General features: G+C 43.9%; 32 protein-coding genes and 1 long non-coding RNA gene across 63 annotated transcripts in view; 16 read left to right on the top strand and 17 right to left on the bottom strand.

Moving 5' to 3' along the window:
* Nucleotides 1-15,415: 15,415 nt before the first annotated feature.
* LOC124485312 lies at nt 15,416-21,888 on the top strand. 3 transcript variants are annotated; one of them, XM_047046847.1, is made up of 6 exons: nt 15,416-15,909; nt 17,311-17,628; nt 17,945-19,269; nt 20,428-20,994; nt 21,165-21,490; nt 21,627-21,888. In XM_047046847.1, the coding sequence occupies exons 1-3, from the start codon at nt 15,546-15,548 to the stop codon at nt 18,220-18,222; spliced, it is 960 nt and encodes a 319-aa protein (XP_046902803.1). In that variant the 5' UTR covers nt 15,416-15,545; the 3' UTR covers nt 18,223-19,269; nt 20,428-20,994; nt 21,165-21,490; nt 21,627-21,888. The 3 variants fall into 3 exon arrangements, with proteins under 3 accessions (XP_046902803.1, XP_046902795.1, XP_046902812.1); XM_047046839.1 differs by having other exon boundaries at nt 17,308-17,628; XM_047046856.1 differs by lacking the exons at nt 15,416-15,909; nt 17,311-17,628; nt 17,945-19,269 and having other exon boundaries at nt 19,679-20,994.
* Nucleotides 21,889-33,204: 11,316 nt separating this feature from the next.
* LOC124485464 lies at nt 33,205-35,182 on the top strand. Its single transcript, XR_006958065.1, has 3 exons — nt 33,205-33,298; nt 34,327-34,425; nt 34,820-35,182. It is a non-coding gene; the product is annotated as an uncharacterized LOC124485464 (long non-coding RNA).
* Nucleotides 35,183-44,798: 9,616 nt separating this feature from the next.
* On the top strand, nt 44,799-49,354 carry tmx1 (thioredoxin-related transmembrane protein 1). 2 transcript variants are annotated; one of them, XM_047046827.1, is made up of 8 exons: nt 44,799-45,044; nt 45,403-45,518; nt 45,734-45,779; nt 46,046-46,174; nt 46,347-46,392; nt 46,517-46,618; nt 46,762-46,798; nt 47,182-49,354. In XM_047046827.1, the coding sequence occupies exons 1-8, from the start codon at nt 44,845-44,847 to the stop codon at nt 47,424-47,426; spliced, it is 921 nt and encodes a 306-aa protein (XP_046902783.1). In that variant the 5' UTR covers nt 44,799-44,844; the 3' UTR covers nt 47,427-49,354. The 2 variants fall into 2 exon arrangements, with proteins under 2 accessions (XP_046902783.1, XP_046902775.1); XM_047046819.1 differs by having other exon boundaries at nt 44,801-45,044; nt 46,762-46,828.
* Nucleotides 49,355-72,071: 22,717 nt separating this feature from the next.
* Nucleotides 72,072-96,678, top strand: frmd6 (FERM domain containing 6). Of its 2 annotated transcripts, XM_047046397.1 has the most exons (14): nt 72,072-72,392; nt 80,554-80,882; nt 81,277-81,367; nt 82,390-82,469; nt 82,857-82,933; nt 83,301-83,487; nt 84,159-84,314; nt 84,976-85,041; nt 85,151-85,219; nt 89,388-89,562; nt 89,747-90,058; nt 90,258-90,395; nt 93,079-93,170; nt 93,454-96,678. In XM_047046397.1, exons 2-14 carry the CDS (start codon nt 80,784-80,786, stop codon nt 93,742-93,744), a joined length of 1,833 nt encoding a protein of 610 aa, XP_046902353.1. In that variant the 5' UTR covers nt 72,072-72,392; nt 80,554-80,783; the 3' UTR covers nt 93,745-96,678. The 2 variants fall into 2 exon arrangements, with proteins under 2 accessions (XP_046902353.1, XP_046902360.1); XM_047046404.1 differs by lacking the exons at nt 72,072-72,392; nt 80,554-80,882; nt 81,277-81,367 and adding an exon at nt 81,375-82,214.
* A 2,701-nt stretch (nt 96,679-99,379) lies between these two features.
* On the top strand, nt 99,380-111,068 carry gng2 (guanine nucleotide binding protein (G protein), gamma 2). Of its 2 annotated transcripts, XM_047047073.1 has the most exons (5): nt 99,380-99,449; nt 99,866-99,946; nt 106,063-106,137; nt 109,815-109,929; nt 110,057-111,068. In XM_047047073.1, exons 4-5 carry the CDS (start codon nt 109,843-109,845, stop codon nt 110,183-110,185), a joined length of 216 nt encoding a protein of 71 aa, XP_046903029.1. In that variant the 5' UTR covers nt 99,380-99,449; nt 99,866-99,946; nt 106,063-106,137; nt 109,815-109,842; the 3' UTR covers nt 110,186-111,068. The 2 variants fall into 2 exon arrangements, with proteins under 2 accessions (XP_046903029.1, XP_046903019.1); XM_047047063.1 differs by lacking the exon at nt 99,380-99,449 and having other exon boundaries at nt 99,816-99,946.
* Nucleotides 111,069-112,099: 1,031 nt separating this feature from the next.
* On the top strand, nt 112,100-114,545 carry dusp23b (dual specificity phosphatase 23b). Its single transcript, XM_047046989.1, has 3 exons — nt 112,100-112,276; nt 113,091-113,374; nt 113,543-114,545. The coding sequence occupies exons 2-3, from the start codon at nt 113,105-113,107 to the stop codon at nt 113,726-113,728; spliced, it is 456 nt and encodes a 151-aa protein (XP_046902945.1). The 5' UTR covers nt 112,100-112,276; nt 113,091-113,104; the 3' UTR covers nt 113,729-114,545.
* On the bottom strand, nt 114,185-123,690 carry LOC124488949 (afadin). The gene is made up of 20 exons (XM_047051515.1): nt 123,595-123,690; nt 122,450-122,642; nt 122,120-122,229; nt 121,762-121,952; nt 121,073-121,451; nt 119,535-119,680; nt 119,165-119,256; nt 118,716-118,987; nt 118,364-118,507; nt 117,840-118,038; nt 117,557-117,651; nt 117,321-117,407; nt 117,139-117,204; nt 116,895-116,968; nt 116,618-116,736; nt 116,334-116,507; nt 116,165-116,253; nt 115,916-116,059; nt 114,866-115,831; nt 114,185-114,675 (listed from the first exon to the last, which is right to left on the bottom strand). Exons 1-20 carry the CDS (start codon nt 123,688-123,690, stop codon nt 114,400-114,402), a joined length of 3,912 nt encoding a protein of 1,303 aa, XP_046907471.1. The 3' UTR covers nt 114,185-114,399.
* A 2,094-nt stretch (nt 123,691-125,784) lies between these two features.
* oct2 (organic cation transporter 2) lies at nt 125,785-131,088 on the bottom strand. 2 transcript variants are annotated; one of them, XM_047046453.1, is made up of 11 exons: nt 130,609-131,088; nt 130,320-130,423; nt 130,046-130,200; nt 129,767-129,935; nt 129,492-129,609; nt 129,280-129,383; nt 128,446-128,660; nt 128,205-128,313; nt 126,935-127,047; nt 126,536-126,635; nt 125,785-126,388 (listed from the first exon to the last, which is right to left on the bottom strand). In XM_047046453.1, exons 1-11 carry the CDS (start codon nt 130,996-130,998, stop codon nt 126,319-126,321), a joined length of 1,647 nt encoding a protein of 548 aa, XP_046902409.1. In that variant the 5' UTR covers nt 130,999-131,088; the 3' UTR covers nt 125,785-126,318. The 2 variants fall into 2 exon arrangements, 1 of the variants encoding a protein (XP_046902409.1); XR_006958038.1 differs by lacking the exon at nt 128,205-128,313.
* Nucleotides 131,089-132,558: 1,470 nt separating this feature from the next.
* Nucleotides 132,559-137,040, bottom strand: txlnbb (taxilin beta b). Of its 2 annotated transcripts, XM_047046439.1 has the most exons (11): nt 136,933-137,040; nt 135,589-135,841; nt 135,395-135,486; nt 134,967-135,137; nt 134,500-134,694; nt 134,076-134,195; nt 133,898-133,972; nt 133,524-133,616; nt 133,325-133,420; nt 132,759-133,214; nt 132,559-132,703 (listed from the first exon to the last, which is right to left on the bottom strand). In XM_047046439.1, exons 2-11 carry the CDS (start codon nt 135,818-135,820, stop codon nt 132,653-132,655), a joined length of 1,581 nt encoding a protein of 526 aa, XP_046902395.1. In that variant the 5' UTR covers nt 135,821-135,841; nt 136,933-137,040; the 3' UTR covers nt 132,559-132,652. The 2 variants fall into 2 exon arrangements, with proteins under 2 accessions (XP_046902395.1, XP_046902385.1); XM_047046429.1 differs by having other exon boundaries at nt 132,559-133,214.
* A 1,051-nt stretch (nt 137,041-138,091) lies between these two features.
* Nucleotides 138,092-149,579, bottom strand: hivep2b (HIVEP zinc finger 2b). 2 transcript variants are annotated; one of them, XM_047046070.1, is made up of 7 exons: nt 149,130-149,578; nt 143,033-146,974; nt 142,672-142,829; nt 141,945-142,120; nt 141,758-141,856; nt 140,827-141,617; nt 138,092-140,613 (listed from the first exon to the last, which is right to left on the bottom strand). In XM_047046070.1, the coding sequence occupies exons 2-7, from the start codon at nt 146,669-146,671 to the stop codon at nt 140,188-140,190; spliced, it is 5,289 nt and encodes a 1,762-aa protein (XP_046902026.1). In that variant the 5' UTR covers nt 146,672-146,974; nt 149,130-149,578; the 3' UTR covers nt 138,092-140,187. The 2 variants fall into 2 exon arrangements, with proteins under 2 accessions (XP_046902026.1, XP_046902016.1); XM_047046060.1 differs by having other exon boundaries at nt 143,033-149,579.
* Nucleotides 149,580-152,069: 2,490 nt separating this feature from the next.
* fuca2 (alpha-L-fucosidase 2) lies at nt 152,070-155,246 on the bottom strand. Its single transcript, XM_047047717.1, has 7 exons — nt 154,922-155,246; nt 154,643-154,830; nt 154,162-154,501; nt 153,683-153,893; nt 153,134-153,324; nt 152,906-153,011; nt 152,070-152,657 (listed from the first exon to the last, which is right to left on the bottom strand). The coding sequence occupies exons 1-7, from the start codon at nt 155,107-155,109 to the stop codon at nt 152,520-152,522; spliced, it is 1,362 nt and encodes a 453-aa protein (XP_046903673.1). The 5' UTR covers nt 155,110-155,246; the 3' UTR covers nt 152,070-152,519.
* A 74-nt stretch (nt 155,247-155,320) lies between these two features.
* LOC124485882 (putative deoxyribonuclease TATDN3) lies at nt 155,321-158,808 on the top strand. Of its 3 annotated transcripts, XM_047047777.1 has the most exons (12): nt 155,321-155,406; nt 155,496-155,528; nt 155,640-155,713; nt 155,815-155,899; nt 156,074-156,136; nt 156,237-156,346; nt 156,631-156,686; nt 156,824-156,936; nt 157,108-157,188; nt 157,297-157,380; nt 158,467-158,582; nt 158,717-158,808. In XM_047047777.1, exons 1-11 carry the CDS (start codon nt 155,353-155,355, stop codon nt 158,500-158,502), a joined length of 789 nt encoding a protein of 262 aa, XP_046903733.1. In that variant the 5' UTR covers nt 155,321-155,352; the 3' UTR covers nt 158,503-158,582; nt 158,717-158,808. The 3 variants fall into 3 exon arrangements, with proteins under 3 accessions (XP_046903733.1, XP_046903723.1, XP_046903715.1); XM_047047767.1 differs by lacking the exon at nt 158,717-158,808 and having other exon boundaries at nt 157,111-157,188; nt 157,297-158,559; XM_047047759.1 differs by lacking the exon at nt 158,717-158,808 and having other exon boundaries at nt 157,297-158,559.
* coq8ab (coenzyme Q8A, genome duplicate b) lies at nt 158,505-162,858 on the top strand. The gene is given in 10 exon segments (XM_047051477.1): nt 158,505-158,619; nt 158,717-159,003; nt 159,129-159,195; nt 159,592-159,666; nt 159,772-159,866; nt 159,869-159,920; nt 160,887-161,284; nt 161,379-161,460; nt 161,860-162,303; nt 162,394-162,858. Coding segments are annotated over 7 exon segments (867 nt in total). The 3' UTR covers nt 161,063-161,284; nt 161,379-161,460; nt 161,860-162,303; nt 162,394-162,858.
* A 256-nt stretch (nt 162,859-163,114) lies between these two features.
* LOC124485930 (zinc transporter 2-like) lies at nt 163,115-166,695 on the bottom strand. Its single transcript, XM_047047832.1, has 7 exons — nt 165,496-166,695; nt 165,194-165,340; nt 164,914-165,067; nt 164,522-164,705; nt 164,258-164,363; nt 163,993-164,127; nt 163,115-163,354 (listed from the first exon to the last, which is right to left on the bottom strand). The coding sequence occupies exons 1-7, from the start codon at nt 165,698-165,700 to the stop codon at nt 163,209-163,211; spliced, it is 1,077 nt and encodes a 358-aa protein (XP_046903788.1). The 5' UTR covers nt 165,701-166,695; the 3' UTR covers nt 163,115-163,208.
* A 322-nt stretch (nt 166,696-167,017) lies between these two features.
* dnajc5gb (DnaJ (Hsp40) homolog, subfamily C, member 5 gamma b) lies at nt 167,018-169,694 on the bottom strand. Its single transcript, XM_047047809.1, has 6 exons — nt 169,303-169,694; nt 168,945-169,071; nt 168,627-168,840; nt 168,247-168,406; nt 167,905-168,009; nt 167,018-167,529 (listed from the first exon to the last, which is right to left on the bottom strand). Exons 2-6 carry the CDS (start codon nt 169,055-169,057, stop codon nt 167,480-167,482), a joined length of 642 nt encoding a protein of 213 aa, XP_046903765.1. The 5' UTR covers nt 169,058-169,071; nt 169,303-169,694; the 3' UTR covers nt 167,018-167,479.
* tp53i3 (tumor protein p53 inducible protein 3) lies at nt 169,303-173,811 on the bottom strand. 3 transcript variants are annotated; one of them, XM_047047729.1, is made up of 7 exons: nt 173,140-173,518; nt 172,804-172,855; nt 172,587-172,727; nt 172,125-172,392; nt 171,794-172,006; nt 171,437-171,633; nt 169,303-170,975 (listed from the first exon to the last, which is right to left on the bottom strand). In XM_047047729.1, exons 2-7 carry the CDS (start codon nt 172,837-172,839, stop codon nt 170,733-170,735), a joined length of 1,098 nt encoding a protein of 365 aa, XP_046903685.1. In that variant the 5' UTR covers nt 172,840-172,855; nt 173,140-173,518; the 3' UTR covers nt 169,303-170,732. The 3 variants fall into 3 exon arrangements, with proteins under 3 accessions (XP_046903685.1, XP_046903703.1, XP_046903692.1); XM_047047747.1 differs by lacking the exons at nt 172,804-172,855; nt 173,140-173,518 and adding an exon at nt 173,714-173,811; XM_047047736.1 differs by lacking the exon at nt 172,804-172,855 and having other exon boundaries at nt 173,140-173,517.
* Nucleotides 173,812-174,602: 791 nt separating this feature from the next.
* On the bottom strand, nt 174,603-176,570 carry cenpo (centromere protein O). 2 transcript variants are annotated; one of them, XM_047047788.1, is made up of 6 exons: nt 176,391-176,570; nt 176,148-176,240; nt 175,928-176,060; nt 175,481-175,752; nt 175,032-175,194; nt 174,603-174,886 (listed from the first exon to the last, which is right to left on the bottom strand). In XM_047047788.1, the coding sequence occupies exons 2-6, from the start codon at nt 176,235-176,237 to the stop codon at nt 174,777-174,779; spliced, it is 768 nt and encodes a 255-aa protein (XP_046903744.1). In that variant the 5' UTR covers nt 176,238-176,240; nt 176,391-176,570; the 3' UTR covers nt 174,603-174,776. The 2 variants fall into 2 exon arrangements, with proteins under 2 accessions (XP_046903744.1, XP_046903752.1); XM_047047796.1 differs by lacking the exon at nt 176,148-176,240.
* A 33-nt stretch (nt 176,571-176,603) lies between these two features.
* Nucleotides 176,604-187,255, top strand: slc5a6b (solute carrier family 5 member 6). Of its 4 annotated transcripts, XM_047047698.1 has the most exons (17): nt 176,604-176,699; nt 176,868-176,985; nt 180,356-180,812; nt 181,607-181,672; nt 181,834-181,885; nt 181,995-182,062; nt 182,182-182,336; nt 182,625-182,765; nt 183,018-183,147; nt 183,712-183,800; nt 184,551-184,663; nt 184,754-184,824; nt 184,925-185,011; nt 185,496-185,674; nt 185,885-185,991; nt 186,109-186,230; nt 186,420-187,255. In XM_047047698.1, the coding sequence occupies exons 3-17, from the start codon at nt 180,465-180,467 to the stop codon at nt 186,561-186,563; spliced, it is 1,872 nt and encodes a 623-aa protein (XP_046903654.1). In that variant the 5' UTR covers nt 176,604-176,699; nt 176,868-176,985; nt 180,356-180,464; the 3' UTR covers nt 186,564-187,255. The 4 variants fall into 4 exon arrangements, with proteins under 4 accessions (XP_046903654.1, XP_046903639.1, XP_046903648.1 ...); XM_047047683.1 differs by lacking the exon at nt 176,868-176,985; XM_047047692.1 differs by lacking the exons at nt 176,604-176,699; nt 176,868-176,985 and adding an exon at nt 179,733-179,828.
* Nucleotides 187,256-187,376: 121 nt separating this feature from the next.
* LOC124485822 (dynein axonemal heavy chain 6-like) lies at nt 187,377-230,248 on the bottom strand. The gene is made up of 83 exons (XM_047047659.1): nt 230,033-230,248; nt 229,595-229,738; nt 229,323-229,441; nt 229,032-229,202; nt 228,819-228,928; nt 228,659-228,721; nt 228,360-228,495; nt 228,141-228,272; nt 226,701-226,951; nt 226,544-226,601; nt 226,177-226,336; nt 225,953-226,004; nt 225,674-225,771; nt 224,730-224,902; nt 224,276-224,623; nt 223,774-224,115; nt 222,455-222,836; nt 221,985-222,175; nt 221,548-221,793; nt 221,184-221,305; nt 220,590-220,761; nt 220,382-220,486; nt 220,019-220,137; nt 219,739-219,813; nt 219,541-219,628; nt 219,174-219,430; nt 218,691-218,922; nt 218,498-218,551; nt 218,148-218,293; nt 217,901-217,969; nt 217,614-217,800; nt 217,320-217,399; nt 217,027-217,189; nt 216,824-216,913; nt 216,604-216,735; nt 215,031-215,192; nt 214,766-214,832; nt 214,459-214,679; nt 211,691-211,937; nt 211,434-211,542; nt 210,918-211,141; nt 210,404-210,520; nt 210,067-210,237; nt 209,850-209,982; nt 209,647-209,723; nt 209,257-209,543; nt 208,780-208,920; nt 208,419-208,586; nt 206,647-206,817; nt 206,362-206,529; nt 206,103-206,189; nt 205,529-205,726; nt 204,311-204,469; nt 203,766-203,960; nt 203,441-203,622; nt 203,222-203,330; nt 202,826-202,951; nt 202,608-202,702; nt 202,304-202,463; nt 202,058-202,189; nt 200,193-200,288; nt 199,836-199,976; nt 199,426-199,641; nt 198,799-199,029; nt 197,863-197,984; nt 197,410-197,654; nt 196,730-197,151; nt 196,341-196,536; nt 195,816-196,025; nt 194,992-195,077; nt 194,578-194,734; nt 193,971-194,181; nt 193,716-193,818; nt 193,271-193,492; nt 191,692-191,895; nt 191,034-191,233; nt 190,480-190,625; nt 189,734-189,999; nt 189,195-189,307; nt 188,640-188,767; nt 188,381-188,526; nt 188,018-188,164; nt 187,377-187,601 (listed from the first exon to the last, which is right to left on the bottom strand). The coding sequence occupies exons 1-83, from the start codon at nt 230,169-230,171 to the stop codon at nt 187,389-187,391; spliced, it is 13,533 nt and encodes a 4,510-aa protein (XP_046903615.1). The 5' UTR covers nt 230,172-230,248; the 3' UTR covers nt 187,377-187,388.
* An 836-nt stretch (nt 230,249-231,084) lies between these two features.
* Nucleotides 231,085-242,496, top strand: adgrf3a (adhesion G protein-coupled receptor F3a). The gene is made up of 17 exons (XM_047047672.1): nt 231,085-231,246; nt 231,584-231,635; nt 231,758-231,773; nt 231,941-232,069; nt 232,228-232,383; nt 232,473-232,579; nt 232,706-232,764; nt 232,870-232,994; nt 238,693-238,914; nt 239,044-239,292; nt 239,390-239,536; nt 239,656-239,837; nt 239,955-240,131; nt 240,331-241,656; nt 241,766-241,807; nt 241,914-241,949; nt 242,043-242,496. Exons 2-17 carry the CDS (start codon nt 231,591-231,593, stop codon nt 242,100-242,102), a joined length of 3,078 nt encoding a protein of 1,025 aa, XP_046903628.1. The 5' UTR covers nt 231,085-231,246; nt 231,584-231,590; the 3' UTR covers nt 242,103-242,496.
* LOC124485920 (ankyrin repeat domain-containing protein 66) lies at nt 242,216-243,977 on the bottom strand. Its single transcript, XM_047047820.1, has 3 exons — nt 243,839-243,977; nt 243,106-243,334; nt 242,216-242,940 (listed from the first exon to the last, which is right to left on the bottom strand). Exons 1-3 carry the CDS (start codon nt 243,975-243,977, stop codon nt 242,814-242,816), a joined length of 495 nt encoding a protein of 164 aa, XP_046903776.1. The 3' UTR covers nt 242,216-242,813.
* A 1,044-nt stretch (nt 243,978-245,021) lies between these two features.
* Nucleotides 245,022-255,137, top strand: smc6 (structural maintenance of chromosomes 6). Of its 3 annotated transcripts, none has more exons than XM_047013768.1 (27): nt 245,022-245,181; nt 245,759-245,916; nt 246,024-246,141; nt 247,439-247,544; nt 247,648-247,784; nt 248,036-248,097; nt 248,191-248,271; nt 248,353-248,454; nt 248,607-248,726; nt 248,915-249,010; nt 249,487-249,633; nt 249,766-249,854; nt 249,955-250,125; nt 250,527-250,705; nt 250,785-250,986; nt 251,172-251,286; nt 251,369-251,529; nt 251,641-251,776; nt 251,957-252,037; nt 252,147-252,317; nt 252,561-252,698; nt 252,815-252,960; nt 253,194-253,319; nt 253,431-253,536; nt 253,883-254,035; nt 254,232-254,329; nt 254,531-255,137. In XM_047013768.1, the coding sequence occupies exons 1-27, from the start codon at nt 245,037-245,039 to the stop codon at nt 254,619-254,621; spliced, it is 3,435 nt and encodes a 1,144-aa protein (XP_046869724.1). In that variant the 5' UTR covers nt 245,022-245,036; the 3' UTR covers nt 254,622-255,137. The 3 variants fall into 3 exon arrangements, with proteins under 3 accessions (XP_046869724.1, XP_046869715.1, XP_046869732.1); XM_047013759.1 differs by having other exon boundaries at nt 248,036-248,109; XM_047013776.1 differs by having other exon boundaries at nt 245,174-245,362; nt 248,036-248,109.
* Nucleotides 255,138-256,124: 987 nt separating this feature from the next.
* Nucleotides 256,125-260,517, bottom strand: vsnl1b (visinin-like 1b). The gene is made up of 4 exons (XM_047013788.1): nt 260,275-260,517; nt 258,247-258,413; nt 257,477-257,692; nt 256,125-256,991 (listed from the first exon to the last, which is right to left on the bottom strand). The coding sequence occupies exons 2-4, from the start codon at nt 258,406-258,408 to the stop codon at nt 256,794-256,796; spliced, it is 576 nt and encodes a 191-aa protein (XP_046869744.1). The 5' UTR covers nt 258,409-258,413; nt 260,275-260,517; the 3' UTR covers nt 256,125-256,793.
* Nucleotides 260,518-261,196: 679 nt separating this feature from the next.
* LOC124464837 (sex comb on midleg-like protein 4) lies at nt 261,197-266,368 on the bottom strand. The gene is made up of 8 exons (XM_047016715.1): nt 266,206-266,368; nt 265,518-265,750; nt 264,635-264,764; nt 264,102-264,302; nt 263,702-263,863; nt 263,075-263,287; nt 262,684-262,829; nt 261,197-262,588 (listed from the first exon to the last, which is right to left on the bottom strand). The coding sequence occupies exons 2-8, from the start codon at nt 265,743-265,745 to the stop codon at nt 262,463-262,465; spliced, it is 1,206 nt and encodes a 401-aa protein (XP_046872671.1). The 5' UTR covers nt 265,746-265,750; nt 266,206-266,368; the 3' UTR covers nt 261,197-262,462.
* A 1,255-nt stretch (nt 266,369-267,623) lies between these two features.
* Nucleotides 267,624-273,446, top strand: afg1la (AFG1 like ATPase a). Of its 2 annotated transcripts, none has more exons than XM_047015835.1 (13): nt 267,624-267,748; nt 268,135-268,334; nt 270,239-270,290; nt 270,384-270,485; nt 270,675-270,805; nt 270,919-271,018; nt 271,140-271,198; nt 271,394-271,476; nt 271,604-271,674; nt 271,895-271,995; nt 272,249-272,389; nt 272,540-272,650; nt 272,837-273,446. In XM_047015835.1, the coding sequence occupies exons 1-13, from the start codon at nt 267,628-267,630 to the stop codon at nt 272,963-272,965; spliced, it is 1,401 nt and encodes a 466-aa protein (XP_046871791.1). In that variant the 5' UTR covers nt 267,624-267,627; the 3' UTR covers nt 272,966-273,446. The 2 variants fall into 2 exon arrangements, with proteins under 2 accessions (XP_046871791.1, XP_046871800.1); XM_047015844.1 differs by lacking the exon at nt 267,624-267,748 and adding an exon at nt 268,012-268,085 and having other exon boundaries at nt 268,223-268,334.
* Nucleotides 273,447-273,578: 132 nt separating this feature from the next.
* foxo3a (forkhead box O3A) lies at nt 273,579-282,796 on the top strand. The gene is made up of 2 exons (XM_047015822.1): nt 273,579-275,008; nt 279,441-282,796. Exons 1-2 carry the CDS (start codon nt 274,463-274,465, stop codon nt 280,755-280,757), a joined length of 1,863 nt encoding a protein of 620 aa, XP_046871778.1. The 5' UTR covers nt 273,579-274,462; the 3' UTR covers nt 280,758-282,796.
* Nucleotides 282,797-283,025: 229 nt separating this feature from the next.
* si:ch73-242m19.1 lies at nt 283,026-299,917 on the top strand. Its single transcript, XM_047047566.1, has 45 exons — nt 283,026-283,177; nt 283,312-283,384; nt 283,636-283,746; nt 284,079-284,192; nt 284,588-284,782; nt 285,130-285,190; nt 285,440-285,591; nt 285,692-285,844; nt 285,968-286,069; nt 286,333-286,479; nt 286,995-287,101; nt 287,334-287,469; nt 287,790-287,993; nt 288,104-288,436; nt 288,645-288,845; nt 288,949-289,070; nt 289,221-289,449; nt 289,534-289,736; nt 289,876-290,028; nt 290,233-290,326; nt 290,489-290,623; nt 290,708-290,856; nt 290,941-291,052; nt 291,135-291,184; nt 291,387-291,563; nt 291,867-291,984; nt 292,253-292,427; nt 292,662-292,800; nt 293,082-293,235; nt 293,314-293,409; nt 293,543-293,904; nt 294,718-294,856; nt 295,097-295,217; nt 295,341-295,453; nt 295,844-295,993; nt 296,103-296,156; nt 296,243-296,404; nt 296,703-296,855; nt 297,215-297,349; nt 297,720-297,872; nt 298,216-298,425; nt 298,557-298,677; nt 298,773-298,838; nt 299,380-299,519; nt 299,801-299,917. Exons 1-45 carry the CDS (start codon nt 283,032-283,034, stop codon nt 299,915-299,917), a joined length of 6,537 nt encoding a protein of 2,178 aa, XP_046903522.1. The 5' UTR covers nt 283,026-283,031.
* A 254-nt stretch (nt 299,918-300,171) lies between these two features.
* Nucleotides 300,172-303,863, bottom strand: zbtb24 (zinc finger and BTB domain containing 24; the record flags this gene model as incomplete). Its single annotated transcript, XM_047051466.1, has 7 exons — nt 300,172-301,295; nt 301,419-301,500; nt 301,665-301,748; nt 301,867-301,950; nt 302,226-302,393; nt 302,495-303,423; nt 303,829-303,863. Coding segments are annotated over 7 exons (2,250 nt in total), but the record flags the coding sequence as incomplete, so codon positions are not given.
* Nucleotides 303,864-303,865: 2 nt separating this feature from the next.
* On the top strand, nt 303,866-313,368 carry ddo (D-aspartate oxidase). Of its 3 annotated transcripts, none has more exons than XM_047047628.1 (5): nt 303,866-304,303; nt 309,975-310,157; nt 311,694-311,802; nt 311,905-312,081; nt 312,194-313,368. In XM_047047628.1, the coding sequence occupies exons 2-5, from the start codon at nt 309,986-309,988 to the stop codon at nt 312,750-312,752; spliced, it is 1,017 nt and encodes a 338-aa protein (XP_046903584.1). In that variant the 5' UTR covers nt 303,866-304,303; nt 309,975-309,985; the 3' UTR covers nt 312,753-313,368. The 3 variants fall into 3 exon arrangements, with proteins under 3 accessions (XP_046903584.1, XP_046903574.1, XP_046903564.1); XM_047047618.1 differs by having other exon boundaries at nt 303,867-304,288; XM_047047608.1 differs by lacking the exon at nt 303,866-304,303 and having other exon boundaries at nt 309,545-310,157.
* Nucleotides 313,286-354,281, bottom strand: sash1b (SAM and SH3 domain containing 1b). Of its 3 annotated transcripts, none has more exons than XM_047047577.1 (20): nt 353,012-354,281; nt 325,781-325,909; nt 325,366-325,416; nt 324,978-325,027; nt 323,509-323,549; nt 323,110-323,196; nt 322,713-322,825; nt 322,480-322,581; nt 320,740-320,872; nt 320,068-320,474; nt 319,533-319,607; nt 319,298-319,441; nt 319,058-319,190; nt 318,510-318,679; nt 317,807-318,013; nt 317,073-317,223; nt 316,632-316,766; nt 314,356-315,218; nt 313,939-314,070; nt 313,286-313,815 (listed from the first exon to the last, which is right to left on the bottom strand). In XM_047047577.1, exons 1-20 carry the CDS (start codon nt 353,498-353,500, stop codon nt 313,741-313,743), a joined length of 3,687 nt encoding a protein of 1,228 aa, XP_046903533.1. In that variant the 5' UTR covers nt 353,501-354,281; the 3' UTR covers nt 313,286-313,740. The 3 variants fall into 3 exon arrangements, with proteins under 3 accessions (XP_046903533.1, XP_046903541.1, XP_046903550.1); XM_047047585.1 differs by lacking the exon at nt 353,012-354,281 and adding an exon at nt 330,462-330,611 and having other exon boundaries at nt 319,058-319,211; XM_047047594.1 differs by lacking the exons at nt 324,978-325,027; nt 325,366-325,416; nt 325,781-325,909; nt 353,012-354,281 and adding an exon at nt 323,639-323,977 and having other exon boundaries at nt 319,058-319,211.
* Nucleotides 354,282-356,111: 1,830 nt separating this feature from the next.
* stxbp5b (syntaxin binding protein 5b (tomosyn)) lies at nt 356,112-381,014 on the bottom strand. Of its 6 annotated transcripts, none has more exons than XM_047050632.1 (29): nt 380,547-381,014; nt 379,628-379,725; nt 375,196-375,277; nt 374,601-374,701; nt 372,895-373,029; nt 372,453-372,516; nt 372,255-372,338; nt 371,529-371,652; nt 371,180-371,258; nt 370,877-371,031; nt 370,650-370,722; nt 370,368-370,515; nt 370,159-370,226; nt 370,033-370,073; nt 369,324-369,544; nt 368,873-369,060; nt 368,408-368,533; nt 368,066-368,214; nt 365,294-365,377; nt 364,746-364,808; nt 364,488-364,547; nt 364,345-364,392; nt 363,271-363,324; nt 361,859-362,101; nt 359,395-359,743; nt 359,012-359,177; nt 358,383-358,494; nt 357,811-358,031; nt 356,112-357,000 (listed from the first exon to the last, which is right to left on the bottom strand). In XM_047050632.1, exons 1-29 carry the CDS (start codon nt 380,682-380,684, stop codon nt 356,959-356,961), a joined length of 3,516 nt encoding a protein of 1,171 aa, XP_046906588.1. In that variant the 5' UTR covers nt 380,685-381,014; the 3' UTR covers nt 356,112-356,958. The 6 variants fall into 6 exon arrangements, with proteins under 6 accessions (XP_046906588.1, XP_046906544.1, XP_046906571.1 ...); XM_047050588.1 differs by lacking the exon at nt 365,294-365,377 and adding an exon at nt 362,921-363,037; XM_047050615.1 differs by lacking the exon at nt 365,294-365,377.
* Nucleotides 381,015-384,486: 3,472 nt separating this feature from the next.
* On the bottom strand, nt 384,487-398,629 carry grm1b (glutamate receptor, metabotropic 1b). Its single transcript, XM_047016619.1, has 9 exons — nt 397,915-398,629; nt 395,076-395,325; nt 392,996-393,231; nt 390,080-390,326; nt 389,739-389,907; nt 389,299-389,425; nt 387,582-387,948; nt 386,780-387,340; nt 384,487-386,355 (listed from the first exon to the last, which is right to left on the bottom strand). The coding sequence occupies exons 1-9, from the start codon at nt 398,627-398,629 to the stop codon at nt 385,506-385,508; spliced, it is 3,522 nt and encodes a 1,173-aa protein (XP_046872575.1). The 3' UTR covers nt 384,487-385,505.
* A 15,370-nt stretch (nt 398,630-413,999) lies between these two features.
* The window catches only part of gna11b (guanine nucleotide binding protein (G protein), alpha 11b (Gq class)), a 20,891-nt gene continuing 13,863 nt past the window's right edge, over nt 414,000-421,027 (top strand). For 2 of the 3 annotated variants that reach the window (XR_006957950.1, XM_047045101.1), the window contains exon 1: nt 414,003-415,088. Coding sequence is in view for 2 of the 3 variants with exons in the window: in XM_047045101.1 (XP_046901057.1) it covers nt 414,953-415,088 (136 nt within the window). In the remaining variant the exon portion in view is untranslated. Of the gene's footprint in view, nt 415,089-421,027 lie in introns of all 3 variants that reach the window. The other variant, XM_047045110.1, reaches the window with a different exon arrangement.

Genomic DNA, 421,027 nt, shown 5'->3' with positions numbered 1-421,027 from the left:
GCTACCACAGAAAATACCACAGAAAATGTTTGCATTTCCATTAAACTCTAAACCATGAAATGCAACACCTTGCTGTAGAAAACAAAGGAAAGAGCCCCCTTGCATACACCCACCATTAAGAAATGGAAAGGCTGGATGACAGTCTCAGGAAACTAAGCATATCTTTGGTCCAGTGCTACAGCCATTTCTAAAGTTTCCATGACAACACACTCTGAATATAGCCTTGGGCTTTAGGGGAGGGAGGCTCTTGAAAAAAGCGACATTTTGTAAGTGTTTACCCTTTTTGTGATGATGTCTGTTCAAAAGGACTAGGACAAAAGACCCCCATTCCGATTGCTTTATTATATAAGTGACAATTCAATAGTCCATCAAAACTGTTGTTTTTGTCATACAAATTGAACAGGATGAGATAACATTTAAGCAATATTACCCAAAATGTTTAGCTCTCGATAAGAAAGTTTGAGTTCCATGTACTGTGGAGCTAACAGTACAGATTGAGAACCCAGTGAAAATGCTGTCATATTTTCATGTGATAGCAATTAACCTTTTTTTTACTGGGCACACATGAAATATGCAACAACAAATATTATTTTGGGATGTATGGTTGTCATGGTCCCCAAGAAGGATTCTGATGTGGTGTATGAGCTCCCCAGCAGGGCCCCGCTTCTCTCAGCTTCTCCTGCGACTTCCTGCTGGCTTGGTAACCAAGTAGCCAATCCCCTTCCATCTCCCACATTCATTCTCTCTCTCTCTCTCTCTCTCTCTCTCTCTCTCTCTCTCTCTCTCTCTCTCTCTCTCTCTCTCTCTTTTTTAGTTGTTTCTACTGTAATCCTGCCAAAATAGACTGTACACGCTGAGCTCAGAAGGAAAATACTCCCGACAGATTTTGGCCCCTGAACATATCAGTTCCTTCCAACGCTCTTCACACGTTCTTGAGAGAAGGCATCGACAGAGAGTCATATCTGAAAGACACTCTCACATTGCATTCCGACACCACTGAGAGCACAGACCGGCTTGTTGCCGAAAGGTGACGCTGCTTTGTGTTGCTGCAAAACTCTATGAATGACCAGTAACAAAGCCTCCCTCTCAAACTCCTCCGGCTGGGTCAGATATGTCTGACTGTAGCCACCGGGGAAGGAATATATATTCTCGTCACGGTTCTCTTTGTAGAGCGCTGTGTTTTATTGGGTTTGCCCTCCTCAGATAAGTGAGATTGATTCATTTGTTTTCAGCTCTAAGTCTCATTCCTCATTCCTCTTCATGGTAGGGCTGGCTGCTCTCTCCTGCAGGGAGACACTCACTCCAGCCAGCGTCAGATGGGGGTCTGTGTGAGATGCGTAGGTGTCTCCCCCTGTCAAGCCTTAAACAGGAATGCTTTCCGAAAGTGACGTCTTCCCTGAGAAAATACCTTTTCCTAAAAAGGTAGCTACTGTCGCTGTTAATTCTGTGCAGTGGATGTGATATAGGATGTGTTTACAGTGATGGAGTGGAGCAGGAGATCCACTACTAAATCATCAACAAGAACAATTTGTGGCTGTCTGTAGGCTTTGGCAAACCTGCCTTCTGGAAGAAATCTGTTGAAAAGAGGGCGTGGTGGTCTTTAGCGACACACAACTCTAAGTTACTGTGGATGGCATTGATCTGACATCATCATCCTGCCGATTCCTACATCAGCATGGAGCATGGAGTGCTTTCCAGAAAGTGGACATACAAAACAAATGAAAAAGTGGTCTGCGCTTTGCTCATGAGACACGCCTCACACACACAGATTGAGGGGTGACTGAAGGAACCATGGCAACCTCGTCATTTATTGTGTTGGCTCTGCAACGTTGACCATCTGGTTTTGAGGCCTTTCGTGGCTTGTCACCAACGGGCACCTTCCATGTCACACAGAAACACATAACCCAGCTTCTAATGCTGCGAGATGCCTCCTTACCCGGGCCCCCTGCTGTCCCTCCAGTTTTAGATTCTTTCACCATCTGTGTCTGTCACTTGTAAGATAACAGTGCCCCTTCGCCACCACCTAAAATATGCAGTTTCATGCTTGTGTGGTTGACAGGCTTTTTTTTTAGAAATGCTTGTCAGGTCTTATGGGACTCACTGTGCATGATGTGTTGCATTCGTTATCGGTTATATATCTTGCCTTTCCAAACTTTTTGGGATGAATGTGAGGTTATGGTGTGTTAGAACAGCACCTGTTCATGACACTTTTAAATACTTGATTCTGGTAGCGTTAACGGCTGTATTTATGGGTCATGTTCCTCAGTATATCATTCACTCTCACAATCATGTGGTAGACTACAGGAGTCTGAGAATACTTTTTATTTTGGAACTTTTCCTCCCACATACAGAACCAGTCAAAAGTTTGGACACATGGGAAAATGTGTCCAAACTTTTGACTGATACTGTACATTAAGTACTTAGAAGAAAATAATGTCATAATCTTCTTATGTCTACATTGATAAGACTTTCATGATTACTGCACAGAGTGATATTGATTTGCTGCTTGTGACAGTAGCTGTGTGTAGCGAGGGAGTCATCATTCAGTCAGCCAAGAAGCCAGACTGTGTAGCAAACTAAATGAAATCATCATCATCATATTGATCCAGAGAAATGATTGCGCTAATGAGAAAATGTGTTAGGGCCTGGTGTTGGCTTGTAAAGACCTCCACACGTCATGTTCTGGTGTGATAAAGTGACATACTACTGTCAAGAATATTGAGGTGATGGAGGGGTTTATGTGTTACAGTAAAAGGAACGTCGTATTGGTGTACAGTTGGGAATCTGGTCTCTGTAAATGTATAATTAAATGGGGAAAATTAACAACAAGCTTGTGTTCTTTGTGTACCTCTAATGGTGTGACACAAGGGAACGTACATACACACACACAATACTAATACATCTTGTATACCAATGTGACTGTGTGTGTGTGTGTTTGGTTGAACCAGTGTGACTGTGTGGTGTGTGCGTGTGTGTGTTTGGTTGAACCATTGTGACTGTGTTGAACCAGTGTGATTGTGTTTGTGTTGAACCGGTGTGACTGTGTGTGCGTGTTGAACCAGTGTGACTGTGTGTGCGTGTTGAACCAGTGTGACTGTGTGGTGTATGTGTCTGTGTCTGTGTGTGTGTTGGCTGGAACCACACAGGTTCTGTAAGGAAATTGAGCAGCAATTAATAGCCTAATGATTTTGTGTTCTACTACAGCTAAGTGGGTCGGGCAGTGGTTTATATGCCCCGCTCTCCTGTTGAGTGAGAGAGATAGAGAGAGAGAGAGAGAGAGAGAGAGAGAGAGAGAGAGAGACATGGGGATTTCACAAAGATCGGTTCACCCCAGACAACCCCAGACAACCGAAGGTATTGAGCCCGACAATATCCTTACATCATGTTTACCACTGAATCCTTTCAACTATTCAAATGATTTGTTTTTCTATACCAAAGCAAAACCTTTTTTCTAGAAGCAGAATCACTTGGATACAGTGTTGTATCATAATGTAACCGAGGCACAAAAGCTCAGGATATCAACCTGCCTTCCCCAATCCTCTCGTGGGAACAGGCACTAACTAAGACATGTCAGAAAAATAGAAAGGAACAGTGTTGGGCAGAGAAGGTATAGCCTCCCCAGAGCCTTTTCAATGTGCATTCAAAAGAGTAACAACAGCAGCCTATTCTATTCTATTCAACTCCATCCTATATTATGTTATATTCTTACACTCTATCATATATTCCATTCTATCCTTGCACTCCATCCTATATTATATTCCGTTACACACTATCATAAATTCTGTTCTAGTAGACAACACAATACATTCTATTCTACTGTACTCCATTATTTTCAATAATGCTATGTTCAATTCTATAGTATTCTGTTCCTTTCTATTCCCACTACACAATAACACAATAACCTTTAGGAAACAGTTCCTTCACTGAATGTGATATTGTGTGCAGTGGTCCCAGTATAATTATCTGTGACATGTTACACGTGCCAGTGCTAAATCACTCCCCCACTCGCCATTACCAAGCCTCCACTTAGGTCATAAAATAGCTGCTTTTTTTTAAAGGTTCAGGAGATTCAGTTCATATTACAGAGAAGAAGAAATTGAAGAAGGGAATCCTTGGGCTTAACGAGTGGACGTGTGGTAGAAGCCACACTGCATTTGACGGATGAAGTGACTGGGGAAATATGGAGAGTAATGTTTGTAAGGAATATTGTCAGATCGCCAGGGAAAATGTTCAATGTTCTGGCCGTCCTGAAGTACATTTTGAGAGAGTACAGTTTCCCACAGGTAAAAAGCCACATTGAACATTTCTCAGGCAGACCGATCAGGGTACATACAACATTAGAAAATCCTTCAGGGGAAAGGAAAACAAATAGGTTTCTCTCCTCACACACTCACACGATACAGCCCTGGGGCCTAAACACATACGAACCCTGTCATCAAATATGACAGATGTTGCTGAAATGTAGCCCCTTCTCCCATGAACCGATTCAACCATATAAAAGAAGCTACTGTATGCCAAACCCTTAGCTGCATTGCCCTCTTGTTCTTGTAGGTAAGGGAGAGTGTGGTATAATCATCTGTAATCCAATACGGAGGACCAGCAGGCTGGATTGCGTTTCATTTGTCCGCTTGATGCACCCCCATGCCGCCCCCCCAGACCCCCCCCATGCCGCCCCCCCCCATGCCGCCCCCCCATGCCGCCCCCCCCCCATGCCCCCCCCCCTCGCCCACCTGCCCTCCAGTTCATCTCCTCTCATCCCGCTTTATCTTCAGTATCTTATGGATTCAAGCAAGCTCTCGAAGTCTACTGTCACACCAAATCGCCCAGTAATCTTTGGCATCTGGAGTGTGTGTGAAAGTGTGTGTGTGCGTTTCGATGTATGTCTGTATGTATGTGTGTGTGAATTTGTGTGTATGTGAGCGTGTCTGTGAGTTGGTACCTCCAATATGTATTGCAGGAGTCACACAGAGAACAGAGAGAGAGACAGAGGGAGAGGGAAAGGTAGAGGCTGAGAAAGGGGATAGTGGAGACAGAGAGACAGAGAGAGGGAAAATGATACAAAGAGATTAAAATGGAGTGTGAGAGAGAACAACACACAGAGAGAGAGAGAAATAGATATAGACAGAGAGGGAGGGAGAGAGATGGAAAGATAGAGACAAAGAGGGAGAGAGAGAATAAGAGATTGAGACAAAGAGAGACACAGAGAGAAAAAGAGAGAGAGAGAGAGAGAGAGAGAGAGAGAGAGAGAGAGAGAGAGAGAGAGAGAGAGAGAGAGAGAGAGAGAGAGAGAGAGAGAGAGAGAGAGAGAGGGAGAGACATGTTCTCCGGGGAGCGCCAGCCTCTCTGGAGACCCCAGCCCATTAAGATCCAGCTGCACAGCGGAGGGAGAGTACAGAGCTGGATCTACCATTGGAACCAGGGTCATGGCAGTTTTCATGGAGGAAAGGTAGGCTAGCAGGCTTCTAACCTTTCCACAGGCATTTTTTTCGAAACCAGGTTTTACATGTACAGTATTTTCAGAATAAGTGGGAAAAAACACAGTATCTTGGCAGCATCTTTTGCTTTACATCCTCAGGTAACCTCCTCAGCCCTCTTTCCCCTCCTTCCCCTCCTCCCCTCCTCTCATCCCTCCATCCTGCTTGTCACTGTATCCCTTCTTGTGCACCTCTGCCAGCCTGCATGCAGGAGTAAAAGTGTCAGTGCTGCAGAGCTTGGCTCCACTACCAAACACTGCACACCACACTACCAAACACTGCACACCACACTACCAAACACTGCACACCACACTACCAAACACTGCACACCACACTACCAAACACTGCACACAACATTACCAAAACACTACACACATTACCAACCAAAATACAGTTTACTCCCTTGGTAAGTGTACAGTACATTGCGCGTTTAAAGATTTTTTAAATTCCATCTAAATAAAACTATTGTGAGGTAACATATTGTTTGTTAACTCTACTCTGGTCTGCTTCTATTCCACCGTATTCTACTTTACTGTACTACACTCTTTTCACAATCCTTTAGTAATGTGAAATGGTCTGGCCTAGTGTCACTGTAATTCAACTTTTAGGTTGGACCTTTTTAACTTTAAAAGACTTTAGACCAGACCTGGGCTTCAAAACACTGCTGGGGTTGATGCCTCTGCACCTTTAAGGCAAGAGAAGGGTTCTTCAAAGCCATTTAGAGAAGCAAAGTATACAAGAATAGAAGTGTTAACTGGGCCAAAGCATCCAAGTCTGTTCCAAAATTCCCATTTTATGGGTTTCTGTGACATGGAAAGCCTAGAGATTAACACATTTTAAAGTTTAATGTTCACTCCATGGTCATAACATTCTGGTGAATTGAGGGAAACTCTAAAACATGGATACGCAAATACACTTCCTATAACACACACTATCTCCATTGATGTAAAAGCTACATTTGAATTGAATTATTTTCAAGACAAAGAAATGTGTTTGTCTGGGGTGTAACTGTGGGAGCCTCACCTGGTCATACTTCATACTCAGGCTGTTTTTTGGGGCATTTGTGTTTGTGAATACAGTATTACACAGTACTAAAGAAAAGATAAACATTGTGTAGTAGGATAGAAGACAAAAAACAAAAGAAACCAACTTTTTTTTTAAGCTGATTACTGTTTTTTTCAACTGCTTACACAATTTATTTTTACTTTTCCTATAAATAAATAAAACTTCATACACAAATCGAAGAATTGCACACACAAAAAGCTAAATGCTTCGCATCTCTTGCAAAATGAAGCACTGCATTCAAAATATCACAAACACATTTCAAAAGCAAAACATTTTTTGCTTCTGTCTTACGAGTGTTACATTGCAAACACCTTTGCCATAATATTACATTTTGGATATGTCATATACACACTGTTATTCAAAACCTAAAACTCCTCTTTCATGAGCTCCTATGTACATTTCTGTAATGGCAGACATGTTGAAAAATTCATGGTAAACACGAAAACAAGATTGAAACCAAACTTTATTTTTTACTGTAAGCATCTGTGGTTGTGAATACAGTATTACATAATACGAAAGAAACCTAATTTTGAAAAAGGTGATATGGAATGGTGTGTGTGTGTGCCATGAACTGTAGCATACAGTAACATATACTATTTCCTACAATATTGTCAGAATGTCTTCTTACAGTCACTGTACTGTTGCACAGTATGATACAGTAATCCACCAGACTGTGACCAATCATGCAGTGCATGGCAGTCAATGGATGCATGGGTGCTAAAATATATGTATGTGTATAGTATACCGTGTGTTGTGCTGAAACAGCTATTACTGTATGTGTACATTAGAACATGTAGTAGAACAGTAGATTGTTACATACCCATTATCATTTCTACAGTAAACTTTCAAATTATACCCACCACTCTAAATTGACTCAAATTAGGCTATTTATAGGCCTATTCTAAAGCCATTATGGGTTGGTGTTGAGGAAAGCAATGAGTGTTTGCACATGTGAGGAGTTAGTGTAAGGCACTAATGAAATAGTGTGGCATTTTGATTGGTTGTGTTTGAAAAAGGAAATCAAGATGCTTCCTGTTAGAATTGTGTGTGTTACGTGGAGAATCGTGTGTTGTGGTTTGCAAAAAGTATTTTATGAAATTGAAAACTGAGTCAAAGGCCAAAAATGGGAGTATGGTTTTGCAGATTTGATGTGTGGTTCTGGTGTCAGGTTTCAGAAATTGTGTGACAAGTAAGGACTCTGTGTGTAAGCAATTGAAAAAAAACTAAATGATACTGCATTGTAGGAATGACAGCCTCTGTTACACATAACACGCGAGAGGGAAAAGGCAAAAATGTCTATAATTGTGTCATGTCCTTTACCCTGTAGACATTTTGAAGATTGTGTCCTTACAGCTAGATGTGTTTGACAATGGTTACATAAAACATGATGAGCTAAGAAGATCCAAAACCTACGTAGAAATGTAAAAAAAAAACAACAGGGTTTATTTTTGTATTGGGATGGGGGATTTGCCAACAATTTTGTTTTTGAAAGCACATGGCCCTTAGGCCTACATGTTACATCATCAAACATACATTCTTCGGAGCGACTTTGTGTGTCTAAGAGTGATTGTGTGCTACCCACCTTCTCCCATTCAAGCTGTTCTTACACTTCCTCTCCTCCCACTGGCTGCTTCCGACATTCCCTCTTTTTCAGACATCTGAAAGACAGACCGTATGAAAGCGTCATAAATCCCTGAATCACTGGCTGCACATACATGGGCATACTCAGAGAACCTGGGGGTAGGGTGACTATCTTACGTAAACTCCTTCAGCCGACATGTCGTCTGTGTGCACTGTAGAGAGCAGGAAACGGACAGCGCTCTCATTATAGAAGATTATGTTTGAAGTACAGTTGTTTTTGGTTGTTCACAATATGTACTTCTTGTCTTTGACTACCCGCAATGCTGTGGGGCTATCTTGTTGTTATTATCAGTGACCTATGCACTTTGTGAAGCTCTCTCTTGGAAGTCGCTTTGGACAAAAGCGTCTGCTAAATGAATAAATGTAAATGTAAATGTAAGTACAGTAGACTGATATATCTTTGTTTGCAGTGTTATAGTAAGAGGACCTGGGTTAAAAAGCCTCATGGATACCGTCTCACAAACAAGGAGAGCTGATCTCGTCTTGAACGAGGGGTGTCGACTTGCCTTAAACAAAATCAATGGCTATCCAATTCCGTCAATTTGCCTGACAGAATGTTGGGGCATCTGGCATCTAAATCTATGCTGGAGACCATTGGAAAGCTGACAGTGAGCTATGCAATAATGTGTGCGATCAACACGTCCCTAAAAATAAACTAGCTGTCTGTGTTTTGTTTCTTTTGGAGTGGTCTTCATTTAAATAAATACAAGATAACAGATGTGCATGAAAACACAGATTTGTATAAATATATTTTCTTTAAAGAGAATGTTCTTTTAGTTTGTTAGTGACACAGCAGATGATCAGTCATCCGTATGTTTCACAAGTCAGCTCATCAGCTATGTCATTAACGGCAAATGAGATAACGGAAACAGCAATTATAAACGTGGTGTTTTCTTCAATGTTCCTCGTCACACATGGTTAGCACCTACAGCCTTCACCTTCGAAACTGGCAACAGCCTTTGCCATTCCGCCAGGAAGCATCACGAGAAACATGGAAGTGAGTGACCGTTAATGACGTCCTTAGAGGTTCTAACTGTTACTTTGATGACTGTCACCCACTGTCTCCACTTTGTGCTCTACGTAACGAGCTTGCTTCCTGCTAACTGTAAGGAACAGAGGATGGTTTTGAGTGTTGCAGATTTCTGGACGTCCATCTGCCTGCTAGCTGTCACTAGTCAAGGAAATTCTGAAGACACTGTGTACTTGAATAGTCAGGATGCCGGATTAATACAAATTATTTATTCTGTACAGTACATTACCTAACAGAGCGCTCTGTGATCGATCTACCGGAGGACGGTCAAGTGATAAGGACTTGAATACACACCCAGTCTCATACAGACTCACACATCTGGTCATTCTAAACAACTGATAATTAAATACAAACAATGAACTCACTCTTATCCACAATGGATTACAAAGTTGGATTAGTGTAGTTTGGATTGCAAACTACAAAGCTACTCTCAACACCAAAAGGTCTCAACAGCTGCTTCATTAGCACCTTACTGTACGTCTCCAACTGACCCGTTTCAAGAACTTCTCCTTAGGTCCTCAATATAGATTGTATCAAGAATCTTAGGTAGAGGGCCGTATAAGATGCTCAACCCATCCGCCAGGGTGTACTGTCCCACAGGGTGGTTCAGGAGCCTTAGGTCAAACACACATTCCTCTAAATCCTTCACCCCCTCTTGATCTAACTAAACTAGACTCAGGACGTTCCTTAACGATGAACAAAGGAGCTTACAGTTCACCTACAGTACACCTCCATTACTGTAACACAGTTGCTGAAATTAAGGCTGTAGTCAGTGTTTAGGCAGTGAGTGAACTGTGTGTCAATGAAGAGATATGATATGGGTATGATCCGTATTCTGTACATCTCCAGCTACTCTCTATGTTGGCCGTTGGTTTCTATTAGTTTTGCTTAGTACAACAGAACGGTCAAATGTTAATGACAAAGAATCCTGTCTCCATCCAGTCGGGTCTCTTTTTTCTCACGATGGATTAACCCGCTGTCCATTTCACATCCCCTAATTAACATAATGAGCACAAGAGCTTTGAGCAGGTCTCCACTGTGGCGTGGAAGTAAGGACCAAGAAATTGAAAGTAAGACAAAAGCATGGGTTGCATGGGTCGTTCGGAAGCCTGCCTATTGTGGAGAGAATCCAGACCTTCTTACACACGTGCAAATCCAATGAGAGGGCCAGAGGATTGTTCTTTCCCCTGCTGTGGTCTGACACATTTATCGTTTGTGTTTTCAGAAGGAGTGAGGGAGGAAGGCAGAGAGAGAGAGAGAGAGAGAGAGAGACAGAGAATGTAGAGGGAGTGGGAAGGAGGAAGGGAGTGATCCCTCCATGGTCTCATACTATTAGTGAAGAATACTCCCCATCAGACAGAATCCCCATGGTTCTCGCTGCTCCACTTCAACAACAAGACACACAGGCCGGCATGTTTACAAAACACACTTCAATGATCGTTTGATCACTCCAAACACATATGCACGGTACTGTATCTGTGAAGCCACTCCACACACCAAACTATACTGTGTGTCTAAGTAGTATCCTTGCTTTAGACACTAAGGTACAAGACCATACTCTAAATCTGTAGTATTCTCACTCTGCACTCTGTAAGATACTAGCCCGTACTCTGAACATGTAGTATTCTCACTCTCCACACAGTAAGATACTAGCCCATATGCTGAATCTGTAGTATTCTTACTCTCTACACTGTAAGATATTAGCCCATACGCTGAATCTGTAGTATTCTCACTCTCCACAGATGAAAGCACAAATCCACACATGAATCAGAAGCTCCTGTTGAACTCATTTGAATATCAGTGACCTGATTTTTGAAGATATCTGCTCAACATTCATATTCAAATCAAAAGAGGGAACACACAGACCCAAATAATCCAGCCTGCTTTAGAAAACCTTTGGAGATGCTATGTCTATATTTCTAAGAGAGACATTCAGTGGATTCAGTACTGGACACTAACCTTTTGATCAGTGCAGGGATTAAGTCTGTGTTAATGAAGACTAAAACACCATATGGTTTGAAATCTACCCATAGAGAACACAGAGAAAAATCTACCCGTAGAGAACACTAACAGAGAGCCAACAGACAAACCACGGTACCATTCATACCCTTCTCCTACTCTTAACAAGAGTTAGGAATACCCTTACCGCTCGATGGTCCACCATTGTTTCCAACGAGGCCTATCTCTCTCTCCCTTCCCCCTACCCACGCGCTTTTCACAAATCCATTGTGTATCATTGTACTATTCAAACCCAAGACAACCCATAACTTCTCTGGTATTGTTCATTATATAATTACATTTTCTTAAATAAATCATTGTGTATAATACTCGCATTCTCCCTCATGTTATCTGATCTGCTCTACTATCATAGAATTCATTACTTAAGATTAAACTGATTATTACGAAGGCTATTAAACAAGGTTTTGTTAGCCCCTTTAAACAACTTCTAAGATGGTGCCCCCAAGATACTTTATATACATTTTTATTTCTATATAAGATATTTATTTCTATCTTAAACGAGCAAACCCCGCTACAACACAGAAAGTAATCTACTCATAGAGAACACAGAGAGTGAGCTCAGCACAATTAAAAACAACTCCCCAAACGACTCTCCAACTAAAATCCCGACTCCACAAGTTATTCAGCTGGATGCTTCCCCCCCCTCCCCCTTTGTTAAGACGTAACGTCTTAACACTTCTTCTTGACTTCTGCCACGGGAGTCTATGCAGCACAGTATAGTGCATTACATATATTTGTACCTTCATTCACTGCCACCAATGATGATTATATTGAAACATCACAGAAAGGACCTAAAAAAACAGGATGTAAATATATATATGTATAAATTTTTTTTAAATATAATTGTTATATCATATGACATTCAAGAAGTTGGAGCTTCAGGTCTCAGAAGACTAGCCCTGAATTCTGAGACCTTCTTGAGAGACAAATCACAAAACACATTTCAGGATAACCCTGTTCAGAGACTCATCGACCTTTGACCCAGGGATATGTCTATAGAGGACATATGCACTTAATTCCATATCTTGATCTATCTTTGCTACACCTCAGCATATTGGAAAATCAAAAACGCGCCCAACAACATTCCTCACCAGGAACACGGAGGAATGGGCAGCAGATCAGTTGACACGGTCCGCTAAACCCAAATCTCCAGTCATACATCACATTCAACACTGCTTTCCACTGTTTTATGACCACCGTGCATTCCAGTGGTCAACGATCGTTCACTGTCACACACTAATCTGCAGTTATTACATCACACACCAGATAAGGGGGAGGAGACCAGGCCAAAGGTCAAAAGGGCACATGTAATGCTAAGCATTCAGTTATTTAATTATTCCTCAGTGTAATCACCATTACAGATGATCTAATTAACTTTATGGTATTGGTTGATTCAGCAAAGGACACTATTAAGATACAACGGCAGCTGTACGCATAATTACTCCTAATTGCATGTGTGGTGTGATGGAGGGGCTCCACCTGAAAGCCTCTTCATTGAAATGCACATTGAAACACAGGGACCACCTCACTGTAGCAGAGGCTGAGCAGCAGCTCTGCAGCTGTGTCCTTCTCGGCGACAGGCAGGGAACACAAATGAAAGGTCCTGCAGTGTATTCAGACAACTGGCTCTGTGGAAGGAAGAAAGAGGGAGGGAGAGATAGAGAGAGAGAGAGAGAGAGAGAGAGAGAGAGAGAGAGAGAGAGAGAGAGAGGGGGAGGGAGGGAGGGAAAAAGAGAGAGACATTAATCAATGAGCCAGAGGCTTCGAAATGCTTGACACCACTCTTGGAGACGAAAGAAAGCTACACACACGTTTCTCTGCTGACTCCACCAATGAGATGAGGATAGGCATTTCTGCAGGAGTTTCATATCCTGGTGGTGAGTGGGGGTGGGGTATGGGGCTTATGATGTGGGAAGGGGGAGGTGGTAGTGGTGGGAGGGGGGGGGGCAGCTAGGGTGGGAGGTTTTATAATGGGGGTGTGGGGTGGGGCCTGTGGTGTGTGCATTTGTGTGAGTGTGTGTAAAGGGTGGATTTTTAAGACGTATAACACAAAGCCCATCGCCTCTCCTTTCAAAGGTCATTAAGCACAGCAAATCATTTTGAAATCTGCCAAAAAAAAATCACAAATGAGATTAAAATGTAAAATGAGACAGGATCCGAGAGAAAGCAATAAGGCATTGTTGGTTGTCTGCAGAGACCTCATTTCATTTTGCTCTACATCCCACAAGACTTCCATAATGACACAGAAAAAGGGAGTGTGTGTGTGTGTGTGTGTACATGTGTTTATGTGTGTGTAGCAGGCATGTGCGTACTGTATATGGGTGGATGTGTGAGGGGAAGCAGGGGTATAAAAGACTGATCACCTATCATAGTTTCCCCCTGAAGCTACTTTTAAAATCAGTTTCTGGTTCAAGGAGACTTTGTGATTAGCTGACTCACCCAGGAGTGAACATGTTGTCACCATGGCATCGAAAACTCCGGGCCTGAAACTATTGGAGAAAGATTGGTGAAATGGAAGTGAAATTTACCGTAATGTTCTGAATATTTTGCTTCAAGTTCAATCACAACAGAAAAAAGGATTAAAACAGAAAAATCTAAAAAGTTATTTTCCGATGTGTCTGGGGATATGACAATGATTGTCATGTTATGAATGCAATGGAAACAATGCAAAAAAAGATGATATCATTGGGTTACCTCGCTGGCTCAATGTCTACAGGGGTTCAATTCCAGCCATGTATGTCCTTCCCTCACTCTCTCCTCTACATTTCCTGTCATTCAGGGGTCATAATAATCAAACTGAACACCTACCCACTGTTTAGCTGCCTTCCTGAGAGGAAAATAAAAGTCTGCCTTTCACAATAGCACCCAGCAGAATGGTGCAGCGTGAATCGAAAAAAGCCATCTTCACAAATGATACTGGATGAGGGGGTAGAAAAGGAGAGAGGATGAAGTGGGAGGGAGAGAGAGAAAGAGAGGGGACGGATAGGAAAAGAATGAGAGAGGGAAAGAGAGACAGAGAAAGAGAGATAGAATGATTTTAAAAAGGCAGAACAAGAGGGGTCGCTAAGACTACCTCTTAGCCTCTACACTCCCACGCTGTGCCGCTTTCCACCCAACAACCTCTTACTCACTCACCTGGCTCTGATATTGTTCTCTGCCTCAGTGTGAGGCAGTGAGAAAATGATTATGGACATGTGGGAGACAACAACATCAATCATCCCCACCTGAGCAACAAGATGTACACAATTATCATAATCAATGTGACAAAGGACAGGTACACAAATGTGTTTTGTTTTTGTCAATCATCTTTTGAAGATATTTCTGTTATGCTGGTTTTTCCAGATGGTGCAAATACAGTGAGGTTGCGAGGTGAAACAATTACCTAAACCAAAGCATGCTACCCTCTTCTGGTTCCTGATAGAATAACATGATCGCAAAATTGAGAAGAGCATGAGGACATGGTGTATGCTGGCAATAATCACAAAATAATTTCTGTAAAGAAGTAAATAATGTATGCAATTTTAATTAAGTCAACTGGTCTTATGGCAACAGAGGGGGTATTAATAAGCATACACACTTAGGCCCTATCAGACCATTATGAATTCATGAATGCATGAAGACCAGTCTCCCTTCCGGTCTACACTCAGACTTCACTAAGGAATGTGTCTGCACTGTATCAAGTAGTCTGTCAAACCATTTAAAATTACAATAATAACAATTTTCTCCATCGATTCTCTCTCTTTCTATGATTCCATTAAGAACACCCCCCAAAACAAGGTAGTAGCCTGCAATATAGATACACATTAGCTGCAATTAATTCGGCACGTAATAACAAATTTAGAATAAAAAACTCATTCTTTTTTGCAATGTTAATGCTATTAAAACCTAACAACAAATCCGTAAACAACAATGAGAAACCCAAAAGTGAGTTCGGGTTAATAAACTTACAAAAAAAGAATTGAGTATAAGGACAATCCCAAAAGATATGAAGTAGTTTAATTTTGGGGCACCTCAAAAATAGCTATTTATATCGACGTCCAATTACAATGTACGTTCGACTTCATGCAGCACTGGCTGCGCCGAAGAGCCTTGAAGCTGAGAATGCCATTGGCTGCTTCAAGTCAGCCGGGCTGCAGGCGACGCCGGCGCTGCATGAAGTCGAACGCACCTATTCTTTACTACTGATTGGTTGGATAGAATTGTCGTTTGCGTAATCATTAAGCGACGCAAAAAACTATGCTCAAACCCGACATTTTTAAATAGCCACGCTGCTTTTGTGGCCGCAATTTTGTTTATGCGCAGGACTAATCGATTAAATGGCAACCTTCAAAACCATGCCGTGGTCAATTGGGGAGGTGCGGACGTTCCTCTGTTTGATAGCCGACGAAAGAATCCAGCGAGAGCTGGAGGGTGCAACGCGTAACCAGAAGGTGTACCAGGAAGTCTCTGAACTGTTGATCGTACACGGCTACCAAAGGACATTTCAACAGTGTAGGGTAAAGTTAAAAAAACTTAAAAGCGACTATAGGTCTATCAGGTACCACAATGTACGCCGGAGTAGTTCGAGAAGGAAGAGTTGGAAATGGTTCGAAAAGATGGACGCCATTTACGGCCATAGACCGGCAAGCAAAGGGAAGGGCGACCTCGAATCCCTGAATCAGGATCAGCTTTATTGGCCAAGTATGTGTAGCCTGCAAGGAATTTGACTTTGGTTTTTACATGGCTCTCAATGTACTTTCACAAAACATGACAAAGTATAAATAACTAACAAGAGCAAGTTGGCTCAGCAAATAAGGTAAACACAAAATATACAATACAATCAAGAATCACATCTCTATATACAAGTTGACTTGTAGCCTATATAGAGATGTGACTATTTGTCTACCACTTTATCAAGTGGTAGCAGGGGCGGAGCAAGCGTTGTGTCTCAGGGGGGGGGGCGGAAACTGATTGGGGGCCCCCCTTTTATTAACAGTTTGCAGTGCAATAAAATATAACAATAAAAAGTAACCAATGGCAACCTCTATTGTGAACAGCACATATAAGACTATATAATAAATGTGTTCAGTCATCATAGCCCCTAATGTGCGAACAAAATGTAGGCCTAGGCCACTAGCCTCGCATTTAGCATTCATTAGAATCTTTCACACACAGTAGGCCTACTCAAATCCATGCATAACATGGGTTTAATGATCTGTCCATTTACCAAATACATTATATTCAAATTTAACGATAACAGGTCATAAGCCCCCCCAAATTAAGTTAAAGACAGTAGCCTATAGTCAACCTAACAGTGACAACTAATATTAAACAAACATAGGCCTATATAACAATTCTTTCAGCAACAATTTGGGCAAGCTACACGCCAAACCAAGCCCCCATGAAAAAAAAAACTACGAGTGTGCAACACACACACGCGTGACGCGCACTGCAGTTGACCACCTACAGGCATGCTACGATTGAACTAAAATTCCACAAGACTATCATCATTTTCTTTTCCGAACTGACATGTATTGTGCATCTCTCAAAACCAGCAAACTCATAGCCTACACGGCTGAAAGTCCTCCCTGCCTTAGCACTGCTTATCAGAATTGTCAAGTACCTAAATGTGATAAAGAATGGCAATGGCAGGTTTGCACCAATGATTTCCTCAGCAATCATAACTGTCTGTTTAGGCCTAATCTGTTCCTGTCCAGAGACAACGTTAGAAGTGTCTTACCTGGGCGAAGAAGAAAAAGAACTGTTGCTCAGTGGTCCAAAGTCCTCTTTTCAGATGAAAGTAAATAGTTGCATTTCATTTGGAAATCAAGGTCCCAGAGTCAGGAGGAAAAGTGTAGGCACAGAAATAAGTTGTTTGAAGTCCAGTGTGAAGTTTCCACAGTCAGGGATGATTTGGTGATTGATTGTGGAGCCTTTGAAGCAGGAGGGGACTTGACACACCTTCAGTGATCTGAAGTGGGCTGAATGCTAAATGTGTTGGCTTTGACATGATGAGAACCGTGTATAGTAAATGCAATGTAAGAATAAGTAATTTGTGTAATCAAAAAGCCACTTCTTTCTGGCATCTTTCTTTCCAAGAAGACGTTTCGATAAGCAAGGAGGACCCTGATGATGCCCCATTGGTACCAGCAGCAATGACAACCTCCGACGCCAACACTACACCTCAGCAGGAGAGGAGCTTACAGTTGGCCTTCGAGAATGCAGTGCGAGCGAGGGAGCTGGAAACGGCTTTGAGGAGGGAGCAGAATGCTGAAACTGCAGCCTTCCATCAGGCCTGCCTTGGTACACTGAGACAGCTCATGCAGGTGTTTAGTGGCCCGCATGACCCGGTTTCTCCGGAACCAGTATCAGCACCGACACAGGCAACCTCCAGCACAACACCGCAGGATGTGTTCACAGGTAGGCATGACAAAACAACTGGAAAAGTACCATTTTACGTCTTCCAATAAGTTAACCCCTCGTTAACCACAAACCATTGTGGTGTTGCGACAACTTTACCCAATACAAAAACAAAAAGCTTTTTCTTTTAACCTTTGCGATGTGGGGGGTCTGAGACAGCCCGACGGTTAAAAGAAAATGCTTCACTTTGTTTTTGTATGCGGTAAAGTTATCGCAATACGACGGTGGGTCACAATGACTGATGTGTCAGAATGACCCGAAGATAACACAAAGGTTAAGATCAATTAAAAAGCTATGAACTCAAATGGTTATCCAGGCAGGAGGGAACAGCCTCTGGGGGAGGAGCGTCTGGCTGTCCTGAGGGAGATGCTGGAGGTAGACGAGGAGCAGCAGGAGCTGAGCAGGCCGCAGCAGGAGAGGAGCTTACAGTTGGCCTTCGATGATGCGGTGCGAGCGAGGGAGCTGGAAGCAGCCTTGAGGAGGGAGCAGAATGCTGAAACTGCAGCCTTCCATCAGGCCTGCCTTGGTACACTGAGACAGCTCATGCAGGTGTTGAGTGGCCGGCGTGACCCGGTTCCTCCACCCCTGGACTAGAGACTCCTTATGTATATAGTTATATACAGTATATATATATATAGTTTGCACTCTTTTTTTACTTGCATTACTCTACATTTAACTTGTATTTAACATGTAACTTATGGACATGGTTTTTGGTGCTGCATTTGAACATTTATTTTGTTCTATTTATGTATCTAGATTGCACATGTTTCTTAAATCGTTTTGTAACTTGTTACACTTGCATTTACATTGCACTTTTTTAATGTAGTTTATTTTTTACTTTCTCAATTCTGACGTGCCGACACCGGGATGTGCGGGCTGCAGTGGCTATTATAGCACTTAAAAGCGCGCAGACATGGAATTCTGCGGACATGCCCCAGTTTGTGTTTTCCGTTAATGAACTATTGAACTGATCACGTAACTGTCTGGAACTACTGTTTAAAAGAGTGCTCAGATAATGTCAAGCTCTGAGCCCTTCTCAGCCAGACATTGTTTTGGTACTGTTTTAAAACTGCTCCTTCTTGCTGCAAGAATAAACAGATAGGCCTAGACAAGTTTTTCTGACCTCCGCCAAATTCTTTTAACCATATAATTATTGGGGCCCACCACCCATGGGATAAAACCTGGGAGTCAGGGGTGCTGCTACATGAGTGGCAGTGAAGGCCAGGGGTCTCGACGGACCAGAGGCTGCAGAGGGCGGCAGAGGCTGGCTCTGGGGACGTGGAACGCTACGGGGGACGGAGCCGTCTGCTTTTGAATCAATTTAACTGTTGAAATGTAGATTAGGCTACGGCTGACGTTCGTTCTTTGTGTGATAGACAGACGAAAATGTGCAATGATACTGGACACAGAAATTGCTATATTTGATTGGCTTAGATGGTTTTGGGAGCGGTGTTCCCGCCTCCCTCTACAGAGGCTGTACAAAATGCCGTCTATCGGCAGGGATTGTAAGAGTGCATGTTGGAAGATGATTAAGAACGGACACGTGCTTGACACCGCGAGCGGTTCTCAAGGGAGAGAAAGAAGAGAGACTGCCGCTGTCCGAATGATAACCAGACAGTTGAGATCGCGTCTTTGAGAACTGTAAGTCGTATAACTTATGTTGTCAGTTCATTTAAGCCGTTTATTGTATTAGTCTATAGTTCTTGCAAATTTAAATTCAGTTAACTGGTGATTTTGTATTCTTCACCTGCTTGCACGTGGCTATTGATTTGATAGCGATTGAAAACCCTGGCTGACGTTTGTATTTTAGGTGCATTATTATGCTTAAGTAGCCTTAAGATAGTGTAATTTATAGTGGGGTTATTGTTATTATTTGCTACAGAATGCTCTGCCTAAACATCAAGATAAAATTAACCAGACAGTGTACACTTGCTTTAGAGTGGCTTACCTTAATCGATAGGCTAGGCTCCTGACCATTTACAATTGTTTTTACGTCAATTATTAATTGGAAGCATTTATGCCATTTAGAACATACTTTGAGTGGAAGGGGTGTCTTTAAGTAGCCTAACCTTATTGCTTTATGGTAAATAGGACGAAAATATGTGCAATAGCTATTACATGTAGCGCCCCACCGTCTATCATATACAAGTATTGTGATATAAGGGAGGTAAATGGATGGGACGTTTGAGTTTTTACTATTTCAGACCAAATCTGTAAATGCCTATAAATAAGTAGGACCTGACACTGTATACCAAACAGCTGATTTAATTAAAAGGTTATAGGTTTTGTTTAGAGATATATTTCCAATTACACTGACCCAAATAATTAAATTAAACAAAATATTTAGTACATTGTTAATCCGAATGAATGTCCCTTTTTATCACTTTACAATACTATGCTAATTTACTCTTTCACCTTATTTGACTAAATCCCCTTATTAATACGATATATTTTTGTACACAAAGTTTCACATAGAATGCTCACACCTTAATGATAATATATGTACTCAAACTATAGATGATCATTGTGGGCCCACACACACACTGCACGCACGCAAAATAATAAATGTTGCAGGCCTGTCCGTTGCTGGGGTGCGTTGAGGCTCAAATCAAGCGGAGCTGGTTCATCCAGGGGACTCCGAGACCTAGCACGTCATTAGCAACTTAACAAATTAGCAAACATTTGCAACTTAGTAAAATCACGCGTCAGGCCACACCTTCCTAATAGGGCGGGGTAAATCAGGCAGGGATCCCAGCAATTGCGTTGCTAGTGCGACACATGCTTTCTGTCTTCCTGCAGGTTTGTCTGGATATTCGCAATGTCTGCAAGTTCTGATTCGAGGGATGGATTCTTTAGCTCTCTGCGAGGGGAACGATGGCGCGGACGTCCCTACGGCTGGAGGGTCCAAACGTCAGAGGAGTCCTCGCCTGGCTGTGAGCCAGCCCGTTTCGCTCGAGGACTGGATCTCAATTTTTCTGGACGTGTGCGAGGAGGAGCCGGCTGCTCCCGTTCCTCGCAAGGCTCCTGGGAAGAGCAAGCGGGGTTCAGCCGCAGATGCTGGTTTGGCCAAGAAACCCCGGCAGGGGTCCTCGGCTGGCCCGGTCGTGTCGCAGCCGGATCCCGTGCTGGCGGCTCTGGTCGGCCTTCAGGGCACGCTGGCTTTGGTGGATGCCCGCCTGCAGCACCTCGAGGGAACCAGGGCCCTGGTCGGTGCTCCTGCATCCCCGCCAGTGGTTCGGCTTACTCCGCAGGAGATACGACCCTGCTACACACTGGCCAGCGCGGTGCCCGTCGTAGCCTCCGGGCCCTCCCTCCTACCTCCGATGGCAGCTCTCCTGGATGACCTCCCTGATCACATCTTGGCAGGTAAAGATGTGAATTTGGTAAAAATTCAGTTGTGTGGGCCCGAATCTCTTGGGGGTCGTGGAGTGTGGTGACGTAGCCGTGGTTCTGAGGGACACCGATCCCTCAGAAGCCCTCTGTGACATGCTTGCGTGTAAAAAGGGTTATACAAATACATTTTGATTTGATTCTAGGCTAACCAAAACCCTGACATTGGCTGAATTCGTGGTCGCATTCTGGGTATTCCGACTTCATGTGTGAGGGGTTCCCTGAGAGGCGTGTGGAACTGGATACGTATCTGGCCATCATCGCTGACCTCGCACTGTCATACGGGGGAGGCCTGTTCTACAGATACCACCAGGGCTTTTCCGCAAAGGCCGCCCTGCGCATTCAGCGTTTCATCCAACGCTTGGACAGGTCCGTGCTGGAGCTGGTCGGCCGCACGTTCACTGGGCTCCGTCCTTTGTGTTGTTCTGTGTGCGGATCTTTCACCCCTTCTACCGGGCTTTGCCCTCACACGGTGGGTGCAAAGTGGGCCTGGTGTTGCGGGGCGGCGCCCTTTCAAATGCCAGGTGTCTGGGTCCGCTCCTGTGTGTACGTATTTCAATGAGGGGGTCATGCCCAAATCCTAATTGTAAATTTCTCCATGCTTGCAGGGAGTGCTCGGACAGCCATCCTGCCCTCGCCGGTTCCGGCAGGTGGGGAAGGCCCCGAAATGATTAAACACCCTTTAACCCCTGTTGACATTGGTCGTCTTTCCAGAGCCCTGAGTGGACACCCTAATCGATGTTTTGTTAAATATCTCCTCACTGGGTTGCGGTAAGGTTTTATGGCTGGGGTTGGATGTTTGGATGTATATGTGTATGGCAGTGGGCAAACATGAGATAATAATGAGATAACATATTGTCCTACTGCAGTTTTGTCTGATGTGTAGAATTGTAAATGTATTAAATACAAAGGTAATTTTCCCTCCAATTTCTGCCATTCGTCATTTCTTTAAGTTAGTGCGGTATGGGGAATTTTTACACCCATAGAGTTATTCCTATTTACACCCAGAGGTGTTAGCATTAGGTATTTTCAACACTGTGTAGTTGTCTTCACACTACACTGGTGTTGGTGTTAAGAAAACAGTGTTTTTTGGTTGGTTTTTTAAGAAAACAGTGTTTTTTGGTTGGTTGTTTTTTTGGTTTTTTGGTTGGTTTTAACACTTAACTGGTGTTAAGTGTTAAAACCATTTTAACACTTAACACCAGTGTAGTGTGAATACAGCACCGTAAAGTGTTATATAGTGTTGGTGCTGTGTTGATTTTTAACAATTGAGTAAGATAGACACATAGACAGATACTTTATTAATCTTGTGGGGAAATTCAGGTATCTCTCACAGCTCTCATAACAACCACAGACAATATGTAGAGACAACACGATACAATACAAACAGACAACACAACACAACAAGGCCATGTACAGATAAGATAAAAACGTAGGGTGCTGAGCTGCCCGCTAAGGAGGCTGCTTGAATGTCCTGCCAGGACACGGTGGAGGGGATGACCGACACTGCCCACGATGGCCAAGACCTTGCCCCGCATCTGTATCTTCACAAGTCACCGCCTTCCTGACCAGTCTGTCCAGCCTTTGTGTATCCCTTCTGCTTTGCTCCACCTCTGCACCCACGGATCGGCTCTCGAAGCCCCGCAGTTTAGCAGTGCCACGCCATGGCAACCAACTCAGTCATCCAAACAATCAAATCAAAATAGGTTTAGCAGACGTTGATCTTATCCAGAGCGACTAACAGGAAGTACAGGGACATTCCCCAGAGGCAACTACAGTGAAGTGCCTTGCCCAAGGACACAACGTCATTTGGCACGGCACAAATCGAACTGGCAACCTTCAGATTATTAGCCCATAACCGTTCATCACCTGACTCCCCCCAGAGAACCATGTTTTTGTACTGAAACACAGACATGAAGACTGCTTACCTGAGGCCATTGTTGTTTCCTCCCCTTCACTGTTTCCTTCTATTTCTACTAAAAAACTGCATAGATCATGAAGCCATTAATATTCCTCAACTTACTTTTCTTCTCCTCTCAATACTCCTGGAGAGAACGGAGTAAGGTCTGAGGTGAAAGAAAAAGTAGGCCCAAATGTATGCGAGAACAGTAAAAAAGAATTGCGATATCTGCAGAAGTACAGAGTTCTCTCTCAACGTACTGATGTTGGGACAAGTAGGCTATGAACAATTGCAGCCTGTTTTTGATGAATTGTAACTCTACTCATCTACGTTTTATTCCACTGAATGCTGTCTCTGTGGGGAAAAACAAAGCCATATTTTTTGCTGACTAAAACCCATGTAGGCTATGTATCTTCAGAGTGGGAGCCTCACTCTTTGTCCTCCTTCACAAATCAAATATGCACCAGAATCATTAGAGCATTTATCCTAATTGCTTTAGGGAATTGAGTAGGATTGTAAATGAAGGTTTTGCGGGGCAGCATCTTGATTCCGTTTCCTCGGCAGGTTGTAGCCGTAACACACTAGGCTACATAGCATGGATATACTCTCAGATTACAGTTAGCCTACAGTGAAAACCTCTTCCTTGCAAAGATTGGCTGCAGTACAAGTGGTGAGTTTGTACTTATTTCTTGATTATTCTGTGATTTCAGAATGATTCTCTCTCTCACACACACACAATAATCTTCGCCTTTCATCAAGCAGGTAGACCATGAAGTGAGGGAGTGATGGGATGTGAAATGACAAGTTCAGAAATTGAGTCCAGTGTATCTCCACAATGACCCTGCTAATGTTTTTTAACACTAGCATTTCCGGCTCCAACTGTGTGCAATGTTCAACAAACACTTGGCACACAAGGCTGGAAAAACTACCGGTACCTGTTTATTTGTTGCGGATGAAGCATTATATTACAAAACAATGCACTTGGTTTGTATACATATTAGAAAAAGACCAAGTAGTATGTATAACCACTGATATTGAAGTATTGTAGGATCAATACAATACAGGATATTTTGAGCTAGCTAGAGGCAAGAACTATGACATCCCTGAACATGAGTGTAGTAATGACATCATAATGCCGGTTGCCATAGTAATGCTTGATGATGAGAAGAACAACATTCTAACATTTACATCTGGCAAAGTGTTTTGCATTGCTAAGACTCAATCCGTTTAAGATTTAACCAAAAGCAAACAAAAGACTGAAGTACGATTACAGATGAATTCCAGGTGAGGAACTTTTCTGTAAATCTTTTGACAATTTTGGAAAAGGTATTTTCGTTTTTACTACAAAAGTATTCTTTATAAATAAAATGTTTAGGGGCACTGTCTTTCCACTTGGCACTTCAGTCACAAAAGTGTTGTCAGGTTTTAAGGTTGCTGATGAATAGATAGAGATCAGGTAGCAAAATTATATTTATAAGGTAAATTGATCCTTTGTGCACCTACTTACAATAGTAAAGTACCCATGTCTGTGCAGAAATGAGATGGTGTAATCATGAAACCTTTAGCCTGGGGCCTTTGTGAGTAAGGCCTCCATACCTTTGACCTGCTTGTGAGGGGTGCTGCCATGTCAGCCTGACAAGGGCCTCAGACCTTGTTGGTGAGGGTGGAGGCCTACATGAAGACGTGGAGCATGGAACATGTTGTAGCCTCAAGGTTGACATTGTGTGTTTTTTTTGTTTACAGACTGGGTGTTTTGATACATCTACAGTATGCCTCAACCCTTGTTGTACTGAAAAATGTGTATCATTCGCTTTTTTTTGTATTTTATTTCTTACTATCCCCCTGTAGTTCAGTTGCACTTACGTCTTTGATCTTTGATATATCATTGCATTTTTATCAGTTATACTTATTCATACTATAGTGTTTTGTATACATTCAGGGCTTGTGCATCATGATCAGATTTAGCCTTTTGTTTTGTAAGTGCAAAAGAGACATTGTTGTCTGACTTGTCTAAATTTGTTGAAGAGAGACATATTTTCTGTTAGTAAGTGGTAAAAATCTAGCTTTTTGGTTGAACTAAATGCAATCTGTTTTAAATAATGATATGTTAGGCTTAATGTCTTTAACGTGTCTTAAACATATGCCATTCCTACAAATTTCAACTGTGGAAGTTGGCAACTTTTAGGGACATACAAGAATGTTTACTTGTTTTCATGGAGAAGAACACTGATGACAGTGTCTCTGTGATGTCACAATAAGGCCTAAGCGAATGCTGGCTGTATCACTGTGGTTGAGTGGTTGCAACTATGTTTAGAGGTGATAGTTTGACTAATGTTGAGCTGTTTAATACACTGTATATCATGGCGCTTACCACAACATAGGTGAGAGAGAGTAATCCTAATCTAACGGTTGATACTTTCAGAGATTTTTGAGAGATTTAAGAGATTGATAATAGAATGTTATCCGACGAAGCAAAAGTGCTGTGTGTATGAGTATCATAGCTCAAGAACAGAAAGAGAACATTTGGAGATTAAGGTATACAAAAGGATCACAGGAATGAGATAATTAGTTACAAAGAAGGGAAAGAGAGTCAAACAAAATGTGACTTGTTTTTGTTGCCTCCCACAATCTCTAACTTCTCTCCCATTCCCTCCACAGTAAAGGAGAATGAGTGTCACAACTCAAATGGAGGCATGGAGGCAGTGCAATGATGATTGCCTTCGTGAGAAGGCCCTGGAAGACAGGAAATGGATGGCAAAAAAGATGTCCAGCTTGAAACGTGACCTCTTGACCGAGCTGGAGAGCCAGATGACCGATCTCCAAACAGAGTGGAGAATGAACAACAAAGTTCTGAGAAACAAGGTCTTTACTTATAAACACTGGCTTTCACCTTCATTTCTTTTAGTTTCACTTTCTTTTAAGTGTCTATTACCATTTTAACCAACTTATTGTTTATCTACTGTATCAAAGGTCAATGAGATGCTTCAAACGGACATTCCGGACAAAAAGGGGATCCTTGACACTCTGAGAGACTTTGACCGATGCTGGGATGAGAAGATCCTAAAAAGAAAAGGGACAGCTGAAGGGATCGAGGCCTTGAAACAGAATGGCGACAGTAGAGATGAGAAATCCGAAAGAAGCAAAGAAGGCAGGAGAGTAGAAGGTGATGAGACGATGAAAGTGTCCTGTGGCTGCGGTCGTCAAGGCAACGGGGGTGGGAAGAAACGAAACAGATGCCAAAAGATAAGGATGGAGGAGGAGATGTTTTGGCGGAGGGCGGTGGAGATGCAGAACATCCAAGCACAAGAGGAGAGACGCGAGAGAGTGAACCTTCAAAGACAACGGCAGAAGGAGGACAAGAAAAGAGAAGAAGAAATGAAAAAGAGAGAGAGAGAACAGTTGGGGAACGAGCAAAGGCTGATGGAGGAAGAAAAAAGGATCACAGGAATGAGAGAGAAAGTGTTACAAGCCCAGGAGAGAGTGATAGACAACAAACGAGAAGAATGTGACCGCAAGATAAATAAGGTCAACAAAATAGTGATGGAGACAAGGGCACAGGTGGAGGAGGCAAAACAGAGAGAAAAGGATTTGCAAAGAAAGGAAAAAGAGATTGCTGACAAGCGAAAGGAACGTGACCGCACAGTGGATGAAGTCAATAGAAAAGTGTTGGATCTGAGAGCACAAGCTAAGAGAGTAAAAAAGCTAAAAACTTTACTGGAAGGACAAAGTGTGAAGGTAATTGATAACATTACAACTAGTTCATGAGATAGTCTGTAATAGCATTCAGAGTGAGTGGTTTAACACAACACATAGCCTTGTGCAGTATTTTATTTGAGGAATAGTACATTATATTATTTGTGTAACAGTATATTTGGAATCAGCCACTGAGCCTGATTCAGTGTAGTAGTTTGGCTGTAACTCTCTCATTCTCTCTAGACACAGAAAGCAGATGAAGGGAAAAACCAAAGTGAAGAAAACATGCATCCCCGGGAAGGAAGGAGGCAGAAAGAGGAGTATGGAACAGAGAGGCTTGGAGAGACCAAACGGGTAGATAGAGAAGGAAGGAAGGACAGCAATATGAGCACAAACAAGGAACCAGGGAGCTTTGGTGATGACGCACCTCAGAAAGAAACACAAGGGAAAGGAGAGAAAACCGAGACGAAGGCGACAAAAAGGACGGAGGAGAATGCAAGAAAATCAAAAAATGAACTGAGGAGGCAGTGGGAAGAAAAGAGATCTCGCATAGAGTTGGACATCAAGAAGAGGCAGGAGGAAGAGAGACTTCGAAAAAAGTCAGAGGCCAAGAACAGGGAGGAAGAGAGACTGCTAAAAGAGTCAGAGGCCAAGATGAAACAGAGAGCGCACAAGTTGAAATTACTGAAAGAATCAGAGGGCAAGCAGAGAAAGGAAGAGAGACTTCTAAAAGAGGCAGAGGCCAAGAAGAGGGAGGAAGAGAGACTTCTAAAAGAGTCAGAGGCCAAGAAGCGGGAGGAAGAGAGACTGCTAAAAGAGTCAGAAGCCAAGAAGAGGGAGGAAGAGAGACTTCTAAAAGAGTCAGAGGCCAAGGTGAAGCAAAGAGCGCACAAGGAGAAATTGCTGAAAGAATCTTGGGCCAAGAAGAGAGAGGCAGAGAGACTGCTAAAAGAATCAGAGGCCAAGAAGAAGGAGGAAGAGAGACTTCTAAAAGAGTCAGAGGCCAAGAAGAGGGAGGAAGAGAGACTGCTAAAAGAGTCAGAGGCCAAGAAGAGGGAGGAAGAGAGACTTCTAAAAGAGTCAGAGGCCAAGATGAAGCAAAGAGCGCACAAGGAGAAATTGCTGAAAGAATCTTGGGCCAAGAAGAGAGAGGCAGAGAAACTGCTAAAAGAATCAGAGGCCAAGAAGAGGGAGGAAGAGGAGGAACAAAGGCTTCATGTGGAGGCCAAGAGAAAGGACGAGGAAAACAGGAAGAAAGAGTTTGAAACCAAACTGCAGAAGGCAAATGAGGAAGGGGAAAGGCTATTACAGCAATGGGAACAAGAAAAAGCCAAGCGGCTGGCTTTTGAGGAAGAAATTAAGAAAAGAAAGGAAAATGAGCAAAAGAAAGACTTGGAGACCAAAAAAGCAAGGGAGGGAGAGGAGAAGAAAAGGTCCAAATACCAACAGAATGAAGATATGAGAAAGAAAGCTGATGAGGTGAGAAGGAAGAAGAAAGAGGAAGAAGACTTAAGGAAAACTTGTAAGGCTGAAAGACCGAGGGAAGAGGAGAGGAAACTGCCAGCACAGCAACAGAATACATTGGTTCCCCTTAGGAAGAAAACGAAGGAAGAGGAGGAGACGGCAAACAGGGAAAGAAGAGAGGTTGAGGAAGCCTTAAAACATCCAAACAGGGCTCAGCTCGAACGGTTACTGAAAAGGGAACAAGCAAAAATTGACCTCATTATTGAGAAGAGAAGGTTGGCGGGATTAGGGGGGGGGGAGAGCAGTACAGTCATGAAGAAACCAAATCCCCCTCGATGTACAATTTTTGATAAAGATCCAGAGCTACTGCTGAGCTCTGAGGAAGAAACAGATGGTGAATTTGATAGACAAGGGGAGGAAGAACCAAGCCAAATAGAGATGAGAGGAAAAAAGATGGAGGAAAAACACGAAAGTGAAGAGGACAGGCCGTTGAAAGAAGACATAGTAAAGCCACGAAAGCCAAAAGTAAACAAATTCAAGACTTTTTTTCAAAAGTTCATACCTGTATTTTAGCCCAATGGTGTTTTCAAAGAGTATTGTTGAACTATCGTGCCTGAACTTTTAATAATAAATAACTAACAAAGATGATAAGAAGGAAAACCCAAAAGTGAAGAGGACCAGGATCTCTCTGTCCATCTCATAGTGACCTCCTCTGTTTCCTGCCACCATCTCCTCCACCTTGTCCAACAGCTCTGTGACCTGAGTGTCATCAGCCCTGTTCTCATTGTTGAGGACATGATACCTGTTCCCACATTTGTCAACAAGCCACTGGAGGACCTTCCCTTCTGTCTCAATGTGCTGCTCACTGCCCAGGATGGTGTTCTCTGATGAACTCTTCCCTGCATTTCTCCCCCCCAGCAGCACAATCCTCAGCTCTGAGAGATGGAGGGAGTCACCTGACAGAGAGAGGGGGGTGGGAGGTTAGGATAATTTATTTATCAAGTAATGCACAGAGTCGTCAGATTCAAAGAAAGTACAATAGTTGAATGCTTGCCGGCAAGGAGACAAAATCGGATCGCAATACAAAGTTTGTCTGCTAGCATGTTGTGCTAGTTTATTTAAGCAACAACCACACTTAACAGTCATTGGTTCATACACAGGCATGTAACTGTCACATGGCTCTTATTTCATTGTCTCTGTAGCGGCTTACTTGCATTCGTATGGAGTTAGATTAGTTTCATAATTCAAACAAACAAACGCAACACGATTCAAACAAATTTAACACGATCCAAACAAACGTAACACGAATCATACAAACCTTACACGATTCAAACAAACAAACATAACACGATTCAAACAAACGTAACACGATTTTCAAATGTATTTCGTGATTCACAATTGTAACGCGATTCACAAATAAATGACCCTATTACATTCGTTTGCAACCTGACAAACACAAGTTACAAATCCCTGCATTCGTTGGTGTGAATCCTTGCATTCGTTCGTGTGGATTTTTGGAACTTTCCTGACGCGCTTTGATCCACAAATGCATTTTTTCTAAAAGATATCCTCAGCAGCCTATCAGATCGTCTCTTCCAATTTTAGCCAATCACCGGGCTCTGCGTTAGCCTAGGAAACACGGAAAATGACTAAACATGAATCCTGCCATTCTCAACAATATTTAATCAGGTATGATCATCGGTTTAATAAGATTAACAAGCAATATTTCACCTACATGCTACCAGACGACATTGCTCATGATCTGAAGGAGACGATGTCCGTCATTATGGTAGTGATGTGTCGTTCGTGAACGATTCGTTCATTTTGAACGAATCCTTATAAGGACTCGGGAGTAACGAGTCCTCTCAACGAGTGATTCGTTCATTTCCCGACTCGGTCTTTCTACGAGTCTTTGGATCATTTTTCACGTGACCTGCATAGGCTCTGTAGCTAGAGGAAACGAACGATTCGTTCCTTTCCCGACTCGGTCTTTCTACGAGTCTTTGGATCATTTTTCACGTGACCTGTATAGGCTGTAGCAAAAGGAAACGAACGATTCGTTCCTTTCCCGACTCGGTCTTTCTACGAGTCTTTGGATCATTTTTCACGTGACCTGCATAGGCTCTGTAGCTAGAGGAAACGAACGATTCGTTCCTTTCCCGACTCGGTCTTTCTACGAGTCTTTGGATCATTTTTCACGTGACCTGTATAGGCTGTAGCAAGAGGAAACGAACGATTCGTTCCTTTCCCGACTCGGTCTTTCTACGAGTCTTTGGATCATTTTTCACGTGACCTGCATAGGCTCTGTAGCTAGAGGAAACGAACGATTCGTTCCTTTCCCGACTCGGTCTTTCTACGAGTCTTTGGATAATTTTTCACGTGACCTGTATAGGCTGTAGCAAAAGGAAACGAACGATTCGTTCCTTTCCCGACTCGGTCTTTCTACGAGTCTTTGGATCATTTTTCACGTGACCTGCATAGGCTCTGTAGCTAGAGGAAACTAACGATTCGTTCCTTTCCCGACTCGGTCTTTCTACGAGTCTTTGGATCATTTTTCACGTGACCTGTATAGGCTGTAGCAAGAGGAAACGAACGATTCGTTCCTTTCCCGACTCGGTCTTTCTACGAGTCTTTGGATCATTTTTCACGTGACCTGCATAGGCTCTGTAGCTAGAGGAAACGAATGATTAGTTCCTTCCCCGACTCGGCCTTTCTACGAGTCTTTGGATCCTTTTTTCACGTGACCCGCATTGTATTTTTTAGTAGAGGAAACAGTTTCCTTATTCCCTTTCGCGTGGCCGCTGTTTTAGTAAGACGTGAATGAATGATATTCGCTCAAGTCATCATACTGACTGGTTTTGTTATTTTCACTTTACATTTACACTTACAGTTTAGTGCAGTGTAATTGTTTGACGTGATAATTAAATGCTAGTGTGATAATACATGACCAAATCATACAAACTCATGATACATTATTTTAATGCAGGAATTTATTTTGAAATAGTATTTGCTGGTGCACATGTCATGCACTAACCTACAGTGGACGTATAGGGGCTATACGTCCTTTGCAGTGGACGTATAGCCCCCAACCCCCCCCCCCCCCCCCCCCCCCCCCCCTGAAATGAACAAATGACTCGAAAAAAGATTCGTTCATTTTACTGAACGAGATTCAAAGAACCGAATCAGTAAAAAGAACCGAACTTCCCATCACTACATTATGGCAGGTTGTTGAAGTCCACATAGACACGTTAATGTGATTGGCTAAAATTGGAAGAGACGATCTGATAGGCTGCTGAGGATATCTTTTAGAAAAAATGCATTTGTGGATCAAAGCGCGTCAGGAAAGTTCCAAAAATCCACACGAACGAATGCAAGGATTCACACCAACGAATGCAGGGATTTGTAACTTGTGTTTGTCAGGTTGCAAACGAATGTAATAGGGTCATTTATTTGTGAATCGCGTTACAATTGTGAATCACGAAATACATTTGAAAATCGTGTTACGTTTGTTTGAATCGTGTTATGTTTGTTTGTTTGAATCGTGTTATGTTTGTATGAATCGTGTTACGTTTGTTTGGATCGTGTTAAATTTGTTTGAATCGTGTTGCGTTTGTTTGTTTGAATTATGAAACTAATCTAACTCCATACATTCGTTGCATCCTCCATAAGCCGCTGAGAGGCTGTCAGGGCACAAACATTGGTATGACGCGCTTGAATAAGGCAGTTCCACCCGCTATGCGTTCGGGTGTAAAAGCGAGCCACTGTTAACGCTAGATCGGTAGAGTCGGAAGTGGAAAGATGGCGCGGTCTGGTTTCGCGCTCTCGCTTGCCTCACTGCCCCACTGAGAACTTTTCATAGAAATGAATGGGGACGCCATCTTGGAAGACAAAAGTTGCTTCCTCTAGTAATATTAACTCTATGGGACTAACGTATAGCAAACCGCAACTTCCGCTACTCACCGGAAGTTGCACCCATAATCATTTCTACCGTAAACCCCCTGAGAATAAGGTGGTATCCAGGTGTAATGTGGTCCAGGTATAAGGTGGTCGCGTGAGACACGCTTTACTTCCGCATTCCTCAATAACAATGGGAGTCTATGGAAGTGTCGCAACTCTCTTTTTCTGTGGCTCTGGTTTGTTGAAAACAAATTCAACCCAAGCGCTCTTTGGTGACGTGGTTGATTACGTTACTGTTGATCATCTGTCCATCATAGTATAAAGCCTGCCCTGACAATTTCATTAGTCCGAACAGCTCTTGTTTGGACATAGTTTTTCCCCAACCGAACGACCCCAGACCCAACTTAGGGCTAAGTTCGGCTGGCACCCAGGCTAGCAGTTCTCCCCATTAGACATTCTCTGTAGTTACTAATAATAACTCAATGACTTGTCGATCATATTCCCCAGTCAAATATAATTCAATTACTTTATACCATCGTTGTTACCTGGTCAACTAAAAAATCAATGCTTAATGAATTATAATCAGGAGAACGATAAATATATGTTATTTGAATGTACCCTATATGTTTCATCGGTATTGCAATAGTGATTCAAAGTTTATTTAGCATTGACATTTCAATCTCAACCATTCTGATGATTTAGATCAGTGGTTCCCAACCCTGGTCCTCGGGACCCCCTGTCCTGCATGTTTTAGATGTTTCCCTGCTCCAACACACCTGATTCAAACGAATGGTCGTTAACAGGCTTCTGCAGACCTGGATAACGACCTATTCATTTCCCGAGGACCAGGGTTGGGAACCACTGATTTAGATGGAAAATCAATATTAATTCAATGTCGTCTTGCTATCTGGGGCACATTTATGCACGTCAGATCTATGCGTCGTTGGTAACGTGTGCTGACGTAGTGGGAAAATAAATAACGAAAATAAATAATAATAAATATACATGAGAGACAACAATGATTGTGCCCAAGCTGGTTGTGCCCAAGCTGGTTGTGCCCAAGCTGGTTGTGCCCAAGCTGGTTGTGCCCAAGCTGGTTGTGCTCAAGCTGGTTGTGCTTGCCGAAGGCTTGAGCACACGGGGGAGCCATATAACATTTTTATTTGGCTCTGAGCTCTGTCTGTAAGCACACCCAATGTGCAATCTATTATGAGGAGGAGCCAACTGTGGGAGGTTTACAGGAAGTAGCATTCCTGTCCCATACCGTTCATGAGAACTACAGAGAAGGAAGAGTATCCTTATCGTTAAATAACATAACGCCAACAAGTAAGTTATTTTCAACTTTACTTTTTACCTTATGTGAATTCTGTAAAGTACGATTTTATTACATTTGTTGAGAGCTTAGCAAAACCAAAACGTCAAAAGGAATAACCAAACAGGCTATGCGTAACTTTTGCCTCATCTCTTAAAATGGATAGATAGACTAGATAGATGTAGGCATATATGGATACATACACTGAATAGTTAAATACAAAAATTGTTATAGGTTGAGAACCAGGAGTTTTGAAGGAATTATGAAGGTGGCATGTTTCATACATATTTGATTCCCGCGGGCTTTTCGAAAAAATCCAACATGGCGGAGTGAGGGGAAACTTTTATGTAGGCTCTGTTAAATTAGTTTTATAACGTCCTTGAATAGATATCTCTGAGAGAGAGAAAACATACAACATAACTGTTGATCCCGAAAGGCAAAAGTCAGAGACTCCCGCTAAAGCATTAGTTTTATTAATAAATACAAATCTGATGAAGCTGTCAAAGGAAAGGTAGCTCAGTCACAGTTTATTTTCTGCGACTTAAAACATTTGCACATCTATATATTTCACTTGTAAAAAACATATACTTAATGTATCCTACTTAATACTATTTGCAATTCTGGTTAGATGGTAATTGCATTTTGTTGTACTGTACCTGTTTCATGACAAAGTTTAATCTAATATAATAATGTGAAAGAAATTCAAGTGGATGTTGAAACTATAAGCATTATCAGTTCGCTAATCATTTACAGCAACACCACCACACTAACAGGGCAACACAAATTATAATTGCTGTGATCTTATTTCTGCAATTATAATTGCAGAGATAAAATAAGATAATTTATTATCAAATTGTGATTAGGGTTACTAATACAAATATAAGGAAAATCGTTACTACAGCTTTTTTGCATTAGTTTATTTATAGATATCAGTAGGCCCTACATCATTTAGGAAATAGTATACGGAATAAGGAATTATACTCACATACATGGACCTGGCTGGATCTGTACTCAATATAACCAAGATAATTGTGTATTTCAGGTTATGACCTCAAAGAGCAAACTCCTTGATATCCTGGAACACTTAACATCTGAACATCTAAAAAAATTTACTTGGTATCTTCGGGAGAAAAAATGCAGAGTAAGAACAATACTGAAGGGCCAGCTCGAGAACAAATCATGCCCAGAAATATTGGACAAGATGTTTGAATTCTACAACAATGAAGAAAAAGTTGTGAAAGAATTCAAGTTTATATTGAAAAAGATACCTCGAATGGATCTAATAGAACGGTTTCCTATAGGAACAGGAAGAAGTAAAACAACTTTCACAGAAAGTATTTAATCATAGAACTTTTCAAACTTGATGTTAAATATTCCCAAGATAAAAATCTGGACAGTGCTTTGTTCATACCTTCAAAAATGGCATATCTATCTTCACCGCTATTTGTAGGACATATTTCACATGTTTTTTAAATGGTAATATTGAACCACCATTACCGACAGACTCGATTTCCACCCTTGTTTATTTCCCAAAGTTAAGAAGACTCCAGCCCAGAAGAGACCAGCCCAGCCCAAAGTTAAGAAGACTCCAGCCCAGAAGAGACCAGCCCAGCCCAAAGTTAAGAAGACTCCAGCCCAGAAGAGACCAGCCCAGCCCAAAGTTAAGAAGACTCCAGCCCAGAAGAGACCAGCCCAGCCCAAAGTTAAGAAGACTCCAGCCCAGAAGAGACCAGCCCAGCCCAAAGTTAAGAAGTGTCCATCCGATATTTTTCGAATCCAAAATATGTGTGTGCCAACCAGCCTTTTTGAAATAACGGATTTATTTTACATTTTTAAGTGTCACAATTCTGTCTGAGTTGATATTATGATACTTTATAATAAATACAATAATAAATTGTTATATAATGCTTTATTACAATACCTTTTTTATTTGCCTGCTTGGTTTAAAACTGAGGTGAAGTTTGCAATCATGCGCAATGGTGTGATGTGTGATCTGATAGTTAACTAGACACCAGTAGCTAGTTAACACTAGCTATAACACGCTTGTTATATGAGTAAATTGTGAAGGACTTTAATTTCTGTGTCTATTCCAACATGTAATGATGGTATTCAATGACAAAAATATGTGTTCTAGAAAGAGTGGTCCGGAGTTGCAGAGGTCCGATAATATCAGCTTTAATGCAGCAGTTGGAAATCAACAAGTACAGAGCTCTGGGGTTGTCTACGTTTCCCTACCCGCAACAGAGTTTGGGCTGGTTCACGAAGTCCAACTGGCTATCTGTCCCTGCCCCAGCATATATTATACAGTGCAATTGAAACAGAAATATCAAAAAAGGGTTGAGCTTGTTCTCTCGTGTATCAGGGAGTTTGTTCTTCCCCACGCATCCCACCTGCTCGGGTGCTGTTTCAGCCCGGATTCAAGGTTGCTTCTGAAATATACAAAAATAACAACACAAAATATAGCCTGTTTCCCACACCCTGTGTGAGACACAATGTTTTAAGTCTGAGCACACTTCTAAGTTCATAAGACATACATTTAATAATCACAATACATAACTTTAATACATGCATCTTTTATAAAGTCTTACGAGCATTGTTCCCGTTGCTATATAGTGCACAGTGCCCGTGATGCATTTGGTGATTAAGTTGCCACAAATATTAATAACTGGAATTTTAGATAGTGCCATGCCCGTGATAAAGCTAATAATTATAGTTCTAGAATTGTACTGTAATGTATTATAAATTCTTTAATCCCTCTTTTGATCTCTGAAAACACCAGAGATCAATCAACATAGCCCGGACCAACCACCACCTCCTCGTCCTGATCAGCCACCCCCAGCAACGGCATTTGGAACCCCTTTGTTGGGTTCTCCACTGCCGAGACAATGATCTGGTTGCACAGGGACCTGATACACGGGATAGAGCAACAATCATGTTGATATTGATATAGCCCACACAAAGCAATTAGCGGAAACCTTCTTAGTCCAGTACAATTCTAGTATGGTCAAGCAGTAACACTCTTGACCTAGTCGTAACCTTTTTTTCCGGACTCTCACATTCGTGGCAACAGCAAAAGGTTCACTGGCCCTCCTGGCACTTCTCCACCAACTCATGCACAGCACAACACATGCTCCAGTGGTTCCACACACTCCCTTTCCCCAGCACCCTTAGGGCTTGCAAGGTTCTCTCGATGACCTGGAATGGTCCTGTCCATAAATGTACAACAGGCTTTCCCGAACATCTGATGATGTATGGGGGCAGGTGGGGCAGGGTCTTCAAGGGGAAGGGGGGGGGGGGGGGCAGACCATTCCTAGGTCTGATGAGGCATAGGGGCAAATAGGGCAGGGTCTGCAAGGGGAAGAGGTAGATCATCCAGTGAGAAAGGGGGGGACAGGGTCTCTAGGGAATGGGGCCTTAGAACAGGGTTGTATATCCAAATATAGAACAAATAAAAGAAATTATCAAAAAGACATTGAATTCAAAATGTAACCGTCAAACTAATCTCCTGGTGTAACTCCTCCACTCTTTGGTTTACTGCTTCACCTGGAACAGAATTTAGCAGAACATATCTCTTTTCTAGGTAGCATTTTTATTAAATCAGTTAACCATTTTGATCCGCCTCTTCATCATGCTATGTGAAAGGTTTAAGTTGTGGTATTACATATGATCTCCAATAAATCAACTCAAATGGTGTTATGCATCTGGTATAGGACTGGGAAAGACTTCAATTCACATAGTAAACATACTGTATCTATAATTACCAGGCAGTATTTTCCCGTTCACATTTCTTTAGTTCAATAAAGTTCATGCATATCTTGTTTGCACAAATAGGGTATGCTAAAAAAAATCTTAAAGTTTCCTTGAATAATTTTTAAATCCATATGCTATAAACACTCTTTCATTATCTCCATCCCTCCTGTTTGAGATATGATTCATTCCATGGCTCAAATCAGCACATAACGAAACAGATTCCTTAGTAACATAAGTTCCTCCTGTCCGAGCCCCCTTTACAATCTGTTTCTTTGTTTCCTTATTTAAACAAAATCAACTGTTAGTCTTGTTTCTTTCACTTCAAAAAACGTTTTCTTTCTTTTAAAAGTGAAGTTCTACAAAGGTCAGATAGGTAGAACTTCATAACTCGTTTTGCTGCAGTTCAAAACGAGCCAATCAGCTCAAACCATCATAACCACAATTTATCAAACTTGATGAGTCTTCCCAAATGATTTCAGAACTCTGCTACCAATAATAACCCTCTTCATGCACTAATACCATTTATTAATACAACATTATCACAGCCTAACTATTTATCCCAAACAGTATGCCAGGCTCTGATAAAACTCTGAAATAAAACTTAAAACCAAATTAAAATTAAACTCCAAATTAAAATACATTGTAAATATTTTATCTTTCTCCTTTTTAACCAAACTGCATCTAATACCTTTATCAAAACTCTTAAAAACTCTAGATGTTACTATTTTGACTTAAAATGTTTGCCCATATACTTTCAAAGTATATGCATAGTCTCTTTTAAAAATATCAATGTTTAAACCAATCATCTCTTCACATCCGAAAAACATTCTATCGTTTCATTTCATAACCTTCCATGATCCACTCTAAACCAATCTTTTATGTAACCATCTAATCACTTCCTCAATCTTTCACATTTCCTCAAACCAAAATAAAATAACGTTTACTTTAAAAGTACTTTACACTATCTATATCATAATTTTGTGTCATGAAATCCATGTTCAGATTAAAACTGTTAAAACTGCTCCTAGACCTACGTCCCTCATGTCAGTATTACGCTCTGTAATCATGTCAGCCAAACAATGCCCTTAAAACAAAAATAAAATATAACTCAAAATGCTCCCTTTGTCTTTTTCAAACCCGCAATTTAACAATGTAACCCGTAAGACACAAAACCTTACTCCTTAACTTCTCAACAGTCTTATCAAAGCATGTAATATAGAATACTCCTTTGCCCTCAGCATGCGTAATGCACGGATTTCGAATTGACATTTGCGGACCCATAGATACCTAATGAAAATATTTTGTTTTAATATTTTGAAGTTACTATATGGTTGAATGTAATACACTTCTCACTTTCTCAATTACTCTAAGTTTTTACTCCTCCCTGTTTGGCTAGGAATAATAACAAATGTTGATCACGCATTTGTTAACCACCAAACTTGGAATTCATCTAAACAAACACATCTCTCAGCATTAATACTCACATAATTATGCAGAACTATACCCTCTGGGATCACCTTTGTAAGATCTCAAGTAACGGGACTTTAGCCCCCACCTTTCTCCATCTCTCCTCGGATTTCTTTAACTTCTTGGTCAAAGAAAAACCCCACACCACACTCTCTATTTTTTTTTCAACACAATCTGACTCCACACAAATATTACTTGTTCAGGGACTCTAACCCTGGGAGAGGACTCTAACCTCCCCTGACAAAGACAGTGTTCAGGGACTCTAACCCTTAGTAACATACAATGGTTTATTTCCCACCACTGTTGGTTTGACTAGGTACGATGAAACATAGTAATCGTCTAAATTTGGTTCTCAGTTCCGAATAGCAGTACTTTGTATTAACAGGTGTCTGCTTACCTGTTCTCATGTTGGCGCCTGACGATTACGTCTGCCTCCTCGTACCGGTGTATGGGTCTCTCTCCCGATCCGTCGGTCGAGCCAGAACCCTCTGGACTCCTTCTTTTCAGCGTCGGGGTCACCATTTGAAGGACTTAAATTTCTGTGTCTATTCCAATTTTTAATGATGGTATTCAATGACACAAATATGTGTTCTAGAAAGAGTGGTCTGGAGTCGCAGAGGTCCGATAATATCAGCTTTAATGCAGCAGTTGGAAATCAACAAGTACAGAGCTCTGGGGTTGTCTACGTTTCCCTACCCGCAACAGAGTTTGGGCTGGTTCACGAAGTCCAACTGGCTATCTGTCCCTGCCCCAGCATATATTATACAGTGCAATTGAAACAGAAATATCAAAAAAGGGTTGAGCTTGTTCTCTCGTGTATCAGGGAGTTTGTTCTTCCCCACGCATCCCACCTGCTCGGGTGCTGTCTCAGCCCGGATTCAAGGTTGCTTCTGAAATGGAGAGATAACAACACAAAATATAGCCTGTTTCCCACACCCTGTGTGAGACACAATGTTTTAAGTCTGAGCACACTTCTAAGTTCATAAGACATACATTTAATAATCACGATACATAACTTTAATACATGCATCTTTTATAAAGTCTTACGACCATTGCTCCCGTTGCTATATAGTGCACAGAGCCCGTGATGCATTTGGTGATTAAGTTGTCACAAATATTAATAACTGGAATTATAGATAGTGCCATGCCCGTGATACAGCTAATGATTATAGTTCTAGAATTGTACTGTAATGTATTATAAATTATTTAATTGATAAACAATATGTTACGGGGGTGGTGGTAGTGGACCCAAATGCACAACACAGACTAACAAAAACTATGAGGGATGATACAGAAAGGGTTTAATGCCGGGGTTAATGCAGAGTGGAATGACAGAGGCAGAACAGACGGGACAGACAGGGAGGGCTGTGCAGGGGTTTGGCAGGGTGGCAAGGTTGGCTGGTGATCCTAGATGCACAGGTAAAAAACAAAGTTAGCAACGAATCTCACAAATATCTCACAGATCTCAGAAAAGAGATCTCACAAAAATACTCGTACTTGACTTGTAAGTAACCGGGAGTATGACTACCGAGATAGACAAAACTATAATCCGGCGATGACTGATGTGAAAACCAGAGTTGATATACTGCAGGGCTCAGTATCAACTCTGGTTTTCACATCAGGCACTTTTAACTGTTAATTTCTAGGCCAGGAAGTTAGGTATATTTTCGTTTTGTGTATTCAGTTTTGGCAACGGTGACAGACCATTTGTTGTTGTTGCTTTGACCAACCCACGAGTGTGCCAAAAGAGAAAAGTTGTCCAGACTCAATTATTCCCATCTCCTCTACAATATATTCCTTTAATACTGGAATTGGCTCTACATTAAATATCAATATGGCTACACTTTCCTGTAGAATATGTAAGTCTGCTCTTATTTTGACTCTCATACATGCTTTGTAAATGCGTTCCCCCCTTGTGAAAAGAATGCCCCCCAAAAATGCCCTCAGATCGTGGGGGCAGCAGCTCCAGCAGGGGGCACAAAACTTCCCTATCCTGAGCCACATTGACCAGCTCTCACTGGGGAACCCAGAGGCGTTCCCAGGCCAGTGTGGAGATGTAATCTCTCCACCTAGTCCTGACACTTCCTCCCAGCTGGATGTGCCTGGAACACCTCCCTAGGGAGGTGCCCAAGGGGCATCCTTACCAGGTTCACAAACCAATTCAACTGGCTTCTTTCGACGCAAAGGATCAGCTGCTCTACTCCGAGATCGTCACAGATGACTCCTCACCCTATCTCTAAGGGAGACGCCCGCCACGCCACCCTCCTGAGGAAACCTATTTTGGATGCTTTTACTCGCGACCTCGTTTTTTGGGTCATGATGACCCAACTTTCATGACCATAGGTGAGGGTACAAGCGAAAATTGACCGGTAAATCGAGAGCTTTGCCTTCCAGCTCAGCTCGCTTTTTGTGACAACGGTGTGATACAGTGAATGAAATACCCCCCACTGCCCCTGTTCATTCACAGGGATGCCTGAGAAACTCCCCCAGAGGTGTGAGTTGAAGATCTCGCAGACAGGGGCCTCCTCCAAACAATCCCAGTTCACCCACAGCCTGGCCAACTCCAGAGAAGAGTCCATCCCCAGTGTTTCCTTTAGGATTTTCTTTAGCAGTGGGGGCAGGTCTGTCCGAACATGCAAATTAGCTAGGTAATGTGAACTTAGGCTACCTGGTTATCTTCATCATCAGGCGTCTTCCTTTTCTTAAGATAAATGTCTTAACAAACTCATCTGAAAAATAAGTAATGAATAATAGCGTTATGATTCGGAAACGTTAACTATATTTCGGAGCAGGTTAATGTAATAGTCTACTGTCTGTAGCCCAAGTGGTAGACCTTAAAATATACAGGTTCTGTTTACTTACTGAAAAATAAGCGGTCTAATTAAACTGTATTATATTACATAAATATAAAAGCATTTCATATAAAAAAAAAATCTAAGTTAGTATTTGAAAATGTTTTGTTCATATTGTTAAAATATAAATAAATGGTCATCAGTAATAAATAAGATATAGTTCTAAAACATATTATTCATTGGATATGTTTATTTGGTCACACTAGCTGTCAATCAGGGTTTACCTGTGTAATTGGTTAAGGGAAGGGACTACAAACAGAGGGAAGGAGATCAGTGCACGTGGAGTGAAGGAGAGACAAAAAAAGTTGAGAGACAGAGAGACACGAAAAATTGTTGGAAGATTGTGACTTTACTTAGTAGTAGTGTAGCCAGGGCCGCCCATAGAAATTGTTGGGCCCCTGAAAAGGTCCAGTGACTGGGCCCCCCCTAGGTCTTTACTTATTAACGCATGTGTGCTCTCTCTCCTACATAAAACATATGTAAACTTAGAGAGAGTTGCTCAGTATTGGGAGCTACATTATAGCAAAACAAATACATATTTATACATAAAACTTAAACATAAAGTTTTATAAATATAATTGAGGCCTTAACAACTTGTGTGGCGCCGGGCCAGACACACACACACACAAACATTTTGATACACTGAGATCTGCTACACTCACCATATTTTCGAGTATAAAATGCAATTAACCTGCCTTCATCTTTGCCTATTATACAGCCATCTTCCTTGTCTTTCTGGATGCAAAGTCATTTATAATGTATTTGAAGTCAATTTGTTTAGCCATTTCACATTCAATGGAAAGTATTGGGATTGAGCCTCTCCTGGCTCATTGTGGAGCACAAGTCATTTTTATGACCTTTCTCCTCCTGCCAAGTTACAGGTAAAGTGCAGAATGTCCTCAGAGCAATGCAGAAGATGCGCTTTCTCAGGGTCAGCTTTGCTCTAACTAGCTTCCTCTTGGTAGCATCTTGGCTAGCATCGTGGCTACTGCTGCTCGTCTCTGCAGCCTGGCTGGGAGCTTCTTTCAGAATCAGAATCAGAATTGGTGTTTATTTATGGAGTTAGATTAGTTTCATAATTCAAACAAACAAACGCAACACGATTCAAACAAATTTAACACGATCCAAACAAACGTAACACGATTCATACAAACATAACACGATTCAAACAAACAAACATAACACGATTCAAACAAACGTAACACGATTTTCAAATGTATTTCGTGATTCACAATTGTAACGCGATTCACAAATAAATGACCCTATTACATTCGTTTGCAACCTGACAAACAATCACATTAACGTGTCTATGTGGACTTCAACAACCTGCCATAATGACGGACATCGTCTCCTTCAGATCATGAGCAATGTCGTCTGGTAGCATGTAGGTGAAATATTGCTTGTTAATCTTATTAAACCGATGATCATACCTGATTAAATATTGTTGAGAATGGCAGGATTCATGTTTAGTCATTTTCCGTGTTTCCTAGGCTAACGCAGAGCCCGGTGATTGGCTAAAATTGGAAGAGACGATCTGATAGGCTGCTGAGGATATCTTTTAGAAAAAATGCATTTGTGGATCAAAGCGCGTCAGGAAAGTTCCAAAAATCCACACGAACGAATGCAAGGATTCACACCAACGAATGCAGGGATTTGTAACTTGTGTTTGTCAGGTTGCAAACGAATGTAATAGGGTCATTTATTTGTGAATCGCGTTACAATTGTGAATCACGAAATACATTTGAAAATCGTGTTACGTTTGTTTGAATCGTGTTATGTTTGTTTGTTTGAATCGTGTAAGGTTTGTATGATTCGTGTTACGTTTGTTTGGATCGTGTTAAATTTGTTTGAATCGTGTTGCGTTTGTTTGTTTGAATTATGAAACTAATCTAACTCCATATTTATTCGCCATGAAAGTTTGCACAGACAAGGAATTTACTTTGGCAGGAGAGCCTACCTAGGCAGCCATTTTCGGCGCCATTTTCGGAGTTGACTGGAAACAAATATTTATTACTTTTATTTGGGGGTCGAATGCCCTTGCTAGCTCTCTCCTTTTCTCTCTTTTCTTTTCTGATATCCCGATTTCTGAACAGGTTTTGGCATAGCAACGAAACAACTGGCTTTGGATTGAACCAATCGTCAGTCCTAATGCCTAAACCTCACAGAAAATCAGAGTGGGGAAAGGTTTACAGACCCATCCTCATCTAGTCATCTAGCAGTAGAAACAATTTTTAATACAATATTCAAATTGATGTACTTTGGATGTGTGTTAGCTTCACAGTAAATGATGCTTTTGACTTAAAGAAAATAAAGTAGTTCAACAGGTAATCCCGTTTATTTTGTTTATTTTTTTATGATGTAGGCCTATGTGACAAAAATGTATAAAAAATTTAATGACAGCTTGACACAGACTAAACTAAAATTAAAACAGGCCGCCAAAAACATCACTAGTCAGAACATTGTAGTCAACTGTGTAATCAACGTAGATTTCACATTGTAAATTCTTGTTAAATCATTAATAAAATCTAATTTCACAGTTGGATCGGTTTGTTTGTCTTTCAATTAGGCTACATATTAATGTAAAATGTTAGTTAACAGCAGTACAGTCCTCGGGTCTCTGAATGAAATTGCTAATGCTATTTTGCTAATTAAACAAATGTTTAGCTAAAGGGAGGTAGTATGGAAGGAAATCAGTGACAATGTTTTGAATTTTAAAAGACATTGAATATTTAATATTGAAATTCTTGAATTATCATATGAATATGTTTCAAAGTAAAATAAAATTCAGGTTGCTCAAATTCGGGCCTAAAAAAATGTATCTTAAAAAAATTGAGTTTAAAAGTTTCAAGGCAAAACAATTTGCGCCTATCAAATTCGAGCCGAAATATGTTGATCTTAAAAAATTCAGATTGTAACATCCGTGATACCAAAGGTAGGTAAAGCAATCAAGCCCTAATGCAAGATTTGATCACATTGGACTCATCGAAGCATGGTTGTTTTCCCTGGTATTTGAGCAACCTGAATTTTATTTTACATTGAAATATATTCATATGAGAATTACTACAGGAGCTTTTATGACATCCTTTGCTCAATCAATAGGCATTATTATGCAGTTGGTCCCCACTTAAAAGCTATAACAGATTCCACTCTTCTGGGAAAGCTGTCTACAAGAGTGTGTCAGTGGGGATTTGTGCCCCTTTCGCCACAAGAGTGTTAGGGAGTTTGCCAAAGACACACTTCGAGCCAAAAACATGACTCAACCTTATGATGCCTTTTAATGGCCTGGATCCATCATTTGCTTCTGTTTTTACTAAAGGGATTTGATGGGCTTTGGAGCTTGGCTCTTCTAACATGCTGACTCTCACTGCTGAGTACAATTAGGAAGAGAGTGCTGAATGTTGCCCTCTAGTTGCGCACGTGTCTCTGTGCAGACGTTGCACCGGTCGGTAAACGGAAGTGAGGGAAGAAGGAAGGAGACAAGTGACCTAAACATGGCGTACCCGCTGGGTAGCAGAAGTGGCGATGCAATGTTATCTTTATCGTGGCGATCTAATCATAAAATCTTGATGTGCTATTTAGTTTTGGCATTACATCTTACGTTGCAACCAGTTTCTGCCAAAAGCAGCAGCCTAAAAGAAGTCACTGATGGAAATTGGCAGGACATCTTGGAAGGAGAGTGGATGATAGAATTGTAAGTGTGAGGAAGCTAATAGCTTGCTAGTTTACTAGTCATGGATTAGTTCAGCGGGCGTGCTATTTTATTTAGCTCGGTATTTTGCGTTGCTGGCAAAAGTGTAGTAAAGCGAATTAGCAAGGTGGTTTGTTCTTGATGGTTCTTGACATTCCAAATAGAATATCATGTTCGAAAGCTAGCTAGCTACAGTATGCTTGTCAAAAAATGCGTGATTAATATGGGAAGCTAGCTAGCTAGCACTAGCTATCTGTAAACAAACATTTGTGTACTAGCCGTAGCAAACGTTGCAGTTATTAGATGTTTCACTGCAGTGTCTGCTGACACTTATGCTTGGACCCACCCGCCTCTTCGACAGCTTTGCACCATGGTGTCCGGCATGCCAACAGCTTCAGCCGGTATGGACTGAGTTTGCTGACTGGGGGGAGGACATGGGGGTCAACATAGCCAAGGTGGACGTCACAGAACAACCTGGTATGTGACTGCTGAAGGACTTGTCATTTGAACTACAGTAGAGGACATGTTAGCCCACTAGCCCAGCAAGTCAGACTAATATGTTACAGTACATATAATAAACATAACAAACATTTCAATGATCAAGTTTGCGTTTGAAAGTAGTTTGTTAGTTATAATGAAGTCATTTCTTGACATGCTAGCTTATTCTAAGAAACCATATCCTGTCTCCTTAGGTTTGAGCGGGCGATTCATCATAACTTCACTTCCGACCATTTACCAGTGAGTAAAAAAAACAAAAAACTAACACCACATGACTTCCTGTTCATCAGTGTGACACGGCTGAATGAAGATACAACCGCAGCTGAAAATGTTACAGAAATACTCCATACTTGTGCTGAATACTGAATGTGTTTGATTAAATATAATATATTGCTTACCTTTTTAAAATATTGTGTTCTATAGTTAAATTGGGGTCAGACTATTAAGTGGATCTTGTTATGTCTGCTTCAATTCTAAATGTTTCTGATTCAACTCTGTGTGTTCAGCTGCAAGGATGGGGTTTTCAGGAGGTACCAGGGAGCACGTACTAAAGATGACTTTCTGAGCTTCATAGATGAGAAGAGGTGGCAGGCGATTGAGCCCGTCTCTTCCTGGTTTGGTCCATCTTCCTTTTTGTGAGTTTCTTGTCTTGACTGTTATTTGGGCTGATTGCACAAGATATCACAGTTTTTGTTAATTTCTGTTTAGAGATGATGTTTACATGTGTTTATGGGAACAGGATAGAGCAGACACTTCTTTGGAAGTTCAAATTAGATTTCATCTCTTGATTCTCTTGTCCTTTTACAGAATGAACACAATGTCTGCTCTCTTCAAGCTGTCCATGTTTATCCGGGTGAGAAAGGATGTCGTTATTATAAAATCCAGCAACAGCAAACAGGCTGAATATTTTGAAGCCTACCAGTTTCTGCATAACCACCTGAAAGTAAAACTTGCTGCTGTTTTTCTCTGTATTGCAGCGTTGTCATAACTACCTGACAGAGCAGTTGGGGATTCCCGTTTGGGGCTCGTATGTCATCTTCGGCCTGGCCACTCTTTTCTCTGGTCTGGTGTTGGGACTGGTGAGTGAAGTCTGGCTCATTTGATGACACAAGGAGAATGCACATTGATGTGATTATTATTTCTCCTCACAGTTCTTCTAGTGCAGATAGACAATCCATATCAATAAAGAGTTTCAGCAGATGCTCATTGTTCTCTTCCTCAGATACTGGTGTTCCTTGCTGACTTCGTCTTCCCATCGCGTAGGTTTTCCTCCTCGGACTATTACCAGAGTGAGTGTGCGATGGCAGGAAATGTAACCCAACTCATGAAATTACATGCAGCTATATCCTAACCCATGCAATCGCATGTAGCTAAAGCCTAACCCATGCAATCGCATGTAGCTATATCCTAACCCATGCAATCGCATGTAGCTATATTCTAACCCATGCAATCGCATGTAGCTAAATCCTAACCCATGCAATCGCATGTAGCTATATCCTAACCCATGCAATCGCATGTAGCTATATCCCAACCCATGCAATCGCATGGGGCTATATCCAAAACCCATACACATAAGGCATGGTGTGTGTAGATAAGTGTACCGTTGAACATTGATTTGTTCTTTGATGATGCTTTGCTGCAGAGAAACAGTCAATTGAACAAGCCCGGCTGATCCAGCAACTAGAGGATGAACAAGAGGCCGACGGGGAGGAAGACGACGAAGAAGAGGACGAGGAGGAGGACGGTGAACAGGAGGAGGTCTGGAGGAGGAGGAGGAGAGGATCGCCCGAGGGCCGCCCAGAGCCACGTGGACAGGCCCTCCCTGACCAAGCCCTGAGGAAGAGGGTGGTGGCCAACCGGGAGGAGCAGGAGGACGAGGACATCTAGAGGCTGAGGCAGGAGCTGCAGACGCCTCCCCCACCCTACTCCCAAGGGAACAGCAGCGAGGGGTTAGTGGGGGAGCGCGGCCCCGAGTTGCAGTAGTGTTTACAGAAGGGAGCCCGCTAAGCCTCAAGGAGGCGGGGTCTGGCAACCACTTCCTGCTTCCTCCCCCGTCCCTCGGCTGCCCTGGGTGACGTCTAGACTCTCTCACGACTGCTCTCACCAGCAGCAGCCTCCCCGCGGGGGGGCAACTCTCCCAACACCTGCTCTACATGTCTGAAACCAGTCCAAGGAGTGAGGTTTAAGTATGAAGTGCAGTAGATCTGATCTTTTTTCTGGGGCAGTTTTGTTCATGCTATGCATCTTTTTATTGTTATTTTTACGTTTGTCCCTCTTAACAAATTATATATTGCTTGTGTTTTGCCCTTTGTAAGATGTTTTATATCTAATATAATATGTTGTTTTCCACTGCCTGTACCTCAGAAATCCCAGTTCATCTTTTCATCCACTTCAAGTCTTCCCAGGCATTTCATGTTATAATTGCAGTTAGTTCACCGCAACACGGATCATCTGTGTGTCTTTACGCGTGAGAAATAACAATAGTAGCTACTTTTTGCTTTATCTCCGACTCCAGGAAAGAGGTAAACATTATGAGGAAACGCTGAAAAAAACGAATCTGGAAACTCCATCTCTTAAATGCTGTGTAAGGGTTTGATACATAGCTTGCACTCTACACAAGTATCCATTTATGAGCAAAGACACCAAAATGTTGACTTGATTTGAGTGTGCAGTGGCCCTCGTTCCTCTGTAAGACTGACCCACAACAACAACGGAGAGGTTGTGTGCTGCCTGAGCTTACTCCAGTGTCAGGATCGTGGTGCTACCTGTGTGACTATTATAAAATATGGATGATTAAACATCAGTTTTGTGCTGTAAATATGACCTATTGTTGTCTTCACTGCGAAAAGACCTACAAAATACTGAAAACCTGAAGCCTGGTTCAGACTGCCAGGTCTAAAACTGTGTCCTGGTTGACGTTCCGTGGAACTAAACAGTCAGCCACGTAGTGTGAACCAGTGGGCTGTTCTAGATGCCAGTCTGAAGGGAATCTCAGGGTGGGTCGTTTGTTTGACATTGTTTCTAATATCGTAATTCTAATATTATTTTACTTATTCTTGCCGAGATTCCATTTTTGATTGGGAACGTGCCATTGCTCTGGCACAGTGCATGCTGGTGTGGAGAGTTTTTCAGGGATACAAACTCTGGCTTCTTATGTTGGACAAACTGTACAGTTCAGTGTGTGGATGTTGGATGGCTTGTCCTGTAAACAAAGTCCAAAAGTGGAGTGGGTGAGAGTGAAGTCGCTGGAGCTTTTCTTCTTTTTGTTCTCTTTCCCTCAAATGTTTCACTTGCTGTTCAGTGCTGATGTGTGATTGTGTGAGGGTTTTCTGATTTGGTCCAGTAGACAATGGTGACAAACATGATTGATTCTTTTGAAGGTAATATGGAATTCAATCTCATCTCATGTCCTCATTGAAAATGATCTACAGCACAAGGATCTAGAATCAACCAAATCTAGAATCAACAGACATGCTCGTAACACGTCCAACCCTCCAGATCTTTCAGCTTCATAGAAACAGACTGGGATGCTAGAACCTGTAATGCTTTTGTGCATAAATCTCACTTTTAAGTTTAATGATGCAGCTATATATAATAGCTCATGGTTTTTACAGTTAAGTTGTGCTTTTCAGCAAGCTTACCATAGTTAATGGTGGTTTTGCGACTGTTTATCAACCTGATGTAACCGTTTCCTGGCTGACCCACGCTTCCTCACCTCTGCTGGGGCCAACAACTTCACAGACATGAAACTTAGCCTGCAGTGCTTAGTGTGAACCAGACCTTTCTAAATAAAGAATTGATATGTTTGGAAAAAATACATGTCTCGAAACGTTAATTGAATCTTGTCGTGGTGGATGATGGCATCTGAAAGTCTTACCACTACCAACCAGTAGGTGGCAGTGTTATACCTCTTGTTACTCAATCATGAGAAGATTTACAGTCATGAGTCTAATTTGTGTTTTCTTTTAATGCTTGCAGATAATATGGAGTCGAATCGTTTGCATCTTGTCCTGGCTGTGTATTGCAGTAATGGCACCAGGTTCTTGGTTCAAGTGTAATATAAAATTGTAGATAAACGCAGTTTGACCAAGACTGCTGCACAGTGTTACGCTGTGATATATAAACACTCCTACTTCCTGTTTTTATACAAGATCACCATTTCCTGTGAATCAGCCTCATACTGAATAGAGATCTCCCTCCCCCACCCTCCTCACCACCATCATCCACCCTCATACCCCCCTCAACATCATCATACTTCCCCTCACCATCATCATTCACCATCCTAGCCACCATCCCTCACCCTGGGTCAGTAGGGGAGCAGGCCAGGGAAGTGGATCTCTAATCAGCGCTGTCATTGCAGCTTGAGTGACCTTCTGCACACGCTCTGTTTAGCTGAAGCTTAGTCCTCCAGGGTGTGTGTGTGGGGGGGGGGGGGGAGGGGGGGGGGGGGGGGGGGGGGGAGGGGGGCTCTCCTCTGCAGTGGCGGATCTAAGGGGTGGCAAGGGGTGGCAGCCAATAAAAAATACTGCCACCCCAAGTTTTTTTAATTTTTTCTCTTTTTAAGAGAGAGCTTTACAAAAGTGCATAGGTCACTGATCATAACAACGAGATAGCCCCAAACATTGCGGGTAGCCAAAACATGAAGCATACATTGTGAAAAAACAGTCCCAAAGGGAAGAACCATAAGAGCATGTAGTGAAACAAGTTACAATTAAATAACATGAACCTCAATCTTCCCATGGAAAAATATTATTTGTACATTACAGAACATTTCAATAAATAATATTAATGTTACTGTTTAATTTAAACTACAACATTCTAGCCTAATCATTTACCGTAGGGAGTACTGTACCCCCCCACTCTGGGTTTGATTGGCCTCCAGGAGGCCACCCAACAACGTCTTTCTGCCACCCCATTGCCACCCGAATGAAAATCTCTAGATCCGCCCCTGCTCCTCTGGCGTGGGTGCTGTTGTAGATGAACCCAGACGACAATGCTGCTGTTAGACAGGTTTTCTGTATGTGGCTCTCAGGAATATATACTGGATCCATTTCCTTCATGGTTGTCCTGGGTCCATGTGCCTGTTCATGGTTGTAGTTCGATCTCATTCAATTCACTTCATTAATCCTGAGGGAAATCCAAGGTTCCATAAAATCTTACAAACAACATTGCTCAAGAACATTACGACAGTAGTTGGGGTTACTATTGGTATTGTGAGTTATTTACAAAAAACTCATACTGTACACAAGGGAATGTCTAAATTCCCCTATATTTACTTTATGGCTCTGTGCTGGGAGATGCAATGTATACAATGACATCCCTTTGGGCATAGTGCTGCACTGGCACTTATATGTTCACTTCAATCACTCCTTTTCCGTGAGTGAGTGTGTTAGAATGAGTGAATGGGTGAGTGAGTGAGTGAGTGTGTTAAAATGGCTGAGTGTATGTGTTAGAGTTAGTGAGTGCACGACTGACTGAGTGTGTGTGCGTGTGCAAATGAGTGTGATCGACTGAATGACTGCGTGTTAGAGTATGCGAGTGACTGAATGAGGGTGTTAGTGAATGTGCCAACCTGGGTGCTTGGTGCTGAACTGCAGAACAGATTTGACTCACATGTTCACATGTCCAGGCTCATTAATCACATTGGATGTGCATTAGGACACAGGCGTCAGACGCCCTTGCATGACATGACAAGTACTCCCAACAGCCCCTTCTGTGGTGACAGACGCCTGGTCAGCCCTAATCTCCCTGCCAGTTTACTGTCTCTGAGTTGTATGGCGCCATAGAACTCTGTCAGGGTTGATGACAACTCACAGTACCTAGCTAGCCGTGTAGTTGGGGGTGCTGTATATGGAGGTTTTCCATGGATGTACAGTAGAGCGGAAGTACAGTAGAACCATATCTTAATCACAACTAATGTAAAAATCAATATGTATTTTTTCAAATTTGAATAGATTCTCTCAGAATATACACGTTTTCAGTCAGCAGTAGACGAGTGGTGTACAAGGTATCCTTGTTGTGAGTGACATCGCAGAGATGTTGGCCGATTCTAGGGCGGATTGGGAATAGTTTCCCAGTTTTCAGGGAGAGCTTAGTTACAGGGGGTGAAAATCTTGTTTGTGGATTAGCTGTCACTCTCGTGGAAGAACTTCAGTGGCATCATGGAGTAATGCAGACTTCCCTGAAATCCTGCCTGGCCAGGAAAGGCCCAAACCTGAGTCTGATTTTCCAGTGGTGGTCACCACACCGCTAAAGGAAACAGATTGTTGAACTCCTGAATTTCACATACACTGTTGGGCAATGGAGGTGCTCTCTTTCATTTGACATGTTTGGGTTTTTATCCGTTTAGCAGACCCTTTATTTCAAAGCGAAGTTGCGAAGTAAAAAATAGTGATTAATAATAAAAAAATATATATGACATTGTATTCTCTGTAATCTACAGCATTTAAAACTGCAGTAACTCACAGTTACAATGGTTCTATCCATGTCCAGTCAAGTAAAGGGAAGAAATCGTTTTTGTAAGGATTTTTCTTTACATTGTTGTCACTATTGTCACAGTACATGTCTCTGAAACATGAGACACATTTTGGGATCAAGGGAGTTTTTAAATGTTGTCCCAGTTGAATGTCTGGCCTCTGGCCTTGTGGCCAGAAGGGGGTTTTCTCAAACCTCAAAAATGCATGTGAAAACCAAGCTGGAGTTACATGATCCTGACGTTTGCGAAGGGTTTCTGGACGACACTGAGGTGTGAGGGGTGGACGAACAACAAGGCAGCACTTGTTCGGAGAGCTGGTGTGCGCTTTCAGTAGCCTCCAAGCGGTTAGTCGGACCATTAACTCATGAAGAGGGGAGAGGCGGAGAGCTGTTGTGTGACATGGACAAGCTGTGCATGATTTATGGCCCTTCACGTGTCATTCAATCGAAAAGCCTAGTTCAGATCTAGAAGATACGATTTAAACGATGGAATGACTAAACAGATGACGCGAAGCTGGTAATTGTGATCTTCCCGTCTCGTTGACTTGTGAGAGGCCGTGCCCAGGCCTCAGTTGTGTAAGCATGCCCAGGTCTCTCTGTACACACCGGACAGAAATAGCACCTTACGTTCTCACAAGGATAAACACAGGAAAAGGCTTCAGGCTGGGTTAGTGTAATACTTCATACAGAGCTGTATCCCTAGAGGGGGCTGTGTATCATTACTCACATCTCTTTGACTCATTAAGGGACTGGAATTCAACAGAAGACTCTGTCATCATGACTGGGTACAATTCATATTGATTGTGGATGGACAAAAAGATAACTTTACTACATTTTTCTTTGGTCCAGGCTTTTTTTGACTGTAATTGGATAATGGTCAGACAACCTTGAGACCCAGCCATTTATTTATTTCCATATTATTAAATGGACATTGATTTTGTGCGAGGAACTTTGCAACCAATTTCATGTATTAGTTTTTTCCAATTGAGAGGACATGCTTGGTGTTCTAATGATGACAAACATGTGAACGATGTTAGGTATAGCAATGTAATTCCTTAAAATATGTTTATTTTACCCAAATGCTTAAGTAAAATGTATACTTTTTTTGAGTCTTGAATACTTGACCTAAATCTTGCTTTCATTAGGGGCTTTCATCAGTTCCAGATGGACAAGGAGCTCCGGAGACTGAGCCACAAAAGAAGCCTGAGTAAAGTAGTATGATTATGGTTGAATTGTTCTTGTGTCCAGTAATAAATGGAGAATTAAAACAATTCTGTCCCCTGCACAGGAAGGTTTCATCAGACAGAAATAAGAGAGAGAGGCCAAGGCCCTGGTCTAGAGGACCAGAGAGAGGCCACGCATATCTAAATTGGGACCATTGTCAATGACATTGCCAATGTTGTAAAAACAAATTATATTATGTCATGGTGAAAACATTTGTAATTACACTTAATCCCATAGCAGAACCAGTCTAGGTCTGGATTCCAACAAATCTTTGCGAAAGTGTTATTTTTGATTATTTGGTGGTAAATTTCCGAAATGTTTTGCTTCTAGTGATTAAAAACTTGGATGGGGGAGGGAGTTCTTTTGATATTATTGAGGTATCACTGGGAGGAGTTTTGTATGATAATTTACCTTATTCATTTTAGCTCCTAGAATGTTTAAGGAAGCATTAATATTCATAAGAAATCAAGATTTTTGGGAAAATGTGAAGGGACAGGCTAAGGATGAAACTGGGTCTTGTAGTTCATCTTTAAGAGTAGTGTACCTTTCAACAGTGGCGTGTACAGCTGCTGCTGTTACATAACCAGGCCATGCCAGTGGTGACACTATCTGCCCCTCAGCCTTGTGAGTCATTATCATTGGTGTTATTGTAGTTACGCAGTCAGATGCAGCATCAAAAGGTTCCCTCTAAGCAGCAGTGACAGGTTGTTTTGCCCTTTGGCCTGTCCTGTTCAGCAGCATTCACTAAGGCTATGTAAGATGGCAGTCAGTTACTGAACAGCACATGAAAGCATAGATCACGTTAGATGACAAGCAGCACCGATCTGATACCCCCTTCAAATTATAGTCTGTGTGTGGAAGTCTAGGTGTGGGCTTGTGTTTGCGTGTCGGGACTTGATTTCGAGAAAGCCAGGTTTTAATGTGTTTTTTAATTGTTTGTTTTGCTAATTTTTGTTGTTGTCTGTTATTAACTGTAAAACTGCAGCATGCACAACCACACTTCTCAAGAGCTTAGGATTGCAACTAACGTACACATATCATTCCTCTGTCCTTCTCCTGCTGACTTCCTATCACTGTCTTGACATTTCCTGCCTCGTAGTCAACACTTCCTGTTTATCTCCCATGCACACAATCAAGAAAGAAGATATGTTGGTGTAGAGGCAGTACAGAGCTTCAGTCAGTGCTGCTGGGAGGGAGGGAAGGAGGAAGATGGCCTATTTCTGTACCGACCTGACGCCCTCTCCAAGAGAAGATGCCATGATTACCAGGCGGTAATTACAAGGTTTATATGACAGGAGGGACAATTACTGCACTTTTGTCAGCAGTCTCCTCGTCCCATGGATTGTCCCTTTTAATTGCAAGGCTCAGGCGTTTGTCAACATATATTTTGGGGTCAGCGTCAAATATAATAACATGGGGGTGTGGAGGGATATGGGGACACTTTGTGTCTATTCGAGACAGTGTGAGTCTGTAATAGGTTATGTACAGGGACACAGTGTGTGTCCTCTGTTTCATGTTGTCTTTCTGGTGGCTCTCTGGTGGCAAACACAGTTTAGTTTAGTTTCAGAACTCTGTGTTCAGCGCTACCTCGTCTCAGCTCAATAATGCTCACTGTACCGACACTGATGGAGAGGAGTGAATAGCTTTTCTGCATGTGACATCACACAGGGTGATTAAAACCAGTGAGGCTTGACGCGTGGCAGCTGTCTAGTAGGTCTGGTAGATATCCACTCACTCCTGTTATGGCTTGTCTCCTTTTGACTTTGCTGTGTAGGGGTGTGGGCACGAATGAGGGAAGGATCACTCCATCTATCGCCGGCTCCGGGGGCGGCAGGGGAGGGGAGAGAGAGGGAGGGAGACTTTTACGAGCTGGTTGATTAGGATATGAGGGAGGGACATGTGTCCTAATTCACCTCAGTCACCGACACACCAGATGCTTAGACCATGAATCATGTTGTCCAAGGGCGTACCTCTCCCAGCATCCTCTCACTTCCTCACCACCTCAACACCAAATCTGGGGAGATGAACATGTAAATGACCCCTCAGTGAAGCTTCCTCCTGAGGATAAAGTCATAACATTGCGTCATGAAAATCTGAACCTAATATTGTGTGAACGTAAGTCCCACTGTCCATTTTCTTTCTGAACTTTTCGAGTTGTGTCTTGTGTTTCTTTCTTTGTCTTCTTCTTACCTCGAGTGATTTTATCTCCTCTTCTCAAGATTGATTGTGTGTTTAAGGTCATGTCGTTTTGAGGTGTTCCCAGTCGATAGGGGGTGGGAAGTACATCATTAATTAGGCCAACATCATCCTCAGCTGGAGGAATGGAATCCAAATCTCTCTACTAGAAAGCTGGTTTACTTCACTCTCCTGCTTGGTCATCTGTATGATCCGTGACTGGGTGATCCAGACTTTGAGTCCAGAACACTATCTTCAAAGCCTTTGTCTCCATACAGCTGAGGCAGTGTCAGTGTCCCAGTTCTCACAGGGACCTTCTCCCCCCCCTTGGTTTCATTATCAACACTCCTTCCCCTTCAAAGCTTCAACCTTCAGACAGAATATGAAATGTTGAAACATTGATTTATCTATGCTGCACCCCCCTAAACCCCCCCCTTCCCTCTCTGAAGTTTTGGACCCCCTCCCACCCTGTGGGTCTAGACTCCTGCTATTGTTAAAGTCTGTGTGTTCAGAGGGTGAGAGCCCTCTGTTATTGCTCCCTGGCGTGAAAGATATCTGGGCAGATTGAAGCGAGCACTGACAAGTCTATCATGAGCACACTTCTCATGCAGACCCACTGGACTCCTTCAGTCTTTGATCTCATACAGCAGTCATATGAGAGGTGCCCTTTCAGGAACCCTCGTTCTGGAACGCACCCGTTTCCATCATCAAATCAGTTCACCGCCAGTTTTTTTGCTTCAGTCTAGATATGACAATTAGACTAATTTTAGGGTACAATTTCCAAAATGTGTTGTAAATACTTCACATACTGTATAGACATGAGGTAATATAAAAGAGTTGTGGTACATGGACACACAGAGAGGAGAAACTAGAAGCAGCCGGCCGTCTGAACAACATCCCTTTTAAAGTCAACATGTTTCAGACTACTCACAGCAGGTGGAACACAGGAGATTTTAACACCAGGGTTGAATCAGAATATTCAAGTTTCTCCCTCCTTACTCTTTGCTGGTTTGTGAGGGGGTGGGGGGGGCTTCCTCTGAAGGGAAGGGGAACATCACAGGTGCCGGAATTCTACAACCTCCCAGGGGAAAACTCCGGAGTGTCTGGAGCAGAGATTCCTGAACTACATGTGGAAGATTCATGTCCCCTGACTAACAGGTCTCACCTCCCCGCCCTGTGATGTCCAACAGGAGACTGGGGCACCCCAAGGGTCAGAGGTCATGACCCCATTCACTATGGGGTCAACAGGGGCCACTCACAAGGCTCCAAATTCTTCACTTCATCCAGAGTATTGAGTTGGCCCTGGTAGCACCATAACACTCTAGCATCTGGAAGGATTTATACCTTCACTGTCTTTATGTTTGTCTGTTTTTCCATGTGTGATATATGCAGTCAGTGTTGCTAAGAAGCTAAACTCACAGTCTACTTACAGTGTAGCTTACTCATGAGCAGTTACCAATCTGCATATTAATGGAGTTTGGTGTTAGTTAGTAGCTGCACAAGGTTGATGCTTAGCTTTAGCTTTACCAGACATGAAGAAAGCAGAAAGACTGCCTGAAATCAGATGTCAACTCTTATATGACTGCATGAAACTGAAGTACACAACAGGCATAGATTACATGACACAGATTTCATGCTCCACAAATGAACACATTCCTACATATCAGATCAAACGCAGGACAGGTCTTAACCTGTACACTTACCAGCTCCCCAACCCCCTTCCATCGTTCTCCTCAGTTCCACCCAGTCCTTCCCCCAAACAGTGTAATTCAATAAGGTTCTCATTCTTGTGTGTGGGCAAACTGAAACAGGCTTTGTGCTACACAGACAGCTACTATTAAATGCAGATTGTGTATACTGGCAAATCCTGTTTTCAAATGTGACCTACAGTATGGTATTTCTCTCCCAGCAGCTCATTCTCTTCCAAACGCTTCGACATTTCCTTCTCTCGCTGTTTCTTTCTCCCTCCCTCTTTCTCTCCCTTCTTTAAGAACACTCCTAGGTGTATTTGTGTGTGGAGAGGGTGTTGTTGAATCTTCTGGAGAGGCACCTGGACAGGTACCGACATGCATGCTTGACACACAGGTTCAGCAGGGCCTGGCCAATAACAAGCATACCTCCACAGCCCGAGCTGAGCATTTGAAAGATGCCGTCTGACACCGAGAGGAAGATGTGAAGATGATTGTCACAGTTTGCGAGCTCGACGGCTGAACAGTTCTAATGTTCCTTCGTTCCTCTCATTACTTGCCAAGAGGAAAATTCCCCCTTTTTCAATCCACAGGGGAAAGACAGACAGAAAGAGACAGACAGACCGAGAGAGGGAGACAGAGAATTAACCAGGAGTTTTAAACAGATCATAGAGTTTTACAGCCAGCTATTTAGAGAAATGGATTCTGGGTTTCTCTGCAAGAGCTCCAGATGCTATTAAAGTCCCAGCGTGTGTGACAGACGCATGAGAGAATTCAGCTCCTCGCTTGCTGTTTTGTTTGTTGTTCTTGTTGCTTTGTGATACATACCAGCCCTGTGGAAGGACTATGGCACACTCAACAGTAACAGCCTTGGTTTAACAAACACAGTCATGGTTTCTTTGGAATGTGTAGAATTCCTGAGGCAACCTTTAGGGTCTGGTCATTTGATGCTAGCTTCTGAGTTGGTTTCATGGGTTATCCATGACTGTGAAGAACCAGCAGCAGTGATAAGCAGCAGAGAAGAAACGACTGGGCACCCCTCACAGGAGAGCATCTTTCGGTCTGGCATGAGTGTAGGAACGTTTTGTTTTGCCTCCAAAAGCAACCGCTTCTACTTCCTGTTTACACGTTCATAGTTTCTCTCTGAGGTCCTGTTCTATGTAGTAATTCCATTTAGGTTTTCCCATGAGTTTTTCCTTATTTTTGTATTTTCTGGGTACTCATAAATGCCTGGCAGTTGCCGAATGTTTTTTGTTCACTGCATTTTGTTACCATTATAACTCCCACAATATCACCCACAATGTGATTTTCAGTGGTGCAGCTTTATTGTATGGTGAGACTTCATTATGGGAAGAAACCAACGTAGGTGCTGTGGCCACAATGATGATGAGGTGGAGTGGGTTGAGCCTGATGAGCCAGCTCCAGAGATGTAAATTCTAGCGGGCCTGGACTGAGATGTGCTTCAACATCATCGGGGTTGAGGGAGGAGGGGAGGAGGGGAACATTTGCCAAGCCACGAGTTGCGTAACGCACACAGCCCAAGAGTTGTGGCAAGTCCCTAGCTGGGTGGAATGGATGTGGCTTTCCACTGGGAGAAGAAGGCTGGCTCAGTCAAGCCCTCCCTGAACTTGGCGTTCAATTCGTTTCGATAAATCATAGAGGGACACAACACCCCATCCCCTGGAGGGACGGTCTGTTTGCATCATCGACAAACGCGAGCGCTCACCATAATACCTGTCAGATGACTTGATGACTTTGAGGAATGTGCAAATCTGTTGTTTTCACAGAAAACATGGACACCGTGGAGATTAGTCCTTCAGTGCTGTTCTACTTCAGACACCCCCTCTCTCCAGCACCCTTGCCCCCCTTCTGTCTGGTTTCCAGTTCCAAGATAAGCATGTCCCCCCCCCCAAAAAAAAAAACAGGCAACATCGTCTTGAATCTGAAATGTAATGACAGACATGCGGTCAGTGACCTCCTGGAATGGTTGAACTGTAAAAACACCCTCGTGCCTCATCACCTATTACCATATCTCACTTATGAAGGGGATTAAAGAATCATTTCCATTAGGGATGATGTTGTAATTACACACTAGGATCTGCACAATGTGTTTCTAAGGAACTTCTACTTTCCATTTATGTTTTGGACTTTCCACTGACTGCTTTTCCCACTAATGTACAGTATCCATCCATCCCTTCCAGACCCTCGTGTTATGTTTTTGCTGCGTTTCCACAGTTACCCTTCCCCGTCCCTCACTCTGGACCTAGGTTGGAATGTGTGCTTGTGTCCCAGCCAGCAGACCCTCAGCAGAGCCCAAATCCCCTCGTGGAGAAGTTCGACCCCAGACCAGGAAGTTTCCGAAGGAGCCAAACATGCTGAATCACTGCCAGTGTGAACCCTCCCATAGGGAGAACAGGCCTCCTAGTCTCCTCACAACTTCAAAGGAACACTGCACAGTGTGAAATGCCTTGTTGGCTCTTGTCAGAAGTGGAGGTTCCCTTTGAATGAAATGCATACACTTTAATATATGCCCCCGGCACAAGGCACAGGAACAGAGATATTTTGCCAAGACCAAACAGGACTCTTTGGGTTATTAAGCCCAAGTCTGCAGTATCAACAGCACTGAACTCCTTACCTCCGTCTACAAAGTCCCAAAATATGCTGTCAAACACGATGTGCAAAACAACTGTAATGAAAGGATCAAACAATAAACAGAATGAGGATAAAACAATATTGGTGTGTGCGTGTGTTTTGGGTGAACTAACCCTTTAAGTCTGCCTCAGTGACAGTGGTGCTGAGCTCCACCCACAGCAGGATCACAGCAGGCCGCAGGTCATGGCTGCAAAGCCATCTGGTTCTGCTTAGGAGCAGTGTTTATTCCACGCTTAGTTCCAGGGACTGTTTGTAATACGTTCCTGTCTCTGTCGAAACAGGAGAGAAGCGGTTTCTGAGACAGGGGGTTCAGCCATGAGATAGTGAAGTTAATACCCTGCCTTTCCTCAGTGCAGTCCTCCATCCACATGAACCCAATCTCTCTTATCCTTGGCTGTTAAACTGCATTATTTTCCTCAGCCCTTCCTCTCTGGACGCTCCAGCGAGGCCTGTGGGCCTACTTCACGTCGTCCCCTGCTCGGAGCTGTGTTCAGACTGCGTTCATGCCGCAGGTCTGCTCCAGGGAGCCGGCGGGCCTCACACTCCACATCTGAAGACAGCCTTTTTGTTTTACGTGGCAAAAATGACACAGGCTGGCTTCAGAAATAAAGTGGGAGGGAAGGAACAGTATAGCGCCAGTTCTCTCTGTTGCTTGAGAGTTGTTGTGAAATGTTTTGTATTCCATGAAAAGAAGGAAAAAAGTAAAGTCATCAATCAAGTGATTCGTGGGTGGATAGTATCGATTTTACACGGATGAAACATGGTTCATCCGGGTGTAATCTGGCTGGTCAGTTGCTTTAGTGTATTATTGCAACTAACTGCAATTAATATGAGTTTAGGCGTGAAAATCTGATTTTCAGCTGTTGCACTCATCCCACAGAGAACCAGACAGGACCGGTGGTACTGTATGAGAACTAGGTTGTTGTGAAGAGAACCAGGCAAGGCCCCAGCCCTAGCTCCAGCTCCATCTTAATCCCCAGACTCTGCCCCAGCACCAGCCTCTGCCCCAGCCCCAGCTCCGACATAATCCGAAGCCCCAGTGTGGCACTTCCTGAATCTTCTTATCAGGTTCCCAAAACATTTCTCAGACAATCAGTGGGAAGTGACCTCAGACAGCCTCTTAGTTGAGGTCAGACCCCATATTGTTTACTAAGCACCGCCACCTGACAGAAGCAGCAGCGGCTGCAGGAACACAATAACATATAACATATCTACAGCTGGGCAGACGACAAGGACTGTTTATGGAAGCCTGTTGTCCTCCAGACTCTGTGTTGATCCTGCTGTAGCAGAGACAGACTTGTATGGAGGTCCAAGCTGAGAAAAACGAGCACACCATTCCACGCTTCCCACCTACAACGGGATTGTGAGATATCCTCACACTAAGAATGCAATCGGTCACATCGAAAAAACTGACGTGTAGTCTGGATTATGTCAAACAATTCATATTACATCACGTATTAATTTCTATGTACAACCCCTTCACCCTGAAAGTTAACTTGCGTGAAAAATGCTAAGGTGAAATGAAGACATGCACATCTGCTTATTCTCAAGGATTAGGAGTATCTGCACATATACTACAAACCATATACTGTACCAACAGTACATTATGTAATCTACTCGAACGAAACCTCATTCTGACAAAATCCAAACTGAAGGGCTAAAAGGGTTTCGTAAAACAGAGAACCTTTGAAACATGTCATCAAACTAACACTAAAAGGAAGGAGCTAGACATTTTTCAAACACCGTCATAATCAGCCCTGTTAAGCTTCTACTTGACTATCAATGAGAGGAGAACAGAGAGGATGGGAGTCATTCTTGGAGGAAGACAGGAGTGTTTGTGTAGGTTGTTCGAGCCCACTAAAATCAAAGCCCCAGGCAGCACGAGGCATCGTTTTTTCCACCGAACATCAAAGGGGAACATTAACACATGAACTCAATTGAATACAAAAGAGAAAATAATACACTGGCACAATCACATGTGGTTTTTACCTACAGAGAAGAGGGAAGAGCACTCAGGTAGAGAGAAGGAGGAGGGGAGGGAGTGTTGGGCCGAACCACAGGTGCTTTGAAGCAGGCTCCTTGATTAGGCAGGAGTGGGGGCTGTCTGGGGGGCTGGGAGGGGGGTCGGGCTTAGCTCAGTGGCAGACCAGACAGTGAGAGCTGAAATTTGTTTCCCAGGGAGAGATCTTTGTCAGGCCTTTCAGACCAGTCAATCATGACTCCCCGTGTTCCAGAAAGAGACACTAAAGGGTTTTGGTTTGGCTTGAGCTTTGGAGTAATCATTACTCGCGAAACAAACTGAGACTGATGTGTCCTGCCAATATTGCACTACGCTCAACAAATGAGAGCCATCTTCCCCAAAAAATTAACAGATCTCTAAGGGTTAATGGTTGTTAATCAATGCTGATGATTTGGCATCTGTGAAGCCCCCTGTAACATTGCTTTTAAAAAATAAGTAAAAGGGCAGTACAAATAAAGTTTTATTCGAGTTCCTCAGCCCTGTACCATTGAATGGAGTGGTTATCTGTCAAAGTGGGAGCTCTTCTCATGTCTCCACGTAGTTTTTCCCCAGTGAATTCTAGAGGATTACTGCAGAGTAAAAAAAGTCCTTGGCTTCCTGTGTGATATGATTGGACGCCCTTGTCATAGTCCTGTGGGTTTGGGAGCGGCAGTTTGTCATAATTTAAGACAGGCAGTATTTCTACATGCACTATTCAGGACTACTAATTTTTTGATGGAAATGTACACTATGATGAAGGGACAAACAATGTCAGAAAACACACACTAACTATATCAGATTTTGTTTATATTTTTCAAATAAAGAAACATTATTGAAATACCAAACTGCTGGATTATCCTAACCTAACACTAAACAGTCTCTCTCACATTTGAATGAGCCCAGGTGAAATGATGAACCAGTGATACTTTGGCGTTGCAACACATTCTTACTCATTGTTTTCTGAACCAGAAGCCGAGACTGAACTTCCACTCACATGGTGTAGTTTACAGCGTGGGTAACAAGGTGGGTGGCATTGCTGCGGGCTACTGTTCTCCCTAATTGCCTATTATGGGATGGCAGAGTAGCAGTCCAAACTTTTAATAGCTCGCAAAATTCCCCTTTGTAGATCTCTATGTTCCTCCAATGGCAATTCCTTCAGGTGTCGTTAAACCTTTTTATGGCAGAGGTCATTGCAGGGAAAATACGCCTCTAAAAATAACAAATAAACAGTAACCAGGGTCCCGATCAGAGTCTTTCACACACTGAAATGGGGTTTTATTGAACATTAACGATAGCCGATTCATCTGACGACCTCGTAGAATGTCACGAATGAACGCCGTCACAGACACCTAGAGATCACTGTTCTGATCTGGGTTGAGGAAAAAAAGTCCTGTTGGAAGGAATGAGGTGATCAGGCGTTACATCAAAGAGACTAAGAATGGAACTGAATTCCACAGTTGTTGTGAAACAACATGTGCAAAGAGGCCACAGTAAATCATATTCATTATTGTGGAAAAGGGGTGTGGAAGGGGGGGGGGTGCAATCAGAATTCGTTCCTTCATGCCCTGTCCTATTCAGAAAGGTCAGACAGAGGGACATGCAGGTGAGGCTTGTCACTGGCATGTACATCCCCAACAACCAATGGGAGCCCTGAGATCCACCTGACAAATGCATGACTGACAGGAACACCCCGGACGTGTCATCCAGAACTTTCTGGAGCATCACGTTAGCTACCGGACACAGTCTGATTATGCACCTCTCTGGCATCCTGTGTTTGCGAAATGGGATTTTCCCCAAGATGTTGCCCCACCCCCAGTTTGTGGAATCATTTATGGAGACACGCAATGGAAGTATATCATCCTGACACACTGTTGTAACAAAGACGCTTTGCTCTAAAAGTAATAGAAGGCAATCCATACTTCCATACTAGGAGAGCACTAAGCTTTTTAAAAACAAAGAAAACGAAACCAGAATTTTTTGACTGTTAAACCCCACTGCTAAAGGCAGTACAAGAAACTCTGGCATGTCTCGTCTGCAGTATTCCAAGAGGGAGATTACATTACAATCCGATAGTGATGTAACAGTTCACCAGCAGGGTGCCACAGTGTGTATAGATTAACCCATAGATATATATATATAAACACTAGATGTCTTACGGCGGAGTCGAATGTCCGCACATGGCGGCCATCTTGCTACAGTAACTCGCTCACCCATAACATTGGGTTGGTGCTACATGTACTATTTAAATAACCATAACTTGCTCAATTTTCAACCGATTTTTAAACGGTTTGGTTTGTTATCAACGTCAGAGATGTAGCTATGCCACTAAATACTTATGAATTGTTATGGGTGAGCGAGTTCACTGTAGCAAGATGGCTGCCATGTGACAGTGGAGTGACGAGGTCAGCTCAGCCTCTGTTCAGCTTCTCACTGATCTACAGGTCACAATGAAATAGAACTCATAACAGAGAAAATCACTATAAAGTAGAACTCACAACAGGGCTGGTAACAGTTAAAGTACCGTATTTTTTTAAAATAAAGCCGCTGTTTATACCCCGATTTTAATTTTTTTCTTGTGGTGGTGCGGCTTATATTTCGAAGCGGCTTATAGAACGTTTTTATAACAAAACAGGCTTCAAAATGTACTAATGAGAAGGCAAGTAACACTAGTATGGTAGTAGCATTGTTACGAGTGCTATGCTAGCTAACTTAGCCCAGAAGCTAACTAAAGCTAGCTAGCTGCCGTTTCGGAAAAATAACTTACGATTTGGGGACCGTCGGAAATATTTTGAACTCACGCGCCTAAAGGTAAATATTGATTCCCGGGCATTATAAAACATACATTAAGCACTTACTTTCGTTTTCGAATTGTGTTGCAACGGAATGCTGTAAGATCGCCTATACTCGTGCATTGCTTGGTATCATTGTTCCCGTATGAAGTGCGGCATATATTCCAGTATGGTTTATATTCAGATTTACAAACACAAAGCTTCCATTCTGGTGGGGTGCGGTTTATAGAAAAATATGTTCAAACTCACCAGTGTTGGTCACAAAAAGTAGAACTCACTACAGTGTAATCCCAATAAAGTAGAACCCACTAAAGAGCAGGTCACAATTAAGTTGATTATCACTACCAGTGGAGTTTGAAAACGTGATCTGTTCCTTGACTACCTTGTGGTCCTCATGAACCTTAGCGTAGTGTGGCACGCTGCATTGAACAAGGTCCTCAGCAGGGGCCACACAGAGCCAGCATGCCTCTCTCAGGAGATACGTCCTTAAATGTAGTCATTTAGCAGACGCTCTAATCCAGAGCGATTTACAGTAAGTACAGGGACATTCCCCGGAGGAAAGTAGGGTGAAGTGCCTTGCCCAAGGACACAAAGTCATTTGCATTGTCGGGAATCGAACCGGCAACCTTCAGATGACCAGCCCGATTCCCTAAGTGCTCAGCCACCTGACTTCACCCGTGCTTCTTGTGGTGCTATTTCAGGCCTGTCTGTGTGGGATGCATTAGAGGAACACATGAGATGGGAGGCAGGACGCGCTCCAGAGAGCAGACTCAACGGCGTGGTGCACCACCTTTACCCACAGTTCCCTGTGGTGCAAGGAGGGGGGCTGTCTGGCCTCCCTGACTTCAGCCTTCCCAACCCCCCAGACCTGAGGAGTTCCAGACACTGAAGGACAGTCCCAATGTTTATCTTGAAATCCTTATCATCGCAAACCTTCCTATTAGCACCATGTGGTGGTCTCTTGATTCTCGCCCCGCTTTCTCCCAGTCTACAGCGGCTCTTTCTAGGCGAGTGGGGAGATCACTCTCTGGGGCTGTGGAGGGGAGGGGGAGAGAGGAGGGGCACACCTCCTTGTCTCGGATGGCACTGAGAGACAGCAGAGCTTTCCCAGCCTCTGTCACTTGTGCCAACAGGACTTAATCCTCAGAGAACAGGATAGGAGAGAGAGATAGAGAGAGTTCACGAGTGGCAGAGAGGTTGAGAGAGAGAGCGAGGGAGAGTGAGAAAGAGGAAAAGAAAGACTGAGAGGGGGGACAGAGAAAAAAGGAGAGAAGGAGAGAGACTGTGAGCGAAAGAGAGAGAGAAAAAGAGAGGAGGGAAAGTGAAAGGCTGATAGAGGGAGGGAGAGAGAGAAACCAAGCTCCTCGGACAGACGTCTTCTTGTCAGCTAGAATGACACACACATGCAGGAATCCAGGTCAAACAACACCTGGATGTAGGCTGCTGTCATGGAATAACTGTCCTGCATACTGAGACTATAATCCAGTTTCTCTGTTAGTGTTTCTCCAGTCTTAAAGAGCTTAGAACGGAGCAGAGGGACAACTCACAAACGCACTCTTCCCTTCAGATTTTGGGGCTTCAGACTTTGGACTAAACACCGAAACCCAAACACTTGCACAGCCAAGACAAATATTTACTTTACCTTTTTTTACCCTTTTCCTTTCCCACAAAAAACGATAGTTTACATGGCACACATTCGTTTTTAAGAAATCCTTTCCTGCTCTCTCTGCCTGTTTTAGTCATCAGGTGAACGTTGTGTTTGTCATGGCTTGGATTTAGTTTTACAGTATAAACCCAAGGACTTTAAGCCTCTTAAAACAAAGCACTGCACAGATAAACTCAAGGTTGTGGAGAGATGTTGTGACCTCACATTTACTGTGCCCCTGGGATAGTTGTCACCCTGCCACAACCTTGCTACATATATATTCGACACAGTGAATTAAAACTCTTGAAATGTCACTTGTGCGACTGACATATTGAGGGGGATGCTGAACAAAGCAAAGTGTGTTTGGTGCCGCACACTGATGTTGAGGTAGTCGACGGTTCCAGCTGGTGTTCTGCAGATCCAAATGGAGACTGTGGGATCCTTCCAGCCTTACTTTTCACGTCCGAGAAAAATAACATTTTACTAGCTACTATATAAACGAGAATTTGTCTGAAATCTGCTTCTGTCCATCAGGATTTCCTCTCCTTCCTCCTCAGCACCCCTCCCCCCCCCCCCTTACTGCCTGAGAATGTTTTAACTGCTGTGAAGGGTGGGGGGTGGGAGTGGTGGAACAGGGAGGGGTAGGGAGTCAGAGACAGGGTCTACCTCACTGCTCCACAGGGCAGCCTAGTTAGCTTTCCTCACCAAATAATCAAGCCGTCACTTTCCTGTTCTCCTGAAGCGTGTATTCAAGGATTTACTGCCTCCGCACACATTAACTGCTCTAGAAGGAAACCTTCATGCCTGAGGTAAAGGGGCAGGGCCAGATTTGGGCACTACAGCGCCTGTGGCTTCGGGTGGCTTTGGAGCAAGGAAGAGCAAACAAACACCCACATTCCACGGGGGCAGGGAGGAACTGTGTGTTTTTGTATACGTTTTTGTGTGTATTTGTGTGTGTGTTTGTGTGTGTGACTTGGTGACCTGTGTGTCAGGGAAGGATTAGAATTACAACCAGCACTGACCTAGTCTCCAATACACACGCTCCAACACGCTTGCACACACGCACACACACTCACACAAACACAGAAAAACACTACAATACACTCAAACACAAACAGGATATAACCTTCTTGAAACACGCACACAAACACAAAAACACATTTCCGCTGTGTTGTGTTTAAGACAGAATACACCTAGCAGTGATCGGGCTGAGAAGTGTCCATTCAGACAATGCTGATTTCTGACCCAGGAACTATCAGTGACCTGTGGCTGGTCACACAAAGGCCTGTTGACGGAAGCCTGCTCTAGGAGCCTCAGAAAGAGTACACCCACTAACCTGGCCCTTTGAGCCTGCTAATGGACTGTGGAGGGCCTGTTCAATATTCAACTCAAAACCATCAACATCGCCCCTCAGTTACCTCAGTCAACTTGCCCCTAATCACCCATAACCTGCCGATTCTCAAAAGATGGTAAAACCGGACCACGTTCCTCAAGTTACCTAGCAATGTAACTTAGTTACTATGCTTGGTAACTAGGCTAACAGGCTAAGTAACTAAGTTACCACAACTTCAATGGTTAAATACACATACGTAAGTTCATGTAACAGATAGTATGACCCCAAGGTAAATCTTTTTCCTTTTTTATCTTTTTCATCCATCTTTTTTGACACTTAAGTAAATAACCAACCAACCTCGTAAAGCAAATTGAATGTAGAGCAGGGGGCACGGAACTGGACAGAGACAGACATCCAACAGAGTAACCTTGCACCAGGACACCCCAGCTGCTGAAGCCCGTCTTACCTCAACGTGACCCTCCGACCCTTGGCTGTGCCCTATGCTGGCACAGAGAATGGTCGTGGATGGTGTGTGTACGCGTGTGTGTGCATTTCTGTGTGGGCTTTACTAGACAAAACAGTTACTAATCGTTTACCCCTAGTTTGAAGAACGGTCCATTAACTACATGACTGTGATCAATACCCCCCATGCCCCCCACACTCTGGCCCTCCATCCCTCCACCCACGCCTCCTCCTTGAGCTAAAACAGTCAGAAAGTGAGGCCATGTGCCCAGCTCACATGGGCTGTCAGTTACCATACCGTTCCACAGAGTGGAACATGGTTGGAAAGCTATGTTCAAAACCGGGCTAAGTCTGGTGGGTGTGTGGTTGTGAGTGTATACTGAGGAGAGACTAAAGAGACAAGCTCTACAGACTGTGGGGAAACAAAAGAGAGACCAGCCTCACAGACTGAGGAGAGACTAGAGAGACCAGCCTCCTTCTTTCCACTGAGCAGCACGTGGGAGTGCTGATGAGGTGCCAGGCAGGAATGGGACCAGGGAAATGGGGACAAAGCCAGGTATGACAGCTGGTGCTTAGGTCAGGCTGCTCGTCCAACATGCAGTCACCACAACGACCTCGCGTCGGTACGCCAGCCACCCCTGACACCTTATCGCAACAAATCTTCTTTCTCTCTCTGTTAAACAAACAGACGTTAAACTGATTTCTCTCCTTTTCCAGGAAACGTTTAAGCATAAAACGTATAATTGAAATCTAGGGCATCATCATCTTGTGGTTCAGTTGTGTGTAACAGAACTGTGAGAAAGGGTTTGTGTGTGTGTGTGCTTGTGTGTGTGTGTGTGTGTAGGAGGAGGGGGGGAGGTCATGATGACCTAAGTTTACTGTACTGAAGCCTGAGACTGTTCTGGTACTGTCTTGCATGTGCACTGGTGTGGTCTGGGAAGGGGACTGGTTTGGAGTTGCCATTGTGTTTTCTCCTCCGTGTGTCATCTGGTGCTGGGCTCAGGGCTGTGCCAGCCTCCAGCGCAAGGCCCTTGAGGAATGAGCGGATGACCGGGCTGAGGCACGCGTGCCTTGGGTAAGCCTTGCTGTCAGCGCCTGACCCTTTGTGTTGGGTTACACAGATGGAATTGTCTTCACCTCACAGTGTTGGACGTGTCGAGGTGTTTGTCGTCTCGCCTCTCCTCAGTGTCTCTTTATATGAGCTGAGAAGAAACACGCCTCGGTTAAACTTCCTTAACTGAGGAAGAAGCACATAAAAACATGCATATAAACTGATTCATAATGATAATATGCAAGGAAATTAAATGTGTTATTGCCCTTTTCAAACAGCATGTTTCATTTCTGCATTTGTTTCATCATTTGGGCTTAATTACTTTTTTGCATTAAAATGCCATCCCTGCTGGAACAGAGCTAATGGCAGCAGTATGGATTGTTGCGACAGCAGCAGAAAGAGACTTTGGCAGAATGACTAAAATCAATTCAGTCTCTCTCTCTCTATCTATCTTTCTCTCTCTCCGCTCTGCAGGGAAACTTCTGCCTTTTGGAAATAAACTTTTACGATGCCCTTGAGAACAAACATGTTCATCATCTATTCCTGTTGGTCTCATTGTAACAGGACCCTCTCCTAACCCATACCCATAACCCCACCACCCAAACCAAAGAAATCTACAGCACAATCTGAGAGACCTGCACAGTACTGTTTCATGAGACGTCTCTGTTTTCTATGAGTATCATCCTCTCGTCTCACTCCTGGCTTCCCCCTGAAACTAGTCCCTGAGGGGTAGGGATATGGGGTAACCTATATGGGGTAGGGTAACCCAGCCAGATGACTAGCCATCTGCCTCATATGCTGTACATGGTTTCTACTGAGCATAGACACTATTTGTACTGTCTTAGGTTTGACCTAGGTACAAAGTTTTTGGAGAGGTAACAATTTGGTGTAATATTGCTTTTTGAGTACACAGGAACCTTATGATAACTTGTTTGAAGTGAGAAAGCATGGGAAACATATACAGCAAATCCACCCAAATCATAAGGTGATCTGCTTGCCTTTGTGCAGATGTGAAACTAAGCCTGCTAGCAGGCCAGTCCCATCCAGCACTAGATCTGACCTTGACGTTTAACCTGCCATCCAGATACGCGTGGCCATTAAATAGTTTCTTGATCCAGAGTCGATGTAGAGGAACTGCATGTTTCCTTCCATGAGAGATCTTCCATAGACCGGTGATTACAGAACATCTGCCGGCCCTCACTCATACACTTTTCTTCTCGGGTTTCAAAGTCAGCTCTGAGGGTTTGGGGAACTAGGTGCCCGTTGTCCAAGTTGGAGAAAACATTCTATGAGGATTGCCACTTCAGGGCAATGACCAAACGCGTCCAACAGTACGGTGGAGTCAATAGTCATTCTTCAAATGGCCACTCTGAAGCTTTGTTGTCAAAAACAAAAGTAGGAGAAAGAAAAACTATCCTCATGAGTGTAAAACATGTGGTACAGATGCATTTGACTCTTGGAGAGGTCCTCCGCTAAGTTTCAGGAAAACAGTTATGGGTATAAACATAATGTTGCTTTGGATTAAAGCGTAATGAATCCAAAGTAAAATCTCAAATGAAAACATGAAAGTGACAATAGACAGTGACGTGGTAGATGACATGGACAGGTTTAAGGGGTGCTCGGAGGAAGCAGGCTGCGTGGGGCGTCATTAGGCAAAAGACCAGGCTCTCTGCGAGGGCTCTTCATAATGACTGAACCCTCATCCACTTTCCCTTCTTCCCCCTCTCCCTCGGGAGCAAAGCTAGCGAGGAGTCATTTCAATTAGGTTGATTTCACCACCACAACAAAAAAGCTTGCTGCCACTCTCCCTCTGCCCTGAGACAGCTAATCTAATCCAAACTGAGGCTTCAGACAGACAAAGGCATGGGGAAGGCTCGCTGGATGCCTGGTTGGATGGCTAGATGGATGGCTGGATGACTAGATGCTCCGATATCAAGTGCATCAGGAGGTCTCATCACTGACATAAAAGGACTACCCCCTGAACCTGAAGAAGGGGGATTCACGAAAGTAATTTTAAACTCTTTGTAAGTGATATATCCAGTTGTATTAGCCTTTCATCCTCTTTTGTTACAGCTCACAGACATTTCCTTCACAGGTTTGATGTCTGCATGTCACACTGAATATAGTTAGCAGAAGCAGGGAACAGAAATGAGAGATCTGTGCAGTTCCTGTAGTTAATGGTTTCTCATTCTTTTGTTCTAATGCCACACATCAAAGCTGCAGACGCAGGGCTTGGAGGTTGGGGGGGGGGGGGGGGCTGCTGGAGGGTTAACACAGTCTGACCGGGCACACTTCCTGATCTCTGTTGGCTACTCCTGTTTCTCCCTCCCCGACGGGCAGTCCACTCTGGGTCTGTACGTGCCCCTCAAGCCCTAATCGCAGGTCACCATGTCAACAGGGAGAGGGACACCAGACCCTCTGTGACCATGGCAACGATCTTTCATCCTGTGACATCACAAAAGAACAGAGGAATCTCCCAGAGCAGATCATCTAAGCCTTGTGTTGGGGTCACACTAAACCAATCCCATTAGTGAACTAGTAATAAAACATACTCTGTCACACTCAGTGGCCTTTTCCTTTCAGGTTTAATTAAATGCTGTGTACCTATTTAAATAATAATTACTTAATAAATATGGGGAACGTGTTTCTGTATTAAACTCAAACAACAATAAACAATAACCTGCTATCCTGGGCATGCAGGACAACATAATATATAGGACTGCACAGATGTCTCACTGGAACACTTTCCCCACTTTCTTTCTTATATCCAAACTCTAATTACGGTTCTGTAACATGCACTTGCACAAAGTGAGCCATAACTTTACTTCTTTACGAGCGTGCTACGGGTCTACGTGAGACTCCGTTACTATTCCAACAGACCAGTCTTCCAAAATTATACTGCACTGCTACAGACGGGAAGAATGGAATGAGAGGCAGCCGTGGGCGCTACCAAATGTCCGCCTTGGGGGAAGGCTGCACTTCAGTGACGCCATTATTATATTGATATATACAAAGAGAATAACACCCTTTATGGATAGGTACATATCAGAAATAGTAAGTGTACCAAGAAAGTGTAATTAATCGTTTATAAAACCCCTTTTAAGGCATCATTTTAACGGCATGGATTCAGTTCAACCCCCACCCGTAGTTTGGAACTTCCAGCATTTGCACATGTAGGCTATTCCTACTTGTTACAGTTGTGTTCCGACGGGATAGAATGTGGATCGCGACGCACGCAACTCTTTCTCTGTTCAAATTAAAAACTTATTTTTGCTTCTGATAATTTGGATTTACGTAAACGTTAGGACACTTGAATACGTTTTTATGGAAAGGATTATACACGCTTGTTTTTTCATTAACGGTGAGTTTTGCTTTAGCCTACTGATTTTTAAGATTTTCTTAGTAATTTGCCTCTCACTAATTCCTTCACTGTGGACTATTCCATCCACTATGCGTAGATTAGGCTATTTCGCCCGCTTCAAAGCAGAATTTTGTTCTCAAACGCCTTTCACTAAATAGCCTACAACATTATAGTTCAACATTCTTATAAACAGACACAAGTTTGATACAACTCTGTTCTCATAATCACCGTATTCGTATGCTTCAGATGGATGCTGTCTGTCAACATCTTTTAATACCTTCGGTAGGTTTAGTCACCACTGCTAGCCACCAAAACGGAGTGTTTGCTCGTGCGCATATGAGTTTTTCTGCGATTTTTCCACAAAATTGTCCCATAACATCACTGAGGCTTTTAAGGTGTATTGCTGTTTCTAATGCTTAAATTTTATTTTACCTGGTTTCAGTAACGTTCACAAGTAAGACGGGTAAATAGGATTTCAGAGAAATTCAAGGATGTAAATGTCTTGGTAGGTGTTTGAAGCCAGTCTTCCAGTGGTCAGAATGCGAGTAGATTTGATCGTTGATTTTATTGTAGGGGACTACAAGACGAGTAGGTATATTAGAAGATTGACTGCAAATAGCTTCTTTTGTGGTAAAACAGCTAAGCCTGCACATCGGTTTCTTATGTTTGCATCCCGGGGACTTCCCCACCTCCTTGTCATCAGTTCGGACAAACTTACATTGTTTCAGTACTCAGGAATGATAACGATTGCCTCTCTTCTTTTCGTTGTAATATTAGACCAGTGATCGTTCTGACAAATACAGTGAAAGTCCAGTAACCGTGATTCGGAGCGTTTGATGGTTAGAATATATCCCAACCTACATCAACAATGTCACGGTTTTCAGTGACAATTCAATTGGATTACACCGGACCCTGTCTCTCTCGCTGTCTCTCTCTCTGTAAGTTTTTCCAGTCTTTGGGTAATGTTACATTAGATTAATACTACATAGTTTCCTTCATATGGATTCATTAGTTACCTTCATAAACCACACGCACATGCCAGATTTTGTTTTGCTGTTGTGGAGGAAAATGGAGGGAAAACAAGTCATGCTTTTGTGATTATTTCTGTTGCTGATCGAGGGAGCAGCAGGCTACTAAAATACAGGGATGTGAGGCCCAGATACTTGAGTTAAACGCTGCAAGTGCTGTCTGGACAGGAAGTCCCTTCTCCTTCAACAGGAAACAAATGAGAGACAAGTATAAAGACAAAGTCCACTTAAAAAACAAAAACAAAAAAAATCTCTCAGTCAATGCACAATTCAATTGGTGCATATTGTTGCTCAGTGAATACTGTATCTAAGGTCCCAACACGCAAGACTTGGCCTCGGAATCTCCTCCTATTGTTCTTCAATGTCCTGGTCAGTACCAGACATTCCTCTCTGTAGACTTCCTCTTCACCTCACCCACATCTGTGATGGCTGACTGTGCACCCTCCATCCTACCATGTATTCAACGCCGCTGGTGCACCAGTACACCCTCCATCCCACTCTACCTCAACCAGTGCATCATACTCTGTGGCCCAAGGCAACTCCTCAACAAACTGCTCCACACAAAACAACTCCTCATTGGACAGCTCCTCTTTAGACAACAACTCATTGGACCCCTCTCACGACATCACTGGACAGCTCCCTACTGTACGACATTATGGATGCTGGTACAGGGCCTTGTCTGCATGGGCCTTTCTGGACTGGTGAGATTTACAGAGAGAGGGAAAGAAGGGGGGGGATAGAGCAAGAGGGACCGAGAGAGAGAGAGAGGGAGACAGAGAGAGATAGAGAGAGACACTAGAAAGCTCTCCCAGGATTTGCATTCGAGCCTAAGCCTTTTATCCTATCTCGTACTGGACTACTAGGCTCTTCAGGAATATCCAGCTCCTCTTAAACAAACAACTCCTCAAGAAAAATGCTTACTCTGACAGAGTCACTGGCCTTTGCTTGGTAGCCATGCCCAACTCTGCCGCCGAACATTCAGCCTATTTCTCGCAGGGGTCTGCGGATCTCCATCGTCATGTGAAGCATTGTCGTCCTCGCGACTTTGCCCGAGAAGCGTTCCTGACGGATGAAATGTCAGAAGACTCGTCTCCTCGTCAAAGGACAATATGACACAGCGGTGCGAGACTGCAGCCACGCCGTGAGAAAGGATGAGATTACCGTTAATCCCATTGACGAGGAGAAACCCAATCTCTCCTCCGTTGCTGGCCTTATCGCCACGTTTGCAACGCGGATGGGAGTTTATGCAAAAGATCCCTCAGGTGTGTAAGTCATCCAGATGCCCGGGGCTCCCAGATCAGAAACGTTCCCTTCTTCACTCCTCACAGCACCTTTCTCATATCCCTGTGTGAGATATACCAGAGAGCTAACTAAGAAGGAAAACAGATCTCTCTCTTTCTCTCTCCCTAGTCCCCGTTCTTTCTCTCTTTGCCGCTCCCCTCTACCCCCTCAATCTCTCTATTGCTATCCCTGTTTCTCTTTCCTCCCTTTCTCTTGCTCTCTCTCCCTCCCTCTCCCTCCCTCCATCCTTATCCCTACCTCCATCTTTCTTGGTGTGTTTTGCTTCTGTCTACGTGGCTTCCTGTTCCGTGCTAGCTGACTTCCAGAGAGCTCCTCTGCTCATTTCCAGGATGTTGACTGTTGCCAGTGACCCCTGAAGATCGTACCACTATAGCTGTGGGTCCAAATTTCCAAAAGTATCGCTTCTAGCCTATACAAAGAGTGTGTATAACATCCTTCACGACATGTATAGGTTGTTATGACTTTTTCGTCCCTGACAGAAGGATTTGTCACAAACAAAACCACCGGGTGCGGGTTGGGGTTGGGTTGGGCTGATTGCAGTCTATTTTTCAAAGCCTCCTCTTTTGGGCCACTTGTTCTATTTTGAGTGGATATAATGGCTGGGGTGGTTGCTGTTCTGTGTATGGGACTCGTAATGGTAGTTTGGTAACTTGTGTATCCTGAGCTTAAACACTGCTGAACTGTGTGTGTGTGTGAGAGTGTAAGGGGGGTGGGGGGGTTATGAGCAGCAAGAATGACTGCTGACTCTGTTTCAACATGTCGCGTCGCACTGGCGGTTTGAGGTGTGTGCGTGCATGTCTGTGTGTGTTGTACTGTATATTTCACACTCCCTTCCTCAGAATGCATGGGAACCAGTTGGTAATAATGCTGGATTCGCCACTTAAAGCTTCCCCTAAAGGTCAGTGCAAAACTTTCTAGAAGGTCATACTGGCTCTGCCTTTGATCTGGGAACCTCCACCTATGAAAGCGCTCGCAGGGTTTTTCAAACTGAGTCCCACACTTCTTCTACCAACAGTGACAACTCTTACCATGGCTCCAAATTGCATTATGAGATTTCATGGATTTTATAGTAGTTTATAGTCAGGAGTTAGCTACAGAGCTGTACTATAAAGAGAGGTTCTCATAGTGGTGCTGTGTGTGTGTGTGGCTCTGGCCTTGACTGCTAATGACCATGAAATCTGATCAAATAATACTCCAATGGATTTACTCTCTCAGTCCAACATCTGTAGGTTGGAAATGGATATTCTTGAAATAGTCCCAACAGTGGATCCACTGTCCAACATTACCGAATACAAATAGTTTAAGTGATATTAGGGCATAAGCATCAGCAAAATTACAATAACAACAGTATGAATGTAGTAAAACAAATGTGTTCCTTTCTTGATAGTTGATGCTTGATAAATCCACACAAATTAAGAAATAAAGCTCCCACCCTATTCTTTTTTCTCAATGATCAGACAGTATGCAAAAATGATCAGTTGTCTCTCCAGCAACCCGCACACCATTTGATAATTCCAATTCCATTCAAATTCACCCAAATATACTCCAAGCTGTGAAAACAGATGACTGCATTGAAACCAAGACCAGCTGGAAGCTTTATTTACATAATCACTTTTCTCGTTCTAAGAAGAAACCCCGTTACACATTGCAGTGCAGGTTACACGTGTCTGACTCTCTACCTCCTTGCTCGGAAGACATCCACGTATCGCTGTATTCCTACGTCTCTTCCCCCATGCGTGTGTGCAGGCCCCAGAAAGCCCCTGGTGGCTCATGGTTCTCTGTGTTTCATGGGGCTGTCGGGTATAAGCACGTAAAGCAGTGAAACTCGTTGAGTCAGGGGAGTCTACTGTGGCGGTGGATGTGGACCAGGGCAGCAGGAGATGGTGGTGGTTGAGTCAGGGGACCAGGGGACCAGGAGACGACCAACAGCAGAAATTGTGCGAGTCGGGAATCAAAGCATCCATTGTTGGAATGGGAAGCAGATGTTAGTTTGGAATTTTCCTGACTGCAGACGTTTTTTATTTTTTTCATCGCTGAGCTTCGAGCGCTCCATCTCTCACTCGTTCTCTCTCTCTCTCTCTTTGACTCTGCCTTCTCCTCTTGCTTCCTCCTTCTCCTCTTGCTTCCTCCTATCTCTTCCTCCTATCTCTATCTCTCTGCCACTCCCTTATCCTCTTTCTCTCTCTCTCTCTCTCTCTCTCTCTCTCTCTCTCTCTCTCTCTCTCTCTCTCTCTCTCTCTCTCTCTCTCTCTCTCTCGCTTTCTGTCTCTCTCGCTTTCTGTCTCTCTCGCTTTCTCTCTCTCTCTCTCTCTCTCTCTCTCTCTCTCTCTCTCTCTCTCTCTCTCTCGCTTTCTGCACATACTTTATCTGAAACAGTAACAGAAACTTCTGTCGTTACTGCCAAGCCTGTGTATGTCCCTCCCTGCTTGTAGCCAGTCCGGTTGTTCTGGCTCCACCACAGCCTCGGCCTCGTTCCCTCTCCAGTCCAGCACGGGGGAGCAGGGCTGGCTGGCTGTGTCAGAGGCGCTCTCTCTCTCCGTGTCCCAGCGCCGGGTGTGGTGTCATGATCCCCCTGTGGCCTGCCACGTTGACAGGACGTGGGACGGTCCCTCTCCCTGGATGAAGAGCAGGAAGTGGTCCCTGGCTGCCCGGCCTGGGACAACAGGGTTGCATCACCGCTCGCTGGCCTTGAATAGGTTCTAAAAGGCAGCAGTAATGTCGTGATCCAGGCCTCTCCCCTCTGGGCTGTCTCATAGCTTCGCGGGCAAAGGACGAGTCATTCAGTTCCCTGCCCAGGACAAGCATGTGGACAGTGGATAGCAATGACCTAGGTTTGGTTTGGTGGGGACAGACATTGATTATTAGCACCCTATAGGCTTAACACTACCCTAGCTCTGCTGCTAAGTGTTGGTGGGGATGTTTCAATGGTCTTTTGGCATTGGTCGGGACATGTCCCTACTTTCTGCCTCTACCCCACCCCTATAGTGGATACACCCCATCTGGGGGAAGCCCTGTGGGTCAGCGTTAGATCTGACACTATGACGCAAATGCTTTTATCCAAAGCGATGCAGAAGGGATTTGAACCCAAGACCTCTTGATCTTCAGGGAAATGATCTTTTACTGAGCTACATCCATCCCAGTCAACCCATGATGGTGGGGACAATGACGGTGGTGGTGATGGTGACGACCGTGGCTGCGTTTCCCCCTCCTGAACGAGGAATCCCCTTCCACATCACATGACATGGCCAAGCTGTAGTAACAGCACACAGGCCGTCAAGTATCACATTTCCACCTGAACACGGAACACGATACGACTCCTGTGGAGGTCCTTTCAGGCACCATCAGAAGCTTGTGTGACTTTTTCACCTGCACACCACACGTTTGTAAACACCAACGATCAAACCCCATGGTTATCTTCCCAGCCCAGTCAGCTACTTAAGGCTGGTTTTAGATTACATAACAAAAGTGCTGTTGACTGCTGCTGGATAGTACACAGCAGAGTAGTGGAGGGAATGGCTCGGTGGTTAGAGCATTTGACCGGTGATTCAGAGGTAGCAGGGTCAAACTCCTCATATCCTGCATGTCAAAATGGATTATAGTTTCAGTTAAGTAAACCCATTAATGATAGTGAGAGCCGGTCAGATTCATCTTTCTTACTGTATGTTGAGTTCAATTCTCTTTTGTGTACTTTGTTACTTCTCTTCATAACTTTATTAGCACTTTATCAAGTGAATTCAAAATATGACTTTATTATACAGTCGGGGAGAGAGATGAAGGGATAGGCCTGATTAATCTGCCGTATTGATTTTGATTCACTTTAACTACTTCATTAACACTTAAGTACATAAAAAAAGGAGATATGGAGGGAAAGGTCTGGTGGAGCCGTAGAGCTGGAGGGATCGATCTGATGTGTCTAATACAGTAGAGGAGAGAAGTGGAGCAAGTGATCCAGTTAGGTGTTTTCTGTAATTCCCCCCCGCAGCGATCACACACCCCAGCTGGGCTGCTGGAGCTGGTGACATATGGTGGTGCACTCCAGCTACCAGCATACAAAGACACTAACACACGCAGATATGCCCCCCCCCACACACACACACACACACTAACACACAGTCCCACGTACATGCATACATTCACTCCCCTCCCCCCCCCCCCCCCCCCCACACACACACACACGCATACACCCACTCTCCATCCCACACACTCACTATCTCACACACACATACATGCACAGACACAAGTACACGCTCACACATATACACATATACACTCTCTGTCTCTTACACACACACATTCCTTGCATGAAGCAATGAGAAATGTGGTGTGGACCGCTCCGGGTTCCCACAACAACAATAGAGAATAGAGGAGGAGAGGACAATAGAGACCTCACTGCAGTAGAAGTTTAGAGGACCTAGCTAGAATGGCCACTATGACAACTGAACGACAAGCCGTCAACAGCAGTTACTCTGTTACCCTGGCTATGACCTTTCACCCCAGTCCCCATGTTCAGGGACCTGAACCCAGATAGAGGCTCCTGTTCTGCATCAACATGTCTGCTGGGAGTACTTAATGATTAGTTATTCACCGCAGACAAATTGTTGGCTGTTATGTTTATGAGGTGCATTAGTTTTTTATGACGATTCTCAATTTGGACAGTCGGGTACATCTAACCTGAAATGGGAACTGCTTCTCTACTGTGATTCAACAACTGCTTATGGTATGGGTTACTTTAACATTTGTTCATAAAGCATCTAAGGCCATGCTCTCATAGTGAGCATATACAGACCATCTACAGATGCCATTTGCACAGTGTCAACACCTCGGATAAACAAGTATTTAAGTGGACTTACTGTGGAACCTGGAATATCTCTATGATAGAGATGTTTCTCATTGTTGGCTCACTTTGCTGATTCCAACAGGAAGAGATCGTTAAGCATTGATTGTTTTCTAGCGTCCTTGTGTTTTACCCTTGAGCATTAGTACGTCAGGAAGGTGTGTGTGTGTGTGTATCCGGTAAGAAACTGAGAGGGCCAGGCGAGGGCCTTCATCCCCAGAGATAGTCCTTTACACATGCATGTGTGTCTGTGTGTGAATATAGATCGATTCTATCGTAGATCTTCTCCAGTGAATATTTTTTGCTGGATTCATAGCTCCTAACGTCACGACCCATACTGTGGTGTACCTAGTATTTATGTCGCTGTGTCTAATCAATCATTTTTGGGTATGTGAGTAACACCCTCCCTCCCCCTCCCCCCCTCCCCCCCCCCCCCCCCCTCTTTCACACCATCAGAGCATTCTTTCGAAATTCTCCAGACAGATGTTCAAACGTTCTCCAGGAGTCAGCGACAAGTCCTTAGATCAGACACACGAGGATGAACAGGAATGCTCCCCTCCCTTTTGTCCTCACTCCTTAGGCCCCCATCCTCCTCCTCCCACGATTGTCACCGCCGCCAAAACTTCTCTCTCGTTTATGTGTGTGTGTGTGTGTGAGGCTGAGATTAGAATGCTGTCTGGACAGCAAGACATCTTGAGAAGTTGAAGGCTCCTTGGCTGAATCATTTCGAGTTTTAACCAAACCTCCATTTTAGCTCTTTCCCCCTTTCCACATGTCTACAGAACCTTGTATTCCTCTCAGACAGCTGTAAGCAATTGATATTCATTTAGTAACGTTCCAGTGTCTACGTATGTATTAACACTAATGTATTGATACTTATGTCCCCCAGTCTTTCCAGTTTCTGAGAGTTCCTCTCAGACAGTTGTTGAAACGGGATATTATTCCAAAGACGTGCCCACATGCTAACGTGACACCTCCCTCCGTCTTGCCTCCACAGTGTCTGAGGGTGGCGTGCGCCCTGCTGACCTCCATGCCCGGTCCGGTGTGTGCTGCCTGCCCCTCTGAGCCGCAGGGAGCCCGTGTGTCTGGCTGTGCGTGGGGCTGGAGGAGCAGCTGAAGTAGGGGTCACCCAGGAGCTAACCAGGGGGCCACCAAGGGACCAGTCAGGGGCCAGCCAGGGGCCCAGAGCCCAGACGCGTGGGCCAGTCCTGTCCCAGCCACAGGAAGATGAACAAACTGAGCTTCCACAACAACAGAGCCATGCAGGACCGCCGCTGTGTCTGCGTGTTTCTCCCCAACGACGACACGCTTAACGTCATTGTCAACGTGAGCCCTGGCTGTCAAACTGCACCTCTCTCCTTAGACTAACCTCCATCATTTTATGGACCACTAACCACTTATATTTTATTTTATTTGATGGCAACTTATATTTTATTTTATTGTATATTTTATTTTAATTGTATTCCACTTAGTATTGCTAGTTTATGTATCCTTAGTATAGCTAGACCATATATTTACATTTAAAATTCCTATATGTTTATTGTATGCACCTTCCTGCCAAAGCAAATTCCTTGTCTGTGCAAACTTTCATGGCGAATAAATCCCATTCTGATTCTGATTCTGATTACCTGCCATTTGATGGCAGCGTGACCTCTGACCCCTCCTCCTACTCTCTGACCCTTCCCCTTCATCTCTTACCTCTGACCCCTCCTCTGTCCAGGTGAAGACCCAGTGCCAGGAGCTGTTGGTCCAGGTGTGTGACCTGCTCAGACTGAAGGACTGTCACCTGTTCGGCCTCAGCGTTATTCAGAGTAAGAAGCATGGCTCTCGTTACCATGGAGTCTCTCTCACCTCTCTGTGACGGCTGACTTGCCAGCGTCCCGGCCTCTATAGCTTCTATTGTTCTGGCACGTCACTGTTGTTTTATGAGAACAGAGAGGTTGGTGTGTGTGTGTGTGAGTTGGGGGGGGGGGGGGGCTGGGTGTATGTGTAGGATGAGTCCCCCCCCCATCACGTAGAAGCAGGCTGGCGGTGACAATGTCGAGCAACTGCAGAGGACAGCAATTCGCCTGGGCAGTGTTGTCAGACAGCTGCCTCCCAGACGAGCCAATCAGACACGGGCAGGCCAGTAGAACCGGAGCCAATGGTCCTGGCTGACGGGACATTCCTTGACTGCTTGTCTAAACAGAATGAAATCCCCAGCCAAACAGCGGCCACCCACCTCCAGCTCGAGGCCACATGACCCTTTCCTCTGCCCCAGCCTCCTGCCCCCTCTGCCCCAGGATTCTGCCCCCAAGCCTCCCCCTGCTCTCCCTCCAATCACAGCCCTAGTTGGATCCCGAGTGCCAGGCGCTCTGTGTGGTTATAAACAGTTTCCTCTCGCAAGGAAACTCAGTCTGAAAGTCTGTTTCTTTTCTGTTTCGCACGGCTGCAAGGCTCACATACTTGCGTGTCAGGCCTCTTGCCCTCATCTCATTGGTTAATTTGTTATTTCGAGTCTCCGAGGGCTTGTGTAGATTCACGGCAGGCCTGGTGGATCATCAAAGCAGCTCAGGACATGCTAGGAGAGAAGATTGAAACATGACAAAGAGACCGGCAGAAAACGCACACACCTGAGGGAACCAGAGGCTCAGTACAATAAAGAATGCCGCCAGTGTGGTGAAGGGATTTTTTTTTTCTCTCTGAAGCACTCTCTTTGAAGTTGTCTCTTACTTCAGGGACCAGTCCGGCACACGCACACACACGCACACACACGCTTCTGAGGTGACAACAGAGCAGAGGTGCTGTTCTTACCGTTGTTAACCCTTTTCTGGCCTGTTTTTGTTCCCTCCAGATAATGAGCACATATACATGGAGCTGGGACAGAAGCTCTCCAAGTACTGCCCCAAAGAGTGGAAGAGGGAGGCTAGCAAGGTATGTATAGGTAATATAGAACACAGAACAGGAGACATATCAAATATCAGGAGAAATTCATGTAACACTGTATGATAACTGCATATGACACTTTAATGTCACATTAATAACAAGCATTTTTTAAGACATCGTGTTAACATTTCAGAACGAAGTGCTTGTAATAAGCGTTAGTTAGGTCCTCAAGTTAGTAAGTAAGTCTTATTAACACATATTAATGTTAATAAGCATCTTATTAGGGCCTTATTATCTATTTAACTTTAGCGTATTGCAAGCACCTGGAAAATAAAGTGTTACCGAAGTAGTTTAATAGTTCATTCATAATATATAAACATGATACTACCAAGGATTTCGCTAAGGAATCCATATTCATGTGTGTTTGTGTTCCAGGGCATAGACCAGTTTGGGCCACCCATGATCATTCACTTCAGGGCCCAGTACTACGTAGAGAATGGGAGACTAATAAGGCAAGTCAAATCACTGAACCTTCCACACTCGTTAAACAACCATTTGCCTTTGACACTGTGCTTTCTATTATCAGTTATGTAATGGATTGACTCAGTGGAAACCTCATTAGAACTTGGTGATGATGATGAGACTCTTTTGGAGTGCATTCTTATTTCCCGCAGGGAGAAGATGAGAGACCATTAAACCCCAGTGCCCCTTTCTGGCACAAGTTAAAGCACAAAAAGGAACTCAGACTCAGCATTTAATTATTTTTACTCTCTGTCTCTCTTCTTCTCTTTTTTTTGTCTCTCTCTTTCTCTCTCTCTCTCTCTCACACACACTCACACTCACACACACACACACACACACACACACACACACACACAGTGACAGGTCAGCCAGATACTACTACTACTGGCACCTGAGGAAGCAGGTGCTTCTGTCCCAGTGCATTCAGAGAGAGGAGGCCTACTTCCTGCTTGCTGCCTTCGCCCTCCAGGCCGACCTGGGCAACTTCAAGCGAAACAAGCACTTTGGGAAGTACTTTGAACCCGAGGCCTACTTCCCTCCGTGGGTGAGTAGATCTGGACTGGACGGTGCTTGGTTGGGCTGTACGTGGTCTCTATGTAAGACTGTGTGTATGTAGGTCTGAGCTTTAGTCTGTCGTTAATCATTGAAGCCTCTGAGACTCTCCATCATCCATCCGTGTGCAGACCAGGAACTGGGACACTGGGTTTTATTTCTGTCCTTGAAAGTGGCACACTTAGATAATTTGCTTCCTGGACGAGAGGGTTGAGCGCTCCTCCTCCTCCCTTCATGGTCATGGCAACCCCACCCCGTCGATTGCCTGTGCTTCCTGTGATTAGCCCAAGTGCTTCACTATCACTGCTTTGGAGCCCCGGAGACGGGAAGCGACTGTCCGATCACGAGTGTGTCGACGCCCCAAGCGACTCCTGGTCCCTCTGAGCCACTAGTGGGCACCATGACAGCGTTACCATGCCTCCCTCGTGGAGGTCACTGTGGCCAGCTGCTGTGTTTAGAGGGCGCCTCCCGGCTCCTGCTCCACAAATGAGCTCAGTGTGGTTCAGAGGAGACATCTGGAGCGGGGGCTCTTCGTTAACCTCACTGGTAGTCTCTCCCTGGCCTTGCTGCCAACCTCCACGGACTAGAGGCAGACCGGGGAGTCTCCACCACTCCCTGGCCTAGATAATGACCCCTCTCCCCCCCTGCCCCTGTGTCGTCCAGGTGGTCTCCAAGCGCGGCCGGGACTACATCCTGAGGCACATCCCCAACATGCACAAGGACCAGTTTGCCCTCACCGCCTCCGAGGCTCACCTCAAGTACATCAAGGAGTGCGCCCAGCTGGACGACGTCACGGTGCACTACTACCGCCTGTACAAGGTGAGACGGGAGGGGCTCCCGAAAAACATCCGCATGGTAGTCGGATGGTGATGTCACAGAGGGCTTTGCACGTGTCCACAGACCAGCAGCGGTAACCAATCTAAACCCCCGAGGAAGACGAGAAAAACGAATCCAGCTTATGGAGATAAGGCGTGTGCAGTTGAACATACCCTCCTACTATATATCTGGATGGGTCTTTATCTGACTAGCATAAGTATGCCTAGTATGTTCCAGTAACGATAGCCCTTCGATTCCTGGTATTGTTTAGGGAGCCTAAATAATATTTAATGAAGAAGGCATTCGCACAGTTATAGGTAACTCGTAATTTGCACTGTCCCGTCAATCGTGTGAAACAAAGTGTAAACTGCTTGTCTGTGGATTTCCAATATAGGTTTATGGTGTGTTGATAGTCATAACAAATGTGTTCAGAGTAGGATGAACAGCTATTGACCCATGTACAGTCAACAGGTAATACTTTATTTGAATAGTCTATCTAGAATTACAGTCCAAGGAGTATGTTATCTTAAGTGGTTGGTACTTGTGATTATCTTAATGGGCTCTGTGTCGACTCAAGAGGATAACAAGGTCCCCGTCCAACTCAGTAGACTTGGATGTGATGGTCAGTTTGTTAAAGCTTTCCATTGATTAACACGTTTCACAGGACAAGAAGGAAGTGGAGGCATCCATGACGTTGGGACTGACCTTGCGTGGGATCCAGATATTTCAGGTACTGCTTTAGAAGGCTCCTTGTGTTTGACATAAAGTGGCCATTGATGTCCACATTTACAGTAGGCGTCGTATTTTGATTTCCTCTACTGTGTGTGTCTGTGTTTTAGAATGTGGGCACTGTCAGACAGCTTCTGTATGACTTCCCATGGACCAACGTGGGTAAACTGGTGTTTGTGGTGAGTAGAGAATCTCATCATTTCCCCAAATATATATATATACATATATACACACATATACATATACAGTACCAGTCAAAAGTTTGGACACATTTTACCATTGACTGGTACTGTATATATATATTTTGTTTGTTTGTTTGATTTTAAAGCAGATGTTTTTAGACACTTAGTTGGCCTAGAACAGTGTTTCCCAATTTTTTTTTCTGGGGACCCGTATTTCAAAAGTCACAAGCCTTTGCGACCCAAGCCAATAGACATTATTCGTAAATCACAAAATAAAGGTGGATTTGATCATTATTGGACATTAATGAGGATGTATATATATATATATATTTTATTTTTATTTGTATTTATTATTATATATTTCTTTATTTCAGAACTTGTAGGCCTACTGCCATTGTTAATAAGCTATCTCAGACTGAGTGATCACTTCTCTCTGAACAATTAGTACTACTCAAGTTTTAAACAATGAAAAACAATGCAATTGAACCAGCAATATTAAAATAAGGTATCGAATAAGTACCTATTTGGACAGTAAATGTAGGCTATAAAAAAAAAAAATTGGCCCTTTTCTTCTTCTTTTCAACATTCAATTGAACCAGCATTATTGGAACAAATATATGAAATGATTACAAATTATACAAAACCTGTTAAAAACATTATACTTAACATTTCAACATTGCTAATGGGATAGGTTGGCCTGTCTGCGTTTTTGTAGCGTGTTCCAGTCCGGGGTGCAGGAGGAGAGCGCAACACTCATATCAGACGCAGCATTCAGTCTGTTACTGTGCTTTGTCTTCATTTTTGTGAGCACAGAAAATCCCAATTCGCACATATGTAGCAGTGAAAGGAATAAGCATAGAATTGCTGGCTCTACTGAGGACAGGATATTCTGATGAAATGCTTATCCAGAATGATGTTAAGGTCACAGATCCATAGTGCCTTTGCAGAGTGCGATCGCAGCTGAGCTGCAATAACTCGGTTTCTTCAGCAGGACCAAGCGTCAACTCGAGCAAAAACTCTCAAATTCAAATGGATTTTGGATCCACCTTTTATCATTCCGAATGGCATACCTCTCTGCTGGGAAATAGCGATCAAAGTTCTCAATGAGCGCAGCGAGATGAGTTTGAATAAGCGCAGAGGTGTTTCACTTGTGTGGCCGCAACATCGTGTTCATCCTACGTGCTGCAACACGGTGGCATGTAGTGACTTAGTCCTCGCCTCCTGAGTTGTGCAAGCCACAGCTTCAAGGATTTTTGGAAAGCCTGAACATATTTCCAATTAAGGAAAACGTTGTGCCGTCCCTGTAATTTCAAGTTCAGTTCGTTGAGGGACGAAAAGATATCGGCCAGATAAGACAAATTGAGAAGCCAATCATCAGTGAATAATTCGGCAAGAGCGGATCGTGACAAGGCGACCCCAAAAAAATCTCTTGCGACCCAACCGAGGGTCGCGACCCAGTCTTTGGGAAACAATGGCCTAGAAGAATCCTGTTGGAGAATGTCCATACTTGCTGTTAGAGAATGTTAAGGCCCTGGCGTACCGCGGTGTTTGAGAAATCCCCGCTCTCCCAGTGCAGGGAGGGGGAACAGTGACGCACGGCTACTTTCCTCCACGTCTGATTCATCATGGCTCCGCGACAGCCCTCTGGAACTAATCAGAGATTTAGAAAGACTTCCCTGGGCCAGAAAATACACACACACACACACGCATCTTATCAATGAAGTAAGTCTGGAAAGAGAGTTATGCAATCAGTAGCATTATCTTAATTGTGTTCTCGTATTTTCCAAGGTCTCACCCCCCAGTCTTCCTCCCCTCCCTGCAGTTTGGCTTGAAACACAGAAGCTTTATAAAGCCCCGGAGGATAGACTGTCATTACAGTCAATCCACAGGTTATCTCCTGACTGAACGGCTCTGTCTTTAAGCTGAGCACAGTCGAATGTTGGAAACCAAGAGCAGCAGGCTGTCTCTATCTCTCTCGTCAGGCTGGCATCTTCATTCTGCTAGACTGTAGATGCTGAGCCTCAGCCGGCTGGAGCAGTGTAGGGCCGTGTAAGAGCTCGTATTTAGTCATTTAGCAGACGCTCTTATCCAGAGCGACTTACAGTGAGGACAGGGACATTCCCCCCCGAGGCAAGAAGTTGAAGTGCCTTGCCCAAGGACACAACATCACTTGGCACAGCCGGGATTCTAACTGGCAACCCTCTGATTACTAGCCTGATTCCCTAACCACTCAGCCATTTGACTCCACTACTTGGGGTGGTGCTCTAGTCGCAGCGATGGACAGGCCTGCTGTGCGATCAGACGTTCTGTGAGGCTTTTTTCTGGGTCTATTTTCATGTTTGGGTGGGTACACAGTGAGCGGTTGTGGTTGGGGCGCGAGGGACATGAGGCGAGGGGCCTCTCACAGGGCCTGTCCCTGCGCACCCCAAACACAGGCTCTCACTGATGCCCCACCCTGGCTACGCCTGTGGACAGAGAGGTCGGGGGGGGGGGGGGGGGGGGGGGGGAGATGGATGGGATAGAGAGAGAGAGAGAGAGAGGGAGTGGAGAGAGGGAAAGGAGGGGAGAAAAAGTGAGGGAGTGGAGAGAAGACGAGGCGAGGGAGGACGGCAGCAAGGAGAGAGAGGAAGAGAAGAGGGAGGGAGTGGAGAGGGTGAGAAGGGGAGAGACAGAGAGAGAGAGGAGAGGCGAGGCGAGGGAGGGAGGAAAGTTGGGGAGAGGGAGGCAGTGCAGGGTGGAGGGACCGAGTTAATAAACACCAGATGTTGCGCAGATTTTGGGGGAGTTAGAGCTGGTCCTATTGGATGGCCTAGTTATGGCTCCTCCTCCTCCCTGGCATCCAACAGTGCAGCATCTGTAGCCAAGCTGGGAAGGAGGAGGGCTTTTAGACCTGGGGGTTTGCTCAGCTGGGTGCTCCTGGGGTGTGGGGGTGGACAGACACCTCCCCTGGGCAGACCGACTGGGGTGTGTGTGTTTGTGTATGTGCCTGGGCTGGGCTCCGTCATGGAGGTCCAGTTGAAGGGGGAGCAGGCCGTGTGTGACAGCTGTCACCCTGTGCGAGGTCAGCTGGACCCTGCAGATGAAACCAGACCCTACTCTGAGGAGTGGCCGGCCTTTTAATAACCAGCTATCTGACACCTCTCTGCCCACCGCCCTGGCAGGGTGTGTCTGGGCACGCGCTGGGGCTTGCCCAGTGGGCAAGCTTCGGACTCGATAAGTCCACGTTGTGTTGTGATTGGAGGTTCAGCTGTAAGGAGTGCAGTGGGAGGGTCACATGACTCGTGTTAGTGACAGTGTTGTTAAACTGCCCCCGAGGATCTAAGGATGCAGTTAATTGTGTTAATAGCTTTGTGCTCTGCTGTTCTGAAACTGCGACAGATCCTAAGCTTTCGGACACTGTTTGGGTCTGGAAGGATAAACTGAAAATGTGATTCTATGCCCCGAAAAAAATCTGCAACCCATGGCATTCTTTCTTGGTCTTTAAACCTCCCCTTAAATTTCAAAGTGGAAACACCAGCAGAAACATTTTCAGGAATTCATGGAGAAAAGCCTGCTGACATCAAGCAGTTTGCCGCTGTTGTTGCCAGGGGACATAATACCTCTCTTTTTCATTGGATTCCGACATTTTGACCTCGGCTAGATGATAAACAAACCAGAAGTGCTTCCGTAGGGCCTTTTCTTTGCAGACATCCAGCACAGGTCTGTTCAGGTCTGTGTCTGCAGCTGGATCTGTTTTGAAGATCATATTGTTGAAGCTGAGATGTCTTCACTGTTTTTAAGAATAGCCTCAGGGCCTCATTGCTGCTCTATTACAAGCAGCAATTTTCTCCTGGCTCTTTCCTAACCTCAGATGTGTGTACAGTAGCTGGTTCTTCTGGTTTTGCTCTCTTTCTTAAATGCTGTAGTTCAGAAAACCTTTCCTGAATGTTTGTCCTCCAACCTGGCTGTCTTAACTTGGATATCTCAACCTGGTTCCCCTAACCTGGTTCCCCAAACCTGGTTCTCCAAACCTGGTTCTCCAAACTTGGTTCTCCTAACCATCTGCTCTCTCACTCACTCACTCACTCACTCACTCACTCACTCTCTCTCTCTTTCTGTCTCTCTCTCTTTCTCTCTCTCTCTCTCTCTCTCTCTCTCTCTCTCTCTCTCTCTCTCTCTCTCTCAGGGGAAGAGGTTTGAGATCCTCCCAGACGGGCTGCCGTCGGCCCGGAAGCTCATGTACTACACGGGCTGCCCCCTCCGCTCCCGTCACCTCCTCCAGCTGCTCAGCAGTAGCCACCGGCTCTACATGAACCTGCAGCCGCTCCTCAAGCAGGTCCGCAGGCTGGAGGAGAGCGAAGGTAACCCCCCGCCAGGCTGCCACGGAGATCAGTCTCTGGGTTAGACCCTCACGGTGTCAACATGTGTTGGTTATCAGGGGATGGATGTGTGACCTTGTGTGTTGTCGTTGTCTTGCTCTGTCTCTCTCTGTCTATCACTATCTCTCTGTCTTCTTTTCTCCCTCCCTCTCCGTCTCTCTCTCAGATAAGAAACAGTACCGCGAGTCGTACATCAGCGACGCCCTGGACCTGGACATGGACCAGCTGGACAAGCGCTCCCGAGCCAGCGGCAGCAGCGCGGGCAGCGCGTCGCACCACAAGCGCCTGTCCTCCCGCCGCTCCACGACCAGCCACGGCAGCTCGCACACGTCTGGTGTGGAGACGGACAGCTTCCAGGCACCCAGCCAGGCCCCCCACCGGGCGCTGCGCACCTGCAGCTCCTCCACCACCAGCCACGGCTCCTCCCACACGTCGGGCATCGAGAGCAGCGGCAAGGAGCGCATGCTGGACGATGACGGTATGTCCGCCCCAGTGGCGCCGTGCCTCACTGCTGGGGGGGGGGGGGGGGGGGGGGGGGGGGGGGAGTCATGGGGGACAATGTGTGTGTTATAGTACCTTTTGTGTGGTAGAACCATGTAAGGTGTGAGTGACAGAACCGTGTACCACGTGTGTGAGGCCTATAGGGAGCGTTGCTAAGCTCCTCTCCCTAACCGCAGAGATCGAGATGCTGGTGGACGACCCCAAGGACTACGAGGAGCTGCACGAGCTGGCCCTGGAGCTGAGCCAGGACCTCTGCATACACATCACTGAGGACATGCTGACCATGTCTCCTGACCAGACCAACGGATACTCTGGTACACACACACACACACACCACTCAGTACACACACACACACACACCACTCAGTACACACACACACACACCACTCAGTACACACACACACACACACCACTCAGTACACACACACACACACCACTCAGTACACACACACACACACACACCACTCAGTACACACACACACACACCACTCAGTACACACACACACACACCACTCAGTACACACACACACACACACTCAGTACACACACACACACACTCAGTACACACACACACACCACTCAGTACACACACACACACCACTCAGTACACACACACACACACCACTCAGTACACACACACACACACCACTCAGTACACACACACACACACACACACCACTCAGTACACACACACACACACACCACTCAGTACACACACACACACACACACACCACTCAGTACACACACACACACACCACTCAGTACACACACACACACACCACTCAGTACACACACACACACACACACCACTCAGTACACACACACACACACACACCACTCAGTACACACACACACACACCACTCAGTACACACACACACACACCACTCAGTACACACACACACACACACACCACTCAGTACACACACACACACACACCACTCAGTACACACACACACACACACCACTCAGTACACACACACACACACACACACACACACACTCAGTACACACACACACACACCACTCAGTACACACACACACACACACCACTCAGTACACACACACACACACCACTCAGTACACACACACACACACACACCACTCAGTACACACACACACACACACCACTCAGTACACACACACACACACACACACCACTCAGTACACACACACACACCACTCAGTACACACACACACACACCACTCAGTACACACACACACACACACCACTCAGTACACACACACACACACACACCACTCAGTACACACACACACCACTCAGTACACACACACACACACACACCACTCAGTACACACACACACACACCACTCAGTACACACACACACACACCACTCAGTACACACTCTGGATTACTTCAGTACAATACAGAACAACATCTATTTTATAGTTCAGTCATTTTAAGCCAAAATGGGGATCAATCTAGGACAAATTGCAGCAGAAGCAAACTCAACTGATTTTGTATCCTCGATATGTTCTGAGTAAGGAAATAAAAAGCATACATTATTATGCACTGATTGCCCATGTTAACAAACAATAAAAAAAAAACATATAATACATTTTTTCTTTGTCTTGATGCAAGTAATCAACTCAGTAATTTTCATGGTGATATCTAAAGGTTAAAATGTTTACTCTATTCACGTGAGAAAAAGAATGAATAGGCGTATGAATAGGCTATATTTGGTTCTTTTTCGAAACTTTCCCCTAATGGGATTCTTTGGGGCTTTTTTTCCTTACTCAGGACATATTGAGGATACAAAATCAGTTGAGTTTGTTTCTGTTGCAATTTGTCCTACCTTTTTTAATAAGATGACTGGACTATTAGTAGATGTTGCCACATTGGTGTAACTTCTTCCTTAGGCGCACACACACACACACACACACAACACAGTTTAAGCCACCATGTCAGGTACAATGCACACATATACTGCCTAAACGACCAGTACACACACAGACACACACAGTCTAGATAATTATACTACCTCTGTACTCATACGCCTATTCATTCTTTTTCTCACATGAATAGGGTAAACATTTTAACCTTGAGATATCACCATGAAAATTACTGAGTTGATTACTTGCATCAAGACAAAGAAAACATGTATTACAAGTGTTTTGAAATTGTTTGTTAAAATGGGGAAACGGTGCATAATCTAATTTGGTATGTGCTGATTTGCATAAATACCACAACAGATCTTAACGTTTGGTTTAACAAGGTGAAAATGTCTTGTTGAAACTTGTTGACATATGACAGTAAAATAATTACTGTTAAGGTCTGAATGGAACCCATTTAGGCTACCCATGAGCATTAATACAGAGGCAAGAAGAAGTACTTTAAACCAGCCTTTATTAATTATTATTGTAGAGATGGGATTTGGGGCTGGGTTGTTTCACATACAGATGTTCCCAATAAATTGTAGTTGATCACCAGGTATGTTTTATTAATGTAGGTTGAATAATCCATGTAGGAGAAACAAAAGGTAATCTTTCTTATCTGAGTGACAGATTAGTGATGGTTGAGTGGACCTTGAAGGAATGACTGAATCTCTGCCCCTTAAGGTGACATTTGTTTGCCTCTATAGTCTTTTACTGTAAGATGTCAACAAGATTCTACGAGACATTTTCACCTGGCTACATCCAATGTTCAGATATGTTGTGGTATTTATGTAAATGAAATGACCGAATACATTATTATGCACTGTTTGCCCATGTTAACAAACAATTTCAAAAAACTTGCAATACTTTTTTTGTTTTTCTTGATGTAAGTAATCAACTCAGTAATTTTCATGGTGAAATCTAGATAATGACGCTACCTCTGTACACGACACATTCATGATCGTAACTGGACACATACAACCTCTATTTTGCATCAACCGGAACAATCCTTTCACACTCTTCCTACCTTGCTTCATGACCATTGTGCCCTGGAGGAGGCAGCGTGCTGTCGTGTGACGTGTTCCTCTCGGTGCTCCTCAGGTCTCGTGGTGAAGGACGTGAGCTCGTCCACCTCCAGCTCCTCTGAGACCGTGGTGAAGATGAGGGGCCAGAGCATCGAGTCTCTCCCTCAGGTGACACCTGGTAGTTGTAGTCAATTGTAGTCCTTTGGCAGACGCTTTGATCCAAAGCGCCTGCCAAGAGATTTGAACCTGTAATCTGTTGATTTGATTTGCAGTCCAACGCCAACGTTGTTGTTGCACTGTCTGGTTCTTTGATGCTTTCTGTTTCTCACTGCAAATTTACTCATTCGAATCCCTGCATTCGAATAAAAGAAGAAGAGTACCATTTATAAAGCTGCTCTCAACATGACTTTGTTAAGATGTTAATTGTTTTTTTGTTTTTTTCGCTCCACAGACATCTGTGTGCAGGAAGCCCCAGACGTCAACCGACCGGCACAGCCAATCCCTGGATGACGTGCGCCTGTACCAGAAGGACTGCCTGCAGTGGGCGGAGCTCTGCCAGGACACGGCGCACAGCTACACCTTCGGCTGCGCCCAGGAGCATAGCGACGGCGGCGGTTACCAGGGCCTCGCCGATCAGTGCAGCGGCATCCGTGGCGACCAGCACCCCTTCCCCATCAAGAGAACCAGCAAGTACTTCTCGCTGGACCTCACCAGTGACGAGGTGCCCGAGTTTGTGGTGTGAAGGAGGGAGCAGACCCCTCCCCACGCTCCGGGTAGACCCAGAGACACTTCAGGCGAAGCTGGGAGAGGGAAATGGGGGCATGTCTGACTCCATACCTGATAACATAGACTCCTTATGAGGAAACTGCTGGCTCTCCGCTAACCAGAGTTAGCGTACCCCTGGAGGCGACAGACTAAGACAAATAAAAGCCACAAGTCCACAAAGGAAGCTGCCAAAGTCGGATTTTCTCGAATGGAAAACCATACCATTCAGGCTGCGTTGAATTTAACCCATGCTTCTCCACTGTGACACACGTTGGGAATTGGATTACAGGAAAACTAAGGGAATACTGAGGAAATTCATAATCCTTATCTACAGAAACCTAACTGTTTCCAAACGTTTCTCAGGTTGTTCCTTGATGTTTATGTAGGGACGTTTCACTTTTGCAAAGAACTTATTTCTCAATCGGTTTGAGTGAAATTTTGATCTGCTCTATCTGGTATTGATCAACAAAGGCAGTACACACCCACCAACAAACAGTCTGTCATAGAGATTAGACCCCCTTATCTGAACACCACATGGAGAAGAATGGGAGTTTTGGAGCTTTGAACCAAAGACAAGCTAACGCTAACATGTAGAGACCATGAGGCTCCTGGAGGTCCTTGTCATGGTTGCAGTTTTTAAAGCAATACAAGGAAGCGCCACCATGACATCAGGACAGAGCCGAACCACATCAACAGGAGGTACCTTTTGCTCTTTAGAGGAAGGAACGATTGTGTAATCTCCCTGTTTGTTAGCAGTGTGCCACTTCACCTCTGCCCCCACTTTGACAGGAAGCGCGATGTGCCAACACCTCCCTCCTCCTCCTCCTCCATTGTCTCCTATGAGCAGACGAATATGAACCTGCCCACTGTGCCTTCAATACACTATGCAGGTCTTGGAACCACAACCTTGCCTTGACAATCTCTCTCTCTTACACACACACACACACAGTAGTAAACCTCACAGACGTGGACCTGAGTCAGAGAGCTGGCTTTGAAGGTCGGTGCGCTTTAAGCCACTGTTGGCCAGAGGTCATAACTTCATGAAACACACCTTGAACAGACCAACCAGTAATGGGTGGATTATGTCTCGCTCTGATGATGTCATCCTCTCAAACTCAACCTTCAGAGAACCCAGGCGTGACCTGAGTCAGTGTGGTGGTGTTCCTCGACGTCAACGTCTCTTAGAATTGCCAGCCTGTCTGAGGCATGACGGGCCTCCCCATGCCCTGGGCCCCACACCTGTCTTCTGGTCCTCACACTCCCTGGTCCCCACACTCTTGGTCCTCCAGCATGCTGAGGAAACAGCAGGTCCTGACACAAAATGGAGCCGCATTCATGACCAGGAAATGAGGCCGACTTTCAGACTCTTTGTTTTTTCGTGAAGGGGGGGCGGGAGGGGGAAGTAATCCAGTGGTTTTTGTCTTTTGTCCTGAACGCCTACAGTATGCTATTTTTTTTTTAAACTGGAAGTTCTAACATTTTGTCATTTTAATAGATTGTAAGTGTAGTATTTTTGTATGCTGCATTTTAGAAATGTGCTCTATGTTGAAAAGGTATAATGTGCGTGTGGTTAATGTCTTTCAGTATTATAAGCAATGTATGTGACAGTGTTACAAACGTGTGACATCAGATTCACATGTCTATATTGTCTGATATTGTGGGCCGTTTTCACCTAAAGATCAAGTAAATTCCTTTTTTTGGAAACGTTTTTTTGCCGTTGACATCAAGAGCTAGTTGAGTTGTTGAGTTAGATTGTTTCACAAGGTGCGACTGCTTACTGTCACGTTCAAACAACCATTCTGAATAATATACATTTCTCTGTTCTGAATGTTCATGTTTTGGATTACCAGTCATTTCCAAAGAGTTACCCCAGTCAAAGATGCTTAAACTGAGGGTTTAGTTGGACAGTCAAACGTTAGGAGGGCATTCAAAGCAGCTATTTCAATTTAATTTCCCACATGTATCTAATCTTTCCTGGAGAACGTTAAATAGCAAATTAGGCTTCCTGGATTATTTGGAATGAGCTAGAACACTTTGTACCTTAAAATGTGTGTTTGTGTGAGTATGTGTCTGTATGCCAGTGTGCTTGCGTGTCTGTCTGTGTGCGTGTGTGCCTGTGTGTCTGTGCGTGCGTGCGTGAGTGCTCGCACATCTAGAAATCCACTCCAGCTGAGCTTGACTGCTCCAAAGAAGGACAGTTCTAGAACCAGTGTTGCTATGGCGTCATGTCTTGAGTGACAAGACCTGGCAAGTCCCACTTTTCTGCTCAGTCGGACCCCCCAGCGAGACACGTCAGGGCCATGTTGGCTCACAGACACGGTCTGGCAGCAATAATGCCTGGATGGGAAAAACAAAAAAGGTGAAATGTGGAATGATTAATACACTTATGAATTGATCTTTTGTGTGATTTTAAAAAGCAAACAATAATGATTTATATTCCAAAGGAGAGGGTCTTGCTTCCCTGCTTTCATGTATTTATGAGTTATGTTGTGAGGGAAAATTGCAACTAACTGAAATAGCTTTGTAAACATATGGATATGTTTCCATTTCTGGTAACTGATGTGTCTCCTCTCTATGATAACAGTGTAATGTTTCAAGGTACATAGCCATAAAACCAGAACCGCAACTTGAGTCTTTTGCATTGTCTCTAATTCTTTACTGTGTTGACATAATATTACATAGCGATACTTAGCCTATGTAGCGTCTGTTTGTCTGCGCTAAGTGTCCATAACTCTAACCCTTTCTGTGAAAGGATTTCCCTTCAGGAGATAAACGATTGAATGAATGATATAATCTTTTTTTTCCAAACCCTCTAGTGAAAATTGTTATCATGAAGTAGCCTGGTTGTGCCTTCTTGGTACTAATGCCCTCAATACTCAATAAAACGGTACATTTGTTTGCCAAAGTGAAACCGTACTTTGTTTTCTTTTTAAAGGAGTGAAGTTGTGTGATGATGAAGCCACAGTAGGTTATAAGTAGAGTAGCCTACAGGAGGTTGCAAAGTGTGCGTGTGTTCCTTCGCGTCCGTCCAATGCATTGCGATCCAACATTGCCCTCTAACGTACATCCAACACATTTATTGTCATTTTCTTTTCAAATCCGCTGACCGAGTTGTCCACCAGATGGCGCTTCTCTCTTTTGTCAAAACGCTCACATTGTTCTTTAGTTGAGGCTGGAGAGGACTGGAGAGTTTTGGATTATTGATTAGTGGGTGTGCCTCAAAGCTAGATGTGGCCTACTGGATGGGTTAACTGGTGCCAGTTATATTACCGTATCAACATGTGAGTTTGTTGATACCGCAGAATGTGATTGATGCTAAGTGCAAGCGCACATTCGGATGTGTTGACAATTAGCTTTGTTACTGCACCTGGACTTGAAATGTCGCAGATGCAAAAACATGCCACTGAAGTGTGAAAGAAAATCTAGACTACAGAACTAGAGCGTCTTTTTATTACATTTTCTAAGGAGCTCCTCCCCACTGAGCTCCTCCCCACTATCCTCTGACATAAATGCGGTTCCTCGCTCGCCTCCCTCGTACGCCCCTCTCTCCCTCCGAGCTACACAGCTGTACAGGAAATCACTCATCCACCATCCACTACCGTCACCATGGCAACACAGAGGGGAAATCCATTCTTTCTCTCCTTCTCTCTCTCACCTACACACACGCCCATAGCCGCACAAACCACGTACATACGCAGGCTACATTGTAGTGTATCCCTTTGCCTATTGTCAAGGATATTTGAAAATAAAAATACAATTGTAATTCATGTTATTTCTCTCTAATCAAAATTCAGCCAATATCACAAATGTGGTGATGAGATGTTGAATGGATGCTTGCATGTATCACAGACTATGTCAAATTATGTTTGGGTGAAGTATTTTTTATCAAATAGTTTACTCCATCATCACAGAGGGAGCGTCATGACGCAGGAAGAGCAGCAGTGCCAACTGAGACCCACGTCCAAGCACAACTCCTGGACTGCCTTCCCATAACAGAGGAGGAGAGGGCAGAGCAAGTAAGGTGTGTGTGTGGTGAGTGGAAGTGGGGGGGGGCAGGGTGCTGGTGTGAGTGTGTGTGTGCGTGTCTTGTCGTTTATCTCCAGTGAGGTGACTTGGTGACATGTCTCCAGCAGTGTGACCTCTCTCTAATCCCAGGGGGCATTGGGGCAGGATGGGCAGCTGCTGGAGGAGCCAGATGGTTGCAAATCAGAATTGAAATCCTCTCCCTGCTTCCCCCTTCCTCTCACCCTGCCTCTCCCAGCCTCCCCTTCCCTTCCTCTCCCTGCCCTCCCCTTCTACCTCCCGCACCTTCTCCTGAATTTCCCTGCTCCCCCCTACCTCACGCCTCCCCCTCTTCTCTCGCTGCCTCCCCATGCCTCTCTCTGCCCCCCCCCCCCCTCCTCCCACTGTCCCTCATGCTAACCCCACCCTAAACACATCCCAGACAGCAGGTCATTCAGTCATTTTACAGACCTCTTCTCACCCCTCTGAATGTAGAACACCCCCCCCCCCCCAACCCCCATCTTCCTCTGTGTTCCTCTCTGTAAAACATAGACTAGCTACTGTAGCGACATGACAGCATAGCATCTGACCAGGCAATGTGCTGGAGATGTTGCTCCCATCCTCGAGAGGGATAAGCCATAGTGCTCATTAAACAAGCTCATTAACTAAAACATCCTTAGTGACACCAAAACAAGGTTCAGAGATGATCCGGCGATCCCTTGATAAATCTGATAATCTGATTACACATAAACAAATAATCCTGATGTATCTCTGGCCCAGCAGCAGCAGGACGGATGCACTTTCCTACTCTCCTTGTCTTTGTCTGTCTGTCTGTGGTCTCTTTCGCTCAATCTTTCTTTCTTTCTGTTCCTCTCTCTCCTCTCTGAAACTCTCTCCCTCTTGATCCTTTCACCTTCTCTGTCCCACTCTCTCCCTCTCTGTATCTTTCTCTTGCCCTGAGTTCTCTGTCTCCCTGGGTCCTTTCTCTCTGTCCCTTTCTCCCCCTCTCGCTCCACGTCATCTCTCCATTCTCTGTCAGCCTCTCTTCATCTCTGTCTCCGCCATGCACACATTTCTGTGTTTTCTGCTGGCGGAATTATGACTCACTTACTCCCCCTTTCTCTCTCTATTGCTCTTTCATCGTTTCTGTCAGCTCCTCTCTTTCCCTCTATATCTCTCTCTCTCTTTCCCTCCCTCTCTCCTTCTTTCCCTGCATGTGCACTGGCACATCATGCAGTGTAACATCTGCATGAATGGAGCAGAGCAGGGGAAAGGTGATTCACAGAAACGTAGAATACAGAGAGAGAATGAGAAATGTTTGGTATGGATGAACTACATTGAGAAAGAAAGAGAAAGAAGAAGAAAGAGACGGACACGTGTGTGGCGTAGCTGTGTATGATTCAGCTTTGGGATGCCCCGTTTCTTGTTCTTTAATCTTCGGCTTTAATACGTGAGTGGTCGGAAGATTAGAGCCTTTGATTACAGGAGCTCAGCTCACACAGGGGGCACGAGTGACATTGCGCATGTCTCTGTTGGGGGGGGGGGGGGGGGGGGGGGGGGGGGGGGGGGGTCAGGGCGACAGGAAGTCTGTGCTCATGGCTCTTTGAGCAAGCGTACCGGGCTCTGATGCACACCCAGAAGTCCGGTCCAAAGCCCAGAGAGGGGAGTAGGAAACTCTAGGTGAGTGAAAGGTCCACAAGCTTCAGTGAGATTCAATCCCATGCTCAGAACATAAGGACCGGGGTTGGGTTCGGGTCCAAGCTCAGAGGTTCGAGTGTTAACAATGGGTGTTCAGAGACACAGTCATGCCTCTTATAAAGAGAGGGGAGAGAGAGGAGCGGGCAGGGAGGGAGGCATGGAGGGAGGCAGGGAGGCAGGGAGGCAGGGAGGGAGGGAGGGGGGTGCCTGGTAGCTTCTTGTAGCCTGAACGTTTGTGCTGGCTGAAGGGAGGAGACTGAGAGCAGCAGGGAGGGAGTCTGTCAGCTGGAGCAGCGAGCAGAGAGAGCCGGAGGAAGGCACTAAGAGAGAGAGAGAGAGAGGGTGTATATGCGCGCGCCTGACTGACTGTGTGTGTGTGTGTGTACATGAGGGTGTAGGAGAGAGAGAGAGAACGTGCGGACACTACTCCACCAGACTGGATGTCTTTGGCGTCGCCAGAGGAGCACACACAGACAGAGGTAAGCCTTAACCACAGCTTCCATTTTCCTCTGTTGCATATTATGGTCTGTCTTGTGTGTGTGGAGAGCCGAGCAGGGTGTGATTCAGTCAGAGGACGCCCCTGAGCTGTCATTTTGTCAACGGTGCAGGATGGAAGCTGATCCACATCCTAGAACCTTCTAGAACATGGTTCTCAACCTTCTGGTTCTGAGGTCTGGACCGTCAGATCTCTGTCTCTCTCTTTTTTCTCCCCAGTCCTTCTGTGTGTGTATATATGAGGGAATGAGCGAATGGAATCTTCTCCCCCTCCTCCTCTCCTCTCCTCCTCTCTTTCAGAGCAGGGTCTGTAATGTGGAGCCAGAGGAATTAAGAGCATCTGTTTAGGGGGAACATTTGCATGAGTGGGGGATGAGAGATGGAGAGAAACTGGGGGAAGGGAGGCAAAAGAAAAGGGAAGGGAATTTAACGGAAGAGACAGGACTGATCCTGAAGAAGGGAGAGAACAGAGCAGGGAGAATGAGAGAGGAATCCCTCCAGATTCTCTAAGGTTTTTATCTTTCGTGGCCACCCTGTCGTCCATCAGTTCAGGTCAATCTCACAAGCTCTTCAAGCAGGGTTTGCTGGCTATGTTGGTCATGTTGGTTTGTGGAGCTGTGTTTCAGAAGTGCATACCGAGTGAAAAAGATTCAGATATAGATGGAGACACACCTTCACATGGAGATGCGAGTACACTCACACACACACTTACACACACTCACCAGTCAACCATGTTAAAATACATTCTGTGGTTGTTCTAATGGTTAACATCGTGTTCACTCGCTCACTGACACGATCATGTGGGTCTTTCGGTGAACATCAATGGACGAGTGTATCACATAAAAAATGTACATTATACAAGAGCTGAGCGCCAGTTTGTTTAGCTCTCGTGACACAGTGCAGCGATGTGGCCCTGTTGCTGATTGGAGACAGATGGGCAGACAGACAGGCAGGCAGGCAGGGAGACAGGAATACAGGGAGACAAGAAGACATGCAAGGTGGGAGACAGGCAGACAGACGGGCAGCCACACAGATAAGCAGAATAGCAGACAGAAAGGGGTTGGCATGTTCTGCTGTGTTGGCTGCAACGCCACATCTAGTTGAACACACGTAGCTGTTGAAACTGGAACAATGGCACTCTAAATGTCAACACAGACCATAGACACCCAACATATATATCACACTTACCATCACACAATAGAGTGTGTGTGAGAGAGTTAAGGGGTGGGCATGCATGAGTGTGTGAGTGTGTTTGTGCAAAATAAAATTGAGCAAGAACAGGCAAACAAATCTGCTCAGAGTTCTGGTGTGTGTCCTCGGACTCTGGAATCAGTAGTAGATCTGGAACAATTGAGAAGCTTCATAAAACTTGAACAAACAATTGAAAAAATGTAATTGTAAATAGCATCTCAAACAACAGCGCTAGCTGGTCTTCAAATTACATCAGTGACAAGTCCAGTTTTTTTCTGAGGGAAACTGATGAAACTGAGTATACTTGGTGCATCCGTTTGAGGATTCCTTTGGCGAATATCTTGAACAGAGTGAGGACACCAGAGTCAGAGCCTGCTACAGAAGAATCTAAACAAGCCCTGGTGTTTGTGATATTTGTACCAGTCTGCTGTTATACTTGGCTGAGTGATGGACTCCAGAGGAAGCTAGGTTTATTCATACTCAGTCAAGGCTATGCTAACGCACAAGCTTCCGCTCAGAGCAGAGGCTATATGCTAAACCATACTAGCTTCCCTCAGTCAAGTCTATGCTAACTCATATTAGCTTCTCCTCAGTCAAGTCTATGCTAACTCACTCTAGCTTTCCTCAGAACAGAGGCTATGCTAACACACTAGCTTCTCTCAGAGCAGAGACTATGCTAACTTGCACTAAGTTAAGAACACAGAGCAGAGGCTGGGGCAGAAACCTGGCAGAAAGATTAATGCTATCACAACCATCACAACCTCCATGCCTCAACCCAGACTTCACAAACGCACATCAACGTACACTGGTCATGCAATAGCTAAGATCAAATCAATCATTTCGACAGCAGTTGACAATCTCTTAATCTTTTTGGTATGTTCACTTCACTGGTAACTAAGAGTAATGTCAAAGCTAAAACAGGTAGTGAGGTTTGAAGTCTACTTCCTGTGACCCGTGCCTGGTCAACCTAGCCATTGCAAGGCCAATTCCACTCTCCAGTGCATGCTTTAAACAGAAGGACACTCCACTCTCCCAACATACTAACTGCACTTTATTAGTAATTTGATCTTGTCCCATTCATAGACTGTACATGGTCTGGAGTAACTCTTAGTTCAATACATACGGTTCCGACAAGGTAATTGATTACCCATGAGCCTTTGCTTCTAACCTAGGAGGCCCTCCACATACTGAGTTTGTCTTTTGGAGGATATTCTTTTATATTCTTCTCCGAGGGTTAAGGTTTTGAAGTAACGCCTTTTGTGACATTATTTGTCAAAATTGGATACCGAAGACAAAGGAGATCCCTGCTAGCCGTTCAGCCTAACATCTAAACTGTTTGTGGTAGGTCTATATCAGATCAGGATGGGATCGGTGTGGGATTATTTTGGGATTAATAAAGTGTATTGAATTGACATACTCTCCATTGGACCCCAGACCACCAGCATAGATATCTGAATAGATCTGAACCCATGTTCTGGGCTATTACCCTCTGCCTCCAACTCTCTGCCTCCTGCACCCTGCCCTTTGGGTCCTGGGTGCACGGGCTCCAGCAGGGAGGCCAGGAGGAACAGGCTGTGTGGGCCGGGGATGGCACAGATGTCTGGGCTAATCTAATGATGACGGGGGTGGTGGCCTGGCTGTGAGGGAGCCGCCGGGCGAGGATCTCATCCTTCAGCCATCAGCTGGACATGAAAACAGGGAGACGAGGAGGCAGAGAGTGAGAGAGAGAGAGAGAGAGAGAGAGAGAGAGAGAGAGAGAGAGAGAGAGAGAGAGAGAGAGAGAGAGAGAAGAGACTGCCTGTTACATGTTCTATTTTAATATTTAGTTTTTGAAGGATGATGGGGGATGAGTAAATGAGTGAAGGTGTGTGTGGGGGGGTTGTTGTGGCTTAGGGTTTCAGTGCTTGAGAGTGACAGAAATCTGTAGTCTGAATAATATCATACAAACAATAAAACACAACATAAGTATAATTGTGTGCTTCCTGTTTCCTGTTGTGTTGCTGGTTTAGCTTCCTGTGTCACCTCTGTCACAGTCCCTCAGTCAGGAACAGTATTCTGTATGTGTGTGTAGGCAAATGTGTGGGTGTGTGAGATGTTTTTGTGGGGGGGAGAGGGGTTGGTTTGAAGTGGTGTGTGTGCAATTGCATAGTGTGTGATTGTGTGTATGTGTATTTAAGTGTATCTATAGGCTTGGCCTCTATTAGCTCTGAGTGGGGGTCCCAGCCCCCCTTCCCAGTAGACCCTGCTGGCATAATCATTCCTTCTCCCAGGGCCAGATGGTTCAGCCAGGGACAGGGTTTTAATTACCACGCTCTGATTTGACACCCTGGGCATGGCGGAGGGCAGCAGCCGCCTCCTGTCCCCGTTCCCTCCTCTCCATGGATGCCTGCCCTGGATAGCACACGCCATCGAAACCGGGAACCACGCTGGTGTTAATGTAGTAACACTGTTATTGTAAGTGTGGGTGTGTGTGTGCGTGTGCGTGGCTCTGTATATCAGACTATCAGACGGAGGGAGGGAAAGAGAAAGAACAAAAGAGAGACAAATAAAGAGATAAAGAGAGATTACTTTTCTAGTTTGTGTGGGAGTGTGAGAGCGTTATTCTCGACAGGCTAGGAATTATGTTTTCTCCACAGGATCTCTCCTTTGGTGCTTTCTGTAATCACCCTCAGTCAGAGACACTCATATCAACGTAAAAATTAAGCAATTAATTATTAAGACCCAGAGTCAACCCAGAGTCAGAGTCACTCAGTCAAATTCACCTGGAGCCAGCCATCCAGAGTCGGTTACCAGATTACTTGTGTAGAGAGGCATTCAAACCTGAGGGGAACAAACTGCACTCAGAGCTCGGTAACAGGGGATGGGATGGGGTGGGGGTGTGTGGGAGAGGGGGAGGGGGGCCAGACACACAGGGCTAAGCCAAATGAGTGAATCATTGATTTATTAGGCCTGTGACAGGATGAATCATGCTGGGAGCCTTTTTATCGTCACTAAACACCTGTGTTTGTTGGAGGAGGAGGACGAGAGGAGGGGATGAGAGAAGAGGAGATGGGGAGGAGAGGAGACGAGGAATTGAGAATAAGAGGAGAAGGGGGAGAGAACAGGAGGGGAGGAGAAGAAGAGGGCAGGGGGAGGGCAGCGAGCAGAAGGTAGGAGCGCGGGGGAGATCTGGATCACTGGTCATGTTCCTCATAGATCATGTCCTCGACCCAGACCTGCTGCTCCACTCAGACGCGTGACTCGGCAGTGATGACGCCTGCAACAGAGTCATCAACAACAACAACAGTGCCCATAACAACGTGATCACACCACTATAGACAAATCCAAGTTCTCCCTGTCTGTCTTTCTTTCTTTTTCTCTCACTATCTCTCTCTTTCGGTCTATATCTATCTTTATCTCTCCCTGTCTCTATCGCTCGGTATATATTTTCTGAAACTTTTCTTCAGATACACCTATTCTCTCTCTCTCTCTCTCTCTCTCTCTCTCTCTCTCTCTCTCTCTCTCTCTCTCTCTCTCTGTCACACTTCACATATTCCACAAGAGATTGTTCATGAGGTTAGTCTGCTATCCTCAGGAGTCCCTCAGTCACCTTCCAGCATCACACCAGACCTGACCATGTTCAACTGCTTCATTAACTCTAATGGATCTGATTAAAAATCTTAGTAGCCATTCAGTTTGCTTCATTAGTCCCAAAGGAAGTGCAGATGTTCTTCCTGTCTCTGGGGTCTGGAGTTGATGGAAACATGGTTCCTCTTGACCTCAGACTACACAGAATGCGCAAGTCAACAGAGATCACATTTCTCACTATTCTGTTGTGCAGTGTGACACTCCAAGCACAACACATTCTAGGGTTACTGAGAAGAATAAACAGCTTACACACAGTAATAGGCTCATAGCCTCAGAAACATCAAAGGGCTCTGTAATGATGATGTAACACTGCACACTCTGGTATCCATTGTTGTTTCCAGGGGGATAAGCGCTTCTAGAATGTTCTCGTGGCCGAGGCTTGGGAGGTTGCCCCTGCATTTCCACGCCGAGTTGATTTACGGATACAGAATTCCCTTCCACTGCAGATCTGCTCTTGCAGAGTAATTGGCCCATTTATCAGAAGCAGCAGAAAACGCAGTCACAGACGCATGAAGAATGAATCTGCTGGAGAAAGAGGAATAGAGACAGAGAAAGAGAGAAAGAGGGAGCGAGAGAGAGAGAGAGAGAGACAATGGGGAGGGGGGAGAGAGAGAGTGAGAGAGAGAGTGAGTGAGAGTATCCCAAACAAAGAGAGAGAAGAGAGAGAGGGAAGGGAATGGAGAGGAGAGGTCCGAGGGGTTGAATTTTGGGGCCCAATGTGTTTAAACAGGAAAGCTGCTGAACAGAATCTACAACAGAGCTGATTTGTTCTATTCAGCGTGTGTGTCGTTACAGTACCTTGAGACAGTACCCAATCCTTTCAAAAGCCTCAGAGCACGTGTGGAAGGAGAGTTGTGACATTCTGACGTCTAGTGATCAGATGAGAGGAGAGAGAGAACGAGAGAGAGAGAGAGAGAGAGAGAGAGAGAGAGAGAGAGAGAGAGAGAGAGAGAGAGAGAGAGAGAGAGAGAGAGAGAGAGAGAATGAGAATGAGAGAGAGAATGAGAGAGAGAATGAGAGAGAGAATGAGAGAGAGAGAGAGCCTCAGTGTCATTTAACTGGAATGCAAAAGAACTAGAATCACACTGCACTACTTGTGCCTGTCTTCTGAATGGTCTGCCCTCTCTTTTTCTCCCTCTCTCTCTTTTTACTTTGTTCTTTCTGTTCACTTTCCTTCTCTTCCGTTCTCTCTTTTATTTATCTCTTGCTCCCTCTCTCTTGCTCCCTCTCTTGATCCCTCTCTCTTTCCCTCTTCCCTCTTTCTCCCTCTCTGTCTCCACAGACCTGGTCAGACCCACGCTGCAGAGGGAACAGAAGGCAGACAGCCGGGCAGTGAGCGGGAGAGAAAGCAAAGAAGGTAAGACAACACAGAGTAGAGTGGGCTGGATGAACCAGAGGGGGTCAAGCTCTGCTTTCACCATTCAGAAATGTATAGTGGCTCGTCAGAGAGGTGACACTTGTACACTGAGTATAAACCATGATGATTTCATACTTTGTTTATTTTTCAAGAGATATAAGGCTGGCAGCATAACAGGACAAGGTCCAGTCAGTGTGTAACAGTTGCCCACAAAGTGATTTCCTGTTGCAGATAAGGAACGCCTCAGTTAGAATGTCACAGCTATCAGTGTCCATGGCGATGCCATGGTTATCGGCCGGGCTAACACCCATGCGCTAGCTTTGAAGAAGATATTTAGAGTGCAGACAGTTCAGGAGGCTTCCGAAGGAACCAACCACACGCCTCACCTCGTCTAATCACTCTCACTGTTACTTTCGTCATCAATTCATGCAACCGTTTCACCACATCCCTCACAGTTGGATGTTACACAGTCTGACACTAAGTAGGCTACTCCTTGTGTATCTAGATGAATATCATCTGCAAGGAATGTGGAACTACATTTTCTCAGTGACACCCCAGAAACCTTGAACAGGGGCATGCTTATCAATAGGTCTCTGATACACTGGCCTGTTTTGACATTCCCTGGAGAGTGGGAGACACTAATATATATTATATTGTGGCCTCGTTCTGAAGGCAGACATTTCAGGGAGGAGGGGGAAGTTGTGGCAGAGTTGTCAATTATGCCCTTGTACTTGCTCTGTGCCCTATTTCAACAAGGGCACATTTCTACAACCACCCACTCGACAGGTTCAGTTCCGACAGCAGATTCTGAACAGGTTTGCATAGCCTAGAATAGTTCCTGTGAGTGTTTATTAAGACTGATGCTGTCCCTATAAGGTGAAGTTGTTCTACGTATGAGAAATGCCAGGGCTCTAGGCCTAAGTGTGGGCCTGTAAAATTCACAGTTTATGCTGTGCTGTTGATACAACTTAGTCTGCTTACAGTACGCCAGTTATAAATCCGACTTGTCATGTCTTCTTCATTGCATTCACTTTGAGGGAGGCTTTTAACCAGCTCGTGTTTGGTTTGGACCCAGTCACAGTGGAAGGGCTGGTGGAGGACAGGGAGAGAACCTGACTGGTTCAACTGGATGTCAGTGCAACCGCCTTGTCAGAGAAGCATGCGTTTTGGATTTCTCTGGATAGAAGCATCATTCAGTATACAAAAAGTGCATATATTAATCATTTTGAGGGCTGGTTTGTAAATGTGTCATGTCATGTTAGCAGGGAGCAGCACTAAGCAGCAGGTTATGTAGTGGAAGTGCACTGTGCGTGATTGATAAATAAACCATGATAGGTGACCGGCTCAGCCTGTTGTCAGTTACACAGTTGAAGTCTGGAGCTAGCTACTGTAAGGCTGGGTGTCACCCTGCTCCCACCCATCATATGAGTTGCTGGACGGAGTCTCTACTTGATGGCTCTCACACCTCATTGCGTAACTTACTGTCGCATTGCTAGTCATATGTTGATAGGTAAGGGTCAAGATGTGGTGTGATTAGATGTTCTTTGGTATAAAAGGAATTGTGAATCATTGTTCTGTGGATTCTTGATCTCCTGAGACCTTCTCCTCAGCTCTGGCTTGTCCTACTCCTTCTCCTTCCTCAACTCTTGCTTTCTATCTCTGGTTTACAATATTTATGGTAGAGTAGGTAAGACTTAACCTTCATTTTGTAACATGTTTGCCTTGTAATTGATTTCATTCATTTGTAATGTTATTGTTTAAATGTTAAATGTTTATTTCATTTAACCTTACTTTGACCATTCTTGCTCTGATTTGACCCGTAGTCAAATAACTGCAATTTCCATTCATATTGGCATTATTTTGTTAATGTTAATACACTGTTCAGTTTCCCCTCTTCCTTCGAACATAGGGTAATTCGTTTTGGTCGTTTGGCCAATATTAAACCGCCTACACTACCTTAAACTTAAGACGACTTCACAGCTGAAGTCTGGAGCTAGCTACCCTACCACAAGAAGACGCTCCCAGCTCATGATCTGTTTTACATTGAACATTTACTTCAGAGTTTAGAGGACAGTGAGGGGATAACGATTGTGGTGTCCTCACTTCTGTCTCCGTGCTTGTTAACCCAGTTCAAAGTGACAGACAGGTGGTAGCTGATGTTCACGCTGTCCATGCTGGGGTGTAAATATGGCTCTGCAGGCACTAGGGACCAGCAACGCCATCAGACCTCATGATGCCGGGAGCGGTTATTGGTTAGGGAGTGAGGACGGATCTCGCCGCTGAGGTGGACCAGGGTGGGCAGGATGTGACTGTGTAAACGCCAGCAGCAGTAGCTCCAGGCTTCCTGTGGAGGTGTCCTCTTTGAGGGCTCTGGGTGGACAGGTGTGCCACGGCGGGACATCAATATTCAAGCTCGGGCGCCACACTGAGATCAGTCTCCGACACACTGGCTCACTCCACAGTGCATGGGTACTTGGGGGGAAGGGGAGGTTATAGGGGGGGAGGGGTCATCAGTGGGGTGGAGAGGCAGGGAGGCGGATAGGATTAACCACAGTTCAAGCAGTCATACCGAGGCTGGCAAAAACTTGAGACACAGACCTTCTGAGTATGATCTTATATAGTGCTGGCTACGTAACACATGTTATGTGTGACTTGGAAACTGTCTGTTCGAGGGGTGAGGCGTAGCTTTCGTATTTTAGCGTGTGTAACCTTCTGCGTCAGGGTAGGAGATGGATTGCTCTCTAAGATGAGGAGGATGCAGTGTCGATGTGGTGATGAGCCAGCCGGGTCTGCTGAATGTGATACACACTGTATTGATGTTGTTGGTGGCTGGTGGTTGTATACCAGGCCTGTTCACGTTACATACATTCAGCATCTGTGTAGACCTCAACGTCTGCATACACACACACACACACGTCAACACTGTGTGGATGCCATAACACCAACAACCATGACCTTAAACACCAACCAGACACATGAGTCTTGCTGAAAAACAAAGGACAGCTGTTGCATTTACTCACTAAGTTTTGAGCTTCTATAGTTTATGGCCTGCATAAAATAACAGATTTCCTCAGGGATCATAATCGAACATAATCTTATCCGGCATAGTGAGCAGATATTGACATCAGGCTCCTGTATTCTATGTACCTTACAGAGAACACATCCATGTGAAATATGACCCCTTGACCTTGGCGTGCTTCCTATGTGGTCAGCAAACAGTGGCAGCTCTTATCAGAACACACACGGAACACTGTTTGGATCAGCTGCAAACACTAACAATGGCCAGAGCCAGATCCTCTGAGTCGCTCTTCACACTTCTCCCCCTCCCCCTCACTGTCACAGGCTGCCTAGCAACTGCCACCATAAATAATATGCCTGCGTGTGTCTGTGTGTGCGTGCATGCGTGTGTGGGTGTGTGGACGGTGCATGTGCGTGGACGGGCGTGCATCCGTGTATGCATGCATGTCTGTGTGTGTGTGTGTGTCTGTGTGTGTGTGTGTGCGTGCCTGCGTGTGTGGACAGTGCATGTGCGTGGACGGGCGTGCATCCGTGTGTGCATGCATGTCAGTGTCTGTGTGTATGTGTGTGTGTATGTATGTGTGTGTGTGTGTGTGTGTGTGAATGAATGCATGTGTGTTTGTTGGAAATTCAACTTTGTATTTGTCTATACTTCACAGGCTACACAAGGCTCTACTAACCAGCCTGATGGCAAGCAACAACACAGCCAGCATTGCACAAGCCAGGAAACTGGTGGAGCAGCTGAAGATGGAGGCCAACATCGACAGGATAAAGGTGAGCAGAATTCACATTCAATCACATCGCAACAAGAGGCCACAGATACACCTTAAGTGTTGGCTAACTGTCTTTATTTGTGGGTTTGTTTTTGTATGCGTCTCCTTGCGTGTTCCGTTGTCCACAGGTGTCGAAAGCAGCAGCAGATCTAATGTCTTACTGCGAAGCTCACGCCAAAGAAGACCCACTGCTGTCCCCCGTACCAGCCTCTGAGAACCCGTTCAGAGAGAAGAAGTTCTTCTGCGCCATCCTGTAAAAGAGGGCCGGCCCTTCAACAGGCTGCCTGCTCTGCGGCCACGGACGCTCAACACGTTCTTCTAGCAGGAGGCCATGAGGAAATCCCTCTTTTGTCAAAAGGCACCTTAAGAGTGTACTTAAAGCCACAGAGTAACATGTTACCATTTCCAGGGGGTTGATTGGTGTTGAAAGGTGTGCAGTATGTTGTACGGATTTGTATAGTCAGGTGAGCCGAGGTTGCGATCCGGACACTTGATGGACAACCAATCAACTGAGTCTTCAGGTTGGGTTCAAAAGTATATATATATATAAGTATATGGAAAATGAAAAACTAAAAAAAAAGTTTTGTGGTTCTTTTGGAACTTCCAAATGTTCAGTTTGATGGTTGCCTGGGCTCACTGCCTCACCATACCTGTTTGTTTGAATGTTTTTACTTTGGGAGGGTTGTTATTTGTTTTATGTTCCTCTTAGCGTTAAGCTGTAGAACTTAGATAGCTTTCTATTACTGTGTGTGACAATTGAAAAGGCTGTATTCACTTTTTTTTACTTTAATAGAATGGTGAAAGCTTTTTTAACAGCAAATTTGAACGTTTTATTCCGTGATACTCTTTACAGATACCTTTCTGAGAGAAAAAAAAACTGTTTCAGTACATGAATATCTATCAGGCCATGTGGCAGTATTTGTTTCGTTCAAATCCAAGCTCTCTTTTTACTATTTGTATAAAACTACTAGCAAGTAAACTGTGCTGTGTTGTGTGTTCTAGATGTTTGTGTTGGTATCATAACTAATTGCATGAAAATTGACAAACTTTTATTTCTTTCTTTTTAATGTGGATATTGTATGAATAAGGCAGACTATCTGGAAGTGCCAAAAATATTAAAATAATCATGACTAAGCTGGACTCAACAAGGATGTCTCTCAGATACTCCAAAACTATGGTTTGGAGCTCTTCTAAAAACTGAAGCAACCAACACTCTAATGACCAGGAGCCCAGAGGGTAGCCATTCATAAAATTATGTTACATCTCAGAACCTCTGCAGGGACAAAATAGAGGGAGAAAATGCACGTCAACATGAGTAAATCATTGATCCATGACAATTTCTACTCACCTTCACAAAATGTATGGCAGAATTATTTTTACTGAGCCTAAGGGCGCAACAACAGCAAAAATATAAATAATAAAAAGTCTATTTATATAGATTTTAAGTTTTGAACCGTAGCCTAACGAGGAATGAACCAAACGAAATTTTGGGGGGGTCAGAAGTGGGTATCAAATCCACACTTACAGAGATTCCGCATGGCCATCCTGACAGAAAGACACGACGTATATTTAATAGGCTATTTTACAACATCCGTTGGACACACATGACACACTGACGTACATTTTTCGTGTGTTACCAGGAAAACAAAAAGAAGAAAAAAGTCAGCTAATAACTAGCTCATATTCATACACAGTGCATGTAGAGTTTAAATATTAATTTAATGACAATTAATATCTTGGTATGACAAATACATGTTTAGATGTAGTCTAATGGGTTTTAAAAAGGTAGCTTGCTTTGTTATACTTACAATTGGTATCACAGATATCGTTGCAACCATAGTCTATAATATCTTACCATATAACTACCATATAGACTATATAGTTGCAACATTATTAAGTGTGAAACGATTGTCAGGGGTCTAGTGCCTGGATTTTATTTTTTGATGTTTAATATATGGATTTCCATGAAGACTGAATATGTCTTCTATAATAAATCTTTGAATTTTAATATGTATTCGAATTTACGAAGATTTTTAGTCTAAATGCATTAAATAAATACATTTTTGTTGTCTCCTCATTAATGGGGGCGTTTATTTGGGAGTTCCACCTGAACCGGAAACAGTAAATATTACACCTAGTCGAAGTCTCCACCTGCTGGTCAGATTTGAATTCCTTCTTACTGTCCAAGGAACAGACAAGCCCACTTTAAGTTCCGAAGACAATTTCCGCATTTTGCACAATAATATAGTAACTGTAGCAGTGTAGGTATAATACTGCAACTGGTCCTGCAAGTTTGTCTCAGACCCGTACAACACTATTGCCGAATCATCTATCCTCAGAAGACAAGCGTAAGTGTTTCGTTTGTGTTTATTGGTGCTAGCAGCTTTAACTACTATTTTTAACAGACGATGTCTATGCAGTAGCACTGTATATTATAGGCGAACTATAGCAAACTGTCTAGACTAAATAAACAGCGTTGATTAACAGACAGTTGATATACAGTCGTTAAACCAAGACCCCATTGGCAATAAGATGCAATATACGTCCACGTATGTGTAGTTTAGTAAAGTTATGATATTAGGATTGAAGTAAATGCCATTTTTTGAGATTTGACCACAAACTATATTTAACTTGTCTAAAGGCTAGTACGAAATCCCAGACTGCACTGACCTATGCCTTGTTAGGTAGCAGTTCCCATAAAGAAGTGTCCAGTTTCACCCAGCTGTATGTCAAGTGAAAATGGAGGTGCCTATGGATCCCACAAGTGCATGACGAGAGCCCTATGCTTTAAGATTTTATTGTGTTTTGGAGGAAGTGACATTAACCTACATTACCATCATCAGTCCCCTTGAACCCTACACACACACACCTTTATGTTCTCTTACCTACTAACACTCACACCCTGACTCTCCTCCCTGTGAGTGTCTACTCTTGTCTTTCTTTCACACTACTACCATATGTTTATATTTCTAATGTAAATGAGTGTTCTATATATTTATATGTACTATATTTTGTCTTGCTATGCTGTGTTTATTTAAGGTTATGCAGATATCCCCCCCACACACACACGCGTAAACTGTTTTTTGTGAAGCCACAGCTTTCATATGTGCCTGCACATTGTGCTATGACAATGAATTGAATTGAATTACTTTAACATTTTAGGAGTATATTCTGCCATGTTGTCTTCACCTCCGTCAAACTTTTCCTGGGTGGAACCTCAGAAGTTGGCGGGAATGGCTTTCCCCAGAATGCCGTCAGACTATCGCTATCTATTCGACAATGGCATAAAACATCTGGTCTGTTTATGTGAACGAAAACCACCTCACTACGACACCTGTCCAGGGGTGACACTGCACCACATAAATATAACAGACTTCTGTCCGCCTACTCCAGACCAAATTCAGAGGTTTCTTTCAATCGTGGAGGAGTCCAACACTAAAGGCGAGGTAAGGCCCAACCAAAAGCCTGCTAGCGTCTTTATGGCTCGTCAATGTTTACCTGAGTTACGAAACAGTCTTAACTCTGTCCACATCTGTGATTTACTGTAGGAGGGACAGGTATCTGGGGATCCACAGATCAAGTTGAGACTGAACAAGTTATTTTCTCTTCTGCAGGGCGTAGCTGTGCACTGCATGCATGGGCATGGGAGGACCGGGACCATGCTAGCCTGCTATCTGGTGAAGACCAGGAAAATGACTGGGATCGATGCCATCAATGAGATCCGCAGGCTGCGTCAAGGGTCCATAGAAACGCACGAGCAGGAGAAGGCTATAGTACAGTTTTATCAACGCATCAAATAGCTAAATAGACCCATCATAAACTAGAATCTGTTGTTACAAAATCAAGTGGCTAATGGGGCCTTACAGGATACTTGTCTCTGATTGAAACGCTACAATGTGACATAATTCATGCTGTATCTTTCGGTTTTATAAAAACTGCACAAACATGTCGATTTGAGTATGACATAGGAAGTGAGAATACTCACTAAAGCTAAACTAACACGGCAACAACTTTACAGCTAGATACAAACTCCTGCTATGCTAAACACTATTGTTCTACAGAACATAGATCTGGCTAGTTTGTGTCTTTGTAGACATATTTCTTTTTCTTCCTGGGCTGCATATGTTGATTAATATGCTGTCTGGGGGAGGTCTCAGGAAGCTTCCAGAGCTTTGACGTTGGCTGTGGCTCTGGAGCCCAACATGAAGAGACCCTGACGCTCCTTAAAACTGAGCTTTTCTGGGGCCTTTTCTCTCCTCAAGGTCTCTCTCTGGTCTCTGTGATTTAATGACAGAAGGATAAATGTTAATCGCTGGTCTGGATGATGGATGTTATTATATATATCGGATGTAATTTATGTTGTTGGGAATACTTGATACAATGTAGAGTAAAGCCACATGTTGATTGTTTTGTTAAGATAACTTTTCCTTGGGAATACTTGATACTGAGTCGTGTGTAAATGTGTGAAGACTTACTCCTCTGGTTTCATGGTATGCAAGTCAAGTTTGTCAGATCCATTATAACCTTTATCCATCCCTAAAAATGTCAAACAAAACATTGTAAACGATACTGTCGAATTAACACAAATGCTACAAGCCATGTTTTCACAGTAGGAAACAACAAATATGTAAGTTAAAATGAAACAAAAGTTCTTCATACCTGATGAAGTGATTTTCTTGTCCTCTCTTGAAGGGTTGGTGTTTTCATCAATGTGCTGCTGGAGTTTGCAGGGATCCTTCCCTTGTAGCTGAAAATTCAAACACGCCGTCAATTGCATATTATAGTTACCTCCCACATAATCCAGTATTTATGAATGAACGTTTATTCAGCTTTATATGCTCTACTACGCCTAAATCTTTTCCATTCCTACCCAGAGTATCCTACTGCCTGTATATTCTTTTGACCTTAGAGCGAGTGACGTTGGTGAGTTAAGTCACCTGTGTCTTGTCCTCGACCTCCAGTTGCTGCATGATCATCCTCACGTCCCTGTCCTCCTCCTCCTCCTCCTCGTCGTGTCCGTTCTGCTGGAACTCCTGCAGCCTCTTCTGGAACTGCCACTCCAGGTCCACCCTGCGGAGCCTGTCCTTCTCCTCGGGGGTGTGCTGGGCCTTGGCCTGCAGCTCCCGTAGCTCGCGCTCCAGCAGGGCCACCACCTGGAGCCGTTGCTGCTTCTCCAGTGCCTCCCGGGCCGCCCTCTTCCAGGGGTCTGGGGACAAGCCGCTGCAGCCGGACAGCTCCCGGTGGAGATCTGAGAACAGGTTTTGTTGGTTGGGGGAGATAACACCTGGCTGCTGCTGAGGAGACGGCTTCAGAGGGGAGGTCTGTTTTGGCGGAAAGAGGACTGTCGGAGCTCTGTTCTGCTGTTCTTGATAGATGCTCGGCTGTTGTTGCAGCGGCTGGGATTTCACAGACGCTTGTGGAAGCTTCTGGTTTGGGGAAGAAGGACCTGCATGATTCTGGAAGCTCATCCCCTGATTGATAAGCTGTGTTTTTTCATCACCATTTGAGCTTTGGCTCAACGTCATCGTCAGCAAAGTTGGGTTTTGCCTGAAGGTGGTGAGGGGAGGGTGGGTGTCAATTGGCCTTGTTGCAGGGATGTCTATGCGTATTGGCTGTATTGAGGTTACTGGGTTCTGTATGGCTGGCGTTCTCCAGTAACCTGACCCACTTTGACGGTTGCTCTGATGGTGCCTGGCAGCCGGAGGGAGCTTGAGGCGGAGGTCATGGGTTGAGATGCAGGAGCGGACAGGGACAGAGGCCTGGTGACTCATCCTCCCTCTGGTCTGCCCCTGTGGCTTTTCCACTAGGGGCGCCACAGTCTCAACACACAGGTTGTCCTGAGAGTGTGCATGTCTCTTTGGGGGGAAATAACCAAATGTAAACTTGAGTGCATTCCCAATACGCAGACACCATTAATTATAAGAATATATTGTTTTGTTTGATGAACATTTTGATGGTGAAGATTCGATTAAAGAGTAGTCTCAAACCATGTAAGCCCTCCTGTCAGGGATGTATTCTTCAAGAGGACTGAAAGTAACTCTGGGGCTCTGAAGTTGTCTTTCATGTTTAGCTGGGGCTTTCCTGTCCTGAGATCTTGGTGCTGGCAGCGTCTGGTACTCCCTTAGACTCTCCTGAGGAACACACACAACATTCTTTCGGTGTCTGAGTCACTCTCCCCTAAGTCATTGTGTCTGTGTGTGTACTGAGCCACACCAATGCCTACATCAGTCACTTACATCAAAGCAAATATCGTGGGTGGAGACAGCCAAGATTTGTCCTTGTATCTCAACAGGATCAGCAGGTTCTCTCTCGTGTGAGACCACAGCTGTTGAGGAAGAGAAACGATTGAGCATCACCCTGAAGCCACTCCATCCAGTTTACGATGAGAGGTGGATTAACCCTCACCAATCATGTTGGGGTTGGAGCGATAAAGCTGTCTGTTCTTGAGTAGCAGCTGCTCCTGCCTTCTCCTGCCGGCTCCGTGCTGGGCCCCCCAAAGTCCCGAGGTACTCAGATCGACACCAATGTTCAGAACGGGGGACTTCTCATTTGGCGTTGAGATGCTCTGATGACTTCCATCTAGGAAACAGAAAGGTTTGATTCGAAGTTCAGGGCTAGACGACACATCCTATATTATGCGTATTGTTTATAACTTTATTGATTTTGACTATTGTAATAGCTCATAATACCCATTGTTTTCTTTGAGGGTGGTTGATAGAGCAAAGCATCCAGGCCATGGAAACATGCTCCCAGTTTTGCGACCTGGAGGGTCACAACTGGTCCGGTCTTCATCATGATACCTGCTGCCCTGTGACGTCACAGAAACCCTCACATCACATCAGTTGAACAAAAATGATTTTCAAACATAAGGTTTAAAATACCTCAAACCTTGAAACCAAAACATTCAGATGGATATTTTATAAAAGCTTAAGTGACTATGAGTAAATGCCAGCTGTATTAGGCTACCTTTCTTGAGAAATTCCCACCAGGGTTTGTCCATCCACACTTAACAGCTGATCTCCAGCAGCCAACCTCCCGTCCTACGTGTGTACACAAGAATGACATCACTAAAACAGGACAAACCATCTGAAGTGGTGTTTGAACAAACTCTCCTGTCATGTCAAGTTTGAATACAATGATTCTGTTTCTGCACCCATGTGTAGTTGCTTGGGGGCTAATGCTATGTATCTAAAGTGGAATTGTAGTTCACCATTTCAGCTGATCCTCCCTTGACAATAGATTTGACATAAATTCCAAGGTTGCCATGCCCTGCTCCCTGTGGCGACACAAAATTGAAGACATAAATTAACTAGTTAGGGGAGGTTTAACAGTTTCAAAATGGAACATTATGGATTTTTTGTTCCGGCCCCAATAACAGCCTGTCACTGTTACCTTGGCAGCCACAATGCTGACCCCCATTCCACAGTTCAAGGGTTTCTTCAGCGTGATGATCACAACCTCTGGATCTCTACCCACTGGCTGGTGAAACACGTGGAGGTTAGCGTTGTTGGCTTTCAAGAGGCATTAAGTGAGAAATAATTCACCTTCTCAGCTTTCAAAGGGCATACGCTTCACATTATCTTGAAGCCATATTATGTTGATTTATTGCATTGTGGAAGAGATCTCACCAGGTTTACACTCCCTGAGGACGGGGTGCTGGCTCCAGCAAAGAACACAGTCCACAGGCCGTTGGAGTGGGGGAGAGAAATCAGGGTGCAGAGGCCTGGGGGAGAGCAGAACATATGGAATACTTTCTCTTTCCCACTCTTTTCCTCTCTCTCTCCCCTCCCTTTCTCTCTTTTTCTCTTTCTCTCTTTCTCTCTTTCTCTCTCTCTCTCTTTCTCTCTTTCTCTCTTTCTCTCCTTGAATGATAGAAATAAAATGAGGTAAAAGACCAAAGTACCAAAGTACCTTTGCGGCAAATGGGTTCCAGGAACTCCCTGAAGCCATGCGGGATGCCCTGTACGGTGTCGCAGGAGTACCCCCCGTCAGGGAGCAGAAAGGGCAGCTGCAGGTCCAAGCTCTCCTCCAGCTCCAGGTCCCGCCCCTCGGAGTGCAGAAGCTCATCTGCAGACACCTTTGCTTGGGCCACCACACTGTCAATCAAGCCCTAGAGGAGACAAGGTCATCATAGGAGCAGCTGTGGGCATTTTACAGTGAGTAAAAAGTGAAGACAGATGGGTACACGTATCATATTCAGGCAGCCTGTTGTGTCAGGCACTGACTCTTAGCCAGCAATTATGTTTTATGTAGTGAGCTGGGGTTTGCCCAAAAATTCAAAAGAACTTCAAACTACCACCATAATCCTAAATCTACCAATGCACAAACAAGGTTGATTCCTGTCACGTTCTTAATAAATACCATTTACTGTAGAAGATTCCAGAACGCACAACTACTAAACTGCCCAAATTCATTTGAGTGTGATGTGTACTTACAGGGGGGATAAGTGGCTCCTTGGTAGCGTAAAGGTAGCTGTTCATCAGCTTTTTAAGCTGCAGGGAATTCAGTTTAAAGGTGGCCTTCTGGATGTCTTTCGCATCTTGCATGGAATACTTGTTCATGGTCAGAAGCATTGTTGCCTGGAAAACATTATACATCACAGTGTATTTATTTGCATTTACTTCACCTAACTGATGCGTCTGCATGGTCAAAGTTCAGTTGGTATAGATGTCTACAAGGGTTTGTGACAAGTACATTTCCTCTTGGGGGATCAATAAAGTTCTTATCTTATCTCAACAAGCCCCAAGGTGGAAGAGGACTCCAGTAAACCTAAGGCAAGACACACACCTGAAGGATGCGTCCCAGGTGGCAGTCCGCAGCCAGCTCCAGCCCCTGTCGTTCAGCCCAGTCCTCGATGGCGGTCAGCCTCTGGCGGAGGGCCGCCCCCCAGTAGTGGGACCGCAGGCCCAGGGTGCTGGCCTCCACACTCAGCAGCCTGTTGAAGAGCCAGGCGCTGATGAAGTGGAACAGCTGCGAGAAGAGCTGAATGGTGAGGGCGGGGTTGACCCGGCTGCGACGCAGCAGAGACATGGTGGCCGTCAAAGTGTTCACCACTCCTTCTGGAAAGATGGAGGTGGAGGTTAGGAGACTGAGAGACAGGTTAGGAGATATGGAGAAAGGTTAGGAAATTGGGAGACCGGTTAAGAGATGAGGAGACAGTTTAGGAGATAGGGAGACAGGTTGGTCAGCATGGAGAGACTGTTTGGACGTCTTCTACAGACACAACCCAACCCTACCTATTCCAGGGAGTTGATCCTCTCTCTCAGGGTCAATCAGGAACCCTGTCATGTGTTTTTTCAAGTCCATCTGTAGACAGTAAACCAGACTCCTACACAGAGAACATAGACTCAATAAAGTATGATGAGGTCAGTGCAAATTAATGGCAAATTATCTTATAATTAGATGTCCCACTTTGATCTGATTGTAGGGTTAGAGTGGCATACAGTAAAGTTAGGAAAGAAAGAAAGAAAGACAGCCAGACACAGAAAGAAAGAAAGAAAGACAGCCAGACACAGAAAGAAAGACAGACACAGAAACAACGAAAGAAAGAAAGATAGAAAGATAGATAGAAAGAAAGCTAGCTAGCTAGCTAGCTCAGTGTCTTACTTGAAAGCTTTGTGCACCAGATGGGCCAGGGCATCTTGGGCTTGCTGTGTCACCAGGCTCAGGTCCTTGTCCAGCTTGATAAAGTTCAGGAACTCTGAGATGTTGGCCATCCAGAATACCAGAGCTCCAGCCATAACTTGCTGCTTCTGGTGAGCACAGCAACAACATCACACTCACAACGCTAAATCTATATTCAGTAGACAGACAGACCGACCTAACGATCAGTAGATCGACAGATCGATAGATCTCTAGATATTTTTTAGATAGATGGTGTAATAGAATAGAATTAAAGGCAGGGTAGGCAATGTTGTTGAGAAGCACTTTTTGTCATATTTGCCAAAAGTAACTTCATGTCTTGATTGCGACCAATATATCTAAAGGTTTGACGGCAATATAAAATCATTCCGACATCTGTGGGCGTCGCAATACTGTAATAACATGACCAATCTTTAAGGGCTGTCTCTTACTCCTTACTATAGTTTTGTGGGAGTGGCTTTGAAGGGAGGACGTGGGATATTTTGATTTGAATTGTGCCAAAAAGAAGCTAAAATAGCTAGCTTCGCACAACTTGCCTACCATGCCTTTAATGTGTATTAAATGTAGTTCATTGACAAGAAACATACTGGAACAACAACTTATGTTGTTTGCAGGAAGGGGAGATAATTAAGCAGAGTTTGTAGAAGGTTGAGAGGTTGTAAAGTGTTAGGAATTGTTGGGAGATTGTTTATGGTAGGTCAGACGGCTATCTGTATTAACTATTTCTAAGGGTGATGATCCCACAAAGGTCAGTTTCATTTCCATTTCGGACGGTCAACTTCTGGAGTTTTATGACTTCCTGACTTGAAGGGAATTGCAGCATGAGAGTTCTTAATCAACTGGGGGGAAGGAGCTGTGGGACATCAGGTTCTGAGGCTGTTGTTTTAACTAAGATTGTGTTGTTTAAGGATTGAGCTAATGATAGGAAGCGACTGAAAACAGATGCATGTCTGTTTTCTAGTCCAGGACATCATTGTGTAGGATAATGTGACTGACATTTATATTGATTAACTGTTGTTTAGAATGACCAGATGCTGTTAGTCTATATAAGGAGTGGTATGCGGCCTTTCCTATATGTTTAATGTATGCACCTCCCTGCCAAAGTAAGTTCCATGTTTGTGCAAACATTCATGGCGAATAAAATCCTTCTGATTCTGATTCTGATGTGTTAGGATCCTTATCACTCTGTGCTGAATGACATTTGTGTTACGTGTCCTCCAGTAGATTGGTCACAGAGTGCTCTGTTATGTACTTTCATATTGAACAAAGAATTTGTATTAATCCGGCAATCCTGACTATTTAAGTATACAATGTCTTCAGAATTCGGAAATAGACAGATAGATTGATAGATATTTGAAGTTGTACACATGTTTTGGTGTTTCCAATGACACAGATACTGTACAGTCATGCAACAGTATTGACATATTCCTTCATTCTGTGTTTGTTATGTTCTTAGTCTAAGAAAGCAATCCTTGGAGTAGCGGTTGCAGGATCCTGCTCACCTGAATCACACTTTCTGTCAGGTTCACCATCTTGTTGACGAGCGAGCTGACTTTGTGTGCCTGCTCTGGGGGGAAGGGCGAGTCTGACCTGCCGTGACGCTTGAGTTCATAGCGTCCTGCCATGTAGAGGATGTAGGCTGGGGATAGCTTGAAGTGAATGGTGGAGCTGTTGGTATAGTTGATGACTGCTGACAGGAAGGAATCTTCAGCTGTGACACAGAGACACCAGATGGGGGCAGAAGAGTGGAGGAAGTGGGCTGTGAGGTTGCAAAGAGACAGTTTGTCATGACAATGGACATAGATATAGCTAATAATTTTACTCACAGTTGTCTCTGAATTTGACCCCCAAAGGGAGTTGTAGTTTTTCAGTGTTTTCAATCTGGTCTCCATTTTTTGTTGACTTGTTAGGCCTCAGGCTTTGTAAATAAGTTTCCCCTTAAAAATGTATAATATTTTTAGGGTTATGAAAGCTAACCACAGTAATGTTTGTGATATGCAATGGATTCAAGAACAGATTAACCCACCTGCACTATGCTCCCTGTGACCTAACTTCCTGTCTTCAGAGTGCCTAAGGGTGGGTTCATGGTTAATGACAGTTATCTTTTTGCTGAACACCTGTGATAACAGCCTAGAAGTAGATATGCCTTCTTTACAGTCTCCCTGAGGGCCGCACTGACCTTATGGTCTACAGAGAGAAAACTTGTTTGTGTGTGACAGGAAATAGAAGATTGCCATACTCTTTTCCTGAAGACAGGCCCTCAGTCTTGGTGTTGAGGTCTGCATCTGTGCTCCTCTCCTTCTTCTTCTTCTCCTTCCGTGACAGTGTCCTCTTGAAGTTCTGTATCATTCCCCCCTTGTCCTTCCTCTCATGGCAGTTAGCCTATATATGTTTATTTTTTTACACAATCGCACAGATCAACTTTTATTCCTTCACTCTCTGACCACTTTATTCACTGAAGAATTTCTATGAGCTAAAGTGACAAGGAGAACACGTCCACAGGACCTATCAAAGATACGTCGGACATCGGGGTTTGAAAGACCTGTTACCTCTAGGAGAATGTCCTGATCGTTCCTCAGGACAAAGCGTCCTTCTCTGTTGTCAGTGTTCCAGTGTAACTGCACAACTAAAGGCTTCTCCTTCAGGTCAAGTTTACGCTCTTGCTCCATGAAAGAAAGGAAAGAAAATGAGTGTTTTGAGCATACTACGTACTAATCTTATTAACTTTAGCACACTTCGAATGGACATGTAAGGTGAAAAATAAACTATAATTGTACTGTAACATATTCATTTTGAGGATGCTTTTGTATTTCAGAGACATGTTTACAGATCTTTCCAGTCTGCAGTTCATGTTCTTTCTCCAGGGCTGGGAGACTCACCCTTCCCAGAGTGAACCTCATACAGACAGTACGGTGTGGACAGCATCTTCATGTCTGGTCGGAACTTCTCCAGAAGGGTCTCTATGACCTCACGGGTGGTGGAGCTGCTGCAGACTCGCAGACACTTGGTGGCAAAGTTCCCCGTGGTGCGGTCCTCCAAGGAGAAGCGCATTACGCCTTGGAACTCCAAACTCTGGGGAGAAGTTGTAAAATAGAAAGGATACTTTGGTAATTCATTGAGATTAGGATTTCAAAACTGCTGATAATGTCATAATGAGCCTTTTCTAATTAATTATTCTTGGACGACTTTGTGATGGTAAACAATGTTTGCGCAACAAATGGAATAAGGCAGACCCAGTTTCCCTGAATCAATTTCTACACAAACTACTCCTGCTATGTAATAACTGTAATACTATTGGTATGTTGATATCAAGACCTTAAAGCAGGGGTGTCCAATCCTGGTCCTCGAGCGCCACTGTCCTGCATGTTTTAGATGTTTCCCTGCTCCAGCACACCTGTTTCAAATGAATGGGTGGTTATCAAGCTCTGTGGAAGCCGGGTAATTACCATTCATTTGAATCAGGTGTGCTGGAGCAGGCAAACATCTAAAACATGCAGGACAGTGGCCCTCGTGGACCAGGATTGGACACCCCTGCCTTAAAGGGACAGTTCTCTAAAATATCTAAAAAGCACATTTGGTTCCTCAAAATAATACAGCAGCACAAGCCGAGTGCCATCGAGCTCCATTCAGTTATAGAGAGAAGGCAGACATCTCTATGGTTCATAGCTCCCAAACTACAAAAGTCAAACCTAAACAATCCAGATGGATAAATAGCACGAGGAAAATGTGTATTTTACATTTTTGGTTGAACTGTCCCTTTTATGTAGTTTTTAACACATACTTACATTCCAATACAAGCTTGTTTAAACATAACAGAATAATGTGTTTTTCTGGAAAAATGTAATTCTCATTTCCTTACAGATTAGACACACATGCCCAGACATCTCTGTTCCTGGTTTCATGAATGAGACTGGTCAAAGTATCAAAAATATGCAGCATAAAACATTTATTAAAACAAAATAAGAAAACAATAGTGAATCATACAGAGACGTCAATGAGAGGAAATTCCAAGAAGTGTACGTACTTTACTTGGCTGACTTATTTCAAACAAGTCAAGCCTGTTGCTGTTCCAGTGCAGGATAACATTTGCCAATTTCTGCCAGTCCTCCTCTTCAGGCATGGTGCACAGCTATCCTGAGGGGTTTTCAAAAGTTTTCTGCCTTGACTGATGTCTTCCACACACACAAGAACAGTCGCTGCGTTCAGCTCCAAAGCATTATTTAAATTAAGGACATTGACATCTGAATGTTTAAACTGAGCCTTAAACTTTTGGAAAAAAATTGAACCTCGTTAGTTGTTTTCTTCGACTTAGTGTTGAATTCCTCTGCATATATCATCTACCCAGCTGCCTCCACCCCCTCTTTAACCACGGGTCACTGTGTCCCTGTTATGTGCGTCAGGCTGACAGTCTTTGTCAAATACCAATTACAGCAGACCCACCAAAGGAAAGGACAAACACAATAACACACTTCTCACATCTTTATTGAACTTTGTTTGAAATGTGTTCTTTGTTTAAATATGTAATGCAAAGACAGGTTGGAGCATTTTGGACAGAACAGGACAGAATAAAGTAATAGTGATTATTTTGGTACATTTTGCCAACCTATACTTCTGCATGCTTTGGGTTGAAGACCTTACTGCGGTCTAGCCCACTGCTCTGTGCAGTCCTTCCTCCTGCTGCAGAATCAGGGCGAGTCATGCTTGAGAGAACACTGCTTCTCATTCATATCAGGGATTTTCACTAGAATGCATGTTACATGTCTTCCTATTCAATCAAGGCCATTTATTCAGGCCATCTTTTGTCAATGGCAGGGATGCTTGTGTGGGTTATTCACAATGGAACAAAGACCTCAACATACACCAACCACCAATTATGTTATGATTATTTTCTTCAAGCGAAAACAAAGGGTATTGTCCTCTGGATGGATGTAGAAAATGGCTATTGGGATGTTAAAATGCAAATGTATCCAATTATTGTTTTATTTCTCCTAACGTCCTGGTTCAATATCTGCATCATTACTGGGGCAGAAGTAGGGCCATGGCTGGAATACATGTTACTTTGATGGAAAACAGGCTCTCTGTTCTACCCTCCTATTGGACAAGCTGACAAAGGCCCCTAGCCAGTGTTTGCAGAATAGGTCATATAAACATAAACAGATAAACATAGCTCAGCAACTACTCCATGTACATATTAAAACAGGGGGAAAGACATCTTGACAGGAGTGTCTGAACTATTTTTTACTTTCCAAATATTGCCAAAAAATTGTACACAAGTAAAACACAGAAAATGGTGTACTTAATGATTTCAACAATCAAGTTTCATAAAGTCAGGCGAGGTATTGTTCGTTCAGTTTCTATACTTACACTTACATTTACATTTAGCAGACGCTCTTATCCAGAGCAACTTACAGTAAGTACAGGGACATTGCCCCCGAGGCAAGTAGGGTGAAGTGCCTTGCCCAAGGACACAACGTCATTTGGCTTGGCGGGGAATCAATCCAGCAACCTTCTGATTACTAGTCCGACTCCCTCACCGCTCAGCCATCTGACTCCCTTGTTCTGTACTGCTGTCCCTTGTTACTTGTTCTGAGACGTGCAAAACCAAGATACCTCCTGTACCTGTACTCTCCAGACCCACTGAATAACACATAGCAGCAGCCTGGGACTATTCTAGCATGAACTCAATTCACCCAACCGCTGTCATCTACTGGTCTATTATCCCCTCCAACCCTTCTAGATCAACCCAATAATAGTTTGAAACCTTGGTTGGACCATTGGCTGTCAGGTGGACAGGGACTTTGTCTGCTTGGATGAATATAGGAAGGATGAGACACATCAACTGCTTGACCATGAGCCTTTGAGTGTTTCTCGGTCGTAAATTGCTCATGGACACGAGCATAGGGCCAGCTATGGCCAAGATTATTTCAATAGCTGAAATACATTTTACATTAACACTTTATATTTTTATAATGATTTGTATGATGACTTAGTTTTACAATCTTTTGCATTTTTACTTTGTTATGAGAAGTGACAGTTAGCCACCGTTAGCTTTGAGCTAATTTAGGGTTCTCTTGCTGGAATAATAAATAATAATAAAGAGTTAAGGCTGGTCTCTTGAAATCTAAATTCAACCTTAATATAGTCAATGGCTCTGTCCATATATGAAGAAAGTGTTTTGTCTGTCTCTTCACAAACAGAGAGACTAAGTTCAGTTGAGTTCTGGATTTTAATAAGCATGATCAATCTGCAGATTGGGAGAGAAAACCAGACCTCTGACAATAAATGACAACACAACACCAGGCTTAGGTCTCAATCATGTCTCTCTCTGCTCTGAAGGCCAGAGGACCATCTTTTATAGGGCACAAGAATGTAAACATAGTGACAGTCAAGCAGTAATAACGTTACAACAGTATCAGAGAAAGAGATTCACAGCTCCCAACACATGACAACTCTAGAGAGATCATAGTTGGAGTTCTCCTTGAAGTCATGACAAGGGACGCTTACACAGCACTTTCTCCTGACTCCGAACATCTATTAACCCTGACACACAGACACAATCTACTCTTATTAATAGCAAGCTCACATGAGAACATACTAACTAGTATCCAATGACTAGTTTTATTGATTAGTGAATAATATAAGCACACAGGAAATCAATTTTTTTTCCACAGTATCCGCAGCAGCTCAGTCTTATAACATTGACGGAGTTTAAGAGTTGTCAGTGGATTCCGAGAAAGCATCTTCACAGCTAGCAAGTTGAAGTCAGAGGTCCAACAACTGACTCATTTCCGTTTGACTGCTTTTCTTTATGCTTGCCCCTAGTACACAAACAAATAAAAGAGATAAACATGTCGGAATGAATACAATGCATGGAATATTGTGTCTGACTGATCTCGTGTTTTTCTGTCTTGATTTGAGAGACCAGAGTGTGTCGTCCACAGATTTACTGCTGTCATGTACTGTACCATTTCAACATCTCCACCTCCTCCAAGGTCTCAGGCAGATCCACTCCTCTCATCTCTGGCAGCAGCATCACCAGTCCACTGTACAGCACAGACATGGCACCTGCAACCAAAATGGGAACACAGTTGGACTGCCCTGAGTTCTGTTTGGTATTTGTTTTGGTATTCCAGACCAGGTTTGGTTTGAACATTGGTGGGGACAAACATCTATTGCACCCTATCTGCTAACACTATCCCCAGCTCTGTTGCTAGTGATTGGTGGGAATGTTTCACTGGTCTCTTGATTGGGGAAGAAACATGCCCCTACTGTCTGTCCTTAAATCTACTATGTTCCAGAAAGATGTTTTCTGAAGCAATGCTGTGTGAATGAACATCCTAGGCAGAAAGCAAGAGCTTATTTACCGTAGAGAAACAAAGGCAACTCTTGCCATATGCTGGCCAGCCTGTAGAGTAGGAATGGGGCAGCGATCGCCCCAATGTCACTGGCTGAGGAACACACAGACACTCCCAGGTTCCTGTCAGACAGTTTTTCATGACAAAGGTTAACAATCTAAAATGTAGTATACAACCCCAATCCCCAAAATGAGACGTTGTGTAAAATACTTTGTATACACAAAACAGAATACAATGATTTACAAATCTCATAAATCCATTATCTTATTCACAATAGAACATATAAATGTTGACCATTTTAAAGATGTCTAAAGTAAATTCCATGATTTGCTTCTCAGCACATTAAATACGTGTGAAATGAGTTGCTGAAAGCATGTGCAAAGCGCAAAAACATTGTCGAACTGAAATGTGGAGTTGGACCGTTGAACAGTTTCTCATCGGTTTTCAGCTCAGGTTTTGTTTAGGCGGGGCAAAACCCAACCTATCTACGTCACAGCAACCTATCTATGTCAGATCACAGACGGCTGGATTCTGTTACTCAGCTGGTACGATGCAAAGACAAAGTAATTAACACATAAAACACTCAGAGACTGCAGGTAGGTCTGTTCTGATATCTGCAATTGATTTAGCTAGTTGTTACTGTTGTTGGTCAATTCAATAAATTTGAGGGGGCGGAGCTTCAGGTCCTTCAGGTGACACGCCCCCCCAGTATCAGGCAGAGAAGACTGCTGATTTTCTCACAATTTCAAAGCCGAATTTAACATACTTGTCTGTGTTTTTTTCATTCGAATTTGGATGTGTAGTTAACAACACATTCTTCTGTGATGTGATGAACTTAAATTTCATTTTCAGTTCTGCTTTACAGCATCTTTAAGGACAAAATAAGGTAATTTTGAATTTGATGGCAGCAACACGTCTCAAAAAAGTTGGAATGGGGGCGATAAAAGGTTGAAAAAGAAAGAAAGAAAAGTCTCTCAAAAGTAAAGATGAGCAGGGGTTCACCAATCTGCGAAAACCTGTAAGGTAATGTTCCTAACATAAAATTGCAAAGACTTAGAATATATCATCTACAGTACATAATATTATACAATTATTCTGAGAATCTGGAGAAATCTATGTGTATGAATATCATGAAAATCATTATCAAATATACACTGTACAGTCAATATAAACTATGACATTCATTCATTATCAAGTAGCATGACTTTCAATATTTACTGGCATGGGTACCATACAGGCATGCTAGTTGTCTGTGTCCTGTTAGTATGCCCTGTCTTACCTGAGGGGTGTAGGGTAGAGCTCTGTGTTGGCAAAGTTAACTGTCTCAAACCCAATAGCTACAGACAGCCTCCCAATTATGGCTATGCTTTTCTTCAACCACAGGAGGTCTTTTGATGAAGGAAAATATCAAGGACATGACATGAGTTACTGCAAAGCTCTAAATGAACAAAACACGACACCTGAACAAAAAAATAGACACATGCTCATTCTTAACCGTTCCTGAGCAGAGATCCACCTACCCATGGGCACGAAGGGGACTATGAGACAAGAGACACCTCCAATGAAGTTGGAGACCGCCATTAGGGGGCGCCGTCCCATCCGGTCTACCAACACGTAGAATATCAGACCAGTGGGTAGCTCCACTACGGCAGAAATGAAGAAGTCTAGGAAGATGTTGTCTCCTGTGATCCCAAGACGTAAGACCAGGCCTTGGAAAACAACAGTGCTTGTGAACCTAGAAGAGGGAGAAAGAGAGGGAGAGGCAGGGAGAGAGGGGTAGAGAGGAGAAGATGGAGAGGAGGGAAGGAGAGAGAGGGGTAAAGAAAGTGGGGAGGGGTGTGAAAGGGAGAGGAGAGAGTTGGGGAGAGGAAGAGAAGGAGCGGGAGAGGGAGAGGGAGAGGAAGAGGGGTGAGAGAAAGGGGAGAAGGGTGGGGAATAGGTTTTTAAAATGTTCGCTAATTAACAATTTCTCTCCCCTAATCCCCTAATGCTTCTCTACTCAACTTTACAGTACTTTACTCAACCTAAACGTATGACAGATTGGACATTGCCGTACATTTCTGTAACACGAAAACCTAAAAAGAACCAACACGTGAACTGGACAGGATCAATATGAAACACGGCCGTAGCCATGGAGTCAACATTGGGGGGGACACATTTTTTTTATTTATTATAATTTCGGACAGCGTGCGTGGTTGCATGTCTTAGCGTAGCACATTTATATTTTTATATCAACATATTGGGGGGGACATTTTGACCAGATTTGAATATTGGGGGGGGATGTGTCCCCCCCAATATGTATTATGATTACAGTCTTGATATGAAATATTAAACATAGGTGGGCGAGTTCTGACCAGGCATAGATGAGGATCAGGGTGTTTTTCCTCATCCTTTTTGTCCTGAATAAGTCCATAAAGGACGGACGACTGACCACCTGTTTCTCCTGCACAACATCCAACTGAAAGAGAGGTCACAGTGGCCGTTCGTTCAATGCACTTGTCACTTGTTTAGTAAAAAAACGTATTTTATCCTACCACGATGCCCGCTTCTCCAGAGGTTGTCCTACCTCTTTGAGATTAAGTGGGAGAGTTCTCTTGTTGCACTTGGCAATGCGCTCAGCAACAGCCATGGCCTCCTTGTTTCTTCTCTGGGATAACAACCAGCGAGGAGATTCCGGAATGAACCTTTAAATGAAAGCCCATCTATGTCTCAGATGTCCACAGTCTCAAAGTTTTGTGATATTCTTACAAATGTAATTTAGGAGTTATCAAAACAGTCTGGATGGAACTCCCTTGTTCCAGTGTGTGTCTGTGTGTGTTGTGTGTGTGTTTTGTTGACTACCAGTAGTATGAGATGAAAAGGAAGGAGGGTAGGGTCATGGCCAGCTGCAGCATTTTCCATGAAGGCATGATGTAGGCCAGGCAAGGTAAAATGACCATACCAGCGGAATAGAAGGTACGGAATACCACAGACACAAATTTCCGGTTGTTCGATCCAAAGAACTCTATCACTAGATCAAAAACAAAGACAGATTTTGATTAGCTTTAACCTGCAGCTTTACTTGTCTATCCATAGATTGTCGGTTATTTTTTATGGTAATTGGAAAACCGAAAAATCTACCAAGAACGTAGGTGGCTGTCCATGCTCCCTTTCCACAAAATCCTTGCAAACACCGGAAGAACAACAGTAGGGGGTAATTAGGCGAAAGCATGACACCTATTCCTGATAATCCAAGGCCAAACATTGACACAATAAAACATGGCTTCCTGCCAAACCTGAGGGATGAGAGTTAAGAAATGTGTTATTTTGAAAAGGTGCTGTAGAAGACTTAATGTTAGGCTGTAAAAGACAACTGACAGACATACATACTAACACATAGCAAGCCTGTGTATACCTGTCAGCCAAGTATCCCATGACAAAAGAGCCAATGAAGAAACCTGCTGCGAGGAATACTTGGGCCAGACCAACGAGCCATGAATCCTCACAAACTAAAGAAAACTTGAACCAAAATTGACAAACATTTCAGTTTTTGAGCAATTAACACATGTGCATTCACAATGCTGTCAAGGCAAAAACATAAATAATACTGTCTGTGTGTGCATGTTTTGGCCTATTTCTGGGTAACTTAATTTGTCTTTGAATTCAATTCAACTGCAAGGGACATGTAGGTCGTAGTCGTATACCTCGGAAACAATCGTATTGCGGGTCTTATTAAAAACCCACCCACTGTCGCATGAAACAGTCTGGTTGAAATGTGTCGTTAAGTGCCATTGGCTAAGGTCACTGCAGTTGGTCCAGTCCACCGCAAACCTCTGGCAGCGTCTGAGATCGCCTGACCCCTCGTTGCGCGGCACGGTCAGTTTCTTCAGCTGGCTCTCTGTCAATCCACATTCTTCTTGGATGTCATCTATTCCCGGAGACTGACACCAGTGATCTGGAGTGTATCCGAGGAACACGACGCCGACCAGCACGAAAGCAAAAAGTAACGCAGGAAGGGATCCGAGTACTGTGATCCGCTTTTGATAGGGTCCGAAGTCTCCGATGCAGCCGAGCAGTTCATCTACATTTAGCATTGCTACAACTCCTTTAACAGTGTCCCCACCAACTCATCGCGTTACATCGATGTCTGGTATAGTCTATATGCTACATCATCTGTCACAATAAAGAGGTGTGGCGAGTGGGTTGGTCAAAGTCCAAGCCTCAAATAAGAAGTCATTGGTCCAAGAGAGAGCTAACCTTGTTATAGGCTACACTGTTTATCTTGTAGTTTTCATGTCTCTGTACCATTTCAATCATTTGAAAGCAACTTACAAAAACAACGAGTCTATTTATGCAATCTATGACAACCTCAGTCGACAGCTTGGGATTCTTTATGGTAAGCATGTGAAGCAATGTTATTGCCCACCATCTGGACTCAATCACCAGACCTCAGACACTGGTCAAACAAACGAGGGGTCACTACGTCACTGTACACCTGTTCTCCATTCTCAGAACTGTTCTATCCTCATACTGTTTATGTATTACGCTTAAATAACTTAACTTATTTAAACCAAAGCACTTTGGAATCATTAACATTACTCACAAAATTAATCAATTATGTTTATTTTTCAGGGCTTAAGACCTCCCTTCCCCCAAAAAATCGAATCAAATCTGCAACCTGCATAGACCCATGTCCCTATGAATGGAAACAGGATACGATTATTTGAGAATACTTTTCAGTTTTCACCTTTTAGTATGCACATTTGTATGGGCCAAGTGCCCCACTTCTTCAGACAGAATGACAATACAGGTGATGATACAAGATTCTATGTGTTAGATTGTAAAATCATGAGAGCCTCTTACACATTGCCCATTGGCGTAACTCTATTTACGTAATAACTTAACGTATACTCAAAACTCAAGTCCAGTTTTCAGAAATTGTTTACATAAATATGTTACACATGGTGGACTGTGCGAACTGATGACAAATAATTGACTGAGGGCATTATGGGTAACCATGAATCTGAAATACAGTTCAACTCTGTTCCTGATTTATTTAGTCACAAATTTGTAACTCAGCTTACAATGACAGACCTTTGGAGCTTAAACGTCATCTATTTAACCTTTTTTTCTCAAGAGCCTGATACTGTGGAATTGAAATATCCTAGACGAAAATAGACACTGTATTTTACAAGGACAACTGCCATATAATACCATAAATTGGTCTACACTGTAGTTGCAGCTGAGAACATGAACTCATTTTAATCTATCTATTCCTGACAAGGGATGTCTGTCTTATCGCTGGCCATAAATATGTCTCAAATGTACGTCGGCCTGTAAGTCCCATACCAGTGGTAGAACTGCGCCCTCTTGTGTTTGTCTTGGAGAATCCTAGACAAACACACTTTTTATTCTGGCCACTTTTTATTATGTAGATTAATTGCATGAACAGATTTTTTTGCAATTTAATTCGAGTGACCAATGACTACCATGTGACTTGTTTAATACATAAATTAACAGTTTATCATAAACTACATAAAACATCTTTGAAATGTGTTAATTGTGTATTTTTACATATCCATCCTTGCAGCATGTGTGATCATAATACCACAAACTGTTCTCTCTCTAAACAGAAAGACAACGCAATGCACACATGTACAGTTATTCTTTATTCATACGAATTTATTTGAAATATAAGTCAGCAGGTTTTTCTGCTGCTTTAGTCAACATTCTCCATTTCCATATCTCTCAACTCCTGAGCTTCTCCTCCCAGCGTTTCTTCCTGGTTGGTGAGGTCATGTGACACGGTTGTCTCCTCGGTGTGATCACCATGGCATCCATGACATTCTTCTATGTGGTTTTCCTCAGGGCCCTGGCTGGCCTCAGTGTGTCCATGTGACTCCACACTCTCACTGGACTCAGTGTCTTCAGAGAGCTGCTCCAAGACATGGGATATGGTGAAGGAGGAGGCGATCTCTTGCAGGTGGCTCTGCTCTGCCTTCAGGCTTGCCAGCTCCCTCGTCAGCGGCGTCTCAACTGGGGTGGAGACGACAGGCGCCTCAGACGCAGCTTCTGAGGCAGCCTCGGAGGCGTTCGTTGTCGTGGCAACAGAAGGGCTCTGGTTAGCCTTCTCCTCGGTTGCTTCCGGAACCTCGGTGGTCATCGTCTCGCCGCCATTGGTGGCCCCTTGTTGCGCTTCCTGTAGCTTCTGATGCAGGCTCTTCCTCTCCTCCTGCAAGGCCCTGCACAGTTTCTCCAGCTTCTGGTTCTTCACAGTAAACAGCTCAAACTCCTTCTCCTTCAGGGCTTTCTGTATGGGGTTGAATCAAAGAGCAAACCAGTTATGATGACGTCCTGTTTGAATCCTTTTTTGTTATTTCAACGAGAAAATGAGGCAATATACAGACTGTTGTTTCTTACATCTGTAGCCATATCCACAAGAGCTTTGTTGCAGCCGTCAAAGCGGGATTTCCAGGAAAGAGACTCCTTCTCCAGCTTCTTCATCTTCTTAGACATCTAGGAGACAGGATTCCAACATGAACCGTGTACAGATAATGTGGTCTCCATGCTTGGAAATGACATGATAGTATGCCACATGTACCAGAGGTGTGATGCTAACCTTGTCCATGTCCTGTTTGAAGCTTGCGTACACACCATTGCTCTTGGATACGGTGCCTTGGAATTCATCAAACTTCTCAGAGTACATGGCGAGCTTGAGGGAGAAGATGCCATCCCAGAAGTCAGAAAGGACAGGAGATGACGCACTCAGAACATTCCACACTCACATAAAGCAGTCAATAGGTGGACGTATTTGGATGACATCAAATTTCCACTAAATAACACTTGAACTAATTGTGACTTTAAAAGTTTTACATTTAAATTCGATTTAAAGGTTTTCATGGTATTTTAAGCTTTTGGAACCATTTGGCACAAGTCACAATTATTTACATTACTTCTAGTTAATGTGTGATAACAGAATGACATATGACTTACTTGGGCTTTCATGCTGTTTTCATTCTCTCTCATATGCCTGACTTGTAGCTTCCACTCTGCAGCCTGCTTCAGTAACTGTGGAGAACGGCGGTCTGTGAATACGTGTTCCTGTTTGCTGCATGAATGTTATCTCACGTTTGAGTTCAGTCATTCCCCTGTCAGTGCAGTTGACCCTTACAAGCTCTTTCTCTATCTTGTGCTTCTCGTCTGCTTCTTTCAGGATCAGGTTTGCTTGTGAAAGTTGGGTTTCCAACAACTTCTGCTTCAAGTCTCTGTGTTTGAACACCTTCTCAAGGTTCTGCAAGGAAGAAGACAAAGATTTCAAAATGAGTTGTTTTTACTGAAAATATCTCACATCTATGTGCTTGATGTAAGCACAGCTATGAGCTACTTTGAACGGGACAAAGAACACCATTGTAGGATAGGCCTTAATATTCAGATGACGGTGATAATTGAACAAAGTAAAATGTGTTATATAACACAGGAGGACTATCACTAAAGCAGAACAAGAGGGGAGAGCAGACACTGGGTTAATTATAAACTCTCTCTCTACCCCTCCCCACCCTCCCGCTCTCCCACCATGCTCAAACGTGGGCCTGTACCGCCTCTCTCTGGTCGTACTGCGAGATGAGCCCTTTGAGTTTCTCCGCCAGGTCGCTGTTCTCCTGACACAGCCGGGTGTTTCGACTGCTGTGCTCCTCGATCTGGGCCTGGATGTCGCTGAGCGTGCTCTGGAAGTGAGTGGTGATGTCCTTCCTCTTCAGGTCATCCTCCCGGCACCTCTGGAGTGTCTCCTCCTGTGATTGGACCAGCCCCACGGTTAATAACCACATGCAAGCAGCATCCAAACTACATTCGTCTCACCCGTTCACTTTGTTTTGACAGTGTCTGCATCAGCACACCAACTGGGTTTGATTCGTTTTACACCTCGCCAAATCTGACACTCAAGCAGCATTCAAACTAAAGCACAGAATCCGAAAAGTCTCAATCCTCAACTTCTTTTCCACAGTATCTGCATCAGCACACCCACTGTACCAGGAAGCGTACAGTTGGACAGTTGTAGACTTACCTTCAGGGTCTTGTTGTGTCGCTGCAGTTCTCGACAGAGCCCCTCCAGCTTGCTGCGCGCCAGCACCGCCCGGCTGTGTTCACTCTGGAGCTGGTCCTTCTCCTTCATCACCTGGAGTAGCTTCTTCTGCAGCATCTTCAGCTGCTTCTGGTCGCTCCGGTGCTCCTCCAGCTGCCACACACACGCACACGCACACACACACACATACACATAGAAGCACATACATATACAAACACATAGAAGTACGCACACACACACACACACAAAGAAGCACACACACACACAGACACATGGAAGAACATGTACAAGCACGTACACGCACGTATACACACACACGCAGGCACATACACATATATCCATGTTACTGTAACAGTTTTCTCCCAAGCCGCGTACTAGAGCAAATGTGCCACAGGTCTAGACTCACACACCAGCTCAGCATGCTTCTTGATGATAGCCTCCAGTTTTGCCTCCGGGGTCCCAAGCTTGTTCAGACTTTGCATTAAAAGCATGGCCTCCTTCCCTGAATGGAAATATGAAAACTATAATAATGCGCAAAACTTCCATGCAACAATCAGTGCACTTAATCATGATGGTCTGTGTGTATTCAGAACAGAAAACCCACCCAGGCTCTTGAGCATCTTCTTTTCCAATCTCTGGTCTTTGGGTCCGCCTGAGTCTTTCCCGGAGGAGAGCTCATCTGTGTCCTCTGGCTCGCCGTTGTCCTCAGCCGCCTGGTACGTGCTGATGATGTCCTCCAGCTGCTGGCGGAAGTCCTCAGTCAGGTCCAACTGGGGCTCAGAAGGGCCCCCAGGTGCCGGCACCTCCACAGGGCTGCTCTCCTGAACGGTCTCCATTTTACTGTGACAGGGCTTTCACTGAGAGGAAAATCGTATTGGTTGTTAGTGACAATAGGTAAATGTTTTTGTGTTGTTTTTTTGTCAGAGATTTGAGGTGAAATCTGTGAATAATTTGAAACATATGAAAGTCAATGACAAAGTATCTGCCGGTTATCTAATGTCTTACCGTAGTGGTTATTTGTATCTAACAGGCTTCGGACTTTAACAATATTTAAATAAGATTTGCAATCTAATCTGTCAACATTCAGTATTGTGTGTTTCCTGGTGGGTTCTTGTATCCCGTGGCTTGAACCTGTTTATCTCTGTAAAACGAGCTTGCTCGCACAGCTTTCCCACTCCCCCTGTCCCCCTGCTCTAACAAGTTGAGCACATGGCACCTGTTCTGGGCCCACAAGCTATTTTAGGAACTTCTTAATATGGTCACGTTATTTATTTATTTCTAATCCCCCCTGTTGATGTTAATTGTAGACTTCATGTGTGGTGCAATATTTGTTTAATTACCCCCAAAACTGAACTTTACTTCAAAGTACTTTACTAAGTAAACATGGAAAACTAAATTTTAAAAGATAAATCCAGCAGAGACAACCAGTTACACATATACAAACACAGTTACATGTATACAAAAATACATATTATTACTTTCAAATATATTCACCAAATCCACTGAAAGTTAAAAATATATATTGTCTAGTTAAATTGGATGTCTTGCATAGCAACTGCAACAGAAATGTAAACATTTTCCAAGTAGCTGTCTTTCCAAGTAGTCGATTCCAAGAACAAACACAAGGTTGGAGTCCATGTTTCACTGGACACGTAAAACATGGAACACTTTCAGTTTGTTTCCAAACAAACAAAGGACAAACAGTCCATCGTCATCGTCATTGTCTCCAAATCAGTAAACATTTATCATCAACAATTACAATGCAAAGCTCATCTAAAGAACAGTAATCCCAAAACTCTGGTCAACAGTATGGACGTCGGGAAACCTTGTAGAAGTTTCAGTTATTGAAGAGTTACTGAAGAGTTATTGAAGAGTAATATACATTCTACACCATTAACTTGTATAAAATGTCCTAATCAGACATAGGAAGGAGTGAAGTTCCTCTTACCAGGACGGGACAGGAACGAGGAGGGGAAAGAAGTGGAGCGAGGGGCCCAGAGATTCAGCCACCACAGATACAACAGCTGTGATAAGACAACCCCAAAATAAGCATCAGAGACACAACTCTGAGAGAGAGAGAGAGAGAGAGAGAGAGAGAGAGAGAGAGAGAGAGAGAGAGAGAGAGAGAGAGAGAGAGAGAGAGAGAGAGAGAGAGAGAGAGAAAGAGAGAAAGAGAGAAAGGGAGGGAGGGGAGAGAGAGAGCATAGCCATGGCTCAAAATAACACTGCCCACATACAACGGACGAGCCTGCTCAGGAGAAATGACCTAGAAACCTTCCTTAAGTGAGAGGAGGATGTGAGGGACTTCCTGTTAAAGAGAACTGAGGACAGAACCGGGCTTCTGTGGGGATTCTTCAGCACCATGTTGGGGTAGTTCATTTGTGGTCTTTGAAGCTATTTGTCCTGTATCTTAGAAGGAATTTGATTTACTGAGAATAATAGTTGCTGTTAGCAGTTGCTGTGACTGAATATACACTAGTACCTACAGTAGGACTGGGAAAATTAGCATTAGTCTTTAACACTGGGAGAATGAAATCCTTGTTCCTAAAGTAGCACTGCCCTGCAGACCGAATATATTCAGAGCTCATAACTTTTGTGGAAACTGATAACATCAAACTATTTAAGTAATACAAGCAATGCCGTTTAAATAGCAGTTAACACAATCTCGTATTTACTATTTACTTTAGAGATTAGAAGACTAACATAGTTTGACTAGCCCCTAGACCTTACTGGGAGAATCAGACCCTAATCCCCACAGTGATACTGTACACATTGTATTTGCTGCAAGTTTATCTCACTGTCAGCAGTGTTAAATGCAGAAAAAGTAGCCTATTCTATATAATTACTGGAGCTGTTTTATTTCTATTGCAGTGATTGTTTCACACCAGAGGATGTCAGTGTGTTGTTTGAGCTTCCTTTTGAAAGAATGCCTTCGGGACTTATGTGCATGTTGGAACATAAAACCTCACTGGACGGTAAGGGGTGCCCCGATGTTTTAGGCATAGGTGCTGATCTGTGCAGCGCTGTATGACATTTCTTGTAAAAAGGAGTAAACGGATAAAGTTTGATTTCATTTCATTCTAAACTATAAATGTGTTGCGAATTTGACTGACATGCAGTATAAATCTTGGGTAGGAGACTGTGCAACAATAAGACTCAACACATGCATAGATTAGGAGTATCTTCTTTTAAAACAATTTTAAATGTAATCTTAAAAAGTAGAGCACCAAACAATAAATTCCCTATTAGAGTAAAAGAGGCACTCCTTCCGTACTATCCATAATGATGCTTAACAACTAAACAAGCGACTATGCCCCAAAATGTACCTTTAAAATGCCATTGCAGAGATAAATAACATGTTCTCTGTATGTGCACAGGGAGTGTTGAAAACATGAGGCACAATCCAGTTCCGTAAATACGATACAAAATAAAACAATTTTAACAGTCACAAACATTGAATTCAAATGGAACGGAAAATGAACACCACCCATTTCCGTTAATCAAGAACGAGCATTGAACACTGTTGGCAATATACATTGGTAACATTTGGATCATTACACTCAAGACTCGATGTGTTCAAACTAAAATGAGAAGTACACCAGTAATTCATAATGTAAACATGAGGGAATAAAATGTGTTTACAAAATATTGAACAAACTAGTGTTTGTTACTTTTGAAGATGTAAATTTGATTTTCTTTCCCTGTGGTAGTAGACGGTTGTTATTCTGAATAGAAGTTTCCCTTTGTCCTTACATTAAACTGAAGTCAAAATACCTTCAAACAGATACCAACAAATCACATAGAAGATCTCGGATGCAACGCCACAGCTGAAGTCATCAAATGACAGAAAGTTAATATGCATTTAAGTGAAAAACGAAGCATCCTAGCCAAACCTTCGACACCTAAACATAATCATACTACAGTACATAAAACAGTAATGATAGTCGTTTTGCAACGCTTAAAATAAATACAAAGCAAGCCCCTGATGCTTACCGTACCTGCATGTGAGCTTGCTCGCCGAACACGCACAGAAAATGAGAAATCAATCAAATAACTGGAATGTTTAAAATCATATTTGAATAAATTCTGATTGTAGCTTCTTCTTAACCAACCAAATCAGTTTTTCATCCAAGTTTAGATGAAAGTGCATATTCACATTCATTAGTTCCATGGTCTTTACAAACAAACTAAAATCGGTTAAGCCAATAAAGCAATGACTGTTAAAAAGCTATACCAGCCTGCTCACCGATGCAGACATATAGGTATCTATATATTTATATAGTGTATAAATAGTACTCAAATATTTACCAGGATCAATAAGTGCTTACCTTCTAATGTTATAAAGACATCTTATACATAATTACATTTCTCTAATTGTGCAATAACAAAACTCATGCATTTTGCAAAGATAAACCACAACACTGAGAAAACGCGACAAAGTAAAACATTTTACGTTGATTGTTGAACAGAAGTCAATCTGCGCTTATCAGCAGTTTAGTTTACACAAATCGAAGGCTATGGATAAGAGCAATCTCACTGACAATAACACCTCACTTCCGACACTTTGGAAATTACTTCCGAAACACTTCTTCTTGCTCAGTTATGACAAAACAGGGCAATGAAGCAAAATAAAAAGGCACAGAATTGTGAGGCTTATTCAAAAGCACCAAATTGCACAATAAGCAGGTCTACAAAAAATTTGGTCTGACTGTTTTTTCTAAATACAGACGCTACCCTTTTCTTAATTGTCCTTAGGATTAAATCCTTACTTTAACAATGAAACCCCTACACCATTCGATATGAATACATTAAACAACAGTCTATTTTTGAAGTACACATACATTGTTTGTATGCACATTGGGTATAGATATTTGTATCAATAAATATGTTTGTGTGCAATTATATGCAAACTACTACGTCAAATAAAGGGATATTTAAGCTTAATCTTCTTTCCATATTGCACATTTACCCACAAAACGTCCTCTGGACTCCTGCTTCTGAATTAATAAATCAAACCAGTCTCTAGCGAACCTAGCAACATGGCTGCTTCTTAACCATAAAGGTAGTCCATGGACAAGATAAAGCCTTGAAAGGTCATATAAGAGTTCATGGATGGGCGGAGGGATCTGTGGGTTGTGGGATCTAGCAAACCCACGCACACTGGAGGTGTATCCATCCTCCAGGGTGTTTCTATGTTGAGGGCCTACTTAATATCCACTGAGGTGATGCTGAGGGAGGCGATTGCTTTCATGCAGGTCTGGACATTCTCTTCTTGCTTAATGTTGTTGATGGTGAGGTGCGGGGCGTTCTCAAGGGAGTCCTGGTGGGGGGAGAGACTGTCGCACGGCTGGGTCGAGTCTTCCTCCCCGTTGTCTTGAGCTCTGACGTAGCCGTCCAGAGAGCTTCCTCCTGGGCTGTCACTGCTCTGGGGGCTGGGAGCTGGAGAAGGACCCTGGGCTGAGCTGGAGGAGAGCAGGGAGCAAGGCAGCAGCTGGATCCCACCGATGGGAACCACAGGGAGGAGGCTCCGGGTCTGCAACTGGGAGTGAAGGGGTAGATGGCTGAGGATGTTCTGGTGGGGGGAACCGGCAGGACCAGATAGATTTTGGGGTATTCTGCTCCGTTGATCCTAAAGGAAAACATGTGACCATGAGCGCCCTTACAGTATCACACCTTGCTAATGATGACTAATTGATTCTGACAAAAACACCACTTCTAATTCCCTCAAATACAACCTGCCAATTTATGTTTGAATGTTAAAAAAAAAACGTTAAAAGATATTTGACCAGACATTTTACAATATCTGTACAGACAGATTAATAAGGGTGTTCCTATCACATACCAGCTCCATCTCCGTGGTCTCTGGTTGTGGTACCAGCTCAGTCTTGACCTGGTGCCTGATCTTCTCCCCTCCTCTGTGTTGGTGCGAGCCTCGCCGTGGGGACACAGCCCTTAGGACCACCCTCTGACGGCCCCTCGCCAAAGGCTCCTTCCTCCCCCCCTGCTCCGCTCCGGGGGACAGGGGCCTTTCCATTGCGGCAGGGGAAAGGTGCTGGATGGGGACCAGGCTGGGTGAGCTGGGCCGCAGGGGGCTGGAGTCCCATCGGGGGGAGGAGGAGGAGCGTCCTCGAGGGGAGAGCTCTCTTCTGGGGGAGGGGTAGCGGAGGCGGGAGGGAGATGGTTCACGCAGGGGGGACTCCCAGCCCGGTGACAGCAGACAGGAAGGATAGGTGTCGAAAAGGAAGCAGGTCTGGTCTGAGGACAGCGTGTTCAGCGAGTCCTCCTCCTGTGGTCTCTCTCTCTGGTCATTGTCGACCACGGCCAGGACGCTCCTGCGGTCGGTGGCCGTCCTCCTGCAGGGGGGTTGGGGGTGGAGCTCTGCGTCTGGCAGGGGGATGAACGAGCAGCCGTGGATGACAGCGGTGGCGGTGACTGACAGAGAGACAACGCCACAAGGCTGGGGGCTCGTACTCCTGGAGCCCATTTTAGGAGTAGAGTCCCCCTCGTATTCGTCATCCTCCTCCTCGTCTTCATCAATTTCGTCAATCTCTTCGTCCATGCCGTCGGAGTCGTCCGCGTCGGAAAACTGGTGCTTGGCTGCACTCAGTCCGCCTGCCTTGGACTGGAGGTCATCTGTTTGGTCAACAAACACATCTATAAACATCAATGTTATGGGGACCCAGTTGCTTTCTAACTGCTGTCGTGCAATTTTCAAGATACATATTTTAGTACACAATAAACAGCCCAAGAAGGCATCCATCCATTGTTCTTACCAAACTCCTGTATCTCTGCATCGTCCAAGGAGACGGAGACCCCCAGCTCCAGACACTTCTTCATGTGAGCCTTTGATTTCATATGTTTGGTCAGGTTTCCTGTATGCCACACATGTGACGATTACAAATGGCATTCCTTTCACATTCGTGAAATAAGCGAAAAAGACTTAGGGAAATCTTTGAGCACCTTTAGTTTTGAAGGCGAAGTTGCAGACCCTGCAGACATACGGTCTCAAGTCCGTGTGTGTGCGGATGTGTTTCTTCAGCATGCTTGGTTTCTTACAGCGGATGCCACACTCCTCGCAGATATACTTCCCCCTGCCTCTGCCCCTCACGTACACGTAGTCCTCGTTGGACTTGTACCTGGCAGAAAGAGACGGACCTTCATTTGGAGCGACGTAATGCTGGGTTCACAGAATGTGTGAGACACCTCTTAGTTGTAAAACTGGGAGTTCTTTATGTTGAATATTAAAAACTGTTTTAGAAGTAAGAATTCAAACATTATACGAACTCCAAATTCTATAGCAGTTTATGCCTATATTGTCAGCTGTGTATCTTCAGTCAGAAGAGATAGATATAAAACCTAGAAATAAAGGACCATTTTGCAAATGACAGGGATTGATAGGGAAAAATATATCATCGTTAGATAAAATCTTTCATCAGCCAATGCTAAAATCCTCAAACACGTGTTAACGTTTTATCCTGCGCTGTGGGTCAGATGGCTGAGTGGTTAGGGAGTCAGGCTCTTACTCAGACGGTTGTTAGTTCGATTCCCGGCCAAATGACATTGTGTCCTTGGGCAAGGCACTTCACCCTACTTGCCTCGGGGAGAATGTACTTACTGTAAGTCACTCTGGATAAGAGCGTCTGCTAAATGACTAAATGTGTACAATGTTTATGTTGTCATGACCAACCCTCCTTCGAAGATCTTGATGCGAGTGGGTGCAGCTTGCTTTGGCGGGGCCTCCCGCTCCTTCCAGTCCTCCTTTGCAGCCTTGCCCCTGCAGCTGGTGTCCTTGGGTCTTCTCCCACAGGGGGGGTCCACCTCTCTCAGCTCTGGTTTCCTCTGGAGCTGAAACAGATGATCAAACATTCTTGTTAACATGCTGTTTAAGCACACAGGATATTGACAATGTAACACAATGCTTTAATGCACGGTGTGTAAGGATGTGACTTAGTGCTGTAAACGCAGACACACAGTGCCAAGACTGGCAGTGGGGCGTGGGAGTAAGGAGGGCAAGGGAGGCGAGGGTGGGGGAATAAGATGTCTCTCACCTGTTCCAGTCTCTGTCTCCACAGGAGGAGCGAGGACACCACTTTCCCTGTCCTCGGCTGATGCATAGCTGCCATGGTGTAGGCGCAGGTATCTGTCGTCTGCTTGGAGCGCAACAGGGCCAGGAAGTCCGAGGTGCTGAGGTCAGGGGGGTTGGGGTCGTGCGAGTTCACACACCAGGCAGCGTACACGGAGGAGAGAGGCGCGTTGTGGGAGCTGCAGGGCTTGGTGAAGTTCAGATAGCACCAGCTCACACCTGTTGTTGTGCCGAGACTCGGAAACTGAGGTAGCACTTTGGAGCCTTTGCAGTCGGAAAACAGGATGTCTTGACTGTGCACCAACTGCTCTGACGTATCCATCTTCACCTTGGTGTCCATGGCACCCTCTGGGGGGTCGCTTGCATACTGCAGAGAACACGGCCGGGCGCTGGGTTCCTCTGGAGAGCAAGCCATGGCTGAGTCTGTTACATCACAGCTCTCTGTCAGCATGTGCTGCTTTGAGGTGAAGTGTGCTCCCAGGGGTTCTTCCTGAGAGCCCAGAGAGCCCACACTCCCTACCTCCGACACGTGCCTTTGCTCAGTAATGCAGCGGTTCCCCAACTCCACAGCACCCAGCTCCTCCACGATCTGGCCAAACATTTTCTCCTCCTTCACCCGCTTCTGCTGTTTCACCTCCATGAACAGGTCCAGGCTGCTGGCAGGAGACAGCACGCGCTTGCTGGCTCCGCCACTGGAAGCGTTGGTGGTTGAGATAGTCCTGGAGGTCAGGGATAGAGGAATGCCCGTCTTCAGCTTGGCCAGGGACAGATCGAGAATCTGGACTGTTAGTGGCTCAGAGGGAAGTCCTCTGGTGTAACCTAAAACGGGCTGACAAGAGACTGTGGTGGAACCGACACCTTGGTTCTTGTGGTGACTGTCCAAAATCTGTGACACGGTGGTGTACGTGATGCTACCAAAGCACGGCACGTGTGTCTGGATCCTGACAGGGACTGTCAGGCTGGGGGCGGGCTGCTGAGGGCAGATGTTACCGGTGGCAGATCCTGGCAGGGGCTGTGAAAGCACGGTGGACGCTGACAACGCCAGAGCACTGCTGCCGTAACACTGGGGAAACAGACGCAAGTGGGTGAATTCAGGGTCCATGTTCAAGGACTCCTGCCGCACCAAATGACTCCGGTCTTGTTCAGCCCCAGCGACGCCCCCATGCCTAAGCCGTGACGTTGGAGACAGACTGCCGTAGTCAAACGACATGCTGCGCGCCTCGGGGAACTCCCTGCGCAGGTTGCACGGGGCCTGTTCAGACGAGGAGCGTCTCATCTCATGTTGCTGACGCTGGTTCAGGACCAAGAGGGAGTTGCCACTTCCTGGCACAGCAAGGAACTCCAGCGGTTTTCCACCATCATCAGGTCGTCCCGGGGAGACTGACTTGAAGCTGTCCTCTCTGTCAAAGGAAAAGCTGGAGCTGTAGGATAAGTTGCTGTCCTGGCTGGGACTCCGGGAGAGACTAGTGCATGCCGACTCAAAACTAGATTCTCCGGAGGAGTGCTCGATGTCAGCAAGGCGCAGTCTCTTCTTCTTCGGGGGGAGTTTTTCAGGGGGGAACTGAGATAATGTCTCGCTCCTCTGAGGCCACTGGAACTCCTCCACGTGCTTTTCAGGCTCTTTCACCTGAACTTCCGGGACTTTCTCTGGGGTGTCAGGCTCGACAGTGACCCTGATCTCTGGGACCTGGATGTTGGACTGGCGAACTAGCTTGGGGCCCATTTGATATGACTGGTCTAGTCTACACTCACTCAACTGATGCCTCATAATCTCAGCTCTACTCGGTCTCTCCTGCACTTCAACATGCTTTGCGGTTTGCAATGAACAAATGCTGTCCTGCCTCGGACTTTGATATGGTTCAGACTGAGACCTGTTTAATGAGTTTGTGTGCTGAATGACAGAAATTACATTACCTAAAGACTTTCTTCCTATGGCTTCAGGGCTGACTAAGACCTCCATGTCGTGTCTGTCCAGCTGAGTGTGCACGCTGTGCCCGGCCCCACGGCTGAGCTGTTGTGATTCGTAAAGCCTGGCTAAGTCCTGCCTCTCCTCAGACAGGTCACAGCGCCTGTCATATGGCCCCACAGAATCCTCCTCCTCCCTTTTCTCCTTCCGACGTTTCCTCGTCGCTAGTTCCAGCCCTTGCTTCTGAAGTGCTGTGCAGGATACCGTCTCAGAGAGACCTTCCCCACCCATCCCCGACGGTGCGAGCTGGGGGCTCTCAGCCACGTTTGCAAAGTTTTCGGTCTCGGTGTGGCTTTCATGAACGGAGAGTTCGAAGGCAGCCTGTCTTCGGAGCCTCCTCATCCCCCCGGGGCTCGTGCGCTCATCGAAGGAGTGGCTGCCTCGCAGGCCTTGTGGCATACTGAGGCAGGCTGCCGATGACGTGGGCATGGAGTTGCTCCGGAACAGAGGCCCGGCATCAGAGGCAGGGTCCAGCTGTGAATCTTTAATCTCCTCTCTCGTGAACGACCTTGTGTTTATTTTGATGGACTCAACCAGTTCTTTTTCCTGCGTGAAAACACGGGATACCCCCCTCTCTGAACCCTTCCCCTCTCCAGGCGTGGAATCGCTAAAGTTGGCCCTGCAAGTCACAACAGCCATTTGTTTGGGACTTGGTCTGTAACACTTCCCAAACATGATTTCTTGATAGGACTTGGCGTTGGTGTTTGGGGGAGCACTCTGGTGCTCTGCACTCTCAGAGCGAGAGAAGTAACCAGAGTCTGTGCTGCCTTTGCTAGACTGGCTGGGGAGGGAGAGGGACTGGTCAGTGTCGCTGCTTCTCTTCTCCGAGAGCCGCAGCGCAAGCCTTTGCTTGATGGTGCTCGATTGGATTGCAGGGCTGACCTGAGCTAGAGCAAGAGATGCATTGATTTCTTTGAGCTGGGATGAGCCATCCTCAATCGGCGTCATTGTGGATCCCTGTTCCTGTGCCATGAGATGAGATGTTTTCACGGCAACACTCTCTGGTTCCTCCGAGTCCACTAACAGAGAGTCGGTGAGTGTGTCCTCGTCTGTGTCTGAGCTCTGCTCGGCGTCGGAGTACAGCTCCCCTTCCCCTTCCAGGGACCCCTGATCCATGTTGGCACTGTAAGATCCCAGTTCTGAAAATGGCACTGTTCCAGCTTTGACAGAGTGAGCATGAGATTTTCGGTGTTTATATAAATTACTCTTAGTTTTAAAGGAGAACCCACATGGGATGCAGGGATAGGGCCGTTCGCCGGTGTGCGAGCGGATATGCTTCTTGAGCACACTGGGTTTGGCACAAGCCCTTCCACAATAATCACAAACATACTTTCCAGGCTTTTGCGGTTTCGGCTCTATCTTACACACTTCCTCCGATAGCAGCTCTGTGCCTGACTGGGGGCCCTGTGGCTGGGGGACCAGGGATAAACTTGGGGACTTCCTCAAGGGGGAGGGCCCACAGCCTCCCAGGGATGGCACTGACGCCAACTGGCTGACGGTCTTCTGTCTGGCGAAGGTAAGTGACTGGTCTTCCTGAGGAGTGTGCAAGGGTAGCTCATGGTAACGATGGCCTGCGGCGAGGGGTTGGGGGGCGTGCTGATCCTCTAACGGCTGCTGCCTTTTCCCTGAGAGAGGCATTTCTGATGATGCACATGTGTTTCCACTTGGAGCCACCGGAGGTTGTAGGTTCGAGTCCCTCCCCCTCTCAATCCGCCCAGGGGCTTCCTCTTATAGCCTGAACAGTTGCTGGCTCTGATGTCCTTTTTCTCTGTTCAACATTCCTCCCCCGGGGCAACACAGAGCATTTCTCTTCAGCTGTAGTTTCAAGTGACTCCTGTTAATCCAATGTCACCTTCTTTGAGGATCGATTTCCAGATAATGTCTGTTATGTAATCTTAATAATATTAGCAGAAATGTGAATCAGCTGCAGGACAGGGACATCTGAAAGAAACCAAAGAAACAGAGAAATTATAATTTGTAAAATGAAACATTAATAAGTTGATAAAAACATAAACTAGCTAGTCATGCTAAGAATGATTGCTCAGGTGAAGACAAACAAAACTAAGGAAAATATAACTTAATAGAATATAATTATAATCATAGAATGTTCCAAGTTCTTTCATGATAAACAAAGCAAACTGAACATTACTCTTTCGCACTCAGATCAAGTATAAAATAGAATCTAAGATGACAGAAACCAAATCAAACATGTTAATAGTCTCCTAATCAAAATGATTGCCCTCTTAAAATCCTTCAAATAAACAAAAAGTGGTGTATAAAATGTATAACGAGCAATGTGCACAGCAGGAATGGAATGGAAAAATCAGTCTTTTTACCAGCCTCTAAAATACCTCCACAACCTCATCTTACCCCTGGCTGATGCCCTACATTTACTGCAGAACTCTGTGTGTGTGTGTGTGTGTGTGTGTGTGTGTGTGTGTGTGTGTGTGTGTGTGTGTGTGTGTGTGTGTGTGCATGCGCGTGTAGTGCTTGTGATTGCTTACATACAAAGTAACATGGCGTTTGGTTAAGTTAGCTTTGAGCCTATGTGAGGCTTATTTTTTCCACACACTAAAACACAATCCTTGCCCTAACCCTGCGACTAACAGACCCAGGATCTGTTCTTGTTTAGCCCCCAAATCAGTCTTGTAAAAGTAGCATCCTTCCATGATCTTCAGTTACAACTGGAGTCTGTGCCTGTCATTACAGGGCCAGTCTGAGGCATTGTTGAGCTAAAGGGCCTTTACACACCAGCTCCACAGCAGGGGCCTGGGTCTCTGAGGGAACATTACTTCTATCTTCTCAGTATCATAGGCTGTGTGCACTATAACGAGGTTATGCAAGATTATCTGGTTCAAACCCTCTGAGTTCCCCTTAATTAGGACATCCTATGTCTCTCTCTCCTCTCTATCTCTCTTTCATCTCTCTTTCTCTCTCTTTCTCTCTCTTTCTCTCTCTCTCTCTCTCTCTCTCTCTCACTCCTTCTCTCTCTCCGTCTTTGTTACAGCAGCTCCCCAGGCATGAACCTGAGGACAGAAATCCAAGGTGACTCTCAAGATGTCTAGATAAAAGCAGCTGCAAGCCTGAGAACCAACACTGAATATTTGTGACTGATAAATGGCCTCACACCGCCGGTTCTAGAAGACTGTGCCACAGTCATCCATTCTGTTTCTGGGGGCCTTTCATGGAGAGACAGGGAGAGAGGGACGGCGTATGAAGGTGGCTCGCTTGGGCCAGTGCGATGCCCAGAGATGAGGTTTACAGAGGTAAGCAAGGTGGGATGTCAGAGGTGACAACACTGCAAACCCCTGGAGCCTGCTCTCTTCAAGGTCACGACCTCATTGCTGTTTCCATCCTTTCTCAGCATTGAGAGGAGGGAATGAGGCAGACAGAGACAAGACAAGCTCTAGCAAACCACCACAAACAACAAATACCTTTGAACTCCTGAGAGAGGGAGTGAAGCCTACACTTGCAGAGCATACAAACAAACACTGAACAACACATTTAACTCAACAGGCAGACTTTGTGTGCTCATACATCATCAAAGCCCCCCATTCAGAAATCTGTCTCTGCCTTGTGGAGGTAGTAGAGCTGTATCAACCCATTGTACAATACTGACACTGGAGTGTTACTGTGGAGGAGGTGGGTGGTAGGATGGTGTTGTGAATGGTTGTGGGTGGAGGGTTCTGATGGTGCATGCACTTTCCAAGTCGATGGGGAATGGCAGAATAACAACAACAAGCACCACATAGCTTACAGCATACTGCAAGAGAACAATGAGGCAATTACTGTATAACTGGACAACATCCATACTGCAGTCCCACGTCTGAGCCTATAGCATTTATTAGAAGGGGTGGTTATGTTGACATGAAATACATGAATATAATAAGCAGATTACACTGTTTGGGACACTGGGGTGTAATCCCCATCATATGATACTGTAGTGCCCAGTACACAGCATTCAGAACAACCATCTGCATGGGCTATTACTGCCTGGTTTAAATGCAGACAACCTCAAGGTCTGTGGTTAGCCGAAAAACCTCCCCATACACAGAAACAACCGCCGAGGTATCAAACATAACCCCCTCATACAAACCCGACAGTCGTATTTTCCCTTGTCCCATATTGCCGGTCACATGTGACATTCTTCGTATTGTATATTCCAGTTGTCCATTATCCGCATATTTTGGCTAATGAATGAAACTGAAATCAGGAAGAAGAAAAAAATCAGGAAGGTATAAAACCTCATCAATCAAACGCGGCTGGCTGACTGAGTAGGCATTAGAAGATCTATTGATGTGAGCCAGTCACCGGAGAAAATACCCAACCGTGACGCGGACCAAGGCACAAAAATAGCAAAGGGGCCCTTAGAGGGCTTACACAACACACCACGTTTAAGGACACTTTCTCAGTGGTCTGTGGTGGAGCAGCAATTGCTTAATCTCTCAATGACGGGCAATAGGCTACTTTACACAAAACGATGATAAAAATATCCCAATAGCTTAAAAGGCTTGTAAAAACGAAGGCTATAATAAATAATTCTCTGACTTGCATTTGTTAATAAACTAGAATACACGAAGAGGTACGTGTATGGTCTGTAAAAACAAAACGCTTACTGTCTCACGTCTAAACGTCACGAATTATACTTACTTTTCTGTCACTTCCCAGATGTTAATCGGAGATCAGTAAAACGATACACAGAGTCCATGCTATTGGCTGACTGAATTGGGGACAACCTGGCAGCTGATAGAATCAAAGGGGGACTACCTTGATGCGCAAAGGGAAACCACATTATATACACTGAAAAGCATATCTGACCGACCGTAGGTCAAGGAAATAGAAATGTAGCCTATGATTAAAATATTTCACGCAAACCCAACAGTCAGTAGAGAAATACCTTTACCTACAGAAATAGCCTACCTTTATATAATTTAGACTTCCCTACAATATCGTCTAATTTCCAAAGGAAATAGATTTGGCTACAAACCAAAGTAATCACTTTATGTCAATCAAATTATATCCAGTACATTATTTTACTGGACATTTTTGACACTTCTGTTTAGGTTCCCCTGTCATTTAGGTAAAACTTTGCCCTTTCAATACAATACAATAAACACAACTATAAATAGCAGATCTGCCTTGACCGTCTTCTTCAGTTTCAGTAGGAACGGAGGTGAGAACAACTTTGCGTGTCTATGAATAGGAGACCTTGGTTAGAGGTTTGCCCCAGCTGGGCTTACTATAGTGTGTGTGTGTGGGGGGGGTGGGGGTGGGGGCTATCAACTACAGGCTTATTGGTAACATAAAACTGTCAAGCTGACAAACAAAGGTTTGCTTACTTAGGCCTAACTTACATAACAGCTATGTAGAATCAGGAAAAACAATTCCAAACATGTTTCATTAAATTACTTTCAAAGCCAAATAGCAGTTCTGCAATGTCACAAATGACAGTTCATTCATTTACAGTTGTAACATTCAAAAAGTTATTTTTCTTTTTTTGAAGTCAGCCCAAATTAATCAAATAAATGAAACGTAATTTAATATGCTTCATACAGAATGAGCCTACAGGTCTTGATCAACCGGGACTGAGATGAACTTGAAGCTGAACATACGACTGCATAGCAGGGAAGGCCCGTAATGCTGTATTCCGTATCTAGATGAGCGGCACTAAAATGGCTGATACTCAATGTGCAGTGAAGGTCAAGTCGCCTGTCTCTATAAATATAATGGTCGGTCCCGCTGGAAGTTCCACACTGCTTGGCATTTCCAGTATCTGAGGCACACAGCTCTGCTGACCAGCTCACATCCGCAACTAATTTGCATGTGATTGAATGCCTCACATGCACCCTCCTACCAGCAAGCCTCTAATAATATGAGAGTTCAGATTGATGGGGAACAGAATGTATAGGCTATGTATCTTTGTGTAAGTTATGTGTGCGTGTGTAAAAGAGAGATAAGAGGTAGAGAGAGAGAGAGAGAGAGAGAGAGAGAACTATGTTTATGAGAAACACATAAGGACTGTGGTAGGCAAGTGCTTCTCAGATGATCAGTGGAGACAGGCTGTGTTCTTCGTGTTCCGTCATCTGAGTTTACATCTGGCACGATTGTGAGTTCCCATGGCAACGTAAGGCCAACAGTTCCACATTGTCTCCATGTTCTATGCACCCGAACAAAACCTGAGCAGCACATCCGGTTTATAAACTCAAGAAATAATCATAGTACCACCCCCCCGCCCCCCCCCCCCCCCCCCCCCCCCCCCCCCCCCCAAAAAAAATGTGTAGCCTATTCTGACAAAATGGCTTCACTGTAGGCTAAATGTGGATTCATTATTGTTTAACCCTTTAGTAACATTTAATTAGGAGTGTTCTAATACTTAAAATAGCCTCTGGAAATATGACATCAGTCGGTATGGTTTAATTTCGCTTTAAGACTCCCAGTTCCATATGTGTGCAAACACTTGTCCTTGTTTGGGAGGCCGAGGTGGATATCACAGGATCTGTTTGCATAATTGTGCGTTTACGTGTCCTGGACTACCCTGTGATATGGGGGCACTTGAGAACCCCTTGCAAACCCCCTATTTTCACGTCATGGAACATTGGCTAAACAAGTACCTCCCACATTCTCAGGCGCGTGCAACACAGTGAGCAGACACAACATTGATACACACACGTTGCCTCCAGCACGGACACTTAACAGGCCAAAATAAGGCGCATGAACATAGGTCAGCAGATGCCTTGTCCCAAAAAGACTTTATACACGTGTCCTTTGAAGCCTCGCTTGTTCTAACATACTTTATTAGTGTTGTTAATTCCGAAGCATTCCGTGTATATATGTATATTAGCTATTCTTTACACATCTCGGCGCTCAAACACGTCGGAGAAATGCTTCAGTTGAAAATGGGCGGACGCACTGCGAGCTCACAAAGCGCCAATAGAGGGAGCCCGTGGTCCGTCAAACGAAACGTTCTTAACTGACAGATATGCCTAAATTATCTATGCACAATCAAAATAACTTTTAAATGGTTTACAAACAACAATTCAAAGAAACAATATTTATTCAATTTTCAAGTGACAGTGGAATTGATGAAATATTTATACTTCCCCCATACAAAATGTAAAATCAATCGTAGAAAAAGTGCACAATTCTCTATAACAAAGATTTAAAAACCACTGATAATTCTACAATAAACCCATTTTCCTCCATAAAGTACATGTGCTCTGCATTTGAAATCTAAATGTATTTTCCAGATACCTCAAAAGGGCAGGGAATGTGAAGAGCAGTCACCAAAACTGGACACAGATTTGATCTGTTAAATGAAAGTAATAATTGATCTCTATACCCTGAGTTCCATAATGCATCAGTTGGCACCGAATTCAGATTAAAACCCTTATTTTATTTAAGCCTTAGTACAGGCAGTGCAAGCAATGACTTCCCTTGTTTTCTCCTGCTATCCCTTCCTCCTATTCCAGTCCCACCTCTTCCTCCTCTACGTGGCAGCTGTCAGTCTCAGTGTCCAGGCCCACTGGCATGGCATCTCACTGTAGGACAGCTGGGGCAGGAACACAGTCATCCCACTAGGCTTCGAAGGCTCCCATTTTAATGGCTTTTGACCAAGAAGCACCACCTTTTAGAAAGGCAAAGTTAGTGTCTCACACCAAATGCAACACCACACATAATACACAATTCATGCACGTTCAAAGCATCTCAACCACTAAAAGGAACCAAACCTGACAAACCAGTCCCACCACCCTCTTCCCCAATTGAATTCTACTGGACAGTTTAAGCAGAAAATTCATCACGAGTCATGTGAGTCATGTGTCCATACTTCCTGTATTCATAGCCAAATGAAACAGAATGTTTTAAATGTTTTACCTCAGTCTGCCCTGTCACAACAGGCTCTTTCAGAAACAACTTTCCATCAACGGGCCACTCGAAAAATATGGCATAGATGGCCTTCTCCTTTGGTTTACTTGTGTACCTATACAAATAAATAACAAAACAAGCACATTATTGCATGTAAACAACACGTAAACACTAGTATGATGTACAAGCACAACTCAGTGATCCTGAATATTGGAAATATTAGGAAGGAGAACAGACCAAACTCCGGCAGTAGTGTTGTCCTTCTGGGCCCTCCAAGCTGAGGTGTTGTAAATGGCCTCCCCGTTGACCTTCAGCCACTGGCCCATCTGCCGGAGCCGCTCCTCGAAGATCGGGGCAATCCTACCGTCGTGAGTGGGTCCCACGTTCATCAGCAGGTTCCCTCCACATGACACGGTCTCCACCAGGGTCTGAGACACACACACACAGTTCAGCTAATCATTCACAGGTTTCCTATAGAGACACAATACCACTTTACCTGTCTCAGCTGTGTTCCTGTTAACGACACACAAATTAAATCAATTCCCTTTGAGCTTTTATACCTATCCTAAAACAATTCAGAACATCAAGACAAAAACCAAGGCAATGTACCATGCTGTTTTGTGGATGAAGGCCTACCTCAAAGTAATTTAAGATATAACTAAACTTTACAATATCTCACAGAAAACCATTACGGACTTCAACGATTACGGACTTCATGCCGAGTCATTTTTCCATAGATTTGTCATGCAGAAAGATCTGGAAAAATGTTCAGGATTCATAACTCACTTGCACAAGTTGCTCAATCTTGAGGTAATCTTGGAGAGGGGCGTTTCGCCTGTAGCCCCAGGACTTGGTGTCTATGGTCATGCAGTTCTCCCACTTGTGTTTGAGTAAGTGGCCTGGCTGGTAGCGGTCAGTGCAGGTGTAGTAGCCGCCGTGCTTACAGATGGAGCCGAAGCCCCAGCGGTCGTTGGTCACCACCGTCTCCTTCACTGGGCTGCGGAAGTAAAAACAACACTTTTGTCATATTTGCCGCCATAGTCCCGACTTCCCTTCCAGCGTTTCTTGTAAATGGAGGACAATCAAATCAGGGCAGATTACGAATGGGGTCACTAACTGAATGTTTACATAATGTCATTATTTAGTAGACACTTTAAGCCAAAGTCACATACAGGGTGATTTGAACCTGGGACATCTTGATTTGCAGTCACATGCTCCACCACTGAGGCATAGCCATCCCCCATGCATGTAGCTAATTCTGTTACCTTTCGTTGTACAGCCAGGCGAGGAACCCAGTGCTGTTCCAGTACTTATCAGGTGCGTCTCCGTCCCCATCAGACCACAGCACCTCAGGCTTGTACTTGGTCACTATCTCATAGAGCTCAGGCAGGGTTTTGGAAGTGGGGAAGACGTTTGTGGAGAACACGTTAGCGGCATCCTGCTGCCACAGTGGGTTGAACCACTCAAACAAAGAGTGGTACAGCCCCAGGCGCAGGTCACTGTTGGCCCGGAGAGCAGCTGCCATGTCCCCCACCAAGTCCCGCTTGGGCCCCACGTCCATGGCATTCCAGTTCCACGAGTACTTGGAGCCCCATAGTGTGAAACCTTAAGAAATAGCACACAGATAACGCTTTATAAAACTTCCTCCCTGCTAATTAGTATGACTATGACAATGCATGTTTCATGTCACTGTCCAGTTAGGATGAGTGTTTACTATAACAGAAAGGGATAGCTAATGTTACACACCTTCATGGTGTTTAGTGGTGAGGACAATGTATTTGGCCCCTGACGAGGCAAATATATCAGTCCACTCTTTGGGATCGAAGAATTCGGCGGTGAATTGGGGGGCAAAGTCTTGGTACTGGAAGTCTGGAGGATAATTCTTCTTCATGAAGTCTACATAAGGCTGCAGTTTCTGTTTCTGTAAATAATACCTTGAAATACAAGCAAAAAGTTAAACTAATAAAATAACATTCCCCTTCTTTCGTTTGTACATTTGCAATAAAAACAAAAAATACAGCTTACCAGAACCACTCACTACCGAAACTGGGTACCGAAAATACACCCCAGTGTATGAAGATGCCGAACTTGGCCTGGTCATACCATTCTGGTAACGGTCGAGAGTCGATTGATTCCCAGGTAGGTTTGTAGTCGCATTTACACAGGCCGACCACCAACAGGAAGGCGACCGCAGCAAGATTAGAGAGCGCCATTCCGTGAGCAAAATCTAATCCAGTACAAGCACGAGTCACAAGTTTTTATAGAGAGCTATATGACGACTGTTCTCACATGATTAGTCGCCTTGAGTATAATATTTACGCTGCACCTTGGTACAACAAACCAGGAAACGGAAGTCCGTCTGTCACAAATGCTGCGCACACAGCCCACAGCGTACGGTCCGCCAGTGCAGTCTCCATGCTGGCGCTGTGCATTCATGTTGGCTGTATCAAACACAAATGCAGGGGTTCATCGACTGTCACTGTCATATCTCAGCAGGAGATTTTGACCAGGTAGGCTTACCGTGTGGCAGAGTATTGCGTAAGGTTTAGTTAAGGAAACTGTAAGCCACGCTTTGATCAATATCTCTCTTTTTTGTAAGGACATTGAGGAAGTGATTGATAATTCAAAAAGGGTAAGTAACACGTCAGTTGTAACTTGTCTTAATCGATATGTTGTGTATTGCGATGGCTCCTCAGGCTGATTATGTATTGCCTAATATAGCCTAGCTTTCGTCTCATTTCAGGCTGGGGTTTCTGCGCTGCTAGCCGTTGCAGAACATGCTGGCGAGTTTGAGAAGATCATTCAATTGTCAAAAAGGTAAACAACCTGTACAACCGCGTAACAATTTTAATTTGAACATTTTAATCTTAGACATTTCGGGTATTATTGCACGTGTCTTTGTCCTGTTATTTTCACAGATTTCCTGGCTTTATTTTCCCGTGTTTGGGAGTCCACCCCGTACAAGGTTCCCCCCCAGCGCAACAGCGGGGGGCCACTCTGGAGGTTGGCCTACCTTCCTAAACTACAACATACGAATGCCTAGCATAGTGGTCTCCGGTTCGTTATGTGCGTTACTTTAGATAAACATCTGCTCAATACATGTATCTAACATATTTATTGTGCACTGGGAAGTGTCTGTATATTTTATATCTGTGGGATGATTGTCCGTCAATACAGGACTTGGATGCTGCTCTGCCCCTAATAGAGAAATATAAACACCATCTCGTGGCTATTGGAGAGGTAGGCCAGTGTACCCTATGGAGGACCATCTTATAATGATGATAACATTAATTTAATCAAGGAGCCTTCATCAGTTCAAATCTATCCTTCATCCTGACAGGTAGGCCTGGATTTTACCCCCAGGTATGCCAGTAGTGACACTGATAAAGATGCACAGAGACAGGTGCTTGTTCGTCAGGCAGAGATTGCCAAACAGCTTGACCTGCCTTTGTAAGTCATGCACAGCTTACTCACCAAATCACAAATTAGTATTGGTAGTGAAATGCAGGTAGAGTTGATACTTTGATGGATTTTCCTTACAGTAGTCATATTGTAAAAAATAAAAAAAACATTTAGAAAAGACGGTTGCATTTAGAATAGGTTCCATGTGTTTTAAATGGAATCTTCCCACAGGGGGCTACTCCATTCTTACAAATTATTTTATACAACTTTTCGTATTTCAGTGTATATGCCTAGAAAGTATCATAGACAGATTCTCTTTTTCCATTGGATAGAAATGTTCATTCTAGATCTGCTGGCAGGCCCACCATACACCTCTTAAAGGAGCAAGGTAATGGATGACTTAACATGCACCTGAGGTATTTCTAAATGCTGTAGTATTTAGTAAGTATTTATGTCTCTGAAGAGATTATTAGTCCTGAAGCATACAAATGATGACGCTGTAATGATTGCTTCCATTGTTACCAGGTGTTGAGAAAGCTTTGCTTCATGCTTTTGATGGGAAGCCCTCTGTGGCGATGGAGGGTGTGAGAGCAGGTTACTACTTCTCCATCCCGCCATCCATCATAAGAAGTGAACAGGTAAGATCTAGTCTATAATAGTAAGAATAATAATACAAGCACCAAAAGCAATTTTTTGTCCAATAAAATAATAGAAGGACATATCATTGAATAAATGGGTGAATCCTGATGACTGAATAAAACGTCTCCTAACTGACTGACACAGTGTTTTGGTTTGTGTTTTATCACAAGAAGCAGAAGCTTGTAAAACAGCTACCTCTGGAGAGCATATGTCTAGAAACAGATTCACCTGCCCTAGGTCCAGAAAAGCAGGTACAGCCATTCAAACCTCCCTATTATGTACTATGAGCTGGTAAATAACACAGTCTGGGTGGAAAATCCAAAGATGTAAGATGACATTTTTTCATATTTCATACACAGGTCCGAAATGAGCCCAAAAATATTTCTGTTTGTGCCGAATACATCAGCAAGATCAAGGGAGTCCCCTTGGAGACAGTGTTGGAGGTGACGACACAGAACGCCCTCCGCCTGTTCCCTAAGCTGAAAATTGTCGTCAGGGTCTGACCTGCCCAGTCTGGGAGGCTCTTTACCCTTTCATCGGACTGTGTCTGTTCTGAAGGACTTTGTTCAGTTGCTACAGTCTGCTGCTGTTACTTATGTTTATTGTTAAACATTTTTGTTTATTCTTTTATAGCAGACGACTGCAGTGGGATTATGGCCTTATAGGCCCCTGACTGCCGTGCAAAGTTGAATAACAAGATTACCTGGCTAACCTGGCCTACTTTTCTCAGGAAACGTCTTGCAGTAGTGCTTGCCTTATTAATATAATTATTTTATTAAAGTTCAATAATCTTTGCATATAATATCCCTTATAAGACTAATGTATAATGTAGTTTGAACAAAGTTATACACAGAATATAAAGCACACATTTAATATCAGCTGATTGTATGCAAATTGTATGTCTTGTTATTGTGTTTTGGCATACCACTATCCAAGTTATGAAAGCAGATCCTTTCCAGGTCCTTTTTTTTGTCTGGTCATTGGTTAGTTCGATGTTTTACTATGAATGGTCAGGCTTGTCCACGATTACTGACCACAGATCAGCTATAGCTCCTTCTGGTTCAGATCAAGGGGGGCATAACCAGACAATTAAAGGAACTGAATTACCTCAAATGATAGTAACTTTAAGTAGGCTACCTGTGCTTGTTCGCTCTGTTTTTGATTGGTGAGTGGAATATAGTAAATTATGTTCTGATGACAGTATGGACTTACCAGTTATGATGACCCATATTTACTAGTTATGGGTAAATAACAATGTTATTTTGAAAATTAATATCTGTTAAGGGTGTCTCTTTTTTTCAGTCAGAGGAAATGAATTATGCTTTTTGATTCATAATAGTCAATTACCACTAGAACCAAACATTATGTGTTGTACATAGTATCTTTTAGTTTTTGGTGCTTTCAGAATACATTTTTAATGGGGTTTTATCTATATATGCCTAGTATATTTTATTAGTGTTAGTGGGATCAGCCACTAGAACATGAGGGCGCTGTTGTCAACATGCTGCTGATGCTGTTTGTCTGTGCAGTTTGGAGACAGACAGCATGAGGGGAGGAAACAGTGATAATGCGAAGCCTGACCTGGCTGAAGCACATGGGTGGTGACAGAGACCAGAGAGTGATCTACACGCAGCCCTCTGCCACGGTGTGTGGCGTTTACCTCCCGAGACGGCTTCACCCAAGTGACCTCATCCCTGTCGCTCATCCTGTTTGTTTGTTGTGAAACACTGCACTCCACTCAAGAGCACAGTACCGCCTAGTTATGTTGCTGTTTTACAGGGGCCTGTTCAGCAGCAGCAGGGTGTTCCCCAGCCCAGCGCTGCTGCAGGGTCTTCTTCACACAAGCTGACAACTGTGAGAAGGAGCTTCCCGGGGTTCAAGCACCTGTACGGGGCCACGGGGACCTGCACCGGGAGGCTGCTGTCGGAGCAGAGGGCCTGGGGCCGCTCTGTGAGCAAGCACGTCTCTTCCATCAGGGGGACACTCCCATGGATGGACTAACCACAGAGGAGATGAATAAAGCCAGGGCAGCCAAACAGACATACTCCAAACAACACAAACAAGTGGTGCTTCCTCTTGCTTTCTGTTCTGCTTGACATGAGGTTTGAACCATTTAGCATCCAGTTTATATCCTTTGTTTGTGTTTTGACATGATATGAATTCTCATCCTTCGTCGATGCTCCTGTTCCAGCTCAGTGAAAGAGCTTGGGAGCGTAAGGTGCTCGTCACCAGGCTAGGAAGGCTGGTCAACTTTGGAGGTACAGCAAACATACTAGCCAACCCGTACTTGTCAACACCGTCTGCTGTATACCAGGTCTAGTGAGGTGTGGCTTGAATCTTCAACAGGTTAGACAACAAGATGGGGGGTTTGTTTATCTCATTAATCTAGCCTAAGGTGTCGCAACATGAGAACTTTATTTAACTTAGGCTATTGTTTCAAAACGATGTAAAGCTCATCAGTCACCGGGTTTTAGCTAACCTTTGTATGCCTACAGTCTCCGGATCTCTCATTCTGATTAAGAAGTGGACTTGACATTTCTTAAATTGCTGTAGTGTTTTTTGTATTTTTCTGCTACCATCCGTATGAAGGTTATTTAGAGTAAGATGTTCATGTATATCATTTTTTTATTAGTGATGCTAATTTCATACTGCAGGTTTGGCAGTTGGTCTTGGCCTCGGGGCCATTGCTGTGGTGGCTAAAAAAAGTTTGAGGCCTGACCAGCTCAGTGGTAAGTTTGGAAGTGGATGAAACGAGGTTAGTGATGTTTACTCAGTAATGCTGTTTGTTCTATGGTGACTGTCAAAGTGTCATGCTGTGGTCTTGTATTATTTAGGTGACAAGAAAGCCATTTTGGATTCCAGCCCTTTTCTTTCGGAGGCGAACGCTGAGAGGATTATGAGAACCCTAAGAAGTACGAAGTACACAAAGTACCCGAAATACGCGGAGCCGCCCTCAAACTAGGGGACATGCTCAGCATTCAAGGTGAGGGATGACCGCAGTCATACCAAACTCGGTCAATACACACAACAGGACCGTTTTTTCAAAAAAAAAAAAAAAAACAACCCTCCCATTCTGCTTCTCCAACTACAACAGGGGTGTCGAGCTCCGGTCCTCGAGGGCCGCTGTCCTGCATGTTTTAGATGTTTCCCTGATCCAGCTCACCTGATTCGAATGAATGGTCGTTATAACAACCCTTTTAATTGAATCAGGTGTGTTGGAGCAGGGAAACATCTAAAACATGCAGGACAGCGGCCCTCGAGGACCGGAGTTCGACACCCCTGAACTACAACTACATAAACACGGGCTGCCACCAAGCGGGCAAATGTCATCAACTAAAATTACTCCGCTTCGCGTCGTGCCTAACAACTCCCCTTACCTGTTCTAAAATCAGCGTAAACCACGGCCTCTTGGGGCTTATTGCTTTTCTAAAACTGTTACGACAAATATTTGATATGGTTTCATCAATAAAAAAACAATTAGAAACAAAATAATTTAATAATAAACCGTCATTCTTCCGCTACTACAAAGTATAGTTCCTACATAAATCGTTGCCACGCAACAGCCAGATGGACATCTTTGCCGTCTTTTTCCATTTGAAATATTCGATGCGCAGTAATATGGAATGTTAAAGAATGTTATGAGGACAACCTGTGAGGTTATGCTGGATTTTACAACGGCATGGAACGCAATATAGCCAATCACAATCAAGGATGGGAACAACCAGTTTTAGAATGGAGCCTTCGGACAGCTGATGACATATAGCCGTCATGCTTCACTGCTAACGGCCAGTTTAGCATGTCAGCAAATATATCTGTTCTCCTCACACCCCTTCTGCTCCTGCTGTTTGGATGATGACTTAACGTATACCCATCTGAATAAATAATAATTAGGCAACTGTACACGTGACTCTGAAGTGGCATTTCTGTAACTGATGTTTTGTCTTTTCAGATGATGCTTTCATCAATCCTCAGTTGGCCAAAATCTTTGAGTGTGTCCGCCAGAGGGCTGACGTCATGCCTACCAAGCAGATGATGGTGAAGTATCATTTAGAAAAGAAAAGTCCCCTCGAAAAATTGTATCTGGTATTGGGGGGGGGGGGGGGGGTCATTGTACATAAAAATTAAATACGTGTGAAAAGAAAGTTACCTCACATGAGGGGGGCCATGCTACTGTAGAGCACAACTTGGTTTTATTGCCCTCTTCCGAAAGCCATTAGTAATGACCTAGGTCTTAACTGGAGAGACAAGCTGGAATATTTAGAGGAGAGACCGTTTGCTGCTGCGTCCATTGGACAAGTGCACCTGGCCAAGATGAAGGATGGTAGAGAGGTGGCCATGAAGATCCAGGTGACGACTGAAAGTGTGGTTGGGTATGAGGAAATTAGTTCTGGTTAGTTCTGAACCATTCATGTTTGAAATTATTGTAACACTTACTATTCAGTATCCTGGAGGGGTATCCTGGATCAACAGTGATGTCAACAACTTGATGACCGTCTTGAGTTTGAGCAACACGCTGCCTGAAGGTATGATTTAAATGATGCAGTATGGAGAACTGGAGAGAGAACAGTTTTTTGGCGAGTTCCCTATCAAATCTAGGGACATGAGCGATGTTATTCTCCCTATCCCAGGTTTGTTTCCTGAGCACTTGATCGAGGTCATGAGCAGAGAGTTGGCGCTAGAGTGTGATTACGTAAGAGAGGCCAAATGTGCCAAGAAATTCAAGGGAGTATAGGACAAACAGGTCATTTCGATGTCTTCCTGTCAGCTTAAGTGATAGCATACTTTTAGGGGCTTTGAGCTAGATTGCACAAGTTAAAATATGTGAAGTTGAAATATTTAGTCAGTACCGTTGTTCTATTTAGATTAGCCTGCTTCATTGTCTGCCTCCCAGAGAGCTTTTAAAGGACCACCCCTTCTTCTAGGTACCTGATGTGGTGGATGAACTGTGCAGCCAGCATGTCCTCATCACCGTCCTGGTGCCTGGCTTCCCCCTGGACCAAGCTAATGACCTCTCCCAGGAGCTCAGGAACGAGGTACGCACCCACGTCAACAGCCAGCTCACAAGTCATTAGTTGTCCGAGACATGCCATGACATGTTTCTAAATTTCATGTGCCAGAGGCTGAGGCACCCAACGAGGTGACATCATCAACATAATGCCGAGATATGAAGTGGTACAATGTTGTTGTTAGTATAAAAAAAGAATCGTCATGTTTCTGTCCCTCTCTCTTGTCATTGTCATCGGCTTTGGTCTGTTCAGATATGTGAGCATATTCTCATTCTGTGTTTGAGGGAGCTGTTTGAGTTCAGGTACATGCAGACAGATCCAAACTGGTCCAACTTCTTCTTTGATCCCCAAACTCACAGGGTATGTTTCCTTCAAACCGATTTTTAGGGTTTATTCTATCACACAATGCCTTCTCTCTGTATGAATGAGCCATGTTATTCTGTCTTTCAGGTTGCGCTTTTAGATTTTGAGGACACACATCAATCAGTCTTAATTAAAAACCATGAAATACCTCAATTGGCAAAGCGAAAGTTGTTAAAACCTCAAAAGAAACTTGAAAAAATTGCTCTTCATCACCAGGTCATCGAGGCAATCTTTTTCATAAAGTCTCTATTAAAATGTACAATGCTTTAAAAAAAGACTAATTCCACTGAAACACAATGCACTTTTCTTCTTCTGAAGTACATTTTACAACAGGAATTATTGTTACCTATTCAGTATTACCTAGGTATACCAAGGAGTATATTGTAATGCAAAAATTATTAATGCTTTGTCTTTTATTGTGTAGTGAAACGTCTGTTGAAGTTGACAAAATTCAATAAGAATGTCACATTCTGAGTTCGTGTTTTGCTGCATATTTTTACTAATTGGAACCCACTCGTGCCTATGTTGAAACAATAAATAGGGCACATTGTGTTTACTGTGATTTGATTTAGACACAGACATAAACTAAGTTAAGCAGGCTTTAAGTACATCATACCACAAAAAAATACTTGACCTTGCACCAGGCCTAGGAATCGACCTTGCCCGTCCATTATCTTGGGACAGTAAAAGCCAATATTGATTGAACCAGGAACTTTCCCACACATCTCACACCTGTAACAAAGACTAATTTTACACACCCATTTTACACTACATGCAATAAATATATAAAATGTATAATCTTTCTACATGTTACTATCAAATTCATATTTTCAATGCCTCTTCAAAGACTTAATTTGGACAACATTGGAACCAGGAGAGAGTACTCTCTCCCCCAGTCAGTTTCAGTCTGTGAGGTCCTGGCATCGTGAGCAAATGGCCATGTCCTCTGAAAACCTCTCGACCTGGATGGTGATGCTGGAGAAACCAAACTCAGACTCCAGGAGTTTTGTTGCCTCCATGAGGACTACCTGTGGATTGGCATCCTCTTCTAGGAAACAAATAAATAAACAAACCATTCGTTTTGTTTTCAAATTGGTTCAAGATTGGTTTTGGTTGAAGACACAGATGATTTCAAATAACTATCACTGCCTTTTTTCATGGTTTGACAGATGATTCCTGTTATATAATGTAGTGGGGGAGTTAGATGGCTGAGCGGTGAGGGAGTCGGGCTTGTAATCTGAAGGTTGCCAGTTCGATTCCCAGCCATGCCAACTGATATTGTGTCCTTGGGCAAGGGACTTCACCCTACTTGCTTCGGGGGGAATGTCCCTGTACTTACTGTAAGTCGCTCTGGATAAGAGCGTCTGCTAAGTGACTAAATGTAAATGTAAATATCCTGTGATTAATGTAATATCAGTATAACGTCAAAACACCCAACGTTATCCTAACTGGAATCATTTCTGAAAAAATGTAGCCATACTTATATTCATCTACAGTATGCTAACACAGATAAATATCCCAGTTACTAGGGGTGTTTCTCATGTCTGTTATCTGTCATGTATGCTCACACACAAACTATCTGATAGAGTCCTCGAAGCCTTAGAGAACTTCTCCTGCCATGGACAGCGGACAGGACAGGAGGAAAGAGCAGAGTGCTGCTTAGTCAGTCCACGGAGTGCAACCCACCAACAGCCAGGTGGACTGACAGCAGAGAATGAGTGGTGGTGAGGGCCCACATGTGGAGGTTGTGTGTTGCCTTGACTCCTCTCAGGGACTGGAGCAGCTCTCTCACAATGTTGAAGTCCACACCTCTGGGGACCCCTGTCAAGTACAGTGGGCATGGCCAGGATCATTGAAGGTGATGACAGTTAAGCCTCTAACAACCTTGAATTCGATTAGTAGGCAGTCAACAGGATTCACAGTTCAAGCAGAATGATGGAACCAGACCTACCTTCCATGAGTATTTTACAGACGTCTTTGAAGATGGTGACGGTGGTTCCCAGAACGAAAAAGGAGAACAAGAAGGTGCAGACAGGATCAGCTATCTTAAACTCAGGCTGTCCAGGACAGGATAGGTAGGGAGGGGGTCAGTAAATACAGGTTAGAACAATAACACTGTTTAAAAAAACAACATGGTCGTCATCAATCCATTGAACTATGTTCTACTATCTGTGGATTCAGGCTGCTGTCCAGTGTTTTCTGGCCCTCTGCCTACCCAGAAGTGAATGGTGATGGCTGCCACAAGTACACCAACACTCTGCAGCAAGTCTCCCACCACATGGATGAAGGCCGCCCTCACACTGGTGTTGCCCTGGCCACCTTGAGGGCTATGTTGAGGAGCGAGCCCGTGGCTGTGAGCGTGGCCGTTCGAGGACGATTGGTGGAGGATCAGGGCCATCCTATGAAACAAATAAAGTCTTCATTTCTCCAGAGATGTATGGGAGAGCTTTTTAACCTGCAACCCCTTGATTTGCAACCACGTACTTTACCACTGAGCTACATGCATCCCCTACTCCCCAACCTTCAACTTCACATGTTGCTCCCACACAATCTTAAGAACAGTAGATGGAAGAGTGTACAACTTAGTCAGAATCTCAGTTCGCTCACAAAATGTTGACACCCACTGCACAGCCAGAAGTGATGAGCATAGCATAGCTGTTGATCTCGTAGTCATCATTGAGGATTCTCTGTACAGCGATGAACACCAGTACCCCAGTGACAGCCCAGATGGAGAACACTGACAGCAGGGCACCCAAGATCTCTGTTTCAAAAGACATGAACATGAAGGTGGTTGTTGTGGTTTTGAAGGATACGTCTGTATCCAAAACCTGTTTTTTGTATCCTATAAGGTGGACTTTTCATCTTATTAACAGCAGTAGGGACTAACCTGAGCGATGCCATCCAAAATTCATGGTTTTGGTGGCTGGTCTGGATGATAGCCACAAGGAGCAGAGGCTAACCATGATGCTGCCAAAGTCTGTGAGGAGATGTGCTGCATCTGTCATTATAGCCAGACTATGGGCTGCATACCCACCTGGACAGCACAAGATGAAATACAAACATATCTGTTTTCACAACAGAAACAGACAACAACAACAAAACTGAGACAATAGTACATTTACATTTAGTCATTTTAGTCAATAGTATGTCTTAAAAGATGACTGGATTCTGACAAACTGACAGTCTTACCAATCACCTCTCCAACCATGAATATTAGGCTGACGGCACAAGTAATCATGAGCTTTCGTTTTGCCACCTGTTTTTCATTTCTTCTTGTCCATGGAATCCTGTCATTGCCGTGGCAGTGAGCAGTAGGTTGCCAAGCATCGACAGTGCTTGGTGTATCTTCAATATCCTCTGTTGAACTTAGGGGGGAAAAGCAACTCGCAAGCATGAGGGCCTTAGAGGGTGCAAAGTGGACAATCTTACTCTATACAAGTTTTACATTTAGTTGTAGGCTATTCCTTATGGGGAACACAGCAGTGTTCCAAATTGACAATATGCCAATTTTTCTGTCAACGAGCTGCACAAAACATCAAAAATGTCGACAGCAACTAGGAGTATAGCCTAATTAACAAATACAAAAAATATTGGTAAAGCAAATCAGTGACTATTTTAAAAGGCATTGAATACTTCATATTTAAATTTAAACACCGAATTCTCATATTAATATATTTCAATGTAAAACAAGTTCAGGTTGCTTAAATTCAAGCCTAAAAAATTCGAGCTTATCAAATTTGAGCCTATCAAATTCGAGCCGAAATGTGTGCACCCTGAATTTCCGAGCCTTCAATTTCAAATCAGATTTTTTTTTTACATGGAAATATATTGATATGTGAATTCCGGGTTGTTTAAAATTCAATATTAAGTATTTAATGCCTTTAAAAATGCTAAACTTGTCACTGATTTGCTTCCACAGTAAAACGCCATACCTTAGCAGTGCCACTGAATACGTTTTGGATTCATCCTCGATTAGATTGTGCCTCTCGGAAGCCATCGGCTTAAAGGTCATGCTAGTTCAAATTAAATGAAACAATAGTCCAACACTGTTAGCAACAGCACAAACTTCTCTCAATTAAATGGAAGAAAAAAATACACTGAAACTGGTTTTAAGCGCTGCTTCGTTCTCTGTGCTTCTTGTCCTCACATGGAAAATTGTCACCTGGAAAGGTACGTGTGATAGGTCTCATGAGGGCCATGTTTCAGAAATAGCCAATAACAGGACGGGTCATTCACTAATAGGCTCCCGGTCTGTCTGGGAACGCTTCTTCATATTTGCATGTCTGCTTACCTCTTGAAACAGTATGCATCATCCCGTTTTAATGATATCACGGAATTGTATTTTACATACAGATACATAAAACATATATTTTACAATACCAAGTGTAGAAAGAAAATAAGAAAATCATGTGACACACGTTATTTGAGATTTTTGGCAAAACCATGTAATGTTTGACGTTGGCAAAAGTTAGATTGAGAAAACAGCAGTGGACATTTCTCATCAAGTTTTTATAACAAGTTAAGTGCATATTTTACCAAAAAGTCAGTCGTTTTAAGTATTATAATATAATTAATATATATGCAAATGACATGCTGGCTTTGTGGTTACACCCTGAGTTTGCTCAAATGTTAATATTACCTGGAAAGTATTCAGAAAGTGAGCTAGCCTGGATATACACAAGCTGCAAGCAGAAAATAATATTTATCTGGATATTGACACTATACATTTATTTGTAATTATTTCACATTTCTCCTTGTAAAGCAATATTTTACTTGCGGTCAATTGCGATTTTTTACATCTCTAAAGTGGAAACACAGCATCATTGGAACTTTAGTGCACACACATTTACAATCTATTCAAAAGGCATGGTTTACTTTCAGTCCCAAACCCACTTATTCACAAGTGTACAATGAAACTACTTTGATACACATTTCCATTCAATGCAAAGATAATCCCCTCGGCGTCAAATTAGATTAGCAACATTAAAAGGATAACACAATCAGAAAGAATGATTCCTGTAAACAAATTCCCTTAAAAAAAGATTCTAATAATACATTCACAACTAATTTCAACCCCATGTGATCTTTGGGACAGACATCATTGCAACTCCTGTCACGGTTAAAAAACACACAAACATGGGAAGAGATAGTAAAGCTGTGGCATGTTGAGGTCCTAGTCTGTGATGTCCATATGGGGCTGGATCACAATAGGCTCATTTTCACCTGCAGAGGGCAACAGAGAACAATATTCATGTGTCATGTTACACAAACAGGACATACTGTATACTAATGTCTTAACTTCCTCCACAGCAACATTAAGGACATTTCATCCACAAGAGTCAGTGACTGTATTACCGTCAAAACCATAACAGCAACCACAAATCAAACACCCCCTGGGCCGCCCATTAGTAAGCAGTTAGAGCTAAAGTGGAAATTGGCATGAGTGACAGCAATAGGCAACAAACAAACGAGTAAACCTTAATGACATGAATTGGGGGTTAATAAGCTGCATAATGAAGAGTATTTGTGGTCGTTTGTAAGTGACACATGGAAAGGAAAGCAGTGGTCTGAGCTGTCTGAGCAGATTCTGGGTTTCACCTGACACAGTGCCCTCATTAGGGCCTGGCTGAATGACTATCACAGTTTCAGGCGACACAGTGGCTTCGCTAGGGCTCGGTTGAGCGACTATAACAGTGTCACCAGCTGAAACAAAAGAAAAGGATCAGAACAATCTGAAAATACATACAGGGGTTGTCCTATTACGCTCCTCCCTCCCTCACACTACTTTTAAGCACGTTGTTTATGTTTTGCGAACATGGACAGATTTCACATCTGTTGACTGTTTGTCACAACATTTCAATATGGCTTATGGCAGGGCATTCACCCAGTCCCACCCCACCACCATTCTCCCACCCCACACTCCCTCCACCCCACACTGACCTCGCTCCTGCTCAGCTCGTATCTGGGCCTCCAGCTCATCTGGATCTATGTTGCCGAAGTCCTCCTCGTTGGGGTTGCCCCGCCCACAGCTGAAGCAGCAGAAGCAGCAGCAGCAGCAGCAACAACAGCCGGTGAAAAAACAGCAGCAATACATCAGGGTCTGAAGATGGATGGATAGATCAAAAAATAGACAGATTGAAAGTTAAGATAGGTAGACAGACAGGCCAACTTGACTTGTCATTAATAGAAAGACTCATATGAATGCCCATCAGTTGCTTAAACAGTGTAAGACACTTAGTATTGTTGGCACATTCCTTACAATAAAAACATATTTTGTAGTCAAAGGTGTTTTGTCGACTTCTATGGTTGATTGTGCGTACCTTAAACCAACATTTGGACATGAGGAAATAGTATTTGACACTCTCGTCTCCAAACTGTTCTGCAATGTTGAGGCCCATGGAGCCATACTCGTCATAGATCTTCCTCTTGGTGTCATCATTGAGGATAGTGTTGGCGTTGTTGATCTCTTTGAACTTCTCGGCAGCCTCTGGGTTATTGGGATTCTTATCAGGGTGATATTTAAGTGCCAGTTTCCTGAAAGAGGCAGACAATTACTTTTTTAACCGGTAGACTTCACCCACCATTAAATACCCAGAAATAAACATGTGATCTGGCTGAGAAGCCTGCTGACAGGGCACCTGTACGCCTTTTTGATCTGCTCTGCTGTTGCGCCTTTTTCCAGCTCCATCAGCATGTATAAACTGACCCCTTCTGTGGACATCCTCCGATGAGGTATACTTCGTTCTGCCATGTTGTTTTTTATTTCTACCAAATTAAGAAAGACCAGAGATTAGAAATTGTAACAACCACTGTCATCGCATGACAAGTATACCGACGTGATGGTGTTTCCATTTCAACTTTACAGGCTTAAGCTAAAATGTCATAACACGTATAGGCCTATTATAAGTCAAGACATTGACTGTATTAGACTACATATAAATATACAGGCGTGCGTACACACACACTCAAGAACTAAAGCCTATCAATCGTACGTACCTTTGTTGTTTCTGTTGACAGATTGTAGCTGTTGAAATGCTCCAATAACACTCCAACTTGATTTCGAAATGGATCAAAAAAGTCCACTAGCATTTCTTACTCGGTTTACGAAGATTGGGTTAGTTCTTCAGAAGGGCATTATCTTAATTATGCAGCCTGCATTTGCTTGCGTTAATCCTTAGCTAAAACGGAATGTCCTTGTTCCAAACTAAAGGACAAACTCAGAAACTACCTCTAAAACAAATGTTCTCAGTGAGTTCAGGAAGTGAAACTTTTGATTGTGACGGCCGATTCCGGCTTCTTGTCATTTTGTCCACTGGTTAGTCTAGCGTGGTTGTAGCCCAGTTTACGCACATAATCCCACCCCAAATACAGTTTACTTCATAGACTATTTAAGCAATATACCCTACGGTAGTCCTGCAATGTGACGTACTTTAATACTATTGCTTCAATTCCTTACATTAGCTACATCAGATGTAAAGGCTATAGCCTATCGTGTTTTAAGCATTGACTGTGAATTTAAAACATTACGAATAACGTTTTTGAACAAGTTGTAATAATTGTATTTGTTCCCGAATTAATATATAAAATAATTACGCAATGTCATGTCTCCCTTCGTGTGCAGTGTAGCTACATGCCCATTGTAGGCTACACGTATGCTGTTGTAAGTGGTTACATTTTTGGTCAAAAAACCACAACTATTCCCCTACGTTTAAAGGAAGGGGGGGTACATTGAACAGTGTACCAAATATGCTGGAAGTACAATTATTTGACTAATGGGTTAAATTACAGTAATAGATGACTAGATATTTAATAACATTGCAAATTAATTAAATCACTTGCATGGCAAACAAGTTACAAAGTGAAGACTTACCTACTCTACCATGATGATTATTGTAAATCAGAGAAAGAGTAAGAAGGAGAAGAGAAGCCAGAGCTGAGGAAAAGCCCTCAGGAGATCAAGAATCTAGAGAACAATGCTTCACAATTCCCTTTATATCCAACCATTATCTGTTGAACAACATCAGATCACATCTTGATCCTTAATTATCAACATATGACTAGCAAAGCAACAGTAAGTTTACACAATGAGGTGTGAAAACCATCCAATAGGGACTCCGTCCATATTTTAGCATATGAGAGATGGGGGCGGGTTGACATCCAGCCTTACACTGTTTAAAGGGTAGGTTGAGGTTGAGGGACATTTGACACTCATTTTTTGAAAACGGCATATCTGTCCCCCCCACTTTTTATTCAGACATTTGTATTTAAACAACCACATTCTCAGTTATTAAACAAAGCTTCCCCCCCACACATTTTAAACAAACCTACACCTGGGGGCTAGGAGTCCAATGTATTTTACATTGATAGAAGGGATACGCCCAGTTAAAAACGACTACAGTCTTTCAACAGGTCCCTACACCATCCTCTCAAAATGAATCACAGGAACCAGAGACTTCAGTCGGGATAGATGGTTGAGACTGAAGGTGTGGTGATGACAACACCTTGATGACAATCTTCCCCATGTTTCTATTGGCTTCCATGTGTCTGTGAGCGTCTGCAATCTGCTCCAGGTCAAAGGTGCTGTCAATAACCGGCCTCAGGGAGGAGGTCTGGTTAGAGAAGGAGGGCAACACCCCTTCTGAGAAAGCCCTCACCAGATCTGCTTTGTACTGGGTTAGAGGTGACAAGACCAGATGGTTAAAAGTGCTGTTGACCGACATGAATAAATCAATGTGACCGTTCTCGCACACACTGTATTATATAGGCTAGTAACATCATACAACATTGTGAATCCATGTTCTAGTGCAGTGGTTCCCAATCCTGGTCCTCGGGACCCCCTGCCCTGCACATTTTAGATGTTTCCCTCCTCAAACACACCTGATTCAAATTAATGGGTCGTTATCAGGCCCATTTATTTGAAACAGGTGTGTTGGAGCAGGGAAATATCTAAAACATGCAGGGCAGGGGGTCCCGAGGACCAGGATTGAGGTAGTGCACTGCTTCACATAAAAAGTCTTAAACAACTTAATACAACTTTGTCAATCCATATTCTCAAACACACAGGCTTATATTATGTAAAACCATAATTCAACATTCATTTTCTGCCGTTTCTTTCCCCTGGCCCCTTTACCTGCAGACTGCGTGAGCGGAGCAGGCTGCAGAGGAGCTGTCCTCGCCTGGACAGCAGCCTGCCCAGAAGCTCTCCCTCCACCGTCTTTCCACCCATGGCGCCAAACAGCACCCATCTCCCATCCAGGGCCAGACAGTCCACATTCCTCTCCCAGCAGCTTCCCCCAACGCAGTCCAAAATAATGTCTGCTCCCCTGCCTATTGTAAAATAAAATCCAATAAATGTATTTATAAGCGTTTATGCTCCAATGGTTTGTGAATGTTCACTTAGAAGTTCACCTGAGAAGAAACAAAAGTTTTTTAAAAAGTGTCACGTCTGAGTGAGATGAAATGGGCTTGTCTCTTATCAACGACCGACCTTTCGTGAAATCGCAGACTTTCTCTGCAAAGTTTTCTTTTCTGTAGTTGAAACCAGCTGCTGCCCCCAGCTCCTTTGCTATCTGCAATTTCTCCGGGCTTCCTGCTGTAACCACGGGGACGGCACCGGCCAATCGGACGAGCTGGATCGCCGCGGTTCCAACGCCACTGGCTCCGGCATGCACCAAAACCACCTCTCCCTCCTTCACCCGGGCTGTGCAATGACGCAAGACAGCTCAGACTCTCCTTCCAGATGTAACAGGATCAAATCTAACTCAACACACTGTTGGTTGAGTCACAGCAGCTGATGTAACAACAGTACCACTCCATACCTACGAGGTGCAGGAGCTGGAAGGCAGTGAGCCAGGCCTCAGGGATCGCAGCGGCCTGGTAGAGAGAGAGGTGGGAGGGGACCGACATGAGCAGCTCTTCTGGCACAGAGACGTACTCTGCATATCCGCCTCCAGACAGGAGGGCCATGACTCGATCACCTGTCCTCCAGGAGCCCTTCACCCCGGCACCTGTGCTGGCCACAGTCCCAGCAACCTCTAGGCCCAGGATCTCACTTTCACCTGGAGGAGCTGGGTACAGTCCTCTCCTCTAAAGACAACGACAACAAATATATTTGTGCAGTCATGACGTCAATAATGACCTACTTATTGCACAAATAATTTGTATTTATTAATTTTTCTTCATAATTTGTATCTCAGTATGAATAATTACCCAGACATTATACAATTAGCCCTAATCACACTACTGCAGTCAGGTTGGTTAAAAAAGTACTTGCAGGCTACCTGCAACAAGTCTGCCCGGTTCAGAGCAGTTGCGTGGATTTTGATAAGAACTTCTCCAGCTCTGGATTGAGGTTTAGTGACCTTCCTCAAAAGCAAACCTTCTGGACCCCCTGGTGCGTCCACACACACCGCCAGCATCATCTGAAGAGGTCGACATCAGTCAGATAATTTACATTGTGGGAATGTAATGCATGTAGGCTACTTATTGGCTACTTGCTTCGTTTTGAGTCCCATTTCCGTAATTCTGTGCCATTGTGGAAACATTGAGCCTTAAAAACGGGAAAACATGCGATGGCGAACGAAACCATTTTCATTAGACAATTTATCCCAACAATGTTGGCTAGCATGGTAATGCCGCATCTCTTGATAATAAACATTGCCTACTGTCCCATGATACGACTTTTCATATCAATGGGTAGGCTACGGTCTTATTTGCTAACTCTAAACCTGAAGCTCGGTTGCACAAAAACATTGAGGACGATTTCGTTACGCTGGAAATAACACAATGTAGGCTATAATGGGGTTTACAAAAGCAGATATTTAAAAAACTTACCAATTGAGAGTCGGTCATATATACTCATACCAAGGGGGAAAACACTGAATCTAACAGATTTCAAGTGTTTCCCCGGCACGTTTAACTGTTCTTACGAACAAATGTTTTAAAGGGATATTTCACCTTAAATTGCACTACTGGCCGAAGGCTGCTTTACTCTACTGTATGCGTCGATTGATATGTTGACGTGAATATCCCCAGTGAATAATACAAATAGTGTCAACCACTTTTTAGATTGTAGAATAATTTAGATGATTGTCAGAATGGCCCATTTTATTGTTGGCAAGGGGGAAACAAATAACACTAGGATTAAAGGAGGGGACAACAAACACAAGCAATTACCAGACTATAAAGCAGTCCTTGAAACTGGACACCTTACAATGCACGTCTTACAAGTACATCAGCAACAAAACGCATGAGTTTTCACACCTCTAAAGCAAAGTAGCTAGAACGTCAGGTAAATGTGTTTGAGATTTGACAAACAGATTTAATAATATCTACAGCAATTAATTGTTTTTCAAATGATACAATCTGGTTATATTCAAAACATAAAGTAGCATGCAGTATAACTTACCTGCCTATTGGCCTATCAACTAGTATTTTTGTTTAGCACCTACTAGATCCGTAATGTGAAGAACATTTCTGCTTAATTTCCTAGACGCAGATGGAAACCATGGAGCCAAACTGTACCAAACTCAGATCCTTCTTCTCTATGGACGTGAGGTTGAAGAATTCAAAAGAGGATCTCTACCTTCAGCATGAGCTGAGCCTTCTGGGCATGAGGCACAGACACACTCTCAGAACGCTTCATCAAGAGAGGGACTCCCTGGTGAGGGCACACAGAAAGCTGCTGCTTCTCAAAGTCTGTGAACCTAAAGCTACCATCAACAAAACCATGAGAGAAATATCAGAAACCAGGAATGGAAGGATGGATTCACAGGATGTTTACAACTCTGATCAACAAAGAATATATTCTAGTAAATCTCTATCCTATGACAGAAGACCTCCACTGCCAAACTCGAGGAGAGCTCAGTCTGGACTCCCAATCCCTGTCAGAAACACCCTACGATCTGCAAAGCACCAGGAAGCTGATTTGTCTATCCTGCAGCTTAAGCAAATAGCTACGATTGACTGCATATCCAACAAGGAGCTGGTCTACCAACAACAATATATTAGAGAAGAGAAGGAGAGGCTAAAACAGTTACAGAAGGACACATTACAACAGAAGATACAGGTGTTTCTGGAAACACTCGATAGGCCCAAACACTGCTAAGCAAATGCAGAAAGAGGAACGATTCTTTCTGTCTCATTGACAGTGACAATTGCTTTTGCCATTCACTAAAGAAATGCGAGGTTCGTGATTTCATACACTGTTTAAATACTTGTGTTTCCTAGTGACCTGTGCTAAGCCAGTAACATAATGCATCTGGTTGAAGAAGGAAATGTGTATCATGTTTCTGATACAGGTTTAACAGATTTATCCTTTATTATAACACAACCGTGTACAATATATTCAGTAAGTTGTCTGATGTGGTCCTTGCCTATACACATTGTGGCATGCAACACTTTTCTGACGTGTTTAAGCAGAATTTTTGAAATAAACAAACTTATGTAACAAACAAACAGATGGGTTGTGATTAAAGGATCATTCCCATTTTTTGCATGGTCTGCAAGGCTGTGTGGACAGGGAACTCCAAGAGAAGGGCACGGTATTTCTCCAGTTGCAGAGAATCAGGCAGCACCTTGTCTGAACACACACAAACACACACTAGTAAGCAATACGTACAATTACAACCTCATACACATACGAAATAGATTCACTTGAAATTGAGGTTGTTACATAATGCAATCCTATCTATATTGTGTGTGGGGCATCCAGGCCTGAATCTTACCTTCAGCCTCTACACTGGCGTGTGTTGGCAGGCACCGTGTCAGGTCTCCATACTCCAGGGAACAGAGCAAAGCCTGAGGAGCATCTTCAGGCACCGTCAACATCAACACTAGTACAGTACACGGTGCGTTGCTCTCCATTACCTCAACAGACTTGTGGAACTTCTAGACAAGGGAAAAACCACATTTAGTGTCCATTCAAACCTTTTACAATAAATCAAAAGTACATACTCTTGCTACTAATTATTAACAGTAGTGGGCAGTGTGACTGAAATATGCTCGGTTCGCGAATGAACAGATCAATATTGCAGGCCCACACAATTGCATAAATCAAATCAAGTTTTATTTGTATAGTCCTTTTATAAAAGCAATGTCACAGAGGGCAACACATATGCCCATGGAACTGCACTTAAACTGACCTAAAACCTTAAGGAAGCAGGTTAAAGAGCACCTTTACGATGTTAAGCTGCTGCTTGCGGCCCACGTAGGCGTTGAGGTGCTGGCTGAGGATGTCCAGGAAAGCCCTTACGTCCGTCTGCAGGTGGCTCTGCTCGGACAGTCTCTCCAGGGGAATGAAGGGGGGAATGTTGTGACGGCAAATCTTCATGGATGCAGAGAGGTCCACATCCAGGTTGTACGTCTCAAGATAGACCCCCTCGTAGGACGTGGCTAGTGACACACACACTCCTTTACCGTTACGAGTCTGTGTGACATCATAGCCACCTGCAAGGACAGCAAAGAGAATGTTTGAAGGTGTTGGTGCTATATGAGGGGAGTATAGATCTGCTTGTAATGATCTGCTTCAATTAGAGCACAATATAGCACTTTCCTAGGCACAAAGTAAACTCTAAACCAGAAAAAGGAACACAGCTGAATCTGACTGGTTGCTAGTCTATACCGATGAGGTGATGAGCTTGAAGCAGATCCTTAAGTTGAGAATGTCGAGCCATCAGCTGCAGAAGTTGAGTGTTTTCAGGGTCATCATCTATCGCTCCATCAAAGGGAGATACTTTGTCCATTCGATCTCTCATCTTAAGAGTCAGGAGCATATGTCAATAAAAAAGCAAAACATTTTGTCATGAGTACATCCCCCAAAAAATAGCTCATGAATTCCTCACCCTGTTTACTTCGATCTTTGTTTTCTGTCTGTCTCTCTGGTTATGCAGTGGCTCTGCCCCTTTATTATGTCTATGGTTGTTCGCCTGCATCTCCAACATATTACAATGATTCAAACCTTCTGTTAATGCACAATGCGTGAATTACCATGTAATAAAACGATTTTGGTTTTTAAATCATTGCATCACAAGCATATATATAGCGAGCTAACGACGTAATCTTAGCAAAAAAGCTAGCTGGCTTACTTTGTTAAGACGCCTTTGTCGTCTGCAACAAGATTGTGACTGTAGGCTACGTATTTGCCAAAGCCAGACAAAAGAGACGGATCACTAGCAGACAAGACACATTCTAATCTGCCAACTAAAAAGTATTGCTCATTTCAATTTGGCGGCAGGACCACCAACCCGGAAGCTAAATCAAAACAAGCTAGTGCCATCTGTTAATCTTATTGGCTGAGACGGATTGCGATGGTGGGAGGCACCGTGAACCAAGTTAAATCGAGAAAATACAAAATGATGCAGTTTACCTTGGGCGATCCTTATAGTCACAGAAAGGTGAGATTTCCTCATTTTCTAATCACCAATTGCTCAGTTTGTGAAACAATGTCATATTTTTTTATCATGCAATATAAAAAAATACGTATACACGTATAAATAATGTGACACCGTTTAGAGGCATAGTTTTAATGGATTATACCGTTTATTCCCCCTCAAACGTGTTAGTGTGAATATCTTAATTCCAAACCTGTGGAACACTGGTTCAGGGTAGCCTACACTATTCACCACTATTCAGGGTAAAGTTCACGACTGCGTTGGCGGTGACCTCAGCATGCTACAAAAGGTTTGTTGTTGTGATCATCAGTCTTCATATGAAATCTTCAATTTGCCAACTTTGACAGTTGTCATATTGCAGATTAATATAGCCTACACACATATTAATCGTGCTTATATGAATATTTTTTTGTGAATGCGTTATCCATTGTGTCAATGCTAACGAGTCGATTTGGTCTTCTGATTAAATCGTATGTGAAAGGTTCTTTGAGTCTGGCGCACGTTGGGTCAGGCTGGGACTGGCACATAGCCTACCTCACTAGGAACATTACTCGGAAAAAAGTATTAGAATGTTGACATTTACGTAGCCTAAGTGATAAGCTTTGTCAGATATAGCCTATTCTTAAATGCTTCACAAAAAGCTAAAATCCCTCCTAAACTTATTTCCGTAATATCATGGTCATCATGAATTGCAATCAACTATAATGTTCTTATAACAGTGTTATCTCGACCCAAGGTCTAATAAGTATTAGTCAAGGGGGGAATGATGTTGAGACTTCCCACCACTACAGTTGGCGTTCGATACACCTCTGCTTAACTTGCTTGTCAACTTCCGTCCTCACCTATGGTATGAACCAGAGCCATAGAAAAAGAGAGTTGCGACACGCTTTGATCTCGCCGACACGTGATCACGTGGTTCATGTAGCTCGCTGTAGTTCCAAAAAGCCCCACTGCTGTCAACTTTTTTGAATGGTTTTCAATGGAGCTGGCCAACGGAAGTCGCTTTTTCAGGCAAATTACGAATGAAACAGGCTCAGTTGAAGAAATCCGATATTCTGGCTATCTTCAGCTGACTCTTATCTACATTAGGCAGTCCTCGCTGACGTTTTTGGTGAACAATGGAGTGAACTACAACATGTGTGAACACTCACTGCCAGTGAAACGCAGGAAAAAAGCTAGAGCTTTTTTGTCACGTGGTTCCGGTAGCTCGCTGTAGTTAAATGAAAACCCACTGCTGTCAACGTGTTTGAATGGTTTTCGGCGGGACCGACAGCAGCACCATCTCGATTCACGCATATTTTCGGTATATTAACACAATATCAATTGGTTACTGGTGTGTTGTATCATGTATGTATGCTACTTTATTAACATGTATGTATAACATTAACTTATAATGCATAACGCAATATTGTGAAGCAGAGCTGGAAATGGCTATGCTAGCCTACATTGTTCCACTTAACGTTTAACCTTCGACTGTTGAAGTAAATGGGATTTGTTCAACTTTTTTTTTCTTCATCAGCCCACTTACAATTTACCACATTAACAACACGTTTGTACTTGATGCAAGTTGAATCTAACCATGATCACCGGCAACTGTTCAATAGAAAAAAATTGAACAGAATATACAAGGCAACCAACTGCAATTCAATAAAACATTTTATTGTACAATATGTCCAGTGTTCTTCCACTCCTTTTGTTTGTAGTGAGCAGGTGATCTTAATGTCTGCTTTTCACAAAACTTAGACCGCAGTAGTAGATGCATCTAGTTGAGCTAACTAACTAGCTAGCTATTGAGTGGACCTGAAATTCCTGCCGAGCGTTGCTGGACGATAGGGGACCCAAGGCTTTAATCTGCAATTCATTGTTGCTAGCTATAATCAGATGTACTATAGGCTAATAAAAGCAGATTCTGTAAACTGTGTATGCCAAAGAACACCAATAACTTGAACTAATTTGACAGACTATAAACCAACGAACTTCTGGTTGATACACATGCTCTTTAGCTAGCTACAGTAAAAGTGTTGCATAGCTCTACTATAGTCTAGCGCAAACTGTATTTAGAATCTAACAAGCTATAATCTAACAAGCCATAATCTTACAATACATTTTCTCTACAGCTGGCTATATGAAATACTACTAATAACAATTGATATGTGGTGGTTGAAATATGAAAAAATGCAGGATTTTCATCAATTTACCAGCTCACTTGCTTCGGACCCCATAAGCCATATATGGCTCTAACAGCTCTAACTGCATTTAGAATCTAACAAGCTATAATCTTACGAAAATGTTTATCTTAAGTTGGCCATATGAAATACTACTCATAACAATTGATATGTGGTGGTTGAAATATGAAAAAATGCATGATTTTCATCAATTTACCAGCTAACTTACTTCGTAGACACTGAAAATGAATGGGGTTCAACGGTGGAAAATACAATGTTTGGAACTATAGGTTGCATGAGACACGCTTAACTTCCGCATTCCTCGATAACAATGGGAGTCTATGGAAGTGTCGCAACTCTCTTTTTCTATGGCTCTGGTATGAACCATGCATTTTTTCATATTTCAACCACCACATATCAATTGTTATGAGTAGTATTTCATATGGCCAACTTAAGATAAACATTTTCGTAAGATTATAGCTTGTTAGATTCTAAATGCAGTTAGAGCTGTTAGAGCCATATATGGCTTATGGGGTCCGAAGCAAGTGAGCTGGTAAATTGATGAAAATCCTGCATTTTTTCATATTTCAACCACCACATATCAATTGTTATTAGTAGTATTTCATATAGCCAGCTGTAGAGAAAATGTATTGTAAGATTATGGCTTGTTAGATTATAGTTTGTTAGATTCTAAATGCAGTTTGCTCTAGACTATAGTAGAGCTATGCAACACTTTTACTGTAGCTAGCTAAAGAGCATGTGGCCAGCTCCATTGAAAACCATTCAAAAAAGTTGAACAGTGGGGCTTTTTGGAACTACAGCGAGCTACATAACCCACGTGATCACGTGTCGGCGAGATCAAAGCGTGTCGCAACTCGTTTTCTATGGCTCTGGTATGAACCCACAGGAACAACAACAGAGGTCAGAGGTAGCTACTTGTTTTGGGCGACGACTACAACTACCCACGGTAAAGTAACTTCAATTCGTGTCTACGTCGGCAAAACAGCAGAGAACGTCCCCATTCCTTACGCAGAAGGCATCTTTATAGTCGAACAGTTTATGCCTCAATACACGTGGGTGCCTGTGTGCGAGATCGACATGCGCAGATAAACTCATTGATGGAAATCCGACTGTCTAGTTTTTGGAATGTGCTTGTTTAGCTCGAATAATCTGAAGAGAAAAAATCCCAGAAAAGTTTACAATTGACATCTGACTGTGTAATTCGAATATAACCACTAATTAAAATACGCATATTAAGGGTTTTAACAGGTCTAATCCAGTAGTCATTTGCATGTCAACCCAGTTCAACTATTTCAATGTTACCACATTATAGCCATAATGGACAAATGTAAGGGTTGCAAACTCGGGAAGAAAAACTTGGTCTGAGTGTCATTTTCTCCTGCAGATGCAGTCAAGGTTAGGTCTGTCAATAATCTGTCTAGACTCTACATGCAGTTTTAATCAGCATGTTTTCCCATATCTGTGTTGTTCAAGGCTTGATCTCCTCACTCATGGTTGTGGCCAAGGGCTCTCCTCGCACCGCTAAGCTGCTTCAACAGAAGGCTCCTCTACTCTGTGCAGACTTTACTCAGACTGAAGCTAAATGGATACCCTGGCACAGAAGCACTTCGCTACGGTCGATTACGTCATATTTGCCCTCTTGCTGGCGGCCTCCATGGCGATAGGAGTGTACTATGCTCTGTCCGGGGGCCGCCAGCGGACGACGCAGGAGTTTCTGCTGGCTGACCGGAGCATGAGCTGCCTGCCTCTGTCCCTGTCTCTCATCGCATCCTTCCAGTCAGCCGTGGCCATCATAGGTGTGCCGGCAGAGATCTACACCCACGGCACGCAGTACTGGTTCATCGGCGTGGCCTACGTCCTGGGTCTCATCATCCCAGCGCATGTCTTCATTCCAGTGTTCTACAGGCTGCATCTGTCCAGCGCCTACCAGGTGTGCATACATCAGAGACGTTGGACAGAAAGCAGCTGTTTATAGAGTAAGACATAGACAGTGTCTGTTTTCATTGAGTTGCTAAAGCTGATTCATTTTATAGATCAAATTATTTGGAAAAGTATTATTATTAGGGTTCCTCCGGTAGAAGGAAACCTATTGTTTTTGTTAGTATTCCTATAATTATTATATTTCTCTGTTAAATGGCTCAATAGCTCAAAAAGTCCTCAACCCGATTTCTTCAAATTTGGCCCAATGATACAACAGGTCAGTCACTACTCCCAGACGGCTAGTGGCCCACACACTCCCATAGGTGGCGCTATAAGCCACACCCAAAGGCTACGTGATTTCCCCAGCGCCTCATTACTCTAAAATGCCTGTAAATTGGTAGACATGCCTCATTTCTCATGGGGAACAAAAAAGCCTCAAAGACCCATATCGTTTAGACTTATTCATTTTCTTGTACTGTCCAAATTTGGTACAACCTTCAAAACCCTTCTTTTGAACCATAGATCCAATCGACTTGAAATTTGTTACAGATGTGTAGAATACATGTCTTTATATAGGGTGACATGGAATAAGAAATGCTAAACAAAATGGCTGAAAGGGGTGTATTTATGTAAATGGCCACATTGCTTCAATATCTTTGTGTCAATAAATCAAATATAATTTTGATTTAATCTTGTTGTCCAACTCTCGATCTTCAAAAGTGTACATGTTTATAATATTTTGCCATTTTGCAGAGGAACCTGCATCGCTGCTTGCAGCTATATTTATGATTATTTTCTTTTCAGTACCTTGAAATGCGGTTCTCCAAAGCGGTGCGCATATGTGGAACGGTCACCTTCATCTTTCAGATGGTGAGTTCTTTACCTGGCTCAAATACAAAGTTATGGTTGAGATAAGCAGTAGGGTTGTAAATATCATTAAATTATCTTGATGTACACACCTGGGGATGAATAAAGTTATAGTATCGATCTAATCTATGTGTTCATCTCTCTGGCCTGGGTTGTATTAACAGGTTGTCTACATGGGTGTTTGTGTGTATACTCCTGCCTTTGCACTCAATGCTGGTAAGTCCATCAGACAGTAGTGGTATTTTCAGTCCTCACACATTATGGCAGTTGTGTACGGATATGTTACTGTGTGTGTTTGATTCAACTCTGTTTCCTGCTGTATCAGTTACTGGATTTGAGTTATGGGGAACAGTATTGGCCACCGGGCTGGTATGCTCACTCTACACAGCACTGGTGAGAAGATTGCAGACAGTTACATGATCAACACTGAGATCATTATAGTTAATCCCAGAACATCTAACGCTGTGCTCCTGTGGACGCACGTCTGCTTTGTTTGGACTACCTGCTGCCAGGGCGGGCTGAAGGCGGTCATCTGGACAGACGTGTTCCAGACCGTGGTGATGTTCGCAGGACAGCTGGCGGTCATTGTGGTGGGCATCCAGAAGACAGGGGGACCGGCGGAGGTGTGGAGGAGAGCCGTGGAGGGGAACCGCATTGCCGGCTTGGAGTGAGTGGACTGACTGTATACAAGCGCGCACACACGCACGCTCATGATATTAGACAGGTGTTGGTATTTTGGTCCACAAGTAGGTCATGGTCATTTGTTAGTTTTTTTATATCACTCATTGATATTGACATTGGTACATAAACCTACATCTATGACACTAAACTGCCCTAACTGACCTCCCTTCTTTAAATCCTCTCATCTATAACATATCTTATCAACTCTATACTTTTGATGGAAATCCTTTGGAAGTTTCAGTCCAAATAAGTTTTGTTTCCTGGCCGTGTTCAGCCTGAACCCTGACCCAACAGAGAGACACACCTTCTGGACTCTGGGGGTGGGCGGCGTGTTCCTGATGCTGTCCCTGTACGGGGTGAACCAGGCTCAGGTCCAGAGGTACCTCAGCTCTCGAACTGAGAGGGTCGCAGTCATGTAAGAATCTCCCATCATGCCTTTGTAATAATTGATGTCTGTGACTCAATGGTTATTGTTATTTAGAAATGATTTGGAATGTACGATGTGTAATCAATGAATTATGCTTTGCATAGTCAATTTCATCAATACTTTATTTCATCAGTCAATTAAAATAATCACTAATGTCTTATGATAATAGAGGTAACTTGAATTTATGTTAATATAAATTGGTTCTATTCTGGGTCCTGTGTGTGTGTGTGTGTATGGCAGGTCCTGCTACATGGTGTTCCCCTCCCTGCAGGTTGCTTTAGCGCTGAGCTGTGTGATGGGCCTGGTCATGTTTGCTCAATACTGTGGTGAGGACTTCTCCGACAGGATAGGCACCTCCTCTAAAGATGCGGTCAGTACATCATGAGAGGCTCTACTGTGCAGGGATGGGTCAGGGGCAATGAAGATATAGGACAAAAAAGAAAGGCTGTTAACAGAAACGGTATCGTTTATTTATATGTTCCCAAAACAAATGTGTACTCTACTTTCCTGGTGCATCTTGGCCCCCTACCCTGTGTGTCTTCTCCCCTTTCATCAGTTCAGTCTCCCCGTCACAGTCTGTGACGGAAAGTGGCTGAAGCTGCCACACCTGCTGTCGGCCTGGTGGGGGCAGCTGGGAATTAGAGTTCTGGGTGACCAAGTGACCCTTATGACTTGTAGGTTCCTTCTGCCCCCACTAGATGGATACATGGTGACTGCTCGTTGTCCCCCTGTCCACAATGAGTTCACAAGTGTCTGAAACTAACTGGGTGATACTAATGTGTGTTCGGTTGAGCCTGTGACCTCCTTGATCTGCAGGCAAATGCTCCACCACTGAGCTAAACCCACCTGAGCTGGCCCTGGTGCTAGTGTAACCTATATCTGGCAGCCATAGTGTTAATGTTGTGCTAACCCAGTGGAATGTTGTTGTCCTCAGATGGTGTTGTACTTTGTCATGGACATGCTCCAAGGTCTGCCTGGGTTGCCTGGACTCTTCGTGGCCTGTTTGTTCAGCGCTGCGCTTAGGTATGTTCTCCAACACTCTCCCCCTGTTGCCTGACTAGGACTGGTCATTGTACAAGGTCATTATTGTACTAAAGTTGCTGTCTGCCCAGAGAGAATTAGCACGGACTTTAGGCACATCACTCAAGCACAAGCCACTTATTTAAACTGTTTTACTTGTGTTCATTGTGTTCTGTTTTTCATACTTTTCATACTTGTATTTCAATGTTGAAGGAGCTGCAAATAATTAATCCTGTGTTCTCTGCATTTGATAAAACATTTGATTTGATCTGATCAAATGGAAGGTTCGGTGATGCTTTTTGTTCTATGTAATTGTTGGAATGTTAAAGGACTAAAGACGCACTTGTTCCGGGAGTGCAATGGCACTTAAGAAAGATTTGTTGGTCCAGATGTTTATTTCCTCCGGGAACACTCGGACACTTATTGAGGGACTCGCTGCACTTGTTGGTTAGTTGTAACTGATTTAACCTCTTGTACTGGCCGTGAATTATATTATTGTTACTTGCTTCCTCCAGGTACACTCTAGCACTTTCAAGGATCATGTTGTTTAATTGAAATGTGTTTAACTACATGCTCTTCTGGTTCCACCCATTGGCACTTATTTGCTTTTCACAGTGTATGCTTCATGCTCTGGCTACCCGCAATGTTTTTATCATTGACCGATGCACTTTTTGTAAAGCTCTCTCTTGTACGTCGCTGTGGATAAAAGCGTCTGCTAAATGATAGTTAGTGATGAGGATTCTTATTCCATAGCTCTATCTCCTCTGCCTTCAACTCCCTGGCAACTGTAACCATGGAGGACCTCATCAAGCCCCACTTCCCCTCCATGACTGAAGCCAGAGCCACGCTGCTCTCCAAGGCCCTGGGTCGGTTCCCTTGGAAACACTACTAAAACATGTCAGATGTCCAAAAGATTTGTTCAAATGACGATTGTTATCATTTTCTTCTCTCTTCAGCCTTGGTTTATGGGCTGGTGTGTCTAGCCATGGCCTATGTTACCCATTTGATGGGGGATTCAGTATTACAGGTGAACATGTGTTTAAAGGAAGAACATTAAACTCATCACGGCAGATGTACTATAGCAAGTTCTGCTGTTTTCCATGACAGTGTATTTGTTTCACTTTCAGGTGGCTTTGAAAGTCTTCGGCATAGTAGGCGGCCCTCTTCTAGGCCTCTTCTGTCTGGGGATGTTCTTCCCAGGGGCCAATACTACTGTGAGTGCTGTCCTGTACGTGAGTGCTGTCCTGTATGTGAGTGCTGTCCTGTGTGTCAGTGCTGTCCTGTGTGTCAGTGCTGTCCTGTGTGTCAGTGCTGTCCTGTGTGTCAGTGCTGTCCTGTATGTGAGTGCTGTCCTGTATGTGAGTGCTGTCCTGTGTGTGAGTGCTGTCCTGTGTGTCAGTGCTGTCCTGTATGTCAGTGTGATCTTAAAGATCCCTGATGGATGAATTTGTTGTGCGGCCAGACATTAAACACACAACACAGAACAATGACTCCTATGTTGGGGATAGGTAAAGTTCAGTGTTATAGCTTTTGACTGAAAATCAATAGGGTTGTAAGTTCCGATCACCCCTGCATGTTACTTTGGATAACTGTGTTTGTTCATGAATACATTATTTTACATTAAAATGACATTGTTCATTCATTAAACCAACAATAGAAAGACAATACTTCTGGTATTAAACCTCTTCCGTCCTCCAGGGTGCGCTCACAGGGCTGGGGGCGGGGCTGGTCATGGCCTTCTGGGTGGGCATCGGGAGCATCGTGACCCGGACACCAGGTTCCCGAGCCCCGTCGAGCCACAACTGCTCCGGCTCTCTGCCACGGAACATCACAGCTGCAATGGGGCTCACGCTCCTCACCTCCTCTGAGGGCTCCAGGTGGGACACACACAGACCTCCACCAGCCAGGAGAAATCGTTTGGCCCATTTGGCCTGTTGTTTTTCCTTTGTTAAAGTCTCATCTCAAAACCTTGTTTTTTGCTGAATATTTTGCTGCACTGTTGTAGTCTGGAAATCCATCATTGCATTGCCAATAACTGTTCATTTGGATATGAGAATTAACACGAAATATGTTTAATTTTTCTTCAGCCGACCAGTGGGGCTTCTCAGGTTCTATCAGCTGTCGTACATGTGGTACAGTGCCTTCAGCTGCTTCACTGTGATTCTCACTGGCTTGGCTGTCAGCTTCCTGACTGGTAGGTCATTCTAATCTCTCTGGGATAGACACTTCAACATGTTCCCAAGAGATACACATGTCAGTAGTCTTTATCCAGAAGTCATCATCTGTCTTTGTTGTGTTGGTGACTCTCAAGGTCCTATGAAAGAGGAGGAGGTGACCCCAGGAACCATCTACCCTCTGATGACCAACCTGCTGTTCTTCCTGCCAGAGAAGCTCCGAGTGAAGCTGTGTCGTCTCGCTCCCAGGGAGGTCAGGGTGAGTAGAAAGGTGGCCTCCAAGAGAACGTTTAACAGACATGAGGTTTACAGATATTATGGCTGCCAAAACCAAAGTTCCTGTGCTTATACTTACATGTGAGACAACAGATACAAATAACAGGCACAAAAAAAAGGCTATCTAATGGACCTTGAGCAAACCACCCACGTGTGTGTTGTGTTCCGACAGGCGTCTTCTCCGCAGTGCCAACTTTCAACTCTCAAGGACAGCAACGGGCAGGCCCTCTGGAGGGAGGAGGGCTCGGAGCTGGGCAAGACAGACAGTTTTTTACCATGTCAAACACAGATCCTGGAGCACGAAACGGCATTGTGAAAAACACTCGCCTTACCAAGCTGAGAAAGGTGTGAGATGAGAGAGGAGGGATTATTTATAATAGAAAGTATTACGGTTTGATATTGATGTAAAAGTTAACTGGAAATTCACGTTGCACTAACCCACAGCATTTTACAAGACCAAAGAGAAAGGAAATGCTGTGGTGGTTTGGGATGAAAGAGTTTGGTATGAAAGCAAAGCTTGTTCTTGGATGTCGTGTTTACCTGTGGTTTAGTTCCCGTAAGATTCCGCGGTAACTAAATAATTCGATCACAACCAAAAAAAAAAGTTTGACTTGTATTTAGCCTACTGTTATGAGCCATTAACATTCAAATTCTTCCATTAACTTACAATGAGGCATAGCATGGCTACATGATGATTGCTGATATTGCTGCTACTGTTTACTGCGGATTACATATTGTCAGTCGCCTGTCAGTCACAGTGCGTGGTTGGAACTCTGTGCCTCGTAAAACTAAAGAATAGGGGGGGGGGGGGATGTGGAATTACATATGTTATGTTAAACTCAAAAAACATGCCGATTTAAAATACTATTGTACAGATCTGACAAGTATCGCACTTCTCAGTCCCACTTCTCATTCCCACTTTGTAGTATGTACACGATCATCAATTCAATCACAAGATCTAAGTTTTATAAAAGGATGCTCATTTTAAAACAATGCCCATTTGTACCGTACAAAAAATAAAGGACCATTTCATGGTATCCTAAGTCTTCTTCTTTATTTCCATTGAGAAAAAAAACAACTAATGACCAACATGCAGCCAACAGCTCTCCAGCTAGTCTGCGTGCTCGCTGTAGCCGTGAGCTCAGTTGTCCAGCTGGCAGAGGAGTGCTGCGCCCCGGAGGATCCAGTGAGCGGCGGGCTCCCTGCTGGGCAGAGAGACGGCCGTGACAAAGTTTGAGGAGGTTCCGGAGGTGGAGAGAGAGCCGCCGCGCTGGGAGGTGCGGTACAGGGGACACTCGTAGAGCTGGGGGTCTTCTACAGACTCTGGAGGCGGCACTGCCTTATCTTCTGATATCTAAACACAGGACATCACGATACAGGTACTGGATCTGATAAGATATGGTGATGCTACAGATACAACATAAGACATGACAAAATCTGGCAAAATTCTTCAGATACCTGATGTAGATCCTTTGAAAAAAAATCGAAATGCTTGGTGAATAACATTTTATAGAACATGATGCTACAGGTACTGCACCTGGTCATACATTACACTGCATGTGTCTGGTAAGGCATGACACTACAAGTCCTTGATCTATACAACGTGGACAAAACTGTCTGCTAAATTAATAAGTAATAAAACACAATGCTACAGGTAACTGATAAAACATGACCCACTCTGGCTGTGAAACCCTATAAAACATTGCAGACAAAAAAAAAGAATGTTTAGGTTTTGGAAGCAAGTCAAGAATGAGAAGGTCATCCGTTTACCAGGCAGGGCAGGACGTGCATCTCAGGCAGGGGACAGTGCTGGACGTTGGGCTGGAGCTCCTGGAGAGAGTGGGAGAGCGGGTCCCAGCCGGCCCCAGCCAGGTACAGCCCGTACACCAGCACCCCCTCACCCGGCGGGGCGGAGCCCTGGAACATAGCAGGGGGTTAACACGGTACACTGGTACGAGCCACCCCAACCGGTGACACATCTGATCTGCTTGATTCTTCATTCAGACAAGGAGCCTCTCTGAGACACAGGGGTTCGAGTCAAATCCCACTCAATCGATTACACACATTATAGATCGTACATGATCACGTTTTCCTGGCCCTCACACAGCGGCTGATACTCCTATCATGGGTCACCTCAAAGAAGAGCTTGGTTTTGTCGGCCTCTTTGCTCCAGGCGCAGGGCGACGCGTCACTGGGCTGGACGCGGTAGGTGAGGGACAAGGAGTCTACAGCCAGGTTCTTCTGACGGGAACTGTCCTGCAGCACGGCCGTGAGGAAACCTACAGATCAGGACCCACGGGGTTAGGATCCCGTGGTGGAGAACCACGGATGAAATGAAACATTAAAAAGGGTTGATATACCCAGATCCGGTCAGATCGACCATGGGAAATACCTTGGGGAAAGAAGAAGCCAGACAGCCAGTAGCTGCGAGGCTTCCTCCTGCGATGGCTGCTCTGCTGGTCAGGCTTGGCTGGGAGGCCGAGAGAGTAGACTCCAGTTCTGAGACCTGGAGTCAACCCGCTGCAGAAACACAGAAATCTCCTGTGAGCGTTTACGAGACTACAGTTCAGAACGGAAAATGTTTCTGTACAGCAAAGTGGAATAATCCATGACTGATGAAGTTTGACAGTAAGGTATGCAGTGTTGTGTTTTCATAGATGAAATGTTTTACACTAGGTCTGGCCCCTAATTTAACCAGCTCATTTTTAAACCAGGTGAGTGAGATTGAGGTTGTAGCAGAAACAGTAATGATGATATTGTAGCTCTCCAGGACCCGTGTTAAGAACACCTTTCTGACACTGGCAAACAGTGTCCTACAGGTGGCGCAATTCTTCCAGAAGGATATCAGTTTTCGTTTTTTTACTGTCGAGTGCAGAGAGGTACGGTAAGGTCCTGCAGAACATGTAGTTATGTAGATGCAGATATGTTAACATCATGATCTTACAACCTTTCCATGAGGGTGGTTTTGATGTGGTCAGCCCAGAGTCTGAAGAAATACACCCTCTGCTCCAGGTCCAGAACCCAGGACCCCAGGGGTTGACAGGACTCGTAGGAACAGTGCTACCAAAACACAGATGGTCAGACACAACAGTGTCCATTTAGTTTGATAACACCCTCGCATGGCTACAGCTTTGTTTGCCAACAAAATATATTAATCCATAATCCAACCAAAGAGGCCAACAACTACACAAACACAATTGTATTGTACAAACAGACAGACATATGCATTTAAAATAATACATTTTAAGGATTTGTAACACATATTCACATATAAAGTTGTAACACACACGCTGACATATGAGACTGTAACACTCATAAATTCAGAAACATCAAAAATCCAGCATATCATTGCCAATCAATCAGTTATGAGCATTTGACAATGAACTTGAATTATAAAGGTATAACACACACTCACATAATATGAAGGCTTAACACATAAAAAGATAACATAAACACAAATATTCCCAGACATGCAGGTGGGCCCACCTGCCAGGCGGAGGGCACTAGCATGGAAAGCAGAGCGTTGCAGACCTCCTCCAGACTGGGGCTCATCAGCAGCTCTCCCCTCAGGGCTGAGCACACAGACAGCAGGCAGGAGCGAGCCACTCTTAGCAGACGGTTGAATCGGTCCAGCTCCTGGCGCAGGACCACCACCAGGGCTGATGAGGCCAGGGAGGACGAGGCCAGGGCTGACGAGGCCAGGGAGGACGAGGTTAGGGCGAGTGAGGCCATGGAGGGGCGCTCCGCACCTACTGAAGCCACACACAGAGGTACGCACATACACACAGGTCAAAACACACACATGTGCACACAGTCTTTTGTTCACTTCGTTTTTCACGTTGATTGCCATGTGTGTCTCAGTGTAGCATATGCAGTGTTTCCCCGACCATTATATTACGGGGGCGCCCCACCCCCCAACGGCACCCCCCCAACCCCCCTGGAAGGTCAAGCTAATTTTGTAGAAAAATATATATATATAGTGCCAGATCACAAAATAAGTCATTTAAGGTTACCTTTCCTATAAAGCAGGTCTATAGCTTGCTCTTTTATTAAACAAACTAAATGGCCTTATCTTATTTACACAACGGCATGTCTTTTCTGTCTTTACATGGTCGGGTGACCATGTATCTCTGTCATGTCCCCCCCCCCCCCCTAAGTTCCTGTTCTAACCCGCCCCATCCAGACCAGGCTAACACAGTGTAGCATATGGGACCAGCAGAGGGTTCCAGCACCTTCCGCTGCAGTGTTGACTCTGACTATGATATCCTTCAGGAGGAGGGTTCTCTCTGTCACATGGTCAGCCTCCACAGTCTCTGGAAGCTTCTTTAATATGTAGGAGGCCATCTGAAGGACATCTCCATCCTGGCTCTGTCCATCTCTGCCCCCCCACACACACACACACTCGTATGTACCCACCTGTAGATACCTTCATACACATGATAAATGTCAGTTACTTAATGTGTATACAATGTAAGTAGGTGTTGGTAAATAATGTTTTTACGGTGATGTGATGAGATTATGTCCACACCCCAACTACACCCAGGGGGTGTGAACTTACCAATAGGGGGCGATGTGACCATAGGTGAGAGGGGAAAGGTTTGCCAGGGACTATTGTAATGTTTCTATATGTTTCTATATGTAGTGTTGTTCTATAACCTTAAATACCCAGGGTTCCTGGCAACACCTCTGGATTTCCAACCCTAACCCTAAATACCCAGAGTACCTTGCAACACCTCGGTCCCACTGTCTCAGGCTTAAATACCCCCGGGTTCTTTGGGGTTCCCACCTGGCCAGCGAGCTGCTGTCGCTGAGGCGCGGCTGCATGGCGAGGATGTTGTGCAGCAGCAGCTGGCTCTGGCTGTGCAGGACAACAGCCTCAGCCTGGTTGTCCATGCCGAACGCCTGGGCCAGGTCCTGGTCGGGCAGGTGCTCTACGTAGGAGCGGCACTCAGCCCAGCTGGCTTCTCTGGGGAAGGCTGGGTACCCCTGCTCAGACAGGAACACAGTGCTCTTCATTTATAAGAGACACTAAACACAATATAATGATTGGTGCCTGTGGCTTAGATGTATGATGAAACCTACGCCCCTGGAGTATTTAGATAAGTGAGTAATAATTGAAGTATTCAGTTGAGTAAGTAATAATTGGAGTATTTGGTGAGTAAATAATAATTGGAGTACTTTGTGAGTTATTAATAATTGGGAGTATTTGGTGAGTAAAGTAAAAACTGCAGTTTTAGAGGAGGGGATCTGAATAGCTCCTGCCGATTTCTTAATTCTAAGAGTTTTTCCTTGTCTACATTTAGGGTTCCGATTGGTTATAGGTGCTGATCTGTGGGCATCTGTGAAGCCCTCTCATTGCTTGTTTGCAATGCAAACAAGCAGAGGCCTGTTTGTTTTAGACCTCCTGACAGTGCTGTTGTTGTGGTGGTGAGCGGAAGCGGTACCGGGGCGGGGCAGAGCCCGTGTCCCTCCTGGAGCACGAGGGGGGAGTAGCAGTGCTGGAGGACGGCCATCAGGCAGCGGCGGTCCCAGGGGTCGGTTACACGGCCCCCGTAGGTCACCTCCCCTGTCAGGTAGCACAGCGCCGCCCATGGCAACGCACAGCCATCCACCCCACGCAAGAGGCGCTCCTGGTTCATGATGGACACCTGGGTGAAGTGCACAAACACACATATATACAGGGCTCAACATGAACTTTTTGAGTCACTTGTCCTTTGAACAAGTAAATGAATGTTTCACTTATCAATGCACAACAGTCACTTGTCCGGGTAAAGATTTATTATTTTATATATATTTTTTTTATGTGTTGTTGACGTTAGCTAGCAAGCGTCGGCAGCTGTGTACCTAGCAAGCATTAGCAGAATTTGTATCGGTTAAATGAACGTAGTTAAATATCAGCTAATATTCAACTGTAAAGTATACACATTTTAAAGATTCCCTTGGTAAATCAGCCTCTGTCGGGTAGAAAGAGAAATTGCAGAACAATTCAAAAGTTAACACCAATATTTAGTGGGAAAATCAATGTTTATGTCTACAAAATTATTTTCGATATAGTATAAGTTTAACTAACTTACAAATACTGAGGATAGCCTACTGAAGTTGAGTTAGACAATTTTGTTCCTAGCTAACGTTAGTTTGCTTGCTGTATAATTTCACTGGGTCTTGCAGCGCTGAAATTATTATGAAATGTTACGTTCTACTAGCCATTTGCCTACTTTAGCAAGTTACAGGGGATCAGATGGCTGAGCGGTTAGGGAGTCGGACTATTAATCAGAAGGTTGTTAGTTTGATTCCCGGACGTGCCAAGTGACGTTGTGTCCTTGGGCAAGGCACTTCACCCTACTTGCCTTGGGGGGAATGTCCCTGTACATACTGTAAGTCGCTCTGGATAAGAGCCTCTGCTAAATGACTAAATGTAAATGTAAGTTACAGTATTTCCAAGTCTTGATAGTGTAACGGAGACGACACAGTAAATAATTCCACTTTCAAGTAATAAGCCCCCGTTCAAGTGTTGAGCATTAAATTAGCTGCACCGTCTGTAGAGATCTTGGGACAAAGCCACTTTTTTGTGTTTTGCTAATGCAGAATTTGGTCAAATCTGTAAAATAGACATAATGAGTGGCACATAACGTGAAGTAACATGGCATTTGTTGGAGTTTTAAATTGTCCAGTGGGGCAAGTACATTTCTCTTCCACTTGCCCCACAAAAAAATCCACTTGTCCCAAACAAGCTGACAAGCCTTAATGTCGAGCCCTGATATGTATATATATACACACAAACACACAAACACATGCACACACACATAACCATGCACCCACTGAATAGATCCGAATACCATCTCTCACTCCAGAACCACCTATCTCATCATGGTTAGTCTCAGCATGACAACCTGCCCCTCCTACCCAAGTATAGCTTAATGGTTAGAGCAATTAACTGCAGCTAGAGAAGTCACAGGTTCAAATTCCCCCTTCCCCGTGCTCCAGCTGGCTTGGGATAAAAGCTAACTGAACCCATGGTTCTACCTCGAGGTCGGAGGAGGTGAAGGTGTAGGGGACGTTCCAGCCCAGGGGCCCGAACTTGGCCCTCTCTTGGACGATGGCATTGAAGAAGCACAGGCTGAAGAGCAGGCTCTTCCAGTGGGGGCTGCAGTCTGCCTGAGAGAAGGTCCTCTCGCTTGCCTCTCCGCTGGGGCTGAAGGTGTGGAGCAACTTCTCCTTCACACCCCGGGGAGGGTCCAAACCCACCTGCAGTGACACATAATCACACGCAGCCTTCTTCAATTATGACCAATCAGAAGCAAAACCTCAATCTAAATGATGGAGTTGACTGATATGGCCAAGAAACTGTTAATAAACAAAAAAATGTATAGACGAGAAAAAAATAACATTCCTCTCTTAACTTGAAGCTCTCCCATGGGTAAGTGAATGTGGGAGTGCCCTCTAGGGGTGGGGCGTGGTAATGGCTCACCTTGATGGTGCTCTGCAAGACAGAGGCAGGAAACCCTGGGTCAGGCTTGGAAGAGAGCCAGAGGCGGAAGTGGGGGTCCAGATCCAACCCTCTTCCTTTCAATCTGACCGCGCCCAAACACACACACACTCAGTAACCCACAAAACGCTGTGGCTACAAGGTACACAGAATATATTTTATATTTTGGTGTCATACAACTACATTCTATCCAGACAACGAGGCACAATGAAATGTAAAGGACTCCATGTCACTCACGAGTTCACTATATTCTGCAGCCTGGGCATGAAGGAGGCGGCCAGATGACAGTTCTGGAGGAAGACCCAGCGGCCCTTCAGGACCTGGGCCTGGTAGATGAGCTCGTTGGCCCTTGGGCCCTGGCCCTGGCCCAGGGACACCATGTCCAGGTGCAGGCTGCTGCCGCGGAGCTCCTGGGCCAGCCGCACCAGCTGGGAGGCTGGGTCCACACCTGAGGAGGGGCGGAGAAGCCAGGGTAACCAAGCTGGCTGGGAGGAGAAACGCTGGGACTGATGGTCCAGGAGGAGGGGAGGGTGGGTGGGAGGAGAGAGAGAGAGCGAGAGAGAAAGGGGTGTGAAAAAGGGTGGAGAGAGGGTGGGGGGAAAGGCAGAGAGAAAGAGGGGGGAGGGAGGCAGATAGAGAAAGAAGGGGAGTGGGGGGGAGGCAGAGAGAGAAAGAGGGGGAGAGAGAGCTACAGAGGAAGAGAAAGAGACAGAATGAGAGCGAGAGAGACAGCGATGGCATGAGTGAACAAGACAGCGAGGACAGGGAGGGAAACGAAAGGAGACAGAAAGACATGGAGTCCGACAGAATGAGAGAGATAGATAGACTTGGTCTTCCTACTCACCAGGGGACAGGATGAAGACTATGGGTGTGTTTGCAGTGCAGTGATGGTACACCTCCCTCAGAGACACCTGCCCTCCCTCCAGGTACTTTGAGCCCATCTTCTCTGTGACGAACGCCCTCACTGACAACGTCAGACACTCCGGTCGCAGGACCTTGATCTGAGAGGTAGATACAGGATCACAACTGGCTCGCTCTACAGAGTTCATCTACTTCTTGTGTGACATTAAGGCCTCTGAGTCTGCATAAAGACAGCCAAAGCATGTTACGATCGCTGTCATGGCAATGTATTTTGTCCTGTGTTTTGTGTGCGGTATTTCTGATGTGTCTTTTTGTGTATTGTGTTGTGAAATGTGTCAACAGTCAATGTGTTTGATTGATTGATACACCCCCCCCCCCCCCCCACAGACGCACACACCAGAATGATCCTTTGGAAGCCAGATAGGTTCTCCCAGGGAAAGACCCTAAAACACTTGGTCAGATAACTGTCCTGCTTGGTGGAGGCTGGAGACAAGACAAGCAAACCAGGGGACAACACACAGTGAAGTGCATTAAACAGGGCACCAAAGGATTGTCACAACAGCCAAATGTCCAAAGCTTTTCTCTTAAAGAAGGTAAATATTTTGTAACACTTGATATGCTATATATACACATGTACACAGGATCACAATGACTCTTATTGAGAGACTTGTTGCTCTTGTTGGTTTGTTGTAACTGTCTTAAAATGATTGTACTCGTCGTGAAATATATTATTGTTGCTTGCTTTTTCCACAGGTACACTGTTGCACTTTAAAGGTTCTTGCTGTTTAATTGTAACTTGTCTAACTACATGCTCTTATTGTTCTTCCCTTTGGGACTTATTTGGTTTTCACAATGTCTGCTTCATGTTCATGTTCCCACAATGTTTGGGCTAACTCGTTATGATCAGTGACCTATGCATTTTGTAAAACTCTCTCTTGGAAGTTGCTTTGGATAAAAGCATCTGCTAAATGCTTAAATGTAAATGTAATGTAAATGTACACCCTATACACTGTATGTATGCACTTGTATGTATGTACACTGTATATATGCACTTTTTATTTATCAATTTTTAGTAAACCTTGTTTGTAGCGCCCTGAACTTGACAATGAAGTTTTAACAGCAAGTGAATAGTATGAATATTATGATTATTCCTAGAGACGACCGACAGCTATGCGGTGACGGGTCAGCTTCTTGGCTTTGCCCCACAACGTGTGCTCCAACCTTGGTCTGCATCAGTGTCGCAGATGTAGGGCTCTCTCAGGAACTCGTACAGATTTGCGGCCGACCTGAACAGAGCCCACTGATCTACGTTGATCTGGATGGACTTGTGGAGGTGGGCGAAGCAGGCCAGCTGGGCGGAGAGGTACTGGCACTGAGCCCACATGGAGTCAGTCAGCCACAGGTGGTCTGGACGCTCCACCCCCGGCTCACCTGGACAGGGACACATCAACACCAGGAGGGGTCGTTACTGTGTCACATAGAGCGAGACAGAGACAGAGAAAGACCGAGAAACAGAGAGAGAGAGAGAGAGAGAGAAAGAGAGAGAGCCAGAGATAGATAATACTTTATTGACTCCTCAGGGGAGACTACATTGTTACAGCAGGGTATCAACAACATTGATATACTTAGCATTGTATGAACACCATCTTTACACAAATTCTGCTCAGATGTGATTATTTTCCACCAAATGCTGATGTGAGACGTTGTGAAGCAAGAGACTCTTGTAGGACATTTGGGTCAGCCTACCTTCATCACGCTGGGCTCTCTTTGCATCCATTATGCTGGCCAACACAGCAGAGTGCAAGAATATTCTCCACTCTTCTGGATGTATTTCCTGTTTCCCTCCCTCCGGCGAGGTGAGGTGTTTGGTTTGCAGGATGTTACGACAGATGAGGAAGGAGAAGCAGAGCTGGTGGTCGGTGAACAGGGCCAGGGACACTTCCTGGAACGACCATGTTTCCGTACAATTCCATAACAGTATCCCTTTTATTCATTTAACAGAAGCATTTATCCTCAGCTATACCAGTAATTAATAGAGAAAATACAGCAGAAAATCCAAGGGTCGTTACAAAGCAGACACGAAAAACAGCGGCGATGCAGTCAACACAGCCGGAAATGTTATGTGACATGTTTACCTTGTAGATGGTCTCAGTGATGACATCCATGATGCGGAGGAGGTGGGAGCTGAAGTCCTCCAGGATGGGCGCGTCCCTCTTCCTCAAGGACCGGGCGCTGTCTGGGCGCAGGGTGCCCGTCACCGGGTTGGAGACGTCCAGAGAGGGACCTTCCTGGCCTCCTGTAGCCAGCTGGATGGCCTTCATGTACATCTCCTTGAACCAGTCCAGGGAGAACTGGTACATGCAGTTGATCTGGGGGAGGTGGGCCAAGACAAAGTAGAGGTCTGCTCCCCGGTTGGCTATGGGGAGGAACTTCCTGCGAACCTCGTCCATCTCCTTCTCCTGTTCTTTGGCCACGTCGAGCCGCATGGAGATCTCAAACGCCGTGACCCTGGAGTTCTGGAGGTTTTCTATGAGGTCCTGGTCATCCAATATGTGTCCTGAAATCGATTGGTTGTTTTAGAGGGTCTTATTACGCTGTTTGTGGTCTCTTATCCATCCCTTCTTCCATCCAACGATCCTTGCTACCTTCCACCATCCATCGATCCTCCCTTTGTCCACCCACCCACCACCTATCCCTCTCATTCATACCTCCTCCCCCCTCTTCCACCATCCTATCTCTCCATCCCATCCATCTACCCATCCACCCACCCCTCCCTCCCTCCATCCACCCAAACACCCACCCCACCCCTCCTCACCCCTGGTCCCCTGCAGCAGCAGCAGGGACCTGTTCTCCATCTGGTAGAGGCTGGAGAGGTCGGCGGTGATGGTGTGGAGCAGGCAACCGTGCTCCTCCTCCAGCCGAGGCCGCAGCAGGGACACGGCGGAGGACAGCAGCTGCTCCTGCAGGCCCTCCCGCTCCACCCAGAAGCTGATGAGCCTGGTCAGGATACATACGGCCGGCAGGAAGTGGGGGTTGGGCAGGCGGGTGACCAGGTACAGCCTTTGTTAAAAAAACAGAAACAGAAAGATAAGAGGAGACCGAAAAATGAAAACACACTCAGTCCTGTACATGGACTGTACATTACCAGTACTGTAATGTGTGTAAAAAAACTAAGCAACGTCTGGAAGATTACCTATGACCTTGCAGCCACAGGTCAGGGTCATAGGTAAGCTCAAACTTGCCACTAACGGGAATTGAGTGTATTTACCTGAAGTTGGGATTATACTCGATTTCAGTGTCGCCGACTTTGATTAGTGACTGACCCTCGCGGATGATTATGTCCTTCATCAGGATTGGGTGAAGGCAGGGGTCTATGGTCTCTTGCACATCCTGAAAGCATCCAGAGGTTTGAAGATGGTCAGAAACCAATGTTTAAGCTCAGTAAACTGCTACTTAGGACCAGGGCTCAGAAGCTGTACTGTGTCTGACTACCTACTGAAGTATGTCAGACTTAAAGATGCTGTAAAGCAGATTCCATTGTTTTCTTCTCAGTACATTATGTAGGTGTGAAATTAGTTCCTGAAAGCATGTGCAAAGCGCAAAAACTTTGTCGCAATGAAATGTGGAGTTAGACCGTTAAACAGTTTCTCTCCCGTTTTCAGCTCAGGTTTTGAATAGGCGGGGCCAAAACCCAACCTAGCTACGTCACAGCAACCTATCTACGTCAGATAACAGACGGTTGCTTTCTGTTACTCAGCTGGTACAACGCAAAGACAAAGTAAATAACACATAAAACACTCAGAGACTTCAGGTAGGTCTGTTCTGGTATCTGCAATTGATTTAGCTAGTGTTGCTGTTGTTGCTAAATTCAATAAATTCGAGGGGGCGGAGCTTCAGCTCCTTCAGGTGACACGCCCCCGCAGTCTCAAGCAGAGAAGACTGCTGATTTTCTCATGATTTCAAAGCCTAATTTAACATAGCCTAGGCCTAGACCTACTTGTCTGTGGTTTTTTTTCATATGAATTTGGATGGGTATTTAACAACACATTCTTCTGTGGTGTGATGAACTTGAAAATCATTTTCAATTCCACTTGACAGCATCTTTAAGTGTACATGTACTTAGCTTCAGTCAATGAGCATCCCTGGAGAATCCCTAGATTGATATGGAAACAGCTCTTCCTACAGCGGTACGTCGAGGCCGTACCTGAATGAGGACGGGGTCTCCCATCCGTATAGCCCTCTCCAACGTGCTCATCAGGTTGGCGTCAGAGGCCGTGACCCTCCTGAGCCGGGCTCCCTCCATGCTGCAGACCCAGCGCGTGGCCTGGCCCTGGGGGTCAATCAGGAGAGGCCACAGCCCTCCGCTCTCCACCATCACCGCGTTCTCCGAGGAGTTGCGGTCCGGAGGCAGGCCTGTGTTCCGCCAGCGGCTGACCTGCCAGGGGGTCGGGGGGACAAGAGGGGTTTGGGATGAGGGCGAGGGAGAAGGGAGGAGGATGGGTTACCAGGGTTCCCGCAGCATTTTGCTGTTAAAGCGGCCGCCTTAGCAACACACGCCTGCCGCCTTAACTACGTTGTAAAAAAACCCCAGATATTCGCAGTTTTTCCGCCAGTTTTCTCCGCCAGTTTTCTCCCTTTCATTCCAACGGCAGTTTCCCTTCTCTAGAGAACTTCGTTTTTGGAGGAAACACCCCCCCCCCCCCCTTGGATATCAAGCACGACAACATCTGAATTTGCAGGCGAGGGTGTGCATTGTGGGTAATAGACTGGATAAATGTATATTTCTACGTCTGGGGGCAAACCTCTGGCGAAGACGTGCAGGAGAGCATACCTGGTTCTTGTCTGTCATGCTGGAGAGGAACGAGTATTGGGCTGAAACTGGGATCTCAACACTGTGGCAGATGTATAACCACTGCTTCACTACAGACTTGCGATAGTCCGCCATTAGCGGACCACAGTAAGTGATGAACGCAGCCGACATCATGACGTCACCGACAACGTTCTTCAGCTTGCTGTTCAGCTCCGCCACAGCCGCCTCCCACCGATTCTGCACCAATTAAAAAACGGTTAAGAGGTGGGCGTGGGGGTTGAAACACAGTAACAAAAAATGGCATGTGCATTCCAAACACATCCAACTTGTCCAAATGTCTAGCGTCTTCTCATAAATACAGCATGGTGCCTTCTTATAGATACGGTGCCCAGTGTTCATAGAAAACAGAGGAGACAAGACAGTGCTGAGACCTTTTCCTTGGACAAGGCTGATATGAGGGCGGCAGCTGTCAGCAGGCGGCTCGTGGTCAGCTCCTTGCGTATCCCCAGTTCCTTCCGCTCTGACACACTGGCATTGAACCGGTCCTCCAGGGTCCTCTGGTGCTGCTCAATCTGAAGACAAACGCAGTCTGCATCATGGAGGAGTGGGGCAAGGAACGAGGGAGGGTGGAATGAGATTTGGGGGGGGGCAAGAAAGGGGTAAGGGGGTGGTGGGAGAGGTGGGTATGGAAGGGGGAGTGGCCTTGGGGGGGGGGGGGGGGGGGGGGGGGGATTTGTGTAAAATGGTTAGTAAGCTTTGTAAGCCTGAGTTGAAAACGATAGTTTTACCTTCAACAGTTTGCTTTTCTTGGTTCTCAGATGAGTCTGGGCAATCACCAACGCCTCCTGGGCCACTTCCACCTTCCTCTGTTTTGGTTTCATTATCTGTAGAAAAATAAATAATAAATATAGCTGCAAGCAGCGATGCGGGTTCCTCCGCAAAATCGCATAATATTATACACTGCAGAAGATCGAGACTTTTGACAACAAGAGAGCAAAACAACTTCATGTTCGGCCACTATTGATTCCAGACTCTGTCAATGCACAACTAATTGAAACCATGTGGTCAACTGGGCTAAGACAGCGTTCATATTCAACTTCTTGCAAGAAGAGCCTGTAGCAGTTTAGCAGCCGACTCTCTAGTCCCATTAAACTATACAACATACACAATCAGGGTGACCAACAAGATTATATTAAGTAACCAACAATAACATTACAAACATCTAAATGAACAAACACAACAAGTGAAATCCCTCGCAAGGCTGTTGTAACCAAACTATTTTCCACAATTCTTTGCATTTTTGGACATGCCGCACTGCATGCTGGGTACCCAAGGGTGCTGACGCTGATTATCTGGCTGTGCTCCGACTGCATGATATGAGTATTAGTTTTTTGTCAGCTTTGGGACAAAGGTTAAGAAAAGTTTGACATTTCAAGGTTAAATTGCATGAAATTGCGCATGGTATTTCAGAATGATGTCTGCCTGCTTAACTAAACAAGTAATCAAAATTATGACAGGCCAAAAGACTGTGCCTGGATTCGAACCTGTGGCATTATGCTTTGCAGTACAACGCTTCAATCCATTGAGCTACCCGCAAGGCTGAAAAATCTGATCAATTTCTGTCCCCCCCAAAAAAATATGTATATCCTGTAGCATGGCTTGTTCGATTCGGCCAAAGCTTAAACAGCTGTAATTCAATGATTTTTTGACATATCAAGGTGAAATTGCGCATGGTACTTCAGAACGATGTCATCCTGTTTAACTAAACATGTATTCAAATTTAAGACAGACTCAGTGTTGCTGGATTTGAACCTACGACCTTGTACTTTGCAGGTCACCGTTCCAGCTCGTTGAGCTATTCTCAGTGTTGAGTATTGGCATGTTCAGTTACTGTACGAAAAAAAGCTGTTTCTCCAATGGCGAGCATTGTCAAATTTGGTCCAAGTTCAAACAGCTGTAATTCAGTCATATTTTGACATATCAAGGTGAAATTGTTTATGGTATTTCATGGGCGTGTCACCTTAAAGCCTATTAGGTTTGAAAACCCATCATTCAAAATGAACTTTGATTTAGTGACACAAACATATAGCGGCAATGTGGAAATTTACATAAATACACCCCTTTCAGCTATTTAGTATTTTATTCAATTGCTATAAGTAACGTTTTTAAATACGTCAATGATACATATCTGTACAAAATCTCAAGTTAATTAGACCTTTGGTTCAAGAGAAGAGGAACTTTGAAGGTTTTCCCAAATTATCACTGTACAGGAAAATCGATCAGGCTGGATCCTTGAGGCTTTTTTGTTTGCCATGAGAAATAAGGCATGCACAGCAAGTTTCAGAAGAATTTGAGCAATGGGGTGGAAATGCTATCACTTCGGACATAAAATCGGACATTTGGGCGTCGCCTGTGGCGCCCCCTATGATCTGATGTGGGCCAGTCTGTGTTTGGGCCGTAGTTGTGGCATGTTGTATCAATATGCCAAATTTCAAAACTTTTTACCAATGTGTTCATGAGATAAATTACTAGAATAATAATAATAATACCAACAAACACAATAGGGTCCTCCTGACGGAGGAACCTTAATAATAATTGCGCAAGTGATTCATTAAAAGGCCAGAGAACACCAGACGGGAGGGGTAGGGTCTACCTGCGACACGTCATGGTAGCGTTCTAGAGCCAGGACCCAGAGGCACATGGAGCGGCACGCCACAGACACCTTCCCCACCTTCTGGGGAGTAAAGCCGGGGGTTTTGGAGTACCTCCTCAAGAGCACAAACACCTACAGAAAAATAGTTTTTAGAAAACAAGCCAGTGTTGTTTGACAACTGACATGTTGTCAAAAAACACCTTAAAAAATTCTCCAACTACAGCATGTAGCTGCTTGACTACGCACCCTGTCAGGTATGCTGTCTTTATCGAGGCTGACTAGCTTCTTGAGGAAGCCGGGGTCTCCTAGCAACTGTTTAGCAGTGGGCCAGCTTGGCGTCTCCTGCAGGAGGATGCACACAGCGTGCATGACTGTCAGCACCAAGTCTGGTGGATTTGTGTAGACTCTGTTTGAAAATAATGAATACATCACATACAGTACACAGAAAGTCTGTCTGTCAGAGTTAGTCTTACTGGCACATGGTTTGCCCACGTCTACTAAAAAGATATTTGAACTGTGAGTGATATTTAACAGGCATAGGGCCACTTGCCTTATTTCTGAAATGTCACTTTTTTCCAAAGCATCTAAAGCCGAAACTGCTCTCTCTAGCAGTGGCAATCCTTTATTCAAATCAGCCCTGGCCGCCTACAGTTGAGCAAACAAGTTTTACATTACAACCAAATACATTTCCATACAGTGTAACTTGACACATCACCTGATGGTCATGCCACCAGCAGCTAAATGGGGCAGCCTGAACTGTTGGTTTACCTCTGCATATTCATGCACAACCTGGGTTTCCTGAGTCATTATCTCCTCCTCCCTCTTCACGATGGCTCTGACCTGACTCACGGCCCTGGAATCTTCTTTCAGCTTCTCCATCAACGTTTCTACTTCCTGCAGGAAACACAGGCCCAGTTGTCAGTTGCTACAGTATCTCCGTCTCTGCCTTGGCACTATCAAGCAACAACATTTAAGCTTCATTTGATTTATGACCTTGATCCCCCCGTCATACAGTTTAACCTTGGTCATGGATATCTCTGATGTCCATAGTAAAAAAACATGTCCATGTTATTAATAACCTTAATCCCCATGTTATTTCTCATTGATATACTGGAGCGCCATGTGCCATCAGAGCCTGCTGGATGGGTGACAGAATTCCTGTACCTTGGACTTCTCCTCTATCTGTGGGCCCAGCTCCACCAGCTCTTCTTGCATGAGCGTGACCAGGGATGTCATCTCCAACAGTATGTCCAGTCCATTAGAGAAGCGAGCTCTTAACAGATTAAATCAAATGTACATTTCTAAATTCCATGCAAAAACACCCATCCTTGTCAAATTCTACCCATCGTAAAAATATAACAAAATGTGAAAAACATATCCTACCTGATATTGTGGAGCTTTGATCTCTCAGACTGGTACATGTTTGTGAAGGTGACTATGTATGTGATAAACGTGCTAGGAACAATGTAGTATGGCCTTCTCGTCTCCTGCAGGAAGGCCACTGCCGTTTTGGTGGAAGTGTTGTGAATATCAACGCAGCCTCTCGCAATCTTCTCCTGGAGAACCTGAAATCAGATCATAGTAAAGCTGTTCAAAAGTGGAGATTAATCATAGTCACTGTGGAATCTAATAAAAAAATATCTGTGTGAAATGTAAATTAAATATCAGCATGTTGAATACACACACACACACACACACTGTTCTCCACCTTGCCAAGGCTGTCAAAGTCGCTGGAGTCGATGCAGGAGCTGCTGGCCACCTGCAGCAGGGCCTCTGAGGACCAGTCGCTGTACCAGTCCATGTAGCAGCAGGTGAGCAGGGAGGGATGAGTCCTGCAATACTGTCTCAGATGCTGGCCTGCTGGACTCACAGCCACAACTATGTGCAGCCTCTGGCGCACTTGCTGAAATATGCCCAAATACACATCTCTGAGGTAAGAGGTAGCCCTATGGCTCAGTGGTAGACTACTGGTCAAGAGGTTGTAGGTTCAATCTACTTGTGTGTTGCTTTGAATGAAAAAGTTGTTAACTGCATATTTGTATTATTTTTGGTTGGTTGGGATTCACTGTATGTCCATTTTACCCACCGAACTGTCGTTATTCAACTATGACATGGTAAACTCTTTTTTACAGTCAATGACCCCTTTAAAAAGTCCAGCACCAGTTAATGTCTGGTTTTGTCACTCCTGAGATTAAGCAATCACTTCAAGGTTATGATGACCCAGGACCTAGACGTTCTACTTGGAATACACACCTGGATGAAATAAGAGTACACATCGTCTCTGTTTCCACGGACACAGCCGTCTGCTGAGGTCTTGAGGTCCTGGGAGAACGAATCAATCTCGTCATTGTCAAAGAGGCCAGGTACGTCCCCACACTTTAAAATGCAGTTCAGATCTTCCAGGACCGAATCCTTGGAGTGAAACAGAGACAGCAACAAGATCTGTTACAAGGGGTGAATGTAGTATACCCCGACGCAAAACTGCATTTAAGAAGTCATCATTTTCTTGCACTGCCATGACTCAATGGATACTCTGCCAACAGACATTATTTCATGTAGAACTCCCCATGCCTTCTCACATCTTGCAAAGTATTGGCTACGGTCAAGAGAAGAGTGTACACATTTATGACTTGTTGAATTTGTGACAGTGTTTGTGTGTGTGTGTGTGTGTGTGTTGGGGGGCAGCTTGACCTGTCTTGTTGAATCTGCTTCCATGTTTTTATTTATCTATTTTATACATTGTCTCTTTATCATTATTGGCCTTGTTCTGTTATTTAACTTAATATATTTTTTTTTTCCTAAACTTATTTTTCTATGTACCATTCCATCAACCTGCCCACGGACTACAGGTGGAAAATAGCAATCTGCTAGAACCTGGCACAATGCACATTCTCTTGTTGTACAACATTCATGTTTTATTGTGCGCTGTCCCTGTCTTGAAATAAATATATAAAAAAATACAGAGAGAGATAGAGAGGGAAGGTAGAGATAGAGAGGGAAGGAGAGAGGCTCAAGGAAGGAGGGCCTCAAGACGCACTTGTTCCGGGAGTACAACGATACTTACGAATGATTTGCTGGCACTGATCACAATGACTCTTACTGAGAGACTTGTTGCTCTTGTTGGTTAATTGTCACTGATTTAAAATTCCTGTACTCGCTGTGAATTATATTATTGTTGCTTGCTTTTCCACAGGTACACTCTTGCACTTTTGAGGTTCATGTTGTTAAATTGTAACTTGTTTAACTACATGCTCTGATGGTTCTTCCCTTTGGCACTTATTTGGTTTTTCACAATGTATGCTTCAGTGACCTTAAACTTTTGTAAAGCTCTCTCTTGGAAGTCGCTTTGGATAAAAGCGTCTGCTTAATGCATAAATGTAAGAGAGAGAGTAGGCTTATAACTAAGATTCTTAAAGCATAAGGCCTTTTCGCTTTTACAGTTTCAACCCTGGAGAAACCCCTCAGACACACCTGGACCAGGTCTGCATCGGTGATGTAAAGCACTGTGTTTCTGCGGTGAACCCCGGCCTGCCTAAAAACCCTCCTCAGGTTGTCTCTGAAGTCAAATTGGCAGCAGTTCCATGGCACCGACATCTTGTAGAGGTGGCAGTCTGACACTCGGCACGCCAGTGTCACACACTCCTCCTTCCCTGTGCCGTCCAGGCCAATCTGAAGGGAGAATAGGTTCAAATAACTGATTATGGTTAAGGTAAAGGACAAGGAACTGGTGACACCGAAGCTAAGCTCAATCAAGCTCAGTCGTGTAGTTGTTTCATTTAGCCGACACTTTCATCCAATGAGACACACAAAGGGGGATAAAAACCTGGGCCCTATTACTGCTCTACCACTGATACCCGTCCTAGCTTCAGGGAGTAGGAGTGTGTTTGTTCCGGACATGCACTGAGCCAGATGATGACCACAATTCAGGCCTGCTATTTAACACAGTACTCAGAGCAGAGTGTTCTGTGGGTTCAGGGCATGCTGGAGCACAGTATCCTACTTCTACTTTCTGAACCAGGACTGAGTGGTGACTGGAGATAGTTACCAGCATCACGTGCGCTCCTGGTATCCTGAACACCCTGGCTGCTCTCATAATGTGCTCCACCGCCTCCGGAAAGAACACCATGGGGAACTAAACCACACAACCAGGAAGTGAGGACAGCAGGGTGTATGGTCATGCATGCAGTATGAGCTTCCCAGCAGTCATGACCAACGATCAGGCGGCTATCATTTACAATGCAAATCTATTTCTCGGCTTCGCTACTCAATGCTCTGTTTTAGAATCAGTAGATTTACATATGTACCTGGGAGCTTTTTCTTCCATTTCTTAGATGGCACTCTTCTAGAAGCACCTGGATTTTCTTAAGGTCGGCCATTTGCTTGTATACCCGAGAGCATGCTGGGATATTGGGGTCCAGGAAGTCTCCAAACCTGATAGGCTCCCTCAAAAGATCCTCAGGCGAGCAGGAGACCTTGGCAGTGAGAACACGCCAGATGTGATTGACTTCAGAGATGGTGGGAGGGCTATAAACACCATGGCAACCCCAGAGAAGAACAGATGGTTGAGGCGAAGGAAACACGTGGTGTACCTTGAAATGAAACTGAAGCTCGTTGGACAGGATCTGGTGAAAGAGCTCTCTGTCCTGGTCGCACACCAGCCGGTCCTGGAACACCCTGGAGGCCTCGTGGGCAAACAGGTAGGCCATGGCCTCCTCAGAGATCAGCTCAGAGTCATCGGCTTGCATTAGGCCCTGAATCACCTACAGAGAACAGGAGCAGAAGAACAAGATGAAGAAGAAATAGAAAAAGAAGAAATGATCATTTTTGGTGCAGCGTTAATTCAACAGCAAATTCAACAATTCCCCGCGAATTCAGCGCGACATTGCAATTTTAACCAATCACCGCAATATTCACGCAACTTTAACCAATCATCGTCGTCTCCCACAACTCTCTCCAGTAGGAGTTAAATCCAGTGTTGCGCCTGAACGCATTCATTGAACGAAAGTTTAAAAACTCGTACTGCGATACTGTAAACGCATTCATTCTGGTGTCTGTGAACTCTTTCACTCTTTTTAATTTCCTTCAATAAGGTGCCAGATTTCTAGAGACTTCCAGGCAAAAAACACACAGTTAACAGTCCTTTATCCAGGGTTGCCCAACCAGTCAATTGCTGCGTGTGCTTTCTTATACTGTCTATACCTGGCAAGCATGAGAGCGCCGAAGTTGCCTAGAGGTCGAGAGCGGTATTGCAGACAGATAGAGATTTCAATCTTTTTTGTAAAAAAAGGGAGATTCCTCCCTTCAATGCGAATGTAAATCTTGGTTGGATAAGGATTAAAAATGTTGAGCCGCCAATCAGCAGCATCGACTGTTGACAGCCAATTGCACGAACGAATACTGAGCGAGAAGTGTCCTGTCACGCTTTCCCTTAAACCTTACTTCCGTATTGAGTTTGAGTTGAACTTACTTTTTTGAATATTTGAATTTTGTTGATACCATAGGTATCTGTTTCATGTTGTGGATAAGTAAAGCCTATTTTGCTAAATTTTTGTAGTCCTCGTTATCTTTTGTTTGGCATGTTGGGGACCATTTCTAAATGGTTTTATTCTTTAATGAATGTTTGTTTATTAATTACTTATTTTTCAACCAATAACTCAATGAAAATTACAAAGAGGTAAATTCGCAACTTTTTATTGCAACTTTCACTTGCTCCTGCAATTTCGTTGCAACAAACATCTAAAAAACACAGCAACTTTTTGGAAAAGCTCCCGCAAAATCAGGAATTTTAGCCTGCAACTATCACAAAAAAGGCCTGCGAAATCCTGGGGGGACTGACTTGTGTCTGCCAGTGCTTCGAGGGAATTATAATACACTTGTGATTTAATGGAGTAATAAATACTGTTTTAATTTAACCAATTAAATAACCGTTTTCTGATTTTTTTGGTGCAGCCTTTAATCGAGGGGGGCGTTTATTACACAATGTTCATTTTTGGTGAGGCGTTTATTCGAGGGCGGCAATTATTCGAGGATGGCGTTTAATCGAACAAATACGGTACACTACGCACTCACTTTCGTTTTCGAAGTGTGTTACACAACGGAATGCTGTACTGCCTATACTCGTGCATTGCTTGGTGTCATTGTTCCCGTATCAAGTGCGGCATTTATTCCAGTGCGGTTTATACTCAGATTTACAAACACAAATCTCCCATTCCATTTTCTCATAAAAAATGCAGCTTTTCCGAAAAATACATACAATAAACAATAAACAGTGCGTGCTATGCAATCACATGCCAACCTACTGACATCAAACACCAGTCAAACTGACAGGGATGAGGTATAACTCTACAAAGCCCAGTCCCACCTTGGCAACGTCTCTGAGGTTGAAGATGTAGTGATACTTGGCTGGGGTGGGCAACATGTGCTGGCACATCTCGCTGTACACAGCAATGGAGGCCGACACCAAAGACCCTCTGCATTTACGCACCTCTTTGGAAAAGTCCCTCAGCTCAAAGTATTGGCCCAACTGAACCTGGAGGGAAACAGCATATGAAATCTGTCTCAAACCCCGGACCTACACCCCTCCCTGCCCTAAATTCTAGGGCACTCCCAGACCGCCAGACAGACACAAACAATCCAAATCTAGCCAATGCCCTGATGGTGGACAAGTGGTTTGATTCCTGGCCATGAGACAGTGCTGACGAGGTCAATGCAAACAGCCTCACCTGGAAGATGTGCTGCATGCTGCTGGTGGATGGCTGGGGCAGTGCCAGCACGGAGAAGTGCCTGAGGAGACGAGGGCTGAGTTCCTGGCGCCCACATCCTGGAGGGCCACACGCGGCGCACAGAGTCACGTTTTGGATGCCCTACGCGGAGAGAGAGGGAAAAGGAGAGAGGGGGGTGAGTGAAAGGGTGAGGGGTTGGGGGGAGAGAGAAGCAAGAGGGGGGCAGGGAAAAAGGGGGAGAAAGAGGGAGTAGGGAGGAAGGGGAGGAGAGTGGGAGAGAGAGGAGGAAATGGGAGAGGGTAGGGTGGGGCGGGATGGGGTGGGAGGGGAAAAGAGAGAAGAGGTGGAGAGGGGGAAGAGAAAGAGAGAGCAGGAAAAGAGAAGGAGGGGGCGAGGGAAAGAGTGAGGAGGGAGAGAGACATGTCAACATTGAAGTCGGCTTAGGAAACTGTATCTTCAAAGTGATAAGTAAAATACCTTCCAGGTTAATGTCTTTGTATCATACAGTCCTTGGAGCTCAATGAATTGTCGAATTAATTCCATAGAAGGTTGGGCACCGTAGCTGTCTAGCATTGGCATGTTCAGGTCATCAACAAAGAGTAAAACTTTATTCTTCCCTTTCCTGACAAGGTTCTGTAGCAGGTTAGCTTGTAAACCAGTGGTGCTGGTCTGAGCAGTACATTGAACACTTCTTGTCAAGATCCTGGAGGATTCTGGGTGCTGCCTTGGATTTTTTATTTTACCCAAAACTCCCAACAAGAAGTCTAAAAAAATACAAATAAAGAAAATATGAAATAAAATACAATGTGACTGACCTTTTTTCCTCGTTAGGAGGGTGACAGATGCTCATCTTCTTCTGAATCTTACTTTGTGAGTCGCCAGTGACGGACTTCTCAACATCTCCACCATAACCAGCTGTCAGCAAGGTTACATCTTCCAAAAGGCTGTGGGACAAAAACATTGACATACTAATCTCTCTTCATGACACATGTCAGGGCATGTTACACAGTAATATTAATATATACCATTTACATATTCTCATATAAGATGATAATCCTCTAACAGTGTACCTAGCTGACTTGGCTTGGTTGTGTAGAAATACTTTTCCAAGAATGGTCCCAAGCTTGGACATGTCTCTGCCATCCTTTTGTAATTGTTTGAGAACACTTTGGATAATCATTGTTTTTCCAACACCAGAATCCCCTGAGAGTAAATGATGTGTTTTCAATCAATTCAAAACCCACAGAACAATCGCCCAACATATATTTTTCCATATTAAAAAGTTACCTGTAAGAAGAACTGGTTGTTTGTTGAGCAAAAGTAAGCTCATTATAAAAGAGTAGCGTACAGTGTCAAGACTGCATATCAGTTCAGATTGTTGACAGTTGGCATCTGTGACTTTGGACTTTCCAGTCCCTCTGCTTATTGCTGTTTCAGAACCGGAAGACATTTTTAGTCCTGGGAAAGCAAGCACCATCATTCATAAAGATAGTATTTGATTGATGGACAGACGAATGGATGGAGGAAACAGACAGTCAGAACAGGTAGATAGATCTTGGTTCCTGTAACCTTACAACAGCAAAGCCGGTTGCAGGTAGAAGAGTTACGGTTAGGGACAACAGACCTTTGCGAATCAGACTCTCATTGGAGGGAACCAGGTCATCCCAGGGGACAAAGGCCCCCGTCTGCAGATCCACAAAGAAGTTGAAGATTCCCCGATTCCCAGCCGGAAGAGTCACACCTGTGAGAAGATGGAGGGGGTAAAGAAGCAGAGATAATATAGATAACCCAGAGAGATAGTAAAGATAAACCAAAATACATAACAGAGATAACAATTGGAGATAATAAAATGATTAGAAATAATAAAGGTAACCCAAAGAGAGATACAAAACATATGATGGATATAATCCAGAAATAATCAGGGAGACAATAAAGATAACACGTAGAGATATTATCCTTAACCCATAAATAATAAAGACAATCAAGGGAAATAACAGATAACAAGTCAATATATAAGGACACCGCAGAGAGATATTAACATAAAAAATACAAAATATATAAAAAAACACAAGAGTTAATAAAAGCTATTATAAAGAGAAAATCTTTTCCAGCATTTGATACCTATACGGTCTACTCACTACAAGGTGTTGCTCCCTCAAATAACTGCTGGATCAGGGTTTTAAAGGCCTTTCCAACCTTTAAAATAGGATCGCTTTTGTCTTTAAGTGTTACTGAGGAATCATCTAAGTCATCGATGTGGTTCAGAACTCCTCCAACTGCCCAGACATAGGCAAAGACAAACAGCTTCCCAAGAAGCACTGTCAGCTTTTCAGGGTATTTCTCTAGAAACCACTTCTCTTTCCTGTGGACCATAGGAGATACAGCAAAGTTCACGTATGACACCCCTGCACTATTGTTAATTGCTTAAGATGAAAGCTTCTGCTAAATCTTTCTTTCTCAATCTACACTACCTTCTTCCAACACATTTGGTTCGAATGAATGGTTCGTTATCAAGCTTAGTAGAAGCCTGATAATAACCCATTTGAATTTAAAGCATGCAGGGCATGGGGTCGTGAGCAGTGCTAAATTATTACATGTGAACGTAGAAATGTTATGTGAACTAGAGAGGTGAGAATTTCACACAGAGAATTTACCTCCATGTTCTCAAATCATCTACGCTTTCTGAAGAGAAGTCATTTTGGTTCTCTGAACTCTTCCCAATTTCTTCTTCAGACTCAGAATCAAGGGTTTGCCCAGAAAAACCTACAAAATGTACAGACACTGTAGTTGTTTAGTTGTGTTCATGGATATGGACAGGGAAACAAAACCCAAAACTCATAGAGGTCACCAGGTAACCATACCACACATGCCTAGTCCTTGTATATATAATGCTTTTGGAGTTTTCTCCTACCAAGTCCTCCATTAGTCTGCATAAAGTTGATGAAACCTCCCAGAATGCTACACAGGGTCATAACTATAGAGATCTCAGGGAGGGAGAGACTGAGCTGTTTCTGGTGCTTCTTGATGAAGAGCAGGCCCTGCGTCATGCTGTGGTTGAAGAACCTCAGGAGGTAGGCCCTTGCCTCCCTGCTGACCTGCCTGGGCAGCTGGGACAGCCAGCGATCGACGTACGGCTTCCAACCCAGATCCACGGGGTCCTTGATAACAGACAAGCCATTCATAGAGCCTTTAGAATCTCTCTCAGAAACGAGTGGTGTTTCCATCACACTGAGTGCACACAAAGGTTTGGGTTCCATTCTACATACACTTACATGTACATTATTAGGGTTCCAACTCTAGGGAATTGTTTTTGTTAGTATTATTACTATTATTTTCCCCTCTTCTCCATGAAATGGCTCAATATCTCAAAAAGTCCTCAACCCGATTTTTTCAAATTTGGCCCAATATAACAACAGGTCACTCACTACACTGACCGCTAATGGTCCAAATATGCCCATAGGTGGTGCTTTAAGCCACACCCAAAGTTAACGTGATTTCCCCATCGGCATTTCTCCAAAATGCCAGAAAATTGGTATACATTTCTTATTTCTCATGGGGAACAAGAAAGCCTCAAGGACCCATAAGTTCCGCCATGATAGATATTGCTGTACTGTACAAATTTGGTACAACCTTCAAAACCATTCTCCTCATGAACCATAGACCCAATCGACTTGAAATTGGTTACAGATGTGTAGAATGCATGTCTTTATATAGGGTGAAATGTAATAAGAAATGCAATACAAAATGGCTGAATCTAACAACGCTTACCACTAGGGTTGGGTACCGAAATCCGGTTCCACTATGCAACCAGTTGGAATCGGACCGTATTAGAACGTAAATTTCAGTTCCAGTTAATGTGTTGACTGAAACATTTCACATTTACATGTATTCATTTAGCAGACGCCTTTATCCAAAGCGACTTCCAAGAGAGAGCTTTACAAAAGTGCTAAGGTCACTGATTATAACAACGAGATAACCCCAAACATTGCGGGTAGCCAAAACATGAAGCATACATTGTGAAAAACCAAATAGGTGCCAAAGGGAAGAACCACAAGAGCATGTAGTTAAACAAGTTACAATTAAACAACATGAACCTTAAAGGTCACATGACATTGTTGTAGAAAAAACATCACACTGCTCGTGGTTACGGCCGAACACCACCCGTGGTATATTCCTCAACAACCCCACTCACACTCGTACTATATTGCTTTTATAAAACAATTTTAAAGTCAACTAATTAAGATTTAAATATAGCTATTGATTCTTATTGAGTCCCTCAATAAGAGTCATTGTGTTCCTGGAGGAAACTAACATCAGGTCTAGCAAGTCATTCCTAAGTACCGTTGTACTCCTGGAACAAGTGCGTCTTTAGCCTTTTCTTGAAGGTGGGGAGACAGTCAGTGTCTCTGATGGAGGTGGGGAGGTGATTCCACCATTGGGGGGCCAGACAGGAAAAAAGCTTGGGTTGAGAGCGGGCACTCTTGAGAGGTGGGACCACCAGACGGTTGTCAGAAGAAGACCGTAGGTGGCGGATGGGGGTGTAAGGCTGGAGGAGAGACCTGATGTAGTTGGGTGCAGTCCCGTTCACCGCTCGGAAGGTCAGTACCAGGGTCTTGAATCTGATATGGGCCGTGATGGGAAGCCAGTGGAGGGAGATGAGGAGCGGGGTAACATGGGAGCGTCTGGGTAGATTGAAGACCAGGCGGGCTGCTGCGTTCTGAATCCTCTGGAGAGGGTGGGTTGCGCATGCTGGGAGACCGGCGAGCAGCGAGTTGCAGTAGTCCAATTTGGAGAGGACAAGTGCTTGGACTAGTGGGTGGGAGTCAGATGGCTGAGCGGTGAGGGAGTCGGGCTAGTAATCAGAAGGTTACCGGATCGATTCCCCGCTGTGTCAAATGACGTTGTGTCCTTGGGCAAGGCACTTCACCCTCGGGGGGAATGTCCCTGTACTTACTGTAAGTCGCTCTGGATAAGAGCGTCTGCCAAATGCCTAAATGTAAAGGTAAATGTACTAGCAGCTGGGTGGAATGCTCAGACAGGTATCTCCTGATCTTCTGGATGTTGTAGAGAGTGAATCTACACGACCAGGAGACTGCAGCTGTGAGGGAGAGCTCGTCATCCATGGTAACCCCGAGGTTCTTGGCATAGGATGAAGGGGTCATCATCGCAGATCCCAGGGTGATTGAAAGATTGTGGGAGATGGAAGGTTTGGTCGGGATGATGAGAAGTTCTGTTTTGGCGAAGTTCAGCCGGAGGTGGTGCTTGGTCATTGAGGCGGATATTGGTTCAAGTGAGGTGGTTTACAGGGAGAAGAGGTGGGGTCCAAGAACAGAGCCCTGTGGGACACCAGTGGAGAGCTGGCAGGGGGGCTGACACTTTGCCTCCCCAGGACACCTGGTAGGATCTTCCCGACAGGTAGGATGTATTTGATTTTTTTTATATATATATATATATATATAAAAACAAGTTATTTTTATAAAAAATCGTGTGGGCCCCAAGCATCGATTTGAATTGAATTGCGAGGTATCAAAAGATTCCCACCCCTAGTTCCAGACTTTGAGAATTTGTTTTAGTTAGTTATATCAATTATATGTTTACTTGTCCCACAATCAAAATGCCCAGATATATAACAGTCACTAGTGAGGATAATTTCTGGTGTGTGTTCCAGTATCCCATTACCATGTAGACCATGGCACAGCGGCTGATCGTGGCAGGGCTTGCTTGGCAGAGGGTGTCCACTTCGAAGAGGAATCGGATTCCTGCGGGCAAACATATTCTCTCCCCATTCACCAGACACAAGGTTCTGTTGTCATCCAAAACCGTGTTCAAGTTCTCCACCCACAGAACGTCCACCGGCCCGTCCATGACTACCCAACGCCAGTGGCTGACCGCGGCATCGTCTAAAGAGCAGAGGAGAAAGATGTCACTCGGGTGGTGACGTGTCTGGAAGGGTGTGAGAGGTGGCCTGCCTCGAAGCTCACTGTACCTGGGCAGGGTGGCTGGCTGTCAGGATGGCTTGTGGCGGGGGGATAAGTGGAGCCATTCACAACATCCTGAAACAGACAATTTAAAATGGGATGAGAAGCATCTTTCTGGAACACATTACCGTACACAACCTAACAAACAACAAATTCGAAATAACACTCTACATAAACATATATATCATCTTTGTAGTTTATTACTAATTTATTACTTTCAGTAATGAATATCTGAAATTGAGTAGATTATAAGAATACATCACACGTTCATACATTATTAAACAGCTCCTTGGCGTAGGCCCTCACAGCAGACGCCACCAGGCCATCTGACCACTCCATGGTGCTGGGGTCCACCTGGCCATATAACTCTCCCAAGCTGACACATTTGGGGTTAATGGTGAAGCTCTCCACGTGAACCCGGGTGTTTTGAGGCATCTAAGTGATTCGAATACAGTTCATCACTTTTACATCAATTAAGGTATGGATGTGTCTGCTTAGCCTTTCCATTACATTTGATTGTACCATATTTTTCTGAAATAAAACCGCGGCTTGTACCCTGATTTTACAGTTTTCTTGTGGTTGTACATTTTATATTTCGAAGTGGTGTATAGCCCTGTTTTAGAACAAAAAAGTGGCTTTGTCCTAAGATCTCTACAGACCGTGCAGCTAATTGAATGCTTAACACTGGAACAGTGTTATATACTTTGCAATACGTTCAAGTGCACTTTCAATTAATGTATATATATTTAAATGTTTAGGGGCCCCTCAAACGTCGCTGATCTTGTGTCACTTGACGAGAATGGGGCCCCTCGCCAAGTGACACTACAGATTCTTAACTTAAAGAAGCTATTTACTGCGCATGCATTAACATTGTAAGAATCCAGTTCTTCTTATCAAATGTAACAGTCATTTAATTCATGGTTACAATGGTAAACCAGCACAACAATGACAATTACCACGCAACAAAACACTACATTCTAAGCAGACACATTTAAAAAACAAAATTCATGAAGTTACATTTGTATTTCGAACAAACGGCAAAGTTATCAGCAAATTTTAACACTATTTATCACCTTGCATCATGGGAATTAACCGGCCAATGAGCCACGCTCTCTTAATTTTTTCACGTCAATATTTCGTTCTTCAGTCAGTTTGACAGTATAACCTTTAAATGCATAATGCAACCCTTCTGTCGGCTTCTTTCTCAAGTAGCTTTTTCGTTTTTTCCATTAATACTCCAATTTATAATTATTAGTATAAGAGTATAGGGCTTCAAAATGTTTTGGCAGTAATTAAGGTTACAGCTTCAGTACCAAAAAAGATTCAATGTGAAAGGCATTATAGATTTTCTTGGAGATGAATAATTACAATATACAAAATGGATCAAACATTTTTAACATGTAACGTACTTTAAAAGTATTTTGACAGTTTTTGCTGTATAATAATAGAAAACGTAGATCCTACTCCAGAAGAAATGTATACCATTTTCTGTTTCTAAGCATACTTCTTAAAAGTATATCAAAAGAAAACAATTTTCAAAGCATACTTAAAAGTATATCACAAGTGAACTAAAAGTGTACTAGTATCCATATTTTAGTATACTTATAGTATACTCTAATAAACGTATTTTTTGTAAGGGTTGGTATCATTGTTCCGTATCAAGTGCGGCATATATTCCAGGGCGGGTTATAATCCGATTTACAAACACAAAGCTCCCATTCTGGTGGGGTGCGGTTTATAGAAAATGCGGCCTGTTTTCCGAAAAATCCGGGATTCAGTTTATGCAAATATACTCACAGTATATTAATAGTCATGTGTATCTCAAAGAGGTAGGAGTGTGGTGCACCTGCATGAAAAGGTTGTTCCTCCTCTGAGGTTCAGACGGAGCTGGCAGAAGGAGAAGAGCATGCTGCAGGATGAGTCTAGCTGTGGTCTTCCCTCCTCCTGTAGGGCCCACCAACATCACCCCTCCTCTGGCCTGACACACAAACATAGTCTGTTTACATGCTGCAAACAGACTGTCATTCAACGGAGGGGGAAATAAATACTTTTGATCAAATTCTGACCAAAATCTGACTGTACAGCTGTGTGATTTTCTCTGCCTGGTTTGGCCACTCCATGAATCCCAGCATTTCTGTCGCCCTAGCGATTGCCATCTGGGAAAGAGATATCAGCAGAAAAACAACCTTAGCATAAAATCATCATAGCATAAAATTAGCATAAAAGGACATCATCATCACACCAATTATCTGATGTGAATCTGACGTACCTCTAGACAAGGATAAACCGTTTTGGGATAAAAGATTCCAGGAAAGAGGTCGTCCATGATGCTTTGGAACAGAGGAACATCCTCCGATATGAGCCTGGGTAAATTAGAATCTTGTAATGTCCGGATAAGGATTTGACTTTCTTCTTCCGACTGCAGAACCTGCCTGTGGAATGACACAGACACAGGGTTAGACAGACTTTTTTAACAAAATGTTTGTTAATACATTACTCATTTATTTATTATTTAAGATTATTTTACCTGGTAACAAGGTGAAATTGCACTGATTTACTTACAACATGGCTGCTTGTCTCCTCCTCTGAACAGCGAGAACTAAAACTGACTTAATTGCTCTCATTCCAAAATCGTAGTGATCCTAGTATAGAAACAGATGACATGCAATCAAGGCATTCTGCAAAAACACTACCAAGTAATTCTATTATGTAACAATGTATTTACTTAGCACACCATTTTATCCATAGCTACAGAGGGACTTGAACCTGCAAGCTTTAAACTTAAACCTCTAAACCTCTAAACCACTGAGCTAGACTTTCTCCCACTCCAACACACAGAACTGTTCAGGTGAGTACCTGCTGAGACAGCTGCTTGCTGGCCAGCCTGTACAGATTCACAATTTTCCTGGAAAGGGATTTGGCTGACTGGAATCCTCCGGAAAACAGAATGATTTCGGCGATGAGATCAAAGTCTGGCACCATCATCGCGACGGGCCGAAAGAGGGATTTGAGATTGTCTGGTAGATCAACACGACCCACACAGCTGTAAGAGAAGATATGATGGATGAATACTGTGGTCTGTGGCTGTGAGGTTTTATGTTTTAAAGATTGGAGAAAGATTGGACACACGTGTAGAACCTTACCCCGGATTCATGGTGATAAAGAATCCGCATGACTCATTCAAACGGATATCTCTTCCCTCAAAAACAAACCTGGTGGTGGCATGGAAGAGTGAAAGTCTTCGTTCAAAATGAAAAGGCATGAGTGTGTGCCTTTGAGTGTGTATGTGTGGTGGTTATATTGATGTGTTATGACTCGGTGGTCAACTAATGCAGAATTAAATTGGCGCATTCACAAACAATTCCTTGCAACACCAAATAACATACACACCGCAAACTGTGACTGTGCTTGGCAGCCTGGATGGCCTGCAGCTGGGCAGCGATCACCGACAGCACCTCCACATTGATGAAGTTGAACTCGTCAAAGCAACACCAGCAGCCTGATTGCACCATGCCAGACAACAGCTTCCCCATCATCTGAAAGTCAAGACGCAACCCGGTATCATGCTGTTGTGCCCTTATAAGCAATTATAATTTTTACCAGTGAATTATTTAGTACTTATGGTGAGAAAAGTCAACCCTTTATGGACTAGCATATCTCGGGAGGAGGATGAGATGGCGTACTTAAGCATAGCAACATAATGTTGCGTTGTGGTTACCTTAAATGGTAGTCATAGTTACCTTATGATCCAGACTATCGAAGCAGTTCATCACCAGACAAAACTTCCCCAGAGCCTGAAAGCACAGAATAATTATTTAGAACAATATAAAGCCTGACTGGAGAGTTGAAATGAGAGATTACTCGTAATGTGAGCCCAGTGACCAGAGTCTAACCCTGACCCTAACCCTAACTGATGCTGCTCCCAGGTCCTACCTTGGCCAGGTCTTTTACCGTCTCTGTTTTGCCGGTCCCAGAGGGCCCGGCTGGAGCGCCCCCCAGATGCAGGCTGATGGCCCCAGTCAGGGTGAGCCAGCAGCGGTCAGTAAGCGGGGTTATGACCAGCCGTGGAGAGCAGCCCAGGTACTCATACCCATAGATGAAGGAGGCCTTGGCATGAATCACGTAACACACAGAGGTGCTGTCATGCCAGTCATAGTGTAATTGCCTGCAACAGAACAGCTAAATTAGGCAAACCACATAAAATCTCATCAATTAAAATCAATTAAGATTTGCTGAGCCCTAGACATGACCAACTCTGTATAAAAATAGCGCACAGGAAACAAACTTAAAGAAATACAAGCACGTTAACACAGCAACCATGTTATCAAAAAGGAATGGAGAGGAAGGGACAGGACAAGACACAAAAAGACAGGAAATGAACATGAAGATGACACTCTGGACCAGGAAGGGATTGACCTTGACCACTCAAAGTCCTGGGAGCTGCTGATCCTGAGCTGGATGAGATGGCTGAGGATGTCCCTGCAGTGGACCAGGGTGGTGAGCAGGGCCTCCACCGTGGCCTGCTGGTGGAAGGGCAGGGGCTGGGAAACCAGGTCAGCCAGCTCCTCCACACTCTGGCCCAGAGGCTGCTTCACCACCTTCACCAGCCTCTCCTGCACGTTGTCCCCACTGCCGAAGCAGGCCACACAGTCCTTGGTGAACATGATCTGGGTCTGTGGACGGGCCAGGTGAGGGGCAGTCAGGACCCGGTATGAGACAACTTTGGGTTTTTAGACTTTTTGTAAAGTCCAAACTTTCCGAGATTCACTTTTGAGTTACTTACGACTGTGAGGATGACCTGGCCAGGGTGCGAGAGCACCCACTTCTTAAAGTCCTTTGCCTTCCAGTCAGTAACCCCCATCTTTAAGTGCCTGAAAGGTTTTCAAAGCACAGGAACAGTCAAACAGGTACGGCGTCAATATAAAAATCAACCTGGTGAATGTTCACAAACACTTTGAAAATCCTCAGGTAAGCCACTGACCTCTTCACAGTGTTGTACACCGCTGTTTCCACGTAACCCATCCACTGTTCCACAGGCCCACGTATATGGACATTTCTAATATGTTTAATACAAATATTATTTTTACATTGGGTTTCAGGGAACAAATGAAAAATAATTACTTAGGGGGATAGGTATGGTTTAGTGGTAGAATTTGACTGCATATCAAAAGATTGCAGATTCAATTATCCCCCTCTACCTCACTTTGGATAAACGTCTGTAACATTAATACGATATATTGTTATGATTATTTAATACTTACTTTGGCATGGCCACAATTTCACCCTCTGCTGACTGGACTGATACAACTACACTGTGAACTGAAGCTTGTTCTTGGATGTCCAGATGGTGTATGTTGCTGAAACATTTTGCCAGGTGAGGCTGTAATAAAATGAAAGAACAGGGATTCAATTAACGGTGGGGGTTTTAACTGAGAAGTTAACCTGGATAGTGGGGGTTTAACTGATGTTAACCTGGATAGCGGGGGTTTAACTAAGGTTAACCTGGATAGTGGGGGTTTAACTGAGGTTAACCTGGATAGTGGGGGTTTAACTCAGGTTAACCTGGATAGTGGGGGTTTAACCGGGGTTAACCTGGATAGTGGGGGTTAAACTGAGAGGTTAACCTGGATGGCGTCTGGGTTTTTGCTCTGGGAGAGAACATCAAGCAGCTCCTCGTTGCTCAGAAAGTAGAATCTGGGGAAAACCATTCTTTTGGATTCAAGGTAATCCTGTGGAAACAACCACATTGAAATTTAAGAGGCGAACAAAATCTCCAGGAAGAAGGTATACAACTGAGGATGACCAATGAAGACGCGGCACGGATGTGTTCACCTCCAGGCACTTGTGTATCTTCTCCAGATGCACGTTGCTGGTCTGCAGCACTTCCAGCACACCGGGGGCAGTGGCGGCACGCAGAGCGTTGGGCCTGTCCTCGGTCCTCTGCATCATCTCCCTCCAAGACTTATCCACCTGGAGGAACACCCTGGCCTCTGACGGAAGCTGCCTGTTGAGGAGATATTTACATTTAGTAAATAGAATAAGACGCTCTTATTCAGAGCCGCTTACAGTAAGTACAGGGGCATTCCCCCCGAGGCAAGTAGGGTGAAGTGCCTTGCCCAAGGACACAACGTCATTTGGCTTGGCAGGGAATCGATCCAGCAACCTTCTGATTACTAGTCCGACTCCCTCACCGCTCAGCCATCTGATATGCTCATAAACCCTGGCATAAACTCTAGAGATATGTCTAGAGATAGAGAGATACAAAGAAAGATACATATAGAGATAGACGAACGGACAGACAGACAAGATACTTAATTCGTCCCCTCCAAGAAATTGCAGCGTTACAGCAGTTCTGTACAAATCACAGTTCCACACAAATAAACCACAGCAGTGAATCAAACCGTGGTAAGAATCTAGTCAACTCACTTCTGAATTCCCCCAGCTGAGAAGATGGGCTCCAGATACAACCATTTCTTCTGGCAGGTGACCCACTCTTGCAGGGTGTGGGAGAACTGGTTCAGTTTACGCTCCCACTCCTCAATCAGTTGCTGCAGGAGAAAACTAAACCATTACACTCACACAAACACACGGACCCCCACAAATACACACTGTGACAGACACAAACACACAGACACCCACAGATACACACAAACACACACCAACATGTGCACACTCTTCATCCATTTTCCCTTTTTACAACTGCCCTTATTTTGAATAGTTGTGAGACCACAAGCACACCAAAAACAACGCAACGCAGCTGTAAAGTCTAATCCCTAAACCCCTGAGGTACCTTGATGGGCCCTGCATAGGGGGAGGCCTTGACGCTCATAATGGTGGTCTGACTCTCTTCCAACTGGGCCATCACCTCATCAGCGGAGGCAATGATCTTGACCGTGGACGTGTCTAGCTGGTGGGTGACCAGTCGGAAGTCCGTGCCCCTCCACAACTCAACGACTCGGTGCAGAATCCCTTCCAGCGTGGCCTCGTTCGTGGCGGTGGTGGAGATGTCTCCGATGAAATCACTGAACTGAAGAATCTGTGTATCAAGTGAGGAGTATAGTCCTAACAGTTAAAGTCACCCACAATACCAACATCCACCTAGATGGTTTTTCAGGTCAAACAGTACTGTCAGTAACAAAACAGGTTATCAAGTAACAAATATTTGTGCCCATAACACTAACATGAAGAACACGAAGGTGAATACTATTCCAAATAAATGTACTCTACTTTTAAATCCAGCAGGTTGCCAAGAGTGAAGTTTTCCTCTTTAATGAAACACCGCCCGATATTGCTCTGAATATCTGCCCAGTGTCTTGGACAAAGGTAAGGATTTCTCAGTGCTACAATGATGGGAAGGCAAAGCTTGAAGTCCATAACCTTCAGTTTTAGGGTGGGAACTATATCATTTTCAGGTAAACCTGAGAAAGAGAACAAGTAGTGTGTTGAATGGATTCTGATTCATTTTGAGGATATTATCCAGGCAAACCTCTAGTTTCATGGATACACAAAAACAATTAACGCATGGATTAATCAAATCAAAATGTATTTGTATAGCCCTTTTTACACGCAAGCATGTCACAGAGGGCTTCACATCCGCCCATAGAACTGCCCCCCAACCAACCTAGGTTAACAAAATAACTATAACCATACATAAGAAATTGGAACTCTAAACCCAAACTACAGACAGATCTACACACCTTTCTCAAGCATGTAAATGCTCTGCACAAACCGGCTGACGTCACTTTGCAGGTCGTCCACGTTGAGTAGCTCGAAGGTGGTGGTCCTCCACAGGAAGTGCTGCCTGTCCCATTCGTCCTGCATGTCCCACAGCAGCTGGAGCAGGCTGAGGGCACAGTCCACTTCCGAGAGCTCAGCCTCCAGCGCAGCGGTGTGGTGGCCTCTTGGCTGCTTCATGCGCATCACAGCCTTCGACGAGTAAGAGTTGCTCAGGAGCTCCCCATAACTGGTGTAGCTGTGAGCTTTGCTGGAGAAGAACGTGGCCTCACCCGACAGGGTTTGGAGGACGTTTTTTGCCACTTTTGCAGGTGTGCTAGAGCAAAGGAGGATGGGATTGTTAACCTGAGAGATAGAGGGAGGGAGAGAGAGAGAGAGAGAGAGAGAGAGAGAGAGAGAGAGAGAGAGAGAGAGAGAGAGAGAGAGAGAGAGAGAGAGAGGGAGATTGAACAAAGTGAGAGAGAAAGATAAAAGCTTGATTTGTGAGGGAGATATCTGCCATATGGAATTTCAAAATTACATTTATATGTACTGACACTAGGGCTGCAACAACGAATTGATAAAATTATTAAGAGTTGGCAACAAATTTCATTATCGATTTGTTGTGTACCCTATTACGCCACACAAGTTGCGGAGATGTTTGAGTATAAAATCTTTTTTTGAGTTGAGCGCGGAGAAGAGCAAAGCAAAAAAAAAAAAAGAGCGGAGCGGAGGTAGAGAAAAGACTATCGGAGAGACCCGTGACGTTGTTCTAAAACACATGGCGGAGGCAGAGAAATCAGTACGACCGAAGTCATCCAACGTGTGGGAGCATTTCACACTAGAGGGTACAATTTAGCTGCTGTGATTTCCACATAACAGAAGTGTAGTAGTTAGCTAGCTCTACAATTTCATGGGGCTAGGTCTGAATCTAGGAGCAAAATGGGGCACAGCTGCCAGCTGTAGGTATATGCAGGTAGCAATTAACGCTAGTGCTAAATAAGTATTTAGCTGGTCGGCTCAATGACGCCAAACTTTCAAAAACGTAATTTCAGCCTAAAACGTGCAACGGGAAGTAAATCCCTATACAATCAACACAATCTGGACCAAGACGAACATTTAAATATGAGGGAGAACAATGGTTGTTCTCGCCGAAGGCTTGAGTCCAATTTTTATCCGATTAATCGATTAATCCCCCAAAATTCACAGATTAATCGATTATTAAAATAATCGTAGTTGGCGCCCTAGCTGACACTCAGTTAAAAAAAACGGACAAAAACCATTACGATCATCAAAAACCCACCTTCTTTTTTACCAGAACAAGATCATATCGAAGCTGATTCAGCTGTTTGCTTACATCAGCACTGAATTTAAAAACGTTGTCATCCTTCTTGGTTTCACATATCATGACAGCAGATTTTAGATGCTGGAAGCTGGGGACAAGGTGTTGGTACAAGGCAAGCTCCTCAGGGGAGATGGAAATGTTATATTCTTTAAAGATGCAATAGAGTTGAATCAGAAACTGATATTGCCTCACTAGGGACGGCATTTGAACACATATCCGACTGAGAATAGTTAGATGTTCAACAAACTCCTCCACAGTCACAAGGTCCTTGTCCAGCTTCTTCACTACTCCTCTGATCACCTGACCCAGTTGAGGCGGTGGGAGAGAGATAGGTGGGGGAGAAATGGTATCGTCAAAACCACAACACAACGTTAACACCCGTAAATTTACTGGGAATGCGGGAATGTTCACTCCAAGCCAAGTGCTGCTGAACAACCACAGAGATAGAATTGAAACACACCTCCATCAGCTCCAGGTTCTTCCTCTGGGCGACAGCAGGTAGGGTGCGATGTATGGAGGTGAGGAGGGCCTCGGGATAGAGGAGACAGTTTCTCTGGTACTGTTTGCAGCTGACCAGCATCATGTTGACTCTCGCTTCCATCTCCATGTTCTCCATGAGGCGGACATTCTCTGTGTGCATGGCCAGAAGAGCTCTGATGTCCTGGCTAGACCACTTCTCCCCAGCTAAGAAGGCGTCAATGTCCGTCAACATGGCTGCGTCCACCATCCCGCAGAACTTCTCAGTCTTCTGGCAGTGCTTCTCCACTCCATCCACTCCTTTCTGGACCATCCTGAGAATTCTGGACAGCTGTCAGCAGTAAAGATCACAGAAGACGAATTACCACAATGAAAAGAAGGCAAAATATCTCTCTCAGATAATGTGAAAATGGTGCCGTCATGAGGTCAGCGCTTACGTCCGATTGGTATGTCCCATCGGTTCCCAGCAGTAGCTCCAGGTCAGGCCATGGTCTGACATTCTGAGCACTCTCCTTGTCGAGGTTGTCATCCACGGACAGTTTACGATCAAAAACAGGACACAAGCGCAAAGCGAGGAGTCTCGGGTCTTGGTTGAAAGACATTTGATCGGCTAAGTGACAGTGATGGAGAAGAAGATAATATCATAGAATGTTACATGTGGGTGTAAGTGAGGATCAAATCACCAACCCAAAAGGCTAAAGACGCACTTGGTATTGGCTACTTAGGAATGATTTGCTAGACCTGATGTTAGTTTCCTCCAGGAAAACAATGACTCTTGTTGAGGGACTTGTTGCTCTTGTTGGTTAGTTGTAACTGATTTAACTCATTGTACTCGCTGTGAATTATATTATTGTTGCTTGCTTTCCTACAGGTATACTCTTGCACTTTTCAGGTTCATGTTTTTTAATTGTAACTTGTTTAACTACATGCTCTTGTGTTTCTTCCCATTGGCACTTATCTGCTTTTCACAATGTATGTTTTATGTTTTGGCTACCCACAATGTTTTTGGGGCTATCTCGTTGTTTATGATCATTGACCTATGCACTTTTCTAAAGCTCTCTCTTGGAAGTTGCTTTGAATAAAAGTGTCTGCTAAATGAATAAATGTAAACCCTGCATCCAGGAACCTGAACACTTACGGTCCCTTTAGACCCATGGTTTTCACACTGTGGAGCGTGAATCCTATTTTATGACAGGGTTGAGGGAGTTTAGAATAGAACTACATTGCTTTAGAAAGAGAATGCAAGTGTAGAAGTACGTTTTTATGTTTTCAAAGGTGGGCCTGACTGAAACAGGCTGAGAACCACCGATGTAGACCAAGCAGGAGTCATCTCATATCTGGGAACTGTATCTTCAACTACAGCACAACATCTAGCACTTACCAATTACTTGCTCGAATGTCTGTAACATATTTTGAATTTGCTGTTCAAAGTCATCAGGGCTGGGGTGAATGCACAATTTGGCACTCTTGCTTGGTGACCTAGGGGAAAGAAACCAGCATGCACATTTGAAGAAAACTTGACAAAATATTTTTTAGTTTTTTTGCAACCAATCTTCTTTAAAAGGGCTAGATTATGCAAAACAAAACAAAAAACGGACTATTTTTTAATCTATTTTGAGGAAGAAAACTTGTACAAGACACAGTATGAAATTGTAACTACCGATGTGGAGCCATATTCTCCTCATGTATAGTCTGTTTACTGTCCTCTGTATCTGAAAAGAGAAAGAAGATGACCATTCCAGACTAGTAAACATTCTACTCATAACATCCTAAAGTACAAAAAGCAATGTGGGATTTGAGCTTGTCAAACATTTTTGCCAGTGAAACTGACTAAATATTTGAGAATTGTGATTTACAAGGCACAGGTAGTGTGATGTACTGTACCTTCAGTGGTTTCTGGACTCTGCCTTGTGGTAGATGAGGATGACACAGTCTCTCTGAGTTCTTTACTCTCAGGTACCATTACTGAGAGCAGGACGTTCACTATAAACACAGCCTTGATCTCTGTCTTTGCCATGTCCTTCTTCTTGATATCAGGTTCTATCTAGTGTAGGAATTAAAAAGTAATACAAGGCATTCAAAGACAAGTATGTCTGAAATACTATATAGGTTAATTAAAGTAATGCTTTAGTGTGTGTGTGTGTGTGTGTGTGTGTGTGTGTGTGTGTGTGTGTGTGTGTGTGTGTGTGTGTGTGTGTGTGTGTGTGTGTGCGGGCTGAAAATACAGCAGAATAATTGCAAGCAGACTTACCGTCTTGACTGACAGTGTTTGATCTTTGAGAGTTGAACTTGGTTTAAGGACTTTGTTTCTGCATTGAATACACACATTTCCACATTAGATACCATCTTTCCTCAAATGTAATGCTTACTTACTAATTCGAATTTTTCCTTAAAATATTCAATTTTACTTTGTCTCATGTCCCTTCTGACATTCCCCACCGCCGTTGTAGGACGCTTGCAGAAATGACAGCAAGAGACAAGCGGCCGTTTTCACTAAGTGACAAAGCAGCTCTTCGAACATCCTGTCCACCAGGTTTAGGAGACGCCCGAAGCGCCTCAGGAGGCTTCTCCACTCGCCCACCTCGCAATACAACGGCCTTCTAGCTGAGGCCGAGGCCAAGGGGAGAAACAGCCGCTCTGCACCCTGCTTTTCTGCTGCCTACGATAGGAACGGTGGAAGAATCAAAACAAAAACCTGTTACAAACCTACCAGTGGACCATTTGAGACGGGAGTGAGTGAGAGACAGAGAGAGACAGAGAGAGAGAGACGGATAGAGAGAGAGAGAGAGAGAGAGAGAGAGAGAGAGAGAGAGAGAGAGAGAGAGAGAGAGAGAGAGAGAGAGAGAGAGAGAGAACAACAAATCGATTAAATTGATTAAAATCGATTATTAAAAGCATTGGCAACGAATTTCATTACCGATTCGTTGTGTCGCGCGATTATTAGCCTATGCCACTCAATAAGTCGCGGAGATGTTTGAGTATATTAAAATAAAGTTTAGTTGAGCGCGCAGCGGAGCGGACGTAGAAGAAAGGCCATCGGAGAGACGTTGTTGAGTAACGTTTTCAGAGAAATCAGTACAACCCAAGTCATCCAAGGTGTGGGAGCATTTCACACTAGATACATTGAAAAAGTGTGTTAATTGACCGAGGTGAAATTAGTTTCATATTTGACATTTGTCTCACAATCGGAAGACGCTACTTTGCAGCATCGTGTTAGGGACCGGGTAAAAAATACCCATAACATTTTGAAAAATGTAGACTTTTATAATATTTTTTGGAATAAAAAACCTCAAACAGACACCACAGTATCTTAACAATGTCTGGTATACGTCCACAGCCTTTACTAATTCAATGAAGTTTCAAATAAAATGATAGAAAATCACTAATCTTTGAAAATAGCTTAATCCTTGCAAATCTTAACTTTTTTCAAAATTGAGTCAACAAATCTTAAATATACACCAGATCATTAGAATAAAGTCTGGCCTACTTCCACAACCTTTCAATTTTCAATAAAGTTTAAACAAAACTCAAATAAATTGCTCATCTTGGAAAATAGCATGAAATCCACTCTAATATTAATTAAACTTTTACAAAATGGTGTGCCTGTGTGGCACATTCTGAAGATTTTTTGCACTGTGAATTTGCACTGTCAGTTCTGTTTTTGAATAAAGAGTTGGAAATGTATGCTTTTTTGTTTTTTTAATCACATTAATCGATTAATCAAAAAAAAGAATCAACAGATTAATCGATTATTAAAATAATCGTTGGTTACAGTCTTAGATATGTCAGGACACTTAAACAGGACACAAAAGTACCATGTCATAACAATTTAGTGTAGGACCACCTACCTTCATGCAAGCTGACAGAATCAAACTGGCGACTCGGTCATGAAGACAATGCAGCTGTTTCAATGCGACAGCACACTGCTGCGTCTGCACCTCACAGAAATCCGGCAAGGAATATGTGACTGACCTATCTAACTATCAGGAACAACAACAAAAAGGTATTGAGAGGTGGATTTCAATTGATGGCAATATTAAAATTGCAGTTGTTTTTCTGTAATCTACCTTGGTTAGAACAATGGGACTTCCTGGAACTTTGTGTCTTGTGTTTTTTTTTGCCATCTCAAAGAGACCCTTGATTTCAACTAGGCATCTCAAGAAGACCTCATCAACAATGAACAGATCTTTACACAGCACATCCCTAGGGCAAAGGTCAATTTTAAACCTTTGAATAATTTGTATGCACCTAAACTGTACAACAAAATGTTTGTAAACAAGAAGCTCAGATAACACTATTCCTAAACAAGATCAACTTTACCTAGCTAGAAATAAAATATAATGTAGAGGAAACATAAAACACTCACTTTGATTTTGTAAACTTTGAATGGCACACAGTGACCTTCCAGATGGTAAAAGCTTTCCAAATCCTGCAGAAACAAGACAATAAGCTTAATTGCATTATTTAAACAGTATACTATGACTTTAAGTTTAACTGTAATGAAATAAATGCTCAACCACACAAACCTGAATTTTTTAAAGAACGGTAACTTGAATATCTTATTGAACAATTTCCTCTCAGACAGCCAATCCATCACTGGTATGATTTCACTACGCCTATCCTCCAGGACAGAGACCTCAAAAGTAAAGCCAATAAGAGAAAATATAAGAATGTGTATAAGGTAACATAATTTTACATATTTATCTTATTTTCTTACTCCCATCAAAAGTTCTAATTACCTTAAAAATGCTTGAGGCGCTGACGGTCCAGTACTGAAGATTCTGTTTTGCTGTTTGGACGGAGACGACTTGAAGGTCATATGGGTTGCTCTGCATACTGGTGTCATGTCTGAATCTCTTTAGACAGTATATATATTCTCCTGTATCCTCAGCTGGCTCTGTTGTTTCCCTCTAATGGAATTACAATGAGCAAATGACAAAAATGTATCATCAATGAGGGATTTTGAATTCAGTGTTAATCTGGGCTCACTCGGTGGTCTTGTGTAATGTACATCTATTCATAAAACAGACCTGTGAATTCATATTTGGTTTGACTGCTCTCATGATTCTCCTGTCAGGTATCTCCGTGCTCCAACCCAGCTTTTTTCTCAGTCGAATGATGTGATTTATAACACAATCATTTTCAGGCTCTAAAAGAACGTAAATGTTTTGTCATACACTACCTTGAAAAACCAAACTATGTCCTGTCAGAGATTCAGATATCAGTTGGCTAACTGTGGTATCATACAGTGACAGTGTCCCCGCCAATGTTGAAGTGACACCTGAACCTGGTCTGGACCTACCTTTAGAATCATAAAGGACATTGTTCACTCTCTTGCCTCTGTAATTCCATGTGGCGGGAACAGATGTGTCATTACCCTTTTTTATGGGCCTAGGTGCAAACTTGTTTGCACAGGCTGGCTCTTTCTTTCTTTGATTTGAATGGCCTAGAGAAAAAATATTGTTTATGTTAATTGTGGCACGTCGACAGATGTGTGTGGCAGGCAGTAAATAACTGGTGAGGTTTAAATTTCATTGTGCAGTCATAAGTGCTTGGTTTGGAAAAAGTATCTAACTTTTGTCTGACTCAGGAAATAATTCCTCCTTCATTGTCAGTGGTTTCTCAGAGATACATTTTTGGAATGTATCGCAGTTCAATCTTGGCTCAGGCTACTGAAGGATTAGCATTTTTTGAGTAACCTGTGTGGTAACAAAAACGATTTACAAAAGTCATTACTTACAGGCTGGTATCATTCTCATATCTCTCTTTACTTCATTCGTTGTCTTCACATTTTTCTGTAGTAATGTATCAATCAAATCAAAATGTATTTGTATAGGCATTTTCACACGCAAGCATGTGAGGGCTTCACATACGCTCATAGAACTGCCCCTCAACCAACCTAAACCCTCAAGGTATCACCCTCAATGTGTCAATCCTTGTTGTTCGAATGTGTCCATGTGCCACGGGTCTGGATGAGTCGAGAAGTAACCTAAAGCTATCTCTAACCTAAGGCTAGCTCTACTTTGCACAACGCCAATGAATGTTAACCCCAAAACATTTGACATTAATCTGTATAGAGCTAGCTATAGCCTAGCCACCCTAACCACAGCTCAGGGTCAGTAAGTCTAGTATAGTATAAGCTAACCAAACAGGTACAAGAAGGGAACTAACGTTGCTGGCCCTAATAAAAAAAAGTATACTTGATTCTACCGTTTGTAATGGTGAGGCCTAGACCTAAGTGACGGACTTGACTAACGTTGTTAGCAAGCGTTAGAGTCAGCCTAGTACACCGTACACTTGCAAGCGATATCATTTTCTGTGGGCTTGTTGGTAGCCTACTGTAGTTCTGAGTGTGCTACAGTGTTAGTCATTGATACCTGCATTATAACCAGAGTATGAACATTTCATAAGCCAACTTCCAAATCGCTTATCGCCCAGAAGCCTACGACCGAGTGCTCGCATGGCCTATCGTTAATGACTACTTTGTTGTGTAGCTAGTTGCTGAGCAACAACCTGTCAAGGCTGTATCTGAAACCTACATCCGACTATTATGCATTTAGATTATAAAATAATATAATCAGAGCAATGACAAAGATAAACTCGCAACGAGTGTAGAAATATTATGATACACATTTGTAACAACCACACATTATCAAATTATTGTTGTTCGGCTATTTGTGCGTTTCTGCCCAACATGCAAACATTCCTATTTCGATAGTCAAATAGGCCAGTGCAAATCCTAGGACATTTGCATTGACTGTATACAGTATAGGTGCAAATTGACGTCAGAAACAGGACAAGCACAATTTGGATGTCCACTGTGAACTGTACGTTTTACATGTAATATACAAACCTTCTACCACATCAACAACAGGTTATAAATGGACGCACATCGCTTTCCTGACTGACTCACTATTTTCTTAAAACTTTCCTTGATTGAAGTCAGGAAGAAAGGTAAGTAGCCTACATATTTGAACTGTGCTATGTATCCGAATTCTCTGCATGTTAAATTTGAGATTTAGTCCTATCTCTCTACTCCTGGGCCTATAGGCCTACATTTGTCATTAGACACAGCACTGACGTGTCTGATTTGAAAGTTTTGGTTAATGGTTGTGTCTAATTATAATAATATAACAATATAATTCCCTTTGGGATAGGGAATTATATTGTAATATTATATTATTATACACTGATCAAAACCTTAGATTTATAAATTGCACTGTGACTATTCGGTGGTTTTATTGAACTAGGTAACCAAACGCATCTTTCATGGTCTGTGTCCCATATGCAGGTTCAAAATGAAGGCTCTTATATTATTATATTTAATGGGGTTAGGCTACAAGGTCAGTCAACATTTCAAACTATCACAGATATAAATGTATGTGTGTCTGCAGTAGCCTATGCGTTTGTATGTATGTATTTATGTATTCTATTTATTTATGGATGCATTTATTTATTCATTTAGGTATCTGTATTTGGTGGTAAGTACGATTTGATTCTGCCAATAAGGAACAACAGTAATGCAGTAGTTTCTATTACATTCACAACGTCATGAGCACGAGCTGTTATCGTTAGCCTCGCATTTCTTGAAGTTCCAACACAGCTTGATGTAGGCTAATGTATTTGCATTGTGGTTTGCATGTTACAGAGAACTCAACAAAAGTCCTCTATGCTGTTCTAACTGTGGAGTCCAGCGCAATCAACAACTTTACATCAGTTTTAAGATCATTTTTAATGACCAGTCCCGTTGTTGTTAAAGACGTTGATGTTACAACAAGTAACTGTTTATGATTTACTATAACTGCTTATTATTGTTTTAATTGAACTAATAAACTGTACGTTAAATGTGTTATGCATCGCAATTAGCAGAGAATATTTTCCTTTTTTCAATATAACTCAAGCTCACTGATTATTTTATGCACATTTCATCATCAGAATGTTGTGCTTTAAACAACATAACAGAATGTCAATGCATGGAGAAGCACAAATGGAATGATGAAGTGTGCACGTCTTTCCCAGAGTGCTGCCCAAATGAAAAATGCACAATGCAATCTGTGCCGAGTTCACCATTGTGTTTCCCTATAGAAAGAGGTGGTGTGAAATAAAGTTATTTTCATGGTTTCTGTGCGCCTAAGCGTGTGAAATACTCATTCTAACCTGTCATTTTCTTGTCCATGTAGTTGATATATCTGGATTTTTCGTCATACCAGGGGAAGGGTATAATAAAGACCTAGATGATTTGGAAACTCCATTGTATAAAGATACAAGGCAAAACATCCTGAACAAGGTATGTATGCATGGTAGCACTCGTTTAAGTGACCAAATCCTATATTCAGTAGGCTTCCATATGAACGGGCTGAATGTTTGGCAACTTTATCAAATGTTTAATGTTTAAATACGTTTTCCTCTTTAGATGTTACCAGTGTATAGCACATTTCCCAAGTTTGTCAGTCTTACAATCAGTGGTTTCAGGTAAGTAGGGCCTATGCACTCCTATGGGATACACATTTTGTCTTTACTTTTTTGTGTACAAGAAAGATCACTGAATCTATAATATATCTTTCCATTGAATTGTAGGCCTGGATCGTTAATAGTCGATTTTCGATTAATATTGAACAGAAATATCTCCTCTGTTGACCTAGCCAACAAAACATCCAAATTGCAGGTTTTGTTGAAAGGAACAGCACAGGTGCAAACAAAAGGTATGCTAATAAGAAGTTGGGTAATTACTTATGTAAAGTGCATGCGTCTGACAGATGCTAATGTCAAAATGGGGACGCAGTCTCACCCTGCTCGACTTTTTAGATTTATAATTGACTGTAAAACTGTAAAATTATGAACTTTGTGACATGACGTGAAGACATGGCTGCCGCCCGACTACGCGGTCTACCGGGCGACATTCTCAATCAAATGTCAAGACTTTCGTGATCCAAATCAAAATTCTGATGTGACAGATCAATGGGGAATCGCTTTCTCTCTTCAAGGCTGTCATCCTCTAGCCTGGCTCTGCCCTCCTACGTACTTCCGCTCAATTTGGATTTTGCTTCTGTACTAGGTCTGGGAGTTTGGCTTTGAAGTCGTTTTTCAAAAACACATTTTTTGTAGGTCCAATCAGCGAACAGAGGGAGTGGCTGAGAACGATGGCGCTAAAGTCGTGCACTAGTTTAAGTTGTAGTTCATTAATGGCGGCGGAGAAAGATGCGACCGAAGCTATTCTGCGGTTGTGGCAACGCTGCCGAATATCCATAAGTGAAAGCCGGTGCAAGAACATTCCTTACTGAGTTTTGTTGGTGGCCATGATGTTGTGGCCCTCCCCCATGGGGTTCGGGAAAAGTTTGATTTTCCAGCTACGCAGCTAGCTCTGTTACAGTAGTGGTGAAGGAGTTGGCTAAGGCGAACGCTAGCGATTGGTTAAGGCAGATCAGGCTCTGGGCAGGCTCTGGGCAGATCCAATAGTTTTAAACTTCAACAGAGTACCCGCCATCAAGGAAGTTAACGCTTGTCAATGGAGCGATCCCAGACCCTCTTTACATAAATGAAATGTACGAGGGTCTGGTTAGAACCAGGCAAGTCATCCTCAACCTTTTTGGCCTTTTTAAATCTAACTATTTGTATGATCCATGTGGTCCTTTTGCCGTTTTAAATGCTACCCTTTCCAGGTTTTCTGCAACCACATTGCGCGCGCATCCCAAATGTTTACAAACAAATAATTGGTCAGTGGTGATATCAGAGAATGTCTAATATGGGGAGAACCATAGATATACAGTGGTGGCCAAAATTATTAGAACACTTGTCGGATCTGAAAATATTGACCTTTTTTTTTTCCAAAACATGATTTCATTTCATAATGTTCATGAAACATGCAGATGGTTGCTCTGAGCACAACAAATAACAGATGTTCTACTGTTTTTATCCACTTTTAACTTTGATATTTGGTATGTCCACCTTTTGCAGCAGTATTTATTATATATATTTCCTGAGAACTTCCACACTGATGTTATCCCATGCCTTCTGCAACTCAAGCCAAAGGCTTTCCTTTGAATGTACAATAGATCTGTCCAGTTTATTTTCCAACACGGCCCAAATTTGCTTGATTGGGTTGAGGTCCGGACTTTGAGGGGGCCAGTCCATCATTTTCAATGTTCCAGCAGATTCCTTCTGTCGCAGGTAGTTCCGGCAATAGTTAGAAGAATGTTTAGGGTCATTGTCCTCTTGGAAAATAAATCCAGGCCCAATAAGACGATTCCCAGATGGTACTCCGTGCCTCACCAGAATGTTGTGGTATACCTTCTTATCCATGATGCCATCAATTTTCACTAAGTCACCTGTTCCTGAGGCTGAAATGGCACCCCACACCATAATACTACCCCCTCCATGTTTAACTGTTGGCAAGAGACACTCGTTTTTATATCTTTTCCCCTCCCTCCGTCGAACATACACTCTTTGCTTGTTGCCAAACTGTTCAAACTTTGACTCATCAGTCCACAACACTTTACACCAATCTTCCTTCATCCATTTCTTGTGTTCTTTTGCCAATTTCAGGCGTTTCACTCTATTCTTCTCTTTCAATAATGGTTTCTTTGCTGCTATTTTGCCAACAAGTCCTTCTTTTCCCAGTTTCCGTCGCACAGTTGTTGAAGACACTGTTGCCCCATCAGTCATTGTGGTGTTGATCTCATCACGCAGTTCTTGTGAGGTCTTTCTTCGGTCCTTAAGACTGAGAATTTTGAGATGCTTCACTTGTCTGTCTGAAAGTTTTTTTTTTTCTACCTCTACCCTTTCGGTTCTGGTGTGAGTTGGTGGGTTCACGGCCAACACAAAAATAAATGGAATTGATTTGTGGCATCAGCAAACCCTTTAGTTTTTCCCGTGAATTTTCGGTGAAAATCATTCCAAACCCTATCATTGCAATTTCTTCCTGCATATAGTCCGCCATGCTTATTCTTAAATCTCGACAGAATTTGAGAGATTTATTGTGTTAACAGTCGGGACACTGGTTGGAAATCTGTTTGTGTGTGGTGTGCTGTCTTTGTCAAATCATGGCACACCACACACTGTAGGAGCAAAACGGCTAAATCTAGGATTTTTTGTCCTCATGTTTGTAGTCTCTCACAGTTTGAAAATCTTATAAGGTTAAAAAAATCGTTTAGTGTGTCCCCAGCATTAGCCATGTTCAAAGAGCAACATGTGCTTCAAGACTACGTCTAGAGGCTTTGAATTGATACCAATTGGTGGTGTGGCCTTAGTGACAAAACCCTGATGTTACCAATCACTTAATGAGCAGGATAGACCTTGTACATTCAAAAGAATCACACAGCTCTGTCCTATGACTCTTGCATCACCAGCAATTTAACCACGATCACACCTGACAATGATTACATAACTAATTTGGCTTCTTCTGTGAAGGAACATGATTGTGTGACATTGATAGTGAAATAGGCCTAGCTTGGTTTTTGTAAGAAAAATTACCTAAATCTCCTTATGATGGCTATATTCTATGGTTTATACAACATAATGATGACTTTGTAGATATTTCATTCGTTTAATGGGTATTTTAATGTAGCCTGACATTGTCATACTCATAATTCTAGTCAGAATATGAGTCTGAGAACTCTCCGTTGGGCTTTGACTACAGGGCGTGTTTCAAACGAGCCTGGAAAACAAATGCCTCTTCGCTCAATTGGATAGATCTACAACCAATCAGAGCAACAGAGTATGTGACGTATGTTAAGCACCGCATAGTTGTTGTCAACAGAACTAAACTACAAGCAGACTTGAAGTATGCTTGAAGAATGAATACAAACGATTTTTGCCGGTGTTGTAAAATTAATTTAAGGGTAGGGAGAGTACTTGTTCACACGGTCAACCTTTTTGAGCGAAACAATAAAGGGCAATGCATATACGAAGTTCTCCGTTTAGGATTACAACTCCATCGGGGCCAGCTGATAAATTAAACTTTTACCGAATCCCGTAGGAAGGACGGCAAAAACATATTTTCCATCGACAAATGCCTTGATTGCGTCTCTCTGTTCCTCTTTCAAAATTAATGCGCTGTCGATGTCTTCTAAAACAGACTCGATGGCAGAATCACAACATCCCAGATCTCCAGCGGTAGCCATGTTTGCTCAAAACGAATTCAACTTAAGCGCTCTTTTGTGACTTGGGTGATTACGTTACTGTTGATCATCTGTCCATCATCGTATAAAGCCCGCCCTGGCAATTTCATTGGTTCGCCCAGATTCTGGTTTTCTGTAGTCGGTCCCCAATACGAGACCCTCCAGACCCAATTTCCCGAACAAATTTCTTTTGGGCGGGGAGAAGTTGGGCTGGCAGCCAGGCTAATTTTAATGGACAATTCAACAAAAACAACTGAAATCTCTTGAATAAACCAAGTGTTCTAATAATTTTGGCCACCACTGTATATATAAACACAAAACTCTTTCTAGCATGTGTATTGACATGGAGAGCCTAACCTGTCAGCTGTGTTGTCAATGCCTTGAGAGAAAAAAGGAAGTGACCAGAGCTTGCCGTAAAGCAGTTGCTCTGGTCGTACAGTGTATGACGTCAATGACATTTTCAAAGGCTTTTTAGAACAGAAAGGCGACTTAAGAACAAATCTAACAGCCAGCAGTATGTATTTTTTTGCCTTCCCTTTCAAATTCAACATTTAAATTACTAGACTTATATCCTGAGAAAAGTGGATTTTGAGGGGTATAGCTCCATAGACCTCAATTCATTCTGCACTCGACCGTTAGCGCCCTCATATGGAACTAGAGTGGAACTGCAACCAGTTGAGAATCCGGAAGTTTCCCGAAAGTGGGAGTATGGTCAGAGAATGTCTAATAAAAATCCTTAAACAGGCTCTGGTATGGTTCTCAAGTTCGTATTTGTCAGGTACACAGAACAACACAAGGTCAGACTGGGCACTGAAATTCTTAAGACAAGACAACGCAAGCACCTGGCATAACATAACATATAAGTACACAGAACATAAATAACATCTATGCTGAGCTTAAATAAGTAAAACTTCCTGAATATACAGATAGCAATAAATAATCGACTATACTAACCCTAATACTAAAACTTCCTAAATATACAGATAACAAAAAATAATACACTATACTAACCCTAAATGCACATAATACCTATGACAACCCTATAACCTATTCTAACCTAGGTGGAGTACAGTACAATAGTGCAAAATTGCAGATCAGTGACTATGTCAATGAATATTAGCCTACCGATAGTGCAACCAGTACTGAAAGTGACAGTGTATAAGTGACTAGAACTCCCCATAGACATAATAAACAGCGATTTGGCGTATATATGGCACGCAAAATAGATGTGTAAACCCGTGTCATAGATACGCAGAAGTATAAAGGCCGAAATATGGTTCTGCGTCTCCGTTTACGAATGGGCGGGCGCACGGATACGCACGGATACGGACGGATAGACTGCGTTTATGGTTCTCCGTAGGCTGTGGGTGCTGAAAACAATTCACCGCCAGAAGAGTAGGTGGCGCAACGGTTTTTTTGTTTAGACGTCGTTGAGTGTTTATTTACCTTGCCGAAAAGTCGGAGCAAATTTACAAATTAGCCGTTCCATCAATAAAATATGCAAATTTTCAGCAACTACACAGCCCATTTCTCATCACATGTTAATTCAGATTCTGATTTACATGTACCGTTTAGCTGAAATATGAATTGTAAAAACTTTACACGCAATGGCGGTCAAAGGATTCTGTTCGTCCTGCTATCACAGCAACCCCGCCCCTACCCCTGACGCAAGCGGTAATTAATACTGACCAATCACAGCCAAGGGGTCTCCGTAGCTCTCCGTAGCTCTCCGTAGCTCTCCATAGCCACGACGGACAGTTACAAAATTAAGGAGGTGCACGTCAAGCTGTCCGAGGCTCTACGAGGGCTGACGGAAAGGTTGTTGAGGGCGTTCCATGGAGACGAGGGAGTTCCCATGTGTCCGTTTTTCGAAAAACGCAGAAGTATATTTCGGCCTTGTGTGCCATGCCGACTGCCGAGTCTTCTGCCTCTTTGTTACGGTGCGTTCACACTGCAGCGGGGCGGGCAGAGCGGGGCGTCGGCTTCCAATTCATTTTCATTTTGCTTTTGCGCAGCATGTTCCAGGTCTTACATCCTGACCTGCTTCCCTAGGTTATGTTTTGTTTCATCTGCCGTCTTTTATATTCATGTCTTTTTTCTACCAAGATAAAGCAACCAGTGACAATATCAAGCCTTTGTCCATTCCATGGACAAAATAAACAGAGTTTGAAATCTGGTCTTTAAGATCTATGAAACACAAATAAACATAAACAAATATCAATGTAATATGCCCGTTTCCCTCCTGTTTTAAGATGCATAACAGTATTAATGTTGTCTTTCACAGGAATGGTAAAAATGACTGCACCAAATGGCCCGGTGAATTTTCAATCAAACCAGTCCCTGTCCTGCTCAACTGAAGAAGACATGATTCTATATTCTTGGCAATTGAAAAACTTTGTACATACTAACAGGATTTTTAATGTAACCAATGGTTCTGAGTCTAACACAGATAATTCTTCTCGGAAGACCGCACTTAATCTTACACTGGTATCAGAGGTCTGGTCAGGTATGTGTCAAATGTTTTGAGTTCAATGATGATGACTTATCATGACACATTTACTGTTTTAAGTAATTCATTCCTGAAGCCTGTTTTACTCACTATCACAGTACTTTCTCCACTTTTGATCTTCCACAGGGTCTTTTTCATGCCTCTTCCTTACAAGTTCATTAAACGTGACTATAATACATAAAGCCAGTGCTGTACTGGATGTAGCCCTCCTGCCACAGATTAAGATAAGTAGCGAACCCCAATTCCCACAATGTACTGGTGGATGGGGCTTTGAAGACGTACGAGTTTTGTGTGAAATAAAAAATTCCTCTGAAACCTATAACGTTTCTTGGAAATGTAATCTAAAGTATTCCGATCCTGACAAACCAAGTTTATGTGAGTTTTCTTACAGTAGTCATTTAATTCAATACATTCTCCTAACAGGACATGTAAAACAATTTGCTAACATATGTCATCTTCTATTTATGTCCAGCCCCCTATGGTTCAATCATTTATACATTGAATACGAAGGTCGACTGTAGTAACGACGCAAAAAACCCTGTACCAAACTGTGAATGCAAATTTACTAACAGGCTAAATGAAAGTACAAAAACTGCAGTCAATATAAATGTCATATACAGTAGGTTCTAATTCTATTACTACATTTGAGAGATTTCCATTAGAAATACCACATGTTGTGGTCACACTCATTGTCGGTTAAGGCTGACTGAAAACTTTTTTTTTCAATGTTCATGACAGAGGACGATCCCTTCTGCGAAAAGGACAATATATGGCCAGTGGCCAAGTCGGGGTATGTTGCCAAGATGAGATGTAAAAATGGTGTAGGGGAAAGAAGCAGGAGTTGTGACAATTCAATTTGGGGGCTCGAATCTTCCAGTTGTGTTAATGTGGATCTTCACGATATTCTCTTGGATGCACAAGTAAGTTATAAACCTTCAGTTATATCAACGTACATCAGTTACCCTTATTGTTTTACAAAGATCTGCTCTGACATTAGTCAATTGATTGAGCTGTAAATTTCCTCTCTGCCATTACAGAATCTACGGAGGGGACTTGGAACAGTAGAGCAAAATACCCCCGACATATTTATCCGTTTAAAGAATTCCACAAATAATACAGAGGCAATCAACACATTTGCTAATCTTAATGCTTCTGTTATTATTCTACAAACCATGCTAAATGTTTCCGATGAACTGAAACAGCCTGTTTTAAATGTAAGTTTTTTTTAAATTATCTTCACAAATTCATGGGGTTTAAGTAGCTCAGGAATAGAGCATTTGACTGCAATGAAGGACACTGCATCGTCAAATATTTGGATGAATAAATGAAAAGTGATAATAAATTATTATTATTACTTTTCTACAAAAGGATCAATAGTACACTGTAACACTAAACAAATGGCCTTATTTTCAGGACTTAATAGAATCTTCCAGCAATCTTTTGGATAGTAGTCTTGAAAACTCTTGGACTTCAAAGGAAGAAAATAAAAGCAACACAAATCTTGCTTCAATATATTTGAAATCTGTGGAAGGATTGGTCAAAAAGACGGACATAAAAAGCAACTCTGATCCAATTATCAAACCAAACATTGCTATGGTTTCCTGTATGCAGAACTGCAATGGTACTGTGTCCTTGTTCAATGTGAATGTATCTTTAGACGGTGGGAAGGGTCAAACTAAAACTGTGGTGTTTAAATTTCTGGACCAGTTTTTACTACCCAAAGACAGCGATTCAAGCCCAAATTCCCTTGTGGTGTCTGCAGTTGTTCAAGACAACGTTAAAGCAATCTCAATAGACTTTGAGTTGCTGAAAGACAGACAGCCTAATGTTAAAATGTATTGCGCATTTTGGGATTTTAAGGCAGACACATGGTCCAGTGAGAACTGCACATGGGGAGGTTCTGACAATGAGGGACACTGTGAATGCACCCATCTTTCATCCTTTACCATGCTTATGGCAAAGAAACCACTACCTTTGAATTATATGGATGAGATAACCTATGTGAGCTTGGGGGTGTCAATCGCCTCTCTGGTTTTATGCCTGGTAATAGAAATTCTGGTGTGGCACTCAGTTGTGAAATCAAGCATTGCCTTTTTTCGTCACACGACCCATGTTAACATTTGTTTGTGCTTGCTTATAGCACATATCACCTTTTTAGCTTCAGCTTTCCCAGACAAAATGAATGGCAGTTGGTGTCAAATTTGTGTGGTGCTTAAACATTTCTCTTACTTGGCCATGTTTTTCTGGATGTTATGCCTGAGTATTATTCTTCTTCATCAGATTACATTTACGTTCCACAAACTTAGCAAGAATGTTTTCCTGGGATCATCTTTTTTTTTGGGCTATTTTTGTCCCCTGGTGATTGTTGCATTTACAATGATCAGCTATAACAATGGACAGGAAGACATCTACTATAGTTCTAAAACATGTTGGTTATTATATAAAGGACTTTTTAAAGGGTCAATGTATGCATTCGTTCTACCCGTTGGAACAATTGTGATCATCAATGTGTTCTGCATGTTGGTGGTTGTCATGAAACTTTTAAATCCTGCAATGGCTGAACACAGCAACAGGGATGAAAAACAGGTTTCCAAAGGTATCCTCAAGGCAGTTATCCTTTTAACCCCAATCTTGGGAACAACCTGGTTTTTGGGATTTTTTGTTTTAACAATTGACCTCACCAAAGGACCCCTCGCCTACTTTGTCAATTATGCCTTCACTTTGCTCAACGGATTCCAGGTAATAACTCATACAGTGTTACAACTTGAATATTCTTTAATGTATATGATGTATGCCCATTGTGCAAATCTTTTTGTTGCATCATAAACACTTTTTGTTGATATTACAGGGATTCTTCATTTTGCTTGCCACATATGCAGCAGATAAAACGGTACCTTATCCACTCTACATAAAGTATAGACTAATATATAAATGAGACGATTCATTACACTTCCCGTGTAAACACGTCAGTTAAAAGTTGTATACATTTTTCACAGATTCGAGAGGCACTGCTGAAACGTTTGGGGTGGAGTGTAAGTTTATCACGTTAATGTCTTTAATTGATACGTTCTATGACATACGAATATATGACTGTTAATTTATCATTTATTTTCTTTGTATTGCAGCGTTCACAGTCCACCACAAGTGCAAGCTCTTCCAAACTATCATCAATGAAGAGTCACTGATGTGTTTGCTGGGCTGGCATATCTAGTTTTTTCTTGAACACTGTTCTATGATATACTGTTTATAACAATATTGGGGGGTTTATGTTTAGCATTATATACATGTGTGTTTTTGATCTTGATAAAAAGTTTGGGGGGGGTTTTGTTTAGCATGATATACATGTGTGTTTTTGATCTAAAAATATTGGGATTTGTATGTTTAGCAGTATATACGTGTGCGTTATTATGAAATGTTGCATGTCATATTTTCCTAACTTCAAGCACTCTTATTTATTTCTACAGTGTGTTGTATTGTTTTTGTAATTTTCATATCCTGCAATGTACACTAGTTTCTGTGCAAATAACATCATTGTACACTCATTTTGACTGGTAATAGAATTAAATATATGTTACCCTTCCCAGTTTGTTTGCCTGGCTTTACACAGTAACATTTTATGGACTTTAGTTGGTTGAAACTTAGGTCAGATCTACAGTACACTTTTACAGATTTGTCTACACAATAACACATCTCAATCCACTTGCAAATGTGAATAAAGATATGGAGATATTGTTTTACAAATCTGATATCACTGACTGTGAATACACATTTGATGATTTCTGTAGTTTACACCTTCAAAAATCTCATTAGTTTACGCATTTGCCTTTTATCAAATTTAACAGTGTAACACATTGGAGTCTGAGTAATGTATTCGTAATTCATGCAGAAGGTTTGGGTCAACCCTTTGCGGCCCTTCCTTGGTCTTGCTCCCTTCTTGGATCCTCCCACTCATCATCTGTATCATCCAGATGCGTGCATTTCAGCACTAACATCTTGCGGTATTGCTCGCATTCTTTCTCTGCACTGCAACATATTAGAAAAACACAAGACTATTACACTTTCCTAATGAGGCAGGGTACGGGGAAACGCTAAAAGCTAAATCTTGTGGAGGCCAACGTGTTAATGTATACACGTCTTTTTTCTGAGAACACAACAAAATCACAGTGAAATAACTGAAATGTGGATTACGTGTGTAGGAACCGAACACAATCATTGTTCCCGTAGATTTCCGCTATCCTTTTTGGTTTGTCACCAGAGCAATCCTCCTTATCTATGGGGACATGGAGAGAGTGCAGCAGACGCAGCACTCCAAGTCGTCCAGACTCGGCTGCAAAGTGGGCCGGCGTCCAGCCATTGTCAGCTCTCAGACAAGGTCTGGCCCCGTTCTCTATTAGGATCCTCGCGGTTTCTGTCTGTCCTGCAAAGCAAGCACTACATGTGACTGTGTTTTTAGGATACCTTGTCAGGCGGGGGGCATTGGCGCCCCCCAAGAGGATATGGCCACCCTGATACAATAGCTGGCATTTTGTCCGGAATTATTTGTTTACTCAAAATGTTCCCGTTTGGGTACTAGTCAATGCACATCATTGATCGCAAATTAAGAAACCAAAGTATATCAGTATGCAATTTTTAACTGTCATATTCACGTTGTTTTCAACAAGCCTGTATACAACAACAGTATAATAGAATTCCAGAAATTACATTTAGTCATTTTTAGCCATTTAGCAGATGCTCTTATCCAGATCGACTTACAGTAAGTACAGGCTTTTGATCAGTTATGGCTTTTGATTTTGGTGTGCCACCCCAACATTTTCAGTGGCCCTATGTTGCCACCCCTATGAACAATTCTGAGGGTACCACTGGCAGGGTGAGAGGGGCAGTTTTAAATTGTACATTATTTCAGTTAACTAAAACCTGTTACCTTTGGCTGCTGCCCAATGAAGTGGTGTTTTACCATTCCAGTCAATGTCTCTTTGGTTGGGATCACATAGATTCTTTCTCAGAATGTCCAATACAAGGTCAAAGTCCCCAGAAGCTGCTGCCTGATGCAACTCTGTCATTTCTCTGGTTGCTAAGTAACATACAACACAAGCCTGCCTGAGCCTAATGACAGTACCAAAAGAAAAGGGTTGCCCTCTTGTGGTCAGACGAATCTTTTTTTCACAATATCTATTTGTCATTTACCACACATAGATATTTATAAAACATAGTAAAAGAAAAGTTGTGAAAAACATCTGCTATTTAAAGACAACTCCACAAAAGAAAAACGAATCAATCAATGAAAGTAATTACATCAACAACAGCCATAACCAATTAGACAAAAAAAGAAAAGAAAAAAAAAGATTGGTAGCTACAGTGGATGTTGCATTATTTTTTCTCAGCAGCTTCAAACAAGGGGTATTGTAGATGAGGAGGCTGTATGTAGTAGTGATAATATAAGCGGGTGGGTAGCATAGTTCACACATAACTTTAGGTCCATTTTAATAATTGTGAGATGTTTACTTGTGAAATAAAAGTTTGAAGGCATCCCTCATCTTTCTAAACGCATATGAAGACAGAGGGTCTCTCACTTTTTCTCCAAAATCTGGCTTTTAAGTATTTTGTATTAGGTTTCAGTGTTGGACCCAACAAAACCATCTCAGGAAAAATCTCAAACATGCAGGACAGTGTCCCCAGGGTTGAGAACCACTGTTCTAAGCTGTAGGTATTTTTATGTGTTTTTTGTTGAGGAGGTAGTAACCTCTGAGAAACACATTAGGCATTATGCATTCTCCTTAATTAAGTAATTAGGGTTAGGTGGTGGAAGTGGTGCGGGTTTTCAACTCCGTGAACGACCAAATGCAGGCAGGCAGGCATGAAGACGTTCAGTGACGTTTAGGCAACGTCAAAGGACAGAAAAATCTCATCTACATTGTGTTTTTAAAACTGAGGCTCAGTTGCGCAATAATTAGCATGAGTCAGTCTACAGTTCCACACTTCACTATCTGTGCGCAACTTCTTCATTTCACCTCAACTGTGTTAATAGCTTATAACGCTTGCTTGCCGCACTATGGCTACCAGTGAGTTTATGCCTATCACGTAAGGGTTCCACATTTTTCTCTAAATCAAAATAATATACGATGCTGGGTATGATGCCTATGGTAGACCTACAACACTGCAGAACTGCAGATCCTAAATCGGGTCGATTATTAACCGTCAAAGACACACCCACTATTCCACTTGTCAGGCAACAATGTGTTAACCAGGAAGTCTCGAACTTGAAGGGTGCGTATGTAAAAAAAGTTTTTTACATTTTTGGGACTTTTACTTTGTTGTTAATTAAACTTAGCTTATTGAATATAGCGGCATAACAACAGGCGGTGTGTACATATATTAGCTTGATTCTAAGGGAGTCGTAAAAACTCCTTACAATAAAAACATCAAGAGTTTCATCGCGAGTTTCATCGTGAGTTTATTTTATATCGATCCGCAATCTTTAAATTCAGTTATTGAAGCTGTCAAGTAAAACAACATTGAGACAGTTGCAGATTTTATAAATCCTGACACGAAAACAGTTCAGTGTTGACATTATCACCAGATGCTAATATGTACTGCACCTGCAGCTTAAGACAATATGGATCGTGTGAGCGTTCTGGTAGAACGACTTCCTGCCCTTAACTACTAAGTTTACAATTTCAGACTTAACATTCAACGTGTCTGCTTCTGTAAATATTTTTCTAAATAATACTAAGATTACTAGGAATACTAGGATATGTGCCCTATTAATTATTTGTTTTTATTAGAGCTCACTTAATTTTGAATCATGCTCCTGAAAGTGTGCCAACATATTATTTTCTTTCAGAGGGTTCAGCTTTCAAAATGAGCAAAAGGAAAGCTAAATCTTTGAGTGATACGCCATCCATCAAAAACCGCAGAGTGGAATCTGAGGACTCCCAGAGAGAAGATACAGTGGATGAAAGGGATTCCCTCAAATTCAACGATCTTTCCATCGCTCCCACTGTCAGTGATTCTTAATGATGTAGTTACTGTAGCTACAGGTTACAACTGCAATTCCTGAATCATAAATCTTCACAACTAATGGTGGTCTTTTTGTTTATATTTTGTAGGGTTCTGGAGATATCGGCGTCATTGAAAGCATCACCGTAAAGAATTTTATGTGTCACCATTTGCTAGGTCCATTCCAGTTTGGCCCTCATGTGAACTTTATTGTTGGCAACAATGGAAGTAAGAAAAATATATATTTATATAGTCTACTGTATGTATACCGCATATATATATGCATGTATGTGTGTGTGTGTGTGTGTATATATACACTCACCGGCCACGCCTCTTCAATTGCTTGTTAATACAAACAGCTAATCACATGGCAGCAACTCAATGCATGTAGGCATGTAGACGTGGTCAAGACACCTTGCTGGTTGTTGGAGCCAGACGGGCTGGTCTGAGTACTTGCGAAAAACTGCTGATCTACTGGGATTTTCACGCACAACCATCTCTAGGGTTTACAGAGAAGGGTCAGAAAAAGAGAAAATATCCAGTGAGTGGCAGTTGTTTGGACAAAAATGCCTTGTTGATGTCAGAGGTCAGAGGAGAATGGGCCGACTGGTTCAAGATGATAGAAAGGTAACAGTAACTCAATAACCACTTAGTGCTTCCATTACAACCAAGGTATGCAGAATACCATTTCTGAACGCACCAGACGTCGAACCTTGAAGCTGATGGGCTACAGCAGCAGAAGACTACACTGGGTGCCACTCCTGTCTGCTAAGAACTGGAAACAGGGACTACAATTCGCAAAGGCTCACCAAAATTGGACAATAGAAGATTGGAAAAACGTTGCCTGGTCTGATGAGTCTCGATTTCAGCTGCAACATTCAGATGGTATGGTCAGAATTTGGCGTAAACAACATGAAAGCATGGATCCATCTAGCCTTGTATCAACGGTTCAGGGTGGTGTAATGGTGTAGGAGATATTTTCTTGGCACACTTTGGGCCCCTTAGTACCTATTGAGCATTGTTTAAATGCAACAGCTTACCTGAGTTTGGTTGCTGACCATTTCCATCCCTTTATGACCACAGTGTACCCATCTTCTGATGGCTACTTCCAGCAGGATAATGCACCATGTCACAAAGCTCAAATCATCGCAAACTGGTTTCTTGAACATGACAATGAGTTCACTGTACTCCAATGGCTTCCACAGTCACCAGATCTCAATCCAATAGAGCATCTTTGGGATGTGGTGGAACGAGAGATTTGCATCATGGATGTGCAGCCGACAAAAATTCAGCAACTGTGTAATGCCGTCATGTCAATATGGACCAAAATCTCTGAGGAATGTTTCCAACACCTTGTTGAAAGTATGCCACATAGAATTAAGGAAGTTCTGAAGGCAAAATGGGGTCCAACCCGGTACTGGTGAGGTGTACCAAATAAAGTGGCCAGTGAGTGTATACTGTACCAGCAGGGATTTTTTTTTTATGTATACAGTTTTACATGCTAGCAGTATGACTGATTCTTTAGGTGGGAAGAGTGCCATTCTGACTGCGCTGATTGTGGGCCTTGGAGGAAAGGCCACCACCACCAACCGAGGAGTGTCGTTGAAAGGCTTTGTGAAGCACGGAGAGAGGTAAGTTTACAGGAGTGTCCACTGACAACTGATTATGTTTGAAGGTCATCAGAAAGCAGCTATGAATACGTCAGCCATATTTTCGCTTGTTCTTTGTGTCTAGCACTGCAGACGTCACAGTGAAACTGCGAAACAGAGGGCCGGATGCATACAAACGGGAGGTGTATGGAGAATGCATCTCCATAGAGCAACGGATTTCAAGTGATGGTGTTCGGACATGTAGATTAAAGAGCAAATCAGGTACTAGTCAGCATATTATTCTATCTGTATATGAAATACTTGTCAGTTGGTTAGTCTGTCTTTCTTAAAAATAGTAAGTCTGTTAGTTTGTCTCACTGTCTATTTATTAATGAGAGACAAGTTATTGGTCTCTGATTGATTTTGAAACTGTACATGAAGTAGAGGTATGCAATGGGTTGGTATTATTCAAATGGTATTATTCCTTGTAATGTTGAAGTAATATTTGTACTTTATTATGTTGTGTATTACAGGGCATCTAGTTTCAAATAAAAAAGAGGAATTGACCGCCATTTTAGACCACTTCAATATACAGGTTCTTACTCTGGTTTGTCATCTTCTGTTAATGTAAATCCTGATGTTTTACTTATACATGGACAACCTCATTAACATCGACAACATGTCACAGGTCGACAACCCTGTCTCAATTCTCAACCAAGAAATGAGCAAGCAGTTTCTGCATTCAAAAAGTGAATCGGACAAATACAAGGTAATGCACGGTTACATTTACGCATATCCCTGTGTACATCGACGTAGGAATCTAAGTGTGTGCTCCATGCATTGTGTGAAGTTTTTCATGAAAGCCACCCTACTGGAGCAGATGAAGAGGGACTACATCCACATCAAGCACACTAAAGCTATGACACGCGAGCAGGTGGAGAGGCAGGAGGAGGTAAGGCTTCACTAACAGAGATGCACTGTGTAAGAGCAATAGTATAAACACTATATGAAAGAAGTTCTAGGTCAATGTAAATAAATATGCGGAAATGGCAGATTGTCCGGGAATTGAGTCATTGTGATGTTGCCTCACTGTTTGGTGTTTAGTGTCTTAAAGATCTCAAACAGGAGTTCCTGCAGAAGAAGGAGAGGTATGAAAACCTGTCAACCCTTGGGGAGATAAAGGCAGTCTTAGAGGACCTGAAGAAGAAGATGGCTTGGTGCTTGGTGTGTTTACAGGCGTTTCCTATCCATTTCACCAGTGATATCAATATATTTGCTAAGATACTAATTTGCATTAGTTAACATGTTGATAGATTGCATGTTAATAGTTGCTAAACTCTGTGAAATTAGGCTTTTATACCTGTGGGAAAATGCTGTTGGAGCTTTGAATTAATGCTATGTTCTATGTCCAGGTCAGAGAGAAGGAGAGGATAGTAGAGCAGCTACAGGAAGCTATAGAATTAGAGGAAAGTATCCACAAGCACGAAGAAAACCTACAGCTCTGTCAGGTATGCATGGGAGCTTTTATATTTTTATATATATACACACACAGAATCACTCAGAAAAGTTTCAGATGGGTTTTGTTTAAAGGGGTCATAGAATGCAAAACCGAGTTTACCTTGTCATAGTTGAATAACGACAGTTCGGTGGGTAAAATGGACATACAGAGAACCCCAAGTCCCATTGACACCTCTTTCCTATGCAAATCTCACAATTTGAAACTGCCGCTGTAAAACGGGCGATTCCCAAAGAAGGACCGAGTTGACGTCAACTCAGTGGCTGTACCTTATTTGGCTCACTGGTTGGCCATGTTGCGTCCGCTGCGTCGCTCGTTGTAAACCTTTTCTTTCATGATAAAAGGGAGAAAACCTCTCGTTTCATTCTAGTCCTATTACACAGGGCTGCATTAGGGCGCATAGAACAGCACCCGGGCCATTTTCAGCTCAACCTACTTTCAAACTTTCATCTCCCTTCCTCCATCCAGGAAAAAGTCAGTCAGGCTGAGGAGAAACTCCGGGACAACCAGCAGAACCTTGACAGCCTGAGAGCAGAAGAGGAGTGCTTGTCAGAAGACAGGTTAAAGTTGAAAGAAGAAAAGAAGACAAAGAACAAAGCTCACAAAGAACAAGAGGTGCAGTGCTGCTGATTGTCTAAGGCTACACTGCCACTGCTCAGACCTTTCCTTCAGAACCACTGTTCTTTAGCTTCTAATGTATATTGGGTTTCTTTGATGTGTTTTTATTCAGTCAAAATTGTGCTGCAGGTGGTTTACATCCGAGCTCGGAACAAACTGAAACAGTCGGAGAAGGAACAAAGTCTTCTTCAGGAGAGGATTGACAAGGCCAAAAATATGTGAGTGGGTTGTTTCTTTTAAAAGCCCCTGTTAATATTTGCATTTGGGATACAGAGAGTGCGATCCACTGAAAATGCAACCTTTGACCTTCCCTGACAGAGGGAGTCAGAACAGTGAGGCAGAGGCAGAGCACACCAAGCGTCTGCAGAAGATATCGACTCTGAAGGAACAGCTTGAAAAGCTTGACAAAGAGTTACCAGAGTTGAACCAGGGAATCAAGGACAAGCAGCAGGCACTTTTCAAGGGAAAGGAGGAGCTGGACAAGTTGAGGTAGGTCAGAACAGAATGAACTTGCAAGCCTTTTCATGTACACCCCACACAGACCACAATGGGCACCAAAAACTAGTCTTGACATTTGAAATGCTCATCTGTTGCGTGTACAAGGCCAAAATGCAGACTAAAACGTCTTTCACTTGTAACTTGTGTGGAGATTTAGTTACAAATTTGGCTTTGTTTGGTTTTCTGTGACAGGTGGGTACACATCACATTCAAGTGAATCTGGGCCTATTTTCATTTACATTTCCATGACCGTTAGTTTTTGTTATACAATACAAATGCGATTATCAATGTCTCTCTTGTTCCAGACTACGTAAAGCAGTTGTGAAAGGGCGCTAAAATCATAACAGGCATGCAGTATGACAGACTAACCTCATTCCAATGTCATGCTCTAGACTGGAAGAGAAGAACATACAGGTTTCGTTTGAGGTCAAACTGAAGCGAAAGAACCAGCTGCTGGCCAGTCGCTCTAATAAACTGAAGAGGTTCGGCGACCACATCCCCGACCTGCTTGACACTATAGACAAGGCTCACAGCAAAGGACGCTTCATCAAGAATCCCATCGGCCCCATAGGTGACGCCAACATCCACTCCAGAGGGGTTTCAAGAATGTTTTCCAAAAGTGGCTGTAGCTGAATGTTTGTCTTCTGCAGGGGCATGCATCAACCTGAAGGACCCCATGCTAGCTGTGGCAGTGGAGAGCTGCCTGCGCAGCTTCATGAAAACCTTCTGCTGCGACAACTACAAAGACGAGTCAGTCCTCCAAGAACTGATGTCTCTCTATTTCTCTAAAGGCAGCAGGCCCCAGATAATCGTCAGCCCTTTCACAGAGCGAGTTTACAAAACTCAAGGACGGTAATCAAGATCAACTTGGCTTTGGAATAGAAATGTTATTGTCATTTCTAGTTTTTTTCCATGATGAGACAATGACTAACCGTAAATATTTATTGCTATCAAGAAAACCACAAAATGTTTGTGTTTTGGTTCAAGAAATTTCTGTATAAGTCCATGACATTTTGGCATCTTGTCTTGTGTTTCAGTGGGGTCAAACATCCTAATTACCCTTCAGTGCTTGACTCCCTCATCATATCTAGTCCAGTCATCACCAACTGCCTAATTGACATGAGGGGCATAGAATCCATTCTGATCATCAAAGTAAGCGTCTGTTCAGATTTTATTACATGCAAATACGCTGGTTTTCTGGTGATTGATGTGTGTGTGTTACCATGCATCACAGGAGAAGAGTGCAGCCAGGAAAGTGATGCAGCAAGGCACTCCTCCTAGGAACTGCCGCGAAGCGTTCACTGTGGAAGGAGACCAGGTCTACCCAAACCGCTACTACACCGCAGAGTACAGCATGGCGAAGTATCTTGGTGGAGATCTGGAAACAGAACTACGGTAAGAGGAAAAAAAGAGGATTGTTGGCAATTTTGAACATTTTCTTTGTCACTCTCTGTCACTCTCTGTCTCTCTCTGTCTCTCACAAACTCTCTCTCTCGGTATTCGCAGCATGGTGGAGTCGGAGTTGGAGAACCACACAGCTCAGCTGTCCAGGTTCAAGCTGCACCTGGGCTCTGTGAAGGAAGACATACAGCACATGGAGGGCCAGCTGCACACCAATATCATGGCGCTGAAGAAGACTTTGGTAATGTGGGGCTCAGAGGTGGGGCTGAGGCCTCTGACACGTGGAAGCACAGGCAGCAAGGGCTAAACTAAACTAAAAACACCCACCGGGTGACTTTCTGTGTTTTGGTTCAGGATGTGATGTTCTGTTCAGGTGTAGGATGTCTAACTGTCTGAGCCTGGGTGCTTGTTTTTACTTCAGGCTTTGGTGAACCAGGTCAAAGCCAGTTTAACAGAGCTGGAGAATGTTGAGGAGGAGCAGATCGATGACATCAGCTCGTTGGTAAAACCTTGAATTGTTTTGTTTGTTCATGAATCAAATTATTATCTACTGCATTATCAACTGTGGATACTGTTGAAATGTGATTTGTTCAATCGCTCAAACATTGCAGGAAGAAGTGGCACAAGAGAACAATCAGAAAATGGAATCTGAAAAACAAACTGTGCATGAAGCCAAGGAAGTGCTAGACAAACATGCCAAAGCAGTGATGGATATAGATAAGCAGTATTCTGATGTGAGAGCTAGGTTAGACCAGCTGGCAGAAGAAATGGACCCTTTGAAGGTAAGAATGAGTAAATGTTGGTTGGAAATGGAAAACAACATATTACTCAACCATTAATTAATGTATTGTCTTGTAATTTAACTGGACCCTGAGTTTGTGATAAAAGTTTTGATTGATTGAAGAATAGAAGTATACAGCTTTTCGCCGCCACTAAAATACAGTCTGACATACTTTAAGGCTCTGCCATTCTCATGAAACTCATTTTTATTATCTGGTGTTTGTTGTGTTTTCTCTGTGCAACAGGAAGAGCAGGCCAAGATAGAGGCAGAGTGTTCCAAACATGAGCGGAACCTGAGGATTCTGGAGAGCAAGCTGAAAGGTCACCAAGACAACATCCAAGCTATGAGAATGGAGCTAGCTTCAAAAGAAGAGGAGATGAAGGTATTATTTTTGTATTTCTTTCCCAAAGAATATGACATGACCTTCATTCCATGTGTAGGTGTAATGTACTGGCATGTTAAAACTGAAAAAGATGAACACTAACAACTGGTTTCTAGGAATATGTGGCCAAGGCCAAGGAGATCAGCCAAGAGCGCCAGGACGTAAATCGCAGTGCCAAAAGCATTGACACAGAGATCACACGGTTGAGGAAGAGGATCAGTGTCCAGGAGAGCAGCCATGGAGACCAGGAGCAGGTGGTCCGGTAAGGTCCAGCTCTCATGGACCACCTCCACACATCAGTCCCTCAATCAATCAATCAATCAATCAATCAATCAATCAGTTAATCAATCAAACAGTTAATCAATCACTGTTGTTCCACGGAATGCTCTTTAAAAGCTTTTCTTGCCTTATTTTGATTGAACTTATGGTTTTGGTTAGTTTACATGAAACATGACTATTTGCTTGTTGTTGACAACCCTGTGGTATTTTAATAAGGGAGTATGCTGAGGCCCTTACCAACTACAGAGACAAGTCCAACCAAGTGAGAGATCTGAAGAAGTTCATTGACCGCCTTGATAACATCATGTCTGACAGACAGAACAGATATAAAATTATGCGCAGGTAACACATTCATTTAACAGATCAAAAGCTTTCACTGAAATCAAATGGGTCACGTCATGACTTTGGTTCAGGCCTTTCAAGTTGTAGCGTGTTGTTTTCCTCGTTCCTCAGGTCCCTCTCTGTGAGATGCAAGTTGTACTTTAACAACTTCCTGTTCAAGATGAGCTGCTGTGGCTCCATGATGTTCGACCACAACAACGAGACACTCTCAATATCGGTACTGTGTAGCACCAGTGTTCCTCCTTGATCGATCCCCTACAACAGGGACTCCTAGCCCTATTCCTGGAGAGCAGACCTTTCCTGACCCCCAAATTAGCATGCTGGTTTAATCATTAGCTAGTTACGAAAATGGGGGTTGAAGCCAAACCTCCAGGAGGGTAGCTCTACAGAAAGAGGGTTGGGCAGCTCTGCCCCACATGGGTTGACCTCTCTGAGATTTGTAGTACAGTCCTTAGACCTTCTCTTCCTTCTTCCCTTCTTACTGTATGTTAGAGACTGAGACATGTCAGCTGATGGGTTCGTATAACCTTTATGATGACAAAAATGTGGACTCTCTGGACTAGGTTAAACCGCCCGGTCGGGAGAACGACAGCATGAGCGACATGCGCTCGCTGTCCGGAGGGGAGCGCTCCTTTTCGACTGTCTGCTTCATCCTTTCCCTGTGGGAGATCACCGAGTCCCCCTTCAGGTGCCTGGACGAGTTTGATGTCTACATGGTGAGAACCCCATATGTATCTGTTTACACCTTGTTTACATCTCCTGTCCACTCTGGTATGAAAATGCAAACGGTACTGTACAACCCTAACCTTACTGCTACAATAAACCAGTGATGAGGGTAGATGAGGTACCATTTCCTGAACATACAATTGTAGATTGTGAAGTGAAAATAACGCCTTTTTCATCCTCTTGCAGGATATGCACAATCGCAGGATCTCGTTGGATCTCCTTCTGGAACTTTCAGAGCGGCAACATCTTCGACAGTTCATCTTCATCACTCCTCTGACCACAAGGTAATCTTCTCCGTGTGAAATTAGACAGCGTTAGTCAAACAAAGTATTTTGTGCCGTGCAAAGACAGACCTCTTTGTTGGCGAACTCTCTAGGATCTTGGGTGTTCAAGGCATACAGTAAAAAGCTAACTGGTCATTGCTAAATGTTTTGCATGGTTGATTTTAAATATTTTAAACGCTTGGTTTCTCATTTGCATTTTAGTAATCTACCGAAAAGTAGCCATATCAACATCCATCATCTTCAGGACCCGGAGAGAGAGAGGAGTCACACTGGTGAAGAAGGTTCAGACTAACTGTACAGTATAACTGTAGTACTAACTGTAGCCTTTCTGGGTGTGAATAATTATAGACTGTATAATGCTACTCATGAGAAGTCATTCAGATTCTGTGTAAATAGTTTGAGTTGTGAGTGTGTGAAAACATTTAATTCCTCGGCAACAATAACGTGTTTTGAAAAAAGTGTTATACTGTATGTGATGTTTTGGAGTGTCATTTGTCTTGTAAGAAGTTTGTTTGTTTTACGGATTCGATTGTAGCTGTGGTTTTATACTGTTCTTGCCACACTATTCAAATCCTGTACAAATATCCTGTAAAAGTCCAATTGATGAATACAGAGAGAACACGGTACATGGATAGACACTGACAGATTAGAAATTTCAGTCACATCTAAACTGTTATAATATTCATCCATCCCATTAACGGCACCTGTGAGACCATTCCTTTTGAAAAAGCCCATATATATTTTATTGATTTTAATCACTACATACGTAATGTAACCATGTAATTTAGTGTGCAACACATGCCACATGTATAAAAGAACAAAAGAAATACGGTCACTTATGTTTTGATTTAGATCTTTCATATTCAGTAGAAACATTTACTAGACAAAGATTTTGACATGAAGTTTGTATTATATTGTGCAAACAATAGACTAATCGACAATGTGGGTTTTGGTCTCAATGATGCTGTCTCCATAACTGTGAGAAGCAGTGTAACTTCCACTGTGCTGTGTTAACTACAAGCAGACCCTCGGCCTATGCTTGCATAGCCTGGGAAAGTCAACCTGGAACTGTCAAACGAAAAGTACTATTTCAAGGTACACGTAGCCCGCTCCGAAACCTTCCTCTCCAATTGACCAGGACAACAGTCGCTGTTGTGTGTCAGTGGCCTTTCTGCATCCTCAAGATTCTGAAGAGTTTTTAATCAATTATAAGATGAAACTTTCAATAAAAAGTTGTTTTACAAAAGTATTGTAAGTTGGAATGCAGAATGTCCAGTAAACATATGTTAGGCTTTCCTTTGGGTGAACTGGAAAAAAAGAGCCAGTTTCCCTTGGGGAGCTCTGACCACCCAGGATTACAGCCAAGATTGTAACATTTAGCAGTGCTCTTAATCTCTGTAAACATATTGATATGTACTATTAATTATGTTATTTGTATCTAAATTATATAGGAATGATAAATGAAATCAGAAATGTTGTTGTAATAGGGTATCCAGCATTGTGATGATGGAAGCCTTATATTGGTGGTAGTAATTTGGCGTTTGCCTATTTTTTTATTTTTTTATTTCAGAAGTGTAACAAAAGATGGGGAGTGAAGCATCATCTCGAAATTGTTAATCTTTCTTTCTATTGTTCCATATTGCTGGATCAAAACTCAATATAACGCTTAATAAAAATACTGCTCTCCACCACAGATGACAACCAGGACCAAATAGCTGTCTTTCAAGAACTTGAGTGGCGCACACACACATAAGTAAGAAGTGGGAGTGCTGGGGGAGGAGGGGGAGGGAGTGATGGGGGTAAGGGGGGGACATGCTCCCACAGGAGACAAACTACTGGTCTGATGACTCACTACTGTACATCCCATGCAACAATACCAAACGTGTTTTAGAGGGCTACTTTTTGATACCCACTTAAGGATGCAACAAATTAAAGAGATTATAGTTTTGACACTTAACACATGCATGCAAAGAACCTACTTTCCAGTTCCAACGTTTGAAACCATTTGGAACAGACAGCAGTCTCTATTTCCGCGGGCTCAAGAACTCTGTATAGTAGAGACAGTTACAATTATCATAGGAATTATTGTTTGTTACTAGCAAGTAAAGCAGACAGTAGCTGCTGCACATGGATTCTACCGTAAATACTGCAGGAACAAAAGTCAATGCAGCACATCACTGAGGTACAAGCTAAAGTGAAGTTAAATAGGAATGATCAGGATTACTTTGCACAACTCACATTGGTAGGTTTTGAAATATAAATGTGTGATATTGTATATAGCCATATTCAAAATTATTATTAGTCAGCTTTTAACATTCTCATGCATACAACCACAAGAAGCGCGTCCATTGAAAAATAGTCCAAGCATTTTTTTTTCCTGTGGAAATGACTGAACTGAAAATGAGACATTGAAATGTGTGGTGCTGTCCGGAGTGAGCCGAGGCCAACGGCAGGGCGGCGAGCCTCACTTCTGCATGTCACATTGCAACAGGAGCACGATGGACGGGTCGCTCTTCGCTGCCTCTTTGAACTCATCCAACGAGATCTGGTCGTCGTTGTTCTTATCCATCTTGCTGAAGATCCTGTCCACGCGCTGCTCTGGTGTCAGGCCGTCCTCGTTCATCTTCATCATGATCACCGTGCCCACCATCTTGTAAATGGCCTGCACACAGACAAGACACAGGGGTGAAGGAGGCTGTTGCTGAACTCACGCACTCAAAGGCTCAAGGTTTGAATGGTAATCTTGGACCATTCATCAGCACCACGTCATACTGAAACTCACTTTGTATTATTGGTTCTCTGAACTTTAATCAGACCAGTATCAGCATGTTATATATGTAGACATTAAGATTCAGAACCATATGGGTGGCTTGCCGGGTAGAGTGAGTACCACATAGGCTAAAGCCTTGTCGTAGGGGCTTGGGTTTGATTCCAGCCTGGGCGGTTCCTTTCATGTTATCCCCTCTCTCTCTCTCCTTACCTTTCTTGTCTCTGTCTAACTGTTACTATCAAAATAAAATAAAAAATGCAAAAAAGAAAGACTGCTAGGAAACAATCGAGAGGAGCCGGACCAAGAATGCCACTGTACCTTTACTTCTACAAATTGTAAATAAATGGGAAAAAGATGTGAAACTTCTGGATCCTCACCTCAATGATCTCCAGCATCTCTACCCGTGTGATTTTACCGTCGCCATCCAGATCATACATGTTGAAGGCCCAGTTGAGCTTCTGCTCAAAGCTGCCACGCGATGTGATGGACAGGGCACAGATGAACTCTCGGAAGTCAATGGTTCCGTCGCTGTTCTTGTCAAAGGTTCTGAAGGCATGCTGAGCAAACTTTGAGGCGTCACCGTAGGGGAAGAACTGCAACAGACAAGAGCGCCACTAGTATTAGACAATGCAATTTTTCACAGAGGTATTATAGTGTCTGATAATGGTTCCTACTGAAGGATTGTGCCATGTCTCCATTTCAAGGCTTAAGCATTCATAACATTTCAAGGGAAACAAAGGATCCTTTTTGCTAATCGATGCAATGGTAATGCTTCCAGATTATCACAGTCTAGTGCGAAAGGCCTTTAAAAACTATCTCTACAAATGAATACAATATCCTCAAAGACCTAGTACTAAACCTTACAGTGCTAGGCAACATTGCCCTGTGATTACCCTGAAAAAGAACAGTAACCATGCATCACACATACTGTACACACCTTTACATAGAGCTGCATCGCATAGATAGTACTCACCTTGATGTAGGGCTGCATCACACAGCGTTCACAGCTTTACATAGAGCTGCATCGTGTACAGTACACACTTTCACATAGAGCTGCATCACATTGAGAACACCCCTTTCCATAGAGCTGTATCACACAGACAATTTACACCTCTACATAGAACTGCATCAGATAGACAGTACTCACCTTGACGTAGAGCTGCTGGAACTCGTCCAAGTTAAGCCTGCCACTGGGACAGTCCTTCAGGAAGCCTTTGTACCACTGCTTCAGCTCGTGCTCATTGAACTCTGTGCTCTTCACCAGGTCCTCCATCACCTCAGGAGTCAGCTTGCTGTTCTGTTTCCCCATGGTTCCTGCAGGTCAAGCACAGGTGAACAACCCAGCCACAACGTGACCAGAACCCAGCTACAACATGACCAGAACCCAATCACAGTTATCCATTTTATTCAATGAAACAGGCCTAATAACAGCCCTGTCACAACGCATCGACAACACTTCGACACAATCAACCCTGAACATGCAATCAATGTTCTCCAGGATGAAGCTTGGCACCCATCACCTTGGTGAGAGCATGCCTTTTAAAACAGTGTATTGATGTGAAGTGGACTGCCATCAGGATCAGATATACCACAGTACAATTTATGTCCAACACTGATTAACACTGTGTCCAACACTTCAGCCCAACTCTGTCCAACCTCCCGTCTGCTTCTGCTCCGTAGATGCGGTCTCTGGAACGACAGCACACGCTGGTCCGGATTGCGGCCAGCAATGCAGCTTCGTTAAGTGTCTCCATCATTACAGTGCTATCATGTTCCTCAAATCGTGCCGCCAGACAGTGGCAAGGAAGCCAAAGCTTCAGGCTGAGACAGCAACTTGTCTGCTTATTTAGGGTTCCTCTGTCTGACACAAGGCTGTGTCCTTTATCATTGATTGGTAATTCACAGCCAACAGCTAATTATTCAACGATTCAACAGGGAATCAGCTTGCCTTGGGAAGTAATGATGCCAGACTCACCAGCTTGAATTGACTATTAAGTATCCATATTTTTCGACATGACAAACTGAGCCAATGGCAAATCCTACTAAACACTGTTTATGACGTAAGGGTTTATGCAAAACCTCAGTCCAAATCATTCTTTCATATCCAGTGAGGGAGAACACAAAGCTGACAGCACTTTGCAGGGCAAGACGAAGAAACCACCCCTTTGCAGAGGGCACCTCATAGGAAGCTGTGCTTTTCCACAAGCATGCAGTGGCTCAGGCCTTTTGCTCTACATACAAAAAATGTGTTGCAATGCATTCTAAAATGTCTAAAGATCGTTTTTATTTTTCTCTCCACCTCTCCTTACAGACGTAAATCTAGATGATGCAACTCGTGCTAAAGCAGTGGCTTAAGATAAATGTTACACAATAGTATCTTAATGAGCCAAGACCAATACAATGCATCGAATGACCTTGAGGACAAACATTTTGCAGAGATGCCAAAACGAACAAATTCACAGGAAGGCGATTAAGGCCATGGCTCAGTGTCAGAGGTGTCAACTTGCCCCTCTTAAATTACCTAATTTGTTTATCATGATACCTTCCACAACACGTACCGTCAGCAACAACATGAATGAGGAAAAAATAAGTAGGCTATTAGGAGCAATTTTGATCTCCACACGCTAGTAGTCACATCTCTGGTTTGTGGTAGACTAAAGCCACTGCCCGGACAAGGAGGATGCAACCGCATTCCGATGGAAACGACGCAGTGGTCTGTTAATGCATGTCATATTCTAATGTGCCTTCGTGTATTTCTCTTGACATTTTACCATGCGCATCGTGTAAAAAAGATGCCAAATCTGGACCACCAATATTGCAGAATTGATGACGGATCTTTAACACCTTGTTGGGTATAAGAGTTAACAAAAACACAAATTACATCTAATAATAATCCATTAACAGGACACATTTCCCACCCCCCCCCCCCACACAATATTTCAAATTTTTTAGGCAAAACGTAATGCCTTCGTTTTATGGGTTGCGCAGGTGACAAACCTCTACACAACACAATGGCAAACCTCTCCCCAAATGTTTTTTTTTTAAATATGAAACAAATGTACACAAAAAACAAGGTTACGTTATAAATTAGACCTATTCGAGCCATAAGCGATCCAGAATTTGAAACATGCTCGATACCGATAAAACATACGTCTATGCAGGCAATACTTCTTACCTTTGTATAATGTTGGTGATGCTATAGCCTATTGCTATGGACGTCTGCGCTATTGCTGAATAAACTGGGAAAATAACCTCTAGGTTATTGCGTTTGATCAAATGGGATTATCCCCTATAAATTCCTGTTAGAAATGCCGGATATCACGATTTTCCGATGATATTCCAGAGGAGGCGCAGTAGGGACCGATCCCACGCTAGTCTTTGGTTATGTTATGCGACTAGGGCACGTCGTCACCCGTGTGCATCACAAATTGATCTTAAATTCAGTGTTGCTTGTGTGTTGCTCCACTGTTTGGTTTATTAATTAGCATTGGATGTAAGAAGATGACAAGGCAATGTGTTGTGATCCAGGTCCGAAAAACAACATTGAATAGGCCTAAATATAAGGATTAATTTGCCAATAGATTCACAGCATAACTGCTCAAAAACCCGATTCATTGTAATATTACTGGGAAAATATATTGCTTAAAACTCGGGTTTTCTTCTAATAATTACACTTCCATCCTCAGTTCAGAGGTGCCCATGGTACTGATCACAGGTCTTAGAGCACGATTGCAAGTCTACCATTTGACCATGAGGACACATGGTCGGAGAGCAACACGTAGTGGTCTTACAGTAGCCCACACTGTAGGCTACATCTCAACGGCTGGTTATTCCGAATCACCTCGGTTACACCCTTCTTAGATGGTCTGTTTTGGGTAGGGTTATATCCGAACCATGACATCTGTGTGACTGACAAGGGATTGAACCCAGGTCACTCTTATGACAATTGCACCCACTCATAACCAGTTATAGCCTATAGCTCGAGGGCAACATTTTTCAAAATATGACTGAAGATGAAGATATGGGGGTTATCATTAAGAAAACTTTTGTTCAGAGAAGAAAGATCGAACGTCTACAAAGACTTAACCATTTTTTGTTTTCTTAATTTAATACTCACATACGATATACATCCAGGTTAAATACACACATAATTGTTTTCATGTAAACTTCACAACACAAAATCAAACAAGATTTTAAACCACATTGTGAACATTAGCACCTGTCTTTACTAATCCAGCGGATCCTCTGACACTGTGTTCATTATGATTTAAAAAAATAAATAATGATCATAAAAAGCATTGTCTCAGCTTGATCTCACTTGGCATGATGGAACAGTACATCATGTCGATATCTTTTACAGCAGCATTCACTTACAAAGGTTAATACTGTGAAAAGGATGCATATTCTACGCCAAAATGGCATACAAAAGAAATATTATATGATAGCCTGGGAAGTCACCAACGTTTTTGCAGCGTGACATTCCTCTTCTATGACCTTTTTCTTTTCATTAGTTTTGTTTGCCATGCTATATAATAATAACATGGTAAAAGACATTTACAGGAATGGTGAATGATATCTATCAGTTTTTATAACTGTGTGTATAGGCAGTGGAGATACTTGATATAATCTTGATTTGTCAAACGTAGTGTTTTTACCGAAGCAAACAGGCATTGTGTGTTTGTTTTTAAACACATTTACACTACTCTTAATAAAATTATATAGACATATAGACAGTCAATTTAGTATATCTATATGATGGTTACAGTTTTTGTGTACAAATTTAATTAAACGTGAGCTAATTCTGTGTAGCTAATAACAGAATAAGTCCAAACATTTTCTGCATGAATTAAATGCTTCTGCTAATTAATATATAAGGGTGTCTTCTAGCTACATATTAGATCTAGAGTAAAATTATTTTTAGGAATTGAGAATCTAGATTCTAGACTCTAGTCTCTGGAATGTATATTCTAGAATCTAGATTCAGAATCTTTCACAGTCTGGGACTAAGTCCAATATCGGAAACTGAAGAAAAACTGTGTATCAAAGGATGTGCATTTAAAGATTTTTGTTTCAAGTCATCACATCTCAAACTGATTTAGTCATGTGTTTCTTCACAAATAATTTCAGCGTTCTATCTATCCTGTCAACAAAACAGCTTCCATGTCAATAAAATAATCAGTAATGACTCTACATGTTGTATTCAACAAAATAAGAAAGGTAATATTCACAACTTTAGACCAGAGAGCCATTGATCAGTTGTCTTTAAACTAAACTATAGTCTTGAAATGCAAAACTTATATAAGCAATATAATACACTGTGGAGTCCCACCATTTGGTGAAATGGAAATAAAAAGAACCAAAATTCAGAACTTGGTCTGCTTCAGTTTGTCGATGTGGTAGCACAACTTCAAGGCTGGCCCGAGCTTCAGTCCTAGGTATTTCATAATCATGTCACTCTTCAGAAGTAACAAAGCATTTCCGTCTATCTCCTGTAGAAAAAAAGAAGAAGTTAGGTTTGGTTGATGGTGATGACAGCCCCACATACCACACGCTTGCTGTGTACGGATGCTGTGATCAGGCCTACATGTTTCCTGAAGACTTCCACATGGGGACCCAGGGACTGGGGATCTGCATCCCGGATGAACCACACCACGTCTTCCACAGACCAGGCGGAGGGGTCCTTACTGGGGGGCGGTTTGGACTCCTGGCCCTCAGGGGAGGGGTTGTAACCTGTGGAGCAGGGGACACAGCTGCTGATGAATGACTTATAAGTAAAGAACGAAATATGAACGGAGGTCAGGAAGATAGAATAGGAAAGAATTTGAAAGCTCTGCTTATATTTTCTAGGGTTATGACAGAACAGTGGCTTACAGTGGCTTTAGGGCAGGTCAAAATTATTTTTGTCCCCATGATTACTGTGTTTGTCTTATTAAGTTTGGTATTATTGGTTTCCCTCAGCCTGTATCCCTCCCTACCAATTCTGTTGGTCTCCATGAAAGCGTTGCAGTTGGGGCTGGACGTCTGTCGGCAACTTCCCTTGGGGAACTGCTGGGACGAGCGGAACCCATACGAGGACTTTGGCGAGTAGGTGGAGCTTATGGAGCTGAAGGCGGAGTCACCTGGATCCCCCGAGTACTGCTTGGAGTCTGATGGGTCTAGAAGGTACCCCTCAGCCATCAACGTTTCTGCTGTTTGAGATACAAAAGACTAAGTATTCATATAGTATTCAATTCTATTCCATTCATATCACTTTACTGATTAGTGATATCAATGTTAAAGTGAGGTGAATTTAATACCTTGTACGTAAAGTGTGGGCAGTTGAATTGACAGGAATTACACTTGAAAAAGATTCAGGGATGTTTTGAAATAAGCACATGACTAGTTGTGTCATGACTCATGTGTAGTACAACAGTGCAATTATTTTAATTTAGCAGGAGTTTTTATTCCAAGTGAAGTACTAATAGTGCATTTACTAAGTGCTGCAGATATCTTCTAGTCATGGACTAGCTTTAACAGTCAGTGTCTGTTTTTTACGACAGTGCAACAGCAACATTGTTCTAACTCCAACATTGGATAATTTGGTCATTGTGAGAGAGTGCTACCATCGGAGTGGTAGGAGCCAGAGCTGTGCTGGGTGATGGGCTGGTCACTGAAGAGGTTTTCACAGTGCAAGCTGCGACACAGCTTCTTCAGGAAGCGCAGTACATAGCCAATACTGTTCACAACAGGGAGACTCAATAGGTGTTGTTTCCCATCAAACGTGGCTGAGAAAAACACATGAAAGTATTGCAGAAAGTCATGTATCATAATTCCAGTGTTTATATTAAAAAGAATAGGATCTATGCCTTGAATAAATGAAGGTTGGATGATCATACTCTTATGTACCTTAAATTACTGAAGTTTATAGATAGAATATAACTATATATTTAACTACTGAATAACTTCTAATAATGATAAAATAACTACTGGAACATAACCACAGTGTGATTTACATTTGCTTACCTGATATTTTCTCCCCTCCATAGCCCTGTGTGAGCAGAGTGAACACAGCTTTCTGCTGGAAGGCGCTGTCAATGCAGCCCTGGACGGCCTGCTGTAGCACCACCGAGGGCCGGTCAGGCCCAAAGTGATCTGGGAGCTGGTGGACCTTCTTCCTGTCCAGGTTAGGCCCCATGTTGGCCTGTTTGTTAATGTAGATACAGACTGTGGAGGGAGGAGAAAAGAGGTGTTCACTGATAGCCTTACGGATTACTGTTCCTATTTGGTAAAAAAGTATTCCTTGGTGGGCAGGGCAGTTGCAGGTAATTCAAAAGTGTCTCCTGATTTGAATATCTCAATGTAGCAATATGGGTCATTCTATACACGTGGCAAAGCTTGATTATGTTAAACGTTCATGAATCTTTAGTCCTGTCCGAACCAGCACATGGTCACACAAAATCCCTTACATTAACGTTGTGCCATTTCGTAGTCACCCTGATCCAAAGCGGTGTAAAAATAGCACCTTCACAGGGCCCAGCTGGGCTTGCCGGCCTCACCTGTGAGCACCTGGGGTGTGGCGGAGTGGGGGATGGTTGCGGCGTCTTGGGGGATCGAGCTCATGTCTGGCTCTGGGGTGCTGCTGGGCGGGGAGATGGCCAGCGGGGTCATCCCCATCCTGGGCTTCAGCTGCAGGTGGAAACACACGTTACTTCTGCTGTACTGATTGTTTTACTAGTTCACTATTGCATGTCACACTGCTATGTTTTTTCTGGTGAAAGATTGTATTCCAGTTTGTGCACTGTACTGTAAATCTGTTTTATGTTATATACTGGTATGCCATGTTGACTTTTTGTCTTGTTTATTATTGCAAATTAATTACATATGAATTACACACTGCTATCTGCCTCAAAGAGGATTGACACTGACTTAAGTCACATCACTCGATCACAATCTACTTATTTTAATTATTTATTACTTTTACTTATGTTAATTGTGTGTTGTTTGTTGTTGTTTCATACTTGTAATACTTTTTGCACTGTTGAAGTAGCCACAAAAAAGTTTTTCATGGCAAAGTATTCATCCTGTGTACTATGTATTTGATCAATAAACTTAGATTTTATATCTATAAAAATGTATGGAGCTTTAGGGCTTCTAAAAGTTAAGACGCTTAAGCTGATATATTTACACAGAATGTTACATGACATTGTCGTAGACCATCTGTGGCATAGTGCACAACTTGGAATACCACTGCTGGTGTGTTTACACAACAAAATCACTCATATTTACGAAGTATTTTTACATACACAGCAGTCATTTGTTGGTGATACCACTTCCTCGCACCAAAACAGGTAAATCACACCAAATCTGAAGGACATGTGGGATGTGGGCATCATTAGCATTTTGAAAACAGGCTCCCACTACTATCCCCATCAGACTGACCTTGAAACCTGGCTTCCTGCCCCTCTTCTTCGGCACTTTCAAGGGAGGGAGAGACTCAGCATAGCGATTTGGAAAATCCATCTTGGCAACATTGCGTAGCGGGGGTCTCCCTCTCTTCCTGCCTGGTATCTTGCCCGGCTGGCTGGGAATGAACGACGGACTCACTGCAGCCGATTGCATTTCACTGTTGCTGTCTGCTTTCTGTGCTGTTGCTGCAGGTACACTCATTTGAGCTGGAGATAAGAGACAAATGATTACAGATAAATCAATCATACATATTTGATGGGATGTATATTGTGATTAACATCACAATATAAAAACAGAGCAAAACAGAAGCATACATACATGTCTACATGTTTTTTTTAATTATTATTATAAAACATTTTACTGAACAGTGCAGGCCAAAATAATTACTCAGAAATCAATTTACAGTACACAGTGCCTTATCATACACAGTGCCTATCATGACTTCATCTGAAGATGATAAATTAGCATAACAACATTAGCATAAAGGCATCAATGGCATGCTGTGTGTATCCAGCAGAGCAATGCAGCCAGTTACAACATTTGAAGCTCCAAAATCCAGCAACACAAAAGGCACCCATGCATAAAACTCACAAACATAAAACATGCCTCCGCATATCATACATCCCGTCAAATACTAGCGACTACCGGGAGCTTTCGTTACCTGACGCCTTCTAGTTCTAAACGCCTGAGAGCCAAGCCCTTTGTCTCAGTATCCTAGAAGCATGGACAGCAGGAGAAGGTTTACGGCAAAATCCCTCAGCAAGCTGGGAAAGCCATCTTGCACCCTGCTCTTATCTGTTGCCTGCCTCTGTGTCCGAGCTCGGCACTCGATGCTGGGCGGCTGCACGGCATTCAGGCTGCAGACATCTCATTAGACTAATGCATTCAGCAGCCAAGGAAGAGGGAGGGAGGGGGGAGGGACTGACTTCACCATGGCTACACAGCTATGAATTACCATTACGATGACAGCTTTCACCCTAATCTTAAAAAACAGCCCCAAGTGCCAATGCTGGAAAATAAAAACCTCCCAAAACAAGTGCATGGATGTTTCAGTTATGAAGCAGGACGTGAACACTGTAACCAACTGTTTACATTAATTACGTTAAAACACCGTTGCATGTTACAGCTGAATATGTATAGCCTAGGCAGCACCACAATGGAAACAATTGCACTGAATGGTCAATATGCACTCACCATCCAGATAAATATGGATAGGAGAGTATGTCCCTTATTAGCTCAGTCCTTATGAATGTTCTCTATTATTGTTTCTCTGCTTCCAATGTCTTGAACAGACCGTACAGTGGAGTCTCCAAACAATGCGTATTCCACTGTAATATAACGTGTGTTTGTGTGTGTCTGTGTGGAGAGGGGGGTTGTTGGTGTGTGTGTGTGTGTGTGTGTGTGTGTGTGTGTGTGCGTGTGCGTGTGTGCATATATGTACCAGTTCTAGGAAACGTTCCGCTGTTGTCATGGCAACAAGCCTGAAACACCCTCTCATGGTTTGCATGTGCAACTGAGGCTTAATACAGAGTGATATAATTAGCCTAGACAGAGGACATCCTCACACTGCTAATTACAATAGAAAATTAATTGCATACGTAATGTGTGCCCATATTCTCACCATATTCGTTTTCCCTTCTCTCTCTCTTTCTCTTTTGTGTAGTGGATAACATCTGCCTCTGCATCACACATTATGTTCTTTGTGAGGCTCTACTGTTGTGTTAATCTATCACATCCAGTAGAATGGTCACCATTTTAAACATAATATTGTTTAATTAAAACAATAGAGTTGCAGAATACATGATTGAAAATGAATCTATTATTACTAAAAAGGTTTTTCTTTGATGCCAAGGGATGCAAAAGGAGAGGATAATGATGATAACTCGAGTCTAGCGCGATACAGTCATCTACACAAACTAAATATTGTACATTATTGATGTTGCTAAAGAAAGGGTAAAAATCACTGGATTCCAGTGAATACCTGCCCAGGGCAAACATCGCCCTCTACAGTAATTTCTGATGCTGTTTAATGTCTGTCATGGCCTAGTTGGCTAATAAAGTTACATTTCTTTTAAAAACAAAAATGGCGACGTGCATGGTTTCAAATTTGTCGCCCTTGGTGTTGCCAACTACACGATTTCTCTTGAAAATGCAATATTCTACAAGGACGATAACAATGTATATGAAGGACATTTCCAGACGAGGTGAGACTATTATTTTGGCGAGTGAAATATGTTGTCCAGCAGCACTAGTTAAGGCATTAGCTGGCAAATTACCTTTATTTCAACTGAGTGGCAGTTCTTGTCAGTTGTGTGTTGTGTCACATCTGTTTTTCTACGAGGTTTCTTTTTGGCGGTGATGTCTGTCACCTTAAAACAGCGAAATGTTACATCTAAATGCTTACCGTTTGTTGACATCTTCGGATTGATCTTGTAATGCAGTAGGCAACATCGGTTAGGTAGCCAGCCAGCGTGTCAACCTTTGATCGTGGATGGTCTGTGGATGGTTAGGTACAGTTTTTGGACGAGGTCGTCTAACAGGGTAAAAGCCACTATTGTATTCCCTTCTTTGACTTTCTCTCTATCCGTAGGTTACACGGCAAATGGTCAGTCGGTTGAAAACTGCATAATTGCCACCGGTTTCAGTGGACCACTTAAACATTACAACGGTCTTATCAGGGACGGTGCACTGCGTGAGGATCCTCAGCAAAAAGCGGTGATTGAAAAACTGGAGGAGATGCAAAATACACTGAAAGGTTACAGTAACCAGCCAACATCGCTCTTTTCCAAGGTAAGCAGAGAGGCAGCTAAATCTTTTTTTGCGTTTTGGACGTCCATATGGACGTCCATAGACTGACGGCGATGGCTGCTGATCTTTGCATGGATGGACGGACGGCGATGCTGTTCAGAGTGCCGTCCATAGAGGGAGCATATATTTTGGACGGCGTCATAGCCGTCCATATGGACGGCGATGCTGTTCATAGTGCCGTCCATAGAGGAAGCAGATATTTTGGACGGCGATGGATTAGCAGGGACGTCCCTCGTGCCGTCCATAGAGGGAGCAGATATTTTGGACGGCATCATAGCCGTCCATATGGACGGCGATGCTGTTCAGAGTGCCGTCCATAGAGGGAGCATATATTTTGGACGGCGATGGATTGAATGTTTAGCAGGCTGTTGAGCTAACAGAACTGCCGAAGGCTACCATAGCATGTAGCTAGCTACATTAACTTTGGATGACTCAATCTTTTGTCAAGTTAATTTGTATGAATTGCATGTTAGTGCAATATTTACGCCTTTATTCTGTTTTTTTTACATAATCAGCAGTATGATCTCATGACAATATAGACTTGAAAAACAATATGTTATGGTTTGGGTTTGCCTATAGGCTACATATATTTTAATTATTTCGAGAATTGTTAATAAAGACTCATTTAAAATTTTAAAATTTGGAGTGTTAGGCCCATAGGCTATTACGTTTTGCATTTGTCTCCGCTCAAAGTGGTTCGTGCGCAACATTGGAGCTACTGACTGGTGGCTCCAAATCCACCCATAAAACACTTTAAACTGACGGCTTCAAAGACCTAAAGGGCAATGTATTTCATAGGGTCATAACACAATGTTAAAATCTTAATTGAGTCTTTATTAACAATTCTCGAAATATTTAAAATATATGTAGCCTATATCTAGGCAAACCCTATAACATATTGTTTTTCAAGTCTGTATTGTCATGAGATTATATTGTTGATTGGCCTACTTTTGTATGTTAAAAATAAAATAAAGGCGTAAATATATAGCCTTCACTTAAATGCAATTAATACAAAATAACGTGACAAAACTTATTGAGTCATCCACGGTTGCTGTAGCTACATTCATGGTAGCCTTTGACGGCTTTGGTTTGGCTCAACACATCGTATTGTGTTTTGCATTGGTCTCCGCTCCAAGCGAGTGTTTGTTGTTTTGCGTTTGTCTCCGTGCGCAAAGTTCGTGCGCAAGATTGGAGCTACTGACTGGTGGCTTCAAATCCACCCATAAAACACTTTAAACTGACGGTTTAAAAGACCTAAATGGCAATGTATTTCATAGGGTCATAACACAATGTTAACATTTTAAATGAGTCTTTATTAACAATTCTCGAAATAATTAAAATAAATGTAGCCTATAGGCAAACCCAAACCATAACATATTGTTTTTCAAGTCTATATTGTCATGAGATCATACTGCTGATTATGTAAAAAAAAACAGAATAAAGGCGTAAATATTGCACTAACATGCAATTCATACAAATTAACTTGACAAAAGATTGAGTCATCCAAAGTTAATGTAGCTAGCTACATGCTATGGTAGCCTTCGGCAGTTCTGTTAGCTCAACAGCCTGCTAAACATTCAATCCATCGCCGTCCAAAATATCTGCTCCCTCTATGGACGGCACTCTGAACAGCATCGCCGTCCATATGGACGGCTATGACGCCGTCCAAAATATATGCTCCCTCTATGGACGGCACTCTGAACAGCATCACCGTCCGTCCATCCATGCAAAGATCAGCAGCCATCGCCGTCAGTCTATGGACGTCCATATGGACGTCCAAAACGCAAAAAAAGATTTAGCTCCTACTGGGTAAGCACGTGTCATTCACTTGTTATCATTGCCCACGATGTCCCTGCATATTAAATGGTTGATTTCATTTCTTACAGTTCTTCTCAAAGCCTAAACCTCCAAAAGGCTACTACATTTACGGGGATGTAGGTAAGGCGCCCGCCCATCCCTTTTGTAATATCTGCTTGACTTAATTACGATGAAAAGTCACGCTCAATCATTGTCATGTTTTTGTGCCACTAGGTACAGGAAAAACAATGGTCATGGATATGTTTTATTCACATGTGGAGACTGCTAAGAAAAAGAGAGTTCATTTTCATGGCTTTATGTTAGACGTACACAAAAGTAAGTTCAGTTTATATAAATATACTTTTTTTTTTGTGGTCAGCTATAGATACCATAGCTATGTTTGCCATACATACATACATAAATGTTATTAGCCTACATTCAATTTAATGAAAGGTACAATATTTTTTTTACACTGTTTTTAGTACTGTTAGCAAACTACCATGTATTGTGACTGTGTGTAATTAGGAATACATCGCCTGAAACAGAGTATGCCCAAGAGGAAGGCCGGGAAAATGGCCAAATCATACGACCCAATAGCTCCAGTCGCAGAGGAAATAAGCATGGAGGCTTGTCTGCTGTGCTTTGATGAGTTCCAGGTACGATAGGTAGACATATTATTTCACATTGTCTTATACATATATGTACAACAATATTCAATATTTGTTTGACCAGTTGATGAATTAGTTATTATTCTGATCCCATCCCTCAGGTCACAGACATTGCAGATGCCATGATACTGAAGCAGCTCTTTGAGAACCTGTTCCTGAATGGTGTTGTGGTTGTGGCTACTTCTAACAGGCCTCCTGAAGGTGAGAAGCAGGTGGACACTCTGGATTCAGCATGCTTAAAGCATCCCGTTTGTCATGACTGTACATCCACATTTTAAAAGACAGAGTAAATATTAACAATGCTCTGTCTGTGTCTTTCTAGATTTATATAAGAATGGACTTCAGAGGGTTAACTTTGTCCCATTCATCGCTGTGTTGAAGGTAAAGTTGCTCCATGTTTTATTATGCTTTAATGATACATGACTCAGTGTAAGTCATCACATTTTGCCATACCTTTATTCTTTCAGTGCCATTCAGTTTTTTGTTTGTGATGTCTTCTAGATTTATTTAATGGGAAAGGAAGAACCATGCCTATTCCAAAGTTTATTGTGCAGTTCCCCTTCTCCTTTCTTGCAGAATTATTGCCAAACTCTCAGATTGGATTCGGGGATAGATTATCGTAGAAGAAACAGACCATCGGGTGGAAAACTCTACTACCTGTAAGAAGTGCATGGGGTAGACCGCTGGATAGATATATTTTATTGCAGTGTTCAAAAATTTGATTTGTTTTTTGATCTTCAGCAACCAATTGATGTTCATATGAAATGTATTTTGATGTTACTTTAGCTCTAGTGAACCTGATGTGGAGGCAACACTGGACAAGATGTTTGATGAGCTGGCTTTCAAACAGAATGACAGTGAGTTGGCTGTTTTGTTCTTAATGCCGTCTATCATCTTATGGCCTCAGCCATATATAAACTTAGTTTGTGAATAACATCTCACCCATGTGAAATGTATCCCTTTTGTACTCTTTATCAAATGAAACAAATCTGTCATGTTGTGAAGTCAATGTTGTAGTTGTATTAGTTCAAAACAATTTCAGTCACAATTTTATTATTATATTTTTCTTCCCTACAGTCACAAGACCAAGGAGGCTTAAAATCCAAGGCCGGAACCTGGATCTGAGCAGAACTTGTGGGACCATAGCAGACTGTACGTTTGAGGAGCTGTGTGACCGGGTGAGTCAGCCTAATCTCTGTGGTCATGTCGCACCTTTTTCATCATGGTCTTGTATAAAAAAACGATGGCAAGTGTGATCACATAATAATATTGATTCATATTTTAAAACTTGTGTTTGTAAACACAGGTTTCTGAACATTTAGTTTTAGTCCCCCAAGTATTATATTGAATACAATATATTTAGAGGGAAGTTATATCAAATTATAATTGACAAAATAATTATTTGTGGCAGATTGTTCATGTGTTTTTCAGCCCTTAGGTGCCAGTGACTACTTGGAGATGTCCAGACTGTTTGACACAGTCTTTATCCGGCACATTCCCCTGCTGACACTGAACAAGAAAGCTCAAGCACGGCGCCTGATAACACTTATAGATGCCTTTTATGATCATAAGGTACAGTAACTACACACACCTTATGCAAGCTCATTTTGAGTTTATCTGTCAGCCTGCCTTCCTGTATTCAGAATTCAGTGCAGAACTGATGCAGGAGCCCCAGTGTGTGTATGGATGGGAAATGGCTCAGGCTTCTGGTCTTTGCTCCAGGTGCGAGTGGTCATTCTTGCGGACCATTTATTGGATGAGATCTTTGTCCATGAGGGACATGACAAGCATGATGAAAGCCATGTCCTGATGGACGACCTGGGGCTCAAAAGGGTACGTAGGAACCACATCCCCAAACCCTCCCACTCCGTAATACTGTTCTTATTTCCTGCAATCAGATTGTTTTGTTTGTACTCAAGACGTTCTGAATCTCACCAAGTTTAATATTTCATGGATGAGGCCTCATGACTGAAACACCTCTTATTTATGTATTTTTTTTGTTGTTGCCTGAATGAGTAGGATTCATCCAGTGGCCTGTCGATCTTCAGCGGAGAGGAGGAGGTGTTTGCCTTCCAGAGGACGTTGTCTCGGCTAACAGAGATGCAGACGGGGGAATACTGGCTGGAGGGGGACAGAAGCACCACCTAACAACTCAGGACTGATGCCACACTCCCATGAAGCCTATCTGCCAGGACAGAACAGCACTGAACGCTGATATTTCTCATATCTGACTCAGCAACAATGACATGAAACCCACTACACTCTGAAGACAGTCAAACCCATGCTAAATATTTTTTCTGGAATCAGCTCTTGTTTTTTTATTTTAAGACTTCATTTCTTAACTTTGCCATCGCACTTTACTAACTGACTGTACTGTACAGATCATCTTAAATTATACTTTTTAAATATGTTTGCTTTTAATACTGTCATATTGTGGCTAAGTATTGAATTGCAGTTTTATTGGCACATCTTCTATTTACTCACGGAAAGAGGGCTTTGGGAAATGTACTCTGACCTTTGAAAATGAAATTCCAATGGTGTGCATTAGAAGGTCATGAGGTTGGATGGAAGACAGCCTTCTGTTGACATTTAATGATTTGTTAAAGGTATTACATTTCTTTAAATTGTCTTCACGGTTTCATACTTTCATGTTATTGTGTGCATACCTTATTGTAATGATATTTCTTGGGACATTGTCATTTGGAGGACATGAATTGCCTGTCATGCTGTCTCTTTAAGACGATCTGCTCAGTGCAATATAGGGGGCAGGTCTTCCCTTCTCCGCTGGGACTATTTGCACGGATAGTCGCAAGGCAGGCAGCCAGCCAGCGATGGCCTTGTAGGGCTGTAGCTAGCTATTTGCGATGAAAGATTTGCACAGGATGAGACGACGAGGAGTGTGCAAAGAAACATTCCAAAATCTGCATTTCAGCGTGACACACTGCAGTGAAAGATTTGTCTTGGAAAAATGTATTCCGCGGATATACAGAATGAAACAGCAGTGAATCAACGCCTTGAAGGTATTCACAGTCCGAGCTAATGTTACTGTGGACGGCTGGGAGCTGTCCTGTAGCTAGCTGCATGGATAATAAAGAAAATGGTCAAGATGGCAGCTCCATTCGGAATGTGAAGGTGCCCACATTTGTCGATGGGCAATGTGTAGTGGAAATAGAATGAGCAAGTTGTAAAAGAACGACGCTTTGCCTCTTCCCTGCGTTAACTCTTCACTGCGTACGGTTTTTCCACCTCGTCGCCGCACGTTTCCAAAAATAGGCTGCTGCAGTTTTAAAACGTCTGCATGCACACTGTACACATTTCTGCAAATTGTACTGAACTGAGCTGTGGTCTGAGACGAAAAACAGTAGGGATAAAGGAATTCATACTCCTTTTGAGTGCTATTGCAGGTAACATTTTGTAGTTTATGTCGCTATGAATATGGCTATCGCGACTTCCAGCATAAGACAGACGCACGTGGAGTTCAACTCAGCTGGAGGTGTGGAGTGTGGACAATATTCGCTCATTATGCACTGAGCAAACTTGCCATCCGAAAATGTTGTTTGTATAATCAAACCAAATGTATGACATAAATGTAATGCAACAATACTAATAGCTCTCATAATAACTTTAACGACAAATTGCTTTAAAATGCAAAACATGTATCGTAATATGGATGAAGCGTCGCACAATGAACATCTTTTGGATGTTGCTATAGACCCAGATTTTGAACCCCAGAAAAGGCCGAGGTCTTGTACTTGGCCTTTGCCTCGTCCTGAGTCGGATGCAGGGAAGCCCGAACCGACCGACAACGACGTAATTCCAGAAGAGGAGGATGACGAAAGTGAAACAGTCAATGTCACCCCTCAGAAAACAAAGATCTCTAACGACCAAATCCGTACCACTACGCAACCCGTAGAAGTTCTGAACCCAGCTTTCAAAGAGGAGAGGAAAGACGGGTCTCCTTCAGCCACCCAAGTACTCGTCTCAGCGCTTGGCGGCTCCGCGTCACAGCCGAGGAAGTCCTCTACCCGCAGGAATGCCTGGGGAAACTACTCTTATGCAGACCTTATAACCCAAGCCATTGAGAGCTCCCCAGAGAATAGGTTAACTTTGTCTCAAATCTATGAGTGGATGGTGAGGTCTGTGCCGTACTTCAAGGACAAAGGCGACAGCAACAGCTCCGCAGGATGGAAGGTGAGTAATGTACAGTAGTGACATAGTCAAACACATTTCTGCAGATCCAAATAAATTCAGAATTTATGAAAATTGAAGGAAGTGCAATCTGTCATTGCATCATAGTGTGAACATTGGAGAATGCTTAACTAGCTTTAATCTGGAGTGGATAAGTAAACCATCAAAATTAAATGGTATCAATACAATATGTAGGGTTAGTGTATAGCAGTCAAAGCCCACTATATAAGTCTTTGACATCCTTATAAAGCCCAGATTGGCTCATGAAAGTGGAGCAAGGGAGTTAGTGTGTTAGGCTGATAACCAGATGTGATGGTGATGTGTATTTATGTTATGTAGGCTGTGTGTGCCAGCCTGGTAGAAATCGGATGGTCCCTGCTTGCATTATTGCCAAATAACCCCCAACAGCCCAGATCAAAGATACAAACGTTTGATTAGTTAGTTAGTTACTGTATTTGTTTCTGCTTAATTGCTGTAATAACTCTTCAAAGTAACCTTCCTTCTCCAAAAGGCTCAGTTCATACAACTCATAAAACCACAAAAAAACGGGAAAACAATGTATTTGGATTGTTTTCACATAGTGTAAATAATAATGATAATAATGATGGTGATAATTAAAATCCCAGTGAAGTTTCCCTATTTTATGGATCTACAAATCGTGTTGTGCTACATGGGACTGTATGCAAGTGTGCCTGGTTGGTATCAGGGATTAGTTTGACCTGGAGAACCAATTCATCGGTCATGGAATCGAGTGTAATGAAAGCTCGTAGCTTTATGGGATTTAAATGGAGGGAGAGTTAATAAATAAATAAATAAAAAGATGGAAATAGGTTTTTAATCCAGAACAACTGAGGGTGAGAGATGGCACTCGAGGTGGTGTTATTTTGGTTGCAAAAGTGCACAAATACCCCCTCTAGACATGTCGTTTTCACAGTAAAATGTATTATATGACTTATTCACCCCATACTGGTAGTTGCATTGTCACAACAGAGTATGTTAAACAGTTGATATGCACAGAAGGACAGTACAATAACCAATAATTAACAAGTGATCTGGTACAGATGAATACAAGTATGTCTAATTGCAAAGAGTAACTTATAATTTTACATTTTAGTCATTTAACAGATGCTCTTATCCAGAGCAACATACAGTAAGTACAGGGACATTCCCCTAGGCAAGTAGGTTGAAGTGCCTTGCCCAACAACACAACGTCATTTTGCATTGCCGGTAATCGAACCGGCACCCTTCTGATTAATAGCCGATTCCCTAACCGCTCAGCTATCTGACTCCCTGTATCAATGTACAGCAGTGCAGTGTTTGTCAATATGAATGGTATGCGTAGGATCAATATCAGTCTGTGAAGTTTGCATTTATAATTCACAGGCAAACCGGATAGCCTTTAATTTAAAATGGGATTAATGTAAGGGTTCTTAAAATGCTGATAAGCATTCCTTGTTTTTCAGTCAGTTTTTTGGGGGCAGATTGAGGCAGTTTAGCAGGTTGACCATTTGTGAAGGGGCTTGGGGAGGGTTGCGACCGTCTGTGAATAGCACTGCCTGTATGAGGTGCGGGAATAGTAATCAGTTCTTGAGACTGTAGCTCATCTGGCTTCCCTCTGGGTACATGACACTTATCTTATTCAAGACGAGTCCCGTGCACGGTTTTCAGCCATGGATGTAACAACCTTTTCATTCAGCCTACTGTAGACATTCTGTTCCTCCCTTACAAAGGTTGATGACCGTCCTGTTTATGTTCCATTTCAGAGAATGGTCTGATTTAGAACCTTTTGTTTGTTTACTGTCAATGAAAACCACTTTTGTTCCCATTTTGCTGTCAGCTGTTACGAGTTGAGTGATGGGGGTCAGGAGTGGGGGGTTGCTTCTTCTCTTGGAGTCATGTGATCCTGAGAGTTTCTACGGCTCATCTGAGTGAAATCCCTTCTTAGCTTTTCATAATAGTCCATTGCAAATACAATAATGGGGACCTTTTCTACGTTTAAATCCGTTGTAGATTCGCCATTGGCTGTGGTGCGCTGAACCTCCATCTCATTGGCCTGTGGCCCAGAGCTGAAAAATCAATCAGCTGACTGTACACTATGTAGGTCAATGTGAGAGAAGCTGGTTGTTTTACTCCAGCAGTCAGACTGGATCCACTGGCATAGTTCCAGTCACTCATCAGAACAAGGCTTGTGGCTGCTGCAGCGCTGCCGGGAGGGGGAGGGGAGAAGGTAGCTTGACAGTTTGATCTTTCTGGTCTGTGTAGCAATGCAAGGCCAACATCATGGAGCATTTTTTTTTAATCTGAATGTCTGAGTCATTCTACAACGCAGAATAAAAACAACTACGACAATCTAGTATTTAGCCATCTTAACTAATCTAATGATATAGAACAGTTGTCCTCCCTAAACCCTGCTGCTCGAGGGCCCACTACGCTTTAGATGTTTCCCTGCGCCAGCACACTGTATTAAAATGAATAGTTGTCGTCATGCTTTTGCAGAGCTTAAAAATTGTGTGTTGGAAGAGGGAAACATTCTAGAACATACAGGACAGTGGGTCCTGAGGACCAGGGCTGAAGACCACTGGCAGTGGACCAGACTCTTCTCTTTAGAGGTCTCTGGAGGTTGTCAACCCAGCCTGGCCGTCTGGTCTTAACAGGATCTGTAATGTATGCATTTTATTGTTAAATGAAAGAGGTTCCACATTGTAACGTAAGCTTAAATTTAAAATATTTTAGTTTAAGTGTTAATAATTTGTTGTTTTGTTGCACCAGTGTTCACGATTGTGTTGCATCAGATAATGCCTGCTTACTGGTTAGGTTCATTTGAGAAATACCCCAAACCTTCTTGTATATAATTAGCAGGAAGACATTTTGACCTTTTGTACCTGTGTTTGTCATGTAAGTGAAGCCACCTGGGTGACAACTGTCAAGTCTGTTAGCTTGAGACCATGTTTCAGGGTGGGTCTACTGATAAATGGGTAGCATGTGTCTGCCAGGTTCTAGGAAACATGGTATTTTCCCTTTCTATTCAGGCTTCTCTCTACTGTATTCCACTTGGAATACAAATAACATAAGTCAGCAACATTTAAGATCAAGGGCAAAGCCTAAATCTGGTCTGGTGATGTCTATCCAAACCTATTAATTATAGTGTTGTTCAGAGTGGCTGCCCAATCCAATCAATCTTCCCCTTCCAGGTCAATTATAGGCAAGGGAGGAAAATGGATAACTATCTATTTGCATTAAGATTCAGACCACCTGTTTGCTCCAAAGCGATGAAAGTGCTCACTGCGTAATCTAATTCTATAATTGGCTTTGAGCAAAGGCTTTGCTAGAAGTTTGATGTCAGCAGGTCATTCCGTTGAATCACACTATAGGAAGGAATAAGCATAACTTGTCCAATGTTCTTTCATGTTCCAAATAATTGTTTTTGTTAGTCGCCCTCCAAAGGCCGAATTTGTGTTTGTGCATTGAATTCAGGAGGGTATACTGTAATGAAAATAACCAATGCGAAGTGTTTCAGTCATACTGCAGCACTATACAGTATGGTGGACTGAGACTAGCCCATATAGTACCCACCTTTACTAACTGTAAGTACCTTTACTTTTCTACCTGTAGGTAATACCTTGACCTTTCTACCTGTAGATAGTACCTTAACATTGTGAAGGTAGTACCTTAACTTTACCATAACCTTGCATAGATGGTACCTCCTGTTCATGCCTTTAGGGTCTATAGGACCCTACTGACACTTAAGTAGAGTACAAAGCAATAGTACGGTACAATATTTGAGGAGAGTGGGCTAGCATCTGCCTATTTTTGTCTACTATACAGATTGTGGTTCAGACTGGAGTCAAACTTTCAGTTGTCATGTATGTTTTGTGACTTATTTGAGATGTATTGTTGCACTGTTTCACAGACTGATCCTTGGTATTGTAACCACTGTAATACAGTTAGAACCGTGCAATTCTAGCCCTTGATTATCTGCTGCACTTTCAAGCCTCACTTTTGGATGAAAGTGTCTGCTAAGTGAATAAATATAAAGTTGCTGCTTGGCCAGGAGTTAAGAAGGGACCGCTTCCCAAACCCATCATCTCATCTGCCAGCCTCTTTTTTCTGCAGAGATGAGTATGGTCTCTCCTCTGCTGCTGCAGTCTATGATCATACACACTCCAGCTCTTTCATTTTCTACATGCTTCAGAATATCTCTTGGGAACTTCTGTAAAACTTTCCCAGCAGCTAGAAATGGGTCACCATAAGGAGATGTGAAGGAATATCTCTGTAAGAAGAACTACCTTGTTTCCATCTGCAGTGTGATCTCCTAATGTATTATTCCTTTTAGCTTCATAGGCATACTGCCCAATATGATATCGCAAATATTAAAAAAAACATGTACATTTCCCAAAATGCCCAATTCCAAAATATACTTTTTTTTCCATTCCAGAATTCCATCCGGCACAACCTGTCGCTTCACAGCCGGTTCGTGAAGGTCCAGAACGAGGGGACGGGGAAGAGTTCCTGGTGGATGGTGAACCCAGAGGGCGGCAAGGGAGGCAAAGCCCCGCGGCGACGGGCCGTCTCCATGGACAACAGCAACAAGTACATCAAAGGCGCCAGGGGGCGTGCCACCAAGAAGAAGGCCTCCCTCCAGGCTGCTCAGGAAGCCAGCTCCGAGAGCTCGTCCAGCCTGTCCAAGTGGACAGGAAGCCCCACCTCCCGCAGTAGCGATGAGCTGGACGCCTGGACGGACTTCCGTTCGCGCACCAATTCCAACGCCAGCACCATCAGTGGCCGCCTCTCCCCCATCCATGCCAACCTGGAGCTGGACGAGGTGCCTGACGACGACTCCTCCCTCTCCCCCATGCTCTTTTCCAGCCCCAGCAGCATGTCCCCATCCACCGGCCCCACCGGCCTCTCTGACCTGGCCGGGACCATGAACCTCAACGACGCGCTCTCCGACAACCTGATGGACGATCTCCTGGACAATATCAGCCTGACGGCGTCCCAGAAGCCCCCTGGAGAGGAGGAGGATGGAGCCAACGCGCAGGGGAGTTCAGTGTTTACCTTCAGCTGCTCGGGGAGCAGTCTGGGCGTCCCCTCCGGCAGCTACGGCCCTAACTCCGTCTTCAGCCCGCCGTCCGTCACCAGCCTACGCCAGTCCCCCATGCAGACCATCCAGGAGAACAAGCAAGCCACCTTCTCCTGCATCTCCCGCTTCAGCGAACAGACCTTGCAGGACCTGCTCAACATGGAGTCACACAACCCCAACAACGTCATGCTCACCCAGTCGGACCCGCTCATATCACAAGCAAGCACGTCCATCAGCTCCCAGAACTCCAGGAGAAACATTATGCTGCTGCGTAAGGACCCCGTCATGCTCACCCAGGCAGGCTCCGCAGCTGTCGGCCAGGCCCAATGTCCTGCCTGGCAAGCTGGCTTGTCCGCCTCCGCTGAAGGGGGTTTGGGAGTAACAAACGACTCTGACCGCCATGAAGCTAAGCAGCATCTCCAGCCGTCTCCCAGCAAGAACTCCACTTTGCAGCTTGGCCCAGAACGTTTCCACACAGATCTGGATTTAGATGTGTTCAATGGCAGCCTTGAGTGTGACATGGACAGTATTATCCGTAACGAACTGATGGATGCCGACTGCCTAGACCTGAGCTTCGATTCTCACCTTGTCTCTGGCGATAATGCTAACATCAGTTCTGGGAGCTTCTCTGGCTCCAAACAAACCAGCCCCCAGAGCTGGGTTCCTAGTTGAAGAGTCATGCCAGAACATCAGAGAAAACAGTGGTGAACAAGGGGAGAAAACGAGAGTTCACCATCCTGAATTATGGATCTTGAGGGAAGAGAACTTTAAAATGTAAGCATTAATTGATGTTTGATATGGTAGTGTGACTTTTTTTTTTTCATTATTGGGCATTACATTGGGAACTGTATTTTTAAATGTATAAAAAAAGGCATGATGGATGAGATTAGCAAATTTCTTGAGTCCCATATTTTAGAAAAGAAAGTTTGATCAAGATTCATAGTTGTGTTCGCTGGACATTGTGACCATGAGGTGTTATAATAATGCGTTATAATGAATGGATTTGTAGAGGTTAATGTGAAATACATGTAAATATACACTTTAAGTCTCAGGGACCCATCTACATGATGAGCTATCACACTCATGGAAATATTGTTTCACCCTGCTTTGCCTGTCATTACATCCTCTTAATTGTACCTGATGCGACACAATGTTTGCCAAACCAGCTGTCAGCCCTCCTTGCTGAAGCTGGCCTGTTTACTGAACAAGCTGCAGAAAATGGTACATTGTTTTAGGATTCTTTTTTGAATTTCCCTAGCTGAATAAGAAATGAACAAAAAAATGTTTTGAAAACATCTTGCCTCCATGCACCATTTCATGCAATGTCGTAAAGAGCAACAATGTTAGCTAAACGTGAAGTTTTTTCACAGTGTGATTTGTAAGTGTTTACTAGCCCTCCTGTCCCTGTGATTTTAGTAATAATTCTGAGAACTTCCTTCCTGACTGAAAAAGTGTTGTTCATAAGGGATTATCCTGCCAGTTCCTTGCCCATCTTTTCTTCTCACTGCAATACTGGAAACCTCAAGAAATACCACAATGGATAGAATAAAACACACCGTCTAAAAAGGCTTCCATTACATAGCCATAGGCAATGTAAAGTGTCAATATAACATGGAGTCCTACATTATCTGGGTATGGAAGACGGAGGCCTGAGAGAAGCTAGCATGCTAGTTTTTAGGTGCTAAGGGGAAACAAGTGAAAATGTTTGTTATCAGTATTTTCAACAGGTGGTGAAATAATTGTATGTTAAACCATGTACAGCATTTTACAAATACATTGTATGAATATTGTAAAAGTGTAGAACACTATCTTGAATTTTTGCCAAATTCTATCCAAGAAATATAGAAGTGGAGAATTTGCAGGAAGAGGTCGCAGGTTCAAATACCACTTTACGTCGCTTTGGACAAAAAGCGTCTGCAAAATTGGTAAAATGTAAATGAAGCAGTGGTAAGGCCGTAGCATGCGGGGTTTCATTTTAAGCGTGTAGTTCTAAGAATAATAACATAGTAGCAACATTTAAAAAAGTTTACAATCGCTACAATGGAGAATTTGCCTGATTTGGCTCTCACCAGTGTGCAATCAAGCTTTTCTGCATTCACTCATCCTCTCTTTTATTACAGGGAAATTATCTTGTTTTACTTTTTTTCTTTCACGTACATATGTTAAAATTGTGTTGGCTGTGCATGGTGCAGGCTGCTTTTGCTATAGGTGCGTTAGATCGCCCGCTCTCCTTCAATGCAGTCTTGGCCTCAGAAGGGGGAAGATAGGTGACGAAGGCAAGCAGACACGGCACACTTTGTTAAACATTCCGCGTAGCATCAGAAATGCGTCGTAGACTAGTCCAAGGAGAAGAAAATGAGAGCTGAAGAAGCCAATTAACGACTTTAAGCTATATGTCTACTTTGTTGTGGTGTGACAATTATTAATTCATTAACTCATTTCGGCATATACCATGATGGTCAACTTCATATCACTACTGGTTGTAGGAGTACCTCGCCATGTACATTGAGTATTTGTTGATGGCCAATTTACCAATCTAGATAAATTAACCCGAATTTGACTTTTAACGTCTTTGACAAAACACTCACTGCCAATTGTCTAGGCTACTTCTCATCAGCTCATAATGATGTTTGTATTTCCATGTTAATACCCACTAAGGATTGTAATGTAGGTTATACAACAAATGGTGCATGTAAATAAAGCTGGTTGAAGCACTGACGCTGCTTTTGTTATTGAATATTGAGATTTTACATGGGCTAAAGATTTTTCCAGCGCATATCGACAGGTCTAAAAGAAATGCCGTCTAGGTCTTGTGAATCCGTGTCAAAGCACTCAACAAGGGGAACAGAAACCCACTTGAAATGCGCACAGTCTCCTTGGATACTGAGCAACAAGCCGGAGGTTTTACTATTTACTGCGAAAGGGTTTGGGTGCAAAAGCTGAAGCATGTTTACGGACAAGGTGTACAAACTGTCCTCCACAGCCAGGGTTGAGCAGATGGAAAAGGAGCTATCTGTCCAACTCGCAGCGCTTAGGTCAGAGATTGAGCAAAGTGGAATTCCGCTGTCTGGAGCACCTTCGACATCTTTCAGGTGTGTCCCAAATGTATAATACTCTTATTAGCTAAATAAGTCGATATTGCTAACAGAATATTCTTATTTTTTTAGTGTGCAACATTGGTACATGTTCAAGTTTGACCCTTCACCAGTTGTTATTTTCATTTCAGTTCAGTGCCAGTTCCAAAAGATGTCTCCTACTTCCGCAGAGAGAGAGAGCAGCTCCTGAAGAGGTGCCTTCAGGTTAACACATTCAGTTGTTTCAATAGCATAGCCCTTTACACGCAGTGTCTCAAAGGACTTCATGTCCAAAGACAGTAACAATACCTATTCGGAAGAAATACCTCACATCTTACTTTTCTTGGTCCAGAAAATCGGCAAATGTTGACTACATCATAGGCATATATTAGTAGAATTTTGCAAAACTCAAAGTTAGTTGGCCTAGTTGTTCTTCAAGTGTTTATGACAATACAGTTTTAACGTTGGTGTGTTAGGTGTCCCTGGGCCTGCCGGCATGTTCCCAGGCTGAGGTTATGCAGAGGGAGCTGGAGAGCTGTCTCAGCCTGGAGTACACACCTGAGAGCCTGCCTCTACTCCTGCACCAGGTGACAGAGTGTAGGCTCATACTGACAGCCAATCAAACTGACATACTGAACATCTCTTAACACCATAGAATAAAACTATAGCATCTTCTATCGGAATGTGTGTCTGCAGTCAGACAGATAATGTACATCTGTGCCAACACTTTAGAGGTAGTTTTAGGGGCAAACAGTAGAGATATGCCCCCACCAATGTCAAAAGACCATTTAGCAACCGAGTTAATGGTAGTGTTAGCATATTGGGGCTAAAAATGTTTGTCCACACCAGTGTTAAAAACAAAACCATACCCTTGCTGTGGACATTATCATAATTTGTCGCTTCCTGTTTTGTTGGTCAGTTTTATGTAGACCGATCCTATCAACTGGCCCAGATGAAGTACATTCTCATGCTAAGGTGGAGGAGGTTCAGTCGGCATTCTCACGTCATTGAGAAGCTGTATCCTACATATAAGGTAATATGCTATAAACTATTCACATATCCTAATAGTCATTAAGTCAATGTTACTTTACATTGTATTTCTCAGTTAAGGTTATAGCTAATCTCCGCAGGGTAGTGTTGTATGAAATAATGTGACTACTCAAATAACATGATATAACAACATTGATAACAAAAATAAAAAGGATTGTTTTAACAGTACATTAGCTGTAGTTCAGAATTGCGTTTTCTCTGGAAATAGAGGGTTTATTGATACTGCTATACCGAGCAACTAGACCAACACTGGTAGGATACCATACGAAGTACCCTTACTTATTGTAAGTCGCTCTGGATAACAAAGTCTGCTAAATGACTAAATTGAAATGTACATTATTTTTGTTGTTGTTGTTGGCTTGGTTGCTTGGTGCCCAGACGCAGGTGTTGTACCTGGTGAGAGAGTATGAGGACGCAGTCCAGCGGGCACACAGACTGGCAGCCTCCAGGGAGATGCTACTCTCAGGCAGAGGCAGCCCCATCACTGTGGTCACCAGGGAGGATGTCAACGTTTACCTCAGCTGGCTCGTGTGCCATCTCCACTCGCTCAAAACCATCCACAGCTTCCTGAGAGTAAGCAGGCTTCAATATAGGATATGTGTATATTATATATTCAACCTAGAGAGAAGACCCAGTCTGAGAAACTTGGATACACTGGTGTAGTGTTGTTCTGTCTTCCATTTTATTTCATTGTTTAGAACTTTTCTTTATTGGGGGCTAACAGAAGCAGGTGTAGTGTGATTTGGAACTGGTTTTGATTAGATTGGCTACGATGGTTGAGAAGGAGGTATCTCTGTGACAAGGAAATAAGTCGGTGTTCTCTATTTACCTCAACATACACATGACATCTAATACATTTAATAAACCTCACAGTGTATTCTGTCCTGTATGGTGAAGTGCAAATTCTGTTCTGGTTTCAGGTTTTATACCATCTCCCAGCATGTGACAGGAGGGAAAGAGAGAAGAGGACGACAGGACAGGGTTTGACCTCATTTTCCAGCACATCTGTCCAAACTCAGATAACACAGCTTTCAGAGAGCGAGAGCAAAACCTGAACTGGAAATCAGGAATAATTCATTTTTCGATCAATAAACTGAACTGGGGTTCAATAAATTAAGAGTTAAATTGCACAAAAGCAATGGTTGTGAAACTATAATCTAACTTAAATGGTGATGCAATGTTTATGAAAACATAATGTATAACTTTAATGCTGTTGGGTTGTACTTTCAGAGTGTCCAGACCTGGTTAATAACGTTCCCTTTCACACGTTTAAACTGGAGGAGTTTCGCCTTGAGCTCCAGTCTCTGATTTCATATTTCAAACTGCCCTACGACACACTCAACATCAAAACCCCTGTAGATGAGATGGAGCTCTTCAGCATGGTGGGGAAACACTAAGAATCTGTAGGACTGCAGTTCCTTCAGAGGGTTTTTGATGTTGACTCTACCACAGATCTTTAAAAAAAAAAAAAAATTCTGACAGGTGTCGAGGGAGTTCAGGTCTCTCTTCAAGAATCAAGAGGAGATGAAGACCTTTCTGGTGTACGGTGGCACTGATGCCACGGAGAGCCAGTGGGGAAGGATGAGGGCAAGCATGGCGCTCATGAAGGAAGCCAACTGGATCTCCTTCATCCAGGTGTGGAGAGACCACGTCATGTTGCTCGCATGTTTCCTGGTCAACTTATAGTTTGATCAGTTCCTACCGTATTTTAGGGCTGTGGATGATTTTGAAGACATGAACATGTCTCTCCACAAACAGTTGAAGCCCAGACGAGATCCATGGCAACAAAAGCTTGTCACAAAGCTGAAGGAGCTTAAGTCTGTAGATGAATTACTCTGGATGCACAGCAAGTTCCTTCAGGTATGATAGTAGTATGATACTGTAATGTCTCTCAAACCTTCTCTCTTTACACTTGCATCCAAGCAGACTTCCCTGTATCTAACCACCTGTAACCTCCTTTAACCCCATGTAACCCTTTGTAACTCTCCATAACCCTCTGTAACCCACTGTAACCCTCAGTAACCCAATATAACCCCATGTAATCCTCCATAACTCACCGTAACCCTCTGTAACTCACTGTGGCCCACTGTAACCCTCTGTAACCCTCTGTCTGGGTTCTCCAGGTGTCTGATCAGCAGTGTCTGACTGATGCCCTGAAGGACCATGCTGCCCTGGTCTCAAACCCTCAACCCCTGACCCCACAGCCCAGTAGAGAACCATACCTCTCCCAGATCTGGACCAGCATCTACAACGCCGCACATCTCCTACAGGCATGTACCACTTTGTTGTAACTCTCTACATTGAGCATTACATTACGGGGGTAAATACATTTTCTACAAGGTATTCCTGGATTGCGCCTAAGTTCAGTTCAGTCAAGACACTCACGTATTGATTTGATGATTTATTGATAGCCATAGACATGGAAATGGGTAGACTTTGGCAGAGTGGATGTACATAAGGGAGCAATTAGAGTACAAATTCCCCTGATGGAAAGTAATTTACTGACAGCGCAGGGGAGATGGGGATGGTGGAGGGCGGCAGCAGCACAATAATACAACGACCGGGGGTGAGCGTACACGTATCCATGTGGCATTTTTACTACTGACTTATCGGACATGGACCTGTAGGCTTGACGTTACACAGGTGTAGTTGATGAGCAAGATGTGCGCTGCCCAAGTTCCATGCCTGAACAAGGCTTTGCTTAGGGGACCCCAAAGACCTATTCAAACACTGCCTAAATTAGTCAATACTGAAAGAAAGAATAACCCCCCCCCCCCCCCCCCAGGACTCCAGTGTGAAAGACAGGGGTCTACTAAGATATGGACTCAATGGGGGACAGGACCAGAGCAGCACTAAGAGCAGGCCGTCTGCAGTGAAGAAAGCAACTGAAAGGTTTGTTCAGACGGCACTTTGTAATGGGAGAAAGAGTAACATGCTGTAATGAGTCTCTTTCAATGAAAGTCGCTTTTAATCATATTTACTCCCAACTCTTAAAGCCTAAACAAGTATCTGGCTATCCCCTTAATACACGTCCTTCTACCTGTCCTCCTCCTTCTTCTTCTTCTCCGCCTACTCCTCCTTTCCCTTCCTTCTCTTCCTCCTCCTCTCCCCTCTCCCCTCACAGCTACAACTACATGGACAGCAGGCAGCTGTTGGGGCTGGAGGAGATCCAGGAGGAATCCAGCTCCGACCCCGTTCTGACCCGGGGGGCATACTTGTCCCTCCTCTTTCTCCGCCACCTAAAGATCAGGGAGCTGCAGGTCAGGAGGGGCAGCGTTCACAGTCACACATTTCAACGTGGCAATGCCTCTGATGGCTTCAAACGGAGTTTTGAAATGGAGTTGGAGTTGTAGAAATGTATTGACAAGCAACCCTGGGAGAGTACAAAGTGCACATCACCACTAAAACGTTTAAGGAGTTTATATGAAAATATATTTATTTGAAAGGATTAAGAAAAGTGTGTAAAACACTTGCAGTGATTTAAGTTCAGGTAATTCCATCAGCACATTAGGATGCTATTATACAGTAGTAGCTCCCTGTCAACCACCCTGCCTCCCTTGGTCTCCGCCTGTCCTCCCAGCGTGTGTGCCTGGGCCTGCTGAACTACCTACGCTCCGTGGAGAGGACCCTGACGTTTGACACAGCTGGCCTGCGCGTGGAGGGAGGTGGCCTGTCTGCCAGTGCGGAGGAGACAGGCTGGATGAACGCTGTCAGAGGAGGGGATGGGTTACCAGGTGGCCTGGACTCTCTGCACTACTGCTACAACACCCCTGTTGACTACAAGGTGAGCCATGGAAATGCTACTTGAAACACTGATTGGACCCCAAAATATTGATCTTTTAAAGATTTCGTCAAATCTTTTTCAGTCAAAATGTCTTCTGTTTCCGAGTGCAGGTCCACTGCTCGGAATTCATGGAGTTCCCAGAGGTGGAGAACCTTAATGACTTCTACTGCTCTGAGGAGAGGTTTCTTCACACCCAGGACCAGAGAGGTCTTTACGTGGTTTACGACGTGGCCCTGCGGGACCTGGAGGAGCTGGGGGACACGCTGCTGCTGCTGGGCTCCTTCTACATCCAGCGCAGCAGGCGAGAGCCAGGTGGCAGATCGGAGGAGTCGTATGTCTCTGGAGCAGACTCCTCCTCTCAGGCTGAAATGGACATCGACCGCGTGGCTGTCCTTCTAGACCTGTGGACGTGTGAAGCTGATTTTTTGGAGAGCAAAGTACAGGTACTTTATAAGTAGCTTTAGCAGTGATCATCTTATGCTCATTTCATTATTGTACAGTGTCAATTCACTATTCACATGTGGGATTAATATGATGAACGTAATGTGCAAAACTGACTTTCTGGAAAACAAAATACAGGTGCAGTCTTCTTTAGTTGTGACTTCTTTGGTATAATAAGTATACTAGATCACGATTTCTTTTCATTTTCAGGTATTGAACTGCTACTTTGAGGCCTACCAGCATGCTGCAGGATCAGAGCAGAGGTTTGCTTTGGCCCAGGTCATCACAGACATCATGCACAGAAAGCCTCATTTGGACCTGGGTTCAGAGTACTTTGTACAAGCATACAGAGATGAGATACTCTGCCTTGAAACCCACAGGCAACTCATCAAAACTATTTTGGACTGCCAGGTAGCTATTGGATAAAAAAAAAAATACATCTGATTCAGGTTTCTCTCAGATTCCACTTGTCCTTGGAGGCATATTCAGTTTTTGTCTGTAACTTAAATAACAGATTGATGAAGAGCGTCAGTACCTTCATCGTGTTTGGAGAGAGGGTCAGAGAGGCACTGTGGATGAATACGGCCTTCCGCAGAACTATGTCCCCAAATATCTGGTCTCTCTGGGTGGCGACAAGTAAGTCCTACTCAGTGATTGTATGTTTAGTAAAGTACCTCTAACCATTCTAAGACAAAGACTATTGGATATTGCACAAATTTATTGTGTGTGTGTCTCACATGTGTTTGTCTCTCTCTCCTACGCTTGTTTGGATTTCTTTGGTTGCAGTCCTGCGCTGATGAGTGTGTTCTTGCTGGAGGTCCACCCCTCCCTCTGTCTGGCCGCTGACGTGTACCAGGGTCTGACCCTGGCCCATGCGGAGCTCTGCCATCTCCACAGCCCCAGGGGCGTTGCAGACAGAGTAGCCCTGGAACAGAGACTCCTGCAGCAGGCACTACAGAACTGGGAGTCCCTGGCTTCTCCCGGGGCCTCCTACAGCTTTCAGACTCAAAAGGATGTGAGTGTCCCCGCCTCACATTTAAACTATCACAAACACAGCAACGATGTCTACGTTCATGTCTTCCAATTTTTTATGTCTCAGTTGTTTTCAGACGTGTTTTTCGAGGATCCCGCCCTGGTGCGAGGCCTGGGCTCATCTCTCCTCAGGGCTGCTGAGGAGAAGGATGTTCTCCAGGGGAAGGAGAAGCAGTTCCACGCTGTGGAGATCCTCTCAAAGCTGCTGGAGCTGGTCACCCTGCGACATCGACTGATGGAGTCTGTCTCAGAAACAGAACATCTGGCACAGTTGAGATCCTAGTGGCCTGTTCCACCCTTAACAGCCCCCCTCAAATTTATGGATTCTAGTCAAATGTTCCATGGCATTCCAATCACGATAAAAACAGAAATAGTACAAAAATAGCCTTGTGTGTTTCCTATCTCCAAGACTGTATAAGAAGCTGGCTGTGGAGCTGGGATTTGATGAGTTCCACCTGTTCATTCGGCCAGTGCAGTTTGAGTTTGCTGTCCAGAGAGACAGAGCAGAGCAGAGGCCTGTGTTTCTCACCAGTCTGCTGCAGGACAGCACCTCTCTGGACAGGTAGACAGCTTGTTACATGAAACACATTACAATTGCTCAAATAGGTTATGAAATAATAATTGTAGAAGATATTCATAGACTTTGAACAACTTAACTGTGTAGTAATATATGGATGAATACATAGAACAAATACTGTGTAAATTACATGAATTACAAATGAAAACATGGTGAGGAACCTTGATATGGAATGTTACTCTCATACAGGTACACTCCATCCTGCCTGCCACTGGGAATCCAGGAGCTGGATGAGAACCAGATAGGCCGGTTCAGTTTCAGCTCAGAGGAGGCAGTTATAAATGTACACATAATACATGTCAAAGGGGATGGAGAAAGTAGCTGTCTGTCTGTCTGTCTGTCTGTCCGACCATCCATCCATTGAGAGAGACTTTATTTCTACAAAAAAATGATGTACTTACTTAGTTAAAACAACAGTGTACCTCTCTTCTCTTCCTCTGCATAGCTGATGAACAGGTCAGGTATAGAGAACCTTCAGGTGACCTTGGCCTGTCAGGTGACGCAGAAGAATGCCCTGATTGCTGCTGTGAAGCAGGCATGTCTCTGCTATTGGGCAGAGATGTTTACAAGTTCACCTCAGGTATACTAAGCCATGGTGTAACTGATCAGAACTGCAATTTTTTGGAGTCCTGAAGATTCATTTTCTTATTTTTCGTTGGTTCAGGGGAGCCCTAGTCCTTGTGATGTTGTCAGGCCCTCAGATATGCTGGATCCTGAGGTAAAAAAAAAAGACCCCAACTGCTCATTAGAGAAGGTTGACATTTCCTCGCCAGCAGGACCGAAGGCAACAACCCAAGGGTCAGCCAGGGAAAGGTCAATAAAACATCATGGATTGTTGTTATTCCAGTTGATAATGCAGTTGGAGAGTTGGGAAAACTTTTATATTTTTCCCTCTAGGCTTGCTCAGGCCTTTGTTTCCATCCAGCTGGAGAAGGTGGGACTGCGAGACCTGATGCTGAACTCTTTCCTCAAGAGGGAGCAGGTGACTGGAGGCCTGATGAAGAACCCTGTGAGTCAGATGGCGAGCTGAGTGGTAACCACGGTGATTCCTACGTTCAGCTGTAGTCATATCATTGTCTTTTACACCACAGGAGGAAATGGCCAAGGCTAAGAGAAGGTTGATTCTTGAGTTCTGTCAAATGTAAGTTCATGTTTTTCTGCTGTTAAATTTGTTTCTATTGATCTTAGAAACAGATTGTTTGCTAGATATTTTTTACTGTATACCATTACAGTGGTTATATCCTGTTTAAGTATTTAAAATGTAATGTCAGTCAATAACCCAACGATCAGTCATTTTAGACAGTATCATGTTGCTTTGTTTATGTTGTTGTGGTTATCCTCAGGTTCAGTAACCGCATGTCTGAGTGTTGTGTGAGAGGGCAGATAATCGCCAGGTACCATAGCCTAACCTCCCTATTGGATGACCTACCTGTCATTCGCCAGTCCTACTTCATGATTGGGCGAGCCCATGAGGTAAAAAGCAAGTTGGACTCAGGGCATGGCCTATGTCCTGACCCGAGGTAAGAGCAATGTGTGAAATACGCTGAGCTTTAGCTGTACTATACATGTACCACAGCTCTGTGATAACCTCCAAGACAGGGTGGGAAGTCAGAGATGTTATTTGGGCAACTACATTACTCAAAACAATGTCACAGAGTTAGAGTTGTATAACGTAAACCTTGTAGCCATCTAGACAGACATTTTAGCACCTCTATCATGAACACAAACTTCACATGGTTAATCAAAGAGCTGAGACATGCTGTAATAGCTTGTTCAGAGTTGGTCAGGAGATCTTGCTACTGTTTCTTTCTCTGGGTGGACAGGTCGTTCCGCCCACGACCCCGCAGCCTGTTATCGGCGGATGGTAGAACTCTGCTCAACCTGTGGTTCATCCCCCACTACACTGAAGCTCTCCAGATGTTCAGGACCCTAAATGACTCTGTACGAGATTAGCCCACCTGGGACGTTTGTACACGGTCACAAACACACATTTTGTGATGTCTGTAGGATGCAAACAAGGCTTTTGTCCCTAAAATTCCAGGTTGCCATAAAAGTACCAGGTGATGACATGACGATGCTACAAAGTGTCTTTCGCCTGTCTTGACACCCTCCCCAAGCAGGGAGATAGAACCCAAGACTGTGTAGTATTTATGTGTATGCTACTGCTCTATGAATACACTACAAGGTCTGCTTCTTCTACTGATTCTAGGAGTGCAGCCAGGCTCTTCATCACACTCTGGAGATAGCGTCCGCTCTTCATGACATCCTCTACTACCTGGTCAGCTTTGCCCGGCTGGGGAACCCAGGAGATCTATCCAGCTGGAGGAGAGGACAGAATCCAGAACCTCAGCTGACTGCTGACTGGGGAGGAGCTGAAGGCATCAGTGGGTACAGCCTGGGGTTATTACAGTCTGCAATGCACACCTCTCCTAGTCTCTCCTGATCACTGTAGCTAAGAACACAACGTACCTGTAGCTTGGTTTCTTTTCTCACTAGGTCATTAGTTCAATTTTCTATCAAAGACTTCAATTCCATAATCCGCTGCAACAGTATCTGTTCTTGATCATACTGGAATGCTGGTGTGTGACTGGACCACAGCTGACCTCTGACCTCCGCAGGGGCGGAGCTGTGGGGGCTGAAGAGGCAGGTGGACCGTCTCTCGGAGCCCGCCAGCCCCGAGGCCGTGGGTCGCCTGTTGCAGCTGCGCCGCCAGGTGCTCCTCCTGCAGTACGACACGGCGGTCAGACACCTCATCAGGTGAGTCGGACAGGAAGCAGAGGGACTGGGGCACCCGGTCTGCGTTTCCCTGGCCCAAGATGGCCGCTCTCTCTGTCTCATTTTGTCTCGCATTCTTTTTTTCTCTCTTTCCTCTAACACCTAACAAGAGGACTATTGCTTTCGCTCCATCTTTCTTTTTCTCTCTCTTGCTGTGTCTCTCTCCGCCTCTAATACACCTCCCTCATTCCCCCTCTGGAACAAACTCTCTAACTGTCTTTCTATCTCTGTGTTTTATGATTCTCTTTTCTTCATTTTACAAGGGAAGCCTTCCTCTCCTCTGGTGACATGGCATCTTATCAGAGTGTGTCAGACAACATGAGTCACGCCCTTCCTGCGTTGAGTGACAGTTTGAAAACCAATCAGCTCACCTCCCTCTTGCTTTTGCCTCAACCCCTGGATCCTCACTGCCCTAAGGTTGGTTATCAGCCTCACATCCCTATCCTCCGACTGTAATGTACTAGGATTTGTCACATACAGTTTCCCCTTCTCCAGGCTCAGAGAATGTTTCCATGGAGATGTTTTCTGACTGTCCATGGTTTGCACCCTGTGGCAATCTGGGATGTCCCACCCATTGAGTACTGCATGCAGGTACACCTGATTATTCCTCCCCAGACAAAATTCACTAACATACTACTCTCTCATGGTCATGTGATCTCCACTGGTCTCCTCTCGTGGTCATGTGATCTCCTGACCTACTTTCTCATGGTCATGTGATCTCCAGCTCTGTCTGAGCGGGCTGAACGAGCGTCGGAGGCGGGAGGCCAACGCCGCCCTCCTGGGCGTGTCTCTCCTCATGGAGGATGTCCTAAACAGCGGCGGGGAGGCTGCGCTACTTCATCTCCACGACGACAACCCCCGGGGGAAGTCCGTGGATGCGGACAGCTGTCCGGACCATGATGGAGGAGGTGAGGGGAGAGCTGGTGGCAGCCCTCAGGGGCCCATCCAGGTCGCGTCCAGGCTGAAGGGCTTCCTGCTGCTGGCCAAACAGCTGGAGAGGTTCAAGGAGAGCTGGGGCCGGAGACATCTGGGAGTCCAGCAGATCAATACGGTGAAACTCTACAGAGAGTTCTCAAGGCTTTACAGGTTAGTCAGTGTCCCATGGAAAGCTCATTTCTAATGAGACATGAAGGTTGAGATTGGTCATTTGGAATTCATTCATTATCATGTACGGATCAGGGGGGAGGGGGGCTGGGACCTCTTTATCTGCAGTCAACGGCTCTACCTCTGAGCAATGTTTATTTTCAGTCTGTCTTACATAATGTTGCATTATGTAAGACAAACTATTCCTTGGCACTCCAACCAATGTTACACTGTTAAAACTGTGCACTTTGTCCTTAACTATCTACAGCTGTGGTCTTCAACCCTGGTCCTCAGGGCCCACTGTCCTGCATAGATGGTTCCCTGATCCAACACACCTGATTCAAATGATAGGGCTAATGACCATTCATTTGAATCAGATGTGTTGAAGCAGGGAAACAACTAAAACATAGAGGACAGTGGACCCTGATGACCAGGGTTGAAGACCACTGCTCGAAAGCACTTACTATATGCACTGTTGTACAGTACCAGTCAAAAGTTTGGACACATGGAATGGGAAAATGTGACTTGTACTGTACGTGATGTGAACAATGTGATACTTTGCCAACCTGTGTTTTGCCTGTGTGTATGTGTGTGTGTATTTGTAGGTGTGCATGTGTGTGTATGTGTATCTGTGGGTGTGCTTGTGTGTGTGTGTACAGTACCAGTCAAAAGTTTGGACACATGGGAAAATGTGTCCAAACTTTTGACTGGTACTGTACGTCGCTGTGGATAAAAGCATCTGCTAAATGAATAAATGTCAGTTTATTTGACAGTTAGATTACTTTGTTCTTGAGAAACTAAGATTTGCCATTGCAGAGCTGAGATACAATACCCCAGCATGAGAGCTTTAGCCCAACAAATGGGCAAAGAGAAGGACTACGAGGCCTTGGTCTCTGAGAACCAGCCTCTGCTGCCCCCTGCTGGAGCCTCTGAGATTGACGTGAAAACATGGCAGGTAATCTGCAGTCTTGCATGTATCTTGTTTGACTTGAATATGTATATTTCTTAAAGATATATTTTAGGGGGCATTGCTGCCTTGGTTATTATTTGTCAACAATTTCAGAATTTCATTTGTACATCATAGTTTACTGTGTACATTTCTTTTATAAAATAAATATTTATTACCATATCACAGGTTGGCATGACAACATGTACATTAGTATGCCATTTTTCACTCCCTCTGCTGCTGTTTCAGTTGCTCAGACTCCTGGAGAGCACAGAGTGTGAAATGATCCGAGAGGTGCAGCGGAGGATTGCCAAGGAGCTGAACCTGGTGATGTCAGAACGAGCCCGCCAAGACACAGGCCTGCCCACAGGTACAATATACATCTCATACTGGTCAGTTTACTGGTAGAGTAAACCATGACACACTTTAGTTAACCTTTAGTGATTTCGTTTTGACGCCTTTTCATATTTTCTTTTCTCTTTCTCATGGCTAGAGTTGTGGAAGAGAGCCTGCATGAAGCACAGCCTGGCCCCGGAGAGGCCTCAGATGGTGGAGAACTTCTTCCAGCTCCTGATGGAGGAGGTGGACGAGCTACCTGAGGGACAGGTAAGAGGCCATGCTGTGTGTGTTCTCGCTCTCCTGCCCTCTGGTACTCCAAAGATGGATGGAATATCATGCTTATGATATATTATAGCAGATACTTTCCTCCAAAGTGATGTACAGGGGATGTAAACGTAGGACGTCTTGATTTGCAGGCAAATGCCTTACCACTGAAACATTCCCATCCCGTCATAGCACTTGTGTTCCCTGCTATATGACTCAAATACCTTGGATTTAACTAAAGCACATTATTTTCCCGTTTTATCATCGGGTTCTTGGAAATCCTGTCGCAGTAATGTCTTTATAATTGTTTCGATGTGTGAGGTGGTGGGGGAATGTACGAGGTTAGGGGTAGTTGGGATGGTACAACACAGGTGCTGACGGTGTATTCCTCAGCTGAAGGTCTCCCAGGCTCACCTGCAGCAATGCCTCGGTGCTCTGGGATGTTCTGTCGTGGAGAGAGAACGGAGCAACTTCCACCTCTACTCCCAGTTCTACGAGCAAATCCTGCAACACGAGACCCAGCTACTTTACCAGAGAGAACAAGTACGTAAATAAGCTTGAATAACAAAGCTTGAATAACAAAACTGTACACAGAGTTGGATTATTTATTTAAAATGTTGAACAAAATCTTAAAAACAGTCTTCTTCCTCAGGATGTGAAGAACCTTGAACAGTCTGAGACTTTGACAAGGAACCCTTGCAATGAGGTACGTGTTTGAAATATTAAACATACATCCATGGTTGTTTGTATTAGCGGACAGACAGCCATGTTTTCCCTGGTGCTGTTCCCCAGTTTCTGTGTGGAGGGATGATGCTGGAGCTGTCCACCCTACGGGCCCAGAACGCCCAGCTGGAGCAGCAGTACCAGAGCCTGGAACAGCAGCTCAGCCTCAAGTACAAACAGCGCTACGACTCCCTGGTCCGCCAGCTGTTCTCCGCCTGCATACAAATGAAGGTACTGCAGTAAAGCTCAAGAAATACAGAGGCAAGGAATAATTAAAGTTACTTCCACGGTTCAAATGAGGATATGTCTTTCAATACAAAAAGTACTTAAAGCATTGATACGGTTCAATATATAATATTTCAGAATATCTCTTGAAATCATTTTCCATGTTCACAATTTAATTGAGCACTTTGCTTTAAGTAATGTCTTTAATTACGTAGTAATGTAATGTACCATCTGTTGAGGCAAAGATTAGAATCTCTTTGAAGGCATTTGTCATGACAACCCAAATCATCGCTGTGGATCCCAGGCTGGGCTCGATGAGTATCATGTGAAGATGGACCAGGAAGTGAGTGAGCTTGTGAGCAGGGTGAGGAACGAGGGTGTGCAGAGCATCGTGAAGCTGAAGAGGAAGTATGGTTCCACCAGAGATGACCATGCTCTGGCTCTGACCCAGTCCAAGGTGACTACCATCACAGGCCAGCAACTGACTTGAGCGACGATACCTCAATAATGAGCTTGTTAACTATAATGATAACTCATTAGGGTGAGTGTTGTACTACTGCCTATAGGTGCTCTTTATCACCATAATGTGATGAATAGAGTACAGTACAGTAACACTTCTGTGATCCTATGGGTTAAATTGCACTGCCACAGTATTGGAGGAAATAACAAAATATATTCAATACTGAATTAAATCTACAATGTAAATTGACAATAGACAGCATGCAGTAGTGATTGTTGTCGTCAGCATGGGTAGTAAGTGCAAACATGGTATACGGGGTGCAAAACAACATCTGGCCTTTGGCTCTGGTGGACCAGAAGCAGGAGGTCCATGAGCTGAGCCTGGAGAACAGCCAGCTGAGGGGCCTGCTGAACCAGCTGAAGGCCCTGGGTCGCTGGAGGACGGTGGTCAGCCAGGGGAAACTACATACTCAGCTTCAGCAAAGCCAGCAGGTAGGAGAGATGGTGGTGGAAAACAGGGTTTGAAATTACCTAAAAATCCCCTGAAATAGAATCAAGAAAGATTCTGAAGTCTATCTTGTTGTCTTATCCATAACTTGAAAGAAATCTTATGTTGTGAATTTGAACAATAATTTACGTCTGAATATTGTATCAAGCCGTACTGGCCACTACCTACGACATGAAAACATGGGGGACCCTCCAAAGCAATTTATTTTTATTTTTATGTGGGGCCCCTATAGCCCTATGGAGGGTCTCGGACACCCATCATTTCAAACCCTGGTGGAAAAGGATGATGGTTGGGCCTAAAGATGACACTTGGCTGACATCAAGATGTCTCTCGTCTCCTTTTTTTTTACCATAGAGGGAGATTTCTTGCCGTACAGAGGCCTTGAAGGTACAGATGATGTCGGAGGAGGAGGTGCTCGTTCTGAAGGAGGAGCTGGAGGCCATGAAGAAGGCCATAGCACAGTGTCAGACGGAGATCAGCCACACCAGGAGAATGCTGGCCAAACAGGTGGAGTTTTCCCATCCACAACGCCTTACAGCAGGGAAACTACGAACTGTTCTAAATAGCCCACATAACACAAAAGCTAATCTATCCAATCGTTATTGTGACTTGGTGCACCTCAATAATGCCACAACACTAGTGTGCATTTGTATGTCAGCTTCTATGCTTCCTATAAGCGGATTTATCTATTCCTCTTCTTGGGTATATCTCAGTGGTCGAGCATTTGCCTCCACATAAGCACAACCTTGAAAAACAGGGCTGCAAGAACCCAGGTTCAAATCCCCTTGGTAGGTTACCTCTGGCTGTATAAGCATCCGGGTGAACTCCCATGTCATCCTCGGTGTCCCAGAGTGAGGCCCTCCAGGCGGTGAGGCACCGCTCAGCGGAGGAGGCGCGGGGCCGGCAGGAGCTGGACGGTTACCGGCAGCAGAGCATGGAGCAGCTGAGAGGGGAGGTGCTGGACCGGGAGGAGCAGCTCCGGGCTCTCAGCCTGCAGCTTGACAGGGGCTGCCGCGAGGGCCAGCTCTACAGGCAACGCAGCGCCAAGGATATCCAACAGGTAGGGCCTCTCCACCCGGCTGTGTCAACTACTACTAAAAGCTGCATTCGGGACAGTGTGAGCGGTCTTGGAACGAGGCCTTGATAGGTAATAATACCAGTAAACAGACCTGTCTCCTGTACCATACGTAGGTGAGAAGCCAGCTTCAAGTGGAGCGAAGCCTCAAACAGGAAGCTTTCCAGCAGGTTGACAAGCTGCAGACTCATATTTGTGACTTTGAGACAGCCCTGTCCAGGTGCTCTGCTACATCAGGTGTGTGAGGACAAAGCGTCAGGAAGTTCCTGATACATTCTATTCCCAATACATTGTTCTCTTCAGCAAGGATCATTCTGGATCTTTCTCCACAGGGCAAAGCAAGAAGTCTTCCTACACCGTGGCCCTGAGCCAATCGAGCCTCCGAAATGTGTCAGCAGGTATTTTGAATATCCTTCCCATATGTTTTTCTAATACATTTGAGAATCTACATTTGTAAAGGATATATTATGTATATACATGATTTAATTATCAAGGATTTTACAACTTAAGTTTTATTCCTATTATATAAACATGTGGGTCACTCAATATACAGTTTATACATATTTCCTAATTATAGCTAATACTATAGCTAATACTATAGCTAATACGATAAGCTAATACTATAGCTAATTCCCCCCCCCCCCAAAATAAACTCTCCGGTTCTACACGATTCACGTAAATGATCCAATTGACCAAGAAAAACGGCGATTGTCGCAGAAAAGCGACAAGTTTGCAGGTCTGACCATAGCTCTATCACAGAGAGTGCCGTTGAGTTACTGTAGCCCTTCAGTTCAATATTGTGTATTTTTATAAATGTATCTAAAATGTGTAACTTTTTAAATGTTTTTTAAACATTGACATTTCACTGAGGACGATCCTCCTCTTCCTCCCCTGATATATACACTGTGTATAAGGATGTATATATTTTGTCTGTCTCAGGGCACTCCAGGGCCAGGCAGCAGCCCAGCCTTCCCTGCAGGCTCCCTCAGGGTGACTCTCAGGGTGTCCCCGACTATGAGCCTAGTCACCTGCAGGGCGGCGCTGGATCCCCAGATATGCCGCTTCAAAGAGCCAAATCTGTGCGTAGTCACTGTATGTAGCAGGGAACTACAGCATCCCTAGCTTGAAACTAGTGGTTGTAAGGGTTAGGGTTAACCCTATCAAACGGAACTCCTCCACCATAGTTCCGCTCTTACAGTAAATGGTTCAATTAAGTCGGGAGGTCCTATCTGAAGTTGGTTTAAAAATAAAACCCCTTCTTAACTTAGTAAAATTGCACTGATTGTCTCCACAAATTGTCTGTCTGCAGTTATACACAATATATAGTTGTCAGGCCTTACCTCAGTGTGTCATGTTTCAGGGCCCGTCTCGTCTGCGAGTCCTCACGTCGGAGGCGCTGCTACCGGACCTCTCTGAGGGAGATGGCCCCTCACGTCACTTCGCACCACCTCCGCGGCTCAGAACCAGCCGACCGTGAAGAGGACCCTCAGCACCACTCACGACGTTCGGATCCAGGGACCTTACCCTCTCTTTGTCCCATTTTCTGCTTCATTCAAAGTCCTTTTCTCCCCAGATGTGGTTCATTCTTCATGCACTGAAGCCACTTAATTGTATACACCGTTTAATTCAAGCCCTTTGATTCAACAATGATATTAAACATGCCAGTAATGCACACTTATTTTAAATTGATTGCCAAATAAATATCAATCCTGGAGCCCAGAGTTTCACTCTAACTAATCTAGATGACTACAAGATAGACGGTCTCCGTTTCTGTCAGTCTGTTAGAATCGCTCTCAATTGTAATGTGTGTGGATAACAGTACTTCCAAAACGTACCAGGCCAGATGTGACGACAGCAGGACAGCTGTCGCATGAATCAGCTTCCCATTCACCTCAGTACCAACCGCACCCCCATGTGGGAATCAAACCCCGGGCCGTCTTGCTGTGAGGCGGCAGTGCCCAGCACAGCATCGTGCCCCTTCCCCCTCTCAGTTGTGCTGGGCCAGGCTGGTGGTGTAGAGGTAGGAGACGTTGCCCGCCTGGATCTGGAAGGTGTGTCCCTGGACGTGGTGGCTGGGGATCTGCTCTGCCGTCTGGCTGATGTGGATGCTCTGCTCCTGGAGCTCCCTGGCCGCGTGGCCCAGCAGGGGGCGATCGGGGTCCAGCTGGGGCTGGGGGATCACGTGGAGCTGCTGCTGGGCCGCCCTGTGGGGGGCGATGTGCAGGGGCTGAGGCGGCCCGTGCTGGGCCTGGAGGTGCTCCATGGCCTCCTTGCTCAGGGTGATGACGTGCATCTGCTCAGGGTGGCCAGCGCTGCCCACCTGGCCCTCCAGCATGCTGATGGTCTGGATCTGGGGGGCGTCCCCCCCTCCGCCCTGGGTAACCACCGCCACGTTCTGGAGGTGTCCCGAGGGTTGGGTGAGGAGGGTGAGGCGGGGGTGGGCCTGTTGATGCTCCGCGGTGGCGGCGGCGATGATGCTGATGCCTTGCTCCTGGCCCGGGACAAAGCCGATATCACCCACGTCGGCTGTGACCACCAGCTGGATCTCCTGCTCCCCTGGGTGGGCGGGCAGAGGGTACGGCTGCAGCTGCAGCAGGCCGCGCACCTCCTCCTCCGCCCTCGCCTGCCCGGCCTCCCCAACAGCCTCCGCCCCTGAGGCTTGGGCCTCCACTGACAGCCTCTCCTTGTTGTGGGTCTTGGTGTGTGTTTTCAGGTTGTCCAGGCGGGCGAAGGTCAGGTTGCAGGAGGAGCAGGTGAAAGGTTTCTTCCCCGTGTGCGAGGCCACGTGACGGCGTCTCGCGCTCGGGTCCGAGAAAGATTTGTTGCAGACGTTGCACACGTACGGCTTCTCCCCTCTGAAAAGGAGACCCGAAACACTAGATTGCTCCTGGTGTTTCCGTTGTTTCATTTGCTTGTTGAAAAATGCACGCATAGTGGAATTTCTTCATCTGTGAAGGTTATGGGATGTCTCAACGTACCTGTGGATCCGGATGTGTGTCTGCAGAGTGCTCTTGGCTGTGAAACACTTTCCACAGATCTCACAGGTGAAAGGCTTTTCACCTGCAACAACAAGCAACTACGTTTCCACACAGTAACACTCTGGGAAATAGCGTTTAACCTCCCTGTAATGGTATCTGTCATATCATGTACTACTCCCTGTACTATGTCCTCCAGGGTGTCACTCGTGTCTAGTTTTTTGCTGCCAGTAGGTGGCTCTACGTTACCTGTGTGAGTCCTCAGATGTTTCTTCAGTTGAGCGGCATCCATGAACTTGTGATGACAGAGCAGGCACTCGGATAAAGATTTGCCTAGAAACAAGAACAGAACTGTATTACTAGAATGTAAGACATGTCTTTTGTTTGGACATTGTGTGCTGAACTGTGAGTCTCTCGTTTAGTCCTGCCTGGCAGGACCTTCCATTCTTACCGGTGTGGACTCTGTAGTGGCTTTTCAGCTGCCTCTTCTGACTGAACGTCTTTCCACATTTGTCACAGTTGAAAGACTTTTGCTCTGAGATAGACATAAACTAAATGAGTGAGACAAACAATTCAGTTGCAGAAGTGGAGCCATCTTTTCGGAAGCTCATATAACCGTTGTCACACTTTCCATAGGTTCTATGCACTTGCCTAGTAGTGATTGGTGAGTGCATTGTAATAACAGATTTGAAGGGTTTACATGAAGTATTAATTAATAAGCAGGCATACTCTGTGTCCATAGTATTCTGGGTGTGAATGAAAAATACTCTGCATACCAGCCTACTCTGTTCCAGTTCCAGTGCAACTCACCCGTGTGTAGGTTCATGTGCTCCAGGAGGGAGTGCTTGGTGGACAGAGCTTTAGAACAGACTGTACAGATATAGGGCTTCTCTCCCGTGTGCATGCGCTGGTGGACCAGTAGGCTGTGCTTCTGAGTGAAACCCTTCCCACACACCTGACACCTGAACGGTTTCTCCCCTGTCGGCGCCACAGAAACACAAAGCAGGGAGATAGGGTTAGAGACACGGCAGGGTCGTGTTTCGAAGACGAGACGGCGGCTTGGAGACGAACTAACTCACCTGTGTGTGTTCTCCTGTGAATCTTTAAAAACAGGTGGTTTTTGAACACCTTCCCGCAGTCCTCACAGCGCGGCTCCGTGCTCGGGTACTTCCTCCTCCGACCCCTCCTCCCAGGCTCCCTGCGTTCAGCGCCGTCATCCCCAACTCGGAAGCCCTTGAACTTCACCGGCGGCTTGATCTTACGTTTGCTCTGCCTGCTCCGGGCCGGGGTCCTGGGGTCGTAGTCGGCGTCGTCCGAGTCATGTGACCGGGTCTCTGCCAGACGCTCCTCAGGGTGGCCCCTGGCAATGGCTTCGGCTTTAACCTGGGTTTCCACAGCGACCGGACTCTCGCTGACCCTATGGCCGCTCTCTTTAGCGGGTACTTCCGGAAGCACATCTGCTGACACTATCAGTGCTGCGTTCTTTCTCGGTCGGCCTCTTTTGCGTTTCGGCAGCAGCAGCGTCTTGCCTGTACTCCGCCCCTCCCTCTTGGGTTCGTCTCCCGTCTCTTCTCGAGCAGGGAGGGTGGGGCTTAGCTCGGCCAGGGTTTTGACGAGGTCGCTGACCTCCAGGAGGCGGGCCAAGACCAGGAGCTGCTCTGTGGAACTCTGCTCCACGGAGACCCTGGCGCTATAGATGAACTCTAGCACTGCTTCAAAAGTCCTGGCATCCATGCCATCCAGCTTGTAGGTGGACTGGCTAATCTGCTCCTCACTGGTGAACATGAGGCAGAAGTAATCGCTGCTGGCAGCGAGGAGGGCCTTGTGGGCTTTGAAGTTCACGTCTTCCACTATGAGTGTGATGTCACACAGCAAGTCTCTTTTTCTCAGTTTGTCTAGTTTGCTCAAGATTGTGTCCTTGTGTGCTTCTGAATGGAGGTCCATGAGGGATGTCTTGTTTTTTTTTGCTAGGACAATGTTGGGGTCAAAAAGCCAATTGTGGCCCCTGCTGATATAGAAGTGCATGTGAATTACTGAATGAGCGCGAGATTCAGGGAACATTATGAATATAGGATATGCTAACTGTATATATCGTGAAAACTATAGGAGAATTATTAGAGATAATCGCAGCCGACAATAATGTGGACGATGGTGTGCAAAGATCTAGTACATCCTGGTAAAGATGTGTGTACAGCCCCATAACATCAGTAAATTAACTCAGGGGTAGCGGCTAGCATGAGCATTGTTCTTGTAAATGAAACGAAGTCGTGTCTTAAAATCTTTGGACAATGTTAGACGGACCAAACAATTGCAGTTGTCATTAATGAAAACTTGATAAGAACTGCCATCATTACCGCGGCTCTTCGTTTACCAAGTAGTACATTGAAAATGTATAAATCTTTCAGGACCTTACCTTTCAGCAATCCAGTAGTACTTGTCGTAAAATCGTCGTAAAAGAAGCAGTTATGGTTTGGGACAACACGCACACGCGCAGAACCAACTGACTTGCAAACGTTCTGGATTGAGTAAATTAAATTATTCTATGTCCTGTCGACTCCAGGATAACAACACATCAGTTAGTGATATAATGTTTGGCGACCTGTCAACAACAAAAGTTACATAATGTGTATTAATTTAACATTAAAAATAAAACGTCCATGAATAAGTCCAAGTGTAGGCCTATTAGTTGTTATTTTTAAGTATAGATAAAGGATGTCGTCCGAAAAGACGTTATTGTTTAAAATAGCAAGTCATATTTGCAGCTATAAAAAGCGTTTAAACTCGCGGGTTGACTCAAGCTGTTGGGAAAAATGCTTCTTGTTGCCTTGTAGCCTGTTGGAGGACTTGACACACGCCTGCCAACACTTCAACAGGTTGGTAGCGTACTAGTATGTATAATTGTTGTATTCGATTACATTGACTTTGTATTATGTTTGGCAAATATCACGCTATCATAATTCTATGAGCAATAATTCGAAATAAATAGTTCAGTTCAATTGTAACAAACTATGCCTGTAGGTAGCCTCCTATTATAAAGTAGGTTATTTGAAGCAAAACAGCCAACTGGAATCTTATAGCCTTTAAGAAGCAGTCTTTTAATTGTTCACAAAAAGAGAACTCTTTTATGTAATTCCAAGAGTGGTTGTAGTGAACATACTGTAGCGACCCACGGATTGGTTGCGTGTTAACTCGCGCTGTTGGCGCAAAGGATTGTGGGTGGCGCAATTCACATACTTGTTTCATGTTTGGTTAATGTTGTATGCATGTTTGAGTTGAGTGTTGTTGTTCTGTCAATTAGGTTTGTCAGTGGATGATGTATGGATATTAGTAACTATAAGTTATCGTTGTTGCCATAACTGTGAATTGTATGTGAGTTAATGACTTGTTGTTGGCATTCACATGTGATTGGTGGTGTAGTAATAAAACCTGTAGTCGAGCGGTGTATGGGCCACAGGATAAAAAGGTCTTCTTCTCTGCGTCCGATTATTACGCATCCACTCCAATATAGACCCCTAGCGCCATCGTTACATTGGTGTCAGAAGTGGGATGGTGCAACCACGCAGGATGGAGGAAGAAATCGCAGATCTTGAAGAGACCATTAAGAGGACTCAGCTACACCTGGAGAAACGTAGGCTGAAGATGGAGCGTTCCAGGGCAAGAACGTCCCCACGCTGATGGGTCCAGTGTGCCACGGCCTTGTCGCCCCCTAGAGGCCGGGAGTGGAACCACAGAACACACAGCCATAGCTGTGGACATCCAACCTGACCTACCTGGGGCGTCCCCACAGGTGGATGTTGGGGCCATCCTGCCCCGTTCCACTGCCATGCCAAGAACACCAGCGAAGGTGCCCAAGTTCAATGGAGAGACGCTCCTGGAGCCATATCTTGCCCAGTTCCAGTTGGCAGTGTGGCATGGTGGTTGGAGCAGCGAGGAAGCCGCCACTCATCTTGCCCTGGCGCTGGAGGGAAATGCGCTGCAGGTGCTCCTGGATCTGACCCCGGGAGAACAGCGGAACCTGGAGACCTTGACCGGGGCCTTGGAGAGGCGGTTCGGGCAGCCACCATTCCCTGACCAGAGTAGGGACAGGCTAGCCAGCTGTCGCCGCCAGGAGGGAGGGAGTTTGGGCGCTTTCGCCGCAGATATCCAGCTCTACGCTCGCCATGGCTATCCAATGTTCGACGCCGCTGCAAGAGGGGAGCTGGCTCTCCATGCATTCCTCAAGGGGCTTATGCCAGAGCAGCTACGCCAGCATGTGCGTCTCACCATGCCCAGAACCCTGGAGGGGGCTCTTCAAGAAGCGGTACGGGCAGAGGCGGTGCTCTGCACTCAGGCTGCCCCACGGCTGTCCCTTCCACACGTCCGGGCCATCGACTGTGAGGGTGAGGAGGCCGAGCCAGTTTGTCAGGTGCAGTTTCAGCGGCGGCCAGCCCCAGCTGGGAACCGTCGACCTCGACCCACTCTTCGGTGCTATCGTTGTGACGAACCTGGTCACATTGCCCGTGACTGCCCAGCACCAGCACCAGTCTCCAGAGCACCACAGCAGACGGGAAACGACGGGGGGGTGGCGCAGTGAGGGGCCCGCCACCCCAATCGTTGGCCCCTCCCTTAAGCCAAGAACTGTTGATTGGTCGTGTAGGCAACACTAAGGGACTGTATTTGGACTGCTGGCTTGATGGCCAACCCTGCCAAGCTCTAGTAGACACGGGGTCTACCGTCTCACTGGTGCGTCCTGGCGTCCTTCCAGGAACCATGGGGACGCTCTCCGGCGCATGGGCAAAGTCAGACACGAACCTGGTGACGGTGACAGGGGAGAAGGCTGCTACAAAGGGGAAGAAGCATCTGCGGATCCAGGCTGGGAACCAGGAGGCGGAGCACGAGTTCTGGCTTGCCAATATTCAGGACTCGTGCATTATCGGCCTGGACCTGTTGTCCCGTTGGGGTGCCTATGTTGATGTCCTGAGGGCAGCCATCACCCTTGGTGGGGAGACTGTGGCGCTCCAGGCCGGCCAGGACAAGAACACAAAGGTCAGAGACCAGCAAGCCAGCTGCCAAACAGCTGCCACCAGCGACTCCATGCCAGGTCAGCCTACCAACCATACATCGGCGGAGACGTCTGAGGCGGTGAGGGAACTCTGCCGCCGCAGCAGTGATGGCCTTGACCAACAGCAGTGCGGCCAGTTGAGGCACCTCCTAGAGGACTATGCAGATATCTTTGCAGCAAAGGATGAGGACTGTAGGCGGACGGGGTTGGTTCAGCATTCCATTGACACCGGTACCGCCCAACCCATCCGCCTGCGGCCTCACCGGCTGGCCCTCGGCAAGCGACAGGTGGCAGAAGACAAAGTTAGGGAGATGGCTGCTGCTGGGGTAATTGAGCCCTCTGACAGTCCGTGGGCCGCACCAGCTGTCCTGGTTCGAAAAAAGAATGACAGCTGGCGGTTCTGCGTGGACTATCGACGTCTCAACGCGGTGACCAAGAAGGACTCTTACCCCCTCCCTCGCATAGATGACGCCCTCGACCATATCACAGGCTCCAGCTGGTTCAGTTCCCTTGATCTGCGTAGTGGCTACTGGCAGGTGGAGTTGGCCCCTCACGCACGACCAAAGACTGCCTTTACCATTGGACAGGGACTGTGGCAGTTTCGTGTTATGCCGTTTGGACTCTGTAATGCACCAGCGACGTTCGAACGGCTGATGGAGAGGGTACTGGCTGAAATACCACGGAGTCGTTGTGTGGTATACCTGGATGACCTGCTGGTGCATGCCAGCGACTTTGACCGAGCCCTGGGTAACCTGCAAGAGGTCTTTGAAGCCATTCGTCAGGCTGGGTTGCGGTTGAACCCTGCCAAGTGTCGCCTGCTGACAAGAGAAACGCAGTTCTTGGGCCATGTGGTCAGCGCGCACGGGGTAGCTACCGACCCCGCTAAGGTGGCCGCAGTCCAGAATTGGCCACCCCCTGCCAACGTCACCGAACTGCGGAGCTTCTTGGGCCTGGCGTCCTATTACCGGCGTTTCGTCCGGGGCTTCGCCACGATTGCCAAACCCCTCCATCGACTGACTGACAAGGGACAGCCCTTTGACTGGGACGACGTGTGTGCCGGAGCCTTCACCCAGCTAAAAACTGACCTTACCGAGGCTCCCATTTTGGCCTACCCAGATGCGGAACAGCCCTTCATCGTGGACACTGATGCCAGCAACGTGGGAGTTGGCGCCGTACTGTCCCAGAGTGTTGGAGGGGTGGAGCGCGCAGTAGCCTACTTTAGCCGCACTCTGAACCGAGCTGAAAGGAACTACTGTGTGACCCGGCGTGAGCTGCTGGCAGTGGTCCTGGCACTGCGACAATTCCGGCCGTACCTGCATGGCAGCCATTTCCTTGTGCGCACCGATCATGCTTCCCTTACCTGGCTGTTGAACTTTAAGAACCCGGAGGGCCAGGTGGCTCGCTGGCTGGAGGCCCTACAGGAGTATGACTTCGAGATCCAGCATCGACCAGGGCGGTTGCATGCTAATGCTGATGCCCTCTCCCGCCGCCCCTGTGCAGTCTTGGAATGTCGGTATTGCCAACGACAAGAGGAGCGGGACCAACCACTGACGGTGGCAGCCATTCAGACAGCTGACTGCGAGGGGAGTTCTCCATGGACCTCCGCTCAGCTGCAACAATGCCAGGAGGCCGATGCAACCTTGGCGGTGGTAATCAACTGGCTGGCGACGGGGCGGCGTCCCGAATGGACAGAAGTGTCTGCCCACGGACCGGAGGTTAAGGCTTACCAATCACAGTGGGGCAACTTGGAGCTCCATGACGGGCTGGTGCACCGGAGGTGGAAAGCTCCTGGCCGGGGAAGCGACCTCCTACAGCTGCTGGTACCCCGTGAACTCCGCCAACAGGTCCTTCAGACCGTCCATGGCTCGGTGGGGGCGGGGCACTACGGCATCGCCAAGACCCTCCGCCGCCTCAGGGGCCGATTCTATTGGCCAGGTTGTCGACGGGACGTGGAGCTGTATGTGCACTGCTGTGACCTTTGCACTGCTAAGAAAGGGCCAACGCAGCGCTCCCATGCCCCATTGCAGCAGTACCTGGTGGGGGTCAACCGCACCCTGGCTACCCAGCTCGCCATCCTGACCAGCCAACATCAGCGGGACTGGGATCGCCACCTGCCCCTGGTCCTGTGGTCGTACCGGACGGCCGTCCAAGAGTCCAGCCAGTGCACACCAGCTGCCCTCATGTTTGGGCGGGAATTACGGACACCGGTGGACTTGGTTTTCGGGACCCCGCCCGAGCCGGAAATTGCTGGAGGAAAGGAGATGGATTACTACCGGAGGTTGATAGATCGCCTCCAAGTAGTCCATGAGTACGCTCGTCAGGCCCAGGCTAACTCTGGGGTGCGGCAGAAAAGAGCCTACGACACCCGGTGTCGGAAGCTGACCTTCAAGCCCAGTGACAAGGTCTGGGTGTATTGCCCTACTCGTAAGAAGGGGGTGTCACCCAAGCTATGCAGTCACTGGCAGGGGCCCAGTGAGGTTATGGAACGGGTTTCTGAGGTGGTGTATCGGGTGCGCATGCCTGGTCGGGGGCGTGTGGTGGTGCTGCACCAGGACAGACTATCACCATATCGCCCGCTTGCTCCAGAGACGGGTGGAGCAGAGAACGACACCAGCGGCACCATTCCCACTGGACAATGTAACCCCCCCCCTATGGCACCTTCTACCAGTCCCAGGAGGCCAACTCGGCGGCGGTTACGGCCAGGACACTTAAGAGACTACCTGTTGGGTGATGGGGTTGTCGGGGACGACTGACCCCTCAGGTGGGGGCTATGTAGCGACCCACGGATTGGTTGCGTGTTAACTCGCGCTGTTGGCGCAAAGGATTGTGGGTGGCGCAATTCACATACTTGTTTCATGTTTGGTTAATGTTGTATGCATGTTTGAGTTGAGTGTTGTTGTTCTGTCAATTAGGTTTGTCAGTGGATGATGTATGGATATTAGTAACTATAAGTTATCGTTGTTGCCATAACTGTGAATTGTATGTGAGTTAATGACTTGTTGTTGGCATTCACATGTGATTGGTGGTGTAGTAATAAAACCTGTAGTCGAGCGGTGTATGGGACACAGGATAAAAAGGTCTTCTTCTCTGCGTCCGATTATTACGCATCCACTCCAATATAGACCCCTAGCGCCATCGTTACAATACTGTAGGTTTCTAGACCAAAGCGAAGAGATTTGACGGTCCTGTATTTTGTTCGTGCCATAGCCGTAGGGGAGTCAGATGGCTGAGCGGTTAGCGAATCGGGCAAGGAATCAGAAGTTTGCCGGTTCGAATACCGGCCGTGCAAAACTGACGTTGTGTCGTTGGGCAAGGCACTTCACCCTACTTGCCTTGGGGAGAATGTCCCTGTACTTATTGAAAGTTGCTCTGGATAAGAGCGTCTGCTAAATGACTAAATGTAAATGTAATAACCTACAATGAATTTCCCATGCATCTTAACTTAGCCTCTTTTTGTTTTGTTTTTTGTTTTTACAGTCAACCTAATAACATTAATCTTTACATGTATTATTCCAAAGCTCTGACCAAAATGAAAAGTGTGAAGATTGTTGTGGTGGGGGCAGGTGTTGTTGGGTTCTCCACCGCTGTTTGCATCGCCGAGGTACTGCCCTTCTGTTCAGTAACACTACTGGCTGATCAGTTCACCCCAGACACCACCAGCGATGTAGCTGCTGGGATCTTATTTGCCTCAGAATTCCCAGGTATGTATGTTGAACATAATCTTTCGTTATATTACAATGTACACCAATAAACGTTATGACCTCTTACAGGTAAAATAATCATTGCGGTGTTAACTGACAACATAATATTGTGGTTATCAGACATAATTTATTCATCTTCGTCTTTGCTCCAGAGCACATCAACAACTGTATTAATGTAATTATTGTATGTATTAATGCCACGTTTAACATGCCACGATATCACTTATTATAGGCCTATGTACATTTGTCGTGTCACAAACATATCGTTCATTACAAAATGGTTAAATCTGCTTTAAAATAACGGAAATAAACTACAAACAACCGTCATGTATGTGTGCAAACATTTGTAAAACTGGCTACAGCTAAGGCAGGCAACTGTAGATTATGAAGTGCTCCTTGTGCTCATTCAGCTCAGGTAAATCAGCGATCGGCTAATGTTCACTTTTGAGGTCGTGCCCTGTTCGTATCCGCGAGCACATTTCCAGGCAACTTTTCTTGACGTATCAAATAAATGGGGTGCTAGTTTAGCCATTTATGATTGGTTTCAAAATTAGCAATAATCAGGAAAAATTATTTTATTAAAAAGCTAGTAGTATGAGCCAGGTTTGAGAATCGAACAAAAATTATTGGGGGAGATAGTTTTGGATATGTTGACTGAAGTTATGGGAGTTATCTACCTAATCTTTAGCTCATAAAAAATAATGAGTTGTGCTGAGCTACCAAAAAAAAGTTTGTAGCTGAAATTCCAGTCGATTGTCGATGCGTCTGTTTTATGCAGAACTAGTTTCAGAGAATATCTAATAAAGGCTCTGCTAGTTTCTTCAGAGCGTAATAGGATTTTGGTGCCACGGTTCGACACGTGATCGTTCTACACCAATAAGGTAGCTGCTTTTTGTCAACATGATAGACATTCTCTGATGATACATCCTGACAAGCCATGCTGAATTTGACTATGCGATCTCTGACACGACTTATGTCTTCCAAAATCTACCGATAGGTGTCTCTATCTACTGCTATATAAATAAAGTCTTACTTACTTACTTGTGTGGAGCTGCGTTGGTCTGAAGATAACCACGCCCCTCTCGTTTGCATGGGAGATCGGAAATAAATACAGCACAGAAATAAATGTGGTGTGGAAATAAATGTGGTGTGTAAAAGTCTAGGTAAATCTATTTATTTTTTGATTTCGGTAAATGGATTCAGCTATATAATTATATAATGCTATATTTATTGCTATCTTTTTTTAATTTCAGAATTTTTTTAATATCCATATTTATTCATGTATGTATCTATTTATTTACCTATTTATTTAATTTTGAGTAACTCTGCGTTCCATATGTGGGATGCCCAACAGCCATTTCAGGTCTTAATTCGGTCTTGCAAATTAAGAGGTGAAATCGTAATTCAAAAGGTCAGAGGTAAATTGCAATTGTGCCAAATTATTCAAATGTGATTAATAGACAATGGAAGATGAAAATGGTTTGTGTGACAGATTAGCCAGATGACCTTCACGTTGTGCTCCAAAATTTTCTGCAGAGATCCCTCTGGAAAGACAGCGTCGCTGGTTTAAGGAGTCCTTTGATCACCTGCTGGCAATCGCTCAGTCCCAGGAGTCCTCAGATGCCGGAGTGTTGCTGAGTTCAGGGTAACGGTCACCTGCACAACGTGACAACCGTTAACTTTGTGAGGACGTTCTTACAGTTGGCACAGTTTCATTGTACAATCATCCTATTTAATTTTGTTCAAGGTGGCAAATCTTCAAGGATGTCCCTGCGGATAAAAATCCTTTCTGGTCTGAATACGTGCTGGGGTTCCGAACCATGTCGGGGCGGGAACTGAAACGGTTTCCCAATCACAAGTTTGGTCAAGCCTTCACCACCATCAAATGTGAATGTTCCACCTACCTGCCATGGCTGGAGAACAGGTAAACAAGATGTAAACAAACATGCTTGAATCAATGTTTAAGTAAAGCATAATAATTAAATACCATTTGTTAAACATTTTTGTTCCATGACCCAATTTCTTTTTTTCTCCAGGTTTATAAAAGCTGGGGGTCGGATAATACGAAAGAGAGTGAGCAGCTTTGAGGAGCTAGGCCCGAGCTATGACCTGATCGTCAACTGCTGTGGTCTGGGCTCCAGGTCCTTGGTGGGTGATGAGGAGGTGTACCCGGTCCGAGGCCAGGTGCTGAAGCTTCAGGCCCCCTGGCTGCAGCACTTCATCAGGGACGGGGACGGCCTCACCTACATCTACCCCGGCACGCACAGTGTCACCGTCGGGGGCACCCGGCAGGTGGGTGACTGGAGGCTCGAGGTGGACCAGGGGGACAGCGAGGGCATCCTGGAGCGCTGCAGCCAGCTGGAGCCCTCGCTGAGCCGGGCACAGGTCCTGGGGGAGTGGGTGGGTCTGAGGCCTGGCCGGAGGAACCCCAGGGTGGAAAGGGAGCTGGTGCTGCTCGGGGGCCGGCAGGTGCCGGTGGTGCACAACTACGGGCATGGGGGCTGGGGGGTTACCCTGAGCTGGGGGACTGCCCTGGACGCTCTGGGGCTGATCAGGAGCTGGCTGTGTGAGAGCCCACCAAAGGCCAGACTGTGAGGGAGCACTGTGTTGGGAGTGGGCACTTAAACTGATATGGACTGCATTTATATGGCGTGTTTTCTACCTTAGCGGCGCTCAAAGCGCTTCACATTTAGCCTCTCATTCACCCATTCATACTCACACTCGTACATACCGACGGCGGCGGAGCTGATATCTGCTGATTCCGTTAGTCAGAAAAAAATCTTTGCACTTAAATAGCAAAATGCTAATGTATTTATTAACAAAAGTGGAAATGACATTCAATTAAGCTTGTTTGGCTTTTTTTGCACATTACTGTTTCATTAAAGGTGCAGCCACATTAACAGACAAAACCTCTTTACTGTAGTAAAACTCAGGTAAACTAATATCTGTTGTCAATGAAAAGATTCTCGATTGGTTATGCAAATTATGGAGAATGCCTTTAGATGTTTAAACCTACAATTAAGCTTTGCTAGGAAATGTTTGTAAAACACTGGTTGTTTAATACATCAGATATTACAGGGGCTGTTTCAGTGCAGTTGTGAGTCATGAGTTCTGGTAGGTTTAATTTACTCGCTTTTGCAAATGTGTAAATAATGTATAGTTTTTTTTGATTGTTTTGCCTTAGATCTCAAATAAATGCTGAATATTTGTACTTTTCTGAAATTCATCTTGAACAAATTGCATTACCCCACAAAAAGCTTGAATACACATCTGTAACTCAACAATACTGAATGTAAATATTGTTGTATTAAAAATAGGCACAATGACAAGGTGACTGTTGGGATTAATCATAAAATCCTCCTAAATACACTCCTTTATCTTGGTTTTGTAAAAAATGGAATTTAGCCTTAAATGAGTCCAGGTTTGTTCAGCTTGCATGCATCCATCCATCGTCAAGCTTGGATCTGATCCCTTGCTTTTGTTAATTGGACCATGTCACATTAGAAGGCAGCTCTCTGTCAGATGCTGTATCTGAGGACCACCAGATCGCCGGTGACTAGTTGTACAAGTGCATGGACACAAGCTATCCAACCACATTGGCAAGAGGCACTTGGGACTGGAGCTTCCGATGCATCTTGGCCAAACCTCCAAACGGAATCTGTAGAACACACACACACAAGACAAGGGGGAAGGCTGCTTAGAAAGGGGTTAGAGCGAAGGCATATTTTTCAGTTCCAGATGAGGTAAATGATTGAGAGACGTGATGGAGGACAGGACTCACGGCTGTGCGCTGCAGCCGGTTGAGCAGCTGGACTCTGACCTGGTCCAGGGCCCAGGCAGTCTCTCTCAGCGGCTGGGTTAGCTCGTCAGAATACCTTTGGACCATAGCCTCTGGGATCCCATAACGACCATACTGCCAGAAAACAATACATTAGATAGAGTAGGATATACATAGATGGAATCAAATAAATATAAGACATTTGAAATATGTACCTAAAGATTTACAGTTAAAAATGTATTTTTATAAAAAACCGAGATACAAATACAATCTATCTAATATAGATTGGTAACATCTAACAGAGACATTGCGTAACAGAAGGGTTTTGGGTCTAGCTCAATGGTAGAGCATTTAATTGCAGATCAAGAGGTTGCTGGTTACATATCACATATCATCCATTAAAAGCTGACACGGCTGTACCTTATCAGAGAAGGGCTCGGTCGTGAGGTCTATGCCCTGTGCCTGTAGCCTCTCCTCCAGCTGGGAGGCCAAATCCATGGGGATGGTTGATGTTCTCCGCCCTGATACCAGCCATTTCCTGGCGCCTTCCGCCCGGGTCGACCCCGGAAGCTGGGCGGTCACGGGTTGGGTTGTGGGCGCTAACATAGCGACGCCATCATCAGACAGGGGTTTGAATTCACAAGGATGTTCCCCGTTCGTCACTGGTGGGGCTGATCGCAAGCTCTGGTTGGACGTGGAAGCGTCAGCAGTGTGATGCTTCGGCCTGCCAGCTTGGACTACAGGGAATATTATGGAATGTGTGCCTGGTTTGGAAGAACTAGACTTGTCTCTCTTGTCAATGCCCAAAGAATTAGACAGGCCACAGCAGAGCGGTGGTTGTGTTAGTAGCAGGGCCTCATCTAGATGTCTCTGCTGGCTCCTCAGCAGATGGAGGGACCCCTTGGCTTGAAGGGTGGAGCTGTGAGTCTGCCTGGGGGCTGCTGGGCCAAGGAATACCCGGTCATGGAGCCCCTGTTCTGAGTGGAGGTCTTCCAGGGAGAGGACGCGTCTCTGCTGCCCCAGGTCTGTGTGTGGATCTCCACCTCCTATCTCCCCACAGCTGTGACTCCGATTCACTCCCTGGGGGAAGTGCTGCCCCCTGGGGGTCTGGTGGGGCCCTGCTGGGGAGGAAGCCATGCAGAGAAGCCTGTCAGGGCTGGGGTATGACATGGCTTTTCTGGGGAGGGGCAGGGGGAGGCAGGGGAGCTCTGGGGAAAGGAGGTGACTGGACTCAAAACCCGAGGAGGACCTGCTCATGGAGGAAGAAGTCTTTGTGTCCCTCCCTGAAACAAACAGGTGCAGTGTGCCGTTACATGTCTAGCTCAGCTGTATTACTGCAGTGTGTAAAACAAGGTTTTGACATGAAAAATGCGAAGTCAAACGTATAATAAGGAAAGAAAAAGTGCATGATTGTTGAGTATCAAGCGTGGAAGACTTGAGTATGCATGACTGATGGCTGAGAGAAAGCAGCAATAAGCAAGCAGACCACTGTAGTAAACCATTTATTCTCATAGGCTCATCTGTGACAGTCATACACTTCAGAACCCTCCAGAGTGAGAAGGGATAGAAGGATATAATGAAATGAAATTAGCTTTATTACAACCCTTTCTCTGTAACACAAAGCTTCACTGGTCATTTTAGAGATGGTTTTCCAGACCTAAGAACAGTATTTTACTGGATAAACAATTGTTGTACAAAATGCTCAATTTTGACACATTAGATTATTTAGTAATGCTACTCTGTATTGATTTGTATTAAGAAGTTTTTAGGCACATCATAAAATATTGTGCAACATTATATGGTACTGAACTAGAAAAATATACACACAAAAACAACAAAAATCTTGGGAGGAATATACATGTGGAAAATACACTACTCTAGAACCATTTTCTCTCCACAAAAGGTTTCTGACATTCACCATATCCTTTAATATTAGAACACGTTCTTTGAATAATGTGTACATCTTGGTTAGGACCTAAACCAAAGCAAACAACCAACCACAAAATGATGTCATATGGTAGTATCATCATCAATTGAGCAAACGTTCGCAGTAAATGACTAAAATATCGGGCAAGTCTTTATAAACTACAGCTTTTGTCACACCATCAGTTCAGCAGCCACCCATTTCAGCAAATGCAATCCCACCGCCACACTGAGATGAATGTCAGAAAGACAAATGCACCTGCCGGCAGATCAAGAAAATAGTCGTACTAAACCTGTGTTTTGGTGGCTGATAATCGCGCCAAACTAAAATGCCAGCCCCAGTTCAAACAGGCAGACAGTCAGCCTCCCAGCCTACCATGTAACCTTCATTGAGAATGAATGGGGAATGTTTTATTGCAAATAAAGGAAATTGTATGCCCCTTGATGTACAACCATTGTAGGTGGAGGAGTCCTTTACTCTGATGCTGCAAAACATGGCGGAAAAAGTGAAAGGAAGTAGAGAAATAATAATAATATTTAAAAAAAGATTGCGGCGAAAAAAGGTTTCAAAGAATGACTTAGTACAGCCGATAAGTCTCTCCTTGCTGTACAGCAGGAAAGCTGGGAGGTTGGATTTGGAATGTCAAGCGTGAAGACTGCAGACGAATGCCAACCTTCAGATCGAGCTCTGAGATGACGAAGAAGGAGGAGGAGATGGAGGGCAGTCAGAGGCAAGTCAGAGGCGAATCACAGGCGAGCAAGGCAGTCATTACCATTCTCAAGGTTCTCGTTGCCCTCATAGCAGCCTGAATCCCGGGGCGAGTCCCCCAGCAGGCCTCTCCGGTCCAAGAGCAGCTTTTCCTGGGAGTCCCCAGACGTCTCTCCACGCTCCGGGTCACTGCTGCCTGCTGGGTACACACACCACCACAAGGGGGCAGTCAGACACAGCCACACTTTTAAAACAAACACTGATGTTGGAGTGTGTTTTGTGTGGCGTGAGACATGAACTCCACGCGCGTGAGAGAGAGACAGACTGTGTTTGCATTCCACAGACAGAGTATGCGCGTGCGTGTGAGGCATACAGTTAACACACAACAACATCATTCTCCCTAAGCAAGCATGCTCTCAACGATGACATCCAGAATACTGTGTGTGTATGTATCCAGTACTGTCCACACTGTGTGTGTGTGTGTGTTTCTTCCCGGCTCACTGACCGTCACACTCCTGCAGCAGCTCCACGGCGGTCAGCAGCACGGCGCGGTGCTGGGGGTCTCGGATGTTGAGCTCGTCCAGGTCCTCCTCCTCCAGCAGCTTGAAGGTGTCCAGGTCCTCATAACCGTTGAACAGGAAGGTGGGCAGGTGTTCCTGAGGAGAACGACAGGGAGGCGTTCAGGGAGGTCAGACCGTTCAAGCGAAACGCTTCAGTACGGTCGAGCCCTGTCCACAGTGACTTAGTATAGTGTAGTAGCATAACAATTTAGATCCAGGTGATTTTAGAATTAGCTAATAGCAAGGAAAGCCCTTAAAGGAGGCTTATTAATTTGTGATAAGACTATATGTGTTTATAATATTAGGTAGAATTAGGGCTAGGGTTGGTGTTATTGTAAGATGAGACAAGCGTTAGTTAATAGATAATAGGGCCTTCATAAAATCATTATTAACATGAATATATCGATCTAAGACTTACTAAGGCCCTATTAGCTAAAAAGGCTTATTACAAGCAATCTAGATCTAGTGTTCACAAAAATATTTTTTGTTTTGCTAAATACTTATTATTATCAATAACACAGCCTGGTTCTTGATTATCTTCTGCACTTACTACCGTGCATTGTAGTATTTGTATTTGTTAAGCAGACATCTATTTTGCACGCCCCTTTGGATAAAAGCTTGTACCTGTACTTGCTTGTGCTCAGTGTATCTAATAGAAGGGCTTTGTTGGGTTGGGTACCTTGAGGTTGATGCGTTCCAGAAGCTCTTGGACAGATGTGGGCTTGGGCTGCCGGCACTTCCTCCTTCTGCGCGTGCGTTTGGGCTTGGCCTGCTCCTCGCTTAGCACGTCCACGTAGATGAACTTGAAGGTGCCCACCTTGCCGTTCAGCAGGCCCATCCACGTCCCCATCGGCGGCTTGCTGATGATGTCGATCACGTCTCCTCTCTGGAGCCAAAACACACCAACACGTTCAGAGGGTTGTGACCACTGCGTTTAATTTTTTTTTTATTCAGCAGATTCTTTCATCCAAAGCAACATACTAATAGTTCATATAGAAAGTGCAGTGGGAAATTCATTTATTTAGTCATTGAGCAGCCGCTCTTATCCAGAGAGACTTGCAGTAAGTACAGGGACATTCCCCCAAGACATGTAGGGTGAAGTGCCTTGCCCAAGGACACAACATAATTTTTTTGGCAACCTTCTGATTGGTAGCCAGATTCCCTATCCGCTCAGCCATCTGACTCTTTTAGTGGTAATCTGTATTTCACTATCTCAACTGCAATATTACCTCATTCTGATGGAGAGGAGGACAGTGCAACAACCTGAACAACATCTAAATGGTTGACAAATGAAGAAATCGGTCTTTTGTTCATCTGATCAGCTGCGCTGGCCAGACAGGGTGTGACTGAACGGCTCGATGGATGTGTGTGTGCACCCTTGCCTTCAGTTTGAGGGAGTCGCTGTCGTAGGGGCTGGGGGTGAAGTCAGTGTGCACCATGGCGCGCCCACAGAAGGGCCCCCTGTACGGCAGCTCATCCTCCTCCCCATCCTCGGACCTCACGCTCTCTCTGTTGCTGTTGGAGGAGTCGGTGGTCCCCACGGTCTGGCCACCTACACACAGCCAGCAGAGACGGGGGACAAGAGGACGAGGTGGGAGCAGGGGGCAGGGAGGGAAGGAAGGGACAGGAGGACAGGGGACAGGGGACAGAGGACAGGGTGAATCACTCCGTTGAAACATAGTTCGCACCAACAAATACAGATGAATATAGTGCGTACACCTTGTGCAGATAATAAATGTAGTACATACACTAGCAAGTACAGAACATCTGTGCATCTATACAATAAGTAACTGATTTCTGACTGGTATGTTGAAGCTAGCTTGGTGAAGCTAGGTTCTGGAAAAAGCAAGCTGGTCAACGTGGTTTGATAACATTCATAAGTCAAAGTTGATTTTATGACACGTGGGACCTGTACTGGTTGAACACTTACTCATGGAGCTCTGTCCACTGAGGGAGCTCCTCAGACTCTCCACCGAGCCCCCAGGCTTCAGGGAGGGCTTCTCCAGGGAGTGTGTGTCCGGGTGGGGGGAGTGGGGGCAGCTGGATGCCCTGTCTGGGCTCGACTGGAGGGCAGATACACAATGCTGGAGAAAATACTGTCTTGTAAAGTGAAGTTTTCAAGAGAAGAAGACAACAAAAATGGTGTGCGTGTTTGATTTGGATGACGTACCTGTTCGGAGAGAGAGCAGTGGTATCTTTTTGAAATGCGTTTTCTCATCGTTTCTCTCACGGACTTCACCTTCTTGCCCAGAGAGATTCGAGACGTCAGCGGAGATTTCGCAGCCTCTCTGGAGGAGCCGTCTCCATCTTTGTTCTAGGATTCAGAAGTAACGTGAATATTGTGTTGGACGGCCGCGGTATGAAATGCTAATACTGACAAAAGCATGTGAACAGCAGAGACTTACAGTGACATCACAGTCACAGTTGACTATGTGGAGAGATCGGTTGGTCAGATCAAAGCCTCCAAAGCTGCAAGTTCTCTGAAGAACACAACACTGGACAATTAATGGAAGATTCAGAGAAGGCCTTAACAGTAAACAGATGTATTTTTTTTAAGTGTGGTTTACTCGACAAAGCCCTCTCTTTGATTGGTGGATCAGGTTCACTCCAGCCTTAGAGCCTGCTGCTTCTAATGTAATGTATTCAATTTGTAGGCACTTTTATCCAAAGCAACGCACCGTGGGGTAATTGAACCTGGCACCTGTTGATCTGGAGTCAAGTGCTCTATCCCTGAGCTATTACTCGCCTCCTTGCCCTCCCCCCATCCGCCTCCTCCCACCTGCCTCCCTACTTTTCATCCATCCACCCACTCACCCACCTTCCACCGACCCTACCCACCCCCCTCCCTACCTGACGACCTACCCTCTACCAACCCTCCACCCACCCCCCTGCCTACCCTCCACCCAACCCCCTACCATCCTCTCTCACCCCCCCACTCACCCCATGGTAGTTGAGCGGGCTGAGGCCTCGCCGGATCTCTCCGTCCGTCACCGAGCGCGGCATTCTGGCCTTGTCTCCTCCGCAGCTCTCCGACAGGGAGGAGCTGCTGCCCTCGCCCGCACCGCGGGCCCCGCCGCCGGGCCCTTTCTCCTGCAGGCTGGGGCTGCTGCCGGAGGACTTGCTGAAGGCTCGGAGCAGCCTGTGGCTGCCGCAGGTGTCCAGGCTGCTGGAGGAGGGCGAGGTGGTGAGGCTGCCTGAGTCTCTGGCCGGGCTGCTGGGGCTCAGCTGGTCGCGTACGGCGGTCGCCAGGGCGTCCATGGGGCAGGGAGCAGTCTTCTTCTGCACCCCGCAGTACAGAGACACGCCGGCATCCACGTGGAGGGGACCCTCCGAGCTCGCCTCGCACTCTGGAGAGAACGGGGGGACAGATGGCCACAGGGTGCAGGTGGACATGGTCAACTAACAGCATGGTATACCGAACTCAAGTGTTTAAAACATTTGTAGAACACTGCCTGTGATCTATCCCAATAAGTGCTTGGTTGACAGTCCAGTAACCGCATATAACAAATTTAGTTTCAGCTCATCTTTCACACAAATCTTTGAAAAATCGTCTCATCCACAGTAGCCAGGTGTGGTTGTGTCTCATGCAAGGCTGGCCGCTGCTGCTCCTACCCTCTGGTCCAACTCTCCTGGCCTCCTCGATCTGGGTCAGCTTCTTCTTCACCTTGCGTGTGGACGACACCAGCTTGTGGAGCCTCCTGAAGGTGCCAGACTCCTCCTGCTCGGTGTCCGACAGTTCACATGACTGTGGGCGAAAGAGCCAACTGTTAGCAGAGGCTAGGATAGAAAGGGTCCTTATCTGATTCGCCTCAAGCTACATTACAAGCTGTCAACATATGTACATCTGTCAGTGTAAGGACACTGAAGTGCACAGGGGAAAAATAACTGTGCCAAATCATGCAGCACTAACTCTCGAAGGACAATAACCCTCCTGGTCTGGTTGGATGGTTTCGATTTAGATGTATTCAGTACAAGTGTCAGTCCTGTACAAGGTCCATGAACAGTAGGTTTTGAGACCGATTTGAGCTTTGAAACAGTATGCGTTGAATGTTTGGTGTTCATCAGGATGGTCTAATTGGCCTAATGGACCAAGTGCCCGTTCATGTGCTCTGCTTGGTGTTAGCGACATACAGCTCACCATTTCACACACACAGAGACAGAGCGGCTATGTACGTCAGAGACTGCGGTGAGGAGCGTGTGTAGCAGCAGAAGCCGCGAGCAGCCTAGCGCTCCCCATAAATGCACCAGCAGACAACCCACACTAGAGCTGCAGGCTAAGTGAGGCCGTGGTCTATCATCTACATACACAGATGGGTAAGAAGGGGCTTTTTGGTGAGGGGAAATAATACTTTCGGTTTGCAAGCTGGACTAAACAGATGTTTCAGGACATTCGGCAATTATATCAGTCTACCAACAAATGTCTCTTCGCGTCTGTTGTGTGCGAGATTGTGCATCTAACTTCTAATGTAGGTCCTATGGTTGAGACCATCAATAGCCATCAGAACTTGGGCCACACACCAGACACGTCTGAGTCTGTCCCACACGCGTGCATGTGTCTGTATGTGTGTGTCTGTGTGCGTGTCCTGACCACGCAGGTTCTATTCCTGGAGCCACAGACGCTGTGAGAACAGAAGAGAAACTTTATTATTTCTGATAAGTAACCCACAGACTGCACCTATAATAACCTACCAAAGCAAACAGTTTGTTCATGCTTCAATGTTTTTACAAATGGTACAAATACTGCTCATGTAAGTGGAGAAAGAGAAAGACACAGACAACAGAGTGAGAGAGAGAAAGACGGCAAGAAAGAGTGACGGAGAGAGCGAGGAGAGAACAGAGGGAACAGAGAAATAGGGAATCCATCCAGACAAATCTGAAAAATGTGCCCTGGACCCGAGCCCCCTAATCACCCCACCCAAGCATGAAAGCGCTGCAGCCTGCACAACAGAGCTGTGTGCTGAATCACCCAGCTCAGAGCAGCACAATAGGGGGTTAGCGCTTTCACTGGGATGAATAGAAGTCTGCCTGTAGCCCTGTAGATGGGAGAGGACCCTGGGTGGCTGGAGGGGCTTAGAGGGCCCCCGGTTCACTGCCAGGACATGGACATACATAGGGAGGGAGGGAGAGAGGGAGAGAGATGGGGAAAGGGAGAGAGCAAGAAGAAGAGCGAGGGAGGGAGAAAGAGAGGGAGAAAACGGTAGAGGAAGCGAGGGCATCTACAACAGCACAGAAGTATGAGAGGCCCAGGTGCTCTCCAGTGCCCCGGAGAAGACGTGCTCCATCGCCCAGAATGCACTCCGTTCCCAGTGGGAGGGGGCACGGCCGTGTCTCGTGTCGTTCGTGCTGACTCACGTTGCAGTTGAAGGACTCGTTCAGGTTGGGACAGGGGTGATCCATCCATTCTGTGGCTTCAGCACAACAGGACTGCTTGTTCTGGGTCTCAAACTCCCTCAGCTGTGAACAGCAAGACAAAAAGAGTATTGGATCTGATCCGTCACAAGCAGCTAGAAGACCGAGCACCAACGCCATCTTGAACATGTTTAGCAAACTATTGACGTCATCTGGGACAGGAAGTGAGGTCGTACCCGCGCTAGGGCTTCCTCCACGGAGATCATCTTCTCCTTTACCATTGTCATCAGCTGGATGCGCTCTTCATCACTCATGGTGATGTCACTGGCCACAAAGCCAATGTCCTCGCCTGTTGACACAACCACCGGCATGAGCATTCCAGTGGACATTTGTCATAGATATTTACATTCAGATCTGGTACACTGTATGGCCAAAAGGTATGTGGACAACTGTCCAGTATACACACACCTTATTGTCATACCTATTACTCCAAAATCATGAGCATTGATTTGGAGCTGGTCACCGCTTTGCTCTTATATCTGCCTTGACTGTTCTGGGAACGTTTTTGGCCATATAGTGTGCTGTATATGTTGTTCTACATGAAAGACATATACTTGATATGTGTATAAGTACCTTTAGACATCTGTCGCATGCCACCTTTCTGTGACTTACGGAAATTTGGCCAGAAAGACTTATTTTTTCTCTTCCCATCCCATTGTCCTACAATTAGAAACACAATAATGTAATACTTCGTAGTTAAGTCACTGGAGCGCAAATAATATACCACAGCAATTATAACAAAGGTTTTGGTTGGAATATAGAACATTTGGATAAACAACCGTGTAGGTACAGTACATAAACCCTATGAATGATAGTGTACATATCCAACCATACTGTACATCCACCTGAATGTTCAGTAGAACGGCATACCTGTGTGTATCTAAACAGCTGTTGTAACGTCCAGTTAGACACGTCTCAGAGACATTGTCAGATCACAAGTCTAATAAATATAAGTTCAAATCATAAACTCACCCCCTGATCCATCTTCAGAGCTAGACTTGTGCATGGTAAGCCTAAAGAAAAAGTAACCTAAAGTTTAATAAAAGTCATCCTGTAGATCCAGTCACACTAAAGACACACGTTATGGAAAGATTTCTCTCACCTGCTCTCCCATGCAATTTTCTTCATGCTTGCAGCTAACTATATCACCATTGCCAGCTAAATACACCTCCACCTTCCCCTACTTACTTCCCAGTCCACAGATTACAAACGTTCCCTGACCTTCATTCTACCAGTTTGGTATGCTGGTGCTAACTCAAAGATGTCAACACGGATGAAAAAAAACAACCAAATAAGCTGGCTTATGAGCAGAGGTCAGATCTCTGTGACCATCACTGCAACAATAGGGGCTTTTCACACACATACTGGGCTTTACTGCAACACCAGCTAGAATGCTGCCCTCACATTCCTCTCCCTTCCTCCCTCTCTCTCTCTCTCTCTCTGCCCCCCTCGATATCCTTCTCCCTCTCTCCCTTCCCCCCTCGATATCTCTCACCCATCCTCCTTCTCTCTCTCTCTTTCTCTCCTTCGATATCTCTCTCAATTCCTCCCTCTCTCTCTACCCCCCTTAATATCTCTCTCCCTTCCTCCCCCTCTCTACCCCCCTCAATATCTCTCGCCCTTCCTCCCACTCTATCTGCCCTCAGTCTCTCTCTTTTCCTCCTACTCCCTCTTTCTCGTCCTCCCTCTCCCCCGACCCTCTTTCTCCCTCTCTCAAACACATTTTCATCTTAAACATTAACACTTGTTAATGCTGCTAGCCATGAGGCCCCAATATTTACGGGCTACAAACTGACCAGAAGGGGGCAGTCGAACCCACAATTCATAAAACCTGCTCCAAAGATTAATCAAGACACTGCAACATGCTTTTTCCCAGGGACTGCAACACATAAAACTTGTTTAGGGTTGATGCATTTCTTACTGAGAGTATATACACACACCATTTTCAAACGTACACTTGGTCTGATTTATAGGATCATCTTTTTCTATAAATGTTTACAGTTTATATGTAAACATTTGCAACTCCACAATAGCTGCAATCACGTAAGTGCATGAAATTTGTGTGGACCAACAGAATGAGCTGTAGAGTTGCTAGTCGAAGCTACTAACGGGTTGCTTTCACCAACAAATGACATGACCCCCACCCCAACTTAGATTTTCTACAAGAGCAATCCATCCTTCCAAACACAATCGGAGGAAGGAAGTGAGGTCTTTCCTAGAAGGACGCATTATGAGAGGAACTTGAGGTCAGCAGGAAGTGAGATAAACACGTCGCTCTCCGCTGACAGGAAGAACAGGTTCACTACTGTACCTCCAAGAACCCACATATTACCACTAATAACAACATGGCTAAGAATACTGCCTGGCCAACCCTACTATTAATAAAACTGAGTATACTGCTATTAAGGATAGGGTTTCAGGGGAGGCTGGGAGGATCGTACCGTCTCTCTGTCTCGGGGGTGGACATGGCACTGTCGAAGCCCAGAGATTCCTGCAGAGAGAGAAAATGAGAGATTGTTCAGACATGCAAGGAGGGTGAGAATGGATGCAAACACGCATGATTTGAATGTCACCATGAAATCAAACACACCCCCAAAAAACTAACAAACCAATAAAAGGCTACACTTTGGGAAAACACTGGGACACACTTCCAAGGCTTGTGTTATGTTCAGTGAGGCATGACTGTGACATGAGTCGGTTTTCCTGACCATGACAGGCCAATTCCACTGCCCTGCTCAGTGACGCACTGGACCAGGAAGTGCCTTTGACCTAGGGGTTTTGTGGTGGGGATGGTTGTGTGAGTGTGTGTGGGAAGGGGAGTGGCCTCACCTGTATCTGGAAGCGAAGATGTAGGGATGTGGAGACTGAGTCAACCTTCCCCTGAAACACACCAACAACGGAAGAGATGACACTCATCTTTAGAACAGACATGCGCACCCAGGTGACTCACTGCACTTAAAAAGCATGCATGTCATCCTTACAATGTTAAAATACACCAGAAGGCCATATCCAGGCCATATAATTGCATAAAGACCAGAGATAGTTGCATAATCAATAATGTATACTGAATAATAATTTGTTTATTTAGCAAATACTTTTATCCCAAGTGTAGATTTGAACCTGCAACCTCTAGATCTACAGTCAAATGTTCTACCAAGGCTCTAAACCCAACCCCCTCCCAAGACAGACATCTAGGAAAGCGTACTCTGCTTGGCACGCACGTCGAACGAGGTGGGTTACTTACAGTGTCGGCGTCCTGGACGACCTTGCGTTTTCGAATCTCGTCCATCCTGTCGCTCACGTCGCTGAGAGAGGTTCCGTAGAAGGCCGAATACTCTTGAGCCAGCTCAGCAATGTTCCCCAGCGAGCCGTCCTGAAACACGCCAAGGGAAGTGAACACAGATGCCAGAGATTCCGGAACACTGATGTAAATAATGCATCAGAGACTGACTAGTCAATATCAACACTGATCCAGTTGGAAGAGGCCTCGCAACAGAACTGGTTGTTCTGTTCCCATCAAGTGTGTAGGCATGCGTTTGTCTGTGTTTGTACAGTGTGTATGTGCGTGCATACGCATCAGTGTGTTTGTGTGCGCATCCTCCACCCCCCCCCTACCTCCTCTCCATATGACTCTCACACACTCCTCAGGCCTCCTAAGCCGTGACCCCTGACCCCTTAAGAGCCACTGTGTGACGCAGCTGCAGCACTTGATGACCTCAGTGCCCAGCGCTCGCCGTAAATCACTGTGGCCATCCAGAGCCTTTCCCTGGACAGGACCCTAGACTTAGGTGTGACCTTCTCAGAGACTTCCTACAATTGTGCTGCCTGTTGATGAGTGTCCTTTGTTGTGTGGGCTGAGGAAAACGGGCAATAAAACGTTTTTTGGAAATGTTGGAATTACAGTTATTTGGCTCTGGGTTAAATCAGAGCAAGAATGGTAAAAGGTTAAACAAAATAATCATTTAATCATATTGCAAATGAATGAAATAAATTACAAATGAAGGTTAACTTTTAGCTACTCTACCATGATTATTGCAAAATAGAGATAGAAAGCAAGAGGTGAGGAAGAAGGAGTAGGACAAGCCAGAGCTGAGAAGGTCTCAGGAGATCAAGAATCCACAGAACAATGCTTCACAATTCCTTTTATACCCAAGAACAACCAATCACACCACAATCTTGAACTTTACATTTGACTAGCAATGCTACAGTTAGTTACATAATGAGTTGTGAGAGCCATCAAGTTGCAAGAATGTGCAAACTGTTGTTCTATTCATTATTCCCATAATGTCAGTGTGACTGACAATTCCACACAAGTCTGTAAATAAAAGTACATGGGGAGAGAACTGCCAGTAGCTACCATACATAGGCTTTTCTGCATCAATATCTGCGGCAGCAGTCAAGGTCTCTTTGTCCTCTTAATCATCTTAATAATCATCCTGTGATGAAAAGCATTCGATTGAGAGCAACTTCTATTACAAGTTGAATAGGCACCAACTGATATTTAGTTTGTATCATGTTGAATACGATTAAAACGTGACGTAGAGGCTACAATCACGAGCTTATAGGCCTAAGCAAAATATGCCCTACCTGTTCGTAGTATGTTTTATATAACATTGAACATGCTATTTCCACCACTTTTCACCTGTAATATCAACGGACAGTGGGGTTTAATGTTCAATGTATGGAATTGGCTACTGCATTCAAATGTATGCATTGACTCGGCCGCAATCGTCTCCCACCCCAATTGTATCTACTCTGCTACAGCCATGTTGCTTTTTTTGGGAATAAGTGCTCAGATTGACCATAAACACGAAATAAAACTTATATCTGAAGTTTGGTGAAGTAGGACATCGTTTTTTGTCGTCGGGTGCCATGGTGGATCCTAGTATTGGAGCTCCACTGATGTTGGCTTTTAATAGTTCTCATGCCCGCGCTTAACTCAAGAGTGGACGTACTCCGAGTTGAATTAACAAATCCAAATCAGCTTTTCTGGAACCGAAAAGAGTTTCCCATTTTAAAAGTAGATCAAATCAGAGTTCAGGGTTAGGCCCACAGTTTGTTAAACCCGCTACCTGGAATACCCCTCTGATAGTCTCCGAGCCATGAGAACAGACCGGTCTGGTGTCCAGAGTAAACGTTTACTGAGGCTGATGAGGACCAAATGACCTTAGCAGGATCTTTTCAGGACTTAACATTCTAAGACATCGTCTATTGAATCATTTCTTTTATGCCAGGTCAATGCTTCTCATCAGCATCTGAAAGATACATTTTTTTTTCATAAATAAACATCACAGACAACAGTTTCATAATGTGTCAGAAAGCATGCATATAGTGTAGACAAACGTCCAACCACATTGTTTCTACTTTAACCTACATGGTAACCAGACAGTTGATATGTGCCTTTGTGCTTTTATAAACCTTGGTGGGAAATCTTTTGTAACTGACAGAAGGATGTTTTCCATTTTGTATATATATTCTATTTTATATATTGTTATGAGTTTTTTAAATATATATATATATATATACACACACACACACACTGAACACAATTATAAACGCAACACTTTTGTTACTGCCCCCATTTTTCATGAGCTGAACTCAAAAGATCTAAGACTTTTTTTTCTATGTACACAAAAGGCCTATTTCTCTCAAATATTGTTCACTAAATCTGTGTTAGTGAGTTCTTCTCCTTTGCTGAGAAAATCCATCCACCTCACTGTTGTGGCATATCAAGATGCTGATTAGACAGCATGATTATTGCACAGGTGTGCCTTAGGCTGGCCACAATAAAAGGCCACTCTAAAATGTGCAGTTTTACTTTATTGGGAGGGTCCATGGTGGGTCCGAAAACCAGTCAGTTATGATTAGGGTCAGGGTTAGCTAACCCTCGAGCTAAGCAGTCGAGACCCCGACCCGATGGGGACGATGAGGATGACAAGCATGTGGATGAGCTTCCCTGAGACGGTTTCTGACAGTTTGTACAAAAATTCTCACCCTAACTGACTGGTTTTCGGACCCCCCCCCCCCCCCCCCCAATACAGAAAAACTGCAACAATTTTTGTTTTTCAAAAAATCTCTGAAGCTCTGTCTCGCTTTTTAATCTAATCGTGACCCGTAGAATCAATTCAAATCGAATCGTGAGGTACCAAAAGATTCCCACCCTTAATTTACATATGTACTACTCAAATGCAGCGAAAACAGGCAACTCAATGTTGATGAATACTTCAACATAGGAATGTAGCATGCCACATTAAATTATCTGGCAAGTTGTTAGCAAAAACGTATACTATGGTTGAATAATTTACAAAACATTGTTGACGTTCGGAAATGTAAATGACCCCCTTAAGATAAGTCATTTTACATTGAGATTATACTATATGAGAAGGTTTGTTTTGTTTTCTTTAATGGGGTAGCTAGCATTATTATCCTCAGATGGTGAGTGTATTTCAACTATGGCAGCCTCTGTGCACAGGCCACAGGCTTTCCACAATAGATCCCCACAATAAGAACAAGTTGTGTGTTTTTATACCATTCCCTCTCTACATGGTCTCCATCTCCGTATGCAAATGTGCCCCCTAACAGTCTTGTGCTGTAAGAACTAACACTGTGGGCTCACTTGTCTCGTGGTCTGATATTCTGTGACTGGCTCAACTGTCCGGAAAAACAGGCCATTCATTTGCTAAATGACATGCCCCAGGGTCAACCACGGACTGATATCCGGTTGCTTTTTACTTTGCAAAAATGAGGTTAGGATCCAGAGAAATAGAGAGAGAGACAGACAGTGTTGAGGCTCTTCCAGACCCTCGCAGCACACTGACCCAGATAAACGGCCTATTGTGAATACGACCACATGATATAGCATCGCCCCGAGAGCTTGATAGACATGGCATGCCTGTAACTCTTTAAAAACAAGTGGTAAGTGAAGTTCATTGTTTTTTAAACGTTCGCACTCAAACGGCCGTCCAAATTGGAGGTGAGGGGAGACACAATCAAAGACATGCTTTGATCTGCCTCAAGCTCTCTCCATCTTTAATCTCCCCCCCCCCCCCCCCCCCCCCGGCAGACACACACGAAACACTGAACGTGTCAGGTCTGAAGAGGAGGGGGGTGGGTGCTGAGAAGGACACCGAGGTGTCACCTTACTCCCGACAACGACAGGAAAGTCTGCTCGTCTGTCCCACATTGTTCTCCCAGGCATCAGTAGCCTCTTCTGGTAAAGAGACCATGCTCTGACCACATGCTCAACGACCAGGCTCAGTCTCACTGTTGCCCCGATTCCTCCTTCGTTGTTTATACAGTGCTCTACGGATACATCCAATTCTAGATAAATTCCAACATGAGAAAACCCATTTCATAGTCATTATGTAAGTCAAGCAAACATGGTAGATGTTTGAGCTCTCTTCATAAATGTGGAAGTTGAACACTTGTTTCTAAAGTAATGCAGTAGACAGCCCAGCGAAAATAGCTTGTGCTAGGCAAGACCTCAAAATACGACTGCTCCTTTAGCAAAAAGGGAAAAAGTTAAGAACCACCACCGAGTTTTCGCAAGCAAGTCTCACCACTTTGGAGGTACCGACCCAAGTGGCCAGTCACTCAAGCAGGCTTTAGAACTGCTGTGTTCTCAAACAGCACTTAGCCTAACTACCATGAGTACCCTCTTCCACTGTGCTTGACAGGTCACATCACAAAGCATGGCAAGAGCTACAAAAGAAGACTTTCCTAACTCAAACATGAACAATTCTGTCTTTCTAGCCTCATCCACATAATTCATCCAACTACAACATGACTATCAGAAAGAAAATCATAGGTGCATTCTGTCAGATTGATCCACGATAAGTCTTCCCTTAGCACATCCCAAACAAAGTAACAAACGGTTCACTCAACTCCTGTTGAGGAATGTTAAGAGTGTTCAATTCAACACTCACCACCAGTTGCCATCTGTCTGTCAGAGGTCTCCCAGACGCTGGCTGCTTCTCTACTCATCTGCTCGTAACTGTTCTGGAACCTGCAGTGAGCTCAGGCAGAAGATGGAGGCAGAGTGAGTCAAGGGAAAAGGAGGTCCTGGGGTTGTAAATCAGACAGCATGCCGGAGGGTCAACCACAGCCTGCTGAAGGTAGGGACTCCCTGCACAAGCTAAACAACACTGGGACCACCTAATGGTCCAAATAAACCACCTTGGATCTGTTAGATAGACTTCTATCTGTCTCTCTGTCTATGTGAGTGTGCGTGTTAAGGGAAGAGAATAGTTAAGGGAAAAGTTAGTTGTGATCACACAACTAAACCATGACCAACAGAGGGCAGCAAATGACAACTAGCTAAAACGCTCATCAATCAGACATTGTAGTTCAGTCAAGACATGAATTGATTGAACACCAGAATAACTACAGAACTTTACAACCTAGACCATCTCATCTTCCAGCCACAACATCATTCGAAATCAAATGTTTGTGGCATTCATCTAACTATTGATTTCGTAAAAACACAGCGGACTAAACCAGGAGGCTATAAATTAGTGGTGGGCCGTTATCGCGTTAACGTGAGACTTATGGGCGATTTAAAAAAAAATATCGCCGTTAATCTTTTCTCAAAGTTGGGTTGGGAGCTGGGTCTATACTACGCAAGCTAAGATTACTTTCACCTTGATATTTTAGCGCGGATGTATACCTAGCCAAATTGCATTGTATGGGGCGAGAATGAGTCTTCGAACCTGTGTGTATTAACAGTATGGATTGTGTCAACGAAGGGAATTCAGTGCTAGCCTACGTCACAATGTCAGTATACGTTAGCAACAACGCATGGATACAACGTGCATTGGTGTTACACAGCAAGTCTCGTATGGTGAGACCATGGTGTACTAGCAGCATTATACATTTAAGCAATTCAATTAGGGTGACCAGACGTCCGGATTTCGGCTGGACAGTCCGGTTTTCCAGCCTTTTGTCCGGACCTCTGTTGCGTGTCCCTCCTTTCGCCCTTTTGTCCTCCTTTTTGACCCTTCCTGTCCACCGTCGCAATTTACCACTCGCGTAAGTTTTCCGATGGCAAAAAGAAAGACCTGTATCTAACCTACGTGGAGTTCAGAACTCCACTTTGCAATAAGAGCATAAGTGCCCCCCCCCTCTAATAAACAGTTAATAAACACTTAAGTACATCTTAATGAACATAATTTATTTTCATCACGAATTATCATAGTAGAACAGCTTTCTCAAGCAGTTTGTGATGCATTTTGGAAAGAGGAGATGAGCCCCTGGTCTAATGCCCCACTTGGCTTGACAAACCCGTTCTCAAAGACGTACTTTTAGTCATTATTTGGGTAGCACACATATTCTGAATGCCTTTGGCGGAATTCAAATGAGCCATTTTAATCTAGATTAATGCCAAAATTACAGTGAGATTAATCTAGATCTTTTTTATTTATCTATGCCCACCACTACTATAAATATTTGAGATTTCCATCTGACCTCCTTCAGTGACTCGCAGTATTGTAGATCTGCATAGTAGGATTAAGAGTGACAAATCCATCATGTATTTGTCTAATCTGAAGCAAAGGGTATCTAATCTTCACCCTACCGTTTCCACAGTACCGATTGGGCAAACAAAGCCATGATCACATCCATGGCAGAGGCTACAGATTACACAGACGTGGAGGAGAAAAGGGAGATTATAGGGAGACAGAGCTGGATTCACATCTGAGGTATAAAGCAGAGCTGGATACACAGTTGAGGCAGAGATCTGGATATACACATAAGCGAATGGGACATTAAGTTGAAGTGCAGATTTTAGCTAGACCCAATGGAGGGCACGGCAGCTAGTGCCAGAAAGGGCAGTTTTCCGCCTGACCAAGCAACAGTGGCGTGCACATGGGTGCCAGGCATGCATGAGGGGTCTGTAGTCTGCCATTCAATTAGCCTGCCTGGCCTGACAGCAACCGTCTGAGCTATGAGGACCTTTTGAGCTGTCGAGGAATGCAACACTGGGTCTAGAATGTACAGCTGTCTAGTGTGGAGGAAATTGGGATTTCATGTGTACTTACATTATTCACTTATCAATAGAACTTTCATTAATCAATATAACTAGTCATTAGATACTAGTTAGCATGCTCTCATGCGAGTTTGCTATTGATAAGAGTATGTGTGTCTAATTGTCAAGTTGAATAGATGTTCGGATTCAGGAGAAAGTACTGTGTAAACATCTTGTGATGATGATGACGACGGGGAGAGGTCCACCTAGGATCTCTCTCTGCCCTGAGAGTGGTCATGGGCTGGGAGGCTGTGAATCTCTTTCTCTGAGAGTGTTGTAATGTAATTACTGCCTGACTGTCACCATCTATGTTTACATTCTTGTGCCCTATAAAAGATGGTCTTCCGGCCTCCAGAGCTGAGAGAGACATGATTGAGACCTAAGCCTGGTGTTGTTCTCAATTATTGTCAGAGGTCTGGTTCTCTTACAATATGCAGATTGATAATACTCATTAAAATCCAGAGCTCAACTGAATTTAGTCACTCCGTTAATAAAGACACAGCCAAAACACTTTCTTCATCAATAGGAACGCAAACGTGTCTTGGATTTTCAGCTGTCTGGGAACGGAACTCTGGGTCTAGAATGTGGGCTGAAATGTTGAACTAGGAACAGAACACGCAACACTTGAACTAGTCAGTGGACTGAATTCTGGAATTCTCTAGGATGAGACCTGGGAAAGATATGGTAAATAATAACTGGGCTAGCATCTGGACGATGTATATTTAAACAAGAAATTAAGTAGGCGTATGCTGTTGCAGGGTTGTAAATTCTACAGCTGTTCTGATATTTTAACATGCAGTGCAAATGAGGCGGGTTGACATAGCTCAACTATCTAAACCATTTCAGTTTCAGTGTGTAAGTGAGAGGGATGCACCCCAGATATCCAGCTAGCAGGCAGGACATTCTTCCAGAGAGACCAGGGGAATCTGTCAAGGAGCTTAGCCAGGGACGCCTGAGTGCTAAGTGGGTTCTGACAAGTCCCAAATGAGGCATGCCGATCTTGAGAGGGTTCACTTTGTGTCAAGTGTGCTGTCAGAGAATGACAAGCGCGCTGCATAGAAAATTGCTTTTGCCTGACCCTGAGTGAATTACATGAACACACTCCTTATCCTCTTCGGCCTCCCCATCTCATCTCCGCATTACCTCGTTCCATCCCTTCAGTCACCTTTGTCCATCCTATTCAATCATCTCCAATTTACTTACCTATTTGTTCTCCTTTGTGAGGGTATCTCCCTCCCTCATCTGTCCAATCCCTTTCCTACCCCCTCCATATCTCATCTATCCCTCCTCCTCATCACTCCATATCCTTGCACTTGTCTCGCTATTCCCTTGAGCTCATCCCTTTCTCCTCCTCTAATCCTGCCTTTTTCACATGTCATCTGCAGCGTTCTCTCCCTCTCTCCTTGTCTCATCTCTCCCTCCTCCTATCCACCTCCTTTATGGGCCTCCTCCCCACACCTCCCTCCTCATTTTCTCCTCACTCAATCGCCGTTTCCTTACAACTCAAACCACTGCCCTCATCTTTCTGCCCGCCTCTCCTCCACTCAGGCACAATCTGTTCTCAGCCAATAGAAATGCCTCCTCCATACAGACAACCAACCACTCATTACTCTAATGTACAAACATTCTTCTTGTTTTGTAATGTGGATTGGCCTGTCCTGAGCTCTGTTCAAAAGACAGTTGCTTTAGGCAGGAGGGTAGACCTGTGACCCAACACTCATACATTTATAACAAAGCATTATTTCTTCAAGAAAAACATAAACTGACTACAAGAGTCTTAGAAAAGGAGCCGGATTAAGCCTTAAAGAAGATTAACAACACACCGAGAGCAGAAGGTATTTTGTCTCAAGTTAGAAACATGTATGCGTGTGTGTGGGAGTGTTCCAATGATAACCTAAATCCATGAACCTAAATTATTTTACTTTACTGGCAGATATCACCTCTAAATAACGCTCTGCCAGCGTCTAAAATAAAATTCTGATTTAGTGGAGCTCCCACACGCGAAGGAGCCAAAGAGGTTTGTGCATTTCCTGGTATGGTACACTGGAGGGAAGCTCGAGGATTGTCCCCAACATGTTTAATTCAGAGGTGCTGAAAATCTTCTGCTTTGCTGCCATATGGCTGCATCTCACGCCCCTCAGAATTGGCAGACAACTCACAAAGAATAGTCACTAGTGTTGTAGTACTCGAGACCACATTTTGAAGGTCTCGGTTTTGTGTCGGAATCAACCACATTTTTACTTTGTCTCGTCTCGGTCTTGGACAAAGAGGACTCTGGATTTTATGTCAAGACCACAACTGCGGGAATATCATTAAATTGCCTGTGCAGTTCCCTGTGCATTGTTTCATTTATTTGTTCGTCTTATTACCGTTATTGGCTGTAAAACATCACACTTCAAATGCATCTGTAACAGTCGTGGCCACGCTCCGTCACAAGGTCTACGGACTGATGTTTGCCACTCGCTGGCCTCGAACATGCCACCTTTGACTTGCCAAGCGCAACCACTACCAGCTGCGCCAACGAAAAGCTAGCTCTTCATTGATGCGGGTGGCCAGTTTTATACTTGTGAGTTTCACCGATTCACACCCGTTTCACAACCAATAACTTAACTAATTTCTAATTTGAAATTACCCATCACCCCTCCTCGCACCCCAAAAGTGAATGTGGACGATAGGCGAAACAGTGGCTGTCTGAATTTGCTCTTACATGTTATGTTATGCTAGGCTGGTTTGCGTTGTCTTGTCCCAAGAATTTCAGTGCCCAGTCTGACCTTGTGTTGTTCTGTGCACCTGACAAATAAAAACTTGAAACTTGGGTGAGAGACAGATGTGAAAGCAGAGACAGATTACTAATGCTCCTCTAAGCAAAAGAAGAAAAATAATAATAATTAGCACTAACTAAACCTGCTGTATTCCCTCATAATTAATGAAAAAAATAATTAGTGCAATACTACCCTGCCCTCATCTCGAAGGCAATTGTACTCCTGACAACATTTTCTAATGTCACAAAAACAGCTGTGGCCGGGCAACAAAGTGTTTTTCCCGTTCCACGAGGCAGAAGGAATTCTGCTGACTTTGGCTGTAATCACACACACAAGCTAAAGCCGTGAACTACGACACTCTGGAGGAGACCTGTCAGAGTGATTGAATATGCGTTGTGCATCGTGTTTCGCATCGATTTTCTCAGGTCGATACTCAGCCTCCCCTCGGTCGACATGTCTCGCACAGGTCTCTCTGCACTTGGACCGTCATGACAGTGTTCCTCAGCCCTGTCAATGTGCATCCTGTCACTCACCTCCATGCCCTTCACAGCTGCACGCCTGTTACTGCTGTTCCACACCCCCTTTGGAGGCTGTTGCTGGGCAAAATTGGACGCATTTTTCTTGTGGTGGTTTCACAAGATAAGCAAATGACCTGGTTATAAATATTTAATCTCAATTTAAATACTGCAGGATGCTTAAAGCGAATTAATTCAAGCTGATGTAACATTTTATTACAAACATTAATTTTAAACCACTTCCATTCCGGAGTAATGTCATATGAAATATTATGTGTAATAATCCCAGAATTATAATAATCATCTCCCTGCAGGATGCAGTTATCCTCCCTCTAAAAGTATTGAGTCAAATTTCAGCTATTCAAAATTAGAAAAACGTTTCTATTTTGATATTTAAAACTATAAAAGGAAATGTGATTGGTGTGATATCCTGCTGTTAATCCCATTAAAAGATGATCTGTCATCTGGGTAATCATAGAAAATCTGTCATCTGGGTAATCATAGAAACTGGGTAATCAAGACAAACTAAAGGTCTTTGGACCAAGTCAACACATGATTGTCTGGTGAATGAACTGTTTATTCTCACTTCATGTACCCTCAACGTTCACCAGGGGAGTTTTAAGCTTCCATTTCCTGTGAGCCAGTCCTCATTTCTTAAAAATAAAAAGTACTGCTGAAAAGATTTTTTGGGTATCTTGTGTATTGTTCGTATCTTTCCTCATGCTCATGCTTCCTGGGCAGCTGGAGTGAAGATTACAGTGCAGATTGAAATCTCAACTTTCTCAGACAGGGCTGTTTGTCTTCATGTTCCCTCTACTTCGGTGTCTGCTCCTTCACTCGGTCATCATCCTCCACCCTCCGTTTAATACCTTTCCTCTCATCTAGAAGGTTTTAGAAATCCATCTCCTCTCTCACTCACATTATTTCACCTCATGCTCCGTCTCCCCTCCCTGCTTTTTATCTGTCAGTGGCTATCTGGAACACTACGCTGTAAGTACCAACAACAGAGTAGATGCATGCTTTATTTAAAGACAATGCGGGTAGAGATCGAAAAAAAAATCAAATTTTAGAGTTGCCTTCACTGGGCTATCTTGTTGTTACGATCAGTGACCTATGCACTTTTGTAAAGCTCTCTCTTGGCAGTCGCTTTAGATTAATGCATTTAGCAGACGCTTTTATGTAATGTAAATTACAAAAGATATAAAGAAAGAAGGTGTTACATACAGTACCCTCCCCAGATGTTGCGTGCCTAGGGCAGTGTGGAGGGATGCAACACTGCTAACCAAAAACGTATGGGGAGATGGTTTCAGTATTAAGGGAACACTGGACACAAGCATGAGAGCGGTGCCAAATAATGGAACGGAGTAAAACAGCCCTGCCTGCCTTACCAAACACTAAACAGAAATACAATGGGTGGCACCACTCCTTAGCTAGTGTTCTTCAACAGGTCGCTAACTACGTGATGGGTGGTGTAGACCCATGGGTAGCTTGCCTGTCCCCTTGCTCTTTGCCAGGGGAAAATGAAAAGCACTACACCGAGTGTAGGCATAAAAATGAATTAATATTTAATGATGCAAAACAAACAGGGAGAACATGTACGAAAATCCACAAACACAGCGATCAAACTTGACACAACAAAGCGGCCCACACACACACACGGTTCTCTGTTCTGACAGCTCTCTCAGATGTCGAAGGGAGCGGCCTTAATAGCCAGGAGCAGGGGTTGCCGATGGTTTGTCGCAAGGTGAGTGGGGTAAAAAAACGAGGGATGCGGCACGGACCAAACGGGGGGAGACAAAAAGACGGTGAGAGAACATAATACAGAACAACATCAGGGGTCGTAACATGCCCAAGAGCAAACCTGCATGTGGTGCGCAACAAAACGAGAAGGCATTGTGCACCCATCCAACTCGGGTAACCTACACTGCAATAACGACCACCATACATATACAGATGACACAGAACGATCACACTCTGGAGAGGGCATCAGCCAAAATGTTGTCATCTGTGGGGTATTAACAGATAAAACGGGGGGGATAGATTTGTAAGAAGAATATGGATAGTTTTGAGACTTCTAACACGTGTTTCAGGTTTGTAACCATGCATTTTACCATGCCATTTGCTGTCTATGATGACTGGTATGTTTAATGGAATAGCAAGGTGGCTGTCCTAGCATAGCTTTTCTATGGGAAAGTCTAATATCACTGAGCTGTTCCATCACAAGGGAATTCGTTAGGGATGACTGCTTGCCTTTACATGATTAGTCAAGATCTGAGGCAAGTCACGTAGTGCTAGTGCTTTCTGGGTAGTGTAGTTTATGTAAAGTTAGGGTCCAACAATCTCTCTGACACAGACTCTTTCTCTAACAGTGGTAGTGTACCGGACCGGCTACATGCAAGAAAAAGTGCAGGTACGCTTAAGAGTAAAATGTAGAAGTGCTGGTACTGGGTACCAGTGAGTACCGGCCCACTTTGAGCACTGCTTGATTCAGAGTAATATCATCAAAAACTATCCAATGACTGAAACTTCAGAGCACTTCTCCATGAATGCGACTGCTCTCTTTCTCTGTGACCTTCAAAATGTGGTTAAACCTCATAGGAGAAATCAGTGCAGCACACATGGGTCGGCCGGCAGCCCTGCCCACACACAGCAGAGAGCAGATGTTGGAAGCCATAGCTCTCTCCCTGAAGACACCATTCTGAGACTGTAGCAGATGCTCCAAACGCATGATGCTACCTTCTTACCTGGTGTGATCCGGGGGTGGGTATACAGTCACTCAGCACTACAGCATTTTACTGCAGATCAAAAGGTCCCTGGTTCATGTCCCTCCCCTCCCCCATGTAAATCTATAATTCACGATGCACATTTGTCCATATCTTTGTCAGGTTATTTTGTATTCATTTTTTTAGCAAGATAGCTAGCACTATAGTTAACTGAAGCCGAGTTGAGCATGATAAGTTTGGTTGCTAGGCTGTAACGTTACCCATCTAAGTCGATCCCGTTTGCTTCGACAACAGAAGTGGAAACACCTAACGTTATCATTTCAAATGATATCTACACAATCTGTTGAAAACAGTGTTGTGTAGACACAGTATAATTATTTGCATGTTTTATTTCAAGTCTCCACCTTCGATGTTTCAGTGAGTGCTGTTGGCCGTGTTGCGTCTTAGCTCTGCAGCTTCACTTGTTGTATACCAACCAATCAGTGCGCAGCTCATCTATATATTCATGAGCATACCATAAAAGGTAGAAAACTTTGTTTTATTCCAGGGCTATGACAGGGTGCATGTGGGCACATAGAATAGCACCCGGGCCATTTTCAGCCAAACAAATGTTACATACCCTATTCGGAGACCCTACGGAATAGTGTGAAATAGCCTATAAAATCAGTAAATGACCCCTGTGGATATAACATGAAAAATCTCATGTTATATCCACAGATATGTTCCTTACACGAACTGTGGAACGGGGCACGTTGTCATTATACAGTTGTTCAGTATATAATCCAGAACAACGGTGGCGAAACAACGTCCTCAGCTGCGCTGCCATCCTCTGTTCGCCTGGACGCTCAGTATAGCAGCATCAAAGAAAGCGGCAGCAGTAAATCAGTAAAACCTTTCCAGAAACACGTCAGCCTCAGTGAGATCCTCCCAGGGAATTTTCTATGAAAACGCACACAGTCTCATTACCTTCAGGACTCAGTAGGGTACATTTATGTAAGCAGGCAACCAAACACAACACACACAGTGATACTTCATGAGTATCACTGTACTATGCCAGTTCATTACAAATCAGGATGGTGCTACAGCTACATGGTCGTGTTAGAACATTCAAACAGCGACAGGTCTACACAGAAAACTAATCACAACAGTGTCATTCACAGGAGTCGTTTGACCTTGCATGGTAAATTTAATGTTCTGCCTAGGGTGTGTCACCACTTTAAGAGTGAAGTGCCCTCCAGGCTGTGTGTGCCATGGTTTAGGGGGCTAGGTAGAGACGCTGATCATACCACCTTCAACTTAAAATAACCCTGTTCCTCGTTCCTTCTCCACACTTCCTCCTATTCCTCCTCCAAACTTTTTCCCTCATTCTCCTCATCTACAACTTCCTCCTCCTCCTCCACTCTCCCTATCCCCCTCTTCCCTCCTCCTACTCCAGTCACACAGGAAGGCGTGTGCGTTCAAATATCAGCGTTGACGAGGCAGACCATATATGAAAGTCTACAACCTTCCAGGTACAATTCTAGAGTCGGCCCAGACTCTGACCCAGTGGTGTGGCTCAGAGGACAGCCCTGTAATGCACACTGACAGGGCATGGCTCCATACAAACACATTATACTGAGTTCAGGCCAGCCAGAGACTGTGTGAAGAGTCAGGCATGTTAATCAGTGTGAATATTGAAGGATGTGGGGGGTAGGGGTGCCACTGTGGATAGACAAACACTGAATCACAGAGATGACACACCACAGTGCTTCATGAACCATTTTCTCACTGCATTTCTGGATGTGTCACTGGAAGGCTTTGTCCTTCTGCAGTGTCTCAGTCAGGGACAGTGGGTTGGACCTAACCTAGTTTCCCGGTAATCTGTTCAGGACTGAGCATGATAAAGCACTCCTGCTCCTGGTAGGTTATGTGTGGGTACATCTGCCTTCCTCTGGTTCCTCTGAGAGCAGCCTAGACTGACTAATCCAAAGCAAATGGTGCAGAATAAAACCCCCCAAAAAACAAACGGGGGCTCCCACCTTATTGAAATTCAACCAAACTTCTTTCTTTGCCAGACTGGGTTGAACAACCTTGAAATATACTTCTGCTACAGCAAGTTCTGCTAAATACAAAAGAAGAATTATAATCTGATGGTTAATATTCCAAACCAGCAATAGGTGTATCTCACGGCCCAATCTACATGTTTGGTTAGCATTAGACAAACAAGGTGTGAGAATCCATTAACCAGCCACCCTTAAAATAATGTCCATGTCTTCTTCATAAACAGTCAAATACACTATAAACTTCAATACGTCAAACGGCATGTGTACTGAGCGAGCCAGTCTGGTTCTGACTGGGTGTGTGTATTCAGATTCAATTAGCAATTTTCATGACCATCCTAAGTCCTTGAAAAGGGTCAAATTCCTTTGCCTTCAACCACAACAACGCCTCCACGAATCCAGTTTATAAAGCAGGTCACATTACATCTGTCACTCAAACAGCCATGCCAGACCGGATGGGTCAGCCTCAAGCCTTTCCCACCACCTACAGCTCTGTGGACGAGGCTGAAATGTAAACCGCAAACAGCAACTGACTCCTCCAGAGGGCCCTAGACATTTGGTGACATTCAGGAGTCTGTGTTTAAGACAGAGCCTGTCTACTTAGATCCCTCACAAACCAAAGTCAGACCTCCAGTTTCCAATATTCTCCTCTGAAAGTACACCCCCCCCCCTTCACATTTCATCCAGGTGACTGGGTAGGAGAATGGCCGGGGGGGTGGGTCGTCGAAGTGAGTCAACCCCCGATGGAGGCCACCAGACTCGGGTACAGCCTGCGCACTCTCAGCCTCATTTTGCCATATGGAGATTGTCTGCTTATCTGTCCTAATCAAAGAGAGATTGGCGGGCTCGGCTGTCCCTTAACCTGCTGGTGCAAAGAGTTTCCGGTGACTGCAGCCTCGTCAGCAGAACAGGGCGCAGGCTGGAGAGAGAACAGCTCCCGGCGACAGGGGTCACAGTGTGGGTGCGCCAGTCTGCCAACTCCACCCTACCCCCTCCCAGCCCTCCTGTGTCATTGAGCTAATGACCGGCCCACAGATGAAACTCCAGAGCAACGCTGCCTGGTGTTGGAGGATGAGAACGACACAGGGACCCGTATGGGCCAGACACCAAGTCACCAGTCACATCTGGTGTGAAACTACAGTAATCAATGCTTTTCTAAAAATAATCTGGGCTAAACCCTTTTCTAGGCTCAGACATGGGACGTGGCCGAATTATGACTCGACAGTCCTCAAATTACATTTCAGTGGGAGTTATTCAATCCACTCTGTGCCATTGCATAATTTAAAGGTTGGACGTTAGTACGGATTGAGTGTTGCCTCGATAGTATTGCTTTGTTACAAAGCTTTGCTCAGAAAATATTTGTGGAGGGATAAAAAGGATCAGCATGTTCCGATGACATGTTCTTCTGCTCGGCCTGACAACAGAAAGCAGCTGGAAATAAATAAATTGAGACAAATGTTGACCCGAATGCCGACTTTGTGGGGAATTACATGTATTTGGTTCACATTCTCTAGCAGTATTTCATTCTTCTACACTGTGCCTGTGTGTGTCTGCTAAATCCATGGCAGTAGTTGAGAAGGAGGAAAAGAGGAAATGGAGTCGGAGGAGCAGAGGAGGAGAAAAGAAGGAAGAGAAGAATCCGAGGAAGACATGAGTACGGTCTCCAGCTGGGAAGTCGTATCCCCCGGTGGTGTGTGTCAGATGATGCACACATCACACTTATGTGACTAAATGTCAGTGAATCCCATTCCTCTTCCTGTTCCACGGTCATCATCCTCCTCCTGTATCTACAGAGTGGGGAACATAAATCCGGCCCGTTCTCCTAGGTACACGCAACGTCCAACGACTGCTTCAAGGTGACACCTGACAGAAATAAACCTGGGTTGTGAGACTTGCTGTCCTTCGTGAAGCACAAGATGAAGAGGCAGGAATATCGCCATGGAGACGTAAAACGTGTTGGGAACTCTGGGAGAGCTAGGGCTGACTGCTGTCAACCACAGCATGAATAAGTAAAACAACTGTCTTTCCCATTAGAGGAGTTGTATACCCATGAATAACTAATGAGCTGGTGAAGACGCTGTTATGCCAGTACCACTTCTCCTTGCTGGATGACGGTGGCAGATATGCCAGTACAGGCAGCAATGTGTACATACTGTAAGGTCAACATCAAAGCCGATCTTCAGAAGGCTCACAGACAGAACAGTCAATACAGGACAGGGAACGATCATGATGATCACGAATGATGTCTGGAACAATGTCCATGTTTCTAGAAGAAGAATCAACTGGGAAGACATTGGTCAGGGCAATAAGAGTAAGATATTAAATAGATCAACAACCTTCCTTGTTGTGGTTGGGGGGAAAGGAGGGGAGGGACGGAGGGATTACCCACAAGCCTGTGTGCTTTGTCCACTCTGGCTTTCAGCTGTCGAGGTCAAGTGGAGCACCATGCCCGCATCCTGCTCTCCTCAGCCTTGAAGCCACCCTTCTGGCTATCTGTGGTGCCGGCAGCCCGGCCATCGCACTGCTCAAACTGGGGGATTCCCATTAGACGTGACACCACATGGCAGAGAGCCAATACAGGACAGGGAACGATCATGATGATCACGAATGATGCCTGGAACAATGTCCATATTTCTAGAAGAAGAATGAAGTAGGAATACATTGGTCAGAGTAATAAGAGTAAGATATCAAATAGATCAACAACCTTCCTTGTTGTGGTCGGGAAGAAAGGAAGGGAGGGACAGAGGGATTACCCGAGAGAGAAAGAGACAGAGAGAGGTTTGGGAGAAGGGGATGGTTAGGCTACAGACGGCTGGACCAGTGACAGGAAAAAAAGTCTGAGTGGTTTTCATTATGAAACAGTGGCTTGGATGGAGACAGTTGAGCTACAAAGCATGTCGACTGTCAGTAGAGTGTTTCTGGTGAGCCTCGCCAAGAACTACAGTTCACTGTGTCCCTCTGGACAGGAATGCCCTCAAGATGAAACACCAAAATGCTTCCATGCCCACTGCAATATCACAGGCCTGAAACAATACTGGATAGCTCCAAGACTACAACTTCTAAACTGCCCACACTATTTCCGGAAACTTCCTTGAGCATGCCACCCTGTTGACCTTGCACATGTTAATCTTTCATATAGCGTTACTGTATGAATTGGCATGAAACCACATGGCAGCAATTTCAGATGCGGTTAAGACTTGTTGTTGAGAGATTAAGGGACTAAGTATAGCAACACTGGAAAGGGTCAACAACACCACTTTACAACACGTCCATCCAGCTCCAACAGCCCTTACTCATTTGATTACAAGAGAATCCTAATCGTGGATGCAAATCAACACAACAAATAGCACTCCATAAACACTGGATAAACAGAAGGTTCTAATCTTTAATGTTTTATACAGAATGTTTTGGCTTTTTCAGAGTTGACATTTTACAATCACAAAAGGCCAAGTGAGCAAAGGTCCCTATACAAGTCTGGAGAAGGAAATCTGTCACATGTCGTTTCCTACATCCTGGGAAAAGGAGATGTCATTGTAAAAATAAATAAAACAGACACACACACCAATTAATATTTAACGCTAGCATTTCATTCAGAAATGCACTTACTCAGTGTGCAATATTTCTTATTTTGTCCTGATTCTTTCACTCCATGAGATAACACCCACCCTAATGTTTTCATATTTCACAGTTATGTCTTCTGCCCAGAGCACTCTCTCTCTGTTCTTCCTTCAACAGGCAGTTCGCCTTGGGCTTGTGTGTACGTACACACACACACACACACACGTCTGCCACGTGCCACTACCTCGACCTGCATCTGCAGCCCAGTGACGCCCATCAGTGGTCCCAAGAGTTGTGCTCCACTACTAGCAAACCGTAGCTCTCTGAGGGGCCTTGTGCTCCAGTGTATCCAGAATAGGGGGGGTAACATGGGCATCCATTATTCACAGGGCGGCTAAACGCACAGTCTCTCTCAGCTGGAGAGGGATGGGGGCCGGTAGGATGGCCAAGCATGGGAGCGTTGTTGTACACTTCCTGAAGGTCGATGACTTTGCCCTCATTATCCAATGTTATCACTAAAGAGATAATTCCCTCTCTGACTCTAAGAGTAGTAAGATGAATGCATGGATAATTTACAATTCTGAGAAGTACCACACATCTTAACACATATGCTTGTTGTGTAAGTGACAGTTGCTGAGCCATCTCCATAGCAGGGCAGCAGTGTTCAACCCAAGGCTCCAGCTCCAGGAATAGCAGGCCAGGTCCTACAGTCCGGCAGCCTGCCCAGTGATAAACAGAGAAGGCATGGCTCCATGTTGGCTTACCTACTACCATGAATGTAACTATAACCATGTTCAAGTTCAAGTCGTTCATTGTCCCCTTTGCTGGGAGTCAGATGGCTTAGCGGTTAGGGAATCAAGCTATCACTCAGAAGGCTGCTGGTTCGATTCCCAGCTGTGCCAAATTACGTTGTATCCTTGGGCAAGGAACTTCACCTTACTTCGCCTGTAAATGATGTAAATGATTGCTGATATTCACCCCAAGGAACCTGGAACCTTGGATGTCAATTTGACTTTTGATGTCAATATCAAGGAAGATTTAACAGCCTTGTAAATAAATCTGTTTGGGATTACTATTAACAGCTGGTGTTTCTGTGTCAGATATGTAATATCTGGATGTACACACCCAAGGGAGAGCGAGTTACAAATGTGCAATGTGTTTCTCTCAACAGATATTACTGTCTAATACTGTACTGTGCAATACTGTGTATTGTGTGTGTCTACAGATTATTAAAAAGTCCATACACAGATGTGTATAGCGTGTGTGGGCACTGATGCATGAAGCATGGAACTACCATATACGGTCAACACTGTATAGAAAATCTTTATAAATCGATTGTAAAGAATTTAACCAAACAAAAACAACAAATCTGTACTTTTGCGTCTTCTCAAGTGTAATTATGCAGGAACATTGTAAAGCCTTCTGCCTGTTATGATCTTGGATCTGTGACACAGAAAGAGATCCATCCATCTTTAATAAAGGGGAAACAACTCAGCACCACTATGCTGAAGTCCTGTTCTTGTACGGTCCAAAACGACATGGCACAGACGGTCCTCAAAGAACAGACAGCTGTGTCGAGGCAACGAACACCGTGCCTTCACCTCACGTCTCGCAACACTGAGGAAACCTTCAGAAAGTTATCCTGAATGGAAAAAAACGAAACCACAGGCGCTTACAATTGTGTATCTTGGGTCAGTGGCTCATGGACACGAGGGGAAACACTGGTCTGTTTTGTGATGTTTCTTCAGAAACGAAGGGCACAGGACTCCAACAATGTCAGTGATTTTATATGAAATTTCACGGTGGAGAGAGGCTCGACCCTCCCGCGCGGGGAAGGGGGTAAATGGGTCATATCTGGGGCACACTTTATGCACTGCAGTAGTGACCCGGTCATCCGCCCCTGCCATTTCCTGAGGGGGGATGAGTGGATGATGTTGTGGGGATGACTGTATGATGTTGTTACTGTTGGGCAGCCAAGGAACTTCCTGTGCGACTGTATCTGATGCAGTACATCTGGAGGGAGGTTAGAGGATGCCTGCGGGGGGCAGGTGGGGGGGGAGCTAAGCCAAGCCAAGACATACCCTGTGTCCTCCATCAAGCCAGGATCAGGAGAAGGCTGGGGGTTTTTCAGGAGGTCAAGGAAAACAAGCTGATAATAAACTGAATATGTATTCAGTTTATTATCAGGCCACACCGCAACGGCCTGGGTTCGAATCCGGCCATGGCCATTTGCTGCATGTCTTGCTCACTCTCTCTTTGCCTTTCCTGTCAAATTTCACCTACAACTGTCCAATAAAGCATGAACAATAATACATCTTTAAGAAATTAAAACATTCCATGTGTATTGAGCAAGGACACTCTCGGTTGACAGAGACCCATCTGTGTAAATAATGTAAATTAATAAATATCTATGCACAGACTGAAGTTGAGAGACCAGGAAAACATCCAGCTTAACTCTGACATGTAAGTTTAAAGGTCGTATGATGTCACACAGTACACAACACTGGCAGATAGACGTTAAAGCCAGTCTTGCATCTGTCTCCCTAGGTAATGGATCAGTCTTATCACACAGATGGGAATGCCTGAGGATAAGCTGCTGCAGGGGCATCCTAAAGCATCTGGTTGTGGTCTCGAGTAAACATCTCCCTGATTCAATAACATTCTCTATCCATGACATCCTCAGGTAAACTGAATCTAACAATTATTGCATTACCTTTTCATTCATTTACTTGGTGAAATGACTGAGAACATTCAAATCGAGAGTTATTGTGAAATCTGCCCAGCAACCGGTCCCCTACACTAAGCACTCCCGGTGTATTACAGGATTCATATATCTTTTCACATTCATACCGTTAGCAAGTGATTATAATTCTAAAGCCCCGTCCTACACAAACCTATATTGTACACCACATTAACTGCTACTTGCATGGAACAGTTGCACAAAAGTTTAACACTTTTGTTTTGAGCTGAACTCAAATCTAAGACTTTTTTCTATGTACACAAAAGGCCTATTTCTCTCAAATATTGTTCACTAAATCTGTGTTAGTGAGCACTTCTCCTTTGCCTAGAAAATCCATCCACCTCACAGTTGTGGCATATCAAGATGCTGATTAGGACGCATGATTATTGCACAGGTGTGCCAAACCAGTCGGTTAGGGTGAGAATTTATGTACAAACGGTCAGGAACCGTCTCAGAAGAAGCTCACCTGCATGCTCGTCATCCTCATCGGGTCGTCCCATCAGGTCGGGTCAGGTCGAGGGGTTAGCTAAGCGTAACCCTGACCGACGGGTTTTCGGACCCCTCCAATGCATCCTTCAGACGAGGCTGCTTTCAATCACATGGTTCAGTCTAATCCATAGTCTATAAATGCACTGTGGCCCATTTTCTAGAAATTATTACAAAGAGACCAACAGAAAACACTGCTCTACAGTTGGATGGGGTGGGACACTAACAACCAAATGTGAATAATCCAATCAAATTAACCTGTAACTATTTTGGTTTGGGTCCATCAATCTACACTTTTGTAAACCACGTCAGTTCTCTGTGGAACATGGGGACGTACAGTAGTGGAGCTCAAGGTTCTCGGGCAGGAAGTTCTTTAGGTTGTGTGCTAGTTGATAACAGGACCAAGGTTTAAAGGGAGTCAGAGGTCTTGAGGGGGGTCATGGGTAGGGGGGCGCAGGGTTAGCTCTAATAGAACAGGACCCGCACCCCAAATTCCTCTCCCTTGATTCCCACTCCCCCGAACCCGCAACTCTCTCTACTGAAACTTTGGTGAAGCCCGCAGGCACAGTCTGACTGGGTCATAAATGGGAACAGGATTTCCCACCTCCCCAGTCCAGACAGCTCACAGTTAATATGTAAAACTGCTCTCGAAGCACCCCTGCAAGTGTTGGCCTTTAACACAGAAAGCGAGAAATACAGGGTGTAATATTGGGTGTAAAAACCTAATCGATCCTGCTAACACAATTAGTAGAATAGCAATGCTCTTCGCCCAAGGCTATCAAACAGATATGTTCAAACAGTCAACCATGCGATAAAGTCCTAAATCATGAATAATGTAAAGCATAAATAAATGACAACCAGACTAACATGTGGAAACGAGTGCATTAGTCACTAATGGCGAGAGTTAAGGCCTGCTCTGCTCCACTGACTCCAATACACAATGAATACCCTTACCAAATAGCTCTGCACTGGGGAGGGAGAGTAAGAGAGAAAGGTAGAAGGAGAAAGAGGGAGTTAGAATATGTAAAAAGAGAGAGAGAAATGTACAGTAGCAGTAGACAAGAGAGTCTCCCTTCGAAGCAAGGGGAGGTACACAGACATGGTAGCCAGGCAGGCCAGCCTTCCACACAGCCAGACTGTGACCCCCCCTAAACACCCTGCAGGACCAAACACCCCCTCTTACCCTCCCATAGGCCCTGGGTCTTTGGTAGGCTTATATTCAGGCATTATTGGTTCCCAATTCAATTGCCGAGATGAAGGTTGGTGCAGAGGCAACCGAAACCTTTCATTCGCGCTGATTTATATTCAGAGAGCAAACCTGTTGCTTCAAAGACCTGCTTAGTATTGTTCCAGCAGGAAATGGGCATGGAACCCTACAGGCTGGAGAGTGGGGGGATAATTGAATGGACACTACTTTGAAAGGAGACTAAGTCAGTAAAGAGTGCCCCTCTCTCATGCTAAAAAAGTATCCAAAATAAACATACTGGTTCGATTCAGAGATTTATTCAAACTCCATCCATCTACCTGAACAACAAAGTATGAGGCTCTGGTAAGGCTGCGGAACATGGTTATCCACCACCAGACAGCATTTTCCTGAGAGAAACCTCTAGATGGAACGATGTCTTACACTTCGACTCCTCTGACCCCGTTTCCATCCCAACAGTACACAGAAATGTAGGTCAGTGATTATTGTATGCCTTTGTACCTACATTATGTAGAGATCAGCATTCTCTGCATAATCACTCTGATGGTTGATACTGTGCTATACTGTTCCCTACCAGGCCAGCCATAACAACCCTCAGAGGACAAAAAGCTAAGAGAGATAAAGCACTAAAGCGCTGATGGTCCCTTTGGTGCATTGTGGGACTGTACCCCTCGATGAGACATCTAGGTCGTTCGTTAAAGGGCCAGGGTGCTTCAGCGACAGCTCTGCCATATCCAGACCATAATGATCCTGTAATCTTTTAAGTGCTCTCTGTAACACTACCTCCCCCTCCAGACATCATGCGTGTGACACATCCAGCAGCGTTGCTCTAATGTCAACTGGTGAGACCAGACTGAACTACTTGGATGATATATTACTGTAGTGAAATAACATTAACATAAGCCATTAATGTATCTCTGTATATAGACTGTAAGAACAATTTTTTTCATGCATATATAATATGTATACATTGTATATTGAGGGATTATCAGGGACAGTGTTCCACTGAGGAGATCAAAGGTTGAAATCGGAAAGTCACAGTTTGGCTTTGTATACTGTATATACAAACTAAACAAAAAATAAATAAACAGTAGATACTCAACAGTTTAATACATAACTGTTAAGTGCTTTTGCTTTGATTTCCCTAGATACTAAAACATCAGAGACAGAAACAGACAGACAGGCTGGGTTAGGAGTGAGAAAACAACTGCCAACAGATGTTTCTCAAACTGATAAAGTTCCAACAAACAACACCTGTTCATTCAAAAGCACATTTACTGGTGACAAAGACAGACATCTGTCAGCTGGTGCAGGGCCTGTGTGTTTGTCAGGTCTATTCAGCCTGGCTTTCCTCCAAGCAGCTTCTATCAAAAAGGCCCTGCTGGTTTCGCTTGTCCTGGGAGTCTCACAGAGGGCATAACAGGCAAATCTTCCAGAGGTCTTAGAATGCCACCCTCCTCCTCCCCCCCCCCCCCTGCCCCCCTAAAAACATTCCGGCTCTCCAGTAAGGGATTCTGGGAAGTGTGTCCATTGTTGTGACAGCATTAGAGGGAGTACACACCAGCAGGGTTCCTGCAGGATAAACAACTTCCCATATGCCTCGCTATGGTTCGACAATAGGGAATATTTACATGTGAATCGGGTAGAAAAGCTCATTAAGCAGCATGTACACTGTTGGGTTTGCGCCGAAAATCAACTGCCAGCATCAACTTCCAACATCCAATGTTTTTGAACCATACAGCATGAGGAAAATCGCACACACAACCTTTAAGGATGAACCAATCCAATGTATAACTGTGTATAAACACTAAAACCATTCAAATTGGCACATCTTTCACCCATCACTTGCCATGCCAAAAAAACAGAATATCGGCCTAGATTAACTTGGCTGTGAGAAACTACAGCAGGTGCCGTGTTCCTTTCCTTCAAAAACATCATGTCTCATCCAGGCGCCTGTAGTTAGGTCACTTAACAACCAGCTTTAATCACATGGATTGTTTTCTCTCCAGCCGTCGCTGATAGACACTGCCGGGCGCAGCAGCCTTGCCAAGCGTGCTTGCCGGTTGGAGAGCTGCCCAGTGACTATTGATCAGGCTAGAAAGCCCACATACAGATTGTGAATCATTGTGTGATTACAGAGCCATACTGAATTGGGTCTAATTAGTGTCTCTTTCCAAACCACTGACTTGGGATGTGTAGGACAAGAGATCCTGTTAACAGTAAATGTGCTTCACAATACAGAACATTAGGATCAGTCATATTCTCTCTGATACACTCCATCATTGGCAGTCGTGAAGGTATCTCATATCAAGAACCAGATTGAAGGTTTTTAGAGAAAATGCAGAAATACTTAAATCAGTAAACAGACAGCAGAGAATAACACATTTGTACATAAAAGTTATGGATGGTTGTACATGTAGCGGAAACCCACTGAAATACCTCTTCTGTGTTTGGATGAGCACAGCTTCCCTGAATATCTACACTTAACTACCCAGAGTGATCCTGAAAGGGACACACTGTTCCAATTCTCAAAAGCAGTCAACACAATACGGATCAATCTTTGTTGGTGGCAGTTCGAGTGACTCATAACTGGACAACCAGGCTTAATGTATAGATGTCAGTTTGATGCCATGTACATAACTGTATTTCTGTGCTGTTCTGCTTTCTATAAAAAGGAGACGTTTCTCTTCCTGTACCAATGTTTCAGTAAAGGACTTGCATGAAAGCCTACACAGTATACGCATTTCCAAAACATGCTTATGAAAGGACCTCTGCTCTGCATGCCACTTTCTGATTCCCATCACTGATTCCTTATAAACATTTAAAAAAATCATCAATCCACATCGTACTGTACTACTTCAGAGCAGTAAAAGGTTTTTACCCCCAGAAGAGAATGAGACTGAACAGTACAATATTGCTGAGTAATCCTCAACAGAACGGACACTGCAGTGCTTCCAGAAGTCCTGAACACAAAAACAGTTTGCCTCAGCCTGTGTTGATACAGACATGGAAAAGGTCAGGAGTAACTCAGAGTGCCTTTTTGCACTTTGTGGCTTGTGAATATTTCATAAACATTATGTACATGTGCCAGTGGATCTAAGTTCAAAAGGTAGCACTATCTTGAAACACACGCACGCACCTGGCAGGAGAAGGCTACTGGGGACACACTACTTTACAGTTCTGTGCTGAAACATTTCCCAGCCAGGCTAACAGAGTGAACAGAGCAGTGAGAGTCTAGCCTCTAAATGCAGCATAGTAGTGCATGGACAGATCTTTATCATGGACGCCTGGATTATACACCCCTCCTAAACTCTACTAATGTAAACAGAACCCACTTTCAGCAGAAAGTGAAGAATTAGATTATGCAGGGAACACCTTTTCAGTCACCACTATACTGTACATCAGTGGTCTTCAACCCTCGGCATCAAGGCCCATTGTCCTGTTTGTTTTAGGTGTTTCCCTGCTCCATCACACCTGATTCAAATGATTGGTCGTAATCACCCAATCATTTGAATCAGGTGTGTGGGAGCAGGGAAACATTCTAGAACATACAAGACGACAAGGGTTGAAGACCACAGCAGCACATCACTGCCCATGATGACCCCCTATAGTCTACAGCAACCATTAGGTTGCAGAGAACACGGAGGTTGCACAAGCATGCTGTATTATGTTAGTGTCTGAAATTTCAAATGGAAGAAAAGTTACCAAGGTACAAAAGAAAATCACTAATTCATGCAGTACTGGGGCAAGCACTGGTGTAGGTTTAAGGGCCAACCATTGAAAAGTCCTATCCACTAACTAGCAGGGGTAGTGTTAGCATACAAGGTGATCAACAACTTATGTTCCCACCAATATTGAAACCAAATCTAAGCCCTTCTGGATAAGTGATCCAAGGCATGTCTTTAACTGACACACACATCATACTGTATTGCCTGGCTCATTAATCTATATCCTACAGTCGAGACAGTAAATCTTAAGCATTAGAAGGACTTGGATGAATTAGCAGTTGGTAAGTACTACATCCTGTTGGCAAAACAGATTGTTGAATGTATCCCAAATGGGTCACTGCCCCTATATCGACTGTAACTGGCCTCAGCCCAATCATACTGTACAGTCTAAGTTAACAATACCATCCAACTCCAAGGCATGCTGTGTGAGACTTCAAACAATGCACCTTCATGGTTCATTTTTGTCTCCCTTTGTAATGCACTGACCCTATTTAACTGTCAACAAAACTCACAGCCTTAAGAGTTTGTGTGTGTGTGTGAGTGGTGTATAGAAATATATGTACACCCACACAAACACCCTCAAAACAGCTGACAGTCATCCTTAGAAGGGCAGTAATTGTTGGTACGCAGACAGCAATATCATAAAAATTGGACACACTATCACTGGCAGGGCAACAAACATGGTTGAATCCAACAAACCTTGTGGGTGTACGGTGACTTCCTGAGGTCAATTCCATCTTTTACCAATTTATCCCGAATCAGCACCTTCAGTTTCAGTTTGGGATACCTGACAAAGTCGTTATTGGTAAAATGCTGGTTGTTTTTATTTGACCATGAGCCCTGGTGCCTGTGAATGCCTTTCTGGATGTTCTTACACGGAGTTGAGTCCAGCAGGTTAGTTCCCTGTTCAACGGTGAGTGTGTGGGAACCAGAACCAGGGTCTAAGGGCTCCAAGGTGAAGTACAAGCCAGGTATTTTCTTTTTGTCATCTCCTTTCAACTTCTTCACAGCGCTGAGTAACTTTAGTCGGTGATGCTGAACGTGAACCCCGATAGCGTCAAGGTCGGGATTTCCAATTTGTTTGCACACTTCCAAATCATCATATCCATTGTCAACAAAGGACTCCAAGTACTGAGACAGCTGCAGTGATGACAGCCACTCAAACACGAGATTGGGGCCCTGGGTCATTTTTCTATAATACTAGTAGTAGCCCATTTTTGGACTGCATGCTATAGTATAGTATTCAATCATCTCCATGCCATCGGGAAAGTGGACTACACGCTCTGTTGGTCTCTTGATTTAACTGAATTCCAGTCGTTGGCGAAGATGCTCACTGAAGAATTCAGACCATTTCAATGTTACATTGTCATGAATCCCAAAGCAGGTTCGAAGCATCAAAAAGTCCGAACGGTAAAACAAGATCATTTTCGTAAAAATGAACGGAGGAATAAGTTGACCACAAATTGATTAGGCCTAGGCTACTATTGATTGCGAAAGAGGAGGTTAATTGGTGGGCTGCATGGAAATACATCGATGGCGCTTAAACTAAACTCAAACCTCTCATTAGAATTCAAAGTACTTTTTCTGTTTCCATGTCCCAATGAATTATTCATGTCCAGGTTGAGGAGTACGCTTAGCACTTGATTGAGAAATACAGTCTAATAATTCAACAAAAATGCTACAATAGAAATATCCAGAACACACAGCTAAATAAACTGCGGCAAGTGTCCATTGGCTGAAAGCAATCATAATCCGATATCCTTTTGTTGCCGACATCCCAGCTGTTGTGAAAACGGTGGCACGCTTAAAACATCGGCAGACTTATCCGCAAGGCTTTGCAAACAATATAGACGCCGCTCTGAAATGTGTGACCGTAAAATCTTCGACTTTTCTTTCATTTGCCTACCTGGTGCGAGAGCAGTTTCTGTTGCACTTCATGTTGCGGTTGGTGCATCTTTCCTAATTGAAGTTCTCACCAATCTGTGGCTGTACCCGTTTGGGATTCGTTTTCTGTCCGTTTAGTTATCATATTTCTGTGTGCTTTGGCGTCCCCTATAGGGACCGGGATGATTGTGTCGTGTGAGAAGAATCTGCAAAAACAGACCTAATTCACAGGCCTAATCTTGTTGATTACGTAGACAATAGTTCCTCTCATGTATGCTACACATTAATGTCTATGTACAACTTCTGACAGACAAAATAATTGGCCTATAGGACAATACATTTATTAAAATGTTGTATTTATTTGTTTTCAAGTGTGTAGCCTATATACAATAGTATACAGACTGCATAGCCTATATACTGTATACTGTATATAAATAAAAATAACTGAACAAAAAAATTATACAATGAATAGCCTAAATATCCCAGATGTTTCATGTTTCAAACAGATGACAGAAATAAAACGCTTCAGAAGGGAACTCTCCTGTTGTTGTTTGGAGGGGAGAGTAAAACCACCAACAAGCAAACCAACGAGCAACCTGTTTGTTGAATGTGTAGTTTGTTAAATGTACACACATTTTGCAAAACGTGTTGGGTGCCATAACTGAATCTTAATCTCCAGAAATCTTTTATTTTCTGTTTGAATAATGGGCAAATTATGTACAGAATAACTATGGTTCTATGTATTCTTGAAATTAAAAGTATATATCTGTTTTTCAATTATATAAATATATTACAATATCATTGAACTGACAGGTCAGTCAGTACAACTGTCAAATGACAGACAGATTTAGTTTCATCATATTTTGGTCCTTCTGAAACAAAGAAATAACTAAACAAAAAGAACAAAGAAATGCACACAAAAAGTGGTTTGAAATACAAAATCAAATAGTGCAAACATCACATGATTGTTGTCCAGTGACTGCAGTTCAGTAGTATCCAATACACGTAGGTCAAATTTAGAAAATGGAAAACCCATTGTTCTTGTGTCATCTCAACACAGGGACAGCATTTATATCAGAAGGGAACAATATTTTGGGGACACACCAGTATGATAAACCAATCCCCTTCTACAAACAGCAGTTATATGGATTCAATGTAATATACCCAGGCTTTGTCATCACAACCAAAAATACTCACAACCGATAATATATGCAATTTTGAGAATCAAGACAACTCTGTGAAACTTAAGAAATTCTTTGGTGTCAGAGAAGACCATGGCTACCGAGCTAGCTATGTCACTTTGCCTCAAACAGCCCTGCAAGATCAGCTGTTGTTGCATTGTCGACAACATTTGGCAGCAATCTGGAGTGAAGCCTAATCTGTCTTGTGTCAGTAAAGAACAAAATAAGAACCGAAAGAATGCTCTTACAATAACACAAATAGCAGCATTTCTTTGCATCTCTTTAAGAAAAAACAAATTGCATTAAAAGTCTATTTAATCAGACAAGAGAAAGAAAAAGCAAAACCTTTAAGCATTTTTTCTCAAAACACCCTTTGTAATATACTGTCAATGCAATAAGTATAAATATAGATGCCCATACACATATTCCTTAATATATGTACGTTCACAAACACAGACAGAGGTTAGGATATCAGCATAATAGGCGGAGGCAGAAAAGAGTTACCAGGAAGAGGATGAGACAGAGATGAGCTTCATCGAAACACTGTGTTGCTCGGCCATATTTACTACAAAATGAAAAGTATGATTTTTTTTACCAAGTTTCCATTTGCTCCAAGAGACACGAGTTTCCGTTCTTAAACATATAAACACTATTTGACATCCTCCAAAGCCTTCAGAGGTCATTCAAGACAAAAGTAACAACTTCCTTCTAGAATGCCCAAAGAATTGTGGGAGTTAAATTTACCAGGTTTTCCAGTGCAGGAGGAACTCGTTTCAGACGTGTAAACTGCTGCAAATGTATGCTGCACAAACCCACTCATGATGTGGATGGACCCACTTACTGTACATCATTTCAAACAGGAGCACAGTAACTCTGAGGAAAGAATCTTGGTTATTTTTTAATTTCCCTCCTGCAAACTATTAAAATATATATACTGTATATTCATGACAAAATGGTGAATGGTGTTCTCAAAACAGACTCATCCAAACAATGACATACAATAGTCGACAAGAGACATGGGACAGTCGATGCAAACCTGAACCTAGATTTTGAATGACGGAAAGATAACAATCATCCATTTATCAAACATTACCATTGCTATAGATATGACATTTCACCAGCATTGTCTTCATCACATGGGAAGTGTCTCTGCTTAAGAAGTCCGTTGTGTTTGTTTCACACTGGAGAGCATCACCACAACAACCTGTCAGCTCCACAGTTTATAGACCTCGTAGTCCTTCTCTTCCAGACTGCCAAACAGTAGCTTGCACACACAGAAGGAGAGCATTACTGATGTGAAGGAAACCGTAAACATGCACTCTCTCTTTCTGTCTCCTCTGACTCTCAACAGGATGGAAATTAGGCCTGTCAGCGCCCAGATGACGTGGACTGACCATCCAGAACTGACCGTCCCAGACAGCGTTCATGCCCCCGCCTGTGGGATACTCAGGGCATTGTGATGACAGAGGTCAAACATCGGTGTGGCACTGCGCTTTGGGGGGAAGGAGGAGAGGAGGAGCGGAGGACAGGAAGAGAGGGATCTGAGCGGAATCTGTCCATCTCTCTCCGGACGCTTGGCCATCAGAGCTGGTACCACTTCTTATCCTTGTACTTCAGCATAATCTGAGGGAGACAGAGAGGGGCAAGAGACACAGGAGGAGAGTGATGAACAAGAAGAAAGAAATAGGGAAAGAAACAAGAGAGAGACAGAGACAGAAAAAGATAAGGCGTTACCGTGTGTGTGTGCACAAAAACTTGTATGAGCAACCTTGTACAGTACACAAGTCGGCATTTATGACAACAGAACTTTGAGTGAGAAAACCCACATTCCTATGGCAGGTTTGGACCCTGCATATGCACATTCGGAAGATAAAAAATGCTGTGGGAATTAGTGATGCAATCTGGCCAGACGAGACACAATTATGTTTGTTCAGAGCACCCCTGCACGTTATTCCCTGAATCTTGTGAGACTGCAGAAACCTCAATATCCAAGTTTGGATATTGAGAACTACAATACACTTGGGGGGGAAACGCTATTGCCAGAGCTCTTTCACAGTTTTGTGCCAGGAGTAGGTACTCTAGTTTGGACCATTGGTAGTTGCCACTGACATCTCATCTGAAGTGTTAAAGGGGCATAGAGCACAAAACTAATTTGCGGCCGAACAATTTTAGGATTAGTTTAGATTTATGATTGTCAACATGCGTTCAAGTTGCATGCATCATGTTTATAAATAGTTGCATATGTAGAATTGTACTTTCCTACATAAATCTCCATATACTGTAGTATGACATATGAAATGTCAGGTTTTAGAAATGAGGCCCCAGAAGAGTGAGACAGACAAAGCGAAAGATAAAGAAAGTGAGAGAGAAAGAAAGTGAGTGAGAAAGAGAGAGCGTGATTGCCACAACCAGCCGACAGAGCCAGGTACTTACGCCGTGAGCGTGCTTGGAGAAGGAGTCGGCGCTGGCCATCATGGCAGCTGTCCTGTCCTCCAGCTCGCCCAGTTTCTGCCCTCTCTCGTCCAGCGCTATGCGGGCGCGCGCCAGGTCCCCCACCACCCCTGACGCCGCCCCCTTCATGCCCTCCATTCCCCCTGGGCCAGGGATGTGCTGCGCCAGGGAGCTGGAGGCCTTCCCTGCAGTCGTCTCTCCAACTGGCACAAGCAGAGCGAACAACAGAGGTGTCAACAGTGTGTCCTTCAAAATAAAATACCTTGAGTCTCAAGGAGGACCTAAGACATTATCTGAATTACTGATGATGAAGTGCTTAATTTCCACTTCAACCTATGTCTGCACCGTTGAAGAGGTCTGGAAATCAAGCATTTAATTGCCAGTAACTTATTTTGCATATGCATTTACGTATAGTTTTGTTATGATTGGTTGTGTCTGTAGCGAGCACAATTAAGCAAATTCCTAACAACTACCTTGGCATGGCTGTTAATATTCGGTTTTATATGACAAATTTGTACTTGATGGAAGGAGATCTTTTTTCTTTGAGTACTCACAGAGGTCTTCTCTGTCCAGGGACTGAGCACCTCCACCAAACAGGCCCTTGAAGAAACCTCTGTTGGGGGCTTCTGGCGTCTCCACAGGGGTGAACAATTCACTCAGCATCTCCTGGAGAACACACATGCTTTGTGTCAATTTTCCTTTCACAGCCTCCATCTCAGGCAAGTCGGAAATGGAAATGGAATAACCCCCAGATCAGGGGTTGACAACCTTTTTGAGAGCAACAGCAATTTTTCATAAAAAAAAAAAAATGGGGAGCCTCAATGGATGAAAAGCTTGACTTGAGTTTGAGAGATGAAATAGATGATATAGTTATTCAATGCTGCATTTTTTGTTGTTGCCTTTTTTCAGTTTAGGTCTGTTTGTAAAGGAAGAACAGAAAGAAGACCAATGGTCACTGCATCTCCAGTTGGGCTACTGACTTTTAACCGAAAACAAATCCTAAAGCTGTGTGAAGAAAAGGATCTAAATATAACACTACGGCAATAAGAAACAAAGCAGCATTATCCTTCATTAATCCGGCCATCCAAATGAACATTATAAATTAGGTATTCAATTTAAATGGACACTAATAAGTTATATGCCGCCATTGAGACAGGGAGTTGAGACAGAGAGAGGGGCGAACCTGCAGGTTGTCGCAGGTCTCCTGGCTGTAGGTGATCCTCTGGATCTCCATGGACGAGTTCATGTAGAGGGCCTGGCCCAAGTTGGAGAAGCAGAAGGTCCTGGCAATCCTCATGTCCGTCAGGGGCAGGTAGTTTACATCCAGCAGGGGCCTGAGACTGGGCAGACTGGGGTAGAGGGAGAGAGGCGACGGGCAGAGTGGGGGGAGGGGGGGGGGGGAATGAGAAGAGGGAAAGAGGGTAGAGCGAGTGAGAGTCAGAAATCAAAGCAGAACGGGGAAAACAAGTTCTCGACTTGTAGTTTCTACACTGTTAGTTTATAGAGTACAGTACAGCATCGACCAGTACAGTAGAGTCCAGTCCCAGGGTGGTGCTGGTTAGGTACCTCAGAGCCATGATGTGTCCGTTGGCACAGAAGCACACGATGCAGAGTCCCCCTGCCAGCTGCACCACCTCGGCCCTCAGCACGAACGAGGCGTCTGTGATGTTGTGCTTGTGGACGCAGGCTTGCGAGGGCAGCGACACCACCTTGGCCTGTTTCTCAGAGCACACCACGGCATACTGGCCTTCGGAGTTGGCTGGGGACGAGGCAGGCGGGCGCCTCTTCGGACGCTCCCTGTCCTGGTTAGTGGCGTTGGGCTCGAACCACAGCTCGCAGGGGCGGGGGATTAGGGCCCCTGACGTGTCCAGAAAGGCCATTGTCAGCACCCCTCCTTTTAGTCTCACCAGGGTCCCTAGGGAACATAAAAAGAGGGATGGAAGACAACATTTTTCAACATAAAGACTTGAAAGGATCGACAAGTTGTCATGACCTTCAGAAATGCTTGTGTCTGAATTCCATCTCTTAGAGGTTCTAGATGGGTGCCTACATTTGACTACATCAAATTCTCAAAAAATATTATTTGTGAAGCAAGATTCACATTTACAGTCATGAAGGAGTAGAGAGGGAAAGGAGGTGATGGGATGGCCAAAGCATGCTGCATTAGAAACATTCTATTATGAAATATAGCTGCAAGCAGCGATGCAGGATCCTCCTCAAAATGGCAAGTATTAAAAAAAAACATGGTAGAGTAGTCCTTTGTCAAGTAACTCGACAAAGGAAATGTTAAAACACGTTTCACCCTGCAGCAGTCATCAAGATTTGAACTACAAAACCCTTGGGTTACAGATACTACACACTAACTGAGCACTGCAGTCTCACAATATCTATCAGAATACAACTTTTACATACATGATGCACAATATCCGATATACTGACTACATGTAACATGATCTTATGTAAAACAATTCATAAATCTGATGTTATGGGTCCTTGAGACCTTTTTTGTTTTTGTTCCTCGTGAGGAATAAGGCATGTATGGCCATTTTCAGGCTATTTGGAGTAATGGGGCGCCGGGGAAATCCTAGACTGTGGGTATGGCTTAAGGCGCCACCTATAGGCATACATGGGCCATTAGCGGACCAGTAGCAATGAGTGACCTGTTGTATCATTAGGCCAAATTTCTACCGGAGGAACCTTAATAAGAATAAAAATAACAACAAAAACAAGTGGTTTTCTCCTACCGGAGGGACCCTAAATATAGCTGCAAGCAGCAATGGCGGATACCTCCTCAAAATTGCAAACTTTTTCAAAATTGACATTATACAGACGTGCAGTTCATAAATGTACACAACATTAAGACAATTGGAGCTATGGCTGATTTTAAGTTATTTTTTGAGATTCTTCACAATTGTCACTGTAGAGGAAAATTAATGCTGCAGACATTACTGCACGCATGACTGACGCAATCCGCACGCACGATGTACCCCCTCAACCAGCTCGTACAATAGTAGGCTTTTAATTTAAAACAATGTCAAAAAAAGTCAATTTAGATGTGTTTAGAGGTTGACTGTTTTTTAAATCAACAAAGTAAAGGTCTAAAAAAGAACCTCGACCGTTCATGTCAATCATGGCGTGTCATTTTAGTTTGATGAAGCGGTGCATGAGGGAGCTGTCATAGTACACGGCTTAAAGGGAACGTTCTTTCTGGAAGAAGTCACATGGCCGTGTGCATTACTTTTGCCGTGGTGGATTGTATGATCCATGTTTTACCTTTCGGGCTGCTTAAGAATAGGGTGCACACACAGTTGGATTGCGTGAGCTGAAATTGGCCTTTATAAAACCGCCCTAGCCCCGTTTGATTATTTAAACTAATTCAAGTCTGGTTTGGGACTTTAAGTCCAGCTTTTTTGAGCGGCCTTTATGGAACAGGCCTCTGATCAAGTCCTTAGGTCAATGTGGCACTTATTTACGGACACATGAAAAATGTGCAACAGGTGCAAATCCATCAATGTGCTAATAAATACACCATATTGTATCACATTCCTTTCAGCTAAATATCGAATTGAAAGACATGCATCCTACACTCGTAGGACCCTGAATGAAGTCAATCGGAGCTACGATTCATGAGGAGAAGATTTTTGTAGTTTTGGCCAAATATTTATTGTATAGAAAAATCCAAGATTGTGTCCGTTATAGGTTCTTTAGGCTTTTTTGTTCCTCATGAGAAATAAGGCATATGTACTTAGTTTCAGAATTTTGGGACTTAAAAGGCATCAAACTGACAGATTGGGGCGTGGCCTGTAGCGCCACCTATTGTCTCACGTGGGCCATGTTTGGTATGGTAGTTACTAATATGCTGCAGTTTCAACATGCCAAATTTCACAACTTTTTACATTACTGGTCTAGGGGAAGCCATTGACTCCCATGGTACAAACATAATACGTTATACATTCCTCCTACCGGAGGAGCCCTAAAAATGACATTAGTCATTTGAGTCACCACTACACCCCCGACCCATGTTACCTACCACAGGGTGAGACGCCCACAGGCTCCTGCAGCCTCTGGTCTCCGTCGGGGGGCATGGAGAGGGACACAGCCAGCACGGCACCCTGGGAGGTGCCCACCCACAGGCTAGGTCCCGGGGCGGAGGCAGGGTCGGTCTTCCTGGGGAAACTGTCACACAGCTGGAAAGAGGAAATGGCCTCCCGCGACTCTCTGTCTATACTGGTAACACTGGAGTTGCGCGAACGGGCAAAGACGTTGTTGGTATCTGGGGGTCCCAGGGCGGTGGGCAGCCAGGGACAAACAGAGAGAGAAGTGTGAGACAGAGAGTGAAAGGAGAATATCCTACTTGCAGAGGAAAGGGGGCTGTCATCAGTGAGATGGGAGGTCTGAGCACGTTCGTAGAGATGCACAGGCTTTCATACAGATCCACACTTTGTTGCCTTGTGAGATTAAGGAGTAAAATTGGGTTTTCGAGGTAAAGGAACACCAATCTAGAAAGTACCATGATTGCATATCATCACTTAGAGGCTATAGTGTTTATTAGAGGACCCGAAAAGGCCTGCTGAATTTTGACAAAAACATGTTTGACAAGCCTGATTCACCTACATTACGACCCAATTTGTTGGCCAGGAAGAGCCTTCCAAGTGATGAGGTCAAACGGGACATTGTAAACACTTCGAAAATCTACCACAAGGATGAAACCTATCCCAAACACCTAGTCCCATACACCACAGTGCCTCTAGAAGAACAACACCCAACTGTACTATGGTTATTCGCTGGTGATGAAACTACAGTTTAGTCTGGCAGTCTTGTGACAAAAAAACACCACAATGCAGCCAATTAATGTAAGTCAAAACAGCGCCCTGTATTCAACAGTGGGGGAAATAAAAACATTGTCAACAAGAAAGACAATCCTGAGGGCAATTTGGACGCAGAAAAACACAACACTTCCTCAAAACCAAAGAAGAAGCCAGAGATCAAACGTCCAGAAGGAGTCGCAGGGAAGGGCCCAGCAGAGAAGGGTGGGGTACTAGCTACTTCTACCCCGCTCCAGCCCAAGTCAGACCACGGCAGGTCCACTCACTGAAGCTGCCACATGATTGGCTTCTCTGGACGTCCAGCATGGGTGCTGTCCCTGGCCTCCTGGCTACCTTCACAGAACCAGACTGCTTGTGGAAGCACTGTCGTAGGACTATCTCCGCTGCACACCCCGCAACACAGACATTACATGGTGTCTCAGCTCATAAGATTACGACAGAACTGCATTTTTTCACATTCACACTGACACGGTTTTTACTCAAGCCTCGTGACCATGCTCTGACACAGTCGGACACTTCAGGACATTGAGACAGAAAGTCTTGTTTAGGTTGGTGAAGAGGTAGATGTGGTACCTGCAAGAAAACAGACCCCCTCCATGCAAAAATCAAGGCTTACCCATGTCTGTCTTGTGCTCCGTGGTTGGAGAGCTAATTTTCCGTGACATCTTGGCTGCAAGAGAACAGACAACACGGTTCTTTACCACACTACTCTGTGGGGAAGAGCAGAGCACAGAATACTTATCAAACACTTTGATTCCCTCTCTGACATAGAGAAGACGCGGCTGGGTTAAGAGAAGAACACTTTGATCACAGTAGGCCTCATTAGGACCGTGAGGAAGCTTTGAAAGGAAGATCAACCAGCTGGATTAGAACAGCAGGGCAGAGACATGACATTGTGTAGTTAGACATCGTGCTGAACAGCCGAGGCTTTGAGATTCACCCCCCCACCCCCACACAGACAAACACCCTGTAACCTCCACATGCCCTGAGAGAGAATGCAACAGCAATGGGAAGTCTAAAAATATAGTATTACACACACTCACGGCCTGTAATGTCCAACAGAGAGAGGAGAGGCAGGACAAGAGAGAATTTCGATTTTGTGAAATTAGTGTGTGTGTGGGGGGGGGGGGGGGGGGGGGAATTATGAAAGTGATTAATTTGGACATCTAAACTTCAAGTAGGCCCTGCAAGAAAGGAGAAAACACCGCCAAATCCCTCAAATCAACGAGAGCTGATTCCCCGACGAACAGGTTAGACATTAGTACTGTGAAAGTTGAACAGGCAGATTGACTATGCTTTTGAATGGGTGCACAGTTTGACACGTGTTTACCCGGAACCTCAAGTTTTCCTGGTCTTCTACTTATTCTCCTCTTCGATTAGGACAATAAGAGTTGTTCCAATGTCTGGTCCAACCAGCATAGTAAATCTGTCTGGGTGAACATGAGCCCATTGTTCACACCATGCATCACACCAAGCGTGACAGGATCACTTGACAGGTAGCCATTCCTATCAACGATGTTCTCCCAACTATGAGTCATATTAGCTATGATCTACAAGCCCAACGCATGTCCCCTTCATTGGCTACGGTAAGATGCGGACAGCGATTAAGGCGTGGCTTGGTTAGATGACAGCATGTGGTCGTTTATAGAGAGAGAGAGGGAGAAGACAGTACATTTGGATCATACAGTACCAAAGTCATTGGCAACCGTCTTGGAAAAGCGTCTGCTTTTGGATTTCACTGCACATACGTTTAACAAGGAGACAAAGCAAAATAACGTCAGCCGTTTGGTGTGTTGGACTGCTATGGAAACATGCAGCTGTGAATGTCCATACCCTTCTGCATAAACCTTTGCTGTTTGCGCTCTTCATCTGAGTTGTAGGGCGATGTGGGGCCTATCGTTGCAACAACATCACTTAAATTATAATTATTAAATTTGATCATTCCACTTTTTTGTTTTCACTGCTTTGACACCCCTCGGTCATCAAGATTGACAAACAACCGTGCGTTATTTTTTTTCCATTTAGGACTTGGCTAACTTATTTTTATTTTATTTTTTGGGGGGGGGGGGGGGAAGAGACTAGAATATTTACCTGATGTTGGGGACTTGCAGCGTTCCTCTGTGGTGTTGGTTCCCTCGTTGGTTTCACACCCAGCTAAGGAGAGCAAACTGAAGTTAGGAGGACATCTCCCACATAAAACAACATCAGAGGTTCCAGCCAGAGCTGGCTCTCACACCCTCTTAATCTTCTATTTAAGCCATGTCATTAACTAGGCTTAACCAAAGACAGGCAAAATAAGTTGAATTTAAGCACTCCTTCAGGGCAAACAGACAGTTCAGGAGTTGAGCTTTACTGTTGACTGTTAGACTTCACTTGAGTGATGTTGGCTAACAACACCATACATTAGACTAACAACACATTAGTCTAATGTATCTGTTGAACATTCACTCTGTTGAGTGAATTCCCTGATTGACAGTATAACACATTGTGTTTAGTGAGGCTACGTTCCTACTGGGAGGTTAGGGAGGGACAGGTTGTCTGAATGAACCAAGTAGGAATGGATATCAAACCAACAGAGAGGAAGAGATAAACCTTGACAAAGAAGGACGAGAGATTGAGAACAACATGAAGTGACTTACGGAAGTGAGAGGATCGAAGTTTTTTCACAGACTCAGAATAAAAGCTAGACAGGCTGGACATGCAAGACGTCACAGGTGGAATGTCTTTACCAAAACCATAGAGAGACAGATAAAAAAAGATGAGTAAGAAAAGAAATGGTTGGAAATCATAAGAAAACAGTAAAGAAAAAGCAGGAAAACTCAAGAGGCTGGACACTGGATTGACACTCAGCACATCAACAAAACAACACCAATATTCATTAGATGCGGAAGGGTGTTTTCCCCATCCATTAGACATTTTTTGAGAGATAAAGTTGGTGCTGAGTAATTAGTCCAGGTCTAAGACCTCTCAGTGGTTAGACTGAGATATGTCAACACAACAAGACAGGAAGACATGAGAGGTGGGGTGCCAAAAAAGTGCATGAAAAAAGACGAGACAGGATTAACATGGTTTTGTCATTAGCAGTAATACAACCCTTAACACCCTCATTTAATCCCTATTTTGCACTACAACATGATTATTTAACAGGGATTATGGTGAGTCAAACAGTGGCTAAGCAGCCTTATAGCAGCGTTTAGTGGTAGGAAGTGTTTATACAGTGCCCTCCAAAAGTATTGGAACAGTGAGGCCAATTCCTTTATTTTTGCTGTAGACTGAAAACATTTGGGCTTGACATCAAACGATGAATGTGAAACCAGAGATCAACGTTTCAGCTTTTATTTCCAGGTATTTACATCAGGATCTGATGCACAAATTAGAAAATATCACCTTTTTGTTCGAACCCACCCATTTGTCACGTGAGCAAAAGTATTGGAACATATGACTGACAGGTGTGTTTTGTTGCCCAGGTGTGTCCTATTACATACATTATTCAATCAATAAATACCACTGAATGTCTACACTCAGGTTCAGATTGGGTAAGATAGGTTTTGTCTATGCAGACTGTATTCAGAGGTGAAAACAACATGAAAACCGGAGCGCTGTTTTTGGGTGAAAAACAAGCAATTGTGAGTCTTAGAGAAGATGGAAAATCAATCAGAGCCATTGCAGAAACATTGGCCATAGCCAGTACAACCATTTGGAATGTCCTGAAGAAGAAGAAAACTACTGGTGTACTAAGTAACAGACGTCGAACAGGTAGACCAAGGAAAACATCAGCAGTTGATGACAGAAACATTGTGAGAGCTGTAAAGAAAGACCCTAAAACAACTGTTAGTGAGATCAGCAACAACCTCCAGATGGCAGGAGTGAAGGTATCACTATCTACTGTTCGCAGAAGACTTCATGAACAAAAGTACAAGGGCTACACCAGAAGATGCAAACCACTCATTAGCAAGAAGAATAGGAAGGCCAGGCTGGAATTTGCCAAAAAGTACAGAGATGAACCTCAAAAATTCTGGGACAAAGTTTTATGGACTGATGAGACAAAGATTAACTTTTACCAAAGTGATGGAAAGGCTAAAGTTTGGAGAAAGAAAGGAACTGCTCATGATCCCAAACACACAAGCTCATCTGTGAAACACGGTGGAGGTAATGTCATGGCTTGGGCTTGCATGGCTTCTTCTAGGACGGGCTCATTAATCTTCATTGAGGATGTAACACATGATGGCAGCAGCAAAATGAACTCGGAAGTCTACAGAAACATTTTGTCTGCCAATTTAAGGAAAGATGCAACCAAACTGATTGGCAGAGCCTTCATCATGCAGCAAGATAACGACCCAAAACACACTGCCAAAACAACAAAGGAGTTCATCAGGGGCAAGAAATGGAAGGTATTAGACTGGCCAAGTCAATCTCCAGACTTAAACCCTATAGAGCATGCATTTTACCTGCTTAAGAGGAGACTGAAGGGAGGAACCCCACAAAACAAACAACAACTGAAAGAGGCTGCAGTGAAAGCCTGGGAAAGCATCAAAAAGGAAGAATGCAAAAGTTTGGTGACGTCAATGGGTCACAGACTTGCTGCAGTTATTGAAAGCAAAGGATTTGCAACTAAATATTAAGTCTTATTCACTTAAATATGTTTTAAGTATATCTGTTCCAATACTTTTGCTCACATGACAAATGGGTGGATTCAAACAAAATGTGATATTTTCTTAGTTGTGCATCAGATCCTGATGTAAATACCTGGAAATAAAAGCTGAAACGTTGATCTCTGGTCTCACGTTCATTATTTGATGTCAAGCCCAAATGTTTTCAGTCTACAGCAAAAATAAAGGAATTCGCCTCACTGTTCCAATACTTTTGGAGGGCACTGTATGTCTGTGGAACAGATCAGTAATATTCCCTCTATTGCCCCCTAGAGAGGGAGATGATGCTACAGCAGGCAGTGGTTGGGCTCACAGGAGGATGACCCACTAAACCAGTGGTTCCCAACCCTGGTCCTCGGGACCCCCTGTCCTGCATGTTTTAGATGTTTCCCTGCTCCAACACACCTGATTCAAATGAATGGGTCGTTATCCAGCTCTGCAGAAGCCTTTTAATAACCATTCATTTGAATCAGGTGTGTTGGAGCAGGGAAACATCTAAAACATTGTGTTACGGCATGCTGTAAGATCGCCTATACTCATGCATTGCGTGGTATCATTGTTCCTGTATCAAGTGTGGCATATATTCCAGTGCTACATAAATAAATAGTCTACATGAGTGGAAACATTTGATAAAATCATCGCACTCAGGAGATTTTCAAAACAGTCTAAAACGGGGTAAATCTCCTAAAATCTCCTGGAGATTTTTTAAAAGCCGTAGATCAGCCAGGTGAGGAGGGTAAGTAAATGCTGAGAACTCCTGACCTCCAGAGGGCTGTGTTTTGCGTGGCGAGCAAGGCTGCCTCAGGTAGGGCTCTGTGGGGCTGTACAGCTCCAGCGTCCCCATATGGAGGAGCAGGGTCTTCTGGAGGTAGTCCACCACAGCCAGACCATTGCTGTTGCCAAACACCACTCTGTAACGCAAGTCAAGGACACGAAGCTCAGACAGGATTCCTCAACATGAAGCTAACTGTGATGGTTATTAGGAATATCTGTGAGGTTTACAGAGAATGAGCCAAGGACAAATTCACAGTACAAGGTCGCCGTGGTGACAGTGGTGATGAGTGACTGGATGGAGGTGACAGTGGTAATGAGTGAGGGACTCACAGGCCGTAGGCGGAGTTGACCGCCAGGCTGGTGATTGGCTGGGGTGGCTCTCCACTGACCCACAGCAGCTGCACCACCAGCTCCACCTGGTACCCCGAAGACTGATTCAGAGCGGTACTCCGCACCCTGTAAAAGGACATACGCAGACACACACACCACACACAAACATAAGACCGATAAACACACACAAAGGTGAGACCACATGCAGACAAACATGGTCCATATTTTTATGGACCGTTATTATAAATTGTTATTGATATATTTATATTTACATATATATATATATATATATATATATTATTGTGGTGTACTATGTTATTACAAACCTCTATTACAGCATATTATTTATGAGTATTACAGCATATTATTTATGTGTTTTAGGCCGTCCAACCTGCCTCAGAATCTAACAATGCATCCCTTCAATAACAAAGTCCTGCTGACGACAGCCCGGCATAAGCGACATACTTGAGACATGGCACATTGTCCCTGGGCCCGTCAGAGGAATTGCTGCCTGTGGAGGTCGGGGGGGTGGGCTCGCTCTCCTGGGGGCTGGAGGAGGTAGTCCCCGGGGTGGGCAGGGTGGGAGTCTGCTCCACTGCCCCGTCTGGAGAGCCCACATCATTCAGCTCACACTGCAGACGCACCTCCAGGAGCTGAGGAGAAAACATGCACCGTGAAGCAACATAAACTTATTCCAGGGTCAAAACAACACAAACTTTATCAAGGATGAAAACAGCACAAACTTTACCAAAAGCAAACATAAAACAATACAGACGTCATCAAAGACAAAAACAACCCAAAACTGTTAAAAGCAATTACAAATTCACATCCATAGACAACATACTCACAGACACATAGTGGATATTCCACATTTAAAACCTTATGGAACTAGGTGATGAAATAACATGGAAGTTACCGGAATCACTTCTGTGGTGACTTCCTGTTTGCTGAACCTGTAGATGATCACGTGGGCGGAGACTCCCGCCACACAGAAGATCCTGCTCTCTGGGCACCACGATAGGGTCTGGATTGCAAACGGGTCCTCATCCACGATATCTGTGCTCGGCTTCTCCTCCTTGCCACGAGCCCGCTCAAACACCTTGGCTGTCTTCAGCTTGTACAGGACCTGAAGCATTACTAGGAGAAGAGACATCAGGAGAGAACATGGCTTATATATATATATATATAGTTATAGTAATATAAAATGATATGTAGCACAGTTGATATCTATACATATCTATATATCAACTGTGCTACATTTAATTTTATATAACTATAGAAGAAAGGAATACCCCGATGCATAAATGAGGAATGAACAGCCAAGTCTGGTTTAAAAACAGCAGCGCAAGAGTGTGCTCATGATACCACTCATGACAGGACGCAGTTCATTTCTCTATGAAAAATCAATTTTGCACACAATGAACCACTGGGAAGTAACATTATCTAAACAAGGGTTGCTGGCTAGCTCTAAGTAGACTGATGTTTTTCACAATTTGGAGGAGGATATACAGCGTATACCTCGGTATACACACAACTACACCTCTGCATGAAAGTACATCCAGTCTAAAAGCCAACCCTGAGCCAACCCCCAGCCTGACATTACAGCTCCAGTGGGGCATACTTACACGCAGAAGCATCCCAGAACTTGACTGAGCCGTCCGCATGTCTGTTTGTGAGGAGAGAGGAAGTGAAAATTTGCGTAACACACGTGCATGGTGATGCTGAGCCACTGTGTCTGAGTAACCCCTCACCCTGTGACCAGGATCTCTGGGTAGCTGTGTGTGCCCTGGCCCCAGTTGCCACCACTTATAGGCCACTCCTACAAAGAATCACACAAGTATGAGACAGTTAAAACATGGCTTCTCCACCACCCTTTTTCTGCCAAAATACTATAAAACAGTTAATCAGTCAGTCGGTAAATACAACATATCAAATCCACCAGTTGAGTGTTTTCTAGTACCTTTTTGCTGCATCCTTGTCTCTTCTGGCGGCAGCCCACAGAGTACAAAGCAGGTATGAGCTCAGCAGGACAGTCAGCGAAGTACTCACAGCAGGTCACTGGAGACTCGTGGATGCTCAGTGGGTAGGGGTTCTCAAAGACGGGATACCTACAATAACAACATGTAGCCAGCACTGTGATGACTAAACAAATGGAGGTGAAATCATTCAATGTAGTTCATAATTCAAAGTCGGTTTTGTCATGGAAACCATGTCATGGGGTGACTCAAAAGCTGGTAATCACCCTATTTGTCCGAGGTCGATCACAACCAAGTCCTTTTCAAGTAGAACCACGACTGCATAAGGCTCTTGGAAATCTGTTGAAGCGATGACACCACATTCAATTACACAAAATGACAATATTCAGCCCAGATATTGATATCCATCCATTTGATATCCATCCACATCTTTGGAAGACAGCAGCTCTGCCACAACATCACGAGGGGTTGACAGGTTTGTGCGGAAGCGTACCGTTGGGGTAAGGCGTTTCACACAGCGTCAGGAAGTCCACGATGGGGTAGTCCATTTCCAGGACAGTGGTGCTCTTGCCGTGCATCACCGTCAGACAGGACCTCCTCCCCAGCGTGTCGTAGGACAGCCCCCCGGACAGCACCATGAACGGATCCCTGAACAGCATCAAGCACAGTCACACACTCTGCTGGGGAGGGGGCATGGATATAGACGTGGATGATTGAGCCTACAGGAAATGCACTACGACTATAACTAGGATAGTCTATCAGAATGGAACTAGGGTTAAGTGCCGGTGAAACCTACCCAGCTCTTGTTGTTTTGTACTCCACTTTCAGGATGGGCTTGCATGGCTCTGGCTTCTTCCCATCTTTGGACTGTTTACCTGGGACAAGGCAGCAGACAGGACATGTGACCATCTACACCAGTCTGCTTTCGATGTCTGGAACTGAAGGAAACGCACCAAGACCGTGGCCCAAAGCCTGTCTCTTTGTCTATGTGTCTGTATTTGCATGTGTGTCTGTCTGTGTGTATGGCTGTTTCTGTGTCTTCTTCGGCAAATGTGTATGTGCATGTATCAGTGCATGAGTGCGCACAGTATGTGTGTGTGCCTGCGTATGTGTATACCTGCATGTGTGTGTGACCAGAGCCCTACCATGCGGTGTGATGGTCTGTACGGGCTTGGCGGGGGCGCGTACGTTCCATGTGGTCAGAGTTCCATCAGAGTGGCTGCAGATGAACTGCTTCCCCTCATGGTGCCAGGCCACAGAGTGGATAGCCTGCAAGACATACAGTCATATATAATACAATATAACAACTATATATTACTGTCTTACTATTTAACTATATAATGCAATATAATAACTATATATTACTGTCTTACTAGCTAATAACTATATTTTACAATATAAAAACTGTGTAATACTGTCTTACTATATAATAATACTGGTAATACTGTATAACTATTACAGTACCAGGCCACATATGCAGTTTATTCACACTAGTATTACTACAGGAATAACCCACCCAATAATAACAACATAATGTACGGTATTACGAGACCATAAAATACAGACATACGGTATTAACTTAATTAAATTAATTGATGGTAGTTTTCCTATTCCAGTACATTTACATTTAGTCATTTAGCAGACGCTCTTGTCCAGAGCGACTTACAGTAAGTACAGGGACATTCCCCTGAGGCAAGCAGTATGAAGTGCCTTGCCCAAGGACACAACATAATTTTTCATGGCCGGGAATCGAACCGGCAACCTTCTGAGTACTAGCCCGATTCCATACCCGCTCAGCCATCTGGCCAGTACCAGCACACAGAGAGGAAATCCGGTATGAACTCTGAGGAAGGTGTTCAGGTACAAATTACCTCATCGTAGTTGTAGCGGCAGTCAGCTTTCTTGCACTTCAAGTCCCACAGAACCACAATCCCACACTCATAGCCAATCAGGAGCTGAAGAAAAGAGTGGAAAAAAAACTAAACAGTGGTGGAGTTTTGTCAAAGAGCACCTCTGATGGTCAGAGGGCTCTGGTCGTGCCTGGGAAATGTGCTGTGGGGATTCTGTACCTTCCCCTCATCCATGGGGTTGTCACTGATGTGGACCACAGGCCCTGGGTGGGTCTTAGTGGACCTGGGGGGTGGAGAAAGAGAGAGAGACAATGAGAGAAAGATAGAGGTAATAGAAGAGAGAGAGGCAGAGAGGCGGTAGGAAAGAGAGGTGGGAGAGGATGAAGAGAGATTTAAAGGAAAATAAGTGGTGGATGGAGAGAGGTTGGAGTGACAGAAGAGAGATTGGAAAGAGAGAAGTTAAAGAAAGAGACTTTGAAGAAAGTGTTGTGGCGATTTTCAAGCCTACTCCATTGCTCAATGGAATGTACCATGCCATTCTTCCTTGTTTTTGTAACACAGAGAAGAAGGAAGAAACGGTTGAACAAAAAAATTAAAAACATCCTGCATTGTTCTGTTCACACAGGGCACCTAACTACAGCTCTACGTGAACAAGCCTCACAGTTCGATGGCTTTGTTCCACATGATGACGTAGCCTGACAGGGTGAAGGACTCCACGTTGACGATGTAGATGTTCCCTCGCTCCGTGCCAACGTACAGCCACTTGCTCTGGAAGGGCAGATGGCAGAAGGTGATCCTGCAGGACAAGATGGCAATTCCTTGCATTATTCCGGATTACCGTAGGATAGCTGGATTAAGCCATTTATCCAACTACTCTAACCAAGACTTCTCTTACAGTTTTTCACAATTGGTCAAAACACATTTCTTGAAACAGTCACCCATGTTCTCAAAACTGTAAACACAAAACCAAATCTTCAAATTCAATTTCCCAAACCTCTGACTTCTGGCAAAGTCAAACACTCACCCCAAAACCATTTAACCTGTGCTCAAAATCAAACAATGCTTTCAGATCATAAACACAACAAATCACTATATAAACACTATGGAGCAATCATTAGACATAACACAAAAACACAGCATCCAGGGCATACATTTACATGTAAGAAAAAAGTTTTTATGTATACAGTAAATGCATATAGCAAAAAAGTTATCTAATTAATCTCACAGTAAATTACAATTCAGTACTGTCAACAAAAAACAAAACAAAAACGGGGTAAAAACCCTTTGGTGTGCTGGATCCAGCCTTGAAAACACGCATGTAGGAGATTTAACCTGGTATATGGGCTTGGGTCATAGACTTGTGTTTCCACACCCATTGACACTTTCCTGATGTATGACTATGTTTAGCCTGTGTTCTGCCCCACTCTTTCACCAACTGTCTATGGACTGGAGGAGGGGATCCCTCACTGAATTGCTCCTCCCAAGGTTTCTTCAATTGTTTCTCCTCTAGTGAGTTTTTCCTTGTCTTCCTTGAGGGTTGAGGTTGGCTGAGGGGCAATTCTATGGGCGTATGTGAAGCCCTCTGTGTAATTGCTTGTAAAAAGGGATGTACAAATACAGTAAAATTGATTTGACTTGAGACCTTCCACCGCCATGCAGAGAAAAGCTCTTCAATTGGGTTGAGAAAAGGGCTGTATGGTGGAAGGCAAACATTTACAGTAAAAATTGCTGGTTGATGTTGAACCATTCTTGTATACAGACACCACAGTGAAAGCTGACATTGTCCCAAACCACCATTAAAAACAAGTGTGAACAATTTTGAGTCATTTTGTTTTACAGATGACAACTGTGTTGTAGTTGTGTTTACAAATGTTGCTAGAAGTTTTTGGTGAATGAGAATGTGTTTAGAGTTTTGCCAAAAGAGGATTCGACAAATGGGTTTAGGCCACTGAACATTTGATTCAGAGAATGGGTTTTAGCAATTGTGAAAAACTGTAATGAGCCTGCCAGGTATGAGAACCTGGTTTTATTACATCTTAAAGAGCAAACCAGCTGCAGTATGCCTATGTTCAAACAGAAGCTTAGACTTGGACCATTCTGTTTGACTTCTCAACTGTAACATGTGTTTATCTCACCCGTGCATTCGAGCACACATACTGGATGTCTCTCACCATGCTCTCGAGCCCACATGACAAACAAGTGTCAGAAGCGTACACAGTGCATTACTGTGCTACTCTATAACCAGACAACACCAGGTTGTTTATTTGCATAGTCCCATGCAAAAGCCACAAGCTTGTCCTGGGTAAAACCTGGTTGCGCAATTCCTGATCTCCTATACTGTGTTGAAGAGTGTCAAACTCAAATTACCTCTCTTTGCTGAATTTGAGCGTGTGCAGGATAGCCGGTTGCTTTTGCCTCAGGTTCCACAAGTGTATGCTGTCATCAGTTAAGGCACTCACCAGCGCCCCCTGTGGAGAAGTGCAAAACCAAAACAACATTTACTAGCAGTATGAAACACCTTGTTTTCCCCTTCTAAGCAGATAAAACCTGCTACAGACAGAGCAGCTGAAGCACAAAACCAAGAGGTCATTACCGAAACATTTCCCATCCCCAAGATGACATTACTGTTTGATCAATGTGTTCACCCAGAGGCCATGTAAACCAGCTTGCTGGGATGAACAGTCCATTAACACAGAGCATGTCTCGCTCCACACAGACTAGGACGCAGGCTAGTGGGCCCACACTACACTGTGTGTGTGTGTTGTAGAAAGACCGTCAGGCAGCATGGGTGTGTTACGACTTTGGGATGAAAGGCAGGTTGTGTGTGTATGTGCGTGTGTGTGATAGAGGGTCAAGTAGCGTGTGTGTTCCAACTTTGAGAAGAAGGGCAGGTTGTGTGTATGTGTGTGAGCTCTGGACTGAAGCCCCTCTGGGCTGAAGGCCTCTGAGCTGCGCGACCCACCTCGTTGACCAGGAACTGGAGCTGGATGACAGCTGCTTCGCTCTCGTGCTGGCAGTAACACTCCACTCCAGCACGCCCAAAGCTGCAGCCAGGCTCCATCAAGGAACACAACAAACTGTCAGCCACTATCGTACTGTACACTAAATGTCGTAATATGGACCAACGTGGTCTTAATGGGACCCACTTAAAAACATTTCAGCGTGAACTCTTTGACATTCCCCTCAGCTGTGATGCCGCATGATCTCGTCTCCTCGAGTCAAAACACAGAGGAGCAGTGAGTGTGAAGCGATGGGCTTCCCTAATCAAATTCTTCTCAACAGCAGTCAGAACCAGTCCTATTTAGGCAGTCTGCCTTATGAGAGTTGGCACAAACATGCCTCCTAAATACAAAAATGAATAAATAAAGTTACACTATAAGTAAAAACCTGAAGGCTCTGACAGACGCATTTATTACATTCAGTGCATTCAGGGCAGCATGATCTCAGTTCTCCATTTGACTATTCAGATCACAGGATCTGAGTTTTATTAAGACAGTGATCACAAGGTCAGTCATGTATAGTCCTGTGCACTTTGGCTTCCCCTGTGGTTTTTTAAATGTGCATATAAATAAACTTAATTGAAGTTGATTGATGTGCCCCTGGAAAACCACCCACTCTGAAGCACTCCTGAACTGTGACTGATAAAACGAAGATCTGTCTATGGTGAATTGGTTGGACACTACAGGCATTCCTTATATAGCCATAGAAAAATACTACTTTACAAGCATACTTTAAGGAAATGTGTAAATATTTGTAGGTGTCAGGTACCGTAGGATCAGTGGAGCATTTCTGAGGAACTGGCATAAGTGGTAAAACTGGTTCAAAAGTCTTCATTTCCTTTTGTTACCCTTTTGTCGTGTGACATCTGATATACCAGCCCCAAACAGAGGGTGGCAGGGACATTGGGGACTGAAGTGCTGAAAGAGTGGGGAGGGAGGGGGAGGGAGAGAGAGTATGGATATACTCCACCTAACCTGCTAGCACACTCCGGGTTGGTATGAGGAAAGTGAATACAGGTGCCTGAGTAGAGCTTACAGGGAACACACAAACATGCTCTTCATCAACAAGAGTTTAGTAGACCTAACAAGAAAATAATACAAGGCTCAGAGATGTTGGAGATGTTGACCCAGAAACAGATGCTACAGGAACTGCGCAGCCTGTCCAGCACTGTGCAACCTCGGGTGTCACCGAGTAAACTATAATGACTGGTGAAGAGTTAACCTGTTAGCACATGTTATTTAGCTTAACACTGTAGATAATAGCGGTAATAATCACCAACTAGAGAGGGTAGTGGGGTGTGCTTGCTTGTGTCGGTTGCAGATGGGTCAGTTTATTATGAAACAAGCTATTCAAACAACGTTGTCACCGGCAGTATTTTTCAGATGGAATCGCGATTCAAACAGTACCATCTGCTAAGTGAAAATATGCCGCCAAACACGTAAATAAGCTTAAGTGGGAAATGGCTAATTCAAAAGAAGTTTGCTGGAAGCGATCATTGTCAGTAACCATGCCAAATGCGTAGCCTGGTCCTAACCAGACTCGCGTACGTTTCATTTGTACGGAGAGTCTGGCCTCGCTCGTACTCTGTTGAAGTAAAAACTATTGGATCTGCCCAGAGCCACTCTGATCTGCCATAACCAATCGCTAGCGTTCGCCTTAGCCAATTCCTTCACCACTACTGTAACAGAGCTAGCTGCCGTAGCTGGAAAATCAAACAGTTCCCGAACCCCGTGGGGAGGAGGGCCACAACATCATAATTTAATGTGACATTACCGTATTTCTTCAATCTGCAGCGTTTATTACACAATGTTCATTTTTAGGTGCTGGTCTGAAGCCAAGCCATGGCTGACCTGGCTGACTATATAGGCCGCAAGGTGAACCACAAAGTCTTTTAGAAAATGATTCCCGCTCCACAGTCTGGCATCTACAAAATCTTTAGCTCATAAAAAAGAACGAGTCGTGCTAAGCTACCAAAAAAAAGTTTGTTGCTGAAATTCCAGTCGATTATCGATGGGTCTATGTTTTATGCAGAACTAGTTTCTTCAGAGCGTAATAGGATTTTGGTGGCACGGTTCGACACATGATTGTCCATGTTGACAAAAAGCAGCTACCTTATTGGTGTATAACGATCACGTGTCGAACCGTGCCACCAAAATCCTATTACGCTGTAATAGCGTAATAATGTTTCATGTCATATCTTGAAAAGAAAAAAAAGCCTCAACTGAGGAAATTCCAGTGACTTCCATAACTCTAACTATACCCATACACAAACAAGGTTTTCATTTTTGTGGGACAGTAGACCAACATGTCTCCAGCGATATGACAGGTGTATTCGCTTTGTTCTGCTAATTTAACGTCTTTAATCAATCATCAAACACGGGCCACCAACAGCCATCAGACAGGCTCTGCTTGCCAGAAACTGCAGCATTTGTGACAGTGTCAACGAGAGCTGACACGCTGAAATGAGATATGTCTGAACAAGATTAACAAAGCTGTAATCAAACAATCCCTCCATGCCTTAAACAAACTAAGGTGGGGTTACAGCAGAAAACCATTAACGGAGGCACCACAGTGGGCATCTCCTTGGCGCCAGGCATAAAAAAAGGGAAAGGGATAAAAGCCCAGCACCAGCCTGGTTCAGCTACAGCATCATGTTTTTTCTAACTGCCCTCTCCAGACAACCTTTCACCCCTGTGTTTCTTCAGTCCTCCTACAAGGCAGGATTTCTATATTGGTCCTCTTATCCAGGGTCCCTTATCCTTCTTAGCTCCCTCACAAACAAGTGTTGACCCTGCAAACTGGTTAGATCAAGAAGTGCACAATCTAATGATTTGCATTGAGCAAGCTGTAAGCGGAATTCCACGTCCACCAACTGTGCTGTGGTCACTCATTCACTCATCTGTCATGCGTTCATTCACAGTAGACATTCTGAAAGAGTTCAATTTTAGATGGCGCACAAAAGCAGTGGTGGAAAAAACATTTATCACGTGTGCTCATGAGCCAAATTGAATGTACTTTTGGAATGTCACAAGAAGTGAGGTCACATACAGACACACTCTTGCCATCTCCTGCCATGACAGCACACTATCTACAATATCAACCTAATACCAAGAAAGGATCTGAAACAGAAAACAGAAAACACTTCCTTGTTTGGTAATGCGGTCTGCCACAATACATTGCACATCCTTTCCTTCTACTGATGTTTCTTTTATCGAATAAAGCATGTCTTCGCTAAGAGTTGTTTCTGTACATGAGATGGATCGATACAGTCTGTCGTTGATAAATGGGCCAATTGCCTTAATGACAGTAATTCCATCAACCCCCCCACCCCCACCCATGCACGTTAGGACATGTGTATTTTTGGGGAGGAGGCCTATGCACACTTAGCTGTCTGGATCAGCCACAGACAACACTGTGGATGGCCTATCCTAACACAACAGTCCAAAATCATTCTCACCACACAGCAGATGGCTATGCATATTGGGTGAGGGCTGGGGCCGAACTGTGCAATGTAGATGAAGAAATACATCAAACATCCTCAAGCAGGAAATAACAATAGTCCTCCTGAAAACAGTAGGGTATCTGAAGTAACCCTAACTCTCCCAAACCGAGCAGGGATTCCCATGGGCCTGCAAAAGGGCAAAGAAACCCGGTGGGTTTCCCTCTGTCTACAAGACGAGCACAGCAGCACCAGTGATGTTGACAGCACACACAAACAGCATCCTGGCAAACACTAGGCCGCACGGTGGATTAGGTTGGCTACTCAGAAGCACAAGGCACGGGTGTCATCGTGTCACTTCCCTCTCTCGCCCACTGCCGGACCTCAGGTCCTCTGACTCACTCATGCAATGACCACCTTTCATGAACACAGCCAGCTACGCCACTGAAAAGCAGCAGTTTGATGGTGAGATGGGTGGTATTTATACAGAGGAGTGAGTAGATCTCATTCAACTCAGTTCCACATATGGCAGCTGAGCATTTTTATGCCACAGTGGAGATGGCATTAATGAGCCAGGTTTCTCCTGGAATAACACAGCAATGCTTCGAAAAACATGGCACAATACCATCTAACTTCAGGTGAACAGTATTTGAAATACTTCTTCTTTGCTTGAATGAGCTTGCTTGGAGCAGAATTGGAAAATATGATGTAGGGGCTGCAAATACCATCCCATATCAGTCAATATCTCCACTCCACAACCATTACAAAGTATAGTGCTTCCTAAATGTGAGGTATATAAGATGAGTCTATCTACAGTGTAAATACAATGTACAATACAGTAGTAGGAGTAGGAAGAGATGTTGTTGGCACGACATGAGATGTATAAACATTTTGACCTATCAACTGTTCAAAAAATGCAAATCTTTGTTTTCAAATTGTCTTTGTAAAAAGATACAGCCTCAAAGCTCCACTCTGCGTCCCGATGGCCAGTATCTTCTGCACAGGGTCAAACGCCATGGAGGACGGTTGATGAGGGAAGCCGTGACGCACAGTCTATATCAGAAAGCACACCGTTGTTAATACTATATCGGTCAACAGTAACTGAATGCTGAGCTAAAAGTAACAGTGGGGCTCTAGGGTTTTGGGGGCCCTAAACAAAAATAGTGTATGGGGCCCATTGATTGGCAAAAACATTTAGTTTAACAAATGTTGTTTTTTGGCCTTATGTTTTAGTTTGTTTATTGGGTCGGGCTGGCCCTGAATGGGGGCTGAATACATATTATGTGCATGTTGTTCAGGCTGTGAACATTGGACAGTTCTATACTGTCTGACAGTGAGCCAAGAGCTAGCGAATAAAGCAAATAGCCTGTTTGTTGACAGAAATAGTATGAAGCACGTGACAATGTCATAAACTGGACTACTAGAGACAACAAGCAGGCCTACACTCAGCAGATAAATGACTGATCTTCATAATATGCTTGCAGCTAATTTGCTAATTCACATGCTTGCATGTGAAGCTGGTTTCACCTCGCCCGAAGCATACGTTCAATGCATTGCAAACAACAGTGTGTGACTGTAGCTGTTTAGCTAAACCATAGCTTTGCCTAAATGCTAAGCAATGAATGAGGTGAGCAGAGTCAGCTGACAGTGCTCTGTGGAGGATTTGACAGCTAGCTAGCCAGCATGCTAACTAGCTTAAAGGCTACCCTCACAGCAATAGCTTGCTAATGAAGTACAATTTCCATTTCGGTGCTGGCCATGGCATTTATGCTACAGTTATTTTTAGTTTGCGCTGTTCATTTGACTAAGGGAACTGGATAACACGCTCCATCAGTCAATACTGTTGGCAGTAGCATTGCTATCTAAATTCTTACCTTGCACAGCTGAAAATGTTCTGATTGTAGGGATTCTGGAATTGCATCGTTTTCCTTGTTTCCCGATTGTGCAGATGCAGAGGAGGAGGAAGCTGCCGTCAAGCCGTCCAAGACCTTTCTAATATTAAACTTCTTCATTTTCCCACAATATAGACAAGTATGAAACTGGGAGAAAAAAAAGGATCAGCGGAGCCACCATCAATTTATGGAGTGCTCGTTAAAGACGTACAGTTAAAAAATTGCTCTGTTGATCTCTCATGTTAGAGAGGGTGTTGTCACTGCACTCTCCATTTCATAAAACAAAAGCACCCCGCTGAACGCAAATAAACACTGATTGAGTCTTCTACGATATTAATTTTGAACCACTGACATTGTAGAATTGACGTTTTTCAGTCGGACTCAATCGTTTCCGTGAGCTCCTCTGACAGGCAAAACCGAGCTAGTGGCTAAACACGGAAACGCAATGAACTGCAGCAAGGACTCAAGTACAGCAAGGACTGAGTGTGCGCTGTTAGCTAGCGTCTGAACACCCGGATGTCTAGAATAAAGCGTCGTTAGGGAAACAGGTCTGTAAACTTTGCTATCACACTAAACATGGTCGAACAAAAGTACGCAAAGATTTTAATTTTAGATCATTTTGTTTGGCTAATCTTTTCATGAACCTACGCGAAAAGCATTCTTGAATATTCTTGTCTTATTTCCTGGGGTGATCGCTGAATCGGTTTTAGGGCCCAGCATTGCACAGCATATCTGTGTCTAAAAACGGCACTATTCCATGTATATTAAGTACATTTAACTACAGGACAGTAACTCAAAAGTGCGCCTATTTTATTTTCAATCCTCCCATCCTCCACTAGATGTCTCTGCTACACATCTTCTACACAAAATGTAGACACTAGAGGGAACCATTTACCAACAATCTATTCTCTCACTTTGGGTGTCTCAAAAATTCCAAGACAATATCCACATATTTGAATTACTCAATTTTGGGAAGAAATATTACTATACAACTATTAAACAAGATATTTCAATTCCTTTGAAGAAGAGAGGCTGCCTATATGGTTGATTTGTACACCCCTCAACCCTTTCTCAGGGTTTTCCATTAGTTCTTGCCATCGCAATTTTCGTCATGGCCATACCTCGTAGACCAGCTGTTGTCCAACAAACACCGGCACATTCCTCGGCACCATCTGCTTTAACACACCGGCTTTATGAATGAATAATCACTGCATCACGAGTCTGACCACTGAGGGCTGTGCACGCTTTTAAGTTGCAAATCACGACTTCACCTCGGAACATTTCTAAGAGAATTATTTAACACTATGCCTCGCAAAGCCAATCTGAACTATGTGATGTTGAGGGATTGTTAATGTCTTCGGAGAATTGAAGTCAGTCGATTTAAAACTAGTTCAGCACCATGGAGAGTTACATTAGGGCTTGGTATACCATATCATACAACATTGGCCTTGAGGACAGATTGGAGATATCTTTGATATTTAGTATGATAGGATACATAATAAGCATGTATTCCACTGTTGTCGGGTGATGGAATTGATGACGTTTTCACACAAGAATAGGCGATCAGATGGACAGTGTATAATCTTCAATGTAATAATTTATGTTATCGTTGAGAGTTTTTGGTGTTTGTCCAGATCATTACCAAATGGAGGCAACGTCCCTGCTTGACTTCAGAATCTAGGTCTTGTGTATCTGGGACATAACATCCCAATTTAGTTGTTGCCACTCCTTCACATGCCCTCAGGCACATCTACCACACTAGGTAAAGTACAATCAGTAAGTGTGTCTTGCATCACTCCTGAGAGTGATAGAAACGCACCAACCAACTATTCAAAAGTAGCCTACTAGGGCTTTCTCAAGGTTCCCTGCAAGGTAATATCACCTCATGACCTTTTGGACACATCGAAGGAACCTCAATGTTAGACAAGTGGAGCTGGATAGAGGCACAGTAAGCACGGGTATATAGAACAGATCCCTAGACGCACAGCAAGGACACTGCAAAGTAAAACTACAGTAGAGCAAATAACAGATGGGTGTGTAAAAATAACCAGCCACTAATATACAGCATGTCAGCAAAAATAAGGGTCAAGGTTTCGCTTTCACTGTATGCAAAAACGGTAACAAACAACTATCAGGATTTGTGGACTTAAGTAAACGACCTGAACCACTGAACAAGTTATATTTCGTAATCCTCTCTCATCATTTCTTAATGGAACAAAAATACAGTGGGTTGTGTTCCAAAACGTTTTGAATGAATCACGTGAAAATCAACACTCTTTTTTAGAAACTGTGATCGTAACTCTGTCTTCTCTGTTTTGTGACCACAATGACTCATGTCCAGTTCCTGTCTGATACGGAGGGGGCCATAGCTCTCCCACGGTTCTCCATGCTTTCAGTCACACTCCTGAATTCACAGACTTGATTTGTGTTGGAGGTGGTGACTCACTGGACTGTCAGGTTTATCTGGTCATTTTAACCAAATTGATTGCAACGGAAATTAATCCCCTATCAAGATTGCACAGACCCATAGAGGGTGTTGTGGCATGCTGCAATCTCAGCCACTATATTTCATCAAGCAAACACCAAAAAAAAAATGGTGTAGTGTAGGTAAACCTTGCCTAGGGCACCAAATGTGCTAGAACCGGCACTGATAGTAGGTCATCTGTAGAGTGGTTGTGGTGTAAAGAGAGTGCCACAGCCTTCTCCCAGCATGCCCTGTATCACGTTGCTCTGTATATTGGCCTGTTGACGGTATCACTGGATTAACAAGGGAAATTAGTTCAATCTTCTCCACAGGGGTGTTTATGAGACAACCCACACAAGCACTGCTAAGGAAGAATGATATCTGTCATGACGATACTGCACTGCACTGCATAGCAAAAGCTGGTACCCTGCTTGTTGCAACGCTTCTCTTTACAAAGTTGGAGAAATATGCTATAACATAGGAATAGTCTATCAGTGCATGAGCTCCACACAGAGCACAAACACACACTTCTGCTGTAGTCTGGCTCTCTGCTTCATAAAGATTGTCTCTACATAGCTAACAGCATGGAGGTTGGTGCTGAGTAACCATGGCCTCCTGCTTCACTTTGATCTTGTTCCCATGGTGCTCTTCATTGGACAAGGATTGGTCACTTAGCAGCATGATGTCATCCACCATGAGAGCACCTGCCTCCTCATTTTTGATACTGGTCTGAAGTTTGGACAAACAAAAAAAAGGATTTGACCCCTGAGTTAAACGTGAAGGTACAGTATAGTTTGAGTCTGAACATCAATCATCTCTGTTAATGTTCTGTCAAACATTTTATATGAAGTGCATAGTATGATTAGTCAAAAAATTACATGACAGTGGAATGTGAAGTGCTTTAAATAACTATAAAGTATGTGTAGCTACAATGCAAAGCAAATTATAGACAAGGAAAGAATGTACTGATACACACCTTTGCTGAAGTCTGTAACTAGCCCAGAAAGCCTTGCTCTTTGCAGAATGTGACCACAAATTTGCTCTATACTATGTGTCTTTCTGTCTGGTCGCATTTGTTGGCAAAGAGGATGGCAGGGATGGGGGCTCCACTGTCTAACATTGCTATTTAGGTCCCATTTCCACTCCATAACTGCCTTTAAAGTAGATCTTTTTGTTATGTTGAAAACAACAATAATAATAATTGATTTTCAAAAATACTGTTTTCCAATGAACAACATTTTAAAAACATCTCTTTCCATATCTACTCTGAAGTAGAATCCCATCTGTGTATTTTCAGCTACTCTTAATAAGAATCTCTAACGTGAAGAAATGATTTCTCTATACTGGCCAAGTCAACCGAAATCAAAGTAATAACGCTAAATCAAAGTCTAATAATTCACAAGCAAACCCATAAACATTTTAATACATTTAAATTAATTACATAACCTCGTAAGGCAATTCATTATTATGACAGTACACAAACGCATAAAAAATGTTTAGTATTAATATAAAGCCTGTCTTTTAATGTTAACAGCCATTGTTGTCTCACTACTGTATGTCATTGTTACTTTGTAAATCGTTACTTAGTAAATCGTTACTTGGTAAAAGGTATTATCCTGTACATAGCCCCAACAAGCACTTTAGAAGCTACAAGCAGATTATTTATGCATCTAGCAAAATTTGGAATGTACATTCCCGCAAAACCCTTGACATTTTTGAAACACTAACTACACTGTACACTTTATCATGTACTAACATAGGCTTGAGGATTCATTATAAAAAGTATCATACAAATCTAATTAATTGGAAAACAGAAATTAGACACAAAAATAAATATCTTAATGGCAGGTATGTGGCACTTTAACATATTCTCTAAGACAGGCTACATTCTTGATACAGCACTTTTTTCCTGTAATATGGTAATTCGTAATTGATTTAACTATGTATCAATTCTGTATTCATCTGACAAGACAATGAATGCTTTATTGCTTCACAATAAGCCACCTAAATTGAATACCTTTTTGGCACAAATCACTCTGGAAATATCAATAAGGAACACATTCTTCTAATTAACAAACAGTAATTATTCATTTACAAGTTAAACAGTGTATATCTAAGTTCCTACATATGTTATATATACACAGTTTTCTGTTGTATCCTATAACTCTGCTAATCAGAAAGCATTATGCAGACACATCTTAGCATTCATCTTCCTAGTATTCTATGAACTTCAAAGCATATTTTGAGACAGCCGTCAAGTGGGCAATCTATTACACAACTACACTGTACTTTGTGATGGGTGTATTCTCTAAATTACAACATCTGCAATGGGGTTTTTAAAAGTCACTCCCAATGATGTTACAGAATTTATCTTAATTCATAAAGTCATTTAGTCACCGGCTCACCCCATTTCTTAATTAGACAAGTCATCACATACAAAACTGAATTCACCGTATGTACAGGATACAGTGCACCTTTTAAAGAGTTGAGGAAGTTTGTTTGTAGTCTCTGAGGATGACAGAAGCATAGGTCACACTCTGAGGGGTGCACAAGATTGACTCAGACCCGGGGGAGTTGGGAAAGGGGTTCCCTGTCCCCATCGAATCACGAAATGGGGAAGGAGGCATCAGGGACAAGGAGTTCTCCATTGCCAGTTTGACCTGAACCAACTCCTCCTCGTCATGAATCTGGGCATTGTCGTACATGTATCCATGGAGGAGACCAAACTGCTCCTCCTCCAGCTCCTCCTCCTCCTCTTCCTCATCCATAATGGAGATGGGCTCCTCATCAAAGGGGTCCATCTCCAAGGGCAACACCTGGTGCTGCTGGATGAGGTGGGGCTGGTGGTACACCGGTCGGCCCCCTCCCACCATAGAATCCGGCAGACTGATCATATCACTGAGCTGGGGAACATCACTGTTGTACTGTCCCCCCACCCCCTGGAAGGGGGTAATCATGTGTTGTTGGATCAAGCTGTTTTGCTGCAGGCGCTCTGGGGTATAGAACTCCACCTCGTCCTCGTCCACCTCTTTCATGGGCCCGCCAGCGGGCATCTGCCCGTGAGCCATCATGGGAGGAGTAGGGGGGTTGTATCGGATTGGGTCATTCTCATCCTCCTCAGCCACATTGTACAGAGTCTTGGTGCTGAGGTCCGAGAACTCCAGGGCTGTGTTATGGTAGGTATTAGTTAAGGGTTTGATGACCGCCATCTGATTGGAACCTGCCTCCTGTCTCTTCACATGCACTGACAGTCTGTGCCACATGTGATCCCCTTTTGGAGGATGTCTTGAACCTGGTTCAGACCATGACACAGACTTTCCATTAGAACTATGAACAGAATAAAGACGGCTGTTATTTCACAGGAACTCAGAAAAGTGGAGACAACAACAGCATTTCTGGTTCATGTAAAAAATAAGTTAATAACTATATAACTATGTCGATACAAAGTGATATGTTTCGATCAATGTCAATATTTAAGAGAAATAAATAATAAACAATAAATAGCTAGCATGAGGTGATTGACTGTATAATTCCATGGTGTATCTTCAGCCCCTCTGTGATCCATTAGTACTCTTGAGGATGCTGGTTTTATTTGTGTCCCACCGACAGATCAAATGTCACATCGTCGTTTAATTAAACCTCCACTAGGCCATGTCTGCTACAGGTGCCCTGAGAGGGAATTACAGCAAGCCTGAACCAGCATCCCCAAGGTGCCTCCGGAGCAGGGCAGAACTGAAACACAGGAACTCACTTGGCGTTGCCAGAGTTCTTCTTCCTCTTGAACATGTTCAGCAGGCTGTTGCTGCGGCAGGCGATCTTGCCGTCGCCCACGTGCATGCGCACCACGTCGGAGGTGGTGAAGGCGCTGCGGACGTTCCTCTCCGGCTTGGCGATGATGATGTACATCTTGGGCGTGAACATGCAGCCCAGCGCCACCGTGACGCTCAGACTGACGGAGAAGGAGGTGGTGATGATCTTGTAGTTGGACCCGAAGTAGATAGGCACGAAGGCCAGCCAGATAATGCAGGTGGTGTACATGGTGAAGGCAATGTACTTGGCCTCGTTGAAGTTGGCGGGCACGTTACGCGTCTTGAAGGCGTAGTAGGTGCAGCTCATGATCAGCAGGCCGTTGTAGCCCAGCGGAGCCACCATGCCCACGTTGCTGGTGTTGCAGATGAGGAATACCTCGCGGATGCTGGGGTACGACTTGATGGGCTCCGGGGGCTCCAGGATGATCAGGGTGACCTCCAGGGTGAGCTGGACACTGACCAGGATGGAGGCAATGACCACCTGGGCCCACGCACTCATGAACCTGGAGAGAGTTTTTCATTACAAAAAATGAGACTGTAGATGAGAAGACAGACATTTGGACAGACAAACAGTCAACCTGTTTAAACAGGCAGACAGGTTGTACAAACAGACAGGCAAATACACAGGCTATATAAACCGAAAGGCAGTCAGACAGACAGGCCGTATAAACAGACAAACAAATAAACAGACCGACCGACAATCAAACAAACAGACAGATAGAAAATCCATATCAACAGACAGACCTGGGCTTCCGGGTGCAGATCTTCTTCTTGCTGCCGGCCAGGATGCGGGCGATGCGGTTGGTCTTGGTGACCAGGGCGGAGTAGCACATGGCGGCCGAGAGGCCCACCAGGAGGCGCTGCAGGTAGCAGGAGAACACGGTGGGTCGGGCGATCAGTGTGAAGGGGCAGATATAGCCCAGGAAGATGCCTGCCAGGATGATGTAGCACAGCTCCCGGCTGGAGGACTTCACCACAGGCGTGTCGCGGTACAGGACGAAGATGAAGGTGACGAAGGACGTGACCAGGATGCCCAAGCAGGAGAACACCACCTGGACTATGGATTCTGGGTTTCCCCACTCCAGATAGCGCAGTTCGATGGGTTCACAGCCTGAGAAGACAGACACCTCCTGTAAGTTTTTACGTTGTTAATGTTTTTGAAATGACGTCCATTAAATACGCAAAAGGATTCATGCTCATTTTCAAATGGTATCTTTCTTTGGCTGCAGAATCGTTACAGAATTGGCACAGTTGGGGAGGAATTAAAAAAGCATTGATTTTCTTTACCGAAGCCTGTGACGTACGCATACATTTCTTGTGTGTCCAAGTCTTAAAGTAGGTTTTCAGCTCAACTATAAATACACTGTGTCTTGAGGGGGGAGGAGGAGGGGAGGGGGGGGCAGAGATACAGAGCACAGCCAGGGGAGACTGAGGCCACTGCAGCAGGACAAAGTAAATCATTGAAGATCAAAACTGGTACAGGAATCAACCCCAACTGTATCTGCAAACTGTCGTAACTGAATATTCTTTCATTGGACTGTCCTTAACCTAGTGTCATAATTGACTATTACAGTTATTATCAAAATCATGAAAGTAGATTTTTTTTAACTGTAGTTTAAAGATTCAAAAAAGTTTGTCTTAATTTCCAGATTTGTTTGCTGTTTTATCTTTCAATTGATGTCAGGTGGCTGAGCGGTTAGGGAATCGGGCTAGTAATCTTAAGGTTGCCAGTTCAATTCCCGGCCGTGCAAATGTCATTGTGTCCTTGGGCAAGGCACGTCACCCTACTTGCCTCGGGAGCATGTCCATGTACTTACTGTAAGTCGCTCTGGATAAGAGCGTCTACTAAATGATTAAATGTAAATGTTTTATCTGTTCTTTATGTAACAGATAAAATGATAGGAAATCTTCTGAAGAAAGTGTCTTTGAACGACACAGGGTGTGTGTGAAAGTAGGCCAAAGTAGAAGCCAGTGTGGCCTGTCGGATCAGGGGTAAAGATGATGAATGGAGCTCAGGTGTCATGGGAAACCTTTGAAAATGGGGCACACCAGGTTTACAAGACACTGCTAGAACACCACAGCAGGATAGACTGTTCAGAGGACAAGTTAAAAGGAGATGGCTTGCAGTAACAAAATTCCTCAGGCAGGATGAAGCCTTTTTTATGCTTGAACTCTGCCAACATGAACGACCAAGGTGACCAATCGGGTCATCCGACAAGCAGCTACACGTTCTCAGATTTTATCTACAGCAGTTCCTGGAGAGCTATCGCGTACGGCGGCTTTTTACTCCCACCCTAATTTAGCAAACCTCATAAAATCATTTACAAATAACAAGTTCAGGAACTAGCTGATTAACAAGCAGAGTCAGGTTAGCTACAACTGCGGTTGGAGTGAAAGCCTATGAGAGTGAAAACCTCCAGCCCTGTTCTACAGCAGGTGTCTTCACTGGGATCAACTGTACCTTCCAGTTCGTCTTTAGGCCACCAGCCAATGTCGCAGACCTTGCAGGTGAACTCATCCAGGACGTACTCGTTGTCCTTGCAGGCCGTGCAGATCCAGCAGCAGCTCACCTCCCCCTTCCTGATCACCTGTACCACACAGCAGGAAACACAATGGATTACCCAATCACACTTGGAACAGTTAGTATCCATAACATGATACGTTCTCTAATTCTAATGTAACATTCTTTTAAAAATGGAAGATGTCTTTCAGGCCATGCCAATAACTCGTACTATCATGAAATAGTTGAGATCTAAATTATTCGAAACACACTGCTATGACAGCAAGAGGAGCAGGACCAATAATTTCCGTGCACCCGAACTTGCACTTGCCCCAGCTCAGGTGCAAATGGCAAACTAAACTTGAAATCTGCCAGAGGGACAGTCATGGCTTCTGTAGTACCTTGATCTCCCCCTTGGAGCAGGGCTCACTGCAGACGGAGCGGACCATCTCACTGCGGTTCATCTGGATCATGTAGTCATCGATGCTGAGGAGCCCCTCATGCCATGAGCCCACGTTGATGTAGTCATACATGCCAGGCTCCACGTACTGCAGGTTCATGATCTCATACCTGAGCGTGGGGAGAGGGACACAGGTTGGGTCTTTGTCACAGAGGTTGTGGTTCTCATCCACTTCTAGTGGTTCGTCTGTAACTCACAGTTGGCTTTTACTGTAAGTTGAACTATTTATAGCCCAAAATGCAGTGCTTCATACTTTCATGCTTCTATGCTTCATATATGTACCTTCCAGGGGTGTCTCCGTTCTCGTCGAACCACACGTCTTCCCCAGACACTCCGGCGAAGGACGTCCTTAACAGGAAGTCCAACAGCTGGCTGCCGTCTATGGGATCCATGGCTTCACAGAGGCCCACGTGACCAGGACACAGGTGTTTGTGCATGTCATGAAGGCCGTGGGCCATGGCATAGATGGCATTGATGACAAAACCCATCTTGCTGTCTTGAACGTAGTTATCCTCCAGATTTTCATAACCTGTCAATACAAAGAAAAAAACACAGAATCAAAATAAGGAATGAAGACATCCATGAAGGAGTGATCCATAAGTGAGAGTGCTGGTTTAAGCAGTTACAGCGCTACAAGCGTTACGCAAGCATTACACAATAAAAATTCGCAATCAGGTCATCACTAACTGTTGCTCGAGAAGAGGAAAATTACAGTGTCTGAGTTTATCAGCTGTCTGTCTGTAGCATGATGTAGCCAGATTATTACAAAGGAATGATAGGGTGTCCAAAGACACATTGTTAAGCTTTAGGCAAGAGGAGTTCCTCGGTTCTGTGGGAGAGAGCATCAAAGGGCAGACAGCACAAGAGTGAAGCTTCAAAATAATGCTCGTTCACAGGGATCAGCAGTCCATTTCTGCATTTTCAGTTCAGCCCTCAATGTTAAACATTATGCCGATTTTTTTATTACCAATTAAGAGAGAAAACAAGCTCAATATTCTAATTTATTCAGACCTCCCTCTGTTTGTATCCTCACTTGGCACCTAACCACGTTCTTGGCGTGCTAATAAAATCAGGATGTTTAATTTACAACTCAGCTTACTCTTTTAGAAGAATATCTGTGATAGAAACAATTCTTATCACACTTGCATTCTTAACACTAATGTCCAAGGACACCCTATCAATTCAGTTGTATGCAAGCTACAAGCAGGAAGCGTGAACACTGTAAATACAAAGGAAGCTATTATAAATATGTCAACAAACCAAGATCTATCAAGCAACACAATCAACAAGTTGTTACACTATCAATGTGGGTGTTTTTTATTCGAAGGGCTTTGGTAGAAATTTTACATACAATAACTCACTCGTGTTAGTATTTACCAAAAAGGGCAACATCTGACACCAGTGCAAATTAACACACTACTAATCAATCCAGTGGGCTAGCCGCAGGCAATGTGCGCATTCTCCATGTGTAACATCATATACCAGCAGACACCAGTGAGGAGTGACCTAGTTGTATTACTCCTTGGGTTCGACCCCGTCTTGCTTGTAGATAAATTGTACTAGCATGCAGAAGACTACTAAGGAGTGTTGTTCGCGATAGAGTTCTGGTGAACACGTGTGGTGCTGATGGCAGAAACATAAGTAATCAAAACCCAACCGTGAAAAAAGAAATTGGAGAAAACTGTGAGGACGTGTAAAACTCGAGCGAGTGGCTTAAACTACCGGGCCAACATGCAGTTTGTATAGAGAGAAGCCAGTGGACAGTTTGTGCTTCAGTTGTTATTGGGCTATGTTATTATACAGCAGTCTGAAGGTCTTGAAGGTGTGAGAACACAGTACGCACAAAAACCAGTCAATTGTGCTCTCACGCGCAAAGCATGAAAACATCCCAATAGCTTCATATATTAGAGGTCAACTGACATCTGAAATCTGCCACCATTTAGATTTTCAGATGATATCAGCAGGGGGCGGTGGTAGGAATTTAGGGCCTGAAAGTCATTTCAGGCATCCCTCCCCCCAAGATGTTCCTGGGCCCTGCACAAGCCTCCCTCTTTTCCTTTATGATCCCCCTGGATATCAGGGTAGTTCAGTTTCAGAGTTTAGGTCACAAAGTATGATGCGGTGTTAACAAATCATTTGACCTCTATCTATATTGCCAAAGTGAGATGTTTTATTACTGAGGGTCATTCAGAGGAGTACACTCACCATCTCGAAGCTCTACACAGAGGGACAATAAAAGTGACAGAACAGCAAGCTATAACACTGTCGCTGATTATCACAACGGATCAGTTTTACACATAGTATCACTTATAAGTTTGTACGTTCATAAATACCGTGGAAAATATTGAAATGCTTGAGATATGTGAATGAGGCAAGGAAAAGGGCATGTCTTTCAATCAAGCAAATCCACAGATCCAAAATAAGTTCAAATAAATTGGGAAGGTTGATGTAATAACTGAAAAATAATTCCATGCAAATACCTTGTATTTTAAAGAACTTAAGAGTTTAAATTAACATAAAATAAATGGCTAAAATGATTTGTGCACTGTTGCATGCATACTTTTATATTTACGTTTATCTTATAATTAATTTAACATAATTTATTTTAAATGTCAAAACATGACTCAGAAGCAGCTCATAAGTTTTCAAAACGTAAATATATTTTTGAAAAGGACTAATATGTGAAAAGTGGAAAAAAAGGTTTATTTTGTTTTGAAAATATGCTTATTGAGCATTTTTTCATGTGATCAAGAGTCTAATGTGTTTGATTTCATCCTTTCTGTGTTGGCCGATGTGAAAAAGGATTCCATTTTTACCTAGATCAGCTTTTGTCGGCAGGGAGAATGTTTTAGAAATAAAGTAAAACAAAGAAAATATTAATATATTGTATGGATAGATGCATAGCATGTCCCATCTTGTGGAGGTCAAACCTATTGTAAGTTTTCAGTTTCTTGAAGATTCCAGCCATTTGAGGATGTAACATTTTAACAAACGTTGTACCTTATCATTCAAATGTTATTGACAACTGGCATGAGCTGACAATAATGACAGCCTTTGCAGTTTCAACCAGGGGATCAATAAAGTGCTACTGTACACTACAAAAACCATCTTACTGACACAGGAAATTGGCTTTGTTCTTGGCGTCACTTTCACAGATAGACAGACAGACCGCCTTTACAGTAACATGTTCATATCTACCTGAGCAGTTTCGATAGTAGTTCTCGTTCTCCTGCGGGTGACCTGGGATCCGGCACTGGAAGCGGTGCTGCCAGAACTCAGGGAACCAGGGGTTCCTGGTGTTAGTGTCCAGACGCAGCTGCAGGAAGTAGTTGTCGAAGGAGGTGACCTCCTCGGACTGCAGCTTGACGGTGATACCACCCACGGCCTCTTGCTCATAGCCCTCCACCACTTCATCTCTGTCGGCCCAACCGTCACTGGGGGGTGGACAGGGGGTAGAGGGGGAAGGGGGTGGAGTGGAAGGGTAGGAGGGTTAGTGTGGAGCCATGTCTGCTCCCCAACGCTTGACACATGACTTGCAGCTGTGTAAGCACACTGTCGTTACAACAAAAACATTGTATACTTGCGCAATTACGTTGTTATGAAGGGATGTTCAAACTGCACAGAGATGCTTTACCAAAAAGCAACAGCAGCCTATGAATGGTGCATTTTCACGCCAACAGCCTTCACCACATGCCTGACGTGTCACAAGTTTATGACAAACTCACAACACAAGACTGGGCCAGCTCAGGCTCTCCCACTCTGGCATGGCAACATTAGCAGCCTTTCGCCATCTGTTTCACAGCACCATACTCCCCCTAACCAAACTGTCTGCCAGCACCCTGCTGGACTGACGCAAGCACATAAATGTGATCATACAAACCTATCCTAGCATCAAACTGTACTACCACAGGCCAAATATCTGACCACTCCAATGCTGAGCTATGCATTTGTATCATTCAAGTCATGTCAAAATCCAAACAGGCAAAGAAAGAGATTGCATTGACACATCACTGAAATGGACTATGGATCAATCCTACAAAGTCACAGACTTGTTTCATCTGTTCGCTGCTACACACTCAAACCAGCACACAGCATCATCCACCAACAATCGTAGACCGCTGCAATCCTGTTAGTCTGATAAAGGTGTTGTTCGTTATTTTAGGGGAGACAAACGAGGTTCATCTTGTGGATGGCCAGCTCCTCTGGTCATCTGACAGGCCCAGTCCACCAGCCTACCTTCCCTGTGCCGCAAATGCATTGCTCTAAAAATGTTCCAGTAGTCTCCTTGACCCAGAAAGAAACAACCGCAACGAATCAATGTCCTCTTTATCCTCTGCAGAGACTTTACATTCGAAGGCAGCCTGAACCCTTGAGTTGCATTTTACTTGTCTCTTTTTGAAAAAGTCTCAAATCAATTCTTTGGAGGGGTGAGTGAACATAGTCTACCCAGATTTCTCCTCAAAACCCCCTTGGTTTCTGTCTAATTTATTCAGCTATTTATAATGAGCTGTTTGAATCTAGGACTCAGGGTGAACTTTGTGTCTTTTTCAGCTGTTACTTCTTCTTTGCCACTCACCCCAGGACTATGCATGAGCTTGGTACTCTGTAGAGCGCTACAGTTCGTGAACATCTAGCCGTTCACAGCAGCTTTGATGCTCAGCACTCATTCCTCCTCAAGCCTGCGCTGGAGGTGTTGTTCCATGGTACCCGTGCCACTTTCTGACAGGGAGAGAAGGAACTCGCTGTAGATACATTATTCATGACTGAGCCTGACTCAAAGCATCTTCTGCTTTCAAAGGAGCTCCACTCCTGCCAGAATAATGATCCCAGTTCACTCTGTGTGAATTGCGGTGGGCCTGATCGCATGCCTGGGAAAAAAGGCCCTAATTTTGAACCATGGTTGTCACCATGAACACTCTCATTCACTTATCATTTCAAAGTAAGCTACAGAAACACATAACTAAAAAGATAGTTATGTGTCTTCTAGCAATGTACTGCATAGCATAATGCGATGCTATGTAAATTACACCAATGTGCAGAGTTGTAAAAGTGCATTTTCTGAAAGTAGAACAATGTGTTTTGTTCCACACATGGTCTAAGCCAATTACTGAAACCAACCCATAGTTTTACTCACACTCTCTCAACATATTTGCTGGCATGGCCCTATTTATAATGCATTTATTTAGCTTTTATCGAAAGCAATACATGATAGGGATTTGAACCTGGGACCTTTAGATCTGCAGTGGCTTGCTCTAACCACTGAGCAGTACCGACATACCTTCCGATGAGGAGAAATTCCCCCACTACGCCAAGGCGTCTCATGGCTATGAGTAACCCTCGCACGGTCATGCCCTCGCAGAAGCACACCACCACCCGGGCTTTGGGCAGGCGTTCCCTCAGCTTCCTCAGCAGACGGTCGAAGTGCTTCTCCCCAGCATTGCTGTAGATCTTGTCAGAGTGGGCGATGCACAGGCCCTCCTGGGAAGCCAGCTCTTTGAAGGCTTCCATCCCGCTCTCGCCATAGTTCCCTGAGAACAGGAGAAAAGGATGATCTGGTCGTCATGGTGTTTGTTTTGTCTGTATCCACTTGACAATCATATGATGAATACACGTTCAATGAACACTTACCTCTTACTTAAATGGTAAATGTGATTGATTTCATCACCTCATCTTAAACACATCGCTGAGGCCCACTGCTATTTCTTAAATGGTAATATGACCTGTAACCTGACATCATTTTACCTAATAGGACCTGTAACTTGATATTATTTGCTGTATGAGTAGTAACTGTTGAAAAGCATAGAACAGCTTCATCGAGCTCAACCACATGCGTCTAGTTGAACATATGGAGGGGAACTGGGCTGAATGTGTTGCTTATCAACAATGCAACAACAACAATGCACCCTGACAATACACACCGCTCTCTCCCACCTGGATAAAGGGAATACATATGTGAGGATGCTGTTCATTGACTACAGCTCAGCATTCAATAACATCATCCCCTCCAGACTCATCTCCAAGCTTGTGGACCTGGGACTAAGCACCTCCCTATGCAAGTGGATCTTCAACTTCCTGACGGGAAGGCCACAGGTGGTGAGGATCGTGACCGCACCTCATCCACACTGATTACCAACACAGGCACCCCCCAGGGCTGTATGCTCAGCCCTTTCCTGTTCTCCTTGTTCACTCATGACTGTGCGGCAACGCACAGTTCCAACCTCCGCCTCATCTCTGACAGTGACGAGTCAGCATACAGAGAGGAGGTTGATACCCTGACATCATGGTGTCGGGACAATAACCTCTCTCTCAACGTCAGCAAGACTAAGGAGATGATTGTGGGATATAGGAGGTGGCAGGAGGAGGAGCATGCAGCCCTACACATCAACAGATCCGTAGTGGAAAAGGTCAGCTGCTTCAGGTTCCTCGGGGTGAACATCAGCAATGACCTCACCTGGTCTGTTCACACGGACAAGGTGGTCAAAGTGCCCCGGAAACACCTCTTCTTCTTGAGGAGACTGAAGAAGTTGGGCATTGACTCAGTCCTCGCCACGAACTTTTACAGATGCACTATAGAGAGCATATTGACTGGTTGCATCACAGTGTGGTATGGGAGCTGCACAGACAGGGACCGCAAGGCCCTACGTAGTGTGGTCAGGTCTGCTGAGTTCATCATTGGCAGGAAGCTCCCAGCCCTACAGGACACCTACCACACACAACGCCTCAGGAAAGCATACAGGATTCAAAGAGACTGTTACCACCCATCCTTCAGTTCCTTTTTACTCCGTTGCCTTCTGGCAGGCAATACCGAAGTATTCGGTCTCGCACCTGCAGACTGGACAACATTTTCTTTCCAAGGGCCATCAGGCTTCTGAATGGACATTGATATGGACATTGATACACTACTCTCTAGCCACTTTACATACTGTCATTTTCAGCTAATGGTTGCACTATCAGCAATATTGCACTATTGCACTAATTGTACGCCACTGTCTCTAGGTTAGTATAGGTTTATAAGGTTGGTTTAGGTTATTATGTGTATTATAGGTTTAGTATACTGTACTGTATATTGTATATTATGTTGTATATTCAGGAGGTTTATTATATTTTAGTTTATCATAGATGTAATCTATGTTGAACTGAATGCTTATGTTATATGTCTTTGCGTTGTCCCAAGAATTTCATTGCCCAGTCTGACCTTGTGTTGTTCTGTGCATCTGACAATAAAAGACTTGATCTTGAACAACCATTTTCATCGTTGTGGTAAGTAATGGAGGTGTAACAGGCATAATTGGATTTTTATCACCTCACCCTAAACATATTGCTGACTCCCACTGCTAAGGGAGCAAGGGGTTCTGATGAAGACAGAGCATGGAAATCAGCCAGCTATGAACCTGATGTCATCCCAGGGTCTCCACTGGGACAGGAATGTTAATTATTGTATAATCCAGTCCCCAATCTGGGCTCCGAGTTGGAGAATCTTATATCTTCTAAATGAAAAACTGAAACGCATGAATGAAAAACCTATCCTGTAACAGCCCTACAGGATGCCATTGAATTCAAACTGAATTGAGTCCAAAAATGCACAAGCCAAATTCAATTCATCTTGTCATTACTAAATCATTCATCACTCGGGAACAGACTGCATGAGCTTATAGTCTGCATGACCTCATTCTGGATCCATTTACAGAAGGTCAAGTTGACAGGCATTTTGACAACTGGAAACCTACCACTGGCATCACTTCTTTAAAGATTATTGCAGATTTTTTTTCTGAAGCATTTAAAGCAGCTGTATTTTGAATCAGGTAAAAAAAATTGCATTTTACATTATATTACTGTTCAACTATTTGACTATTTGGATGACTACTGGTTGTATTAATAGGAAACCAAGTAAACAAAATTATTAATTGGCAACACGAAATCATCCCTTTTGATCTCATGTAAAAGCTTATATTGTGCTTCTTGCTCTGGGAGATTAAATACTTGGCTCATGCTATAAAACTGGATTATTCTTGCAAATGTCCAAAATGTAAATTGGAGTCTCAATAGAGGAAAGATGGCCCAGTGGAGATGCCGTTTTGCCCAGATGCATGCATTCATGATACCCAACGGGGCCTTACCCTCTGTGTGGACAGCTGATACGTAGGTCCAGTTGTAGCGTTTGACAATGTCTAAGATGGCCCTGGCCTGAAGGGTGTCAGAGGGCACAACTCTAAGAAAATACTTAAACAAGGTTTTGTCACTCAGATCGATGCTCGTTGCAGAGTACGCAATCTGAGGGATGTTGAAAAGTTGCAGAAGGTTTTGAACTTGAATGGCCACTGAACTCGACCCAGGCCCAATGACCCCCGCTATGGGTTTCTTTGTTGGGGGGGGCTGGCTGGAGGGCACTCCTTCAATACACCACCTGGAGCCGTCCTTCTCATCACGGATGGAGATGAGAGAGTCTCTTATGAACTCGATGCTTTGCTCCAGAGCCACTGATGAGTGCCAGCAAGAGTCTCTGATCTCGCAGCCCAAAGTGATGTTGGGTAGCAGGTTCGGGTCAGAGTTGATCCGATCCAATGCATGGAACATCGCTTCCACTCTTTGAATTCCGTATTGCTCCCGGACTTCGCCACATTTTCTTTCCGCAACTTTCTCGGCCGAGGGCTGGTGGTGGACTGAGAAGAGGGCACCGATGATTACGTCACCGTCCATCCTGGCCACCAAGCGGGACGCCGCCCGCGGCACCAACGACCTCTCATACTTGTCACTGGGAAACACGAACGCCTCGAACAATAGAATTGGAAAATACAAAATACTGATTGCACTCGGACGAATCATATTCCACATTGTGTCAGAGGTACTGACTGCAGAATCAGGTCATCTCAGCCAACCAAGAAGACTGCGCATCCAAGTTTTTATTGGGTATATCCATCAACTTATCATCCCTCTTTCAATTATGTCCTTCCTGTAGGAGAGATTAGATGAAATGAAGTAATTTCTCTTTAAATGGTATACCTACTAATATAGCCTACAAATAGCCCAAGTAATCCCTGTCAAGTGTAAGGAACATATATAACTTTAAGCACACAATAGCGAGTAAAGCATAGATACAAGTGTGCAGCTCATAAGCAATGTGGACGCAATTCAGCCCAGGTAGCTAACCTGTCATTTAGACCTATACAACATGAAAATCATTGAGGTATCTGCAGAATACAGCAAAATAACTTCTAAGTTGATATGTAGTGACTGCGTTTCACTGGTTTCAGCACCCTGGACAGCGCATTTGCAGACAAACTGTTTCTCTCGAACGGGTGAAAACGTCTCTTCAAAACCTTCTAAAACTTGCCCTGAATGTTCACATCATGTTTTGATGGCACATCGTGTTATTTTAAATCCATGGTCAATCAGTGGCTCACGAATTCGTATATTTTTCACTTAATCTATTCCAAGCATGTAACATTTGGAGAAGCCTGAGTATGTACACAACTTAAAGCCTCACACAACACATCTATAATATAAATTATATTGGGAAACATTTTTAGTTTGTGTGTGTGTCGCAGAGCCATTAGCCATATGGCAACATCTTCAATCTACTAAATATTCGACTCGGGACATGCTGGAGCCTACCTGCATTTGGTAGTAAGGATCATTGCGTACCTCCTCTTCCCCTGTCTCACAGCGTCTGGAATCAAAGTTAAGCCGTTACCGCGCAAGATAGCGCCTGTCTCTCCCACTGGGTAGTGAAGATGGGTGCCCCCCTTCTCTCCTTCTTCCTCACTGCATCCCGTAAACCGGGTCACAGAGACTGCAGTGTGGCACCAATAAAACAGACCAAACTGCGATGTTTGGTGCATTTTGAACAATCTGAACGTGTGTATCCTTTGTTTGCAGGTTTTAGGCACCCAAGTTAGACACCTATGTGTCTGTTATTTAGAACTGAAATGTATAGGCTATTACAGACGTCTGATCGTGCATGACATGATAATGTAGTCCGCTTATTATTTAAATTGTTGAAAATAATGAATCCCTATTAGGGGAGAGCAGGGACGAAAGTAGCCTATAATTTATCTGAAAAACTTAATTTTAAAAGACGATGTTTTAGACATAGATATATTTTGCTTGGGGTAATAACTCACAAGTGTGGTCTATCAAATACCAGGTGGTATTTTGTACATCTGTCGAACAACTTCAGTATAATTTCATTTTGAACAGTGTTACTTTCGACCCCGTCAGTTGGGACGAAAGTAACACACGAGTGGGTCAAAAGTAACACGATACAAGGTAGATTTATTTTATTTTTTTATCAAATATACCTGACTATGACCTTGTTAATATGTAACTGCAAACATATTTTGTCCTTTATTCTTGCAAAACAATTATGATAATTAACAAGTGTTACTTTCGTCCCGACAGGATCTCCTGACATTTAAACCAAATTTACTTTTATACTGAAAAACTCTGACAAGGCAACCTTCAGAATGTGTTACAGCACTAAATAACTTGTAGATTGATCATTACTGTGACACGTAAAACGGGAAACAACTTGTAGGCTTATTAGAAAAAAAGGACCGCCTCAGTCATTTTGCGCACTCGAAAAGTGCTTTCCGCACCTAACCGCGACAAACGACATCACGTGAAATTTGTCAGTTCCATCAATGGTTGCGTGCTGAAGGTGCTGTCATAACTTGTAATGCAAATGTAGTCAGGGCTCTGAGAAAATCGCTTTGTTACTTTCGTCCCGGTTCTCCCAGCCTTAACGATCATGTGGTTGTGCTTGCAGTTAAAATACTTTGTTCTGTTGGAATGTTCAAGTCAGCCTACACAGGATATTAAAATCGGAATAATGGGAACGATCTCAGTAAGGCATGACCAACAAAATCGTGTGTAGGCTAACTTGTAGAAATGCAGACTTTCGGAGAGTAGACGGAGTCTACAGGCATGAACGCTCAAAACAGGGCCCTTAGAAACAGGACGGGTGGTTATCACACGGTGAAACATGTTCAACCGACGTTACCAAGACTTTACTGACATCTATTGGAGTTTTCACATATAACATAGCCTACACAACTGTCTGTAAGCATTAACAAATTGGCATTGTTATATGAACTAAATGCAACAGACAAGTTAGTTTTCACACAGGCTATAGCATACAAAACTGTAAGCATTAACATATTGTAATTGTTATGTGAACTGAATTGTAGCCTATAGCACATATACTTTCATAATGTATTGTAGCCTATTAGTTTCACATTGTGCAAGTCAACTGGAGTAGGCCGTGTTCAGGATACGTTGAGAGACAACTCTTTAGGATAGCCTACTTCTGCAGTTATCCAAAAAATAAAAACATCAAGCTGTTCTTGCATTACGAGTTTCATATTCGACATCGGAAAACGCTATGGAATGCCCAATGGGCGCCCCTGTGTCGACCACATATAATTACCACCGACTTGCATGCAAAGTCGCTTTACTTTGCGCCTTGCTTGACGCAGCCCGTCACTATGGGACGCCGATTGGGTCACTGTGTCACATATATACACATGGTTTTAACACGTTATTCTTGATTGGTCACACGTTTAAGAAGCTCCTGAATCTATTTACTGTAATAAGCGGCTGCAGCCGTAAATGTGCAGGTGAAAGTTACAGATGAATGTACAAGTTAGTTAGCGCTTGTAGTTACACCTGACATGCAGCACTTGACATTAAAGTGGAACTGAACTGATTTATGAAGTATGGCTCATATTGTTATTAAAATAAAATCACAAAACTTTATCTGACAACTAAAATAGCTAAATGTTTCAATTGTTAATAAAAACCTTTTAAACTTTACTACTTAAGTGCAGGGCACAGCCATCGTTGAAATGTCATGTCTGTGACGTCACGAGAATGGTTGGGTACTGTGACTGACAGCTGCTAGCAGTCATCAAGATTGACATTGACAGATTGTCAAGAAGAACACAGAGGTAGATATGGCTTCAAACGAACCATCGAAAACAAGGTGCAAAGTAGGATCTTATTGTATAGCCCCAGGTTGTACAACATTTTTTACAGGACAGAAGGCATTCACTAGCATGTCCTACCCAAGCGGTTTTAGGAAAATGGCTTGTAGCTATAAAGCGCCAAAGCCCACCAGTTTCCCAGGACTCAGAGTTTGCAGAGATCACTTTACAAAAGTGGATTTTATTTTTAAACCTGTTAGATACGCTAACGTTACATACACACACTGGCGTTTTTGACATGGCTAGCTCTAGCTCCTAAATTCACAGATATGATAGTAGCCTAATAACGCACAAAGCTAGCTCCGTAACGTTTCCTAGACTGTAGGCTAGTTTGTTATGTTTAATCTAGCGAACAAGTTATCAACTCAACAAGTGAGCATGTTTCACACAACTTGAAGGTTACTAGTAACTGAAACCTACCAGCTATTTATAGGGCGCTCCAAACTTTCAAGTTCAAGTCTTTTATTGTCAGATGCACAGAACAACACAGGGTCAGTCAGAGCACTGAAATTCTGGGGACAAGACAACGCAAGGCAACCTAGCTGGCATAGCATGACATATAAGTACTCAGATCATAGGTTACACCTATGATAAGCTAACATAAAATAAAAGGTATTTCTCTTCACACAGCATGGGGAAGAGCCTGTGCTCAATGATGAACGATACGTTTGGTCATGCTTTTTGACCATGCCTTTGATCAGATCGATTCTGTCTCTGTTGGCATTGTCGTGTAGTTACGACAAGTACAAGAACACCATTCGGCATTGTTCAACCTGTCAGTGTTAACTATATTTTATATTCCGACAAAACCACATCTTCTGCATCATATGGAAAAACCGCAGCCCTGTGGGAACATAATTATGTATTGGTTCGAAGGCATACGCCATCTTCTTCTATTTTCAATGCAGTTTGGCGGGTTGAAATTGAACGCAACTATTCTCGTGACGTCAGCTGTATACGTCCGGTTCTTTTTAAAGTACATAATTTACACACTCGAGATTTCGATTATTTATAGAATATGGCATACAGTTGTATTTTATACATTTTTTATGTCCTTAAATGTGTATACTATTATAATATCACTGTGTCTAATCCCGATTCAGTTCCACTTTAGCATTTTTGCTCACCAACCACTGTGGCTAGTGGTTTTCCAAAGTTACTAGTCACTCAGCAATTTAATTAGCCACAATTATCGTTGAACAGTCTTTTCTCTTTTTTTGTCTCCTCTTCATTTTCATCACCAGTTTTTCTCTTTTGTGTCGGTGTCTGCCCTCCGGGGTTCCTACACCTGTTATGTGCTGCCACCTCCTTGCCTTGCAATGAGTTTACTATTTTAGACAGGGTCCTCAAGTTTGATCAAAAGCTTGGAGTGAGATTTAATGTAGGCCTATGTTTTGACAGGATATGGAACATTACAGAAATAATATCCAGAGCACTCAGACTACAATAAATCTTAATGTAACTAGAAATACTATTAATACAGTATAATTTGAATGATTTTAATTATTTTAATACTAGACTATTACTACAGTATAATTTGAAATCAAATGAAGAAATACATCTTCAGTCCTTCCCATACCGTCTAACATATATTTGATCTCCTCCAGGGTCCCACAACCTCCCGCTCCCAAAGATCCTCTTCCTCCATACACCTGTCTGTCTCCTCTGCCCGTCTCACCACCATGGGGAGTAGAGCATTCAGCCACTCTGCTCCTCGTCTGTGGAACTCATTACCACCTCAAATTAGAAATATCGATTCATTTCTCCATTTCAAATCACATCTCAAAACTAATGAGGTCAGTTAAATGCGTTATCAGCGTTAACGCAAACCCATTTTAACGGTGTCAATTTATTTATCGCGAGATTAACGTTCTTTTTGGCCTAGCAAACTTTGTAGTTTTTTTCACATGCTGTTGCAACAACTACTGACGTTTGAAAAACTACAACACCACACCGGATCTAGCTAGACCGGAAATAAAATAACATGCACGCCGCAAACACTTGTTTGGGCTTGCGAGCCAGCTAAAGAGTAGTAGGCTAACATTACGTTTTGAGTGGATGGCGAGAACGAGACGCCAAAATGGATGAAATGGAAACACAGAAAGTTCCTCACCTCCTCGGGTAAACCCATCTCTCACGACACTAAAGTCGCTGCCCTGTTGGATGCAATCCTCCTTCCATCTAAAATTGCTGTGTGTAAATGCCAAGCCCACACCCATTCATCTTACCCTGTGTCCTTAGGGAACGACAGAGCTGACAAAGCCGCTAAGGCGGCGCTCAGGCTTCAACCACAACCACTTCCTTCCTCTTTTCTGAACAAGCCTCGAACTCTGAGGTTCCCTCTTCAGGGGTTCCCTCTTCTCTTGCAGCTCTTCAGTCATTCGCCACCCCCCATGAGAAAGCCCTGTGGAAGTCATCTGCCTGCATCCTAACATAAGGAGTGTGGCGCAATGAGTGTGGAAAACCCTGCCTTCCCAAACATTTCTTTCCCCATTTTGCAAAATTGACACATGAGTGGGACCATGCGTCAAAAGCGGGGATGATAAGCATGCTAACACAACAGTGGTTCACAAAGGGATTTACAGCATATGCACAGAGATTTTGTCAGTCATATATATACAGTGCCCTCCAAAAGTATTGGAACAGTGAGGCGAATTCCTTTATTTTTGCTGTAGACTGAAAACATTTGGGCTTGACATCAAATAATGAACGTGAGACCAGAGATCAACGTTTCAGCTTTTATTTCCAGGTATTTACATCAGGATCTGATGCACAACTAAGAAAATATCACATTTTGTTTGAATCCACCCATTTGTCATGTGAGCAAAAGTATTGGAACAGATATACTTAAAACATATTTAAGTGAATAAGACTTAATATTTAGTTGCAAATCCTTTGCTTTCAATAACTGCAGCAAGTCTGTGACCCATTGACGTCACCAAACTTTTGCATTCTTCCTTTTTGATGCTTTCCCAGGCTTTCACTGCAGCCTCTTTCAGTTGTTGTTTGTTTTGTGGGGTTCCTCCCTTCAGTCTCCTCTTAAGCAGGTAAAATGCATGCTCTATAGGGTTTAAGTCTGGAGATTGACTTGGCCAGTCTAATACCTTCCATTTCTTGCCCCTGATGAACTCCTTTGTTGTTTTGGCAGTGTGTTTTGGGTCGTTATCTTGCTGCATGCTGAAGGTTCTGCCAATCAGTTTGGTTGCATCTTTCCTTAAATTGGCAGACAAAATGTTTCTGTAGACTTCCGAGGTCATTTTGCTGCTGCCATCATGTGTTACATCCTCAATGAAGATTAATGAGCCCGTCCCAGAAGAAGCCATGCAAGCCCAAGCCATGACATTACCTCCACCGTGTTTCACAGATGAGCTTGTGTGTTTGGGATCATGAGCAGTTCCTTTCTTTCTCCAAACTTTAGCCTTTCCATCACTTTGGTAAAAGTTAATCTTTGTCTCATCAGTCCATAAAACTTTGTCCCAGAATTTTTGAGGTTCATCTCTGTACTTTTTGGCAATTTCCAGCCTGGCCTTCCTATTCTTCTTGCTAATGAGTGGTTTGCATCTTCTGGTGTAGCCCTTGTACTTTTGTTCATGAAGTCTTCTGCGAACAGTAGATAGTGATACCTTCACTTCTGCCATCTGGAGGTTGTTGCTGATCTCACTAACAGTTGTTTTAGGGTCTTTCTTTACAGCTCTCACAATGTTTCTGTCATCAACTGCTGATGTTTTCCTTGGTCTACCTGTTCGACGTCTGTTACTTAGTACACCAGTAGTTTTCTTCTTCTACAGGACATTCCAAATGGTTGTACTGGCTATGGCCAATGTTTCTGCAATGGCTCTGATTGATTTTCCATCTTCTCTAAGACTCACAATTGCTTGTTTTTCACCCAAAGACAGCGCTCTGGTTTTCATGTTGTTTTCACCTCTGAATACAGTCTGCATAGACAAAACCTATCTTACCCAATCTGAACCTGAGTGTAGACATTCAGTGGTATTTATTGATTGAATAATGTATGTAATAGGACACACCTGGGCAACAAAACACACCTGTCAGTCACATGTTCCAATACTTTTGCTCACGTGACAAATGGGTGGGTTCGAACAAAAAGGTGATATTTTCTAATTTGTGCATCAGATCCTGATGTAAATACCTGGAAATAAAAGCTGAAACGTTGATCTCTGGTTTCACATTCATCGTTTGATGTCAAGCCCAAATGTTTTCAGTCTACAGCAAAAACAAAGGAATTGGCCTCACTGTTCCAATACTTTTGGAGGGCACTGTATGTGTAAACCACAATGTAGGACAAGGCACACCCACTACACAGGCCGCACATCCACCCCCATCACAGCCATTTGAAAACCTCATGATGGATTTTATTGAGTTAACACCATCTGAGGGAAAAGTATACTGTTTGGTTATGGTAGACTTATGGTCAAAATGGATTGAAGCTTTCCATGCAAAACATGCCACCAGCCATGTTGTTACAAAAGCACTACTAACTGAGATTGTTCCTAGATGGGGTATACCGCAAAGATCAGTAGCGATAACGGTGCACATTTTGTCAACTCTGCTCTCGATCAGGTTGGAGAATATCTAGGTATTGACATGAGGCGTCATTGTGCATACCATCCGGCCAGTGGGGGAGCAGTCAAGCGAGTGAATGGGACCTTAAAGATGAAACTGGCCAAATACTGCAAGGACACTGGTCTCTCCTGGACCAAAGCACTGCCCATTGCACTGACATACATGAGAATGAGAACCAGAACAAATCTCAGTCCGTTTGAGACCCTTTTTGGGCAACCTCCTACACTGGGGGTGAACGCAGAGAGAAGGCCTTTACCTTCCACCTCTCTCTGGAGAGGATGCAATGTTACAGTATTGGTAAAACTTGTTGGTTGTGCTCTCTCAGATTTCTACACAGGTAAAAGACGCATTGCCCGAGCCAGCTAAAGGTACTCTACACAACCTTTAGCCAGGTGATTGTGGTGAAGGATCTGCTCAGAAAGAACTGGAGATCAAAGAGGTGGTAGGACTGTTCCAGATCCTGCTAACTACATACACTGCTGTAAAGACGACTGAAAGAGCAACCTGGATCCACGGCAATCACTGCAGAGAGGTTCCTGAGCCTCCTGAGCAACCACACACCTGCCACACACTTGCATGGCAGGGCTGCACTGACTCATCACGGCGGGTCTAGCTAGCTAGCACATAGACTGCTGATCACTAAGGTTTACATCAGTTACACTTTATGCCTATTGTATAAGTCAAACCCCACAACTAAATAAATCTTGCCACACCCTTGCACCTAGCATTGTTGTATATAAACAAATTATTATTACATTAGCAGACTAGGCTGAGAGACGACGACTGTCCCACTTTACCAGACAAGTTGTCCCACATTACCTGAAAATGGTGCCTGAATGAGAGAGGGGGTCATGTTATGTTTGAAAGTGTGTAGCTTCTGAACTATTGTGTATTCCCATTTCATTCCAACATGAAAATGTTCCTAAGCCCTAAAACGATTTACAGAAACACCACTGGGGCGAGTTAACAGTTACTTAGTAAGTCTACTGGAGCCTCTACCAAAAAGTGTCCCACATTACCTGAAATCACCCTACTTGACTGATATCATCTAACCTTGCACGTGACATGTTGGTTGTCAACTACCGTCAGATATGTCCAAAAAGCAACAGACATTCAGCAGCTTCCTTGGCGTTTCGCCGTCTACAAAGAAAACGCCAACTGGAGCCAGAGCCGAAACAATTATATAGCGTTAGTTAGCTTACTTGTCCGAGGTTTGCAGCTTGACCAAGGAGAGTTAGTAATGATCCAGAATTTAAGGCCAGCTTTGTATTGGCTCAAGTTGAGGAAACAGTAGTGGCTGAAATGTTTGGCGCAGACATACAAAACTTTGGGAAGTTGTGTCGGTGTGAAGGAATAATAACATACTGCTATCAATGCTACTATTCCAATCACTACCTCGTGTCTGTATGTATACACATATGTCACGTAATGCTTAGTACTAAAACATGTATCCAATTGTGATCAATTGAATTAATAAAGAACCTATGAGATCATACAACAGGATGCCTTCTGTGCAAGTGGGGCCGTGCTGAGATGTATCTGTGCAGCAAGTTCGTGCGTCAATGTAACTCTGGTGTGTGTGTAAGCATGCCAAGGTCAGACAGGAGGCAAGCCTGAGATGCTCAGAGACTGGTGCGAGCACAATAGGGCCTCTCTGCTCTTGGGAGTAAAAGTGTCAACTTGGGAGATAAGGTAATGCTGGGACTGTGACTCTTCTCTGCTTAAAGGTCACATGATATCCTGTTTCTGGATGCTTTTATATAGGCCTAGTGGTTCCCTATTACTGTATCTGAAGTATCTTTCCCCGAAATTCAGCCTTGGTGCATAGTTACAGCCACTACGAGCAGTCCCTCAATGAGCTTTCCTCAAAACGCGCTGTTTCTGTGTCTGTAGCTTTAAATGCTAATGAGGAGGAGAGGGGCGGCAACATGCGATAATGTTTACAACGGATGTATCGCAATGGCTCATAGCCCCCGTTGCTGTAAGATGCCTTGAATTTAGCCATTCTCATCTGATCACCCTGGTTTGCAGAGGTGCACACTCAGTCATTTCAATGAGGAGAAAGGCGGATATCGCGAGTCAGAACGCCAACAGCATAACGGTTATCCAAAAAACAAAGAAGTGTACAACACTTGTGTTACAGCGTTTGTATTCACACACACACTTTATGCCATCTATCTTTACATTAGCAACAGTAAGCCAGCTGTTAGGTGCAGAGCTAATGTTACAGCCACATTCTAAGGGGTAGCAAGCTAGGTAACCATATAGAGTAAAGCAAAACAAAATGATATAGCCTAGCGTTAGTTAAGTTACTTGTCCAAGGTTTGTAGCTTGAGATTTAGTAATGATCCAGAATTTAATTTCAGCAAGGCCAGCTTTGTGTTGGCTAAAGTTGAGGAAACAGTAGTGGCTGAAATGTTTGGCGCAGACATACTACATTTTGGGAAGTTGTGTCGGCGTATTTCCAGCGTAAATAAAATTAAGATACTAGTTTTGCAGAGGCTTGGATGAAGGGACAAAAAAAATACTTTTGTTTTGATTTGTACATCCAAACACTGAGCAACTGTTATGCTTTGTTCGTTTGCTAGCCATGATGTCTCTCCAGGAAAAACCGATATCGCACTTGCCTTTGCACGATCGTAGCTCAGTTTTTCATGGGCGGGCCATATTATCTGGGGGGGCAAAGCAGAGAGAAGGGCAGTAGCCTGGCTCCTTGTGACGTCACAAGGAGGAGATTTTCAGAACCGAGCAGTTGAGCTTTCATCTTCTCAAAGGCAGAGAAGAATACCCAGGGCTTGCTTTACACCTCTCGAAATGTCTAGCTTCTGGGGGACCAAGGGCGGGCTAGGGGAACTCATATTAATGTTAAATAACCTCCTAATGTGAAATGGGACCTTTAAGATTTAGGCTGAATCCCAATTCTCGGTCTTACCCTTACCACTACCCCTTAGTTTACCCCGAGCCCTTGTACCTCGAAACTGAGGGGTAAGGGCTACATAACCCTATAGACACCACTTGGTTATGGTTACGTATATCAATGTCTCCAAAGCAAAGTAGTGTTATGCACTGATATCAAATGAAATTTGCTGCTAATGGAGTTCAGTTAAAACTGTAGACATGCATGGTGTCCATTCAAGGCTAATCAGGGAAATGCAGGACTGTTGTGCAAATCAGCAATGTAACGATAGCGTAGCAAACTAGCGATTTAAAAAAACTTTTCAATTAAGAACATGGTTGCAAATGCATATGTACAGAACTATGTAGAGCACAAAACAAGACTGTCGTAATTTTTTTACATTTATGGGACTCCATTGACTGGCCGCCATTGTTGCAGGTTGCGCAGTATTCACATACCCCTTGGTTTCAAGTAAGCCCCCTTGGTTTTAAGGGGTATGTACCCCTACCCCTCGATCAAAACGAGTATTGGGATAGCCCTTACTCTCACGTGAATGCGTAAAACTGCCCTTTAGCTTTTCACAATGTATGCTTCATGTTTTGGCTACTTGCAATGTTTGGGACTATCTCGTTGTTATGATCAGTGACCTATGCTCTTTTGTAAGCTCTCTCTTGGAAGTCGCTTTGGATAGAAGCGTCTGCTAAATGAATAAATGTAAATGTAAAACTAAGCAATAGGGGTAAGATAGAGAATTGGGATTCGGCCTTACTCCTATATGTTGAATGCATGCACCCAGTGGCGGTTCTAGACACATTTTACTGGGGGGGCCAAGGTTGGGCCAGTGTTTAATCAGAGGATCACATTAAAAAACAGAAACCAATTATATTTAAACATTAAATACTTACATTTTGCTTTACATTAAAATCATACAAACAGCTCTGGCTCTCCCTCTTCCAGCTCCTCAGCTCTCTCAAGACCTTGATATGTTTCTCTCACGCTCACCTCGTTTCATGATGACTACTAAAAGAAGAAAAAAAACGTTTAAAAAAATAATGTTATTATTCAGACAGCTCATTTTTACAGGGGCACTGGCCCCTGTGTAGAACCGCCACTGTGTGCACCTTCCTGCCAAAGTAAATTCCTTGGCCGGGTTTCCCAGATTCGCCAAGAAGCTCTGAGCGTTAAGAGCTTCTTAAGGCCTCATTCCCCTGGAGTTGTTGATTTCCAACTGCTGCATTAAAGCTGATATTATCGGACCTCTGCGACTCCAGACCACTCTTTCTAGAACACATATTTGTGTCATTGAATACCATCATTAAATATTGGAATAGACAGTCCTTCAGAATATACTGTATGTGAGATAACAATAGTTATTGTGTGAGATAGTTATTATAGATGTTATTATAATTATAAATATCAAATTAGCTTTTTCACATATTATTTATGCGTGTTCACTTAAAAAAGCAAATTCCTTGATTTGTTACTCAGTACATTATATGTGTGAAATTAGTTCCTAAAAGCATGTGCGAAGCGCAAAAACTTTGTTGCACTGGAGTTAGACCGTTGAACAGTTTTTCCCGTTTTCAGCTCAGCTTTTGTATAGACCAATTATCAGCCTACGTCACATGACTGTCAAGCAGGCTCAACTGCGCATGTCAGTTGCCAAACACGAACTTCTCCCGGGTCTATTACACTTGGGAGTGTCGATCAGGTCATCATATATCTCTGGCCACTGGATTGCTGGGCTTGACATTAACTTTTTGAGGCACTTTAGATAAGTACATTTACGCTTCACTTGTCTATACACAAAAGTCACTTGACCCCGATACCCTATAGCCTGACCAAGTGATCGGGCAAAACAAGCCTGGCTAATGGAGGTCGCTTTCTCAGGCAAATGATAAATGAAACAGGTTTGGTTAAAGAAATCCGAGATGTTGGCTATGCAAGCTTGTATCTACAATAGGCAGTCCTCCCAGACGTTTCTGTGTGTGTAGAAGGGAGTGAAATACAACATTGTGAACACTGCCAGTGAGCGACCCGAGTCTGATTGATGCTAACGTCAAAACGGGGATGCAGTCTCACTCAGATTGCCAGTTTTAAACAAATCACAAAAATTATTGGACCAGCTGGCTAAAAGCAGAATTCCCATATCTCTTGAAAGCTGCCCTGCTCGACTTTTTAGATGTAGAATTGACTGTAAAACTGTAAAAGTTTGTGACATGACGTGAAGACAAGGCTGCCGCCCGACTATGCGGTCTACCGGGCGACGTTCTCACTCAAATTTCAAGACTTTCGTGATACAAATCAAAATTCTGATGTGACAGATCAATGGGAAATCGCTTTCTCTCTGGCTGAGGCTGTCATCCTCGACCTTTTTGTCCTTTTCAAATATAACTATTTGTATGATCCGTGTGGTCCTTTTGCCGTTTTAAATGCTATCCTTCCCCCCCCCAAAAAAAACAACTGCTGCAGTGCATCTAAATGGAATGTAAAGCTTTTGAAACAACCCAATCAAATTCTTTAATAGATGAGCTTTTGTAATTGCCATTAGATAGGAGGGAGGATTACTAGTGCACACCCTAAAAATCATGTAAGTTTTAACACGTTGCATAAAGCTTGCACCAAGGACCCTCGATGAAAAATTATTACTAGTTATTATTATGATTATTATAACTAGTTACTAGTTATTATGTCACTCATACATTTGCAGTTTACGACTAATAGCAGAGACCTAATGTAGCCTAAAAACTAGAGCCAAGTAGCCTAGATAAACAAGAAGCTAACGTTCTACTGCTAACAATGTTAGCTGGTCGATTTTACGGGGTAATCTCAAATATATGTACTGACTGTAATCACACAACTGAATTCTAGAGCTTTCAAACAAGGTCTAACATATGCCCTGCAGTGAAATCGTTAGAACATCTTATGTTTCTGGCTAATGTAACACCTGCTTATCGCAACACAGCAGAGCGCAGGGCAGCAATCTTACTGGCAAACGAATTAGCCTATATAAACACTTAAAAGTAGTTTTCAAGCCATCCAGTGAAAGGGTGTAGCCTATTGTTGACTTGTTATAGCACACGAACATAGCACATCTGGCACAAATCCACCTAATTATTTAATATTTTAGCAGCGGCACTTCTCAGCAGTTCTCCATTGAATTGAATGATATCCCCGGTAAACCGGAAGTGCCAACACAAGGAAGTGCAAAAAATGAAAAATGTGGGCGGGGCGGAATAAGGTGAATAGGCGGAGCCAAAACCAGATCGATCTACGTCACAGCAACCGATCTACGTCAGATCACAGACAGTTGCATTATGTTACTCAGCTGGTACGATGCAAAGACAAAGTATTCTATTTAATACATAAAACACTCAGAGACTGCAGGTAGGTCTGTTCTGATATCTGCAATTGATTTAGCTAGTGTTGCTGTTGTTGCTAAATTCAATAAATTCGAGGGGGCGGAGATTCAGCTCCTTCAGGCGCCCCCCAAGTCTCAAGCAGAGAAGATTGCTGATTTTCTCATGATTTCAAAGCCTAAGTTAACATGGCCTACTTGTCAGTGTTTTTTTCCATTCAAATTTGGCTGGGTAGTTAACAACACATTCTTCTGTGGTGTGATTAAGTAAAAAATCATTTTCAATTCCAGTTTACAGGATCTTTAACATTTGTGACATCTTAAAATGAGATAATTTGAACAATAATTAACCAAAATCCTGTGGTTGCTAACTTTTTAACACAGGGCTACTCAAACTAATGTTTACAACTAATGTAACAACTTCTCTTTGCATGGGACTCCGAGCCTGTTTATGGATCATGTTCATACACAAATGCAAATCTGAATGAATGGAGGGTACCTGGCAGTGGTCGTTTCGCCACCCTTGACTAGACAGCTGCTGCCGCATGACGAACGAGATGCGGTAGCCATTTCAGAATTATGGACACCAGATGCCAGTAGAGTTCCACTAATGTTCTTACCTTTCAGGTAGGCCTACTCATACTCCAAATGTCGGTTGCTGGTGTATTGAGTTCATTGAAATGTTGGATTGGACGGACTGATCATGAATAACCTGAATCAGGGGCGATTCTAGGATCAGACCTTTAGGGGTGCTCAGCCCTTATGAGAATGTGACATGAATACAGTGCCTTGCAAAAGTGCTTAACCCCCTTGCTAATATGAATCCCTAATTTCACTGGATAACAATTAATACATTTATCTATTATTATGCAAAATATTGAATTAATGAAAAAACTAAGGATGTCCCTTTCTTCATGAACTATCAGCATTAAATTATATTAAACAATATATATATTTTTTTTTATTATTATAATTTTTAGGGGTGCTGAGATGAAATTTAGGGGTGCTTGAGGGGTGCCCGATTGGTCTAAAATCGCCACTGGCCTGAATCATAGGCTATTACACTTCTGCGTATAAAGACTATAACCGACGATGATGTGCCTCATGATGTGCCTAATCAGTTGTTAATTGCAGCCAACAAAACGTACAGGGTACACACGGTTATAATACCATTGGAAAACCATTTGGAAAATGAGAAAAATTTGAAAAATTTAGAGCTGCTGTCGACCTAATCTCAAAGCCCACTTTAAGAACCCGCCCCGTTCATTCAATTGTCTTGCCCCAAACTTGTCCTTTACTACCCCTCCTCTGTCACTCACTTGTTTTTTCTAAGTAGGGGGCCTACCTCGTCATTAAATTAGACTGTGCCAAGGCTTGGGCACGCAGTGATCTAGTTACACTTAAGTGGAAGCCGCTTGGAAGACAAAATGATTCATCAGTGCTAAATAACTCCGCTTGCACAATATTGTAACATTCGTTTAACGGTTGGTAGTAATACGTATTTAGCTCGTTAATAATCAAATCACAAATAAACGGAATGTAATCCAAAAATGGTCTCGTTTGCTAGCTTCGTTACGGTAGCCGGACAAATGTAGTGCTGCTTCGACTACAGACTGACTAGGTTTGATTCCTGACAGCATCACACGGCGGTGGGTTTGACACATTTTCAAAGGCGCAAGCGACGACTTTGGCTGGCTAGCTAGAAGGAAGAGCAAATCGTTAAGCTACTGTAGAGCTGGCGAAGTGTGCCAGGAAAAGAGGATACACTTTGTGGTGAGAACGGTGCCATTTATTCGCTCCCATCATATGGATGTCACTCATGTACATTTTGCTAGCTAAATGATCGTGTCTTGGGGTCTAGTTTGCTGCCGTCGGATGTCGCGACTGTGCAGCCAGTACCAGTAGTTTGTCCCGTTTTCTGAGGGACGGACTCGGAAGACTGCATTGGACCAGGGTGGCAGAGACAGAAAATCAAACGACAGAAATTAACAAGCATTTTTTACAAATTGCCCTCAAGCAGTAGCCATCTTCCTTCGTAATCTAAGATAAGACTAGAGTGGACCGAACATCTTGGGAGAGGCCCTCCGTTTTGACACTGCCCCCTCTTCCCTGATTCCCCCGTGATTTATTTAGAATATACTGGCGAAGTCGGACGGTTTTCAACAAGGGGACAACTTAACAGCGAGGCCCCACATTCCCCTCCCCCATTCCTATCTAGACCCTTTTACAACAACCTCGCCCCATATCGGAGCAGAGATTGGGATTCGGAATTTTGTACAGGTAGATCGGTGTAATCATCAAGTCCCGTCTAAAACCGGGCTGCCTAAACCAGGAGGATGACTCTGGAGTCCATGATGGCTTGCTGCCTGAGCGAAGAGGCGAAGGAGTCGAAACGAATCAATGCCGAAATCGACAAGCAACTCCGTCGAGACAAACGGGATTCAAGGAGAGAGCTGAAATTACTACTTCTCGGCAAGTCAAACTGTCATCTGTATTTTCCAGTCTTTGATCGATGTTCTCAATTTAGATGTACGTTTGCTAACGCTAGCTAGCTAAAATGTTAGCCTGGCCTTCTCGACCTGGTTTAGCTACTGCTAGCTAGGTAGCATTCAAACAGCTAACGTGCAATCTAGCTTCGTTATCTAACGACAACATTTAAGCAATCTTACTCTACATTTTTCACGTGTGGTGTCAGTGAAGACATCTTGACAATCTTCACGCAAGTAAGATATATAGCTAGAAGCACTACATATTCTAGGTAGGCAGCTGTTTAGCTTGCAACACTGATATTAGGGAGTCTTCACTTAGTTTATCATTAACACGTTAGGCTAGATGTCATACATGGTGGTATTTAAACGTAGCAAGCTACAAAGTGCTTGCAACATGGTTGTTTAAGGTACCAAGGCACATGCGATTGTAAGATTGTGCTCTGATCTTTATTATCCAGGCAAGATAGTTAGCAAGTTGAGAACATGTTTGTGGCGTTGCAGATTTTAAGTCTTTGAGGCATCCATGATGGACCAAATGTACAATGAGAATGTATGGGCCCCTTGACTAAAATGGTAGCTATTGTTTGCCATATAACTTTTTCTCCTTTGGTTCTTGACAGATCCCCTGCCCTTAAGACTTATTTATTTTATATTTAGTGCTGGTTAAGAGTGCCTAACCATCCTACCCACATACCCGTGCGTTGACAATACAAGGGGGACCTCATTATGTCATAGCAGGACCAGGAAGTGTGTTTGTGGGAAACTCAGTGTTTAACTCTATTATTGACTCTAGAGTAAAACACTCTAGAACAGGTTGTTCTTGGCCGGTGAAAAGGATGGGCAACACTGCACATTATGAAAGCATTTGTTGAAAGATGTAGTTGGGGTAGAATGCTCTTCTTGGTCTTTGGTGCATTTAGGCCTACCTATTTTCTGATCTGCACTCCTGTTCTTGCACTTTGGTAACACAAACATACAAATGTGTCACAAATTGTGTACAAAAGTGTACAAATTGTCAATTAATTGTTATGTGTTTTCTGCAGGCTACTTGATCCACTCTAGTCAAAATGTAATCCACAGTACTTGTGTTTAATGTGTCAGTAAAGTGGGTTTTTAAAAGCAAATTATCCTCTTTGAGGACAATTAAGTCTATCTAGGTTACCTCCTTTGTTTCAAAACGTTTGCTCCTGTTTCTAGCCCACCAAACACAACCCAGGTTACCTGACATGTGGCTTCCTTCTGTTCATTTCCCTGCTGACTGGCTCTGCAAGGAGAAGTAGGCCACACCAGATCCAGGATTTAATATTGTATTCTTTTTAGTTTGCTATTCCTAGTCCCCAATGTTACCTTTTACTGAGAATTTTTCAAACTGGTTACTGCTCTGATAACTTGGTCGTCTGGGTGCTGCTTTGTTAACTTAGTTCAGTCAAGTCAAATTTAACACTTCTTTTTTTTTTTGAGGACAATAATTGGCCATTTTCAGGATCATGAAAAGGAATAATCTCATCTCAATATGTTGAATCCGTTCTGTGTGTGTACATAAATGTGTGTGTCGATGTGAATGGTTTGTGTGTGTTTGCATGAGCCGTGATCAGCCATGCTGTAAATGGCCTATCCTAAGTGAGTTAAGGCTGTCACTGGAAGCCTGGATAAGGACGTGTAAGGCCGGATTAGTCCAGGTTTTAATAGGCTTTGTTAAACACAGCCGCAGATGTCACTGACTCCGATGATCCCCTCAGCCTTCCCCTCACACGGGTGTAGGAACTTCAGGTAGCCCCTGTGTCTCCCATATATGCTTCCAATGACTGCAGTCTATCAGAGCCCAGAGTGGAGATTACATCTCCATGGCACTTTGTTCCATAGGTTGAAGTGTTTCCCCTATGATTTTTTCCAGGGGGGGCAGTTGACACATTTTGCACCCAATTTATTTTCAATGGAAGTCAGATGACAGGCCCCGCAAGGCAGTGTGAGATACCTGGCAGCGCAAACAGGTAGCCTAGCAAGAGAACCAAACCCTATTCTATGCATTTAGTAGGGCATTTGTGGACGAGCAACGTCAGTATGTTGCCATTCAAAATTAGCTAGCATAGCACAGTATGCAAGGAAGTAAATGCTATTCCCAGCACCTCACTGAGCCTTGTGTGGAGCGAATAGTCAAATTCACAAAAAATCTTGTAGCTGCCAGTGGGTCTAGTGTACTCATCGACAGGCAATCAGAGCCCTATACTATGAAGACGGATGTAGGGTTAGCGAGGTAACTTCATGTTTAACTTTCAGTGTCACAACGATGGTTCACTTCTTACCAGGATAGATCACCATGGTAACTCATGCTGCACACTTAAAACCTGCTCCGTAGCAGGTTATGTTCGAGATAACAGATCAACACATATAAAAGCACCGCCTACTGACCAATCGAAATCGTCTTGAAAAATGGCATCACCATTTGTTGAAGAACCCGTGGATCTAATTGGATGGAAAACACTATTGTATTTAGAGTCAGATCTACTACTGCCTTAATGAGTGATATTGAGAAGGCCATTAACTATGCATTCATAGAGAATGCAAGTTTCTGCCAACATTCCATTCTTTTTTTGGAAGCAGCAACCGTGTTGCTTTTCGCTTGCATTATGCTCTTCATCTCATGGTATTTTAGTTTGCTCTTCTTGTGTGTAGTACGGTGCTTGTAGACTTGTCCATGTTTGTAATTGGTCAAATTTATGTGAATGCGCTTATCGCTCAATTGAGGAAACCTGGGTTGAGTTAAGGAGTTGATAACCACCTTCGCGATACTGCTTAGTGCGATTGCGGTTGTTGGGCTTAGTGAAGCAAGATGAAGATAATTTATCCCGGACATGTTGAACTTGCTTCGTAGTAAAGGGCCCAGGTGTATATAACAAAGGCAACCTTGCGCTAACTTTAGTCACTAATTCATTAAACTTTTGAGGTGACGAGCAAGAAGTGAATTGCTTGTATGTGTGAATACAACTCTATCTTGTGTTTTTTTGGAATATATAGCCTAAATATATTTTGTCATATTTTTAAGGGAGCGTAAGGTCGTTTAAGGGGGGCATTTAGCTGCTTCTGTGTCAAACAACTTACCCACAAGGTCTTATCATCATACCAGATCTCCTCCTTCTCCCTCACTGCGCGCCCTCTCCCCCTAGTGATGCACTGATGCCCAGAGTCTGGTCTGGGCCCGAGGGCCATATCTGGCCATAGCAGCAGGAAGCTACACAGATCAGCAGTGTGCCTCTACTTGGTCAAAACACAAAAGCTTGGGAGCTGTGGCCTCAGCTGCTGGTGGGCAGTAAAGTGAAGGCCACTGAAACACTATAGTTTTGGACATCCAGGTGAACTTCTCCAGCACCACCACCACATGGTGTTTGACTGTGCTGCACCACATCCTCCAGGCCTTTGTACTGAAATCAGAGGTTTTGACCCTGCGTGATTAGGGCTGGGCTGTATATGGCCAGTAGGGCTGGGCGATATATAGAATATTATCGATGATATTGCAATAATTCTGACGACAATGTAACATTTGAAAATATTGATAACAAATTAAAACAAATCCTAAATCATTTAGGCTAAAATCCTAAAGAAACCAAAAGGTGGCCTAATTAATGTGCTACCAGCAAGGCACATGTGCATCACATGGGTACGTACATACGTCGATTGGCGATGTATTAATCCTATGGCCCATCTCTATTAGTAGGTGGTACAAAGTAACATCCACATGAGTGGCCGAACCCAAGGTTTCCCAGCAGAATATTGCCCAGATTATTACAGTGCCTCTGCCGGCTTGCCTTTTTCCTCATAGGGCATCCTGGTGCCATGTGTTCCCCAGTTAAGCGACGCAGACGTTTCACGTTTTCTAATCAGACCAGGCCACTTTCTTCCATTGCTCTGTGGTACAGTTCTGATGATCACATGCCCATTATTGACACTTTCACCAGTGGACAAGGGTCAGCATGGGCACCCTGACTGGTCTGCGGCTACTAGAGGTGTTGAAATTAATCAAATAATTGATGCATCGTAATGTGGACATGGACGATGATGCATCGTAATGTGGCCAACCATAAACGATTATAATAATGATTTTCCGGCCGTAGCAGAAACATTCAAAAGAAAAAGAAAATTGTCAGTAGCCTAACCCGTTTCATCTAAACCTATGATAGACTAGTCTCATCTGGGTCCCATTTACCTGACGTCATTCGTCGCGATTCGCATGCGTGCCAGAGCAAAATGGCTGAGGGTGGTTGTGAGATCATCCTTAAAAATGCTCCCAAGCGTTTTAAAAACTGAGATATGTAACTTAATTCAGATTTTACCAACAGGCTGGGAAGCACAAACTGGATAAATCGCATGCGATGTGCAAAGCCTGTCACACCAAAAATTCAATATGTTGGGAACACTATCAATTTAAGGAATCATGTTAGCCGTTTCCATCCTGAGTTGCTAGCAACAACACCTGCCGTGGAAAGTGCACACTCTGGGCTAGCAACTCAGAGGATTTAGCAGTAGCTCATCTGTTGGATTGGACCACATGGGCCAGCTTGGCTCCCCACGTTCATGACTTAGCCTATGCCGGGTCACCACTTTTCTTCCTTGGACCACTTTTGATGGGTACTGACCACTGCAGACCGAGTACCCAAGTCACTCTAATCCTTACACTTGTGCATTTTTCCTGCTTCTAACACCTCAAACAAATCTTCACTTTCATGGTCAATATATTCCACCCACTGACAGGTTCCATAATAACAATATAATCAGTGTTATTCCAGGGATCGAAATATTTATTTTACTCGGTGGCGCTGGTGCTTTAAACTTTTAAAAGTTAGGAGCACCAGCAAAAAAAAATGAGCACCCACTGAAAATGTTCCTTTCCTCTTTTCAGCTATTCAAATGTATTTTAATAGTTAGCTCCCTGTCACGTGACAACGGAGCGCAATGACAAGGAGTCATTGACAGCTAATATTAACCAATCTGAAATCTCGATTAAAGTTAACGTAAAAATAAAGGTTAATTGGCTATGTAACGTTAGATAGAATGGTGGACCCGTCACTATTAACTCACAGCAGGCACGTACTTTGCAGTAGGCTAATTAGCAAGCATTTTGTAAAGAAATTAATACGGGACCAACCATTCAGCGGTGAATGGTCATGAATATTTTTTTTCAAGCTTGTTTGGCCAACCAATGTCATGACACGAACGCTTTTAATTTCGAGTCTTTGGGTCTGTAATTCCCAGAGACTTCCGAAATTCGTGGCCACAAAATGCTATTTTGGGGATAACGACGTAGCCTAACTATTGCGGGCAGTTCTGCTATACCTATGTGGGGCTACCCAGAGCAAGCTAAAAGTGCAGTCATTGACAGAGATGATTTAATTGTAATGTATTTGAGGCTGGTGAATGACCGTGGTAAAGTTGGTTTGAAGTTCGATATTCAACATATATTTGGACGCCCAGTATTGTGTTATTATAACCGGTGTTAGCACCGCTACAACTGGCCGCTTGGCAAATGCTTTCGGCTCTCTAAACAACGCGTATGTTTAGGGACCATCAACAAATCACACGTTTCAAAAGTCAATAGCTTCTCCACAACATGAACTAGGAGCGTTAAACTGTTGAAGATGTATGCATTCATGCTGCAAAGCCTTTATTTAGTTAATTTTCATCTCAAGTTATAAATTTTTTATTCCTTATTCAAAATAAACCTTCAAACTTCAATAGCTTTTTGGTCATGTGACCTATAATCCTCAAATTCATTTGAGTGTTCACTGACTTTGCATATATATATATATATATCATCATTATCCGTGTAATATTGAACAATAGTTTCATTTGCCTGCCCTATTAGTGCTTCTGTCAGTCTTGTCTGTTACCTGCATGTTACAGAATCAAGTTTTCGATTAGCTGTCAATC

The sequence above is a fragment of the Hypomesus transpacificus genome, chromosome 3 (genome assembly GCF_021917145.1).
Source record: "Hypomesus transpacificus isolate Combined female chromosome 3, fHypTra1, whole genome shotgun sequence".
NCBI lineage: Eukaryota > Metazoa > Chordata > Actinopteri > Osmeriformes > Osmeridae > Hypomesus > Hypomesus transpacificus.
This window is presented reverse-complemented; position numbering and strand designations above follow the sequence as displayed.

Bases quoted from the DNA above. Each gene is read 5' to 3' on its own strand.
- fuca2 (XM_047047717.1), bottom strand. From the start codon at position 155,109: ATGGCGCTCTCTAATCTTGCTGCGGTCGCCTTCCTGTTGGTGGTCGGC. The intron at 153,325-153,682 runs GTGAGTTATGAA...TGTGTGTCTCAG, and splicing joins AGATTGAGCAACTTGTGCAA to ACCCTGGTGGAGACCGTGTC. The intron at 153,012-153,133 runs GTCTGTTCTCCT...TTATTTGTATAG, and splicing joins AACACTACTGCCGGAGTTTG to GTACACAAGTAAACCAAAGG.
- txlnbb (XM_047046429.1), bottom strand. From the start codon at position 135,820: ATGGAGACCGTTCAGGAGAGCAGCCCTGTGGAGGTGCCGGCACCTGGG. The intron at 134,695-134,966 runs GTAAGTCTACAA...GTCCAATCACAG, and splicing joins GACACAACAAGACCCTGAAG to GAGGAGACACTCCAGAGGTG. The intron at 133,421-133,523 runs GTTAGCATCACA...CCTGTCTCCTAG, and splicing joins TCAAACAGGACATGGACAAG to ATGTCTAAGAAGATGAAGAA.
- frmd6 (XM_047046397.1), top strand. From the start codon at position 80,784: ATGAACAAACTGAGCTTCCACAACAACAGAGCCATGCAGGACCGCCGC. The intron at 82,934-83,300 runs GCAAGTCAAATC...ACACACACACAG, and splicing joins GAGAATGGGAGACTAATAAG to TGACAGGTCAGCCAGATACT. The intron at 93,171-93,453 runs GTGACACCTGGT...TTCGCTCCACAG, and splicing joins GCATCGAGTCTCTCCCTCAG to ACATCTGTGTGCAGGAAGCC.
- LOC124485930 (XM_047047832.1), bottom strand. From the start codon at position 165,700: ATGCTTGCGAGTTGCTTTTCCCCCCTAAGTTCAACAGAGGATATTGAA. The intron at 164,706-164,913 runs GTGAGCGAACTG...TTTGTTTCATAG, and splicing joins GCAGTGGGTGTCAACATTTT to GATGGCCCTGATCCTCCACC. The intron at 163,355-163,992 runs GTGGGTTGCACT...TTTGTTTCCTAG, and splicing joins GTCAGTCCACCTGGCTGTTG to AAGAGGATGCCAATCCACAG.
- tmx1 (XM_047046819.1), top strand. From the start codon at position 44,845: ATGGCGTACCCGCTGGGTAGCAGAAGTGGCGATGCAATGTTATCTTTA. The intron at 45,045-45,402 runs GTAAGTGTGAGG...CCTCTTCGACAG, and splicing joins GGAGAGTGGATGATAGAATT to CTTTGCACCATGGTGTCCGG. The intron at 45,519-45,733 runs GTATGTGACTGC...CTGTCTCCTTAG, and splicing joins GGACGTCACAGAACAACCTG to GTTTGAGCGGGCGATTCATC.
- LOC124488949 (XM_047051515.1), bottom strand. From the start codon at position 123,690: ATGCCTGAAGAGGAGGACTGGCAGAAATTGGCAAATGTTATCCTGCAC. The intron at 121,953-122,119 runs GTAACAGGTCTT...AAACATATATAG, and splicing joins ATCAGGACATTCTCCTAGAG to GCTAACTGCCATGAGAGGAA. The intron at 118,508-118,715 runs GTGTGTGTCTTG...AATGTTTTCCAG, and splicing joins ACCTGGGACGCATCCTTCAG to GCAACAATGCTTCTGACCAT.
- afg1la (XM_047015835.1), top strand. From the start codon at position 267,628: ATGGCGACGTGCATGGTTTCAAATTTGTCGCCCTTGGTGTTGCCAACT. The intron at 268,335-270,238 runs GTAAGCAGAGAG...CATTTCTTACAG, and splicing joins CAACATCGCTCTTTTCCAAG to TTCTTCTCAAAGCCTAAACC. The intron at 272,390-272,539 runs GTACAGTAACTA...TCTTTGCTCCAG, and splicing joins ATGCCTTTTATGATCATAAG to GTGCGAGTGGTCATTCTTGC.
- ddo (XM_047047608.1), top strand. From the start codon at position 309,887: ATGCATCTTAACTTAGCCTCTTTTTGTTTTGTTTTTTGTTTTTACAGT. The intron at 310,158-311,693 runs GTATGTATGTTG...AATTTTCTGCAG, and splicing joins ATTTGCCTCAGAATTCCCAG to AGATCCCTCTGGAAAGACAG. The intron at 312,082-312,193 runs GTAAACAAGATG...TTTTTTCTCCAG, and splicing joins CTGCCATGGCTGGAGAACAG to GTTTATAAAAGCTGGGGGTC.
- stxbp5b (XM_047050588.1), bottom strand. From the start codon at position 380,684: ATGAAGAAGTTTAATATTAGAAAGGTCTTGGACGGCTTGACGGCAGCT. The intron at 364,809-368,065 runs GTCAGGAGTTCT...TGCTCTCCTTAG, and splicing joins CAAAACACAGCCCTCTGGAG to CTGGGTGTGAAACCAACGAG. The intron at 359,178-359,394 runs GTACCTAACCAG...CCTCTACCCCAG, and splicing joins GGACACATCATGGCTCTGAG to TCTGCCCAGTCTCAGGCCCC.
- si:ch73-242m19.1 (XM_047047566.1), top strand. From the start codon at position 283,032: ATGTTTACGGACAAGGTGTACAAACTGTCCTCCACAGCCAGGGTTGAG. The intron at 284,783-285,129 runs GTAAGCAGGCTT...TTCTGGTTTCAG, and splicing joins CCATCCACAGCTTCCTGAGA to GTTTTATACCATCTCCCAGC. The intron at 299,520-299,800 runs GTGCGTAGTCAC...GTCATGTTTCAG, and splicing joins CGCTTCAAAGAGCCAAATCT to GGCCCGTCTCGTCTGCGAGT.
- tp53i3 (XM_047047729.1), bottom strand. From the start codon at position 172,839: ATGGCACAGAATTACGGAAATGGGACTCAAAACGAA. The intron at 172,728-172,803 runs GCAAGTAGCCAA...CGACCTCTTCAG, and splicing joins GAAATGGGACTCAAAACGAA to ATGATGCTGGCGGTGTGTGT. The intron at 171,634-171,793 runs GTCGGTCGTTGA...ATTTTACAATAG, and splicing joins AGTCTGCGATTTCACGAAAG to GCAGGGGAGCAGACATTATT.
- hivep2b (XM_047046060.1), bottom strand. From the start codon at position 146,671: ATGCCTCTCTCAGGGAAAAGGCAGCAGCCGTTAGAGGATCAGCACGCC. The intron at 142,830-143,032 runs GTGAGAGACATC...CATCTGTTTCAG, and splicing joins GGAGACAGAGACTGGAACAG to CTCCAGAGGAAACCAGAGCT. The intron at 141,618-141,757 runs GTAAGAACAATG...TTGACCAAACAG, and splicing joins TGCAGAGATACAGGAGTTTG to ATGACCTCCAGTCCAAGGCA.
- dnajc5gb (XM_047047809.1), bottom strand. From the start codon at position 169,057: ATGGCAGAACGAAGTATACCTCATCGGAGGATGTCCACAGAAGGGGTC. The intron at 168,010-168,246 runs GTCAGTGTGGGG...CTTTTGTTTCAG, and splicing joins ACGAGCTGAGCAGGAGCGAG to CTGGTGACACTGTTATAGTC. The intron at 167,530-167,904 runs GTGAAACCCAGA...TGCCCTCTGCAG, and splicing joins TAATGAGGGCACTGTGTCAG to GTGAAAATGAGCCTATTGTG.
- LOC124485920 (XM_047047820.1), bottom strand. From the start codon at position 243,977: ATGACAGAGTTGCATCAGGCAGCAGCTTCTGGGGACTTTGACCTTGTA. The intron at 243,335-243,838 runs GTAACAGGTTTT...CTTGCTTTGCAG, and splicing joins TCATTGGGCAGCAGCCAAAG to GACAGACAGAAACCGCGAGG. The intron at 242,941-243,105 runs GTAATCCACATT...AATATGTTGCAG, and splicing joins TGTGTTCGGTTCCTACACAC to TGCAGAGAAAGAATGCGAGC.
- LOC124485822 (XM_047047659.1), bottom strand. From the start codon at position 230,171: ATGAGCGTATGTGAAGCCCTCACATGCTTGCGTGTGAAAATGCCTATA. The intron at 220,762-221,183 runs GTGAGTTGACTA...TCTCCTCAACAG, and splicing joins TCAGCTGGGGGAATTCAGAA to GCAGCTTCCGTCAGAGGCCA. The intron at 218,552-218,690 runs GTAGGACCTGGG...CTGTGCTTTCAG, and splicing joins CGGTAAAAGACCTGGCCAAG to GCTCTGGGGAAGTTTTGTCT.
- sash1b (XM_047047577.1), bottom strand. From the start codon at position 353,500: ATGACCCAGGGCCCCAATCTCGTGTTTGAGTGGCTGTCATCACTGCAG. The intron at 320,873-322,479 runs GTGAGTCAGCAC...TTTCGCCCACAG, and splicing joins ACGAGTCCTTCAACTGCAAC to TCATGTGAACTGTCGGACAC. The intron at 318,014-318,509 runs GCAAGGGTGCAC...TTTTGGCTCCAG, and splicing joins GCGACTCCCTCAAACTGAAG to AGAGGAGACGTGATCGACAT.
- foxo3a (XM_047015822.1), top strand. From the start codon at position 274,463: ATGCAAAACATGTATCGTAATATGGATGAAGCGTCGCACAATGAACAT. The intron at 275,009-279,440 runs GTGAGTAATGTA...TTTCCATTCCAG, and splicing joins ACAGCTCCGCAGGATGGAAG to AATTCCATCCGGCACAACCT.
- LOC124485312 (XM_047046839.1), top strand. From the start codon at position 15,546: ATGGCAACCTTCAAAACCATGCCGTGGTCAATTGGGGAGGTGCGGACG. The intron at 15,910-17,307 runs GTATGTGTAGCC...TTTCTTTCCAAG, and splicing joins GGATCAGCTTTATTGGCCAA to AAGACGTTTCGATAAGCAAG. The intron at 17,629-17,944 runs GTAGGCATGACA...ATGGTTATCCAG, and splicing joins ACCGCAGGATGTGTTCACAG to GCAGGAGGGAACAGCCTCTG.
- adgrf3a (XM_047047672.1), top strand. From the start codon at position 231,591: ATGAAGGCTCTTATATTATTATATTTAATGGGGTTAGGCTACAAG. The intron at 232,995-238,692 runs GTATGCTAATAA...TGTCTTTCACAG, and splicing joins AGCACAGGTGCAAACAAAAG to GAATGGTAAAAATGACTGCA. The intron at 239,537-239,655 runs GTAGGTTCTAAT...TGTTCATGACAG, and splicing joins CAATATAAATGTCATATACA to AGGACGATCCCTTCTGCGAA.
- slc5a6b (XM_047047683.1), top strand. From the start codon at position 180,465: ATGGATACCCTGGCACAGAAGCACTTCGCTACGGTCGATTACGTCATA. The intron at 181,673-181,833 runs GTGAGTTCTTTA...TTGTATTAACAG, and splicing joins TCACCTTCATCTTTCAGATG to GTTGTCTACATGGGTGTTTG. The intron at 185,012-185,495 runs GTGAGTGCTGTC...TCCGTCCTCCAG, and splicing joins TCCCAGGGGCCAATACTACT to GGTGCGCTCACAGGGCTGGG.
- vsnl1b (XM_047013788.1), bottom strand. From the start codon at position 258,408: ATGGGGAAACAGAACAGCAAGCTGACTCCTGAGGTGATGGAGGACCTG. The intron at 257,693-258,246 runs GTGAGTACTGTC...TGTCTGTTGCAG, and splicing joins TCCAGCAGCTCTACGTCAAG to TTCTTCCCCTACGGTGACGC. The intron at 256,992-257,476 runs GTGAGGATCCAG...GTCTGTGTGCAG, and splicing joins AGATGCTGGAGATCATTGAG to GCCATTTACAAGATGGTGGG.
- oct2 (XM_047046453.1), bottom strand. From the start codon at position 130,998: ATGCTAAATGTAGATGAACTGCTCGGCTGCATCGGAGACTTCGGACCC. The intron at 130,201-130,319 runs GTATACACAGGC...CTCATCCCTCAG, and splicing joins ATGGGATACTTGGCTGACAG to GTTTGGCAGGAAGCCATGTT. The intron at 129,936-130,045 runs GTAGATTTTTCG...TTTTTGATCTAG, and splicing joins GACAGCCACCTACGTTCTTG to TGATAGAGTTCTTTGGATCG.
- cenpo (XM_047047788.1), bottom strand. From the start codon at position 176,237: ATGCAGGCGAACAACCATAGACATAATAAAGGGGCAGAGCCACTGCAT. The intron at 176,061-176,147 runs GTGAGGAATTCA...CTGACTCTTAAG, and splicing joins CAAAGATCGAAGTAAACAGG to ATGAGAGATCGAATGGACAA. The intron at 175,753-175,927 runs GTATAGACTAGC...CTGTCCTTGCAG, and splicing joins TCAAGCTCATCACCTCATCG to GTGGCTATGATGTCACACAG.
- gng2 (XM_047047073.1), top strand. From the start codon at position 109,843: ATGGCAAGCAACAACACAGCCAGCATTGCACAAGCCAGGAAACTGGTG. The intron at 109,930-110,056 runs GTGAGCAGAATT...CGTTGTCCACAG, and splicing joins CCAACATCGACAGGATAAAG to GTGTCGAAAGCAGCAGCAGA.
- LOC124464837 (XM_047016715.1), bottom strand. From the start codon at position 265,745: ATGAGTGTACCTGCAGCAACAGCACAGAAAGCAGACAGCAACAGTGAA. The intron at 264,303-264,634 runs GTGAGGCCGGCA...CTCCCTCCACAG, and splicing joins CACACCCCAGGTGCTCACAG to TCTGTATCTACATTAACAAA. The intron at 262,589-262,683 runs GTAGGCCTGATC...TTTTTTCTACAG, and splicing joins TGGAAGTCTTCAGGAAACAT to GAGATAGACGGAAATGCTTT.
- smc6 (XM_047013759.1), top strand. From the start codon at position 245,037: ATGCTGGGTATGATGCCTATGGTAGACCTACAACACTGCAGAACTGCA. The intron at 248,455-248,606 runs GTAAGGCTTCAC...TTTGGTGTTTAG, and splicing joins AGGTGGAGAGGCAGGAGGAG to TGTCTTAAAGATCTCAAACA. The intron at 251,287-251,368 runs GTAAGCGTCTGT...CATGCATCACAG, and splicing joins AATCCATTCTGATCATCAAA to GAGAAGAGTGCAGCCAGGAA.
- grm1b (XM_047016619.1), bottom strand. From the start codon at position 398,629: ATGTGGAATATGATTCGTCCGAGTGCAATCAGTATTTTGTATTTTCCA. The intron at 390,327-392,995 runs GTAGATATGAAC...TTGTATTGACAG, and splicing joins CTACTATCGAAACTGCTCAG to GTTATGAAAATCTGGAGGAT. The intron at 389,908-390,079 runs GTACATATATGA...CCCCACGCTCAG, and splicing joins AACGGAGACACCCCTGGAAG to GTATGAGATCATGAACCTGC.
- dusp23b (XM_047046989.1), top strand. From the start codon at position 113,105: ATGTTGTCTTCACCTCCGTCAAACTTTTCCTGGGTGGAACCTCAGAAG. The intron at 113,375-113,542 runs GTAAGGCCCAAC...TCTCTTCTGCAG, and splicing joins AGTCCAACACTAAAGGCGAG to GGCGTAGCTGTGCACTGCAT.
- LOC124485882 (XM_047047759.1), top strand. From the start codon at position 155,353: ATGCAGGGGTTCATCGACTGTCACTGTCATATCTCAGCAGGAGATTTT. The intron at 155,407-155,495 runs GTAGGCTTACCG...CTTTTTTGTAAG, and splicing joins CAGCAGGAGATTTTGACCAG to GACATTGAGGAAGTGATTGA. The intron at 155,900-156,073 runs GTTGGCCTACCT...CCGTCAATACAG, and splicing joins AGCGGGGGGCCACTCTGGAG to GACTTGGATGCTGCTCTGCC.